Below are 567,690 nucleotides of genomic sequence, written 5' to 3'. Positions count from 1 at the left end.
TTAATATGATGATGGTCATGATTTTTTGTACTATAATGAGGTATAGGTGACTTGTAGGTTAAAGTTGAAGCTACTGCACACTTCAAGCAGGCCCATTTTGGTTAGATCCAGCTTCGGTTATCAAGATAACTTTGGACTTGGGGTGGGTTAGTTTTGGGCTGAAAAGACTTCATTAATGAGAATTAGGGGCTGTCTTTAGTGATCATAAGACTAAAGTAGAAAAACTGGATAAATGGGTACAAGTGAAGGTTAGTCACAAGGTTTTTACAATCACAAGGACACAAGATAAAGGCTATACAATCATTATCAGAGATCAAGGCAGCTGGATTACAATTCAGGTTTCAGGTATTTCCCTCTGTCTGCTTTTTACCAGAAAGTAAAAAGGAATATGTGTATAATGATTCAGTAATCATAATCAGTCCTTAAATCCTAACTTCTCGGTTACAGGAACACGAAGTGCAGAGCCTCTGAAATGAGAGCCTGCTTGGTGGGTTGGTGGAGTAGAGCAGCACAGAGGCTGGAACAGAACAGCGAAGGTGGGGAGAAAGGTGGTGTGGGGCCTGGATGGAGGCCAGGGGAAGGAAAAATCTGTTTTTCTTTGTCCTTAGTAACCCTTTCTACCCCTGAACCACCGCCTTCTTTTCACAGGGAAAACCTGTTAAAATGGGTTTTGGAAATCTGAAGACCGCAGTTGTTCCACAAGCAAATGTTAAATAGTAAATGATTCATCTTAATGAGGTGCAGACAGCCTCCACCCTGATCTTTGTTCAAGTCAAGGACAAACAAAAATGAAATCCCAAGGGTGGAACTCTTCAGGTCTGATGGCAGGTGTCTCCCATCCTCTGACAACTGACCTTAGCGTGGCTCGCTGCCTGGTACCACTGTTATCACACTCTCAGGCCTCATAAACTCGAGGTCTTCAGACATTCATATCCCCTGAGGGCTCTGTTTGCATTATTGTTCCAATTATTCACTGCCTGTTCCTATGGAAGGATTTTACTTCCTGCCTCACTGATGTCGGCCTGGGCCAGATGACCTGACTTGCTTTGGCCGGTGAAATAGGAGTAGAAGAGATGCATGCCACTTGCAAGCAGCTTTAAGAGTCGTCTTGCAGTTTTGCCACCTAACTTTTTCCTCTGCTATGAGCTCAGCATGTCCCAGAAAGGGGCTGCTCCTTCAGCATAGGGCCGGGAGTGAAGAGACATGGAGCAGAGCCAAAACATGGAGCATGTCCTCAAGGGACACGTAGCTTGAGTGAAAAGTAAATCTTGTGTTTGTGGGCTGGGATTTGGAAGTTTGGTTGTGACTGAAGCAAATCTAGCGACAGCTGACCAATGCACCCCCACCTGGGCACTGTGCTGTCTCCATCTTGTAAGAAAGGGATAAGTTTAGCTTTCACATAGGGACAGCATGGAATAGGGAAAATGGAGGCAGAACCAGCTTAAACAAGCCCTGTGGTAAAGGGAAGAAAGAGAGAATCTGCGCCAGCTCCTTATATGGAAAAGTAACCATGGTTACTGGAATGTAAAGAGATATGAGGTAAATTCAGAGGCGGCAACTCCCAGCAGAAAATTTAAACTGAATGAACTCTCTTGGATAGGCTGATCAATTCAAAATCTCAATAATGAGCTAGTTGGCTCTCTCAGGTGGGCTGTACAAATTAAAATCTCAAAGACGGGCTAGTTAGTTCTCTTGGATAGATGGTAACCTCTGTAGTACCCAGCCAATGGGGAAACGGGAGGGACTTGCGCATTAGGAATAGGAGATTAAAAGCTTGCCAATCTCTTCCTCTGGCGCACCAGTCTACCACGTTTTTGGCTGTGTGCCCTTTCTTGCAAGATCGTAAATAAATTCTTTTCTCCCCCAGAACCGGGTGAGCATTTTTTGTATAATGCTTGTTTCTAACACATCTCCACACCTCCTCTTTGCTTTGGACACTTCCCTTCAGGTTCCTGTCCCCTCCTGGTGTCAGCTTAGATGCCACTTTGTGAGTCAGAATCTCCTCCTCTCTCCCCTCCTTCCAAGAAATCAACTAAGCTGTGTCTATGGTCGGCAGAATAATGGTCTTGCAAAGATGTCCACGTCCTAATCCCCAGAACCTATAAATGTTACCTTACGTGGCAAAAAGAGACTTTGCAGATGTGATTAAGGATCTTAAAATAGGGAATTTATCTTGAATTGTCCATCTGTGCCCAGCATAATCATAAGGATTCTTAAGAGGTGGAAGAGGGAGGTGGAATAGGCAGAAAAACTGATGACAGAACAGAGGTGGGAGGGATGCGACTGCTTTGGGACACAGAAGGGGCCGCGAGTGAAGGCGTGTGGGCAGCCTCCAGAAGCTGAGGTTCCCGCCTACGTCCGCAAAGGAGCGCGGCCTGGCCGACACCCGGCTTTTAGCCCATGAGGCGCATTTTGGACTTTTGACCTTCAGAACCATAAGATAAATTTGTTTGAAGCCATTAAGTTATAATTTGTTACAGCAGCCAGAGAATACAGTGTCCTTCACTGGCCATGGCTCCTGTAGCACTTAGTTCCCCAATCACACCAACTAGACTCTAAGCTGGCATGTCCGGCTTGCCACAATTGTATCCTCAGAGCCTAGACCAGCGCAAGGCACTTCTTAACGACTCAAGGCAGATTTGTGCAATGAACAACTTCCAAAACCAGGGCTAGCAAGGAACAGTGATATGTGGCTAAAAAGAAGTTAAATTAACAAAAATTAAGTATGGTGATAGATGCACAGCTGTATGAGGGTACCAGGGGCAACTGATTGTACACTTTGGATCTTTGGATAATTGTATGGTATCTGAACAATCCCAATAAAAAAAAAAAGTTAAATTTAAAGCTGGATGCTACTGCTCTCTGGTTTTGTCACTTAACTAGCTGTGCTGCAAGGCAAGTTGCTTAACATCCCTGGCCCTCAGTTTCCTTGTCACAAAGAACGTCCCCACAGGTAAAAAGAACATTTCCTACTTTCTAAAGTGTATTCAAATGTTAGTTTTATACGATGATATGTTTATTTTAAAGCTGGATGCGGCCAAGAAAGTGAAAAAACGACTCTGCTGACAACTAGTCAACCGTTTTCCCAGCAGAACATAAACAAGATATTGGCAAGGCCACTCTTACAGGCACAAAAATGATCAAACATTCTGACAAGCATTGCCCCTTTCTCAACAATTGCTGCTCCTTTACCAATAACAACTCAAGCCTCTTTTTAACCCTCCCTTCTAGGTGACAATTATTGAGATAATCACAAAGTTGCCCCTGCTTCTTGGCAGCATCCAACCCAGAACCAGCCCGATTCCTTCACGCCCCCACCATCACCCAACCCAAGCCTAGCCCTAGAGGAAACACCTGCCATCTGCCCTCACTGAGGTGATGCTCTGGCTCCCGGGATGCGTTTGCCTTCCTGCAGCAAGCGGCCAGTTTCTGTCCAGTTGGCTCCGGCAGAAGCTCCTCATGTTCAATCCTTTAATTTTACAGAGAAGCAAACCATTTCAGAGACACATCGAGGCCCTCCAATTAGTTTTAAAAATTGGATCAAGCATATCTTTTGTCTGTTTTCGTATATCCGTGGGTTTGGATGGTTTGGTTATTGAACATGTCAGCTTACCAAGTCTGTCTGGGACACAGTCTTCTATTTCCCCACTTGGTTAAGACCTTCCAGTACTTTTTAGTCGCTGGAGAAAATCTGCCTTATTTTTTAAAATATACTTTAGCTCTGGGGCAAAGCCAGATGTGTTCTGATGAGAGTTAATTGTTCTTTATCAGCGTGAGAGGAAGCAGGTGTGTGCTCCCCACAGCCGTCTGATTCATGTCTTTGAGCTCTAGGTGCAGACACTCCATCAGCCTCCCAAGCAGGAAATTGTCTTTCTGCAAAAGGTAAACAAGAGGGTTTGCTTTATTGTCAGCCATAAAATTGGAATTAAAAAACATATTTCAAATTGCTTTTTTTTCTGATTGTTTGAATAATGTTCCTTAATTGTGGAAAATACAGAAAAGTATAAAGAAGAAGATATCATTCATCCATAGACGTACCACCCCAAAGTGGTAACTCTTCACATTTTGGCCTGTTTCCTTCCAGTCTTTCCCCCCATGTATGTGTTCATATGCAGGAAGGTCTGGAGATGGAGAGAGAGCACCTTATAGTTGAAGTCATATTGTACATACAATTTTCATTTTTTAATCATAATTTAAAATTGCATAATACATGAACACATCTCACTGTAAAACTTTCAACCAATATGATACACAGAGCAAAAAAGTTCTAGAGGCCTTTCAGCACCTCCCCATCCACCCCTGCGCAGCAATAACCACTGCTAACTTAGGAAGCAATGGGGTAAATACACATAGTACTTTACTGCTCAATTGTAAATACCCAATTGATAAGTGGGTAGTGGAGGGTGAGACACACATGGCCACTGGGTGGTTCTTCCCATCCCTTTTGTGGCAGCCCCTAAGCAGACCCACCCCTGGTGTCTATGCCCCTGTGAAATGCCCTCCGCAAGGTGTGCAGGTGGGACCTATGATTTGCTTCTAACCAACAGAATGTGGCTAAGGTGATGGGATGTGTTCTAGTTTGCTAATGCTGCAGAATGCAAAACACCAGAGATGGATAGGCTTTTATAAAAAGGGGGTTTATTTGGCTACACAGTTACAGTCTTAAGGCCATAAAGTGTCCAAGGTAACACATCAGTAATCGGGTACCTTCACTGGAGGATGGCCGATGGCGTCCGGAAAACCTCTGTTAGCTGGGAAGGCACGTGGCTGGCGTCTGCTCCAAAGTTCTGGTTTCAAAATGGCTTTCTCCCAGGACGTTCCTCTCTAGCAAGCTTGCTCCTCTTCAAAACGTCACTCACAGCTGCACTCCGTTCCCCCTCTGAGTCAGCACGTTTATATGGCTCCACTAATCAAGGCCCACCCTGAATGGGAGTATCCCACCAGAGTCACCACCCACAGCTGGGTGGGGCACATCTCCATGCAAACAACCTAATTCAAACATTCCAACTTAATCCCCACTATTCTGTCTGCCCCACAAGATTGTATCAAAGAATATGGCTTTTTCTGGGGGACATAATACATTCAAACTGGCACATTCCACCCCCCAGACCCCAGAAAAACATATTCTTTCCAAATACAAAATACATTCATCCCACAATATCACAAAAACTTAAATCATTTCAGTAACAAAAGTTAAGCACAAAATCCCATCAAAACCAACTTAGGCGTGGTCAGTCCTAAGGAATAATTCCCGTCTAGCTGTGGATCTGTGAACTTAGAACAAGTTATATGCTTCCAATATACAAAGGAGGGACATTCATAGGATAAACATTCCTATTGCCATAAGGAGAAACAGTAGGAAAACAGGGTTAACAGGACCAAAACAGTTCCTAAAACCTGCAGGACAAACTCCATTAGATTTCAAAGTCTGAGAGTCATTAACAGAATAACGTTGCATCCTTGGGGCTTGAGAGAGCAGAAGTATAACCCTTCCTAAGGGCCTTTTCGGCAGCTCTTTCCTCTCCAAATGCTTAGGTGAGTGCTCCAACATACCCACACATTGGGGAGACCACCTTCTCGGCCCCACCTTCCTCAAACATCGGGGCAGCTCCCGGATTCCCTTCCATCTCCGGGGCACACGCTCAACCCCTTCAGAACAGTGTGGTGGCAGCCAGGCTCTCCCCAATTCCCTGGGAATGTGCTCCAACCTCTTTGGGACCTGAGGTGGCAAAACTCTTCCAGAGCATCCAGGTGGAAAGCCCGCCCTCGACCTCCAGGGCAAACTCACCCTTTCCATGCGTGTGGGCTGCTCCTCTCTCCCAGCCCCAAACCTCTTGACTCCAGACCTCAACCTCCATGGCTCTGTCTTTGAAGAAATTTTTCCTTTAATTTTTTCCTTGTCTGTCTCCTCCAGTCCAGACCGGCAATGGCTCTGCCTATAAAGATCTCGCAAAAATTCTGTTGGCTTTGCTTGAAGCACACAGGGATCAAAGCCATTAGACAATAGGACTTTCCACAAATCCTTTCTGGATAATTCCATCTCCAATCTTGGCTAGTACTGAAATGGCAGCTGGGTTCCGTGTTTGGTTACATCCTCATGTTGGGCTATAGCTTCAGGGATTCCACCCCCTGGAAGCTCGTAATTTTCCAAGCGATCAGCTTCTGGTCTCTTTGAAGCCAAGAGTTCAGTTCTAAGTTTATCTCTTTCTGCTCGCATTTTACTATAAGCTGCAAGGAGAAGCCAGGTTACATCCTCCACAGGTAGTCTGGAGATCTCCTCAGCTAAGTAATCCAGGTTGTCACTTTCAAATTCTTCCTTCCAACTGACACCAGGACTCAATTTTGCCAAATTCTCTGCCACTTTAAAACAAGGATCGCCTTTCTTCCAGTTTACAATAACATATTCATCATTTCTGCTCAAGTCCTCATCAGAAGTATCTTTAGAGTCCATATTTCCACAAACAGTCTCTTTAAAGCAGTTTTGGCCTTTTCTATCAAGCTCCTCACAACTCTTCCAGAAACTCCCCATTATCCATTTAAAGAGCCGTTCCAACATGTTTGGTGTTTGCAAACTCAGCAGCAAAAGCACCCCACTTCTCTGGTACCAAAATCTGTTCTAGTTTGCTAATGCTGCAGAATGCAAAACACCAGAGATGGATAGGCTTTTATAAAAAGGGGGTTTATTTGGCTACACAGTTACAGTCTTAAGGCCATAAAGGGTCCAAGGTAACACATCAGTAATCGGGTACCTTCACTGGAGGATGGCCAATGGTGTCCGGAAAACCTCTGTTAGCTGGGAAGGCACATGGCTGGCGTCTGCTCCAAAGTTCTGGTTTCAAAATGGCTTTCCCCCAGGACGTTCCTCTCTAGCAAGCTTGCTCCTCTTCAAAACGTCACTCACAGCTGCACTCCATTCCCCCTCTGAGTCAGCACGTTTATATGGCTCCACTAATCAAGGCCCACCCTGAATGGGAGTATCCCACCAGAGTCACCACCCACAGCTGGGTGGGGCACATCTCCATGCAAACAACCTAATTCAAACGTTCCAACTTAATCCCCACTATTCTGTCTGCCCCACAAGATTGCATCAAAGAATATGGCTTTTTCTGGGGGACATAACACATTCAAACCGGCACAGGATGTCACTCCCTTGATTTGGTTATGTTACATGACAAAGGTGACAGGGTGTCATGTCAGCCTCATGATTATGTTATATAAGCTTTCACCTAGCAAACTGGAATCTATTTGTCATTGATGAAGTGAACAGCCAATGAGGAAGCCCATGTGTCAAGGGACTGTGGGACGCTGCTTGGAGCTGATGACAGCGTCCAGCTGACAGCCAGCAAATAGCCAGGGCCCTCATCACACAACTGCAAGGAAGTGAATTCTGCAAACAACCCGGATGAGCTTGGAAGTGGATTGTTCCCCCAGCTGAGCCTCCCATGGGAACACAGCCCCAGGTAACATTTTGCTTAGAGCCCACAGAGACCATGAGATAATAAATGTGTGAGGTTTTAAGCCACTGTGTTTGCATTTCTTTGTTACACTGTAATAGAAAAACTAAAACACCTTTTGTATGTTTTTCCATACTGGAATGGTTTGGACTTTTGGGCATAAGCAACAGACACCCAACTTGAACTGGTATAAGTGAAAAGGAAATCTATAGGTTTACTTAACTTCCGGCATGTTTAACCCAGTCGCTCAAATGAAGTAAACTGATAAATTTCTCCTTCCTTCTCTTAGCCCTTCTTTCTTCTGTGTTAGCTTGGGTCACAGACAGCTACTCCCCAAACAGAGATGACGGCACCGTGTCAGCTCCCATCCTGTCCGCTTGGCAGCCTCAGTGGAGGAGGACACTGCTTGTTCCCCCTAGGCCCAACAAGAGTCCTGGGTGATGTCCACTGGCTCTGGTTGGACTAACTTAAGATATGTTTCCACCCATCTCTGGGGACAGATGGATGGGTTCATCTGCCTACATCCAAACCTCATGAGCCGGAGGGGAGGGGTAAGTGCCAAAAGAAAACAGGGGTGCTGCTAGCTGAAGAGAAAAAGGGAAGCGAAATGACAAAACAGCCACCCCCTATCGATGCGTGCAGTGCATGCCTGTATATGCAAATATATGTGCAGGTTTATATCCTACCTTGTTGACATAACAGTAGGTAACAATAACGTAATAAACACAAACACCGCCCATACTATTTCTCCCAATGTTTATGAAAATTAACATGAAAAAAATTTTAATTTCAAGATGAAAACTTGAAAACTTACAGAAAAGTTGAGAAGATAGTGCTTGAACATCCATATACCCTTCACCTGGATGCCCTACTTGTTAACATTTTACCCCATCTGTTCTCTCTCTCTCTCTCTCTTTCTCAGCTTGAACAATTTAAAATCAATTGCAGCCCTCATGGCATTTAACCCCAAAACATTTCAGCTTGGATCTGAGAATAAAGGCAGCTCCTAGTATATAATAACAATACCATTAACATATCCAAGATATTTAACATTGTGCAATGATATTGCCTGATATACATTCCATGTTCAAATTTTTCTGACAGTCTGCAAGATGTTCTTGGTAGCTGTTTAAATTTCTCTGATCCAGGCTCCAATCCAAGGTCACACATTGCATTGGATTATCATATCATATCTTCACTCTCCTTTAATCCAGAACAGCCCACCTCCCTTTTTCCATCTTTCATGCATGGGTATTTTGAAGAGTCCAGGCCAATTATCTTATAGAATGGCCCATATAATGGATTTGCCTGACTGTTTCCTCATGATTAGATTCAGGTTTAACATTTTGGCGAAGAATGCAATACTATTAGGTCATGGTGTGTCGCTGCATTAATTCAGGGGGCACATAAGGGCTGGGATGCTAAATTCGACCACTTGATTAGGCTGGTGTCTGCCATAGGTGTCTCTATGATAAAGGTGCATTTTCCCCTTCATTATCAATACAAGTTTTTTTGGGTGATACCTTGCAACCATCCTATTCCCCAACAAATTTCCAATGGATCTAGAATGCCGTGGTGATCTTTGCCTGAATTATTACATTGGTAGTTTCAAAATGACAAATTGCTGATTCTATCCTCTTTCCTCTTACAGATGGTAGCTGGCCTTTTCCTTTCCCTCCCCTCTGCTTTTTTATACTATCACAATATACCTATCGATTCTTTTTTTTTAATTCAATGTTAAAACCCATTATCATTATTCTTGTTGAATTTAAATTGTCCCAGATTTTGCCCATAGGAACTCCTTCAAGCCAAGCTGCTCTGCCCCTTACCCCGTCTGCATTGGTCTTGGAGCACGTCTCTGCTCTGGCAAACCAAGATGCTCCAGGCTAACCTTGTACTTTCCCTGCGCTGAACCTGGAATTAGCCATTTCTCCAAGAAGCCCCCTGCTTCCTTTTGGTGGAGAATAGTATTTAGAACTCAAAAGCTCAACATTAGGATCATCATACCATTTTTAAAGTTGCTAACCATGATTTTAAATTGCTTCAAAATATTTCCATTAAGTGATTGGACCATAACTTAACTATTTCATTAATACTGGGTATTTTGGAGAGAATCTTTCACTATTCAAAATAACGCTGTGATTTAAAACAAAACAAAACAAAACAAAACAAAACTCTGTGCATTAATCTTTTTTTGACTTGAGAATGAGTTCCTTAGGGATGAATCCTAAACTGGAGATCACTAGGTTAAAGGGTAGAGAGAGATTTTTCGGATTCATATTGCAAATCACCTCATTACCCTTCACAAAAGAGTGTGCCAATTTATCCACTAGAAGTAGATGTGATTCTTAGTGCACTCTCACCAACATTAAATGTTAGAATTTTTTTTTTTTCAGAAAGCATCACATTTCAGTAGAAAGCCTTGGTTTAACTTTCATTTCTTGGATTACAGGCCAGATTGAACATAGACTGAACATTTTTCATGTTTATTATTTGAATATGTTTTATAAAACTGGGTCATTTGAAAGGGCAGATTCAGCAAACCAGGAACAAAGTGAATACTCTTAATATTCTCAGAATGTATTGATAATCTGCACCGCATGATCCGAGCGGTAGGTGCAAACGGAGACGATATGATCTCTTCATGGGTCCCTCCCGAAGTCCAGCAGGAGTCAGGACAGCCAATGAGGTGCAAAGGCCCAAGGCAGCACTTGACCTGAGTTTTGAAAAGAAGAAAGATTTCCGTTGGTTGGTTGAGATGCAAATGAGAGCACTCCATGATGAGAAAGCAACACCCTGGGGTTCTCACCCACCCCACCCCACGTTTTGCACCCACTAATCCTCCTCCTCGCTCTGCTTTGTCCTGTGTCTTGGCTCAATCACCACCATCACCACCCCCAAACCTTCCCTGATGATACAAATGCCCATCCCAGGCACACCCCCACTCTTCACCAAGCTAAGATGCCATCCCTCCCTTTGTTAGTTCATTCATTCATTCATTCATTCATTATCCAAAAGTGTCCTGGGTGCCTACCTCATGCAAGGCATGTGCTAGAACAAGGAATATAATTGCACGCAAAGCAGACACTATCCCTGCTCCCCAGGGAGCTCATATCTAAGGGGAGGAGGTTGGCATTAAATAACAACACAGATAAATGTAAAATTTCCAGTATTACAAACAACAATCCCTGCTGTCAAGGGAAAGTAAAGACTACAACAAGAAACCTTAATGGGGGTCAGGAAACCCAGGCCGATAACCCCATCCCGCCATTTTCCACCCTCATTGGAGGCGTCCCCTTGCCTGCAGCCCCACCACACTGGGTGCTCTTTGAGGGCAGGCCCTGTCCTACAGTGGTCTCTGTGTCCATGGCACCTTGCCTGGGATTGTCTCTCTGTCATGTGACTTGTAACAGAGGTCAGCAGGGGCGCTCATTTCGGGGGATGGAGATGGACAGAGAGCCACACAGTTGACAGAGGCCGCAGATTCTGTCTGCCCTCTACCTGTGCGGGACTGGACAGGCCATCTCAACGCCAGGAGCCTCACACCTGCACTGGTAAGATGGGGAGGACACGGGATTGCCGGGAAGGTCAAATGAGGAAAGGGAGGTCTCATGAGAAGCGGGTGGCCCAGGCTGGGCACAGAGCAGACACCACCACCGGCTTCCCGTATGTTGTAAGGGAAGCGGGGCTTTGGAGAACCTCCTTTCTGAATCCTCGGACATAACAATTCTTTTGTCCCTTTGGTGCAGTTCCCGCAGAGGTCAGGGGTCCCATGGCCTGACAGAGGGTGATGTCGAAAGCTGCAGAATCCTGCTCTGATGAAGACTAGGGAGGTTTCTCCATGGGAAGTTAGAAATCGTAGCCATTTTGGGTAAAGATCACATCTTCCAGAATCTTGCTGCAACTGATTAGCGTTTTGACAAGGGCTTTGCCCCCCAAGATGGGCACCTGATTAGAACCTAAGGGAGGGTAGAATTTGGAGCAGGAAGGGTCCTTAGCAATCACCTTGCCCAAACCCCTCATCTTACAGGCAAGGAAAGGGGGCTTCAAAGATAGGGCCGTCGCTTGGCATCCTGCAGCTGGAGAGCTGGGTGCTGGTGGCACAAGAGTGGGGCCCCTGACCAGGACTCTCAACCCAGAATCCTCTCTGCTTCGGAGACACCAAGCTCACTGTGCACCCTCCCTGCGGCTCAGGACGGACGTCCTTCAGGACCTGGGCTGGGCTGGTTGTTAACTAGGGGTCTCCACATTCATTTCCAGCATTCTGGAAGTGTGCTTTCAGCTGAAACAAATAAAAAACACGGGTTTCTGTAGCTAATTCTGGCTCTCTGTTTGTGGCCTCTCCACTGCACATATGAGAGGGATTTTAATTCCGAAAGGGCGTGGGAGACTCACCACCCCCTTGAAGCCTTCAGGGGTAACAGCCGTCAGGAAACAAAAACAAGTATCTTGATCCTTCTCCCTTTGCTTGGCTTCCAAGCCCAGTTGAGATCTGTCCCTAGGGAAGCTGGGACAACATGTGGGAAGCATTCTGTGGTTGCTTAAAAACACACCAGGGCTGGAGTCCCGCAAAGGCTGGGGTCGTGGGCCCTAAATTAGGGCCTGACAGACCCTGAAGGAAGCTGGAGGCGTCTGCTCTGGTCCAGAAGGGTTGCCGAGTTCTGCAGCTGGGGAGCTGGGCTGAGGTCCAGATGCCTCTTCCTGACTCCTCCACTGCAGCCTGCACCCCTTGCCCAGCTTTCCTTCCCAAAGAATGCCTTTGTCATGCCCCTCTCAGGCCCAGAACCATCAGTGGCTCCCCATTGCTTCACCCTGGCTCTCAAAGCCATCGATGGTCTGGCCCTAGTCTCCAGGTTTGCCTTCCACCACTCCACTCCACAGCCTACCCTCAGCTCTCCCAAAACCACTTTCCATTCCTGGAGAACAGCCTGGCGTCTCTGCCGTTGTGCCTCCCCTGGGTCCCGGGAGCCCGTCTCCTCCCGTTCCTGTCCCCATCCCCTCAGGCAGGCTGCCCAGCCCCCGAGGCCCACTGTGATACTTGCCATCGTGGCTGAGGCAGGAGAGAGCCCCAGCGGGGAGTGACACAGGCCAGGGCTCTAGCTCTGCCGTGGGCCGGCTCTGTGACCTTAGACGTGTCACTCGGCAGCACTGAGCCTCACTTCATCTGTGCAGAATAAAGCTGCCAGGGTCACAGGGTGTTCAAGTCTCAGAGGGAGAACGAATCACAAAATTCTCTGTCAGGGAGGGTGTCCCACAAAGCTAAGGCACTTGTACTCATGCGGTCTCCTGTGAAAAACTACTGTCACCCCCTGACCCCCCCAAAACCCTCACAGAACCTGACTCCCCTCTTAAGTACTTAACACAATAATCCTAATCACTACTGTTTATTGAACAATTGTAATTTATGTAGTCTCTTAGAGCTTCTGTTTCCTCATGTGAAATGTGGCTAATGCCTGTCACTTTGGGTGGTTATAAGTTTCGGTAAGAAAATATGCCTTTAGTGTAGGGCCTGGTGTATAAAAGCAGTAGCTGCAATAGAAATAACTAATATTTACTGATATTCCATATTAGTAATACATAGTATATGAGTACATATACGTAAGCACTTGGAACGTTTTGCCAGGCAATGTTGTAAGTGCTAGATGTGACTCATGTAATTTCTCCTCACTGCTGTCCGGGGAGGAAGCTAAATAGTATCCCTGACTTATGCATGAAGAAGCCACAGATGGTAAGTGAGGGGTTGACACTCGAACCCAGATACTGACCCCCAAATCCGTGCTGTCAACCCCTCACGGCATAACCCCTTGCGGAGGTGTGGCTGTACCTGCCTGAGCCCTGGCAAGATGCAGCCGTGTCGGCTGGCCTAGCATCTTCCCCTTCATTGGTCCCCATGTGACACCATCCCTGCACCCATAGCAGTCAGCACCCATTTATCCAGCACCTACTATTTGTCAGGCATCATTCCTGATGCTAGGGATATGAGCTTAACAATATGCTCATGAAATTTAAAAACCTATAAAGATTCATTAAAAAGAAATTGGAAAAGAATCTAACAGAATTTCCCAAAATGAAAAATACAGTAATTGAAATAAGATACTCAGTGGAAACAGACAACTGATAAAAAAAAAAAAAAGAGAGAGAGAAAAAAAGTATGAGAATCTCTATTAACATACTAAAACTCGGAACATTTTAAATGTACATCAAAGTTATTGTATTTTTTAAAGACGTATTAGAGCGAAGGCTTTTATTACTTAGCTTGTATAAGAACATTAAACTGTGACCTTGACTCACTTCTTTCCACGTGCTGATTAACAGTTCTGGAAAGCTAGGTAGATAGTTAGGTCACCAGTGGGAGAGCAGGCAGTGCTGCCATTTGTGGCCAAATGATGACAAGGAACATAGTTGCCCAGTAATGGGCCAGCCACTTTGGAACATTTGTAGACAGACTTTGATCTTGTGCAAACTAGAAGCAGGTTTAATACTATCATAGTTTCAAAGCAGTGTATGAGTGTAAACAGTCACCCCAGAAAACTGCAACAAATCTAATGTGATATAAAAATACCCATGACTTTCATCAGTAACAAATTCACAGGTATAAAACTGCAGTTTGTTGCCCACATTCATAATTAAAGAAAAATAATCAATTTTAGATAATAAAGAAAATAGAGATGTAATTTTTCTCCATTTAAATTAATAGATCCCCTGAATTCTATCCATAGACCTCTCAGGGATCCAAACATGGACCCCGGGTGAAAAAAAAAATCCCTGCACTGGGACTATAAACTCCTCAAAGAAAATGTAGGGAAGCATCTTCAAGCTGTTGTGGTAGGCAATGGTTGCTTAGACTTTACACCCAAAGCACAAGCAACAAAAGAAAAAATAGATAAACGGGACCTCCTCAAAGTTAAAAACTTTTGCACATTAAAGGACTTTGTCAAAAAAGTGAAAAGACAACCTACTCAATGGGAGAAAATACTTGGAAACCACAAATCCAATAAGGATTTAATATCCAAAATATATAAAGAAATCCTACAACTCAACAATAAAAGACAAACAACCCAATAAAAAAATGTACAAAGGCTTCAATAGACATTTCTCCAAGGAGGAAATACAAATGGTAAAAAACACATGGAAAAATGCTTAACATGACTAGCTATTAGGGAAATAGTTATCAAAATCACAATGAGATATCATTTCACACCTACTAGAAACGCCACTTTTAAAAAAACAGAAAACTACAAGTGTTGGAAAGGATGTGGAGAAATAGGAACACCCATTCATTGCTAGTCAGAATGTAAAATTGTGCAGTCTCTGTGGAAGACATTTCCTCAGGAAGCTAAGTATAGACTTACCATTTGACCCAGCAATCCCACTACTAGATGTATACTCAGAAGAGTTGAAAGCAGGGACTTGAACGGATATCTGCACACCAATGTTTATAACAGCATTAATTTATAATTGCCAAAAGATAGAAGCAACCCAAATTTCCATCATCCAGTGAATGAATAAACAAAACGTTGTATATACATATAGTGGAATACTATTCAACCGTAAAGAAGAATGAAGTCCTGATGCATGTGACAACATGGGTGAACCTTGAGGATGTTATGTTAAGTGAAATAAGCCAGACCCACAAGCACAAAAACTGCACCATCCCACTGTTATGAACTACTTACAATAAGCAACATCATAGAATTAGAGTCTAGAATACAGGTTACCAGGAGATAGATTGGGATTTGAGAATGGGAAGTTGATGCTTATACAGAATCTCTATTTAGGCTGATGGTTAAGATTGGAAATGGATGGTGGTTGTGGTAGCACATTATTGTGAACGTAATCTACAGCACTGAACTATAGAAGTGAAAGTGGTTAAAAGGGACTGTACAAAACAGTGAACCCTATTGTAGACTTTACTTAATAGGACATGTAAAAGAAGGTTCTTTCATGAATTGTAACAAATGTACAATACTAATACAAGGTGGCAATAATAGGGAAAAATAATATGGGAAAAATGTACATAATGTAAATAATGGATGATAGAACTATTTTAATAATTTCTTTCATCAATTGTAACAAAGGTAACTACTGTTAAAAAAATAGTACAATTATTTTTAAAAAGTGCTATCAATTACAACAAATGTTCCACACTAATGCAAAGTTTTGGCGGTGGGGTGATGTACAGGAATACTGTATTTTATGCATGACTGTTTTGTAAATTCACAACTTCTCTAATAAAAGAAAAAAAAATTCCTCTACTAGATTGAAGGACCTCAGGTCCCTGAGGCCCTGTGATGACCACCTAATTTCTATAAGTGAACAATGAATGAACTCTTCTTCCACCTAAATGGCTGAGATTTGGAGGTTGGTTGTTACAGCAGCTAGCATTACTCATTCTAATGAACACAGAAATCAAGCCTTAGAGTCAAAAAGCCCAACAACCCCCAGAAGGATGAATAAAAATAAGTCCACACAGACTTCACATAGGGAAAGTGCATAACAACAGAGACAAAGAGAAGATCTTAAAAGCAGCCAGGGGACTTCTGCTTTTTTTTTTTTTTTTTTTTTTTTAATAAATCTATAGTTATATTAAGAAAGAAACAGTGTGATATGAAGTTTACGTATAAACAAAGTTTTCACAGAAACCTAACACATGCCTAAAAAGAGTTTACAGTACAGCTCTAGATGCAGCTCTAGAACAGATGGATCTCATGATTCAAGACAAACCATTTTGGATATCAGTTAATTCTTGGGATTTTTTTTTTAATGTGGGTTTTTTTGTTTGTTTGAAGTGAACCCCTGCCCCAGTGCGAAAATTTAATTTCTCCTGAGACCAGGGCTGGTGAAGCCATTCAACTCTTGAATTGATTGAATGAAACTTGTGCTGTCAGTGAATGAACCCTGCCTCTGATGGTTTCAGAGTTCAAAGTTCAAAAAGTAGAGCGTTCTCTATGAATTTTCCACCCTTAGAACATGGGCCCTTGTCTTTCCCTCTTTTCCAGTCTCCTATACCACTCTCTTCCCCTCCCCAGACTTCCACTTTTGACATATAAAGAGCTTGGAGGTCATCTCTCCTGCCCTCACAATAAGAAAAAGATGAACAAACTAAAAATCAGTGACTTTTCTTAGGTCCATTAAAGAATTTAGGTACCGAGACACACTGCCACCCCGCATTCTGTACAGACAGGTGAACACAGAAAATACAGAGGAACTTACCTGAAGCCACAGCTGCTGGAGCCTGGTAGGAGACTCAGACAGTAACTCTGATGGATCTTTAGAGACTGAGTGTTGACTAACTTGGGAGTTAGCAACTAACAGGGGCCTAAACTAAGAGGGACCCCCACCCTTTCACTCTTCTGTACTTTTTACCACAGAGAGCCCCCCAGTTTCTCACAGTGAAGATCAGAGAAAAATCTCCTTGTTCTTGGCTAGGGCAAGGGAAAAGTAACTTTTCTGAAATAAGCCCCAAGCATTCCCCATAACAAAAACCTACCCAGCAAGGGAAGGACTCCACCAGAGCCTCAACCAACTAGGGGGAGGGGAAGTTGCCCAGCTCCAGCCCCTCTAGCCTTCCTGTCTCCTCTAAGAAGGTACCACGCTGAGAAGCACTTGTGAAGCTCACAGCCCAGGGGCACAGGCTCACTGAGAGGTGGAACATCTCCCCACCCCCACACCTGACCACCACGTCAGCAGGGCTCCTGTGTGAGAAGAGTGGATTGCTGCTGAAAGAACCGTCAGGCCCAGACTCTAAGAAGGAGTGCCTAAGAAAATGAAAAGACAATGGGGGAGACAAAAATAAGAACACTTGAGGCAATTGACACCTCTGACACCTACAGACCCAGCAACCGCTAAACACAGCCTGACTTCCAGCTGGAGACACACAAACCCTCACAGCTGAGGCCAATCTACCTCAGTTCCCGTTACCCAATACGTCATGTCTGGCTTTCAACAAAAAAATTACAGACACACTAAAAGGCAAGAGAAAACACAATCTGAAGAGACAAAACAAACATTGGAACCACACTCAGATATGGCAGAGATTTTGGAATTATCAGACTGGAAATTTAAAATAACTATGATTAATACACTAAGAGTTCTTATGGAGAAAGCAGACAATATGCAAGAACAGATGGGTAATGTAAGCAGAGAGATGGCAAATATGTAAGGTATCAAAAACTTCAACAACTTCCAACAGCTTCTGGCACCAAGTTCAAATACTGCAGTAACTCCATTCAATTCAATTCTGACTCCAACTACATGGGGTTGGGCCAGAATCTGTAGGTCAAGGGTAGTTCTCTGTGAGATAGCCCTTTTGGCACCAGTCACACTTCTGATCAACTGGCTACAAATTCAGAACTCCCACCACCCACTATGGGAAGTTCTGGGAGGGTCTCAAATGCAAAAAGTTTCCCTGTCCTCTCCATGCGGAGGCAGAACTCATCACCCTCCAGGCTCAGAGATGTCATTATCAGTCATGGAAGCTCTCTCAAGCCTACAGTGTCCCGAGTTCATACAGGGTTTCATTATGTAGGTTGATTGATAGAATCATTGCCCCTGTGGCTGAACTCAATCTGCAGCCCGCTCCCCTTCCAGAGGTTGAAGAGTTCAGGCTGATATTGGCTGATATGATACAGCTGAAAACCTCAACCTGCTTATCACGTGCTTGGCCTTTCCCGGGGCCAGCCCCTACCCTAAGTCTGCAGGTAAGGCTGGCGCCATCGTGTCACCTTGAGGCAGTTAGCTAGGGAAGGAGAGAGGGGGAAGTGTCCCTAAGACCCATGACAGGAAGTTCCTTTAGGTGCAGGCACACCAAGCCTTCGCACACCTAGTCCTCTCTCAGGTCGGTGCCCAAAAAGAACCACTGAATATTACAGCTCATAAATCCTTATTAGCATAACCAGAGGGGGAAGGGCCCCTGCAAGTCCTTATAATGCACAGATCCCCACCTCAGAGGGCTTCTCCTCCTTTGGAGAACACCCATGCTCACCCCTTTGGGTGTGTACTTACACGTTAAACTTTTTGGCTGTACACAGTGACTAGTCCTTGAATTCTTTCCTGCAGCTGAATCAAGAACCTTCACAGTGTCAGCCCTTGGTTGAGGTCTTGACTTCTCTGAGGACTCCCGGGGCTCTCCAGCATCAAGAACTCCCAGGGCTCTCCATCATCAATCTTGTTAGCATATGAACCTTCAGGTGTGGTCCTGGGTCCACCATAAATAACCAAAGATGATCCTCTAATGGGAAATTCCAAAGATTCAGACGTTACCTCCCCAGGAACTGGGGGAAAAGACCAGCCAAGTTTTTCATTATACTATACAACTCTAAAGAAGAATCAAAAGGAAAGGTTAGGAATCAAAAACACTGAACCATAAATGAAGAATGCCTTTGATGGATGTTCCAGTTTGCTGATGCTGCCTTTTCGGGAAACGTCAGAAATGGATCAGCTTTTATAAAGGGGGTTTATTTTGTTACAAAGTTACAGTCTTAAGGCCATAAAGTGTCTAAGATAAGGCATCAACAATCGGGTACCTTCACTGGAGGATGGCCAATGGCGTCCAGAAACCCTGTTAGCTGGAAAGGCACGTGGCTGGCTTCTGCTCCAGAGTTCTCGTTTCAAAATGGCTTTCTCCCCAAAAAGTTCAACTCTAAGCTGCAGCTCCTCAAAAGTGTCACTCTGGTTATGCTAATAAGGGATTTATGAGTTGTAATATTCAGTGGTTCTTTTTGGGCACCGACCTGAGAGAGGACTAGGTGTGCTCCAACATGGATGAAACTTGAAGACATGATGCTAAGTGAGACAAGCCAGACACCAAAAGACAAATATTGTATGATTCCACTTACATGAAACATCTCAAATAAGGAAATTCATAGAGATTTAAAAAGAAAATTAGAAGTTACCATAGGTTCGGGGAAGGCGGAATGCGAGTTATTGCTTAAAGAGTACAGTTTTTGTTTCAGGATCATGAGATGGTTTTGGCAATGGAAGATGGTGATGGTAGGACAACATTTCTATTGTGATTAAGGTCACTAAAATGTACACTCAAAATGATTAAAATTACATGTTTTATGAAATATATATATATATATATGTTACCCCCAATTTTTAAAAAACTAAAAGAGAAATAAAGACTATCTCAAACAAAAATAAAGTGAGGGGGAGGGGAGGAGAATTTGTTGCCAGTAGACCTGCACTGCAAGAAATGTTAAAAGAAGTTCTTCAGAGAGAAAGAAAATTATATAGATCAGAAACTCTTACCTGAAAAAAAGGAGGGCATTGGAGAAGGAATAAGAGGACAAAATAAAATTTTTATTTTTCATATTCCTGCCTGACCTAATACATAAGTGTTCAAAGTCATAATAACAATAATGTATCAGATGATTATAGAAATCAGATAAATGAAGTGGATGGCAGCAATATTTCCAGAGATGGGAGGGAGGACCTGAGAAGACTTTGTTATGAGGTACCTACCTGCACCAGCACTACCTGTGGAACAATATAATGTTATCTGAAAGTGGACAGAGATTAATTGTAAATGTATATTTACAACTAATTTGGAAATTTGGAAATTTTTATAAAGAAATATAATTAACGTACTAACAGATGAGATAAAATGGAATTATATAAAATGCTCAATTAAAACCAGAAAAAGAGGGATAGATTAAAAAAGAAAGAAAATATGCAAAAATACAAAACAAATACAAACATGGCAGATAATCTAATTATGTCATTAATTATTTTAAAGGTGAACGGTCTAGAGATGGATCAGGATGGCAGAGTGAGAAGCTACGGGGCCCTGTCCCCCCACAGAAACTTTGAACAACCAGCAAGAACTAACAGAAACACCCTTCTCAAAACTCTAGAAAACAGTTGAAGGACTGCAGTATCAGAGTGACTGCCAAATCAAGGAAAAGGTCACAAATGAGGAACAAAAGAAAAAATAGATAAATGGAACCTTATTAAAAATAAAAACTTTTATGTATTAAAGGACTTTATTGTGAAAGTGAAAAGACAACCTACAGAATGGGAGAAAAAATTTGAAAAACACATCTTTGATAAGGGTTTAATATCCAGAATATATGAAGAAATTCTATAATGCAACAACAAGAGGACAAACAACCCAATTTAAAAATGGGTAAATGACTTGAATAGACATTCTTCCAAAGAAATGGCCAATAGGCACATGAAAGATGTCCAACATCATTAGCCGTTAGGGAAATGTAAATCAAAACCATAATGTGATACCATTTCACATCTTCTAGAATGGCTACCATTCAAAAAATGGAAAATCAGTGTTGGAGGAGATATGGAGAAATAGAAACACTCATTCATTATTGGTAGGAATGTAAAATAGCACAGCCACTATGATAAACAGTTTGGAGTTTCCTCAAAAATATAAGTATAGAATTACCATATGACCTGGCAACCCCACTTCTAGGTATATACCCAAAAGAAATGAAAGCAGGACTTAAACAGATATTTACATACGAATGTTCCTAGCAGCTTTATTCACAATTGCCAAAAGATGGAAACCCCCAAGTGTCCATCAACATATGAAGGGATAAACTAAAAATATTGTGTGTGTGTGTGTGTGTGTGTGTATATGTATATATATGTAAATACAATGGACCGACCAGGTTATACACAAAGAGCTCAGCATCTCAGAATTTAGAAATAACCATTACATCTCAGGAATAGAGAGAACTGCTGTAAGAGCTTACAATCTAGGAACCATTACAATAAGCCTTCTCCTGATAACCCATGCTCTCTGATTCAATTTTCAGAGTTTGCACATTATAGTTAGTCCATATTAGTGAGGCTTTATAATGTCTGTCTTTTCATTTCTGGATTATTTCACACAACATATTGTCCTCAAGCTCCATTTACCTAGTTGCATACTTGTGGGTGAGACCTTTTGATTAGATTACTTCCATGGAGGTGTGTCCCTCCCCATTCAAGGTAGGTCTTGATTAGTTTACTGGAGTCCTTAAGAGAGCTCAGGAGCTGACACAGACCCAGAAGCCTAGAGATGCAGACAGGAAAGATGTTTGGAGATGCTAAGTCAGGAGGTGAAGCCCAGAGTTTTCCCCACTGAAGCTAAAAGAGGACCCCCAGACACTTAGAAATGCCTTGGGAGAACAACCAAGGATGCACAGGAGCTGAGAAGCTAAGAGAGACAGAAGCCCAGAGACATGTTGGAGAAAGTCATGTTGAAACCAGAACCTGGGAGCAAAGGACCAGCAGACACCAGACATGTGCCTTCCCAGCTGACAGAGGTGTTCTGAATGCCATCAGCCTTTCTTCAGTAGAAGTATCCTCTTGTTGATGCCTTAGTTTGAACACTTTTATGGCCTTAGAACTGTAAATTTGTAACCTAATAAATCCCCTTTATAAAAGCCAATCCATTTCTGGTATTTTGCATAATGGCAGCTTTAGCAAACTGGAGCAGGTTAATAGTATAATAATATTGGTTTATCAATTTTATAACAAAGATACCAAATGAAGGTAAAGTGTTAATAATTGAGAAAACTGAGGGGTTGGGAGGCGTATATGGTCATTCTGTATTTTCTGCATGTTTTTTTCTGTAAACCTACAACTTCTCTAACTAAAAAAAAAAAAAAGAGAGAGAGAGAGAGAGAAAGACCACTTAAAAGCAGTAAGATCTCAGGGTGCCCTGGCTGGCCTCTTCCCCATCCCCTCACCAGATGAACATGGAGCTATCCCATTCTTCTGGGGCAGGTACCTGGTCCTGGTTTAGGAAGGAGCAGAGTAACCCTTGTCTGCATACTGGGGCATGTATGTCTGGCCCAATGTTTCTAGGTGGTGGCCTGAGGAACTGAGCCAGACACTTGTCATGGGCTTGCCATCCCAGAACTTGCCCTTCATGTAGACAGCAGCTCACAGAGCTCTCCTACAGAACACCGTAGGAGAGCAGGCAAGTTCTGACTGCCTGGGGAAAGGGATTTTTGGTTGTAGAGCATACAGTACAGTACTCAGGACCATGAGAAAACTTTCTGAGGGAAGAGGAGACAATTGTAGCCATATAAACAGGGGAATTATCAGGGACACTGCACATGCCCAACACAAGACACATGTGAAAAAAGGACCAGGGAGGCCCCTACATTTTGGCCTCGAGCTATTCTCTAAACTCATTGTATGGATAAGCCCAGAAGGAGAGCACTTGCACAGGACAATCAGCAAAGGCTAAGAAAAGTGTTTGCTTTATTCCCTTCTTCCTCTGCTTCCTCCTCCTCCTTCTCTGGTTAGCTCTTGGCTTTCAAGGAAAGCTCTGTCATAACACTAGCTGGATACAGGCTTAAGGAACAAATGCCTCACAGTCTAAATTCCAATGATAATATGTTAAAATATCAAAATGTCCAGGTTTCAACAAAAGGTTACAAAACAGCCAAAGAAATTGGAAGCAATGGCCTAGGCAAAGGAGAAGATTAAAGCAGTAGAAACCATTAATAAGAAGCCCAGACCTGAGGCATACCAGACAAAAACTTTTTAAAAAATAGTCCTAAATATGCTCAAAGAGCTAAAGGAAAACATGGGCAAAGGACTAAAGGAAATCAGGAAAGTGATAGATAAACACAAGAGAATATCAATAGAGAGATGGAAATTATGAAAAGGAACTGAACGAAGCTGAAGACCACAGTAACACATTAAAATTCCCTGGAGGGCTTCAACAGCAGATTGGAGCTAGAAGAAGAAAAAATCAGAGAGCTTGAAGATAAGACAATTGAAAGCAACCAGTCTGAGGAGCAGAAATAAGAAAGAATAAAGAAAAATGAAAAAAGCCTAAGGATTCTATGGGACACCATCAAGCATGTCTACACAATGTGGGAGTCCCAGAAGACAAAGAAAGATAGAAAGTGGCAGAGAAAATATTCAAATAAATAATGACTGAAAACTTCCCAAATTTAATGAAAGACAGGAATATACACATCCAAGACGTTCAACAAACTCCAAACAGGATAAACCCAAATAAAACCACAATGCAGTATAGTATAATCAAACTGTTGAATGCCACAGATGAAGAGAGAATTCGAAAGGCACAAGATAGAAGCAACATGTCATGTACAAAGAAGTCTCAAGAAGATAAAGTGTCAATTTCTCATTGGAAACCATGGAGACAAGAAAGCAGTGAGATGACGTATTTAAAGTGCTGAAAGCAAAAAACTGCCAACCAAGAATTCTGTATCTGGCAAAACTGCCTTTCAAAAATGAGGGAGAGATTAAGACATTCCCAGGTAAATAATAGATGAGGGGCTTTATAACCACTAGACCAGCCCTACAAGAGGTGCTTAAGAGAGCTCTTCAGACCGAAAGGAAGGACGCTAGATAATTGATGGAAGCCATATGCAAAACTAAAGATCTCCAGTCAAGATGGGCAAATATAAATGCCAGTACTGTTGTATTTTTGGTATGTAACTCTAATTTTTACTTCCTACAGCATTAAAAAGCAAATGCATAAAATGTAATGATAAATCAGTGGTTTGGGACTCACAATGTATAAACACATAATTTGTGATAAAAACTACATTAAGGTGGAGGGGCAGAGGGGTATGGGATCATGGTTTGTGTATACTATTGAAGTTAAGTTGGTATCTTGCCAGTTTGGATGTATTATGTCCCCCAAAATGCCATGTTTTTTAATGCAGTCTTGTGAGGGGGCAACATGGTAGTGTTGATTAGGTTGGAATCTTTGGATTAGGTTGTTTCCATGGAGATGTGACCCACCCAACTGTGGGTAATACCTCTGATTAGATCATTTCCATGGAGGTGTGGCCACACCCATTCAGGGTGGGTCTTGATTTAATCACTGGAGTCCTTTAAAAGAGAGCCACACAGGCCCAGATACTTGCTGATGCTGATGCTTAGATATGCTTGGAGTTGTGGACCCCTGACGTTAGCTGCAGCCAAGAGAGACATTTTGAAGATGGCCATTGAAAGCAGACTTTTGCTACTCTAGAGTTTGCCTGGGAGAAACTAAGAGAATACCCCCAGATGCCTAGAGAGAAACATCCTGGGAGAATGCCACTTTGAAACACAACCTGGGAGCAAGCAGATGTCAGCCACGTGCCTTCCCAGATAACAGAGGTTTTCCGGATGCCAACGGCCTTTCTCCAGTAAAGGTACACTCCTGTTGATGCGTTACCTTGGACACTTTATAGCCTTAAGACTGTAACTTTCTAACCAAATAAACCCCCTTTATAAAAGCCAATCCATTTCTCGTGTTTTGCAAAATGGTAGCATTAGCAAACTGAAACAGTACCAAAGCAAATAAGATTGTTATAGATTTAAGATGTTAAATTTAAGCCCCATGATAATTACAGAGAAAATACTGGAGAATATGTAAGTTCATAAAGAAAGAGATTAGAGTACAGTTTGCCAGGGCAGGGGGACAGGGGAACTGGTGAATTAATACCTAATGGGCGTAGGGTTTCTGTTTGGGGAGATGGGGAAGATTGGGTAATGCAAGATGGTGAGGGTACGGCAATATTGTGAATGTGATTAATCCCACTGAATGGTATGCTTGGGAGTGGTTGAGATGGGAAAATTGATGTATAAAGATTCCTACAATTTTTTTTTAAACAGCAACTACAGAGACAAATGATAATTAAATGCAGTACATGGTCCTGGACAGGATCTAAAAATGGAAGGGATAAAAAAAGCTCAAAAGGACACTATTGGGACATATGAAAAAATTGGAATACAGACTGAAGGCTTTGTATCAATCTTAAATTTCTTGAACTTGGTAACTGCACTTAATGTCCTTGTTCTCAGGAAACATACATGGCAATATTAAGTATGCATATCTGATAAGGGACATGTATCCAAAATACACAAGAAATTCTTAAAACCCAACAATAAGAAAAAACAATCTATTTAAAAGTGGGCAAAAGATCTAAACAAAGAAGAATACAAATGGCAAATAAGCATATGAAAAGATGTTTAACATCATATGTCATTAGGGAGTCGCAAAGTAAATCAACAATGTTATACTAGGAGACATCTATCAGAATCGCTACAATCCAAAAAAAAATTGACAATAACACATGTTAGCAAGGATGTGGAGCAGCAGGAATTCTTGTTCATTGCTGGTGGGGATGCAAAACAATGTAAGCACTTTGGAAGATAGTTGGCAGTTGCTTACACAGCTAAGCGTAGTCTCATTATACAACCAGCAATCATGTTCCCAGTTATTTCCCCAACTGAGTTGGAAACTTAAGTTCACACAAAATATGCACAAGAAATATTTATAGCAACTTAGTCTTAATTGCCCAAAACTGAAAACAACCAAGGTGCCCTTCAATAGGTGAATGGATAAATACTCCGGTAATCCTTATAATGGAATATTACTCAGTGATGAAATGAAATGAGCTATTAACCTACAAAAAGACATCAAGGAATCTTACAGGCATATTGCTATGTGAAAGAAGCCATTCTGAAATGCTACATAGTTTATGAATCCAACTCTCTGACATTTTGGAAAAGACAAATTATAGAATAATAAAAAGATCAGTGGTTGACAGGGATTTGGGGTAAGAGAATCGGTGAGGCATGGGGGTTGTTAGGGAGGTGAGACTATTCTGCCTGAAACCGTAATGATGTAAATATGTCATTCTGCCTTTGTCAAAATCCACAGAACAGCACGACATAAAGAGTGAACTTTAATGTAAACTGTGGACTGTAGTTAATAATAATGTATCATTATTGGTCCACTCATCGTAACAAATGCACCACCCTAATGCAAGATGCTAATGATAGTAATTATTACTAATAATAGAACTGAATAGAACTGTATATACGTCTATAAGTATACATAGAATTATGTACTGAGACTAAGGTGAAATATGCTTAGTAATGCTTTGGAGAAAGAAAACACACTACAGAAGTTCAAGGTTATAGTAAAATCTATATATCATTAAGACCATCCCTCCAGCAACAAGTGGGGGAAACACATGAGCCTACAGCCCAGAAGACCCGGCTCTGCCCACTGCTTGCCAAGTCAGTGGACGTCTCTGAACCTCTGTTTCCTTCACTGAAATAGGAGGACCCAGCTCCACAGTGACCGTGGGATGATGTAAATGATCGATGTGACAGTTCTGCCTGGCATGCAGCCGGCACTGGATAAACGCAGCTCGCTCCCCTTCCTCTCCTCCCCAACCCCCAAGGTTTTGTGGTATCTCCTTCTGTTCACTGAGAAAATCCCAGGGTCCTGGGTGGAGGGCTGGGAGCAGAAAATCCCGGGGTCCTGGATGGGGGGCTGGGAGCAGCTTCACCGGGCCGCCCGATGAGAGCTCCGTTCCCTCGCGCATCCTGTGTGGGTTGCTATTTCCTGCCACAGTTTAATTAAATCCTGGAGCAGGGTGAACGGATAATTAAACGTGAGGCTCATTAGGCAGGACTGTAGTTAATGTCGATGACTGTGGAAGATCCCAGTCACAGGCAATTAGTCTTTATCGTGTAATTAGGAGGTTCGGTTGGCAGGCAAGGGGGTGACAGCTTTCCTGTCTGGGGCAGCAGATGGGCTGGGCCTTGCCGGCCTTAGGAGGCCAGACGGGGACAAGGGTCCTGGGAGGGGACACGACCCTCGAGCAGCTCTGCCTTCAGCTGGCAGCTTTTCAGCTCAGGGCGTCAAGGACAGTTATCTTGTGCTGATCAGAACCTGAATGGGTCTACTTATCTTTTGAATTACAATTAAGTGGAAAAATGAATTACTTAAAAATTTTAAATTGTATTTATTTACTTTCTGAATAGGTAATGCATTCACATGGGTCTAACATTAAATGTATGAAAAGATAAATGGTGAAAACCTTCTTCCCACCCCTGACCCCCATCTCCCCAGTTCTTATCCATCCCCACCCATCATGGGTTCAAACAGGTAACTGCTACCACTGGATTTCTGTGGATGGACCCTGTTCAGACATCTTGTTAGGCATCTATGAGCAAATCTAGATATATATTTTTACTTCTACTTTTTAAAAATACGCAATTGGTAGCAAATATACTGTTCCAGATCTTGCTTTTATTTATGAAAAAGTTACCACCTTTTTTTTTTTTTTTTAACAGCTGCATGGAATTCCACTGGACAAATGTGTCTCAATTTCTTCTAGCCAGTCACCTATTTGTGGACATTTAGGTTGTTTTCCTCATCTGCTAACATAAGCAATGCCCAACAAATGACCTTCTACAGGCCGTTTTGCATGGGTGTGTGTGTTCCCTTAGGGCTGTGATAGTTGTGGAAAGGCCCAGATGCCGTAACAAAGAGACCAGGTAGCAGCTCAGCCAGGCATGGCTGGCAGGACCGCTCGGCTCCAGGAGTTCTAGAAAGTCATGTGGGACCCAGGTTCCTCCCTTCTCGCTGCGTCACCATCCCTGAGGCCAACGTCCTAAGCTCTGGTTGTAAGAAGGAGAATGAGAGAAAGTTCGGGGCAAGCAAACCTTCTAAACAGCAGCAGCAAATCCTCCAAACAGTTTGCATGTAATTCCTGCTGCCCAAATTCCTGAGAACTTGGTGCCACGGCCAGGGCTGCTGCAGGGAGCTGGGAGATGGCATCTGCAGCCGGGAAGCATATCCAGGAAGAGGCAGCAAAGAGAACCAAAAGGACAGCCAGCAGTCTGCCACAGGGAAAGATCCCTAGACCCCAAGGTGTGGGATCAAAGGGCATACATAGGAAAATTAATTCTTGATGAACTATATTTGATAGACAAAAATCTCTTAAAGCATGTGGTCCCGTGAAAGCCACAAAGGCAGAGAACCACTCACCTTCCGCTCTTAAAGACATGTCTGGTTTACCTTTAAAAACGTTCCTGCTGTCTGACTCAGCTACCCCACTTCTGAGCCAGTGGGGAAAAAATCTATACAATTATTTAAGCACCAATTGTTCAAGGCAGGCTTATTTATGTTAGTACAAAATTGAAAACAATCTGATGTCCAGAAACAGAAATGGTTAAGTAACTGTGATATCCCCACTCAAGGGAAAATACTACAGACCTTAAAACAATGCACAAGAAAAAAAGGCTTGTGAAGAATTTACAGCATGAAGACAGCTCAAGTTATAAGTAATGAAAAAATCAGGATCCAAAATTTCATGTACCACATGACCAAAAAACGTCCCCACAAGAGCGCACCCACAAAAAAGGAAATTACCCTGGAATTTTAACAGCATTGTCTTTAGGACATAGGATTTGGGGGATTGTTTTCTTTTTTCATGGATTTCACTAGATTCCTGTAATGAGAATATTTTTATTAGGAAAATTTCCTCATTTTGCTTTTCATTGAAAATAAAGCCTGGGCTTTGTCATGTTGAAATGAGCAAACCACAGGCTGTGCGTCTTCCCGATGGATCCAGGACAGGCTCTTGAGCTGGATGACAGGGGCCAGCCATGACTTACTCCTTGGGTCAGTGAAGTGATGGGTCTTGGCCAACGCTGGAGAGCAGCCGTTTATCATCCTGGTGGGAGACTCCGTGCTCTCCAGGGCCTCCCCCAGGACAGAAGACACTTGTGAGTTTCACCTCCCCTGGGCAGATCGGTTCTCAGGTGGCCGGGATCAGGCTGTGTCAGAGCAGGGATGGAGAGGGGTTCCTGATATCAGGGGGATTGGGGGAGGTCCAGTGAAAGCCATCTGCCACTGGCCCAGTGCCCCTGTAGACTCTGCAGGATATAAGGCAGCTCCCCTGGGGTTCCAGTTCTAGCCTCCAGACCTCAGTCACCTCATCTGTTAAATGGGGACATTATTCTTCATTCCCTCCCTACTCCCTGCCAAAGGTCCATGCAGCAGTGGTGGGCTCAGAGGGGAGGGGCTGACGGCACAGGCTCTGTGTTGTGGTGCCTGCACCCTCTCCTGGTGGTAGGGGAGAAAGCAGAAGCCAAGGAAGAGGTCCAATGACTGGTTAAGGCCCCAGCACCCCCACCTCCTTGTGACTGAGGCACTCAGAACCAGCTGGAGTAATTTTCAGGTGGTTCAATGTCACCTTGAACCATATTCCAAGAGATCCTGGACTAAGGGTCCTGAGAGCAAGCCTACTTTTTCTCTGCTTTGTATGTATTGTTTTAACTAAATGCATTTATTGTTTTAAACAGTTAACTGCAGAATGGATCAATGTTCTGTATGGAACATATAGACCTTACAGATAGACAAAAAGAAATAACAATAAGATCACCTGTAGTCACACCACCCAGAAATACTGCTGGGGACATTCTGAAGTACATCCTTCTGGTCTTTTTTTTTATGGCTCTTTACTCATTCATCAAGCAGACTCATTAGCACTGAGAATACAGTGATAAATAAGATTTGGTTCCTGACCTCAGGGAGCTTAAAATGGAAACACACACACACACACACACACACACACACTCACACACACACACACACAGAGTTTGATTTGATTTGGTTTGGACTGGTACTTAGCATAATAATCACACCAAACATAATGTCTTGGATCCTTTTTGTCTCTTTCACTTAATTTATTATGAACACTTTATTATGAACAATGTATTATGATGCACTTCACAATACCATTTAAATGGCTACATAGTGTTCCAATTTGTGAAGGAACCATCATTTAACCAAGCTATTGCTAAACATTTAGCGCTTCTGTGAAAATCTTTGTAGCTCACTCCATCTTTGGGCATATCTATGGTTATTTCTTTAGACTAAAGACCTGGAAGTGGAATTACTGGGTCAAAGCTTTTGCTATTTATTGCCTAATTCTCTTCCAGTTAGCTCTCCCATTAGCAGGGTAAGAGTTTTCATTTCCCTGCACCCCTGTCAGCACTAAGCATTATAAGCTTTTTTATTTTTAAACTTTTTGATATAATTTCTAATATATAGAAATGCTGCAAGAATGGTACAAAAAACTCCTCCTTTTCCCTGATTCACCAGGGGCTAATGTTTTGTTCCATTTGCTTTCTTTTCTCTTTCTCTGTCTCTCTGCCCTCTCTCTCCCTCTCTTTCTTTCCTCCACCATTTGAGAGTAAGATGCAGCCATCATGGCCACTTGCCCCCAGAGATTGCAGTGTGGTTTTCCTTACAACCTCTTACGTAAGTACTGTACAATTTTAAAAATCAAGAAATTAGATAACAATACTGTTATCTAATCCACAACCCATGTCCAAATGCTAGAGTTTTTTCCCCCTTCCAGGAGCCAACTCAGGTTCATGAACGCATTTGATTGCCTTGTCCCTTTAGTCTCTAATCTGGGGCATTATAAGTTTTTAAAACATTTGCCAACATAACAGGCCCCAAATGGTATCCTGTTTTTGTTTTTTTTTTTTCAGTTCTTTGATTTCTGGCAAAGCTGAGCATTTCTTCTGGGGTGCAAATCGTCAGTTTGTGCATGTCCTTTGGTGCACAGCCTGCTGCTGGCCTTTGCCTCTTCTTCCCATTGGGGTTTTCTTCTCTGACCCACTGATGTATGTGAGCCCTTTAGTCATCGGCCATCCCTGGTCCCCGAGCAGCCCCTGGCGGGAGCAAGGGTGACCAGCTTCCCTGGCTCCTCCCGGGGCCCTGTCCCTGGCAGATCGGCCTCTTGGCCAGGGTTGTGAAACAGCACAGTTGTCTGGTCTGAGCGAGGACACCCTGTCTGTCCTTCCAAACTTCACCCAGACTCTGGGAAGTACAAACAAGTGATTCCTGTTTGGGTTCAACATTTCCTGAGGGATCTGACCCTCCACCAAACCTGGGTCTGTTTCCGAGCCGGCCACCCGTGGAGCGTCAGTGACCATCGGCAGTCCCCAAGGTTGCTATTGATCAATGTCCGCGGGCTCCTGGCATACGAGGGCTGTTTCTGTGTCCTGGCAGAGGGGATTATGGCGCAGTGGAGAGATGGCCAGGGCCCGCTGCAGGGCCTGGTTCCTGGCACAGCCCCCCAGACAGCACTGGACGCCGACTCGGCTTCAAGCCCCCACTTAACCTAGAACCCCTTAAGGGAGCTGAGCTTGTTTCCTCTTCCGGAAAGAGGGAAAATGCTGGACCTCGCAGACACTAAGACACCAGCAGAAGAGAAGTCAGCTGGCATCACTGAGGCATATGTCATCTTACTGCTTGGTATTGTTACTTTATACGTAGATTTTATTAGAACACTTATTTTGTGCCATCATAAAAAGGAGAACACAAGGAAGAACTTTTTATTTTCTTCTCTCATGTCTTAATTTTTTTTTAATTAGGGAGAAAGTCGGGTAGTGTGGTCCCCATTTCCATCACCAACAGTGACCATTTGCCCATCTAGTCTCGTTTGTACCCCCTTCCCACACCCATCCATGATTGTTTTGAAATAAATTTCAATATCATATAATTTAATTTGTAAATATTTCAGTTTCTATGTGCAAAATTTCCTTATTTTTCTACAGCTGATTTGTTCAAATGCATTTGATTGATGTCTCTAGCCTCTTTTAATCTCTATGTTTCCTCTTGCTTGGGTTTTTTCCCTTGCAATTTATTTGTGGAAGAAACTGGTCACTTGTCCTGCAGAGCTGACTTTTTTTTAACTTTTTGTTTTGCAATAATTTCAAACTTACAGGACAGTTGCAAAAATAATATAAAGCCTGTACAGAGAACTCCAACATATCCATATAGTCCCAGATACACAGATCCACCAATTTTAACATCTTTCCACCTTTGCCATATTGTTCTATCTATCTTTCTATCTATCATCTATTTTCTGAACATTTGAGAGTAGTTTGCACACATCATAATCTTTGAACACATAATACTTCCATGTACATTTCCTATGAACAAGGATATTCACTTACATAGTCTCCTTAAGTGCAGCTTTCAAGTTCAAGGAAGTTAACATTGATGTAAAGCTTATGTTCTATATTCCAATTTTTTCTCATGTCCCATTAATGTTCTTTTGAGCCTTTCCTCCTCCATTCTTAAATCCCATCAAGGATCATGTATTGCATTTAATTGTCTTTATTTCTTTAGTTTCTCTCTCTTTTTTTAAACTGTGAAAACATATATACAACATAAATTTTCCCATCCTAATCCCCCCCAAGCAAACCATTCAGTGGGATTAATCACTTTCTCAATGTTGCAGTGCCCTCAGCCCCATCTATTACTAGAACTTTCCCTTCACCCCCAACAGAAACCCTACACTCACTTTACATTAACTAACCGTTGTCTCTGCCCCCACCCCTGGCAACCTGTACTTTACTATCTGACTCTATGAGTTTGCATATTCTCTGATGTTTTCTTTGTGTTTCCCATAGGACTCAAATTAAACATCCTTAATATGTAACAATCTCATTTGCTTTGATACCAACTTAACTCCTTCAGCATACACAATGTTCCTATACCCCTCCATCCCCCCACCGTTAGTTCTTGTCCCAGATTACATATTAATACTTTATGAATCCCAAACCACTGATACATCATTACATTTTATGCATTTACATTTTAGATCCTGTAGGAAGTAAAAAGTAGAGTTACATACCCAAAATGCAATAGACCTGGCATTTATATTCACCCGTGTCATTATTTTGACTGGAGATCTTTATTTCTGCATATGGCTTCAGTCAGTTATCTAGTGTCCTTTCCTTCCAACCAGCAGGGCTCTCCTCGGCATCTCCTGTAGGGCAGGTCTGGTGGTAATAAACTCCCTCAAATTTTATTCACCCAGGAATGTATTAACCTCTCCCTCATTTTTGAAAGACAGTTTTATCTGATACAGAATTCTTGGTTGGCAGTTTTTTGCTCTCAGCACTTTAAATGTGTCCTCTATTTTTTTACTTCCATGGTTTCCAATGACAAATTAGCACTTATTGAAGCTTCCTTGTATGTAACACATTGCTTCTCTCTTGTGCCTTTCAGAATTCTCTCTTCATCTTTGGCATTTGACAGTTTAATTGTAACATGGTGTGATGTGGTTCTATTTGGGTTAATCCTATTCCAAGCTCGGTGAGCATCTTGGATGTGTATATTCATGTCTTTCATTAAATTCAGGGAGTTTTCAGCCATTCTTTCTTTGAATATTGTCTCTGTCCCTTTCTGTCTTTCTTTGCCTTCTGGGACTCCCACAATGCATAGGTTGGTGTGCTTGATTGTGTCCCACAGTTTCCTCAGGCTCTGTTCACTTTTTTTTCATTCTTTCTTCCTTCTGCTCCTCAGACTGGTTGATTTCACTTGTCTTATCTTCAAGTTCACTGATTCTTTCTTCTGCCAGCTCCAGTCTACTGTTGAACCTCTCTAGGGAATTTTTAATATATTACTGTGGTCTTCAGCTTTGTTCATAATTTTCATCTCTTTGTTGATATTCTCTTTGTGTTCATCTATTGTTTTCCTGATTTCCTTTAGTTCTTTGTCCATGATTTCCTTTAGCTCTTTGAGCATATTTAAGATGATTTTTTTAAAAACCTTTGTCTGGTGTGTCCCAGGTCTTGTCCTCCACAATGATAGTTTCTAATGCCTTAATCTTTTCCTTTGCCTCGGTCATCACCTCCTGTTTCTTTGTATGTTTTGTAATATTTTGTTGAAACCTGACATTTTGATATTTTAGCATGTTCGCATTGGAATTTAGACTCTGAAGCATCTGTTCCTTAAGCCTGTATCCAGCTGGTGTTATGACAGATCTTTCCTTGAATGCCTGGTGCTCACCAAAAAATAAAAATAAAAATAAGAAGAAGGAGAAGGAGGAGGAGAAGAGAAGAAGACTTTCCCAGTCTTTGTAGACTGACCTGTGCAAATGCTCTCCTTCAGAGTTTCTCAATAAAATGAGTTTAGAAAATAGCTCCAGACAAAAGCGTAGGTCCTTTCTGTGCATGTGTCTTGTTTTGGGCATGCACATTTGGCCCTAGGAATCCACTGTTTACATGGATACAAATGTTTTCCTTCCCTAGGAAAGTTTTCTTGTCCTGTAGAGTTTTTGCATTTTGCTGACTGCATCTTTAGCATGTCATTTAGTGTTCCTCTGACCCCCAAATTCCCTAGTTAGACCTAGAGGCTTGATCAGATTTAGGTTTTACTCTTATTGGCAAGACTTCATAGGTGGTATTTGATTCTCCCTATCACACGATGTTTCAAGTAATAATCCTTGGTATCTGTGTTTTCCACACAATATTGGTCTGTGCCATCAAGGACATTGGTGATGTGGTGCTTCTGAAAAGATGCTCCACTATTGTCCCTGAGATTTTCTCCCAAGCTGCTAAGAGTCATTCTGCAAGTTTTTTTTTCCTAAGAATTTGCTTTATTTCTCTCCATCCACAGCCTTCAAGCATGCTTTGTTGTATTTCCCTTCTCCGTTCTTTCACAGCAGCTCAGGCAGATCCCTTTAGCTATAGGAATGTTTGTTTTGACAACCAAGACTCACATTCAGGCAGCAAAAATCATTACTCTTGCTCTAAAGTTTCCTCCTCCCCACAGCTCAGGTCTGACTGGTGACTCAGGTCTTCTTCCTTTCTCCTTTCATCTTCAGGCCTTTCAGGGTGAGCAGAAGGAGTGAGAGTTAGAAGAAAAGAGTCAAAGCCTTTTTCTTTAATGTGTCCTGCTGCTGTGGTTCCCTGTTGGGTCATCGGGTCTGGCTGTGACAGCCAGGAGGGTGCTCACTCTCTTGCAGGTATATATGAGGGCTTTTCAGAAGCCTCCATGGAGGGGGTCTTCTCTCCACAGGGGCCCCTGACCTGGTGAGTCACTCTGTGTGCCATTTCTCACCTCTCCCAGCTCCTGCCCGCCACCCAGTCTCTTCCTGCTGCCCCCCCTGAGATGGGGCTGGCCACTCTCTCCCATGGCACTGGCTTGGCCTGTGCAGGGGCAACCTGCCCCCTCCAAACTCTGCAGTCCTCTCACCTCATGGGGCTACACTGGGCCATTCTGCTCAGCGTCCCTCCTTCCGACTTCTCCAGGTGAGACACAGGAGACTGTGGTCTACTTCCCTGAAGCACAGGCAGCATGGCCCAGGCCTCCCAGGAAGGATCTCCCACATTCTGCACTGCGGCCGCCTCAGGGCGGGTCTGGGAATGTCTGCAGCTCTGCCAATATCCACCTGGGGAGGGTCAGCCAGGCTCCCCTTCTGCAGCATCCTCCACATTTCTGAGTGTTGCTCCAAGATCTCTCTTTACCTGGCCTGGGTAGCACAGAGACACTTGCCTTCCCTTTCTCAGAGAGAGGAGAAGGGGAGAATCACAGCCATCTCCCCCAAGGACTCCTTTCTCGTTAACAGCCTCCTTTGAGTTTCTAGTCTGTATATCAAGGTGAATGGAGTGGTGAGAACAAGGCAATCTGCAAGTTTTGATGCACACACCCAGTCGATGACAACTGCATCATGACTGTTGCCTAACAGTGATCGTTAGATACATCCCTTTCTCAGAGATGATAAAAATGAAACATGGCATCTCAGAATCAGTGGAAATCCACGTCCATCTTGCAGAGCTGGTTTGACAACCAAGAGAGACACTGCATGTAAGCTGTCTCTCTCTGTAAATGTGAATTTCTGTTAGAGGGGTTGGAAGAGAATTAGAAAGGATTGAAGAGCTTGGCACAATAGAGGTGGGAGTCAAAAGACCCAACTCTGTACTCACCTGCTGGGTCAGCAGTTTGGGGTGGGATACCACCTCTCTAAGCCTCCGTGGAAAAGGGGGTGGTGGCTTTCTGGAGTCAGTTGGGTAATAAGGACCCCAGAGGGGCATCTCTGATTGACAGTGATGAGCTCAGCCCCAGTTTCTCCAATCCAAGAACTAAAGGCAGCTGGTTTCCTAGTGCAGGAGTCCCCACTTCCCCAGCCCAGCCACAGTTCAATCCTTCAACAGGTGCACAGGAGGGGGCTGGGAAAGCTGGGCCAGTTCACAGGTTCCCCAGTGGGGTTTAGATCCACCTGCCTCCTGGTCACATTTACTGGAATGTTTGTTCCCAAGGTTCCCAATGAATGTTGTTTTTTTTCTTAATTAACTCCAGAGATGATCTCCCTCTGTACAATTCACAGCTCCTAGAAATAGCTATAATGTTTCTTTTGTCCTCCCTTCCCCTCTGCTCCCCTATTCTCACATTTGCTCCCTCCCTCCCTTTCTCCCTTCCTCCCTCCCTTCTTTCTCTGTTTGCTTTCTAATATTCAATTTAGTCATTTTTTTGGTGCATATATTAGTTATGGTTCTCTAGGGAAACAGAATCAATGAGAGATATCTATAACTATACAATTTATAAAAGTGACTCATGCAACTGTGGGTATGCACGAATCCAAATTCCATAGGGCAGTTAGCAAACTGTCAACTCCAAGGAAGATGTCCGATGAACTCCTCAGAAAATGAACCAGCAACTTCAACGAACTCCTCAGGAAATGCTTCACTGGGCAGCCAAAGAAGAAGTGAAGGTCCTCTCTCTGTATTGTTTATAAGTCTTCAACTGATTAATTGGATTAAATCCAACCAATTGCATTCTCTCATTGTGGAAGACACTCCCTTAGGTGAGTCATCAGTCACAGCTGCAGTCAATTGACTGATGATTTAATAAACCAGCCTGTTGGTTTATTAATCAGTCACAAACGTTCTTGCAGCAATTGTTAAGCCAGTGCTTGCTTGACCAGACAGCTGGTTACTATCACCTGGCCAAGTTGACACATGAACCTAACCATCACAGTCCACCCCTTTTCAACTTGGCAGTTATACACATCACCTAAAACCATACTTTATCTCTAAGTAGATAACAATAACAGACATATATTTTGCCTAACAATACTCCGCTGTGCAGCGTACAACTGGAAACACACTAAATCTGTCCAGAATAGGGTGCAAGTCCTTAGGTGACATTAGCTCTTAAAATTAATTTCCTTAGCTTAAATACAGCAAAATGAACAATACAGGTTATGCCATATGATAAGGGGATAAGACAGAAGAAAGCAAAGATATTTGCTTTACAGACAAATACAAACATAATCATAACAAAACAAGGAGGAAATATTCATGTCATCATAGTCCTCATTTCTGTAACTGGTCACGTGGCCGTAGTTCATATTCATCACTACCTTCTTCCACTACCCATTCCATGTTCCCTTTACCCTCAGCAAGCACTTCAGCTGGCTGTAGTTCTTTGCCTCGTGGGGTGACCCAAACCTTCATTCCTCAACTTTCTTGGCCATTGGTAGTCCTGCCTGGATTGGGTTGTTGCAGTTTTCCATTGACTTTAATCACGGGGCATGGTAGTACTAAGAGATGCCCTAGGGGATCTCCTGTATTCCAGGACAACTCTCCTTTACCTCCATTGTGTAGTTGCAGTGCTATTTCCCCTTGATAGTCAGGATCAATCACCCCAGCCAGTACAGCAATCCCCTTCCTTGCCTGTTGATTCAGAGGCATAAGAAGTCCAAAATGGCCAGGTGGCAGTTTTAACTTCCAGTTCAATAGGATTATTGTTGTGTTTCCTGGTGGAAGCACTCCTCCTCTTGGAACCAAGACCTGTAGACCAGCAGAGCTTACACTTGCATAGATAGGAAACAAATATTTACCTAGTGGATCACTAGGAGTGATAGCGAGTGGTGCCACTCCTGTTTACACCCCTTGATTCCTGGACCCATGAATCCTGGCTATGGGAGAAACAGCACCATAGAGTGGACACTGATTCAGAGCATACACAGCCTCCTGGAGGACACTGCTCCAGTCCTGCAAGGTATTGCCACCTAGTTGATGCTGTAATTGAGTCTTCAACAGGCCATTCCACCATTCTATCAACCCAGCTGCCTCTGGATGATGGGGAACATGGTAAGACCACAGAATTCCCTCATTTCATTTGCTGTGAAGTGGGTTCCTTGGTCTGAAGTAATGCTGTGTGGAGTATCATGATGGTGGGTACGGCATTCTGTAAGTCCATGGATGGTAGTTTTGGCAGAAGCATGTCATGTAGGGAAGGAAAACCCATATCTGGAGTATGTGTCTATTCCAGTAAGAACAAATTGCTGCCGCTTCCATGATGGAAGTGGTCCAATGTAATCAACCTGCCACCAGGTAGCAGGCTGATCACCTTGGGGAATGACGCCATAACGGGGACTGAGTGTGGGTCTCTGCTGCTGGCAGATTGGACACTCAGCAGTGGCTGTGGCCAGGTCAGCCTTGGTGAGTGGAAGTCCATGTTACTGAGCCCCTGCATAACCTCTTTCCCTACCACCATGACCACTTTGCTCATGAGCCCATCGGACAATGACAGGAGTTGATGGGGAAAGAGGCTGATTGGTATCCACCAAACAGGTCATTTTATCCACTTGGTTATTAAAATCTTCTTCTGCTGAAGTCACCCTCTGGTGAGCATTCACCTGGGACCCAAATATCTTCATGTTTTTCACCCGCTCAGAAAGGTCTATCCACATACCCCTTCCCAGACTTGTCACCAATCTCCCAATCATGTTCCTTCCAAATCCCTGACCATCCAGCCAAACCATTAGCAACAACCCAGGAATCAGTATACAAACACACCTCTGGCCAGTTCTCCTTCCAAGCAAAGTGAAAAACCAGGTGCACTGCTCAAAGTTCTGCCCACTGGGAGGATTTCTCCTCACCACTGTCCTTCAGTGACATCCCAGAAAGGGGCTGCAGTGCTGCAGCTGTTCACTTTCAGGTGGTGCCTGCATGTCATGCAGAACTAACTGTAAACCAGGCCTGAGTTTTCTCTTCCTCAGTCAACTGATTGTAAGGAACACCCCAAGATGCCATAGCTGTGGGCTGGGAAAGAGAAGGTAAGGTGTAAGGAGTGGGGCCATGGGCATTTGGTCCACTTCCTCATATAACTTACTTTTACCTTCAGGACCTGCTTGAGCTCTATCTCATATATAACATTTCCATTTTATGATGGAGTGCTGCTCTGCATGCCCAACTTTATGGCTTGATGGGTCAGACAATACCCAGCTCATGATAGGTAACAGGTTTCATGGTAACTTGGTGGCCCATGGTTAAGTGTTCTGTCTCTAAAGCTGTTTCTCAAATGGAGAGTAGTTATCTGCAGAGGATGATAAAGCTTTACTCCAAAATCCTAAGGGCCTGAATTGTGATTCTCCTATAGGAGCCTGCCAAAGGCTCCAAACAGCATCTCTATTTGCCACTGACACTTCCAGCACCATTGGGTCAGCTGGATCATATGGTCCAAGTGGCAGAGTAGCTTGCACAGCAGCCTAGACCTGTCACAGAGCCTCATCTTGTTCCATTCCCCACTCAAAACTAGAAGCTTTTCTGGTCACTCGGTAAATGGGCCGGAGTAACACACCTAAGTGAGGAATATGTTGTCTCCAAAATCCAAAGAGGCCAACTAAGCATTGTGCCTCTTTTTTGGTCATAGGAGGGGCCAGATGCAACAGCTTATCCTTCACCTTAGAAGGAATATCTTGACAGGCCCCACACCACTGGACACCTAGAAATTTTACTGAGGTGGAAGGCCCCTGTATTTTTGTTGGATTTATCTCCCATCCTCTGCCACACAAATACCTTACCAACAAATCTAGAGTAGTTGTTATTTCTTGCTCACTAGGTCCAATCAACATGATATCATCAGTATAACGGACCAGTGTGATGTCTTGTGGGAGGGAGAAACGATCAAGATCCCTGTGGACAATATTATGACATAGGGCTGGAGAGTTGCTATAACCCTGAGGTAGCACAGTGAATGTAAACTGCTGGCCTTGCCAGCTGAATGCAAACTGTTTCTGGTGGTCCTTATTGACAGCAATTGAGAAAAAAGCATTTGCCAGATCAATAGCTGCATCCCAGGTACCAGGGGATGTTTTGATTTGCTCAAGCAATGATACCACATCTGGAAAAGCAGCTGCAATTGAAGTCACCACCTGGTTGAGCTTACAATAATCCACTGTCATCCTCCAAGACCTGTCTGTTTTCTGCACAGGCCAGATAGGAGAGTTGAATGGGGATGTGTTGGGAATCACCACCCCTGCATCCGTCAAGTCCTTAAGAGTGGCATTAATCTCTGCAATCCCTCCAGGAATCCAGTATTGCTTCTGGTTTACTATTTTGCTAGGCAGGGACAATTCTAGTGGCTTCCACTTGGCCTTTTCTACCATAATAGCCCTCACTCCATGAGTCACGGAACCAATGTGAGGATTCTGCCAGTTGCTGAGTATGTCTATTCCAATTATGCATTCCGGCACTGGGGAAATAACCACAGAATGGGTGTGGGGACCTACTGGACCCACTGTGAGATGGACCTGAGCTAAAACTCCATCAATCACCTGACCTCTGTAAGCCCCAGCTCTGACTGGTGGACCAGAGTGACGTTTTGGGTCTCCAGGAATTAATGTCACTCCTGAACCAGTGTCTAATAATCCATGAAATATCTGATCATTTCGTTTTCCCCAATGCACAGTCACCCTGGTAAAGGCCGTAGGTCCCCCTGGGGAAGGCTGGGAGGAAGATTAACAGTATAAATTTTTGGCAGTGTGACAGGGTCCTTCCCCAAGGGTACCTGGCCTTCCCTTTATTCAAGGGGCTCTGGGTCTGTAAACTGTCTCAAGTCTGGGAATTGATTAAGGGGCCGTGACTGTCTGTTTTTGTAATTCAAGGGAGACTTTTGTTCATGTGACCTAGAATTCTTCTGCCTATATAGTTCAAACAAGAATTTAGTCAATTGCCCATCTATTTTACTACTTGGTACTCCATGATCCACTAGCCAATGCCATAAGTCTCTGCGAGTCATATTATTTTGATTGCTGCTTTGAGCCTGTTTTCCATTATGGTAGCCATGCCCACCTTGTCTGTGGCAATTAACTGCAGCCACTTGGCTTCTACCAACTCGGGACCCGATTATCCCCATTGTGTTTAAGGATTCCAGCTCAATGACAGCAGTTCCCACAGTAATATCTGACCTACAGAGAAGGGTGACTACAGAGCTCTTCAGGGATGATGGAGCTAGTCTCACAAATTTATTCCTCACAGTCCTGGTAAAAAGGTGTGTCCTCTGGACATTCCAGGGGTGTGTGAGCAGGTTTTCCATGATAAATCCACTCTAACATTCCAATCTCTCTAAGCGTTTGAATCCCCTCCTCCACATTGTACCAGGGCAGTTCTGGCATTTCAATCTCCCGTAATGCCCGCCACCTTTTGATCCATGTTTCAGCCAACCACCCAAACAAACCGTTAACACCCTTTCTAACCCCTCGAGCTACAACATTGAATGCAGAATCTCTGCTTAGTGGGCCCATATCAGTAAATTCAGCCTGATCCAACCTTATATTCCTTCTACCATTATCCCACACCCTTAATATCCATTTCCACACATATTCCCCTGATTTCTGTCTGCATAAGTTGGAAAACTCATGAAGTTCCTTTGGAGTATAGCGTACTTCCTCATGGGTCACACTTTGTACCTCACCCTTTGGGGCCTGTTGGGACTTTAGTCTAGTTGTAGGTCTTGAAGCAAAGACTGGTGGTGGAGGTGGGTCATGAAAAGAGTTAGAATTATCCCTCAACCCATTTACCTCAGGACATTCTGTTGCATTTTTATCTCTTAAAACAGGATTAATCTCTCCAGACAGAGGAGTGAGGGCTGCTTCCTCAAGGGAGGTGATAACAGGATTAGCAGGCACTGAAGGGTTAATCTCCTTAGGTGGGGGTTGGGTGGCAGGCTCCTTAGGGCAGACTGGAGGTGGGATGGGAGCTGTTTCCTCAGGGCAGCCCTCTATAGGTAAGTCTAATAATGACTCAGCAGAATCCAGGGTTCCAATGTCCTCACTGCCATTATTATCAATCCATATGTCCCCATCCCAAGTTTTGGGATCCCATTCTTTTCCAATCAATGCCTTTACTTTAACAGCAGACACCTGAGAGGTTGAGATTTTAGTTTACGTTGTAAATCTGCTACTCGTATAATGAGAGTCTGCGTCTGGTTTTCAGAAACCTCAAGTCTGCAGGCACAGGAAATAAGATTTTCTTTCAGGGCACACATAGAAACTTTTAAATCTGTCATACAGTGTTTAAGTTTTGAATTTGAAGCCTTTAACTCATCCCTTTCCCTTACAACTTTATCCAACGTATCTAAGAGCAGCCAGCCAACATCATTAATTCTGCAAAACTCTGTGAAGGTGTTGAAAACACTGTCACCCAGAGCCTTGCTTCATACAAGAGTATGATTAGGAGAATCAAACGGTGCTATTTTGTGTATTTCCTTTGCCAACTCATGCCATGGACTGTCAGTGCCCTCTTGATTATGGGAAATAGAGTCATTAGTGCCTTTGAATCTAATCAGAGTAGAAAACAAATTGTAAAAGCCCATTTTAAGATTCTGTTTCTCAGGAACCACTCCCGGTACCAAGTTGTAACAGTTAGGGTTCTCCAGGGAAACAGAATCAATTAGAGGTGTCTCTGACTATCAAATTTATAAAAGTGACTTGCACAACTGTGGGTATGCATGAGTCCAAATTCTGTAGGGCAGTCAGCAAACTGCCAAGAAAGATGTCCGATGAACTCCTCAGGAAATGAACTGGGATCTTTGACGAATGTGTTCGATGAACTCCTCAGGAAACAAACCGGCAACTTCGATTAACTCCTCAGGAAATGAACTGGGATCTTCGATGAACATGTTTGATGAACTCCTCAGGAAACAAACCGGCAACTTCGACGAACTCCTCAGTAAATGCTTCACTGGGCAGCCGAAGAAAAAGTGAAGGTCCTCTATCTGTCTTGCTTATAAGTCTTCAACTGATTAATTGGATTAAATCCAGCCAATTGCATTCTCTCATTGTGGAAGGCACGCCCTTTTGTGAGTCATCAGTCACAGCTGCAGTCAATTGACTGATGATTTAATAAACCAGCCTGTTGGTTTATTAATCAGCCACAAACGTCCTTGCAGCAATGGTTTGGGCAGTGCTTGCTTGACCAGACAGCTGGGTACCATCACCTGGCCAAGTTGACACATGAACCCAACCATCACAGTGCACTAGGGGGAGCTGCTATTTCACAGAACCTGCAGGGACCCTTCAGCAAACAAAGAGCTGCCTCTGATTTTTCAGCATGTAGGGACAGGTTGAGTTACAGCTGCGTTGCTTAAAGCAGGGCCGCCTCTATCCAACTGGCCTTATTTCCCACACAACACAAACAAGTTGTAGGGAATTATGGGTTTGAGTCCCGCCTCTGCCATCACCAGCTGTGGAAGGCTCCTTTCTCCTCCCTGACCTCAGCTCCTCAGGAGGCAGTTCAGTCCAGTGGTTAGGCACATGGTTCCACATCCTGACCCCATCTACCCTTAGCTCTCTGCTCTCTCCTCAACATAAGATGGACAATCCCTACATCACAGGGCAAGAGAAAGTAGCACTGTCAGCACAGAGCCCAGTACACACCAAACACTCCATAATATTTATTATATTTACTATGTATGTACCAAACATTCCATAATATTTATTGTATTTACTATATATGTACTAATATAATGTATAAAGAGAGACTTTTTTTAAAATAAAAAGTAAGTAAGTGTGGCCTACATAACCGTGCTTTCACTCTCAGGTCTGAGAGTCTGAGAAATGCATGTCTATTTCACATGTGCAGCCTGTGAAAGTTTCACAGTCAGGGAACATAGCTTCATTGTTTATTGAGGTTATATTTTCCCCAATGAAATAATAACACACACCCCCTTCTCACCCCCAAGTGACAGAGGCCTGAGGGCCCTGGAACATGGCTCTAAGGTTCTGTTGGAAGCGAGATCATCTCAGGGCCTGCCCCAGAGTGCCTGGTGGTGACCTCTCAGGATGGCCTCAGGCCCCAGTCCCCAGCCCAGTCCATCCACAACAAAAGGCGGGAAGTGGGCAGGCAGAAGGGGACCAACGATGGTCACCAAGTCAAAGTCCCAACACCAACTGTCAGAGGGGAACAGCTGATGATTTCCAGGCAGCCTTGCAGGGCCTGGATGTGGGGCCTTTGTTAGCTCCTTCCCAGAGGGGTAGATGCTGGTGGGAAACAGAACAGAAGATGGAAACAACAGCAGAGACAGAAAATAAGCCCAAGAGCCTGGGCCTAACTTTTTAGTAAGCTGTGTAGTCATGGCCTGTGCTTCACTCTGGGTCACATGATGGACTCAGGATGTTTTTATTCATTCTTCTATCTAGAAGAGGGATGGGACGCAGGTGGTTTTTGTCAAGCCTCCAAAGAAACATCCTTTCATCTCCACTATGGCTAGAACCTTGTGAGCTCTCTGCTCCTCCCTATGGGTCTGGATGCAGGCAGCTTGGAAGAAGAAGGTCTCATCTCCTGCTTCTGGTGTCTTCCCATGAACTCCGAGTGGACTGATGGAAGGATCTGAAGCCACTGGCCCCTTCTGGGGATGGGCTTGGGAGACCCTCATTCTGCTTGAGAGGGTGACTCAGGAAGGCAGTTACTGGGGAGAGAGGATGCTTATACAATAGGAACCTAGAGTTGTAACATCAACAAAAGATAAAGTTGTGGAAAAGATAAAGAGATGGAATATGAAGGAAAGATGCACAGGCCTAAGGATTGGAATGAAAAGAAGAGAACACAGGAATGGGAGGAAGACAATATAGAAAAAAATAATGCTGATAATTTTCCATCATGGAAGAAAGATATAAATCTTTACATCAAAGAATCACAATGAGTCTTGAGCGTGATAAAAATAAGGGATTCTACAACTAGACACATCATAGAGAATCCACAGAACCTTAAAGTAGAGGAGAAGAGCCTCAAAACAGAGAGAAAAGACAGATTGATTACAAAGAAACAATAGGCTCTCAATCACAGCAAAAGAATCAAAAGATAATGGAATATCTTAATAATATCTTTGAAATGCTTGTGGATATAACTATTATCCAGCATAAACATTGTTCAAAAAAATGAGGAAGATATAAATTCCTCTTCAGACAAAGACCAAATTAACTGTTAAACCAACCATGTTAAAAGACTGCTAAAGGATACACTATAGGAAGAAGAAAACCCAGTTCAGGAGCAAGGGAGAAGTTAGAAGAAGGAATCTTGATCAAAGAAATCAATAAACATGGATACATTTAAACAAACATTTAATGTAGGAAACACTAATCATAAAAGTGACAACTTTGAGGGAGTTTTAAAATAAGACTAAAATACTGATCAATAATAACATGCAAGATGGGGAAAGATTGGAGGTAAAACAGTTTAGCGTCTTTTTTATTATTTGGAAAGTAAGAGAAATCTTGATGAACTTTATATTAAATCAAGTGTGTTAAAGATTTTAAGAGTAAACACTAAAAGAAGCAAAATAGAATGTATGTCACACCAAGAGAGGGGTAAAGGGAGAATAAAGGAAATCTGATCAATCTAATAAAAGACACTAAAGAAAGAAAAAGTTGAAATATCCAGGTGAATAGAGCACTTAAAATCAGAGGTTAAATATGAAGGCAAACCATCACTAATCACAATAAAGGTAAGTGAACTAAGTTCTCAATAGCTAAGAATTGTCAGACTACATTTCAAAAAACTCCAGCTTTGTGCTGGTAATAAGAACTCAGGTTTTTCTTAACCCATGGATTCAGATTCTGACTTCAAAATACTTGTTTATCATGGGCATTTTCCCCCTTTTTACCATTTGAAGTGCTTTTATCATCATCCAATAGTCAGATATGATTATCCCCATTATGCAGATGAGGAAATCAAGGCTCGGAGAAATTACATGACATCCTAGGTTTCTCAGCTAGTGTGTGGTAGAGCTAGGATTTCAAAGCAGGTCTCAACCTTAAATTTAGAGCCCTTGAAAGCCCTGGACCTGTGCTTTTTTATTATTATTTTTTTAATAGCTCAATTGTGTTTTTATATTCCCCAGTTTATTTTGAAAACAATCTTTTCTGATATATATCCAAATTAATTTGAAATTTCAGTTCTCTCAAAGTACACAGAAATACCTATGTTCTGTAAATGAAACACTGATAAAAGAACCCCTTACATATTATGTAAGGACTTCAACATAATAGAATTTTCTTTTTTCAGCTTTTCAGACTATTTTTCTTATCTAAGCTGCCAATATATATTTGACATTTGGGTTATACATGCATATAAAAACAGACACATTTGTCAAAGTGGGCATAAGGTAAAACAGCATACAGTGTCCTTTCTGGATATAATAAATTTTCAAAAGCAAAGTGCTCCAAATGGGAGCAAAAAGCTAACTTTCTTTTGGAAAAAAAAATAACTAGATAAAAATTAATAATCAAAGGTGCTAAAGTTTAATTCCATAAATCATTCTCTCCTTCCTGTCCTTTTAACATACAAATGTGCGCTATGGATGTGTAGAAATAGAACACTTCCAATCAAGATTGTGAACTCCTGTGAGGAGAGGTATGTAATTACATAAAAGGCCCTAGGGTAAAGAGATGAGAGGCAGTATAAGTGAATAGAGGACATTTGTCCATCAAGTTATCCATATCAACTTACTGAAGACGGGGATTATTTTAAAGTCTCAATGGGATCAGATATTGACTTGGGCCATAAAGTGATGCTTTATTTATTAAAATAATAATTAAGCTAGCTGTCACTGGATTAGTACCTTAGGGTTAAACATTGGAAAGAAATGATTGTGTTACAAAATGCACAAAATATCATTATATTTTGTGGTTCTACTATTTTGTCTTTTCCACTTTTTGTAATTGGGACAAAATAAGAGGTCCAATTTGTTTCAGAACATTTAATGTACCCCATAAACTGTCTGAATAAAAGATTGTTATTAATTCTTCTTCCAAACACAGTGATTTCTACCTATAAATATTTTTTAAGATCAGAAAGAGTAGGTTAGTTGAAGGAACAGTTGTGGCCTTGAGATACGGAAACATTACACTTTAACACACTGTGCTGGTCTGAAGCTGTTATGTACCCCAGAAAAGGCCATGTTCTTCTAATCCATCCCTGTGGGTGCAGAACTATTGTAGGTGGGACTTTGGGGTTAAGTTCTTTCAACTGAGATGTGACCCACCTAATTCAAGGTGGGTCTTAATCCTTTACTGCAGTCCTTTATGAGGATAAAAGACAGAAAGCTCAAGAGAGCTCAGAGAGAGAAGCACTTACAGAAGCCAAAAGAGCCACTGAAGCCAGAACCTGAAAGCAACGAAACTCTGGGAAAGAAGGACCAACAGACACTGGCCATGTGCCTTCCCATGTGACAGAGGTGTCCCAAGCCAGCAGCCTTTCTTCAGAGAAGGTATCCTCTTGCTGATGCCTTAATTTGGACATTTTCATGGCTTTAGAATTGTAAAATTGTAAGCTAATAAGCCCCTTTGTAAAAACCAACCCATTTCTCGTGTATTGCATTTCGGGAGCTTTAGCAAACCAAAACACACACTGATTGATTGAAAAACCTAGAACATCACTGTGAAGATGTTAATCACTGTTGGTCTTCAGCAAGGAGAGGATGCAGCTCTACTGTGACTTCTCCAGAATGCTCTGCAGCCCCTAACACACGGCTGGTCACAGTCTCAGAGGCGGAGTCATTCCCATAACAGGGATCTTCAGTAATAAGTTGTTTTATGCAGCTCACAGATCCCAAGTAGTTCAATTTCTGCTTTGCAGGTTTTTCACTGGATTACCTTTTCTATTCAAATCCCTCAGATTGCTTTCATCCATGTGGTAACCTGCCAGGCCCTGTGATTCATAAGAATACCAGGCTTCTCCATGCAGTTTTGCCCTCGATAATCAGGAGGGTTTCCCATCTCATATGTGGATGTCATGGCTCTCTCTACCCACAAGTTTTCTGAAAACAGCTTCTGCAATGGGTGATTGATAAATGTTACCCAGACATACAAACAGCACTGACTTGGGATACTGTGCTGCCAGCTTCTCAGGCACAAAAAGAGGCCCAGAGCAGCTGAGGGACTTTGATTTGTCCTTTTCAAGTGTCTCCACTGAGTCCCTTGTACCTACAGATCATCCATTAGAGTCAGTGACACCTGTTCTGGCCTGTGTTCGTTTCCTAGGGCTGAGTCACAAAGTACCACAAACTGGGGGGGCTTGGAGCAACAGAAATTTATTCTTCCACAGTTTTAGAGGCTGGAATTCTGAAATCCAGGTGTCAGCAGGGTCATGCTCCTTCTGAAGCCTGTAGGGGGGGTGTTCTAGTTTGCTAATGCTGCGGAATGCAGAACACCAGAGATGGATTGGCTTTTATAAAAAGGGGGGTTATTTGGCTACACAGTTACAGTCTTAAGGCCATAAAGTGTCCAACGTAACACATCAGTAATCGGGTACCTTCACTGGAGGATGGCCAATGGCATCCGGAAAACCTCTGTTAGCTGGGAAGGCACGTGGCTGGCATCTGCTCCAAAGTTCTGGTTTCAAAATGGCTTTCTCCCAGGACGTTCCTCTCTAGCAAGCTTGCTCCTCTTCAAAACGTCACTCACAGCTGCACTGAGTTCCTCCTCTTTGAGTCAGCTCATTTATATGGCTCCACTGATCAAGGCCCACCCTGAATTGGTGGGGCCACGCCTCCGTGGGAATATCTCATCAGAGTCATCACCCATAGCTGGGTGGGGCACATTCCAAGCAAATCTAATCAGTACCAAAACGTCTGCCCCACAAGACTACATCAAAGATAATGGCGTTTGGGGGACACAATACATTCAAACTGGCACAGGGAGATCCTTCCTTGCCTCTCCAGCTTCTGGCGGTTTTTCAGCTCTCCTTGGCTCTCCTTGGCTTGCATGGCTCCAATCTCTGTCTTGTTGTTGCATGGTGCTTTTCTCCATGAGCATCCATCTCTGTTTTCTGTACTCCTGTGAGCTCACGTGGCTTTCATATAAGAGCACCAGCCATTGGATTTAGGGCCCACCCCATCCAGTGTGACCTCATCTTAACCTAACTACTAACAACTGCAAAAACCCTATTTATAAGGTCACATTCTGAGATACTAGGGAAACATGAATTTGGGGGGACATTTGCCAAACCAGCACAAGGCTGTTGACCTGTTTAGTCCCACACAGTGGTACAACATTGTCTTAGTTATTGTCATTTTATTTTGTGTATCAGGTAAGACTTTTTTTTTACTGTAACAGTTATATTTACTCATAACTTTTTTATTGTATTTTTCTCTTCATTTTTTCATATGAACTTTAAAATAATTATGCCAATTTAAAAAAAAACAGAACTTTACTGGCACTTTATTTTATTTGTGTTGACCATTTAAAATAGAAAGCTTTCCTGTCCACGGACATGGAACAACTCTCATTTATCTACATTTCTCTTATTTCCCTTTGTCAGCATTTTCAAACCACCTCTGTTCTCCAGAGATTCTGAAATACCTTTCTAAGGGTGTCCCTCCCCTTTATCTACTTCAGATAAAGCCTAGGATTATGTTAGCTTCATTGAACTTCGAGTTTTCAAGGTAATTAAATCATACCATCTCCAGATAATGTTGCTGTGCCCAGTTCTTTCTGGGAGTTATAATTCACTACTGTTTTGTTGTCTTTTTACCTTGACCAGAATCTCTAAAACACTGTGGGTAACATCACAGAATCCAGAAGAGAAGGGAGAAGCCCAGAGATGCCACCATGTGCCTCGCCATGTGGCAAACTAAGGACCAAGGATTGCCAACAACCAGCTCCAGAGCACCAGTCTTTGGGAAGAAAGCATTGCCTTGGTTATGCCTTGATTTGGACTTTGTTTTAGCTTCAAAACCATAAGCAAATAAATTCCCATTGTTAAATCCGACCTATTGCATGGTATTTGCTTGAGCCCCCAGGAAACTAAAACTGTAAGGAATGGATCCTTCCTAACAGGGACACTTGATTTTAGCCCCATCAGACCCATTTTGGACCTCGGATCTCCAGAACCGTTAAGACAATAAATTAATGTTGCTTTAAGCCACTCCATTTCTGGCAATTTATTGCAGCAATCATAGAAAACCAATACAGACCATGACGTGACCCTAAAGATGGAAGCCAAACACTATTTGGTGGAAAATATGGAAGGGACTTTGGTCCCTAAAAACCATGGAGTTGCCCTGGATTTCGTACCACCAGACTTCTTTTCTAGGAGAAAGAACTTTCCATCTTGTTTAAGACATTATTTTTCAGGCCCTTGTCATTCAAAAGCATAGCATCTGATACAGTGACAGAAGCCACCTCATTTTAATCTTGATTTTACTGGTAATTCCTCTAGTGTTCCACCATTAATGTAATACTGGCATATAGCTTGACACATTTATTCTTTATTGTGTTAAGACAATATCCTTATATTTTTAATTTTTAAAGACATTTTTTAGAGAAAGATTGTTGCATTTTCTTGAGTGGTTTTTGAGTATCTATTGAGATAATTGCATGCTTTTTTTATATGAATTTATATACCATGTGATATGCTTTATTTGTACATTTACATTCTTGGAATAAACCCTACTTGGTTTTGTCATATGATTCTTTTAACATACAATTGAATCCTAATTCCTGAGAAATGCAGGCATTTATTCCAGGAAGCAATGTGCTAAGCTAAAATGTAGGACTCTATTATTAAAGGGAAGGGGAAAACGAATGTATTTTTGTTTATATTCATGACCAGTCTATAGTTTTTGTTCTACTTCAGATAAAGCCTAGGATTATGTTGGCTTTGTAAAATAAATTGGGTCACTCTCTATATTTTTCTGTGTTCCAAAAAAGTACATATATTCCTTTGGATTATTTTGTCCTTTGACATTTTGAAAAAAATCATTTTTAAAAACATCTCAAATTCAAGCCTTTTAATTTTTAATAATTTTGCCAGTTTTTTTTTTCTTGGCCACCGGTCCTCTCCGTTGGGCGTGGAGTCCTGAATTTGAGTAGGGACTTACCACTCACCGGCTGTGTTCATTCCTTCCTATATTCATTTCGTAAGTGCCCATTAACACTAATGCCAAGAACTGTGCTGAACGTGGAGGGTACAAGTGTGGACAAGCCAGAAGCGGTCCCTGCCCTTAAGATGCATTCTCCAGGAGGAGAGAAGCCACTAACAAGCAGAGAAACAAATAAATAAAATACAGACAGTTGTTTGTAAGGAGGAAACAAGGGGCTGAGACTGTGAAGGACTTTCTTTGGATGGGATGGTTGAGGATGGGCTCTTGGCAAGCCCTGAGCCCTGCCCAGGCCCCTCCGACCCCTTTTAACTGCTTCCACACCCCCACGCCCTGCCCTGGTGTGCTTTGCTACAGAGAAGTCACACCCGCTTTCTTCAGCAAACTTCCTTTCAGCTCTTAGCGCTGGCAAGTGCCTGGGGCTTGGGTTCCTCCCCAGGGAGGCTCGCAGCCCCTGACTAGTTCAGGAGTATGAAAGCCCAATTCCCTGGCCAAGGGTCAGGAAAAAAATTCTGAGGTGTTTGTCACTCTCCAGAGCTTCCCAGGGGCCAAGCTGAGGCTGGGTCTGTGCCTGAGACCACACTTCTCTCTTTTCCCTCCTCTGCTTTCTCTGACCCCTTTCCAGTCTTTCTTCCTTAATAAATCCCTCACACACAGAGCCCCCTTTCAGGGTTTGCTTTGGGTGAACCTGACCTAAGACCTCCTTGTGAGGAGACAATTCTGAAGCAGACGCACCGTGTGTGGAGTGGGGAGTAATGGGAAGAGCCGGAGGGGTCAGGGCTTTGGAGGGGTGTGAGCAACGGAGAGCCAGGCTGGGGGACCAGCAGGTGCAAAGGCCCTGGGGCGGGAGGAGGCTGGCTGAACTTGAGGCTGGAAAGTGCGTGGTTTGTCTGGGAAAATGGCGAGTGGGCCTCTCGGGTTGGGGGGAAGGCAGAGTATAGTTGAATAGTGAAGGGCTTGGAATACTACACCAACGAGTCGCAGTGGGGAAGTGGGGAGCCACAGAAGGATTCTGAGCAGAGGAAAGACAGGACATCAGCAGTGGTTCAAACCGTGAACCTGGAAGCAGAATTCTGGAGTAAATCTGACAGGGGTGGATTTTCCCAAAGTCTTTCCCCAAGGAGGTAGCCTCTGGTTCCTGCCTGGTCCCTCTCCCCACCCCGAGTCTCTTGGGCAGGGCCCCAGGAGCACAGTGGGTGACCGCGCAAGCACGGGGTTTCAGCAGGGAGAGATGTGGCCAGATCCGCTCTTTGGAAATCCCCCTCAAGCAGCAACACGGTGGAAAAATAGAGGACATCAAGATTGGGGAGAGGGAGGTCATCAGGATCAGGGCGTGGGGTGGAAGGAAGAAGGTGACAGGGACCTGGCACGGAGATATGTGGGTTTGAACTCAGTGGCCGTGGAGTGGAGAGGGTTATAAACACTGAGAGAGATTGAGAGATAAAGTAGAGAACACTCAGGAGGTGCAACGGAAAGACTTTTAAAAACAAAAGTAATACATGGAAAAAAAGTAATACATGAACATATGCTTATTGTTTAGAAAAAAAAAAAAAAGCGGGGGGGATTCAAACAAGTAGGAGGAAAGCCTTAGGAACCCACGCTTTGCCCCGCACTGGCTGTATGACTTCAGGCGAGGAAGTGAGACTCTCTGAGCAGTGGTTTCAGGGTCTGTGAGATGAATATGCACCTACAACCATAGGCTTGTTGGAGGAATTTATGAGAAACAGAATTCCCACATTCACTCTCGTCCCTAACCTCCCTCCTCTCTGGCTTGGAGCAGTAAATCAGCTTCCTGCTGGGTCTCTCTGCCCAGGGCCAATTTGTTACTTTTTTTTTTTTTAATGATTTCAAAGTTACAGAAAAGTTGCAAGCAGAATACAAAAATCCTTATTTCTTGAACCACTGGAGAGTAAGTTGCACACCTGAAGTTCATCATCCCTGAATACTTGGGTGCATATTTTTTACAGTCAAGGGTATTCTCCTATGTAACCACGAGACAACCACGAAAATCAGGAAGCTGACGCGGGTCCATCATGGCCATCCAACCCACAGGTCCCCTTCAAGTGTTTCAATGTCATCCTCTGTTGACAAAGGCTCTAACCTGGGATCCCATGTTCCAGCTACTGGCTATGTCCCTGTGGTCCCATTCAATCTGGGGCAGCTCCTCGGGCTTTCCTGACCTTGATGCTTTTAGAAATTACATTCCAGCCAATCGGGTGGTCTCTGTTGTGCACTGGGAGAAGGAAAATCAGAGAAACGATGCTTGTGGTACACGATTTTGATTTGTCCCAATTACAGATGGTAACTTTGATCCCTGGATAAAAGTGATATCAGGTTTCTCTGCCATTAAGGTACTCTTTTTCCCTTTGTAATTAACAGATATTTTGTGGGGAGATATCTAGGACTTTGTATATACCCCGTTCCCCACCAAACTTTGACCTACTATTTTGGTGTCCACTGATATTTCTAGCTTGAATTATTTATTATTATAAGGTTGCCAAATGGTGATTTTCCAATTCTATCATCCCTTCTATATTTATTAGTTGGCTGGCATTCTACTGCCAGGAAGAGCTTTCTCTTTTCCCCAGTTTTTGGTTCATTTATTTGTTTGTATCAGTTGGACTCATGGATTCCAATTTTGTTTAATGGTTATAATCTATAACTAGTATGAGTTATGTTGCTGCTCATACACACCAGACTGGCCAGTGGGCACCACTTCAGGCCGGCTGCTGTGTCCTTTTGACAGGACACCATGATTCTGGGAGCATTTTTCTGACTTTCTGGCACAAGAAGATGTTCTGGGCTCATCTTGCACATTCCATGCCCCAGCCCTAGAATCAATCATGATTTGCTTCCTTTTAGTGGAGAACAGTGTTTAGAAACTGTTAAAAGAAATAAAATGAAATAGTTTCCATGGCTAAGAGATTTAAAACGGAGTCGGGAGGTCACTCTGGAGGTGACTCGTATGCGGGTCTCAGCCGGAGATCACAAAGTGCCAGAGTAGGCAAAGTCTCAGCAACAATGTCCCTGAGAACCCCAAGGACATCCTGACATCATCAACAAGCCACAAGATAAAGAACCCAGTTAACTATCTAAACTGAAGGACGATTAGAGAACCCCAAATAGCCTCCAGCCACAAACAACCTGTGTAACCTTCTCCTCCTTTACAAACAAAAAAAATAAAGTCCTTACCTGGAAATGCCAAGACAGGGCACCATTTGGGTTGCTATCTGAATCTGTGCTCCCCGAATTGCAATTCTAAGACCCCAAATAAATGCCTTTGTTGCCTTGCAGCTTAGTTTATTTCTCAGTTAACAAAACCAAGATCTTGAAGCTCCTGGCTATCGAGGTGTCACAGATCCTGGGTGCTCTCAGGGGAGAGAGCTGACAGAGTACACACACACACACACACACACACTCACTACATCTATATTTATTTATGCCTAATATATCTAAATATATTGAAAACCACAAGTGCACACTAATATCTCCAATTCCCATCCTACATCCCAGGGTTTATTCCAGCCGTCCTCCTTTCCATGCTTATAACTCCTTTCTCTGACAGTGAGAAACCTGGCTCCCATTATCCTCAGCCTATTTACTTATTTGTTCAACTCCCCTCACTGCCATCCCCCAAGTAACTAATCTCCTGGCCGCACTACTGCCAGCAAAGCTGCCCTCCTCCCTGGGGCTCCACCCCCACCCTGGGGGCTTTTTGTGTCCTATTTCAGAAATCTTTACCAACTCCAGGTTCACAAAGATGTCAACAATTCACCTTTGATAGTTACAGGAAGCAAAAGCTCTTCCGGGAAAAAGCAAAAGTTCTTCTCTTCCTCCCTGTCCTTCACTGCATATGACTGTGGAAACAGCAGTGGAAACTTCAGCCCGCCCTGATGATCCTGGAAACATTTACTTTTCTGCCACCCCCCACCCCAGTTTCCAAGATGAAAGGGCTGAACAAGAAGCGTCCCCTGAGCTGCCTTTCAGCAATGGCGTTCTGTGATTTTTACTGTCCTACAAACCAGTTGCTGAGTCCATCAAAGCCCTGTGTTTGGAAGAGGTGTGCTTTCCAGGTAAGCAGAGAACTTCAGAGCTGACTGCAAGTCAAAGACATTAAGTGGTTTCTGAATGGCTGCTGTGTGATTAAATTCACCACTTAATGAAATTGCTTTCTATTGCCATGATAGGGAGACAATTGCAAGGAGATAAAGGGGCTTGATGTGAAAATCTTGGCTGGCCTGCTTGCCTGATAAATTAACTGCTCCCTTCCCCTGTGCAGCTTCCTGCCCGCTGGCACCCAGCCCGCAGCCCTGCCCCCTCTGCTGCCCTGCCTGTCCCTGGGCACGGGGCACTGGTGTCATGGAGATCACTAGGAGGGCAACCAGCATGGTCTCCTAACTGCGGGAAGTCCCGGCCCGGCACTTACACTGTTGCCATTTAGTCTCAGAGCTGGTGATGGTCAGGCTAGTCTTTCAGGAAAAAGGGTGAGAAGAATACTCAATCTAAGCTTGGGCTTTGGACCAGCTCCTCCATCTGAGGTGTGGAACCTCAGGTGTGTTATATAATCACAGACAGCTCCAGGTTCCTGTCTACTTATTACACCAAAAGCCAAGCTGGGTGCTTTACGACATTTTCTCTTTACACTCATTTGAGTCCTCCTTCTACAAAACTTCTCCTTCCCTGAGAAGCTCTAGTAGGGTAGATGGCTTTCTTTTTTTTTCAATCTCTCTCCCCAGCTCCAAGCCCAGGGCCTGCCACTCTGCAGGCCTCCAGGCAATGACTTGTGTAAACTGATGGATATATGGAAGGATGGATAATTGGGAAAATAATTAGATGGATAAGCGGATGAATGAAAGGATGAAGGATAAATAGATGAATGGAAGGATGCATGGAGGGATGGATGGATGGAAAGATGGGTGGATGCCTTCAGGCTGTGCTTCTCACAAGGAGATAGCAATCTGAGAAGACAAATCCTTTTTGTACAGAACAATCCAACACATGCCTGGAAGTAACCCAGGTGTCTTGAACTTGAATTTCTCTCTTCTCCACCCAAAGAATAATGAATTATTCTCCAAGGTCTTCATTTCAGTTTCTGCCCAGTGGGATGTTACTTGTTATGAGAGAAGGGAAAATGACAAGAGTCAAGATTTCATACAGTTTTATATTTTGAAAAAATGTTCACAAACATCATTTCTTATGAGCCTCACAACTCTGTGAGAGTTGCAGGACAGCCATAATTATTACCTCATCCATTTTACAGATAGGGAAACTGAGGCTCAGAATATACAGCATGGTATTTAGAATTTGGAGTCCGAGTGTCTAGGTTCAAATCATGGTGGGTCGGGAGTGACCATTGGTGAGCTAGCTGACCTCTCTGCTTCTACTTCCTCATCCAAAAAATGGGTATAGCAATACCAGTCATGCAGGGCTATATAAGGGTTAATAAGAACATCCAATTGCTACACTTACAGGGAGCCTAGAATGTGCTGGGCAGTCTTCTAGGCACTGACGATGCAGCAGAGAGCAAAATCCCCAAATCCCTGCACTCATGGAGCTAATATTCTGATGGAGGAGACAGACAAATTGAATAAATTATAAAGTGTCTACTTTCATTCAATGAAGATGGTGGTGTAACACACTCCAGAGTGCCATTTCCCCTCAGAATCTTCAAACAACTAGTAAAAACTGGCAGAGCCATCTTCTTCAAAACTCCAGAAAACAGTTAAAGGGTTGCAGTAACTGGGCAGGTGCTAAATTTAAAAACAGAACAAAACACAGCTTTAAAAATGATAGGAGGTGGAGCACTAACTTCCAACATTCCCAGCCCACCGTTGTCATGGAACAAGGCATTTCCTGATAGTGATATAACTGGAAACTATAAGACATAACCAAGTAAAAATGCTTGAAATAACAACAACCAAAATGATAATACCAAATAATGCTTCAACAGATAACGTTTAACAGGATGTTAGAGATCATTAAAAAGAAAACAGTGAACTGGAAGATAACTAAGAACTACTATCCAGAATGAAGCATAGGGAGACAAATGGATAGAAACATTAGAGACACAGTGAAAGGTCTAACACACACGTAAGTGGAGTCCCAGAAGGAGAGGAGAGGTGAGGGACTGGGGCAGAAGCAAAATCTGATGAGATACTAGCTGAGAATTTTCCAAAACAGACTAAGGACATGAGACCCTAGATTCAAGAAGCATTACAAGCCTCAAAAAGAAAGCACACATGCTGTCTTCTTGAGGCTTCAAACTGAAGACAAAGATAAAAATCTTAAAAGCAGTCAAATTAAAAGTAGAGACTACTTTCAAAGGAGCAAAAATAAAACTGGCATTTCTTCCTTGAAGAAATAATGGAAGCCAGAAGCAATGGAATGTATCTTCAAAATGGTTAAAGAAAATAGCTGCCAATTCATCAAAAATGCCCCTTGAAAATGGTGAAATGAAGACAGTTCCAGGGCACAAAAACTGACAGAATTTGTCACCAGCAGACATTCACAAACAGGACCTACTAAATTATATCCTTCAGGAAAAAGAAATATAACCCTAGATGGAAGCTTAGAGATTCAGGGAGTCATGAAGGGCATTAGAAAATGTAAATGATTGGGTAAGTGTAAATGCACATTATCTGTGTAAAAATAATGTCTTGATTTTAAAAATATATATTAAGAAAATACAATGTATAAAACTTGGGGTGTGGTGGTAAATGAAGTTGATGTTGTGAGGACCCAGGGCCTGGGGCCCACCTCCTCCTCCATTGTGAGATACATGCAGCTGCCTACATGACCAGGCAACAGGCCCCACCCCCCATGAGGGAGAGCATTAAAACTTTCTTCCCCTAATCACTGTCAGTAACCATATCTGGGGAGACCTCAATGCAACCAAATCTCATGAGAAACTTCATTGTCACAAACCTTAATAAGCCACCCCCTTGGCACTCCTCTCTCTCTCTGCATGGAATGGTGGAATGCTGACTTCACTTTCCCAAACCTCCACCATTGGGAAAAATTGTCTCCTGTTTTGTTTTGTAAGTCCCTGATTAAACTCATAGGTAACTCAAAAAAAAAAAAAAAAAAAAAAAAAAAAAAAAAAAGATAGGAGAAGCTCACAGCACGATGTGCAGTGTAGAGCCAGCCAATGCTCCCAGTATGGGTCCCTGGCCCTGTTCTGGAGGAAGCAGAATACTCCTCATGCACATAGTAGGGTACTTGTATGTTGGAGCCAAACTGTTGGATAGCAGCCTGAAAGACTGAACCAGGAAACTCAAGTTCTCCTACTGGCAGAAGCAGCTTGCAGATAGCTAAAGCAGCATAAGAAACAATTAAGTCAGAGTGGCCTGGGGCAAAGAATTTTGGGCTTTAAGACATAAAATAGAGCACCTGGGAAGGGGAGAAAATCTATTTCATAAGTAGTAGAGCGGACATTGAGATTCTTTTAAAAAGGGGAATTCCTAAAGCCATGAGCTAGAACAAGCCCAGGACAAGGTGCAGACTCAGAACAAATGGAGATGACCTTGCACTTTACTTTCACCTTGGGTCAATCTTCCCAGTAGGAGGACTAAACTGTGAAGGAGAGCACCAGCCAACTCAGAGCCAATTTGCCAAGACTGCTGTGGTGGTTTGGAACTTTATGTACCCCAGAAAACATGTTCTTAAAGCTAATCCCTTCCTGTGGGTGTAAACCTATTGTAAGTAGGACCTTTTGATGAGGTTTCTTCAGTTGAGGTGTGACCCAGGGTGGGTCTTAATCCTCTCACTGGACTTGCTTATAAATAAATGAATGCATAGAGAGGGAGAGAAAGTCAGGGGAGAAAGAAATTGAAATCAACAAAACCTGGAAGAGAAGGGAGAGACCAGCAGGTGCCGCCATGAGGCTTGCCATGTGGCAGAGAAAACAAGGATCACTGGCAGCCAGTCTTCAGGAGGAAGGCATTGCCTTGATGATGCCTTAATTTAAACATTTTCCTGGAATATATCTGTAAGTGAATAAATTCCCATTGTTTAAGCCAATGCATTTCATGGCATCTGCTTTCAGCAGCCTAGGAAACTAAAACAACCGTGAAAGGTGTTTTTTCACATTGCTTTATTTGTTTCTGTTAGCTCCTAGCACTCAAAGAAATCTCTGTCATATCACTAGCTGAATACAAACTTAAGGAACTAAATCCCAAAGTTAACATATTAAAATATTAAAATGTATAGCATGCAACAAAAGAGTACAAGAAAAACAAAGAAATAGGAAATGATGACCTATCCAAAGAAGTAAGATAAAAATTCAGAGACTGTCATTGAAGAACAGACTTCGGACATACCAGCAAAGATTAAAAAAAAAATGATTTTCAATTTTTTCAAGGAGATGAAGGAAAGAACAGAGAAAGAACTAAAGAATATCAGGAAAATGATGAATAAACAGTATGAGAATCTTGATATACATAGAAAATTTTAAGAGGAATCATACAGGAAAACTGGAATTGAAGCCCACAAAACTGAAATGAAAAATTCCTAGAGGGTTTCAACAGCACATTGGAGTTGCCAGAAAAAGGATCGGAGAACATGAAGACAAGACAATTGAAATGATTCAGGTTAAGGAGGAGAAAGAAAAAAGAATGGGAAAAAAATGAACAAAGCCTATGAGATCTATGGGACACTATCAAGATTCGATATATCAACATATCATGAGCATCCCAAAAGAAAAAGAAAGAAAGAAAGGAGAAGAAGAAATATTTGAAGGAATAAAGGTGGAAAACTACCCAAATTTAATAAATACGCACATTCATAAAGTCCAACAAACCCCAAAGAAGATAAATTTGAAGAGAAACACAGCCAGACATATAGTAGTCAAACTGGCAGATGCCAAGGACAAGGAGAGAGTTCTGAAGACAAGGGAGTTCCAACAAGATTAAGTGTCCGCTTCACATCAGAAACCATGGAGGCAAGAAGGCAGTGGGAAATAGTTAAAAGTCTGAAAGAAAACAATTGCCAATCAATAATTTTGTATCTGGAGAGTCCGTCTTTCAAAAATGAGGGAGAGATTAAGACATTCCCAGATAAATAAAAGCTGAGGGAGTTCCTCACCCATAGCCTGCCCTGTAAGCAATGCTAAAGGGAATTCTTCAAACTGAAAGTAAAGGACACCAGACAGTGGACTGAAGTGGCATAAAGAAACGAAGTAAAGGTAATGGTGGTTAGTTATAAATGCCAGTACCATTTTATTGTGTTTTTTTGGTATGTAACTCCATTTTTTACTTCTCATAGGTTTTAAAATGCAAATGCATGAAATTAATGATAACTCTATGGTTTTATATAAACAACATATAAAGATATAATCTGTAAAAAGTACAACAGTAAGAGGGGGTGATGGAGAAGTATAGAGACAGTGATTGCACACACTATTGAAATTAAGCTGATATCAAATCAAACGAGATTGTTACAGATTTAGGGTGTTAAAATTAACCCCATGGTAGCTACAAATAAAAATCTGAAAAATATATACAGAAGGAAATGAGAAGGGATTCAAAATGGTAAACTTCAAAAAAAAAAAAAAAAACCAAACAAACAAAAAAACAAATATGAAAGTAGGCATTAATGGAAGAATTGAGGGACAAAAAAGGTATAAGACTTACAAAAACCAAATAGCAAAATGTCAGAAGAAAGTCCTGCATTATCAGTAGTTAGTTTAAATGTAAATGGATTAAACTCTCCAGTCAAAAGATACAGATTGGCAGACTGCGTTAGAAAAAAAAAAAGCATGCTGTTTACAAGAGACTCACCTTAATTTCAAAGACACAAGTACATTGAAAGTGAAAGGAGGAGGGCAAACCCTATTCAATTTTCTTATAGACTGTGGGAGGCAAGCATAAGTCTGACCTTAACATCATGTAAGAACCACTGATGTTAGGTCTTATGGCATATGGACAGGAAAGTGGAGGTAGTAGAAGATGGGTTAGAAATGGGGAAGATTTTAAAATCTAGGCTGGGGAGTTTGCATTTTATTCTGTGTGTAATGTGAAGGCACAATACTTTTTGAGCAGGGAAAATATTAAAATATTAGAATGATTGTTTTCTAGCAAGCTTGGCCTCTTGGCATTGCATAGGATGCATTTACAGCAGGGAAACCCAAAGACTCTCCCATCCTCACCTGGGATCTTTGGGTTCCGAGTCATGTAGAAGAAGAGAATGAGGATTGTCCCAAAGGAATGCCTGTCAGTCCCAAGGAATGCACTGCTGGTGGCATTTCAGGCAGTGTCAAGTCACTTGAGGATCTTAGTCCGAGGACCATCATATGGAATGCTCTATCAAGTCAAGGATCTGTTTCAATTCCCCTATTGTCTTCCTCAACACCTAGAATTTGCCTGTAATGTAACTAAGCCCCAACACATGTTGATGAAATGAAGCAGAGACAATATATGTTCCTGGGCTACTCTGATCCTATTTTAGTGGTGAAAATTTGGCATGGCCTTCATTCCTTTCAACAGTTCGTTTAGTAGTTACTTGTTGCTCACTCCATCCCAGCTCCTGGTCTCAGAGAGTCTTCATTCTAGTGAGGAGTAAAAACAAGCAACAGGCAATTTCACCACCATGGTGACTGCTGAATTAGGGGCAGTATGGGCCAGGCTAATATCCAGAACATTGGCACCAGCAAAGCTGGACCAGTTGTTTACAGCCAAGTTTCATTCTGCATGATCAGAGAAAGAGGATCTAATCTAACAAGAGGAAGGGGGAGGTGTGCCAGTTTGAATGTATTATGTCCCCCAGAGAAAGCCATATTCTTTGATGCAATCTTGTGGGACAGATGCTTTGGTGCTGATTAGATTGGAATCCTTTGAGTGTTTCCATGGAGATGTGCCCCACCCAACTGTAGGTGATAACTCTGATGAGATAATTTCCATGGACGCATGGCCCCACCCATTCAGCATGGAACTTGATTACTAGAGCACTGTATAAGCTCAGACAGAAGGAGCAAGCTTGCTACAGCCAAGAGGGATACTGAAGAATGCACAGGAGTTGAGAGAGGAGCTGCAGATGAGACACAGTTTGATGACGGCCATTGAAAGCAGACTCTTGCTCTGGAGAAGCAAATGCCCCAAGAGCAACTGAAAGTGACATTTTGAGGAGCTGCAGTCTAGAGAGGAATGTCCTGGGAGAAAGCCATTTTGAAACCAGAACTCCGGAGCAGACGCCAGCCACATGCCTTCCCAGCTAACAGAGGTTTTCCGGACACCATTGGCCATCCTCCAGGGAAGGTACCCGATTGTTGATGTGTTACCTTGGACATTTATGGCCTTAAGACTGTAACTGTGTAACCAAACAAACCCCTTTTTATAAAAGCCAAAAGAAAAAAAAAAAAGTGAAAGGAGGAAAAAATAAATCATGCGAATAGTAACCAAAAGAGAGTTGGGGTAGCTATACTAATTGGGCCAGTTTGAATGGATTATGAGCCCCAAATGCCATTATCTTTGATGTAATCTTGTGTGGGCAGACCTATCAGTGTTAATTAGGTTGTAATTCTTTGAGTGTTTCCATGGAGATGTGCCCCACCCAACTGTGGGTGATAACTCTGATGAGATATTTCCATGGGGGCATGGCCTCACCCATTCATGGTGGGCCTTGATCAGTGGAGCCATATAAATGAGCTGACAGGCAGAGGGAACTCAGAGCAGCTGTGAGTGATGTTTTAAAGAGGAGGTACAGGAGGCAGGGCAAGATGGCGGACTGGTGAGCTGTATGTTTTAGTTACTCCTCCAGTAAAGTAGGTAGAAAGCCAGGAACTGTGTGGACTGGACACCACAGAGCAATCTGACTTTGGGCATACTTCATACAACACTCATGAAAACGTGGAACTGCTGAGATCAGCGAAATCTGTAAGTTTTTGCGGCCAGGGGACCCGCGCCCCTCCCTGCCAGGCTCAGTCCCATGGGAGGAGGGGCTGTCAGCTCTGGGAAGGAGAAGGGAGAACTGCAGTGGCAGCTCTTATCGGAAACTCATTCTACTGATCCAAACTCCAACCACAGATAGACTGAGACCAGACACCAGAGAATCTGAGAGCAGCCAGCCCAGCAGAGAGGAGACAGGCATAGAAAAAAAACAACACGAAAAACTCCAAAATAAAAGCGGAGGATTTTTGGAGTTCTGGTGAACATAGAAAGGGGAAGGGCAGAGCTCAGGCCCTGAGGCTTATATGCAAATCCCGAAGAAAAGCTTATCTCTCTGCCCTGTGGACCTTTCCTTAATGGCCCTAATTGCTTTGTCTCTTAGCATTTCAATAACCCATTAGATCTGTGAGAAGGGCCCTTTTTTTTTTTCTTTAATCCTTTTTTCATTTTCTAAAACAATTACTCTAAGAAGCCCAATGCAGAAAGCTTCAAAGACTTGCAATTTGGGCAGGTCAAGACAAGAGCAGAACTAAGAGAGCTCTGAGACAAAAGGCAATAATCCAATGGCTGAGAAAATTCACTAAACACCACAACTTCCCAAGAAAAGGGGGTGTCCGCTCACAGCCATCATCCTGGTGGACAGGAAACACTCCTGCCCATCACCAGCCCCATAGCCCAGAGCTGCCCCAGACAACCCAGTGTGACGGAAGTGCTTCAAATAACAGGCACACACCACAAAACTGGGCAGGGACATTAGCCTTCCCTGAAACCTCAGCTGATTGTCCCAGAGTTGGGAAGGTGGAGCAGTGTGAATTAACAAAGCCCCATTCAGCCATCAGTTCAGCAGACTGGGAGCCTCCCTACACAGCCCAGTAGCCCAGAACCGCCCTGGGGGGACGGCACTCACCTGTGACATAGCACAGTCATCCCTTAACAGAGGACCCGGGGGTGCACGGCCTGGAAGAGGGACCCACTCACAAGTCTCAGGAGCCATACGCCAATACCACGGACTTGTGGGTCAGTGGCAGAGACAAACTGTGGCAGGACTGAACTGAAGGATTAGACTATTGCAGCAGCTTTAAAACTCCAGGATCACCAGGGAGATTTGATTGTTAGAGCCACCCCCATCCCTGACTGCCCAGAAACACGCCCCATATACAGGGCGGGCAACACCAACTACACACGCAAGCTTGGTACAGCAATTGGACCCCACAAGACTCACTCCCCCACTCACCACAAAGGCAAAGCAGGGGAGAACTGGCTTGTGGAGAACAGGTGGCTCGTGGACGCCACCTGCTGGTTAGTTAGAGAAAGTGTACTCTACAAAGCTGTAGATCTGATAAATTAGAGATAAGGACTTCAATTGGTCTACAAATCCTAAAAGAACCCTATCAAGTTCAGCAAATGCCACGAGGCCAAAAACAACAGAAAATTATAAAGCATATGAAAAAAACAGACGATATGGATAGCCCATGCCCAAGCACCCAAATCAAAAGATCAGAAGAGACACAGCACCTAGAGCAGCTACTCAAAGAACTAAAGATGAACAATGAGACCATAGTGCCGGATACAAAGGATATCAAGAAGACCCTAGAAGAGCATAAAGAAGACATTGCAAGACTAAATAAAAAAATGGATGATCTTATGGAAATTAAAGAAACTGTTGACCAAATTAAAAAGATTCTAGACACTCATAGTACAAGACTAGAGGAAGTTGAACAAACGAATCAGTGACCTGGAAGATGACAGAATGGAAAATGAAAGCATAAAAGAAAGAATGGGGAAAAAAATTGAAAAAATCGAAATGGACCTCAGGGATATGATAGATAATATAAAACGTCCTAATATAAGACTCATTGGTGTTCCAGAAGGAGAAGAAAAGGGTAAAGGTCTAGGAAGAGTATTCAAAGAAATTGTTGGGGAAAACTTCCTAAACCTTCTAAACAACATAAATACACAAATCATAAATGCTCAGCGAACTCCAAATTGAATAAATCCAAATAAAGCCACCCCGAGACATATTCTGATCATACTGTCAAACACGGAAGAGAAGGAGCAAGTTCTGAAAGCAGCAAGAGAAAAGCAATTCACCACATACAAAGGAAACAGCATAAGACTAAGTAGTGACTACTCAGCAGCCACCATGGAGGCAAGAAGGCAGTGGCATGACATATTTAAAATTCTGAGAGAGAAAAATTTCCAACCAAGAATTCTTTATCCAGCATAGCTCTCCTTCAAATTTGAGGGAGAGCTTAAATTTTTCACAGACAAACAAATGCTGAGAGAATTTGCTAACAAGAGACCTGCCCTACTGGAGATACTCAAGGGAGCCCTACAGACAGAGAAACAAAGACAGGACAGAGAGACTTGGAGAAAGGTTCAGTACTAAAGAGATTCGGTATGGGTACAATAAAGGATATTAATAGAGAGAGGGGAAAAATATATATGACAAACATAAACCAAAGGATAAGATGGCTGATTCAAGAAATGCCTTCACGGTTTTAACGTTGAATGTAAATGGATTAAACTCCCCAATTAAAAGATATAGATTCACAGAATGGATCAAAAAAAAATGAACCATCAATATGTTGCATACAAGAGACTCATCTTAGACACAGGGACACAAAGAAATTGAAAGTGAAAGGATGGAAAAAAATATTGCATGCAAGCTACAGCCAAAAGAAAGCAGGTGTAGCAATATTAATCTCAGATAAAATAGACTTTAAATGCAGGGATGTTTTGAGAAACAAAGAAGGCCACTACATACTAATAAAAGGGGCAATTCAACAAGAAGAAATAACAATCATAAATGTCTATGCACCCAATCAAGGTGCCACAAAATACATGAGAGAAACACTGGCAAAACTAAAGGAAGCAATTGATGTTTCCACAATAATTGTGGGAGACTTCAACACATCACTCTCTCCTATAGATAGATCAACCAGACAGAAGACCAATAAGGAAATTGAAAACCTAAACAATCTGATAAATGAATTAGATTTAACAGACATATACAGGACATTACATCCCAAATCACCAGGATACACATACTTTTCTAGTGCTCACGGAACTTTCTCCAGAATAGATCATATTTTGGGACATAAAACAAGCCTCAATAAATTTAAAAAGATTGAAATTATTCAAAGCACATTCTCTGACCACAATGGAATATAATTAGAAGTCAATAACCATCAGAGACTTAGAAAATTCACAAATACCTGGAGGTTAAACAACACACTCCTAAACAATCAGTGGGTTAAAGAAGAAATAGCAAGAGAAATTGCTAAATATATACAGACGAATGAAAATGAGAACACAACATACCAAAACCTATGGGATGCAGCAAAAGCAGTGCTGAGGGGGAAATTTATAGCACTAAACGCATATATTAAAAAGGAAGAAAGAGCCAAAATCAAAGAACTAATGGATCAACTGAAGAAGCTAGAAAATGAACAGCAAACCAATCCTAAACCAAGTAGAAGAAAAGAAATAACAAGGATTAAAACAGAAATAAATGACATAGAGAACAAAAAAAACAATAGAGAGGATAAATATCACCAAAAGTTGGTTCTTTGAGAAGATCAACAAGATTGACAAGCTCCTAGCTAGACTGACAAAATCAAAAAGAGAGAAGACCCATATAAACAAAATAATGAATGAAAAATGTGACATAACTGCAGATCCTGAAGAAATTAAAAAAATTATAAGAGGATACTATGAACAACTGTATGGCAACAAACTGGATAATGTAGAGGAAATGGACAATTTCCTGGAAACATATGAACAACCTAGACTGACCAGAGAAGAAATAGAAGACCTCAACCAACCCATCACAAGCAAAGAGATCCAATCAGTCATCAAAAATCTTCCCACAAATAAATGCCCAGGGCCAGATGGCTTCACAGGGGAATTCTACCAAACTTTCCAGAAAGACCTGACACCAATCTTACTCAAACTCTTTCAAAACATTGAAGAAAATGGAATACTACATAACTCATTTAATGAAGCTAACATCAACCTAATACCAAAACCAGGCAAAGATGCTACAAAAAAGGAAAACTACCGGCCAATCTCCCTAATGAATATAGATGCAAAAATCCTCAACAAAATACTTGCAAATCGAATCCAAAGACACATTAAAAAAATCATACACCATGACCAAGTGGGGTTCATTCCAGGCATGCAAGGGTGGTTCAACATAAGAAAATCAATCTATGTATTACAACACATTAAAAACTCAAAAGGGAAAAATCAAATGATCATCTCAATAGATGCTGAAAAAGCATTTGACAAAATCCAACATCCGTTTTTGATAAAAACACTTCAAAAGGTAGGAATTGAAGGAAACTTCCTCAATATGATAAAGAGCGTGTATGAAAAACCCACAGCCAGCATAGTACTCAATGGTGAGAGACTGAAAGCCTTCCCTCTAAGATCAGGAACAAGACAAGGATGCCCGCTGTCACCACTGTTATTCAACATTGTGCTGGAAGTGCTAGCCAGGGCAATCCGGCAAGACAAAGAAATAAAAGGCATCCAAATTGGAAAAGAAGAAGTAAAACTGTCATTGTTTGCAGATGATATGATCTTATATCTGGAAAACCCTGAGAAATTGACGATACAGCTACTAGAGCTAATCAACAAATTTAGCAAAGTAGTGGGATACAAGATTAATGCACATAAGTTAGTAATGTTTCTATATGCTAGAAATGAACAAACTGAAGAGACACTCAAGAAAAAGATACCATTTTCAATAGCAACTAAAAAAATCAAGTACCTAGGAATAAACTTAACCAAAGATGTAAAAGACCTATACAAAGAAAACTACATAACTCTACTAAAAGAAATAGAAGGGGACCTTAAAAGATGGAAAAATATTCCTTGTTCATGGATAGGAAGGCTAAATGTCATTAAGATGTCAATTCTACCCAAACTCATCTACAGATTCAATGCAATCCCAATCAAAATTCCAACAACCTACTTTGCAGACTTGGAAAAGCTAGTTATCAAATTTATTTGGAAAGGGAAGATGCCTCGAATTGCTAAAGACACTCTAAAAAAGAAAAACGAAGTGGGAGGACTTACACTCCCTGACTTTGAAGCTTATTATAAAGCCACAGTTGTCAAAACAGCATGGTACTGGCACAAAGATAGACATATAGATCAATGGAATTGAATTGAGAATTCAGAGATAGACCCTCAGATCTATGGCCGACTGATCTTTGATAAGGCCCCCAAAGTCACTGAACTGGGTCATAATGGTCTTTTCAACAAATGGGGCTGGGAGAGTTGGATATCCATATCCAAAAGAATGAAAGAGGACCCCTACCTCACACCCTACACAAAAATTAACTCAAAATGGATAAAAGATCTCAATGTAAAAGAAAGTACCATAAAACTCCTAGAAGATAATGTAGGAAAACATCTTCAAGACCTTGTATTAGGCGGCCACTTCCTAGACTTTACACCCAAAGCACAAGCAACAAAAGAAAAAATAGATAAATGGGAATTCCTCAAGCTTAGAAGTTTCTGCACCTCAAAGGAATTTCTCAAAAAGGTAAAGAGGTAGCCAACTCAATGGGAAAAAATTTTTGGAAACCATGTATCTGACAAAAGACTGATATCTTGCATATACAAAGAAATCCTACAACTCAATGTCAATAGTACAGACAGCCCAATTATAAAATGGGCAAAAGATATGAAAAGACAGTTCTCTGAAGAGGAAATACAAATGGCCAAGAAACACATGAAAAAATGTTCACCTTCACTAGCTATTAGAGAGATGCAAATTAAGACCACAATGAGATACCATCTAACACCGATTAGAATGGCTGCCATTAAACAAACAGGAAATTACAAATGCTGGAGAGGATGTGGAGAAATTGGAACTCTTATTCATTGTTGGTGGGACTGTATAATGGTTCAGCCACTCTGGAAGTCAGTCTGGCACTTCCTTAGAAAACTAGATATAGAGTTACCATTCGATCCAGCGATTGCACTTCTCGGTATATACCTGGAAGGTCGGAAAGCAGTGACACGAACAGATATCTGCACGCCAGTGTTCATAGCAGCATTATTCACAATTGCCAAGAGATGGAAACAACCCAAATGTCCTTCAACAGATGAGTGGATAAATAAAATGTGGTATATACACACGATGGAATACTACACGGCAGTAAGAAGGAACGATCTCGTGAAACATATGACAACATGGATGAACCTTGAAGACATAATGCTGAGTGAAATAAGCCAGGCACAAAAAGAGAAATATTATATGCTACCACTAATGTGAACTTTGAAAAATGTAAAACAAATGGTTTATAATGTAGAATGTAGGGGAACTAGCAGTAGAGAGCAATTAAGGAAGGGGGAACAATAATCCAAGAAGAACAGATAAGCTATTTAACATTCTGGGGATGCCCAGGAATGACTACGGTCTATTAATTTCTGATGGATATAGTAGGAACAAGTTCACAGAAATGTTGCTATATTAGGTAACTTTCTTGGGGTAAAGTAGGAACAGGTTGGAAGTAAAGCAGTTATCTTAGGTTAGTTGTCTTTTTCTTACTCCCTTGTTATGGTCTCTTTGAAATGTTCTTTTATTGTTTTTTTTGTTTTGTTTTGTTTTGTTTTGTTTGTTTGTTTGTTTTCTATACAGTTGATTTTAAAAAGAAAAAAAAAAAGTTAAAAAAAAAAAAAGGGGAAAAAAATATGTAGATCCCCCTTGAGGAGCCTGTGGAGAATGCAGGGGTATTGACCTACCCCACCTCGATGGTTGCTAACATAACCACAGACATAGGGGAGTGGTGGTTGATGGGTTGAGCCCTCTACCATAGGTTTTACCCTTGGGAAGACAGTTGCTGTAAAGGAGAGGCTAGGCCTCCCTATAATTGTGCGTAAGAGCCTCCTCCCGAATGCCTCTTTGTTGCTCAGATGTGGCCCTCTCTCTCTAGCCAAGCCAACTCGAAAGGTGAAATCACTGCCCTCCCCCCTACATGGGATCAGACACCCAGGGGAGTGAATCTCCCTGGCAACGTGCAATAAGACTCCCAGGTAGGAATGTAGACCTGGCATCGTGGGACAGAGAACATCTTCTTGACCAAAAGGGGGATGTGAAAGGAAATGAAATAAGCTTGAGTGGCAGAGAGATTCCAAAAGGAGCCGAGAGGTCAACCTGGTGGGCACTCTTATGCACAATTTAGACAACCCTTTTTAGGTTCTAAAGAATTGGGGTAGCTGGTGGTGGATACCTGAAACTATCAAACTACAACCCAGAACCCATGAATCTCAAAGACAATTGTATAAAAATGTAGCTTATGAGGGGTGACAATGGGATTGGGAAAGCCATAAGGACCACACTCCACTTTGTCTAGTTTATGGATGGATGAGTAGAAAAATAGGGGAAGGAAACAAACAGACAAAGGTACCCAGTGTTCTTTTTTACTTTAATTGTTTTCATTTTAATTATTATTCTTGTTAATTTTGTGTGTGTGCTAATGAAGGTGTCAGGGATTGATTTAGGTGATGAATGTACAACTATGTAATGGTACTGTGAACAATCGAATGTACGATTTGTTTTGTATGACTGCGTGGTATGTGAATATATCTCAATAAAATGAAGATTTAAAAAAAAAAAAAAGAGGAGGTACAGCCAGGAGGGACACTTTGAAGAAAGCACAGGAGCTGCAGATGAGACACAGTTTGAAGACGGCCATTAAAAGCAGACTCTTGCTCCAGAGAAGCTGAGAGGACAAATACCCCAAGTGCAACTAAGAGTGACATTTTTGAGGAACTGCAGCCTAGAGAGGAATGTCCTCGGAGAAAGCCATTTTGAAATCAGAACTTTGGAGCAGATGCCAGCCATGTGTCTTCCCAGCTAACAGAGGTTTTCCGGACACCATTGGCCATCCGCCAGTGAAGGTACCCGATTGCTGATGTGTTACCTTGGACACTTTATGGCCGTAAGACTGTAATTGTATAACCAGATAAACCCCCTTTATAAAAGCCAATCCATTTCTGGTGTTTTGCATTCCAGCAGCATTAGCAAACTAGAACACTAATAGAGAAAATTGACTTTGAGTCAAAAACCATTATGAGGGACAAAGGAGGTCACTATATACTGATAAAGGGTCAATTCAACAGGAAGACATAGCAATTATAAATATATAGGTACCTAATAGAGCTCCAAAATATATGAAACAAATATTTACAGATTTGAAGGGAGAAATGGGCAGTTCTACATTGATAGTTGGAAATTTCAACATACTATTTTCAATAATGGATAGAACATCTAGCCAGAAGATCAATAAGGTAATAGACGACTTGAATGATATTCTAAACCAGCTAGATTTAACAAACATATATAGAACACTTCATGCAACATCAGCAGAATACACATTATCTAGAACACATAGATCATTCTCCAGCAAAATATACGTTAGGTTACAAAATAAGTCTCAATAAATTTTAAAAGAACGAAATCATACAATGCATCTTATCTGACACAATGGAATAAAGTTAGAAATCCATAACAAGAGGGAAAACTGGAAAATGCACAAATATGTAGAAAATAAACAATATACTGTTAATCAATGGGGCAAAGAAGACATCACAAAGGAAATTAAGAAACATCTTTAGGCAAATGAAAATGAAAGCACAAGATACCAAAACTTATGGGATGCAGCAAAGGCAATACTGAGAAGGAAATTTATAGATCTGAATGCTTATATTAAACAAGAAGAAAGATCTCAAATCACAGACCTAACCTCACAACTGGAGGCTCTAGAAAAAGAAGAGCAAACTAAGCTCAAGTGAGCAGAAGGAAGGTAATAACAAAAATTAGAGCAGAGGTAAATGTAATAGGGAATTAAAAACAATAAAGAGAATTAACAAAACCAAAAGTTGATTCTCTGAAAACATCAATAAAATCAACAAACCTTTATCTAGACTGACAAAAAAGAAAGAGGACACAAATAACTAAAATCAGAAATGAAAGGGGGGACATTACTACTGACCCCACAGAAATAAAAGATTATAAGAGGATACAATGAACAACTATATGCCAACAAATTAGAAAACCTAGATGAAATGGAAAATTCCTAGAAATGCACTAACTACCTACACTGACTCAAGAAGAAAAAAAGAAGATATCAACAGACCAAAAAGAAGTAAAGAGATTGAATCAGATGAATGGATAAACAAAATATGTTCTATACATACAATGGAATATTTTTCAGCTGTAAAAAGGAATAAAGTTCTGATACCTGTGACAACATGGATGAACCTTGAAGCAATCACGTTGAGTGAAATGTCACACAAAATTAAAAGTATCGTATGACCTTACTGTTATGAAATAATTAGAATAAGTGAATTCATAGACTCAGAAACTAGAATACAGGTTGACAGAGGCTGAGAAATGGGGAGTTAAAGCTTAATTGGTACAGAAATTCTGTTTGGGGTGATGGAAAAGCTTTGGTAATGGATGGTGGTGATCTTAGCACAATATTGTAATGTAAATAACACCACTGAATTATATATTTGGATATGGTCAGAAGGGGACATTTTAGGTTGTATATGTTACTAGAATAAAAGTTTTTTAAAAACCATAGGACTGTACAACACAAACAGTGAACTATAATGTAAGTATGGACAACAGTTAGTAGTGTAATTATAATAATGTTTCATCAATTGTAACAAAGATACCACACTAATGCAGTGTTAATAACAGGGAAAACTGAATGTGTGTATGTGTGTGGGGTATATGGGAACCCTATATTCTCCACATGATTTTTCTGTAAATCCACAACTGATCTATATATATATATATATACACACACATATATATATATGATAAAGTGTGACAGCCGGTGATAGGTACCATGGAGAACAAAGAAGCAGGGAGGCTGTTGGGGAGTGCTGTCAGTGGGACTGGACCTGGTGTTTTAAATAGGGTGGCTGGTGAAGGCCTCTCTTAGAAGGTGACATTAGAGTCTTTACCCGAAAGAGGTGAAGGAGTGAGCCACGTGGGTACCTGGAGTGTTGCATTCCATGCAGAGGGAATGGGAAGTACAAATGCCACTATACAAGAGCAGGCCTGGCTTGTCTGAGGAGCAGGATGGAGGCAGAAAGGGAAGACTAGTTGGAGATGAAATATTTGGGGGATTGAATCACGTTCACCCACAAAGGACATGTTCAGTTCCTGTCTCCTGGTCGTGTGAGTGTGAACCCATTTGTAGATAAGTCCTTTGAAGACGTTATTGGTTAAGGTGTGCCCAAAGTGAACGAGGGTGGGCCTTAATCCAAAATGGCTGAGGTCCTTATAAGCAAAGAAAATTGGACACAGAAAGAAGCCTTGGGAGCAGCCAGAAGCTGGAAGTCAATGGGAGCTAGAAGAGAAAGGAGAAGACACCACCATGTGCATTGCCATGTGATGGAAAGTCAAGGAAACCCAGAGATTACCAGCCGGTCAGAAGATACGGACCCGAGAGGAAGAAAGCCTCCTAGCCTCTGAAACTGTTAGCCAATAAAATCCTTTGTTAAGTTCAACCCATTTTTTTTTGTTTTAGCAAAAAACAAAAAAGGCATTTTTCTTAGAGCAGCTTTGCTATAAAGGGAAGGTGGGGGTGGGGGACAAAGGGAGTGTGGTCTTTTTTTTTAAGATGGGAGATATTACATATCTCTATGTTGAAGGAATAAATGCCTGCCATCCCTCCCTCCCTCCATCCATCCATCCATCCCTCCATCCTTCCCTTCCCTCCCTCTATCCATCTAAATCTATCCATGCATCCGTCCAGCCATCCATCTCTCCCTCCCTCCATCCATCCCTCCCTCCCTCCCTCCATCCATCCCTCCATCCTTCCCTTCCCTCCCTCTATCCCTCCATCTAAATCTATCCATCCATCCGTCCATCCATCATCCCTCCCTCCATTCATCCATCCCTCCCTCCCTCCCTCCATCCATCCATCTATCCTTCTATCCTTCTCCCCATCCCTCCCACCATGACTCCGTGCAGGAGCTGGGTAGACAAGCTGCCTGTCCTCACGGAGTTCACAGGCTGAGAATAGGACACCAACTTGTCAATAGCAGTGACAGTAGAGTGTGAGGAGTGCTGTGACTGAGGGGCATACAAAGGATTGTGGCAGCACAGAGGATGGAGTGCCTGGAGAAATTAGGGAAGGCTTCGTGGCGTTGGTAATCTTCGGGCTGTGTCTTAAAGGAGAAGCAGGAATTTATCTTGTAGACAAGAAAGGGGTGGCAGTGTGGGGAGAGGAACCCTTGGGAACCCTTATGCCAAGGCAATGGGCCTGGATTGGACCCAGGTCTAAAGGGCCATGCATCCTTTCCTTGCAGGCACAAGGAAGCCCATGAAAGGTCTTGGGCAAACAGGGGAGTGACGTGATCAAGTGTGTCTTTTAGGAAGAAGGGACAGCCTGGAGGAGAGTCGGGCATTGTTGGTGTCCAGGTGGGCAGGAAGGTGACCGCCCAGAGCCAGCCAGGGTGTAGAGCACAATGGGAAGGAAGAGCAGCTTGGAGAGAGAGGGTGGGAGGAGGAGCAGGCCAAGGAGGTGGGCCTCTGCCACCTCCACCTGGTCTCACGCTGATGTCTGTTCCCTGCCTCTCCCTCCCTCTCAATCTTCTGTCTTAGAGGCATCAAGCCCCGTCTCTCCCCAGGGCAGGGACCCCTTCCTCAGCATCCAGCTGTAGCCTGAACACTCCCAGAGGCCAGGGCTGGGCACTCTCTACTGGAGTCCAGGAAGGGCTCTTTGGTCTTGGGGATAGGGTCAGCCTCTTTCCTCCTCCACTCTCCTGCTCACCTGCTCACCTGCTCACCTGGCAGCCAGGTAGTCTCAAACCCCACTTACCCCTCAAGGGGCTACTCTCTTGGCCCCCAAAGTTGGAATTCTCCATTTGCAAAAAGAAAAAAGCATTACTCTTTTTACAGATTGAAAAAGTAACACATACTTGTTTAATTTTTTATCAGATAATACAGAATGGAAGAAAGAAAACTTAAATTACTTGCAATCCCATTCCCCAGGGAAAATCATTGTTATTATTCTGCTGTATATCCTTCCAGAATGTTTTCATTAACACACACACACACTTTTTATTAAATAAATCAACATGCTATACATCCTGTTCTGTAAGCTGCTTGTCATTTTCACTACACTGTGAGGCTGCCTCCATCAGTGCACCTAGAGCTCATCGTCATTTTTATCAGCTGCGGAGTGTTCTGTTGTGAGAAAAGGCCTAGGTTTAATCACATCCCTCTGACAGACATTTAGGTTCCGGGCCCCCCAAAACTTTTCCTGTTATGAACAATACTCTATGTACAACCTGGTTCATAAATCTTTGAGCAATAAAATCGGACCGCTTAACCTTGGGGGTTAATATGGCTCTCTGGCTAATGTCATACAGGAAATTGATTTCTATTTTCAAAGTTGATAGGTGATTAAGTGAACAGCGGTTGCCAGGCAACCTGTGAGCAGGACTCAGGGTCAAGGCCGAGCAAACACCAGCCTCCCCCTTCTTCATTGCCTCCCCCCAACTTCTTCCATCAGAGTCACCCCAGCTTCAGCTTCCTCCAGCCCAACATCCTGCCCTGACCCCCCAGAGAAATGGAAATTAGACTCAGCCATTCAAACATCCCTTCACAGAGATGCCAGAGGCTCAGCACAGGTTTATTGAGAACCTACTACATGCTGGGCCGTGTCAGGGGTTGGGACGGTAGCAATGCATATGGTAGTCATGTCCCCGCAGAACCGAATCTCACGTATTCTTAGGCTCAGGAATCTGGGGGTGTCATCCTGCAGTATCTGTAGATCATAGTTTCTTTTCCTGCCTCAGGATAGCTGATAGATAGGATCCACTCCCATCAGTAATACGTTATCAAAAGGGGAGGTGCACTAAGAAATGAAAGTGATCACAACAGACAAGAACCGTCTGGATCAGAGTTTAAATTCCAATGTTTCCCAAGTGCTGTCTTGCAGCATTTCACAGCAGTGCAGACGGAGGCCCGAGAGGGTCCGGACAACCCCTGCATCGACAGGTCCCCAGGGAAGAAGGAGGGCAGAGTGTGAGGGTGCAGAGATCCACCGTGACACACACAGTTGATTCGGGCATACAGCAGCCTCTTCCTGAAGAACTGGACAGGAGGGCATCTGATGCAGTTTTTCTCCCTTTAAAAGTGATTCTGCTTGATATATTCTTAGTTTAACTTCCGTTACTTGATTATATCTCCATTTCCTCTGATTGAAGTTTTATAGAATTATAATTCCTAAGAGAGTGTTTCAGAATATAGATGGTTGAATATAATTCATAAGAATACACTATTTCTATTTTAATGAAACCCCCTAGAATTAGATTGTATAAGTATGTATTTTAAATGAATAAATTGTTCCACTACTACTTTCACCATAATTGAAGTCTGACAAGACCAAGTGGAGATATTTGAGATATTAAAGTCTATTCCTATATGCTATGAGGTGTGATAAGAAATCTGTAAAACTAACCTTGGTAAATGTTGATTGGATTTTAAAAGAAAAGAAAAAACCCCACAAAGACACCGAAACAATAGCAACACCCCAATCTACACTTACTAGTATTTTGTTAATTTAATCCTAGATTTTAGTGATTCATTTTTGGGAGCTGACATTTTGCAATTGTTTATTTCATGTTCTGTTATTTCATTTTAACTTTGTTTTGTTCATGGTATTCTTTGCAGTTTAAACTTCTAAAGTTTGTTTATATAAAATTTTTCTTATATATAAAAGGAGGGGCAGGTGTGGAGATGGGTGGGAGGGTCAAAATCTCTGCAGGGTCAAATGGGGTTTGAATAAGGCCCCTCTCCTCCACCTCACAGCCTGGGAGTCTGGCTCCCTGGGGGCAAGTCACACCTCCAGGACTCACCTTTGAACATCAGGAGCCATCGAAGGATTTTGAGCAGGAGAGGAACAGAAATAAATCTACAATTTAGCAACTCGCCCTCCATAAACTGCAAGGAATGATGGAGGTGGGGGTAGGAGTGAAGGACAGGCAGAGACCCATGAGGAGGCCCTGACTTCCATCAGGAAAAGATGCCTCCAGGCCTGCGAAGGTGCTGGGAGCAGCATGGGAAATAGAGGAGAGAGCCAAGAGTCTCCAGGGGTCAAGTTGCTGCCCAGTGCACAAGGGCCAGCAGAAACAGAAGGAGCCCACCCAGCAGAACGGGCCCAGCCTGCCTCGGTTGTGCCACCCTCCGTTGCTGTGGAGGGGTCAAACTCCCTGACCTTTCCCTCATAGATACAAAACCTAACAGTCAGAGATATAATAAGGTCACCGTCACCAACAGGTGTGTCTGGGACTTCTGCACGTATTTTCTCATTCAGTGCCAGAAGTGGGTACTGATTATCCCCATTTCACAAATGCGGAAACTGAGGATCAGAGGAATTGGTGCCTTGGCCAAGGAAAAATAGCCAGTGTTGGAACTGACATTTGAACTTATCTGGTCCACAGCCCCTGCTCTTTTCTACACCACTTTCTTCAAATGATATTTTAAAAATAGTGCTGGTGAACTTCCTCAACATGGTAAAGGGCATATATGAAGAACTCATAGCCAGCATCATACTCAACAGTGAAAGACTGAAAGATTTTGCCCAAGATCAGAAACATGACAAGGATGACCATTTTCACCACTGCTATTCAACATTGTGCTGGAAGTTCTAGCCAGAGCAATAAGGCAAGAAAAAGAAATAAAATGCATCCAAATTGGAAAGGAAGAATTAAAGCTATTTGCAGATGACATGTTGCTATATATAGAAAACCCAGAAAATCTAGAAGAAAGCTACTAGGGCTAATAAACAAATTCAGCAAAGTTGTGGGTACAAGGTCAACATGCAAAAATCAGTGGTGTTTCTATATACCAGTGATGAACAATCAAAAAGGAAATCAAGAAAACAATTCCATTTACAATGGCAACCAAAAAAATCAAATATCTAGAAATAAATTTAACCAAAAATGTAAAGGACTTGTACACTGCCAACTACAAAACATTGCTGAAAGAAATAAAAGAAAACCTAAATGAATGGAAAGACATCGAGTGTTCATGGATGGGAAAACTTAATATTGATGTCTATACTACCCAAAGTGATTTAGAGATTCAGTGCAATCATGGTCAAAATTCCAACAGCCTTCTTTGCAGAAATGGAAAAGCCAAGCACCAAAATCATATGAAAGGGGAAGGGGTCATGAATAGCCAAAAACATCCTGAAAAAGAATGAATTTCAAGACTTATTGCAAAGGTACAGTAATCAAAACAGTGTGGTACTGGTACAAGGACAGACAAATAGACCAATGGAATAGAACCAGAATGCAGAAATAAAATGATGCATCTGTGGTCAAATGATTTTTGACAAAAATGCCAAGACCACTCAAAAGGGAAAGAACAGTCTCTTCAACAAATGGTGCTGGGAAAATTGGATGTCCATATGCAAAAGAATGAAGCTAGACCCCTACTTCACACTACATACAAAAATTAACTCAAAATGGATCAACAATCTAAATATAAGAATCAAAACTATAAAACATTTAGAAGAAAACAGGAAAAAATTTTCAGGAGTTTGTGTTAGGCAATGGATTCTTAAACTTTACACCAAAAGCACTAGCGACAAAAGGAAAATAGATAAAGTGGTCTTCAACAAAATTAAAAATTTCTATGCATCAGAGGACTTCATCATGAAAGTGAAAAGGCAACCTAAGACAGGAGAAAATAATTGGAAACCATATATCTGATAAGGGTTTTCTATCTAGAATATGTATTTTTAAATCCTACAATTCAACAGAAAAAAGACAAACAACTTAAAAGTAGCAAAGGACTTGAATAGACATTTCTCCAAAGAAGATAAATAAATGGCCAATAAGCCCATGACAAGATGCTCAACATCATTAGCCCTATTGTATTAGGGCAATACAAATCAAAACCACAATGAGATACCATGTCATACCCACTAGAAACTGGAATGGTTATTATTTTAAAAACAGAAAATAACAAGTGTTGGCAAAGAAATAGGAACTTTATTGGTAGTGCAGCCACTTTGAAAAACAGTTTGGCAGTTCCTCAAAAAGTTATACATAGAACTACCATGTGACCCGGCAATCCCACTTCTAGGTATATATACCCCAAAGAATGGAAATCAGGGACTCTAGCAAATATTTCTACCCTGATGTTCGTAGTAGCATTCTTTGCAATAATTAAAAGGTGGAAGGAACCCAAATGTACATCAAAGATTAATGAATAAACAAAATGTGATATATACATAAAATGGAATACTTTTCAGCTGTAAAAAGGAATGAAGTTCTGATATATGCTACAACATGGATGAACCTTGAGGACATCACGGTGAGTGAGATATTTTATTATTCCACTTACATGAAATAACAAGAATATGCAGCCTTACAGGGACAGTAAGTAGATTAGAGGTTAACAGAGGTGGGGGGAAGGGAAGGGAAGTTAATGCTTAATGGGTTCAGAGTGTCTCCTTGGGGTGATGGAAAAGTTTTGGTAGTGGGTGGTGGTGATGGTAGTACAACATTGTGAATGTAATTAATATCAATGAACTGTATACTCAAAAGTGGCTAAGAGGGGAAATTGTATGTTTTATGTATGTTACCACAATTTAATAAAAGTAGCCCTGACTCCTGGACTCTTGTTAGGAATAGCTCTGGCCTATGTCCCATCACATGTGAGTCCAACCCCTCTGGCCCATAGCCTGTCATCACTTATGATACCCCTGCCAAAGAAGGAAACCCAAGAATCCACCATAGTTATAGTAGTAGCCCCAAGATGGCCAATGCTGTGCTTTCTGTACCTAAGAGGGAAGTGAGAGCGGATGAGCCCATGGTATCAAAGTTGGGCTGTTGGGACAGAGGCTGTTCTCCTCAGGGTCCTCCTGGCCCTACAGTTCTGGGGGGGGAGGTTGGAGCAGGTACAAGGATGGGGGTGATAGGGCTACTTCCCTTCTGGGTGGGACTGACTCATGCAGAGGAGTTGGGGTGAGCCTTTCTCTCCAGGACGGTGGGGATGCCAGGAAGTTGCTGTAAGTAGAGTCACCAGATGGCTTAGAGTTTGCACCCCCCACAATGGCCCCTGGTATTACCTCCTGGTATTCTTGGCCTGTGTTGTTGTCCTATAGTGAATAGGGATGACCCGTGTAACCCATAGGACATTGCAGAAATGATGGTGCCTTCTGAGACTAGGTCATACAAGACATTGTGGATTCATCCTTGCCCTCTTGGATCATTCTCTCTGGCAGAAGCCAGCTGCCTTGTCATGAGGACACTTGAGCCTTGAGGAAAAGCCATGTGGTGAGGAATTGAGGCCCTTGGCCAACAGCCAGCACCAATTTCCAGTCACCTTGGAAGTGATCCTTCAGTCAACATCCTGAATGAATCTCAGGAGAGACCCTGAGCCAGACTACCCAGCTCAGCCACTCCTGGATCCTAACCCTCAGAAACTGTGAGATAATAAATGTTTATTGTCCTGTTAAGCAACTAAGTTTTGAGGTAGTTAGTTACACAGCAATAGGGAACTGATATACCCAGAGCAACTGCTGTAGCCTGGGGACAGGAACTGTCTGGATGATTTTGGAAAAATTTACAAATCAAACAAAGGTTTCATATTGGGACTCAAGAATCACACCCAAGCGACATTAGTCTTGGGGCATCTGTTTTAGTTTCATGGCTGATTAAAAACAAATACCATGAAATGGGTTGGCTTGTGCATTGGGAATTTACTGGCTCATGGTTTTGAAGCTAAGAGAAGTCCAAAATCAAGGCATCCTTGAGCTGATGCTTTCTCCCAGAAGACTGTGGTGTTCTGGGGCTGGCTGCTGGTGCTGCTTGGTCCTTGGCATTTTTGTCACATGGCAAGGCACATGGCATCTTCTCCTGGCTTCTTGGTTCCATTGACTTCCAGCTTCTGGCTGCTCCTTATATGACTTTCTTTCTCTGTATCTGAATTTCATTCTGCTTATAAAGGACAACAGTAACAGGATTAAGACCCATCCTGATTCAGTTGGGCCACACCATAACTCAAGTAACCTTGTCAAAAGGTCCTATTTACCACCCACAGGAATGGATTAACTTCAAGGACATGTTTTTCTGGACTACATAGCTCCAGCCACCACAGCATGTATCGGTAAGAACTCTTTCAGTTACAAAGAACAGAAACCTAACTGAAATTAGTATAAGCAAATTAAAAAGAAACAGAGAATTTATCCCATTATTACAACACATAACTTGGCAGGATGGGTTGGAGTTGGCTTTAGGCATGATGGGATTCGGGTTTACACAATTCAGGACAGCTGGGGAATGCAAGAGTGTGAGTGAAGATCCATCAGTGGGACTCTGTAGAGAACATGGCTATCAGAGACGTAGCTTCAGGGCCAGGGGCTATGAGTCCCAATATTCCTCTGGGCTTGTCCCCCACGCACCCCTAAAATCTTGGTGTTCCTCAAGCTTCTGTTCTCCACCCCCTACTCTCCTCACTCCCCCACCTCTCCTTTTCCATCTGGGTCTTGAGTGCTCATCCTGCTCCCTTGGACACCTCCACCCAGCCCAAGGCCACTAGTCCCTGACCCTCGCCCTCATCTCCCCCACGCCTGCTGCTCCCCTCTGGATTGCAGCAATGGGAGCCTCTCCCACTTGACCACCTGAACTTGCACCTGCACTTCATCTCCACTCCTCCCTCCCTCCATCCTCACATCCAACTACACTACCCCCAACCCACCCTCCGTACCGTGCCTTGAAATTAACTGCAATTTCAGTGGGTCCCAATTCACCAGCCCCCAGTCTCCCACCGTGGATGGACCGACATAAGGATTGCCACAGCCCACAGTTTGGGATGTTGGGTGTGTATTTGAGGTGCGGGAGCTATTCTCTTTCTGGGGATAACTTTCTTTTGTTTCTCTGCTCAGCTCAGCCAATACCCACCTCCAGCCTCCTCAGCTGATTAATCACCCACTAGCTGTCAGCCCTGATTAGAGTCACCTGAGCCACCACCCTGAGCAGCAGGAAGTCTGACTCTAACTCCAATTAAGAGAAGAAGTGGCTGACTCAGGAACATAGAGGGAGGTGCAGGGCAAAGGAAGGAGGGATGGGCAGAGTTGTTGGCGGGGAGGGATAGGCAGGAAAAAATTGGTGACCCTTTCTCATCTCCGTCCCTGGAACTTTCATCCCATGGAAACCATTCAAGACAAGTTCAATCGTTCAATTAACGTTTGGTGAGTACCTACTGTTTACCCGCCCTGTTTTTCACAAGGCAGTGAACAAGACAAGACTCCTATCCTGACCTTATGGGATTGACATACTAAACAAACAAATAGAAAATATTCTGCCAGGTAGTGATAATTGCTATGATGAAAACTGACACCTAACCCATCCTTTCAGTTAGAGCCCCATAGAGTTTTCAAGCTAGTTCTCATGACACTCTTCCAAGTCTTCTCTTGTAGGCAAAAGATCCACATCCTTCCCTCTTCCACATATCATGTGGCACAGCCTTTATAATGAGATATAGAATGTCATCTACTTAGTACAGTCCTGGACCTGGCACTCATCTCTTGGTCTTATTATTTTTCAGAAAAGGAAGTTGAGTCACACAGTGAGAGAGTGATGGAGCTGGGATTAGAGATCAGGTCTCTAGACTCAGTTTCCATGCTCTTCACACTTTTGTTGAGATTTCCTCCCTGTTTGGGGAGGGTGAGAGGCTGACATCCCAAGAGGAAGCTCCATGTTTGGCTGGCCCATCAGGAGTCAGGCGGGGAGCTGGTGACTGGCCCATCCTGGGCACAGAGACCATGTCTATAGAAAGTGTCCTCTTTGTACTGTTCACACTGGGGATCTGAGCATTCATGGGATGGCTGGGATTCAGGATTGAGGGCACCTGGAATTTCTCATTGGGACAGAGTTGGGTGGGAATAGATGAAGTTATGTTTTGAGGAGTCTGTAGGTAAAATGCCCTCATCTCAGAGGCACAGATCATCCAGTTTAGTATTTATCAAACTGCTACCGATGGAATCTTCCCTAATGTAGAATCTTCCCTAATGTCAAACGGATGAAAGAGTAGATGTTCTGTTTGAAGGAAGAGGTCAAGGAGCACAGCCCACCACCCTCCCCTACTAAGCTGTGACCCCTCTGTGGAACCAGGGGCTTTGCAGAGCAGTTTCAGAACCTCTGATCTTTTCCAACCCCTTCCTTTTATAAGTGGGTAAACAGAGGCCAGATGGTGAATTAGGGACAGACCCTTTCAGGAGCTCACTTGGGGTTGGCCAAGTGGAATAGAATGGAAATGTCCACTCCCTTGGCCACACTGCCTTGCTTCCAGACATCTGGAAACAAGCAGAGACTTCTATCAGTGACAGCCACCTGAGCTGAGGGTAGACCCCCGGTTCCAGGCTCAACTCTACTGCCTTCTCCTTTGGGGCTTGGTTTGTGTATCAGTCAGGATGAGCTAAGTTATGCTGCAGTAACAAGTAAGATCACCAATATCTCAGTGTTTCAAAACAACAAGTTTACTTCTCACCCAAAACAAATCCATTGCTGTTCTGGGCAACTCCAGGTTCACTGTCCTCCATGAAATGTCTTCGCAGTCAAGCTGCATCAATCTTCTGGCACCTCCATCTTAACACATTGTTTCAGGGTTTGTAGGGGCAGAGTAAGGGAGCAGAGAGCATTGCGCACTGGCTCCTAAATGCTTTCATCCAGTGGTGAAACACATCACTTGTGATCACATTTCACTGGTCAAAGCAAGTCACATGTTCACACCTAACTTCAAGGGGTGTCATCAGACAATGACAGTGTATGTCCAGAAATTGTTGGTAAGTGCTAGAAATGACAAGCACAGTTTCCTAATCTTCCAGGTAGGCAAAGTAATAACCACCATCATTCCTTCACCCAGTCATTCATTTATGCATTCAATATACTAATTAGCAAAGTTGCTCGTGAAACTCATGCTCTGTTCTGTGATGTAGCCTGGAGCTCGTGTCTCCTGACTCCTAAGCCAGGGCTTCTCCTCCACTCGCTGCTCTCCAATAGCCTGGCTCGCATTTTGGTCTTAGGACACGATCTTAATTTGGGTCCCCCCAAAGCAGAGCTTGAGACATGGACTGGGGTTAAGGGAGTTTACCTAAAAGGTCATCCCAGGAGGCTGGGGTAAGGGAGCAAGAAGAGTGAGAAAAGGATAGAAAGCCAATAAAGGAGTTTGCTAAGCTGACCACTTCTGTGGGCAACTGGGGCTTGTTCCCACCAGAGACCTTCTAAGAGACCCTGTAAAACGCACCTCAGAATTGGCTTGAGCAACGGGAGGCTGGGGCATGAACCCAGTGACTGCTGCCCCTGAGGCAGGCTAGCATAGGGCACTCTGGGCAGGCCAGGGGCATCGGTCAGTTCAAATGGAGAGTCAGCATCAAGCCATAGTTGAGATAGCCAGCTGGAGAGCAGGAAAGAAGGGCCAAGCGAAAGGAAAACCAAACCCTAATTCCCAGAATCAGCTGAGATAGCCAGATGGAGGAAAAGGAGGCGTTAAGCCAGGGTGGGGGAGAATGGGTATTTCCACCCCCAACCCTGCCCTAAAGCTTAGCAACAGGCTAACATATAACATAACCTGGACATAGCTCAACCCGGTGCAGCCCCTCTCTTGGGGCCTGCCCCCACCAACCTCTCAAGCGTGTATTCCTTCTTACCAACCTTTGCTATTTCCCCATGTGTGCTGGCTTTTCAAATAAACTTTACTGCTTGCTACTATTCCTCTTGTCCTTGAATTCTTTCTTGAGACAAGAAAACGAGCTTACACCGGAGCTCACCTCGGGTGCCATCGGGCTCCGGCAACACCCCCACTGATTCGAGGTTGTTCCTGGGGAAGTGAATACCTGTCCCCCACCTCCCCACTTCGCTAGGGAAAGTGCTGAAGCAGAAAATCTGGGAGACACAGTAAGTTTTGAGACAGGAAGCCATTGGCAGGCATGGGGACTGTCTACCAAGTCTGCAGCAATAGCATCTACTGGAGATGCTGAAGGAAACGCAATGCCTCTCAGGAAGCCATATGGAAATCCAACACAGACATCCCCGCACTGGCCAGACAATGAGGGGAAGCAAGTCTGCTGAGCTATTTTCTTGTGGCCTCATTTCCCGATTTGGAAGGAGGTAACTCCTCCTCATGAAAACAATGAGGGAAAATAACAGCGTTTGGGTGCCAATTGACTCAGGAGCTGGAACAAGTGTCGGGGGTGTGGGGTGTGGGGTGTGGCAGCCACAGGTGCCCTAGAGAGTGGGCTTCTTGATGACTCAGGAACAGCCTGTTCAGAAGTCAGGAAAATGCAAATGGTTCAGACAAGGAGGCAGAAATGTGTCTATTACGGGGCACCTCCTGTGCTCACAGGAGCGCAGTGTGTCCAGGACTCCAGTAGAAGGAGACAGCACTGCCTCGGGAGCCTCTAGTGTGTCCAGCTGGGCCGGGCAACAATAGTTGTTTTCTGATCCTCACGTCCTCCAAGTTAGGCTCAATATGCCCACTGTACAGACGAGGCACCCGAAGTCAGGGGCTAAGCCACTTGCCCAAGGTCTTGTCCCTACAAAGCATCAGACCCCACGTCCTTCTAAGTCCAAAGCGCCTGTGATCCCACATTTCAGGAACAAACACGAAGGAAGCTTTCCAGGTGGGCACCTTCACAGGAAGACCTGTGTGCTCCTGACATGACTTCACAAGGAGGTGAAAGGGCAGGAAAAAGGCAGGTTAGTAAGGTGAGCACTGGTGGGCTATATTCCCGGAAAAATGCAGAAGAATCACAGGGCAACAGGGTGAGTCAGGGCGTGATGATCAGGGCCAGAGCCATGAGCTCACCCATGTTCTGAGTCCAAATTCCACATGTTCCAGGCTGGCCTTGGTTTTCCCATCTAGATGATATTTAGGGCCCCTTTGGGGCCAATGATCTCATGATTGACAAGGATTTATAGGTCTGTGAGGGCTGGAAAGTCAAGGAAACCTCCCTAGGGGAGCCGAAACTCTGGGGTTGGCTGGGGCTGGGGGTGGGGAGGGGATGAAGGGAAGGCATCCTTGTCCCCAGGGCTCAAGTGTAATGATAAAAAATGGATACAGCCCATCTAGATTTCAGCAACGAGGCCCCTCTGGCTCCTCCTCCAAAGTTCCATTGCCTCTGGGCAAGAGATGGGCTTTCATTGTACACTGACCTGCTCAAATTCCCACAGCACTGTCATTTGGCTCAGTGCCTGTCTTCCATTTGATCATGCATGAGGGAAGGGATGTATTGGGGTGGTAGGAAGAGGTCAAAATGGGTAAAGAGGTCACATGTTTCTCCCCCAAATTTCTCAGAAACATCATCCTGTCTTGGAGGCACTGATGGGTCAGGCACGTGGGGAACAGCTCCCAAGCAGCTCGATGACTGTGCCTTGGAGCCTATGGGCCCTGGGCCTGTGGGCCTGTGCTTATTTTCATGGACGCTTTATATAAAAGGCACAGGAATGGGAAAGATTGATGCTGGAATCAGGGACCAGTAGGAGAGGAGGTGGCCTTGTTGGGAGGCAGGTATTGACAACCAGATCTTGTTATATTTGAATCACTTGGAAATCAGCTGATGACTGATACTTTTAGTGGGCAAAATCCTTAAACTTTCTCTGTTTCCTCATTTGTATAATAATCATAATAATATAACAATAATGCTAGCGCCTCCCTCAAAGGGGTATTGTGAGGATTAAATGAATTAATACATGTAAATTTGTTTGGAACAATGCCTGGCACATAATAAATTCTCAATAAATGCTAGTTATTTTTTGTTATTGTTGTTATAATGGTGCTCATTAACTCATTCATTCAAGTACAGAGCCTTGTAGATGCTCAGGGATGTTCAATGAATGATTGAAATAAATGCAAGTGGATAAAGGTTGGAAACTGATGCCATCAAAGATGTCATTGAACTAGACATTTCTTTTGCACTTGATTTGGTGTAATTAGTTATTATGATCTGGTATCCATAGAAACTGCTGAATATTGAGACTCAAAATAGACACTTTTCTCTGCACCAAGTACACCAAGGTACATGTGGGGCCTGTGTACTTTGCAACCCACAGAGGGGGCAGGTTCCACGCCCACCATCTCTCTCCCCACCAGACAGTGAACTATTTGCAGGCAGGGCCCATGACGAACAGACATTCAGAACCCAGTGCTCAGAGAGTTTCTGGAATGCAGTGAGGGTTCATGCATATTTGTTGAATGAATGAATGAATGAATGAATGTTGGCAGGAAAGGGCAGGGTGGAGACTTCACATAAAGGACCTCAGTGCCTCCCTCCGAGAGGGGCAGGGAAGATCGGAGGAAACTTATTGCCTCTTCCCTTGGCTAACACACGGTCTTTCCAGATAGGGATAGGTCCTGTTCAGGGTCATTTCCAAAGAAACTGGGGGGCTTTGGGGCCCATCAAATCTGGGAGAAAATCTTGGCTTAGCCACTTCCTACCTTTGTAAACTTAGGCAAGTTATTTAATTTCTCTGGGCCTCTCGTTTCAACATCTATTAACTGGGCCTAATGACATTTACTTCTCAGGATTGTTGTGCAGATAAAATGGTCCACTGTGTGAAAAGTCGTTAGTGAGCCTGATCACCCCCTGGGAGGTGATTCCGTGAAGTGGGTGGAAAAATAGGGCTCCTCCTCTCTCAAAGGATGGGGAACAACTAATGGAATAAGTGGTGGGAGAGTTCTTTGCAAACTGTAGAGTGCTTTGCACATATGAGAGATCCCAAGGAAGGCTAGAGTAGAAGAACGGAGGTAGCCTGAACCTGGATCCCTGCCAGGACATGCTTCCCAGCCCTGGGGAACAGAACTCAGAAAAGGAAAGATCCAGAAACCCAGGGGGAACTTTACCCACAAGGCCATGGACTCAGGAGTTTAGTTACCTGAATTCACCTGAATTGCTTCTGCCTCTCTCTACTTTCTGGGAACTTGGGCAAGCAATTTAATCTCACAAAGCCTCAGTGTCCTTGTTGGTGACGCAGGATGAGAGTAAGAGCTTCTGAGAGTTGTTGTGGGGCTTGAATGGGATAAAGCCTGCAGAGGGCTCAGTCCAGTGCTCAGTCCAGTGCTCCGTCAACGTGGCCCCTGATTCACCACACTCTCATTCTCCCAACCCAGCCTCAAGGATCAGCGTGTCCTCCTTCCTCAGCAAGTCCTGACTTTGGTTTGTACATTAAAAGGAGAACATATGCTAGAGGGGCAAGCAAGGGAGGGGAGCCAGGGTGACTGAGTCTTTATGTGGCCAGGTCTATTTTTGCATGAGGCAGGGTCCACCGTTATTCCCACATCTCAGGCAAGGTTACTGAGGCTTGGTTGGCACCAGAATTCAAACCCAGGTCCATCCATGCACAAAGCCTGGTTCTGCAATTCCAGGTTCCACTCTGGATCCGCTTCTGTCATCACACTCTGTATGGGACCCTGGAGCTGGCGGAGAACAAATGAACAGAAACTGACTGGGTGCTTGGGCCCAGCCCAGCACCCCTTTCTGCTCCCCAAGACCCCTTGCCCTGGGCACTCTCCAGGGGTAGGCAGACCTGCCAGTCTCTCCAGGATGCCTTCCACCCTCCCATCAGCTCTGAGACAGGAAACATGGTGCTGGGGCAGGGAGCAGGAACCAGCATGGCCTGTGTCCTTCTCTGGCACAGATAACAGCAATTAGATAATTGTACTGTCCCTTATCTCGTTCCTGCTCATTCTTTATTACCTCCTGGGGAGAGGCTATAACCACCGTGTCTCTGCAAATTAAGCCAGTCTCCCAGCTGCAAGCACAGGATGAGGGACTGCTGCAAGGGGAGGGTTGTCGTGTGGAGGGGAGATCACACCTTCAGGTGGCAGGGACATCCTGTCCCTCAGCTCAGGGTGTGCTGACAAGCCCTGAATGGCTCCTGGGAACATAGCTAGCATGTTGCAGAAAAAGTGCTGGACCCAGTGTAAGAAGCATGGATCTTGCCATGAGCTCACTCTGGGCTTGCTGTATGGCCTCAGACCTAGCACTTAACCTCTCTGGGTCCCAGGATCTTCATGGGTCCAATGGAAGACAATAACTCTTTTCTGTGACGATCAAACCAGCTCGAGACTGGGAAATATCTACACCTCTATGCCTGCATTCTTGCAGCAGTTTTCTATCTTAAAACAGCTTTATTGACATGCATTTGATGTATAACCAAATGCACATATTTAAACTGTACAATTTGGTAAGTTTTGACACGTTTACACACGTGGAATCATCATCACAATCAAGATAGTGAGTTCATCTATCCATCACCCCCCAAATTTCCTCATGACCCTTTGCGATCCCTCCCTCCCTGTCCATTTCCCCCTACTTCCATTCCCAGGCAAACACTTATCTGCTTTCTGTCACTGTATATTAATTTGCATGTCCCAGAATTTTATACAAATGGAATTATACAGTATACATTCTTTTTGTCTGTCTTCTATTTTGAGATTCATCCATGTCACTGCATATATCACTAGTTCATTTCTTTTCATTGATAGTATTATCCCGTTACATGGATATATCATATTTGTTTATTTGGGTTGTTTCCACTTTGGGACTGTTACAAATAAAGCTGCTGTGAACATTCATGCACAAGTATTTAAATGCTTTAGTTTCTCTTGAGTAAATATCTAGGAGTGGAATGGCTGAGTCACATTGTAGATTAATCTTTAATTTTTAAAGAAATTGCCGAACTCTTCTCCAAATTGTACAATTTTACATCTCACCAGCAGTGTATGACTGTTCCACTTCCTCCACAACTTCACAGATGCTTGGAATGGTCAATCTTTTTAAATTTTAGACCTTCTTACAAGGGCATATGGTTTTATCTCATTGTGGTTTTTATTTGCATTTCCCTAGTGACTTATGATGTTGAACATCTTTTCATGTGCATATTTGTGTGGCAGGTTTTTGAAAAATACTTTAACTCTGTAAGTAATATATACTCTCTTTAGCAAATATCACTAATCAAAAAGAAAAAAGTGTTTATACACCCATAAACCATCTTAAAGGACTAATGTTAATGCATCTGCTTTCAGATACTTTCCATGTATACATGTACGTAGGGAATAGTACCATGTATTTTTTTCCTCCACTTAACTATGTATTATGAACATCTTTCCATGTTGATAAATTCCTAAAGTATCGATCCAAATGCCTGTGTAATATTCCCTTGTGTGTGTTAATTAATTGTATTAATTGATTCCCAATTGTTGGACATCTGGCTATTTTTCATTTGGGGGATTTTATAAACAATGCTGCAAAGAACACCTTCATACACTCATATCAGCAATCTTGTTGAATGGCTGGGTCAGAGGACATGCACATTTTAAGACTTTAATAAATTCATATTGCCACTTCCTTTGGCTACTTTATAAATCTGAGTGTTTTAGCCCTGGATTAGTGGCAGTAGTACATGAATCATCCCTTTCTCACTGCAGATGAATGAGCCAATACTTTTAATTCATTTATTCAATCAATCAATCTTCTTCCACTCCATCATCATCATCATCCTCTTCATCTTCCCCTTCTTCTTCTTCCCAGCCCTGGCCCAGGGAGACCCTGCCTCCCCCGGAAGTGATGTCACAGGGCTGGCTCACAGCCCTCCATGAGAAGAGCAGGCCTGTCTGCATTGTAAATTGCTGTGTCCCCAGCACCAAACACCAGGACTGGAACATAGTATAGGGACTCAAATAAATAGTTGTCAAATAAATGACAGCATGAGTGAAATAGCAAATGGTCATTGAATTGAACTAAATGTTCTCTCACAGAACCAACCCCTCTACAGGGCAAAGAATATTAGCTCCAACTGAGAGACGAGAAAACTGAGGGTGGTTTAAGAACTGTGCTCAAGGTCACATACTGAGACTTGAGAGATTCACCTGGGCCTCCAGACCTCCTGTCCAGGGCTAGGTTGCCTTTCCTATTTAGGAGGTAAGGCTGGATATGGAGACCCTGGAATTCTCTGCCTGAGTTTTTCATTCTTCCTTTCTGCTGTTAGAGAGGTGGTGAGGGACACAAGGTGGTCTCCCAAGGAACATTCCAGCCCTGCAGTTCTGAGACAAATGCATTCAAAACTCAGTTACACCTTTTGTAAAACTTCTCTGGACTCTCAGTACCATAGTCCTGTGTCTGCTTTGGCATTTATTATTTAGCAGCATTCAATGCCTCAGGAATAAGAGCCCTCACTGGGATCCCAAGACAAAGGGGTTCAGTTGTTTGGAGAAGTCTAGCTCTAAGCCAGAGCCTCCTCTAACCACCTGCCCTGAGCCACTGTCCTGCAGCTGGGAGCCAAGAAAGCTGGTGGAGGGGGAAGGAGTTAAATCAGGACTGTGACAACAGCGAAAGGCCTCTGTGGTGGCTTGGAACTGTATGTACCCCAGAATATCATGTTCTTAAAGTTAACCCATTCCTGTGGATGTGGATGTGAATCTATTGTAAGTAGGACCTTTTGATTAGGTTACTTCAGTTAAGGTGGGGCCAAGGGTGGATCTTAATCCTCTTCCTGTATTCCTTTATAAGTAGAAGAGAGAGAGAGAGAGAGAAACAGAGAGATAAGCAAAAAGCTGAAAACAACGAGAAACCTGGAAGTCAAGAGAGAGAGCAGCAGATGCTACCATGTGCCTTGCCATGTGACAGATGAGTTCAGGATCACCAGCAGCTGGTCTTCAGGAAGAAAGCATCATCTTATTGATGCCTAGATTTGGACATATTCATGGCTTCAAAACTGTGAGCTTGTAAGCTAATAAATTTTCATGATTAAAACCAATGAATTTCATGGTATCTGCTTGGAGTGGCTCAACAAACTAAAACAACCTCTGAGCTCCCCCCATCTCCCCAGCTGGGAGGCTCCCTGGTTCTGAAGCCAAGTCAGGTAGGCTTTGCTGTCTCCAAAACCTCCTGTCCAGGCGCAGACCTTTTCTGGAAGAGCTGGTGTCTGGATGAGCTATTTGCTGTTTATTTTTGGGACCAAATACTTCTCACCATGTAAGCTTCCACCAGAGAAAGCTGAGATATTTTTAAGGTTACCTTCACATAAAAGCATAAGAATGATTGTTTTGGATGTTCCTTCTAAGATGGCATTGGGTGTTATAGGCAGAAGTCCTCCTGTTATTCTTGGTAATCAGAAGTGAAGACACCTATGAGAAAATTTTTCAGTTTGATGCAGGAAATGTCCTAGGTTTTCTTGTGTATTTTAAAGTGCTTGAGAAAAATCATTCATGGAGATGTGGGAGACAAGGTCAGTGAATTGTGAGTCACTGTTTCAGCAAAGAAAGAGATCCCTGAGATAATCAAATCCAAATCTCTCTCCCCCCATCACTTCTCCCATTTTAAAAGAAGAACATTGAGGCCCAGGTGGATGAATTGATTTGACCAAGTTCATCCACTTAGTGCAAGATAGAGCTGGGACGATGTCAAAAATGATGCATAAACTTGGGAGTAAAATGGACCCACATCAGGTAAGGAGGGTCTTTAACCATAAACTTTTTACTGTGAGGGACATCATAGGGTAGGCACATGACTCCAATTTCTCAGAGGTGGAAAAATGTGTAACTATTGGAAATATGATGAAACTTCATGACAGAAACGTTTACATAAATTGTGAAACAAAGCCATGATTCTAATTATTCTGCCATGGCTTAAAATTTCAAAAAGTTAAGTAAGCTAAAAAAAGAAATGAGACTCTTAAAACAAGAGTCACCAAGCCGTGCCCCAGGTCCCCTGGCTGGAGGTGATGGTTCAGCACCACGGACAGCAGCCCACGTGGTTGCACTCTATCTTGCGGTCTGTGCTTCTATACCTTCCACCCACATCACCAAAGTAAACCCGAGAGTTTGTGGAGTAGCACATGTAATCACTTCCTTTCCATGAAGTGCCAAGGTGAGTATTATAAACAGGGTGACACAGCTATGGAGTCCAGAAAAGACCCCAGGCTCCCCAAACATCTCCTCCATCCAGTTTCCCATATTGTGGAAAATTCCACCATTATTCTTGTATTTAGGTTAAGCTATCGTATTTGGGTTAAGCTATGAAAAAAACATAGATCATGACTGTAGGGAAGGAGGTGGTTTGAGGCTATCCTTCCCCTCTAAAAGCTTGGATTCTAGTTGAGCAGATAATATATTTGCATACAAAGTCAGCAATGCACAGGGAAACACAGTATTTGGTAAGGGTCAATTAGTGGTCCTGATGGTGAACACCACAAGTTCTCAGCAAATAGCGAGATCTAGGTGGATTGGGCTGGTCAGAGAAGATTTCCTGGGAAGGGAGGCATTGAGTGGAAATGAGCTGAGCCTTAAAGGATGGGGAAGAGAAGAAAGAGAAGACATTCTTGACAGGGGGAAGTGTGAAAAGGATATGGGGGCAGAAGTGTGCATAATACATACATGTATCACAGGAGAGGTGGAGAAGTATTAGGACCCTAATTAGATTAGTTTGGCTGTGGCAGAGAATTATTGATGGGGTAAGAAATGGAGTAGTGAGAGAGAAAGCTAGTAAAATACACTGGGAGTAGACTGAGGGTATGAATTCTTCACTTTTGTTGAAGGTAAAACTGTGGCAGATCCTCTTATTCCTTTCCTAGTTCCTTTTACTCCCTGAGTAATATCTTCTCACCTCCAGGTCCTTGGTGCCCTCTGTCACCCCACTTCCATGGATCCCCATTCTGCAGAGGAAATGACTGATTGGCCTAAAGCATGGCACCTCCTGATGGGAGTGAATGGGGGCAGCAACGAAGCTTTAACTGAAGGGTTGAAGCATTGATAATGGAATTCAGCCAAGAAGAAAGAGAAATCTCCTTGGTTATATGGCTGAAGCTGAGGGCACCAGGTCACAACCGAATTTTCTCAGGTGTAGGTGAAACCCATGATTGAGCCCCACGTGGCCCAGGATTCTCTGACAGACGAATGCAGGGGTGGGGAGGCAGGAGGAGAAACGGGTAATCCAGACTGCCCAGGCTCTGAGCTGTGGGGCTGAGAGGAGGGGTGTAAGAACAGCCTGTCCGTTAGGGGAGAAAGCTGCTGAGCTAATTGGTTCTGAAACATCATTTGGCAGGAGATAAGAGGCCTCAAGCTCTGCCATGCAGGCCCAGGCCATCTGTGAGCTCCCTCTTCACCCACACTCCAGACCAGAGCTCCCCGAATGACCCCTCTGCCTGTGTCCCTGATCCCCAGCCAGGCTGGCTGCTGAGGGGCAACCTGAGGTTTGGGCAGGCCAGCTCACCACCTGCTCCTCTGTGGAGAGCAGAATCAGCATCCCTTGGTCTCCAGGGGTTCCTAGTATCCCATTTCCCATTTCCAGGGTCCTCTTTCCCAGGGCACCAGACCGCTATCCCCTGAACATCAGAGACACACAGTGACTGGAAGAAAATCACATCCCAGAGTTACTGTAACAGGTAAGCGTGACATTGGCTTGGTACTCACTCTAGGCCAGGCCCTGTGAGAAACGCTTTACTCTCAAGAGCCCTAGGAGGTAGTTACTCTCATCTTCATCCTCATTTTGCAGATGAGGAAACTGAGGCTCCCCATGGAGTTGAGTTGCCCACACCTGCTGCTTCTGAGCTTGAAGGACTTGGCTCATTCAGTCAGCCAGCTACAAAATGGAACCACATGAACCAAGTGTTCCCAGAGGCCAGAATCCGCAGAAGGGAGGGAAGGGAGAGCTCTGACAGTCACCTGGGAGACATGGGATGGGGGGATGGGAAATCACACTACCGGGGCATTCCCTCCTGTTATCAGCACCCCTGAGCCAGCCCATAGAGGGGGTGCATAAATGCTGGTGGGATGGAATTCTCTCATTTACACTCATAGAAGCCACCCAAGGAATGATCGGGCCATCTTGTGAAAAACGAAACTGAGGCTTGAAAAGGTTGAATGACCTTTGCAAGGCTATGCAGCCAAGTGCTTGGCAGAGCCAGGAATCAAACTGAGGTCTCCCTGACTCCAAAGTGAGCTCATTTCACCGTCTTAAGCTGCCTCTGTCAGCCAGTGATGGGTTCTAGGGTCCAGATTTGCCCTGAAGTCACTGGAAGTCTCCTCGCTGGGAGACCCAAAAAATCAACCTTCCTGGAACCCTTAGAGTTGAAAGGTTGGGGCCCAGGTAGGGGGTCCTATCACCCTCAGCAACCTGGCTGCCTAGTTCCATCCCAGACATCCGACATGACATCACTTTGACCCTGTCCCTAGGCAGGTGTGACTGCCTCCTCCTCCATCCTGAACCTAACCCTCGCCATCATCTCTTCCCCAAGAGCTGCCATTTCCAATGTTCTGGTCTATGTGGCATGACTTTAGAGTTGAACATCTTAAACAATTCTTCCATAGCACCTTCTTTATGAAGCTCTGCAGATACATCTCCCTGGATTCAGGAGTTTCTGACCTAGAAGTCATCCTGCTCAGGAGGAAAGCACTGCCGTGGACATACATGGGGAGATGGCCCCAGGAACTACGACCAGAGGTGGGGCACACAGGAAGAGCTCCCATCCCAGCTTTGTCCAGGTCTGGTCCTTCCGGCCAACCTGCTCTGCCTCATGCCCCATTGAGCCAACCCTGGGTGTGCGGTGCTTGATGTCCACATGCCCTCCCCATTACACTGGCTTCTCCCATCACCCTTCTGGGCTGGGACCCACCAAAGCCCTCACCCACCCATTGACGAGGCCTGTAAATCACTTTATTAGATTAAAACAAACATATCTGCCAAAGAAGAAAAGCAAAACCTTAATTGGAGCCCCTGGGGATGTTTGCAGAGACAGATGGGAAAGGATCTAATGAAATCACCTTGCACTGGCCTCTGAGCAGACCTCGCTGATAAACCAACATTGCCAGGCAACGGGGCCGTTCCACCTGGTGGCCTGATAAGGGGCTTGGATGTTTGGAAAATATGATTTTGTAAGCAGGGCCAAGGACATGTTGACTCTGCTGCTGAATGCCCCAGGCTCTACCATCAGATAAGCAGCTGCCACTTTCCCTGGGGTAGAGGCAGAAAACTGCTCCCAAACAACCCCTGGAAGGGACTTCCCCGAGTGGAGATGACCTGGGCTCCAGCCAGAGGAGACAGCCACAGTCACTTCCTGGATCCAGTGCTCTGGGAAAACCGGAGGGGGCCATTTCTGGCCACCACGGGCAGGTTGTGGCAATGGGTTTCTCCCCTTCACTTCTTGACTCCTGGTTCGGAAGCATTTTGCAGATTCCCTGGGATGGAGTGGGGCATGCGGGCTGTTGGGAGCTAGCCATGACGATGGGCACGTACACACGATGCCTTGGAGCATCCTGCCGCCTCTGATCTCCTGCTGCCCATCTTCTCCCAGTGAGTCCTGTTTCCCCCAGAGGAAAGCCAAAGTCCTCACTGAGGCCCACGAGTCCCTACATGATCTGGCCCCATATTGTTCTCAACTCCCATGACTCTCTGCCTCTCTCACTGTCTTCCAGCCATCTTGGCCTTTTTGCTTTACCTCAAACCTGCCAGCTATGTTCCTGCGTCAGGGCCTTTGCACTGGGGCTCATTCTGCCTGGAATGTTCTTCCCCTAAATACCTGCCTGCCTCTCTCCCTCGACTCCTTACTCAATCACCATCCTCCAACGAGGCCCACCCTGACCCCTATAAACAAGGCTTGGGCCCTCCACACTAGCATCCCCAAGCCCTTACCCTGCTCTTTTATCTTTTTTTTCTTCCCACAGCAACTGCCACCTTCTAACCTACACTATACTGTACTTATTTTTATGGTTTCTTGATTATGGTCTGTCTTCTAAGCCTAGAATACAAGAAGGCAGGGGTCTTGCCTCTTTTTTTCACTGGCATATCCCAAGTACCTGGAACAGAGCGGGGCACACAGTAGGTGCTCAAAAATATTTGTCAAATGAAGGCAAGTCTCCCTTTCCCAGTCCCCCAATAACTTTAGCAGAACTGGTGAAAGGGGGCTGGGTCTAGAGAGGACAGAGTTTGACAGTGCTCAGAATCCACCTCTGCAAGGCAGCCATGGACTCCTTGGGTGGGTCTGGAGCAGCCCACCACCCAGTACCACCACCAGTGTCTGGAGGATGGCAACATGTCCAGGAAGGAGAATCCAAGGCCAGGCACAGGAGAGTTTGGCTCTAATCACAGACCTGCTGTCGATTTGCTATGTGACTTGGGAGAAGACACTATCCATCTCTGGGCCACAATTTCCTCTTTTGTCAAATATTAGCATTTACCCTCTTTACCTAAAAGCAATAAATGTCCATGTTACAGCTTTGGGGGCATACAGCCTGAGTTCAAATCCTGCCTCTGCCACTTACTAGCTGTGTGATGTTAGGTGTTTGAGGCAACTTCTCTGAGCCATCATCCCATCATCTATAAGCAAGGGTAACGACAGGTGCTACTTCCCAGGTGTGTGAAGAGTAAAATCAACACATGCAAAAGGGTCAACTACTATCATTCCAATTTGATTTGCACACTTTGAGCACAACCGTGTCCCAGGCTCTGTGCTCATGGCCATTTGTCAGGTGGGTACATTGAGGCACAGAATGGGAAATGGCTGGTTGATGGAAGCCCAAGGCAGCCTCCATGTCTGGCTGATCGAGAGCCTGGGACTCACTGTGGCTTGGTGTTCACAAATACAAAAGCCTGAGTGTCTCTAAACATGCTTGAAGATAGCAGCTCTGGGCTAACGCGAGGCCTTGCTCATTTCCCCACCCCAGACGACCCTGGCCTTGGCCTATCCTCCCCATTGGGGCCTCATCTGGGGACAGAGGCACTGCAGTGGCTTAGTGTTGGGCAAAACCCTTCCTAGATAGGGCAAATGTCTAATGACTCCCCCAAGTTGACACTGACCAAGCCTCAGGCACAGGAGAATGAGGGATGGAGTTGAAATCTGTCAAGCCCTGGGCTCCACATGACTGAGGGACCGAGGACCGCAGGAGGAGTCAGGGCACTGCCGGACCACCCCCCACCTCACACACTGACCCCGCAGGGGCCGGCGACCTCGCCTGGGCTCCTTCAGCCAAGGATGTGAGTGCATGTGGTTTATCTGGGAGGTGATTCCAGGATTCCCTGGTAGAGGAGTGAAGAAGTAAGGTGGGGAAGGGGAGGAAGCCAGTGAAGTGTGCGCCATCACACCATGGACCACTGTGAGAGATGGGACTTCAACCCCCAGGGCAATGCCAGGGAATGGTACAGAAAACACAGCTCAGAATTACCCCACCCAGGGGTGAAAAGCTGGGGTATTTGGAAGCGCATGCCTGAGACTCAGTGATGGAAGATTCCTCCTGGGATGCTGAGCTTTCAGCAGAGTGACCTCCAGGTTTCTGCACAAGCCTTCAGGTCCAGAGAGCTAGATCCTGTGGGCACAACACAATGTCCAAGAGACATGGGCAGGGCTCTTCCTGGCTGGCCCAGCCCTGAGCATGCAGCAACCCAGGGGGGCAGATCAGGCTGTCTCTGGGGTGTCTCTTGGTTTCAGCATTCTGGGGGGCTGTGTGTCTGTGAGAACCACCTACGGAGTCCTGAGAGACCTGCTCTGATGACAGGGGGCTCTGGTGCCCAGCAGGATTCCTGTTCTCCCAGCTCAGTGCCTGGGGCTGGAGGTCCCCCATACAGAACAGTCTGGGAAACAGCTGCTCTCCACCCGTCAGCCAGGAGGCCGCCAAATTGCTGTGGCCAATATCTCCACAGGAATAGTGGGCCAAGAGTGATTTTTACAAAACATCTCAGTGTAGTTCCCATGGTCCAAATTTGACTCCTCTCTTCTCCCCCAGATCTACCCCAGACAGGCCCTGGGACTCTAAACTCAGGGGCAGGGGTCAGTATTTTGACTCAGGTCCTATAGCTTTTGCATTCATTTATTCATTCATTCTTTCATTCGTGGAACAGTGGAATATTTGGATTGTGTCAGAAAAACTGGTCCTGGTTTTTACAACCAAACTGCTGTGTGACTTCAGGTAAGTCCCTTCCCATCTCTGGACTTTAGGAGTGGGAACAGAATTTGGCAATACCAATATCATCCACTGAATTCTTACAGACCTGGAAATTGATCACTGTATGGTATTAATTCAGACATTTGTCCATTAACGAGAAAGGTTCTGTTCCCATGAGAAAACCCTGAAGTGTGGGCATCCTTCACGAAGCTTGCATGGTTTGGATGAATTAGGACCTCTTTGGTCTGCGAAATGGAAATAAAGAGGGCCTGGCACTGAACAGACCCTTTCTTTTGAGGTTGCAATAAGGGGTTGATAAACACACCCACAGTTGATTCCCTGTTCACCTGGCCACCCTCCAGCCTGGTTTTGTTCTTAGAGCTGTTCGCTGCCCCGACTGGATCATTGACATGCATCAGTTGCAGAAAGCAGGTTAGTAAATGGTTTACGGACTCCTTGGGAGGGCTGAAGATGTTGACCATAGACTGTGTTTCAAGAAAGAGCTTCCAAAGCCACACCTCAGAACTGAGCTGCCATGATCAGGCAACCACTGGCAAGTCAGGAAGCTGATACCACAGCACAGTCCACACTGGCACCACAGTCACCCTGCTCCTGCCACTCTCCACACATGACTCAGTTCCAAATCCAGTTCTAGTGCAAGTACCTCTGGTTGGTGGAACCTAAGTCACATCCAGGTTCTTAACTGTAAGGGAGTCTGGGAAGTGTAGTCTTTAGCTTTCTACCAGAAGAGGTTGGAATGGACATTGAGCAATCTAATCCGCGATGCCTTCTACATACTCACAAGGCAAAAGCTTCCTGATTTTGCTTTGCCCCTCACCTGCTCCTCTCAGTGAGCAACATTGCACACCGCACAGCTCCCTACAACCCACTCAGCTCAATGTTTCGTCTGATAGACAAAACCAAGGCAGTGTATATATTTAGCTATAATCAAAACACATTTTATGCATGGATCAATATTTGGTAGCAGACCTGGGAAACAGTCATGGACTCCTGTTCCCTCACTGCTTTAACATGATTCTAAGACAGGCTGCTAAGCCACCTTCAGGGCAGAACAACCCCCCTCTCTGATTCTCTCCTACTGCATAATTAATGAAGAGTGAACCACATCTTGGCTTTCTATCTCAGGCCTTTGCATTCCAGTAGGAATGATTCACAGTAACGGCATTTGTCTGGAGGAAGCTGAGGACCTCAGCCTGGGCACAGGATGAGAGGCACTTGCTATAACCAGGGGCAGCTCCAGAATGTCAAGATAAGAGGGACTTGTGGCCTGTGAGCTGATTGGGGGGGTTGGTGGGTGGTGTTGGGCCTTGTCCAGAGCTGCATATGCAAAGCAAGGACATGGCTTTTTTGGAGATTGCATGTATAGACTTAGAGCAATAAAAATAGCCTTTCTCCTGCACCTCACCTAACTTTGTGAAAACAGCAATTGCCTTCTCCAAGAACGAGAATGCCAAAAAGAGTCTGCAGGGAGTAGGTCTGGGTGGGGGCTGCCGATGGAGACAGTTAAAACAGACTGGCAGGGGGCTTGGGGCCTGGGGAGGGGACTGTGGATGGAGTGGCATAAGACAGAATGGCTTATCTCGAGCCCAAGCATCACCACTTCCTAGCTAGGTGATGCTGGGGGAGTTACTTTACCTCTCTGAGCTCCAGCTTCTGCCTTTGAGAAGTAGAGATGCTGACAACTCAGTCACAGTTCTACTGTGCAGATGAAATGAAATAACACGTGTAAAGCACTTTGGCAGATGATGTGAGTGTCCCACCCATGTCTCCTGGGGCTACCCTGGAGGTCACCCGCAGACAGTTCCCACACACACCAACAGCTTCCTGTGCCTCTTTACCTGAGGGTGTTCTCCAGCAGAGGAAGTTTGCTTGGCCCCTTCACCAGTCACACCAGAAGTGCTGGAGGTCAGCGCCTCCAGGAGAAACCCTCATCAGCAAAGGGAATTGATGAATCAATACCCCGACTTTCTCATCCCTCAGTTCGACAATTCTGAGATGTATTCTACAGTTTCTCAACAAGTCCCAGCAAGATTGATCCACAGCGACTTGCATCCTTCATTGGCTCTTCTCCCTTCCTTGTCTCACTTCCTTATTCCCTCACTGTCCTTCCCCTAATCACCTCCAAATGAACTACTTATACCCACAAATCCTTTTCTTAGTGTCTGCTTTTGGGAGAACCCAAACAAGGACAAGCACCATACTCGGTGTCTGGCTCCTTGAAAGGTCCCCATCAAGAGCACCATAGCCGGGGTCCTACTGAACCCCATGACACAGAGAGCATCATTTGAGTGGCTGTTTTCTCAGTTCTCCCAAGGACGATAACTAGCACCATTCTAGATGTGCAGGAGAGCTCTTCATTCATTGTATACCATAGATGCCTCAGGGCACTTGGCATAATTCTCTTGGACAACTCCCTCTGTAAATGAGTATAATAATCGTGCCTACCTCCTAGGACTATAATGAGGACTAAGTCAGTTAACATATTTAAAACTCTTAGAACAATGCTTGACTCTTAGCATGTGTCCCACAAGGGTTAGTTGTTACCACCATTTATGTAGTTTGTGTAGTAGAGAAAGCTCATTGTCTCCCAATATCCCTTCTTTCTTTAGTTATCAGAACCACTCCCAATGGCTGCCCAGGTAGAGACTACGATTCCCAGCCTCTCTCGCAAGTAGGTGTGTCTGTTGCCTAAGTTCTAGCCAATGGGATATGAGAAGATGTGATGCATGTAAATTCTGCATTACATCCTTAGGAAGGAAGCTGCTTGCCCTCCACCTCTTCTTTGCCCCCTTTGTGCTGGTTGGGAAATGGTGACACTTGGAGCAGCTGCCTTGGGATCAGAGAGAGAAATCGCATGTTGAAGGTGGCAGAGCTGCCCCATGAGTCTGGACTGTTCACTTATGGACAGTTACATGAGAGAGAAACAAGGTTCTATCCTATTCCACTGTATTTTGGGGTCTTTTGTTATGGCAGCTTGTGCTGACCCAACCAACCCAGCACAAAGCTCAAGTCTGCGATTGAGAGATGTGAGTTTTCCCTTCTTTCCTTTTTGCTTTGTGCCTACCACATGCCCAGTACTGTGCCAGAAACTGAAGTCCCAAGACGTGTGAGACACAGACCAGACACCAAGGAGCTCAATGGGCAACAAGACAGAAGAATCTAAAGGCAAATAATGTTAACCTTCTGTGATAAATGCTCCAATACATTGTGGAGGCAAAGAGGAGGGAGCAGTTAGGTCCCCATTTTAGGACCTTGGGGCCTAAAAGGTAAGGAACGATTTGCCAGGCTGTAAGGGAGGGGAAAGGGTAGGAATTGGGAGGCATTCTGCAGAAAGGAAACAGCACTAAGACGTCAAGGGAGGGGTGGAAACACAGGGCACTTGGGGAAACAAGCTCTAGGTCCAGCTTACCACTCACTTGCCAATGTGGACACTCTAATATCTAACATCTGGGCCTCAGTTTCCAAACCTGCTGAGTAACATCAAAAACCCCACTCTGACTTAGGCCTAGGGGTACCACAAGTGTTCAACGGTAGAACATTTTGAAAGAGCTAGGAAGCCTGGGGCAAATATTAATTACTGACATTGTCACTTTTCAAGCCTAGTTTGGGGCAGTTGTGCTGGCTGGTTGTGCCTGGTTTCCTGGGGGCAAGCGGGGTCAGGCCCCTGGAGAACCTGTTCTCCTGGGAGGATAGCAATGGCTCTAAAATTTCCCTTTATAAGAGTCTACTCAGCTTGGGAAGTGGTTCAACTTTCTGCATAGCAGTTAGGTAAAGTGTATCAGGTGCCTTAAAGATGTCCATTTCCTTTGACCTAGGAATTCACCTCCTATTTAATAATTGGAAATGCTGCAGAGGTTTGCATACAAGATTGTTCTTTATAAGAGCAAACAACAAAAACAAAAACAAAGTATTAGTCAAATAAAATGTAGTACAGAATGAATTTGGTGGACTATTATGCTTGTGTCATGGGCGAGTGTTTATGACAGGATGCTGGGAAGCAAGCAGGTTACACACCTGTGCACACTCAGGAAGACGCCGTGTGGTAGAGCCCCTCTTTGGGGGCTGCCAGGAGTATTGGGCACTGATGGGGCTAAGCTGAAGTACCTCTTGAGAATTGCCCTTTACTGAAGGGAGCTGCCTCTACAAAGACGATAAGAATAAATATTTAAAAAATTATCAATGCTTATCTCTGGGTGGTGTGAGTACAAGTGATTTTCCCCTGTATTTTTGCAAATTTTCTAAGTTTTTAATAAGGAACCTGTGTTATAGTTCAGCTGTATTCTCCAGGTCCTTTTCACACTGCTTCTTGCTGTTCTGTGAACATGTGGGGCACACTCTTCCCTCTGGGCATTTGCTGTTCCTCTGCCTGGATCTCTCTTTCCCTAGACGCATGCTGGCTCAGTCCCTCCGCAGCTCACCTTCTTGGTGAGGCCTCCTCAGATCCTCTCTATTTAAAATATAATTCCACTCCCAATCCCCTTCCCTGCTTTGTTTTGTCCATAGCACTTGTTGCCACCTGTCATACTACGCATTTACTTCTTCACTGTTCATTATCTGTAGTCACCCTCCAGAATAGACACTCCATATGGACCTGGCCTTTGTCTATTTTGTTTACTGCTGTATTCTTATCACCTAGAACAGTCAAGTGCTATTCTAAGGTGTTCTAAGCACATAGGTGCTCTAAGATGGTCTAAGTACATGGTAGCAGCTTAAGAAATCATCATTGAATGAATGAATGAGGCCACGTTCTCCTGTGAGCTCCCACCAGACTCTCCTTTGGGGGCAGGAATGGGCACAGCACGGGGCAGGAAGTAGGATACAGCAGCAGCAGATTGCCGGGGGCGGGAGGACAGGAAGAAGGAAAAAGGGACTCTGTATGACGCCAGCTGATGCTAAACCGCTAAGATACCAGGTGCACTGTGACATTGGGGTTATCCGAGACCCGCACCACCTCTAGGAAGCCAGACCGGGCCACCTGGCCTGACCCAGGAGCTGTGAGCGATGGGGGCCAGCGTCAGCAAGGGGTTAAGCTGGAGGTGGGGAAACGAGGGGCAGGGGGCGGCTCCGCTGACGTAATTTCCGGTGTCTGGGGGTATATAAGCGGCGCGCGCGCGGGGCTCAGCTGCTGCAGTGCCCAAGTCGGTTCCGACAGAGTGGCTTGCAGGTCGACAGACGGACGCACGCAGAGACACTGCGATCCCCACCCCCGCGCCACCGCCGCCGCAGCCCGCCGCTGGCCAGCCCTTCCATCCGCCCCTCGCCCGGGTGCCCGGCCCTAGACTGCCAGCTGCTCCGCGTCCCGGTTCGCCATGCGCTCAGCTGTCCTGGCACTTCTGCTTTGCACCGGGCAAGGTGAGGGAGCGCGGGGTGGACAGAACTCGGGAGCAGGGGCTCCGGGAGTCCCCGTCGGCCCCTTCGCTCCACGCAGTGCAAGCACCGCGCGGCGCCGCTCTGCTCTCCATGCCTCCCCTCCGGCGCGGTGAGATTTCAGCACCGCGGACAGCGCACCTGCCTCCCGCCCGGCCCCGCAGTGTGGCTTTGGCCCAGGACACGCAGACCCCACTCCTTGGACCCCTGCGGTCAGAGCCCACTCGCGCCCCCACCTCCTCTCTGGGCTCGGCCCGTCGGCTGCCTCAGGGTCAGCGCCGTGGCCGGCCAAGGTCATGGGGTGGGGGTGGGGGTGGGCGCGATGGGAGGGCCGTTCCTCACTCGCCTTCTCCACCTCTTCCACCTTCCGCTCTGCTCTCCACGTCTTTCTGCCCTTGACTTCTACTTTTGCACACCATCTCTCCATCCCTCTTCTTCCACCTCTTATCCCCGCCTCTCTTCTCTCGCCTCTGGGGTCTCTCTCCCTCTCTCTACATCTTCCCCTTAACTCCAATCCCACTCCAACCTTGGCTTTGTTTTCATAGCACTTGCCTTCAGCTCCCACACTGCCTCCAAAGCAGGAGGTCCCCAAAGGAGAAGCTTAGGGCCTCTCCGTGCAGCCTCTGTGGGCTACCGCCCCTGGGGCCTGCAGTGAGGAAAGGGAAACCAAATCAGCCCTAGCCTCTCATTTGGGGTGAAGGAACTTTGAGGGGCAGCGCTGCGGTGCATGGGCCCCTGATGACCCCATTGGAGCAGAGCAGTGACCCCAGCTCTCTCTTTTCCTTCCCAGTCATTGCCCTCCCTGTGAACAGCCCGATGACTAAAGGGGACACTGAGGTAAGATGGAGGACTGGGGATACCCTGGGACGGGGTGTGGGGGGCTCCAGTGGACACCTCACAACCAGTTCTTGGGCAGCTGCAGGACTGAGGCTGGCATAAAGCCAAGAGCCAGCACTGCGGCTGCTGAGTCTGGGGACAGCTTGCAAAAGAAGATACAAAGATTCCTTGATCTCCTTGATTTCCTGCTGTGGGGACTTCCCCAGCTATCTTGAAGCTGGATGTACAGCCCGACAGGATCTGTGTCTTCCCTGCTGGGCTAAGGGACGGCCCTCTTCTTGGACAATGTGAATTCAGTAGGCCTACCATGGGGCTGGGGGGGAGGGCATCCCTGTGATTGCAGACCCCCGTTGCTCTCCCCACCCCCAAGCCTCTGTCAGTGACACCCCCCACCTGCAGCCCCTCAGGTCCTGGCTTCCCCAAAGGGCCACAATTAAAATATTCTTGTCCATGGCTTCTACTCCCTGGTCCCCAGCCTGTTGGGGTGATGTGTTAGTTACCCAGGCAAAGGCCTTGGTGGCTTTGGTAGGGGTTTTCTGGCCAGTAAGAGACACTCTGTGCTGGGCATATGCTTGAAATTCATTCCTGTCTGAGCTGGGGCCTGTTTTTCCAGTCTCCAGGGCTCACAGATACCTCCATTTGAGGTTCAGAGAAATCACCATTCCCCTCCTTTCCAGGAGCTGTTTCATTCCATTCCAGAGAGACCATGTTTAAGACCCAAAGCACCCAAGTTATTTCAACCTCAATTTGACCAATTCTATCCCTACTTTTCTAGTTACAGAAAAAGACCCAAATTTAAACCTCTACACTCATTCTAGCTTACAACCTTTGGAAAACTTCTTAACTTCTCTGAGCTTCCACTTTTTCCATCTGTAACAATATTTCCCTTGAGGGGAGTTGCAAGAAGTAGGGATCAGGGATGTGAACTGCCTGGCACATGGTGGATCCTCAATAAATGGGCACCATTATTCCCAGAGCTTCCCTTCTTGAACTCCCCATTCCGCTGGGGACCCCTACCCAAATTCTCTCTCCTAGTACCTGTCTACGTGTAATGGTGGTTCTCTGGTGTGTCCAGTGCAGGGTCTGGGGTTGCAGGGAGCTACAGGATACAGGCTGCAAGATCCCCCTTGCTAGCTGCTTCCTGAGAGACCCTCTGGTCACCATATTATGCTCGGTAGCCCAGGGCCAGGGGCATCAGAGCAGCTGGTTAATACCTGAATGTTCCATCAGAGGATGTTGTGACTACATACTCCATAGAGTCTGTTTGCCAGTTTGCTGTCATGGATCCTTGGGCTGGTTGCCTTGACACCCCATAGACAGAGTTTCCACCCCCTCAGTCCCTGCCATCATTGCCTGAAGCATGTCTGACACCTCCTGCTCCTCCGCCTGGCTTCAGGCAGCTGAAGCACATTGGGAGTTGTGAATCCTTCCCCCGGTGTCTGTGACATATCATGCTTTACAGACTGTTTACCCATCTGGACCTCATCATCCCAAGAGGGTGGTCAGGCAGGTATTCTCACTTCTACTTTACAAATAAGGGAACTGATGCTCAGGTTAAGTCACTTGCCCAAGATTATACAGCTGGATATCACACTACAGTTTGCTCTATCATCAAATGTTGCCCATTTACCAAGCACCTAATTGACCACGGTGCCTTGCTGGGCAGTGGGTAAGACTTTCAGAGAGACAGCTCCTGTTAGAATGGGACCAGCACCCAGAGGTAGCCAATGTGTGCCCAATATCCAGCCAGGGGACACATCCCATGGATGAATATGGGGCCAGACTGTGAGGTCGTCACTCCCTGCATGTGACAACACAGTGGGGTTGGAGGACCGTGATCCAGGTCCAGTTTGTAGACAGATCAGTGCCAGGGAAGGTTTGTTCTGTGGGCTTCCTGGAGGAGCTGACCTTTTGAACATCTGCAAGATTGAAGTGCTTTTGCAAGACATCCCTCCAATGTCCAGGGACAGCTTCCCCATATTTAGAGAAACACTGCTTGGAGATGGGAAGATACCAGGTGCCCACCACCCCTCCCCACCCCAACCATGATCAACCTTAGTCGCCCCTGATGCCCCTGTGACTGGAGCACCTGGTACATGGTGGGCACTGTAGAAGGATTTGCTATTATTGTTGCTATTATTGTCTGGCTAAGAAAGCAGAGCTGTGCCCCTGAGCCAGTACTTCTTGGGCTCCTGTAGACAAAAGCAAAAATGCCTTTCTGCCCCTCCTTAGAAACCTGCTCTAGAGCATCGGGAGCTGAACCACATGCCCAAACCAGCCGCCAACCTGCCCTCACTCTCTTCCTAGGTGATGAAGTGCATCGTCGAAGTTATCTCTGACACACTTTCCAAGCCCAGCCCCATGCCCGTCAGTCAGGAGTGTTACGAGACACTCCGAGGAGGTGAGGGGTAGAGGCTGGGGGTCAGGGGCTGCTGCCGACTGGGCTGGGAGGCCAGGAGATGGACATGTGGCTTTTGATGGAATTCATTGATTTAATTTAATAGTCACTGGCCAAGTGCCTGCCTTGTGCCAGGCACTGCAGGGTGAAAGGTGATGCAGGGGTCATGACCTCTGTGCTTTTGGAGCTTACAGTCCAGTTGAGGGTGACAGATGTGAAGACAATTAACTAGAATTCTGGACAGAATGAAACCAGGGCTAAAACAGCAAGCCCCACCAGAATGCGAGCTTCTCGTGAACAAGGATTGTGTGTGAAATAAGCCACAGCCTAGGCACATGGTGGAGACTGTAGATATGTGATGAATGAATGAATATGTGTGGGTTGGCAGGAGAAGGACAAATTTTTTCCAACCAGGCAGTCAAGTTTTGACCAGCTGCTTGGATGGAGCCAGTGGCATTTGGGTTGGACTTTAAAAGAAAAGTTGGAAACCAACTGGTAGAAAAATGAAGGAAGATTACTCCAGGTGGAGGGGACAACAAGCAAAGGCATGGAGATGGGCAAAATATGTTGTGTTTAGAGACACCACCACCTTGTCTGAGGGGCTGCCACCCCTTGACTGAGGGGCCTGGGTTCTGGGACAGTGGCTGACCCTTCTCATCTAGTAGAAAACTGATCAGCACCTTGGAACAAAGGTAGTTTCAAAAGTATTATCTCCAGACCCAATCTGGCAGCTGCCACCCAGATTTTGAGTTTCCAGAATAAATTCCTTGTGCTCAGGTGAAAATACTGATTTAATCGCTTTCTGGGCTGTTCTCTGGAAATCACCCGTAATAACCTTCCCTCACTGCAGATGAGCGGATCCTTTCCATCCTGAGACATCAGAATTTACTGAAGGAACTCCAAGACCTCGCCCTCCAAGGTATTTTCCAGCCACTGCACATGATTCTGGGTGAATTCCAATAACTGAGAGTCAGAAAATCAGGGTGGAGGGTTGAGCAAGGTCCTGTGCTTCTGTGGCACTCAGTTACTTCAGTTATGAAGTGGAAAGGTGGGGCCCTCCATGCCACCTGCTCCAATCTGTTATTGATATAGTTAAGGAGAGCAAGGCTCAGAGAGGTTGAGTGACTTGTCTGAGGTCACAAAGTGAGCTAGGGCCATGCCATGATCAGATACCCCATGGTCTCTCTAGTTCCAGCCATTTCAATGGGGGCAATTTCAATGCTTGACTGCAGAGAGAATCCATTTCCCTCTGTTAAATTAAAAGTAAATTGATTGCTAGGAGAAAGGAGGGCCCCTTTTCCTATGTGATCTTCTGCTCAAGGGGACGATGGGGGAGGCAGGGTCTTGCTTGCAGGGTAGATTTTCAGAGACTAGAAAAATCCACTGATGGGAATAGAGTGACTTTGTGAGGTAGTGAGCTTCTTGTCACTGAGGATATTCAAGCAGAGCCTGGACAGGATGCGGGAATGGAGGGGTTAGGCTGATGCTCAGCTTCAGGCACAGAGCCCTGCCCTGGCCTGTTGGAAAACCTGGGTTCTGGTTCTGCCCTGGGCTGACTCTCTGTGGGAAGTGGTCATTTATTTGGGCCCCTGGCACCCTTGTCCCTCCCCCTGATCACAGGCCCTCAAGCACAAATCCTGAAACTTCAGGGCGGGACTCGTGTCTTGGGGGGTGTGGGGGGCACTGTGCCACATGGAAGAACGGAGAGCAATGTGGGGAGGAGGTGAACAACCATCAATCGCAGGGATCCCCAGGCCCTTCCAAGTTACCAGGCCCTTCTTCCTCCCACATGCCCATTAGCCTGGCTGTCAGGAGGAGGAAGTGAGTGCCTAGCGCACAGTAGGTCCTGGCACACAGCAGGTCCCGGGCCAGGCCGTGGCGCCGATCACCACATTGTTTAACGTCATCATCGTTGACCCTGTTGTCTTTTCTTTAAATATTAATTATTTTATACTATTACAATGTAATAATTTTCAAGTTAAATATTGAATGACTACTTAAATAGTTAAATATAATGCCACAGTGACTATTATAGGGCATTGGGTCCTGAAACATCTGTACACAAATCCACTCATGTGTATACCCAATATAAACAACATTCAGTCTACATATATGTAGATAATTGTTTTCTAAAAGGTCCACCTGGGCCAGAGCTGGGGCATATTCTTTGTATCAGGCAGCTCTGGCTGTTCCCATCACAGGCACAAAATCATCCCCAGCTGCAGTTAGGAACCAGGTCCAGGTGAAGACAGAGGCAGGGAGTGTGGGGACGGGGCTGCTCCCCAGTACCAAGCTCAGAGGCAGGTGCCAGGCTGGACCTTCTCCCCAGGGCCTGGACTCTGGGCTCCAGGAGGGGCTGCCTGAGTCAAGGGCCCCCAGGAGAGGACAAGCAGTGACTGGGACCTCCCGCTGCAGGGTCCCTCGAGCTGCCAGCCAGGCCCCAAGGGGTGCCCCACTCCCTGCTCTTGTCCCTGGGCCTCAGAGCCTCTGTTGCCAGGGGAGGCAGCAGGGCAGGGCTCGTTCTTGCTTCCCAGATGAGAAACTGAGATGGAGAGGGGGCCTGGCTGCCTGATGGGGCAGAGGCAGCCGACCCTCCCTGGCTCCCCAGGCTCTTGGTCCCCCAGTCGCTCATCGGGCAGGCCCAGAACCTGATGCCCAGTTCACAGATGAGGGAGCTGAGGCCCCCACTCTCTTAGACAAATACACCAGGCTGGGCTCTGGCCAAGTGTTTTTTTGTTGTTGTGCTTCCTTTTCTCATACCAGGTGCCAAGGAGAGGGCTCATCAGCAGAAGAAACACAGCAGCTTTGAAGATGAACTCTCGGAGGTCCTTGAGAACCAGAGCCACCAGTCTGAGCTGGAGGGTCAGTGTCGGCCAGCCTGGCTGGAGGCAGGGGAGGGGCGAGACTAAGGATAGTGGTTATGATGGATGGCGGGTTCCTGAGAGCCAGGAGCCCCTCCTTTAGGCCCCGTAAGGTAGACATTATTTCCCCCACTTTTACGAAGGGGGAAACTGAGGCCCAGAGAGGTAGAGTACCTTGGCCAAGTTTCGGTGGTGGTGAGCTGCAAAACTGGGGCTTTGAGTCTCGGTCTGTCTTACCCGAACCCCTCGATAGGTCCCTTTTGTCCCACAGGGGGCTGACGTTCTAGGGCAGGATGTCTCTGATACGGCAGGCAGGCAGCCCCAACGCTGGGCCCTAACCCAGGGACCGTTGCAGCAGGGCCCCCATGTCCCCTACCTCCCACCCTGCCCCCTGGGCTTTGGCGGTGCCTTAGAACAGCCAAGTAGGAGGATCCCAGGGGAGTAGGTTTGAAGCCCTCAGTGAGCCTGGATCATGTTCCTTGAAACCAAAGAGCTTTTAGGGGTCAAAGAGATGACAGTGCAGGGCCACATGAGGCCCCACCCACCCACCCTCCCTGCCTGGAAACAGCCACAAACTGCTCCTGCAGGGCCTGCTCTCTGCATGTTGAAGGCCAGTGTCCTAGAGCCAGGACCTTGCGGTCCTCCTGGCATCTGAGTGCCGGAAGCTTTAATTTGCACAATTGTCAGTGCAAAGAGCACCCTGGACTTCGCATTCGGAGGCTTGGGTTCCAGGCTCAGTTCTGCTGAGCAGGGCACCATCCCCTTCTAAGGATCAGTCTGAGTTTCTATAAAATGGGAGTAGAAGTGCCTTTCCCCTGCAGTCCTGGTGAAGTTCAAACGGTGAAATGTACCTGGTAGTACTTTGTTAAATGTAAATCATTCTAGCGCCAGGAGGGAGAATTGCCAGTTAGAATGCTGTCTTCAGGGCAGCCACGAGAGAATACCCTCTAATGAAGCGTACCAAGATTGAGGAGCTGAGCACTTTCACAGGATGTTGAAGGCAGAGCAGCCCCAAATGGAGGGAGAAGGAATTTGCATTAATGGTGCCCTTTGCACAGAGAGGTTAAGCGACTTGCCCAAGATAATGCAGCATTTCAGTAGCTGTCCTAATTTTCAGTTCAAGGCTCTATTTTCTGGGGTCATTTTCAAGCTCTGTTTTTATCACATCCTGTTTTAAGAGGCAGAATTAAAAGAAAGAAACACAGTCCACTTGTGCTCAGGTTGACCCAGACATGGAGAGGGACCCCAATTCTGTCGTGGGCTGGGCCCAGTTGGAAGCCAAGAGACTCAATGAGTAAGATCTGAACTTGGCCTCTGGGGAGACCCGCAGGAAGCCTTGTGCGCAGGGCCCGACTTGGTTCTGCTGTTTCTGCAGCGGTGGCTGGAGAGGCGTCCTCCAAGGACACTGTGGAGAAACGAGGGGATTCTGAAGAGGCAGAGAACGGAGAAGCCACCGAGAAAGATGGGTCCCCAGTGCTGCCGGAGCCTGGGCAGGGGTCTGAGACTGAGCAGGATCCCCAGATCCCTGGGGAGGAGGAGGCTGCCAACACCAACCCCCCAACCAGCCTCCCTGGCCAGAAACCCCGAGGCCCACAGGCCAAGGGGGCCAGTGCGGGTCTCCTCCAGGATCTGCTGGACACAGAGAAGGGCCGGGGTGCGGAGCGAGGCCAGCAGGCCAAGAGAGAGGAGGAGGAGGAGGCTGGAGGGGAGGCCATCACTGAGGAGGAAGGGCCCACTGTGGCGCTGAACCCCCACCCGAGCCCCGGCGACAAGGAGACCCTGAGGGGTGAAAGTATGTATGACGACTGAGACCCCAACAAGTGTTGGGGAGGGGCGGCGGCGGTCGGTGGGGGGACTCATCCGCGATCTCAGTCCATCTTCACAAAAACCCTGAAAGGTGGTTGTTATCTCTGTTTGCCAGACAGAAAACTGAGGCTCAGTGAGGTTAAGGAATTTGCCCAAGGGCACACAGCTAACTTGTAGTAAAAGCTGAGATTCCAACCCAGGTCCGTCTGACTCTGAAACCAGCACCTCCCACTCTTCCGCGAGCCCCTACCCTGGGGGTGGGAGGAGCTGTGCGGAGTGGTGGGTGGGCCTTAGGGACAGAGGGACAGCATGAGTGGGAGGGGGCTGGGCTGGGGCCGGGGCCACTTCAGCCAGGCTTTCGGAGAGACGGGCTCCTCGGGTCAGGGCCTTCCCTTGCCCCCGCGGGGTGACCCGTCCGGGTTCAGGGCCTTCTGGCAGAGGGGGCTGAAGGGAGGAGGCTCCAAACAGCCGAGCACTGGGAGGGTCTGCACAGTGTGGTGTCGAGATGGCTCTTCCAAGTGGGGTCTGCGTGGGGAGTGGGGTCTGCGGCCACCTCTGGGGAGTGGCAGGGACCAGGGAAGGTGGCAGCCCCTCCTCAGCGTCCTGCTGTTGTCCACCCTGTGCCCCAGGTCAGCCCGAGGCTCTGGCCACGGACGCGGCCGGGAAGACCAAGGGCAAGGGCGAGCGGGAGCACTCCCAGCAGGAGGAGGACGCGGCAGGGGCCCCTCAAGGCCCCCTTCGGGGCGGGAAGAGCAGGGAGCTGGAGCAGGAGCAGGACGAGGAGGAGGAGCGGCTCTCCAAGGAGTGGGAGGACGCCAAGCGGTGGAGCAAGATGGAGCAGCTGGCCCAGGAGCTGACGGCCGAGAAGCGGCTGGAGGACGAGGACGAGGAGGACCCCGACCGCTCCCTGAAGCGGCCCTTCCGGACCCAGGCCTTCGGCTTCGGGCGCCCTGGGCCACTGCTCCGCCGGGGCTGGCGGCCGTCCTCCCGGGAGGACAGCGACGAGGCGGGCCGGCCCCTGCCCGGGCGCGGCTTCCTGGAGGAGAAGAAGGAGGAGGAGGGCAGTGCCAACCGCAGGCCCGAGGTTGGTGTGGGGTGGGAGCAGGCCCAGCTTGGGGGACGGGGGGCAGCTGCACCCAGAATGTGTGGCCTCAGCCGCCCACTGTGGGGACAGGGTCCCCTTGGGGTTCTGGGACTGGAGAGACACTCAGCTTGGGGCTCTCAGGGGACTCCAAGGGGCAGGAAAAAGGGAGTGCCAGGAGAAGGCCTGTGGTGGAGGGACCCCGGGCTCCCCACGGGCTCCCAGTAAAGCTGGCTAGATGGACAGAGTGAGTGGCTGGGAGAGGGAGGTGTCAGATCAGCCTGTGAAGAGGAAGCTGGCGAGGTGGTAAGCGGGGCTAGTTCTGGAAGGCAGTCGGGAGACTCAGCAGGGCCGGTGGCCTGGGGGATCCAGGCCCAGGACTCCAGTGCCCCTGAGAGCTGGACAGTGCAGGGTGGGGGTGCGGGGCACTAAGGGACAGGAGTGTCCTGGGGAGACCTCTGTTGGCTGGGCCATGTCCCCTCCTGGGGCATCCCCCGTCTCAGGTTCAGCTCCCATGAAGAAGGGGGGAACATTGGGCCTGGCACTGAGCGGGCAGGGGGTGGCCCAGACAGGTGCCAGAAGACCTGGGCTCTGCCTCCTCCTAGCTGTGTGACCTTGGGCAGGTCACTCTGCTTCCCCGAGCCTCATCGGTTCCCCCATTTGTGAAGTGGGGGTCAGAGTCCTTTCCACTCACCTCATCATCATGGTTGGGACACAAACGAGCTTTGAACACCCAGCACACTCAGGGCTCAGTGGGGAGGCCAGCGGGGTGCAAGGCTGCAGCCCTGCAGTGGGGGGCGAGGGCAGGAGCCGGGTCCCCTGGAAAGTGGGCAACACCACCTTGCACCTGGAGGAGGCCTGGGGGTACCTACAAGGAGCTGGGAGCTGTCTCAAGTCCTGATCCCAGGGCTCTTGTCCACCTGAAGAGGTTGTGGCCCCTCCCTCTGGGCCAGGGCCTGGGCTCCCTGGAGCTGGGGTCTGGCTGGCAGTCTGAGAAGGTGTCTTCACGGGAGCCAGAGCCAGAAGGGAGCATCTATCTATGCCCCTAGAACACAGAGGGGAAGAGGCTACAGGAAACAGCAGCTCTGCCCCTGTCACCCCCACCCCAGCTTTTGAGTCCAAAACAGAGCAGCCCCACAGGGGTAGCATCGGCCCCATGGTTTGGATGAGGCCCGTTGAAGTTCAGAGAGGCAGTGCCACCTGCCCAAGGCCACACAGCTAACCAGTCCTCTCCCTGGAGAGAGTGAGTGCCCCCGAGGTGCTGCCCACTTCCCTTCTCCACAGAGGGGACCCTGGACTGCAGGGTAGCGAGTGGGGACCTCAGAATCAGGGGGACAGGGTGGGTGGCTGCCTTCCCCACTTGGCCCAAGGGCCTTCTTAGAAATGGCCCCAGCATCATGGAATTCACACTGCCAGGCCGTTTCCATGGCAACTATCATCCATAACGGGGACCCAGGTGGGCTGTTGGTGCCGCCCCAGGGCCAGGGCTGCCTTCAACAGCCTGGCATCCAACAGAGACCCCAGGAGGGCGACCCTCCCAGGCCAGGATTGGGGAGGTGGCCTCTCCTCAGCTCCTGCTCTAGGTCTGAGGGCACACTCTTGAGGGAGCCGGTCCTTCAAGAGCTCCGGGGCCTGGAAGCTTCCTGAGGCTGGGGCACCAAGCAAGGCTCACAAAAGTGTCCCCTGAACCATGCTGGGAGTCAAGGATCAAGGCCCAGGGCCAGACAGGAGGTCCCTGTGGGGGCAGCACTCCCTGCAGCCACCTTGGGTAGGCAGGGCCTGAAGTGGGCAGCCCTGAAATGCAGGCCTGGCCTCCTGAAGGGGGTCCTGGGTCGGGGGCTCTGAAAGCATCAGACAGCTCCATTTGCACCTGTGGGGTCAGGGCTGCCTGCTTCTTTCTCCATTTCAGAACAGCCCAACAGGGGTTGCATTAGCCCCATGGTTCAGAGAGGCAAAGCCACCTGCCCCAGGCCACACAGCTAACCAGCGGCAGCCATGCTGGCTGAGTCTGTGCCCCGTTAACGTCCAGGGCTCTGTGGGTGGCCCCCGCCTGACCCCCAATGTTCTCTCCTAGGACCAGGAGCTGGAGAGCCTGTCAGCCATCGAGGCGGAGCTGGAGAAGGTGGCCCGGCAGCTGCAGGCTCTGCAGCAGGGTTGAGGCACTGGCCAGCGGGCCTGGCCAGGGTCCCGAGGCACCTGGTGGTCCTGGCTCTGCGGTCCCCTTGGCAGGTCCTGGCCAGACGGTCTGGGCTCTCCTGCTGATGGGGAGGCAGCCCTGCCACCTGCCCAAGCCCAGGCCGCCTGCTGCCCCCGCACTCCCCTCCGCCCCGCTCTTGATCCCTGCCCTGGTGTGCCCGTCTGCAGGGCGGGCCCCTACGTTAAACATGGTTCATTCTCTCTGATCACAGGCAGCTTTCTCCAAGTTTCCCTTCCACCGTCAGATCCGGTGGGTATGTCTGCAATAACTTCTGACCTTTTGATGAAAGTGGAGAACTCCTGACTATACTATATTCTGTACAAAATTTATCTACAGAAAAATAAACCTGCTCTGGGCTCTTTCTGGGTTTTTTAAATTTTTTTTCCTTGACTTGGAGTGGGGTGGGATGGGCTAGATTTGGGCAAAAGAAATGGATGTTCAGCACCCCAGGGGCAACTCCTTTCTGGGCCACTTCCGAGCTGCAGGGTCTCGGGCAGGCGGCTTTGCACCTCTTAGTCTCAGTTTCCTCATCTGTAAAATGGGGAGAGTGACACCTGCCTCAAAGGGTGGGTGTTGGGGGGATTAAATAACAATGCAAAGCCCTTGACCCAGGATCCCAGTGCTCCTTCTGCCTTCTCCCAGTCACTCTGGGGCTGGGCCATGCAGAGGAGGGGGCAGTTTGGGAAAGTCTCTCCTTTCTGCACCCGCATCTCTCCGTCCTCATGGGCCTTGGCGACCTGTGATGACAGATAGAGGCCCAGACAGCCCCAGGCACCAGACCAGCCTCAGATTCCTGACTTTGGCCTCCGAACTGCAGGCCCCTCTCGGCCTAAGTCTACCCTGACCTCTGACCTGATACTTGACACATGCACTGGATCCGTTCAATGTGGTTCTTGCACATTTAACAGTTCAGTACCTAGGGCCATTTTTGAGGAGGAGGAGACTGAGGCTCAGAAGGTGGAGTGACACATCAAAGCCACAGGCAGGGGTGAAGCTTAAACTATTTAACGATGGGCCCCCGGCAGGATTAGTGACCAGAATGGACCCAATGTGTGACCAGTCACTATCAGGGCCAATCATTCGGTCCTTCATCACACATTGCACACACAGAGGTGGCTGGGCCCGGCCCTGATGTCAAGCAGCCCACTGCTCAGTGTGGGCAGTCAGACTTTTCAGCAGGGAAAGTAACCCACAGAGAAACGTCCGCTTGACAGGAGGGAGTGCAAGCCCACGCTCAGGGCCTGCTCCACTGCGGCCTGCGGCCTCTCCCCTCCTGCCCCCAGCCTCTTTCCTGAGCAGGAGGAGGCTGAATTCAAGCCCATCTCTGCGGGACCGGCTGGCTGGCCCTTGGGTGAGCACTCTTTGGGTGGCAGCTTTGGGGCTACCACTCATGGCCTGCGCAACTCAAATAAGACCAAGCAGAGCAAGATTCTTCCTGGCACTTGCAATAGCCTTGGCAGGTGGCAAGAGCAGCTTGCATCACTAAAGCTTTCCTTCCAGGGACAGGGAGGGAGTGGGCCTCACGTAAGGTGGTGTCACTGCCATCCTCGAGGGACCAGGGCAGAGCCCAGGACAAGCCCAGAGTGCCAGCTGAGGTTTGGGAACCACGTTCCAGAGGGCTCAGGCTCTGTCTGGTGAGGCTGAGGAGCAGCTCAGGGGCAAGAATGTGGGTTTGAACCCCCAGCCCAGACACTAACCAGCCGGAGAGCTTGGGCAAGCAGAGCCTCGGTTTCCTCATCTGTAAAGTGGGGATAACACTATCCTCACCAGAATGTGTGAGGATTCGAGGGGCACAGACAGCAGGGCCCAGGAAACACTTAGATGATGATGCAAATCGCTCCGCTGTGGGCTCCCAGCAGGCCTGGGCCTCTCTGACGAGGCTGGCGAGGGGCTGCCTGCGGCTGGGGCTGCCAGTCCCCAAAGCACAGAGGGACCCCCTCAGAAGGGCTGGGGGTACAAGCAGTTTGCTTCTTCACATGTTTCAAAGAGACACTTTTGTACTCCCACCCCCACCCCCGCCTTTACAAAAATACAAATACAACCCTACCTGTATTCCACTCGATTGTTAAGACATCAAAACATCAACTACCAAGATGAGTCGGCAAATAAAGAGAATCCAGGGACACCTTGTCTCTGAATTAACTCATCCCAAAGATGAGCCACCGTGTTATCATAATCACATGGGACAAACATGCACCCAAATCAATAGAGCTAGTGGGCAGGAGTTCTTGATTTTTGCAGAAGCCAAGTTTTATACACAGTACATATTTATATTTATGTATGCACATAAATAAAGTACAGACCAGCCTGGGATTTTAGTAAAAGTTGATTGTGAAAAGGGTTGAGGCAAATACCACGCATTACAGAGCACAGGGGCTAACTCTGACGGTGGGACAGGGATCGATGAAACCTCCACGCAAGCAGCTTTTGGTGCGCCAGCTTCAAGAGGAAGAGGCCAGGCAGTGGGAAGGGGGCAGTCCCTCCAAGCTGCCAGGTTATGGACAATTCTGTGTAGGAAATGTGCACCAGTTTTGAAAATGTCCCAGGTGTTCTGGAAAAGTCCTGCGGATCAGACCCAGGAGGGAGAGGGCTCTGGATGTGCAGAAGCCCAAGCCTGGCCGGGCTGGAGCCAGCGGTCAGAGGACCCCAGCTCCCTCCGAACCCCGGGCGGGGAGGGACCCAGGGCATGTGGCAGGGGCTGTGCAGAGAGAAGGGGCAGAAGCACAAGAGCAGGAGGCCTGACAGAGACAACCCCTTCAGGACGCGGCCACAGCCTCTCACGCTCGGGCAGGCAGGCAGACGTGTGAGGCATCCGAACCCAGGCCGGGCTGCCCTGAGGAGGTGGACGCCCAGAACCTTTCTCAAGGAACCAGGCATTCTCTGCCTCATTTCTTCTTCCCCCTGGCAGAAGAGGCTGGGCTCCTTCAGAACAAGAAACAGCACCCAGTGGAAGGTCTCCGGAGCCTACGGGGTCCTTGAGAAGCTGGCATGGGGAAAGCAGGGCAGTGTCGGGGATTCTATGGAGTGAATGGTTACAATTTCTGGGGGGATAGAGAGGGAAAATCCAAACCGCAGGGATGTTGGCGAAACTACTCAATAGCTCTCTGTGGCGAGTGGCCAGTTGGTACATCCAAGAGCCAAGGACCAGTCTTCCAGGTTAGAGGACAAAGGGCACGTCATCTCCCTTGATCCCAGAGCGGCTGTCCAGCAAACAGCCACTCAGCCGTGTGGCCCAGTTGGCTTGAAACTGATATGGCTTCCTACCACGGTCTTTCAACCTTCTGTAAAGCCAGTGCCCTGGATGGAGAGGGAAATTCTTTTTCAGACACAGGCTGGGCACTGAGCGTCCACTACAGGTGCCCCTCGGGGCCTTGGGTAGGTCTGATTCCCAGAGGTGAGGCAGGTGGCTGCAGGCCAGACACCTCCTTGAGGCACAGCAAGGGCCCTGCTGCAGCTTGCAGGGAGGACAGACATCCAGGACCTGGCACCCAGCTGGGGCTTCATGCTTGTGGACTCCCATCATCACATGCTCAAAGCATCCTCAAGTAGAACGTGATGGAAGGCCTCCAATCCAGGCTGCCAGTGGCCCTCTGAAACTAACCAAGTCCTCAGCCAAAACCTGGGCCTGCCACTTGCTCCCAGAACCTGAGACCAGGAGCTCCCTTCAGTCGCGCCCACCACCAAGGAAGAGTGCCACGGGGGCCAGAGACGAGCCAGGAGGACAGCCCCAAGTGAGACTGGCTTGGGCACGAGCTCAGGGATAAGGCCCAACTGCTCCCCATTCCCCCGTGCCGGCAGGGCCCTCTGTGGGGCAGTACCTGTGCACCACCATGCAACCTCCCCTGCCCTCACGAAACCACCACAGACCCTTCCCAAGCATCCCAGAAGGTTCCAGGCACTCCGTCTGGTAGATAGCACCTTCATGCTCTGAGAAAAAGGCTGCAAAGGCCAAGCTTGTTTCAGTTAAACTCCAAGCCCAGGGGTGATGAGACCTAAAGGAAAACTGACTCTATGGGATCAGGTTCAGGGACAACCAGGTGACATTCTGAGAACAGGGTTTTCTCAGCCTGGTTACTGAGGCCCGTCTCTCAGACTGTTCGATGGCTCCACGGAAGTCCTTCGGAGATGGCTGTCTAGTTTGCTGGACAGTGTCCGAGCAGGGAAGAAAAGGACTGTGGGGCGCCTGGAGCATGGGCTGGTCCCTCACCCCCCACCTCATAGCTCCAAGGCTCTGAAGAAAGAAACACGTCTTCCCGAGCAAGACTCCCCCCTTGGTTCCTACTGCAGGAAAAAGCAATCCCCAAGCTCTCAGCTTCAAGGCCTGCGAAAACATCAAGTCACCGGCCAGCAGTCACTTAGCAGCTGGGCCCGGAAGGCTACCACGGGTGACCCTGGAGCCAAAATAAATTACCAAGAACACAATCCGGCCAGGGCCCCCGCCTGGTGTCAAGCCTCACACCCCCAACCTGTTTCCCAGGCAGAAAGGGATCGGAATATTATTCCAAAAAGGTCAAGCTACTTCTTAAAACTTCTTTCCTTTAAATATGGAATGGCATAACAAATTCAAGAAACGTTTTGTAAACGAGTGCAAAATGCAGTTTGATTTCAGTAGTTTATTTTGGAGACAAAGCAGTGCAAGAGGCTGGCCACGCTTTCCTACTTCCCTGGGGCTCGGGGTGAGAACTAGGAAAAGGTGACAGACATTTTAATGGGGTCAACACTCAAGTTGTGTAAACACAGTTAGTGGGCGGGTCCTCAGTTTCCAAGACAGTGGGGGGTGAGGTGGGGTCCTGAGGGCCTCCAGCTCCCCCAGCCCAGGCCTCCTCCACGGTGGGTGGGCACCACCCCAGACCCCCATTCTGGAAGGTGAGCGAGTCACCCCTCTCAGGCCATCCTCCCTGGACAACACCCAGGAAAGCACAAAGGCCTTTTTTACATTTCATCCATGACACGATCATACACAAGGGGTCATATGCATGTCACCTAAAGGTCCAAATCTTCCGGGCCTGACAAGCCACTCTCTCGCCCCTCTTGTCCCTGCAGAGGGGGTTGAGAGCCATCTGGCTTGCAGCTCTGACTGACCAGCCTGTGGTCTGCTGCGAACGGGGGTGGGTGAGTCTAACGGGGGCTGGGGACAGGTCCTCTCTCCCCTCTGGGGCTGTAGCACCCCCAACCTGGCCACCTTAGTATCGGGGACTTGCAGGACACCTGGCAATGCACGATGGAGAGGCAGATGGGGTAAGGTGGGGCCGGGAGGTGAGAACGGATACACTGCCAGGCCCTCGGATACACTGCCAGGCCCTCGGCCTCCCCCAGCTGCCCTGGGCAGGCCGTGAGCAGCTCTGGGCCGATGGGCAGCCACCTCCTGCCTGGGAACAGGGCCCCCCACCTCTGGCATGCCAAGGAGAAGCTCCTCACACCTGCCCTCAGCCAGGTCAGCCCCACGGGCAGGCGGCGTCGCAGGCTGTAGAGAATTCAACAGTCCTTTGGGATTCTCTGGTCTTGCCTGTCCATCAGGGGTGACGAAATGGTGGCCCAGAGATGCTCAGAGTGATCTGCCCAGTCACACCACAACCCCATGGTGTGGGATCAGCCTGGGGGCTCCCTCCAAGTGGAGCTGTAAGGGCACATGTCGATGGCCCAGCCTGACCCTCAGGCCCTCAGGGAAGGGCGAGGCTGGAGCCACTGGCCAGCCCAGGGGATATCCAGGGAGCCGGCCTTACGGAGCGCAGCCAACCCAAGGCCTTGGAAAGCTTTCTGTCCCTTCCCTCCCATGAGGGGGTTCCTGGCGGATCAGGCAAGTGGGCATGTCGCAGCCTGGAGCCCCTGCATGGGAGCCCGCGAGGATGACTTGGAGACCCTCACAGCTCCTGGGGACAGCTGCTGCGGCCTCCTGACTCCTCTGGGCCATGCTTTCAGGGAGGGTCGGCTGCAAACCTCTCCCAGGGCTACGGAGCTGCCCACGGGAGGAAACACATGGAGGGTCAGTCGGGAGTGGGAGGTTGGGAGAGAAGAGGAAGGGGAAACTGTTTACTCTCTCGGTGCGGCCATCGACAGCCTGACCCCCAGGCCCCAGCAGTCACCGAGACGGACAGACATGACGAGTACATGTGCACGCACACGGCCACGGCCACACACACACACAGACGCACACGGGCACCACCTCACACTCAGGCCTAGTGTTGAAACCACGAGCAAGTGTAAACTCAGGAAAGAGGTCTGCAGAGAGGAATGAGGCAGGATGGCCCTTTTCCACAAGGCTGGACCACTTGGTGCTCCTTCCCACCCTGCCGCCCCGCATTTACATTATGACACCAGAAAATCAGGTTAAGAACTGGAAAAAGAAAAGGAGGAATCAGATCACCAGGGATTCTTAGTAGTAGCCGTCACTGCCGGGCCCTGCTCTGCGCCGCACTCCGGGTCCAGCTCCGTGCCTACTGGGAGGAGGCCTTGGTGGCCAGGGAGGCCACGCAGTGCTGCTGGAAGCTGGGCGACACGGTGGCCGTGCAGCCGAGTCTCTGGTGCGGCAGCTTGGCGGTGCTGCCGGTGCTGCCCGTGCCCCCCTCCGCCGTCCAGGCTGCGTCCTGGCCCATCATGCTGCTGCAGCAGCCGGGGCTGGCGCTGCACGTCCGCTCGCCCACCAGGCTGCCCGCCTGCTCCGCCAGGAGCCTGCTGTGCCGCAGTGGGGCCACGCCCCCCACCGCTGCCGTGGCCGCTGTGCCTGCGCTCTGGCCCTGCAGGACGGTGGCGATGTGGTTCAGGAGGTCTGTGAAGAACTCACTCACACCCTCATAGCCTGGGGAGAAGACAGACAGACACAGGTCATTAGTCAGGGTAGAGAGGGCCGTGGGCAGGTGGCACGACTGGAGAGGAGGGGAGCAGACTGACCGGGCTGGAGGCCCTTGGACGCAGGCTGGCTTATAGGACCCAAGAGGCGGGTGCTGCTCCCACCCCATTCCAGGGACGACCAAGGCTTGGGAGGTAGGACAGACCGACCGAGATCATTCACCTTGACTCAACACCAGGTGCATCTGGCTTTGAGCTGATGGGAAAGGACCCTGGGACCCTGTCCCCCTCAGGCACAGCCACAATGGCTCATTTAGACCTTCACCCAACCCAACATGGTAAGACCCCCTCTAGTGGGGGATGTGGCACAGCTGGAGGTGGCAGGTTCTGAATCACAAACACCCCCTCGAGTCCTTGGGCCAGCCGAGTCTGGCTTCAGGCCTGCTTCCTGGCTCATCACTTCTGTCCTGAGCCTCAGTTTCTTCTTCTGTGAACCGAGGACACCACCTCTCGAGGCACAGAGCTTTTGAGGGCCCTACCAAGAGACGGGAACACAGCTGGGGCTGTACTGGGATTGGCCTTGTTTCCTTCTCACCCCAGACCCCTGCAGGTGAGGCCCTTTGAGCCCTCTGTGCCTTCCCCTCGATGACCCAAGTCAAGGGACAGGACAGAAACTCAGGCTATCACCAAGAAAGCAACCCCCAGGCCAAGGCTCAGCCCTTTACAGAGCAGGGCCTGTGTTCTAGGGCAGAAACTGCTGGGGTGCACAGGGGTGCCTGTTTCCTAACCCAGAGGTGCATGTCAGCAAATGAGTCTGCAGGAGCTGCCCGGTGGGCTATGGATCCAGGGCAAGGACTCTGCTGGCCCACAGCAGAACTGGGGTGGGTGCCTCCCCCCTGCCTGAATGAGTCTGAAGGGATGAAAACCAGGCGTACAGCTCCAGGAGCAGTGACAACAGACGTGTGCCCTCGAAGAGGAACCACAGTGGGCCCAGCTGGCTGTTGGAGGGGCCCCAGGCACAGCCCATCTACCCCCCAGCGGCTGTCACCACCGTCGACACCCGGCCTGTGCCAAGTGGCTACCGGAGACCCTCACACATCCTCTGCAATTGTCATCTGACTTGTCAGATACAAAGGTTTTAGAAAAGGTGCCTTTAAAGAAAAGCCCCTTTGAGGAATGTGTGGGGCAGCCAGGGGGGACGTGCTCATCTCCTCACATGCTTATGTGTTCCATGAAAAGCTGCTTAGTTCTGACAAAGCCTGAAGCTGAGAAGGGGAAGTGGGTTCCCATAATAAAACCCAAATGGCTCAAACTCCAGGCCAGCACTGTGTATGCAGCACACAACTGTCCCTCGTGACTCCTATGAGCCCGTGTCCCATTTTACAGATGATGAAACAGGTGCCAAGAGTTAAGTAACAGGCCCCAAAGACACACAGAACCGTTAACAGGCAGACATGTGGCGATGAGCCACGATGGCGAAGGTGGTGACGTCATCGACAGCTGGTGCTCCCCACATGCTCCTGGCAAGCCCCCATGGGGCTCCATGCATCCCACTCCTCAGCTCACTGTGTCCCCGCAGCCCCCAGGGGTGGGCCTGGGATTATCCTCATTTTACAGATGAGGACACTGAGGGTTAGATAGGCTCAAAGTCACAAAGTTCACATGTGGCAGAGCCATGATCTGAACCTCCCTTTGGCCCCGTCTGTGCCCCAAAACACCACATGGTGCTAGAGGCGCATCCACCAGGAGACTGGAGCTTCTCCTGGGCCTGGGGCTGTGTGTCAACAGGGCAGCCCTGGGTCTGGCCACAGGACCGCTGGGTCCTGACCCGAGTGCTCAGTGCCTGGAGAATGGGGGGTGCCTGGCAGAGCCCATGCCACTGGAGGCCACCACGGGAGCAGTGCTGCGTCTCCAGGGCAGAGACGTCAGCAAGGGAGGAGAGCTCGGATGTTCTCAGGGAAACAGCACTGTTCCGTCAACACCAGGGAGCGTCACTGTTCCCTCGGCAACTGCACACACCCTGCTGTCCTCGGAAAAGGCAAGAGGCCTGGGCAGGTGTGGCCGTGCATGTGTGAGCTTCCTGGACGGTGTGGAGGCAAGGCCGAACCCTCAGAGGCCTTGGGGGTCAGGGGGCTGGTGACCAGGGGGAGCCCCTTTCAGGCCTGTGAGCCATGGCAGTGCCCGGGCCGGCCCTGTGGTGCTGGCCCCACACTCACTCTCAGGGCCTTCGGCTGGCCTGGGGAGGGGCCGAGGGGCGAACTGGCACCGGACAGACGCCCTCTCCCCAGTCTGTACCGCCTCCCTGGGAGGGGAATCAGTCCCCAGACCGAGTCTCTGCCCAGTGCAGGGGCTCGCCAAGCCATCCTGCCAAACAGAGGCAAGGACTGAGCCCCCGAGCCGACGGGCCACGCTCCAATCCCACCCCCACCTCCTGCCAGCCACGGGACCCTGGACGAGTTTTTCTGCAGAAGTTGTAGGGAGAACGACAGGCGGTGCTGCGAGTGAAGCCCAGAGTGGGTCTGACGCAGGGGTGTCCACGATGGGCAGCTGGGGCTGTGACAGCCGCCCGAGTCCAGTGTGGGGGACCCCTGGCCGGGCGCTCCCATACCCACACCCACAGGAGGCCTCAGGGCTCCTCGGCTGAGGCTGGCAGACAAAGCTGGAGAGAAACCTGGGAGCAGCTGCTGCCTGGATACCTGCTCCTGCTCAGCCCTGGGGCCCCCGGGCCAACGTGCCCTCCCCTCGGGCCTTCCCCAAGCATGGGGCCATCACCCAGCTGTTCTCAGCTCAGCCTCGTCTCTCCTGGCAGCCTCCCCCCCACCTCGGTGCCCAGCCATGCCCTGCCAGCCCTTCTCTTGGTTCCCTGCTCTGGCTCAGTGACCGACCCCCTCCAAACACCCAGGACCCCACACCAGGACACCTGGCTCTGGGACACACAGCTGTTTGTGTTGGGAGGGGGCAGACTCGGGCTCAGCTCCTGCAGGCTGACTCTGCAGGAATCAAAAGCTCAACGGCTGACTTTCCCACCCCCCCACTACCACCTTCCTACCTAGGACTCTACTCCAACAGCCCTTGGATTGCCCCTCCCCTCCAGTTCGCTGACTGCCACCTTCTGCTGCCGGCCAGTGCTCTCCCTGGCTTACAGTCCCTGGAGACTACAGTTGCTGCCCTAACCACACCCTCAGCACCCTCTCCCGCTCTCACCCCAAAATACTTGCTTGTCAAAACCCAAACTCTGCTAAATCCAATACTCCATCTATACCAACCCACACCCAACGAGACTGGAGAGAAGCACATGGCCATTCTGATGGCTCTTGCTTTATCCTGGGCATCCTGCTCCTTGGTTCTTTGTCCCCCTCCAGAGCACTCTGAGGGTCACCCCCATATCCAGAACATCTTGCAGGCAGTGACCTCTATAGAGGTTGAGAGGAGGGAGGGAGGGGCCCCCCCCGTGCCTCAGTTTCCTGGGCTGCAGATCGAGGTCCTGACTGCAGCCGCCGAAGCGTCCTGAGGTGCCTGTCCACATGGCTCCCAAGGAATCCCTGGGGGCCAAGCACGGACCCCTTGGCGAGACGCTAAGCTCCTGGAGGGCAGGAATCACTTCCCGAAGGTTTTCACACCCACTGAGCAGGGAGTGACGCTGCTTCACCTACACAGCAGGTACGCGACAAAGGCAGGACTCAAGGGAAGAAAGAAGGAAATACCACCTTGGAGCGGAGTGGCGGAGTTGGCGAGTGCACAGGCTGTGTTGGGGCTCCTTTGATTTAAAGCTGGGCCCTGCCTCGATCCTGCCAGGAGGGGCAAGTCACTTGGCCTCAGTGTCCTCATATGTCAGCAAGGATAACCCCAGGAGGCAGGGACAGAGGAGTGGGGGGCACGCACCCAGTGGACGCTGGCCAAGGACACGGTCATCCCCTGCACCGTCACAACTAAAGGCCCTGCATGTGCAGGGGGCGGGGAGGGGTCTGCGTTGAGGCCCAGAAGGAAGAGGAAAGACAGGGTGGAGAGGGGGATCGGGAGACAGAGCAGGGGCAGGGCGGGCTCCTCTGCAGCCAGATCAGCCCTTTCTGGGCCTGTTTCCTAGTCTGGGAAATGGGGATATGGTCCCATATTCTAACTCTAGCCTTAACCTCCACCATGCAGAGCTGCTATGGACACCTAGAGGGCCACCCACGTGACAGTGCTGTCCCCAAAATGCCCGGACGCAGGGAGGGGCAGGCTCCGAGGACACAGGCGACAGGCCGACCCCACAGCCCACCGTGGGGACCCACCCAGGCCCTGCCATCCCCAGTCCACACAGAGTCTTGTTTCCAAAGAAACACACTTTTCAAGGAACTGGGGTCAGACTGAGGGACTCTGCACCAGGCAGACAAATGCCCCTTTGAGGAAAAGCAAGAAGAAAAGGTGCAAAATGGAGCTTCTCAGCTGAAACCCCGCAGGCCAAAAAAATGTTATTTTTACATCTCGAGAGAGATCAGAAAAGAAAATAGCATTTATTTTAAGCTATCAGTTACATCACTCAGTATTTCTTCAAACAGAAAACCAAAAACGACAGCCCCCGTTGCTGCAAGGGAGACCAGGCACCCAGCAAACGTGTGGGGGCCGAGAGCCCTGGGCAGCTTGGGGAGTGCCGTCCGGGTCTGGCCGGACCCCGGGACCCCGGCGGGGAGCGGGGGCTGTGCCAAGGGCAGCAGTGCCTTCAGGGCCTGGGCAGTCACTCCTGGGAGGCTGCAGTGGGCTCTGGCCTGGGGCTCTAGACTCAGCCACTCGCCCCCCTGGGGAACACATGTCCCCTGACACACCTCTGAGCCTTAGTTACGAGTCATCTGTGCCTTAGTCAGATTTTCCAGAGACTGGGAGCTTGTTTTCTTGCTTACCAGGTGTAGCCTGCATCTCCTGAGCTAGTAGTGGCAAGGAGGGAAACAAGCAGGAAGAAGAAGAAAACCTAGAATGTGCTGGGTGTGAGTATCTGGTTTAACACTGGCTGCAGATGTGTGTCCACAATCTCTCTGATTTGTGAGTGTGTACACGCGGACACACCCTCCATCTGGCTCTGTGCGTGTGTTGCCTGATATGGCACATGCGTCCTGAGCACCTACTGTGGGCAAGACACTCCCCCAGGCTGGGACGTCCAGCAGTGCCCGAGAGATGGGCCTTCCGCCTGCCTCGGGTGCCCCCAGTCCCATCAGGGGATTTTCAGTAAGATTAATAAATAAACAAATGCACCCATAGAGGTCGTGTCTGTGTGTGTGCATGTGCGTCTGTCTGCCTCACGGGATGTGCAGCCCACCAGCTGGGGGCAACTGGCCTCTGCCCAGGGGTGACGTCTGGGCTCTCAGCCAGCAGTACTGACCCCCAGGGCCTGTTTGTGCTCCCACTGAGTCCCTCACTGAGTGGAGGTCTGTGCTACCCAGAGAGCCTGGCTTTGTGCAGCAGGTTCCAAGGGGCCTGGCGCACGGTCCCTGCCCAGGGTCCCCGGCAGACAGCAGGGAGCAGATGCCTCAGCTCTGGGAACTGGGCCTGGGCCCCGGAAACCCTCCCAAGCCCTGTTCGCCGTGCTGTGACCCAGGGCGGCTGAAGGAGCACGTGACTGGGGGCCTTGGCCCTGCCGCCAACTTGCTGGGAGCGTTTGGACGGTTTTTTCCTCTCTAGGGCCTCAGTTTCCCTACGTAGAAACTAGGGGTGGGGGGTGGGGGTGTGTTCTCTCCAATGCCCTTCCAGCCCTTTGGATCTACAAGGGCTGAGATTTGACCAACAGACGTGAAGGCTGCGGCCCAGATCCTGCAGCCGGCGGGCGCCAGGCACCCTCACCTGGGAAGGCGTTGACGTCGATGACAGCGTGCTGCCCCGTCTGGTTGTTGATGATGATGTCGATGCCGAAGAGCGATGCGCCCAGCGCCTGCCGCAGGGCCCGGGACAGCTCGCGGATGACCTCGTCACTCGGCCGCTCGAACACGCCCTCGATCTTGTCCAGCTGTGACACAAACACGGAGTCAGGCTGCGGCGGGGTGCGGGGGGCAGGACAACGAGACCGGCCGCAGAAAGTGCTAGACGCAGCGAGGGTGAGGGGCTCCACCGTCACCACAAGCTGGGAGGTGGGTGCTCGCTGACCGGGAGACTGACGCGTGGGGTGGGCAGGCTGGGGCGGCACAGCTCGGAGCCTCGTGCTGGATGCGGAACCAGGACCTCCAGCCCCTGAAGCCCATGCTGACGCCTTCCAGGGAGGAGGGCAGTGTCTGTCCTGGACCCGGGAACGCTGGAGCCGGACCTTGAAGACGGGAGGGTCTGAGCAGGGGAGGGCACGACAGAAACAAAGGAACAGAAGCCCAGAACCCGCAGGGAAGCCTCATGTGCCAGAACCCAGGATGGAGCCGGGCAGTGGGGAGAGGCAGAGCCAATTTTTCTCGGCGTCACCTGCCTGCCAGCCCTCCATCGCCCCCGAGGGTTCTGGGGACCGTTGCTGCCCCCAGCCTCAGTGGCTGGGCCCACAAACCTCCCCTTCACAGCAAGTGGCTCCAAACTCACGTCCTTCCCACGTGACCTGGGCTTCCCCAAAGAGGCTGCTCTGCTGCTACCGCCCAACACCCGGGCCTGAGTCCAGCTGTCAACGAAGCTTCCACGGGGCCCGCTGGCCTTCCCAGCCCACAGGCCCACCCCCTGCCCTGACGCCCCCAGCTGTGCTGCTCCTTCTCTGCACATGTCACGGACGACCAGGGACAAACGCACAAGTTCCAGGGCATCTAAGGCAGGGGAGCATGGACTAGGAAGGACCCTGGAGTCCAAGGGATCCGAATTCAAATCCTGGCAGTGACGTCCCAGCCAAGACCCTGGGGAAAGCAGCTAGCCTCTGTGCCTCAGTTCCCTCATTTGACAGGAACCAACAACGTCTCCACCCTCAACTGCAGGGAGGAGCAACGAGGCCATTGGTGGGCAGGGAAAGGAGCTGCAGGATCTGTATCCCGAGGCAGGACGGCATCGTGCCACCTCTAAGTCAGTGGGGTAGAGTTTGCACTCGGTGCTCAGTAAATACCGGAGTCCAGGGTGGCGGGAACTGGGCTCAGGGGCCAGAGGGGAAGGGGTGGCTGATCCACCAGAAGTCAACGAGAAGCTGGGTCAAAAATATACAATTACCACACGGCTCAGCGATTCCACTCCTAGGTGTCTACACCAGAGAACTGAAAGCAGGGACTCAAACAGGAGGCTGTACACAAATGCCCACGGCAGCATCATTCACAGCTGCCAAAAGGTGCAAGAAACTCAAGGGTCCATCAACAGATAAAAGCACGGTCTAGCCACAGAATGAAACATTACTCAGCCATAAAAAGGAATGAGGTTCTGGTACGTGTGACAATGAGGATGAACTCCGAAAACATTACAGTAAGTGGAAGAAGCCAGACACAAAAGGTCCCACGCTGTAGGCTTTCATTTACATGAAATGTCCAGAAGACGTAAATTCATAGGGACTGAAAGCAAAGTGGTGGCTGCCAGGCGCTGGGGCAGGGGGTGGGGAGGATGACTGGTTAAAAGCCTCAGGGTTTTATCTCAGGGTGATGAAAATGTTTTAGAACTAGATAAAGGTGGTGATTACACACCATTGTGAATAAACAAAAGCCATGGAATTTTCACTTTAAAACGTTTACTTTTACCTAATGTGCGTTTCATCTCAACTTAAAAAAGTGAAGCTGGGTCAGAGGGCTGGGGACAGAGCCCTGGGCCCCAAGGACAAACAGCCCTTACCCCAGCACAGGAAGTGGAAATGGCCAACAGGCAACTTCCTGAGGTGTGCTGAAGAGGGAGCCCACACTCGGGCACATCCTGCCGCCACAGCCACCCCGGCCAGCTCTGCAGAGCAGGTGGCCTGTGCCCTCGGTCCCGGTGCCTGGGCCTCTCGCCCCGGGCGGGTGCCAGCCTGGCTGTCCGAGGCCCTCGTCACTCAGCGCTGGCTGGGCTCCTCGGCGCTGGAGACTCTCCCAGGCCCTCTCGCCCAATGCAGCAGCTTAGCCGCTGCGAGAGGCTCCCCAGGTCTGGACTTGCAGTCCGGGGGCCCTCGCCGCGTCAGAGACTCAGGCCAGACGTGCCGGTGCTGCCCATTCCCCGCTGCGTGTCCTGAGCTGACACTTCATCCTTCTGGGCCCTGTTTTCTCACTTGAATAAATGGGGTAATAAAAACACTTGCACACGGGATTGCAGTGAAGATCAAAGCAGATCGGGGCTGAGGCTGGCGGCCCAGGCTGGCAGCAAGGTGGCCAGGGCTGCTGCAGGTGAGAGGACCCCTCACCGCACGTGTTTGTAAAGCTCTTCCTCCGCTCAGCTATGGAATCCCAGAATTCCTAAAGCAGTCATTTCGTGATCTGAAACCAAACACCCTTCCTAGGATGAGGTCCAGGCAAGGAAATCCTGCCCGTGGGTCCCAGGCAGGAACGACCCAATGACGTCTGGGAAGACGGGGAGGGGATGGAGGACCTGAGGAGGTGCCCGTGGGGGTCACCGTGGTCAGCTAGTCACCCTGCATCCTGGGAGCCAAGCTCGAGCACTTCCTGCGTTCCAGGTGCTACCGTGGGTGCTTTCCATAGGGTGACGGACTCTTCCGGCAGCTCTATGGGGCAGGATAAGGACCCTTGAGGAGGGGACGGAATGTGCCCAGGCTCTCATCCGCCACCTGGTATCGGCTCTTGCAAAGTAAAAATGTGTTTGGGAGCTGAGAGTTGGGTAGGGGGCCTGGGCCCACCTTCGGGGGCACCCAGGACTGCAAGGCCAGGGCAGGGCTCCCTGCAGGGCCTCCCAGGAGATCGAGGCAGCAACCCGAGGAAACCCAGGAGGGCATGGGGCGGCAAGCACAGAGCACATCCAGGATGCATGAACCCAGGAACGGGGCTGTGTGTGTCAGGCTGGCCCTTCCACTGGGGGCTGTGGATGTCACACGGAAAGGGTGACGGTTGACCCATCTCCCTATTTTTAAATGTCAGTCTCAGGGGATTTCTGAACGGCCATCACACTCCAAGGGGAGGGAGGAGACGCTGTGAGCACTGGGGTTGGAAAGGAAGGACCTGCTTATTCTAGGCTGACCCCACCCCGTGTCACAGATGGGGAAACTGAGGCTGAGTAGTTGAGGAGTAACTACCCAAGAAGGTGGCTCTGGGTGGGTCAGTCATGTGCACTGCCCCTCAGGGGCTTTCCTGGCCACAGCTCACAGCCTGAGATGACCACCAGCCCTGCACCGGGTGAGAGGTTGGCGGATGTGGCCCTGGGGGCCAGCTAGTTGGCCTGAGCAATGTCGAGTCCGCCACCCACTCGGGTGTCACCGGACACACGGCCAAGCCAGGCTCTGAGATGCTCTGCAAGGGAAAACCTCTTCACCTGGGTTGGCCTAAAGTCTCTGAAGCTTACAAGACCAGAAAACCTCCCTCCTCTTACACTGCACACCTGTTTACATATACTGAGCAAAGCCAGGCACCGAGAGGTCTGTGGCCAAAAAGTCTGATTAGAAATTGACTGTTCCCAAAGTTCTCTTGACTGTGTAGCTTGTTCCTGGGAACATCTGACATCTTGAGGACGGGGGTGCTCCCTGCAGGTTCCTGCCTGGGCTCTGTTGAATGCTCGGCACACAACTGGCCTCTCTCAAGGAACAGAACTAAACAGAAGCCAGGAAGGGACAGGCTTCTGGGCTCCAGGGACAGCAGCACAAGCTGAGGGCAGGCCCTTGATGGGGACGGAGGATGGTGAGGCCAGGGGTGGGGGTGGACAAGAATGGAGAGGGCAAGGCTGGGGCTCTGGAGTTGACGGGGATGGAGAGGGCAAGGCTGGGGCTGTGGAACCGATGGGGATGGAGAGGGCAAGGCCGGGGCTGTGGAACCGATGGGGATGGAGAGGGTGAGGCTGGGGCTCTGGAGTTGACGGGGATGGAGAGGGTGAGGCCGGACTGTGGAACCGATGGGGATGGAGAGGGTGAGGCCAGGGCTGTGGGCTTGACAGTGACGGAGGGGGCAAGGCCGGGGGCATGGGGGTCAGCTGTGGCTCGTTAGTGAAACCAGCCCGAGGAGAGTGAGGACCCACCACACTCCCCAGGTCACCAGGACACAGGAGGCCCCAGAGAGGACTCCGAGTTCAGGGCAAGCGCTCGCTGGACTTGGGAAAAGGCTAAAGCAGTCTCACGGAGGTTTGTCTGCTCTGGGTGACGGCTGCCCTGGGAGTCACCAGCAAGGTGAGGGGGTCCTACAATTCCCGGAAGACCCAGGCCTGGGGTCAAATCCCTGCTCTGTCACTGTGTGAACCTTGTGTGGCCTTGGGCCTTGACCTCTCTGAGCTCCGCACCCCTCCTCCGGAAGATGGAGTTGCTTGTCCCTCCGCTGTGAGGCTGTGGCCAGAACAGGCTGAGACGCTGCAGGGCCGCTGGCATGAGCCAGGCACAGCACCTGTGCCGAATGCCAGCCACCATCCTGGCACCCACTGGGGGGGGGGGGACAACAGATTTTTTACAACCAATGGGGACGTGGAAGGAAAAGGAGAAGATGGTGTTGGTCCCCCTGCCCTTAATCAGGAAAAAGGCCAACTAGATAGCAGCCCTTCCATTTCCTCGTGTGAGGAGAGGTCAGAAAATCTTCCCACCGGAATGACCCAGGGCCGGTGTTCCTTCCCCTGAGCCCCGGAGAGCCCGCTCCCCAGATGGGCACCCAGGCTCAGCTGTGCCGGTCGCCAGGAGCAAAAGAGGTGGGTCCTGGCACAGGGCAAAGACCCCGGACGGGCGGGAGGTACGTACCGCGGTCAGGACGGAGGACGACTCTGGCTTGGACACGTTGTGGCTGTTGAAAAAGATGGACTCGCGATCTGAGGAGACAGAGACAAGAAGGTGCGGTGAGCTTGGGGCAGGGGGCGGCTCCGCCATGCGCTGCCAGGGGGCAGTGCCACCCAGCCACGGGCCGAGGGGGCAAGAGGGCCAGCAGCGGCCAGCTGGGCTCCGGCTCGCTGAGGGCCAGTCCGGTCTACACCACGACGGACACGATGAACTGTGCCTCATCAGGGCTTCTGTTCTGTTCGTTCTTCCCACATAAAGATGATGGGCTCTACAAGCCTCCCTCCACCACCATTTTACAGAATTGGACCTTTTTCCCCCAATACCCAAGGCCCCCTTCCCAGAGCATGTCCTATGGATGTCACCAAGAAGCAGACTAGTGGAGGAAGGGGTTAAGTGGGAAATGCTGTGTTCCCAAAAATCAGAGGCCCAGAGCTCCCAGGGTGGCGAGGTCTGCACCCTCCCCACACCCCCAGCACTGGCCCAGGGAACTCTCCCTGGGGAGCGCTCGAGCACATGCTACGGAGAAACAGCCCAGCTGCCATTTGTCAGGTGAGCACTTCAAGTTCAAATGATTCTGTTGTTCCCCAGACACTCGGGGAAAAATAGGGAATCAGAATGTGGACTTCCATAGGATCCATCCAAGAAAGCCCACAAAATAACGTGCTTGGCTTTGGAAGCTGGCGCAGGCCAAGGACCCTGCACCCCCACCCCACCCCTCAGCTCCCCTCGGCGGGCTCCCGGAGGCAGACCGACCCCAAGAGAAAGGACAGCGGTAAGCAGACAGTGCACTTGGTCATCTCAGAGCAGAAACGTCCTTGGGAATACAAAGGATGGCCGGTCAGTCCATCAGACAGAATCCTGTTCTTAAGCACCTGGGAGCATGGGTCAAGAATGCGTGAGTTACAAAATCCTGGTGCTTCAGGGTCCCAAGTTGCAGGAAAAGCTGTCCAGTCCACCCCCACCCCGTGGCCTCCCCCAAGAACGGCAGCCCGGCAGGCTCTGTCTGAATCCTTCCGGGGTAGGCCTGGCAGCTCCCGACGCACAGCACTGCTGCTCACCCCTGAGGTCCAGGCCCCCGAGCACGGGAACAGGGAGGGGCAGGTGGAGCACGGTGGTGCCCAGGGCCAAGCTGGGGGTGGCTCCCTCTCCAGTTACCCCCTGCCCCCACCCTGACCCAGCGCAAGGGCTCTGCGGCGCCGCAACAATCATGCATTGGGAGGTGATTTGGGCGGAGGCCGGGCAGGCAGGCGCTGGGATGTACCTGGCGTCTTTCCCGCTAGAGGGGCACGCAGGCCCCCTGCCGCCCCGGTGTGCCTGACAGTCCTCCCGCTCCGACCAGAGCCAATCCAGACAGGGGGCACGAGAGACGGTCCTGGGGAGGAGCCTGGGGAAAATAAACACCCTGCAGGGCTGGTGCAAAGAGGCCGCCGGCCAGGAAGAGGCAGCCATGGGCCAGAGGTTGGAGCCGAGCCTGAGGAGCTGGCAGGGCAGGGTGGTCTCCTGCAGGCGCTGCCCTCCCTCTCGTCCTGCAGCCCAGCCCCACCAAGCTCAGGGCACCTTTCCTCACATACGCCTCCAGGCCCCCCGGGCAGAACAGGCCCAAGGGTAAGGGCAGGGCCACCACGGGCAGGACCTCAGGAGGCAGGTGGACAAAGCCAAGTACAGGGAGGCTGGGAAACCTACAGGTGCCACAGGGAAAACATCACAGGTGCCAGACTACAGGCAGAACAGGAATGAGCTGGGACCCAGAGGGGACTAACAAAGACCCGTAGAATTGGACAGACCACGTCACGCAATAGCTTGTTACAGCAAGAGAGACAAACGCCTGGACCATTCCAAAAGGGCTGCTTTCTCCCTCCCAGGAGCCCTGGCCAGATGACAAGTCGGCAGGGCTGTGAAGACACCTGTGCTCAGCCCTTTACATGTGTGTCTGTGCACACAGTGGGGACAGCACTCAGCCCTCCCTGTGACCCAAGAGACTGTGGGATGATGAGGCAGTCAGAAAGGCCAGAGCCCCAAGAAAGAGGCCTGGTCACAGGTCCCCTGGCACCCAACTCCTCAGGCAGCCGGAAGACATCTGGCCCCTTTGAAGCACAGCAAGGGGCCTGGCCAGTCCCTGCTCCCTGAGAGCTCATGGCCAGGCCTGGAGCACAGCAGTGCCCTGGCTGTCAGGGGTCCATCTGCCTCTGCTCCCCAGACTCGGCCCAGGACACATAAAAGCACAGAAGAACCACCACTATCTTCCTGCAGGGGAGGGCAGGTGAGGGAGGACAAGGAAGGGAGCAAGTGGGTGCTCTGGGTCCCACTTCGCAGATGTGAAAAACAAGTTCAAAAGAAGAAGAGTAAATTCCAAGACGAGCCCCCAAATAACCCAGCCACACAGCAGTGCAGACAAGAGCTGAAAGCCAGTGGCTGCACTGCCTTCAGCAGCGTGTGCTTCCTCTCCATCTCTCTGGGGTTTCCCTCCTGAGGGGACCACGTCATACTGCCACAGAGGGTGGCCCCAGCTTCTGCAAGATCTGGACAAATCTCACCTCCCAGGGGGTCAGCGTGGCCACCTTTTCTCAGTGGCTCCCCAAGACCCGCTCTATTTCCTCTGGAGCCCCCTAGCTCAGCCACAACTAACCCCTCCATTACCCATTTCCTTGTTTGCTGTTTCTCCCACTAGAACACAGGCTCATGAGGGCAGAACGCTCGGTGCATTATCTTGTTCCTGTGGGGCTCCCAGGACCTCACACAGGGCTGGGCACACAGCAGGCCCAATAAATGCCATATTTCACTGGGTCAAGGTTAGGGGTTGGCGAAACTACCATCAGGGGCTTATAAACTATTGCCTGCAGATTGTAAAAAAAGAGTTTTTGTAAATAAAGTTTTATTGGAACATAGCCAAGCCCACTTGTTGACAATGCTTTGTTGGATCGAATGGTCAGGATGCAACTAAAAATATTTACTATCTGACCCTTTGCAGAAAAAGTTTTCTGACCCCTGCTCTGCACTGTGAGAAGTCCCATTCTTTTATGTACCCCTAAGGGGAAAAAAGGCCCAAGATGGAGAGTATCAGAGGACCCCTGCTTAAAGCTGGGAGCCCAAGGGGCTGCATCCTCAGAACGAAGGTCAATGAGAAATAAACCCACCGTACAAACAGAGAGAGCAAAGAAACCAGCCCAGCTCAACCCTCACACTGGGGGACAGAGGGAAGACACCTCCCCCAAGGATCTGAAGCACAGGCAGAGAATCCCAAATGTTCTTGGTGACTGGCACAAGTGAACGTTATTTCTGTGTAAGAACATGACTTTGGTTCTAGGGCTCCCAGCCAACAGCAAATGCAAGATGCCAGTGGTTGCTGGACACACAGATGTAACAAAAGAGAACAAAAGCCATGCACTTAGAATCAAAAGAAAATGGTTGTTATGGAAAACCTGTGTCCTTGTGTCCACCCAGGTCCAGAAAACTCGCAGGAAGGATGCGCACTGGATGTGGGAAGCTGTGGGACCGGCCCCACTGGGTAATGGGAAGCAGAAAGCCTGAGTGGGGCTGGGAAAGAGGCCCCTCCTCAGCGGGCCCAGCTTAAAGGGCCGCTGCCACATTATGCCTCTAGCCAGGGCAGAGGGTGTGTAGGTGAAGGGACAAAACCTGAGGACACGGACCCAGGATCAGCTTAGGGGATGGATGGAGACAAGTGCACCGAGACTTACTCAGCTGACACAAATAAACATTTTCTCCTTTATCTCGGTGCATTTGTCTATAGTTATTGGACCCTGGTCTGCATTTTAGGGTAAACATCCCTGTAGATGCGGGATGCAAAGTTCACACTTCTCTCCGACAGGTGCGATGCAGGCAGGCCCCACATTCTGCAACCAGGAGAAAAAGGATGGAAAAGAGGCCACATTTTTTATGTGGATAGGAAAGGAAATCTGGTGGTTAATTTCTTTGGAGATACAGTGATGCCGGTAAAGAGAAAAAAAAGAAAACAGAAAATAAAAGAAAAAGAAGTGATACTGTATAAGGAAAACTACTCTTAATTTGTTTTCCACAGATTTAAAGAAGATATAAAAAAAATCAATAAAATAATAAAGAGAATTAAAAAAAGGTCAGCTTCTTTCTGCCCACAATTGGTAAGAATGCATCCTGCTTGCACAGTTATGCAAAAAGATTCATACAAGAAGATCTGCCTGCCCTCTTCCCCACAGTGGGCAATGGGACCAGTGTAAGAGGGGCTGAACCTCGAGTCCGAGAGCCCCGGGCCTGGCTGGGAGCGCTGCCTGCACTCAGGAGGAAAGTGAAAACAGATGCACATTTCCAAACTGTCTGCTCTCTGTATTGGGTTAAAGGAAGGAAAAACGTCACCCAGGGGAAGAACAGCTGAGAGGGGAAGACGAGAACAGCTGAACTTAATTCAAGAGTTGTTTTTAAAAGCCACAAGGTGTGGATGGTGACGGGAAGTCCCGGGAGGAGGGACTTGAAGAAGATATATGTTTACTCCGATGGAGATAAACAGCCTGGGCATTTCAAGGCGTCTAGCGATGGCGAGATTCCCTTGCCAAGATAAATGTACGTGTGTGAATAAACCACATCAGGGCAGTCAAATGTTCTTCCAGGGAGACTTCTTGGAAAGCTACCCTTATTCCAAAAGCTGCTGCTGCTGTTCCAGAGGTTTCCGGAATTTGCCTTAGAGCTAGATGCCTTCAGAACCACTAGAACATTCTTTTAAGAGCAGTCCCACTGTTGGTCGGCAAATTCTTTATCTTTGAGTCAGTTTTTGAAACGGTAAAGGGGTGCCAGGGCTGGAGAGCCAGGCGAGCAGCTGGGTGGAGGAAAGCCTTGGGCACAAAGCCCCTCGGCTGACTATACAGGCTGCCCCCTCAGGGACCACTTAAATTACCCCAGATGATGGCAGCGCCATGCAAATAATACCTCCTGTTACATCTGAGGGACGCTCAGTGGCCGTCATCCTGACATGCCCCTCAGCCGGGAGGGAGGCATGGCAGGGAGACTGCACCCACTCTGGGCTTGCCAGAGGCTCCCCGCGTTAGGAGACCCCACAGCCCAGGGCTGCAGACCCCTGCCAGAGTGCTGAGTCACCTCAGCTGCTGCACAAGCAGCAAGTAACCTAGCCTCAGTTTCCTCATTTGGAAAACGGGAATAATGACCATAGGAAGGCACGGGAAAAGTGGTTAGGATTCTGCCCAGCTCCGAAGACCTGTCACTTCCCTCACTCCCCAGGAGGGCCAGCCAACGGACAGCTGACTCTGCCCATTCCCACGGAGCTCCCCTAGCCTCATCTCTGCCTGGGTCCCGCGGGAAGCTGCACAGGTACAGGAAACTTTCAGAGGTTTCCTGGAGTTCAATGGCAGCTCAGATGGATGGCGCCTTCTACAGCATCAGGTGGAGCTGGATTTTTTAACTCATTCTCCAAGACTTTTCCAACTTTCTATCCACTCCCTCCAGAAATAACACAGGGTGGCAGGGGTCACTGCTGAGGGACAGACAGCTGATGACATGTCCTAGCCATGTCCCTGGGCCCAGGAGGGTCCCAAGTGTGAAGGCTGGTTACCTGATGTGCCCGCCGAGAAGTTCTTGAGCGAGGGTCTCTGCACCACAGTGTAGGACTCGCCGACCACAAACACCTTGTACAGGACGGCATTGTGGTTGATGAAATTCTGGACCACGCAGGGTGGCTGGATGGCATTCAGGCCCTCCTGATTGAACACGATGGCCATCTGGGGAGACAGGGGGCCGAGAGCTCCGTCAGAGTCCAATCATGGCCCTGTGACACGAACCTCTCCCCAAGAAGAGTCTTGAGTCAGGGTGAATGGAGGGGGACTCAAGAACACCTGGGGATCACTTCTGTGGGGGCGTCTGGAAATCCTGCACCGATCAGGTCTGCCATGTTAGGTTGAGCAGGCTGCGCAATGCACAACTCCAGGAGCACTACTCACACTACACAGTCTCTGAACCGTGGGCTGTGCCCTTACTTAACCCTCATGATGTCTCTAGAGGCTCCTCCACAAGGACCCAGAGGGGAAAGGTAGGAAGCAGAAGATTCTGGATCAGGAGTTGAGAGGCCCTGGGTCAAAGCCTGTATAAGCACAAGAGCTGCCCCCCACTGAGCTCTGGCAATGTGCTGGGATTCATCCTAAATATGTGACTTAGAGACCTGGTGCCATCCTCGAAATGCACCTTTGAAGTAGGTGTTACTATCACCCCCCTTTTATAGGTGGGGAAATTGAGGCCCTAAGAAGTGACTGCTGGGAAGTGATAGATCCCAGAATGGAATCCAGGTCTGCCTGGCCCCGAGCTTTGCCCTCTGGAACCACCAGGGGAGAGGAGCCCCTCCACGAGAGAGCACACCTTGCCAACTGCGGGGGCACCCTGGTGGGGGTGAGGGGGCGCACGTTTGTCCGTCCCGGAGCCATACATGGACAGCTGGACTGAGGGGTGAGTATCACCTCCCTGAAGGCACCAATCACCCAGCTGAGGATTAAGACGCCCCCGGGTCATCAGGGGCCTCCTGAGGAGGGAGCTGGCCGAGATCCAGACTCGCCCCGCACTTCTGCAACGACCCAGAAGGCTCCGGGCAGCTGCTCTGAAGCAGCTCAGTGATGTCCTTTGCTAATAAGCACGCCCTCCGAGCCAGGTCCCGGCCACAGCTCCACTCATCCTTCACAGTAACTGTGATATCCCCAGTAACAAAGGCAAGAAACTGAGGCTCAGAGAGGCTCAGTGACTTGCCCCAAGCCACACAGCTGGGGATGTGCAGAGCCAGAACAGGTCCCAAGTCTGCGCGAGTCCAAAGCCCAATTCTTAAGCCCCCTGTGAAGAGCAGAAGGGGTTTCCTCCTCCCAAGCTGCAATATTTTGATTGAATCACACTGATGGTCATACTTGCCCTTCAGTCCTGAAACACCCAAGGAACTGACCAGCAGGGGAACCCTGGTGGTGAAAAGGGGCAGGGACAAGGTTGGCAGGCGGGGACTGGTGCCGGCGAGGGAGCTAGGCTCTGCAGCAGGGCTCTGTGAACACGGTTTTGGCTGCTCTGGGGCCTGACTGCTCCATCCCTGGACGCTGACCACAAAGTAGTTCCCTTAGGGAGCCGCTGCCTGGCACGGAGCCAGGCAGGCCACAGACAGGAAAAGTAAACAGCTGCAGAAAGGTTCTAGAAGGGTGCTGATCTTAGGAGAGCACTGCAGCAGGCGGGGATTTAGACTGGCTGCCCCCACATTCCTTGCCACCAGCATGAGCAGCCCCCCTCAGTTGGGCAGCCCCTCACAGCCAGTGCCACGCCGTGCTGACGTTGTTTATAGACATCTCCCCATAAATACGTGCTGGGGATAAACAGCACTATGTCTGTCTATAAAAGGTCACTGCTGTGGGGTCTTCCGTTTTTAGCCCTGTGCTCTTGGAGTGTTTCTGACGGGGGGCAGTCCTGGGGCAGATCTCCCCAAGAGCCCACTTGGTGGGCTGTGAGTGGTCAAATGTTTGCTGCCTGAATCATGCTGTCCCCCAGGATGCCCAGCCTCCCTCCGCTGCACCCCAGCTTGTGTCTAATGTGGAGGCTCCAGGCTGGGCTGAGCCCCTGGGACGGGAAGTGCAGGATGGGAAGGAGGCCTGGAAAAAACGTCCCAGTGTGAGTTCCTGGGACTGCGAGGGGCATGGCCACCTGTCCCCGCACCCCCAATGCCTGCCTTGCCTCCCCCTTACTCCCACACCTATCAGAACTATCTCCCTCTACAGGCTCTGCCTCCCCACTGGGCAGGGATCCCACCTTGAGCATCCTTGCCCTGGCATCCGAGGCCGGGCTGGACCGTCGGCTAGAGGAGTGAAAGGGCGAGCGGGTGGGAGCGTGAATCCACACACGCCGGTGGCAGGCTGCCCCTCAGCGCCCAACCCCCTTCAAAGTGCAGCAGGACTGACAGATGCTCGGGGGCAGTGACAGGACCACAGCCTTGCTTGGTTCTGGTCCAGCGCCTGTGAGAACGGGGGCTCAGTAAATGACTGCCCCAAGGGACCCAAGGGCAGAGCCAAGGCCAGGCCAGGCCGTGACCTTCATGGGCTCGAAAGGGGCAGATGGGCCCCGCAAATCCATCCTGCTGGGGGCAGGAGAGGCACCGAGGCGAGCCTGCAGACAACGTGAAGAGCGCCAGCGCTGGGGCTCAGTGGGTTCCTGTGGGACCTGGGTGGTGGGGGGGACACCAGAGCAGGGTGCAGGAGGAAGGGGCCCACCAGGGAGCCAAGTACCACTAGGAGGAGCAGCAATAGCAGGTCTGTGGCATGGACAGGACTTAGCAGGTCCTGGCAAGGTGCGTGAGTGGAAAGGACGGGGAGGGGCGAGATGGCAGGTTGAGGGGAGACTGGGCCAGGACGGGCAAATCATCCTCCACTCACCTCGTGAGAATTGGTGCCGTGAGCCACTCTGGTTTTGCAAACTACATGGATGGGGAGAGAAAAGCAGAGAGGAGTTAGTGAGATGGTTCATCCACAAAGGCTGACCTGAGATGTGGTGTCTCGGGCAGCCATGCAGGGGAAGGGGAGGGAGAGCTGCTGAGACATGCTGGCTCGACGACGATGGGTCGCTGTGCTCCGGATGATGCAGACAGACACCGCCAGGCTGGGTGGGGAGCGTGCCCTCTGCCCACACCTCCCCAGGACCCATGTCAAGGATGTGCCTGGGCCAGGCCCTCCTCCATTCTCAGGCAAGTTTCAAACCAGGTGGGGCCGTGGACAGCTCCAGCCTCCTCCCACCGGGCCCAGCCTGCAGGGCCTTTGAGGTGGCTGAGTTTGGGGCCCTCCTGTTCCCAGGCACTGCCGGGCAGAGCCCTGGGGGTACGTACTAAAAGGGAAGGCCAGGCCGTTCTTCTCCAGGAGCTGCATGGTGTCCTCCCCGCTCAGGCTCGGGAGCTCCATGAAGGGCGGAGAGCAGATCCTGTCATCTGGGGCAGAGAGAAAACCACATCAGCAGGCAGCACCCTCAGCCTCAGAGCCTGAACGAGCCCCCGGGCCCTCTCTGCCTGGTGGGTACCCTGTGCTTCCCTCGCCCGCCCACCCCGCTGCCAGGGGGAGCAGGCTAGGGCCCTGGGCATGGTGCACGCAGCATAGAGCATGGCCACCCCACAAGGAGCTGGGACCCTGGGGCCAGAGCATCTGTGATCTCATGGTACTGGCAGACCCCCAGCCCCCAGGGCTTCTCAGGCTCCCCATGACCCAGGGGGTCTCCAGGTCACATGGGCAGCTGGGGAAGTGTTTGGTTACTTCTGAGCCAGTGGAAGGATAAAGCGAGACAGAAACCAGCACTGCACCCCACCAGTCCCCACCTGGTTTAGCTAGTCAGAGTCTGTAACTTGGGCTCTTAATTTTGGGGTCTTCCCTACATCAAGATTTTCTTGGGAAGACTGGGCAGCACTCGCTGAATAGCGCTCCACCCAGGCCTGTGCCTTCCCCACCCCGCCCTGTCTGTTCTTCTCGAGGCCACCCAGGCTCAGAGGAAGGGTGATGGGCCCTGGGCCGCCCAGCCAGGGGCAGTTGTTCACATGGGGCCTCTCCTGCCCGAGGCCTGGAGCTGAGCTCACTGCACCTGGCTCGGGGCACCCCCAACCACATCCTGTGCCTCCTGACCCCCACGTTTATGAATCGTCAGCACTGCCCGCCCCGTGAGGACCCTGCACCCCTGCAGCAGCAGCAGCTCCTCGCCCAGCTCAAGGCCCTGCTGTGGCTCCCACCTGCCCATCACCCTTGGGGGCAAAGCACCTCAGCCCACAGGGCAGGCCCTGACAGGACCCAGCTTCACCCTCTGCTGGGCCCAAAGCCCCTGCTCGCTGACCCCACAGGACATGACAGTCCCAGGCCGTGCCTGCAGCTGGAAATCCCAAGCCCCCTCTCTCTCTCCACCAGTTCCCTCCTTTTGCTGCCTTTGGGTGGCTGCCACCCGCCTCCTCCAGGGACCACCCTCGAGGCCCCTTGTGCTCCCTGATCGGACCTTCCCCGAACCCAGCAGGTACACACACAGATGGTGATGAAAGCACATTCTTTTTTTAACTGGCTTAATCTTAGAAACAACGCCACACATTTCGCCCTCACCATGCGCCCAGCGTTGTGCTAAGGGCTTTGCACACGTCCCCTCTGAACTCCTCAACATAACCACTAAGGAGGCCACAGGGACGGGGCAGGACCCCCCACCTCCTCACGCCCCAAGGTAACATGTAAAATAACATGGCACCCCCGATACATCCACGATACATCCACTCACCTGCCTGCCTGCTGGGTCCTGCCTCCTAAACCTCTTACCCGCCCACTTGCTAAATACCCCCACAGCCCACCCAGCCCAGGCCCCGGCACTGCCACCACTGGACCCCCCGACACCTGGTCCTCCGTGCCTTGGCTCCCTCCCAGGAGCCTCCCCGGGGTGCACGTCCCAGAAGGGGCATCCCTCAGGGGCCACTAACTGTGTCCTGGGTTTTCTGAAATGCTCTGGAAGCCATGTTGGCCGTCGGTCATTACCCTTAGGGTCCCAGGCTCCCCACCAAGGCTGAACGGATTATTTGTGGGTAACAAAATGCACTTTGTACCTCACTACGAATATAAAATTACTGGTTTGTTGATATTCCTTCTTGTCACAGTCCGACCGCGGGCTCCTCGGGCACAGGTGCCAGGAAAGGCTGATCATGAGTGGGGGTGGGGGCAGCTCCCGCCCACAAACAGGGACACCAAACCCAGAGTCAACAAGCCAAGTGGCCTGTCCCCAGAGCTTTTAACTCCCTGGCTGGGAAGGAAGTCAATGCATTATCCCAGGGTAAGAGCCTGCCTCGTTTATTTCATAAAAATGGATGCCAAGAACTATACAGGGCCTATTTAAAGTGCTTTTATTCCCTCCCAATGCCTAAACGCTAAACAGGTGCAGAGTGTTGACAGATTTCGGGGTGCAGAGCCTCGTGGGGGCCCCAGCAGGGCGGTCTAGGTCCAGCACTTGCTGAGCCTGTGCTGGGTGGTGTGGCAGGCACTGCACACAGCCAGCGCTCATTTAATCCTCCACGGTGCTGGGGTGCCGTCCTGACTCCCAGATCCAGAAACTGAGGCCGATACCACGGCGCAGGTCATGTGGCAGCTCCCGCCACTGACCAGGAGGGAGAGCAGGAAAATCAGGGTGGGGATGGGGGGGTCCTGCCCTGGTTCTCCGCTATGAACTGTTGCCTAAAGGGGATGTAAACCCAGGGCCCCGTTCCTCCACCTGGGCAGGAGGGCAGGCCGGGGCCGCAGGGAGGAAGCCAGCGTGGACCTCAGCCCCAGGACAGTGAGCGCTCACGCTAGAGACGCGGCCATGCCCAGGGCCCCCTCGCGCAGGAAGATCCTGAGTCCCTGGGGCCAAATAGTGCCCCGTCCCGTGACAGCTCCCAAACGCCCCTCCACTGGAGTCTTCTGAGCAGGTCAATCACTTGGCTTTCAGCCTTGCCTCACAGAGTGTCCCTAAATCATCCCGCCCCCCTCTGGACTTTCATGTAACGTCAATGAAACTCTAGTGTGCTGTACCTACTGCGTGCCAGACTCCGCTCCACAGGGTCCAGGTGGGAGCACGTTCAATCTCACCAGAACCCCGTGAGGAAGCACTACTGTCACCCCCACTTTACAGCTGAGGACACGGGTACAGAGAGGAGAAGTTCCCTGTCCAGAGTTACACAGTGAGAACATGGAGCTGTCGGGGGGGGTTTGTTGCTAGGCAGTCTTGAGTCCGTGCTATCAACCACTGCCTCCCAGGTAGAAAAAGTGCCCATGAGACCCTTGGCTCAGGGGGTCCCTGATGATGGCACACACATCTGCCAGGCAGCAAACCCCAAAACAAAAGCAGCTTCAACATACAGAAATCAATCCATGTGATACACCCTGTTTAGACAATATAGGACAAAATGACATGATCATCATGATAAAAACACTCAACCAACTAGGAATAAAAAGAAACTTCCTCAACCTGACAAAGGGCATCTATGAAAACCTCACAGCCGACACCATACCTAAAGGCAGAAGATCGGATGCTTTCCCTCTAAGATTAGGAACAAGACAAGGATGTTGTCTATTCAACACTGTACTGGAGGGTCTAGCCAGGGCAAGTAGGCAAGACAATGAAATTAAAAGCATCCAGATGGGAAAGAAGAGGTCAAGCTGTTTCTGTTTGTTGGTGGCATGATCCCATAAATAGAAAATCCCAAGGAATCCACAAAAAAACGATTAGAGCGAATAAATGAGTTCGGCAAGGTTGCAGGATACAAAATCAATTAATACAAAGATCAGTTGTATTTTTGTATACTAGCAATAAGCTACCCAAAACTAAATGAGATTCAATTTGCAATATTATCAAAAAGAATAAAAGGTTCAGAAATAAATTTAGAAAACAACTGCAAAGCTTACACACTGAAAACTATAAAAACATCAGTTAAAGAAACTAAAGAAGACCTAAATGAATGGAAAGACACCCCACATTCATGTACTGGAAGACTTAATATTGTTAAGATTGCAATACTCCCCAAATTGATCTACATGTTCAATGTAATCTCAATCAAAATCCCAGCTGCCTTTTTTGCAAAAACTGGAAGCTGACCCTAAAATTCATATGGAAATGGGAAGGACCCAGAATAGCCAAAACAATCTAGAAAGAGAAGAATCAAGCTGGAAGACTCATCACTTCTGATTTCTAAACTTACTACAAAGTTACAGCAATCAACACTGTGTGGAACTGGCATTAAGGATAGAGATTACATCAATGGAAAAGAATTGAGAATCCAGAAATAAATCCATACATCTATGGTCAACTGATTTTCCAGAGGATGTCAAGACAATTCAACAGTCTTTTCAACAAATGGTGTTGGGACAACTGGATAACAACATGCAAAAATGAATGTGGGGAGGCGGGGCAAGATGGTGGAGTGGTGAGGAGCAGAATTTCGTCTCTCCCCTAGAGCAGCTGGCAATTACCCAAGAACTATATGAAACAGTGTTTTCGGGGTCTCCAGTAACCAGTCACACATTGGACGCAAGTTTGGAATTGGAGGAAAAGCTGAGATCACAGCGAACATTGTAAGTTCCCCGGACCAGGGGTCTGGCGCCCTCCCCACCCAGACCTCACAGACTGTCTTGCTGCTGGCTCCCTGGAAGGAGGTGGGGGGGGCCAAAAAACAGCAATCTGCTGAGGGCAAGAAGGGAGGCTCAACCCAGCCTCAACTGCAGAATTAACAAATTAATTAACTAACTTTGGGAGCTGGGGTGCTAAAGAAGGGCTGGGCTCCGAGACGTGGGGGCACGTAAAAGCGGGCACCCATTCCCAGACTCCAAAAAAGCCATTTTTCTTTCCCCTACATTTTGTCCCTTCTGACTTCTCACTGATCCCTTATCTTTTTGCATTTCAATAGCCCCCGGCAGGGGTGGAACTGAAGCGGTTGGAGAGTAATTATCAGACAATAGCCCAAAGCATATCTTTAAATGCTCTATTCTGACACTGACAAAACTTCCAGGCTGGGGAAAGACTTTTAAAAGAGACTCTTTTTTTTTTTTTTTTTTTTTTCATTGTTTATTTTTCTTGTTTTCTTTTATAATTTTTTTTTTTTTTTTTTTTAAATCTAAAAGTAATATATGTGGTTATTTTCTATTGGAAAGCCCAGGTTGAGGGACCAGGCTGGGCTTGGGGGAGACAGAATACCCACAGTGTCTTTGAATTCCGTATTCACTACTGAAGGCCTCCATCCCCACCTTTAATTGGCAACTCAGGCTGACCAAGGAATCTACCTGGAGAGGCCCCAAAGAGGAGAGAGGAGAAGGGAATAGTGCCCCTGAGAGACAACTGGAGTTCTGAGGATTGGGAGAGTGGAGGGAGGTCCAGCTCAACTGGCAGTCCTCCTTCTGGGAACTCAGACCCCAGGGGCTGGAATTCAGATTCCAGCTTCAGTCAGCCACGCCCCTGACAGGATCAGAGTCACCAGGAGAACTAAAGGCTCCATACCTCCTTACACTGGTGGGGGATCTGCGGGCTTGCCAGCGCCACCTGCTGGACAGGAGAGGAAAAGCACCAATTCTAAAGGCCTCATAGGAGGGTCTCACTCTCAGGAAAACTCCATACCCTCCCAATGAGACCTGGGCCTCACTAGACTGGGAAAATCTGACTAGGGTCGACCATACATGAGGAGACCCACTCAGAAAAAGGTTACATAGAGGCAGAGCAAGAAACAGAAAAAACAAGAGGGGAAAAATTCTGATCAACTAAATAGAACCTAAGTTAGAGGTCTAGAATAAGTTGAACTGAATAACAGAGGCCAGAGAACAAAGCCAACCAACAAGAAAACCACTAGGTAAAAGACAGAAAACAAGCTCCAAAATAAACTAATCAAGAAAATCAGATGCCTAGACAACTTAAGATAACAAGCCATACCAGGAAACATGAAAACATGGACCAGCCAAAGGAACAAACTAATAGCTCAGCTGAGACACAGGAGTGGAGGCAACTAATGCTAAATAAATTTGATGAAATGAAGGAAGATATAGCAAAAGAGCTGAAGGACATAAAGAAGACACTGGCTGACCATAAAGAAGAATTCATAACTTTAAAAAAACAAATGGCAGAACTCATGGGAATGAAGGCCACAATGGAGGAGATGAAAAACACAATGGAGGGACACAACAGTAGATTTGAACAGGCAGAAGAAAGGATCAGTGAACTGGAAGACAGGTCATTTGAATTCATACACACAAAAGAACAGATGGTGAAAAAAATGGAAAAATATGAGCAGGGTCTTAGGGAGATGAGTGACAACATGAAACGCACAAATATACATGTTATGGGTATCCCAGAAGGAGAAGAGAGGGGAAAGGGGGCAGAAAGAGTAATAGAAGATATATTCACTGAAAATTTCCCAACTCTTATAAAAGACAGAAAATTAGAGATTCAAGAAGTACAACGTACCCCAAATAGAACAGATCCCAATAGACCTACTCCAAGACACTTACTGGTCAGATTGTCCAATGTCAAAGACAAAGAGAGGATTCTGAAAGTAGCAAGAGAAAAGCAATCCATCACATACAAGGGAAGGTCAATAAGACTATGTACAGATTTCTCTGCAGAAACCATGGAGGCAAGAAGACAGTGGCATGATATATTTAAGATACTGAAAGAGAAAAAATGCCAACCAAGAATTCTATATCCAGCAAAACTTTCCTTCAAAAATGAGGGAGAGATTAAAACATTTTCAGACAGACACTGAGAGAGTTTGTGAATAAGAGACCGGCACTACAAGAAATACTAAAGGGAGTGCTACAGGCTGATAGGAAAAGACAGGAGAGAGAGAGTTGGAGAAGAGTGCAGAAATGAAGATTATCAGGAAAGGTAAAAGGAGAGGAAAAAATAAGATATGACATACAAATGGTAGTAGAAAGTACTGCCCTTACAGTAATAACACTAAATGTAAATGGATTAAACTCCCCAATAAAAAGACACAGACTGGCAGAATGGATTAAAAAACAGGACCCATCTATATGCTGTCTACAAGAAACTCACTTTAGACACAAGGACAAACATAGACTGAAAGTGAAAGGTTGGAAAAAGATATTTCATGCAAACAACAACCAGAAAAAAAGCGGGAGTAGCTATATTAATATCAGACAAGTTAGACTTCAAAAGCGAAACAATTAAAAGAGACAAAGAAGGACACTATATATTAATAAAAGGGTCAATTCATCAAGAAAACATAACAGTCACAAATATTTATGCACCAAACCAGAATGCCCCAAAATTCATGAGGCAAACACTGCGATCACTGAAAGGAGAAATAGATACCTCTACAATAATAGTTAGAGACTTCAATACACCACTCTCATCAATGGATAGAACATCTAGACAGAGGATCACTAAAGAAACAGAGATGTTGAATTGTATGATAAATGAACTAGACTTGACAGACATTTATAGAACACTACATCCAACAACAGCAGGATACACTTTTTTCTCAAGTGCTCATGGAACATTCTCTAGGATAGACCACATGTTGGGTCACAAAGCAAGTCTCAACAAATATAAAAATATTGATATTATACAAAACACTTTCTCAGACCACAATGGAATGAAGTTGGAAATAAATAAAAGGCAGAAGGTCATAAAGTTCACAAACATATGGAGGCTAAACAACACCCTGTTAGAAAACCAATGGGTAAAGGAAAAAATTACAAGAGAAATTAGTAAATACCTCGAGGCAAATGACAATGAAAACACAACTTATCAAAACTTATGGGATGCAGCAAAGGCGGTGCTGAGAGGGAAATTTATTGCCCTAAATGCCTATATTAAAAGAGAAGAGAGAGCAAAAATTGAAGAGTTAACTGCTCACCTGGAGGAATTAGAGAAAGAACAGCAAACTAACCCCAAAGCAAGCAGAAGGGAAGAAATAACAAAGATTAGAGCAGAAATAAATGCAATTGAGAACAGGAAAACAATAGAGAGAATCAACAAAACCAGAAGTTGGTTCTTTGAGAAAATCAATAAAATCGATGGACCACTGGCTAGGCTAACAAAAAGAAAGAGAGAGCAGATGCAAATAAATGCAATCAGAAATGGGAAAGGAAATATAACTACCGACCCTGCAGAAATTAAGGAGATAATCAGAAGATACTATGAGCAACTATATGCTAATAAACTAGACAACTTAGATGAAATGGACAACTTCCTAGAAAAGCATAAACAACCAACATTAACTCAAGAAGAAATAGATGACCTCAACAAACCAATCACAAGTGAAGAGACTGAGTCAGTCATCAAAAAGCTCCCAAAAAGGAAAAGCCCAGGACCAGATGGTTTCACATGTGAATTCTACCAAGCATTCAAGAACGAATTAGTACCAATCCTGCTCAATCTCTTCAAAAAAATTGAAGAAGAGGGAAAGCTACCTAACTCTTTCTATGAAGCCATCATCACCCTAATACCAAAACCAGACAAAGATACTACAAAAAAAGAAAATTATAGACCAATTTCTTTAATGAATATAGACGCAAAAATCCTCAACAAAATATTCGCAAATTGAATCCAGCAGCACATTAAAAGAATTATACACCACGACCAGGTGGGATTTATTCCAGGTATGCAAGGCTGGTTCAACACAAGAAAATCAATTAATGTAATACACCACATCAATAAATCAAAGCAGAAGAACCACATGATCATCTCGATTGATGCAGAAAAGGCATTTGACAAAATTCAACATCCTTTCCTGATGAAAACACTTCAAAGGACAGGAATAGCAGGGAACTTTTTCAATATGATAAAGGCAATATATGAAAAACCCACAGCTAACATCACACTCAATGGGGAGAGACTGAAAGCTTTCCCTCTAAGATCAGGAACAAGACAGGGATGCCCACTATCACCATTGTTATTCAACATTGTGCTGGAAGTTCTAGCTAGAGCAATTAGGCAAGAAAAAGAAATAAAAGGCATCCAAATTGGAGAGGAAGAAGTAAAACTTTCACTATTTGCAGATGACATGATTCTATATGTAGGAAATCCAGAAAAATCTACAGCAAAGCTACTAGAACTAGTCAGTGAATACAGCAAAGTAGCAGGCTACAAGATCAACACGCAAAAATCTGTAGTGTTCCTATACACAAGTAATGTGCAACAAGAGGAGGAAATCAAGAAAAAAATCCCATTTACAATAGCAACCAAAAGAATCACGTATTTAGGAATAAACTTAACCAAGGACATAAAAGACCTTTACATAGAAAACTATAAGACACTGCTAAAAGAAATTGAACAAGACCTGAAAAAATGGAAGAACATACCATGTTCATGGATTGGAAGACTAAATATAGTTAAGATGGCAATTTTACCTAAACTGATTTACAGATTCAATGCAATACCAATTCAAATCCCAACAACTTACTTTACAGAAATAGAAAAACCAATAACTAAATTTATTTAGAAGGGTAAGGTGCCCCAAATAGCCAAAAATGTCTTGAGAAAGAGGAATAAAGTGGGAGGTCTCACACTACCTGACTTTGAAGCATATTACAAAGCTACAGTGCTCAAAACAGCATGGTACTGGCATAAGGACAGATATACTGATCAATGGAATTGAATTGAGTGTTCAGAAGTAGACCCTTACATCTATGGACAACTGATCTTTGATAAGGCAGTGAAGCCGAAGCAACTGGGAAAGAGCAGCCTGTTCAATAAACGGTGTTTGGAGAACTGGATATCCATTTCCAAAAGAATGAAAGAGGATGTCCATCTCACACCTTTTACCAAAATTAACTCAAAGTGGATCAAAGACCTAAACATTAGCACCAAGACCATAAAACTCTTAGAAGAAAATGTAGGGCAATATCTTAAAGATCTTGTGAAAGGAGGTGGTTTCTTAGACCTCACACCCAAGGCACGAGCAACCAATGAATAAATAGACAAATGGGATCTCCTCAAAATTAAACACTTTTGTACATCAAAGGACTTTGTCAGAAAAGTAAAAAGGCTACCTACACAATGGGAGATGATATTTGGAAACCACATATCAGGTAAGGGTTTAATATCCCGAATATATAAAGGAATCCTGCATCTCAATAACAGAAAGACAAACAATCCAATTTAAAAATGGGCAAAAGACATGAACAGACATTTTTCTGAAGAGGAAATACAAATGGCTCAAAAGCATATGAAAAAAAGCTCAACTTCACTGGCTATTAAGGAAATGCAAATCAAAACCACAACGAGATATCATCTCACACCTACCAGAATGGCCATTATCCAAAAAACAGAAAATGACAAGTGCTGGAGAGGATGTGGAGAAAGAGGCACACTTATTCATTGTTGGTGGGAATGTAGAATGGTGCAACCACTCTGGAAGACAGTATGGAGGTTCCTCAGGAAGCTAAATATAGATTGCCATATGACCCAGCTATTCCATTGCTGGGTATATACTCAGAGGAACTGAAACTTAAGACACAAACAGACATTTGTAAACCAATGTTTATTGCAGCATTATTCACAATTGCCAAGAGATGGAAACAGCCCAAATGTCCATCAAAGGACGAGTGGATAAACAAACTGTGGTATATACACATGATGGAATATTATGCAGCTGTAAGACAGAACAAAGACATGGATCATGTAATAATGTAGATGAACCTTGAGGACATTATGTTGAGTGAAGTTAGCCAGAAACAAAAGGACAGATTCTGTATGGTCTCACTAATATGAACAGACATTAATGAACAAACTTTGGGAGTTAAAAGCTGACAACACAGGCGACCAGGAGATAGAAAGAGGGCAGAGATCAGCCGTTTGATGCTGAGGGACTACAGAATGTTTAGGATTGATTGCATAGATCCAGAAATAGATAGCATAATACTGTGTGATGGTAGCATAGTATTGTAAGTACACTGAACAAAGATGTCTGTGAGTAAAGCTGAAAGAGGTGGGATAGGAGAATGTATGACACCAGAGGTAAAGATACATGATAAAGACTGGGACTGTAGAATGTGGCAAAAACTGGAGTGGCCAATGACTGTTACTAAATATACAAATATAAAAATGTTTTTGCATGTGGGAAAGCAAATGAATGTCAACCATGTAGAAATTTGAAAAAGGGATGGTATTCAGGAAAAAACATAATCAAAGCAAACTGGAGTCTATGGTCAACAGTAACATTGTAATATACCTCCATTAAATGTAACAAAGGCAATATGCCAATGCTAAATGTATATGAGAGGGGGATATAGGGGAGTAATATGGGATTCTTGGTAGTGGTGTTATTTGCTGTCCTTAGTAGTATATTGTATTGTATGACATGTTATTTTCTTTTTATCATTTTTTATTGCTAAAAAAAAAAAATTTTTTTCTTGTAGTAATCAGTATGTTCAAGTGCTGATTGTGGTGATAACTATACAACTTTATGATGATACCATGAACAACTGATTGTACACTGTGGATAAATGTATGGTATGTGAATATAACTCTATAAAATTGTAGGAAAATATATATATAGGAGTAAAAGTGTTGGAGAAAACATGGCGAGAGGGATGATGCCTCACCAATATGGACTAACTACAATGTGTAAACTCAGAACTGAATCTTAGAACATAGCCTAACGTGGACGCAATAATTGTAATAGTCCCTAGATTGTAAGCTCTTACAGCAGTTAACTCTATCCCTGAATTGTAAGGCCTATCTCTAAACTTTGAGATGCTGATCCCCTAGCATATAACCTGATTGGTCTCTGGAACAATGCATATCTCTGAGACACCTGAAACTCAGAGCTAGAGCTCAGCAGATATGAATGTCAGTATTAGTGCATACAGCCACTGTCAAAAAAAAAAAAAAAAAAAAAAGCTGAAAAAGAGCCCAGACTTCAATTAGTGATATAAATGAAGCAGGTCTGGTTAAGACCAGGGCAAGCCAGGCCAAAGGATAAAGGTTGAAACTGATTGTGTTTTAAAACTTCAACTTTCCTATGAGACCAAGGGAATAGATATCTATTTGGTACAGGATCTAAATTTTCTAAATGGTACAACTCTACAGTCGATTTGTTCAAACACCACAATTGCATGGAACTTTGAATAGGAAGTGAGATACGGTAGGTTAGTATAGGCTGGAGTGAAATAGTGACACATCCTAGAGTAATTCAGGCAGATAATAAAAAATATATTTACAGCCTCCCCCTCCCCAGCCCCGAGGATCTGGGGGAAGGTGCGGATGTGTTGGACATCCTCACCTGGACTGGTGGTGATGTTGTCACAAACATTGGGACTGGCGGTTTGATGTGCTGAGCCCTCGAGCATGGGACTTGCCCTTATGAAGCTCATTACCACAAAGGAGAGTCTAAACTTGTATGTAATGGTGCCTAAGAGTCTCCCCCTGAGTATCTCTTTGATGCTCAGATGTGGCCCTCTCTCTCTCTAACTGAGCCATCTCGACAGGTGAACTCACTGTCCTCCCCCCTACGTGGGACCCAACTCCCAGGGGTGTAAATCTCCCTGGCAACGCAGAGTATGACTCCTGGGGATGAATGTGGACCTGGCATCGTGGGACTGAGAGTATCTTCTTGACAAAAAGGGGGATGCAAAATGAGACAAAATAGTTTCAGTGGCTGAGAGATTCCAAATGGAGTCGAGAGGTCACTCTGGTGGACATTCTTATGCACTATATAGATAACACCTCTTAGGCTTTAATGTACTGGAATAGCTAGAAGTAAATACCTGAAACTACCAAACTCCAACCCAGCAGTCTGGACTCCTGAAGACAATTATATAATAATGAAGATTACAAGGGGTGACAGTGTGATTGTGAAGACCTTGTGGATCACACCCCCTTTATCTAGTGTATGGATGAGTGGAGGAATGGGGATAAAAACTAAAGGACAAATGGGGTGGGATGGGGGGATGATTTGGGTGTTCTTTTTTCACTTTTATTTTTTATTCTTGTTCTGGTTCTTTCTGATGTAAGGAAAATGTTCAGAGATAGATTGTGGTGATGAACGCGTAACTAGTTATCATACTGTGGACAGTGGATTGTATATCATGAATGATTGTATGGTGTGTGAATGTATTTCAATAAAACTGAATTTAATTAAAAAAAATGCTACTGACAACTCTAAAAAAAAAAAAAAAAAAAGAATATGGACCTCTATCTCATACCATATACGAAAATTAACTCAAAGTGGACCAAAAACATAAATGTAAGAACTAAAGCTATAAGACTAGAAGAGAATATAGGCGTAAGTCTTTGTGTCTTGGATTTGGCAAAGGATTCTCAGACATGACACCAAAAGCAAAGCAACCAAAGAAAAAACAAACTGAGCTTCAAAATTAAAAGCTTTTGTGCTGCAAAGGACACTATTAATAAAGTGAAAAGACAAGCCACAGAATGGGAGAAAATATTTGCAAAATACATCCATTTAGGGTGTAGCATGGAAAAAATAAAAAGAACTATTTACAACTCAGCAATGGAAAGAGGAATAGCCCAATTTAAAAATGGATAAAGGATCTGAAAAGACGTTTCTTCGAGAAAGATAAACAAATGGCCAATAAGCACATGAAAAGATGCTCAACATCATTAGTCATTAGGGAAATGCCAATCAAAACCACAGTGAGATACCACGTCACAACCACTGGAGTATGGGACGGTTATTTAAAAAAAAGGTAATAATAAGTGTTAGCGAAGATGTGGAGAAATTGAAATCCTCATACACTGCTTGTTGGCAGGAATGTAAAACGGTGCAGCGGCTTTAGAAAAGTCTCCAGTTCCTTACAAAGTTAAATGTAGAGTTCTCACGTGACCCCCCAATTGCATTCCTAGGTACATGCCCAAGAAAAATGAAGACATGTCCACTCAAAAACCTGTACACGCATGTTCAGAGAAGCATTATTCATAACAGTCAAAAACTGCAAACAGCCCAATGTGTACCAATGGCTGAATGGATGAATAAACAAAACATGGTACATCCATACAATAGAATATTATCCAGCCACAAAAAGGAATGAAGTACTGATGTGTGCTACAACAAAGACGAACCTTGAAAACATTATGCTAAGTGACATAAGCCAACCACAAAAGACCACATAGTGTATGATTCCATTTACACGAAATGTCCAAAATAGGCAAATCTAGAGACCGGAAGTACCTCACGGTTGCCAGGGGATGGGAAGAGTGGGGAATGGCAAGTGACTGCTAATGGGTGTGGGGTTTCTTTTGAAGGTGATGGAATGTTCCAGAGTTAGACAGTGGTGACGATTGTACAACTTTGTAAATATACTAAAAACCACTGAATTGTATGTACACTTAAGGTGAATGTATGTGAATTTTATCTGAACTTTTTAAAAGAACAAGGGCAATAAGACAGCAGTGGTCACTGGGCTAAAAAAAGTGTTTTACATCCAGGGTCTCCTTCAATCCACCCCACACACCTGCAGAGTCCCTGCCCCTGCCCCCCTGCTGCATCCAGGGTGATGTCAGAGAAGGAGCAAAGGGTGCTGGGAGAGAACATTCCCCAGAGGTGTTTGGGGTCCAGATGAAATGCAAGGACAAGACATTTCCCATGAATGGGCCCCTCCAGCATTAGACCAGATGACCCACCTTTCTGTAATCTTGGTCTCTTGTGTGTAAGATGGTGGCCTTGATGGCGGGAGGGATCCAGGAGAGGAGGCAGAGGACCAAGTGTGCTGAGAAAGAGGGGCACATCCACATCACCACTTTTGTCCACTCATCCCGGTTTGGGCTGATGGCCTCAGTCCAGCTGTGGACACAGCAGCCTCCTGGCTGCCTGGGGGGCTGGGTCCCGCGGCATCAGGGCCAGGGCCCCAGCTCCCTCACTGAATGGTGGCCCCGTGGCCCGGGTGCACTCACCCTGCCTTGTCCCAGAAGACACGCAGCCCTGCCCCACGCCGGGGACGCAGAGGCTCCTGCAGCTCATCCCTGGGGAACCCCTGGGGGTCACCAGCAACCTTCTCCAAATGAAGCCAGGGCCAAGCCTGTTTCCGTTAAGTCGGTACTGGGAGCCTGGGCGGCTATTTCTGGTTCCCTGAAAAAGGCTACTGTTGCTTATTTAACGTCCTTATTTCTGGCTGGGAATTGGAAAGAGGCTTTTTTTGGTTAGATGTGGGTTGTGTGCTTTTAAAAATTGTAACCTAAGCTCCTGGGAACTTGAACAGCACCCATCTTCTGTCTCTGCCCTATCCCCATCAGAGGAGGTGAAACCGAGGGCCTTGGAGAGAGGCAAATCCCAGCCACATGGGTTCACAGTCCAGAGAGGGGAAGAAAACAGTTCAAGGCCACGCAAGTCACCGGCAGGGCCAGGACGAGACCCTGGGAGCCCCGAGAGCACGTCACGGCCCTGTCCACTCTGGCAGGTGTGCTCACTCTCATCCCACTGGCAGAAAACACAAGAACTGATGACAAACAGGTGGACACAAGAGGACACTGGGGTGCAGACGTGAGATGGTGTGCTGCAGGGGCAGCTTTGGAGCCGGCCTCGGAACCAGGGCCAGCGAGTAACCTGGCCCCGCTGAGCCTGCCTTCCTCTCTGTAAATGGCAGGGGTGCCTCCCGAGAGGGCCGCTGGGAGGCCGGGACCCAAGAAGAGCAAGTGACGTGCAACTGTGGCCACCAGTGTGTGCTGTCACCCCAGCTTCCTGGACCTGCCGGACGCAGACCGGGCGAGGTGAGGGCTTCTTCCCACCCCCGGCAGTGCCCAGGGGCGTGTGCCGTGGCCTCCTGGCAGAGCCGGGAAGGGAGCCTCGGGTGGCCACTGGCCGTGGGGGGTGTGGGGCAGCTGGGTGAGGCTCTGCCGCAGCTCCCTCGTTCTGGATGAATTTAAAGTCTCCACCCAGGCCCTGGGGCCTGACGGTCCCTAAGCACACACAGGGTGGGAATGCTCTGCAGCTCAGGCAGTGGGCAGGGCCCTGGAAGGAGAGAGTGGTGCCCAGGCACTCAGGCTGTGCAGATGGGAGAGGAGGCCAGGAGGACAGACGCGGGGAGCGGGCAGAGAGCGCAATGGGTGGGGCCAGCAGGGCCAGGAGCCTGTCCCGGGCAGCACCCTCTCCACTCCCCCACCTGTAACACACAGGCATGGATTGGGTCTCTCCTCCAGAACGTCCCTGGGCTGGGGCAGGGTTCTGGCGGCTCTGCTCAGCTGCAGAACTGCCCAGCCCCCAGCCCGTGCTCAGGACGGATTTGTGGAATGAACGAACCAGCCTGTAAGTGAAAGGTTGAGGCTGTCCACCACACAGGGCTGCCTCGGTGGCATCTGGCCACATCTGGACTGACGCAGGGCCCGCGGTCAAATGCCTAGGTGCCATCTAACCCACTTTGAGGGCCTCACACCACCGCAGGTCCTTGCCCCTGAGCTGCCCCATGCTGCTGACCCAGGTTAGCTCCACTGGGAACGGTGAGGGGACAGCAAGCTCCGGTCACCTTCCTGGCCCTCCTTTTGCTCTGAATGGCTTGGTCTGCCTGCTTCGCCATGGTGGGACTGCACTCTCCTCTAATTCTGCTTCTATTGACCATTGCTGCTGTCCGAATCTTCCTGTGTTTCTGCACATCCTGGTCACCTGAATGGTGGCATTTCCCCCACCCCAAGGTCGGACATTTAAGCTGCTCTCAGTTTTCCCCACCGACGGGGTTCCAAGGAACATCCTCTCACACACAGCTTTGTGCTGGTGCAAAGTCATGTCCACAGGCCACGCTCCCGGAAGTGGGGTTTCTGAGTCCACGGGGACAAGCATTTCTGTGGGTTCTTGCCACACAGGACCAAGGTGCTTCCCAAAGGGGGTGCCAGCAGTGAACGCTCTTGACCGTCACCAGCCCTGGGTAGCCAGGGTGCTGAGCACCGTCACGAGGGAGGAGGTGGCGGGTCCCCAGCAGGGGGAGCACGCACCAGCACGCCGAGGCCTGGCACAGCCCGACGCGGGACATCCTGAGAAAAGCCCTGGAGCTGGGCCCGGAGAACAGGATGCAAGTTCCGGCAGTTCCCTGAGCCAGCCCCTGGGTTTTGGGTTCCAGACTGGTAGAAAGTCTCATGATGCTACAGTTGCGGTGAGACTCAAGGACAATGAAAAATGGGCGGCAGAATCTGTCAACACCAGATAAAAAGGCCAGCCACGGTCTGGTGCTGCCCCCCCATTCCGACACAGCTGCTTGGTGAGTGAGGCTCTGGGCCGCAGGAACCACCGTGAGCAGGAGGTGGGGAGAGACCCTCCCCACCTCAGCCCCCTAATGGGAGGCAGAAGCAGAGAACACAGGCCCCCTGACCCCTGTGAGTGCCGGGAGGGGCGTAGCCAGCACATGACTCTGATTTCTAGCTAGCGGACCACGGGAGCCGGGCTGTGGAGGGACCCCAGCCCCAGGCCTGGTGCTCAGGGGCTCGTGGGCTCAGGGGTATCTACCAAGGGCTCCACAGGAGGTGACATCCCAGCTGGGACTGGTGAATGTGGGAAGTTAAAATCCCTCCAAATCCTCCAGCCTTAGCGGCAGGGCTGCTGCAACCATTGGGTATCTCCAAATTTCAAGTAGAAGGCAGGCTCCACAAGGGAGAGCAGTATCCCCAGCAAACTAGCCAGTCAATGAGCGCAAGGAGAACCAAACGCTGGCCTTGGGCTCCTGCCTCTCCTGGCTGGAGGGACGAAGACCGGCTGCACCGCTGGCCTCAGCCCGAGTGTGGGAAACCCCAGCCCCTGCTGGGCCGTCCCCAGACGTTGCCTCCCAGACGAGGCTGTCCCAGGCCACTCCCTGTCCCCAGGGGCCCAGGGCTGTAATGGCAGGAAATGGCCTTATTCAGAGGGGGTGAGGGCGCCCCATTGTATCACTGACAGGGCAGGCGCAGGGAGGGGGTCAGCAGGATTCAGGTTCTCACTCAACCTTTTGCAAGACAGTCTTGGGGAAAATCCAGCGCCCTCATTCCCCAGGCCTGGAGCCTTTGCCCTTGCTGGTCTCTGCCCCACAAGCCTGGGGAACTCGTGCTTGCCCTCAAACACCCCAATCAGGTCACCGCCACTGGGAAGTCTTCCCTGAATACCCCTTCCCTGCAAAGAGGCCGTTTCTGCTGGGCTCACCAAGGGCCCCAGGCTGCTCGTGTGTCTGCGCCCTCACCCCACTGGACGCCCTGGGGGTCTGCCGGGGTTTGAATCCCAGCTCACTGCACAAGCGTTGTGTGACCTGGCAAAGAAACTTTTCTTCTCAGTGCCTCAGTTTCCTTGCTGTAAAATGAGGATGACAACAGTTACATACTTCACTGCTTTGTTCTCCCCTCTCCAACAATAAGAAAACACATTTTAAAATTGTGAAATAGTTCTTAAATACAGAAAAGAATATGTGTTCATATTTCATCATCATATTTTCTTCAAATCTTGTTTAACAACAAACATGACACTAACGATATGGCTAAACCCCGCCACCCAGCACTGCTGTGCCTGCCCCCCTTCCTGCCCCCAACCCCACTCAGCTGCACAACCCACCCCCTGGGCCTGTTCTCCAGCCTCCTTCCTCCCAGCTGCCTGACAGTGGCAAGGAGCCTGTTACCCAAGGAATCCTCTTAATGACACCCTCAGCCCACAGCCATCCCCTTCCCCTGCAGCTGTTCTACCTGCAGACCACCAGACTCCCGCCTGCCGCTGCCCTGCCCCATCTAACCCACCCTGCACACGGCTGCTGGATCGTGGCTCATCTCTCCCAGGCTCCCCTTGTCCTGAGGCAGCTCTCAGCTCACCAGCTGCCCCTGGCTCCCGAATGAAAGTCTCAGCCATCCCAGGTCTCTGGCACCTACCCTGTCACCCTTCCCGACTCCTCTCTGACTGCAGAGCCCAAGGTCACCCCCAGCCAGACTCTAGCTCCAAGCGAGCATCTCGTCACTCCCCACACTCGCCCCTGGCACAACCCCCCCCTCCAGGAGCCACCCAAGCTCTACTGCTTCCCTGAGAGTGAGCCGTCCCATCATGGAGAGGCCACCCAGCATCTTCCACTGAGAGTCATCTTTGTTCTAGAACCTACTCTTGCTTTGCTACCTTACTTTGTTATTTATGTCTCGTACTCTGTTAAATGTTTCACTTTTGAATTCTGACTCATTGACAAGGTTGAACATTACTAGGCCTTACTCCCAGCCTAGGCTGCTAAGAGAAGGCAGGTGTCCGTAAGAGCCATCTTGCTGACGAGGGGCACGTGTGAAAAGATGGCTTCAGTGATGGGGTAAAAGTCACCGTGAGCACTGGAAACAAAAGAAGGGAAGCAGAGAGCCAGCACAACCAGCCAGAGGCCAACGAGGTGGCCTGCAATTCCCACACTGGCCACCATGTGGCGCTGCTGGCCCGGAACAGCCTGGGTGGCGGCTGCCACAGCCCGGCTGCCAATCTGCAAGCTCCTGTCCACAAGTCCCTGAGCACCTGATTTTCCACTGTCCCTCTGCCATTCCGGGGCAGGAGCCACAACGCACGCGCTTGAATTCTGGACAGGGCAAGATGTTCTGTGCATTCTGGGAGACCCACATTTCTGCCTGATGGCAGCTCTGAACAGCTTCAGGCTGATGTTGAGGGCAGTGCCCACCTGGGCACAGTCAAGTGCAGACATGGGGGCGATGAGAAAGCAACTGCAGGGCCGAGCCGGGCAGGAGAGGGAACGGAAGGCGGAACTGCTCCCCAACCTGGAAGGACCTACAGCAACATGGGAAGGACCGCCAGCCTGGGACGGAGGAGGCCCTCCCCCCTCCTCCCACTCCCCCTGCCCCTGCTGCCTGCTGGGCAACCTCCCACCCCTAGGCTGGCACAGAAGGGTCCAGGCATCCAGGAGGAGCAGCCCGCGTGCCCTTCCTGAAGGCTGCACTCCACCCCACGCCTCCCTCCACGACTTCCCTGAGGCAGCGTCCTCTACCTGGGACCTGGCTGCCCGTTTCTCCACCTGCCACCCCCAGGGTCCTCCTTCAGGTAAATGAGTTTCCCCTCCTCCGCCTCTGCTGATTCCTCCCAGTTCCACCAAGCCCTGCGCCTTCCTCTGTGCTTCCAGGGCGTCCCCCGATAGCCGCCCCAGCCACAGCTCATCTGCATTTGGCTCATGGTGAACTGACGCATCTCCCGCTGAGCCCAAGGACCCCTGGAGGGCAGGGCCAGTGCAGGTACCAGCACACAGCAGGGCTGGATTTGTTGGGAAAAAGGAGGGATTTGTGTTGGGCTGCAGAGGGATGGAAAAAATTGGATGGCAGTGACATCATCAGATCCGCTAATACCCCCAATGAGACAACTGAAGCAATTGTTGTGTTGTGTTGGTTAAGACATTAGAAGTTCCAGGCCTTGGCGCCAGCATGCCCTGGCGGCCTGACTTGTGGAAGCTGGAGCTGCTGCAGAGCAGGGATGGCTGCCGGGTCAGGGCCCAGGAGAAGCAGCTCTCATCCTGGTCCCTTGTTGCCCACTGGGGCCTTGGATGGGCTAGGGGTTCACGCAGTGGCAGTTAAAGGGAGGACTCCAGAGCTGGGTGCCTAACTTACAATCCTACTCCCACTGGTGGACCTGGGGCTGGCCACTGACCACTCTGTGCCTCCACCTCTGCAGGAGACCGACGTTCAAGTGCTGAGACCGTGTGCCACAGTCAGTCCGGTGGCAGCCAGCCTTTGCTGCTGCTAGGGGTTTGGTTTGCCTCCCCTTGCTCATCTGAGCTCCCACCCACGACCTGGGAGGCCACTTCCAGCCTGTGGAGGAGTCTGGAGGGCCCTTTGGCAGCCAGGACCACGGTGTGAGCTTTGGGCACAAGGACACAGGTGCCCACTTGGGCACCTCTTCCGGGGACAAGTGAGGAAAGAAGGCCCTGCAGGAGAGCTGAGGAGCTCCCAGGGAACCTGGTCACTGAAAGATGGCTGGAGACAAGCCCCCATCCCCACCCCCACCCTCAGGCAGGACTGAGCACTGCTGCTCTGTCCAGATCACCCAGAGGTCTGAGGACAAGAGGGCCACATGAGGCCTGAGGGTGTGAGGGAAGCCCAGGGCTCCAGCCCAGAGGACACCAGCACCCAGGGCCCCCAGCCACACGGCCCGGACAGGGACCTCAGGGCTCCTTCCCAGGACCCTCCCCTTTCCTGAGAGCAGGCCCAGCTCACACTGTCCCTCCCTCAGTCCTCCGAAGGGGCTGCAAGGGAGGACTCGGTAGGAGCCCTGTGGGAAGGCCCAGCCCGAGGCTGAGCTGCTGCTTCAGACTCCTCCACAGGCCCCACTGATCTCAGCAGCAAGTCAAGGCTCCCCAGCCCACCTGAGAGGCACCCCAAGAGCGAGCCCACACCTGCACCTCCAGCTCCCTCCCCAACAACCTACTTGTCCCCCGTGCCCTGGACAACAATGGGTACTGCTTCGCTCCTCAAACAAGCTCCTGCCTCTGGGTCCTCGCTCTGTGCCCTGGTGTGCGCCCCCCGCCACTGGCACCTTCACCCCAACCATAACAGTCCACATCCCTGATGAGAACAGCGGGCTCGGCAAAGGCAGGAAGGGCCTGTGTCTGTCCTGCTCCCTGCTGGACCCCTGGGTCCCACCCTGGTGCTCAGAACACAGCGGGCCAGCCACAGCTGCCCTCCACGGAAAGCTGTGGAAGTTTAACATGTGGATCTTCCCAGCGAGAGGTGGACACTGACTGTCTTCCCTCCGACCTTGGGCTGGCCTGGGGGCCTCACTTCCAGCAAATAGAATGCACACTCTCGAGGCAAGGCCACAAAAGGTCTCTTTTCTTGGAGCCCTGGGCCACACGTGAGACGTTGGCTACTCTGCAGCTGCCAAGCTGAGTGGCCAGGAGAGACCCCGCGGGTGAACTGCCGTGCTGGCCTGGCTGAGCCCGATTTGTGAACAGTAACGTATGACTGGCGGGGAGGTGTACGGAAAATGCCACATGGAGGGCAAGAAGCACGTGCCAGGCGCTGGGCTCAGTCCCGACGGCAGGGCCGGGCAAGCCCAGGTGAGGCGAGTGCCGCCAGCACCTGCAAACATCTTGTGCACGGGCACCCACCTGACTCACTGCGATGTCGCAGGGAAGGCACCACTGTCACCTCCATCCTGCACATGAGGGACGCAAGGCCCCGAGAGGCTGAGGAGCCTGCCCAAGGTCAAAGCCAGTATGTGGGGGAGCGGGGATTCCAGGCAGGTGGCTGGCTCCAGGCCACACTCCTAACCGCGAGGCGGGTCCACGTTGTGACCGCCTGTGAGGCAGGCACCACGCCTCTGCCCACTCTGACCTGTCTGACTTGGAACTCTGGGCCCGGAAGGAGCTAAGAAAAGCTCCCACCCCGTTTCAGGGACCAGGAAATGGAGGTGTCTGGCCTGCCGTGTTCCCTACACCACGAGGTCTCCCCTGGGACTGCCTGACTGGATGCTGCAGACCACCTGGGTTTGTGGGACCAGGCGTGAATTACTTCCCCTCTCGGTGCCTCAGTTTGCTGATCTGTAAAATAGAGACAAGAGCAGTCCTGCCATCAGGTGAGTTAAGACACAAAGCACCAGTCACCGAAACTGGCACGTGGAAGGTACTAAGTGGGAGGCCCCCATCCTCCCCGTCACATTACTGCTGGTGTCATCACTGGAAGAACCGCATTTTAAAACATCCGAGATCACCTTAGAGACCCGCTGCAGCTCGGTGAGGGCCCTGGGAGAGGAGCACCTGGATGCACTGGAGGAGCAGCACACCTGCCATCAGGCACCATCACATAAGGGTGATGGAGCCTTCTTGTCCGTCCCTCCATCCGCTGTGACAGCTCGCAGACTCTTAGAGGAGGTCAGCTGCAAACTCCCAAGCCACCCCGCGGAGGGCCACCGAGACGTGGGCCAGGCCCCTCCTGGCAAAGCCCTCAGCGGGGAAGGCGCACCCTCCGGCCTAGAATACAAAGCTCTCTGCCGGGATGGGAGAAAACCGCAGCTGTGGTGGCAACGGGGTGAGAAAACCTGAAGGTGGGCTGTGAAAAGGTGTTCTCAGCCAGAGCCAGCGCCCTCTGAGTAGCAGAGCTCCCCTGGGGCAGTCTCCCCCCAGGGCCTGAGCCGAGGGCAGAAGGGCGAAGGGCTCCGCAGCAGGGCCAGTGATGCCGCCCAGGGCTGGGCTGTGGGGCGGGTACCAGCCCCCCACCTACCCAAACCCCCCAGCAGGGCCCTCACAAAGCCAAAGGCTCCCTGTTCCTGGTGGTGACCAGCCTGGCTTTTGCCTCAGCTGGACCTGCCCCCAGGGAGGCCCCCCTTTGCACCATGACCTGCTGAATAGGGATTCTTGTCGCGAAGGCTGTGGCCCCCGCGCCCACCCTGAGCATCCTGCTAGCTCAGCAGAAGGGCTCCCGCCTTTCTTAAGGCCCACTGTTCCAGACCCGCTTCAAACATCACGTCCAGATCCCATCACCAAAGCCCCCAGATGGCCAGGGGCAGCTCCTCCTCTGGTCCCGCCCATCAGCCCACCCTGCCACAGGCCAGCCCCTCTCAGTCTCCAGGGAACTTCTGCCCCAGAGGCTTCCCCAGTGTACCTGCTTCTTACGTGTATGCCTCTTGACCCAGTCCTGCCTTCATCTGTGCATTTAATATGCGTCTACTATGTTCCAGGCCCTGCCTTGGGGAGTCAAGGCCCCCAAAATCACACTCCCCATCCTCAGGGTCCTCAGGTCGGGTGGAACAAGGAGCAGATGATGACACCACTGTGGGGTCAGTGCTGTGACAAGGGCAGCAGAGGGGTCTGTGCTGAGCCCCACATGAGGGCAGGGTATGCAGCCAGGAAGGCTTCCTGGAGGAGGTGGCCTGAGCCAACTCTCAAAGCTGGAGCTAGCCAAGGGCACTGGGGTTCTAAGCAGAGCAAATGCCATGGACAAAGGCCCAGGGTCAAAAGGGAGCAGCCCAGGAGATTGGGCACAGTTGCAGTGAGGAGTGTGAGGGCCCACAGAGCAAGCAATGACACTTTGGCTAAGGGGTGGGCAGGGGCCATGGGGCATAACAGACACTTAATAAATATCCATTACAGTCAACTTAATTTAGAAGCCTACAAGGAAAACTATTCTGTTTGCTCGGTGTGAGAGACAGAATCCTAGGGCCGAGCGCCCAGCATACTTTCCAGGTCTGTAAACACGATGCATTAGGCTACAAGGCACGAGTGACCTCAGAATAGGGAGATTACTGAGGTGGGCCTGACCTAATACGTGGGCCCTTTAAAAGCCAGAGTTTTCTCCAGTTGTTGATGGAGGAAGAAGTCAGAGACTCGACGCATAAGAAAGCACACCGTGCCACCACTGCTTGCTGCACATGCTGAGAGCAGTTCCTGGTTGTCAGCCAGCAAGGGAACAGGGAGCTCAGTCCCACAACTGCAAGGAACTGCACTCAGCCTACAGGAGCGAGCTTGGAAGCCGATTCCTACCCCGGGCCTCCAGGGAAGAACTCAGCCTGGCTGACACCTTGATTCCAGCCCGCCGTGCGGACTGCTGACACACATGACTGGGAGCTAATCGATCGGGTACTGCTGGCCACTCAGTTTGCAGTGATTTGTTACCTAGCAATAGAAAACTAAAACAACTTGGTTACCACGAGTTTTCAAAAGGGAAACAACTGTTATTTGCAGCCCCCTAACCTGCTCCCAGGGAGGTTTCTGGAGACCTTCGGGCCTCGCTGCAGCTGCTACCTCCCTGGCTCCAGGTGAACTGTCTTGGGGGGATAAACCAGAGGATGGGGAACCCACCTGAAATCAGGGGGAGAAGGGCTGTTTCTGGGAAAGGACACGGAGAAGCAAATGCTACAGGTACCTCGGCAGCAGGGACCGGCCTGGCCCGACTGAGAGTGGAGGGGGCTAGAGGAGGGCTCCTCCCGTCCGACTGGGCAGGTGAGCCGTTTCATCTCGAGGGGGCAGGCGCTTGTTAGCGGCCCAGGGGCAGCGGAGGAGACGCGGCCCTTCCCGGGCCCAGCTGGCTGTCGGAAACGCGGAGTAACCGTGTGGCAGCTGTTTGCATGGATTCACGGCCCCCTCCCGACCCGGGCAGATGCTCGCTGCCCCCACTCGGCTCAAACTCCCAATGCACAGCAGCCTTTTGTTTCCAAGACATCTTAAAGATAACATCTGAAGTGCTCTCTCTGACACTGCATATTCTAACTGCACACAGAAAACGTCTGTTTGGCCCCAGCGCAGAGATGATGCTTACACTGACCCAGTAGTCACATTAAAAAAAAGAGACAATTTCCTCACTACGAAAAGGGCTCCAACAGCAAGAAAAAGACCAATAACCCAACAGAAAAATGTCCAAATTACATGAAAGATTCATCTGCAAAAGAAACGCAAATGGCCAACAGACATATAAAGAGATGCTCAACCTTGCCAATAACGAAAGAAATACTAGTTAAAATAGATACCATCTCCCCAGAGTAGACTGGAGTAATGAGGTGTCAAATATGTTCAAACTTTTGAAAGGGCAACCCAGCAACACCTGTCAACATAAGGAATGTTTATAATAACTTCTGATCTGGAAATTCCACTTTTATGGATTAACTTTATCAAAAGATGCAAAGATATGTGTTTACTGCAGCTGAGCTTGTTACAAAAAAAAAAATTCAAACAGAACTGAAATGACCTTATGAGCCAAACTTAACTAAATAAATTATAAATTCATTCACACGCTAAAATATTATGTTGCCATCAAAAAGGACGGCCTTTATCTCCCTCATCTCTAATGGGCTGACATGGAAAGAAGTCAAGATATATTATGTGTGTATGTGTGTGTGTAGATGGGGGTGCTGAATCAGAACACACACAATATGGCCCTGTTCCTTTTTTTTAAGTGCAAATGTATTGACTTGGATGAGAAGGGTCTAGAAGACCAATTCTACACTGTTAACAGTGGTTGCCTCTGGGCAGTGAAGCTGGAGCTGAACAGATTTGTGAGTTTCTTGCAATTAGGGCCCTGTGCGTTGACAGAACTCAACAACAGCTCTGTGTTACAGTGGATGTGAGGAGCTCTCGGGAGGTACTGAGTCCAGAATTCCTGAAGCGTGTCCGGCGTGGCAGTTCATCTCACCAACAGGGATCCACAGCCAATTAGATGGAAAAGGCTAAAGCACTGCTGTATTTCTTTGATTCTGAGACACAGGTTTTTCATAGTTCCCTTCTCTGAAAGCAGGATGTGTCCTACAGATGGTGTCTCACAATTTAATTAGAATTTTTTCTCCCTTCCTGGAATATAAAATATCAGTGCATCTTACAATTGCTGGTAAAATTCAGTACATCCAGATGATTCTTATTTGTGTTAGCATGTTAAAGGCCCCGACTAACCCGTGTACTCCAGATTTCTCCAATATATGACACAACCCCATTCCCTTCCTTCACTATCCCGTGAGCCTTGCCCTTTTGTACTTTGCCCTTCTTTGCCTTGCTTGTCCCTCTGTTCCACAAATGAGAACCACACCAGGCTCTACCACGCGACACCCTGCAGATGTCTGCAAGAACGCCTCAGCCAATGGGGTCCGTCATTTTCCGAGCAAGTGGGGAAGAGGGGGACACGTTTACATGTTATAATTCTGTACTACGACTGTTTGGGGACACAAAACACAAGTTTGCACCTAAATCCATGTTCCTGTGGGCCTGAACCCCTTTGTCAATAGGACCTGTGAGGATGCTATCAGAGAAGAAGGCGTGCCCTCACCTGGAAGAGGACCTTCCAAGATCCTATCTAAATGAGGCCAAACTGAACCACAGTGGGCCGTGACCCATGTCACTGGAGTCTTCACAAGGCAGAGGAAATTCAGAAGCCAAAAGTCAGAGAAAGCCACAGGGAGACTGAGGAGGCAGATCGCCATGTGATGGAGGCAGAGACGAAAGCCAAGGAGCCCCGAGGACTGCAGCAAGACAGCAGCAGAACGCTAAGACTCCAGGAGGAAGCACGGCCTATTGAGACCTTGATTTTGGACTTCTAGCCTTTGAAACCATGCAACGACAAATTCCTGTTCCTTAAGTTAACCCACTGTATGGTATTTATCAGAGAATCCCTGACAGACTAAGACAATGACCAACTGGCAAATGCCACCACAGCAGTTGTTGCAGGCAGGAACCACCAAGGGAGCTAAAATAGTGGGCAAAAGCACGATGAGAAAATAGGATATTTGCAAAGAATCTCCTTGTAGGAAACTAGTCAACTGCAATGGGAAAAACAGAAACTTGAGAGTGGAAAAACACCGCAGCCACTGCTTAAGCCAAATAACCAACACTTGGCAGTCAGAAGACATGTGGACACCTGGCGGCCCGTGATACGCTGAGGAGGGAACATCAAGGTGTGGCATCCCCACCAAAAATGCATAATCTCAACCCCATCGTGAGAAAACATCAGATAAACTCAAATTGTGGGACATTCTACAAAAATGGCCAATACTCTTCCAAAGTGTCATGTTTATGAAAGACCAACAGCCTGAGTCCCTGTCCCAGGTTGGAGGAGATTGCAGAGAATGACAACTGGATTGGACCCTGGACCAGAAAAAGGGTATTCGTTGGATGACTGCAGAAAGTAGAATAAGGTGTACAGGTTAATCAACAGTTGTTATCAAGGTGAATTTCCTGGTTTAGAGAACCGTGTGATGGTCATATAAGCTGTCAACACTAGAGGAAGATGTATGATGGGTATAGGGGAACTCTGGGTACTGTTTTTGCAATTTGTTCTATGAGTCTAAAATAAAGTTTTTACATTTAAAAACCTGTACAATGTGAAATTTTAATAAATATATAATATTGATAAAATTTTAAAAAACTTATTTAAAATTTTCAGGTCACCCTGAAAATACTCGTTTGGGGAAATAAACCCTGGCTGTGAATTTACAAACATGGGGCCAGGCGACTGGGAGGGATGAACAGAGAGGGGACTCAGGGGGCTCACAGAGGCCCAGCACCAAGGAGCCAAGAGGCAGCACAACTAGAGCTGAAGAGGAGCCTGGGATTCATCCAGTCACGATGCACAGGCTGTGGCCTGAAACCTGCTCTGGGCTGCAAATAATGCGGCATCACCCCAGAGAGTTAACATTTATTGAGCATTTGCCACATTTAGTCCTTACCACAACCCTACGAAGAAAGCGCCATTATCACCCACATTTCTTCTGACGGGAAACTGAGGTTCAATGCAATTAAATAACTTGCCTTTATAAATGCGCACAGCTAAGTGATCGAGACAGGGTCTGAACCCAGACATCTAACTGCAGTCACTGTATCTGCTTAGAGGGAACTACTTCTGAGAAGATGCTGTAGAAGTGTGCACTGGACTGTGAGTCAGAAGGCTGGTTACCAGCTGGGCCAGTCCTGTGCACCCCCCTGAGACTCCATCATCTTTAAAGACCTGGAGATGAGTAGCTTTTCAGGGATGGGAAGAGCTCAAGGTCTCTTTTAGCTGGAAACATTAGCTGGGCCTAAAATTCACACTAAAGTGTAAATGACTGGTGTCAGACGCTTTCTGGTTGGCCTGACTGACAAGTATGTTTTGAGCATCTGCCTACCCTACTTATGTCCCAGGGAAGAGATGCAAGACTTTTAACCTGAGACCTGGGAGACTTTTGCATATGAGGAGCGCGAAGGAAGCTCCTGGGAGTTTCAGTCTAGAGAGGATTAGTAACCAGAAGAGGAAAGGAATTTGGGAAAGGGGGGCTAGACGTCCAAAAGACAAACAGCACCTGATGCACCAACTGGCCTGGGTCAGCCTGCACTCTCCGGGGCCATGGGCACAGGCCTAGAGGAGCGACTGGAGCCTGGTGGGATCCCTTCTTGGGGCGGGACAGGGGCTGAGGGTCAAGAGGAGACAGGGTTCCCAGCAGGCTCTGCAGAAGGCTGGACAAGCCCACTTGGCCCAAGAGCGGGGCTCTCGTCCAGAAGCCACCAAGCGGGACAGGGCAGGAGGGAAGTGGCTGTGGGGAGCTGGGGCCTTCCTGGAAGGGTGGGTCCCTGCCACAGTCCCAGAGGCTCAGAAGGTCCCACGAGCGCACGTGTGGAAGGCATCAACCACAACAGGCCATTCTTCCGAAGGGTGCATCTGCCTCTCTGGAGATTGTCACCACCCTCCACGGGAGCTCATCTCACTCCCGTGAGTCCTCCCCTGGAGACTCCAGATCTGTGGGCTGGGCCAAGGCTGAGGATGTGAGGAGCCAGGAAGAAGGCTCCAGGCATCCGTTATCCTCTGCCAAAGCCGCTGGGCTGCCAACGTTGGGGGGAGGGGGTCAGTGTCAACGTGGAGCCACACCCCATATCGGGAATCTGCATCGGCATGAGAGTATGATGAGTGGGGCTGGCGCTAGCCTGACTTAGACAGAAGCCCTGGCTCTGGGAAGCTGGCTCTAGCAAATTCCAGAGGGGGGGGTACTTGTAGATTCGTCCCAGGTGGGGTCAGGGAGTCTCCTCTGCACACCTGACCCCGCAGCTCCCCCAGGGACCCCGCAATCTCCTCAAGGATGAGTGATCCTGCTTCAGGGATCCTGACCGGGAGCCTGTGCAGAAGGCAGGCGGGAAGGCGCACTTGGGGCAGGTGGGCAGGTGGGCAGCTCACACAGCCACCCAGCTGGGGAGAGGCAGTGCCACGCCTGGCCCAAATCTCAGAGCTCCCTCGGGCCAGCAAGTCTCCCTGGGGGGGAGGGAGGGTTACACTGGCTGGACTCAGTTTCTAATCTGTAAAATGGGGGGGAAACCGCTGGACTAGGAGACCCTGAGGTCTCTCTCCTCTAACATGATTCTAGGAGCTGGTAAATACGTTAGAAGATCGGTGGCGTAAAGACAGGTATCCGGCCGCCAGCACAGAGCTGGGCACACAGGAGGTGCTCAGTGAGGGATGAGACGTCTCCCACCAGAAGAAGGGACTTGGATCCATTCTAAACAGTAGCCCAGAGTCACAGTGACTCAAGATGACAGGGAAAGGGCCCTGGGGCTGGCCTGCAGGCCTGAGGAGAGAGAGCCGGCCTGGGCCTGTGGGGGAGGTGGGGGTGCGGGGAGTGTGGGACCTGCTGGGGAGGCTGGGGTGCAGGGCTTGTGGGGCCTGTACGGGGTGCAAGCCCCGTGGGAGGCCCAGCTGGGCCGGATCCTGCCTTCAGCGAGTTGTGGGTTCTGCAGCCCCAACTCTGAGCTCAGCCAGCAGAGGGAGGCTCTCCAGATTATGGGGCCCCTGGGGGAAATGGGGCCGCCCCTCAGAATGGGATGTGCAGGAGAGGGGCAGGCCCAGGAGGAGATGCAGAGCTCCCGTGGGCAGGGGGCCTGGAGGCTGACAAGGGGGGCCTGGCTCCCAGCTCCCACATAGCTGTGGCCCTGGGTCTGGAGGCAGGGCAGGCACAGATCCCACCCAGGGGTCCGCAGCGGCAGGGGGGCAGGTGGACTTTAAGGTTTCTCAGCCCTAAAGCCTTAAGCAAATTACCTCCCCTCCCTTTGTCTCCGTTTTCTCATTTGAAAAGGGAGAGTATTGCAGGGGTGTCTGGAGGTTTGGCAAAAAGGGGTGGAGGAAGCCGCCAGGGCATCCACCTGGGGCCAGGCCTGGTCCCAAGTGCTCCCTCTGGTCACTGCATTCAGTCCTCAGGACTCCTGGGTGGGGACACCTACCTCCACCTGGCAGGTGAGCAGAGGGAGGCTCCGCCCTTATCCAGGGCCCCAGGGCAGGGCTGGGACTCAGGCAGCTGCCACCTGTGGTGCTCACCACGCCCCAGGATGGGTGGGTCTGGTTTCAAGTGGAACCTGGGGCAGGATCCGGCTCTGCAGACAGCACCTCCCTAAAGGGGATCCTGCGGGGGTGGGTATGGGGGCGCGCGACTTGAGAACTAGGACAGTTCCTGTCTGACACACCTGTAGCCCAGGAACGGGAACCAGGAGCGGAGAGCCTGTGGGCGGGTACCTCTGCCAGGTGGGCTGGTAGGCCGACACCCGAGAGGCCACGGCCCAGGGGCAGGTGGAAGCTGTGGGGGGCACCCGGCCACTCTGCCAGATGGTTCAAGGCATTTCCCTTGGGGGCCAATCCCCAAATCCAGCCTGATAAGGGCTCTCCTCTGTGGAGAGCAAGCTGACTTCTGCCTCACACCTGTCCCCTAGGAACCTGAGTGCCCGGGAGACCAGGCGGAGGGAGCAGGCAGTGTCCAGAGCCTGCCCACTTCTCTGCGGGCAGATGGCAGCACCTGAAAAGGGTGGGGCCCAGCCCACGAGGGGGCTGCGAACCACCTCCTTTCAAGGTGTTGCTTCCCAACCACTCCCCCACCCCCACTTCACGAAAAAGCACGGATAGATTTTTATCCCCCCCCCCCCCCCCCAGTAACTGGAAGAGTCGGGCCCTGGGGATGCTGCGAACACCAGGAGGGTGCGGCTGTCACTTGCCCACAGGCATATGGCTGTGGACTCCTGGCCAAGGGCACATATAGGCTGCTGGGGCTCGTCACCCTGCTCTGCCACCCAGTCGCTGTGGGGCCCTGAAGGACTGAGCTACATGCGCAGCAGTGTCCTCACCTATCACACGGGGCCACCGGAAAACTACACGGGAGTCCATGGGTTGATATACGTAAAGCACCTAAATCTGCACCTGGCAGGCAGTGAGCGCTGACTGCCCGCCTCAGCTGGCAGAGCAAGCCCAGGGGGAAAAGTGACCACCCCGGGCCACTCCCGCAGGGTCCCTGAAGCCAGGCCTTCAACGACGCCACACCCCGCCCTCGCCGAGGGCAGCCTGCCAGCCCCCTCCTCTAGGAGCAGGAGCCCCCTGAACTTGGCCACCTCCCCACCCCACCCTGGGCAGATGCTCCTCGGGGAATCATTTCTCCCAGGCTTTAAGGAGTGTCATTTTCTATCCACGTGGTGTCTCCAATTTCAATCTGGTGTCCACAAGGCCTCCAGGATGAGCCCTGATTAAATTCCAAAGGAACAGCAGGCAGAAGCGCTGGCTTTCTGTTGCGCAGGGAACAGGCCATGTGTCACCTCCAAGCACGTCTGGAGGAGGACAGGAGGACGGGAGAGCCACCCCCTCCCCACAGTCGTCAACTTGCCCCGTGGCCCGAGAGCCTCCACCACAGCTGCCCCCAGAGCCCAGGAGGCAAATCCATGTTACTCCAACCTGGCCCCAGAGCCTTCACATGCAACCTCTCAGCCAGCCCAGGAGCTGGCAAGGCCTTGCCCAAAAACCCGCCTGGGGAGGCCGAGGGGGCTGCCCAGAGAGACACGGGCCACAAATGAACAGAAGACAACTCTTGGTTTGTCGACGCAGCCTCCTGTTTCCCACCCTCCCAGCCTGGGCCTATCAATGTTTAATGTCTGGGGGGCTCAGTGCTGCCGCTGCCTTCCTGAGGGGTGGGTGGGGATGGACATGGGGGTGTGGCTGTAAGTGTGTCCCCCAATGGCTGTGTCCCAAAGGTGGTCATCTATTAGGGAAGCCCAGGGCCACTTTACAAGCTTACCTACCTCACACTGTTTCGAGCTGCTGCTTGGAGAGACTTGCCCTTGACATCAAAGAGAATGGTCCTTTCAAAGTGTCAATCACCCACGAGAAAGGCGGGTCCCCAGACAGGTGCCCAGATCTCAGAAGGTGGTGTGGCAGACTGCTAGTTGTCCCCCAGAACGCATTGTCCCCCTTCTTCCGTGGTGGCAGAACGCCAGAATTTTAGCTGGGCACATGGCTGGCCCAGGGGGACTACAGTTCCCAGACTCCCTTGCAGCTCAGCATGGCCTCATCACTAACTGCTGGCCAATGATATGTGACCAGAGAGTCAAGCTGTAGCTTCCAGGACTCTTTCTTAAAAGACAGCTGGTGCTTGTTGCCCTTTGCTCCACTTTTCTCTACTCTAATGTCTAGATCTTGATGTGATAGCTGAAGTTAAGCCGCCATCTTGGACCACAGAGGGCCACAAGATAGGAGACCAATGAGCTGCGATGCCAGTGCTGGATGGCCTCCCTCCAGACTTCCAGGTGAGAGAAATGAACTTCGACTTTATTTATGTCTTCCCTATATTGGGTCTCTGTTATCACAGCTAATAAATCAATGGGTTTGAGACTGACAGGCCTCAGGCAGAGGAAAAGAACTTTGCCTTCCCTCTAGGCTCTGATTTAGAAAGTGCGTTCTGGGGAACATGCAACTTGAGGTGAGGATGTGCAGATGTGCAGACAGGTGAGGCCAGGGGCTCAGACAAGTGAGGCCAGGGGCTCCAGTGAGCAGGCCCCATCTGCCTCTGGAGCTGGGCAGGAGGAGGGGGTGCTCTGACCCCCACACTGATGCTTGGCAGGGAGCCAGGCAGCCTGCCTGTGTGGGGACTGCAGCCCGCGTGCCCTGCCCATCACTCCTGAGACAACCTCCCTGCATGCCTGCCCACCCACCCCTGCTACAGAGCAGGGAGCCCTGATCATCTCCCTCTCCCGCTCCTGTCACCCAGCACGTCAGCCCTGCAGCGGCCGCCCCAGCACGGGGGTGGTGACAATGCGAGGAAGGCTCTGCCAGGCTCCTTCTCCCAACACGAAGCGGTGTCACTTGGATTGCTATAATTATCTATGGGAACGTAAAGGGTAATTATAGCAGTGTATAGTATGCTTAAACATGCCATGCGCCTCCAGGAATAGCAGGAAGTGGGGTGGGACAGTGCCAGAGGGGCTGGCGGTGCCTGCACAGTGCAGGCGGCCAGACACAGGGAGGGCAGTGTGTGTGGGGGGGAGGGCAGTGTGTGTGGCGGGGGCAGTGTCCAGGAGAGACGGACCCCACCAGTGCTTCCAAATGAGCAGCCCACCGGCAGCTGCAGGAAAGGGCCCCAGGAAACCCCAGGCTCTGCCCGCCCTCCTTGAAGAATACAGACCCAGGCTTGGCCTGCGTGATGAGGAAAACTCTAGGGTGCAGCCCTCACAGCCTCTGCAGGGCATTCCCGGCCGGCCTAGAACCAGGACTGTGGAAGGGAATGGGCCTCCCTCCTGGGTGACCCACCCACCTCCCCCAGCCGGCAGCTCCCGGGCAAACAATACGCGGCCGGGAGGTTTCCCAGGCCCAGCAGGGTGGGCTCAGTCTGACTCGCTTCCCCCTGGAGGCCTGTCAGCGGGCCTTGGGCTGCAGCTGGATGGGTGTCACTGGAGAAGGCCCAGGACATAGGCACCATGTCAAGCCACAGTAGGATGGGAGTACAGCCACGAGAACCTGTCTCCAGGCCATGCCTCTGCTGACCTGTTGGAAAGGTAATCTCCTCTCCTCACCCACCAGCTCCAACCCCTTCAGTGGCTGCCCCACAACAAGGCCCACGATGGCACGAGGAGTTCCAACCCCTCACCCGCTCTCTAGCTCCCACCCCGCTAGACCCAAGGGCCACTCCTCAGTCTTCACCCATCAAAGTCCAGCCACCAGGGACGGCCCCGCCCAAAGGCCACCACCGGAAGGAAGCTCCTCCAGCAGGAATCGAACTCTCCACGCTCTGTGCAGCTCACCGGACCACAGTCCACGTGAGATCAAAGGTGTCACGTCTTTGTCTCCTTCTCCTCCCCCTGGATGAGACCCCAGGACAGGGATCACATCCCCACCTCTGATTCAGTAAAAACAAGAACTCCCCCACCGCCAAGGAGCGCACATCGCCACGTGCCAGGCGCAGAGCGAGGCCCTGTGCCCTCAGGACTGCTGCCCCAGTGACCACCCACGAGGCGAGCCCCAGGCTGGGGCGTTATGCAGTGTGTCCACCCACCCCAGGTCGCAGCCTTGGATTTGAACCCGACTCCACGGCCAAGCCCTCTGTCGGCCCCAGCAGATGCACAGGAGGCCTGAGCTTAATGTTTGCTGAGTTTTTTTTTAATTGGGGTTACATATATATAACATAAGATTTGTCATTTTCACTTTTTTAAGTGTTCAACTCAGTTGCATTAATTACTTTTACAATGTTGTGCTACCATCACCATCATCCATTACCCAATCTTCTCCATCACCCACAACAGAAACTCTGCACCCATTAAACATTAACACCCCATTCCTCCCAACCCCTGGAGACCTCTAAAAACTACCTTGTCTCTAGGAATTTGCTTACTCTAGATATTTCACACGTGGAATCACATATTTGTCTGTCTATGTCTGGCCTATGTCACTTAGCGCAACGTTGCGCTGATTCTGATCCATGCAGACATGCCGGCCGATGACCTGGCTGTTCACCTGCCATCTGAGCCCAAGGGGCAAGCACAGTCAGGGCGGGGAGCGAGGTGCGGCCTCCCCAAGAAAGGAGCCCCGGGACAAGGGGCTCTCAAGGCCCCTCGGCACCCTCTGCTGGCCTAGGGTGGGGCCCAAGACTCCCAGGGAGCCAGCCCTCCCATGGGCCCAGGGAAGCCCCTCGGGAGCTGCCTCTGAGCTGGGAGGGTGCAGCCCACCCTGGAGCTAGGAACACCTAGGCCAACCCTTGTTATTTCTTCCAACCCCTGCTCTGTCACCCAGGCCAAGTTAGGACGCATCCTCCTAAATACCGCCTCGGTCTGGGTCTAATGCCCCTCAGTTCCCCACCACCTACTGCAAGACAGTCCCCCCCACCCCTACCACCTGCCACATACCCCACCACCACCTCTTGCCACCTGCAACCCTACCTCCACCTTGTGGCCAGCGGGAGTTTGCTAACACCCAAACAGAACTCGGATGCTCATTTACGCAAAAGCTCTGACTCCTCACTGGCCCAGGACAGAGGCCACGTTCTGGAGCTGGGCAGGCAGTGGGGGTGGGGGGAGCTCCCTGTCCCCCCGCCTCCCTTCCCGTGCACCGTGCAGTCCAACCCCCGGCTGGGCCCTGCTCCCTGACCACGCGGCACTCCCTCCTCAGGCTGGGCTCCCACATGACCCCCAGCCCTGAGTCTCCACAATGGACCCCAAGACCCAATTCAGATGCCTGCTCCCCTTCAACCGTGACAGGGGCGGCGGGAGTAGCTGGGCACTGTGCTGAGTGCTCTACAACGTCTTCTCGAGACCCCAACCCCCGGGAGAAACCGGTCTCTATTCACATCTTACAGAAGACAGGTAGAATGAGACCTTCTTGTCTAAGACCGCAGCTAGCAAGAAACGGATTCAGACTCTGCTCCAGTGTCAGGCTCTGAGAAAGCCCTCTCCACAGCCCCTTCCCTAATCACAGCAGAATTCACTGCTTCTCCTGACAACTCCTGAGGGCACGAGGCACAGGTGGGGCATCTCACCTTTACAACAGCCTCAAAACCCCACCCCCATGAGGGACCTGACTCCCAAAGGAATGAATCTCCCTGGTGACGTGGGACATGATTCCCAGGAGCGAGCCCGGCCCTGGCAGTGAGGGATTGAAAATGCCTATGTGACCAAAAGGGGGAAAGAAAGGTAACAGGCTGAGGTCACAGTGGCTGAGAGATCCCAAATAGAGTCGAGAGGCTATCCTAGAGGTTTCTCTTATGCAGGCTCCAGCCAGACATCCCAAATGGCCACCGTATGCCATGCCCTTACCAAAAGTAGCCCCCAAATATCAAGGTCCCTACCTGAGATTCTATAAAAGATACCATCACTAAGTTTTATCTTTCAGAAACTTAAATCTACTAGAGTGTTCCTACACTGGACAAGTCCTAAAACCCAGAGGCAACAGCCTCTGTAAGATCAACAATCAGAAGCAGCCCCCTTCCCCATACCATCAACACCCCCTTTCAATATGAACAAGTTAGGGTGCTCACTGCCTAGAGACCCTGAAGATGGAGAAGGGGATTAAGTGAGATGAAGGGGCAGCAACAAACAAGATTTAACAAAGGTCTATGAATACTGAAACTTCATGTAAATACATATTTTTTTGTGGCTGCTGGGGTGTTGGAATGGCTGGAAGGAGGTAAATGACGTGGTGGACCTGTAGCCTGTGGTACCCCTAGGGATTTGCTCTGTAGCTGCTCGCTGAATTCTGTATATACCTTGTATTGCATAATAGGGAAGGGTCTGAGCCTGTGGAACTGTAACCCATAACAATTTCTGAAATTACCTGTATGACTGCTTGTTGAGCTGTGCATCGAGAGATGACACCTTTCTGTATATATATTTTACAATAATGGAAATGGCTGAAGTTGTGGAACTGTGACCCATGACATTCTTTGCCATTTGCTCTCTAACTACTTGTGAAACTGTACTTTGAAAGTTATCACTGTTATGTATACGTGTTAAAGTTCACAATAAAAGAACAAAAACAAAAAAACTGCCTTGTGTCCCTTCACACAGTCGGGTCAGACACCTCCTGGAAGAGGCCGGTTACCCTTCCAGAGTCAAATATTGGCCAGAACTTCAGCAGCCCAGGCTGGGGTGAGGGTGGCCCCAGAGGGAATTTTCTAGAAGGAACATCACTATAGACCTTCCTTCTTGTTTAGGGGTTCTAGCTGGACACAGCAAAGGAATGCAAAGGGAGGGGGAGTTGAGAGTGGGATCGATCACTCCAGGCCAAAGGAAGAAAGGACACTGGCTGCTGAAAAAGCCTGCCTGCTTGGGGAAACCCCCGGAAGGCACCCAAAACTGTGCATCAGGCTGCTGAGTGCCAGGCAGCCAGAAAGAGGCCTGAGACCCCTGTCCAGGACTGCCAGGTCCGGAGCCCAGTTCTTCCACAGGGCATGTTCCTTACAGAAAGAACCAAGGCCTCCCAGCTCTCCTGGGGACCTCAGCTACTCCCTCCCAGACACTTGCTCCATCCAGGGCCCTCCAAGACCACCTTCAAGGGTGATCTAGTTTTTAGCTGCTTAACTCTACTTAACGGATGGGCATGAAAAGTCAAGCTCAGGAGTGTGGAGCCGGGGGTCCTGAGCCAGAGAGACCTGACGCATGCCGGCTCTGCCACCCACAGGCTGTGGTCCCTGCACATCTGCCAACCTCTCAGAACCTCGGGTTCTCATCCATGAAACTGGGAGGCTCACCAGGCCCACCTTTATGAGCCCCAAAAGACACAACATAAGGAGCAGGCTTGGCCGCTGTGAGGCACATGGCACATACCCAACAACTGCTGCTCTTACTGTTTCCACAGGGTCCCCTTTCAGACAGGCTGTCTCTGACCCGGGTCCCACGTCACACGGAACAACCCGGGGGCCTAGTCACCATCCAGGTCAGGGGTCAGGGAGGCCCCTGAGGCCACAATCGAGGTCTGCCAGCAGGCACAGCTTCTCCTGCCCCTAAGAGGAATCCACACACTTCCCAGGGCCTGAGCAAAGAACTTCCCCGTAAGACCGAACAAAGGCTCTGAGCAGGGAACACTTGGACAGGGCCGGGATGAGAAGGTCACTGTTAACACAAATCTCTCCCCAAGCCCTTCGCGCAGGGACAAGCACCTTGGGGAGGCAGCCTCGGCTGGTGGGGAGGTGGGACAGGAGCTGACAGCTGGCAGGAGACGCTCCCACAGCCAAGAGGGGTGCTCCTGCCCAAGAACTGCATGGCCCTGGGAGGTTGAGCTGCCAGTTCACATATCTGCCTGATTAAAGGCCCTTTAATTTCTTTGTTTGTCTCCTTCGCCCAGTTACATAACTCTGCTCACTGCTGAGCTGTTCTATGCGTGCCACCGTACTCTACTGTGTTACGGGGCGCTTCGTTGCCAGGACGTGGGTTCAACACAAAGAAACAAAACCGTCTTAAAGTTGTCAGAAGGAGCCGGCTCTCCCAACTCTGCCAGTCACAGAGGCAGAAGCAAAGCCCCCCCCCCACACCGAGTGTCTCCCCCATAGCATTCAACCACTCCCTGACCCAAAGTGCTTAGAAACAGCGGACCCTCCATGCCAAGGAGTGGGCTGCCTGGCCACGGGCACCGGGCCTAGCTTTTCCGTACCTTTCATGTAGGCCTCAATCTTCCGGATGAGCTCGTAAGACTTGGAGCGGTCAAGCAGCGTCCTGATGGCAGGAAGGGGGTCCAGGACGATGGTCTCGGGGTGGGCGTCGATGTATTCCTGAAACAAAAGCATGCTCCTTCCGGTGAGAGAGGGGAGGCTGGTACTGAAACAAGGACGGTGAGCAAGGCCTTATCGTAGGGCAGCCCTCCCGGGTCCACACTCCTCTCCTCCCTCCCACCAGCCCTGATTTCTGTCGGGGGCGCCCATCACACAGTCTGAAGCAGCCTCCACCCAGTGGGGTAAATCCGTCCCAGGGCCGTGGGCTCAGGAGCAGATGTGCAACCCCGAGTTGGCCCATCAGGGCACGGCTCGGCACCCTGGCTGGACATGCTCTACCTCGTTTGAGGAGAAAGAGGAAGCTCAGGGACGGGGCAGCTGTCAGCTTGGGACCTTAAGGAGACCTGACTGAGCCAAAGCTCAGCAATGGAGCCAAGAGAGGAATCGGAGCCGGAAAAAGGAGAGAAACCAGGCTCTGGTCACACCGAGCCCTGGATAGAGCCTCACCGGAAACCAGATCTATCTATGCCACATGCCGATTACACGCAACTGAGAATGGCTGTGCAGGAGCAGGAAACACTGCTGGATTCACCAAAAGGGTATCTGGGTGGGCGTGGGGGTTCGCTCCTGGCACTCAAGCATTTCAATTCTATGAGCACTTATCCCATACCTACCACTTTATGGTAACTAGGGAATGCAGAAGTGCAACAAAATCACAGTCTTTAAGGAATTTACAATCTTCTTGGGAGAAATAACACAAGTGCCTATGGGAAAAAGGAGACTATTAACTATAACATTGTGCAACAAAAAGAGGAGGAAAAAGTTTCCAGGGAAAGAACACGGGCTGAGAGACGGGCCAGTCGCTGGGACCCTGGCCCTGCACCAGTCACCCTTGGGACCACTGGAACCCATCCAGCCCTGCAGGCCAGGCCATCAGACACAGTCAGTACAACCCGTTTTAGGCCCCGGCTCTAAAAATCTACGATCCTAAGAACAAAAATGCAGAGGGCTGGAGGGACAGGGTCTCAGGAAGAGGCGGCTTGAGGAAGGCCATTAGCCAGCTCCATTCATGCCACCCCCACCCCCCCTCTGCCCACCACTGCCCTCTCCACCAGGTCCCAAGACCAGGATGTGAGGTCAGCAAAGGCGGAAAAAAGAACTCACGGGCTTCTTTTCTGGTAAAGGGGACGGACCGAAAGAAAGATCCATTTTGAATTACTCTTTTTTTTTTCAGTGAACCTATTCTGGGCTCTCGTTATCATTTTAAAGAGCTCTCATGACAAGAGCCAGAGATACACCTCCACTTCTTATGGGAGTCCCCCTTCCCTGCCTACCCTTGAGTTTCACACACCGGAGTGGGCAGCTGCGGGCCCGTCTGTGTCCACTTCTCTGTTTCAAACCACTGTCGGTCCCTGAAGGGTGCCGAGCGCACCTCCCTGGGGAGGCCCCGCATTCCTTCCCTCATCCCGTGAGTCCGTGGGGCCGATACTCTCCCTCCTCAGAGGCTCCGCTCGCCCCACACATTCTGCAGAATTAAAAGCAACAGAAGCTGCCTGCACGGTGCCTCCTCCCAAGAAGCGCAACGGTGGAGCAAGTCAGGTTGGCAGCTCACCAGCTGCTCACCTGCTTGCACAGAACAAGCCAGGCCACTGGCGTCGTGAGTCTGCATCTGCTGCGGGGATGAGCCAGGAGGTCAAATTCTGGACATTTCATCCCGAGCGGCCCTCTGGCCAACTAGCCATGCTTAGCTCCTCTCTCCTAACAGTCTCAGCCTCACCCCGGGGCCTGTGCCTCAGCCCCCCTCTCAAGTGGGGCTCCCCATCAGCAATCAACCCTCAGGACCCCTTCTTCTCTCAGGACTTCCCAACAGCATGTATGCAGGAGGGGCCCCTGCTCGCCAAGACTCACACACTACGAAATGATAACTGAAGTCCTACTGCTGTGCCTTCATGCACTCAACAAGAACACATCACCCAGCACAGCGGTGACAGTGTCTGGGCACCAGGCAGGTGCAGTGGACACAGCTGAATGAGGCCTTCCACAGTCTTCCAGGCATAATCACAGCCAAAGACGACGAGGTCTGGGGCATGCACCCAAGGCACCGACTCCCTCCAACACGCCTGGAGGCAGCCTGGGGTAGTGGATAAACTCCAGATGCCCAGATTCCCACACTACTGTCACTGTCACCTGCCCCCCACACTGGGCAAGCCACTGGCTTCTCAGGGTCTTGATTTCCTTGTCTGTGAATGAGGAGAAGCCACTGCAAAGGGCCTTTAGGGTCCTCTTAAAACCACTTTCTGGTTCTGAGGGTCTAAACTGGCTGGAAAGACGAAGACCAGTCGATGGAGGCAGACTTCAAGGCCACGTACAGGGGCTATTCTAGAACCCAACACACAGCCACCTGCTAGAAGCAACAGGCAACAGGCAGAGACACACAAAAGCACCCCACCTTCCCTTCTACAAGGAGGGAAAAATCGGAGACGCTCACATCAGTGGGCTGGCCCAACTCTCCCCGCACAACCTGGGGTCATGTTGACGCTGTCAGCAACTTCCACCCCCTCAGCTCCCCAGGCCTCTGTCCCTGGGAAAAGGACCCTCGGGGTTACTGAATATCGCAAAGCTGACTGTGGTTCCACTTTCATGCATCAGGACAGTGACCTTTAAAGAGAGAACTCAGAATTATTAAGACATGAATTCAAGCCAAATTCGTGAGGGAAAGAAGCTAAAAGAAACCAAGGGGTGGGGGTGGGGAGGTATCGGACAAGCAGGCGCCAAAGCGCTTTTGACCTGGTATGAAAGCCTCAGTGTTAACGAGGAATTATTCCTAAACACATTCTCTTTTGGATCAGGACTGAGAGGGCAAAGAGTTTTTCCAATCGCCTGGCCATCCACAAGTGGGTTTTCTTCCAAGCTTTTCAGCTTATCTGTTGTATCGCAGGCCTCAAGCATTTTTCACAAGTCTCCAAACAAACTGCAGGAAGGCTGAGCGCCCTGTACCATTTTATTATCACTCAGAAGAAGAAAGGCCCAAACGGTCTCCATGGCAAAAGGTAAACTGTGTTCCGTTGGAGGGCCTGCGGAACTCCTAGCAAGGGAAACCTGGTTTTAAGCTGACTGAAAAGACGGAAAAGCAGAAATACAAAGTCAGGAGGGCAGGAGGGGGATTGGAGAACACTGACTGCTTGCTACAGGGGCAAGGCTACAGAGCCAGCCAGACGCCTGCCCAGGAACACAAGCTCCCCTGGGCTTCTTTAGACACCCCAGGCCTGCGGCATGATTCCCAAAGGGATACCAAGGCCTTCACCTGGGCTGGGGTGAGTCAAGATCTCCCCGCTGAGCTGAGTGGAAATGAATGTCAGAGGAACCGTATCCTCCATGGTTCCATTTACAGACACGAAACGAGCAGGGAATGAGGCGTGGGAATTTCTGTTGGACTCATGGAGTATGTAGTCAGAAGCCCAGTTCAGATCCTGACTGAGCCACTTACTCTATGCCTGTGACCAAGAAGGTGGAGTTAACTCTCTGAGATTCCATTTTCTCATTTGTAAAATGTGCACCAAAACTTAGGGAGCTTCTGGGGGATCAAGAAGATCACAGATCTGAAAGGATTTCGTTAATGTGAAAGTTAAAAGTATTCCCTTTTTTATTCTAACCCATGGCTTCTTGGGGTCCACTCTGACCCATGATCTCTGAACTCACCCTGCCCTGCTCCATGCAGCAGCCCAAGGAGGAGAGTGCCATCTATGCACCTGGGATGGATAGCTGAGCTGTTCTGGCCTGTGCCAACCCTCCTGCTGAGGCCTGGGTTCACGACACAATGCACCACACCAAGCAGCCTGGCTCTAGGGACAGGCCCCCGGGAACGGTCAGGTCCCAACAGAGGAGTCCGCCACACTGACTGCACAACCTCCTCCGCCTGGGAAGCAGCAGAGAGGTGCTCGCTCCCAGAACCCGCCCTGGATTCTGGGGAGGTAATGAGGGCTCTGTCCCACACCCCCAGACCACAGCGAGCCCCTTCTGAGAAAGTGGTGTCTCATCCCTCAGAGATGCATACTGAAATTGACAGAGATCTGCACTCTGTGCAACGTGCTGCAATGTGTGTGACGCATCTGAGATTTGCTTCAAAATATTCCAGGCATGGGGTGGGGAGAGAAGTCGGGGAGGGACAGATGAAACAAGAGTGGCCCCAGAGGTGATAACTGGTGAAGCCTGGCGACGGGTACGTGGAAGGACATGTCCTCATTCCCTCAAGCATTTTTAAACTTTCCATAATAAAAAGTTTGGGGGGAAAAAAGGGGGTAGGGAGTTGCTGGTGATGAGGTTCTCCCCTTCTTCCACCCTGTCCTCCCAGCTATGCCAGAAAGGGGTTCAAACGTCAGCTCGTTCTTCCAGGGGGGCACAAGAGGCAGCTACCCAGGTGGGAAACCCTGAGAGGTTAACTGCGATGATGATGATGAGAAATAATAATCATAATTGGTAATAATTTAAAAATAATAGCAGCCGCCAGTTACCTGGCATTTGCCATATGCACACTGCTGGATAAAATGCTTTTTGACTATCATTTCATTTAATATAAAACTCAAAGAGGTAAAAGCTAAAACTATAAAACTCTTAGAAGAAAACACGGGCATAAATCTTCGTGACCTCAGATTAGGCAATGGTTTCTTAGATTTGACACCAAAAGCACAATAAACAAAAGAAAAAATAGATAAATTGGATATCACCAAAATTAAAAACCTTCACGCTTCAAAGGAAACTATCAAGAAAGTGAAAAAGGAAATATTTGCAAATCAGTTATCTGATAGGGGTCTAGTACCCAAAATATTAAAAGAACTATTACCAACTCAACAATAAAAAGACAACCTAATTTAAAAGTGGGCAAAGGATTTAAATAGACATTTCTCCAAAGAAGATATGCAAATGGCCAATAAGCAAGTGAAAAGATGCTCAACATTTTGAGCCATCAGAGAAATGCAAATAAAAACCACAATGAGTATGGTATGTGAGAAAAATTGCTTTAAGGAAAAAAAAACAAACCACAATGAGATACTACTTCATGCCCACTGGGATGGCTATTACCAAAAAGACAAGAGGATGTGGAGAAATTAAAATCCTCATACACAGCTGGTGGGAATGTAAAATGATGTAGCTACTTTGGAAAATAATCGAACAGTTCCTCAAAAAGCTAAACATCAAGTTACCATTTGACCCAGCAGTTCCACTCTGAAGTACATACCCAAGAGAACTGAAAACATATGTCCACACGGAAGCCAGTACCCCAATGTTCACACAGCATTATTCACAATATCCCAAGGTGGGAAAAAAACAGGTATCCATCATCAAGTGAATGGACACACAAAATGTGGTCTATCCACACGATGGAATAACCCGGCCATAGGGAGGGATGGAGCACTGATAAATGCAATGGCACGGATGGACCTTAAAAACACTGTGCTGAGTGAAAGCAGCAAGACGGAAAGGCCACATATTGATTCCACTTAAACAAAATGTCCAGAATAGCCAAATCCAGAGACAGGAAGTGGATTCGTGGTTGCCTAGGGCTGGGGGGGAATGGGGTGTTGGCTAAGGGGTGTGTGGTTTCTCTGGGGAGTGATGAAATGTTCTACAATTGACTGTGTTGGTCTTACATAACTTTGTGAATAGACTAAAAGCCACTGACTCGTACACTTTAAACAGGTAAATTGCACAGGACGGGAATTATATCTCAACAGAGCTGACAAAAATGAGGCAGAAACTATTAGGAGCCCCATTTTATAGACGAGGTCTGACTTAGGAATGCCCAAAGTTGCAAGTGGGCAAGGTGGGACTGAACCCAGGTCTGATGAAGTCACCTCTTCACTGGCCTCCACTTCACAGGAAGGGAGCCGCCGGCCCAGAGAGGAGAGGGAACTCCCAGCGCTCCTTCCCTATCCCAGCTCCCCCACCCGTCAGAGGGCGGATCTCCCAAGCGAGCCCCTGAGCCTGGGCTCCCTAGGAACCAGGGGACCTGCTTCTGCCCAAAACCTCTCAGTCTCAGGCTCCGGAGAAAACCTGCCCCCCTCACCGCGCTGCTGGGGGACCCACAAGCTCTGGGGTGTGCAAGTGCTGCAAGACAGGCTGGGGCTGGGACCCGGAGGCTCCGGGCACAGGAGCGGGTCTCCAGGGACCATGGGTGTCCCGGCACTTCTGCCGGGTGAGGGTGTCCGCAGGCCCTGCATCCAGAGCCCCAGATGCTGCCAGACCCGGGGGGCGGTGGGGACGGGGCTGACCGCTGCCCACTCGGCCACCGCGCAGGCCCAGACCCCAAGCCCCCACCCCCAGAGGGCACAGGGGCCACCGTCACCAGGCCACCCGCCCTCCTCCTTGCGCTCCCCCCACCCCCACCCCGAGCATCAGCTTCCTCTTCTCTAACATGGGAAATGTGCAGGGAGAGGGGAGGGGAGGTGGGCCACAGAAGCTGACTTCTGTGAAAGAAAAACTTAAGTTACAGGTGGGAGGACCATGGCCTAGGTTTACTTTCTTATCTATGCTTTTCCATATCTCGAATTCTCTAATGAACGTGTCACTGTAGTAACCTTGAAAAAAAAGGCAAATTACATTTTTAAAAAGAAAAAAATACAAAAAGTTGCAAGAATTCTTTTTTAATTAAGGGGATCCCATATTCCCACTTTGCTAACAACAAAAAACAGAAAAGAGCACAAAATGTCTCAGCGCCTCCCAGTGTGGACATTAAACTGTAAGCACATTTACCTACCACAGTTCACAAGCATTGCACTTTTTCTGGTTTTCAAAGGTGCAGTCTAACAAAACATTGGATTTGACCCTCAGAATAACTTGTGAGGTCTACAGAGCATATACCTATATTTTTATTCCCATTTTATAGATGAAGAAACCGAGTTTCTCAGAGGCAAAGTGGCTGGCTCGAGGTCAGACACAGCCAGCTGGGGCTCTAACAAATTCACAACTGGCTGTTATGACGCCAAACCCAAGACACTTCCAGTGCCACACACCCCCCGCCCTGGGTCAACTGTCCAAAAACAAGTCATGTGGCTGAAGAGCTTTTAATTCCCATAAAAGCTAAGGCCATGTTTCCAATCTAGGTGCTGGAGAGCCCTGGGGAGGTCCTCCGTGGGTCTGGAGAGCTGGGACCAGGACACAGAGGACAAGACCAGGGCCAGTGATGGGAGAACGGTGTCCAGCAGGAGGGCAGCCCTGCCCTGTGGGGAAGCAGGCAGTGCCCACCCCCCTTGCGGCTCCAGCAGAGGGATCTCCGACACGCTAGCTGGAAGGCGGCTTCCTGGTTTACAGGGTGACTCTTACGGAGCCCTCGATCCCAGCGAGGTGGGGCAGGGAACAACGTGGTGAGCACCTGCAGGACAGGTGGGCTCAGTGCCAGGCTGCGAGGGGCCCTCGGCCAAGCCCTCCACCAAGCATGTGATCTGAGGGCCAAGGGAGAGGCAGAGAGGCTTTTCAGGACGGGAGTCACAGGACTGAAGGGAAGGTTTAGGAAAATCCTGGTGGCAGCGTAGGGGGACCAAGATTTGAGAGCATCCAGTATCGAGAGAGTCAACCTCCTGGTTGGTAACAAGCCTCCCCCTCCTCCCAGCAGCCAGTACCCCGGCCCCCAGCCCCAGGCAAGAGGACGCCGTGGTGGGAGGGCAGGAGCTGTGCCCTGGGAGTGGGAAGGGGCTTCCTCTGACCTGTCTGCTTGACTCAGTCCTGCCACAGGGCACTGGTGTCCACGAGCCAGAAGGACATGACTTGTGAGTCCCCGGTGCCCTGGGCGGGACAGACTTTAAGGCGGCCCCTGGTACTCCCGCTCCTGGAGATTCCCCAACGCTTGAGTGTGGGCGTGACCTCTGACTTGCTTCTAACCCAGGGAAGATGACAAAGGTGACAGCATGTCACTGCCGGGGTTGCATTACATTAAGACTCCATCCTCCCAGAAGCCGTGCTCTCTCTCCATTGCTGGCCTTGAAGACATGAGCTGTCACGAAGGAAGCAAGTGGCCATGATGGAGAAGCCCACATGGCAAGGAACTGCATGTGGCCTCTAGGATCCAAAACTGAGACCCTCAGGCCTGCAGCCCCAAGGAAACGGATCCTGCCCACAACCTGAGCCATGTGGAAGCAGACCTGCCCCCAGTTGAGCCTCTGATGAGATCACGGCCACAGCCATGGCCGACCCCTGGATCACAGCCCAGCTGTGCCCCGACTTCTAGTCCTACAGAAACTGAAAGATGACAAAGGTATGCTGTTTTAAACTGCTATGATTGTGGTTGTTTGTTACACAGTATGGAAAATTAATACAGGACCTGACTGATATCTCTGTGCAAGTGCTAAACATGTAAGGAAGGAGATGCAGCACTTCCGACAGAGGGTGGGAAGGTGCTGCTAAGTTCTGAGTAAAGGAGGGAGGGAGGGAGGGAAGAAAGAAGGGAGAAAGGAAGTAACAATCAAGCAAGCAAGCACTGGAGAGTGTCAGGGAGCCTATGAGCAGCGGCTCTGGGTAGTGGCAATGATCTACCGCCCAATTTAATCCTGGTTACATGGATGTATTTGGTTTGTGAAAATTCACAATGATATGTGCACTTTCCTATATGTATATTATACTTTAATAAAAAGTTAAAAGATAAAGAAAGAAGGCACCAGATTGGAGAGCAAGACCTGGGGTTCCAGTCCCTGCTCTGAGATGTGACCCACTTTATGCTTGTCCTCTCCGGGGCTCCAGTCTATGGAAAAGGGGCACAGTTCCCTCGTGCTGCCCCACGGCCATGACAGCCATCACCACCGATCGGGGCACCAACCACCACGGGTTACAACCACCTTGCACTAAACCCTGACGGACTTCAGAATCCTGACCGACACCTGGCTCTCCAAACAGGCAAGGTCAGCCCTCAAAACGAACCCAACATGCCATGTCCAGAAGAAAACTCTCCAAGGAGACTCCAGGATCCCACAAATCTGGGTTTGTGTGTTTCACGTAACAACCAGTCAGCAAAGATTTGCCAGCCAGGGACATGCCCCTCAATGAAAGAATGGAAATGACTTCCTTATAACTGTTAAAAATGACTCCTGGGGGCTCTTCTGAGAACGGAGCTGACCTTGGGTTTACTCTGCCTCTTCCCACTCCTTCTGGCTCCTCCTGAGAGCACCGCCAAGGCCAGACCCACTAGCTCATGGACGCAAAGGCTGGCCCTTTAACTGGCTCCCTCCACTCCAGGAGGAGGGCAGAAAATCCAGGAAGCTTCTAGTTCCAAAAACCTTAACTCCATGATGGCAGTCCTGGCCAGATTCCAGGATGGGCTGTTATTACTACTAATTACAACAATTATGATGGTGGCAGCAGCTCACCTTTCCTTAGTGCTCACCCTGGTGGAGTCGTGCTCTGCACACTTCACAGGGAACAGATCGTTTAATCCTGATGGCGACCCCGTGAAGCAGGTCCTGCTGTCAGGCCCACTTCACAGGTGAAGACACTGAGGCTCAGGCCACGTCAGTACTTGCCCAGGCTCACCCAGCCAGGAAGTGGCTGCGTCTTGATTTGAACTCAGGCAGTTTGCCTCCAGAGCCCTCTAATCAAAGGGATGGAAGGGGCCAGAGCAAGGCACAGGAAAGCCTGGCCTAACGAAAAGCATCTACCATCCTATCTAGCCTGGGTTAGGCGTGCTCAGTTACATTATTCCAAAGTCTGTTCAAAGGGTAAAAGTAAGCCCGTCTCAGGTTCTGACAAAGCAAGCCCAGCCTTTGGCCTGGTGAATCAGCCCTGGTGCCATTTGGTGGCAGGACAGAGCAGTGAAAGCACCCAAGAAAAACAGCACATGGAGTTGGCAATTTCTTTTTCCATAGATTGAGTCACAGATGTCAGAACTGGCAAAGCCCTCAAGGTTCACACAGTCCAGCTCAACTTTTCAGAGAGGAGAAATACCTTCTAGAAGGAAGCAAATACTAGCCCAAGATCACATGGTGAAGTGGTGGAGTAGGAAAGTCTGCGCTTTCCTCCGCTCCCTGGTCCACCCTGGTCCATTGTTCTCTGAAAACCTTCCAAGGGTTCACCCACGGCTGGAGCAGTCTCTGCACCTGCTCCCAGTCCTGCATCAAGATAAACTAACAGAAATGGAAAGCAGAAGACCCTTAGGGAGTAAGAAGTGACTTAACAGATCTCAGAGTCCACGGGCCTCTGGGGGCAGACCCGTGTGGCAGACGGGAGGGCATCTGCCATTTCCTGGACAGTGTCAGGGCTAGACGGTGCCGGACACACAGGGGAGCCACGGCTCCCGCCTGCAGAACAGAGGGGCTCCACGCAGGGGGGACACCCCCACTCCACTGTTTCGAGAGCAAACACACCCATCAGGCTGAGTAAAACAAGCCAGACAAAAAGTCAAATATTGTATGATCTCATGCATAAGAAATACCTACAGTGTGCAAATTCATAGAGACAGAAAGTAGTAACAGTACCGGGGGAAGGGAACAGGGAGCTTTTGCCTAACGGTGCAGTTTCTGCCTGGGTGATGGAAGAATTTTGGTAATAGCTGGTGGTGGTGGCAGCACAGCATTGTGAAGGTCATTAACAGCACTGGATTGTATGCTTGAAAGTGGTTAGGGAAATGTTGTCGCATGTATGTTACCACGGGAAAAATTAAAAATTCAAAAAAAAGTGCAATCCGACCTTCAGTAGTTCTGCAGAAAGAGAAACCTCCACCTGCCCCTGGAAGGATGAGGCTGTGAGCCATGCTGAGTGGTGCTTTCTGGGAGGACACCTACCGAATCCTCTTGACAGACCACTGAAGCCGTGGCATCAGCCAGTGCTGATGGACATGAAACGAACCGTGGCCCGGGCCCCCCCCAGGTAAAGCCTTCCCAGTGCCTTCCGGAACGCCTGCCTGCTCACTGCAGCTTAGAGGAGACCATGACGCTCCTGAGGAATCCCTGCTGGGCCGGGTGCCTTGGTGTAACAGGATGTGCTGGGCAGCCAGCCATGATGCTCGGCTCAGCCCCAGGGGCCATAGCTGTTCAAACACAGGCAGGGAGAGGGTTTGAAGAGGCAGCCAAGTCTCTGACACAGGGCTGGGGCTGAAGATTCAGGGCAGTGAAACTTTGGGAGTGGGCTCCCCAGAGCCAAGAGAAGGTTGTGGCAGGACCACCAAGTCTGGCCACGTGGCAGGGGTACCATTCACAGAGCCTGTGACAGAGCTGTGCAGTGCACAACCTGTGTAACAGTCCATGGCTGTCTGCCAAGGCTTCTGCCCGCAATCATTGGCAGACCACCCCTTTCAGCCCAGCCACACCTGGCCAGTCCCCATGGCAGCACAGGGACCCTGAGGCAGAGACAAGAAACTTGGGTTCTAGCCCTAAGTCTGCCATTCAATTGATATGTGATTTTGAAAACTGCCGAAGTTACTTGTGCTACAGTTTTCCCACCTGCAAAATGAGGGTCAGAATAACTCATACATAACGTCCTTTGCGACATTTAATTCTACGGTTCCTTCTATGGTGCTAAAAATAAAGAATGAGGTCTTAGGCCCCTGAGCGGAGACAGACTGCCACCCCAGGCCTGGCAGAGCCAAATGCGTAAGCCCGGGGCCTGCTGCCTTCAGTGCACACACGTGGCCGAGTGACTGCCCAGGTATGAGGTCCCTGCAGGCCAAGACCCCCGCCTACCACGAAGAGGGAGGAAGACACGCAGGACCGGCACGCCGCCTACAGCAGTGGGCCCCAGGTCGGGGACGACCCAAGCAAGACCATGTGGTGAGGCTGTCGTCTGTGCAGTCTGAAAAAAGGGCCCTCCTTTCTTCTAGATGTAGCCCTCAGACGTGGAGGGTCTTCCTCACCTACCACGTCTTTTCTAAAATGGCTCCTTGGGAGAGCTGAGCTTCCCCATCAGAGCCACCTTGGTCTTACCCAACCCTGGTTTGTATTCTGCAGAAATCCTGAGTCAGAGCCTTTGCCTGAGGCCTCCCTCAGCAGACCAGGGAGGGTGGCATCCCATAAAAAGAGGGCATCACCTCTTCAGCTACAAGGCAGCCACTTTCTGCCCCTCCAACTCTGGAGGGGCAAAGGTGAGTGACTGATGATACCAGAGTGGGGGAGTGTGGACATGGACGGGGGCCTTCCGGACCTGGGGAGGGGGGAAAAGGTGAGGTTTCCAAGCCAGTGGCCACAAGTAGCAAGCGCATTCCAAGCAGAGGGGGAAGCAAACAGAAAGGCGTGGAGGGGCAGGGAGCCCAGCACACTTGGGGACCTGGCAGGAGCCAAGGGCTGCCCCCCAACAGGGGAACCAGATAGCAGGACAACAGGGCAGGGGTGGGGGAGCCTGGGGTCGAATCTGTTCCATATGCATGTGCGAGCTATTACAGAAATGCATGAATTAGGGCTGAGGCGACAAAGGGAAGGCCCCATCTCCAGAATCAAACAGAATCCCAGTCAACGTGCAGACTAAACAAGAGATGGGAGAAACCCTGGAACATTCCGGAAAGAACAAGGAGGCTTCCTTGGAGAAGAACCTCCACCCTACCCTTCCCTGAACAGCCACGGAGTCAGCAGCTCAGAAAGGCTGAGGCAGGGGCCGAGCAGCTGGGTCACGGCCTCCAGGGAGCACTGGATTTGACCAGTGCCCCTCGGGGACAGAGACAGGGCGGCCTGCCTGGGGCGCTGAGCGCTCTGACATCGGGCTCTCCTGGACGTGTGGCTCTGCGCCCCCTCCCCAGGTCCCTGCTTCCTGCTTTGAGACCACCACCCCACCACCCCCCGAACAGCACACACCGCGATGGGAGAAGCCGTGGGCTCTATGCGGAGACCCTGCCGTTCACGGAGCTGGTGGCAAAGTCTGAAAAACTGTCGTTCAGGACAAAACGCCACCCTGAACACTGCGGGAGAAAGGCTGGGAGGAAACTGAACACTGTGTTATCTTGAGAGAGCGAACAGCTTCTCCCTCCCTCTTCCCGGGCCCCCCACGGAAAACAATGCCTCCCTTCTCTCCCCCGGTCTCAGCACCCAACTCAGGAGCAGGAGGCCAGCCAGGCATGTCCCCTGACAAGCACCAGCTGCCCGGCGGCTGCCCCGGGTCACACGCCACAGCTCCGGTCATGCAGAGGAGCAGACCGGGAGAGACCCAGACCACACACAGCCCCCGGAGCTGGGCAAAGGGCCAGGCCCGGGTCCTGGTCAGGAGACGTCTGCTCAGCAGGCCAGGATCCCACTCGGGGGAGCACAAGCTGTTTGAGGGTTGGGATGGAGGTCTTGCAGTCACGTAGCCCAACCCAGCCTGCAGACGAGAAAAGCGAGGCCAAAAAGGGGCTGTGTGGCCCGAGGTCACCCCGAATGGGTCCCACCCCACTCAGCAGCGGCCTGCTCACTCTGTCCCAGCACATTCTTCTCCTCCAGCCGCTCAGGGGACCTGCAGAGCTGCCTCTCCCCTGTGGACAGCCCCTGGGCAGCCTCCCCTGGCCTGGTGCCTGCCTGCTGCAGCCCTGCTGCTGTCCTGCCCCACCCTGCACAAGCCCTCCAGCCAGACCAAGCAGAGAGCCAGCCCCCTGGGGCCCATCGGCTTCCTTGCTTTCTTTGACATCTACCTACCCAATGCTTCCTTGAGTTTGCACGCCTAACTCAAAGCCAGAACTGAGGGTACCCAAACTCGTGTCTGTGGGGAAACAGGGTCAGCTGGAAGCCATGCCCTGTTTGCAGTGGCCAGTGAACACTGGAGAACCGGGCGTTACTCAAACCAGAGGGACCCTGGGTTCCTCGCTCTGCTCTCAGCACCCACCTCCCGGCTAAGCATTAACACACTGACCTGCCCGGTTTCCAGCTCAGGGTCTGGTTGCATGAGGACAGAGCTGGGTGCTGCTGCCAAAGACGACCGTGCAGTGACCCTCAGTGCAACTCAGCCCCACCTCTACCAAGCATGCCCGCGGTCACCAAGCTTCCTGCTGCCGATCCCAGCCAAGGTGGGGAGGGGAGCTCTTTCTTCCTGGAGGGCTTTGGAACCAGAAAAGGGCACTTGGGTCTGTTGGTCCTCAGGGTCGGCAGAGAGAGGGCCCCACACGTCACTTGCCCTGATCCTGCCCTGTCCAGAAAGAACTACATAAAACTCTGCAGCAGCTTCTGCAGCACATCACAGAGACCACAGGGTACCTGCATGGCCTGACTTCGGCCTCCCACTCATTTTGGGAACTGCTCTGGCCACCGCGCCCTGCTGCACCCTCAGCCTGCTCCCCGAGCTCCCCAGGATGGTTTTGTCCTGTCCTTTTAGGCCCCAGCTCAAGGTCAAGGCCTCCGGCAGCTGCACAATGAGGGGATAAGAACCTTCCCCTGGTCTCTGTCACAGGCCTTGATTTGTTTCTTCCTAGAACTTACCATAATTGGGGATTGTATCACTTTTTCATCTGTTTACTTGTGTTTTTGTTAGCCTCGATGCTGCCCCACCCCCCACCTCCCCAAATATGACTCTGGGAGAGCAGGGGCTGTGGCCACCTGATCTGTCTCCCTTCGTGTAGCATCTGCAACGTCTTCTATGACTCCTGGCACACAGGAAGTGCTCAATCAGGATCTGCTGAATGGATGATGAGTGAGCTCGCAGATCAATGGAGAGGCTGAAAGTTATAGGCAGGTGGGGGGGGTGCCCAGGGGTGTGGGAGGGGCCAGTCCCACCTCCCCCCAGCCAGTGTGGGGCATGCAGTGGGGGCTTGAGACCGTCCCGGGCCTCAGTCTGTCCGGGCATGCAGTGGACCTGGCTGCCTTTGCACCTGGGCTGGTGAGGCGGCTCTGCGATTTACCATGTGAGGCCGAAGGAAGCCACACGACCTCCCTAGGCCCATGAAACCCTGCCCCCCAAACCCAGCGGGAGCGGAGTGCAAAGAAGGTGTCCTCAGTGCTCCTGGCGTTACTGAAGCAAAGATGCCCACAAGATCTGCACACCAGGCAGGGAGGAGACCTCAAAAACCCAAAGATGCCGTACCTGGCCGCAGCGTCCATGCTGATAAAACAGTTTTCCTGACCTGGCTAAGCTCTTGTTGCTGCTAGGAAGAGCTCTTAAGAAATATGGTGGTTCTCAGCCAGGGAGATCTTGTCCCCCAGGTGACATTCAGCAATGTCTGGAGACATTTTTGGTGGTCGCAAATGGGGGGTGGGGGGTGCATGAGGTGGGACTGCTGCTGGCATCTAGTGGGTGGAGGCCTCCAGGATGCTGCTAAACACCCCACAACGCACAGGACAGCTGCCCAAGACAAAGGACCATCCAACTCAACACATTAACAGTACAGAGCCTCAGAAATCCAGAAATCGTGTGAATAAAAGCTCATTCTAAAATTTTGTAAAAGGGAATGACGACAATCCATTAATATTTCTGAAGCTCAACCTGCCCCAAACTCTGCGCTGCAAAAGCTGACCGCGTACATGCACACAGAGGGGCCACAGCCAGGGTGCTGGGTCGTGGGCTCGCGCTCCAGGCCGGCCCTCTGCTCCCACTGACCCACCCAGGGCTGCACAAAGCCCAGCTCTGTTCTGGGGTGGTAGCAGGAGCCTCAGATCATGGGCTCCGTGACTTCCTCTCCCCATGGGAAAGCCCTGCAGACAACTCATGGCCCTAAATAGCACCAACCTCCCGGAGAAGAAGGACAATTCACGGCTCTGCCTGCCTGGCTCAGCCTCAGCCCACAATGGCCAGATTGTGCAGGCGTCTCCACCAAGGGGGGGGTGGCCTTGTGATCCGGGCGGAGGCCACGCAGAGGCTGACCTCCCTCCACCCAGGCAAGGTCTGCTGCTCGGGGCCGGGGCTGCCCTCCGGGTGCCCAGCTTGGCCTCCTAGCGTGCCAGCGGCCAAAGTTTCACCATCGGACAGCACAATCTGTGTGACAGGCAATCCCGGGACAACGGCCTCGTGGTTGGGTGACCTTGAACCTCTGGCCCTTGTGCCTCCCGGGAAGCTGTCGGCCGCCCCACTGAAGCCTATTTGAACAGAGCACACACATATTCCTGGCAACGCCACTTTGAAACTGCATGACCCTGGGCAAATGATTTCCTTTCCTTGGGCCTCAGTTTTCTCATCTGAAAAAGGGGAAGTAATTCCATTTTCCCAAGGGCTATGGGGAGTCAGTGAGGTAGGAGATGTGACATGTCCAATGCAGACTGGGGAGTGGGGGCAGAGCTTGGCCGCCCCCGTGGCAGCCCGAACCCCTCACTGGCGTCCACGGTTCTTACTCCGACTCTGCCAGCCAGAAGGCCCACACGCCTCTCATGCACTGCCCCCAAGACACATGGAACTCATTTAGGATTTATGCTGCTGCTTAACTTTTAATTGGTTTAGATGTTATCTTCCTAATCAGATTGGAAAGCCCAGAACAACAAAAAATTTGTCCCCCTACGTCCTCACCATGGCTAGAGCACACAGCAGAGCCCGGCATCCGCGGCATTCAAACACCTGAGCGGGATGCGGTCACTTTAGAGGCCCCTAAGGGTGGGGGGCAAAACCAAGCAGTGGTCTTGGGGAGGTGACAACCCGCTGCCCGTACTTCCTGGCCTTCTGAGCTCGACACGGCGCTCTCCAGGCCACCGCCTTACCTCCCCATCCCAGGTGCTCCCTGGGCGGCAGGCAGGGCAACTGAAGCCCGGGCCGGTCAGCAGGGGAGGGTGGAGCTGACGTGGTCCCCAAGGCCCTCTGACCCCCACCGGGCCCTGCCTCCTCAGCTCACAACAGCCGACGTTTCTCTTCCTTAACACAGAGCACTCGTCCCATCTGAGGACATGTTCACGACCACTGCCTTGTTGGCTCCAATTATGACAGAATTCTTGTGGTGCTGGGGCCAACCTCCCAGGTAGGGCCGAGGGAGCGTCCACTTAGTGCCAGGCCTGTGCCGATGCCTCACCCGCGTTACTGCATCAACCACCACAAGTGCTAACGGTAACAGTGGCGAACACAAATGTGCATGTGTGCGTGTCTGTGTGTGCGCATGTGCGTGCATAAACATACATATACAAGCAGCACTTAGCGCCAGGCACTGTTCTAAGGGCCTCGCGTACAGGACTCTCTTCATCCTCGCAGTGACCCGAGGAGGTGGTGCAATTATTTTAAAGAGAAAAGGGAGCTGTGGGGTGGCTGGGAAATCACCGTCCCATCTCCGGCTCCCTGGCCTGAAGGGAGAGCCTGCTCCCCCGAACCCATCACCCATACTGTCCACAAGGCTCAGTGTGGCCGAGGAAACTTCCGAGTCCGTGGCAGGTGAAACCGTGGAGCAGAAACTAAGAGCCAGCATGTCCAGCTCTACCATGCTCTGTTCCCTCTGCCATGACGACTGTCAGCAGCTGCCCATCCTCCTGGGCCCCAGACAGGACAGGGCAGCAGCCAGCCCTCCCTGGACACGTGGCAGAGGCCAGGAATGAGCCACTGAGTTACAGGAGCTGCTTGTTACTGTGGCACAGCCTGGCCCATCCTGACAATTAAAGCCAGAAAGGCCTTGGAAGCTACTGGGTCCCACACCTGCAAGACGAGAGGCTGGTGCCTGTAGGTCCCCAGCCAGCAAGAGGTGGGCTACAGCCTCACTGTCCCCACGTGTGCCTGTTGTCCCCTGGTCAGGCCCCAGCAGAGGCCCACCACTCTCCCCCTCCAGGATAAGCAGGCCTTGGCACCAGTGTCAGATGCTGCTGTGACACAGTCCTCCCACAGCCCTAAGACAAGGGACGACTGTTGTCCCCACTTTATATACAGGGCACCTGAGGCACAGCGAGGTTAAGAGACTTGCCCAAGGGCCACCAGCAGGAAATATGGGGAGAACTTTGGACCCAGGCGGCAGGAGACAAGAGGGGATAAAGGCTAATCTGGGTGTTCTAGATATTTCCCCATAAATCACCAGGGGGTGTGGGGGCTGCTGAAGGCTGACTGACCGTCGTGTTTTCAGGCACAGTGAGGAACCAACGTGGCAAAGCGCGTGTTCCTTCCTGCATCCAGAAGGGCAAGATGAGAACCTGCCCACCCCCCAGGCCCATTTTACACTCTTACCCAGCTGGCGAGACCCAAGTGGTGAGTGGGATTGGCCCCATGTGGGTCTGTGCACACCAGACAAGTCCCGAGATGAGGAGGGGGACACTCAGGACCCCAGAGGTGCTGGGGTGAGGGTGGGGGTCCTCCTGAGCCTCCAACATCAGGAGCTCCCCCTTTGGCTCAAACACCCAGGCCTCTCTGCTCCAGTCCATCTTGCACTGGCAATTTCCCCCCTTTCCAGCAGGGCCTCCCTCATTCCACTTAAGTCTGATCTTATCACTCCCTCTGCCTATAGGATAAAGTCCAAGCTCCCAAGCCTGGCATGAAAAAGCCCTCGGAGATCTGGCCCAGCCTCTCTCTCTCTCTCCACCCTTATGGTCACCTTGAGACATCCCCATGTACCCCCCGGGCAGCTGCCTTAGGACCCTCCTGACCCCTTCTGTCCTTGCTCCCCAATCCCAGCTCCCAAAGCCGCCGGTTCCCACCCCTGCCCCACCCAGCACCCTGCCCCAGACTCAGCCAGCAGCCCCATGTTCTTTCACTGACAACATGTAAGGCACACTTCCTATGAGGCAGGCGTCGTGGACGGCAACGGGGACACCAGGTGAGCTGGGGGCAGACACACCCAGGCCCCTGTGCAGCCAACCCCCAAGTGAAGAGACAGACAACAGCAGGGGAAAGGAAATACTAACTTCCAAATGGTGTGCAGGAAAAGCACGAGGGCCTAGAACAGGAGATGAGACATTGGCGGGATAATCGGGGAAGACATCCCTCGGGGAGGGACGCTGTGCAGAGGGCTGGAGGCTGCCTGGGAGGTGGGATGGAATTCAGGCAAGGGAAGAGCTGTGCAAAGGCCCCAAGGCTGGGCAGCGGCTCAGAGCGTGAGCAGCTGGAGGCGGGGGTCAGTGTGGCAAGAAGGGGTGGTGGGACAGGACGCGGCTGAGGGAGAGCACGGGGTCATGCGGGCCCCCAGGCCCCGTCAAGACCTCTGGTCTCTGCTCTAACCAGAAGGCACAGAAGGAAGTGCTGGGAGCAGATCTGTGTTTGTCCCAACTCGTCCCTCCGGGGGCAATGAGGGTAGGTGCCGGTCTGCCTGTCCGCCCTCGGCCTGGGCAGGGAGCCCCGGGACGGCTCAGCTAAGGGAGCGCCACTGTGCAGGAAGCTGCCCTTGTAGAATGTGTTCAGCCAACTAGGGGTCCACAGACCATATAGGGAACAAGGGACACGCTTCCAGCTAATCAAGCTGGGGGGAAACGGCATCAGTTTAGACTCAAGGCTCCTTCTAAGGCCCCTTTTGACCCAGGACAGCTCCGACTGCCACAAGGAAGGCAACCAGGCTCACCCTTTAGGGCTACCCCAGGGCTGGAGAGGGCGCCAGTGGAGGAGGGCTGAACCCCAGCCACAGCTGCCACAGCGAGAAGGGGCTCCCCCTGCTCCCCTGGGGAGGCCATCTGAGAGGCCCACAGGGGGCTGGGCAGGGACCCCCCTCCCCCCCATCGTCCCATCACCGGGCCCTGCAGGCCCTTTGCCCAGGTCTGTTTGCTGATAAGCAACTTGGCACCAGGCCGTCGACTCCACATGGACCTTGGAGCAGAGAAACAACTGAATCATCTGGATGATTCTCCAAGCCAGGCCGATTCGAGGCCAATTAAAAAAAAAAGGAGGTGCAGTGGATTTCCTACAACAACAAGCTTTAACAATCTGCAGTGAGCCCCCACTTACTCCCTCCAGCCTCTTGCCTCCACACTGTCCTGTCCGCAGAGGCAAAAGGCCCAGCCTCTCAGCCCTGAGGGTTCCTCTCCATCCCTGGGGCTGGAGGCTTATTGGGAGAAAGCTGGAGAGACTGCCACGAGGGGCAGAATGTTCTCGAGTTGTCAGAACATCTCAGAAACTCATCTCTCTCCATGCCACACCCCCCTCCATGCGGAGCCCCTTCTGGAGCAGATCATCCTCACTCTGTCTCGGGGGACACAACAAACCGGGCCCTGGGCTCTGCTCCCCACCCCCACCCCCTCCTTGGAAGCTGACTCGCCTCAGGCCCATCCCCCAGCTCCCCGGCGGAGCCAAGGCATCCTTGGCGTGTCGGCTGCCCCCACCTAGGGGTGTGGCTCTCAACTCCAGCCTCTTCTGGGTGGCAGCAGTGCCAGAGGACCAGGGCCTGGTGGCGGGAGGAAGGCCGGTGCCCCCCTCTTCCTGGGGCCTTTGGAAAGCACAGCCCATCACCCTCTTCCCCAAAGGACTGTTCTCCTCACGAGGAAGGAAACCTCCTGCCTTATCAGATGTCCGCTGCAGGCTGAAGCTCTGGCTGCCACGAGGTCTCCCAGAAACACTGAGGCTGGTGGGGCACCCTGAGACCCCGGGCTGAGGGCCGGGTGTGTCTGCATGTCTGTCTATGTGTACACGTGTGTGTCCTGGGGGGATAGTCTCCAGGGACTCAGCCTAGACTCACCCTGGGAAGTGCACCCCGGGGAGGAAATCCTTCTGCCACAAGTCCCCAAGCCTCTCCTCTCTCGCAGATTCCTTTCAGCCAAGAGCAGGAACACACAGACCCTTTCCTCCTCTACTGTTCCACGACGAGCTGCCCTGGCTACGTGTGTTTGCAGGGAGTGGGGTGGGAGTCCCCGCCCGTGGGGCCAGTTGTTCCATAACTCCGGGGACACCAGGGTCCAGAAACTTCTCTAAGTGGAGATGGCGTAGGAGCTGTGGTGGCGGCAGCAGCAGCTCTCAGCACCCAGCCGACACTGGGCACTTTTCCATGCAGGGACAGCCACTCCTCGCAGCAACCTGTCCATGCTGAGCAGCAGAACTATGGGCGAGCCTGTTTCACAGACAAAGAAACTGAGGCTCACGTGGCTCCTGAGCTGTGGAAATGGGATTCACCTCCCAGGCGGCCTCTGACCTCTCCCCTATCCCGCTCTTGAGAGGCCGCCCCGTAAGCAGGCAAGAGCCAGGCCAGGTTCAAATCCCACCTCTGCCCCTCTCCAGCTGTGCAACCTTGAGGAAGCCACCTAGCCTTCCTGTACCTCAGTTTCCTCGTCTGTAAAATGGGAATAATTGTGCCTGCCTCATGGGAATCAATGAGTTAATATTTATAAAATGCTTTAGGAGTAGGTCTGACGTATGGTAACTGCTCTGAGTTTTCTGCTATAATAATAATATTAATACTAAACATTAATCTGCCTTCCCAAAAAATGTCTGACTGTCTCCACCAGGCCCATCACTCGGATGGGTTCTGCAGGAGATCGTCATCCCTGCCCCAAGCTCACTGTGCTCCCCCAGAGGATGTCACCTATGAGTACCTGGGCTGGCAGGGAAATGGGGCAGGAAGGAGAGAGACAGGAGATTCGTATCCATCAGCTCAGGAAGACAGCTCAAGCCATGTTCAAAGCCAAGCACCTGACAGCCTCCTTGAGGCGACGAGATGTGGAGTGAGGCAGGACTGGGTACACTTGGGACAAGGAAGGGTACAGCGTTGCTGCTAACAGGCAGGAACAGGCCTGGGCTGGGCTGCAGAGGCCGCAATGCCGGCACTTGGAGCTGCCCCAGGACTGGGATCACAGGGTCCCCAGGGAAGGTCTAAGGGCCGGCTCCCTGCAGCACGTCACCCAAGAGTCAAAACTGATCTGGCTCTGCCCCTTGCAAGCTGAGTCCCAGCACATCCTTCTGAGCCTCAGCTTCCCCAGATATAAAACCAGGCTGTTGAGTCCTGCCCTGAAGGGTTGTAGGGATTCCAGGAGGCATGGTGAGTGAGCACCAATCAGCTCGGCTCAGCACTGGCACAGCAGGGGCTTGACAGTCCGTTGGATGGGGCCGGGGCCTTGTCTGCCTTGTCAGTGCTCTGACCCCAGGGCCTGGGAGAGCGCTGGGCACACAGCAGGACCCAGTAAACAGGACACTGATCTCCTACTGAGCACTGACTGGGGCCAGGCATGGGTTTAGGCACACCATACACACCGACGTCTTCTTCCCACAACAGCACGAGGTTTTCCTATTATTACCACCATTTTACAAGAAAGAGGCTCGACAAGATTGCGGATTTCCCACGGCCTTTCCCATGCCCTCCAGCCCTGTGCAAACTGCCCAGCAAGTGGCAGGACTTCACACTGCTGGCCGGGCCGAGGCCCTGGAGGACCCCCAGAGGGAGGCGACCCACGAGCAGATCATGACAGGACACGGGAACCTGGGGCAGAGCATTCGCCAAGGAACTGGGAGGGAGTCACAGGGAAGTGAGGGAGGCCAAGGTTGGCAACCCCAAATGTATTTGGTAAAGAAAAGTGCAGTCAGCCTGGCGGCTAGTCTGTGAACAACAAGGCGAGCGAGAGTCCCCTTTGTCCTCACAAAGAAAAACAGGATGTCCAGCCTCTGATTATCATACACCAAAAAGCGCTAGCTCAAGCATCCCCTTCCCCTTGGTAGACCCACTAGAATAGCCACTCTCAGCTGCATTTCTACTGATAATATGACTTTGTTTTCCGTGACCTCTGTGTTGCTTTCCAGAGGAATGAACCACGTCCTTGTCCACAACTGAGAAAGCACGAAACCAGCCAGTGGCAGCAGAGGCAGTCCTGCGAGAACACCTGTGGGGTCAGGACCTGGGAGGCCAGCAGGGAAATGGGGCTGGAAGAGGGGAGAGCCAGGGGATTTGTACCCATCAGCTCAGGAAGACATCTCAAGCTGTGCTCAAAGCTGAGCAAGTAGAGGCCAGTGTGACGCACACAGTGGGGGGCCCTCCGCCACAGCGAGTGTGGTTGGGCCAGCTCGAAGGCCCTTCGGGGTCTCCGTTCTCCAAATGCAGCCAAAAAATCCTGTGTGCCAACTCAGAGCCACCAGTAATGGCAGGAGCATCTGGGTTGAGGATTTGGAGGCTTCACCAGGACTTGGTAGCAAATGTCTTCGTGGACAGGGGATGGGAGGGCAGGTGTGCCAAGCTCAACCTGGTTTACTCTCCTTTTTACACCTCAGAGACTGATGCCCTGGCTGGGAAGGACATGCCCACTAGCTTGGCTCCCATCACAGGCAGGCCCATCCCTATGGGTGACACATCCAGACAGCTGCTACAGCTTTACAGACTGGACAGAGCCTTCTAGGGCCTTCCGCCGCCTCCCACGGCTTCCCCGCTCACCTGGAACCTGTGCACCAGCTCCAGGGACTGGCTGTCATTCTGGTCAGCTTCAAGGATGACATCGGTCAGCTTGTGAATGATGACGTCCAGGGGGCCCTGCTCCTCAATCGGCCGGCTCAGGTTGAGCTGTGAGGGGGAAAGTGAGCAAGAACAACTTCAGCACCTGAGCCCACTAACCCCATCCAGTCCCAAACTCTGCATGTCATCAGAAGACCCTCGGCCCTCCCTGCAGCACTCAAGAGAGGGGGCAAGAAGAGGGCTGGCACTCATGGGAAACCCTGATGCAAATCTAAGATCCTGTAACTCGCCTCTCCCACCACCACCTCCAGGGCAGGTGCCAGGTCTGTACTTCTGCTCCCTGAAAACCATGCTACTCAGGATGGAATTTAGGTGGCAAAGTGTCCACAGGTCAGGCAAGCTTCACCCCTGAAGGTGCTTTAGAGAGAGCGTGTAAACAGGTCCCACCTGCCCCAAAACCGGGGAACTGGGGCTTGGAGAGGTCAAGTAATGTAACTACGGTCAGACAGCGTGATTTGAACTTGGATCTGGCAGATTCCAAAGTCAATCCTCTTTCCATTAACCTCTGTGAAGTCTCTGAAAAGCTGAGCTCTTCATGAATCTAGGAGATGAGCAGCTTGCATGTTATGCTGAAATCGGGCTCATCACAACAAAGCAAACAGTGCAGGCTGCCTGGAATCTGTCAAGCCCTGCAGGCCAAGCTCCATGGGGGATGTGCTTATTCTATCAAGAGCAGGCGGTCAGGAAGATGGCGCCCCAAGGGAGCCAGGGCTGCCGGCTGACAATCAGCACCAGCTGACCTCCGAGAGTGGCACCTGCCGACAGGTGGAGCAGCCTGACCCCATCCTCACCCACCAGATTCCTGCCGCTGAACGCACACCTACCCGCACACTGACCCTCGGGGGCAGCAGCACCAGCCAGCACCTGGCTGACCCTTGGATGGCCTCGGCGGAGACTAGAGAGGACCGCAAGCCCCCCCCACACACACACATTCACTCCCAAGTGGGGCTCCCTGCAGGAAGCAAGGCTGACTTCTTCAAGAAATCACAGTGACAGCTCCAAACATCCACTCTCAGTAGGCATCGTGCTACAAGCTTATATCCATTTATTCTATTTTATCCTCCAACCACACGTGAAGGAAATATTTCACAAATGCTTTAAGTAGGGAACAGGGACTTGGCTCACTAGCCTAGGATCTCCTCGCCGGGGAGTGGTGGAGCCCGAGTGAGGACCTGGGTCTGAAGTTGTGCTTGTTCAGTTTACAGACCCCACCCCCCAGACCCCTCTGTGCCCTGGGACGCTGACTGTGGAGCCACATCCACCGGCCTCCCTTGTGTTCCGGCCGAGACTGGCCGACTGGAGGCACCAGCGGAAGACCAGAGAGAGAAGGAGAGGGCGGCCAGGGCGTGTGTTCCCACAGGGCTCCGGAACCCCCCACCCCTCAGGCCCCGGGGTGGTGACAGCCCGCCACTCTTGCTAGCGCTGAGGGTGCGTCACAATCTCTCTCGTTGGTTCCCGTGACCAGCTCGCACCTTCTGACAGCCCCTAATTTAAACCTATTTTCAGTCAAACCTTTGGAATGTGCCAGCTCCTTCCTGCTGGGATGCCCACGCAACCCTCTGCACTACAACCTGCCCCAAAGGATGTCAAAGGATTTCCCTATTTAAACAAAATTTGAAAAATCCGTGGACTGACCAATGAGGAGCTACTGAAGAGGCCTCCTAACTCCCCGTGGTGATGAGCCCAGGTACAGAACAGAAGAGAACAGAGCCGACCAGCAGGCCAGCGGGAGCTGACCACCTCTCCCGGGGGCTCAGGAGGAGGAGGAGGAGCACGGACGAGGAGAGCGAGAGTCACGTACTTGTTCACCCTCCCACCAGCCCGGGAGCTGGGTGACCGTCACAGACCAGGCCACCAACACGCCGGGAAGCAAATGGGGCCCTGCAGTTAGAGAAGCCGCGCTGGGGCCTGGCCAGAGGCCGTCCAAAAGTGCCCAGGGCCCAGCCCCTCTGCCAAGCTGCTGGTGTCTGGGGCCTGTGCACACGCCCAGTCCACCATCCCCTGGGCCTCAGTTTCCCCTTCCATAAAAAGAAGAAACTGCAAGGGCCTCTCTGCTTCTATCTGCAGATTCTGTATTCCATCCGATCTCCCTTCCCAGAAAATGCAGAATATGAACGAAGGTGAAGAAGCCAGCAGGAAGGGTTTCCAGCAAGGAAGCGCAGGCTCTCAGAAGGTGCCGTGGACACAGACCCATTTTTCCTGTGTCCCGTGGCTCCACTGCGACAGGGACCATAATGAGAGGCCAGTATCTTCGGAACAAAATAGCTACTGGTCACTCAGGCGATGCTGGGTGATGTGCCCCCCGGCCTGGCAGAGCCGCCATTCTGGCTGCCACGTGCACCTCCGGAGAACCTTCTGGTTCTCCTGTGCAGCACAGGTGGGTCAGAAATCAGCCTGAGAGGGGCCCTGGATTGGGGAGGTCCCCAGAGGTTTGGGGAGGGGGTAGGCAGAGGCGCTGCCCCTGGCTCTACCCTCACCTGGCACCGCCTGGGCCTGCAGGCCTGCAGACCTGCAGATCAGGGGCTGTTTGGAAAATAAACTCTCCGCGTTCCCAGCCGCTCCACTGGAAGTCAACAACTGCGTGCTGGAAGCCAGCCACCTCCCGTTGTGTATTTTTCAAGCATTTTTTTGCCAGTAAAACCCTTTCATGAAAACAGCAACTGGGAACGTGGATCAGGCCTGGCTGGTCTCCCAGCAGCCGACCCTCCCATGGCATCCTGGCTGTGGCACGAGCAGAGCCCTCGGGGCTCTAGAAGGCTCTCCCGGCACCCACTTTCCCATGGGTAGTCGGACCCCCAAGATCACCCGGAAGGGACGTCAGCCTCTCCCCACAGCTGAAAGGGAGCGCAGAGGCCCCCGGGCACTGCCCTCAGGGCAGGGGTGACTCCCAGCCCAGATGCATCTCCGAGAAAGGGCTCCTGAGAAGTAGGGGTGCCGCAGGGTGTGGGGTGCTGCAGAGGGGGAGAGTGTGGGACGAGGACATGACAGAGATGGAGCAGAGAGGGGATACCGTAGAGGGGACACTGCAGGGGGTCACTGTGGGGGGGAGAGTGCCGATGAGAGGGGACACTGCAGAAAAGAGGACAGCACGGGTGGGAGACCATGCAGAGGTGCTACCCTCAGATGGGGTGAGGATGGGGCCCATTTCAGTTTGTTATTTTGTGTTTCTGATCACAGTAAGGGTCTGACTTGCCCCTCTCAGCAAGTAACATGGCATCCCCCGCTGAGGGCACCACGTTTGCAAGTCACGCCACCCTGCAGGGCCAGCTCTGGATTCTGCTCTGTGTGGCACTCAGAGTTCAGAATTCAGAGAAAACAAGGGGCCACTGTTTCCCTCAGTGACTGGGGCAGCCAGGGGTGTGGGCTGGGAGAAAGGCCTGAAAACCCTAGAGGCCTGAAAGTCACCTCCGACTTCCCGAACCATTAACCCAACAATGCCCAGCCCCATACTCCCCCTCCCCATCCCCAGGCAGACAGGCCTGGAGAGCATCCCAGCTCTGCTGCTCCCGGCTGTCCATGCCCAGCTCCCCGGCCATAACTGGAGGCTGCTGCTAACTGTGCCCGCGCCTCCCGGGGCTGCAGTGTGGCTCAGGGGATTCTGGTCATCGCAGACGCCAGGCGCTGACCACACTCCAAGCCCTCAAGACCACTTCCCATGTCTACCTGCTCAGTCCTTAGTTTGACAAGGGTCTCCTGGGCACCTTCTGGGCTGCAGGCACAGCTGCAGACAGGAGGGGACCACTTGCCCCTGCCCTCTTGCAGAACTCAGTGTGTTCTATGGTCTTTTCGGTTCACCATGGAGCAGCCCGGGTGACTGACTCACCCACACGCAGGCCCACCTCCCAGCCAGGAGACGGTGTGTCTCTGCCTGAGCATCCTCTGCTGGAAACGTCCCCTCTCCCTGCATCTCCTGTCCACAGCGTGGCCTCTTACTCCCTTTCCAAGTCCCAGCTCAAAGGTGCAATCCTTTTTCGGACTTCTCAGCCCATGTGGCCCCAATCGGAAAGCACTAATGCCTTCTTACCCTCCTCTACATCCCCAGAACCCTTTGCACATCCCTTCAGGAGCCCTTTGCATGCCACCCCAGGATTGTGCCACAACTTTCAGTTATAAAGTCATTTTTCTAACTGTCTCCTCCACAGGACTGTGAGATGCCCAAAGCAAGGACGGAGGGCTGGTGTCCCCTGGACCTAGGACAGTGGCTCCAGGTACAAGCTTGGTTAGTACCTGCCAAATGCATCTGACACCTTCAAGAATAGTGCAGGCCAGGCTGTAGGGAGGGTCCACAGACTAGGGTGACTCTTTCAGGCTAAGGGTTTAGCAGGTGCGTCCTGGGGGTGGAGGTGCCTAGGCCAGGCCATGAAGGGAGGGGGAGGATGTGGCCCTCCAGAGATGAAGGAAGGTGCAATGCAGGCAGAGGGCAGCCACAGGGGTGTGGCACACACCTGTATTAGATACTCACCTTGTATTTGTAAACTGTCAACACCACAGGTGCCCCAGACAACATCCTCTGCAGAAAGTGTTTTTCCTACAGCACTAACCCGACTGGCACCTTGGGAGGGGTCCGTGACACAGTCCTTCAACAACAGATGCCCTCGACCTCCAGGGTGGGCACGAGCTAGGCTGCACATCCCAGCCTCCTCTGCAGATGGGCAGCCATGTGACAGTTCTGGCAAATGCCAACGTTTTGCATTGCACTTTTATGGGCCCAGCCTGTAAAAACCTCCCATGAGAGCTCATTTGTGCCTCATCTGCAGGCTAGAAGTAGAGGATCCTGGAGACTCTGAGGTCCTGGGGGGTGTGAGGCATTGCACGGACCAGAATTGTACTGTGACATGAACAATAAACCTTTACTGTGTTAAACCAAGAAGATTTGGGGGTTTTACGGTATAGCGATTAGCCTACCCTGTCTAATACAAACCAGAAAGGGGGAGCAGGTATGAGAAGGGGGGAAGAGGAGGAGAGAAGCCACTGAGGCAACGTGGGCCAAGAGGAAATGAAAAGCAGAGGCTTGCAGCTCCGATGCCCCAGGGCCCACTGGGCAGAACTTCTGCCTTCCGTTCTCTCCCAAACCGCCTCACATACTACCCTGCCATGATTGGTAACAGGTTAGGCTTGAGAGAAACATAAAAACCAACCCTGGGGCTCATCAGGGAGGCCAGGAACCCAGAGAAACTGGCTTCCCAGCCCCATGCTGGGGGCTGCCTGTCCTTTCTGATCCTTGGAGCCCTTAGCTGTAAATTGCAGAGCATTACACGATGGTGGAGGCCCAGAGCCACACAAAACATCCATGATTCTCCAAACGGCCCAAACAGGCTGCAACTGACTAGTTCAAAAGGCCACAAGTGCAGCCAGCACGGGAGCCAGACCAATGTAAGGACAGGTTTGTGTGGGCATCACCTCTCAGAACTGCAGTCTCTTCATCTTTAAAGCAAGAAACCTCATTACCCTTGCACTACAGCAGGCAGCTCTTGCACACTCAGTGCCACTCAATTCTCCCAAGCTGTGAGGCAGGTACCTAGCAGTGAGGCACAGGGAGGTCTGGTAACTGGCTGGAGGTCTCACAGCTTCATGCCCTTCCTAACAGTGCCAGCCAGTAACTACAGAGCACTTGATAAAAAAAAAGCAGCTATGATTTTTTCCCTATTCTTACTACTCATTTTATTTGTGACCAGTGGAAACGTCCTTGACATTCTGGCAATAAGAGCTTGCTGACTAGTCAGGGATGGGCCAGAATTTGAATTCTACAAAGCTTCAGTCATTCATACTGGTCCATATCAGACATTTCAGTGTTTGTTGCCAGGCTAAAATGTATTGTCATTGATGATGATAACTAACATTTACAAAGTTCTTACACTGGGCCCCATACTATGCTCACAAGCAAATGACACATGAGGTACAGCGGAGGACACCTACACAGAGTTCAGAGACATAAATAACTTGCCAGAAGTTACCAGCTGCACTGGAATCCAGACTCATGCAAAGCCAGACAATTAACCGGTAAACCAAAAGGCTTCCTGGGTGCCTGGGGTCGGCCTTGCATCCCCTTCTTCTCAATTCACCCCAGGAGCAGTATTCTCAGCTGTGACTTCAGAAGGGAGTCATTAGATAAAACGTTTTGTCTCAACCAAGGGCAAGACAAAATGGCCTGGATGAAAGGCATGTGGGCTTAAGTCTGATTTATCCCTCTGCAATCTCCAAGGATCTGAGGCTCGGGGGAAGAAATGCCATCTCCAGGGTTTAAATGCCTCGCCAAGCAGTGCTCTCTTGAGGTCTGGGTGCCTCGCGGACAGACTCAAAAGGGGGCCTGGACAGCACAAACAGCAAAGCCTATTTAAATGATGGACTGTATAGTTTACAGTCCATTCATTAAAATGTTCTTTCATGAATTGTAACAAATGTTCCACACTAAGGCAAGTTGTTAATAACTGGGTGAAATATGGGAACTCTGGATTTTATGCATGATTCTTCTGTAAACATACAATTCTCCTAATTAAAAAAAAAAAAGGAGGGGCGGAGTCTGGTCACCAAGGATCTGGCACCAGTGACATTTTTCAGTGGGTTGGGTTCCAAAAGATGGCTCAGGGAGGACAGACAGAGCGTTTTTCTTTGGCAAAACCAACTCCCACTCCCAGAGGAGCTCAAAGTGTCCCTCAGAGAAGTCAGGAGCTGGGGGTCACTTGGGGCTGGCCAAGGTCAGCAGCCAAGGCCGGTAGGCTGGGCAGAGGACAGTGCTGGTCAGGCCAGCAGCCTCTGCTCCAGGGAAATGTTCCCTAACCCAATTCCCCAACTGCTCAATAACTGGTTTCCAATTACTGGGGTAATGGGAAGAAACAGCGAGCTGGCTAAAGCAGCTTAGCAGACAGATAACCTTTCTTCCCTAAAATATGAGGGGCCAAGATTAAATGGCCTGATGATAAAGGAATCTCATAGCTTCAAAGTTCTGGGACTCTGTGCGCAGACTTTATTTCAAAGAGCCAGAAAAGTTACGCCCACTCAGCACACTCAGTTCCTTGAAGAACATGATTGACCCTGAGTTCTCAGAAGCCAGGAAAACCCTGGTCTGCGCCCAACGCTTAAGAGCCAGGTTCAAGAGCAGATTAAAGGGATAAACATGTCCATGGCCTTTGACCCAGCAAACCCTCTCCTGGGATGCTGGCCTAGGGAAATAATCAAAGGGCAAAAAACACTGGCCTGGCCCAGGGAGGTTCCCTGGGGCTGTATCCACAAGAAGAAAGACAAGGAAATAACGTCAACATCCAGATGTGGGGGGCTGGCTAAGTAAATAACTAGCACATCCGAAAAGGGGGTATTAGCACGAGAGATGACACTTACGAGGTCTCGGTGGAAACAAAGGAGTGTGCTTCTATTAAAACCACGTGAAACAACATTAGCTGTGGACAAAGCTGAAAAGGGAAATAAATACAAACCACAAAAATGGGGGATGATGGGAATCATAGTCAGTACGAACATAGTAGCCCCTTGGGTGGACATACAGTGGGACAGCACTTCCTGATTCCCTGGAGCTGGGTGAGATCACGTGACTGGCTCTGGCCAATGGGCTGTGAGAGAAAGTGAGGCCTATCACTTCTGTCCAGGCCATTCAATTGCAGTGCGACAGCCTCCAGAGGGCCTGACCTTCCTTGTGGCAATGTTGGAGATGGTGGCTCGGTCAGCTCCAGCTCACCCACCATGCACATGCAGCAGGAGCTGCAAAGAACTCGCTGCCTGAAGCTGCTGAGACCTGGGGGGTGTTTGTTAACACAGCACAGCCCAGTCTCTCCTCACTGATACAATCCGTGCTTTATCCCCAAGTCTTCTTTTGACATTTTTTGAGACAAAGGAAGTATGGATGGAAGGGGTGTGGGAAAGAAAACTAAAAGAAATCCAAAAGACCTCAATGGTAACAGTGAGGTTGAGATGGGGCTTTGTTGGGATTTTATTTTTTTTTTTTAAGTTATAGTTTAGCATTTGGACGAACTAGATGAACAGAGATTTATCTTGTAAGGGGGAGATTACTTGTCCTACCCCTGAGGACCCAGAAGGTAGAAACCTTGAGAAGAGGCCCAGCATGAACGGGGCTGGTCTCCAGCATCCCAGAAAAGCCCGCCCGACAGCCCCCTAAATCTGCCGGATGAGTCCCTCGCTGTGTGACCACGTCCTTGTCACCGCAGTGCCGGTGAGACAGAGCCAGAGCCGGTGGGAAGTGAGCCCTCCCTTTGCGGGTGGCACCAGGCTGGTCCTGACCCGAGGGAGAAACACAAATCATAGGCTGGCTGAAGAAAGAAAGGAAGGAGCATAAAAAGGGCTGGCAGAGTGGGACTCCATGCAGGGGAGTCAAAGGCAACATCACAAAGTCCCACTGCATTCTGTATGTGGGAGGGAGGGTGGAGGGATGGGGGGGGTCCCACTTATTAATCTCCTGTCCCCAAGCCTGGAGGAAAAAGCACGCCGTGTCCCCTCGTCCTCAGCACTCCCTCTGGCGTAGCCAGCTGATTCTCTTCTCAAGCCCTCCCTCCACAGGCGGAAGGTTCGAGGTGGGAGATGCAGAGGGCAGGGGGCTGAGTCTCCAGCTGTGGGACCCTGGGGAGGGCACATCTCTCACCTGCCAAGTGAGAGGAGATGGACACCCTCCCCACAGCCATCGCGAGGACGTCAGGAAGGGACATGCCGCAACTCCCTTTGTGAACAGACTGCCAAATGTGAGCACACGGGGCTTCGCTTCTTCAGCCTCTCTGCCTTGTTTGGCCCTGTTGGCGCAATCCTGACCATCGCCACCAGCGGGCCTCACAGAGCCCTGACAACATGCCAGGTATGGCACTGAGCACGCGGCCATCCAATATTCCATCTCACCTTCGCAATATCCCCAGGAGGCAGGGAGAACTGTTGCCTTACAGATGAGGCAAGGAAAGTTCTGGGAAGCAAAATAACCTGCCTGAGGGTGAATAGCCAGTAAGCAAGGATGCAGGATTCACACCCAGGTTCCGGAGGTTCTGGGACGGAGGTTCTCAAGCCCTCTGCTTTCTTTAGGAAAGAGAGTGGCCCGGGAACACGGCCTGCCAGACAGCTTTCGCAGTGGCAGTATGGAGGGGCTCCTCTCACGGAGTCTAAGGTGTGGCTGGGGAGAGCATTCCTGGACTCCAGGGCCTGAGACAGAAGTGTCTGTCTGGAGGCACCGTGGGCAGAGGGTCCCCAAGCCAGTACTGCCCTCAGCTCCAGGGGAAGGGGGATGATTTAGAAGTCCCAGCTGGTCCAAGGGTTCATCAGCTGATAGACAGATAAACACAATGTGGTCTGCCCACACAGTGGAATATTATGCAGCCATAAAAAGGAATGAAGTCCTGATACATGCAACGACACAGAAGAACCATGATGTGAAGTGAAATAAGCCAGAGACAAAGGGACAGATATTATACGATTTCACTTATATGAAATATCTAGAATAAGCAAATGTATAGAGACAGGTTATCAGGGGCTGGTTGGCAGGGGTAAGGGAGTGGTGGTGGTGGTAGTTACTGCTTAATAGGTACAGAGTTTCTGTCTGGGGTAATGGAAAAGTCTTGGTAATGGATGGTGCTAATTACACTGTAAGTGTAGTTAATGTCATTGAGGTGTACAATTAAAAATGGTTAAAATGGGAAATTTTGCATTTTATATATAGATGTTACCACAATTTTTAAAAATACATATACAAACATACACACAAGAAATGCTAGCAGGTGAGCCTGAAGCTTTTAACCAAAACCCATCTCCTGGGAATGACGTGTGTCGGGAAGCACAGGTATTGTGGAAGGGCCCTGAGCATGTCGAGGGCTGGGATTCCGGGTCTTTCCACCCTGCTGGTTGCCAGCAGAGCATGCCGCTGTCAGCTCAGCGGGAGCTCTCCGAGCTGAGGGGCCCAGCACCCGCACACCTGCCCAGCAAAACAGTGGCGGGGGCAACAGCTTTGGGATCCAAGGGCACGTGGTGACAAAGCCTATTTAACATCCCCAGGTTTGTGGTCTGTCTTTTCACTCTGCATTGCAGAAAATGTATACGTCTCTGTAATTCAAACTTCTCAGTCTTTTCACTTTTGGATTCTGATTCCCAAGATTGTTTTTTAAATAATCCCACATTTTCATCAAGTATCTTTATGTTTTCATTTTTTATAATTAAATCTTTGATCCATCTTGAATCTATTTTGGACGTACAGATCTATGTATATATTTTTTCCAGATGGATACTAAATTGTCCCACTACAACTTACTGATAGCCCATCTTTTTTATTATTACTTTTATGTTAAAATTTCCAATATTTTCAAGCATTCTACATCTACCAAGCAACATCCTCTTTTCCCCCTTCTTGCATACCATGGTAACCTCCAATCTATTTTCTGTCTCTAAGAATTCGAATACCCACCTTTTACCCACTGTTTTCAGATGCCACTATGCTATTTTCATACACTAATTCCCATATTTATTTTGGTCTCTTTTTGGACCCTCCAATAATTTGTATAATCATTGTTTCCATTAGTGTAGCTTTATGGTATGTTTTAATATCTAGAAAAGCTAGTTCCTCTCATTATTCTTTTTTCAGAATTTTCCTGACTATCCTTGCTCACTCATTTTTTTTTCTGCACAACCTTTAGAACAGGACTGGGACTGAGTTGTATTTATAGACTAATTTAGGGAAAACTGATGATTTTATGATGCTGAATCTTCCTAACCAAGAATATGGCATGCTATATTTGCAACTCATATCATAAGTGGCTAATTTCTTTCATTTATAATAAGATTCTATAAATTGGTAAGAAAAAGATAATTAACCCAATATGGAAAAAATGTATAGACATAAGAACAGAAAAGTAAACAACAGCTCCAAACATATAAATATTAGAAATGCTCAATCTCACTCATAAGACAAATACAAATTATTTTAAGATGCCATTTTTTTGTGCACCGAATTGGTAAAGTCCGAGAAATTGTGAACACATGGTACCTGACGAGGGGTGGAGAGATGTCTGTGGCTGGTGGGAATGTAAATTTAAATCATCACACCTAGAGCGAGTTGACAATATCCATCATGATTTTAGACGCACATTTCCTCTAGTCCATCAGTTCCATTTCGAGGGATTTATCCCACAGGTGAACTGACACACCTGTAAAATTATGTAAACATTTGGCTAGTCATTAAAGCAAAATAGAAGAAAAATGAAACATAAAAGTCCATCAAGAGGGAACTGATTAAATCGCTTATCATAACCCAGATGGTGACTACCTCCCAGCCATAAAAAAGGATGGAAAAGTGCTTGTTGTGCTGACACGGAAAGATGTCGGAGGTGCAGGTCAGTGAGTACAGCATGCTACAGTACGTGTGGGGAGAAGGTTTACATATACATGTGCTTGTGTATGCAGAGCATCTTAGGATGTTCAAAGAAACTGGTCACAGTGGTGGCCTCTGGGAGAACTGGGGGATGGGGTGAAAGGGAGACTTCTCACCGTGCATTTCTGAATTTCAACCAGTAACATGCACTATTCATTTTTAATTTAAATTTGAGTTACTAGGGACATTTTCCAACAGGTTCAAACTTACCTCCTTGTTAAGAGTAGGGAAAGGAAACATGCACGGACAGGTCTATGCATTTGGCTCTTTAAATAAATTATCTGAATAACCACTGTGACAACCAGGGCCTGGGTGCGAATCCAGCCAATGTGTAACATTCCCTGAGCACCAACTGCGTGCCGGGCACTGTTCCAGGCACTGTCCATGAATTATCCTCACAACAACCCTGTGAGACAGGGGTTCCCCACTAAGGCCTAGGGAGGATGACGACTGGCCACAATTCACACAGCTAGTAAGGGGGAAGCCGGGGTATGAGGCCAGGTAGTTAAGACATGGGCTGGACACCTGGAGAAGTGCACATGGGTCTCCTCTCCGACATGCACACATACACACTCTTCCTTACTAGCTGCCAGGGTCTCTGCACATACGTGCTACCACTCAATTAGCAACAGAACTGCCAGCTTAAAGGGAAATGATTTCCAGCACTGTCCACCTACCCACCTCCACCCAAACACGTTGGAACCCCCGTTGTTCTCAGCCAAGTCCATCTAACCTGCCTGGTTTAGCCTAGAGCAGCAAGAGGCTCATTGAGAAATTCCCCCAGTTCGCAATGCAGGCGTCAGAGCCGGAGGGTATCCTGGCTTTCCTCTCCTCAATCCAGCCAGAGATTCAGAGCTTTGCAAGTCACCTTGAGATCAGCCCTTGGCTCTCTGAAAAAAGAGGACACCAGCAGGAAATGTACCTGCTGGCTCCAGCCACAGATCCAGACACTGTGTGTGCATGCCCGTGGCCACATGCTCCTCTGCATTTCCCAGGGTCCCTTGCAGCCGGGCTTGAGCCATGTGACCAGATCTAGCCAATGGAATGTGAGTGGAAGTAGCGGTTACTTCCAGGCCAAGATAATTTACGCATTGGTGTCTGGTGTGTTTTCCCCAAGCCCACTCCCCAGACCTCATCCACGTGGCCAGAGAGAAGGACTCTGGGATGCCACAGTCACACAATGGAAGGCACCCAGCTTTTCAAGTCACTGCTTGGACAGGCCACCAGACTGCACTGAACTGTGACAGGAGCAGGAAATAAAACCTTCACTGTGTTAAGCCACCGAGATACTGAGGCTGTTTGTCACAGCAGCTTAGCTCTGCCTATGCTGACAAACACACCCAGCCAGGAAAACCTCTCCCCGGGACATTTCTCACTGTGTATCCTCCCCCAGGGTGGCCTTGGGGTTCACGTCTCCCACACTGGGAACAAACAAAGGAGGGCGGGCAGCTGTGGACAGAGCCGGGGCCTCAGCTACCCACCTTCAACACCTGTGAGTGTCCGTCTCCTCATCTGCAAGATGCAGCCAGTGCCACCTACCTCCACACTCAGCACCACAGTGTTGGCGAGCCCCCCAGGCAGGCTGCCCACTCTCCCCCACTGGAGCATTCTCGGCTCTCCGGGCCTTCCAGGCTCCCATCTGTCACACTCCTTTTTGGGTCCTCTCCCTCTGAAGCCAAACAGGGACTTCCTTTCTGGTTCAGGGACAACTTGCTGGAACATTCAGGGCACCGGACACCGTGCCTGGGGCTGCCGCTCCCACTCAGGGGCCTCGCTGGCTCCTTGCCACTCCTCTGGTGGTGAGCACTCCCACCCTCCTCCAGAGGTGAGAACAGAGAGGCTCACGCGGCCAGCTGCCCCGGCCCACACCACCGGCGAGCAGCAGAAAGCCTTTTCCCTGGCCTGTTCCCGTACACCCTTGCTGAGGTCAGGTCCTCCCTGTCACCCCTGCACGGTGTGGCAGAGAGCCCCACCGTGCCAGGGAGCAATATAAATACACTAAATCGATTCCCCCAAGCTGGAGCCAGACTTACACTATTCATTCATTCGTTCATTCATCCAATTCTTAGTGAGTTCTTATACAACCACCCTACCGGGTAGATGCTATCTCCATTTTGCATTAGAAAATGAAGACAGGGACAGATAAGGTAACTAGCCCAAGGCAACTGGGATAAGGGGCAGCCCAGGGATCCCTGATCAGAAGACACAAGCTCTTACCCACTCTTTCCCTGCAGCCACCCTCCTATTCCATCTCTAGCATGCCTGCACAAGCACACACGCGCACACACACACACACACAGCTGGAACCTTCGAGGCCCCCTCCCCACAGGCTTGGTTACATAGGTTCACACACACAGGTTACATAGCCAGGAGGGTTGCTCCAGTCTCCCAGAGCCCACCCAAGAAAATCCCAGACAGATTTCTCCAAAGCCCCAAGTGGCCCCAGGAATAAGCTGCAGACATGGTAAGAAAACACAAGTGTGCCTGTGAGGCACAGGCACATATGGGCACTCCAGCCCAGGAGAAGAGGACTTGTTGCCTGCAGAGAGGTGACATGGCCTCCACGGAGACATCACAGCAGCTGTGTCCTGAGCCAAACTAGCAGGCTGCAATCTCCAGGGCTCCAGCCACGGGCACAGGAGAGGAAGAGGGAGTTGCCACAGCCCCTTGGCCCCCAGGACAGCTTCCTGGGCCTGAGTCTTGTCCTCCCAAGTTGAATGTGAGGTCTTGAGGGTCCCCTTGCCTCAGGTGTCCATCCAGAGCCCAGCACAATGCAGGATGGGGGAGTCACTGGACAATGACCCTCTGAGACCCAAGAGGGAGAACAAAGAAAGGAGGCACAGGCCAATACAGGGAGCAAGTCGTTAAACCAGGGAATGTTCCCTGCAGGAGGGGACACCTGAGCTCTTGATGATTAATGGTCCCCTACAGATAGGTGTTGTAGTTCCCCAGCTGATAAAACAAACACCATGCAATGGGGTGGCTCAACAACAGGATTTGCCAGCTCATGGTTTCAGGGGGCTCGGTATCTTCTGACAGGCTGGTCATCTTGGGGTTCCCTGGCTTTTCCATTGTCACATGGCAATGCACATGACAGCCTCTTCTTTCCCTTCTGACTTCCAGCTTCTGGCTGCTCCCTGTGGCTTCCTCTCTGTGTCCAATTTCCTTGGCTTAGACGGACTTCAGCTATGCTGGATTAAGGCCCGCTCTCATTCAGTTTGGGCACCTCGACTAACAACATATTCGAAGGTCCTATTTACACATAGGGTCACACCCACAGGACCAGGGGTTAGGACCTGAGCTTGCCTTTTGAGGGGTCAGGATTCCACTGCCAACAACAGGCTACCACTTACCACACCTGACCGTACCAAAGCAGAAAATGTGAGCTGTGGCAAGGGGTGCATTTCTGTCTGAGCTCCCTGCCAGATGAATTCAAGCACCACCCCAGTCACCCTTCCAGATACCCCTCTACCCTGCCTTCTCTCCCTGTGCCCTCCACACAGGATTTCAGGTCAAGGACCAACAGACCCAGACTTCACCTTCCTCCTGGAGCTGAACTCAGACGCTGTGCCCGGTGCAGGCTGTACCCCAACCGACCTGCCGCAGCCCCCCACGGGCCACGTTCTCAGCAGATGTGCTGACGGAAGGTGTGAGAGGACCGCATCCTGCAGGCTCTGCAGTGAACTGTCAAATTTAGCAGAAACCGACGGGAAGACACGCAAAAGTAAAATGAGGTGAGATGTGTCCCACTCAACACGCTCTCAAAACACTCAGAATGCAAAAATACCATGTTCCTGCCCTTTAGCTAAGACCGAAATAAAAGAGAAACTGCTACCGCTCTATGAATCACACACAAAGCCTGTTCTTCACTCTGCTCTTGTTTTCTCTAAACCTCGGTTCGCGCGAGTGAAAAACAGAGGTAACAGCAATACCTGCTTCCAAGGGCTGTGCTGTCAGCCATTCATTCATTCTGTGGTTATCATAAGTGACTATTTTGTGCCTGGCATCGTTTGAGCACTGATGATAGAGCAGTGAAAGCGACAGCTGAGGGAGGGCCCTGTTCTCAGGACCTTGTGTTCCAGTGCGGGGAGATGGACAGAGAAGTAAATGAAATCATTTCAGGTGGTCATCAAGGGTTACATCAGTCAAATAAGTGTGGAGGAGGGTGCGGTGGGCAGGGTGGGGCACTGGTCAGGGAAGGGCCCTAATGAGGCCACTCTTGGGCTGAGACCTAAACAAGGAGAAGGACCCAGAGAAAGATCTGGGGCAAGGGATTTCCAAGGAAAGGGGAAAGCAAGTGCAGGGCCCCGAGGAAAGAATGAATTTGGGGGTGGGGGTGGGGGTCTCGGGAACAGCAAGGAGGCCAGCATGGGTGCCCGGGGTGGAGAAGGGGCATGGAGGACGGGTTGTACAGAGCCTTCCCGTGAAGACCTGGGAATGGGTTCCAAGTGTGATGGAAGCCACCAGAAGGTTTTAAGCTGTGGAGTTAGTTGCTCGTGGGTCCCTCTGAAGAGATCACTCTGCAAATCTAAGTAAACATGTGAGCACCTTGCCCAGGACATGCTGGATATCCTCAATAAATGGAGTGTTGCTATGGCCCCTTGGGACACGAGACTTAGGTAAGGACTTCCATGCTTGGAGATGCTTGGATGATGCTTGGAGAGCAGGGGCCATGGATGAGGGTCTAACATGGGCTGACTGTGTGACCTGGGCCGGTACTTTCCTTGTTTATAACTTGGGGCTCTAGTCTTTAAAATGAGGGCCAGGGCTGCTGAGGGCCACTGGGTCTGGTTCTGAGAACTGGCGTATGAGAACAGCTGCCCCCCAACCCAACACTGTATCCCCACTGCACCCCCCAAATTGTGCTCCTTCTGCTCTGTCCCGGCTCCCGGCCCAAGATGTTTTTTTCTGCTGACAAAAAACATCTCAGTGTGTCCTTTATCTCCATTTTCCTCTGAGAATGGCAACTGGCAGCCCAAGCCACGAGCAGCTAAGAATTCTCCAAGCCAAAAATACATCCTCTCTGTACTTCCTTTCTAACAATAAGGAAAACGTCTGAGCCAAACTTCTACAAAGCCTGCATAGATTATTCTTTTTAAGCCCCAAAGCAGTACTGTTTCTACATTCTTTTCTTTCCAGTTCACGAAGAGCCTTCCTTGAGGCAGTTTCCAAAGCGGTATTTGATATGATGTTAATTTAGGAACATTTCTTTAAAAAACATCTCATGGAAAAGAGGTTCAATACTCAAGGTTGTCTGGAAAGACACTGGGTTGTGTCAAGTTCAATGAGAGCCGTCCCCACAGACTTCTCAGGAACTTTGATGGACTTGTGTGCACTGGGCATTGATTAAGGGAAGAAGCTTACCTCAAAACCCTTCCCAAACTCTTGTGGAGGGTTCCAGAGAGCAATGCCAGGTTATAGCATTTCAGAAACTGGACCGAACCACCCCGGGAAAGACCCTGGAAAATGCAAGTGACACCCCCCTCCCCAGCCTGCACAATTGGAGGATGCCCACGGACCGTGCACCTGCCACACGAGGGGCAGCTGGACCACCTCATTAGGAAGGGCCTGGAGTCGTGCATGGCGACCGGCTCTGGCTGGGACTGTGGTGAGTCACTAAGACCCTCTCTACTGTACCAAGCGCATCCTGCAGACTATGACACACTCTACGCAGGTTAGCGGGGCCCGGCGGCCTGCAGAGGTCAGCACCCTGCGGAGCTGGCCCTTCTCTCTGGGGCTGGGCCTGGGGTCTCCTGCAAGCGGCCTGCTCTGCTTAATCTCCCTGTGGTGGCAGCTGTCAAGGCCATGACACAGACGTCCAGGAGAGATGAAGAGGGAAAGCAGATACGTGAAAACACCCTGCAAGAGACAGGAGCTGAGTTCTCCAGCAGTGAGGAATGGGATCCAGCTCGGGTGCTGCCAGAGTCTACAAATGAAATCAGCAAATTCAAATGTGTGTGTGGTGTCACGGTTTCTCCGCAGAGGCCCGTGACTGGTGTAATTTGTTACTGCAGGCGTTCAGGTGAGCGTAGGGCCCAAGGCTTGGGGGACTGGATCAACGAGGGCTTCCCGGAACAGGTGACGTCGAGTTTAAAGCACTTATGCCTTAGCACATTGGAGAACTCATGAGCAAACAGCCATTTAACCCAAGAGCCTTGGTCTCCTCAGCTGTGAAACTGAATTACTGTATCAGCTCGGAAGGCCGCCATGCCCAGGACACAGCTACTTTCCCCTCGGCAGTGACAGCCTCTGTCAGTGTCCCACGGCAGCTGGCCCCGGATCCCACTCCCCCAAGCTCTCCTGGGCAGCTCCTCCAGGCCGGGGCCGGGTGATAAGAACCAAAGCCCAGTGCAGGGAGAAAACTGGTGAGTGATCAGTATGCGGACCCCCAGGGCGGGGGCGGAGGGCTGTGTGAGGAGCTGGGGGGCCATGGACAGGGGCGTCCTGCTAGGGCGCTGAGGTGGCAGAGGGAGAGCAAGCTTCCTCAGAGAGGAGGGGTGCCCAAGCTGGCTGGTGAGCGGGGACAGAGGGGGCAGCTCACGTGAAGAGGCAGCTCAGACGGGGAGCGCGTCTGAGGAAGGGGGATGGCCTGCCAGGAGAGAGGGGCGCAGCAGAGCAGACGCCAGAGCACAGAAGGGTCCCACGGACACCGAGGGACTCAGCAGCCAGGGAGGTCTTGTGGCAGGAGAGGACGGCTTGACCACACACGTGAGTGTTGTGTGTGAGTGTACAAGAGAGTGTGGGAGAGGTGTGTGTGAAAGTGTGTGTGTACGCACGTGTGCACACAGTCCAAAGACGGAGGGCAGGTAAGACAGGACTCTGGCCCCAGAGTCGGGAGTGGGTGGAGGGGGTGAGACGGGGCTGGAGGAGGGCAGCTGGGCAGAAAGGGGGATTCACGGGGTTGGGAACAAGGGCAGCTTTCGAGGGAGCGGAGGGGCACAAAGAGATGGTGGAGGCAAAAACGCATGGCAACGGAGGGGCTGGGGGCCGAGGGTGGGGTAGGGTACAGGAACCCCATCTCACAGGCCTGATTCCAGCCGAGGGGAGCCGCTGGGGTCTCTAGTTAGCGGCCTTTCTCCACAGCCAGGAAAGAGGGGAAAGAGTGTGTTCCGAGGCGAGGTCCCAGCCCCCCGACCGAGTCGAACACTTTCCCGTGAGACCCTCCTACCTCCTGACCCGACACCTTCCTCCCAGCCGCCTCCCTCGGCGTCCTGCCCCGGCACAGGCCCAGATGGACAGACTGATCGGGGGTGGCATGAGCCCCACAGCTCCAGCTCCAGCAGCAGCCAGCAGTTCCTACGGCAATCACTCCCTCCCTCCTCGGGGAAAAGCCGCACCTTTGCTGGAGCGCAGACGGGCTCTTGAATGTCTTGATTCCGACCCCGAAACTCTCCTCCCTATGGGGCACCCACAGGCCTCCTCAGAGGGTGACTCCGGCCCTCGGCCCAGCCCATGCCTTCTCCTCCCTCAGTGATGTGTGCGCTTCTGCAGCACCTTCCACGAAGAACGGGACAGGCAGACGCTGCACACACATGGGCCTTCCTTGCTTCTCACCTGGTTGCTGCTGCTAACGAGCTGGGGGACCTCGGTCGTGCCCCTCCACCGTCATTCACTCAACACCCAGACACTGAGGGCCGGCCACGTGCTGGCCACCGCACCAGGGCGAGGGGGAGGCCCTCGAGGGGCAGCTGCGGCTCGCCAGTGGAGCAGTGAGGCAAAAGGGGACAGGGGCTCTTCCTCAATGACCTGAGAGAGCAGGGTGGGAACAGCGGCGAGTGCAGTTGTTCAAGCCAGGGGGAGAGGACGTGGCCAGTGTGCTGCGCCGTGAAGGACAGCACACTTCCCCCCTCCGTGTGGCGTGGCGGTGCACACCCACAAACCAGGGATTCCCAAATCAACAGCGTGGACTAACACACGAGGGGAATTCTGCTGGTGGCTCCAGAAGGAACGGGGCGGTCAGCAGATGGAAGAGGGGACGCTGCCTCAGGGCTGTGTTCGGACAGGGGACGGGGCGGGAGGGAGGCACCTCAAGGCAGCAGAAGTCCACACGACGGCCGGCCGGCAACACCGCCTGGTGACCGGTGCTGGTGCCCTGGCTGCGCCACGCTGACACACGTCATCTGACCTTCCTCGGCACTAGGAGAGCAGAGCCGACAGCCAATCAGGCCGGCATGGCTTGGGACCACAGGCTGCCCCCTTCAGTAACTGCTCCTGACACTTCCCATCCAAAGCCGACTGGGGGCCCCGAAGGTCACTACCCTGCGTGTGGCCCAGCCAGGGGTCCACAAAGGCCTGTGGCACAGAGCTGCAGACTGGACCCCGTGGTCCCAGACAAGCCTGGCAGGGAGGGTTACGAGACACCGAGTGGCAGCCTGGTCTCTGCCTTGCCACGAGCACCTTGATTCCTCTCCTTAGAGAGGATGGGAACAGGTGGGAGGGGACGTCTGCCAAGCCCAAGACCACCCCTTTCCCCGGAAACAAGCATGGGAAGCAGTGGCAATTGTGGATTCAGTGCACTATGCCCCTTCCCAAAGGGCCTGAGGCCGACTACCACCGTGGCAGATACACACGCTGCAGGGAGCAGACGGTGCACGAGGCCATCCGTGTGCTGCTGGCCGTGTGTGCTCCCTGGGACGGCCAGCCCTGCCCTGGGTGCCCGCTCGAGGGCAGAGGACAGAGTGTCCCTAAAGCACAAGGTCATGTCAAGGTCATAATGAGTGACAGTACAAGAAAAATCCCAAATGTTTCATCGAGGTTTAAGATAGAACCAAAGACACTGAGAACAAACAGGCTTCCCAATGTGCTCAGCTGGCTGCATGGACTTCTGATGCTTCCAACAATGAATAAAATGTGACTTCCTCCAACAAGCTGGCAGCTGACCCTCAAGACTCTTCTCCTGCTGCTGGTGGCACCCATCCCCACCCCCCACCCTTACACAAGCCTCCCCAGCTTTCGCACCCCCCAATCTGAGAGAGGGCAAACTGACTCATCTGGTTTGACACCCCAGGGGGCCGGGTGGAGGGCTCTCCCAGGGGGGCTCTAATTCCTTCCCTGCGCTCACGCCAGGCCTGGGAACACTGCCCCTATTCTCTCGGCGTTGGCTCCGGGAGCGTGACCAGAAGCACCCACCGCCCTCTCCCCCACTCATCTCAACACCATGGGGGCTGGGGAGAACAGGGCTCTGAGAAGAACTCAGTAGTTTTAAGAAAAACCTGCCAGAACCAGAGCAAGGAGGGGCTGGAAGGGGCTGGAAGTGGCCAAAGGCAAAGTAGATGTGAGGGAAGAAAAGAACTTACCTGTCAGGTGGCAAAGGGGGAACGAGGAGGGGGCTCCACACCACAGTGCCCCGAGATGGCTGGGGAGCTGGGAAAGCCTGGACACACCCAGAGCGTCCCTGCTAGTGATGGCCAGACCCCCAGCTGTTCTCGCCCTGTCCCCACCCCTGCCCCCCAACAATGCTCTCTTCTCCTGGGCAGTGACTCCACTATTCAGGGCTGTTCCCAGCGGGGCCTGTAGGGCCAGGCAGCTGGACAAGGCCCCCTTGAAGGCTATTCCCTGCTCCGGCTGCAGCCGTCCAGTCATTCCCCAACACCCGAACCCCACAGACCAAGGCATCTGTCAACCTCTGACCCCTAGGGCAGAGCCCCACCACTTTCTTGCAAGGCCGGCTGGGTGGCTGTCAGCAGGAAAAAGGAAGGGGAGGGTGAGAGGGCATCTTGGTCCAGGATGTCAGATCCACCTGCTGGCTCTGCAAGGGGGTAGGAGGGAAGGGGTGTCAGTCTTTCTTTCAAAGAGAAGGCCAAGGGTCCAACTTGTGCATTGACTTCTAACAAAACTTCATTTATATAGTAAGAATTCATAAAGGTATTTCCAGAAACTTGAAGGTTTGGTCTCATTATCTGAAAGGAGTGGCAAACAATCCAAGGGCTGAAGGCCCAGCCAGGCTTCCGGAAGCAGCACAGGACGGTGCGGCCTGCGGACCCCTAGTGCCTCCCGCCCCAGCCGCACAACCACTGCTCCGAAAGAGAGCGACAACTAATAGCACATTAGGGCCGACTTCAGCTACTACCCAGGGTAGGACCCCACTTCACCAGGGAGGAACTCGGGGCTCCCAGGGCCAAGCCAAGGACCCAAGGAGGCCCAGGTAGCAAGTGCAGGCCAGGACTCAAACCGGGGTGCGGTCAGAAAGCCCAGGACACAGTAAGGCCACTGGATGCCCCAGAAACGCCAAAGGGGACGCAGCTGCCCTCTACTTGCCCCGAGGTCAGACTAGAGCCTCCTGCAGTGGAAACAGGGGCGAGTAGTAGACTGGAAAGACACCAAATGTGGCTATTTAAAAAAATGTGTTTTTTCCTAATCAAATGAATATGTGCTCCTTGTAAGAAATCTTTAAATTCCAAGTTCCTTATTTACCTAAGACAACTACTTCAATTTCAGAGAGAACTGCTAACATTTCATTATACATCCCTCCAATGTTTATATGTTCTTTACTCAAAACTGAAACTACACTAGCTACATAGATTTGTAGCCTACTTTGTAATTAACATGCTATAATGAACATTTTCCTTTGACATCACATGTTTTTTTAAATCGTCATTAAAAACTCAATCATCATTTGCTTAACCAATTCCCCATATGACACTGGTTGTTCCCAATTGTACAGTTACAAATAACACAGGAAAAAAGATTAAATTACATTCTGTATAGCCTCTTTTGGAAGGTAAGGAAGAGTGTGATGTGTGTTTAAAACTGGGAACCTGTTAATCGGAAGACAGACAAGCCCTCAGCAACGACTACATAAGAAAAACTATAGTGGGAAACCTCACTCCCGGGTCACGCCAAAAAATAAGATGTCCGGATGACTATTCCTAACACCTGGGCCCTGAACTGAGCCCCAAAAGATGACGCCTCTCAAGTTGTGGATTAAACGCCCTGTGCCCCTGCTGTCAACCTGTAAACCCCTCCAGCTGCTACAAGAGCTCACCCCCAGCTCTCCTTGGGGCCCTGCCGTACTTGAAAGCCCACATCCGGCTCCCCGTTTCCTACTATATAAAGCACACAGTCCCCGAGTCCCACCACTCAGCCCTGATCCAACCCCAGCCTGCTTTTGCCTCGTCCCCATCCCCTTCCCTTTCACACCAGGCCCCACCGGCCAGGTCAAGCCAGACGCCTGCTCCCGGTTCCCCAGAAACGCCCTCCCGCCACCTGCCACCGCTGCGCTTTTTGCAAAGGCTGTTCTCCCTGCCTTCTAGGCCTCCCATCCAGGAAGCCTTTCCCGACCCTCTTCTACAAGAACCCTCTTCCTTCCCCCCGTGCCTGCTGAAGCCGCTGTCTTCCCACACCGAAGGCACTTGGGGCCAGGCCCACTCACCCTGGAATCTCAGGCCTGCTGCTGGCACACCCTTCTGTGCAGGAAGCACCCCACCTCAGAGGGTCACCTGAGAGCAAACGAGGCCAGGCCCCCGGTAGCTCCTGATGGACGGTGGGTGGCTGCCCTCGCAGCATCTCATGCCCCAGGGGGCGGTTCTGGGCCTCACCCACACTTGATGCATTCCAAGTTCTCCTTTGCTTTCTCCGCTTCAGTGCCCAAATTCCAAGTTCCTTGTTTACACAAGACAATTACTTTACCCTCAAGAGGTAATAACGTTTTGTCACATATCCCCCCTCCCCAAGTTCTCTCTCTCCCATGCCTCCCTTCCTCCCTCCAAGCGGGGTGGGAAGAGGTGGTGGGAAACACCCAAGCTTGGGAGGCAGGAGGATAGGATGTGAAGCCCCAGCTCCATGGCTTGCTAGCCCTGGGAACAGGGGTGGGGAACTTACCCCATCTCCTCGTCTAAAACTGGGAAGGACCACACAGACTTCACAAGGTGTCGTGTGGATTAAACAAGATGGGAAGGTAACTTGCAGAGCTCAGAGCAGTTACTCCCCACTCCAACCAATACAGAGCTTGGGATTGGGGGGTTGAGGACACAGTCGGGGGTACTTGATCTCCAACTGCTCTGAACCTAATTCCCCAGTGGGGTTCGGTGGGGCCAAGAATGCTGTGCTGCCTGGAATGTCTCACCGCTGCCACTCAGGAGGCTTGAGGATGGGGCCATGTCTTGCTCACCCACTTCCCAGCACCCGGCACCAGGTGAGCAGAATCCACCCACCTTTACCTTACCGTGGACAGGCACTGTCCTTAACTCTTTACTCCTCACAACAACCCTCTAATGCAGGGACTAGTGTCACTGCCATTTTACCGATAAGGAAACAGATTTTAAAAGGCCACAAGGCCACAGTGGGCAAGTGGCAAAGCTGGGATTTGGACGAGGCAAGCTAATCCCGCTCAATCATCTCTGTGAGTGAATGAATGAATGAGTGAATGAATGAATGAGGCGAGCAATACCCAGAATAGCTGGAGTCCACGAGCTGTCATCACACAGTCACGCTTTCTTCAAATCCCATCCACACCACCTCCTCCAGGCCGTCTGTCCACCAAGGACCCACTGCCCAGACAAGATCTGGGAAGCCGGTGGGGAGTGTCACCTCTGGCTCCCAAGAGGATTGCAGCTCCACCCCTGGGCCACCAAACCAAATGCTCCCTGTCCCCAATTCCCAAATACCAGTGCCACGCTGTGGTCACCCAGCATGTGTCCACACCGGGCTCTGCAGGACAAGGAGAGAACAGGGCCTGGCATCCAAGACCATGTGAAGACAACCAGGAAGGGGTTCAGATGCTGGGAACCCCCAAACACAGCAAACACCCACTGCAGCAGCTGCCGTGCGCCTCTCAGTGGAGACACCGTCTCGCCCAGCCCGGGCTCCCCGTGCTGTCTAACCCCTCACGCCACCAGCTCAACAACAGCAGTGACTGCTTATCACACACTGACCACAAGCAGGCACGGCACTGGGCCCCACAGAGGCTTCATAAATCATCAACCCCCACAACCCCGCTGCTGGGCCACGTGTAATTAAATTTAGTTTTTTAAGTTAAAGAAATTAAGCTTCAAGAGTACAAAAAACTTCTATGTCCCAGATCTCATAGTCACAAATCTGGATTCAAACACAGGTGTAGCAACCTGGAAGCAAGTGTTTTTCTTTTGTACTTTGCGGCCCCGCAGTTTTAATAAATGTTCACTAAGTAACAACCATATTTGAACAGAAAGTGCTCACACAGGAACAAACACGGTCCTGCTATCTTCAGCCAGGTGGCTCTGACCCCAGTCCTGGGTGGTCCTTGATGGCTGATGGTTGTTGGGGTTTTGGAAAACGCCTGGCACTTTCTCAGGTCACCGAAACCTGCCGACAAGCAGTCATCTGACGAACCATTTTGAGCTAAGATCTTGCCCGTTTGAAGACCGCTGATCAAACGCCCTTACCACGGTGGGGCCGGGAATCAGCCGGGGCACAGCTGGAGCTAGCAGGGCTTTGCAGAACAGGGCTCCATCTGCACTTCCTGCTGGGCCTGCCTGGGAACTGGGGCGTGTGGGGAGACCTGGGTACCGGCTTTAGGACAGCTGGGAGCCCCAGGAGCAGGCTGTGGCAGAAGGAAAGAGTGTGGCCTTGGGCAGGGAGAGGAAAATGAACATTTCAACCTTATCCCTGACAAGGGATAAGTCCAAACCCCTTCTCACCCAGCTACTGCCAGGATAAGACAGCAGGGCCACCGGCTCCTGCCCATGGGCCACACCGTGAGACCTACCTTAGAACCTGCTTGGCATTTGGCACAAAACCTCGATCCAGGACTGGCACAGAGAGGTGTAGAGCCAGGGCTCAGGAAAGTAACATAACCCGCCCCAGATGACACACCTAGGGAGGGACAAGGCCAGGACTCGAAGTGTGCAGGGGGTGACAGAGAGAGGGGAGGGGGAGAGGCACGCCTTCCCAGGGTAGGGAGAGGGCAGGGACAGGTCAAAAGACAGGGGCAGGACTCCTTTATCATAGTGCTTGCCCTTATGAAGCTCGTTACTGCAAAGGAGAGGCTAAACCTGCTTACAACTGTGCCTAAGTGTCTCCCCCTGAGTGCTTCTTTGTTGCTCAGACATGGCCCTTTCTCTCTAACTAAGCCAACTCGGCAGGTGATCTCACTGCCCTCCCCTCTACGTAGGATTTGACTCCCAGGGGTGTAAATCTCCCTGGCCACACAGGATATGACTCCCAGGGATGAATCTGGATCTGGCATCGTGGGATTGAGAACATCTTCTTGACCAAAAGGGGGATGCAAATTGAAACGAAATAAAGCTTCAGTGGCTGAGAGATTTCAAATGGAGTTGAGACATTCTTATGCACTATACAGATAATCCTTTTTAGGTTTTAATGCATTGGAATAGCTAGAAGTAAATACCTGAAACTATCAAACCCCAACCCAGTGGACTTGACTCTTGAAGACGACTGTATAACAATGTAGCTTACAAGGGGTGACAGTGTGATTCTGAAAACCTTGTGGATCACACTCCCTTTTACCCAGTGTATGGATGGATAAGTAGAAAAATGGGGACAAAAACTAAATGAAAAATAGGGTGGGATGTGGGGGGTGATTTGGGTGTTGTTTTTTACTTTCATGCTTTATTCTTATTCTTATCCTTTCTGATGTAAGGAAAATGTACAAAAATAGATTGGGGTGATGAATGCACAGCTATATGATAGTACTGTGAACAGTTGATTGTACACCATGGATGACTGTATGGTAGGTGAATATATCTCAATAAAACTTAATTTAATTAAAAAAAAAAAAGACAGGGGCAGGTCCATTTCTGAAGGCAGGAAATGCCAGTGGGAAAGCAGAAGACAAGGAGGAATGGAGACGGCAGAAACCCACATGCATTTAATACACGCACAAGTCAACCCACTGACTGTGCTCTTTTTTGGGGTTATTTCCAACAGGAAATTCCATGTGCTTGTCAGGCGGGGGAGATTCCACCCTGGGTCCAAACCAGCAGGGCAGCCCCACTCCTCCCGCCCCGGAGGACAAAGTGCACCCAGGCCTCCGCCAGCCCCAGCCCGGCAGGGAAGAGGCTCATTCTTATCTGTCACCTGATTAAAGCATGACCCTGAGCTGGGGGTGCTAGAGCCAGGTGCCTGGGAGGGGACCACGTGAAGGTTCCAGGGGCCACGCCCAAATCACCATCTTTTCCAGACCCGGGCAGAGGCAGGGTGGGCTTCCTGCAGGGGCGCTACAGGGAGCTCAGCTGCGACCACTCCCACACCACAGACCCTCCCTTCCTGGCACATCTTTCCGCAGTTCTCCTTTCAATTTGCCCCTGAAATATTCATGGCTTCAAAGTCCACTATTCACACACCATCCTCAGCCTGAGTTCTGAGCAAATGGAGAACCTTCTGCCCTTCCCCAGATCCCCGAACTCCCATCGTTCTGGAATCTGGCTTGCGAATGGCCAGCCCCTCACCCCAGTCCTCTTCTGTCCCAGCACCCACGGAGGACAGGCCAGAGGCTGCAGGGGGATTCCAACACGGAGGAGGGGCCTGAAGGCACCCAGGGGACCCCCAAGTGAAATGCCACGGGACATTTAAATAATGTGGGACAACAGGGAATGGGAAGGACCGGGGGCAACTGGTTTAAATATGGCAACTAATTCAAAGAAAAAAATGTAATCCTATGTGGGCCAGACGCATCTCCTGCAGGCCAGGACGGTCCAGGCCGCCCACATGTGCTCTGGTCCAGCCACAAGGAAGAGGACCGTTGGCAAGGCCACACCAGTAATTTCTAAGCAAGTCCAGCATAAAATTTAACCCAAAGCCTAGGCCAGTGTTGATTAAGTAACTCTCCCACCTATTAGCTGCCTTAGGCTTGGTAGAAGATGGAGAAGTCTGGAACTAGACTGCCCGGCCATACAAGGACCCAGGATTAATTCAGACAGAATAACTGACCAGTGTGGCAGCTGAGCTCATTCCCAGCCCCAGGGGATCTCAGATCCGTGGGGAGGTGAGGGGAAGGCCTGTGGCAGAGGGGACAAAGCACTGCGGGGGGGGGGGGGGATGTGGGTGGGTCTCCGGCCACATATCTGGCTGAAGGGCCACCTCAAGGACCAAGGCTGGTTGAGGAGGAGGAAGAAGCAGCAAAAAACATCAATTCACACTGTGACCCAGGCCAGGCTCCAGGGCTCCAAGACAGGTCTGGCTAGGGAGCCCTGGCAGGTGGGAGGGCAGGGGCATTTACAAGAACCCTGTACGCTGAAAACAGGAACCCTGACTTTGCAGCCGTGTCGTGTGCCCCTCAGCCTGAAATCAAGGCCTGCGTTTGAAGGTCCGCACCTGCAGGCTCCCCGGGCACTGCTGTCCTGGCCCTCTCAGGGTCGTTCACACGCAGAAGTGGGGCATTAAATCAAATGGAACCTTTAGGCCTCACCTCTCGGGAGTAAACAGAGGCCAGTTTCCCCTCTGTGCAAGCCCTCAGGCCCCTCTACCCTTTGCCCTCGGGCTATCCAACGCCCACCTGCAAGCCCTCCAGCCAGTACCCAGGGGGCCAGGTCAGCGCAGTTTCTAACTCAACTTCTCTACGGACCCCGAAGTGCCTGCTGCAGACAAGGAGGCCTGAAGGGAGGACTGTGGCTTCCACACACTAGTGGAGAGGGGGCGGGGGGCAGGCAAAGGTGCTGGTGTGCCCTCGGACAACATATCACAGCACCTACAAGCCCATCGGAGACCCTGGTCTGTAGGCAAATCACAGAACTGATTAATGAGGATTCTTACCAGTAATTAAAATTAAACTATATTTCATTACTTGAAACTCTCTAATTCAGACTTCTTACTGCCTCAGAACTAATATCAGAGTCCAGTTGGGGCCTGAACCAAACCCCACCTACCCTGGGCCAGAACTGCCCAAGTTCCCTTCCTGAAAGTGCTCTCTCTCCACCCACCCCTAAAGCTGCACTCCCCAGTGCCCCTAAACCAGGCCCCACAATGCCAGAGGTGAAGCCCCCTGGGCGCTGGCTCTAGCTTCCTCCCCATCCTCACAGGCACTACTCTCTGGCCCATGAACCGGCTCCAAGCCCTGGGCCTACACACACGCCCTCCGACCCCTGCCCCGCACTGTGCTCTTTTCCCCAGCAAATGCCCCCATGGGTCTGAAACAAAGACATCCACTGCTCTCTTAACTCTCTGAGCGTCCTGATTCCATCTTCCAGGAAGATCATAAATTCAAATTAAGACTCCTCTGTGACTTGCCCAGGACTCAGGGTCTCGGAAGCATGCAAAGCTGCTGCCAGGAAATCACTTACAGGAAAGTCTCAACCACCAGGCATGCCAAGTCTGGGCCAGTTTTCTACTTTGCAGAAGAAGAAACTGAGGCTCAGAAATAAAACTAACCCAGGGCCACAGGATTGGCGCTGGGTCGAGCTTCCTCCCAGGCATCTCCTCCCCACAGGCCCTAGATAAAAGGAAATTAGGAACCAGGCCTCTGTCATAAAAGAGATAAGATACAGGAAGCAGTGAAAGGCAGGTCAGTAGTGGTCACAGAAATGCTCCTAAGCACGCTGGGGTGCAGGACCACTCGGAAGGGTCCCAGGGACAGCCCTATGCCTGGGAAAATGTCTGCAAAGGAGTGGTCAACCAGAAAGCCAGGGCAGAGTTCAGGGCCTCGGTGCTTTTTGATTCCTCCGTGGGCCAAACACTCCAACAACCTTCTCCCGTCCCAATGACAATATTTTTATCATTCCTTGCCCAGCTGCTGAAACACTTGCCATAAATTTTTTAAAAAAAGCACAAGGATCGTTTGCCAAGTCAAAACCCAATTACTAAATCAATGGCCTGCCCAGGCTGGGTCCCTCCATCAGCAGCTCTGCTCAGAGGAAGCAGTGGAAGGACAGACGGGCAGAAGCCGACACGTGGCCCAGTGCCAGGCTCCTCTTAAGTTGGGGCCTCAGCCCCCCTCCCAGGGCCTGGCCCAGAGCAAGTGGCCAGTGGGTAAATCACAAAGGCCTCTTCACTGTTCCCCTGCATTCCCTCCCCGTCCACCTCCCGGTCGAACCAACTGTCCATACCCCAAATACCAAAGGATGGACATGGGGAGGTGGGGACCAGGAAAGAAGACTCGGACCTGTGGGCCACTCACAATCTACACAGTTTGGACCCTTGTGGTGAGTTTAGTGGTCTGGTCTGGTGACACTCTCCCCCAATCCCTCCGCCACCACCGACTCTGCTCGCCTCGCATCCTGGGCCTGCCCTCGACACAGTCCTCCAGAGAACCATCCTCCCCCACTTTTAAGCCAGTGAGCTGACCCACCCTCACTTTTGGGCCTGGACAGTCAGATCATCACATCACGCTCGTTCAAGGACAGGTGTGTGGCCCAAGCCGGACCAATCAGAACCAAGGAGCATCAGCCGGCCCTGGGGCTTCTGCTGAAACTCCAGGCGGGGGGCTGCAAAGCTGACAGGATGGAGCTCTGACAACTATTTTGACATGACTAGGGAAAGGCCTGCCCCCAAAATTAACCTATACAAGGAGACTGAGAAAGAAAGAAATACTTCTGATGACATAAATTTGAGTCCTTTTTGGCCTGAAACCTATCAGACCTACCTCTGGACTTTCTGAGACAAGTGTGCTAACAATAAATTCTATTTATGGGCATTTCCTTAACTGTTTTCTCTCCTGTTGGAAATGCTACTTACAACCTCAAGAGCCCTTAAGTGTTATCACATCTGGTAAATTATAAACAGGCGATACCAGATATTTAGTTTCCACATAATGTATGTGCAATAGTCATAATCTTGGGGAACGAAACTTAAACATTAACAGCAACAAACACTCAAAGAATTGGTGTCCATCCCTCTGGCAGGCACTGTCAGCCTTCAAAATTCTGTCAGTGATGGCCAGTCTTTACCCCAAAGGTGCATCTGAGTTTTGATAAAAACAGTTCAGCCAAGCTCAGAGTAATCAGTTGGGATGTGTCTGATTGTAAGCAATGTTAGCTAAAATGGCTTGAACTGTAAGAACAGGAAAGTTTGAAGGTAAGGTGGGTCTCTAGGGTATTTCAACACTTTGACATCAGCAAGAATCCAGGCTCTCTCAAGTTACACGTGAGGCTTTTATCCTCGTGTCTGTCACCTAATGGTCACAAGTCGCTGCCACAGCACTAGATACCACGTCCCCACAAGGAATCTGGAAGGCAGGAAGAAGGGGACATGGGCCAAAGAGCTTTCCTCTTGTAAGAGAGGAAACACTCTTTCCCCTTATATCTCACTTGTCAGAAATGCAAGACAGACGCCGCTAGCTGCAAGAGAGGCTGGGAAAGCAAGAATCAGGGCAAAGGAATCTGTGTTCCCACGGTAGGCCCAGGCCAATCACCAATCAGGACGGACTCGGTGCACTGCCAGCCACAACAAAATAAGGACTGCGTGGGAGACGGAGAGTGAAAACATGCTGGGAAAGCAACTTTGCAGATAGCAAAGATAAAAACAAACAATAGAGTCAGATTGTCCCAAAAAGCCCTAAAAAGCTTGTAAGTGGCTTATAAGTTGATCCCAGGGTAAAGCCCACGAACACACCAGAATTAGTCGTGGAGGACGCCTGCGTGCCAGGCACCTTAGGACGTCAAGGTGAGGGGGAAGGAGACAGTCACCATGTGACTCAGGACACACAGTGCCCAGAAGAGGCAGCCCAGGGGAGAGAGCGGCCTTCTAGAAGGGGAGGGGGAGAGGTGGAGTTGGGGAGGCTTCCACCAGGGGTCTGAAGGATGGAAGAGGGTTTGCCAAGGTGGGTGGAGAATGGCTGCGCAAAGCCACGGGGATATGGCGCAGCAGGGCGTTGGCTGGAGTTTGAGTCAGGGAGTGGCAAGAGCCAAGGTTGCCGGGACGGGCAGGACCAACTGGGACAGGCCTTGTCAACTGCTTCAAAGGGCTGAGCCTCTAACCTAAAGACAGTGGAAAGCCAGTACAGGTTAAAGGGGGACGGAGACAGGGACACAGATATTCCTGCTGAAAGATTACTCCGCAGCATGGGGGTGGGGTGGGCTCAAGGAGGGAGAGACACAAGGCAGGGACACCAGCCAGAGGCTTGATGATATTGGGGGAGGGGGAGGGGGAGGGTGACGGGGCGCGGGGGGGGGGGGGGGCGGACCCAAGACAGGACGCAGGTGGGAAACATCCAGAGGGTGAATCAGTGGCATTCGCCAGTGCCCCCACAAGGCCTGTTTTAAAGAAAGCCCACGGCTGTGCTGTCCCACCACTGCTGCCAGCCTGTCAAGTAAGAACTGGGCTTGCACTTGTAAACATCCCCCAAGAGGCTCGAGAGGGCAGGATACGGCCGCGTCTTATCTTCGCCACATTCCGTGCAGTAGGGGCTGGGAGGCACTTCCACTCCTGCCTCCTCCGCAAGCCGCCACTCGTCATTCACCGGCTGGCCCGGCCCTGCAATGAAGGCCCGGCCACCCAGCGCCAAAACCTGGGTGATTCACTGCTGAGCACCGTGGCCTCCAAATGCTTTTCCAGGGGTTGCAGAGTAGCAACTTCTGCCCTGCCCAAGGCAAGAGAGAGGAACAAAGACCCTGCCGGGGTGGGGTGGGGGTCCACCGCTGGGGGGGCCTTTCAAAGCACCTCCTCCAGGCTGCGGGTCCCACCTTGGCTCCTGGGCCCCTCCAACTCCGATGACGCCTCCCGCTGTCTTTCATTCCCTTCGCCCACCTGGAAAGGTGGTGAAAGGCCAGGAGGTGTGGCTAGCACGGTGCTTGAGAGATGAGGTTGGGCGGGAGATGGGTAGAGACCAAGATGCTGGCTCTTGGTCTCCCCTGGGCGGGGGTCCCGGGACCTTGGGAGACCCCGCCGCAGAGCCCCCGTGACCCGCAGTCACCAGCGCTTGGGAAGAAGTGCACAAAGCTGACCAACTGGCAGAAATGAGGAACGGCCAAAGCACCCGTCGGATTAAAATGCACTGTTAACAGTGTCCAGAAGGTGCCAGAAGGGGACGAAGTCACCACCGACAGAGTCTGTCCTCCCCCTCAAGTGGAAGCTCAAGGACCGGGACACGGTGGCTTTGCTCAACTGTATCCCCAGCACTGGTCGCAGGACCTGGCCTGCCGGGGGCACCCAGGGGCAATGCCTGATAATCAATCAACGAATCCATCAATGCAGTGACGCTGCGGCCTGGAATCCCTAACGATCGTGGTACCCTCAATGGGGAGTCGAGCTGCCCTGGCCCCTGCCTCGACCCCACCCCACCAGGGGTTTCCAAATCCTCTTAGACCCAAGATGGTTCCTTGGAATGAAAATCTAACATGAAGACCCCAAATCAAAAACAGATAGAAGAGGAGGTGCCGAGGAGGAGGGGAGCCTGCTGCGCATGTGCGTTAGCACCCAGGCAGCAGGAACCCCCTTCACGGGCCCAGCCCATGAGCTCGGGGAACTATCCTGTGCCTCAAAATTCATTAGCACAGGAAATGGAAAATGGGAGAGGTAGCAGAAGGTTTTCAATTCGCAAGCTGAATAACTCATCCATCCCTCCCTTCATGGCTCACACGGGGTGCTCACTTCTAATGCTTTGGGCTGAGAAAAATATCAAGAACAATCATCTATTTCAAAACAGCTGTTCCGAGGAATTCTAGCACATTCCACTCCTGAGAGCACCACCATTTTCACCTGTCTGCAGCCAGCGCGAGCCTGGGAGGGTATTCTCCGCCTGGGGGTTCAGGAAGAGGGGCAGCTCCGGAGAGCAGAAAGCACAGGGATTTTGGTGGCAACACTGCGGGGTTCAAATCCCACTTTATGGCTCTTTACTGAAGAGTTCTTTTTAATGTTTCTGAACATGAGTTCATTAGGGCTGTCTTGAAGTTTATATAGGGGATTTTTTTTCAAGGGCTTTGTAAACCACTCCCAAATGTTAGCTATGTTGATGCTTGTTTTATTGCCTGACAGAGCAGCCTATCTGGTAGGTAATCTCCACCAAAGGTCTTTAATGACAGATCCCGGGTGCGCAGAGCAGCTTCCTTCTCCCCAAGGACCCTGGTATTCTGGGCACTGTACAGGGTCCAAGTTTTGACGTCAGCCTCCCTGCCACCCAACATACCCACCCAGGGAGGCCCTGCGTTGTCCGTACCCTGGGGGTCCCGTCTGTCCTGGCCTGAGACAAACTGCCTGAGGACCAGAGGCTGAGTTCAAGCCCCCTGGCCTCCCCTAGCCTCCTGGCTCCCGACCCACCCTTCATTCACCGTAACTATATCACCACCATCCTTCCGACCCCAGGATCCCCCGGCCCTCCACCTCCCATTCCCAGGCTCGGCCCCTCACTCAGAGCAGGCAGTGCCAGCTGGAAAAGGGGCCGAGCACGGCCACCTGGAATATCCCAGAGGACCTGGGAAGAGCCTGAGTGGCTCTCCAAGTTGGGTGCATCTGGCTTCACAACTTCATTCACCAACATTCTTCAAAATGAGCGGTTCTCAAACTGTGGTCCTTGGACCAGCAGCAGCAAGACGACCCTGGACACTCATCAGAGATGAAAGTTCTCAGCCCTCCAGGCACTCAGAGAACCGTCCACACTGCCGGGGAACAGGGCATCTCCTCCAGAGCCTCAAACCCAGCTGGGGGTGTCACCATAACAACAACCCACAAACACGGGCAGCCCAGGCCTCAGTGCCATAAACAACCCTGACAGATTCAATAAACAGAGACGTACTAAGGCAATTTGCAGGGAATTTATGAGAAATTAAAAATTCAACCGGGACAATAAACAACCCATTTCAGAATCTGTCCCACTTAAAGTTAAATAAACCGCATGCGAGCATTTTTCAAGCATGATGCTGTGAGGCTAAAAATGGGCCCTGCGAGAAATCCTTCCCGAGCCTCCTGGTTTGGCGCTGCCGGGAAGAGCACCTCAGTGTGTCTGCTCACCTCCGGGGCACTTTACAGTTTATGAAGCGCCTCCACCTGCGCGTGCCTGCCTGGTCCTGGGTGAGGGGCAGAGCAAGTATTATCCACAGTTATGATGCTGGGCCTGGCTGCTGATGAAAAGCCTGAAGCACAGTGACTTGCCCAAGGTCACGTGGCCAGCCAAGGTCAGAGACAGGATTCAAACACAGGTCCATCCACCCATCTCCAAGTCCACGTGCACACACAGGCAGCCACGTGTGCATTTGCGATACATGAAACACTGCACCCAAGTGATGTCTGATGTGGGGAGCTGGCTGAATTCTCTGAAACCTGTCCTATTTAGAGCATCAAAGGGGGCGGCTCTGACCAACACATTCACATTCACACACTCACTCGTCACCCAAGGCGGCGGGAGGGCTCGGATCCCTCAGCAGTGCAGAAGGCATGTGGCAAGTTCACCAGGCCCTCTTCAAGGTGAAAGGCTATGAACTGAGGATATCCACTCCTGCCTTCCAGAGAGTCAGGGTCACAGAGGTAAGAGTAAGATGGACCCTGAGACCTGTCAGTCCCAACCCAAACCGCAAGGAAAGCAGGGAATGACAGGGCTGCTGTGAGCCCAGGGCTCCCGCTGCTCAGGCCAGACTTCTCAGGACTCGCCCACCAGGCACCCCGTGTCCTCGTCACCAGGCTTGTCACTCCAGGCACCCTGATGGAGACAAAAGGAATCACGACAGAGATTCCAGGGAAGCAAGGTGCAGAGCTGATGGCAGGCAAGGAGATCCACGTCTGCCCGAGCTGTGCCGGCAGGAGACCTCCTGGGTCCCAGGCAGGGGCCTGCTGTGCCCCCCATCTCCCAGGAGAGCCACGGGGGTCAAGATCAGAGGCCAGGTCACGTCAGCATCTCCAGGGAACAGCAGAGGGCCTGCGGCTGGGGCCTGTGTGCACGCCTGGCAAGGGAAGGAAAATCACTCCCCACCCAACACAGATGATAGAAAATGGGCCTGTGGGCTAGTGGCCATGGGGGAACCCGGGAGGGCAGGTACGAAAGTCAGAGCTGGGGTGGTCACCTGGAGTCTGAGGAGGGGCAGAGGGCCTTGGATGCCCTGCCGACAGCCCAGGGCTGGCACCTAGGAGGCCGCAGGACACACGCTGCTCTGCCCTGTGACCTACAGGGTCACGGGGCGGGGGTGCTATGCTGCACCTGCTCCATGCCCGGGAGGCCCACCTCCGGGAGGACCATGCAGGACCCTGGCTCCAGCTAGACTGAGCCCAGGGGCGCACCCACAGGAGCTCGGGGCAGGAGGAGAGGGGGGCTGGGGCAGGGTCATGACCTGGGCAGTGGCTGTGTCTCCCCGTCACTCCAGCCACCTCCAGGCAGGCCCTGCCCACTGGCACTGAGCTCTGGGGACACTTCCCTTCCTTGGCCTGTGGGCCCCAGGAGCAGTAACAGCTCCTGCCCCTGCTAGGCCCCCTCCATCCTCCCCACAGCCCTGCAAGTGGCCCCATGTGAAGTCCTTGCAGCAGAACCACCAGGGTGGGCTCTCCTTCCTGCCAGACTCCTGGATGGCACGAGGAGGGACAAGGTCTGGGTCACCAAACATCACGGAAGCAGAAAAAGGGGCACGACCACAGTGAGCAGGAGAGACAAGGGAGAGAACCACTGTGCAGAGCGGGCAGGGGCCTTCTCATCAGGAGGGGGAGCAGCCTGGGGGTCAGGAGAGAGGGAGGGCTGGAAGGGAGACTGGGGGGAGAAAGGGGACTGGGGAAAGGGGGGCAGACTGGGGGGCTGGGGGGAGGGAGGGCGGGCTGGGGACCAGGAGGGAGGGAGGACTTGGGGGGAGGGTAGGCAGGCTGGGGGGCAAAAGGGTGGGATGGGGGGAAGGGGAAGACACACAGGGGAGAGGGAGGGAGGGAGGGCTGTGGGGAGGGTGGGCAGGCTGGTGGGGTGACCGGGTTGAAAAGGTGAGTGTGTAGAGATGGGCATAGCTGGGGAATAGGCGGCCGACAGGCCTGAGGATGCCCCTGCTTTGCTGCAGGGGGTGGGTTTGTGACAGCCTTGGACAGAAGCAGGAAAGGCAGAGTCATCTACATTGCTACAGGACACCAAGGTTAGCACAGGGGACAGCACAGGGTGAGAAGCCAAGGGGGCCAAGCAGGTCTGGGTTCAAAGACCACAGCAGCTGGTAATTACCTGCTCTGTGACCTTGGAGGTCACATAAGTGACATTTCTGAGCCTCAGTTTCCTCATCTGCCACACAAGGAGAATAATACAGAGATCCCACCTGCCAGAGCCAGTCTGAGAACAAAGTAAGAGAGAAATAAAGTGTCCCAGACAGATGGAAACACAGGCTCAGCCACAAGAAGGAATTGGTTCAAGGCCCACGAGGCCAGGATTCTCTGGGACATTAACCCACTTCCAATCTGGAAATTCTCCTCAAAGTCTGGGCCGGACCTGTTCCACAAGGGAACCACTGCAGGGGTCGACAGAGAGCCACACTCCAAAAAGGAGCCTGACGTGCAAACTGGGGGTTATCTTTTCAGCAACGAGCCTTTCAGGCCTCCCTGCCCCGAATACAAATCAGCAGCCAAAGGGCAGGGGTGAATCAATACACCAGCACCAGCTATGAGTTTCTGAGCACATGCTTTGCGCCAGGCTTTGTACAACCCGCTGTCTCATTTCATCTCCTCGACCCGAGGGGCGGGTGCCCTGAGCATGACCATCCCCTTTTCCAGCAAGGAAGCTGAGACCTGTGCAACAACCACTTCCCTGGCTGGCAAGTGGAGCCCCCAGCGGCTGTGTGAAGTCTTGACCATTACATGGTACTTGGCACCTCTCCAGAATAAGGTTCTGGGAGACGGTAGCTTTTCAACCACCTGGCATAGTCTTAATTCCCCCGTAGATGGCAAACCACAGGTTTGTGCAAACAGGAGCAAAGCAGGGGTCTGGGGGCAGAGCACACAGAGGGTACGGGCCGTGTGTTAGAACCCCAAGGGGCTGGGAGCAAAACAGAAGAAGAGGGGCCCTCAGAGGGGGATGCCAGGACCACGGTGCAGACAGACAGAACCCGTCAGGGAAGCCACCCGCCAGCCCTGGCAGTGCTGGGAAGAAGCAAGAGTGGAGAGCACCCTGGGGACAGACCCCCTACCTGTGAGTCCACAACTCCTCGTCCTTCCCCTGGGTCAGACCAAACGCAGGGCAAAAGTGCCGATGGGCAGAGCTGCTGCCGGGCCCCAAGCCCCTGCCCCAAGGGGAGAGAAAGCTTAAAGGGTCTAGGGCTGGGGTGAGAAAGGAAGGAGGGAGGGCAGACACGGGAGAGAGAGAGACGGCCTCCAGGTACTCACCTGGGTGCAGGTGGGGAACAGGGCTTGTATGGAAGGACAGACTCCAAAATGACACGCCCTTTCTAGGATTCCTTACCATGCTTGGTGTGGTCTTTTCATTTTTCAAGAAGCACGTGTTACTTTTAGAAATAACAATAAATATGATTTATTACTTATGGGGTCCAAAGAAACATCCATGAGGCCTAAAGATATAAGGCCCCCGTGAAAGGAAAACCAGGTGCTCCACGCAGTATTATCTATAGGAGCAACAGACAGAAGCATCACTGACGGCCACCGAAAGAATTAAGTTTTGGTTGCCACCAGAGAGAAAATAATGCAGCCATTAAGAAAACAAGCTTGAGTAGAACACCGAACAAGAGGGGAAACGCTGAGGATATGCTCCGTGTGTTGGGAGGAGGGGGACTGATTACAGCAGGAATGAGAACTTTAAAATATAAAAGGCATGTTATATTTCTGCACACAGAAAAAAAGAGCTCAAGGGACATCTGTGAAGTGTTAGTGGTGACACTCTCTGGGCTGTGTGGCAAATGTGTTTTGCTTCTACAAGATATGTAAGAAGCGCTTCTGGGCCTTCTCAAAAGACATTTGCAAACCCCTCTCTGGAGAGAGAGAGAATTATGTGGACAGACGCCAGCGTGGCTCAGACAGGCAGCCCTCGCCCTGAAGCAGCGAGCAGGGCTCAGAACGGACAGGCTGACGGCCGTCACACACCAGGACCCACTGCTGGGCAGGAGGCCTGGACCCGAAGGGATGGCTGGGGGTACTGAGGCCTCAGACAGCGAAGTAATGCTGCCAGGGGTCCTGAGGTGAGGCCCCGGACCGCTCCATCAGCAGGTATCTTAACAAGGCTCGCTCTCACCAGAGCCCGGCAGCCCTGGGCATAGGAGAGGGCCAGCCTCACTCGATCAAGTTTAATAAATGTGTGCTATGCCCTCACCACCTACCGACCCCCACTCTCCCTCTCACTTGGCAGGCCCCCTCCCCCCAGTCCACACTCTTAGGCCATTAACTCAGACCCAAAGGCATCCTTGCCCATCCAGGCTTTTGATGATCCTGTCAAAACACTGTTAATAACTTATTTCTACTTTGCAGGGCCGATGGCAGAAATACTGCCCAGGAGGAGAGAAGGAAGCGAGCCAAGAATATCCTCTCTGCCAGGAAACCCACACCCCTCGGGCCTGGGACACACCACATCCACCACCACCACCACCACCAGAGATGGGAGCGACAGAGTCAAGGACAAATTTCTTCCTAGATGAGGGGGTGGAGCTTCACAAGAGCCCCTGGGTCATCCCAGGCCCGGAGAGGCCTCCAAGGAGCAAGACAACGAGTGAGCTGCTGAGAGCTCCACATGACCCCAAACCTAAACCTCACCTCCTGGCCCCAGGCTGCGCACATCTGCCCTTCAGGAGGGTCCAACAGTTTCACCAGGCCGCCTCACCTGCCCGTGGCCTCGCCTCTTCTCACTCATCAATCTTGTCACCAACAGGGAGATGAACCTCAGAGAGGTTCTGCCACTCACCCAGGGTTGCAGAGCCAAAGAGAGGCCAAGCTGGGACAGGGCGGGGTCCTGGACCTAGTCCAAGGAGGCAGCCTCCTGGGCAGAAAAGGAACCCATCTCTGGAATCCAACCCCAGCTCTGCGGCTCGCTAGCTGGGGGTGCAGGGCAGAGGCACGGCAGCCGTCTGAACCTCAGTCCTCTTGACTGCCAACTGGGGGCACCCACATGGCACCTGTAGGCTGGCAGCACTGGGAGTTCTCACTGTTGCCGCAGGTGCTGGTTTGTGGATGTACAGCACGAGAACACCAAAAGCATTTTAGAAGTTTTATGCGGTCATCTCAGAGCTCTGAAGCGATCCTACTAAGCATCTGCTGCCCAGAGGCCAGGGCTGGTGGGCTCCCTGCAGACAGACCAGAAGCCCTAAATGGTCCCCCCGAACTTCTGGGAAAAGCCTCCCCCTTCTCTATCCCCCCCCCAACCCCATTCCCATCAGAGCCTCCCCAGGGGGCTCTCGTGGAAGTGACGATCGATCCCCTGCTACTGCCAAGTTCCTGGGCAGTGGCTGCAGAGCCGGAGCACCCGTGAGCCAGGATCTCCTTATAGGGTATGCTCTAGGCCATTAGAGACGTCCAAAAAGAAAAGGACTCAGAGCGGTGGCCATGCTGGAAACTACACCCGAGTGGGAAGGGACCAAGACACCCAGAGTAACCAGGTCCCCAAAAGGGCCATCTCTGCCTGGACAGACACTGGAGATCTCAGGAGAAAGACGGGGGCTGTGGGTCCCCAGGGAAGCTCATGGTTGGGGGGCAGTTCAGCGGGAGAGAGAGAGAACCAAGTTACAGAACAGCCCTGGATTCTCACACATTTTGGGAAAGCCATGAAATCTCAGCTGCACATGGGACTCCCTGGGCAGCCCCAGGCAATGGTTAGGCGAGCTTGCCAGGTTTAGGGACAGCGTGGGGTCGGAGGCTCATGGGGCCAGGGTCAGAGGTCAGCACCCTTCAGAGGTGATGCCTTCACCCTATCATGGCTGGATACAGGGATACCCAGAAAGAGGAACGGAAGAAATCAGGGTGAGGCAGGGCCTGTGCCCCCAGGTACACCTCTGGCCAGGGCAAAACCTAACTGATCCCAGGGGGCTCTGCAAACCAGGCTGCACCCACACCTGGGCACAGCAGAGGGCTCGGGCCACCACGTCAAGGAGGGGGATCCCCTAGCTGGGACCTCCCTGGGTCTGGGCAGAAGAATCAGCCCTGTTCAGCCCTTCTTGAAGCAGAGTCAATACGCATCACTGGTGTTACAGAGGTTTCTGGCTTCTTTACTTTTCTCTACTGGTGATTAAAAAAAATCAAACAAAAGACCCTCTTTTATTTTGGCTCATTTCCTACCCAATCACTTAACTACACAATCCCTCATCTAACTCATCTAAAGTATTAATTTCCATGGACCCTGATGCCAACAATGATAATAGGGATCTGGTAACTAACAAGGAAAAGGAGGTTCCTGAGGATGACCCAGGTGCCCGGCTCGGGGCTGTTCCGACCTGCATTATCTCAATTAATCCTCACAACAGTTCCAAGAAGTAAGTCCTGTTCTTCTTCCCACTTGGCAGATGAGGAAACAGGCTCAGAGGAGCTAGGTAACTTGTCCAGTTCTAATTCAAGAGTCCGAGCATGCTAGGCACTGCTAGCTCTGCAGCCCAGCGCCCGTTCCCAGGCCCCCCGTCTTCTTTAGTAACAGAACTCTGAGTTCACTGGAGGTGACTACGTGCCCAGCAAAAAGACAGCACTTCCCAGCTGATCTGATAGCCAGGCGCGGCTCGATTCTGGACAAGGAGAGGCAAGCAGCAGCGAGTTCACCTGAAGAGAATAGCCTGAGATGCAGGGGCTTCTATTTTACTAAACTTTCCTTTGGGGGAAAGAAGTAGAAAGTAAAATATACAGAACACTTAAAAGCTAGGAACGTGCCTAGAGCATAACATTAATAAAAGCAACTCATGTTTCCCTTTCTGGGAAAAGCTAAATGGCAAATTATCTGCCACTTCAAGTGAATAACGAAAATTATCTCCAGTTCATGAAGACTTTCTGCCCTTTAAAAATGGTGCCAGATGACATGTCAGCCTGTTGCTGAGAAATGCCAACATCTCTCACCCAGCTTTGGCCGACACGTACCCACCAGCAAATGCAGACTAAGGCCCTTCCACAATTAGACAAGAACGTAGCTACTCTATTTCCTCCATTCAGAGACACCATCGGTTATAACCATCATATTAAATGTTCACATCCCAATTTCAAAAGTATTAAAAAGATTTTTAAAGAGAAGTTACAGAACCAAAAAAATATGTTCGTATAGGCATAGGAAAAAAAAAATAGACAATTTAATGGTTACTTCTGGGGGAAAAGATGATGGAGAACCTTTCTAATTCGTATATTTCTGTAATATTTAGTAATTTCTGAAGATTTCTTGGGACGATGCATCTACATACCAGGACCTGTGCTCAGCCGGCACAGCCCCCAGAAGACTAAGACGTGGTTTGGGGCCTGAGGAGCTCACGGAGAAGAGTGCAGCATACCAAGTTTGTCATCACACCACAGAATGGAAGCTCCTGTGCTCACAAAGTTGGGTGTGTAGGGCCTGTGGGGCTTGGACTGGGCCTGGGAGGGTCAGGAAGGGTCTGGGGGGCTGGCGACCGTGAGCTTGGTCCTGCCAGGGCATGAGTGTCCACCAGGCGAACAGGGCGCAGCAGGCTGCAGCGACATGGCGTGGGAGGTCTGGGCCTTGCCATCCGGACATCAGGCACTCTGCACAGGCTGCTGTGGATCCCTCGAGGAGTGCACCCTGCAGTCCCCTCATGGAGACCCCCGCTAAGGAGGCGTGAGCAGGAACAACTACTAGGGATCCAATCAACGGACCCGGAGGCCCAGCGGCCAGCCTCGGGGTCTTGGCACACTGTCCTCTACTCAGCTCCCCCAGGCAGGAAACCGCCCCGGGGGCGGCCAAGAAGGGTTAGTCCTTCTCTTCCAGAGACACGCACTGCAACATGTACCGATGAATGCGACCACAGGGAGCTCTGCCTCAAAACGGCCCAGTGGGGAACAGGGTCTCCTCGAAACGATCCTGGCCATGCTTCGATAAACATCAAGATGAGGAAACGCATGCAGGGACTCGCTATATGCTCTCTCTCACTTAAGATACATGTTATTTTTCCATAAAAGAAAATTTAAAAATAATCATGAAGAAACCATCTGGAACCAAACTGCCTGGGTTCAAATCCTGGCTCCTCCACTTGTCAGCTGTGTAACGGAGAGCCAGTTAGCCTTCCTCTGTTTCGGTTTCCTCACTTGTGCAGGGAGGAAGGCGCATCCACCCATCAGAGCTGTTATGAAGAACAGATGAACTGATCTGTGCAAATGAGGGTGGCTGGCCCAGAGCATGCGCTCGATCACACCCACGTGGCCACGTGAGGCAGCTGGTGGGGTAGGGGCCACACCGCCGCACTCCCCCCGCTACCCCCGAGCACAGTGGCAGGCCAGGGGTGCAGAGTCGACACAGAGCTCACCGGTCAGAGGCGCTGCCGGCCCGCACTGCAGTGGGGTGCAGCGGGCTGTGAGCGTTCGAGGACTACGAGCCATCTGGCAGCACCACAGTCTAAAACCCGGAAACCTTCAACTCCATCGCTGCACTTCCAGATGTCGAGACAAAGCAACCATCCGAGATTCAAGCAGAGATTCAGGTCCAAGGACACCCAAGGCAACGAAACAGCGAAAACCAGAAACAATCCAGGGCCTGAGGCTCTAGAGCAAAGAGACAGCTACAGGCACTGGGCACACAGATGACAGAAAACAGAGGTGGCCTCTGCAATGATGATTTCAAAGATGTTTGGGTCCATGAGCCAACGCTCCTCACATTCCCCCCAAAGGCAGGTCACAAAACTCTGGGCACAGAAAACCCAACCTGGATACGCCCAGTATGTAGCAAATAACGTTTTATGTAAGGATACGAGAAAAGAATAGAAGATGTCACACCACAAACTTGTTTTCATGACTACTTCGGGGTTTTCATTTTTATGCTTGTCTTTATTTCCCAACTTTCAACAAGTATGCATTCCTTACTCAGAGAAAGAATAATCAAGAGTTATTTTTAACAAACACAGACCCTCAGAGTCTGCCATATTCTGTGTGGAACAAACAGCTCCGTCCTTAATTCACTCACCCGACAAACACACAGCCCACACCAACGCCAAACCCTGAGCTCCTCAGAGACAAGAAACGTCTGTCCCGGAGGAGGACACACCAGGAGGACACGTCAACAGGCAGCTCCAGCTTACGGAGGAGCAGGGAAGGTGCCAAAGGCAAGGTGAGAACTGAGCAGGTCTAACAGCATAAATAAAAGTCTGAGGGGAAAGCCATAAGGGCCACATTCCCCGTTGTCTAGTTTATGGATGGACGAGTAGAAAAATGGGGAAGGAAACAAACAAACAAACAAAGGCACCCAGTGTTCTTTTTTACTTTAATTGCTCTTTTTCACTTTAATTATTATTCTTGTTATTTTTGTATGTGTGGTAATGAAGGTGTCAGGGACTGATTTTGGTGATGAATGCACAACTACGTAATGGTACTGTGAACAACTGAATGTACGATTTGTTTTGTATGACTGCGTGGTACGTGTATATATCTCAATAAAATGAATATTAAAAAAAAAAAAAAGTCTGAGGGAGGGAAGGGGTTGGAGAGGGAGCTGCCAGCTTCTTGCACATTCCAGAGGTTCAAGGATGCTTCGTGGTCTTTGAAACCGAGCTGAAGGCCACGCTTGACTCCATTCCTGCTTCTGACTGTGACAGCTGCACACCCAGCTGGGCAAGGAACACGCTCCGAGGCCTTCATGTCAGTTCACCTCCCTGCTCAGGGTCTCGAGTCCTGGACCTGCGCTGCCCAGGGTGCCCTCCCCTGACCCGATGGGCACCAACTGCTGGGGAGTCCAGTGTTTGTACCAGAGTCCCCACATCACGTGAGAGTCCAGATCCAGCAGCTCAGGTGGGGGCATCCTACGAAGCGATGCGGACGGTCTGACGACTGCACTTTGAAGAGCAAAGCTCCAGACAACTTCACTCCAGAGCACCTTCAGCGCGGGCGGTTCCTTTCCCAGCTGAACCTTTGCCTCCTGCCTTTTCAGCTGCCCCTTCCTTTCCTTCCAACTCTCCATGTTCCTTCTTCCATCTCTTTTCAGTCAAGTGCTTCCTCGGCACACCCCAATGAGGCCGCTGAACTTTCTGGAAGGCCAACCAAGGGTCAGAGTACCAGGGAGGTCTGTTCCCCACTCGGGGAAGGGTGAGGAGAGGCCTGGGGGGACCAGGACCGGCTGGGCCCAGGGCACCTGCCCACAAGAGCATGCCCGGCCACCCTGGGGCACCCGGCTTCCTTGGCAGGAATTTTGTTTTCCTGACAGGGGAAGTAGGAACCTTTTTTTTTCCTTTTTTTTTTTTTAAGGACTTGCTCAAGTTGACTCAGCGAGTCCAAGGCTAAGGAAAGAGAAACGCCAGACCTGAGGTGCTCAGCCTATCATGCCACCGAGGACTTCCCCAAGGACGCCAGAAAGAGTTTCAGTTTGCAACAACAGGCCTAAAAAGCCCACAGGACGAAAATAAAACGGACAGAACTGAAACCATTCGGTGTACGTCCACAGCACTTACCACAGCACTTACCACCACCTCAGGAGCCTTTTCTCACACTGTCTTCTAAAATGGAATCTTTTCTACAGCTACATGAATTAGACGTGAGCAAACCCTGATTATTTAACTATTTGCCCCAAGTGTCATCATTTTTAAAAAAATACTATGCTGATCGCTCTTTCACATGAATTTGCCTAATTCTATTCATTATACATACATCCAACAGTGGCATGATATTTAGCATAGTGATCATCATATAGTGGACACTCAATATATAATATGACTTTCTATGTTGCGTCTCAGTAGGAACTAATAGCATTCTTAACTTTACATGGTCTTTCTTATCAAAGTCTACTGTGCCATGACATATACTAAAGGGAAAAGGCTGGCTTCAAAATTACAGCATGTTCACAACTATATTAGAGAATAACATAAAAACAGCAGAAAGGTACACCTAAAGAAAAGGCTGAAAATAAAATACCCCAAAATTCAAAACATATATATATATCCAAAATAAATGATTGAGAATGAAAACAATTTTCCATGTTTTAGATAAAAAGAAATAAAAATACCTGTTTTTCAAATTTTTAAAAAAACATAAAATAAACCTATCTTTTAAAAAGAATTAATAAGCTAAAATCCACAATAGTTAGAAACCCAAAAGTAGCATTTTTTTTCTTTGGCAGCCGAGAGGCCACATTCTTTACATGGAGGTGACACAGTTTTCTAAGCAGCACAGTTCTTTCCCCTCTTAAGCCACAACTGTTGGTAACACAGGATGAGGAAAAATAAACTGATACTTCATCAGTACCAATGACACTCCTTACGTTCTGTGAGGCGTCAGCACCATTATAAAGATGAGGAAAACACCCAGCCGGAAAACAGACCAACAGAAGCTCACAGCCGGGCCCCTGGACTCCATGGGGTGGCCCCACACACCCCAGAGCCATCTCAAATGACCCCGCGGAAGCCTTCCGTGCAAAGCCCACTTCCATGCAGACCCCGAGGCCGTTTTCCCCGGCGGTGCTGCGGTCTGCTGGGATGTCAGGGCCTGGGTCAGCTTGGGCAGCCTTCAGAAGGCCACCACCCTCCGGGGAAGCTCCGTTTCCTCACTTACCCCTGGATGCGGGGGACCAGGACATCCACCTTGGGCCCTTGCAGCTCCAAGGATGGATATCAGCCCCCCCAACAAAGACCAGGGCCACCGACATTCCCAAAGCCCCCTGCACCCAGCTCCAGAGCACCAGACAGAGGGAACAGAAGGAAAGAAGGCTGACGCGTCTCCAACCACACCTCTGTCCCAATTACCTGGAAATAAAACCCAAGGCAGGCCCCGGGGCGGCCGGTCCTCTGGGGAGAGTGTGGTGGCAGAGGGAGCCCAGCGGGGCTTAACCAGTGGACACTTTCCACTGCACACCTGTGTAAACAATTTTGAACTATGTGAATATATCAGCTAAGTAACAAATAGGTTTTTTAATGTTGACAAGGAGACTCTGGCATCTGCAATCCTTGGGGAGAAGTCTAATACTCAACGACACCGCTCTGTGGCTGTAAGTTAGGAAACCAGCTGTGGGACACACTTCTTGTGGCCTGCATTCAACACACCTTCCCCACTCGCCCTCTCCCCTGCTCTCCACTATTGTCCTGATTGCAGCTAGAACGCATTACCCTTGACGAGGTCATGGTCCCAGCCTCCCAGCAGAAGACCTGGCTCTTCACCCTCCAGCCCAGCCTTCTCTCACCCTGCATGTGCCCTCCTAGAGGGACCTCACCCAACGCCTCCAATTGGACCCCACACTCCACCTCCAAGAAGCCTTCAAAGCCCCGTTATCCCAGAACCAGTGCCCTCACTGGGCCCTCCTGTGGTCTGGTCCTGCCACGTTCTCCAGCCTCATCTCCTGCCAACCCACCCAGGACCCAGGATCCAGCCCTACCAAACACTCGTGCCAGCAGAAACCCCTGCCAGGCCTCTGCATCTCTGTACACACCGTGGGCTCTGCCTGTAGCCCCCTCCTAATACCTCCCCTCCCCGCCAACACCTACACCTGCTGACTCTATGTCAACAGGTATCACCTTCCCTATAAGGCCTTCCTATCTCCTGTGTGCACCCCCTTGCCCTGTCCCGCCCCGCGTCCACGAAGTCCCCTGCCCTGGCACAGACAAGCCCACCTCGCCCGCTGGGCTGGCCTCAGAGGTCACTCTCAGCAGCCCCTCCAACTCGATGCCCAGCACCCAGCTCCCCATCAGTCTCTGGGCACATGGGCCTTCTCCTGCATCTTGCTGTCTGTCTGTCTGCCTCTCCTTTCCTACCGGATGGTCTGCCACTTGACTTCCTTCCCTGCATGGTTTGTGCAGAAAGGAGAAAAACACAGATACAAAGAACTCCAGTGACTCAAGCAAGCAACAGTGGAGGAAGCACCAACAGAAAGGCATCTTGCCCACCCTTCACTCTTTTGCAAGCTGAAGAAACTTACTTACTTCCTTGCCCACTTGAGAAACAGCGGCTGCTTCAGGGACCGGGTTTCGTAATGTCTGAGTTCTCAAGGAATTTGGAAAGAGAACAGTGAACCTACAACCAGCTACCAGACTTCTCACACAGCTTGCTCATTTGTGTTTTAAATAAAACCCCAACCCCTCTCATGGTAGGAGTCATCTCCTCTCCCCCCTGCTCTTTTAAATAACTGCTGAAAGGCAGCCCAAAAAATAGGGGGGTGGGGAGTAGGGGCAGCTAGATGTGAAACACGTTTTCCTAAGGATGCCCAGACCGGAGCCTGGCTGGGCAGTAACCGTGGTGTTCTCTCGTCTCCCGGGTTGTCTTCCACCAAATTCAGGGCTGTCCTACAAAGTGGCAACCAACTCCATGCAAAGGGAAACCTCAGAGCCCTCACCCCCAGCCCCAACCCAAGCTTTCTCAACAGATCAGATCAGAGTGGAAAACACTGTCCTGCAAGGCCGGCGGAGGCCACGTGTCTGGCCCTCAGGAGAGCCCCAGGACCCCTCACCCCCCAGGCCCCTGATGACCTAGCCGGCCAAGGCATGTTCTGCCCTAACAGAGGCTCACTGGGCCAAGGGGCAGTGATCATGTGCTGTGCTGACATGTGGCTGTTTAGCATCTGGTTACTTTAGGAGCAGGAGCAGAAGGGCCCTGGTGAGGCTGCAAGCTTGGCCCTCGCCCCTCGGCAAAGCTCTGTTGGGTGGACGAGACTCATTGCCAATAGCCGGGCTCACCCTTCCTCCAGGAAGCCCTCCTGACTTATCAGCTGGGTCAGAGCCCCCTCCATGCCTATCCCAGTGTTTCCCACCCACCGAGGCCACTGGCTGCTAACTGCAGACTTCAGAGAGCCGAAAGGACTTGGCCTTGGCCTCTGGTGAGTCCCCAGCACCTGCAGCCAGGTACACAGCGGGCACCCAGGAAAGGTTTGCCGAACACTGCTGCAAGGAATGCCCAGGTTTCCAACCCACTGCTGCACAAACCGGTTATCAACAATGGAAACTGTGGAGCCAGGTGGGCCTGTGCACCCAGCACCCACATCACAACACAACAGAGTAAACTGAGGCAGGCAGGTATCTGTGCCCTTCACCCATGACGGGGAGCTCCCCGCCCCCAGGGCCCCAGGGAGCACAGGCATCTTGTCCCATCACCTTTGCCACACTGTCCCCCTCGCGCTCAAGGCCACCCCGGCATTAAGCAGAGGCCGAGACTTGCACGCCTCCTGGGCTTCCTTAGACTCTAGCTCGCTCGTGGCTTTTTCACACTAGGTGAGCCTCACTGGGCAGGGGGCTGCGTTTTTTTTAATTATTCTCACTTGGCCTAACAGCCCCAGGCTGGAGGGAGACAGACAGTCCAGGACAAGGCCATTGCCAGGGAAAGGCCTCCCTGGGTTCAGCGGACGCCCTGCGAGCCGGGCCACTGCCGTCCCCCCCCAGGGTGGCGCCTCCCCCAGAGGGGCTTCGGAGCACTGACTGAGGTGGGGTTCTAAGCCGCGCCCTTCAAACCTCGTCATTCTCATGCCCTCCAAAACAAATATTTAAAGCTGCGTATTCATTTGCACATTTTTAAGCTAACATCTAGAAATTTCTCCTCGTAAATTTAAATACTTGCAGAGGATGTAATTTCCAACATATCGTAAATATTAGCATTTTGAAATAAAACTGTTACTCTTTCTCTTTTACATAGATCCAATGGAATCCAAAGATGATGGTGATTTGAGAAATCACCATCATCCATTTTAAAGTTACAGAATCAAGCCCTTCTTTAACAGTAGGAAATATAACAACATTCTTTTTTCCTCCCCAAACTCTTAATTTCCAATCCACTTCCCTGAGAGACGTTTATGTATCACAATGTATTTTATGTTTGAAAGCATTTTATTGTCCATTCTATCATACTACTGGGGGGAAAAAAGCATATAAATGCTTCCTTTTTTTTTTTAAAGTTCACGCAACCATGAAGCTCTAAGTGTTATTTTCCTTCTGGGCTGAATTATCATTACAATTATTATGAGAACACACTGAGCCAAACAGAAGAAATATATTTATAAGTGTGTAAAGTAGTAAACATAAAAAGTAAAGCTTTATTAGATATGCATCTTGGAAGAGATGAATGGGAGTTCTTTTTTTTTTAATTATTTTATGTAGCCACAGATAAATACCAGTTACTATTAGAATATGGATCAGTTCTATTTCCATTTTATGATTTTTTTTGTAGATAGAAGTACTGAAACAACGTACTCAAATAAATAAAAAGATGGAAAAGAAAAATTTACAACAGCACACTCTGTGAATTCCTTTAGACTTATATGCTGCGAATCCCAGCAACTTATTCTGAAAGCTCATTTCCAACACTCCTTCAGCTGACACCTCGATCGGGTCCTCCGTCAGTGCTGCTGCGGGGTAAGAACTGGAAAGACCTGCCTCGCCACCCACGGAGCACGATGAAGGGCCACCTCCCTGGCGCCTGGGAGGGCCCGGTGCCCGGGACCACGCGTGCAGGGCAGATGCAGCTGTGATACGGAGGGCACGGCGGCCCTGCCAGTAACCCACCGCGGGTGCCAGCACCGTGCCACACGCTCTGCCCAGTTAACTCCTTGGTCTTCACAACAAGCCTGGGGCACAGCCACTCCTGGGATCCCCACTTTACAGACGGGGATACTGGGGCACAACGTCGTTAAGCAATTGGCCCAAGGTCACACAACCAGTCACTGGACCCTGTGGTCCTACTCCTGATCACCCAGTGTCATGCCCCGGCGGGGACGGGAGAGGGACACCGGGAATGGGGTGGCCAGAAGAAGAGCTGACGAGCTGGTTCTGAAGTCCACCAGCTGTGTGACAAGCACATGAGGATGTTGAGGATCTGCAAAATTTACTTTCTTAAAATATGCTCCCCCATCCACTTGGAAAGGTTGGCACAAATACTTCTTTAACATAAATGGCGTCACTGCCTGGTACACTGTAGCACCCAATACATGTTGTACGCTGGCATTGTTGCCTTTACCGTTAAAACTGCAAGAAGAGAAATCACCAGCATGGCCAGGACAAACATTTCAGGGCCTTGCCAGCATTTTACAGTCTTGGTTCCTGACCCAAGGCCCCAACATCCTTTTCTTAGATAGTAGCCAAATACCAGGTAATAACAGGCAGGGAAGCACTGAGTAACCAGGGCAGCCTATTAACCTGCAGCAGAGACCCACTTAGCAGGAAAAAACATGGGCTTCGGAGGCAAACAGACCTGCACACTCAATGCTCAACCACACCACCTACAGCTGAGCCTCCAAGAGAAGCCACAGCACTCTCGGAGTTTTGTCATCTATCAAATGACCGTGACAACACCATCCACATCACTGGGTGGGGCTAGTAGCCTGGCTGTTGTCATCAGCTCCCATCACCAGCACTTGACACAGTGACTGGAGAAAGGCCCGACTCCAGCACCTGGGTGCCACCGGTCTGGGGATCCAGCGCAAGGAAGCCCAGCTGTTCCGCAAACCCAGCCAAGCAGCTTGGCTTCCAGTTTCTGAAAAGAGCCTTTCCCCACCTCTTGAACTGTAAAGTTCTCCAAACACGCAGAGATGCCAAGAGGCGGTAAACAGAGAGAAGGCTCGGTGGGGTTTATTTTTGGATGCCTGGGTGGAAAACATCCAGTTTGGCTTCACTTTGGGTCCCAAGCCACCACATCCTCCCCCAAACTCATCATAAAAATGAACAGCAGACACATCAAGAAGTAGTCACAGCTCTTCTCCTGCCTCCTGCTCCACCCCCAGACAAAGCGGATTAAAGGTTTTAGTCGGAATCTTCCCAGAAGCCATGCACACCAGATCAGCTCTCACATCTGGAAGCAGGTGCCCAGCGCCCCGCTGCCTCCAAGGTCAGTGCTCCGTGGTGAGGGCCGACATTCCAGGACACCGTGGCTCAGGGTCCTGTGTGAACTGGAATGAGGGACTGGGGAAAGGAGCACAACTTTTCCCTAAAGCAGAGTGTTTGTCGGTGAGTACTTGAATTCATTTCCACTAAAAGTGGTTCCCAGCAGCAATTTCCTTGTAAACGCCGACAAGCACCTGAGCTAACCACAGGGAAGCACAGTGACCTTTGCATGGTGAGGTCCAAGATGGTTTCAACTCTGAATCCAGGCCTTGGTGATGTGGTAAAACAGCATCTGCTAAAGATCCAGGGGCTTCTAAGATAACCATCAGAAAGGGCTAACCGAAAAAATAAGCCCCAGCATCTTGGAGCTGGACCACTGAGAGACAGAACTAACCACAGAACGATAAACATACAACTGTACCTCCCATGCCCCCTTCCTGGACCCCTGGCAGACATGATGAATTGATCCCAGTCCTGGCCCATTCGCAGATTTAAAATCCTCCAGGCAGCCACTACCAATCAATCACAGTGTGAAAGCACACCTCCTGGCCATTCCTGAACTCCAACTTCCCCTGGGTGGTGGACAGAGAAATTAAGGTCCACAGAATAGCTCAGGGCAGACCACACAACTATGCCTATGGAAGAAAAAACCTACAGCTGATGAGATGCATCTAGAAACCACCTTCTCCACCCATAACAAACCTCAGCCTCCTGAAAACAAATTCAACCCACAGGCCATGCGGAGGGCAGCCAGGAGGCCTTCTGCCCAGGAGGAAAAATCCAGCAACTCTACGCGGATGCCACTGGACAGAGACGCCCCGCCTGGCCCACCACCCCACTCTCGTCCCTCTGCCAGCCCTTTAGTTCCGACCTCAGTACACAAACACTGAAGATGCAGGTGTCGGGAAACAAGCCCCTCTCCTGGGCTGCTGAGGAGGGGCCTCCTGGCTAAGAGGGGGAGGGGGCTGGTGCTGAGGTTAACACAGGTGGGCTCTGAGACCTTCCCAGCAGGCTTTCTGGATGCCTCCTCCGGCTACCTGAGCAGGGCCCAGCTCCTCATGGACCCCTGATCCCGTGCCACCAGGGAGCCTCTGCAGGACAGATGAGGCCCGGGAGGCAGGGAGAGAGGAAGGCCGCCAGCCTGGCTCCAAGGACAGGCAGGTTCGTCCTGGAAAGGGACAGCGAGGGCCACAGAGGGCATGCCCAGGCCACCCCCAGTCTTCCCAAGCACCTATCAGGTGCCAGACCCAGCCTGCAGCACAGATGTCACAGCTGCCCCTTACCCTCCTCAACAAAGGACATTCGGAAATGAGGAAGGGTCTGAACACCTGTGTGTGCTTCCGTGGAAAGAAACGCCCCCTTCCCATCAGGCTCCCCAGTGTGGCCCACACAGAGCCTCGGCTCGGACAGCTCGAACCTCTGGTTTCACCAAATGGAGCCTGTGCTTCCGTATTTCAGGGCCACACGGCTCCACAGCCTGGAAGAGCCTCTCTCGCCATCTGTCCTTCCTCCCTTCTCCAGCTAATGCACACCCAACCCAAGTCCAGCCCTGGGTGAGGCAAGGCAGGGCCGCACGTCCTCGATGACTCAGTCCACCCTCCCGGGGCCAGGAGAACAGATCAGGTGTGGCCATCGAACAGCAGAAGGGGGTGACGTGACCCAGGGCACACCTAAAGGGCAGGGGGGATGGGAGCAGTCTGCGGAGGCGGCCAAGTGAGCGGAGGGGGGCAGAGGGCAGCCAGGGGGTGCTGACCATCTGCCTGGACAGGGCGGTGGCACCTCCCCTCAACTGAGAGCCTGAAGAGGCAGGGACACCACGGGCCCCAGGACCCCCTCACCCTTCCCACCCCCACCACCCAGAGCTGACCCAGCCCAAGCATGCAGCCTCCCCCCACCCACTCCCCCACCTCCCAAACCCTCTCCCTTTCTACTGACAAAATCAGCAAACCCACACATTAACCCCTACCAGTGCTCAGCCCAGAGTGGAAATCATGTCATATCCACAGAGGGAGAAAGTCAAAATCAAGATGTAAGTAAAGACAGGACCAAGCACTCAGCTTCCGAAAAGGGGACAGGTAAACACCAAAAATGCTTCAAAAATGGTCAGGATGTGGTCTGTACTCACCTGCACGACTTCTATCCCTCGCTTCCTGTGGGAAAAAAAAACAAAGAAAAGAAATGTTACTCCTGCAGGCAAACTTTCCAGAAGGCTCACTACAGCCAGCTGAAGGCAGGACCGCACGGACAGCTTCAGGAGGACAGCCAGCAGCTGCCCCCTCAGGCCGCGGTCCCCATTTCTGAGGGGAAGGTTTATGAACCCCTGGCCGCACCTCAAAGCCATCTTCTCTCTACGAGACAGTGTTGGTTTCCCCAGAAGGACAGGGCTGGAGCTCTCTGGAGACCCCAAGTTCGCTCATTTCCCTCACAGCCAGCCCTTTCCTAATCCTGAGGCCAGGCCTCCGTCAGTGGGGCCCCAGTCTGGATTTCCCCAAGACCCTGGCCAGCCCTCCCAACTCAACCACCTCCCGGGGCCCCCCATCTCCTCCCACATCAAGCCCACACCTTGGCCTGGTCTCTCAGGTCTGCTGCATCCCACCACACCCCCCCCCATCCACTCTCAGGGGCAGGAACCATGGTCTTCCCCGGCCCCAGACCGTTCGCAGTCCCGCTCCGGCTGCTTTTCCAATCCTGCGGCCAGCCCCGGCCCCCAATGATACCCTGCGCATCCCCTGGTTCTACCTACCCGGCCTCGCCAACACTCTCCGAGCCGGGACCCGGCACGCACCACCTTTCCCTTCCTCTCGCACGCATTCCCGCAGCCACTGTCTTTCACACACTTGCCCTGGCTCACCCCACCCAACCGTAAGAGACTAGGGGTCTGTGCCGGGGCCCACACAGAGCACAAAGCTCCCACTGCCCCTCACCCTCAGCCCCCATACTCACTTCCTGCTGTAAGCGTCAGCAAACAGCCCGCTGTGCACCCAGAGCTGGGTCTCAGCTCCATGCCTTGCACCACACCTTCCACCCCAGCCTTTAGGAGTCTACTCAGGCAGAGGCTCATTCAGGAAGCTTCCCTGATCCACAACCCCCACCACCACACATAGGACCGGAGCACCCCACTCTCTACTGCCACAGGACTGAGGCCCTTCACTCTGGGTACTGACTGGCTATCAACCAGGGAAGACTGCTGGTGGGAGGGCCACCAGGGATCCATACGGGTCACAGGGATCCATACGGGCCACTGGGGATCCATACAGGCCACGGGGGACCCATATGAGCCACAAGGATCCATACAGGTCACAGGGGATCCATACAGGTCACTGGGGATCCACACAGGCCATGGGGGATCCATATGGGCCATGGGGGATCCATACAGGCCACAGGGATCCATTTGGGCCATGGGGGATCCATATGGTCCACAGGGGATCCATACAGGCCACAGGGGATCCATACGGGCTACCTGGGATCCGTACAGGCCACTGGGATCCATATGGGCCACTGGGGATCCATATGGGTCACGGGACCTGTGGGAATCCATACGGGCCACAGGGATCCATACGGGTCACAGGGATCCATACGGGCCACTGGGGATCCATACAGGCCACGGGGGACCCATATGAGCCACAAGGATCCATACAGGTCACAGGGGATCCATACAGGTCACTGGGGATCCACACGGGCCATGGGGGATCCATATGGGCCATGGGGGATCCATACAGGCCACAGGGATCCATTTGGGCCATGGGGGATCCATATGGTCCAAAGGGGATCCATACAGGCCACAGGGGATCCATACGGGCTACCCGGGATCCGTACAGGCCACTGGGATCCATATGGGCCACTGGGGATCCATATGGGTCACGGGACCTGTGGGGATCCATACGGGCTATAGATGGCATGCCACCTGCTCTCCCTGTTTGCATTTTGATGGAAGAAAGGCAGGGCCTCCAGCAGATTCCCAGAGGAAGCTGTGACCCCTAGCAAAGGTCAGGAATCTTTCATTTATTTGCCCAAGTTCCCTGAGCAGGGACTGGGCCAAATTTAAAAGCTGCATGCGCCCCATGCCTAGCTAGAGTGCGTCCAGCCTGCAGACACCCAATAAACAACTGCTGGAAAACAGAGGCATAAATGAGTAGAAACTTGGTGTGGCTCCCGTTCCCCGCCCGGACCCGACACCCGGGGGCACAAAAAGCAGAACCGCCATGACTGGGGCCTCGAGGGGCTCCCAGTCTAAGGGAAGAGACAGACCAAAGTCCCGCAGAAACCCTCAGTCGACAGTGAGCAGGTACCGTTCCGACATGCGCAGCTGAAGCAACACATGACCACATGTCAGCCAGGAACGAGGAGCTGAGGGCCCCAGGTCCGCACCAGGGAGAAGCTCGCAGACAGCTCACCCCCTCCCTGTCACAGCAGCCAGCAGGCCCACAGGCCCTGAGCACAGCCTGCTCGGCCCTGGGGACCAGTCGGGACCCTGCAAACGCAGCCTGCCCACCCACCACGGGTGAAAGCCGGCTCTCTCCGGGTCTAAACAAACAGCATGAGATCATCAAAGAACTGGTGCTCTCAAGGTCTGGCCCAAAACCATGAGGAAAAAGTCAATGGGGCCCAACCAGGCCTTCAGAATCTGAGGAAGGAGGCCCGTGGAGGCTTGGAGGAGAGTGGGATTACGGGGTAAGTGGCACTGGGATCAGTGGCCGGGCATCGGGGGACAAAAGTAAAGCTGTCTCCACTCCTCAAGTCACCCACCAAGGCAAAGTCCCCTGGAATAACAATTTAAATGGTGAGCAAGAATCCATCAAGGTGTGAGAAGAGCATCCCTTTATAGTCTTAACATGGGGAGGCTTTCCATGACTCAAATTTCAAAAGCCACAATAGAAAAATATTACAACTTAAAATTGACCAAATGGCTAAAACCTCTATAAACAAAAGCAAATGACAAGCTATAACTTAGGGGAAAATATTTGCAGCTCTTATTACAAAGGTCTAATTTCCCTATAATACAAAGAGTTCCTAAAAAAACTGTTAAGAAAAATACCAACAACTCAAAAAATCACAAAAAAAGGCCAAAGGATGTGAACAGACAGTTCAGCGAAAAGGGAGTACAAAGGGTCCCTGAGCACATGAAGACGGGGGCAGGCGAAATAGTGGCCCCCCAAAAGCTGCCACACCCGAATCCCTGCAACCCGTGAAGACGTTATGTCCAAGGCAAAGGGGAATTAAGGTTGCTAATCGGATAACTCTGCAGCAAGGACATTTTCCTAGACTGTCCAGTGTGACAGTCTAGGGCCCAGTAGGAACAAGGGTCCAATAAGCAGAAGGAGGCAGAGAGCGAGCGGCAGACTGAGAACGGAAAACATCAAGTGGTAGGCTTTAAAAAGGGAGGAAGGGGCCCTGAGCTGAGGGATGTGGGCAGCCTCTAAAAGCTGGAAATGGCAAGGATGGAGATTCTCTCCTAGGTCCTCCAGAGGGAATACAGCCTTGTCCACACCTTGCCTTTAGCCCAGTGAGACCCAATTCAGACTTCCGACCTCTAGAACTTTATGCATTTGTCTTGTTTTGAGCCACTTCAGCTAACACAAAGAGAGACTCAACATCACGCACAGGAAGAGAAATGCAAATTAAAGCACACAGGCGAGCACCACCTCTCACTTGTCAAGACTAGCAAAAATCCACACATCTGAAAACCCGTAGGGAAGGTGAAGGAGACAGACCCTGTGGGACACTGGGGGTGGGCTCATCAAGGGTCCAGCCCCTGTGGAGGGCAAAGGGATGGGTCACTCCAGCACACAGCCCCAGCAGCTGCACTGGGGAGCCCCAGGGCTCCTCTTCTGGCCCTGCTGGCCTCCAGGATGGAAATCCTAAGCAGCTGGGAGAGAAATCCCACCGTGAAGCTCCAAACAACCAGGAGTCTGCAGTGCACAGTGGGAAAGGCAGAGGGCACTGGAGGAGAGAGAGAGCCTCCCAGGAGGAGTGGGCTTCCACCAGCTATAGGCCCAGACCTCAGTTTCCCCGCCCAGCTAATCCTCGTGGATCCAATTATCCTGGCGTGGGGCTGTCATCTCCTAACGAAGCCAACCATGGTCACATTCAACCAGGCCACACTTTAGGTCATCCTGGACAGGGACACCCCCCAACCCTAGCACTAAAAAGCACGCCTCTAACTTTGAGAACAGTAAAATAAAAGAAAGCAACAGAGAGAGTAGGCTTGACAGTAGGTAAGCTGAAAATCCTACGCCGGGCTGAGTGCCCAGGAACCAGCACAATTTCTCTGCAGCTCCAGTCTCCAGAACAGCATAAATCAAGGCCTGGCAGAAAAGAGGGGGTTTACCACCCCTTTCGATCCACATCAGGCCACAGACATCTCCTGAGTATCTCCTTGGTGATGAGCGCTGGTGAGAACCAATGTGTACCGAGTGCGTTCTGCTCAGTGGCACCTCCCCACGGCCCCACGAGGGAGGCCGGCCGGGCTCGCCTGCTCATTCCGAAGGGCACGCAGTGGCCCAGAGAGGCTCGCAGGCCAACTCAGCAAGTGTGGGCGCTGGCTCCGGAACCCGGCTCTCCACTGCATGGCCAGCCGAAGAGGGGGGCACTGAAGAGGGTTTGGCCTGATCCCCCACCTCCAGGGCTGCAGTGCAACGGGGAGACCCTCATGGACAGGCAGGCGGAAAATAACATTCCCGCCGGCGGTGAAATGCTAAACATAGCACCACAGCCTGCTCAAGAAAACAGCGTGGAAACCTGTCGGGGCTCGTTCCTCCACCTGGAACTCAGGCAGAGCAAAGACACCAACAACCTGGAATTCCCAAGGAAATCCCATCCTAACCAGAAAGTTTAGAAAATGAATCATGAAACAGAAGGGGCAGGTGGGGGCAGGAGGCAGGGAGAAGGAGCAGAGAAGGGGGCGCTGAGAACCGGCTGTGAGTGACTGACACTCCGGCTGGAAATCCCACCTCCTCATCCCTCAATCACACTCACACTTGAGCAAAATGCTTCAGGCTCTGAGCTATTACCTGCCCCACTGTCTGTGACAGAAAACAACCAGGAATCAACCTATATCCCCCAAGAGGGGCCGTTAACAAACATGGCATCCACGTCAGGGGACCACCACGCGGTCATAAAAAAGAACGAGAAAGCTCCTACATGCCATAAGGAATTATCTCCAAGACACTATTGTGGAAAATGCAAGGTACAAAGCTGTGTGTGCTATACACAGTGATCTGTGTTAAGAACAATACCAGAATGTGTGTTTGTATACACCCTAGGAAACCCAGTCCAGCGGGACCTCGGGTCAAGGGCTCACGGCCGCCAAGGCGATGGGCGAGAGGGAGAATTTCTTTTCACTGTGCATCTTCATTTGTCTTTTGAATTTTGTGCAATGTGCCTATAACATACTCTCAAAAACCAGAAAAAATATTTTTTAAATTCTGTTTTAAAGAACAAGTAGAACTCCAGTTGCCAGCATTCCCAGAACCTGGCATAAAGCAGATGCCCAACAAAGCATGAATCAGTTACTTGATCAAGGAAGGGGAGCAGAGGAGCTCAGGAGCTAGCAAAATAAGTGTCAAGTTCTGCTCAAAGAGGAGTTGGAACAGCACCCATTTCCAAGGCCATCAGAGGGTCATCCACTGGAGCATTCAGAATGAATTCTGGCCAATTTAAACACTCAGAGACCTGGGAAACACGCTGAAAGCAAATGTACTGCAGTGTCACCTCTGGCTGCAGCTCTGGCAGACAGCAGTAAATGGATGTGTGTTTTTTTCCTTTAAATGGGCTTGTATTTTCAGTGTTCTACAATGACCATAAATATTACTGCCAGAATTAGAAAAAGTAAACCATACACGTTAAAGATAAATAGTTACCAAATTTTATTAAAAACTTGCACCTGTGGCAACGTGGAACATGACTCCCAGGGAGGAATGTAGACCTGGCATCGTGGGATGGAGAACATCTTCTTGACCAAAAGGGGGATGTGAAAGGAAATGAAATAAGCTTCAGTGGCAGAGAGATTCCAAAAGGAGCCGAGAGGTCACTCTGGTGGGCACTCTTATGCACAATTTAGACAACCCTTTTTAGGTTCTAATGAATTGGGGTAGCTGGTGGTGGATACCTGAAACTATCAAACTACAACCCAGAACCCATGAATCTCGAAGACAACTGTATAAAAATGGAGCTTATGAGGGGTGATAATGGGATTGGGGAAGCCATAAGGACCACACTCCCCTTTGTCTAGTTTATGGATGGATGAGTAGAAAAATAGGGGAAGGAAACAAACAAACAGACAAAGGTACCCAGTGTTCTTTTTTACTTTAATTGCTCTTTTTCAGTTTAATTATTATTATTGTTATTTTTGGGTGTGTGCTAATGAAAGTGTCAGGGATTGATTTAGGTGATGAATGTACAACTATGTAATGGTACTGTGAACAATCGAATGTACAATTTGTTTTGTATGACTGCATGGTATGTGAATATATCTCAATAAAATGAAGATTAAAAAAAAAAACTTGCACTTGGAGGAAAATGTTATAGGCTCTAAAACTGTCATTTTGCACAGGGATCTATCCCATAACCCATAAATATAAACTTGCTTTTCCAAAGCTGAATAACCGATGAAGGAAGAATCCACTTTGCAAAAGGATTCCCACCCCAGATGTCCAATGTGAGTACACCGTTGGGGAATTTAAAATGCTCACTTACAAAATGAACTAACCTTGGAGGGGAGGAGAGGTGCAATCAGAGAGGGCTTCAGGGAGGAGGTGGCATTTACCACCTGAGAGATGTTGAAGGGTAACGCCAGGCAGAGATGGGGAGGAGTCGATAAAGAGGAAGGGCAACCCAGGCTGAGAAAATAACATGAGGACCGCTCCCCTCCCCAAGGAGCAGCTGGGGATGCCGATCAGAAATCACACGGCAGAGGCAGATGGAAGTGATGGGAAGCAGTATGGAAGATGTTGCCCCAGAGGCTCCAAATACCAAGGTGAAGCCTGGCCTTTACCCCGTGGGCCAGTGGGTCCTAAGCGCTAGGGCAGATGCCCCAAGATTTGCCAAGAGAGCTTGTCAAAAGTACTAACTCAGGGCCTACTCCTGAAGGCTCTGGCTTGGTAGGTCTAGGGGTAGGGCCTGGGTGTTGCTCAGGAGCAGCCAGGTGTGGGACAGCTGCACATCTGGAGAGCAGCTCTGCATGCCTGGACCAGACATGCTAAGGGGAGGCCCTGAGCAGAGGGGGTAGGTTCCAGGTGGCCCCTCCAGCTCTTGGGGGACAGGGGTACAGGAGATGAAACAACTAGAAATATCCATGATGCACAGGGTCTGAGCAGCTTGGAACAGGCCAAGGCCATGTATGAGGCCAGGGGAGAGGGCGCCCGGCAGGAACACACCAGCAGTCGGCTGTCTCAGGCAGGCTGGGTCTGGGGTGGCCCGAGGAGGTTAAGAGGTCCAAGACCGAGCTCAGCAGACCGTTCAGGGGGGGCAGAACACACTGAGAGGCAGCTGGGAGTGAGCCCCGAAGAGGAAGAGGCGGGGTGTGTCCCTAAGAGGAGAACATGCACGCAGACCCAGGTGTACCTCGTGCCTCGGTTTTCTTACCTGTGATATGGGAAGAACACTAAAACCCGCCCCATCAGACTGTTTGGAGAAGGAATGCTCAGCCCCATGCAGCGCCGGGGCCCTCCAGGGATGCAGGCTCTGTCCTGCACACCCGTCTTTTGGGAACCACCCCTCCTCTCTCCCATGATTCAGACGGGTGATCGAACAATCGAGGGGCCGCACCCCCAGGTGGGCACACGACCTGGTAGCACACTGTTCCAGGAGGGGGGTGGGACCTACGCCAGGCCAGGTCCTGGGGTACTGTCGGCAGGAAGAATGATGCAGCTGGGGGGTGTTGGAGGACACCTCTGCCTCTATGCGGCTAGAATGAAGATGAGGAGGAAAGCAAAACAGGAGAAAAGGCTGAGCCAGGGGCAAAAGAAGGACAGCATTTTCTTGCCAGAGTATAAGGCCCTGACCCAGCCGTCCACTCCGGATTTCCAGCTGTGTGTTTTCCTTAAGCCAGTGTATGCTGAGTATACAGCAGGTGCTCAGCAAGTGACAGTGGTTACCACTTTCTTACCATTAGAAAAATGACCCTGGCTGTTAGGGAAGAGGGGATGAGAAAAGAGTCCAACAAAGAGGGATTCAAAGCAGAAGTAGAAAGGAGCCGGATGACAGAAGCCAGGGGCAAGGCTGGCAGGAGGAGGGGTGTCTGCAGTGCCCACGCCAGGCCGAGGCCACGTGAGGACAGTCTGGAGCGTGGCCACCGGCTGTGGCGTCAGGAAGGTTACCGTGGGACACTGGGGGATGGTGGTTTGCAGCAAGCAAAGCCGGAGTCCTGCCTCACAGCAGGAGCAGGGCACAGAGGGCTCAGGACCCATGAAGAACCGGCAGCAAGCATGGGACAAGTCACAGAGCCACCCTGGGCCTCGGTTTTCAAGTCTGATAAATGGGTATGACCTTCCTGGCCCCAAAGGACTTCCCAGGGCAGGTGTGCGGACCCAATGGCCATGGACAAGTGAAGCACATGCTGATTATCAGGGCAGAGATGGCAACTAGGCAGGGGAGTCAGCGTTATGCCAAAGCACAGAGGCACCTCTGGCCAGCAAGGAGAGTCAAGCGGCAGCTGCGAGAATCCCAGGGGCTCAGAAACAGCAGAGTAGCAACCAAATAGTGAAGCTCATCAAAAAAGGGGGCCCTCAGTTATTATTAAAAAAAAAAAAAAAAAAAAAAATTAAGTGCTGGTGGTGACATGGAGAAACTGGAATCCTTAAGCTTCACTGGTGGGAATATAAAATGGTACAGACACTGTAAAACAGTTTGGCGGTCCCTCAGAAAGTTAAACCACAATTATGATATGACCTGGTAACCCCATTTTTAGATATATGCACACTGATGCTCATAGCAACATTATTCACAATAACTGGAAGGTGGAAACAACCCAAGTGTCCATCAACCGATGAATGGATAAACAAAATGTGGTCTATCCACACAAGAGAATATTATTCAGCCGTAAAAAGGAATGAGGTTCTGATACAAGAGACAACTTGGAAGAAACGTGAAAAAAAAAATTATGCTAAGTGAAATAAGTCAGGAGACAAAAGGACAAATATCATATAATTCCACTTATTTGAAATACCTAGATAAGCAAATTCACAGAACCGAAAGCAGACCAGAGATTAACAGCAGTGAGGGGGGTGGGGGATGGGGAGTTATTGCTTAATAGGTGCAGAGCTTCTGTTTGGGATGATGAAAAAGCTTTGGTAATCAATGGTGGTGTTGGTAGCACAACATTGCAAATGTAATTAATGCCACTGAATTACAGACTTAAAAATGATGAAAAAGGCAAATTCTATGTGTGTCTGTGCTATCACAATAAAAAAGGCGCTTATCAACAACCACTTTCCCACAACACGTGGGACTCCCAGCCCAGGCGCAGCTAGAGCCGGCCATGGCGGAGACCAAGCCGCTGGGGGGGCCAGGCCAGGCACCCAAAAGTCTCACACAGAGGGAATCGACCCAGAAATGCAGGCTCCCTCCCACCAACGAGCGAGGAAAAAGATGCTGCACCTGCACCCAGCACTAAAAACACTTAGGGATGGAAGTGTGTAATTTACACAAGAGGGAGCCAGGCACTTAGTCAGCTGAGCAACTGGCAGCACGTTTTGATAATTGCCAGAGTCCAAGCACCCAGAATAACAAGGCCCATGAGCTCCCACGAGGTCTGCAAGTGCAACTTCTGGGAACCCGGGGTGTGGGGAAAAGACCCTGAGCTACTCCCCACGCTGCCCTTCCCGGCACAACCCCGAGAGGCTGCAGGATGTCCCTGACAGGCAGCCGGGTTTCCTCTCTCACCCCCGTGCGTATGGAGGGACACACGGTTCCTACTGCCTCAAAGGCCACTCCCAGCATCACCACCTGGCCCCTGCCAGAGGTCAGCTCCCCCGGAGGGGCCTTCCTTGGCTCCTACCCCACCCTTCCCTGGAAATCAGCAAGAAACTGTTTGGGGGGGGGGGGGTAGGGGAGCCCTTTTGCTTCCCCAGAGACTTTTTTGGCCATCACAAATAGAGAAAGTACTGCTGGCATCTGGTGGGTAGCGGCCAGGGATGCTGCCTAACATCTCACAGTGCACAGGACAGCCCCCTAAAACACAGAATTATCCAGCCCAAAATGTGAACGTGCCGAGGTGGAAAACTGCTGGGAAGGAGGCATGGCGCTGAGCCACTAGGGAGCACAACAGCCCTGGAGGGTCCTCAGCTCCCAAGTGGACACTGAATGAGCCACGGAGAAATCTTTATTGTTTCAATCATCTCAGGGTTCTTTGTTGTCACAGCACGAACGGGCCTATCCTAACTGATAAATGATCCTGGAAGAATCAGGACTCATGCCCTCATGTCTACATTCCCACATTCTAAGCACAATATCTGACACATGGGCATTTGGGGGTTCAGCATACAAGGTGGTGGGGTGTGGGTGGGGGTAGCACCAGTCCTTCCTCTCCTGAAACCTTTCCAGAAGAGGCCCCTGCAAACACCAAGGCCTGACACGCCGTTGCACCAGCTGTCCCCTCCACCTGCGATGCAATTCCTCTCTGTACAAGCTCCTGCTCATCCGCAAGGACCGTTCAAACGCCATACTCAGCGAGAGGCATCCCCTGCCCTTTGCCCAGGAGGAATCATGGCTCTTTACCCACTTCACAACCTGACACTTAAGACTGCGCCCTGCTCAGCTTTGGTGTATCTGTCATGTTGCCCAGATCAGACCATGAGCCCCCGAGACAACGTGCTTTATTTCAGCACCCCCGGTGCCCACCGCAGACCCTGGCACCTGGCAGGTGCTCTGCAAACATTCCCTGAATGAGGACTCCAAGCCTCCCGTGCCCCAGCCCTGAGCCGCCCCACCCCAGTCCGCCTGCCTGAGGCTTCCATGCCACCCTGGTTCACTTGCTGGTTGATTTGTAATTTGGAGTTTCCTCCAGTTATCAGTGCCAGAAACTGAAATGGCCCAATATTAAGGCAACATACGAACAGAATTTTGAAACTAGTACAAACATCTGAATTGTTTGGACAGCTCCAGGGAAGAACCAGATAAGTTGGATGCTGCCTATGTTTTTTTCAAAGGTGGTGGGGGATGAGGGGTCTACATCCTTCCCCAGCCTTCCTCTGGCTGGACAGTCTCCCACCACCTTAACTGAAGCCCTCCCCGTACTGGGTGCCCCACCTGGGGGAGGCAGGTGAGCCCAGGGTCCAAGGTTTCCCTCAGGGCAAACACAAGCAGTGTGAGTCAGCTCGTTTCTCCAGACCTGGAACAAGCCCAGAGGGGTCCCTGGCAGTGGCTTTCCCTCATAAACTCAGGACGTGGAGGAGGGTGGGTGACTCATTTCCCTGGCACCTCCAGGAGAGGCGAGCAGGAGCCACGGGAGCTGAGAGGCCTTTGCTATGAGGCTCACCCCCTAAGGCTGCACACCTCTCAAACTCCACCCTTCCATTTCAGGATGGGGAAACAGGCAGGCTGGGCTGCCGATTACCAAGAATGTGCTGTGCTGCGTGCAAAGTGTCGCAATTTCAGATCAGAGATCTCCCTCACTTTTAGTCCAAACGCAAATGGTGAAAGTTATTCCCTTAATGGCCCTTGACACACCTGTCTTTTGAAATAAAAATTCTTTACCTGAAATTGTTCTTGAGTCTTGCACTACCCCCTGCAGGTGCTGCCATTAGGGGCAGGGCGCTGGAAGGGTGGACTCACCCGCTCACAGCAATTTCTTAACCCCAAGAATGCAAAGTCATTTTGATATCAGCCTAATGAGCAAAGTAAGCCACTGCAGGGTGGGAGACAAATTCTTGGGCTGACTCCCTCAGACTCACTGCGGGGGGGGGGGGGGGGGGGACAAGCCAGCCCAAGAACATGTGATTTTTTCTGCACCTATCCTCATGGTGCTACACGTGCTTAAAATACCTGCAGAAGTGTGCCCGGGCCTGCCTTCTGGGGTGAGTTGCCTTTCTAAAGGCTGTCTCCCTGCCTCCACCCCGATTCTGCTGTTCAAACTCCCTACTACGGAAAGCCTCCCTCCTGGCGCCTCCCCAGGCCCTGCAGGGCAAGACCAGGAGCAGGTGTTTTGAGGCCCTGGAGATTTCGGGGTCTCTGCCCTGCTACTGCACCTCCAACTGCAGGAGCAGAAAGCCCCCATCTGGTTTTCATCAAACATTTGCTTGGCTTCTCTGTTGAGCCCTGGGCTGGTCCAGAAACTGAAGGGCTCCCAGCAGCAAGCCTTACCTGGAGGCGCTGGCAGCCACAGGGAAGAGCGGCAAAGCACATGCCATTCCCTCCAGTGTGTGCCATGGGCCTCCCTGAACAGAGCAAATGGGGGAGGGGGCAGCAGGGGAGCAAGGAAGGTTTCAGAAGAGCTGCCATTTGAGCCAAGCCCTAGAGATCGACCGGAGGGAGGTGGCCAGGGACTCTGCGAGCAGCAAATGGGGAGGTGAGGCCTCTGGGTGCTGGGGCTCCCCGGGCCCTTCCGCCACAAGCACCAGGAAAAGGTACAAGTCAGCCCCACCCCCAATCTCAGGAAACTTAAACCATGAGGCAACTTATTCTGATCCCTCCCCTACCCCTCAGATGTACCAGCCCCAAGAAGCTGGGGAGCACCTTGCACTCGTTGGCCTGTGGTTAAGGGTGGGGGTTGGGAAGCCTGTTTCTGACCCCACTTGGCAGCACACTCGCGCTGACCTTGACCCAATCTCTGTGCCCGGAGACGGTCAGTGAGACGAACACTATCAGCTTCCTGTGGCTGCTGCAACAAATCACCACAAACACAGCTGCTTAAAACCACACAAATGTATCAGCTCACAGCTCTGGAGGGCAGACATCTAAAATGGGTCAGCAGAGTTGCATTCCTTCTTGCTGGAGGCTCTAGGCAGAATCCCTTTCTTTGCGCCTTCCAGTTCTAGAAGCTGCCCGCATCCTTTGGCTCCTGGCCCCACGCTGACACCTGCTCCCATCATCACCTCTCCTCTCTCTGCCCCACCCCCCACCTCCTTCTTATAAGGATCCTTGTGATCACACTGGGCCCACCCAGGTAGTCCAGGACCATCCCCCACTTCCAGAGCCTTAACTTCATCACATCTGCAAGGTCCCTGTTGCCATGTAAGGTCACAGGTTCCAGGAATTAGGACCTGGACACCTTTGGGAGCCATTATTCCAACTACCACAAACACCAAGGCCCCAGCAGCTCAGCCACCCCGAATCTCAGATGCTCCCTCAGTGTCCACACGGCTCCAGAGTTCAAGCTGCCTCGGAAGTTAACAAGGAGGAGGCTGGAGCTCAGCTTCCGCAGGATTCCCAAGGCACACTGGAAACAACCAAATGAGGCTACAGGGGTCCCTGTGGGGAACAGCAGGAAAGAGGCCCCAAGAGCCGGGCGGAGGAGGTGGGGCAGGTGGTGGAGACCCAAGGCCCAGGTCGGGAAGCCTCGGTGTGAGCTGGGTCCATCTCGAGGCCCGTGAGAGATGCCCAGCCAGCCAGGCCTTCCCATCCCCAATCCCAAGGCCACTGGCTGCACTGCACCACGTTCCTCAGACACTGCCGGGGCTCCGAGCGGCCACCGACTCACCAAGCACAGTGGCCTTCAGAGCCTGAGCCCACGTAGGGCACCAGGCCCAGCCCCAGGCTCCCCAAGGCCTAGCAGGGGCCTGCCTAGCTCCCTGTTTACAGGCCTGGGGGCACTGGGGCCTGGCCACAGCCCTCGGGTCCCAGGGCACTGAGCACCCTGGCTCTAGAAATGGGCAAGGGACTTCATCCGCCCATGAGATCCTTAGAGGATTCCAGTGGCCTAGGACGACCAAAGTCATTGAGAGGCTGACACTAGTTAGTCCTCAGCTCCCTCACCCCCTACCCAGACCATTCTCCCCAAGTAGGGCAAGAGAAGTGATGGAGGAGGTGGGGGCTAGAAGGGGCCTACCCGTGCCAAGCACAGCGATGGCATGCAGCCACGCATTTCATTTCATTTCCATAGCTGCATGGGGGGGTGGGGGGTGATAAGAATGTTGCTGTTTTTCAAACAAGGAAATTCAGAAAGGTTAAGGAACTTGCCCAAAGACTCAGTAAGTAAGAAGCAGAAACCATCTCAATTCAGCAAAGGCTGCCCCCACCCGTGACACTATCCGACCTCCCTGGGAGGAGGGGGGCCAGCCAGGTCCACTGGGGCTAAGGCTTCTGAGATTTCTGGAGGAGAACATGTCCTAGACAGAGCTGCCTCCCTCACCCATCCTTTTCCCCACCCCAAGTCTGGACTGAAATCCTTCCTTCCCACCTTGCCACCAGGCTGGGGAGCGGCCCTGGTGCCAGGAGCCCAGAAGACACCGCTGGCCTTCAGGTTGGTGACAGCTAATTTCGTGCATCAATGTAGCTGGGTCATGGTGTTTCTCAAGGACGCGCTGGCCTGTGGGGTATTTCACAGATGGGATTTGCATCTAGAATCAGTTGGCTGCATGTGGTTGGCTGCAGCTCTAATAACAAAGGGGATTCTCCTTGTCCAATCAGTTGGAGGTCTTAAAAGCTGGAACTGAAGGTTTCAGAGGTCAGAAGAACTTCTGTGTGGACTTCAGCATTGGATCGTGCTGGAATTTTGAACGAGCCAGCTTCCCCTGGGAATCCACACTGAGGACTTCAACATCACTTTTATCGGAGTCCCCAGCTTGTGGCCTGCCCTACAGAGTTTGGAAATGCCAGCCCCCACAGAGGCATGAGTCAATTCCTTACAATAAATCTCTTTACATGTGTATCCCGGGTCCACTGTGAAGCAGGGACTGGACACAAGGCCCAGAGCAACGGGAGCCGGGACTCAGTCCTCCCATCTCTACAGCACTCACAGCTCTTTCTGACTACAATGTCACCTAGAATCCAAGTTTTCCAAGCAGAAGAAACCTTTCCTCAGGATCAGAAGGGACAAGGAAGCAGATTCCAGCTCAGTGTGGGAAGAGGTTTCCAACATCCAAAGGAAAGCCGTGGGGATGGATGGTGAGCGCCCCGTAGTGGGAAGGACTCAAGCAGAGGCCGAATGGCCACCTGTGAGGGAGGCAAGATTGGGACACAGGAAGGCAGCAGGGCTCATGTCTCAGGAACCCTGACCCATCTGAAGGTTTCTGAATCTACCAGTTAGGGAAATCAGCCAGGGTCAGAGAACCTGAGGAAGGAAAGGGCTCTGCGATGATGTGAGACTGCAGAGGCCAGCTCAGGCATCTGGAGGAGGTGAGAATGAGCCCAGGGCCTCAGTGGTCCCCACCACCGAGAGTCAAGGCTAAGGGCCACCTCCAGGCAGGCGGACATGCTGCTGGGTAGGCTCACTGGCCCCACGTCCTCCCTGTCCAGCTCTGGACCCTGCCAGGCTCTGCAGCTGGGAGCCATGGCAACAGACCCCAAAGAGCTCGAGAAATCCCTCCAAGAGCCCCATGCAGGGTGTCACGGCAGCAGCCAAACCAAAGCCAAGAGCTGGGGCCTGGGTAGAAGTGAGAAATGCCAAAAAAGAGGAAAACAGCACCCCAGCCAGAAGAGAAGAATGCTTGAGTGCAGGCAAAGGGGGGCCTCCGACTCCATGGCCACGAGGTCCTCATCCCGACTGCCCCCAGGCCGGTCCCTTTTGTACTTGAACGCCCCCTCCAGCCAGGTCAGTGACCTTTCCATCTAAACGTGACTCATCACCTCACTGCCCCCTTCAAGCCCTTGGCCCAGCCTTTGGGGCCTCTGCTGCGGGTGCCCGCTGACCTCGCCCAGCCGTCTTCACCCCCGCTGCTGCAGCCCGCTCTGCTACTGCGTACTCGCCCCCCACGAGCTGGGTCTTTCACATCTCCCTGCCCGCCCCATCTGGAAGGCCCCCACTCCTCACCCACCATGCACAATGCTGGAAGCCCCTTCCTCACACTGCCCTCTCAGAGGGCAACCCAGGAGGAAGGCAGTCACCCTCTGAGAGGCCAGTTTTCCCTGCTGTTTTAAAAGAAAAGCTCCATCTGACACCAAAAGCACAGGCGACAGAAGAAAAAACTGATAAACTGGACTGCATTAAAATGTAAAGCCTTTGTACACCAAAGGACACTATCAAGAAAGTGAAAAGAAAACACAAAGAATGGGAGAAAATATTTGCAAATTATGTATCTGATAAGGGATTAATATCCAGAACATATATGGAACTCCTACAATTCAACAACAACAAAAGAACAATCAAAAAATGGGAAAATAGACAGTTCTCCAAAGAAGACATACACATGGCCAATAAGCACATGAAAAGATTCTCAACATCATCAGCATTAAGGAAAGGCAAATCAAATCCACATGAGATACCACTTCATACTCACTAGGAGGGCTACTTGGCTATTAACAAGAAAAACAGAAAATAACAAGGGTTGGCGAGGATGTGGAGAAATTGAAACCTTCATGGATTGCTGGCAGGAATATAAAATGGTACAGCTGCTGTGGAAAAGTTTGGCGGTTTCTCAAAATGTTAAACATAAAATTACCATTTGACCCGGCAAATCCCCTTGCAGATAAATATTCAAAAGAAATAAAAGCAGGGATTCAAACAGACACTTGTATGCCACTGTTCACAGCAGCATATTTACAGTGGCCAAAAGGTGAAAACAACCCGTGCCTATCAATGGATGAATGGAGAAACAAAAGGTGGTCTATGCATACAGTGGACTTCAGCCATAAAAAAGAAGGTGTTCTGATACATGCTATGACACGGATAAACCCTGAAAACACAATGCTGAGCGGAATAAGCCAGACCCGAAGGGACAGATATCCTATGATTCTACTTAGATGAAATACCTGGAATCAGCAAATTCAGAGACAGAAAAGCAGCTTAGAGGTTACCAGGCGCCGGGCGTAGTGGGGAAGGGGGAATTATCGCTTCAGTGGGTAGAGTTTCTGTTTGGGGTGATGAAAATGTTCTGGAAAAAGTGGTGATGGTTACATAACATCGTCAATGTGCTTAATGCTACTGTATCCAATTAGAAATAGTTAAAATGGTAAATTTTACATTTTGTATATTCTACCACAATAAAAAAAGAAAGAAAGAAAGAAAAACTCCATGACCTGGAAGTCTCCGCAAATGGTGTCCACTTCTGAATTGAATTTCTCCTTAACAAAGGACAACACAAAAAGCCTATTTTGTTCCCTCCCCTGTTGGGAGGAAAAAAACCTCTCAAACATCCACCCCCACACCTGATTTGGAATGCCGATCTGCTGGACAACTGTCTAGGAATAATCTTCAAAGCCAGGACAGTAACTCAAGATACAGAGGAATGAGCCCAATTTGCAAGGGGCGGGGGTGGGAGGGAGCAGGCGTCTTCTTAAATCGAATTCTCCCTGATGACTTGCTTTCTTGCACCCTGCCTCTCTGCCCAAGGCATTCTTGCCATTCATTCATTTCCTGCAGACTTACTGAGCACCTACTATGAGCATCGTTTCGAGTGCTGGGGACACTGGAGTCAAAATGACAGCAGGGTTCCCGTCCACAGGAGCTTACATGCTAGAGGGGAAGGCAAACAAGCAGACAGACGACTGAAATGCGTACAGTGCTGTGTGCCACGGGGCTGGGGACGGGGGCTGCTTGGATGGGGTGGTCACGGAAAGCCGCTCTGAGGAGGTGGTGTTTAAAGCGAAGAACTAAAGACTGAGGAGGGGTCAGTCATGCGAGGAGTGGCGAAGAGGCTGCCAAGCGGCAGGATCATCACATGCAAAGGTCCCGTGGTAGTGAAGAGTCCAGAGTGGCCAAAGAACCAGAAAAAAGATTCCATCAGCTGACGAGGGGGTAGAGAGGCAGGAGGCAAGTCTCAGGGCCCTGGGGTGCTGCTGTTCATGTGCCAGTTCGGCTACTCTCTCCTTTTTGTTTAAGTTCATCTGAATTGGGTTTTATATCCCTTGCATCCAAAAGAGTCCCGGCTGGCTACTATAACGTCCAAACCAAAGCATCATACTCCATCACCTTCTCCATCAGCCTGTGCCTCAATCTTGAAAACCGACACCACCTTCCACCCAGTAGCTTGGCATCAATCTCACGTCTCCTCTCCCTTGCCCTCTGACAATAACCATGAAAAAGTTTCATCTGGGACTCGAAGCAGCCAAGAGCTGGTGGTTCCTCTCCCGGGGAGGTGGCTGCCTGCAAGCTGGAAGAGAAGGCAGGAAGAGAAAAGCAGATGGTCTCTCAGCTGAGGAGGGAAAACGAGAATCCCCCATAACGCTGGCTGGCTGATTGCGTATAATTACAGAGGGAAAACGTTCTTTAAAATTAGCTTCCCAAACGCCGATATAATTTCGAGTGTCCCTTGCAGTGTAATTATAACGTCAGCCCGATGAATGTTTCCTATCGGCACAGATCGCTCGGGCCCCTGAAGGCAAAAAATAACAAAGCCAACCAAGGCGCCAGGGCCAGACGGCTCCCAGAGAAGTGCTTCCAAATGCCCAGGGAGAGCACCGGCCAGGAAACCCAACACAGAGCCAACGACACACACGGCGCCTCGCTCTCCTCCACATCTGCCAGGGGCCTGCCCAGGAAGGCACGAGGCACATCCTCTTTCTTTCTCTCACTTGCTCTCTTTTTTAATCTTTAGGATCTTTGATGTCCACATTGAAATCCCAAGAGCACTTGCAGAATAATAACGAGGACAGCCTCATTCACTGCACGCCCACTGGAGACAGGTGCGTTACTCTGGGCCTCAGTTTTCCCATTGGTAAAATGGGCGTGGTGGTGGTAGGAAGCTCGTGGCGCTGTTGGGAGGACCGAACCGTGTCTGGCACAGGTGTACGACCTTTCAATGTGACCACGACCCTCTCTGGATGCGGAAGCTGAAGCTCAGAGGCCACGTGATGATTCGGCTAGTGGGCAGAAGAGCAGGGATGCAAACCCAGCTCTGTGCAAGTCCAAATCTCACTGGGTCCCTGCTGGGCTTGGGGGGCAGTGGAAAGTGCCACTCTGGGCTCCCCAGGATGCCACCTGCTGGGCAGGGCAGACGGACGAGTGTGCACTCAGACGTCGGACTGCAACCCAGCCCTCCCCGCCCTGGGCACACACCCTTCTTCAGACTCTGGGTTTGAGATTTTAGAACATCCGGGCCCTGGCTGGGTGGCCTTTGTGCTCGAGGCTCCATCTCACAGGGTTCTCCCCTTTTACAAACGAGAGAACCAAGGCCCAGAACTGAATGGGACTTGTCTGAGGTCTTGGGGAGGGTCAAGGAGAAATTAGCAAACTGTCCCCAGGCACCCATGATGAGACCCGTGCTGGAGAGACACACGCTGGCACCAGCACACGAAGAGGGGCCATCACAGCCCATTGCAAAGATGAGGAAACCGTAGTTCAGAGAGGTAAAAGGAGAGGCTCAGGACCCCGACAAGGGGACAGGAGAGCCAGGCCCCTCAACTCCCAGACCCAAGCACCACAAACACACCGCCAAGCAGGGAGGGGATGGCGAGCTGCCTTCCACACAGGTCAGCAACGAAGGCAGGCTGGGAACAAGAAAGAAATCACTTGTCAAGTGGACCTCTGGAAGCAGTGGTTCTCAACCCAGGCACTCCTGCCCCCAGGAGACATTTGGCAAAACCTAGAGACATTTTTGGCTGCGGCAGAAGCCAGGGATGCACCTAAGCACCCTACGATGCACAAGACAGAGCCCCTACAACACAGAATGATCCGGCCCAAGATGTCAAGAGTACAACAGCTGAGAAACCCTGAGCCACAGTCAACTATGAAAAGTATTTGGATTTACCTGGACATGGGTCAATTTAAAAAAGCAACTTTCAAATAAATACATATGTATGTATGTATGCACACACATATTTATGGATCTTTGTAACACACATGTACATGCTGGCAAGGAAGGATAAGAAACTAGGAACAGTTCCAGAGCAGAAACCAGGGGTGAAGGGACACAGCTAAGGAAAGACCCTGTTCACTATAAATCCTTTTCTGTCTTTTGATTTGAATTGTATGACTGTGTTCTCTATTTAAATAACTTTATATTAGCTCAAAAATTTAAAAAATAATTAATTAAATAAAAAAGTAACACTTACATGCATTTACACATCTCCCACAACCACCCAACCTCACAAGTTTTAGCTTCTGGAGCAAAATAACCAGTCAGCCTTCCTAATGCCTGCTGACAATCCTCTTACTAGATCATTAATTCAGATGCCCACAGAGGCACAAGCCCAACTCCAGAGGGTGCCATGCCCTATGATCAAGCCAGCAAAGTCCCCCTCTCTGTCCCCCATCCCCAGCCCCTCAGCAATGGGCAGAGCCTGTGGGGCAATCCAGCGGGGCAAGGTGTGGTCTTGGCCGGTGCCACCCAGGCCAGCCAAACTCCCATCCCGTGAAAACCAGAGCTGCCCTGGGGTGCCAAGCCGCACACCACCCTACAGCAGGTCAACAAGAGCCTGTCGGCTGGATGCAGCCCGCAGGAGCCAGGTGACGAGACATGGTCTTATCAACGTGACAGCCAAGGGAACACCCAGCGCCTGGCACATCTCACCAGCCCTAGAAGGTGGGCACTGTTATCATCCCCGACCACGAAGGGATGTGGTGCTCCTGACCGCCCGGCGAGCATGCGTCACACCTCCACACCTGCAGGTCCCTGCCTGCCAAGCGAGCTCCTCTGACCCTCAGATACGCAGCTCAAAGGTCACCTCCCAGATGAAGCCTTCCTGAATCTTCCCAGAGAAACTCCTACCAGCACCACAGTCACCTGAACAAAACTAGTCTAGTCTAGCCTTCGATGCTTCTCCCAACCAAGCCTGGGGTGTGGGGATATCTGCGTCCCTAGCACCTAGCACCACGTCTAACCCAGTCACCCAGCACCACCTAAAGAATGCCACGGCCACCATCCCGACAAAACCACCATCTACAGTGTAGTAAGGACCCCGCAGGAGACATCTATAACATTTGTAAATAAATTCACAAATAAATGTGGCAGGCACGGAACTTTGGAACTTGATACTTATCTCACGGACACATCGACCCTGAGAGTTGAGTGGTGCTTTGTTTATTCTACAAATGGTGACACTGAGGCTCAGGGCTCAATGACTTGCCCCAAACCATGGAGCTGGAAAATGGCAGAAGCAAGGATCGAAGCCCAGGTGTCTCCTATTCCAAGCCACCTTCCTGGTGGTCTGGCAGGGAGCTGAAGGGAAGGGAAATGGCTTAAACCCACCCCAGCCTGGGCTGCCTGGCTGTACAGAGGTGTCCCCGGGCCCCCTTGGGTATGTCCACCCAGCAGGACCACACACGCAGGCCATCACCCGCCAACGACGTGCAGAGCAAGGCTTTTCCTTTAACTTTGGTCATCAGAGGATAATCCATACCGACAGGGCCCGGGCGGCTGGCCCACAGCCCCAGCATTAGAGAATGCTGCCCAAAGCTTCTTAAAGAGTCGTCAGTGTTCAAGGACTATTTTGCGGGATAATTGGATGGGGACTTTGCCCTCCTCTCTCACATAGGATTAAACTCAAACTGCACACCAGGGCCTGGAAGCCCTGAAGAACCTGACCCTGCTGCCTGTCTACCACACTCCCTCCCTGCTGCACCCCACACCCCAGTCGCTGGCAGGCGCCCCAGGGCCTCTGCACTTGCCGCCCCTCTGCCTGGGGTGCTCCACCCCAGCGCTTTCCACAGCCCTTCTGACCCGCCAGGTCTCCGCCCGAGTCCCTCCCTTGGAAAGGTTGTCCCTGACCATCCTCGGCCAGTCCCCTGGACTCCTTCCATCACCGCTGTCACCTCAGCACATTTCATTTCCTGATCCCACCGAAATTACCCCTTTTACTCACCAGTTTGCATTTTTATTGCCCACCCCAATCCCCAAACCGCGCAAAGGCTCCAAGAGGACAGGGCCTTGTCCATCCTGGTCCCCGGTGCTCTCCCACCCTCACCGGGAGGCCAGGCATGGAGAACTGCCAACAGATGGCCATAGACAGATGGCTCTGCTGGGGGTGCAGGGGCTGTCCCCGTGGAACTCCGCAAAAGCAGGCCGACGACAGGAGACTGTGGGTGAAGCAGTGACCCAGAAGCGACACAGGCACCCGGCAGCATGGGAGAGGGTGCGAGGGAGTCCTGGCCAGATAGTCACCCCAGTTCCTGCTGGTAATCCCAGGGGCTTTCCCTGTTCCAGAATTTAGGGGCTCCTCTATTCCAACCTCCTCCTCTTCCTGTTCAGGAAACCACAGCTCATCACAGAGTGTGAGGTGGGGTGGTGGTGCCAGGCCCCAAACCCAGGGGCAAGGACCCCCACCACACCACCACGCTGGCTGTCGCTCCCGGCAGGCTCCCGCCCTCAGTCACCCACAGGTGCCGCCTCTCCTTAAGCCAACGCCAAGCTCTGGACGGCCAGCCTAGCCTCATCCCTCCCTTCATCTCCTCCACGCCTGGCTTGAGCTGCGCCCAGAGTGGGTACTCAGGAAAGCTCTTGGAACAATGGCTGGGCACTCAGTCCTTACGGGGTCTACTCGAGAATGGGCACCTCCTTTTGCCCAGGAGGTGCCAGAGGTGGTGGAGGGGCAGGTCCCGAGGGAGACCAGCCAAGACCAGGAGCACACAGGCAAGCCAGCCTAAATCGGCCAACCCAAAGGATTAAGACCCAAAAAATGGCTCCGGCTTAAAACCACTAAGTTTTGGGGTGGCTGTTATTCAGCAACAGCTGATAAAACTCCACCTTACCCAGAATGGAATCAGAAAAAGAAGGATAACTTTATATTCACAAAGATGTCTGATGCAGCATTATCTGTGCCAATAATAAAACTAGAAACAATCTAAATATTCAACAATAGGATTACAGCTTAATAATTACAGCACAGACATTCAATGAAACTATTCTGTACTAACTTAAAATGACCATTCTCCGTTGTATTTTATCTTCAGATGTGATATTAGTATTAGGACATTTCTTATCATGCTAAAGTATTTACATATGAAATCATATATCTGGGATTTGCTTCAAAACGATATGAGGGAAATAAACAAAACAAGTTTAGCCATATGTTGATAATGGTTAACACTTGGTACTGCAAGGATGGATTGTTCATTTCACTGTTCATTTGCGTATGTTGGAAATTTTAAAAAAGGTAACAAAAATCGAATTTATAAAAGATCAAGACTGTGGAAACATGGAATGTGTTTATACTGCAATGCTACGTGCCTACGTGCAGGAAGCAGAAATCAAACGGCTCCACCTACAATGATTTCAGCTCTATGAATGTTAGATGCAAAAAGGGAAGAGAATGTACAAAAAGGAAACAGACGTGGCGGGGGGGGCATGAGGATGGTTTGTCTCTTCAAAGTTTGCTTTCACGATATTAAATTGTCTTTGCAGAGGACCAAAAAAAAGCAGGAAAAAGACAACAGCCTCTCATTCCCCTCAGCTGGAGCTCAGTGTGCGAGCAGGGCTGGGGCTGGTGGAGGGCCCTTCCCAGAAGCATGTGGGCTGGGAGGGGAGTCAGGGGGACCTTGCTGGAGGCCACAAGAGGAGCCGGACTGTAGAGAGCCCCTCGCCCACCTCTCCAAGCTCCTGGATCCCCTGCAGCTGGCAGGAAGGCAGGGAGGAACACTGGGTGAGGGGAGCCCCCAAGACCAGGCCTTCCCCGTTTAAGGGATTGCACCAGCAGCCCCTTCCTTCAGATGACACCCAGTGTTTGGTCAGGAAAAGAAAATTGTTTTAGGGGGAGAACAAATTATAATCAGAGCATCCATTAACATCCCAGAAACCACCTCCACCAATTCAGACCTCATCTCCTGATCCCCCAGAACCACCTGACAACTGGGTACTGGTGCTCCATTTTACAGATGAAGAAAGTGAGGCTGCTCGGAACCAAGAAGCTGCTTGCCTGCCCGAGGTCAGCAGACCAGCGGGCACAGGCCAGCACATGGGGCAGCCTCCTTGCCCAGCAGAGCCTGCACTGGGGGCCAGGGCTGAGGACGACGGGGTGGGGGTGGGGGTGGGGGTTTGCCACTTGCATAGAGCTCCCTTCAGCTCTCCGTAGGTCCCAGCTTGTTCCCACACATCCCCATTGCAGGGGGGCAGGGAAGACCCTAGCCCTCAGCAGGCCCAGACCCCCAGAAGAGACTGACAAGGAGTCTTTCCCAAGCCTGAGCTTGTAATAGAACTGAAGGGTGAAGCCACATTCACTATGTCTGGGACACTGATGGTCCAAAGTCAGCATAGCCACAGAATCATTGAATAATAAGCTTTATTAAATTAATAAGTGTCATTACATAAAAAAAATAAAATGTAGAAGAGCATGAGTAATGGGCCAGCGTTTGTGCAGACACAAAGAAGGGAGGGCTGTGTGTGCACATGTGTGTGGAGTGAGTGTGCAGGTGTGCACACGTGTGCTTACATGCCTGCCCATATGAGTGCAGCACGTGTCCAAAAGAACATGCAAGAAGGTGGCAGCATGGCTGCCTTGGGGCTTGGGGGCCAGCGTGAGGGAGACTGGCTTTTCACTGTGCTTCCCTTGGTGAGATTTTCGTTTTTGATTGTGTAGGTTATCACTTTCAACAACGGTTTTTTTAGTACTGTCCACAAGTCCGTCATGAACCTGCCCAAAAGAGATGGTGTGGAATTTTCCATGGCCAAGTCACCGAAGGAAAAAGAGTCACCTTCTTAAGCCTGGTCTCTTGTCTTCCAGTGCTCTCCTTTTATGAGCTGATGAACAGAAATGCCCACTTGGGTACCCACCCTGGGTTCTTCAGTGTCCCACTGCACGGCTAGGGTCCAAACTGCAGTTCCACCAGGACAACTGGAAACAGGGGTCACAAACTAGTTCCACAGGGCCCCTGAGCTGGGGGCCCTCAGCTTCACGCCCTCACACAGGGGCTCCCATGCAAAGCCACACAGCTAAGCAGTGCAGAGTGTGGTCTGAGAAGCTACGCTGGGGCTGGCCCATGTCAGCCAGCCTTCCTGTCCCTGCAGCCCAAAGCAAAGGGGAAGCTGCCTGAAGCAGCCTCCCCTTCCCCCGCTTTCCACCAGCACAGCCTCTACCTAGCTGTACTCAAGCGCCATGCCATCGGGGAACCCATCAGCCGCTGAGAATCCAGGGACACCCAAGTGGCGACACCTGCAGGGGACTACGCAATCTAGGATAGGGGGTTCTGAGCAGGTCCTCCCAGAGGCCAGCCGCTGGCTCCTCCAGGTGTGGCAAGGCCTGGGTTTGTGCCCCGCCCCCCCCCCCCACTCGCGGTTCACCTCCTCCCCTTTCCACGTGGAAATCCCTGCAGCTCCCACCAGGCTTGCTAGGATAGGGGAAGGGATCAGGACCTGGCTTTGCATATCTGAGCTGTGTCCTGGTTCTGGCCCCCCCTGGACCAGTGCTCCCCAGGGCAAGACCGAGGCTCTCAGTGCTCCCCTCCAGCTCCAACAAACCCCCAATCCAACAGCTCACAGCTGCCAAGTCCTCCAGTCTCCTGGTGGAAAGATCCCTAAACTCTCCCCGAGCAGGACAGGGCCAAACAGCAACAGGCTGTGTGTTTACATAACACATGACTGTTTCACTCTGAAATACTTTGGTGTCAAAACACCAAGGTTCCAACAGCTACGGAAGGGCAGGGAAACATCAGCCTTCACCCTGAACCCAGGGCAGCCTTTCCCCACCCCACAGGGCAGGGTGGCCTGAGACCCTTCTGCAGGGTGCCCGGCCTGCCTGACCTCAGGACCCAGAGTGTACCAGATCTGCCCGCCTCTGGGTGGCCGAGCAACCAGACCAGGGACCCAGCCTTCAGTGGGGGAGCAGTTGGTCCTGGCTCAGCCATCTCCGGAGACAGTGCAAACCCCTTTCCCGGGTCTCTGCCACACTGGACCTCAGCTGAAGGCTCGCAGAGAGCAGCCTCCACCCTCACACCCACTGCTCACTGGAGACTCAGAACCAGGGAGTGTCTCCATCTCCCCACCCCTGCTGCCCAACTCCATCCCACCATCTTCAGGGAACAGTCTCCCAGCTTCCATCTGGGGACCCGCCCTGCCCACCTCAGACTGTGTGGCAGGGGCACAGGGCACCCCAATCACTGTGTGCATGGGTCTGCGAGGCGGGGCCGCTCTGGGTGCCAAGTCCTAATCCGCCAAGACCCCTCCAGCTCAAAGGTTTTGGAAAATGACTCCCCTAGGATGATGACTCTCAGCACTTCGCCCTGAGGCACGCTGACGTCACCTGTCTGACACAGGGGCTGTGACTACAAGTTAACAGAGATGGCCACTGGCTGCACGAGACAGAAGAGAGGTTCGTGTGGGCTGGGACCCTCCTGCACCCAGGAACAAGGCCAACTCCTCCCAACAAGGAAATGAAGGCCCAGAGAGGTGCAGAAACACACTGGGTCACCCACCCAGGGTCACGTGCCCGTGAAGAGGCTGAGAGGGGGTTCCAGTCCCATCTCTGACTCCATGACCTCACCAGGGACCCAGCCACACGTCCCTCCCTACCAGGAAGCCTTGGCAACTCTAATCCTCAGCTTGCCCAGCTTCTTCCCCAGGGATGGGTGCTCACGCATAAGCTCCCTGCAACTGGGCCCAACACCCAGTGGTCAGCTCCACCTTACTGGCCGACCTTAACGTTAGTAACAGCTACTGAGAGCTTCCCAAGGGGTCAGGCACCATGAAAGGACTTGACCTGCATTAGCTCACCCAATCTGCAAAACTATCCTGCACACTGGTACCTGTGCATTGGTTTGGATGCATTATGTCCCCCAAAATGCCATGTTCTTTGATGCAATCTTGTGGGGACAGACGGATTAGGGTTGACTGGGTTGGAATCCTTTGATTGAGTGATTCCATGGAGATGTGACCCAATCAACTGTGGGTGAAATGTTTGACTGAATTATTTCCATGGAGATATGGACCCCGCCCATTCAGGGTGGGTCTTGATTTAATCACTGGAGTCCTATAAAAGAGCTCACAAACAGAAGGACCTCAGAGCAGCTGAAAGGGACGTTTTGGAGAGAATTTTGGAGACGGGCACTGAAAGCAGACTTTTGCTGACACTCTGGAGATGCTAGAGCCCAGGGTTTACTCCAGAGAAGCGAAGAGAGGACAAAACACCCCAAGAGCAACATTTTGAAGAATGCAGAGGAGCTTAGAGAGGAGCTAGAACACAACCCAAGATCAGCCGACACCAGCCACGTGCCTTCCCAGCTAAAAGAAGTCTTCCAGATGCCACTGGCCTTCCTTTGGTGAAGGGATACTTGTGCTGATGCCTTAATTAGGACATTTTCATGGCCTTCAAACTCTAAATTTGTAACCAAATAAACTCCCTTTAAAAAAGCCATCCATTTCTGGTATTTTGCATAATGGCAGCATTAGCAAACCGTAACAGTACTAAAATTTCCATTTTAGATGCAGAAATTGAGAGGTTAGGTCACTGTCCAGTCACACAGCCAGAAATGCAGCATGAGGCCTCCAAATTTCTACTCCTGACCTCTAAGACCTTTCATGGCATCCCTCCCTTTGAGACTGAGGGTTTGCCCAATGATAATATTCCACAAATCCTCCCAGACTATGGGGATCTTTCCAAGGAGCTTCTAAACCCTCTAGGCCGTGTCAGCAGCTTCAGTGGAGGAAGCTCCAAGGTCCCCAAGGTGATCCCCAGGACAGGGCGTGAGTGGCAGTTTTAACAGAGGAGGGGGCCACGCGGCCTCATCCACACTGGCTCAGAGCGGAAAGGAGCATGCCAAGGAGGGAGTGGCAGTGAGGATGCTGGGTTCACCCTAAGCCTGGGTATCTGCCTGAGCCCACGGCCGTGTGAACAGAGCATGTCACAAACTGGGCAGCCCAAATTCGGCATCCACAAGACCAGTGGCAACTGCTGGCCCGTGGCAGGGTCCCGGGCAGGCCCAGCGTTAGCCTCCCTGGGCTCTTTGGGGGTCAACACCTCTAGACCCTGAGTCAGCAACTGAACTTCCGGGCACCCTCCAGGTGAGCAATGCATCCCATTGAAATTGAAGAGGAAAAAAAGAAAAGTGAGTGAACTATGGGGCACTGAGGGTGGCTGGTTGGAGAAGACCTCAGACAAGAGGGAAGCCATCCTCTGCCTTCATTCAAAAAGAGAAAAACCTCTGTAACAGTCAAGAGCATGGGCTTCAGTGTCACACAAAGGAAAGTTCACTTCTGCCCGGGAGTGACCAGCTATGAAACTCCAAGAAGGTCACTTTCCCTCACGGAGCCTCAGTTTCTACATGTAAAATGGGATCCTAGGACTGAGCTTTGTAAGTGCCAGCCACATAGCAGAGCTCAATAAACCAGAGCTACTATTACTTCTCGGGCTAAACTGTTTTCAGGCTACTTAAATAACGCAGTGCAGGAATGACTTTGCCATCTCATGCAAAGGCTAATGTATGCTCTTGGAGGGGGATCTCACTGTCCCCTGAGCACCAGGGGCAGCCACCATCAGTCTCCCCAAGAGAACTGGCACGTTCCTCGCCAGCAAGAGCACTTCTCTATTTAGAGACAAAGGCCTTGGAAGGGGCCTTTTAGAGGCTTGGGCCTGGACCTCCTTGAGGTTCAGCTTCAGCAGCGAGCAACCAGGTGACAGGGCACCTGAACCTCTTTGTGCCCAGGCCACAGGCTGGCTTGTACTCAGGGCTATCAGAGTGAGGATAAGGGTGCCAGGGGCTGACTGTGCCAGAAGCAGAATGCCTTCCTTTCTACAGGACCCCAATGCCCCTGCCCAGGCCTTGCCCACAGGGAGGCAGCAACAGGTCTCTGATGGAACGGCCAGGAGTGCTTTTCTCTTCAAGGATCTCAAAATGGCTTTATGACTTTAAGAATTCATAAAATCTTAAAGAAAGTAAGCTTTAGCATTAGCAAAGCGGAGGTTCAAATGCAAGTTGCTCCATCTGCGAGCAACTCTGGGCCAACTGCATCTTCTCTGAGCCTTTGTGTCCTCACCTGTAAGAAGGACAGGGATGCAGGGTGAAGAAGAGATTTCACCCAGAGAGAAACCAAACAGTCCGCATCATTGAACACTCCTCATAAAGAAGACCACAAACCCAGAACTGTGATGAGCAAGAGCCAAGCCTTCTGGAACCAGCACCCTAGGGACTCACAAGCACCCACGCACATGCCAGGATGCCTCCCTCCCTTCCCAGGGCTCCCCCACTGTCCTTCAGAGAACGGGCAAAAATCCTACACAACCTGCACCCCCTCCCACCAACCTCCCCTCCACAGGACCCAGCCCGGACTGGGGGAAGAGCCCTTCGGTGGCTCAAGGACCACCTAAAAGGGCTGTCTCTGGGGCCAGAGGGGGCTCTGTGGTGTTCACTGCCGTATCTATCCCCAGGACCCAAGAGTGCCCAGTAGGCAGCAGGCACTGCACGAATGTTTGACAGAATGATGCTTGTGCCCCACCCCTGGGTCATTCCAGAGGGGGGCCCAGGAGCCTGCCCTAGGACAAGTGCCCAGGTTGTGGGCAGGGCCCCAATGTTGCCACATCTCCACACCCACCCACGATGGTCAGATGGAAGGAGGGTGTGAGGCAGAAATGAAAGTGAAACTCCCTGCACCCTCACCTACCACCCCAGACCCTCCCAGGAAACAGTGAGCTCACCAGGAGACCACAGACATGTCCTAGTTCCTGACAAGAGACCCCTTCCCCCACCAGTAAATGCCAGGGCAGGAGTGGACAGCTGCCTGTGTCAGAGTCCCCGGGCCTGGGGGGGGGCAAAAAGTCATGGCAGGAGGCCTCTTACGGGGGAAGGAGCAATTCCATCATTTACTGAGCACCCACTGTGTTCAACAGACCTCAGAAGTGGGGGAACTACACCCACCTGACAGATGGAGGAGGGAGGAGAATGACTGCCCGGTCACATGTAGCAAGTTGGGCAAGTTTCATGTCTGAGTTCACTGTGATCTTCACCACCTACGACACCTCTGGGCCCAATAACTGCACACAGAGCATACCCAGGAAAAAACGCCTTGATTTTCTTTTGAAACTGGGTATCAACACAATGGTGCTTGAATCACTGTGCCATTAAATGCAGGGCAAAGGTGACCTGGCAGGCTGGAAACCACCAGCCCTGAGGGTGAATCCCAGCTCAGCGGAAAGTCACTTCCCCTCTCCCTGGGCCTGAATGTTCTCACCTAGCAAATGGAGACGCCACATCCATCCTGAAGGTAGATTTCATATCTGCAATAGGGACCTGGCCAGCGCCTGGCCAGCAGTAGTTTCTCACTATCCTCTGAAATCTTGTGCCATCTGCTAACTTAAGGGGGAGGCCCTTTTGCATGGGGAACATCAACATGTGCCTTGAAAAACATGAAGGACTTCCCTCAGGCACTTGGCGGGCCTCCTCCAGGCATGTGGCGGGTTTCCTGCAGGTACATAGCTGACCTCCAGAATAAGCCACAAGCCCTGGCCTCCCAGTTGGAGGTGGTACTCCCGCACCCAGAGTGCCTGCAAAGGCCTGCTTTTTCTGAAGTGGCCTCAGGCTGGCCTGCCCACTGGCCTGCAGGGACTGTTGACGAGAAGTCACTGAGTCTGCAGGGTAAGCTGCCTGCCTTCGGCTGCCTGACTGGGCCTGGCCCTGATAATCAGTGCCACATCAGGTTGGTCCAGTCCCCAGCAATGCTCTCCTGTGCAAAAACTAGCTCCTCTCAGGCCTCGGGATCCACCTTTAAATACATTCCATTGCAAATCAGCAGCCGGAGGCAAGACATTTATAAACAGGAGGGAGGGGATTTTCCCAAAAGGCAGCAACCAGCAGACCACAACCAGCAGACCACGTGCTGCCCGTCCAGTGAGTCTCTGACGAGGTATCAGATGGCTGTGCCAGATGAGAGTTCCCCAGAGTGTGTTCCAAGGAACACAAGCCCCACGAGTCAATCCTCCCACAAAGGGGCTCTCTAGACAGATCAGCCTGGGACCCTAACCTTGCAGACACCCTCCTGGAGAGCAACTAAGTCCCTGAGAAGCCCTGAGGTAAAGAGTCCGAGTCAGCTGGTTTCAACTCCGTGTTTCCCCAAACAGGATCATGTTGGGGAAAGGACAATTCCAATTTCCCAGAAGTGCCTGATAGTAAGACTCATCGAGGCACTTGTTAAAAGGAGATTCCCTGAGATCCACAGGTCAATTCTGAATTTAATATCAGTATGTTACCTGATAATATGGGTGTTATGACAGATGTTTGGTCATTTTCTTTTCACATTGAAAAAAAGCGATGCATGTAAAAAAAAAAGGTTTAGGGGGCTCTCTTTAGTTACATTTCTTTTTGTGATTTGAAAGATTGACTATATGTATATTTCCAATGTAATCCTTGGTGACATATACTGGCAAACAGTTCTTTTATTGTGTTGCACCAAGGTCCGACTTCTGAGGTTAGGGAAGTGTCAGCCAAAAACATATTGTATTTTCTGTAAAATATATACGGTCTTGTTAAAAAAAAAAAAAAAAAAAAAAAAAAGGAGATTCCCAGGCTCCTCCTTCCCTGTCCCTTCTCTAGGAATTATTTTACTGGGAGGAAGGGGTGCTCAGAAGGTGTATTTTTGACTAGTACCCAGGCGCTTCTTTTGTTGGGCAAGTTCAGCAAACAATGGTCAAGACTGCTGGAGAGGACAAGCTTCAGGTGCGGCTTCCATCCCCACCCCACTTGGTACCCCAGGCCTAACCAGAGCTTCTGGAAACGTCAGCGGACCCAAGGCCTACAAGGAGGATAAGATCTCCCCTCCCCACCCCTACAGACACAAACCCTCCAATGCCCAGAATTGCTAATTTCCTAAATACAAAAGACTAGACTGGGCTGGACCAGTCAGGAGCGTTTGTCCTCCTGTCGCTGGGACCCCAGACCGCACCTGTGGCCTGGGCTGGGAGGAGGGTCCCAGAGCCACCCACCTGGCCCCCTTCATCATTCCACTAGGGGAAGAGGGCTCTGAAAGGACCCCGTCTGCAGTGAAAACTGGCCGCAAGTTATGCCCTGAGCTGCCTGCCCTTCCCCAGACAGTTCCCCTCGGTGCACACGAAGCCAGGGGCAGGCCAGGAGGAGCAGCCTCCAGGAGTGCACACTGTCCATCTTTCCGCTCCCAGAGAAGAGAGGTCTGGGCCCTGTCAGTTAAACGTCACCTCCTGCAGAGGCCTTCTCTGACCACAGAGAGCTGAAGTGATCCAGCCACCCCCGCTGAGCCCCGGTTTGCATGATCTGGGCAGGGCTCTAATTCTACCTTGCAGTATTTTAAAGGCATCTGTGTGTTAGTTTGCTGTCCCTCTCCCCCGGGTGCACAAGGACCTGGCCAGGACAGATGCTCAGGATTTGCGGAGTGAATAAAACAATGAATGGGTAAAGCCGACGACAAGCTCCTCCTGGACCAGGGACTCACCCCCTTGCTCCACACTCCACCCCAATCTCCCCCACCCTGGGGTTTCCCTCCTGGCCCAGAGCATTCTGGAGGAGCCACGGTTGGCTTTGCTTGAGCCCCAGGGGCATGGAAAAAGCTTCAAAAATGGGCCAGTTTGCATATCCATTTGCCCACCCCCTAACAGACACTTCTGAGCTCCTACTATGGGCACTGTTACAGGCACTGGGTTTCAGCAGGGAACAAAACTTTACAGAACCAGCTTTTTAATGGGGAAAGGGACAATAAACAGACAACAAGCAAGTTCAGAGAAAAAGAAACAAGCTCAGCAGCCAGGGATCACTATGTGTTGAATATTCTAAGTGAAAGGGTAAAAAAAAAAACACATCTCCCAGAAGCTGCCCTTGGAAGGGACTTTGGCCTGTTTCCCCCTCCAGGGGCAGCTGGCACTTGGCAGAGTCCACTGTGGAGGGCTCTGCCAGCCCACGCTCCCGGGAACACCAAGAGTAATTAAGAAGGCAGGGCAGTTCCTGCCCACCTAGGGCAGGCACCCAGCACCCACAGGGATGGGCCCCAGCACCCACAGGGTGGCCCTGTTGCCAAAGGACATGGGGGTGGAGTGGGCAGGGTCTGGAACTCCCTCATGGGGGTGAGTCTCTAATCTTCACAGCCGGTGACAGATCTTGCCCCTGAGCCCCAAAAGCAGGCTGGGTGGGTAGGGGGGACGTACTCTTGAAGCTGCCAACCCTCCGCCTGGCACAGGGCCAATGATGGGCCTACAGAAACAAGCCTGGAGGCCCCACTGGGGAGGCACAGGCCACAAAGGGCAGCTGCTTTCTGCAGGAGGCAGTGAGCAGGCAAGACAAAGCCAAGGGCAATTTAAACAGCCCAATGGCAAGGACCAGGCCTGTTCCAATAGCCACCCTCATTCACAAGTGCCCATTTGAAAGTAGACTTCAGCCTGCAGGGAGGAGACACTGGGTAGAGAGAGGGGCAAGGTCCCCAGCCACATCCCCAAGGTGTGACCTTGGACAAGCCACCAACGTCGAGGCTCTCCCTAAAGCAAGGCCACACACCCAGGCAGGCTTTCCAGGGGCCAGGAGGGGTGAAAAGGCCAGTTAGGCCCAATTCATGCAGGAAGGCGGAAATGTTTAAGACCTTGCCTCTGCCAGGGAAGGAAATAGGTGAAGAGCTCCTGAATGATTATGTGCTTTCTAAAATGAATATTACTTTTTTAAGAAGCAGTTGCCATAGCATTGCTTCAAAAAGCTAGCTTACCAGCTGAATTCAAAATATGAAGGGAAACAGAAACCCTATTTACATCCAACTATTCAGGAATTGCATTCACGAGGCACTTCACTGAGTATTTGCTGAATGTCCAAAATCTGTTAGACCATGTGGGAGAAATAATCAGTGGAGGCAGGAGGGCTGGATGGGCAGAAACAGAGAGGCACTGAGCCCGTCGTGCGGGAGCTGCAGCTCTGCCCAGTGCCAGCCGGGTATGTGGCTGGCTCTTGACAACATGAGCTCTGCAATCTCCAGCACAGTAAAAAACACCCAAATCCAAAGGGCCACTTATGTGTTGAGTCACAGGAGAGTGTGGGTAAAGAGCCTTCCTATTCGTTGTCACTGGATGGGAAGCCTGGGGTCTCCTCTGTAAAAGAAGCTTCAGAACTTCCACGAAAAAGTAAAAGGCACATGCCCTTTGCCCCAGCACTCTGATTCAGCTAGCCACATGCACCCAGACAATGGGCGGGCCACTCATGGTGGCATTGCCCCCACCAGCCAAAGACAGGAAGCAGCCTACGGTCCACGAGGAAAAAGACATGGTCCATCGCTGTAATGGCCTGGACCACACAGCCATTACCAAAAAATGAGGCAAGTGATAAAGAGCTGTCTCCAAATGAAGCAACTATGTGGAATTTCTCCAAGGCACAGTGTTAGGTGAAACGAGCCACGACAGAACCAGTGTGTATGGAGAGAGGTGCATGCACATGTGTCTGCATTTATCCAAAAGAGCCAGACTGCCAACAGTAGCTGCAGTACCTGGGACTCAGGAAGACAGAGGCAACTGACTGACTTTTCATGAATACTTTGAGTCCTCCCAATTTTTTTTTTTTTTTTACCATATGTACGTATTAAATATTTAGAAAGACAAAAAAACATAAACATTAAATAAATAAATGTTTGCTAATAATTGTAATACACTCACTAACGGAAACTCGGCATTTTTAGAAAAGCCAGCCCAAACTCTTCCTGAATCTCCAAAACTGAAAAAAAAAAGAATCACCTTGCATCCCATTCACATAATTTCCTCAGTTTCCCCATCCATGACATGGGTGGGGCAGCACACCCGCCTCCCGGGGGTGATGCAAGATTCAAATGGGGCCAGGTGTTAAAGGAGAACAGAGCCCAGCTGTGATCAAAAGGCCACCAGACAGGACAGCGCCCCCTCCTTAGTCATGTCCAGGCCCACCAGCTGCAAATCCACAAACCCACGCCCCAGCAAAATAACCATTGGCATCCCACAGAGCTGCTCACAAACTGTCAGAACCAAGAACGCTTAATCTACAAATGCCAAAGGTCCCTAAATAGAGTCATTCGGGGGCAGAAACCCACTCCCCCATTCCCCAAGAACAAAAAAAATAACAGCGGCAAGAAAAATCAACAGTGACAGTAAACACAGACACAGCTCCAGGCACTATTCTAAGTGCTTCACATCTCCAGCACAGAAACCCATCAGATCCTCACCACAACCTAAGTACTGCTATTATCCTCATTGACAGATGAGGAAACTGAGGCACAGAGGGGTTAAGTAACATGCCCAGAGTCCCATGGGTAGTCAGAGCAGCAGCTAAGCCTGGAACCCAGGCTTTCTTCTCAAGAGACTGCCAGCGTCCAGATGGAGAGTTTCTCTCACTTTACTTCTGGTTTATTCCCTTGGAGGCTGGTAGAAAGACTTGTCTGCAAGGCTGGGTTATGGATATTCCTGGTGCACAGCTGCAAAGGAAACCTAAGTCCGCACCCCCTCCCGCCCCCACACCCCAATATGGTGCCAAATCCAGACATTAAAAGAAACAAACAAATGAAAATACCCACCCACACACCAGTATCACTTAATCTTGGAACAAGATCCCCTTTCCTCCCTGCCCTAGAATCTTCAGAATTCCAGTCCAGAATGCTAAGCCATCCCAGCAGAAAGGGACTTCCGAGATGACCCCCTTTTAAAGGAAGAAATGTCTCCCCACCAACACCCTACACGCTCACTGCATGCCCCCCAGGCCAGTTGACTGTTAACACCAAACTCCCAGCTCCAGGACGGCAGAGAGTCTACCCCGTAGCACACCCAACACGCCCCTCACCAGGCCTGGGCTCCAGAAGGGGCTCAAGAAAAGTGAGCATCAGTGACCACCACGCCTCGGCTGCTTCTGGGGGAGCTGCGCTGACACGAGAGGGCAAGTTGATCAAACTGTCTGAGATTGCTCCACACACACATCTCCTGTGAGCCAAGACTGCCCAATCTGGCCTCCAAGATTCTCAAGGATGAGGTCCTCACACCCAATCTTCAGCTTCTGGAACCTCCAGGAAGCCCCCCACCCTGGGTAAAACAGAGACACTCAGGAAACAAGGAAGCCGCATCCTCAGGTGGAAAGGCCTTGGGATAGAGCTCACGGCAGCCCTGGTCTGGCCGTGCCAAGTGGCAAGTAAGTCCCCAATACTCCCGAGCCTCAGTTTCCCCATCCCTCCAACCCTGGGCTACTGGGACGATTAAATGAGGTCCCCAGAAGCATCTCATAAAAAAGTCAGTCGGTATAGTAGAGATGGACAGAGGCGCATCCAAATTTTATACCAAAATGCTTCACAAAATCAAGCACTTCTTTACCACCTCCTGCATCACCAGTTCAGCCACAGAAAAAGAAGAATGGGAGGGCAAGAAGGAGTCGGAGGAGAGACACAGAAAACACTGAACAAAGGAAACCTGGCTCAGCCGGCATTCCCAAACGGGGCACTGTGAAGAGCTGGGGAAAAAAAAAAAAAAAAAAAGGTGAAAGAAATTGCCCAGTGTTTCCAACTAACAGCTTTATTTCTTTCCTCCCCCTCTTCAGTTCCTTCTTCTTGGCATCTTGGAAGAGCCACAAAGAGGGTGTGAGGGAGCTGACCCACTGCTCCAGGGTTATGGGCAGGGGAAGAAAAGTGGGAGGGGCAAAGAAGACAGCCAGGCTGGTGTCCAGTGGGGAGGGAGAGGACCCGAGGGGAATGAGAGGAGCACAAAATACCACTAACATCCAAGCTGAGGCAAAGGCCCATCTTTGACTAGCCAGAGGTCCTGTCCCATCACGGCACACAATTTGAAGGGTTGGCCATGATGCCCACGCAAAGTGTCCAGGTAGGTGGGGCACTTCCCAGGACCTGGCTCCAGCCACCTAAGATGCCCCAATCTGCCACACCCCCTCAGAGGAGAAGGCACAGTCATTACACTCAGGGCAGCCTCAGCCTTGCAAGGGAAGTGTCCACAAAATGGCAGCAGCTGGGCCACTGGGAAGGTAAACAAGTGAGTGAGTGACTGCCGATGGTACCCCAGGAGAAAGGGCTGGCTTTCTACACAGGTCTCAAGGTCTCCAGGTTGGATCCTGTCCAGCAGTTAAACGAAAGGAGCAAAAGTATCCAGGTTGCCCCTCTCGTGCCTGTTTTTCCATCTGTAAAAACAAAGGGGCTGGACGAGATGGTCTCCAACATCCCTTCCTGCTCTGAGATTTTTACAAGGCTTGATATTCAACTGAGCAACTCATCACCGTCCGTTCAGGTCATCCTCTCTGGCACTGACGCTGTCCCCAAACATTCAGAGGAGAGCAGCCTGTCATTTTCATACATCTCTGTACTTTTTCATTAGGGAATTCACAGGCAATTCATCACCCCTAGATTCTCAATGTCGAAAACATGCCAAAGCCCCATCCAGCATGCCTTGATGGCCACTAAAATCCTACCCGCTTTCCTACCAAACAAACAGCAGCAAAGGCACCAGCTCAACTGTCGGAGCATTTTGCACCCAGTGTGAAAATGCGGCCGCCAGGGGGCACTGCCCTGAAAGCAATAAAAGAGAAACAGCAAAACTCTTGGTGTGTTCTTTCCATTCTTAAGTCCGAGTGACAAAAGAGCTAAAGCTTCCCTAATGAAAAAAACCGAATGGGCTTCCTAGACTTCTAGAATGACCCAGATGCTCTCTGCCATCTCTTGGTAGCCAATATTTTGGCCAGAAGAAGGGAACAACACTGTGCAAGACAACCCTTTTGGAGAAACTAAGGCTCAGCCCCCAACAAGCTAACACCTCGCTTGCCCTGAAATAGCCCCTCTTGCCCCTCTTTAAGGGCAGGGGGCTCCATAAGGAGGTAAAAGCACATCTGCAAGTCCAGCTTGAGGACTCAGCTAGGATTGTTATATCTCCTAAATACTGAGCAAAACATACCAACCTGATGACAAGCCTCAGGCTTTAGCTGCAGACACAAGATGACACAAATAAGACAGAAATCTGTAAAAAGGGAGCAAGGCATTACTGGGGTTTCCCAGGACTTATATGACTGCAGGGGGAGCTCCAGTGTCTTACACCAGAACTGGACTTCAAGGTCCTGGCATCATGCCAAAGAGGCTTCACCAAATGTCTTCAGGGTCCATGCTTCTTCCACAAGTGTGTGAATCTGAGGTACATTATTCAAGTGTCCTTTTTGAATGTTCCAAAAACCCTCAGACCCGTTTACAAAGCTCTGGCTGCACGTTCCTCCTGATTTCCTTGTGAATCCCAGGACCACTCTGCACTCCCTCCTGACCATGAAAAGCTTTCTCATTGAGAAGCAGGCCTGGGAGAAGGCAGCCAACTCCATCCCCACACCCAGGGATACAGAATCAGAGCCTACTTTATGTTAAGGCACGCCCCTCCAACTGGGCGAGAGAAGCGCCTGTGGGGCATGCATGGAGCAGAGGAGAAGCAGGCCGCCAGCATGGGCGAGGGCCACAGAGGTGGTGCCAGGCCTGCCTGCCCATGCCAGCGCAGACGGGCCACTCACTCCCACACTCCAGGGATAAAGAAACCCAACTGTCCAATTCATCAAGATGTCTGGGACGCAATAGGGACAAAAATGCAAGTGGGGCCCATGTTCAAAAAATCAAATCTACCAATGAGAGGCACTACATAATAACAGGTTTCTGCCTGAACTTTCCAGAAGGATTTCAAGAGCTGGATTCTCTTACAGACTTTCATTTGGAACAGGATTCAACTAACAGCCTCTGGGAGGCAAAGCCACAGTTGTGGCACAAGGCAAGGCAAGGCACACCTAAACCCAGCCTCTCTGCTTCTGCAATTTATGAAGAATGTGCTCCTATTAAACATCCGGAATCTCCACCGTTTGGGGCCAGCACGGGGGGAGGGGGGAGCAGAAGGTCATTCTATCCCACATGCATTTACACCAGCCACTCCCTAGCTGTGAGCAGGTCCCTCACCTCCCCGCGCCTCGGTGCCCCTTCTGGGACGCATGGCCCAGAATTATCATCTCCACCAATTCACGAGCCCGCTATCAGGCTCTAATGAGACAGCAAATCACCACGTTCATGCCAACGGACCGCCACCCGCTTCAATTAGGCTGAACACAGGGGCACGACACGACAGCTTCAAGAACCAAATGTGCGGGGCACAGGGGAGGCAGTCAATAAAGGTCGGTGCCCCTCTCCACTAAAGCGAAAGGACGGAGGAAAGAAATCACTCGCGCCCCAAAGTAACCTCAAGCCACTGACAAACAGCGAGGCTTTCCTAACCTTTAGCAGCGCTCCCACCGCAGCGGGGGGGCCTCCCTACCGGGGGTCGCAGTGCACCTAGGAGCCCTGGTCCACGCCACAACGCCTCTATCGGCTACCGCTTCTCTCGAAACACACCACAGCGCCCCCCTGGCTACTCGGACTCAGGACCCCGCAGCGCCCCATCTTCCCGTTTTGCTCCAACCTCCCCAAACAACCGCCCAGGCGGAACCGAGGTTCAGGCCGGGGCTCCCCGGGTGCCAGCGCCCCCTCCCTCCTTACCTGCACAGCTCGGCGAAGGCCTGGAAATTCAGCTTCTTGATTTTCTTCTCGCTCAGCCAGTAGCCAACTCTCTTCCCTTTCAGAAAGGTCTGCATCTTCCTCCTCGGGCGAGGAGCTCGGGTCCGGAGGAAATCGCCCACAGGCCGAGCTGGCGCCCTGAAGCGCGCCGCGAGCGTGCGGGTACCTCCTCCCGGCGGCGGGGACGCGGAACGGGGCTCCGGGCGCGCAGTCCTGCCGGGAGGGGCGGGGAGGACGGCCCGGAGGAGGGAGCGGCGCTCAGCGAGGAACGCCACTGGCTGCCGCCACGGTGGGGCCGCCCGCGCCGCCGCCCACGCCCCCGCCGCCCGGACGCCCGCGGGGTTCGGCGGCCCGCAACTTCGCCGACCCGGCCAGGGCGGACAGGAGGCCGGCTGTCCCCGCCCAGGCGGCGCCCGGCGAGGCCCCCGCCCCAGCCCGAGCAACACGCCCTCCGGCGGCCGCCGAGGAAAAGGCGGGCGGCAGCGGCAGCTCAGCCCCCGCGCCCGCCCCCAAGCCCTGCTTCCCTCCTCCTCCTCCTCCCTTTCCTCCTCCTCCTTCCTCTCTCCTCCCTCGCCGTCCCCACCCCCCAAGCCCCGCGCTGCGCGTTCGGCGGTTCCGAGCCGGGCGCAAGCCCTCCCCGGCGCGCTCGGACCCCGGCGGGGCGCACGCGGCGGCCTGCACTCCCTGCCCTGCCCGCGCTCGGCGCCGCCCGCCATCCTCACCCGCCGCCGCCACTTCCTCCTCCTCCTCCTCCTCCTCGGCGGCCTCGCGCGCGGCCCGCAGAGAACGGCGGCGGCCAGCGCCCGCGCTCAAGCCCAGCCCGGCCCCGCCGCCGCGCTGACCCGGCCGGCCGGCCCGCTGGACCCCGCGGGGCGGCGGAGGAAGCGCGCCCGCGCCGGCCGCCAGGGGGCAGCGCCGGCCGCCGCCTCTTAAAGGCGCCGCGCCTTCCCGGTTCTGGCTGGTTGTGGGGTGCTTGTTTGTGTCGGGGGCCGGGGCTGTGGAGCTGGAGGGGTGGAGGGCGCAGGACTGGATTTCGGGCGGCCTTGCCAAGTGGTGTTGGTTTTTAAAGGGGTGAGGGAGGTGTGTGGGTATTTTTTGCCTGTACTTTGGCGGAAAGGACAGTGGCTCAGTGCGAGCCACTGAGTTTTTTTCCTCAGAAGCACCGCTGTACCCCCGGCCGTGCTCGGCCCCCCAGGGTAGTTCATTGAAATTTCGACTGGGTACTGGGTACGGAAGTGTCTAGTGAGATCATCACCCTTCCCTCTAGGAAACAGACCCTGGGGAGGCCTTCCCAGGCTTAGGACATGGGCCACCGACTCACACTCTCTGTCCTCTTCAGTGGAGGGGGAAGGGGCAGGGACTAGACGTCTCAGCGATGAGGGTGGGACATTTCCAGGAGAAGCTTTCCTTTGCGAAATGAGATGCGAGTCAGCACCGTGGATTCGTTAAGCCCTGCCCCGCCCTGCCCCAGCCCTGCCCCGCCCTGCCCCAGCCCTGCAGGGGCACTAAGGGAACACTCCCTACTTCCCGAGAGCTCCAGATCTGGGAGGAGAAGTGAACGTCTGTCCCCAGGCGGAGGCAGGGAAGAAATGGATTACCCCTGGGGCCTCCGGGAGAGTTTCACAGGAGACATTTAAACTGGCCTTGAAAAGTAAGGGAGATTTTGGCCTAAGAAGTGGGGGATTGGGGTACAGGGAAATGAAAGGACCAGGTTGTTAGGGGGAGAAAAAATGACCAATGTGGAGGGTGAAAAGGACACACCCAAACACATACACCCCTAGAGCTTTGTATGCCCTGCTCAAGGGTGCACAAGTTTTCTAGGCTACATGGAGCCATAGAAGGTGTTTGAGGAAGGGGTGACAGGATCAAGGGTTGGTTCTGTGCCTTAGAAAGGCTGGCTCTAGGAGGATGGAAGGCTGAAGAATGGGGAGATCATTGCAAAGACATCCCATAGAACCAAGGAAAGGAAGGCTAAGAGGGTGTTAACGAATTGAATCATGTCCTTCACAAAGACACGTTAAGTTCTAACCCCTGGCCCTGTGGACGTGAACCCATTTGTAAAGAGGATCTTTGAAATCATTATTGGTGAAGGTGAGGCCACACAGAATCAGGGTGGGCCTTAATGCATTATGGCTGGGGTCCTATATAAGCAGAAGAACTTTGGACACGGTCAGGAATAGGAGATGGACAGAGAGAGAACGTCTGAGATTGAGTTGTGGACGTCCCACCAGCCACCAGACTTAGGAGAAAATGTGATCCTGCCACCCCTTTGACTGTAGACTTCTAGCCTCCAAAAGTGTGAGACAATGAATTCCTGTTGTTTAAGCCAAACAATCTGTGGTATTAGTGATAGCAGCCCTGGCAGACTAAGACACGGACTGAGAAAGAAGAAGGGGACACCAGTAAAGGTTTTGTTAACAGCTGAGGTCAACTGTAGAAAATCCCTCACTTAAGCACAGGCTGTAAATGTTCTGGTGTTCTCCGGAACAGGGAGCCTCTGAGGCTGGGTGGAGGGGCTTCCTGGAATTCCTTCAGTCCTCCAGCAAACACCTGGAGCCCCGTGTGTGCCAGAGACACCGCTGACCACTGGGATACAGAGATAGGAAACCTCAGGTCCCCGGAAAATGGATATACTGGGGAGACTCTGGAACTGGACCTTGAACGAGCAGTCGGCTGAAAAGGACAAGGAGGAACATTCCAGGCAGAGGAAAGTGCAGGTCCCAAGGTTCGAGGGAGAAAAGATAAGGACACCATAAATACTTGGGTCTGGTGAGAGGGAAAGGGCACCAAGATGAGGCCTGATAAGTGGACCTGGGGGTGGGGTGGGGGGGTTGGGAAGGACCCTGAAGGCATGTGTCTATGTGTGTACGTGTGTATGTGTGTGTGGAGTCACCTCCTAAAGGGAAACTGGGTCAAGTTCTTTTGTTATCATCTGTAAAGTGGGGGTGAAATGCCCCACCCCCAACAGAGTTGGGAGGATTTAAGGGGTCAGCAGACTTTGCTGCTGGGAACCCTCATTCTTGAAGGCCAGCCCTCGGGGCCCGTTTTCTCCCTGTGGTTACAATCTTCCCCCACCCTTCTTGCTATGGGTCTTTTGCATCCCATTTAGGTGATGCCTGTGCCCACTGGCACTTGAGGGTGATCACGGGCATCCCCTATCCCCATGAGGAAAGGGCAGGAGTGACAGGGCCATTTCTCAGCCTTAAGGCTCCCTTGTGGAGACCCCTTGGGCAGCCCCTTTGCCTCTTGGAATCTCAGATGCTCACCTGTCAATGGAGGTAAGTTCTGTCTCACAAGAGCATTTCAAACTGTGAAAGAGCAGTGGCTATGAGGTTTAAGATATCTGGTCTTATGGGGGCGTAGTGGGGAACCAGGGAAAGAGCTAGAATGATGCTCTCTCTCCTTGTAATGGGAAGAATGGCCTTTGACTTTAGAAAGACCTGTCTTGGAGGTCCCAGTTCAACTTCCCAGCTTGGGAGGTTGAAGTTCTGTCTCTGAGCTCCTGTTTCATCCTCTATCAAATGTGGACAAGAATACTTAACTTAAAGGATTGTGGGGAGGATTAGAATAGTGTACTGGAGTGGCAGGCCGTCGGAAATGGTGGGTGATTGTTTCTCATCCATGAGTTCTTTACTTGAAACCCAGATTGAGCTCTTCTCCAACAGAAGCCCAGCAGTTGCCTGAAATTTCAGAGCCAGATTATGTGCATGATGGTCATAGCTTTCAGCAAACTCCCCAAGGGTTTGTGACCTGCCCCAAAAGTTAAGAGGCACTGGGTCTACTCAGACTTCCTGTCCTATGGATGAGGAAACTGGGGCCCAGAGAGGGGAGGGCATTTGCCCAAGGCCACAGAGGAAGTAAGTGGGAAAGCTCGGACCAGCATCCTAAAGCCAAGAGACCCCACCACCAGCACCACATCTGGGCCCATTGCCCTTCCCAAGATAAGACGTGAGAAGAGAGGGGCAGGCCCTGAGGATTTGAGAACTGGGAACCCCATCTGGGGGTAGAACAGGATCCTCCCAGTGTGGGACCAGAGACACACCCCCTCTTCCCTGGAACCCTGGCTTCAAGCCTCATTTCCGTAGAGAAAGGGAAATTTTACATTTTTCTGTCTTCCGGTCTTGTTCATCCCACAGGGAGCTGGAGCGCTAGGACCATCCTTGAGTGCCATCCCACCTTGACTCAAGGGAGCTCACCCGGGGAGGGTACATGCCTCACTGGGGGGGGGGGGTCCCCTCACTTCACCCTTTCCCCTTGCCTGTCCCCTCCAGTCCCTACTGGTTGCCTATTCTCCGCTCTGCAGAGTAGTTCATCTGATCAGGCTATACCATTATCCTCCCCAGCTGAAATGGCTTCCCACTGTACTTGGGATAAAACCAAAACTCCTTGACAAGGCCAAGGCCTCCCAGTTTCATCTCCCACCATGGTCCCCCCTCACTCTGTCCCTCATGCTAGCCTCTTTTAATCCCTGCCTTCCTTTAGGACCTTTAGATATACAGTCCCTATTTCTGGAATATTCTCTCCCCACCTTGCCTAATAACTCCATTCATCTGCCAGCTCTCAGCTTGGGGGCCCCTTCCTTAGCATCTTAGTGGCTAGTTCTCTGCACCTCCAGTGGTGGTGGTAATCACAGGTGGACTTTTGTGTTGGTTGAGTACTTGATTGTTTGTCCCCAGCACTAGACTATAAGCCTCTTGAGGGCAGGGACTATTGATGTTTTGCTCACTAACACAATAGTAGATGATCCTGGCTAAGACTGTGGGTTCTATCTAGTTTCTAGCTGAAGCCAGATGGCCTCTAACAGTGCCTTTCATGCAGAGTACTCAATAAATATTGACTGAATGGATGTCAGGTAAGTCCCTCCAGGTGGTTCCAGACTTGTCTAAGGTAAGGGGCATTGAGCAGAGAACCTCCATGACAGGAACCTGCAGGCATCTGCTCTTTTGGAGGCACCAAGGGCAATTAATGGATTAAGTGGGCTATTGTGCATCCATGGCCAGAAACTGTCTTGGAGGAGAGGCTTCCAGAGCTAAAAGAAGAAATGTTATGGAAAGAGAGCCTTAGGGACAAAGGGCACAGCCAAGGGGCAGAAGTTAGCCACTGGGGAAGATCTCCTAACCCCAATCCTTCCTCTAGGGGAGGAAGGAGGCTTTTGGAAGCAGGACAGAATGTAGCGGATGAGAATTCAAACCTCTGGTTCAAACTGATGGAGCTGACAGCTGTCCATTAATGGGAAAATGGGTAAGTAAGTCAAGGTACAGCCACTCTGCAACACTATAACACACAGTTGAATGTACTGGTTGCTGACACAGCCAAATTGGCATGACCATTTATTACCTGTGAGATTGTGGGCAAGTTAATAAATCTGTCAGAACCTCAGTTTTACAATCTATTAAATGGGAGTAATCATCAAATCTAGCTTGTAAGGTTGTTGAGAAAATTAAATGAGTCTGAGTTCATAAAACACTTGGGACATGCTTTATGAGTGTTGGTTACCACTGTGCTGTTATTATGGAATCATCCAGACAATGGATCACCTGCAGCCATAAAAATAATTAGAGTAACATCCATCCATCCATGCATGCATTCATTCATTCATTAAATATTTATCAAGCACCCTCTATGTGTTAGATGCTATTCTAGGCACTATGTATACAGCAACCCTGAAAACGGTCAAAAGTCCCTGTTCTCACGGAGCTGATATTCTCATGGGGTGGACAAAGAATATATGCAATAAGTCGATAGATTACTTAGTATGTTGGAAAGTGATATGTGCTGTGAAAAAAAATAAACCTAATGGGGGTGGATAATGGTGGGCTGTGATCTTAATCAGGTGTCGGGGGAGCACTACTGGAAGATGACATTTAAGCAGAAGTGAGAAAAAGGTGAGTGAGCAAGTAATGCAGAAATCTGGGGTGGGTAAGAGCTCTCAAGCTGAGGAACTGCCAGTGCCCTAGGGTGGGCACCCACCTGGTGTTGCCAGTTGATGACGAGGAGGCCAGACTGGCTGGAACCAAGGGAGGGAGGGAGGGAGGAGGAGATGAGGCCAGGGAGAAAGAACAGGCTTTATCAGGTAGGGGTTGTGGGCCATTGCCCGGACGTTGCCCTTTACTCTGAGTAAGACAGGTACTTTTGAAGTAGAGGACCTCGTATAGTTTTGAGACTGTACAGGGAGCAGGAATAGAGGAGAGAGGCCTGATAGGAGGCTAGTGCAGTAATCCAGATATCTTAGCATTTCTTAGTTATCGTGGCTCAGAGCTGGTGGTAGCAGTGAAGATGGTGAGAAGTAGCCAGATGTTGGATGTACTTTGATGGAAGAGCCAAAGGAATCCGCTGATGTGCTGATCTGATGACTGAGAACAAGAGGAAAGTCCTGGATGCCAAGGCTTTGGTCCTGAGCAACTGGAAGGGTGAAACAGTCAGCAATAGAAAAGGGAAAGACTGCAGGAGGTGCCAGTTTGTGGGGCTTAAGCCAGGACTTCTGTTTGGGACATGTTTGGTTTGAAACAGCTGCCAGATAGGAGTGAAGATGTCAAGTAGGCAATTTGATAAAAGAGTCTGAAGTCCAGGGGAGGGATTCAGGATAGAGATATGAAATCTGGGAGTTTGCCAGTGTAGAGATGGTTCTTAAAGCTCCAGACTGGATGAGATCAGCAAGGGTGTGCAGGTAGGCAAAGAAAAGGTCAAAGATGGAGCCCTGGGGCGTGATAGTGTTCAAGATCAGGGAGGAGCTGACAAGCCAGTAAAAGAGAAAAAGAGGTAGGAAGAAACCCAGGGGAGTCCATTGTCCTGGATGCCTGGTGAGCAGAGTTCCCGGGAGGCGGGAGGCGGGAGCAGTCAGCTGGTTGAGTAATGAGAGGGCTGGGAGGTGGCCTTGGATCTGGCACTGCAGAGGTCATTGGTGACCTTGATGAGAGCAGATTTGGAAGAATCTCTAAGATATATTAAGTTATTTAAAAAAAAAAAAGCAAGTGTAATTACAGTGTAAAAGGTAGGCTGTCTCTGAGTATGTACATAAATATGTTTGTGTGAAAAGACACATAAGAAACCATTAACAGTGGTTGCCTATGGGGAAAGGAACTGGGAAACAAGTCTCCTGGAGTGAGAGGCATCTCATTTTTCATTGCACAATTGTTGAGCTATTAAAATAGTTTTCATCAAACCTGTATTACTTTTTCAATTAAAAGTAGGTATAAAAAGGAAAAGAGCATGGCTATCTCACAATGAGAAAATATATGAAGTGCTGACATACAACAGAAATCCAAAAAATATCCATTTCCTGTTGAAAAGCACTGTTTGCAGAAAGGAAAACCTTCTCCAAAGCAACCCTATGGACTGGCTTGCCCTTCAAGCCCTGAAAGGATCAGAATTTTTTTTTTTTCTGGTATGCATCTTTTAAGAATAACATTTGCCACAGAACCAAAAAAGGATCATCACACTTTAAAACAATAAAAACAATTCCTCACCATCATCTAAACTCAATTTGTATTCAAATAGTCCTAACTGGCTCTAAAATGTCCTTTGCATGTGGTTTCTCCAAATCAGTATCCAATGGTAGGCTGGCCTTGCTTTATATTTGGCTGTGATGTCTCTTGAGCTCTTCTGATCTACACCAGATCCTCTTACAAAATAACCTGGGCTGGGCGTCCTGCAGAAGGTACAACCTTCTGAATTTGTCTGGTTGCTTCCTCGTGGTACCGTTTAGCTTGTTCCCCTGCCCCTACATTTCCTGCAAACTGTTGTTAGGGCCAAGGCATTTGATTAGACTCAAGTTAAACATTTTCAGTTGAAATAAATGATATTGTGGTATTGCTAGAAAATACATAAGGTCTAGTTGTGCTACTATTTTATCCATCCGTGTAACCACAGCCCAAATCAAGATCCAAAACATTCCCACCTCCCCAGCTGCCTCCCTTCCATGCCCCTTTTGGGTAAGAGCTCACACACAAAGGAAACTTCATTCTGACTTATATCACACAGATGAGTTTTACCTGTTTCTGTACTTATATAAATGAAATCTTAAAGTATCAACCCTTTGATTTAGTATTATCTGTGAGAGCCAACCATATTGTTCTATGTACCGATAGTTGTTTTTTTTTTTTATTATTGTCTTATTTCATTGTTGAATATACCACAATTTTGTTGTCCATTCCTTTGCTGATGGATCTCCTAATGGACTGAACACCAAATTGATAATCTGGCCTGAATCAGGGATTCTCAAATAGATTACAACACTAATCAGACTCTAGAGTCAGCTGTCATCCCTGAAAAAGTGGGATAGGAAAGATTTAAACTGGCAATGCAGGTCTGATAGGAGGGAGATGATTCAACACAAGGGACATTTGGCTACTGAGACTTTGAACTATTAAATACATTGTTTCATGTAATCCTGCAGCCACCCTGCAAGAAGAGGGTGCTTTCACCATTTTACTGAATGAGGAAACCAATGTGTGAAGAGCCCAGTGCAAAGTCACACCAATGTTAGAGCTGGGCCTGGTTTTCTGATCCCTCTGTGCTAGCCTTTTCACAGCATTTTTCACTATTGTGGGGAGAGGCAGAGGACAGGAACCCTCTTCTCAAGATCTCTGGGGGAAAGAAGGAAGGAAATGCTCAGAGAAGCAAAAGACAGTGCAATCAAGTTTCAAAATGCAGCCACAGTGACCTGGCTGGCCCCTCCCCCGCCCATCTGGCCCAGTCTATCTGGTGGTAGAAGCTCTCCTAGACAACACTGTGGGAGAGCAGTCAGCTGGCTGCCTGGGGGCGAGGGATTGCTGGCTGCAGGACATGCAGTGCAGTGCTCAGGACCATGAAGAAACTTTTTAGGGAAGAGGGGACATTCCTATCCACATAAACAGGAATTCCCAGGGCCATGTGCACAAGCCTAAGACAAGAGACATGGGCAGAAAGGATCAGGGCAGCCCCTGTGCTCTGGCCTCAAGGTAGTCTATAAAATCATTGAATGGATAAGCCCTGAAGGAGAACAGCCACACAGATCAATCTGCTAAGGCTGGAAACGGTGTTTTCATTTTCTCCCTCTCCTCCTCCCCCTCATCTTCCTGCTGCTCCTCCTCCTCCTCCTTTTTTGTTGGCTCCTGCCATTCAAGGAAAGCTTTGTCATAACACTAGCTTAAGAAACAGACACCTCAGAGTCTAAATTCCAGCAATAACACAGTAAGATATCAAAATGTCCAGGTTTCATCAAAGGATTACAAAATGCAAAGAAACAGGAAGCAATGGCAAAGGAAAAAATTAAAGCATTAGAAACCATCAGTGAGTAGGCCCAGACCTGGGACATACCAGGCAAAGACCTTTAAAAATGGCCCTAAGTATGCTCAAAGAGCTAAAGGAAAGTGTGGATAAAGAACTAAAGGAAATCAGGAAAATAATAGATGCGTACAAAGAGACTATCAATAAAGAGATGGAGATCATGAAAAGTAACCGAACGGAGCTAAAGACCACAGTAACAGAAATTTAAAATTCCCTAGAGGGGTCCAGTAGCAGACTGGAGCTGGCAGAAGAAAGAATAAAGTGAACTTGAAGATAAGAAAATTGAAGTCATCCAGTCTGAGAAGCAGAAAGAAGAATGAAAAAAAGTCAACAGAGCCCAGGAAACTTGTGGGACACCATTAAACATACCACTTTGTACACTGAGGGAGTCCCAGGAGGAGAAGAAGTAGAGAATGTGGCAGAGAGCATATTCAAAGAAATAATGGCTGAAAACTTCCCAAATGTAATGCAAGACATAAAATGTACACATCTAGGATGCTCAAGGAACTCCAAACAGGATAAACCCAAATAGATCCACCCCACAGCACATTATGAACAAACTGTTGAATGCCAAAGATGAAGAGAGAATTCTGAAAGCCTCAAGAAAGAAGTAATGTGCCATATACAAGAAATCCTCAATAAGATGAAGGCCAAATTCTCATCAGAAACCACGGAAGCAAGAAGGCAGTGGGAGATGACATATTTAAAGTGCTGACAGCAAAAAAAAATTGCCAACCAAGAAGTCTGTAGGGAAAACTGCCTTTCAAAAGTTTGGGAGAATATGTCAATAAAACTGAATTTAATTTAAAAAATTAGGGAGAGATTACAACATTTTCAGGTAAACAAAAGCTAAGGGAGTTTGTCACAATGAGACCAGTCCTACAAGAGATGCTAAGGAGAGTTCTGCAGGATGAAAGGAAAGGACAGTAGACAGTAAATCAATGCTACATGGTAAGGGTAATGACAGGGGTAAATACAAATACCATTGCTACTGTATTTTTAGTTTGTAACCCCAATTATTACTTCCTACAGTATATGAAAGACAAATGCATAAAATGTAATGAGAAATCAGTGGTTTTGGACTCATAATGTATAAATGTAATTCATGACGAGAACTACATGAAAGTTGGGGGACAGGGGTATAGGAATATACATGTATAGAGTATTGAAATTAAGTTGGTGTCAGAGCAATTGAGGTTGTTACAGATTTGGGATGTTAAATTTAAAGCCCAATGGTAACTACAAAGAAAATATTGCAGAATATACAAGCTCATAGAGACAGTAATTAGAGTACAGGTTGCTAGGGCCTGGGAGGCTGGGAGAGGGAAGGGAGAATGGGGAGTTCATGCAAATGGGCATAGGGTTTCTGTTTGAGGAGATGGGAAAGTTCTAGCAATAGTGAATGTGATTAATCCCTATGAATGTTGTGCTTGGGAGGGGTTGAGACGGGAACGTTCATGTTGTATGTGTGTTCCCACAATAAAAAAAAAAAAAAAGCAGAAACTAAAGAGACAATGACAATTAAATGCAATATACAATCCTGGACAGAATCTAACAAGGGAGGAGAGAAGGCTTGAAAGGAAATTATTGGGATATACAAAAAAAAAATTGGAACACAGAATATAAGCTTTACACCAATGTTAAATTTTTTGAACTTCATAATTGCATTTAAGGTGGTTACATAAATGTATATCCTTGTTCTTAGGAAATATACATGGCAGTATTCAGTGTTGAAGGAGTCTGATGTATACAATCTACACTCAGAAAATGGACTGATAAATAGACAGATAGATGGGTAGAGAGAGAGTTGGATTGACAGCTTGACAGAATGATACGGCAGATGTAGCAAAATGTAAAATTGGTGGATCTGGGTATCTGAGGGATAGAGGTATGCCAGAGTTCTGAGTTTGGGGTTTGTCTTATTTTTGTAAATGCCCTATAAGTTTGAAAGTATTTCAAAGTATAATTTTAAAATTAAAAGAAAAAAACACAGCCACAGCAGGTCACCCTTTTTACAAGACAATAAACCAAGGTAGAGGTAGAAAGCCAGCAGTGTCCAGTCCTGCCTGCGGTCTGAGCAATGCCCCAAGGAATGCAGTGTCCAGAGCCTTCTGGGGCAATGCTAGCTCCCTGCTCACACCATCATATTCCTGCCCAGGCCTGGGAGTGGGAGTTGTGTCTGTGAGGCTCCATTCTATCCCATCTGTCCTCCTTCCAAGGTCTGGAAAATGTCCCTCTCAAAGCCATCATTTCTCTCATGCCAAACACTTGGTGACATTCTTCTAGTCCTCTGTGGCATTTAGAAAACATAGCTATTGACTAACTATATTAAGAAATGCCGCCTGTGTCCCACCCTGGGCCAGCCCCATGAGCCCCAGTGACGTCCATCCTCCAGGGTCATGGGGAAAAAGGCCCCTGGTGGCCTCTGGGTCCTAAACTGCTTTTCCTGGCACAGTCCCACCCTCTGATTCTGCTAGACGGACAACTGCAAAGGGACCTTAGATTGCAAAACAAAATAAAACAAAAGAAGCTCCCAGCACAAATGCCGCAGAGATTGATGCTTTACCAGCTCCTGTTGGGTCCAAAACATGAGGCCATCTTAGCCATGTGTCTCAGAGCCCACTTTCATGGACACACAGATACAGGAAAAGAGGCATCCTCACACACAGGACACAAGAGCTATGCTTCTCCGATTTACCTGAGCACAGGGATCACCCGGGGATCTCGTTAAAATGCATGCTCTGATTCAGTGGGCCTGAGACACGGCATTTCTAACAGGTGATGCTGATGTTCCCGGTCCATGGGCCACTCGGAGTAGCAAGATACTAGAAACTAAATCCGTGGTTCCCTGGCTGCACATTAGAGTCACTGAAGAGCTTTAAAAACAAGTATCTCTGTCCAGACCCCACCTCAGACCAGTTGAATCAGAATCTGCAGGTGGGGGTGGGGGAGGGTTGGACTCAAAAGTAAACAGGTAAGAGCAGCCTGTTGCATGTGCCAGGGATGATAACGTGCAATGCAGTGAAGAGTATAATTAACAAAACCCTATGCATCTAAGGTCTATGTAAATAAACACAAGAAATAACACAAAGTCTTCACCAAGTTATTTGGATGCACATGGCAATTGAGAACTACTACGCCATACCCACATATAAGGAGACATGAATTGTGAAATTACCATCCACATCATTTATAATCAGTCACTCAATATTCTTTACAGTTAAAAATCTAACCGCAGCATTCAGTCCTCCAACAACACTATGCAACGGCCAAGTTTATTCCCTGAAGGCTCCAGCATTCAGTCCTTCCAACAGCACTATGCAATGGCCAAGTTGATTCCCTCCAAGGAAACTGAGAGGCTGAGCAGTTAGGGAACTAGCCCAACGTCACAGTAAGTGAATGGGGAGGTTAGAGCTAACCCCCAGACTGGCTGACCCCAGAACCTGTGCAGTAAACCAGGGATCAGCTAACAACTGCCAGGACGGCTTAAACTGCAGGGCCAAAACTGCATCCCCGTTTGTTTTTGTATGGTGCACGAGCTAAAAATGGTTTTTACATTTTTAAATGGTTAGGGGGTGAGGGGAATCAAAGGAAGAACAATTATTCATGACATGCAAAAATTATATGAAATCCAAATCTCAGCATCCACAAATCCAGTTTTACTGGAACACAGACACATCCATCCCTTATATTTTGTGTGGCTGCTTTTGTGACACAACAGCTGAGTGTGACACAGATTGTATGGCCTGCAAAACCGAAATTATTTACTCCTTGGCTTTTTACAGAAAAGCTTTGCTGATCCTTGCCCTAAACAGTTACACTGTTTATAAATTCTTTCCTTTGTACACATAAATAAATCTTGATCTTAGCCCCAAACCCTGCTAAATTCTAACGTGTATAAATTTGCTTTTATGGGATTGTTCAACAATGAACCAGTTCACTGCTTGTCCAAGACTTCTGGTGGCTCAATTCAAGTCTGTGAATGCAAATATATTGATTGTTCAGATGCATGAGACCATATAAACATTTACAGCAAAAGGAGACCTTAGCGTTTCACCTTTCTCATATATTTATATGTAGACACTGTCAGTCTTCTTGGAATTGGAGCCAGGCCTGAAAAATGCAAGCACCTCATTACGAAAATCAAAAAGACAAATTTAGGAGCATGAGGTACCCTCCAAGCTATCTACATGCATTTATGGGGTCTCTGAAGCATTCATATGGCAATCATCTTGTGAGGCTAGTTCCAAGCACAGGAGAGTCAAAGAGGAAAGAGACAGTCTTTGGCTTCAGGAAGTTCATGGTCTTGTGAGACACTCAGGTAAGTTTCCCACAGAGGAGTGTGGATGTAAGGAGAGAACATCCTAGAAGACATCCTGGAGGTGGTGAGTCTGGAATGACCACTAAGCGTTAGCAGATGCTACATAAAAGTGTTTGTGGCTGCAAGGCCCTCAAGGGTAGGTTTTGCATGTTTCTCAACTCCATATTCCAACTATTCTTGGTGCTGGCCTGTGCTGTTTATTAAATATTCTTGTTAATTCATTGAAAAGTAGGGAGGGATGGGGAGAGAGTAGCAGAATATGCCTCTGTGAGATAACCTTGGATAGATTCTGGATTCTCCTTGGCTGCCTTGGAAGAGAGGAGGAATGTTGGATAGTTTTCAGTGTTGTTGGTTTTTTGTTTGTTTGTTTGTTTCTGTTTTTAAATATAATTAATAGACACTCATTAAAGGAAATCTGGATAAAAGAGACCATGGATGAAAAAATTATCCAGTATAATAATCATTAGCATTTATTACCTTCCAGTGTCTTTTCTGTACATAAGTAACTTTTTAAATTTTATGTCCTGCTTTTTCCCTGCTAATAATCATACCTTAAGCATCATCTATGTGACAGCAGTCTTAATAATAATTACTTTTAACAAGTGCCTAATATTCCACTTAGTGATTAGACCATCAACTCACTTAACTAGTTGCCTAATATTGGACACATCAGTTGTTCTCTGGTTTTCAGTTTTATGAAGCATTAGAATAGTTAGGATTAAACAATTCATCTAAGAAAAGCAACTGCCACATAAGTGCTAGCTATTATTATATATCATGCAGATGGCTATCTTTGCACCTGAAACTTTCTTATGTCCTTGGAAGGGACTCCTCAGAGGGGAATTTGGGGTCCCATTCCTTCAGAAAGCCACAGGCATGTCCCAAAAGGCTGAAACTGCTTTCAAAATGCTATGGTTACTTTTAAAAAGGTGATACCCCAGTTTGCAGCAGCCATTTAAGTTTCAGTTGTTTTTAGTGCAAATGGGGTTGAGTTTTCATATATAAATTACCTCATGTAATGAAGTCCTGAATTGCCTGCACAAAGTCCTCCTTTCACACACACTCACTCCCTTTAAAAACACTGTCAGCCCCCCCCCCCCCGTCGTTTACCCTATTTACATACAGCCCCAAAGCTTGCCAGATTCAGTAAATAAAAATGCAGAAGGTCCATTTATTTTGAATTTCAGATAAACAACAAATAATTTTTTAGTATAAGTATGTCCCAATGGGGCTGTAGATATGCTTATACTAAGCAATTATTCATCCTTTATGGAATATTCTAATTTAACTGGGTCTCCTGGGTTTTATCCGGCAACCCTACCCTAGAGCAGCCGGCCAATCTCTGAGGCCACCTCGGCGTGAATGTGACCTTTCTCTGCCCCCTGGGTCAGCCCCTCCTTCCCTTCTCCTGAGAGCAGGGGCACCCTGTGGACTGGGCGCCATGGGTGCAATCCCGGTGCCTTATTAGGAAACCTGGACATGGCCTGGGCGAGCTGGGTAAAGATTTTGCCTGTTTACATGAGTGGGTAAAGGTTTGTTTTCTTTTGGGAGAGCCAGAAATATCCAGGCAGGCCCGGCCCCAGAGGGTTGGTAAATAGGTCACGGCAGCTTCTTCCACATTGTTCCCGAGGAAAGCTCCTCAAGGGTTTTCACGGCTCAGAGGGAAGGGAAGGACAGGGCATCTTAGCCTTAAAAATCCAACTGATCGGGGATACGAGGGGAGTTCAGGCTGGAAAGAACCTCAGGGGTCGTCTACCCAGCATCTCGGTGTCGGAAAGGACTTTCAAGGCCTTCTTGAAGCTCCCTGGACGACTTTCCCGACTGGGCTCAGCTCACCCAGAGCTTTCCCTCCACCAGGGCAGCCCGTTTTGCATCCACACACACCGATTCCAGAAAGTTCTTCCTTCTTTTGTGGCCCACCTCTGATCCCCTCAGAGTGGAATCGGACCTTCTTGTCCTCTAACCTAAGACTGAGGTCGCTCTGAGGAGCCCCTCCCTCCAGACGGCTGGGGGTGAACTCTGCCCTCCGTCCAGGCGGGCGTCCTTGGGGCACTCATGGAAAACCGGCAGAACTCTTCTGTCCTCAGAAGGCCCTTTCGAGAAGACAGTCACCCTGCCTGTCCCCACCCTCCAGTCTTCTCTCTCCAGCCCCATTTCCTCCATCTGGTGCCCACATTGGAGTCTGCCCCAGGCCATGCGGGGCACAGCCTGGCTGGCTCAGGGCAGAGCTGAAGTCTCTCTTTGCTGGAAGTAGATAGCAATACTTCTACTAAGGCAGCCTCGGATCAAATTAACATTTTTGACAGGTTCTACCACTTTGCAGAGAAGGAGGCTGAGGTCATGCAGCTTGCCCAAAGCCACAGGGCAAGTAGGTGGCAGAACAACACCTGAAACCCACATCTGTGGCTCCTGAAGCCGAGTTCTTCCTACTATAATCTACTGTCCTTCCCGAAGAATAGATCAAGGGGTATGGGACCTGGAGGCTGTGGGCGCAGCGTCTGACTGCCTGCTGTTCAAAACCCAGCTCCCCACACTTGGCGGGTGCATGACTTGGAGAAAGTGCCCAGACTCTCTGCTGAGCCTCAGTTTCCGCATTTGTAAAATGGGGGCGACAGCAGCACCTACCCCCCTCAGCTCAGGGGAGTTCCAGAGGATCAGATGAGATGACCCTCATGGCACAGTCACACAGTGCCCAGAATGCGGTAAGCATTTAAATGACTTTCCAGTGCGAGGAAAGAAAGAGATGCTGGTGTTCACCGCCTTCAAAAAATCTCGCTGTTCTAATAGGGGTTGGATTAAAAAAAGGGGGGATGAGTGTAGGTCAACTTTGACTTCTAAATCTTATCTCCTCTTTGAGATGATTCTGAACACGTTTTAATGCAGGGTTCTAGGAATGCAAATTAGGGATCTAGTCACTCATTTCTTCTCTCCCTTAGTGTGCAGCCACCGGGTGCCGGTTGGGGTCCTGGGAATGAGGGATATGCCAGTGAAAGATGCAAAGCCTGCACCCCCTTGCCCCCGGAGCTCATGTTCTAGTTGCAGAGACAGGCGACAAACAAACAACGCTATGAAGACAGCGTGTCACGTGTGGTGGGTGCTGAGAAGAAAAATAGGAAGAGGGAACTTCTGCGGTTCTTGCCTGGGGACATAGCGCCCTCTAGTGGGTATTTTGGAACCTCCCGGAGGCTTTTTCTGGTTGTCGCGTGGATTAGGGGCACAGCCAGATTGGCCGGCAGGTGCCAGGGACGCCTGACAACATGCGATGCACAAGACAGAGGAAGGGATGAGGGGACGAAGACTGACCCTCTTCACGTGACTCTAGAACTTTCCAGCAGACATCCATTCAGGTGGAAATCTGTTTATTTGAGCCTAGATCCTAACTTACTTGGTTTTATAATTAAGCACAAAGTGTTGTGTGTACAGATTTATCACTCACGGAATTTTCAGGAATTCAAGAACTGTGTGCACAGAGGGAAGGTGATACTTTGTTGTGTTTGGGACTCTACCAAGCGTGGCTCACCATTTTAGGAAATTGCATCAGCCTGCCTTTGTCCCTGCTACGTTTACAACTCTAGGTACATAGAGATGCAGACAGATGCCAGAATAGTTAAATGTTAAAATATATACTAAATTATAGTGCATCCTATTGATTTTTTTTTTTAAAGTATGTGCTTATGTAGGTTTTATTAGCCATGAGTTTATTTCATGCTTGTAATGGGGGCACTGCAAAATGTAATAAAAAGGGGAGTGGCATTTGTTCTGATAGGTTGTAGAGTTGAGGACCAGGGGAATAGAAAGGGGCTGGCAAGTCAGGGCAGATGTCCCAGTGAGCAGAGGCCCCCAGGGAGGGAGGGATGACCGTGTGCACATCTGGGAATGACAAGGAGGCGGCCACGGCTGGGGAGGAGGGAGAGGGAGACTCGTGGAGCTGAGGCCCCATGGAGCCTGGTGGACTGTGGCAAGGCCCATGGACTCTGACCCTTCCACATGGAGGAGTCACGATTGGGCCAGCAGGACATGTCCTCTAGGATGACAGAGGGAGATAGCCAGCTAACCCACATGGCTATTTGGGTTACCAGTTATGAGATTAAATTGAGAAGGGTTGTGCATTTTGAAAAACCAATAGCTCCCTAAAAATACAAAAGATTAAGCCTATTTTTCTAAGGACTGGGGAAGGGATCAGGGGTTGTTTATTATTGTGTCTTGTAACTTACACATGTATGCTACATTGTCTTTGTGTGAAATATCACATACAAATACTTGTTTAAGAGCTTGGTGCCAAAGTCTTGTGTGAGCCACAGACTGTATTTCCTGGACAGAACCAGAAGCAGCCAGAGTATGGGCAGCCTCAGACCTTCAGGTAAAGGTCAAAAGAGCATGGAAGTGGGGAGGTCAAAGGCTTGGAGCTGGGCAGTGGGGCTGGACTGTGAGGGTTCAAATTCCTGCCTGGATACTTGTCCCATGACCGTGGGCAGGTTCACTCCCTTCTCTAAGAGTCAGTATCTTCATCTGTAAAATGGGGATAATAGTGCCACCTCCTAATATTGTTTGTGAGGATTGAAAGAGATCAAATATGCAAAACCTCTATCCTATGCCTGGCATGTGAAGTAATGCTGGTAAACATGGTAGAAGTTGCTATTGTTGTGCAGTGGTGTTTGAGGATGGGATCAGAAGAAGGGGGTGTTCCACTTTGCTAATGCTATCGTTTTGCAAAACCCAGAAATGGATTGGCTTTTATGAAGGGGGTTTATTTGGTTACAAAGTTACAGTCTTAAGGCCATAAAGTGTCCAAGGTAAGGCATCAACAATAGGGTATGTTCACTGAAGGATGGCCATTGGCGCCTGGAAAACCTCTGTTAGCTGGGAAGGCATGTGGCTGGCGTCTGCTTGCTCCCAGGTTGTGTTTCAAAATGGCATTCTCCAAAAAGCATCAGCTTTCAATGGCCATCTTCAAAATGTCTCTCTTAGCTGCAGCACCGGCTCCTTTTGTCTGAGCTCTTATAGGGCTCCAGTGATTTAATTAAGACCCACCCTGAATGGGTGGGGCCACACTTCCATAGAAATAATTCAGTCAGAGTTATCACCTACAGTTGGGTGGGCCACATCTCCATAGAAACACTCAATCAAAAGATTCCAACCTAGTCAACAGTAATACATCTGCAACCACAAGATTGCATCAAAGAACATGTCATTTTGGGGTACATAATAGACCCAAACCAGCACAGGGGGCGAGTTGGATGCTCTTGAGGAATAGCCAGCTGAGCATCAGGCTTCCTAGTAGGGGTGGGACCTCCTGGGCTGGTGCTGGAGAAAGTTCCAGGTTTTGTACCTCCAGGCTCCTCCTTTGAGGGTTCTCTGCAGCTAGCACCTTCTTTCTTCAAGCAGAAGAAATCCAGTTCCAGTTTCTTACTGTCAGAGAAGCAAGCAACATTTCCTATGGAAAAGGAAAGACTAGAGTAAATGCTGTGGTATTGGATTAGAATTAGAGGTGTTGGTGTAAACTCATGGTAAAACAATATACATATATATATATATATATATATACATATATATGTATATATATAGAGAGAGACATTGATATAGATGTATATATATTTATATATATATATGTGGGCATAAATGTGTATACACATTTGGCTTGTCATTGTGTGTGTATATATATAATTATGTACATATATTTCCTAGTTCTGTCTCCTTGAAGGCTGGGAAAGCAATGATATCCTAGTAGCAAAAACACACCTAAAACCCAGATCTTGGTTTCTTAGTACCGTTCTCCACTAAAGGTACTAAAACTTTGTTGAAATGGCTGATTCCAGGGCCTGAAACATCTTGTGCTGAAAGTAGGGAAGTGCATCAGAAAACAAATGAAGTGGGTTTGGCAAAGTGACCCAGGAGCCCACTGAAAGAGCTAGCAATGGTCAAAGCCAGATTCATATGAGCTTGGTCTACGAGCTCCCTACTGAGAGTCCTGGAAATTTCCTCCTAATACCTGCTCTCCCTACTGCTATGGGCTCCTTACTGGCTTACTGAATATTAGAGAGAGTGTAGGCTTGGCTGCTGTAACAAAGCCTAAAGATCAATAATGGCTATGTAAATAGAAGCATAATTATCTTGCACTTAAAAGTATGAGCTAGCACAGTGCCCCTCCTCTGCTAAGTCATTAGGGACCCAGGCTCCTTCTACCTTGTTTCTTTGTTTTGTTGTTGTTGTTGTTGTTGTTGTTTATCTGCCTTGTTTCTTTGCATCATCAACAGTCACTTTCTTCCTCATGATCCCCTATGGCTGCTTCACCTCCTGCCAATACATCCCTGTTCTAGCCAGAAGGATGGGAGAAAAGAGAGACGGGTTGGGTATGTACCATTCCTTTAAGGACAAGACTTAGAAGTCGTACATATCACTTCCGCTCACATGCCAGAACTTAGTCACCAGGTCATGCCAACCTGCAAAGGAGGCTAGGGAAAAAATGTAGCCTTCAGCTGAGTAACTATGTACCTAGCCAAAAACTATTTTTCCAGGTGAGAAAGGGGTGATGTCAATTGGGGACAGTGAGCAGTCTCTGCCACTCTTACAAATAAATTCTTTGTTTTGTTTTAGTTAAACAGAGTTGTTTTCTGTTGCATATGACCAACAGAATCAGGAATACAGGAAAAGAAAGCAACACTAACTTTTATTGAGCATCTCCTATGTACCATGCACTTCATATAGATTGTTTCCTGAATCTTTACAATGATTCAATAAAGTGGGGCTTGACAGGTGAGAACACTGAGGCTCAAAATGGTTAAGTAGCAAATTTTATGTTCTGTATATATGTTACCACAAGAAAAGCAAAACAAAACAAAACAACCCTGAGGCTCAGAGAGGCAAAGTGACTTGCTCAGAGTCCCAGGACAGTAAGTGACAGAGCTAGAATCGGAACCTATATCTCTGGGACCCCAAAGTTCAGATTCTATCCCCGGCACCACACTTGAGGTGCCCCTCTCCTTTGCCCAGTGAACCCCCCCACCCGAGGCTCCCGATCCTCCTTCATCACACTGGTGCTGGGAATACATTGTCCATTGCAATCCCTGCTCCTCACTTTCCTGCCTTTTTTGTTTGGCATCTTCTTCCTTCGGCCATGTTCATGCCATCGTCAATGACACTCCTCTGTGCTTAGACACCCGGGCTGTGGCTGCAGCTGCCCCTGATCCTGGGATGAGAGTTTGGCAGTTAATACACCTGCCATCCTTCTGTCATCCGTGCACTCATAGACAAGACAATACTCAGTACTTCCTCTGAGAAGCTGCCAGTGTAGTCAAGAACTCAAAAATAGGTATAAATACCTGCCGAAGATGCTGATGATGCAGAGGAGTGGTTGGGATGGAGCAGCTGCACATAGGATGTGGGAGTCTGGAAAGACACCGTGGAAAAGAAGACTCTTGGTCTGAGACTCCCCTGAAATTGCGTGTGTGTGTGTGTGTGTGTGTGTGTGTGTGTGTGTTTCCTCCAGGCAGAAGGCCCATGAGTTTCTCCAAATGACTTTATGAGTTTCTCCAAATGACTGATAACTTGTCGAGTAGAAACTGGGCTGGAGTTTGAGAAGGCTAAGGAGGCCGGGATGGGATAGGGTGGGGTGAGGTAGGGATGAGGTGGGCAGAGTGGGGAGCTGGTCTGAAGGAGCCAGGAGATGCTAGGGGGCAGGGGCCACTGCTCAGAGGGCCAACCTGCCATGCTAAGGAGTGTGGACTTCTCTCCAAGGGCAATCGTTATTGCCTAGGTGGGGTGTTTGTCTTACCCATGGCCTATATCCTGTAACCCTCAGCATTTAGGACCATCTTATGGTGTTTTTTAGGTACTTTCTTACAGGATAAAATGTTCTAGTACAGGCATAACTAACATGCTGAGAACACAGAGAAGTAGCTGCCTGCACACCTCAGGGAGAGCTTCTTGAAAGAGATGCCCTGGGTTGTGAAGCATGAGTAGGAGTTTGCCCAGCAGATGCTTTAGTCAGTAAGACTTGTTGGGCTGCAAGTTACAGAACCCCTGCTGGAACTGTCTTAAGCCCATTGGTATTCTTCTAAATGTTTAATAATTGACTCTTGGTGGGGAGGTGGGGCAAGGATCCCTGATTTGTAGACTTTGCAAATTTCTGTGATGTAAAGAGTCCCATCATGGCCCACTTCAAGCTATGAATGTGAAGTGACTGAAGAAATGAGCACAAGTGGCTCTCATGAGCTGGTGTTAGCCAGCTTCAGCACACCCCTGCTTGAACTCCATTTATCATAATATAAGGGAGGCTTATGGAAACGAAGAGAGGAGACACAGCTGGGTCTCAAGATTGGGTTAGAAGCAGGTTCTGGAATGCTTTCGCAACCCAGGCCATCCTTTCTCTCTTTCCCTTCAATATTCATTCCTCTGTATTCATTCTTCTCTCCTATTGTGGCAGATTGGCTTTCTCTGCTCCCCAGTCTGTTGAGCAAAGAATTGCTATTAGCAAGAGAAGCCAGACCAAAGCTTGGCCTCTCTTAGTCCTAATTTCAAATTCCCTGAGGAAGGACCCCGTGGGCCAGCTTGGGTCAGGTGTCCAGCCTTGGTCCAATCAATTGTGATAGGGGCAGGATATCCTTATACCAGTTTAGTGACCAAGCCCTTTGATGCTATAACCATGGGGTGGTCAGAAGGAGAAGTAACTCGAGAAAAAAGAAGCAAGATCCGAGCAACCATCTCATTAGGGATCTTGACCAGCAGAACATGGAGGAAATGAATCAACTATTTCATGCTATCTCATCTAGTCCTTTGAACTATTATTTATCCATCCAGTCACTCATTCATTCATTTATTTATTCATTCCAATCATGCCTTCAGATTTATTTTGACATTTATTGAATACATGGTCTGTCTTAGAGAGTATGTGGGGCTCAAACTGAAGTGAAGGAAAAGGCAAGATGAATAAGATTTAGTTGCTACCCTCAAAGAGTTTGCGGACTGGGAGTGGGGCAAGGCCTCCAAACCCAGCGTGGGAGAGGCTCCCCGAGGGGTGTGCACAAGGTGCCCATCCCCTGGGGACTGCAGCGGGGAGCTGTGGCGGGCAGGCTGCAAGATGTCCCCGTGGTCCCCATCTCACCTCCACACCCTGAGTAGTCCCCCCCACATCACACCAGGGTTGGACTCTTTGACCAACAGAATAAGGTAGAAGTGATGATATGAAATATCTGAACTGAATTAAATTAAATTAGAAAGGACCACAGCTTCTCTCTCTTTTTTTTTCTTTGATTGTTTAATTTATTTATTTATTTTTATTTATTTTTATCTTCATTTTATTGAGATATATTCACATACCACGCAGTCATACAAAACAAATCATACATTCGATTGTTCACAGTACCATTACGTAGTTGTACATTCATCACCTAAATCAATCCCTGATACCTTCATTAGCACACACCCAAAAATAACAAGAATAATAATTAAAGTGAAAAAGAGCAATTGAAGTAAAAAAGAACACTGGGTACCTTTGTCTGTTTGTTTCCTTCCCCTATTTTTCTACTCATCCATCCATAAACTAGACAAAGTGGAGTGTGGTCCTTATGGCTTTCCCAATCCCATTGTCACCCCTCATAAGCTACATTTTTATACAATTGTCTTCAAGATTCATGGGTTCTGGATTGTAGTTTGATAGTTTCAGGTATCCACCACCAGCTACCCCAATTCTTTAGAACCTAAAAAGAGTTGTCTAAAGTGTGCGTAAGAGTGCCCACCAGAGTGACCTCTTGGCTCCTTTTGGAATCTCTCTGTCACTGAAGCTTATTTCATTTCCTTTCACATCCCCCTTTTGGTCAAGAAGATGTTCTCCGTCCCACGATGCCGGGTCTACATTCCTCCCTGGGAGTCATATTCCACGTTGCCAGGGAGATTCACTCCCCTGGGTGTCTGATCCCACGTAGGGGGGAGGGCAGTGATTTCACCTTTCAAGTTGGCTTAGCTAGAGAGAGAGGGCCACATCTGAGCAACAAAGAGGCATTCGGGAGGGGGCTCTTAGGCACAATTATAGGGAGGCCTAGCCTCTCCTTTGCAGCAACCGTCTTCCCAAGGGTAAAACCTATGGTAGAGGGCTCAACCCATCAAACCACCAGTCCCCTATGTCTGTGGTCATGTTAGCAACCATCGAGGTGGGGTAGGCCAATACCCCTGCATTCTCCACAGGCTCCTCAAGGGGGCACTACATATTTTTTTCCTTGTTTTTCTTTTCTTTTCTTTTTTTTTTTTAACTTTCCCTTCTTTGTTAAATCAACTGTATGAAAAAAAACAAACAAACAAACAAAAAACAAACGTACAATAAAAGAACATTTCAAAGAGACCATAACAAGGGAGTAAGAAAAAGACAACCAACCTAAGATAACTGCTTAACTTCCAACCTTTAGGTCCTCTCTCTCTCAATCTCTCTTTGGTCACGCAGTCAGGGGGAAGCCAGCTGCCATGTCATGAGAAGCTCTAGGAAATGTCCCATGTGCTGAGAAACTGAGGCCTGCTGTCAACAGCCACACAGGTGGGCTTGGAAGCAGGTCCTCCAGCCCTGGTCGAGTCTTGGGATGACGACAACCTGGCCGACAGCTTGGTAGCAACCTCATGAGAGACCCTGAGCCAGGACCACCCAGCTCAGCTGATCCCAGATTCTGGACCCTCACGAACTGTGGGAGATCATAAATGTTTGCTGTTTTAAGCTGCGAAGTTTTGGGGTGATTCATTATGCAGCCATAGGTGACTAACACAGAAGGGTGATATTTGAGCTGGATCTTGAAGGATGAATTCACCAAGCTGAAACAAAGAAAGGCATCAGGACATTCCAGAAATGCTGTGCAGAAAGCTGCAGGCAAGAAAGCACAGGACATAAATAGGGAACAGGGAGTAGCTTGGTGTGGCCAGAGCTTGGGCTGGCTTGGAGGAGGATGCAGGTAGAGCTATAAAGGTGGGCCGGTCCAGGAAAAGAGCCATCAATGACTTTATCAGTGGCTTCAACCCTTTCCTAGCCCTAGAAACCCTTTCTTCAAATAGAATCTTGTGCAAAAGGGCAAACTGTAAAAAGGCAAAAGAGAGCTGCTCTGGTTGGAGAAAGGCAGGGTGGGGGTTGGTGCAGAGGGTCTTGCCCCTTCTCCCCTCCCTAATTCTAGACACATGACCATTTCTGGGTACCCAGGACACTAGGTGCCGGTGGCTTCCAGGCAGGGAAACCTGGAGGCTGAGTGGGTTGGTGGGGGGCGGGGTGGAGAGTCACTTCTAATATATTCCTGTTTGCACTTCCTAAGTTTTAAATCATGTGCATTGTTACCCATTCAGGGAACTAAATAAAAGCTTAAAAAAAAAGTCAAAAACCTTGAATGAACAACCCAGAAAGTCACTTTTTTTTCAATTATATTTTTATTGTGGTAATGTATATACACAACACAAAAGTTCCCTTTTTAACCAAAAGTTCCCTTTTTAACGACTTTCTTGTGTACAATTCAGTGACATTAATTGGATTCCCAATATTGTGCTACCATCACCACTGTCCATTACCAAAACACTTTCATCACCCCAAACAGAAGCTCTGTGCCCACTAAGCAAGAATTCCCTATTATTCCATATCACCCTCCACCCAGCTACCAGGAAGGGTTTTGGATAGGGCAGTTTTGGGGTCGGATCATACGGCAGACAGGGCCCCTGGCTGCATGAGGAAAGCTGTTAGGAGACCAGGGGTGGGGCGGGAGAGCAATGCAGAGGCCATTTGGAAGACTCTGGATGCCCAGAGCTTGCTTTCCAGGACGAATCTGAGGTAGCTGGGCTAAGACCCTTTAAACCTTTGTTTGAAGAGGGAGGGGAAAGCACATCCAATGGGGAAGCCGCAGCGTTCAGTTCCAGCTCTGTCACCCTCTGGCTGTGTGACCTTGTGGCGGTGACCTTGTGGCGGCGACCTTGCCTCTCTATGCCTCAGCTCTCTCTTATCTGTAAAATGAGATTACTGATATTACTCACCTCTGATTTATTTATATATTTTTTTCTTTTTATTGTAAAATATTCAAATGTACAGAAAAGTAGAGAAACTAGTAGAATGAACACCCATAAACCACTACACAGACAGCTTACCACTTTGCCATATTTACTTCATTTATTGGTCATTGCCTTTAAGTATTTTAAAGTTAAGCATGGACATCCTAATATTTCACTCCTAAATGATTCAGTATGCGTAAAAAAATAAGAAAGCTTTTCCTAAGGAAACCACAATACTATTACCACATTTAACAAAAGGAAGAATAATTCCTTGATATCTTTCAGATTTACCTAAAAGCCCCCCCAAAGGTCTTTGCCGATGGCGTTTTTCAAATCAGGACCCCTTCTTGGACAATACATTGCTCTCAGAGCATCTTTGCCATGACTATTAAATGAATCCATAACCATAAAGCACTTAGACACTTCCCCGGCGAGGTAAGCGTTCCGTGAGCCTTGAAAACTAGCATCAGGCGTTAGGAATGGAAAGCTAACTCCACCAGCCCCGGGCTCACCATAGCACGGAGACAGTGATGAGGACGGCAAGAGAAGCAGGACTGAGGCCGAGGGACCACGGGGGTGGGGGAGGCTGACCTCAAGACGAGCAGATGGAAGGCCATGGGGGCTCCCCTGCCCCCGCTAGATGTGATTTCCTCAGGACCGCGCCCACCTGCCTTCCCGTGAGTCCGCATGGCTGAAAGCAACGTGGCCAACGGGATCCCCGAGGCTGCTTCCACCTGGAGTACGCGCAGCACCCCGCCACGGAGGGACTGGGCGTCCTGAGGGAGGGGTTGCCTTGGGGGAAGGCTCTGCGGCCTAGAGCTTCAGGGGGCAGGCCCTGGTGGGTGGACGGGGCCAGCGCCAGCTTGGACACTAGGGATGGGGGAGCTTTGCCTGGCCAGCCCCAGCTCTAGCCTCCCGCTCTGACTACTTGGAGGGCTGCCTGACCCGGCCACCCCTTCTCCTCCCCGCCCCGCGGAGCTGTGCTGATGGGGGAGAAGGGATCACAAACTCCCGGCCCCCTGCCTGCTCCATTCCACCCCTGGAAGCATCTTCTCCCTTCCCCTCTCTGTGAAACTTCGGTCCCTACCCTGCACCGTGATTGGTTCAGCAGTGAATACATGACCCTGTATGGGCCAATCAGAGCCCGGAGGGTCACCTCCAGGACTTGGGCTGAAGTCGAGATACAATTCTTTGTGCATGGGGACGAGCTAGAGCTGCTGGTGGCAACCTCGCCTGCATTTAGGAGAGCCTGAATGAGAATAAAACCAATACAAAGGAAAGCAGAGCTTAGGGATGGAGAAAGCGGGATTTCTGACATCCATTAAGCATTGTGCTTCCACAAAAGCCAATGCATTTAAATTTTTGCTTATACCAGAACAAAGCGTGCGGTAAAGGCCTATTTGCCACTACTTTACAAGAGAGTACAATTCCAGAGAGCGGGAATGAGGGCAAGGGGAACAAGGCCGGAAGGAGGCACAATCACTCCAAAGATGCTCCATCTCTCAGGACCGTCTCTCAAAAGCCATATAAATTTCATTTCAGGACAGTGCGTGGGGGGAAAAGGGGGTAAGCTTTGTCCACTTCTCTCATCTCTGACTTGTCAGAGGTTTGCTTCATGGGGCATTAACTTTCCCCACTCACATCTACACACGCACACTTCGAAGTTGCCCGGCTCATTCATTCAACACACATTTACTGAGCGCCTTGCCCGGGGCTAGCGTGCCCATGACCGCCCGGAACCTACAGTCTACTGGGGAAGACAAGCAATAAACAAGAAATTGCAAAGCCCTGGATGTTTTGAAGAAACAGAATAGGATCTTCTGGGCCGGGTCAGGAAAGCCCTTCCTCAGAAGGAGTTAGCCAGGCCAAGGAGATGCCTGTGGGGAAGAGCCACCGGTAAAGAGAACACGTGGGAAGCCCTGCGGCCAGAAAGAGCACTGCGCGTTTAGGGAACTAAAAGAAGCCAGCGTGGCGGCGGCGTTTAGAACTAGGCGGACGCGTAATCATCTGTAGAGCACCAAGGATATACCAGAAGGTTGCCCCCTATTGTTGAGGCTGCCCCGCCACTTCCCCCTTTTTTCAAGGCACTGCTTCTCCTTCCTTCCTACGCTCCCCCAGCACTTGGTTACCATAGGAACAACCACGTTCCTAGATTAGACCACGCCCCTGTGGCCACAGTTGATTGGACTAAAGGTGAACACCTCACCAGGCTGGACCAATCCGAGTCTCGACCCCTGGAGCCTGGGGTGACTGGTACGCAAAGGACGATTGCGGTTCTCCGTGCAGGGCTGCGCGTCAACCCGGGAGATGCCAGCAGACAGATTTTCAGCCGGAGGAACCGGGAAGCAGAGTGGAGGTGTCAATGAGACAGACGCAGAGATGAGGAAAGGAGAGAGTCTAGTTCCTGTTCGTCCCCGACGTGCTACGCCCCTGCCTTGGGGCTCTTTGAAATAAAGCCCCCCTTTCTGCTTAAACTGCATCCAGTGGGTTTCTATTGCTTGCAACGAAACAAATCCAAGTGCTAGGGCTTTAAACATGCATGAATACGGCGGGGCCCCGAAGGTCATAAACCAGTGGGAGAGACAGATCTATACATTAAACATTAATTACAGAGTGATAAGTGCCATAATAAAAGTTTGTTCGAGGCAGGGAGGTTGTGCAGAGATAAATTAATAAGTGTAAAAGCATTTTGAAAAGAAAGATGCGTTTTGCAAAGCCCCTGTAATCACACGTATGAGATTCAATTGCATTTAGACTTTCAATGTAATCAAGAACACAGCCACACGTTCTCAGAATGATGCTATTTTACGAGGCAGGGGCTGGCCTGTTATCTGGTAACGGGTGAGTTATCCAAGACCCCAAGTTTTTATTTCCTCATCTGTCTGGTGAACGGATGGATAAATAATATTCCAATTTCCCAAGGAATTAGGAAGCATTTGAGGGTCTCTGCTCTTGCCATCTGTTGCAATTTCTACCCTTTGTTGGCCTGCTCCAACCTCTCCTTGACCCCACGAAATTAAAAGGCTAGCTGATTTAAAAATTAAGACAAAGGTTTGCAAGTGAATCACTGATAGAGAAGTTTGTTGACAGGCATGTCGTGTCAGCGTTAACCACAGAGGGTGACATTGTATCTGGAGAGAAGGTGGCTGTTCCTTCGTAAATAATCTTCACACCTCATCTGTCGAAGGACGCTTTACAAAGTTCAGAAAATTTATGGGAGCACAATGATATTGTGTGATTCATTCATCACACCTTCCATCCACACGCACCACCAGCAGACATCTGTTTATTCCTGCCAAAATTTTTATGATAGAGATAACAGCCGAGCCTACGGTAGACGCACGCTGGAATCCAGGTGCCAGTTAGGCATAAATTGAAATCCCAGTTCTCCTGATTGCCAGCTGTGGGGGTCGTGGGCATATTAACCTCCCTGAAGGTCAGTTGAAGGAAGGAAAACATGCTGATAAAAGATCAGCTGTGGGTGTGGAGGGGTGGATGACAGAATCAGGTAGGGCTGAGAGGATTAAATGAGAGCAGGTGGATAAGTATGAGGCACTCCAAAGTGAGCTTAAAAACGGTTAGCTTCTTCTCTTTTCTCTTGGAGAGAACTGGGTTTCCTGGGAAAGGCTGGGAGGGTGGGCCTTCCTTTCCAGCAGAGACATCAAAATCTGCAAGTCAATCACATCTGAGAAGGATGGGTTTCTGGAGACTTGCATCATCTAAAACTCAACAACTCAACTCAAGACTAATTTTCCCATAGGAATAACTCTAACGTTGGGGGCACGATCCTCAGAACGCAAATTCTAGATCCGTTTTAGCAGCGCTTTCACTGAGCCTTTGTTCTCAGCGCCCTCTCTTGTATTTGCAGAATGCTCACACCTAATCAATAGCAAGCTCTATCACTGTGACTGGCCTTCTTCGTAGCACTTTATCTCCGCTGCCCTTTCCGCAAAAGTGGTTGCAGCACTGATGCATTTCTCGGCCTTGGCGCTTCCAATACACTTGATTCACTCGGAAGCCCCAGGACACCTAAACAACGCTGTGATCCCCACCACGCGGACCCGGGATACAACATATTCCGGTTTACCTGCTGAAGTGGCGCCACCGTGCGGCACCATCATGAACCGTGTGCAATCCAGAGTCCCACCCGGTTTGAAATACGATTCTTGACTTTTTTTTTTAATTGAGGGGTGGGGAGAGTGCTGTAGTATTTCAATGATCGGGCATAACATGAGACTTTATTCATAATTTTACATTATAGTGTTTCAGATTGCCACAATATAAATTTGCATAAAATGTAATTGCTGTATTCAGTTTACATCAAGCTTTCGATTCCAGATTCGGGAGTTTCTATTCGTTTTCCCGTGTCAGAACATTTTTCGGAGACAAAATTTTTTGAGTAAAATAACAGTCTTTTGGTGTGTGTGTGTTTACCTGTGTTTGGGTGTGGTGGTGTGTATGTATGTATGTGCGTTTGTCTAATGCACTTGTCTTTCTATGGGAATTATGTATATATAAATTTTTAAACTTTATTAAAAAAAAACAAACATTTCAAACAAAACAAAACAAAGGAATAAGAAAAACAAATAACCTAAAATAACTACATTGCTTCCAACATGTTCCTACCATATCCCAAGAAAATTAACAAACCATAACAAAACAAAAGAATAAGAAAAACAAATAACCTAAGATAACTACATTGCTTCCAGCATGTTTCTGCCATACCCAAGAAAATTTACAAACCATAATCATTCCTGAGCATTCCCATAACATTAAGATTATTCTCAATAGCTTATTTGTTCTTATTAGATTATCGTTCCCCCTTCAGTAGTTGCTGTCTATCTCTAGGTCCCCTACATTTTACAATATAAAACATTTATTTTACATTTTTCACTGAGTTCACATTAGTGGTAGCATACAATATCTCTCTTTTTGTGTCTGTCTTATTTCACTCAGCATTATGTCCTCAAGGTTCATCCATGTTCTCATATGTTTCACGACCTCGTTCCTTCTTACTGCCACATAGTAGTCTATCATGTGCATATACCACATTTTGTTTATCCATTCATCTGTTGAAGGACATTTGGATTATTTCCATCTCTTGGCAATTGTGAATAATGCCGCTATAACCATTGGTGTGCAAATATCTGCTTTCAGATCTTCCAGGTATATACTGAGAAATAAAATTGCTGGACCGAAGGGTAGCTCGATATCTAGTTTTCTAAGGAACTTCCAGATTATCCTCCAGAGTGGATGTACCATTATACAGTCCCACCAGCAATGAATAAGAGTTCCAGTTTCTCCTGGGAATTGTTTATGTTACAACAGCCCTAGGTGGAGGGCACTTTGGGGAGCCACTCCACTTTATGACTAGGACACTGAAGTCAATAGAAATAAAAAAGCTTGCTCAATGTCTCATGGTTAGTGGAGAACCAAGCCTGGCTCTCCTGACTACTAAAATCAACCTTCTGACAATATTTACATTTAAATCTTCAATGTTTACATTTAAATTTTCAGTGTTTCAGTTGTTTTTTCATAATTGTTGTCTCCCCGTTTCACTTCTCTTTCTTCCACTCAGGTTGAATGAGAAAAACTCAGGCTTCTTATTACAGCAGGCTTCAAATCAGACTGACTTAACCAGTAGTTACCAATCTGAGCCTTAGGTTTCTCTACCTTTAAAAATGATGCAACACACACACACACACACAAATGAGTGCATTTAAAAACCGATGAAATTACAATAAGTTCTGTAGATAGTTTCAATATCAATTTCCTGGTTTTAATCTTGTACTAGAGTTATATAAGATATTAACATCAAGCAAAACTGGTGAAGGGTAATGGGATCTGTACTGCTCTTGCAACTACCTGTGAGGCTATGATTATTTAAAAATAAAAAGGTTTTAAGAAATTTAGGTAATGAATTGATATGGACAAAATCTCCAAAATATATTTTCAAATGTTAGTGCTCAGCTGGTCTTTACTGAACCACAGGAGAAATGCTTACGTCTTGTTATTGCTTGGGGAAAAAAAAAAAAAAAACCTTCTGAACTGTACTCACAATGTGACTGCAATGTACAAAAGGAAAGGGCATATATACCTCAAAGAAGGTGGGAATGGAAATACATCTAAGCGTTAACAGTGATTGTCTCTAAGTGGTGAAAACTTGTTTGGTTCCTTCCCACTTCACTGAATTTTCTATGATGAGCTTGACTTACTTTTAAGATCAGGGGAAATGACTCTTCACCAAAAGAACAGACTTTGGTGCCAGGCCAGAAAATCCAGGATTTGTGGTTGCTATGAACTTTGCTCCACTATTGATCTTGGAGAGTTGAAGCATTTTTTATTCCTTAAAAAAGTGAATTATAGAAGTAATACATGCTCATGTTAAAAATGCAAAAGGGTATGATATTGTGGAAAGGAAGTCCCCTGACTACCTCTGTCCCACTTTCCAGAGACAAGCACCATTAACTATTGATTTTCAAAATTTTTTGCAGACTGAACTCATTTTAGGTTTTTTGAGACGTTTGCAGCTCACATTGCAAGGCAGTCATTTGGAGGACAATCACACATCTTCTGTTGCTTCCAGAAGAAGCAGCCCCACTCTGGCCAGGATTGCACCAGGCTCCCTGAGGAGGCCTCCTTTTCCTCACATGTATAAGAGGTACCTACACTTGACTTTGGAAACTCACCCACACTTCCTTCCATCTACTAGTGTCTTCCCACGCTGTTTCTGCAGGCCAGCAGTGGACACCTCCAGGCCCATGCATGTAGCCCCTAAGCAATCTCTTTTCATCCTAATCCCCCCCACCCCCCACACAAACAAAGAAGTAACTCAGGGCAGTGCTTCTCAAACTGGGGTCTGCAGGCATATCCCTGGGAATCTATGAGTGCTGCCAGAAGTTTTGAATTTTGCATGTTCATTTTTGAATCATCTGGATGATCACCCCAGAAACAAGTGCGGTTCATGATTTTAAAACCTGCGTTTACACTTGGGTTAAGGTCATGATCATGGAAGATGAACCAGAAGGCAAATATTTCACTGGAGTTCAAATAGAGAAAGATGGCAGGAGAATTGCACGGTCCTGCGAGATGATGGCTGTACCGCATCCCCTTCCCAACCAACTTGCAACAATATGCAGCACTGGTGGCAAGTGTGGTAGTAAAAAAGCAATAAAGTTTTCATTAAATACTCTTTAAATGTTCTCTGTATTATATTTCGGGGGTACATGATTAAATTGATTGGCTCATTAAAATAATGGCTAGGTGGCTGAAAGGGAGTTCATTGTTCAAAACAAACAAAAATATAGCAAATGTGATAATGTCAGTGACTCAAATAACGGTTACATTTCCCTTCTGCCCCCCACACACAAAAAAATCAAGTTGAAAATACGTCTTTCTTCAATTAAACCAAATCCCAGTGATTTATAAGTGATTCAGCTTCAGTAAAACATCATCCATCATGTTGACTTAATGTTTTTAATTTGGAGTTCATTGCCTTTTTTGTGTGTATTTTAAATTTTAATGTAGTTTAAAAGCTGAGACAGATTATGAACTTTTTAAATACAGGAAATGGTTTTGTTTCTCTTCCCTTTCTTCCCTGTCTTGGAAAGACTCAACATAATCTAGGAAGGGAGTCCCCTCCCATCCCTGCACACACACCAGTGCAAACATTTCCCTTCCCTTTCCAGCAGTATTTGAAGAACAAGCACTTCCAGCTCTTGGGGAAAGGGAAACCAGTTTTCCAATGGCTAATGACTTAGTGTCCAGTTTTATTGGGCCATCAGAGCCTATCAGGAAACACAAGAGAGTGGGGCTTTTGTGTGAAGGGATTAAGAAGGAAGGACTGCAGGGAGGTCCCACTGAGCGCCTGGGAGCTGCGGTGTAACCTCACCAGCTTCCACCCAGCCTCTGGTCAGGAGACCCCGGACCACAGGCGCCTCTGTTGTCTGCTAGCAGGAGGGAGTCAGCTTCTTGCCAGGGACTGCCCAGTGGGAACAGCACCCACGAGACTTAGTTCTGTCCCTGTCTGACCAAGCAGACTGGACACCTCCTTGAAATGCTCCAGGACCTGACGACCCAAAAGGTGCATCCAGCCACCCAGTGGCAGGACAGGAGCAGGCCTCAAGCTGTACTTAGAGGATGACAAACACGAGCTGGAGGTCCCCAACGTGGGACAGTGGTTGGCAAGACTCCTGAGGAGGGAGCTCTGCCCGGCTGCTGTTGGTACACCTGAGAGCGGCACAATGAAGCAGGTTCCGGAGGCTGTTATGACAACACAGGCAGGAAGGTAAAACAGCAGGAAGAAGGTTCCTTCTCTCTTCCTAACTTCCAGTCTTTCTCTACAGGGCTGCATCTGGAAAGCCAACTCACCTGGGAGTCTGGAAATGTGGTTTTCAGAGTCCCAGCCCCAGAACAGAACAGACGGGTGAAGGTGGAGCTGAGCGACTCTAGGCCGGGGACAACCAATCCACTTCCAAAGTCACGGAGGAGTTAATACCCTGGGTCTTATCCCGGGATCTTGGCCACAAGCCACAGAAACCGACTCTGGCTGATTTAAGCAGAAAAGAAATCTCCCAAAGGCTACTGGGCATCGCACAGAACCAGCTTGAGACAAGATTAGAAATGAGAACAGAAGGACGGCCAGAATCACAGCCCAGAGCCGGACCAGGGAGGACATCACCTGCCTGGCATCCGGGTGTTGCCACCATGGTGGGACAGATTATACTATTTTTCAGTACAGATTCCTCTTCTCCTCCTTTACCCCCTGCTTCCCTGTAGGTGGAGTACATACCCTGCCCCCCACTTTGGGTTCAGCCCTGTGACCAGCACTGACCAAGGAAATATGGATGAAATGACCATCTGCGAGTTCTGAGCAGAGGACCCACAAAGCATTGCGTGTTTCTGCCCCCCATCTCATGCTCCTGCCATCTTCCATGAAATGCAGGCTGCTGCTGCTTCAGCCTGAGTTCTGGGATAAAACAGATGGCACAAACCTGTGTTCAGCCTGGAGCCAAGCCCCTCAGAACCCAGCAGAAATCAAGCCACTGCCAGCCCACAACTGAGCAGTTCTGTGAGTGAGAAATCCATGTTTGCTGTTCTAAGTTACGAAGATGTGGGGTTGTTTGTTACTGAAGCAAAAGCTGACAAATACACATGACCAGCTAAAAGAAACCCCCCTACCCCTGCTTCTTTGCACTTCTAAATCCAGATACAAAATCCTATGTAGGTGTACCCTACTGAGCAAGCCCAGGCCACACATCTGTGAGTACCTGCAGGGAGGCTGGGAAAGTGCAAAGCAGATGTTTTCATTTTCTATAGTAATAGGCGAGCTCCAGATGCCTACCAGACTTACAGAGTGAGCAAATCCTCAAATATAGAAGGAGGTATGGAAGCCCTCTGCCCTGACAAGAAAATACAAATTTTCTTTTCTCATACATGTTTAATTAATATTCTGAAACAATAATTCAAAGGGAGGGTCCTTGAATGTTTCTTCTTGAAAAACACTTGTACATCAATTTTAGGGAATGTAGCCAGGGCATCCTCTGAGCACCAGAACTCTGCAGAAGGAACTTGAAGTCTGGGTCTCTGCCTTCTTCTTGACCCCATCTGAATCCAAAGATAGCTTTTCTTGGACAGGGCCACTCGAGACCCTTTGGGTGAAAAGCAGATGCCTATTCAAGAAGTCTGAATTTCAGAGCTGCTGTGAGGACAGAATGCCTAGGGCTGGAATTTGAGATCTGAGCAAGACCTAAGTTGATTCCATGACACTCCAAGTCATATTCACAAGTCTTTCTGTAAAAGAATAGCATGCTCTGTAAAGAATAGCATGTCTTTTTGTAAAGACTTGTGAATGTCATGTATGTCCCTTGTTTGGATTCTGATTCTAATAAACCAACTGTAAAATATATATATAATGTATATCTCAATAATATATATTATTGTGGGTATATATATGACATACAATCTGCCATTTTAACCATTTTAAGTGTACAGTTTAGTTGTATTAATTACTTTTACAATATTGTTCTACCATCACCTCCTTCCATTACTAAAACGTTTTCATCATCCCAAACAAAAACTTGGACCCATTAAGCAGTAACTCCTCATTCTCCCTCCCCCATTCCCAGCTCCTGGTAATTTCTATCCTACTTTTTATCTCTATGAATTTGCTTATTCTATGTATTTCATGTAAGTGGAATCATTCAATATCTGTCCTTTTGTGTCAGGCTTCTTTCACTTAGCACAGTATTTCAAGGTTCATCACGTTATAGTGTATATCAACATTTCATTCCTTTTTATGACTGAATAATATTCCATTGTATGGATAGAACAGATTTTGTTTATCCTTTCACTTGTCAATGGACATTTGGGTTGTTTCTTCATTTCGGCTATTGTGCGTAACACTCCTATGCACACTGGTGTACAAGTATCTGTTTGAGTTCCTGCTTTCATTTCTTTTGGATATATACCTAAGAGTGAAATTGCCAGGTCATGTGGTATTCCTATATTTAACTTTTTAAGGAATCGCCAAATTGTTCTTCACAGAGGCTGCATCATTTCATAGTCCCACCAGCAATGCACAAAGATTCCACTTTATCCACATTCTTACCAACAATTATTTTCCACTTTTGAAAAAATAGCCATCCTTGTGGGTGTTCTAGTTTGCTAATGCTGCAAAAAGCACCTCACTTCTCTGGTACCAAAATCTGTTCTAGTTTGCTAATGCTGCTGGAATGCAAAACACCAGAGATGGCTTTTATAAAAGGGGATTTGTTTGGTTACACAGTTACAGTCTTTTTTTTTTTTTTTTTTTTTTTTTTTTTTCTGGTAATGAAAAGATCAATTTAATAGAAATACATATCAATCCTAAATGAATATGCCATAACAGAGCTTCAAAATACATGCTGTAAAATGACAGAAAGATAGCAAGAATTACACAAATCTACAATTATTGTCAGAGACTTTAAGAACATACTCTCAATAATTGATAGATCAAATAGAAAAAAATCAGTAAAGATATAGAAGATCTGTATACTACTGAACAATTGATTTCATTGACAATTAGGAAATCTAAAAGTTGATTCTTTGAAAAGATTGACAAATTGGTAACTAAGAAGTCCAACTGAAAAAATGAGAGATAACAGAAATTTATCAATATCAGAACAGTTACAGTCTTAAGGCCATAAAATATCCAAGGTAACATATCAGCAATTGGGTACCTTCACTGGAGTATGGCCAGTGGTATCCGGAAAACCTGTTAGCTGGGAAGGCACGTGGCTGGCATCTGCTCCAGAGTTCTGGTTTCAAAATGGCTTTCTCCCAGGATGTTCATCTCTAGGCTGCAGTTCCTCAAAAATGTCACTCTTAGTTGCTCTCAGGGTGTTTGTCCTCTTTTAGCTCCTCCAGAGCAAGAGTCTGGCTTCAATGGCCATCTTCAAACTGTCTCTCATCTGCAGCTACTCTCTCAGCTTCTGTGTATTCTTCAAGGTGTCCCTCTTGGCTGTAGCTCCTCTTCAAAATATCACTCTCAGCTGCACTGGGTTCCTTCTGTTTGTCAGCTCATTTATATGGCTCCAGTGATTTAATTTAGACCCATCCTGAATGGGCGGGCCAACACCTCCATGGAAATTATCCAATCAGAGTCATCACCCACAGTTGGGTGGAGCACATCTCCATGGAAACACTCAAAGAATTACAATGTAATTAACACTGATAGGTCTGCCCACACAAGATTACATCAAAGATAATGGTGTTTGGGGGCATATAATACATTCAAACTGGCACATGGTTATGAAGTGGGGTCTCATTATGGATTTGATTTGTCTTTTCCTGATGGCTAATGATGCTGAGCATCTTTTCATGTGTTTATCTGCTATGTGTATAGCTCCTTTGGAGAACTGTCTATTCAAGTCCTTGGGCCAATTTTTAATTGGGTTGTTTGTCTTTTTGTTGTTAAGTTGTATGAGTTCTTTATATATTCTGGATATTAAACTCTTTTCAGACATGCGGTTTCCAAAGATTTTCTTCCATTCTGTAGGATGTCTTTTCACTTTCTTTATAATGTCCTTTGATGCACAAAAGTTCTTAATTTTGATGAAGTCCAATTTATTTACTTTTCTTTTTGTTGATTGTGCTTTTCATGTTATCTCTAAGAGTCCATTGCCGAATACAAGGTCCTGAAGATTTTCCCATTTTCTTCTAAGAGCTTTAGAGTATTACTTTTATGTCTTTGATCCATTTTGAGTTAATTTTTGTACATGCTGTGAGGTAGTGGATATCCAGTTTTAAAAAGATATTTTTAAGACCATTTGAATATGAACTAGTTATTAATGTCATTATTGACAATTTTGTCCAGTATGATATTGGCATTATAAGAAAATGTCTATTTTTAAAGAGGAATATACTGGGGTATGTAGGGGCAAAATGCCATACTGTTTTGGATTTGTATTAAAAAATTATTATAACAGTAGACTCAAATTTTAATGATTGCCTTTGGGTAAGAGATGTGATTTCTAGCCATCTCTCTACTTGTCTATAGTGTAAGAATATTTTGAAAACAAGCATATAATATTGTAACAAATGGATGAAACAATAAGGCTATTTGTAAAAATGTTTAAAACCATTGAAGAGACATTTGGCTAAACACTGTATATTGAACACATATGTCTACCTGTGTTTCTATGTGACATTCATTCAAAATGATAGCCAAGGACTAAAACAAATTATCAGCCTACATTCAAGGAAAAGTAGATGCACCGACCACAGAGGAGAGGCACCAACCTGTTTTTGGTCAACTGTTGAAGAAATGGCACTGAACTAGAAGAGCAGAGATAGCAAAACCTGGAGTTCGTACAGAGGCAGCTGCCAATCAAAAGCAAGCCTTCTCCCCACAAAGAACTTCCAAAAAGCACTAAAGGCCCAAGAGGCAGCAGAAAGCAGGGCACGGGGCTGAAAACACAGGTTGCAGAAGGTTGAATAGTGGCCCCAAAAGGTACCTGGTCCTCATCCCTAAACGTTAGCTTATTTGGACAGAGTCTTTGTAGGTGTGTTAAAGTTAAGGATCTCGAGATGAGATTATTTGGGTGAGCCCTAAATGCAAACACATGTCTTTACAGGAGGGAGACAGAGGGAGATTTAACACAGACATGGAAGAGAAGGCAACGTGAGGACGGGGTGGGACAGATTTGAAGATTGGTGTGATGTGGCCACAAGCCAAGGAATGCTGTCAGCCACCCGAATTTGGAAGAAGCAGGGAACAGATTCCCCTTTAGAGCCACTGCGGGGAGCACGTGCCTGCCAACACCTCGATTTTGGCCCAGTGAGACTTATTTCAGATTTCTGGCCTCCAGAACTATGAGAAAATAAATTTCTGCTGTTTTAAGCTATCAAGTTTGCAGTGATTTGTTACAGCAGCTATGGGAAATGAATACAGAGGGTTTGAAGGTAGATATAATGAGCTGTGACACTCCCTGGAGCCCCACATTACCCTGTGCTGCCCCCCTGGCAAGAGACAGGTTTAGTCTCTGGACAAATTGAACCTGAACCAGAGGATCTCCTGATTCAGGGATGCCAGACATAGTGCAGGTGCGGGCAAGACTCCTGCCTGAAATCCAGGAGAGTAAGGAGGGTGTGCATTCCAAAGAGGGAGACCCAGGGCCTCCATTCCCCATCTTACTCCTGTAAAGTAAGTAATCAGGCTCATAACCCATGGACAAGACATTAAATGATTGTTCCCTGGAGAAACTGAATAGCCCAAGAGAAAAGATCTGCAGCTATTGCCATTTGGAGGCCCCCAATCCCAAAGCTAGCCTGCCCTCCAGTCATCCCATGGTGAAGTTCTCTCCAGACCACCAGCCCCTTCCAGGAAAACAGCACTTACCATCAGCCATTTAGGGCCCCGCTTTATGAAGGCAATCAACAGCTAATGATCATCACACATTTGAGAACCCACCACACATTTTCTCACACACATTTGAGAAAACTTCCAACATAAGAGAACAAAACAAACAGAAAAAAGGAAGCTGGACACAGGTCCAATAAACAGCATAAGCTGCAGCCCGCTGTGGCTTCCACCCAAGTGGTTATCCAGGGATGGACCTGTTTGCAGTGACTATATAGGGAATTGTAGAAAACTAAAACCAGCAAACAAACAAAACTGTAATACATATCCTAAGAGTGATAATGAAGGATATACAGCCGTTGAGGCTGATGCATTTTCTGATGACATATTTATCCCATTTCACATGCCCTTATTGAATGGTGACTGAAGTGGGATCTACTGTCTTTTTTTCTAATTCCTTAGCTCTGGGTGGAGGAGAGGGCCCGTGGCTGCCCAGCCAGCATCCAGCCGTGCACAGCAGAAGGGCTGCGGTAGGACTTCTGAGCCCAGATCATAGCAAGGACCCATCCCACCTGGCTCCGTCTCTCTTGGGACCCAAGCCACATGGAGACAAAATCCTGTGCCTTCTGGCAGACCCCAGCAGCGCTCGCCAGATGAGTGAGTGAAGGAGACTGCAAATGATGTCGGACCCTGCCTGAGAGTCTCCTAGCCAAGGCCCCAGATGTCGTGCAACAGAGACAAACCATCCCCGCTAAGCCCGGTCTGAATCCAAAGAAACCATGAGCGATAATAAATGAGTATTGTGGTTTTAAGCAACTAAGTTTTGGAGTCGTTTATTAGACAATAATAGATGAGTAATACAGCCATGAAATAAGAATCGAAAGCTAATAAAAATGGAATAATCAGACAATATGAATGAGTACTAGGAAAATAAAGATATAACTGAAAATCTAAAAATTCAACAGAAAGACTGGAAGAGAGAGCAACTTGAGCAGGTTGCACATCCTCTCCCGACCACTCCTGAGCAGGTCGCATGTCTGCTAATCACTGTAGCCAGGAAAAATGTGGTTCATTAATTAGGCCCAGGTCATCTTATCCACCTCTGAACTATGGCGAAGCCACTGGGAAGAGGAGCCCCAGACAAAAACTGGGGCTGCTGCTGGAGAAGAGGAGTGTCTAATACAGACATTCTAGAGAATGTGTACATTCATTAGTTGCTCTGGTCTTAAGTCAGCTCAAATGGGGGTCAGAACATAGATAAAAAGCCCCAGTCATTTGAGTGCCCTAGGCCTGGTCATTCCCCTGATTTCGGATGAAACCCTCTGGATAGCTTGGACTGTCACATCTCTCCACGGAGAAGCTGCTTACCACCCCACCCCACCCCCATTTTGCTTAATGTGTTATAAATTATTAATTAAAGAAAAATAAGGGAATAGGGTGGCCCTCTTGGAATTTATCTTTCATAGCTTGTTTTATGTTCTTCATTTACTAATGTGTAAATATTATGCAAGTAGGAAGCATTCACTGGAGAAAAGCAGAAGTTTCATTTTTTAAAAAAGGATATAATGGCCCATAATTCTGCCCTCCAATGATAACCACTGTGAACATTTTGGTGTTTGCTCTTGTAGATTTTTTTCTAACAAATATATCTATGTATATTTGTAAATATAAAGACAATATTGTTCATAAATACTGCTGTACTCGGTTTTATTCACTAAGTAGGTTGTAAACCTTTTTATATGCCAAAAAAATCCTTCTTTTAGGTTGAACCATATGAAATTACAAATATTCAAACAGTTTTGACCCACAAAAGCAGCAATTGCATATGAGCTCAAGTCAATACAATTTCGTTTTAATGCCTGCAGAGTTTATAACCCTTTGGATATCGCATAATTTACTCAACCTGTCACTTATTCCTGGGCATTTCACAATTATTAACTTTTTCACAATTATAAAAAGTACTGTAATGAAAAACTTTCTTAGCCAATTTTTTATTATTATTTAGATTCTTAGGCTATATTTCTAGAAGTGGAATAGATTAGACAAAAGGAATGCACATTTTAAAAGCTTTTGCTGCAAACTGAGGGTGTGGTTTCTTAGAAGCCAGGAGCTGGTGGGTAAAAGGTTAAATCTTCTTCCCACTCCCCACCCCCACCCCAGGAAGTGTGACAGTGTATCAGGGACTCTGTGGGTTACAGCTTCACTTTAAAGAGCACTCAGAGGGAGGTGAGATCAGAAGGAACTCAGGGACACTGAGAAGCCGCTGGGCATTTACTGCTCTAGCAGAAAGAGATTTAGAAGGTAATTAAGCTTGTACGCTAAAAAGCTGAGCATATGCTGGTTGTAAAGCGTAAGAGGGCTTGTGGCGGCCTTTAGAACAGCCAAAGAAGAATCCTGCGTTTACTACTGGGACACATGAAAGAGTTACATTAGTGACAGAGGGTTTTTTCTTTTAACCTGGTTCTAATAGAGCAATTTTGTCATTTATAGGTAAAATGCAAAGTAGAAGTATCAGATGTATGGGTTCATTCTCTGTCTATGTAAAAATAACAGAGCAGCCTCTAAGATGGCACAGATGCTCTCTGCCTCCTGAATTTTCACCCTTGCGGGGTTTCCTTCCCTGGAGTAGGCCCTGAACTTATTGATTTGGCTTCTAATGAACAGAATATGACTGAACCAATGGACTATCACTTGTGAGATAAGGTTATGAAAGGATTGTGACTTTTTTTTTTTTTAAGGAGGAAGTTTATTCAATCATTCAACAAATATTTATCACTTTCTATGTTCAAGGTACTGGGGGTAAAGGTGTGAACAAAACTGACATCATCCCTGTCCTCGTGGAGCTGTTCATCTGTGTAACAGGTGACTCCAACAGCCCTGCACTGTGAAAGTCCCGACTGCCAAACTTCGGGGCTCCCATTTTAAAATGATAGGTGCGGTTGCCAAAGCCACGCTCCCTGCTCCCTCTATGGGTGGGTGGGGGTTCCTAGCCCCCTGTTTCTCCCCTGTTCCCAGCAGCTGGAGGGGTCACAGAAGGACTTGGGAGGCGCTTGCTCCACCCACCCACCTGGGTGTCCCCCTCACCCAGGGCTAGAAGTGAAGCCGCCCCCCTTGCTTACCCCTCCCACCCAGTGGATTGCATCTGGGGAGGGGCCCAGTGCTCCTGTGCCTTTCTTTTTTGGGTGCTCTCTTTGGCTGTCTCTTGGATCAGCTGCTTTGTCCTGAGGGAGCCCCATGGAGTGGACCCTGGGGATGAGCTTGGAAGAGGAGTCTAAGAATCCACCAGCTGCCACCCAGCTAAGCCACTCCCTATTCCTGATCCACAGAGACTGTGAGATAATAACTGGTATTGTTTTTCAGCCACCAAGCTTTGGGGTAATTTGTTATGCAGCAATAGAGGGCAAATACAATAACTATTGACTGACTACTTACTAGGTGGCAGGTACAGTTCTCAGCACTTTACAAGGATTAATTCATTCGGTCCTTAGAATGATCCTATGAGATAAGGACCATTATTAGCCCCATTTTCAGTTGAGGAAACCAGTCTAAAAAGGGTCAATAAACTTACCCAACATCACAGAGTTAGAAAAGGGTGACACTGGAAACTGAGCGGAAGTAGTCTGGCACCAGGGCCCAGACTCACAGAAATAAAGATAAAAGAATAGCAAGTCATGGTTCACTGACAAGACCTGCATTATTTGCCCCTGTCTAAAGTGAGCAGTTTGGCAAAGGGTACCAAATCATCTTATAAAGTAAGCAAGATTCGTGACGACCACTGTCTGCCAGGGCCAGGGAAAGGCTGAGCTGAATTTCATGGTCTGTGAAGTGGGTGAACAAATGTGGGTTTAGTTACAAAAGAGGAAGACGGTTGATGGGTGGGAGGTGGTAGCTAGGTTTTGTGTGTGTGCATGTGTGTGTGTGTGTGTGTAGGGAGACAGTGGGGAGTGGTGATGGATGGGTGTTCAGGTTATATGGTCAGAAACTGGTTCACCAATGAGCATATGCATTTACTCATACCCACTCTTGAAGTGGGTGCTAGTTTGGCTCAGAGACAAGATACTCTTGGAGGCCCTCCGGCACAGCTATTAAAGGTCCTGGTTCTGGAACCAGACAGACCTTTGTAGCTTTCTGGTTGTTGACTCTGGGAAAGCCACTTGACCCATCCAAGTGCCTGTTTCCTTATCTGAAATTAGGGATAGTAATCTACCCACAAGGGGTGTGGTCAGAATTAAATGAGGTAACACGTGAAAAACATTTAGCACCAATGTCAACAGGGAGAGCTTAACAAATGATGGTTTTCATTATTATATAATAAAGTACACTAGAGCCTTACTAACTGGTTAAAAAATGTTTATTCCTTCCATGTGTGAAACACTACTTGGACTTATATGGGTATATAATACACCTTGATATTAAGGGGAAAATACAGTCTAGTTAGGGAGAAAGCACATTCATCAAAAGATATCCTGATAATATTAGGGAAGAAATTAAACTCCAAATATTAGGTAAAGGTCTGAGTGTCAGCTTATGGAAGATTTAAATAAAGATATTTAGAAGGATCCTTTGAGTCAGTTTTAGCACTAAAAGGGACCATAGATTTTGTAGGTAAGTAAACTGAAGTCCAAGAAGGATTAAGTGACTTTACTTTGGGTCATAGAGTAAGCCAGAGGCAGGCTCAGATTTGGTTCAAGTTTGGGCTCTGGACTAACTAGCTGTGCATCCTTGAACAGGCCATTCACCTTCTCTGAGCCTCATTTTCCTCACCTGAAAATTCCATTATTTTAGGCCTTAGCTTTTTGACTCCCAGTTCACCTCTCAGGGTGTTAAACAGCCTTACAATCCTACTCTTCATTGTATTATTTAATATCCTGGCCCAGTTTATATGGTAATCCCTGTCTACATAAGAAAACTTAACACTTCTTAAAGGTGGCTGGCAGCAGAGGCAGGAGAGTGTGTGGGAAACACAAGGTAGCGAAATAGTACTTTGGACCCAAATTTTATCCTCCTGAAAATAAGAGACTTTCAGAAGTTGAGCTCTAAAACCATCCAGTTTCCAAATGCATGAAACGCTCTGGCTGCAAGTGAAGAGTAGAATCACCATGTGTGTTTTCACTTGCATGCACTGCGAGGCCTCCGTGACAAGCTGACTTAGAAGATTCTAGCCGTGTCATGGATGGACAGAGGAAGTCACTGTTCCAGACTGAGTATTCAAGTATTTTTCCACATAGAGGCTTGAGAAATTTTCCAGTCTTTGAGGAGGGGGGCAGGTATGAGTCCACTTACATAAGAAATGATCCCTTTCCCTGCTTGGCCTGCCTGGGCCTACCCTGAGGGCTCATCTCCACCTAGTGGTGTTCCCGTGAAAAACCAATGTCAGGAAGGGCGGGCTCTCCAGTTACTCACTCCCTATTAATTTATTTCACTGGTTGGCATTCCAGATCATTTGTTATTTGCGTATTTATTTATTTCAATTAACTACTTTTTACTTTAGAATAGGTTTAGATTTTCAGAAAAGTTGCAAAGATAGGACAGAGTTTCCATATACCCTTCACCACATCTCCCCTATTACATTACCACAGTACATTTGTCACCTCCAAGAAACCAATATTGATAGGTTACTGTTAACTCCAGACGATATTTGGATTTTCCTTTTCTGCTAATTTCCTTTCTCTGCCCCAAGTTCCCTTCCAAGATACCACAGTACATTTCGTCATCAAGCTGTCTTAGTCTCCTCTGGTCTGTGAGAGCTTCCCTGCTTTTTCTTGTTTTTCATGATCTTGATACCTTTGGGGAGAACTGGCCAGGTATTTGTAGATTGTCCCTTAATTCGAGTTTGTCTGGTATTTTTCTCGTGATTAGACTGGGGTTATGGGTTTTGAGGAAGATCACAGAAGTGAAGTATCATGTCATCATGTCACCTCAGGCTGTGTTATCCACAGGACCTGGCACTGAGGTTAACCCTGATCACCGAGCGAAGGTAGCATCTGCCAGATTTCTCCACTGATAAATTAGTTTTCCCTGCTTTCCATACTCTTCTTTGGAAGTGAGTCACTAATTGCGGCCTACATTTAAGTGGGAAGGGCATTAAAAGCGCCACTTCCTGAAGGGCAGAGTAGCTACATAAATCGTTTTGAATTTTTCTGCAAGGAAAATTAGTCTCTTCTCCCACATTTTCTTTTTTTTCAGTCATTTGTTTACATAAGTATGAACTCATGGATCTTTCTTTTGTACTTTGGGTTACAACCCAATACTGTGTTATTTATTTGTTGCTCACACTGTTGCTGCTTTGGCCATTGGGAGCTCCTTCAAGTGGTTCCTGTGTCCCTTTGTCATGCCAGTTTTTTTTTTTTTTTTTTTTTTGAGCATTTGCGTATTTATTTTTTGTTAAAAAATCACACACTTAGGAAACTACAAAAAATGTCTCTTAAAATCCCATCATCCTTACATAACCACAGTTAGCATTTTAAAGAGTTCTTTGTTGTTCATAGTTTTGAAACATAGCTATTTAAAGAACATATAAACTTTTATTACTTCTTATGATTTCAGAAACATAACTGCCACTTTTTATAATTGTGTCGTGTTTACAGACACATATCTCAGCATATTTTAAGAAAAGCTCTCTGGAGTCAGACTTCGTGCCCTTGCCCCTGGCACTGAATCTTTCTGTGTCTCAAGTTTCTCATCTGTAAAACAGAGGAAATAATAGTATGTTTCTCACAGGTTTCCGTGAGGAGTAAATGAGGCAGCATAAAATAGGGACTAAGAGCAAGGACTCGGTGAATAGACTGCCTCAGTGGAAATCCTGGCCTGGCCCTTATTAGCTGTGACACTGTGGGCAAGATACTTAACTTCTCTGTGCCTCAGTTTCCTTGTCTGTAAAATGGGGAAAATAAAAGGACTTAGCTTTCAGTATCATTGGAGGATCAAATGAGTTAGATGGTGCTCAAGTGTTCAATGTCAGCTATTGATCTAAAACGATCTCCAGACAGGGATTATAATTTAAATTTGATTGATAATACAGGCCAAAGGGCCTAGCTCTGTGCCTTGCATATAGGTGAAGTACAACATTTATTAAAAACCTAAGTGTGCACACACAGAGTGTCTGTTTACCAGCAAAACACAGCTAATATTCTTCCCACTCCTGAGGTGGCAAGTGAAATGACCTGCATGAAAGTGCTTTGTCTGCTCTAAACAATTCTACAAATATAAACAAGATGAGCATTATACCTTTTTATTTCACTCAGAGTGCATATGTCATCTAATATCTAGCTTTCCAGGGTGGGAGAACTTAGGAGAACTTATAAAGAAATTAACTATGATATTTTGTCACAAGAGAAACATTATCCTATGCCTCTGAATCCAAAACCAAAGGTGTACATCCCAAACTTGGTCCTTTTGGATGTTTTTATTAAAGATAAATAAAGAATTTATCCTTTCAGCAGTTTTCAAACTTTCTTTATCCTATGACTTTCATTCTTTTTTAGGGACCAAATCACTAACCCATCCATGTCTCTCATCCTTGAATGCCCACTAGGTCATGCAGGGTCACATCCTCCCCTGCTAAGAGTGCCTCATTTGTGGGAGGGCTGATTCAGAATGACGCACCCCACACTAATTCATATAAGAAGCACATTAATGAAATGTTAACACCTGCCCCACTTCACTTGCGAGGCCATTAGAATATAGGTATCTTTGCTTCTCCATCTTGCCTGGCAGTGGAAAAAATATGGACCTTGCAGCAAGGCAGCCGGTAGAACTCTGGCCCTGCCACTTAACTAGTTGTTTCACCTTGGGCAAATTTTTTACCTTTCTTTGCCCATTTCCACAAGTGTGAAACTGATTTTCTACACTGCAAGATTTTTAAGAGGATTAAATGAAAAAATATGTGGGAAAACACATTCCAGTCCTAACAGAAGTATGCAATCTTCATTTCTTTCCTTTCTTCCTATAAATTCAATACACTGATGCATCTGGACCGTACAACTTGCACGGAATTGCACACTGTTTTTGTTTCATTCCGCTGTTTTACAGCTACAATAGCAGGTTGCTCCAGTAATACCCCATGGGCACCAAGAGGAATGAGCCCAAGGGAAATAAAATTGAGTTCAATGGTTTTTAGACTGACGCTTTTGGAACTGCTTGTTCAAATGAAATCCCTCTTGAAACGCCAATATAAATACAATAGGTAAAAGATCATTTGATTAGCATTCCTTTATTTTATAAGTTCACATTTATAACACCTACTACAATGATATTCTGAACAACCAGATGCTTTGATCTCACACATCAGAAATCTGGGGTTAAAAATGGTAGTTGCAGACCTTCAGTCTCAGGATCCAATTCTGCCTTTTCTTGTGATTGAACAGAAACAATGTAATTCTGTGAAACCCAGAATATACTTAAGGTCTTAACTACTGCTCATGATCTTCCTCATAAATGTAAGACAATACACATGTAAAAACTATCTGATACAATATCACATCTGGACATGCTACACTTGCAACTGTTCCCACACAAGCCAAAAGTGCACCAGTATCTTCTAGACAGCACAAGCATCTGGCCTGACCTTGGCTGTCATCTCAGAGCACTGCACATATGTAGTGTACAATTTTATACCTTTTGTACAATTTTGTATGACAAAAAAAAAAAATCACAGGTGTGAACTGAAATATATAAATAACAGTGAGGAACTACATCTTTCTTAGTAAATGACACATTTAGGAGACGTCAAATAGACACAGAAATGATAAAGGGTTTTATACTGAGAAGTGTACAAAAGTGGCAGCACAAGGTAGGGAGCTGGTTAAGGTGTGTCACTGAAGTATAAGGACTGTTTGACCTTCATGCTCTGCTCACTGCCCAACATCCCCTCCTGGTTTCCTAAAACTCAGGTGAAATGCCCCTCTAAGCCTACCTGGAGAAGAGCCTCCGCCTCCTCCTCCTCCTCAGCTGCCTCTCCATCCTTTATCAGTGTCAGTAACTCTAATAAGCCTGGGGCTGGGCTGTCTTCTGGCAGAGAAAGTTTCCTGTGATGTGTTCTGCTGTGGACTGCCCCAGCAGTGACTTGGTCTAGGCGGGCCTGGTTCACAGGTCCTCTCTCAACTGCTCCTCTCTCTACCAGTTTCTGTAATAAAGGCTCCAGCCTTAGCACATAAGCAGATAATGTTTCTTCAGGCTGCTGATAAGTGGTTAGAAACTTCACCTGCAACTCCCTAGGGTTATCAGTAAGCCAAAATACTTGCTCAAGAGCCTGCAGACATTCAAGGGCCGTAATGAAAGGGTTGTCTATCTTGAGGACACGAATGATATCAAATGCTAGACCTCTAAGGCTTTCTAGCTATTGTCTTCTCTTTTCTGCAGCTGATACCTGCCATGTCTTTATCATTCGAGTAGTATGAAACAGCCAGGGTTCAAATTCTTCTTCTTCTGGTTCTGGAGAATCACTGCCGGAGAATACTGTCAGCTTTTTGTATTTCAGGTATTGCAGGGTAGGCTGAAGAGCTGCATCAAATGCCTCTGCCAACAAAAGGGCCTGCATTTCTGGGATTATGTCCCAGTCAAGGTCAAAAGGGCAGTTCCCATACCCAAGGGCTCTGGTGAACTCACCCACTGTCATGCCCTCCCCCTCCAAGAACTCATTTAATCTGTTTAAAAATTCATTATCTGGGTCAGGGGGCTTAAAGATCACTCTCCAGGGCCCCTCTTTTCCAGCTATCTCTCTAGGGACCAACGCACGACTAGTCTCCCCAGTAAGCCCTATTAAGGCTACAATCCTGTTCTCTTCCCTCCTGAACATCCTCCCAAGCAGTCTGTACTCGCCCAAAGGAGCTAAACCAGCCTGAAGAGCTTCCTCGATGTCCACCTCGTTACAGGTCGTGGGGATGCTGGCAATCAACGGCGCTTTCCGAGGGTTCATATCCATCCCCCTACACCAGTCCTCTAAGAGCCTTAGCGTCATGGTTTCCAAAAGAATAGTTTTAACTCTAATTTGTCCGTGGCATAGATCCCCACTGCAATTCACGGTAATCCTCCGCGGTACCCGAGATAGGTCGAGTCAAAATCCCTTGTTTCAGGAAGCCTGTGAGGACAAAGCAGTCGGGTCAGTTACAGGTGTCACTGCCCCAGGCCGCTCACGCAGGACCCGCGAGACCCGCATCCCCCACCCCGCGGGAGACGTCGACGTCGGGGCCCGGTGCCCCTCACCCTCATCTGGTTGTTGACGGCCATCTGCTCCGGGCCGAGGTGCCCAGGGCAGCCAGGCCTGAGGAGCGGGAGGGCGGCCTCTCCTCGACTCACGTGCAGACTCGACAGGGATAGGGAGGGCTCTGCAGAGAGGCGTGCCGAGCGCCGGCGAACCGGTGCAGGACCGCCCAGTATCTGCGCTGCTTTCGGCGGCGAAGAGGGACGGAGCGATCGGAGCAAGGAGCAAGGCCGAGCGGCGCCCACCTCAGGGAACTGTCAGCTCCGTGCGCCACCACAACCTCTACCCAGGCGGGAATAGGCTCTATCCCCAGCGCGCTCGCTGCGGGTCAAGGCGCCCTGACGTCAGAAGGGGCGGGCCTTTCGGAGCGTGTTTCGCGCGCTTCCGGTCCGAGCCGGAAGCCCTGACTGCGACGGCATCCGGGACGGCAGGCGGGAGGGCCACTCGGGACAGGAAGGTGAGATCCGGAACCTGTCCTGCTGTGCCGGCTGCGCGGTTAGCTACTGCCCGGCGCCGGACTCGCGGCGCTGCAGGGAGGCGAAGCCTGGGCCTGGCGCTGCCTTCGCAGCCTGGTCGGGGCAGGCCGGCCCTGCAGCGCGGCAGGGGGCGGGGCGGGCTGCAGGGGAGGCCCCGGCGTCTCCGGCGCCTCCCGGCCCGGGCGGCCGAAACAGACTGAGGCTCCGGCAACGGCGACAGGGGCCGGACGGTCGCGTGACCGGCTGCAGTCCCGCTGTGCTTAATCACTATTAGCTTGTGCTCTAGGCTGGCCGCGCTCACCCTTCTCCAAGCCAGGGAACCGGGGAATTTCTTTTATGGTTGCTTTCTCTGAAATGCCAAAGCCACCCGATTATTCAGAACTGAGTGACTCTTTAACGCTTGCCGTGGGAACAGGAAGATTTTCGGGACCATTGTAAGTGTTTAAGAGTTACTGTCTTAACTTGGGGGCTCCAACATTGGTTTGACTTGTAGACCCAAGTTTTTGCGTCTGAAGGGATACTTTTAAACCAGGAAGTAATTGATTTATAAAAGTGAAGTGTGTCCGTGGGAAACTAGCTTAATTCCTGTTTCTTAAGGGGATATTCTGCTGGAGCTTTTTAAGCAGAAATGTAGGGATTCATAGAAAAAGCAGATCTCAATGTATACTGAAACCCTTTTATTTGTCCACGACTGTTACACAAAACCTGTAAATTAGTAATTTCTTAATAAATGTAAATTTAATTAAATTTCAATTTTAAATGCGTTAGTAGAGTATTTAAAAACTCATTGGAAATAAATGAGTACATTTAGAACCTAACTATTTTTTTTTTAATTTGAAGGCACAGAGCATGGAGAATGATGAACTTCCGTCAACGGATGGGATGGATTGGAGTGGGACTGTATCTGTTAGGAAGTGCAGCAGCATTTTACTATGTTTTTGAAGTCAATGAGACTTACAACAGGCTGGCCTTGGAACACATCCAACAGCACCCTGAGGAGCCTTTTGAAGGAACCACATGGACACACTCCTTGAAAGCTCGATTGCTCTCCCTGCCTTTTTGGTTGTGGACGGTTATCTTTCTCATACCTTATTTACAGATGTTTTTGTTCCTTTATTCCTGTACAAGAGCTGACCCCAAAACTGTGGGCTACTGTATCATCCCAATATGCTTGGCAGTTATTTGCAATCGCCACCAGGCATTTGTCAAGGCTTCTAATCAGATCAGCAGACTACAATTGATTGACACATAAAGTTAGTCACCGTTTTTTCCTAACTGATTACAAAACTACCATTACTCTATGGAGCCTGATCACAAGACTGCAGTTCCTTCAGTTTTCAGGAAGTTGTGGTGGGGCAGAGGCTTTTTAAAAAGTGATTAGGGGGCTATCTTTATCTGAATAATGAATTTTTAGGTAAATCCTGAGATACAGTACTGAAAAATCATGTTGTTGACTTCACATTTTGGAAGTAAAATTGTGTGTTATTCGCATTCTTTAGAAACTTGAATAAGTTACCTGAACTCATTTTTATTCTACTGTGCGACAGAGATGGTTCAGCAATTTTTCCTTCGGGAAAAAAAAATGTGACTATTTCCATTGTGCTAAATGTAAAAAAACTCCAAACATGATCATAAAATTTAAATTTTATAAAATTACTTGACTTGCTTTAAAATTCTTCATATTAAACCATCAATTCATCCTGTTGTAGCTAAGCCAACTATTTATGCTTGCTTTCTATCAACTTACAGGGAACTGCTCTAAGAATATTGAGGCAGTAGCTGTCTTGATAAGCAGAATTGGTTCTTCCTCCTGGTAATGGTTGGTTAGCTCATTATTATCCTGTTTCTAGAAAATTCCTTGGGAAGAGACCAAATGTTTGAAAGTTGAGAAATAACTTACATAGAGAAGATGGAAACAAGGTGTTTCAATGAAAATAGGGAACTCAGTCCAGTTGCTATCAGATGCATGGTAAAAGATGCCATCAAGTCATTGTCCCTTCTAATTTTTTTTTTTTTTCCTGGCTCAAGGTCAGGATTAACTGCTGAATTGCTAATATACTTTGGAAAAAGAAAAAAGTCTTCAGGAAATGTAGGTCATTTGCGTGAAGATGTGATTCTTGTACCACACCTCCTTTGCATTTGTACTACCTCATGTCTGGTACCAGTTCAAGTAACTAAAAAATGGAAAGATTGGATTTTAGGATTTTGCTTTTTTTTTTTTTTCTGGGTGAGATCATGATATATTTTTTTATAGAGTTGTATTATTAATATCAGGGAAAGTTTATACTAATAAATTTTAATACATTTTTATTACAATATTTTTATTTTTTATTACATTTATTTTGTATTATATTTTTATTACAACATTTTTTGATGCCTGCTCTGTCAGGCCATGTTCTAAGAGCTTTACATAATTAATGCATTTTATCCTCACAATAACCCTGTGAGATAACAATTACTATTATCCAGATTTTACAGATAAGGAAACTGAGGCAAAGAAATTATACCCTATTTTTAAAAGTGATTAGGGGACAGCAGTCTATTAGTATTATATAGACTTTACAGATAAGGAAACTGAGGCACTGAGAAGTAACCTGTCCAAGGTCACACGACAAGTAAGTAGCAGAGCCAGGGGTATAACCAGGCATTCTCACACATTTCTTATCCATAGTGCTCATAAATGACAAATGTTTCAAGAGTGGGTACTTGTCTGCCCAGCCCCAAGAATGGAAGTGGCAGTATTTATTGAGAAAGGCTTTTCTCAGTTTGTACGTGAACTACTGAAAATCTGAAAGTTTTCTAGCAGCCTCAAAACCTTAAAGCTACATATTATTTGACCAGAATGGAAGGCTGAGCATTTCACAGCAGGTTATGAAACTCAAAAGCAGCACAAACAGATCCCTCTCCAATTAATCTCATTTATCTCCCCTACTACTTCCAAAGGCCTTGTTATTGAATTTATAAATCATTTGATATGATAACTGGATTTTCAAAGTAAGCAGCAGTTTGAAATACCTTTCTGTGATGATGGTCAGTTAATCAAATCACTTATATCTTTTGAGTACCATAATATGCATGCTGCAGGTGTTAATTTTGAGTGATCTACATTTATCTGCAATCCCATGATGTAGGTGTTATTCTGTTACTAGTACCAGTTTCCAGAAGAGGGAAATGCAAAAACCTGAAGCACATAGGACTTGGTAACTTGCCTATGGTCACACAGGAAGTAGATGGAAGGGTTAGGATTTCTATGCTATCTGGCCCAGTGCCCCAGCTCTATCATTCCACTACATTGCTTCTCAAAAAGGAAGGAAAACTTGAGGAAAATCCAGCAGTTGCCCATTTTTAATTACATTAGTTGAGACAGTGATGAGATTTGGGAAAGACTTAATAAAATGTTCAACTGTTTTCTGTTTGATAAATGCTTGATGTACTGCAAGGTTTATGAGTTTGCCACTTGTAAAATAGTAATTCCTTTTCATTGGAGTGGACTTCAACTTTTAATATTTTGGGATTTGGTAAGCAAATGTTCAGTCCCTCTCTTTCAAGATCATACTACTTGATAGTAGAAATACTGAAATAATTACAGAAGGATTAATGCAGTATTTCCAAATGTAATTACTAATTTTCATTTTGCAAGGTTAATTTACTCTTAGGTTGCTTAGGAATTAATTATCCAAGTTGTGGATCTTCTGTATGGCTATTTAATACTTCAGAAGCATTCCTTTGATAGGGTAAGAGGGAAAGGTGAAACTAAATACATTTTATCTCCTGGCTCTCTTAAGATTGAGGAAGTGGAAACGGATGCATAGGAGACCTGTGTATTATAGCAGAACACCATTTATTTCATATTCACAGTACACTATATAAAGCACTGAATACATAATTAGGTAGCCAGATAGATGGAAAAGATGAGTGCTTCAGGGATTTTAGGGAAGTTGATAGGCACCATAGGACTCATAACTAGTAAACAGTAACTGCTTCTAGATATGAGCAAAATAGAGCTATATCCAAATTTGAACAACAGTAATTTTATTTGCAATTATACCTGAAATGATGAATGACCTTAAATGTTTTAAACGGAAACTTGTCAGATATTTTTTCAAAAGTGCCAGTATAGAGAACGTATCATTGAATTGCAGAAACAAACATGCACCTCATGGAGCTTTAGTCACCACATAAATTCTCTGGTTTTAAAGAAGACACTACTTTTAAAGTAGAAAACGTGATTCTGTTAAGTTTAGAATTTGAGTCTATTTCAAAACTTGTATGATGAACAAAAAGTTTTTCTTTTGGGAAGTGGAGTCATCAGATAAAGTGCTCCTATGAGAGTAACTATACCCATAAAATCCAGCTGGTGTGTTTATCATGGGTAGTGAGTGTTCAAGACTTTTTCATTAAGATTATCTGGTGTTGATTTCCTTCTTGATGAATTTAGCATACTCAATCTCCAAAACACTGTCAGAAAAGCTTATTACAATACAGTGACTCATTTCTGCATTAAATATTTATAAATTCGTTAACAGAGTATATAAAATTGTATAAAATTCTGGACCCTGACTGGGAGTCGTCATGAATTAGCGCTCATGACTTGGTCTAAGGCAGTGAGTGGGTCTTGAACTGTGGCTTGTACATTAGAATCACCTAAGGAAATAAAAACAAAGGAAAACTCCTTTGTTTGTCAGGGCTCTTTCCAGACCATTAAATCAATCTCTGGGGATGGGGCCCAGGCAATACTATTTTAAAAGCTCTTCATATAATTCTATTAGGGTTGAGTATCCTTTGTCCATGGGGTTTTATGCACTATTTTCTAAAGACGTTAACTGTTAGTCATGAGGGCTGTGCTGCTCTTTGAGACAGCTTGAACAAATATTTTGCACTAAGTTCATTGCAACTGCTTTAACTGCAAATCTTTAAACACTTGTCTAAATTTTCTGATCCCACGTCATCTCTTCCAGTTTGTCCTGAACACACTACCAGGTCTCCCACTCTTATCAAAACTGCTCTTTTGTCAAGAGGCTGTTTACTTATACATAACTAAATCCAATGGTTAAGTCTCAGTCCTTGTAATAGTTAAGTTTGTGTGTCAACTTGGCTAGGTTATGGTGTCTAGTTGCTCGGTCAAGCAAGCACTGGCCTGATTGTTACTGTGAGGATATTTTGTGGGTTTTTTTTTTTTTTTTTTTATTGTGAACTTTAACACATACACCTAACAGTGATAACTTTCAACGTATGGTTTCACAAGTAGTCAGAGAGCAAATTTCAAAGAATATCACAGAAGTTCCACAACTTCAGCCATTTCCATTATTGTAAAATATAACATACACCCAAAAAGGTGTCATCTCTCGATGTACAGCTCAACAAGCAGACATATAGGTAATTTAAAAAATTGTTATGGATTACAGTTCCACACTTTCAGTTCTTTCCTTATTATGCAATACAAGGTATACAAAGAAAGGTGAAGATCTTCAAGGCAAAATTCAACAGGCAGCTATAGAGCAAATCCCAAAGGATGTATAGGCTACAGTTCCACCATGTCATTTACCTCCTTCCAGCCATTCCAACACCCCAGCATCCAAAAATATATATAATTATATTAAGTTTCAGTATTCATAGACCTTTGTTATATCCCATCTTATCTGTTGCTACCCCTTCCTCTCAATCTCTTTCTGCCTCTTTGGGGATGACTAGGCAGTGACCACCGTAACTTGTTCATAATGAAAGGAGGTGTTGACAGTATGGGGAAGGGGGCCGCATCTGATAGTTGATCTTAAAGAGGCTGTTCCCTTTGGGTTTTAGGACTTGTCTGGTATAGGAACACTACGGTGGATTTAAGTTTCTAAAAGATAATACTTAGTGCATCTTTTCTAGAATCTCAGGTAGGGACCTAGGAATTTGGGGACTACTTTTGGTAAGGGCATGGCATACTGTAGCAATCTGCGATGTCTAGCTGGAGCTTGCATAAGAAAAACCTCCAGGGAAGCCTCTTGACTCTATTTGGGATCTCTCAGCCACTATGATCTCAGCTTGTTACTTTTCTTTTTCTCTCCCTTTAGTCAAGTACACATTTTCAATCCCTCACTGCCAGGCCCAGGCCCATTCTCCCCGAGAATGTCCCACATTACCAGGAAGAGTCATTCCCCTGAGAGTCATGTCCCTTGTGGGGGTGGAGGTTAATGAATTTATTTACTGAGTTGGGCTTAGAGAAAGGCCACATCTGAGCAACAAAAGACGTTCTCTGGGGGCATAATTATAGGAAGGCTCAGAATCCTCTTTACAAACCTGAATTTCACAAGAGCAAGCCTCAAGTTGAGGGCTTGATGAAGTAGTGGGTTCCTAATTTCACTTAATATATATTCTATCCCAAGATAAACAGTTTCTTACATTATCTTCACTTAGTTATACAATCGTCATCACTCTCAACTTTAAACAATTATCATAACATAATACATCCAGAGCTCTTATCAGCTGCTAATTATTCATCCCTAGTATTAGTGTAGAGTTGGTAAGATATTCCTATTAAATATACTCATTAATACGTAATGGGTAGTTTTTCCAAACCACTCGGTTGTTAACCCTCTGCACCAGTGTCATAACCTATGAGTATATCATGCTAATGCTTATTTAGGTTTGTGGTGCTACTCTGTGGTACATGCCTTTAAAGAACCACTTAAGAACCTGTTTGCCTTCAATGCATCACTGATAATTATAATCCCATTAATGAGCCATAGTCACACCTGACCATTCCCGTATGATTAAGATCACCCTCATTATCATATCTGTACATATTAGATTATCATTCCCTCTTCTCTAGCTTCTACTGTATCTAGATCCCCTGTATTCTATATTGTATGACACTTAACATTTTTCAGAGTTCACATTAGTGGTAACTTACAGTATCGATTCTTTGGTGTCTGGCTTATTTCACTCAGCATTATGTCTTCAAGGTTCATCCATGTTGTCATGTTTCATGACCTCATTCCTTCTTACTGCCACATAGTATTCCATCAAGTGTTATACCACATCTTGTTTATCCACTCATCTGTTGAAGGACATCTGGATTGTTTCCATCTCTTGGCAATTGTGAACAATGCTGCTGTGAACATCAGTGTGCAAATGTCTGTTTGTGTCACTGCTTTCAGATCTTCTGGGTAAATACCGAGAAGTGAAATTGCTGGATCACAGGGTAAGTAGATATCTAGTTTTCTGAGGAACCACCAAACTGTCCTCCAGAGTGACTGTACCATTATACAGTCCCAACAGCAATGAATAAGAATTCCAATTTCTCCACATCATCTCCAGCATCTGTAGTTTCCTGTTTGTTTAATGGCAGCCATTCTTATTAGTATGAGATGATATCTCATGGTGGTCTTGATTTGCATCTCCCTAATAGCTAGTGAGGATGAACATTTTTTGTGTGTGTTTTTTAGCCATTTTTATTTCCTCTTCTGAGAAATGTCTTTTCATATCTTTTGCCCATTTAATAATTGGGCTGTTTGTATTATTGTCATTGAGTTGTAGGATCTCTTTATACATGCAAGATATCAGTCTCTTATCAGATACATGGTTTCAAATATTTTATCCCATTGAATTGGCTGCCTCTTCACCTTTTTGACAAATTCCTTTGAGGAAAAAAGCTTTTCATTTTGAGAAGTTCCAATTTTGAGGAGTTCCTATTTTGTCTTTCATTGCTTGTGCTTTGGGTGTGAGGTCTAAGAAGTGACCTCCTAATACTAGGTCTTGAAGATGTTTCACTACGTTACCTTCTAGGAGTTTTACAGTACTGTCTCATATTGAGGTCTTTGATCCACTATGAGTTCATTTTTGTATAGGGTGTGAGGTAAGGGTCCTCTTTCATTCTTTTGGATATGGATATCTAGTTTTCCCAGCCCCATTTGCTGAAGAGACAGTTATGTCCCAGTTCAGTGGATTTGGAGTCCTTATCAAAAAATCAGTCGACTGTAGATCTGGAGGACTATTTCTGAATTCTCAATTTGATTCCAATAATCAATATATCCATCTTTGTGCCAGTACCATGCTGGTTTGACTACTGTGGCTTTACAGTAAACTTCAAAGTCAGGAAGTATAAGTCATCCCACTTTGTTTTTCTTTTTTAGAATGTTTTAGCAATTCGAGTCACCTTTCCCTTCCAAATAAATGTGATAACTAGCTTTACCATGTCTGCAAAATAGGCTGTTGGAATTTTGATTGGAACTGCATTGAATCTGTAGATTAGTTTGGGTAGGATTGACATCTTAATGATGTTTAGCATTCCTATCTATGAACACGGAATATCTTTCCATCTCTTTAGGTCTCATTTTATTTCTTTTAGTAAAGTTATGTAATTTTCTGTATAGAGGTCTTTTACATCCTTGGTTAAGTTTATTCCTAAGTACTTGATTATTTTAGTTGCTATTGAGAATTGAAATCTTTTTCTTGGGTGTCTCTTCAGTTAGTTCATTTCTAGCATATAGGAATATTATTGACTTATGTGCATTAATCTTGTATCCTGCCACTTTGCTGAATTTGTTCATTAGCTCAAGTAGCTGTGTTGTCAATTTCTTAGGGTTTTTCAAATATAAGATCATATCATCTGCAAATAAAGACAGTTTTACTTCTTCCTTTCCAATTTGGATTCCTTTTATTTCTTTGTCTTGCCAGATTGCTCTGGCTAGAACTTCTAGCACAATGTTGAACAGCAGTTGTGACAGTGGGCATCCTTGCCTCGTTCTCGATCTTAGAGGGAAGGCTTTCAGTCTCTCACCATTGAGTACTATACTGGCTATGGGTTTTTCATATATGCCCTTTATCATATTGAGGAAGTTTCCTTCAATTTCTACCTTTAGAAGTGTTTTTACCAAAAAAAAGATGCTGACTTTTGCTGAATGCTTTTTCAGCATCTATTAAGATGATCATTTGATTTTTCCCTTTTGATTTGTTAGTGTGTTTTATTACACTGATTTTCTTATGTTGAACCACCCTTGCATGCCTGGAATGAACCCTACTTGGTCATGGCGTATGATTTTTTTTAATGTGTCTTTGGATTCCATCTTCAAGTATTTTGTTGAGAATATGAGGGATATTGGCCTGGAGTTTTCCTTTTTTGTAGCATCTTTATCTGGTTTTGGTGTTAGAGTGATGTTGACTTCATAAAATGAATTAGGTAGTGTTCTGTTTTCTTCAATTTTTGGAGAGTTTAAGTAGGATTGATGTCTGTTCTTTTTAGAAAATTTCATAGAATTCTCCTGTGAAGCCATCTGGCCCTGGGCTTTTATTTGTAGGAAGCTTTCTAATGACTGATTGGATCTCTCTGCTTGTGACTGGTTTGTAGAGGTCTTCTATTTCTTCTCTGGTCAGTCTACATTGTTCATGTATTGAGAGGAAATTGCCCATTTCCTCTAAATATCTAGTTTGTTGGCATACAATTGTTCATGTATCCTCTTATGATTTTAAAATTTCTTTGCAATCTGCAGTAATGCCCCCCACCCCATTTATTACTTTGTTTATTTGGGTCTTCTCTCTTTTTTACTTTGTCAGTCTAGCCAAGGGCTTGTCAATCTTGTGATCTTCTCAAAGAACCAACTTTTGGTGTTATTCACTCTACTATTTTTTTGTTCTTTATATCATTTACTTCTGCTTTAATCCTTGTTATTTCTTTTTTTTCTACCTGGTTTAGGATTAGTTTGCTGTTCATTTTCTACCTTCTTCAGTTGTTCCATTAGTGCTTTAATTTTAGCTCTTTCTTCCTCTTTAATGTATGCATTTAGAGCTATCATTTTCCCCTCAATACTGCCTTTGCTGCATCCCGTAAGTTTTGATATGTTGTGCTCTGGTATTCATTTGTCTCTAGACACTGAGCAATTTCTCTTGCAATTTCTTCAACCTACTGATTGTTTAGGAGTGTGCTGTTTAACCTCCAGATATCTGTGAATGTTCTAGATCTTTGATGATTATTGACTTCTAGTTGTAGTCCATTGTGATCAGAGAATGTGCTTTGAATAATTACAATCTTTTTAAATTTATTGAGGCTTGTTTTATGCCCCAGCCTATGATCTATCCTGGAGAAAGTTGCATGAGCACTAGAGAAAAATATGTATACTGGTGATTTGGGATGTAATGCTCTACATATGTCTGTTAAGTCAAATTCATTTATCACATTTTTAGGTTTTCAATTTCCTCATTGGTCCTCTGTCTGGTTGATCTATCTATAGGAGAGAGTGGTGTATTGAAGTCTCCCACAATTACTATGGAAAAGTCTATTGCTTCCTTCAGTTTTGCCAATGTTTGTCTCACGTACTTTGGGTCACTTTGACTGGGTGCATAGACTTTTATGATTGTTATTTCTTGTTATGAATTGTCCCTTTTATTTATATATAGTGTCCTTCTTTGTCTCTTATGACATTCTTGCATCTAAAGTCTATTTTATCTGAGATTAAAATTGCTGCCACAGCTTTCTTTTGCCTGTAGCTTGTATGGAATATTTTTTTCCATCCGTTCACTTTCAATTTCTTTGTGTCTCTGGGTCCAAGATGAGTCTCTTGTAAGCAACATATAGATGATTCATATATTTTAATCCATCCTGCCAATCTATATCTTTTAATTGGGGAGTTTAATCCATTCACATTCAGTATTATTACTGTGAAGGCAGTTCTTGAATCAGCCATCATATCCTTTGGTATTTATTTGTCAGATGTATTTTTTTCTCTATTTCCTTTATACCCTTACTAAAACTCTCCAGCTCTGTGCCCTTCTCCAGACCTCTCTCTCCTTTCTTTTTTTCTCAGCCAGTAGGGCTCCCTTTAGTATTTCTTGTGGGGGTAGGTCTCTTGTTAGCAAATCCTCTCAGCATTTGTGAAAATTTTAGGCTCTCCCTCAAATTTGAAGGAGAGCGTTGCTGGATAAAGAATTCCTGGTTGGCAATTTTTCTCTTTCAGAACTTTAAGTATGTCATACCACTGCCTTCTCGCCTCCATGGTGGCAGCTAAACAGTCACTATTTAGTCTTATGTTGTTTCTTTGTATGTGGTGAATCGTTTCTCTCTTGCTGTATTCAGAACTTTCTCCTCTTCAGCATTTGACAATCTGATCAGAATATGTCTCGGAGTGGGTTTATTTGGATTTATTCTATTTGGAGTTCATTGGGCATCTATGATTTGCATATTTATGTTGCTTAGAAAGGTTGGGAAGTTTTCCTAGTCCTTTACCCTTTTCTTCCCCTTCTGGTACACCAGTGATCTTATATTTGTGCGCTTCATGTTATCCATCATTTACTTGAGATCTATTTCAAATTTTTCGATATTTTTTCACCATTTGTTCTTTTGCGCTTTTGCTTTCCAACGGACTATCTTTGAGTTCACTTATTCATTCCTCTACTTCTTCAAATCTGGTTTTATATGTCTGAAGAATCTTTTTTATTTGATCATCAGTATCTTTTCTTTTCTTAATATCTGCTATTTTAAAATTTACTTTTGCAAATTCTTTATGCTCTTCTAGGATCTTTTTGATGTCCTTTATATCCTGAGCCGTGATATTGGTGCTTGTTTGATAAATGGCTCCAAGTTCTATGTCTCCTCTGGTTTTTAAATTTGGGCGTTTGGGTTATCCGTATCTTCTGGTTTCTTCATATGTTTTACAATTTTTTGTTGCTTTTGGCCTCTTTGAATTTGCTTATCTTGATAGCGTTCTTTTAGAATATGCAGGCTTATTTAAAAAAATTATAATTTGACAGAGCTACAGCTTGGTGGAGTGCACTTTCCCTGACCTACCAGCAGATGGTGCTCCCAAGATACCTCTCACCCTCAAGCCAGTTCTCCCCAACTTTGTCTATGTTCTGAGTGGGGGTCCAAACCATGTGGAGGTCCAATCAGTGCACCAATTTTCTATGTGCAGTGGGGACTGGCAGCCCTGTGACTGGGTGGCGTGCCCTATGCAGTTTGGCAGGAACATGGCTCTAAGACACAGTACTTCCAGCTGTTCTCGGGGCTGTGGGTGGAATACCCTAGGGCTGTAGAATGCATCAAACCCTTCACAAAAGCCTCTGTTTTTATTTATTCATGTATTTTTTTTTCCTGTCAGCAATGTCTCCTCTCTGCTGGGAAGAACCTCAGTTTCCTTTCCTATTTGCTCCAGATTAATGCATACTTGTAGCTTGCATTCAGTAGTCCAAATTTGTTAATTAAAACCACAACTGGAGCTTGGTTGAGCTATGTTCCGTTGCTCTGGGCAGAGACTGCTTCTTTCTCCCAAAGAGAAGTTTTGCAACTCAGCCTGCCATGCTGTTGGGGGGAGGGGCGCCAGCTCCGCAGTTTTACTTACAGTTCTGTGCTGCATTCTCAGCAATTCCATGCATTACAGGCTGGTGTACAATATGTGACCATCATGGATGTCTCCCACAAGTTGTTCCAGACTATTTACTAGTTGTTCCAGCCTATTTACTAGTTGTTCTAGAGAATTAATTCCACACCTCTCTATGCCGCCATCTTGCCCTGCCCCTCTTTGTCTCATAACTTTTTGCATTTAAAGTCTATTTTGTCTGATATTAGTATAGCTATGCCAGTTTTTTTGCTTGCTTGGTTGTTTTTTTTTTGTTTTCTGCTTGCGTGGAATCTTTTTCCATCCTTTCACTTACAGCCTATTTGTATCTTTGGGTCTTAAATGATCTCTTGTAAACAGCATATAGATGGAACTCTATATATTTTTATTCTTTTTGCCAATTTGTGTTTTTTTTTTTTGATTAAGGAGTTCACTCCATTAACACTCAATGTTATTATTGTAAAAGCAGTCCTTACTTCAAACATTTTATCCTTTCGCTTTTATTTGATCTATTTTTCTCTCTCTTTTTATACTTTTAGTTACCCTTACTGATAATCTTCATTTGTATATTCTCTTCCAAGCCTTTCTCTACTGTCTTTTCTTTTCAGGTGGCAGAACTTCCTTTAGTATTTCTTGTGGGGCAGGTGTCTTATTAATGAACTCCCTCAACTTCTGTTTATCTGTGAATATTTTAAACTCTCCCTCATTTTTAATGCAAATTATTGAGATATAATTATATAACATACAATCATTCAAAGTGTACAATCAGTTGTTCACAGTGTCATCATATAATTGTGCTTTCATCACCACAAACTTTGAACATTTTCATTAATTCAAAAGATAAAATAAAAATTAAAATCAAAAAGAATATCCAAAACATCCCATTTCCCTTCTCCCCCTGTTGTTCATTTACTTTTTTTATACAGTTTAATTGAGATATATTCACACACCCCAGTCATTCACAGTGTACAGTTATTCACAGCACATCATACAGTTGTGCCTTCATCACCAAAATCAAGTTTTGAACCTTTTCCTTACTCCAAAATAAAAATAAAAGCAAAAAAGAACACCTAAATCTTTCCATCTCCTCCATCTCATCCTAGTCTTCATCTAATTTTTGTCCCCATTTTCCCACTCATCTGTCCACACACTGGATAAAGAGAGTGTGAGCCACAAGGTTTTCACAATCACACAGTCACACTTTGCAATCTACATAGTTATACAATCATATTCAAGAATGAAGGGCACTGGGTTGCAGTTTGACAGCTTCAGGGATTTCCCTCTAGCAATTCCAAAACACTAAAAACTAAAAGGTGATATCTATATAGCGCATAAGAATACCCTCCAGAGTGACCTTTCGACTCCATTTGAAATCTTTCAGCCACTGGAACCTTATTTTGTTTCATCTCTCTTCCCCCTTTTGGTCAAGAAGATCCTCTGAATCCCACAGTGCTGGATCCAGGTTCATCTCCAGTAGCCATTACCTACATTGCCAGGGGATTTCATACCCCTTCTCCCTCATTTTTGAAGGACAGTTTTGTGGGATACAGAATTATGGGCTGGCAATTTTTCTCTTTTAGTGTCTTAAATATATTATATTACTGTCTTCTTGCTTTCTTGGTTTCTGATAAGAAATCAACACTTAGTATTACTTGGCTTCCCTTGTATGTGGGGAATCACCCTTCTCTTGCTGTTATCAGAATTCTGTCTTCCTCTTTGGCATCTGGCAGTCTGATTAATATTGTGTCTTGGAGTGTTCCTATTTGGATTTATTCTGTTTGGAGTATGCTGGGCTTCTCAGATTTGCATATTCATATCTTTTATAAGGGCTGGGAAATTTTCAGCCATTATGTCTTCAAATATTGCTGTTCCTTTTCCCTTCTCTTTTCCTTCTGGGACTTCTATGATAAGTATATTTTTTCTCATTTCCCTGAGACCCTTCTCAAGTTTTTTATTTTTCTCTCAATTTTTTCTTTTGTCTTTTCAGATTCGGATGCTGTGTCTTCCAGCTTGATGATCCTTTCTTCTGCCTCTTCAAATCTGTGCGTGTCTTTAGTGCTTTTTTTATTTCAGCTATAGTGTCTTTCATTTCCATAGATCTGTTATTCCTCTATGTTTTCTTTTGAATTCTTTATGCTCGCCCAGTGTCTTCTTAATATCCTGTATCTCTTTAGACATCTCAAATTTTTATATTTATTTAAAAATCTTTGATTAGTTGTTCCAAATTCTGTGTCTTCAACTTTTTGTTCTTTGTCTGGGCCATATCTTACTGTGTTTTAGTATGCCTTGTGATTTTTTGCTGATATCTGGTCATCTGATTATCTTGATGCATTTATTCTGAAGGTCGGTTTCTCTTGTCTAGGCTTTTGTTGTTCATTGGGTTTTTATTAAAGCTCTTCTTTAGCTTCCAAAAGGAGGAATAGTGAGGGAACAACAAAACATTTCCTAAAAGCAGCAAATAGGCAGAAACTGTCTGAATCAATTGTTTAGGGGCCTGGGGGACAGGAAGGGCATCTCAAGACCCAGGTCAGTGAAGGACAGAGAATCTGGGAAAATATGGACAGAGACTATAATCCAGCTGTGGGTGTGGTGCCCCTCCCCAATCCTAGAGGGAAAAAGCAGGGGCAGCCTGATATTTCCCTGGGGGACATATGCTGTGGGGCTCCAGGAGGTACATGGCTTCTAAGAAGATCAAGTAATGGAAGTGCGCCATTTGCTGGTCAGGCTGGAAAGTACAGGGGAACTGCAGAGCTTTTCAGAGCCTCTCCAGACCCCATCCCAGGCACACTGGAGATGGTCTACACCCCATGCATGGGTACCCAGCCTTGTTTTGGCTGAGATATACTGACAATCAAACTGTCAAAGCAGTACTCCAATACAAACCCAGGCAACAACAAAATCATAGACGAGAGAGAAACTGACCTTCAAAATAGACCCATCAGGACAATCAGATGATCCAATATCAGCAAAAAGTCACAAGACACATGAAAACTCAAGAAGAAATGGCCAATCAAAGGAAAACTCAAATTGTCAGATAAGACACAGAATCTGGAACTAATGAAAGATGTTCAAACAAATTTCCTGAATCAATTCAAAGAAATGAAAGAAAAGTTATATAAAGAGATGAAGAAGATGCTAGTAGTACACAAATAAGAATTTGAAAGAATATACAGAAAAGTAACAGAACATTAAGGAAATAAAAGACACTGTGGGTGAAATTAAAAATATACTGGAGACATGCAACAGCAGATTTGAAGAGGCAGAAGAAAGGTCAGTGAGCTAGAAGACAGAACCACCAAATTCAAACAGACAAAGAACAAATGGAGAAAAAAATGGAAAAATTTGAGCAGAGTCTCAGGGAAATGATTGACAACACAAAGCACACAAACATATGTATCATCAGTGTCCCAGTAGGAGAAGGCAAGGGAAAGGACCAGGAATATTTGAAGAAATAATGGCTGAAAATTTCCCTACCTTTATAAAAGACACAAATATGCAAATCTAAGAAGCCCAATACTGCAAACAACATAAATCCAAACAGATCCACCCCAAGACACATACTAATCAGACTGTCAAATGCTGAAGAGAAGGAGAAAATTCTGAAGGCTCTTCTTTGACGGTTGGACCATCAGTACTTTCCAGCCAAAACAGAGTACCCATGTAGGGAGCACAGACCAGACCCAATGGGCCCTTGGAGAGGGTCTGCAAAGACTACCAAAAGCCCCCTTTCCCCTATACTTTACAGCCTGCCCATCAGATGGTGTTCCTTGGCTACCTATTCCCTTTAACCATACAAAGGCAGAGTTTTATGACTTTTTGCCAAATTCACCTCTAAAGCAGTTGAAACAGTGGTGACTGGTGGCCGTAACTGGGAGGGGCTAAAACTGCAGGGATCTTGTGTTTTCAATTTGCCAGCCAACATCTGGCTCAGTGTTGGGCTGTGACCACCTCTGTACATGGGTTGGAGGACTTCCACGGCCATCCCAGTCTGTAGCCATCCCCCAGACAAGGACTGATCACTTGCTACTGCTTCCCTCAAGTGTAGGGGATGGCTTCTAGGAACTGCAGATGGAATTACTCTCTACCATAGTTTCTTAGTCTCTTCATCCCACACTTGCCTGAGTGTTGTTGTGCTTACCTCCCCTGGGCTCCAAATTCCCAAACAGTGGATTCAGGCAGTTTCTGCCTGTCATCTCACTGGTTTTAGGAGAGAAGTGGGTTCTGCTGCTCCTTCCCTAAGCATCCATTTTGGAAATTCCTCCTTGGGGCCATTTTTGTATTCAGCACTCCTCAGCAGCTTGTGTTCTGCCCAGGGTCTCTGTGGACTTGGGTCCCTGTGTCTGGATATGCATGGTATTCTAATTCACTACTGTGTCTTTATAGCCTGTGTTTCCGATGGGAGGTGGGAGGCATCCGGGCCACTGCTTCTGGTCACTTCCCAAGCTGTGTGGGACTGAGTGAGGGGGAAGGAAAAGAACCAGTTTGTCTGGGATGGAAGTTTCTGTAATATTTTTCTTTCTTTGATTCAGTGTTTGTGGAGTCCTTCTCCAGTCTCTACATTCCTCCAGAGTTCTAAGGAGAGTTTCAGGGACGTCTTAAATCACCACTTTGATGATGTCACGACTCACACCATTTTTAAAGCTACATTTTCTTGAATCAGCATTTGCCTAGTAACCATAAGCCTTTAACTGTTTTCTGGAGTTTTGAGGAAGTTTTGCAAGTATTCTAAAGATTCTGCGGGGGAACAACACCCTGGAGCATCTTATGCTGCCAGCTTGGTCAGTCAGAGTGAATTTTGGTTTAAATCTCTTTAGAACTCTACTCCAATGGCCTTGTTGCTGTGCCCCAATGGCCTTTAAGCTGCTACTTTTAAAAAGATTTAAATAGCTTACTTCCAGCATTCACTATTTCATGAGCTTAGTCTTTAAACAGAGCAATTCTGATTCCAAAGGTAACCTGAGAATTGAAATAATTGGAGCAATATTCTGAAATCCCAATTTGAAAATAAAGCACAAACTATAGGGCAATTTTTCTCAAGGCTAGAGCTAGGCACAACAGTTTTAGAAACACTTTGTCTTTTTTTATGGTATGCTACCCCAGATTTAGCCCAGCTAGCCTACCTTCTCTGGAAAGTTGCTTTCTATTCACTCTATTGACAAAGGAGTAATCAGACAGGAAATATGGATTTTTTGTTTGGTTTTGTATTTCAAATCGGGATTGGATATTTTTTCCCTGAATTACTTACACGACAATTTTTAAACTGATAATAAGGCTGATCTGCTCTTATTAGATATTTTTTGCATTTTTAATTTTACTTCATTGTTTCTTTATTTTTTTCTTATTAAATAATGAGAGCATGACTTTTGAAAATTAAAAATTGATCGACACTTTTCTTTTTCTGGCATTCAAGATGTCAAAGTGAGGACATGGTAGGTCATCCAGGGCAAATTTCTGGAATACCCTCGGTCTTCCAGTAGGAGCTGTGATCAACTATGCTGATAATAAAGGAGCCAAAAATATGTGTATTCTCTCTGGGATCATGGGACAGCTGAATAGAATTCCTGCTGCTGGTGTGGGTGACATGGTGATGACCACAGTCAAGAAAGGCAAACAAAAACTCAAAAAGCAGGCCCATCCAGCAGAGGTAATTTGACAACAAAAGTCATTTCAGACAAAAGATGGTTTTTTTTTTTGTTTTTTTTTTTTTAAGAAAATGAAGGGTGTTCTAGTTTGCTAATGCTGCAGAATGCAAAACACCAGAGATGGATTGGCTTTTGCAAAGGGGGTTTATTTGGTTACACAGTTACAGTCTTAAGGCCATAACGTGTCCAAGGTAACACATCAGCAATCGGGTACCTTCACTGGAGGATGGCCAATGGTGTCCGGAAAACCTCTGTTAGCTGGGAAGGCACGTGGCTGGCATCTGCTCCAGACTTCTGGTTGCAAAATGGCCTTCTCCCAGGATGTTCCTCTCTAGGCTGCAGTTCCTCAAAAGTATCACTTTTAGTTGCTCTTGGGGCGTTTGTCCTTTGTCAGCTTCTCCGGATTAAGAGTCTGCTTTCAACGGCCCTCTTCAAACTGTCTCTCATCTGCAGCTACTCTCTCTGCTCCTGTGCATTCTTCAAAGTGTTCCTCTTGGCTGTAGCAAGCTTGCTCCTTCTGTCTGAGCTTATATAGTGCTCCAGTAAGCTAATCAAGGCCCATAATGAATGGGTGAGGCCACACCTCCATGGAAAGTATCCAATGAAAGATCTTGCCCTCAATTGAGTGATCACATCTCCAAGGAAACATCCAATCAAGTCTCCAACCTAATCAACACCAATAGTTTCCTGTCCACACAAGACCGCATCAAAGATAACGGTGTTTTGGGGGACATAATACATCCAAACCAGCACAGTGTTCATATACACAAGTAATATGCAACAAGAGGAAGAAATTAAAAAAAAAATCCCATTTACAATAGCAATCAAAAGAATCAAGTATTTAGTAACTTAACGAAGGCCACAAGACATATACAAAGAAAACTACAAGAAATTGCTAAAAGAAATTGAACATGACCTAAAAAACTGGAAGAACATACCATGTTCATGGGTTGCAAAACTAAATATAATTAAGATGTCAACTCTACCTAAACTGACTTATAGATTCAATACAATCCCAATTGAAATCCCAAGAACATACTTTGCATAAATAGAAAAACCAATAACCAAATTTATTTGGAAGAGCAAGTTGAGCCAAATAGCCAAAAATATCTTGATAAAGAGGAATGAAGTGGGAGGTCTCACACTGCCTGACTTTGAAGCATATTACAAAGCTACAGTGTTCAAAACAGTATGGTACTGGCATAAGCATAGAGATACCGACCAGTGGAATTGAATTGAATGTTCAGAAATAGACCCATGCATCTACGGACAACTGATATTTGATAAGGCAGTCAAACCAAAGCAACTGGGACAGAGCAGCCTCTTCAATAAATGGTGTTTGGAGAACTGGATATCCGTTCCCAAAATAATGAAAGAGGACCCCTATCTCACACCTAATACAAAAATTAACTCGAAGTGGATCAAAGACCTAAACATATGCTCTAAGACCATATAAAACTCTTAGAAGAAAATGTAGGACAATATCTTAAAGATGTTGTGATAGGAGATGGTTTCCTAGACCTTACACCCAAAGCATGAGCCACCAAAGAACAGACAAATGGGATCTCCTCAAAATCAAACACTTTTGTACACCAAAGGATTTGTTAGGAAAGTAAAAAGGCAGCCTACTCTCCCCCCTACATGGAATCAGACACCCAGGGGAGTGAATCTCCCTGGCAACATGGAATATGACTCCCGGGGAGGAATGTAGACCCGGCATCATGGGATGCAGAACATCTTCTTGACCAAAAGGGGGATGTGAAAGGAAATGAAATAAGCTTCAGTGACAGAGAGATTCCAAAAGGAGCTGAGAGGTCACCCTGGTGGGCACTCTTATACACAATTTAGACAACCCTTTTTAGGTTCTAAAGAATTGGGGTAGCTGGTGGTAGATACCTGAAACTATCAAACTACAACCCAGAACCCATGAATCTCGAAGAGAATTGTATAAAAATGTAGCTTATGAGGGGTTACAATGGGATTGGGAAAGCCATAAGAACCACACTCCCCTTTGTCTAGTTTATGGATGGATCAGTAGAAAAATAGGGGAAGAAAACAAACAAACAAACAGACAAAGGCATCCAGTGTTCTTTTTTACTTTAATTGCTTTTTTTCAGTTTAATTATTATTCTTGTTATTTTTGTGTGTGTGCTAATGAATGTGTCAGGGATTGATTTAGATGATGAATGTACAACTATGTAATGGTACTGTGAACAATTGAATGTACGATTTGTTTTGTATGACTGCATGGTATGTGAATGTATCTTAATAATAAAAAAAAAAAGGCAGCCTACACAATGGGAGACAATATTTGGAAATCACATTTCAGATAAGGGTTTAATATCCCAAATGTATAAAGTGATCCTACAACTCAACAGCAGAAAGATAAACAACACAATTAAAAAATGGGGAAAAGACATGGACAGACACTTTTCTGAAGAGGAAATAAAAAAGGCTCAAAAACATGAAAAATTGTCAACTTCACTGGTTATTAGGGAAATGCAACTCAAAACCACAATGAGATATCATCTCACACCTACCAGAATGGCCATTATCCAAAAAACAGAAAATTGCAAGTGCTGGACAGGATGTGGAGAAAGAGGCACACTTATTGTTGGTGGGAATGTAGAATGGTGCAACCATTCTGGAAGACAGTGTGGAGGTTCCTCAGGAAGCTAAGTATAGATTTGCCATATGACCCAGCTATTCCATTGCTAGTTATATACTCAAAGGAACTGAAAGTTAAGACAAACGGATATTCGTAAACTGATGTATATTGCGGCATTATTCATGATTGCCAAGAAATGGAAGCAGCCCAAATGTCCATCAACGGATGAGTGGATAAACAAATTGTGGTATGTACACATGATGGAATATTGTGTAGTTGTAAGAGAGAACAAAGACATGGAACATGTAATAATGTGGGTGAAACTTGTGGACATTATGTTGAGTGAAGTTAGCCAGAAACAAAAGGACAAATAGTATATATGGTCTCACTAATAGGGACTAATATTAATGAGCAAACTTTGAGAGTTAAAAGCTGATAACACAGGCTACCAGGAGATAGAAAGAGAGTAGAGATCAGGCATTTGATGCTGAAGGACTACAGAATGCTCAGCAGGATTGATTGTATAGATCCAGAAATAGATAGCATAATACTGTGTGATGGTAGCACAATATGATAGGTATAGTGAACAAAGATGTCTGTGAGTAAGGCTGAAAGAGGTGGGATAGGGGAATGTATGACATCAGAAGTAAAGATAGATGATGAAGACTGGGACTGTATAACTTGGCAAAAACTGGAGTGGCCAATAACTGCTACTAAACATACAAATATAGAAATCTTCCCACATGTGTGAGAACAAATGAATGTCAACCATGCAGAGGGTTGAAAAAAGGATGGTATTTGGGAAAAAACATAAAGCAAAATGGAGTCTATGGTCAACAGTAACATTGTAATATGCTTCCATTAAATGTAACAAAGGCAATATACCAAAGTTAAATGTGTATGAGAGGGGGATATAACGTAGGGATATGGGATTCTTGGTAGTGGTGTTGTTTTGTGTCCCTACTATTATACTTATTGTATGACATTTTATTTTTCTTTTTATTATCTTTTTTATTATTCGCCAAAAAAAACCCCACACAACTTTTTCATAGTAATCAATATGTTCAGGAACAGACTGTGTTGACAAACGTACAACTATATGATGATACTGTGAACAACTGATTATATACTGTGAATAATTAGATGGTATGTGAATACATCTCTATAAAATTGTAGGAAAAAATATAAATAGGGGTAAAAGTGCTGGAGAAAATATGGAGAGAGGGATGCACCTATTTACTGTTGATGAGGAGGCAGAATGGTACAGCTTTTCTGGAGGTCAGTGTGGTGGTTCCCCAAGAAGCTAAGTACGTGGGGGCCATAAGGTCCTGCAACCTCATTATGGGGTATGTACTTGGAAGACTGAGAGCAGAGACAGGAATGGAGATTTGCACACTGGTGTTTATGGAGGCAGTATTCAAGATTTGCAATGGGTGGAGATGGCCTAAGGGTACATTGAGGAACAGAATGGTGAACTGTGGTGTATGCATACAATGGAATACTGAGCAACCACGAGAAGGAGTGAAGCTGTGAGACACAAAATGAGGTGAATGGATCCTACAGACAGCATTTTGAGTGAAGTATGCCGCCAGAATCAAAGGCAAACACTATAATGCCTCACCAAAACGGACTAACTACAATGTATAAACTCAGAATTGAATCTCAGAGCACAGCCTAACAGGAGAACAATTATTGTAATGGTCCCTAGATTGTAAGCTCTTACAGAAGTCAAATCTATTCCTGAACTGTAATGACTATCTCCAAACTCTGAGATGCTGATCCCTTTGTGTATTACCTGATTGGTCTCTAGAACACTGGGTATCTGTGTGACATCTGAAACTCAGAGCTAGAGCTCGGCAGACATGAATGTCAGTATTAGCACACACAGCAACTGTTAAAAAAAAAAAAAGCTGAAAAAGAACCCAGACTTCAATTAGAGACATGAGTGAAGTAGATCTGGTTAAGACCAGGGCAAATCGGGCCAAAGGGTAAAGTTTGAAACTGTGTGTTAAAACTTCAACTTCCATGTGAGACCAAGGGAAGAGATGTTTATTTCGTGCAGGATCTATATTTTCTAAACAATATAACTTCTACAGTCTGTTTGTTCAGATACCACAATTACATGGAACTCTGAATAGGAAGTGAGATATGGTAGGTTTGTATAGGTTAGAGTGATATAGCGACACATCCCAAAGTAATTTGGGCAGAGAATAAAAATATATATGCAGGGCCCCCCTGAGGAAATGTGGGGGAAAATGTGGAAGTGTCGGACTTCCTCACCTGGATTGTTGCTGATGTTCTCACAAACATTGAGGACTGACAGCTTCGTACACCAACCCCTCTATCTTGGGGCTCGCCCTTATGAAATTCATTACTGCAAAGGAGAGGCTAAACCTGCTTATAATTGTGCCTAAGATTCTCCCCGAGTGCCTCTTTGTTGCTCAGATGTGGCCCTCTCTCTCTCTAGCTGAGCCACCTCTGCAGGTGAACTCACTGCCCTCCCCCTACTTGGGACCTGACTCCCAGGGGTGTAAATCTCCAGATAACCTGGCAATGCAGGTTATGACTCCCGGGGATGAATCTGGACCCGGAATTGCGGGATTGAGAACATCTTGATCAAAAGGGGGATGTGAAATGAAATGAAATAAAGTTTCAGTGGCTGAGAGATTTCAAATGGAATTGAGAGGTCACTCTGGTGGACATTCTTACGCACTATATAGATAACACTTTTTGGGTTTTAATGTATTGGAATAGCTAAAAGTAAATACCTGATACTACCAAACTCCAACCCAGTAGCCTTGACTCTTGAACATGATTGTGTAACAATGTAGCCTACAAGAGGTGAAAGTGTGATTGTGAAACCTTGTGGATCTCACTCCCCTTATCCAGTGTATGGATGGATGAGTAGAAAAATGGGTACAAAAACTAAATAAAAAATAGGGTGGGATGGGGGGGATGATTTGAGTGTTCTTTATTACTTTTATTTTTTATTCTTATTCTGATTCTGATGTAAAGAAAATGTTGAAAAATAGATTGGGGTGATGAATGCACAACTATATGATGGTACTGTGAGCAGCTGATTGTACACAATGGATGACTGCATGGTATGTGAATATATCTCAATAAAACTGAATTTAATTTAAAAAACAAACAAATTAAAAAAACCCCAAAAAGTTGGCATTATAAAAACAGCATTAAAGACTATTAATTCCAATAGAGCATTTAATTAACCACAAAGAAAATACTTTAAGTGGAAAAGCAGCTTTTAAATCAATAAAAAGAGTTTGGGAAAAAAAAAGTCAATGTGTATTTCTTTGCCTGTGATCTTGATGAAACTCTCCTTAGCTCATTTCTGTTGTCTTTTACTGACAGGTACATAAGAGATCTATACAAATGAATTCGTTCTTAGTCATCTGTGCTCAAATACTTTTACCCTTCACCTTTTGATGGTTAGACTGTGCTGAAATTTTCATTATTATGTAATCACACTTCCCAATCTTTTCTATAATGGTTTCTAGTTTTTTAAAAAATCTTGTTTCTTCACTCTTGTGACTATAAAATATATGATTCCATTTTCTTCTAGTACTTATATGGTTTCACTTACACTAAAATTCTTGGATCTATCTGGAATTTATTGTGCTCTAAAGAGTGAGAAAAGAATCAATTTCTTCACAAAAACTAGCCAACTTGTTTATCTTCTCATTTCTTTAAATAAAACTAGAACTGTTATTTTAGAAATATTCCTCAATTTCTCCAAGTAAGAATTTTATACTCTACTCTTATTTAAATATCTAACAAACTCAAAATAATTGTGGTATAACTAAACTTCCCAAAATATACTTTATCTGTAAGTATCTGCATTTATGGTATATAGTGTTAAACTTTCAGGTGCTCAACTACCAACTGCAGTAAGTTCAAATAGGAATTGCTTAACATCTGATCACACATAGTAGGTGACAAATGAGTTAAAGACTAGATTTTCAGGATAACTTATTGCATTCTTATTGTAATAGATTACATAAGAAATAATATTCTACACTTGTACAGACTGAGCAATTTCACTGAGAAAGAGATGTATTCTTGATACTAAATAGGAACTAGATATATAGCACTAAATAACAAACTGAGGGCCACAGACATCTCAAATTGATTTCTCATTTGGGAGAAAACATAAACATTATTTCCTTTAAAAGTACAGTTCCCTAAAAAAGAACAAAGTGGGAGGACTTACACTTCCTATGATAAAGCCACAGTGGTCAAAACAGCATGGTACTGGCACAAAGACTGATCAATGGAATCAAACCAAGAATTCGGAAATAGACCGCCAGATCTACAGTCAACGGATTTTTTGATAAGGCCCCCAATCCACTGAACTAGGACAGAAGAGTGTCTTGACTGACAGAACTGGATAGCCATATCAAAAAGAATGAAAGAGGACCCCTACCTCACACCCTATACAAAAAATGAACTCAAAGTGGATCAAAGACCTCAATATAAGAGACAGTACCATAAAACTCCTAGAGAATAATATAGAGAAACATCTTTAAGACTAGTAATAGGAGGTAGCTTCTTAGACCTTATAACCAAAGCACAAGTAACAAAAGAAAAAGAGATAAATGGGAACTCCTCAAAATCAAAAGCTTCTGCGCCTGAAAGGACTTTGTCAAAAAGGCAGCCAACTCAATGGGACAAAATATTTGGAAACCATATATCTGATAAAAGACTGGTATCCAGCATGTTATAAAGAAATCCTACAACTCAATGACAACAGTACAAACAGCCTGATTATAAAATAGGAAAAAGATATGAAAAGACTCTTTCTGCAGAGGAAATAAAAGTGACTAAAAAACACATAAAAACATGTTCATCTTCACTAGGTATTAGGGAAATGCAAATCAAGACCACCGTGAGATATCATCTCACACCAATATGAATGGCTACCATGAAACAGGAAGCTACAAATACTGGAGAGGATGTGGAGAAATTGAAACTGATTCACTGCTGGTAGAAATGTACAATGGTACAGCCGCTGTTGAAGACAGTTTGGCAGTTCCTCAGAAAACTAGCTATCAAGTGTCATGGTTGGTTTATGTGTCAACTTGGTCATGTGATGGTGTCCAGGTATCTGGTCAAGCAAGCACTGTCCTGGTACTGCAAGGACATCTGTGGCTGATTAATGAACCAGAAGGCTGGTTTATTAAATCATCAGTTAATTGACTGCACCTGTGACTGATTACATCAATGAAAGGCATGTCTTCTGCAATGAGAAAATTCAATCAGTTGGATTTAATCCAATCAGTTGACAACTTTTAAGGAAGACAGAAGACCTTCACTACTTCTGCTAGCCAGCGAAGTGTTTCCTGAGGAGTTCATCAAACACCTTCATTGGAGTTGCCAGTTTGCTGCCTGAAGAGTTCATCAAACACCTTCATCGGAGTTGCCAGTTTGCTGCCTGCCCTATGGAATTTGGACTCGTGCACTGCCCCAGTTGCGTGAAACACTTTTATAAAATCTTATATTTACAGATATTTCTTGTTGATTCTGTTTCCCTAGAGAACCCTAATACAGCTTGGTACCAGGAATGGTTCTTGAAAAACAAAATCTTAAAGTGGGCTTTTACAATTGGTTTTCTACTCTGATTACATTCAAAGGCACTAACGACTACATTTCCAATAATCAAGATGGCACTGACAGTACATGGCATGAGTTGGCAATGGAAATACACAAAATAGCACCATTTGATTCTCCTAATCATACTCTTGCATGAAGCAAGGCACTCGGTGACAGTGTTTTTCACACCTTGACAGAGTTTTGCAGAGTTAAGAGGTATAATGATGTTGGCTGGTTGCTCTTAGATACGCTAGATAAAGTTATAAGAGAAAGTGACGAGCTAAAGGCTTCAAATTTGAAACTTAAGCGCTGTATGACAGATGTAAAGGTTTCTATGTGTGCCCTGAAAGAAAATCTTATTTCCTGTGGTGGCAGACTTGAGATTTCTGAAAACCAGAATGAAAGTCTCATTGTGCAAGTGGCAGATTTACAACGTAAACTAAAATTTCAACCTCGCAGGGTGTCTGCTATTAAAGTAAAGGCATGGATTGGAAAAGAATGGGATACTGAAACTTGGGATGGGGACATACGGATTGACAATAATGGCAGTGAGGACACTGGAACCCTGAGTCTTTGTTAGATATACCTGTAGTGGTCTGTCCTGAGGAAAAAGCCCCCACACCTCCAGTCTGCCCTGAGGAGACAGCTATCCAACGTCCAGCCTGCTTTGAGGAAACAGCTTCCCGACCTCCAATCTGCCCTGAGGAGCCTGCGATCCATCCTCTATCTAAAGAGATTAACCCTTCAGTGCCTGCTAAACCTATAATCACCTCCCCTGAGAAAGCAGCCCTCAGTCCTCTGTCTGGAAAGATCAATCCTGTTTCACGAGATGAGACTGCAAGGAATGTCTGGAGGTAAATGGCTTGAGGGATACCTCTAATTCTTTTCATGATCTATCCCCACCACCAGTCTTTGCTTCAAGACCTGTAACTAGACTAAAGCCCCAACAGGCCCCGAAGGGTGAGGTACAAATGTTACCTGTAAGGAAGTATGCTATACTCTAGAAGAACTGCATGAGTTTTCCAATTTATATAGATAGAAATCAGGGAAATATGTGTGGGAATGGATAAAGGATGTGGGATAATGGTGGAAGGAATATAAAGTTGGATCAGGCTGATTTTATTGATATAGGCCCACTAAGCAGAGATTCTGCATTCAGTGTTGTACCTTGAGGGGTTAGAAAGGGTATTAACAGTTTGTTTGGGTGGTTGGCTGAAACAGGGATCAAAAGGTGGCCAACATTACCTGAGGTTGAAATGCCAGAACTGCACTGCTATAATGTAGAGGAGGGGATTCAAAGGCTTAGAGAGAATGGAATGTTAGAGTGGATTTATCATGGAAGATCTGCTCACACACCCTTGGAATGTCCAGAGGACACACCTTTTACATGGACTGTGAGGAATAAATTTGTGAGACTAGCTCCATCATCCCTGAAGAGCTCTGTAGTCACCCTCCTCTACAGGTCAGATATTACTGTGGGAACTGCTGTCACTGAGCTGGAATCCTTAAACACAATGAGGACAATCAGATCCCGAGTTGGCAGAAGCCATGTGGCAGCAGTTAATTGTGAAAGACAAACTGGGCATGGTTACCATAATGGAAAACAGGCTCAAAGTAGCAGTCAAAATAATCTGACTTGCAAGACTTATGGCATTGGCTAGTAGATCATGGGGTGCCTAGAAATAAAATAGATGGGCAGTCTACTGAATTCTTGTTTGGTTGTATAAGCAGAAGAACTCTAGGTCAAGTGAACAAAAGTCTACCTTGAATTACAAAAACAGTGTCACGGCCCCTTAATCAATTCCCAGACTCGAGACACTTTACAGACCCCAAGCCCCTTGAATGAGGAGAAGGCCAGGTACCCTTGGGGAAGGACCCTGTTACACTGCCAAAAATTTATAGTCAATCTTCCTCCTAGCCTTCTCTAGGGGGACCTACAGCCTTTTATCAGTGTAACTGTGCACTGGGGAAAAGGAAATGATGAGATAATTCGGGGATAATGAGACACCAGTTCAGAAGTGGCATTAATTCCAGAAGACCCAAAATGTCACTATGGTCCACCAGTCAAAGCTGGGGCTTACGGAGGTCAGGTGATTGATGGAGTTTTAGCTCAGGTCCATCTCACAGTGGATCCAGTGGGTCCCCGGACCCATTCTGTGGTTATTTCCCCAGTTCCAGGATGCATAATTTGGGACAGACATATTCAGCAACTGGCAGAATCCTCACATTGGTTCCCTGACTCACGGAGTGAGGGCTATTATGGTGGGAAAGGCCAAGTGGAAGCCGCTAGAACTGCCCCTGCCTAGCTAAATAGTAAACCAGAAGCAATACCAGATTCCTGGAGGGATTGCAGAGATTAATGCCACTCTTAAGGACTTGAAGGATGAAGGTGTGGTGATTCCCACCACATCCCCATTCAGCTGTTGTATTTGGCCTGTGCAGAAAACAGACAGATCTTGGACAGTGACAGTGGATTACTGTAAGCTTAACCAGGTGGTGACTCCAACTGCAGCTGCTGTTCCAGATGTGATATCACTGCTTGAACAAATCAACATATCCCCTGGTACCTGGTATGCAGCTAGTGATCCAGCAAATGCTTTTTACTCAATAGCTGTTGGTAAGGACCACCAGAAACAGTCTGCATTCAGCTGGCAAAGCCAGCAGTATACATTCACTGTGCTACCTCAGGGGTATATCAGCTCTCCAGGTCTATGTCATAATACTGTCCGCAGGGATCTTGACTGTTTCTCCTTCCCACAAGACATCATACTGGTCCGTTATATTGATGATATCATACTGATTGGACCTAATGAGCAAGAAGTAGCAACTACTCTAGATTTGTTGGTAAGGTACTTGCATGTCAGAGGATGGGAGAGAAATCCAACAAAAATACAGGGGCCTTCCATCTCAGTAAACTTTCTAGGTGTCCAAGGGGTGTGGGGCATGTCAAGATATCCCTTGTAAGGTGAAAGATAAGCTGTTGCATCTGGCCCCTCCTACAACCAAAAAAAGAGGCACAATGCCTAGTTGGACTTTTTGGATTCTGGAGACAACATATTCCTCATTTGTGGGTGCTACTCTGGCCCATTTACTGAGTGACCAGAAATGCTTCTCGTTTTGAGTGGGGACCAGAACAAGATGAGGCTCTGCGACAGGTCCAGGCCACTGTGCAAGCTGCTCTGCCACTTGGACCTTATGATTCAGCTTATCCAATGGTGCTGGAACTGTCAGTGGCAAATAGAGATGCTGTTCAGAGCATTTGACAGGCTCCTATAGGAGAATCACAATGCAGGCCCTTAGAATTTTGGAGTAAAGCCTTACCATCCTCTGCAGATAACTACTCTCCATTTGAGAAACAGCTTTTGATCTGTTATTGGGTCCTAGTAGAGACAGAACACTTAACCATGGGCCACCAAGTTACCATGAGACCTGAATTACCTATCATGGGCTGGGTGTTATCCAACCCACCAAGTCATAAAGTTGGGCATGCACAGCAGCACTCCATCATAAAATGGAGATGGTATATACGAAATAGGGCTCAAGCGGGTCCTGAAGGCACAAGTAAGTTACATGAGGAAGTGACCCAAATGTCCATGGCCCCCACTCCTTACACCTTACCTTCTCTTTCCCAGCCCACAGCTATGGTGTCTTGGGGAGTTCTTGACAATCAGTTGACTGAGGAGAGAGAACTCGGGCCTGGTTTACAGATGGTTCTGCAAGATATGCAGGTATCACTTGAAAGTAAACAGCTGTAGCACTGCAGCCCTTTTCTGGGATGTCCCAGGATAGTGGTGCGGGGAAATCATCTCAGTGGGCGGAACCTCAAGCAGCGCACCTGGTCGTTCATTTTGGTTGGAAGAAGCAGCCCGAGGTGCATTTGTATACTGATTCACGGGCTGTGCTAATTATTTAGCTGGATGGTTAGGGACTTGGAAGGAACATGATTGGAAAATTGGTGACAAAGACATCTGGGGGAGAGGTATGTGGGTGGACCTTTCTGAGTGGGCAAAAAACATTAAGATATTTATGTCCCATGTGAATTCTCACCAGAGGGTGACTTCAGCAGAGGAAGATTTTAATAATTAAGTAGACAAGATGACCCACTCAGTGGATATCAGTCAGCCTTTTTCCCCAGCCACTCCTCTCATTGCCCAGTGGACCCATGAACAAAGCAGTCATGACGGTAGGGATGGAGGTTATGTGTAGGCTCAGCAACATGGACTTCCATGGACTAAGGCTGACCTGGCCACCACCACTGCTGAGTGCCCAATCTGCCAGCAGCAGAGATCCACACTCAGTCCCCAGTATGGCACCATTCCCCGAGGTGATTAGCCTGCTACCTGGTAATAGGTTGATTACATTCGACCACCTTTATCGTGGAAGGGGCAGCAATTTGCTCTCACTGGAATAAACATATACTCTGGATACGGATTTGCCTGCATGCAATGCTTCTGCCAAAACTACCATCTATGGACTTACGGAATGCCTTACCCACTGTTTGAATGTATTACGTCCCTCCAAACGCCATTATCTTTGATGTAATCTTGTGTGGGCAGACCTATCAGTGTTAATTAGATTGTAACTCTTTGAGTGATTCCATGGAAATGCACCCCACCCAACTGTAGGTGATAACTCTGATGAGATAATTTCCATGGAGGCGTGGCCCTACCCATTCAGGGTGGCCCTTTATCAGTGAAGCTATATAAATGAGCCGACAAACAGAAGAAACTCAGTGCAGCTATGAGTGGCATTTTGAAGAGGCACTACAGCCAAGAGGGACACTTTGAAGAATGCACAGGAACTGCAGGTGAGAGACAATTTGAAGACGGCTGTTGAAAGCAGACTCTTGCTCTGGAGAAGCTGAGAGAGGACAAATATCCCAAGTGCAACTAAGAGTGACATTTTTGAGGAACTACAACCTAGGGAGGAACATCCTGGGAGAAAGCCATTTTGAAATCAGAACTTTGGAGCAGGCACCAGCCACGTGCCTTCCCAGCTAACAGAGGTTTTCCGGACACCACTGGCCATCCTCCAGTGAAGGTACCCGACTGCTGATGTGTTACCTCGGACACTTTATGGCCTTAAGACTGTAACTGTATAACCAAATAAACCCCCTTTTATAAAAGCCAATCCATCTCTGGTGTTTTGAATCCTGGCAGCATTAGCAAACTAGAACATGGGGTAACTTGATATATTAGAGTTCTCTAGGGAAACAGAATCAATAAAAGGTATCTGTAAATATAAGATTTTATAAACGTGTTTCACACAACTGTGGTGATGCATGAGTCCAGGGCAGGCAGCAAACTGGCAGCTCCATTGAAGGTGTTTGATGAGCTCCTCAGGCAGTGAACAGGCAACTCCAATGAAGGTGTTCGATGACTCAGGAAATGCTTCTCTAGCTAGCAGCAGAAGTGAAGGTCCTCTCTCTCTCTTCCTTAAAAGTCTTCAACTGATTGGATTAAATCCGGCTGATTGAATTTGCTCACTGCAGAAGACATTCCTTTGTTGATGTAATCAGTCTTAAGGCCATAAAGCATCCAAGGTAATGCATCAACAATCAGGTACCTTCACTAGAGGATGGCCAATGGTGTCTGGAGAACCTCTGTTAGCTGGGAAGGCACATGGCTGATGTCTGCTCTGTAGTTCTGGATTCAAATTTGCTTTCTCCCAGGATGTTCCTCTCTAGGCTGTAGTTCCTCGAATATATTGCTCTTAGTTGCTCTTGGGGCATTTGTCCTCTCTTAGCTTCTCTGGAGCAAAAGTCTGCTTTCAAAGGCTGTCTCCAAAATGTCTCTATAAGCTGCAGCTTCTCTCTCAGCTCCTGCTTGTTCTTCAAAGTGTCTCTCTTGACTGTATCAAGCTCCCTCCTTCTGTCTGAGCTTATATAGTGCTCTAGTAAACTTATCAAGGCCCAAGCTGAATGGGTGGGGCCACACCTCCATGGAAATTATCCAATCAGAGTTATCACCTACAGTTGGGTGGGCCACATCTCCATGGAAACACTTGAAGAATTACAATCTAATCAACACTAATATGTCTGCCAACACAAGATTACATCAAAGATAATGGTGTTTTGGGGGACATAATACATTCAAACCAGCAAACCCCATGATCCGGCAATTCCACTTCTCGGTATATGCCCAGAAGATCTGAAAGCACTGACACATTTTTTTGTGTTCACAGTTGCCAAGAGATGGAAACAATCCAAGTGTCCTTCAACAGACAAATGGATAAACAAAATGTATATATATATGATGGACTATTATGCAGCAAGAAAGAATGAGGTCATGAAACATATGACAACATATGTTGAAGACATAATGCTGAGTGAAATAAGTCAGACACAAAAGGAGAGATACTGTATGTTATCACTAATATGAACACCCTGTACAAGGTAAAATCAGTGTAATGCAGAATATAGGGGACCTAGAGATAGACAGAAGCTAGTGAAGGGGGAATGTTTACCTACTATGTACAGACATGTTAGTAAGGGTGAACTTAAAGGAATGGAAATGGACGGGGCGATGACAGTTTGTTAATGGGATTATTAATATCACTGCTGCATTGAAGATGAGCATGATTGAAAGAGGTTGTTTAAAAGCATGTATCCCACAGATTAGCACTACGAATATGAATAAGTGCTTGCATGATAAATTTCTAAGGTATGACACTGGTACAAAGTGTTCACAACAGAGTGCTATATAGTAAAAACTATCTATTGCATATTATAGACTATATTTAATAGGAATACCTTACCAGTACCAGATTAATACTAGGGACAAATAATTAGGGGCTGATAAGAGCTTTGGGGTGTTTTGGGTTATGATAATTGTTTAAAATTGAGAGTGATGATGATTGTACACCTAAGTAAAGATAATGTGAGACACTGATTATCTTGGACAGAATATATGCTATGTGAAATCAGGAACCCCCTACAATAAGTCAAGCCATTGATTTTGAGACTTGCTCTTGTGAAACAGATGGCTGTAAAGGGGAGGCTAAGCCTACCTATAATTATGCCTAAGAGTCACCTCCAGAGAACCTCTTTTGTTGTCAGATGTGGCCTTTCTCTCTCTAAGTCCAACTCTGCAAATAAATTCATTACCCGCCCCACTACATGGGAAATACATGACTCCCAGGGAAGGCAGTCTCCCTAGCGATGAGGAATGAGCCTGGCCTGGCATCAAGGGATTGAGAATAACATCTTGACTAAAAGAGGGAAAAGAAAAGGTAACAAAATAGGGTTTCAGTGGCTAAGAGATTTCAAATAGTCAAGACGTTACTCCTATGCAAGCTTCACCTAGATATTCCAAATGGTCACAGTAAGCCAACCCCTAATCAACAGTAGCCCCGAAAATACTAAAGAATACCTAGGTCTCTATGTGCAACTCTATGTAAGTTTCACTCAGTAAGTTTATTTTTTAGAAACTTAAATCCTCCAGTGTTCCTATTCCAGATAAGTCCCAAAACCCAGGAGCAACAGTGTCTTCAAGAACATCAACCAGATGTCTCCCCCTTCACCATAATGTCAGCATCCCCTTTCAGTATGAACAAGTTAGAGTGGTCACTGCCCAGATATCCCTGAAGATTGAGAAAGTGATCAAACGAGAGGAAGGGGTAGCAAAAAACAAGATAGGATTTAACAAAGGATAACAAACACTGAATCTTTATGTATTATACACATTTTTCGTTTGTTTTTTGTTTCAGGAGATTAAAATAGCTAGAAGGAAATAACTGATATGGAGGAACTGTAACCCATAACATTTTTTGAAATTTGCTCTACAGCTACTTTTTATATTGTATTTGGAAGTTATCTTTTTGTATATATGTCATATTTCACAATAAGCAAATAACTGAAATTGTGGAACTAAAACCCATAACATTCTTTGAAAGTTATCACTTTTCTGTATATGTTATATTTCACAATAAAAACATGCAAAAAAAAAAAAAAGTACAGGCCTTCTCAAAGAAGAAACATTCTGATTGCCTCAAAAAGAATTCTAATAAATTACATTTCATGTTATGAGAGGGTGAGTACAGGGCTCTAGGTGCCAGAGAAAGCATAGCAGTAGGACCTAACTTATCTAGGAAGTCAGGAAAAGTCTCCTGGAGGGAGTGTTTCAAATAAAACTGTTTTGGTTTGCTAAAGCTGACGAAATGCAGTATATCAGAAATGTGTTGGCTTTTACAATGGGGATTTATTAACTTACAAGCTTACAGTTCTTAGGCTGTGAAAATGTCCAAATCAAGGCATTAACAGGAGATGCTTTCTCCCCCCAAACCGGCTACTGGTGATACTCAGCTCCTCTGTCACATGGCCAGGCACATGGTGACATCTGCTGCTCTCTCCTTTCACTCCCAGGTTTCACTGCTTCCAGCTTCTGGCTTCAGTGGCTTCCTCTCTGTTTCTGTGTGTCCTTCTTTCTCAGCTGCTATCTTTTATCCTCTTATAAAGGACTCTAGTAAGATTACAACCTATCCTGAATGAAGTTGATCACATCTCAAATTAAGTCCCTACTCACAATGGGTCCACACCCACGGGAATGGATTAGCTTTAAGAACATGATCTTTTCTGGGGTCCACAAGACTTCAAACCATCACAGAAACCTGAAGGATGAGAAGAGCTAGATAGACAAAGGAGAGTACTTGGATCAGGATATGAAAGACAGTTGCAAAAGCATAAATCCTGAGTGTGGATACCCATTTCTAAATTGAAAACAAAACAACAAACAAAAAAACCAAACATCCTGATTTCCTACTACACTTTTTCTTCTCTTAAAGTAAATTTTCTTCCCAGGTGTTATAAAAGGTTTAACATTCTAATGTTACAGACCAGCAACCATAACCTCTTCGTATCCTTGACCACAAAAATCTACTATTAAAATAAGTATTTCTTAATGTGACATAAAACTTGCTGAACCTTTAGAAACATTATCTTGCATAAACTGTTTCACATTGTTTTTTCCATGTAAGAACATTCTTCGTACAATTAACCGCAGTCATTGTCCAACACATTTTAAAGATTATTTATCTAAGTCTAGTGTCAAAACTCAGCTTATTTGTTTGACAGAACTGTGGGCTTGACTTTCCTGTACAAACGCTGGAGCTCTTTCAGAAATTAACTTTGTTCTGCTTGACTGTGGCTAACATTTGCACCATTAGAAGACAGCAGATTAGAAAACTAGAAAGTTGTTTCCGATCTGAGTCGTTCAAACTGATCATTTTTGCCACCCATGTGGCCCATTTATAAAGAAGACAGTATTAGAATCCGTATTAAAATTCAGAAAAAGATGAAGCAACCTGTAACCCAGAACCTTAAAACACAGGACCACAAGCACAAACGTTATCTTGAAATTTCTCCTTTATAAACACATTTACTAAACAATGAAGGAAACAAAACGTTCAGGAGCAAAATTCAGCTAGTAATTTTAAAATATGATCTATTTTAATTCTATAAAGATCAGTTTTTAAAAGGATTGCATAAGGATAAAAAAGATTATTATAAATCAATAACTGAGCTGAAGTTCCAGTATTAGACACATTATCACAAATTAAACATTTATATTATCTAAATTATGTTTAATTTATTAATAAAACTAATGTTTTATTACTAATGTTTTATTACTAAAATAATTACTGACCATTTATAAAATATTTTTTCTAGTTGGTATTGTTTTGATTAACTAAGAGTACTTAGAGGAAGGCTGCTGTTCCAAGTTAAACAATACTTTAAGGATATGAAAAGATGTGTACATTCAGTTTCTTTACTTTGCAAGCTATGTATTTCAGAATGTGTAACTGGGAAAGTATTACAGTTCTATCTTTGAAATTATTTCATAATAAAAGTGATTCACAAAAGCGGATGAATGATTTCTCTAACCTTTAATCAGCCTAAGGGAAAACAAAAGCAAAAGGCTATGTATGTAACCCAGTTCCGCCAATGGTAGCTGTGTAGCTCTGGGCAAACACCTGTTCTAAGATTCAGTTTCTTTCTGATATAAATCATATAATTTGTAAGGTTACTTTCAATTCTAAAATTCCGTGACTATTTGTATTTCATTAGGTAGGTGCTACTTGATTTCTTTGCATTCATTTGCATATTAACTGTCTAAATGGATTGGATAAGGTGCACAGTAGAGTAAAACAAAATGCCTTAGTTAGACTGACAAGAAGAAAAGGAATACACATGCATACACACATATATTTTAGGACTATATATTTTAAAAGGATTCAATGGTCCTCTATTAATCAAAATCAAAGTATGGCTACAGGAGGAGAGAAAATATCTAAGTTAAAGCCAACACAGATATTTACTTAAGGCCTTATATTTCTATTTATACATATACCGGATCACAGCTTAGAAATATACTCCATCTAGCTCTCTTAAGGTAAAATTAAATCAATTAGTGCATATTTGTTGAGATCTCTGAAAGTCTATATATGGGATCTGAGTATAGACTCAAGGTTTCCTTGGGTCACTTCTCAAGGACTCTCCTTTCTTTTCAGTATTTCTATTTGAAGAACTACCATTCTTAATATTTAATACCCGGTTTTCACTGCTCGCTCATGTTAGTTCTTTGAAATTTTACTGCCTATGAATCATGACATGTTCCTAACAGAAGCAGAAGCTAAAAAGATGTACACATCACACATTTTAATTCAATAGCTATTTTAAACGTAGAAAACAATGATAAAAGTCCAGTTGCCAAATTAGAGGACTTTATACATTATACTGAAATGTCCCATTTTATACCCATGGTCTGAAATTTATTTCTCACTCAAGAAAATAGATTTATTCCTAAACATTTATTATATCTTTTGCTGGAAACAGAAGAAGTAGTTTTTTCTTTGACAAAATTGTCCCAGGGGAACAAAACCAATGCTTTTCCAAATTACAGCACAAGTCTTCCTGAAATATCGCTATGTGATAATTAGGATATAGTGGCAGTCTTTTAGTTTAAATTTCATAAAAGCTATTGTTAAGAAGGTGGTTTTGGCCGTTTTGCAGATGGTCCATCTGAGTTAGTTCTGTTATCAATGATATTTTCATTGTCTTCATCATCTTCATCACCACCTTTTAAAATAAATATTTGTTGTATGACAATTTGTTCAATAGTTGAAAAGAAGTATAGATAGCTAAACTGTTGATAATGAGACTAATTCTCTTTAGGGATTAAGAAAACTGCACAGTTCAGATTCAAAATGTATAATGTATGGTTAAAAAAAATTCAGGAATTTTGGTGTTTAATCTAAGATTTTTCTTTTCTATTACTTTTTTTAGAACTACAATTCACATATCATAAAATTCATCCTTTTAAAGTATACAATTCAGTGGTTTTTAATATATTTACAAGGTTGTGCAACCATCACCACTCTCTAGTTCTAGAACATTTTCATCACTCCCAAAAGAAATGCCATTCTCATGAGGAGTTCTCCCCATTTCTCCCAGCCAATGGCAACCACTCTGTCTTCTCTACAAATTTGCCCATTCTGGTCATTTCATATAATGGAATCATACAATATGTGACCTTTTGTGTCCGGTTTCTTTAACTTAGAATGTTTAAGGTTCATCCATATTGTAGCAAGGTTTAGTACTTCATTCCTTTTTATTGCTGACGATATTCCGCTGGATGGTCATACATTTGTTTACCCATTCATTGCAGATGGACATTTGGGTTATTTCATCTTTTGACTACTAACGAATAATGCTGCCATGAACATTTGTGTAAACGTTTTTGTGCAAATGTGTTTTCAGTTCTCTAGGGTATATACCTGGGAGTGGAATTGCTGGGTCATATGTTAACTCTATGTTTACGTTTTTGAGGAACTGCAAAACTGTTTTCCAAAGCACGTATACCATTTTACATTACCACCAGCAATGTATAAAGGTTCCAATTTCTCCACATCTTTACTAATACTTGTTACTGTCATCCTTTTGGTTATAGCCATCCTAGTTGGTGTGAAGTGGTTTCTCATAGTATTTTTTATTTTCATTTCTGATGCCTAATGATGTTGAGCATTTTTCACGTGCTTATTGGCCATCTGTGTATCTTGTTTGAAGAACTGTGAATTTAAATCCTTTACACATTTTTAAGTTGGGTTATTTGTCTTTTTAGTGTTGAGCTCTATTACTTTTTTTTAGTAGCCGCTAATACTTTAAAAAATTGTATATCATTTTTTATTGAGATGTAATTTACAACATAAAATTCACTACTTTAATCTCTATCATTTTTTACAAAGGCAATTCAAATCTAGGCTTTATGAGGACTTCATCATTAAACATATAAAAACAGTTGGTAGTTATTTTTCCAATAAGTAATGATAGGTTTTTAAAAAATGGCTCTAGCTATACTCTTGTCCTTATATCAGTAACATTTTCAACAGATCAAAGGTACTTTTGGTTGCTCTTTACTTATTAAATTGTACTTGGAAAGTTACCACTTTCATGCATATATGTTATATTCTACAATAAAAAATATGATAAACAATTTAAAAGTTAAAAAAAGGTACTTTTGGAACTAAGAAACAGGACTTCACAATATTTGTGGCAACAGCTAATTAACTTATTCATGGAAATAATCTATTATCTGGAACTCAGTGTAACGTTCTGAATTGACTCCTCCAGATTATGTGGAACTATCAACATATAAACAAGAAGAAAAGAAAGGAAAAGAAAGGAAAGGAAACGACGGTTTAAGCTCATCTACAGAGGAGGAATTTGACTCCAATATTTAGTTCTTAAGTTTTTCAGCTCAAAGAAGTTAAAATGCTCCTACCTATTTTTGTATTGAAGGCAAGATTTTTAAAAATGCACTGAAATATCACGTTTCTACTTTCAAATAGCATCTACAAAGCTGGCACATGGAAAAGAAATCCTGGGAATTCAGTTAAGTCTTGTTAAATGGAAGTCAGTCCCCGTCTTCGGAACCTGTTTCTATTATGCTACAGACTGCAGTATTCCAGACATGTTTGTAATGTCACAGCTGGTAAAACTCCTTTACATCTTTCAATATTTGACCATGCCCTCTCTGAAGCCTCCCTCGGGTTCTCTCAGTTTGCAACAGCTACAGATGGCCACAGGGTTATAATTTCACTCTTTAATAATAAGCGTTTGTTTGCCTGTCTAAACCTGTGGGTTCCACCAGAGCAGAAACTGAGTGGCATTCACCTCATTCTTTCTCCAGAGCTCAGCCCAATGGCTGGCACGCAGTAGTAAGCCTTCAGCGTGTGTGTGTGTAAATAAAAATAAAGAATTGTGAACAGGCTTCGGTAGAAGTAGTCCAGATAAACAAACATGGCAGTGCACACAGAAATTCTTAGTAGGAATCCTTTTTCCACAAAGGGCTGGCTCTCTTTCCCAAGTCCGCCACTCTACACGGTTCCCCAAGCAGATGTGCCCTGGGAGCCCCCACTCCGCCCTGTTGTCGCTCCAACACAATTTCAGAACTCACCATCCAAGGCCCCGTATCTAACTGCCGCCACGCGGTCCTGCGCTTCCTTCTGTACCAGGGGGCCAAGGAGCTCGGCCACCCGCTCCCTCATCTGGGCCACGCCCGACAACAGGCCATGGAAAGGGTCAGGGTCGCCAGGCACCTCGCAGGACACCCTCAGCCGCTGCCGCTTCCCGTCGCGCCCGACATACTCAGCCGACAGCTCCATGGTGACCGCTTGAGTTTCCAGCGCGCGCCACCGGAAGCGGAAGCCAGCCCGTGACAGGCGCGGGCTGGAGAAGGGAGAGGCGTGACTTCCGTTTGTCTGAAGTCGCTCCACCCCCTTCCTTCGCTTCTCTTCTTTGGGATTGGTTCCGAGGGTACAGGCCCCGCCTTCTCCGGCCACGCCCCTCGCTGCCGCCTTTCCCGCCTCCGCCCGGGCAGAGGTACTGCACGGGTGACAGTTGAGGATGGCCGGAGCTGAGGGGCCTGCTGGGCGGCAGTCGGAGCTGGAGCCTGTGGTATCGTTGGTCGACGTACTTGAGGAGGACGAGGAGCTGGAGAATGAGGCGTGCGCAGTACTGGGCGGCAGCGACTCCGAGAAGTGCTCCTATTCGCAGGTGGGCGCGCGGCCGGGCCCCGGTCTCCCGCTCAGTCTCCCGCTGAGCTGCCCCTTTCCGGCTACACGTTCCCTATTCCCACCTGACTGCTTTTCGTGTGATGGTCCGGGGCCGCCGTTCGCCTTAGGCTTCCCCATTGCTCTGCTGCCCTTTATATCCTCCGCCTCCTCGACCCCCTTCCTAGTCCAGGTCCAGCAGGGGCGGCCCCCTGTCCCGCGGTCTTCCTCCGTGCGACCCCTTAGGATTCCCAGGTTTTGCTTTTTCCTTCCTTTCAAGTCTCTTCTTGGTGCCCTGTCCACTTCTCAGGAAATCATCCCCGTGACCTCCCAAATCCAGACATCTTTGTCGTTACTTTTCCCATCCTGAGGCTGTCAGGAAGAGAATGGGAGAGTCACAGCAGAGTAAAGGAGGGTGCTTATGGCTTTGAAAGTCTCCTGTCTCCCAGACAACAGATTCCTCTTCGCAATTTAGTTTGCAAGGGCTAGTACTTTTTTGGTGGAACGAAGCTAGTACTGTGTCTGCCTGCCTGGAAATAGACCGGAACCAGAACAGCAGGTGGCACTGGCCAGGGAGGGAAGAAGGATACAAGAAAAACATTTGTTTGAAGAGAAAATTTGGCATTGGGAAGACGTTGCCGCCAAAGGTTTAAGGGGGTGTTTGGTGACTCAGCCTGTATTTTTAGGTACAAAATGGAGAAGGGTGGGCAGAAAAAAACTACAAGGAATGAGAATTGGTAGGAAGAGGAAGGTTACCTAGGCAGGGGGGTTGAATAGAACATTGGAGGACGAGGAGAGATTCTTGTCATTATGTGACCTAGTCTGAGATCATAATACAGGTTGTCATCGTTGACTGACTTGAGTTTATGCTTTAAAGTGGTTACAATGTTGAGTAAACCTGGTATTCAGAGATATTCCCAGGTGTTGGCTGGTATTATAAAACCTTTGGTTACTACTAAAACAACTTCTTCTGTGCTATCCTTTTTTCAAAAAATAGGTGTTAAGTCTGTATGTAAGCTATCTTTGAAATGTAGCTAGATTTATAAAAGGGACTTCCTTAAAATTTTCTTTTTATTGTAGTAAAATATGTGGGAAATTGCACAAATCATAAACATCTATGGCTTGAGAAAAAGTGAACACGCAGTACCCACCACCCAGATCAAGAAATAGAAGCATTACCAGCATCCCAGAAGCTTCCTCTGTCTCTCCCTCCTCCCTATTGGAGGGTAACCATTAACAAAATTTCTAAAAGCATATATGTTTTGTCAATTTTTTCTTTCACTTTTTATTTTGAAAAAATTTTAAATCTACAGGTAAGTTGAAAGAATAGCATTAACACCTGTGTACCTCTATTACATGTATTCACCTCTTTTTAACATTTTGCCACATTTTCTCTATCTTTCTCTCTCTCTGTAATATCCTTTTTTTTTTTTTTTTTGGCTGAACAATTTGAAAATAGGTTGCAAATTCTGAGACACTGCACCTCTAAATACTTCAGCTTGCATCTCCTGAGACTCAAAGGAACTCAATATGTTGGTTTGCTCTTTGATGGAATAACAAGCATTTACTTTATAAAAACCTTATGCATTCTCCTGCATTTTTATGTGTTATCCTGATTAGCTAGACCAGTTTATTCACAATTATCTGAAATTTTTAAACTTCCCAGCACTTTAAGAAAAAATGGTATGAGAACAAGCACTAGTATAGCACATGTATAGTATATTGCTTTGGTATTTTATTGTGTGAGGTTTTTAAATAGTCTTTGTAGTTTTTACAGGAAGACCTTGACCACAAATAATCTGATTTCAATTTCTTAGATCACAGCATGGGTTGTAGGTAACTCTTCCATATTTCTTTAATTTATTCTCTCTCTTGCTCCGCCTCTTTTTTTTCCCCATTTTGGGGCTGTTTTTTTAGGGCTTAGTAAAGAGACAAGCACTATATGCCTGTAGTACCTGCACCCCAGAGGGAGAAGAACCAGCTGGAATTTGCCTAGCTTGCAGTTATGAATGTCATGGAAGTCATAAACTATTTGAGCTATACACAAAAAGGTAAAGCCACTCAGAGATTATTGCTGAATGCTTTTTAAATAGTAATCTTCTTTCCCCACTGCACTTTTTTCTTGATCTCGTTTTTCCCATTCAAAGTAGTTGTACAGTAGTGAAATTTATTTTTTTTTAATTGGGGAGAATAGTTATTCCAGAGGGCCTTTTAAAATATAATTATGGTACAAACTCAAACTACTGATCCTTCTCTGCCATTGTTCTACATATCTGTCTCTCTGCATGTTAAGAGTCAGAATTGTAAAATCCTTTACTGTTGTATGTTGGGGAAATTTTGAATTGGATACGTGAAAAGCAATCAAGGCCACTTTTTAGATCATAGAAAATAGTGGAAAAGAGAAGAGACTGTGATTTGAATTTAAATTACTCTTTAAACTCGTTAGATGTAAAAGAAAAATAAAATTGGCTCCTCCTTTGTTTCAGAAATTTTCGTTGTGATTGTGGAAACAGCAAGTTTAAAACTTTGGAATGCAAATTATTTCCTGTAAGTAAGCACTGTAACTGTATAAAATATAGAAAGGAACTGAGGTTGATGTTTGCCAGAGTGGGTGAAAATCAAATGTTTTCTGAAAAGGAAGTTCTTGTTCTTATTCTTTGCAAATGATCAAATAAATATTTGACCATACTCTTGTTTTTTATTTTGTTGGAAAAACTAACCTGTTCAGACCCTACAGTGTGGATTAAGTAATACGAAAACTTTTGGAGGAAATAAAACATGATAATAATGTATATGGACTAAATGCACATAGAAGTTTTTTACTTTCTGGTTAATAAAAACTATATGTCTACAGTAACTTCTAATAAAATAACAAATGAAAGAAAAGCAAGGGATGTTACATTGCTCTCTCATAATTGCTAAAGCTGTCATGCTTCGAAGCTGTTCTTCGAAGGTTATTTTTGGACAATTTCCTTGCCTGCTTTTGACCTCCTATTAACCTGGGAGTCCTTGGCTATCACAGTTGGGCATAAAGAAGTACCTGAAACTCCAGGCCAATGTTGGTTTACATAGGTTGATAATTAATACCTATGATTAATGTTTATCTCCATTTTATTGAATGGGTCTATTCATTTTCCCCCAATTTCTACAAAGAAGATACAAAAAATAAATTTTGTTTTTTTTCTGTATCCTGGAAAAAGTATCCCTTCAGTAGGAGTGAATTTTTTTTTCTTTGTGCTTTGGAAGTTAAAGACCGACTTCCAGGTGGGGGGAAGATATTTAATCCATAAGTTTATTTAATGCATAAATTTCATGATGCATGAAATTGTAGTTAACATTAGACCATATTATGATAATTATTAAGATAATTATTATTATCTTTCAGGATAAAGCAAAAGTAAATTCAGGCAATAAGTACAATGACAACTTTTTTGGATTGTACTGTATTTGCAAGAGACCTTATCCTGATCCTGAAGATGAGGTAAGAGAATTGGAGATTAAAACCTGGAATGGAGTCATCTCTGGTCTTGACTCCTCAGCCTCTGGTCATATTTGAGCTTCTGTACTTGTTCAGGGAATTTAGCAATTGTGAAAGTATTCTAGATTTGTCTAGATTTATCCCTTCTTATGAATGTGGGCTGTATCTATAACTGGTACAGATCTGAACTACTCTCACTCTTCAATCATGAGAATGAGGTATTGGACAGAACTTTTCCAAGGCCTGGACTTCTTTCCTTCTTTTTTACTTTTTTGCTTTCCTCCCTTTCCCTCCCCCCCCACCCTTAAATTTTTCAAGAAATGACCTTCAAATTCTCACTTCCTTGGAAGGAAAGAAATAGTGTTTGAGTGTACAAACTGCATCCTCTTAAAATATTCAATTGGAAGAATACACGGTTTTTCTTTTTCCTCATTCCTGTACCTTCCTACCTCCCAGGCATAGCCACTGTTAATACTTTTTGGTGTATATATTTTTAGATCTTTCTCTATGCACATGCAAGTGATTCAGTGAATGTGTGTTTCTGTGTGTAGTTTCCTTTTTTAAAAAGGGGGAAAATTCTGTACATTTGGTTCTGCTTTTCTCATTAATATATTGTAGACATCCTTTCATGTCAAACATGCAAATCTATTTCATTCTAACCGTTGCATAGTGTACTATAATCTGATATGCTGTGTCGGTTAACCTAAATTTTCTTCTATAACAGAATGGTGATGTCTCATTTTTCACTATTAAAAAGAAGACTTCAGTGAACATCCTTATACAGTAATAAAACTGAGTATACTCCTGCAAGTATTTACGTAGAATGTATACTTAGAGATGGAATTGATGGGTCAAAGTGTATATGCATTTAAAATCATAATCATGTCTGCCAAAGTGTTGAACCACCGACATTGTCAACCCTACATACTATCAGTCTTTCAAAATTTTGCTGATTGGAAATGTGAAGAACAGTATCTTTAAATTTTTTTTTTTTTCATTTCCTGATCATGAGGGTGGTTGTGAATCTTTTCATGAGTTTATTGGACATTTGTAGTAACCTCTCTCTGAATTGTCCTTTCATATCCTTGGCCCATGTTTTGATTGTGTTGGGTTTTGTTTGTTTGTTTGTTTTACTGATTCAGGAATATTCTTTGTATATTTAGAGTAATTGGCCTTCTTCTTTGCTTTCTAATTATCTTGAATTATTGCCTGATAGTCTTGAATTGTCTATAACTATTGAACCAAATTATATAGAAGAACAAATTGAAGATATCTTTGAATTAATAAAAATGAAACCTTAAAACTGGAAATTTTAACATATGGGATAAAGTGTTACTTATAACACAGTTGACTCAACAGACAAAAAAATAAGATGACAAAGTCATCAAGGCAGAAGAAAAAATAAAACTGCTTTTTATATATGCCTTTTTTTTTTCTTTAAGAAACCACCATAGGAAAAGGACAGAATGACATTACAATATTAATCAATAGATATGAAAGCTTGTGCATAAAAGGAAATTGATTCCAAGAAAAATCTATGTTCTTCAGTATATAAATTTTCTAGGGCCAGCATTTAATTATTTAATTTATTCAAATTAAAGTTGTTGCTGTCCATATTTACAAGAGAGTGTAACATTCACATTTCAATTTACTTTGCAGCATGATGTGATGAAAAGTCACAGTTGCCATGTACATTGGTCAATTCACATTACCTCCCTGGGCCTCTGGGAATACCCTCCTTTTAAAGTTTAATGATAATCAGATAGTAGGTAACTGATGTGAAAGAACTTTGATATTGCAGAGTGCTCATCTCAGCATAATCTTTCCATAACATCAGTTCATGTAGAACAGATTTCCTTTGTTCCCTAATCTGCTTTTTCCCCTTCCCCCATTACTGGCCAACAGAGTTGATAGAGAGTTATTTAATATCTAATTCTGCTGCCTGCCAAGAGCTACTTCTGTATTCCAGAATTCAGTATAATCATTAGCAAACTGCTTTTCTGTGTTAGATTCCAGATGAGATGATCCAGTGTGTAGTCTGTGAAGATTGGTTCCATGGAAGGGTAAGGAAAGCTTGTTTTACATTTTGAAGCTATTATATTGTCTTCACAAAAAAATAAAAGGATCTTTTCCTTTTGAATTGTTATATTTTATATTATAATTACTCTTCTAAAAATAAATTATAAAATATTGTCATTGTATTATTGCAATATTGTAAAATAGTGGGCATTTTGGACATCTTGGGAATCACAAGAAAAATACTGTTTTCTATATGACAGCATCTTGGTGCCATTCCCCCCGAGAGTGGGGATTTCCAGGAGATGGTGTGCCAGGCTTGTATGGAACACTGCTCTTTCTTGTGGACTTATGCTGCACAATTGGCAGGTATGTGTTTGTGAAATGAAACCTGTGTGTTCAATCAAAAACGTTTAGCACCTATTTTTAATTGGCATCTGAGGTAAGAATTATATGTTCCTTCTCCTCAAGCATTATAGATTAGTTGGGAGACTACTGAAAACAAATTTGTACTGAAATGGCTTGGTGCAGAGGATAGATGAGATCAGAATTAGAGAAAATGGAAGAAGCAGTTTTTGAATGGGACTTTGAAAAATAAAGAGAAATAAAATAAGGGTTCTTAAATGTAAGACATAGTGTTGTTTGGGGAAGAGGTGGCATTATGTTTATCAGCTAGTACTTTTATTATACACTAAGAAATTGACACAAAGCAAAAGAATCAGCAATGCGTGGTCTTACTGCATTAAATATTTTATTTTATTGATAATGCTATTTGTATTATTTAATTTACTTGTAAGATGGCAGTTAACTCCTACCATCTGTTGCTCTGACCTCCTAATTTCTTACTTTCTTCAACTTTAGGGAACACTTTACCATATAAGCCACAAGCAGCATAGCTTCACCTAAAATCATTGTATACTTTGGGTTTGCTTCAAAGTTCTTAAACTTGGTGCTTTCTCTTTCTGTTCATCCTTTCCAATCATACTTCTTATTTTCCACAGACACTGCTCCTTTATGTATTTCTCATTCGTTGATTTTTCTGAGTCGGTCCTTCCCCACTTCCTCACCCTTTCATCCCACTTCATTTCCTTCTTCATCAGCTGATGACTTCATCTCCCAGTAAACTGAAATGTCATCATCCATTATGAGCTCTCATCGTTTTTCTTTTCTCCATCACCAGTATTTCTGCTGCTCTACCCATTCTTTATTTCTTCCTTCAATAAAGAAAAGCTGGTTGGTTTTGCAAAACTACCCTTCTACTTGTGTTTGCAGTTAAAGCTCTTCTTATTGCCTCTTGTTTCTTGAGTTATCCCATTTCTCTTTAATACCTGCAGTATTTTTCTTTTTTGCATATACTGCTTAAGTAGTAATTGATATTTTTAAATGAATTGTTCAATTACTTGAATCCTGTGGATTAGGTCTTTACTTTTCCTTCCTTTCAGAGATAAAGTTTGGCTTTTCTCCTTTTCCAGGTTCTGAAATGTTTTAAAATCGGGCTGTGTAACTTCATTGTCTGAGAGGTGTGGATATGTGTGTTTTTTTCTGTTGTACCCACAGTGACCAAAATATCTGCCGACGATGATGGGTTGGTACTGAATGGGGATGGAATGGGTGATAAGGAAGTTATCAAAACTGAAAATGGAGGTCATCAAAATAGTATCCTCAAAGAGGATGTCCCAGAAGATGGAAAAGATGCCATCAAGGAAGTTAAATCAGAGCAGAATAATGAACCATGTACCAGCTCTAGTTCTGAATCTGATCTCCAGGTAATATATGAAATATGAGCCATAAAAGAAACAAAACTTAAGCAAAATGAATGCAGTATGTTCTATAGCTTTGGATTTCAGTTGTACCTTTTGCTTAAAGAAATGCCTTTACAAAATTTAAACTATGAAAACTGTGAGTGTTAAAAACATACTTCCAAACTTAATTTTATTTCAGACAGCATTTAAGAATCAAAGTCTCAACACAGAATCAGAATCCGGCTGCAAACTTCAGGCACTTAAAGCTAAGCAATTTGTAAAGAAAGACACTGCCACCTATTGGCCCCTGAACTGGCGTAGCAAGTTATGTACCTGCAAAGACTGTATGGTGAGTAACTGATCACTTTAATGTTAGTGTATTTTTTTTGACTGATGTCTAAAATAGGAACATCTGAAAAGTATATTTATGGAATTGCTATAAGGAGTATAGGGAATTAAAGAAATTTCCTCTTAAGAACATTTCTCAAATAGTACTTGCAGTCTGAATGCTTATCAAACTTAATGGAAGAAATTAAGAATTATGTAATTCTTTTTATTTATCTTATCTTTATTTTAGTGGAAAATAGCAATTCTATTTTTATGTCATAGAGTTGCTTGGAAATAAACTGAAAGTTACAGTAAGTTAATGCTTTTTAAATAAAGATCTCATAGACACAAACAACATCTACTGTGTAGTTGGGGGATTTCTGAAAGAGATTTGAATAAAAAGAATAAATCATTAAAGCAACTCTTTGCTAAAAGACTCATGTTTTTCTAGCTGTTCATCTAAAAAAATCATATAAATTTTTAGTGATTCTCATGAAATTGACTTTTTGAGAATGACATACAGTTCTAATGGGGAAATTGTTTTTGTTGTTTTTTTTTTTTTAAGAAAATGTATGGAGATCTAGATGTCCTGTTCCTGACAGATGAATATGACACAGTCCTGGCTTATGAAAACAAAGGCAAGATTGACCAGGCAACTGACAGGAGAGACCCTTTAATGGATACCCTTAACAGCATGAATAGAGTGCAACAAGTGGAACTTATTTGTGGTAAATACTCTGTGTGTGTGAGAATTCATGAGATTCATAAAGTTTCCTTCACTACTTAAAAAACATATGTACAAGGAGGGCAATAAACACCTATTGTTTTAACTTAAAGTTAAAATTTTGTATTGTATAGTAGGCCACAACGACAGTTGCTTGATTTTAATATTGCTGAATATTCATATATAATTACAATAGAATTAGAGTTACATGCTAGGATAATGATAGGTTTGAGAAATGACAACGTGCTATTTTGATTAAGGGTAGATGTGTAAAGGAAGACTAATAGAAAACCAATTTTTTTCCACCCATTGTAATAATTTTCATTGAGCATTGTACTTATCAAGTCATCTTTTTGACAGCTCTTGAGAGTACTTCAGTGGTTCACAGGAAACCAGTAGAGGGGAAAATATCCCCAAATCCTTAATTGTAGGCTTTTACATTTTTTTTCCTCTGGTATGCCCAACTTGTATCTCAGATTTCCATCCCAGTCAATTTCCACTCAGATGCTAGTACCTTTGTTCACCTTTTACGGCATTTGTCAGTTCTGTCTTCTATTTATAACTACTTGATTAATTGCTTTTCATTTTTATTAGACTGAAAGCTTTTTAAAGATAGAGACTGCATCTGAAAGGTCTTTGTAGCCCTCAAGGTGCCTTGTACATAATACAAGCTGTTAAGAGAATGAATGAGTTTAAAATTTGTTTGACTAGTACAAGTTTATTTCAGGTACTAGAATCCCAGAGAAATCGTAAAAAAAATTCTTAGCTAATCTTATTGGGAGTGCGGCTGTCTCTGTTATGTTTTGGTGGTTTTTTTTTGTTTTTAAGAAAAAGGGTCCTAGAGATCAGAATGAAGGAAGTCCAGAGAATTTGGGAGAAATTGGAAACAAATTTCTGCACAAATTTCATTTAAGACATTTTTGGTTTAAACTATTAACTTACTCAAATGTCAATGATAAAGAAATATTTTGTTTTTAAAAGAAAAAGCCTTACCATAAGTACTTTTTTTGTTCTTTTGATTTAGAATACAATGACTTGAAGACTGAGCTTAAAGACTATCTCAAGAGATTTGCTGATGAAGGAACGGTATGTTGAGTTAAAGAATTTTAATCATGGCCCTGTATTTTTTTTTTTAATTCAGTTTTATTGAGATACATTCACATACCACACAGTCATCCATGGTGTACAATCAACTGTTCACAGTACCATCACATAGTTATGCATTCATCACCCCAATCTATTTTTGAGCAATTTCCTTATGAGTAAAAAAGAACACCCAAATTATCCCCCCCATCCCACCCTATTTTTCATTTAGTCCTTGTCCCCATTTTTCTACAAATCCATCCATACACTGAATAAAGGGAGTACGATTCATAGGGTTTTCACAATCACACTGTCACCCTTTGTAAGCTACATTGCTATACACTCGTCGTCAAGACTCAAAGCCACTGGGTTGGAGTTTGATAGTTTCAGGTATTTACTTCTACCTATTCTAATACATCAAAAACCTAAAGAAGGTTATCTGTATAGTGCATAAGAATATCCACCAGAGTGACCTCTTGACTCCATTTGAAATCTCTCAGCCATCGAAGCTTCACTTTGTTTCATCTTGTATCCCCCTTTTGGTCAAGAAGGTATTCTCAATCCCACAATGCTGGGTTCAGACTCATCCCTGGGAGTCACATCCTGCATTGCCAGGTCCCACGTAGAGGGAAGATAGCCCTGTATTTTAAAAGACTGTTTATGTCCTTCAGTGAAGTAAATAGCTGCAATAAAATGGGATACTTGAGGAGAGTTTAAGGCAGAGACTATCTGTAGAGATATTTTCAGGGTTAAGGGTACCTTAACCAAAGGATGAGCCACCTTGGGAGTCATTACCATCTCTATCCCAGAAGGAATGAAGGGAGAGAGCAGTCACAGAATCTAGAAAGAGTGGTTGTAGCTTAGGAGAGGACCACTGGAAAGAATCACCAGCAATGTCCTGACTTTGAACCAAGGATCCCTGGATGGGAAGAGGGAAATGACCAGGCAGGAGAAAATGAAAACCAGACCCCTTTTCTGAGATACTGAGTTCCATAGTTTAGAATAGGAGAACTTTATAATGGGGACTAAAGAATTATCTTCCTAGTAAGGAAGTCTATATGCTTTTTTTTTAATTTCATCGCAGTAACTTATGTACAACATAACATTTCACCTTTTAACCACTTTCATTTATAGAATTCAGTGGTGTTAACTACATTCACAATGTTGTGCTACCACCACCATCCATTACCAACATCACTCCACAGTCATATACTTTTAAGAGTAACACTGATCCTGAAATGTGTAATGTTTTAAAATAGGCTCCTGAATTAATTTAGAAAATACTTCCTAGCCCTTTATTATTAGTACATCTGTGGCAGAACTTTTTCTTAAATAGTTTTGTCTTCCAAAGGCAGATACAAAGCAAAATTTAACATTTCTTTTCGTGGCCTAAGGTCCTCAGGAACAGTAAATATTTTGTTCTGCTTTTGCCAGAGATACAGAGCGAGTCAGACATGAATCTGATGGATACCCAAGAAGTGCCTTGAGACTCATTTTCTTGGAAAAAGTCTCTGACAGCCTACTTTGGGTCATTTTCTTCTTTCTCATAAATGTGTGAAAAATTTGTAGCTGCCTGAATTTCTGGCCAAGTTCAGTCCTGCCTTTCTGCAAGATATATTGTAAAGTCTGAGGTTAAAAGAGCCTTTGCCTAAATGTTTTTCTCATTTTCTAGAAAATGTGCTCCACCATCACTATGACTGTCTCCCTACTTCCTAACAGTTTTTAAACAAGAGTTATTCTTGTTTCTGTTGCAAAGGCTATCCTCTGATTAATGTAGACTCATGCTCCTCCATCACTAGAACTAAGAATAAGAATGTTCATGAATATAATGGAGGACTTTGCCTTGTTATTTTAAGAATTTTATGGGATGGCTTACCTGTGTTACCACTGAGCCTACATATTCTTCTTCATTAGAAGGTGATTTTTTTTTTTCCTGTAGGCTTTACAATCTCACCTTATTTTTTTCAGTCTCTTCTTAGTATTTGATTTCTAAATGTAATTTTAGGATTAATCAGTATTTAAAATAGAAAATCCTTTAGAAAGCCTGCATGATAAATTCAGTATCATGAAATATTTTCTTCATTAACATTTCATGGTTTGAATACTGCCCTGGTCCATAGATTGAGTCAGAAGGTAACAATAAGGGCAGGAAAAGTGGTCTGACAATAAATCAGCTTTGTGGGTTAAAAAAAAAAAGCACTGATTTATGGCATACGCTAATCTCTGTAGTGTGAATACTCCCATCAGGGCCGATTTCAAGCTACAAACAATTTGAATAATCAAGCTGATTTGAACCTGCACACTGCTGGGCAGAAAGTTAGTCAGATTTTTTCTGAACTTTAATCAGCTTCCTCTGGGCAAGTGCTTCAGCATTCTCGTAATAGCTTTGATGGTTATAGGAAGTCAATGGTTTTCAAATCGTCTTTGACTGAAAGTATAAAAAGATAATAGAATCAGTTATCTCTATGGTTCTTTTTTTTTATGTACATGTAATTTTTTTACATTTTTTATTGTGAAATATAACATGTTTAAAGAAAAGTGATAACTTTCAAAGTATGATTTAACAAGTAGTTATATAGCAAATTTCAAAGAATGTTGTGGATTACAGTTCCACAGTTTCAGTTCTTTCCTTATTGTGAAATATAAATTGTATACAGAGAAGTGATAACTTTCAAAGTACAATTTAAGGAGTACCTATAGAGCAAATTTCAAAGAATGTTAGGATTACAGTTCCATATGGTTCATTTTTAAACTTTTTATTGCAGTAACATATATACAACTAAAAATTTCCCATTTTAACGACTTTGAAGTGTACAATTCAATGATGTTAAGTACATTCAAAATACTGTGCTGCTATCACTAACATCCAAAACCCCAATTTTTTCATCACCCCAGACAGAAACTCTGCACCCATTAAGCAATAACGACCCATTCTCCTAACCCTCAACCCCTGGTAACCTGTAATCTATGTGTGTCTATGAAATTTCCTTATTCAAGGTGTTGCATATAAGTGAGACTATATAATATATATATAATATATAATATTGGGCCCTTTCTCCTCCATTATTAGATCCTGTCCAGGAGCATCACTAGTTTATTAAATTGTCATTCATTGTCTCTTTATCATTCTTTTTTTTTTTTTTTAAATCATGCACACATGTGTACAACATAAGCGTCCCCATCTTAGCCTCTCCCAAGCACACCATTCAATGGGTTTTATGTATTAACTCCCCATTTCCCCTGTCCTCCCACCTCTGGCAACTCATACTGTTAATTTCTGTCTCTATCAGCTTGCATATTCTCCAATATTTTCTTTGTAATTACCACGGGGCTTTAAATTTAACATCCTAAATCTATAATACTCTCATTTGCTTTGATATCAATTTAATTTCAATACTACAAACAACTATGTTCTTATACTCCTCTGTTCCCTCCTTTTTTTGTAGTTCTTGTCACAAATTACATGTTTATACATTATGAGTCCTGTTTTAGTTTGCTAATGCTGCCGGAATGCAAAACACCAGAGATGGGTTGGCTTTTATAAAAGAGGGTTTATCGGGTTACGCAGTTAACAGTCTTAAGGCCATAAAGTATCCAAGGTAACACATCAGCAATAGGGTACTTTCACTGGAGGATGGCCAATGGTGTCAGGAAAACCTCTGTTAGCTGGGAAGGCACGTGGCTGGCGTCTGCTCCAAAGTTCTGGTTTCAAAAGGGCTTTCTCCCAGGACGTTCCTCTCTAGACTGCAGTTCCTTAAAGATGCCTTTGCTGTACCTCCTCTTCAGAATGTCACTCCCAGCTGCACTCAGTTCCTTCTGTTTGTCAGCTCATTTATATGGCTCCACTGATCAAGGCCCACCCTGAATGTGTGAGGCCACGCCTCCATGGAAATATCTCATCAGTTATCACCTACAGTTGGGTGGGGTGCATTTCCATGCAAACAACCTAATCCAAATGTTCCAACTTAATCCCCACTAATATGTCTGCCCCACAAGACTGCATCAAAGAAGATGGCTTTTTCTGGGGGACATAATACATTCAAACCCGCACAAGTCCAAAACCACTGATTTCTCATTATATTTTATGTATTTTTTTAATATCCTGTAGGAAGTAAAAAGTGGAATTACAAACCAAAAATACAATAGTTCTGACATTTATATTTACCCATGTCAGTACCCTTACCAGAGATCCTTATTTCTTAATTTGGCTTTGATCTATTGTTAGTGTCCTTTCTTTTCAATCTGTAGAACTCTCTTCTTTGATCTATTGTTAGTGTCCTTTCTTTTCAATCTGTAGAACTCTCTTTAGCATCTCTTGTAGGACTGGTCTCATTGTGACAAACTCCCTCAACTTTTGTTTATTTGGGAATGTCTTAATCTCTCCCTCATTTTTGAGAGACAATTTGCCAGATACAGAATTTTTGGCTTGCAGTTTTTTTGCTGTTAACACTTTAAATATGTCATCCCACTGCTGACTTGCCTCCATGGTTTCCCATGAGAAATCAGCATTTAATATTATTGTGGCTCCCTTGTAACTGACAGGTTGCTCTTCTTTTGCAGCTTTCAGAATTCTCTCTTATCTTTGGATTCAGCAGTTTATGATATGTCACAGTGTGGGTCTATTTCGGTTTATTCTGTTTGGAGTTGTTGAGCATCTTGGATGTGTATATTCATGTCTTTTGCTTTAAGCCATTATTTCTTTGACTATTCTCTCTGCCCCTGTCTTCTCCTTCTGGGATTCCAACAATGCATATATTTGTGCCCTTGATGGTGTCCCACAGGTTCCTCAGGCTGTGTTCCCTTTTGTTTTTCTTTCTGCTCCTCAAACTGGATGATTTCATTTAGCTTGTTTTCAAGTTCACTGATTATTCCACTAGCTCCAATCTGCTGATGAACTCCAATCTGCTGTTGAACATGGCTTTTCTGGGGGTCACAATATATCCAAACTGGCATATTCCACCCCCTGGACCCCAGAAAGACATGTTCTTTCCAAATGCAAAAATACATTCATTCCACCACAGTACAGGTAAGTACAAAGTCTTACCAAAAATCACTACAGGCGTGATTTGTCCTAAGGCAAAATTCTACTCTAGCTGTGGACTTGTGGAACTCAGAACAAGTTATCTCTTTCCATTATACAAAGGAGGGGCAGTCATAAGATAAACATTCCCATTGCCATAGGAAGAAATTGGAAGGAAAACAGGGGTCACAGGACCAAAACAGTTTGTAAAACCTGCAGGGCAAACTTCATTAGATTTCAAAGTCTCAGAGTCATTTTTTGAATGATGTTTTACCTGTGGGGCTTGAGAGAGCGGCCATTCCACACATTCCAAGGGCCTTTGTGGCCTTCCTGTTCTCTCCAAATGCCAGGGTGATTGTTCCAACATATCCACGCATTGGGAAGACCACCTTCTTCTCGGTCCCACCTTCCTCAAACATTGGCATAGTACCTGGACTCTGTGCCTTTTCTGGGGCACACGCCCAACCCCTTCAGAACAGTGCGGTGGTGGCCAGGCTTTCCCCAATCTCTGGGAAATGTGCTCCACCCTCCATGAGGCCTGGGGTGGCGGCACTCTTCCTGAGCATCAAGGTGGAAGGCCTGCCCTCTGCCTCCAGAGCAAACTCACCTTTCCCACCTGCAAGGGCAGCTTCACTCTCCTGGCCTGAGGTTTCTTGGCTCCAGACCTTAGCTTCCATGGTTCTGCCTTTGAAGTCAGCCTTCTCTCAATTAGTGCCTTCTCTGTCCCCTCCAGTGCAGATTAGCAGTAGTTCCATTTATACAGATCTTGCAAAACATTTGTTGTCTTGGCATGCAGCATACAGGGGTCAAAACTGCCAGACAAGAGGACTTTCCACAAATCCTTTCCGGATAACTCCATCTCCAATCCTGGCTTGTACTGAAATGGCTGGTTGTACTGAAATAGTTGGCACACTAACCTCTGGGGTCTTACTTTCTGGAAACTGAGAATTTTTCCAGGCCATCAATTTCTGGTTTCTTTGTACCCAAGAGTTCCGTTCTTTGTTTCTTCTCGCATTTTACTATAAGCTGCAAGGAGAAGCCAGTCTGCATTTTCCACACTTAGTTTCGAGATCTCGTCAGCTAAGTATCCCAGCTCATCTCGTTCAAATTCTGCCATCCATCTGACACCAGGACTCAATTTTGCCAAATTCTCTGCCACTTTAAAACAAGGATCGCCTTTCTTCCAGTTTGCAATGACACATTCATCATTCCTGTCTAAGGCCTTGTCTGAGCTATCTTTAGAGTCCATGTTTCTACCAGCAGTCTCTTCAAAGCAATCTAGGCATTTTCTGTCAAGCTCCTCACAATTCTTCCAGATTCTTCCCCTTATTCTTTTAAAAAGCCATTCCAACATGTTTGGTATTTGGAAACTCAGCAGTACCCCACTTCTCTGGTACCAAAATCTGTTCCAGTTTGCTAATGCTCCGTTACACAAACTACCACAAATGGATTGGGTTTTTTTTTTTAATCTTTTTTTAATATAGTTTTTAATCTTTAATTTTTTATTGAGATTGTTCACATACCATACAGTTATCCAAAGATCCAAAGTGTACAATCAGTTGCCCATGGTACCGTCATACAACTGTGCATCCATCACCACAATTTTTTTTTTCAATTTTTACATTTTTATTACTCCAGAAAAGAAATAAAGACAAAAAAAGGAAACTCAAATCCTCCCATACCCCAACCACCCCCCTCCATAATTGATTCATAGTTTTGATATAGTACATTTGTTACTGTTGATGAAAGAATGTTAAAATACTACTATCTGTAATGTATAGTTTGCAATAGGTATTTTTTCTTATATGCCCCTCTATTATTAACTTCTAGTTATAGTGTCATACATTTGTTCTAGTTCATGAGAGAGATTTCTAATATTTGTATAGTTAATTATGGACATTGTCTACCACAAGATTCACTGTTTTATACATTCCCATCTTTTAACCTCCAACTTTCCTTCTGGTGACATACATGACTCTGAGCTTAACCTTTCCACCATCTTTACACACCATTCAGCACTGTTAGTTATTCTCACAATGTGCTACCTTTACCTCTGTCCATTTCCAAACGTTTAAGTTCACCCTAGTTGCCTAGTTGAACATTCTGCTCATAATAAGCAACCACTCCCCATTCTTTAGCCTCATTCTATATCCTGGTAACTTACATTTCATGTCTATGAGTTTACGTATTATAATTAGTTCATATCAGTGAGACTCTGCAATATTTGCCCTTATGTATCTGTCTTATTTCACTCAATATAATGCCATCAAGGTTTCTTCATCAACCCATTTTTTTTAAGATGATTTTGTTCACATACCATACATTCCTTCCTAAGTAAACAATCGTTGGTTCCCTGTGTAGTCACATATTGATGTATTCAGCACCGTTGCTACTATCTGTATAAGGACATCTCCATTTCTTCCACAAAGAAGGAGGAAGAGTCAAAGAAGGTAGAGAGACAAAGGAAAAAGAAAAAAGAGAGAGAGGAAAAAAAAAAAAAACATGACAGCTAGAAAGCAACAAAAGGAAAGATAGCATTAAACTAAAGTAGAATAAAGAATCAGACAACATCACCAATGCCAGGAGTCCCATACCCTTCCTCTGTATCCCCCATATAGCTTTGGTATATTGCCTTTGTTATATTAAAGAAAGTATAATACAATGTTTCTATTAATTATAGTCTCTAGTTTGCATTGGTTGTATTTCCCCCCCAATCCCACCCTATTTTTAACACCTTGCAATGTTGATACTCATTTGTTCTCCCTCATGTAAAAGCATATTTGTACCTTTTATTACAATTGTTGCACACCCTAGGTTTCACTCACTTATACAGGCCCAGTCTTTATCTTTCATCTTTCATTCTGGTGTCCCACATGGTCCCAACCTTCCTCTTTCAACCATACTCACAGTCATCTTTGTTCAGTGTACTTACATTGCTGTGCTACTCTCTCCCAAAATTGTGTTCCAAACCTCTCACTCCTGTCTTTTCCTTTCTATCTGCAGTGCTTCCTTTAGTGTTTGCTGTAGAGCAGGTATCTTGTTCACAAACTCTGTCATTGTCTGAGAATATTTTAAGCTCTTCCTCATATTTGAAGGACAGTTTTGCCAGATATAGGATTCTTGGTTTTTCTCTTTCAGTATCTTAAATATATTACTCCACTTCCTTCTTGCCTCCATGGTTTCTATTGAGAAATCCGCACATAGTCTTATCAAGCTTTCTTTGTATGTGATGTATCGCTTTTCTCTTGCTGCTTTCAGGATTCTCTCTTTATCTTTGATGTTTGATAATCTGATTATTAAGTATCTTTGTGTAAGCCTATTCAGATCTATTCTGTTTGGGATACGCTACACTTCTTGGATCCATAATTTTATGTCTTTCATAAGAGATGGGAAATTTTCATTATTTCCTCTATTATTGCTTCTGCCCCTTTTCCCTCCTCTTCTCCTTCTGGGACACCCATGACCCGTACATTCATGCACTTCATGTTGTCATTCAATTCCCTGAGACATTGCTCATATTTTTTCTATTCTTTTCCCTATCTGTTCTTCTGTGTGTAGGCTTCTCCAGTTCCTGAGTGTTTTCTTCTGCCTCTTGAGATCTGCTGTTGTATGTTACCATTGTGCTTTCATCTCTTGTGTTGTGCCTTTCATTTCCATAGATTCTGCCAGTTGTTTCTTCGAACTTTCAATTTCTTCCTTATGTACGCCCAGTGTTTTCATTATACGCTTCATCTCTTTTGCCATATCTTCCCTCAACTATTTAAATTGATTTAGCATTAATTGTTTAAATTCCTGTATCTCCTTTGAAGTGTCAGTGTGTTCCTTTGACTGGGCCATAACTTCGTTTTTCTTTAGTGTAGGTTGTAGTTTTCTGTTGTATATGCATCTGGTTTCCTTGGTTACCCCAATCAGGTTTTCCCAGACCAGAACGGGCTCAGGTCTTGGAAGGAGGGAATAGTATCCGGTTTCCCTGAGGGTGTCTTAGAAGATTGATACACCCTGTGAGGCCTCAAGTCACTGTGCTTTTCCGCCCAGCAGTTGGTGCCTATTGGCCTGTAGCTCCAGACTGGTGTAAGGAGGTGTGGCCTGTGACTCTTTTCCCTCAGGCTCTGGAGTCTGGTTCTGAATGGAAGGAGGCTAGTAGAGCTTGGCACCACCTTCTTCCTCTTAGGGAAGCTACACCCCCTAGGGAGAGGTCATTTACATTTGAATAGTCTCTCTGTGCTATTTCTACTCTTGTCTGGGTCAGAGTGCTGTGAATTGAAAGGCTGAGGCTTTCTCCACTGAGCCGAAAGAGGGACAGAAAGCCCCCTTCAGGGCCAGTCCACAGCCACCCTCCAGCTCTCCAAGGTCAGTTGTCACCAAAAGCCTGTCTGCTTGTTGGGAATTCGTAGCTTATATTGAGCAGTCCATTTTTGTTAATTAAAACCCCAGTTGGAGCTCAGCTAGCTATATTTGCTTGCTGGAAGAGTGCTGTTCTCTAGCACTGCAAGGCTTTGCAGTTTGGGCCATGGGAGGAGGTGGCTCCTGGCTTGCGTCTGCAGTTTTTACTTACAGATTTTATGCTGCAATCTCAGGCATTCCTCCCAATTCAGGTTGGTGTATGATGAGTGGACAGTCACATTTGTCCCCCCACAGTTATTCCAGATTATTTACTAGTCGTTCCTGGTTGTTTATTAGTTGTTCCAGGGGGACAAACTAGCTTCCACTCCTCTCTATGCTACCATCTTCTTCCGGCTCTTTCTGGATTAGCTTTTATCAAGGGGGTTTATTAGGTTACAAATAACCATAAAAGGGTCCAAACTAAGGCATCAGCAAGAGGATACCTTCACTGGAGAAAGGCCAGTGGCATCTGGAACACCTGTCAGCTGAGAGGACATGGGACTAGTGATTGCTGGTCCTTTGCTCCCAGGTTGTTTCAAAAGGCTTTCTCCAAAATGTCTCTGGGCTTTTTTCTTAGCTCTTCTCTTGCAGCTCCTGGGCATTCTTGCTTCTTTCTCCCAGGGCATTTCTCTGTAAGCATCTGGCGGTCCTCTCTTAGTTCTCCAGGGCAAACTCTGGGCTTCGTCTCTTAGCTTAGCATCTCCAGATACCCTTCTGTCTGCATCTCCAAGAATCTCCAAGCATTGGCTCCTGAGCTCTCTTAGTACTCCACTGAATCAGTCAAGAACCATGCTGAATGGGTAGGGTCCACACCTTCATGGAAATAGCCTAACCAAAGGTCCCACCCTAATCAACAGACTAATAGGTCTGCTCCCGCAAGAGTGCATCAAAGAACATGGCTTTTCTGGGGGATACAATATATCCAAACTGGCATACCCTCTAAGGAATTTTTAATTTCTGTAACTTTGGTCTTCAGCTTTTTGGTTCCTTTCATAATTTCTGTCTCTCTATTGATATTGTCTTCGTGTTTATCTGTCATTTTCCTCATTTCCTTTTGTTCTGTTTTCCTATAGCACTTTGAGCATATTTAGGATCATTTTTTAAAAGTCTTTTCTGGTATGTCCCAGGTCTGTTCCTCCTCCTTGATGGTCTAATGTTTTAATTTTGTTCTTTGCCTGGGCTATCACTTCCTATTTTTTTTGTATGTCTTTTTTTTTTTTTTTTTTTTTTTTTTTTTAATAATCATTTTATTGAGATATATTCACATACCACGCAGTCATACAAAACAAATTGTACTTTCGATTGTTTACAGTACCATTACATAGTTGTACATTCATCACCTAAATCAATCCCTGACACCTTCATTAGCACACACACAAAAATAACAAGAATAATAATTAGAGTGAAAAAGAGCAATTGAAGTAAAAAAGAACACTAGGTACCTTTGTCTGTTTGTTTGCTTCCCCTACTTTTCTACACATCGATCCATAAACTAGACAAAGTGGAGTTTGGTCCTTATGGCATTCCCAATCCCACTGTCACCCCTCATAAGCTACATTTTTATACAACTGTCTTCGAGATTCATGGGTTCTGGGTTGTAGTTTAATAGTTTCAGGTATCCACCACCAGCTACCCCAATTCTTTAGAACCTAAAAAATGTTGTCTAAAGTGTGCGTAAGAGTGCCCACCAGAGTGATCTCTCGGCTCGTTTTGGAATCTCTCTGCCACTGAAGCTTATTTCATTTCCTTTCACATCCCCCTTTTGGTCAAGAAGATGTTCTCCATCCCACGATGCCGGGTCTACATTCCTCCCCGGGAGTCATATTCCACGTTGCCAGGGAGATTCACTTCCCTGGGTGTCTGATCCCACGTAGGGGGGAGGGCAGTGATTTCACCTTTCAAGTTGGCTTAGCCAGAGAGAGAGGGCCACATCTGAGCAACAAAGAGGCATTCAGGAGGAGACTCTTAGGCACAAATACAGGGAGGCCTAGCCTCTCCTTTGCCGCAACCGTCTTCCCAAGGGTAAAACTTATGGTAGAGGGCTCAACCCATCAAACCACCAGTCCCCTATGTCTGTGGTCATGTTAGCAACCATGGAGGTGGGGTAGGCGAATACCCCTGCATTCTCCACAGGCTCCTCAAGGGGGCACTACATCGCTTTTTTTTTTTTTTTTTTTTTTCCCTTGTTTGTCTTTTTTTTTTTTTTTTTTTTAACTTTCCCTTCTTTTTTCAAATAACTGTATGAAAAAAAAAGTTAAAAAGAAAACAAACATACAATAAAAGAACATTTCAAAGAGACCATAGCAAGGGAGTAAGAAAAAGACAACTAACCTAAGATAACTGCTTAACTTCCAACATGTTCCTACTTTACCCCAAGAAAGTTACATACTATAGCAACATTTCAGTGAACTTGTTCCTACTACATCCATCAGAAATTAACAGACCATAGTCATTTCTGGGCATCCCCAGAACGTTAAATAGCTTATCTGTTCTTCTTGGATTATTGTTCCCCCTTCCTTAATTGCTCTCTACTGCTAGTTCCCCTACATTCTACATTATAAACCATTTGTTTTACATTTTTCAAAGTTCACATTAGTGGTAGCATATAATATTTCTCTTTTTGTGCCTGGCTTATTTCGCTCAGCATTATGTCTTCAAGGTTCATCCATGTTGTCATATGTTTCACCAGATCGTTCCTTCTTACTGCCGCGTAGTATTCCATCGTGTGTATATACCACATTTTATTTATCCACTCATCTGTTGATGGACATTTGGGTTGTTTCCATCTCTTGGCAATTGTGAATAATGCTGCTATGAACATTGGCGTGCAGATATCTGTTCGTGTCACTGCTTTCCGATCTTTCGGGTATATACCGAGAAGTGCAATCGCTGGATCGAATGGTAGCTCTATCTCTAGTTTTCTAAGGAACTGCCAGACTGACTTCCAGAGTGGCTGAACCATTATACAGTCCCACCAACAATGAATAAGAGTTCCAATTTCTCCACATCCCCTCCAGCATTTGTAGTTTCCTGTTTGTTTAATGGCAGCCATTCTAACCGGTGTTAGATGGTATCTCATTGTGGTCTTAATTTGCATCTCTCTAATAGCTAGTGAAGCTGAACATTTTTCCATGTGTTTCTTGGCCATTTGTATTTCCTCTTCAGAGAACTGTCTTTTCATATCTTTTGCCCATTTTATAATTGGGCTGTCTGTACTATTGTCATTGAGTTGTAGGATTTCTTTGTATATGCAAGATATCAGTCTTTTGTCAGATACATGGTTTCCAAAAATTTTTTCCCATTGAGTTGGCTGCCTCTTTACCTTTTTGAGAAATTCCTTTGAGGTGCAGAAACTTCTAAGCTTGAGGAGTTCCCATTTATCTATTTTCTCTTTTGTTGCTTGTGCTTTGGGTGTAAAGTCTAGGAAGCGGCCTCCTAATACAAGGTCTTGAAGATGTTTTCCTACATTATCTTCTAGGAGTTTAATGGTACTTTCTTTTATATTGAGATCTTTGGTCCATTTTGAGTTAATTTTTGTGTAGGGGGTGAGGTAGGGGTCCTCTTTCATTCTTTTGGATATGGATATCCAACTCTCCCAGCCCCATTTGTTGAAAAGACCATTATGGCTCAGTTCGGTGACTTTGGGGGCCTTATCAAAGATCAGTCGGCCATAGATCTGAGGGTCTATCTCTGAATTCTCAATTCGATTCCATTGATCTATATGTCTATCTTTGTGCCAGTACCATGCTGTTTTGGCAACTGTGGCTTTATAATAAGCTTCAAAGTCAGGGAGTGTAAGTCCTCCCACTTCGTTTTTCTTTTTTAAAGTGTCTTTAGCAATTCGAGGCATCTTCCCTTTCCAAATAAATTTGATAACTAGCTTTTCCAAGTCTGCAAAGTAGGTTGTTGGAATTTTGATTGGGATTGCATTGAATCTGTAGATGAGTTTGGGTAGAATTGACATCTTAATGACATTTAGCCTTCCTATCCATGAACATGGAATATTTTTCCATCTTTTAAGGTCCCCTTCTATTTCTTTTAGTAGAGTTATGTAGTTTTCTTTGTATAGGTCTTTTACATCTTTGGTTAAGTTTATTCCTAGGTACTTGATTTTTTAGTTGCTATTGAAAATGGTATCTTTTTCTTGAGTGTCTCTTCAGTTTGTTCATTTCTAGCATATAGAAACATTACTGACTTATGTGCATTAATCTTGTATCCCGCTACTTTGCTAAATTTGTTTATTAGCTCTAGTAGGTGTATCGTTGATTTCTCAGGGTTTTCTAGATATAAGATCATATCATCTGCAAACAATGACAGTTTTACTTCTTCTTTTCCAATTTGGATGCCTTTATTTCTTTGTCTTGCCGGATTGCCCTGGCTAGCACTTCCAGCACAATGTTGAATAACAGTGGTGACAGCGGGCATCCTTGTCTTGTTCCTGATCTTAGAGGGAAGGCTTTCAGTCTCTCACCATTGAGTACTATGCTGGCTGTGGGTTTTTCATATATGCTCTTTATCATGTTGAGGAAGTTTCCTTCAATTCCTACCTTTTGAAGTGTTTTTATCAAAAACGGATGTTGGATTTTGTCAAATGCTTTTTCAGCATCTATTGAGATGATCAATTGATTTTTCCCTTTCGAGTTTTTAATGTGTTGTAATACATTGATTGTTTTTCTTATGTTGAACCATCCTTGCATGCCTGGAATGAACCCCACTTGGTCATGGTGTATGATTTTTTTAATATGTCTTTGGATTCGATTTGCAAGTATTTTGTTGAGGATTTTTGCATCTATATTCATTAGGGAGATTGGCCGGTAGTTTTCCTTTTTTGTAGCATCTTTGCCTGGTTTTGGTATTAGATTGATGTTAGCTTCATAAAATGAATTAGGTAGTGTTCCATTTTTTTCAATGTTTTGAAAGAGTTTGAGTAAGATTGGTGTCAGTTCTTTCTGGAAAGTTTGGTAGAATTCCCCTGTGAAGCCATCTGGCCCTGGGCATTTATTTGTGGGAAGATTTTTGATGACTGATTGGATCTCTTTGCTTGTGATGGGTTGGTTGAGGTCTTCTATTTCTTCTCTGGTCAGTCTAGGTTGTTCATATGTTTCCAGGAAATTGTCCATTTCTTCTACATTATCCAGTTTGTTGCCATACAGTTGTTCATAATATCCTCTTATAATTTTTTTAATTTCTTCAGGATCTGCAGTTATGTCACCTTTTTCATTCATTATTTTGTTTATATGGGTCTTCTCTCTTTTTGATTTTGTCAGTCTAGCTAGGGGCTTGTCAATCTTGTTGATCTTCTCAAAGAACCAACTTTTGGTGATATTTATCCTTTCTATTGTTTTTTTGTTCTCTATGTCATTTATTTCTGCTTTAATCCTTGTTATTTCTTTTCTTGTACTTGGTTTAGGATTGGTTTGCTGTTCATTTTCTAGCTTCTTCAGTTGATCCATTAGTTCTTTGATTTTGGCTCTTTCTTCCTTTTTAATATATGCGTTTAGTGCTATAAATTTTCCCCTTAGCACTGCTTTTGCTGCATCCCATAGGTTTTGGTATGTTGTGTTCTCATTTTCATTCGTCTCTATATATTTAGCAATTTCTTTTGCTATTTCTTCTTTAACCCACTGATTGTTTAGGAGTGTGTTGTTTAACCTCCAGGTATTTGTGAATTTTCTAAGTCTCTGATGGTTATTGACTTCTAATTGTATTCCATTGTGGTCAGAGAATGTGCTTTGAATAATTTCAATCTTTTTAAATTTATTGAGGCTTGTTTTATGTCCCAGCATATGATCTATTCTGGAGAAAGTTCCGTGAGCACTAGAAAAGTATGTGTATCCTGTTGATTTGGGATGTAATGTCCTGTAGATGTCTGTTAAATCTAATTCATTTATCAGATTGTTTAGGTTTTCAATTTCCTTATTGGTCTTCTGTCTGGTTGATCTATCTATAGGAGAGAGTGATGTGTTGAAGTCTCCCACAATTATTGTGGAAACATCAATTGCTTCCTTTAGTTTTGCCAATGTTTCTCTCATGTATTTTGTGGCACCTTGATTGGGTGCATAGACATTTACGATTGTTATTTCTTCTTGCTGAATTGCCCCTTTTATTAGTATGTAGTGGCCTTCTTTGTCTCTCAAAACATCCCTGCATTTGAAGTCTATTTTATCTGAGATTAATATTGCTACACCTGCTTTCTTTTGGCTGTAGCTTGCATGAAATATTTTTTTCCATCCTTTCACTTTCAGTTTCTTTGTGTCCCTGTGTCTAAGATGAGTCTCTTGTATGCAACATATTGATGGTTCATTTTTTTTGATCCATTCTGCGAATCTATATCTTTTAATTGGGGAGTTTAATCCATTTACATTCAACGTTAAAACCGTGAAGGCATTTCTTGAATCGGCCATCTTATCCTTTGGATTATGTTTGCCATATTTTTCCCTCTCTCTATTAATATCCTTTATTGTACCCATACCGAATCTCTTTAGTACTGAACCTTTCTCCAAGTCTCTCTGTCCTGTCTTTGTTTCTCTGTCTGTAGGGCTCCCTTTAGTATCTCCAGTAGGGCAGGTCTCTTGTTAGCAAATTCTCTCAGCATTTCTTTGTCTGTGAAAAATTTAAGCTCTCCCTCAAATTTGAAGGAGAGCTTTGCTGGATAAAGTATTCTTGGCTGGAAATTCCTCTCACTCAGAATTTTAAATATATCGTGCCACTGCCTTCTCGCCTCCATGGTGGCTGCTGAGTAGTCACTACTTAGTCTTATGCTGTTTCCTTTGTATGTGGTGAATTGCTTTTCTCTTGCTGCTTTCAGAACTTGCTCCTTCTCTTCTATGTTTGACAGTGTGATCAGTATATGTCTCGGAGTGGGTTTTTCTGGATTTATTCTATTTGGAGTTCGCTGAGCATTTATGATTTGTGTATTTATGTTGTTTAGAAGATTTGGGAAGTTTTCCCCAACAATTTCTTTGAATACTCTTCCTAGACCTTTACCCTTTTCTTCCCCTTCTGGGACACCAATGAGTCTTATATTCGGACGTTTCATATTATCTATCATATCCCTGAGGTCCATTTCGAGTTTTTCAATTTTTTTCCCCATTCTTTCTTTTATGTTTCATTTTCCATTCTGTCATCTTCCAGGTCACTGATTCGTTGTTCAACTTCCTCTAGTCTTGTACTATGAGTGTCCAGAATCTTTTTAATTTGGTCAACAGTTTCTTTAATTTCCATAAGATCATCCATTTTTTTATTTAGTCTTGCAATGTCTTCTTTATGCTCTTCTAGGGTCTTCTTGATTTCCTTCATATCCCGTACTAGGGTCTCATTGTTCATCTTTAGTTCTTTGAGTAGCTGCTCTAGGTGTGTCTCTTCTGGTCTTTTGATTTGGGTGCTTGGGCTTGGGTTATCCATATCGTCTGGTTTTTTCATATGCTTTATAATTTTCTGTTGTTTTTGGCCTCGTGGCATTTGCTGACCTTGATAGGGTTCTTTTAGGGTTTGTAGACCAGTTGAAGTCCTTATCTCTAATTTATCAGATCTACAGCTTCGTGGAGTACACTTTCTCTAACTAACCAGCAGGTGGCGTCCACGAGCCACCTGTTCTCCACAAGCCAGATCTCCCCTGCTTAGCCTTTTTGGTGAGTGGGGGAGTGAGTCTTGTGGGGCCCAATTGGTGTCCCAAGCTTGCGTGTGTAGTTGGTGTTGCCTGCCCTGTATGTGGGGCGTGTTTCTGGGCAGTCGGGGAGGGGGGGTGGCCCTAACAATCAAATCTCCCTGATGATCCTAGAGTTTTAAAGCTACTGCAATAGTCTAATCCTTCAGTTCAGTCCTGCCACAGTTTGTCTCTGCCACTGACCCACAAGTCTTTGGTATTGGCGTATGGCTCCTGAGACTTGCAAGTGGGCCCCTCTTCCAGGCTGTGCACCCCGGGTCCTCTGTTGAGGGATGACTGTGCTATGTCGCAGGTGAGTGCCGTCCCCCCAGGGCAGTTCTGGGCTGCTGGGCTGTGTTGGGAGGCTCCCAGTCTGCTCAAATGATGGCTGAATGGGGCTCTGTTAATTCACACTGCTCCCCCTTCCCAGCTCTGGGACATTCAGCTGAGGTTGCAGGGAAGGCTAATGTCCACGCCCAGTTTTGTGGTGTGTGCCTGTTATTTGAAGCACTTCCGTCACACTGGGTTGTCTGGGGCAGCTCTGGGCTATGGGGCTGGCGATGGGCAGGAGTGTTTCCTGTCCACCAGGATGGTGGCTGTGAGCGGACACCCCCCTTTTCTTGGGAAGTTGTGTTGTTTAGTGAATTTTCTCAGCCACTGGATTATTGCCTTTTGTCTCAGAGCTCTCTTAGTTCTGCTCTTGACTTGACGTGCCCAAATTTCAATTCTTTGAAGCTTTCTGTATTGAGCTTCTTAGAGTAATTGTTTTAGAAAAAGTAAAAAGGATTTAAAAAAAAAAAAAAAAAAAACGGCCCTCCTCAGAGATCTAATGGGTTATTGAAATGCTAATAGACAAAGCAACCAGGGCCATTAAGGAAAAGTGCCCAGGGCAGAGAGATCAGCCTTGCTTCGGGATTTGCATATGCGCCTCAAGGCCTGATCTCCGCCCTTCCCCTTTCTGTGTTCACCAGAACTCCAAAAATCCTCTGCTTTTATTTTGGAGTTTTTCGTGTTGTTTTTTTTTCTATGCCTGTCTCCTCTCTGCTGGGCTGGCTGCTCTCAGAGTCTCTGGTGTCTGGCCTCAGTCTATCTATGGTTGGAGTTTGAATCAGTAGAATGAGTTTCCGGTAAGAGCAGCCACTGCAATTCTCCCTTCTCCTTCCTGGAGCTGACAGCCCCTCCTCCCCCGGGACTGAGCATGGCAGGGAGGGGCGCGGGTCCCCTGGCTGCAAAAACTTACAGATTTCGCTGATCTCAGCAGTTCCACGTTTTCATGAGTGTTGTATGAAGTATGCCCAAAGACAGATTGCTCTGTGGTGTCCAGTCCACGCAGTTCCTGGCTTTTTACCTACTTTCCTGGAGGAGTAACTAAAACATACAGCTCACCAGTCTGCCATCTTGCCCCGCCTCTCTCTCTTGTATGTCTTTTAATCTTTCACTGAAACCTGTCCATTTTGCTATTTGAATTTATTGCTGAAACTTAGACGCTGAGTTGTTTGTTCCTTAAGCTTGTATCCATCCAGCTAGTGTTATGACAGAGCATTCCTTGAATGCCAGGAGCTAACTAAAAAAGGTGGGGTGGGGGGGACTCCTTTTCCAGTATTTGCAGATTAATCTCTGCCAGTACTTGCCTTCAGAACTTATCTGTTCAATGAGTTTAGAGGATAGCGCCAGACCAAAAAGCGTAGGGGCCTCCCTGATCCTTTCCGTGCATTTGGCTTGTGTGAGGTATGTGCAGGTAGGTCTAGGAATTCCCGTTTACATGGATTTGAACTTCTTCCTTAGGAAGCAGTTTCCTCATGGTCCCAGGCTCTGAACTCTCTATCCTATACCCAGGCAACTAGTTAACTGCTCTCCCACAGCATTCTGTAGGAGAGCTCTGCAAACTGCTTCTATACACGGGGCAAGTTCTGTGACAGCAAGTCCCTCAAGCCACCCCCAGACGGGTTGGGTCAATGTACATGCTTCCAGTACATACATGAGGGTTACTGTTTCCTCCAGAACTGGGATCAGGGATCTGAACTAGAAGTGCAGGCTGGCCTCATGCCAAACCAGCAAGGGGTGGGAGGAAGGCCAGCCAGTACCTGAGATTCTACTGCTTTTAAGTTGCCTTTTTCTTAATTTGGTGCTTGCCCTGTTACTGCAGTCCTTTAACTGTTTTCTGGAGCTTTGAGAAAGACGTTATTGCTGGTTGTTCAAAGATTTTGTGGGTGGACAGAGCCCCAAATCATCTCACTCCCTCCCTTTATGTTTTAATTTGTCTTTTATAAACAACTGTTAAAGATCTAGTTGTGAACTGTTGTTGTGATCTATCCAGTTATCAAAAAAGGACATTAAGCAGATGGCAACAATAAGTCTGTCTTGACTGTGTTTGAACTTGGGCCACATATGCCAAATAATAATATGCTTTTTTCTCACATATCATCCAATTATTCCTTTATTACTTATATCTCATACAATCTGCTATCCTTGCATATATACCCTCTATTATGTGAACCAGTTTGTATCATAATTGAATTGAATTTAAAAATAGAGGTAGTAATTACTGATCACAGTGGCTGATCTTTAGTCTTTGTCATCTTTTTCCTTTTCACTTAATAACAATAAGTGTCAATATTGATAGGTACCATTTACTAATTACTTACCTTATGCTAGACATTTTACTGAGTACTTCATAAACATTATCCCATTTAGTCCCTGCTGTAACCTGGTGAGATCAATATTTCAATGTGCATTTTAGAGTTTTAGAAAGGTAAATAGCTTGTCCACGGTCATACAGAGCCACTATTTGAATCCAAGCCTGTCTGACTTGAAAGCTGTGTTCTTTGTTGGTTTCTTTTTTAACCATGGAACATTTCAGACAAACACAAAAGTAGAAAACAATTAAATCCCATATGCCCATTATCCAGCAACAACTCCTGGCCACTTTTGTTTCATCTGTACCTCTCCTTGCACCCACCCACCCTCAATTATTTTGAAACAAATCTCAGACATCATTTCATCTGTAAATATTTCAGTTTGTATCTCTAAAAGGGAAGGTATCTTTAAAAAAAAAAATAACTGTAATGCCATTGTCACACCTAAAAAAATTAATTGTCCTTCCATAATATCAAACCTTGTCAATGTTCAAATTTCTTGATTTTTTTTTTTATACTTGGTTTGTTGAAATTAGTTTTCAAACAAGGTTCATGCCTTGTCTCTTAAGGCTCTTTATTCTGTAGGTTTCTTTTCTCCCCTTTCCCCCCATGAAAATTGATTGTTAAAGAAAACAGGTTGTTGGTCCTAAAAGTTTCCTACATTGTGGATTTTGCTCTTTGCATTTTAATGGTGTCATTTAACATCTTTCTCTGTCCTTTAGGGGCTTGATCTGATTCAGATTTGGTTGAGTGGGGAGGGGAGGAATATTTTATAGTTGGTGTTGTATATATCCATCAGGGGTGCATAATATTTCTTGTCTCTTTTTGTGATGTTAGTGGCCATTGAATTATTGCTTAGATACCTTATTTCATTAGGGATATGTAAAATGGCGATATTCTAATTTTATCATCCTTCCTTCCTTTTATTGGGTTACCCTGAGGTACAAGTCAGACAGGAAAGGTAGGCCCATTGCTTGATTATCTCCCTTTATTTACTAGTTTTCAAATAATGAGTTGGTTCAATAGCATCCTCCAAGGGTATCCAGTGTTTTTGTTTTTTTTTTCTTTCATATCATTATGAATTTATGGATTTTTGATTATCTCCCTTTATTTACTAGTTTTCAAATAATGAGTTGGTTCAATAGCATCCTCCAAGGGTATCCAGTGTTTTTGTTTTTTTTTTCTTTCATATCATTATGAATTTATGGATTTAACACATTTACTGTTTCAGTCCATTGTACTTATTCTTATTGATATTGAAATTGTCCCTCATTTTGCCATTGGGAGCCTCTTCAGTTTAGCTCTTGAGTCCTTGAGATACAACCTCAGTAGTCTTTGATAGCTTCCTTGCTTTCTACGAAAAGATGTTTAGGCTCTTGTACATTTTGTCTCAGAGCTGGAAATAACCCTTTCTCCAGCGTCCTTGGTTTCTTTAGTGGGAAAATGTATTTAGAGGCCTCAGTATAAACCCCAGAAAAGCTCAGTGGTACTGGCTTGGCCACTGTTCCTAGGCTTTTTCAGTGAATATAGCTCATAAAAACTTTAACAAAAATACATCATGAGTTCACATTGACATTGTCAATTTAGATTTAAATTTTACTGAACTGCTTTGATTTTATACCCTGAAAATCCTGTTTCCTAATGACAGTAATATAATTACTTATTTGCTTTTTCCAACTATATATGTATGTTTTGGAATAACAATATCAATATTATTACTAACAATATGATTATTGAAATAATTACAATTTTTATGTAGGTTTTCATTTGTATTTATCCTTTAGTATATATCCCGCTAGGGATGTTCAGTCAGATTGTGATGTTTCAAAGTTAACAGTGAAATAAGCCCTCCCTAAAGGGTTAAATCAACAATTCAGTACACAATCAGCTTCATTTATTGCATTTTGCTTTTGATTTTAAGGGGTCTTTTTACTCATTTTGATTTAATTTTGTTTTTTAATTATGTAGAATATTTACATGGTTCCACAGTCAAGGCTACAAAGTGAGTAATGTTTAGAGAAGTGTAGCTTCTATTCCTGTCCTCTCCAACTGGTTCCCTTTCTCATCTTACAAGTAAAAATTTAAACATGTATTTCTTTTGTATATTTTATATACTTTTAAAAATATAAACAAATATATGGATATTTGTATCTCCCCCCTTTTTTGGATGTACACACTTCTCTCTACCTGTTTTTTTCATTTCACATGGTATCCTGGAGATCAGCCCATACCATCTCTGTAGATATTCCTCATTCCCTTTTACTGCTGTGTGGACGGCCTGCGGTCTGTTCAACCTTGGTTCTACTAATAGATGCTTTAGGTGTTTCAAACGGTGTCCAAGTGTGTGTTCCTGACTGCAGTGCTGTTGTGTCTTCCCTCTTGTGCAGTTTGTAGTCACAGTGCTCTTTACATATTTTATTATACACTCAGTTAAAATCCTGTAAAAGAAAAAAATTAGATATGTTGCCTTTTTCTATTCACATTTGAAACAATTTTCTTCCAAGTTTTCATGTGTATCTTCAACATTCAGTTCTCCATTATCTCTAGAGCCACTCTTTATGAGTCTTCAAGAGATGGTTTTTTATCTGACATAATGATTTGAAAGGACAGAAAGATATGATTTTTTTTATTGTTTGTTCCATGACAGTTACTAACTAGGTCCTTACAAAAAAAACTGAACATAACAGTTTGATTGTGTTTGTCCACAGGGAGTAATGTTAGTAAATTCTGGATGTTCTTAGATGAAGAACTGACTTTTAAGTTTTGTGTTGGACTATAAAAAAAATAACACTTAGAAAATACAAATTTTCTGAGACAAACCATTTCTATTCTGCAGTTGGCTGTGACGATTTGAGGACGTCTAGACACTAAAAATTTCACACTCTAATTTATGTATTTTTAGGTCTCTTCCTACAATATCTTTGCCAGAGAAATTATTTCTTTTTCCTGTGACTTTTCAGTGGTTAATATTTGTGATCCAAGGTAGGGACAGATCACTCATTTTGGAACGCCTAAAGTATTGTATTTATTAGCATTTTATAAATGTCAGTTTCCCAGCCATTTAGTCACATGTATTAGGGCTTTAAGCTGCAGTTATTTGGGGTTGTTAGCCATCTAGATCCTGACTCTGTTAGGGGTTCTAATTCCTCATCAGTTGTCAAGTAGTTTCAAGATTTTACTCTTTGTGCTAGTGAAACTTGAATATCAGCTATTGGTTTCTAGTAGAGTACTAACAAAACTTAAGTTCCTTCATTTAGAGGATTAAGTATCTTAACCCAAGAAAGTGATTTCAAGTTAGCATTGCCATTTGAATATGTTGACATCACTTTTGCCCCTGAGGTGAGAGCATGGGAGGGTTTTGTGACCTCTTTCTTACTCCATCTCTTTGTCCCTTTTGCTCACTTGCGTTCATATGCTCTCTCTCTCCTTCCCTTTCCCCGCCCCACCTTCCTTCCTTATTACAGTAAGAATCTGTTACTCTTTAAATTAAAACACAAATTAACAAACCTCTCTTTGTGATGCCCTAGAAAGCTTTAGTTCTAGGGTCAAACGCATAGACTCATTCCTGGGGTGAACAGGGACTCATTCTGGGTTGTCCCAGTTCAGTATTTTATCCATTTTTCCCTTTGTCTTACACTTTTGTGTGAAGCTCTAAATCCTTTGTTAGTAAAATGGAGCATAAATGTCTCCTATTTATTGTGTAAAATGGACATTCCATTTTACTAAAAGCAGCTTCTATGCTTTTGTTTTTTGTTTGGGCCAATTTTCTGTTAATGTAGCAAACCTCTTTGATTTTTGGCTCTTGGAAAGGGAAATGTTTTTTGGTTCTTTTTTTTTTTTCTTTTTAAAAAAATTCTCTACTATTGGTAAAGAAGAAAGCACAAATCTTAAAGCAAACAGATTTGTATTTTTTGGGTGCTTATACAGAGCTGAGAGACATTCCAAAAACACAGCTTTTTGAAGAGAGAGAGAGTGAGCGAGCGAGTGAGCGTGAAGAGATCTGCAGACTCAGAGACCTTTAGAATTCTCATTTTGTATGCTGGCTCTGTCACTTTTCTTCTCAGCTAATACTTATTGAGAACTTACTATGTACCAGGCACTGTATCTCATCTGATCTTCAAATGACCCTCTTAGATATGTAGTGCTTTTATCTCCGTTTCACATGAGGAAACTGAGGTTGGTGGGAGAACCTAAGTGTCTTTTAACCACCATGCTATTTAGTCTGCCTCGCTGTATGACTCTGAATAGTCCAGTCTCTGTGAGCTTCGGTGATCTCTTCTATAAAATTGAGATAGTATAATTAGTTACACATTAAAGTAATTCTTGGCAGCAATATTGTTTGCCGTATTTGTGAATCTATGGCCCATCACTGCTGTTCTACAATTTGGTTCCTTTTCCTTGTCTTGCTTTTCATCAACAGGTTGTTAAGAGAGAAGACATCCAGCAGTTCTTTGAAGAATTTCAGTCAAAAAAGAGAAGAAGAGTGGATGGGGTGCAGTATTATTGCAGCTAGAATGGAGCATGAGCCTGCTCTTTCAGGCCAATGAAAATGCCACTTACTATTCCGGGAATAAAAGAGGCATGTTTCACATTTGGTCCACTTTCCATCCTCCCCTCTTCCAAGAGGCCTCCTCCTCCAGCCTTGTGCTTCCCTCCTTCCCCGTAACTTGCGTAGCCACAGTGTTGATGCTGATTTCACAGCCAGCATTCTCATTAATGACTCAGCTAAATGCAACATACTCCACAAACTCTAGACGCCCCCCCTTACTCCGATACACCCGTTGGTTATTTGCTTTTAAGTTTTAAGAAGTTTGCTTTGATTTTAAGAAATTAAATTGGTTTCTTTAACTCCTTACTATGTCTACTTTGCCACAGAGCTATTGTATTCCAAGACCCGCTTTGTGGGGCATTGCGGACGGCTCTCTTCTGTAAGCTAGGACCCGACCCCTCTGGGTTCCCCACCCTATGAGAGTGGTGCTTTGGGTCAGAGCTTCCTGAAGCCTGGTCTGCTCCTTCCCCCACATCCCTGCTTTTTGAGGGTTGGTGATGGCTGAGAAAGGGACCTTTGAAGTATTTTCTTCTGGGCCTCCCCTCCCAAATGGCCACGCCAATGGATTTCTGACCTGGATGTCTGGCACAGGCAGGGAGATGGGATGATGGCAGAATTGAGGAAACAACCTTTGTTATGATTTTTACTAGTGAATTTAAAGTGACATGTTCATTCACAATTCTGCTGGCACTAGAATATTAGAATTTCTGTACTATAGCGCTCACAGGGCTTCCTGGAGAAAATTGGCCAGTATACTAGTCCCTTTTCTGCTGCCTAGTGAAATAGACCAGGTACTACCCCTGTAAAAATCTTGGTGGTTTACAAAGTCTTTTGGATTTCTTTATACTATCAGGGATATTCATATGCATATATTAAAAACAAACCTATTTTGATATTGTTCTGTTATGAAAATGTTATTAGAACCTCAATAAATTATTTTTTCCCCTTAAATCTGTACTTAAGAAAAAAAACATACTGACTTGGCTCAAGCAAGCAGGGAAGCACTTGCCGTTTTGGAAGAGGCTGGCTCTGGAAGAGATTCCGAACAAGGTCCTAGGCTGCATGAATGATGAGTTTTATGTATATAAACTTTATGTCCACAGCTGGTTCCTTAATGACTATGAAATCTTCTTTTGAAGATACCCAAGGAATATTGTATAAAGCCCCATATTTGAGGAGAAGTCCTTTTAGTTGGTGTGAAATCTCCTTAAAGGCCCCCAGTCTATGTGGAAAATACCCTTTGATAAATGCAGAGCATTCAGTTGTTCTTTCCCTCTGGAGCAATGAGGTCTTTCCTGACAATAGATGGCACATTTTGAGGTATGTGACCATAAGCATTTTAAGCTTTGGGGCCAGTATTCGTTTGTGTGCCTGGCAGTCACCATGTATATGATGGCCTACCAATACCTGGACAAGATGAACCTGACTTAAAAAAAAGCCAAGGTCTCAAAGAAATGGTATACCCACTAAACTGCCTAATTACAGATATGGATCCTCATGAAGATGTGTGGAGCCAGAAGGTCTGTGGCAGCTGGAGGTGCTTGTGTGCCCCAAGCTGGCCTTGTAGAGAAGCTGGGTTAAAAAGCTCAGGGTGTTTTTGAGATTGTTTACAATCAACAGCTTGGGAACTTTTTTCTAAGTCTGAGGATTTTTTGAACTCCTGCACAGTTGCACTATTTGTGTACCATTGTGGCCTAAAAGTTTATACAGTCTGAAATTTCTGATTTAGCTACCAGAAAGTTCTTTATTTCCTCTCATAGGTCAGGACCAAGTTTCACAGGTGATGTATTACAGTGCAGCACATAACTGCAGATCACCCCAGTGCTGAAGGGCTTGTTTTATGAAAGGTACTGTTCCTTCTTTACATTACATTAACCAGGAAACCTTTCTTACCTGTTGTTCATAACTAGTTTTCTTATTGACTGTGTTGGACCATCTCTTCTTGTAGAGACTGATTTTGGCCATTATGAGGCAGTTGATACTAATGCATGTTTTATGCAAAACAAGAATATGATATTAGTTGCTTTTAAGGAATTCTGGCATCGTATGAGCATTTTTGTAGAAACTGTTATTGAACTTATAACTACATACTTAACTCCAATCAGGTTTCTGTAAAAATTGAAATAAAACCAATTCAAAATAGTGACTTTTCAGATTGTTTTTGGTCATGTTGAAATCTATACAGCCTCTCTCTGCAGGGTATAAGAAAATGAGAATAATACAAGTCTACTCTAATGCTGATTCTTGGAGAGTCTGCTCTCCAAGCAGAGCGCCTGGTTGAAGACATTAAGTAGTTCATTACCATCCTGCTGTTTCTCAGAATGCAGCCTGATCTGCAGTCCCCCAAGTAGAGATGCTTTACCATCTCCACACCCTGCTTTACAACACCTCCTGGGAGGGAGGTTCCGTGATTCCTGTTGGGTTCTAAATGAACAGGGGAACAAAGAAATGGGCTTGGGTTGTGGCTAATCACAATTTGCCCAGAAACTGCTGTATACAGGATGACTCCTACTTTCGAGCTCAATCTAAGGAAAAGATGAGGTCCACCTACACGGTAGCCATTATTTCAAAAGTAAATATGAAAACAAACCTAAAAGCCAATGTAGAGGCCTGTCTTTGGCCTCCTTCCAGCTCTTGCTTCCTTGGAGATGATTGAAACTTGTGGTCTTTGCCCCTGGTGATATAAGCTTAGGTGAATGAAGTGCTTGTAACAGCCTTGGAGCTGCTCAGGTATCTAGAAACCCAGGATTATGTAATTGTCAATGCCAGGAAAAACTGCAGTTCTCCCTAAAGGAGCCTAGTGGTGAGGGAGAAAATTGAAAGAGCAATTCAAGTGCTTATAGGACCTTAGAAGTGACTGAGTCCAGCCCCCTGTGGAAGATCCGTGTGGTCCCGGGAACATGGCAAGTACAGGAAACCAAGCTGGCAATGCTCCCCGGAGCCAGAGGCTGCTTCTCAGGTCACCCCAAAGCTGCCATGGGAGGGTGCAGCCAGCAGGTGGCACTGGGACAAAGCCATATGGCACCTCACTTCTCCTTAACGAACGGGCATTTAACACCTAAAGGTAGGTGTTGGCTCCATACTTACAATGGAAGGGACACAAGAAGTCACCCAGCCCCAGCTCTTCTGAGGGCAGGAGCTGTTCCCTCTACAGGTGACCATCACAGGGGACCGTAGGTTCCATGCTTCCATGCTCTTGGTGGTGGCAGGGCCCCATTTTCAGCCAGCCCTCTGTCCTTCCACTTCCCTGCCATGTGACAGGAGGGACACTGACTCCACCCCCTTTCCCAGCTGCTGGCAAAAATCTTGTGAACAGCAAGGGAGCCACCTTAGGAGGAAGCTAACATCTTGAAAGGCAAAAAGGAGAAAAAGACACTGGGTCTTTAGTGATCCAGACATTGAGCCACTGGATCAAGCCTCGCCTGAAGTTTATGCTACTGGTAGACTTGTCCCTGGCAGACAGTGTATCTACAGTTCTCTGGTATGTACTTTTGAACACTTCTAGTAACAGAATGCTCCATATCTCATAAGGCACTCATTCCCAATTCTCAGTCCTTGATGTCTTTTTCTATGGAAAGAGGCTAGAAGCCTCTGGCCTTTCCCTTGGCTTCCCAAGGGAGAAATGAAAAGGCCTTGTTCTGGTTTGCTAATGTTGCGGAATGCAAAACACCAGAGATGGATTGGCTTTTATAAAAAGGGGGTTTATTTGGCTACACAGTTACAGTCTTAAGGCCATAAGGTGTCCAAGGTAACACATCAGTAATCTGGTACCTTCACTGGAAGATGGCCAATGGTGTCCAGAAAACCTCTGTTAGCTGGGAAGGCACGTGGCTGGCATCTGCTCCAAAGTTCTGGTTTCAAAATGGCTTTCTCCCAGGACATTCCTCTCTAGCAAGCTTGCTCCTTTTCAAAACGTCACTCACAGCTGCACTGAGTTCTGTCTCCCTGTGTCAGCACGTTTATATGGCTCCACTGATCAAGGCCCACCCTGAATGAGTGGGGCCACACCTCCATGGAAATATCCCATCAGTTATCATCTACAGTTGGGTGGGGCGCATCTCCATGCAAACAACCTAATCCAAACTTTCCAACTTAATCCCCACTATTATGTCTGCCCCACAAGATTGCATCAAAGAATATGGCTTTTTTGGGGGGACATAATACATTCAAACTGGCACATTCCACCCCCCGGACCCCAGAAAAACATATTCTTTCCAAATACAAAATACATTCATCCCACAATACCACAGAAATTTAAATCATTTCAGTAACAATAGTTAAGTACAAGATCTCATCAAAATCAAATATAGGCATGGTCAGTCCTAAGGCATACTTTTCCTTTAGCTTTGGATCTGTGGACTTAGAACAAGTTATATGCTTCCAATATAAAGGAGGGACATTCATAGGATAAACATTTCCATTGCCATAAGGAGAAAGAGTAAGGAAAACAGGGTTAACAGGAGCAAAACAGTTCCTAAAACCCGCAGGACAAACTCCATTAGATTTCAAAGTCTGAGAGTCATTTACAGAACAATGTTGCATCCTTGGGGCTTGAGAGAGTGGGAGTCTAATGCTTCCCAAGTGCCTTTGTGGCAGCCCTTTCCTCTCCAAATGCTTGGGTGAGTGCTCCAACATATCCACACATTGGGGAGACCACCTTCTCGGCCCCACCCTCCTCAAACATCGGGGCAGCTCCCAGATTCCCTTCCATCTCCGGGGCACACGCTCAACCCCTTCAGAACAGTGTGGTGGCAGCCAGGCTCTCCCCAATTCCCTGGGAATGTGTTCCACCCTCTTTGGGACCTGAGGTGGCAAAACTCTTCCAGAGCATTGAGGCGGAAAGCCCTCCCTTGACCTCCAGGGCAAAGTCACCCTTTCCATGCATGTGGGCTGCTCTGCTCTCCCAGCCCGAGACCTCTTGACTCCAGACCTCAACCTCCATGGCTCTGTCTTTGAAGAGATTTTTCCTTTAATTTTTTCCTTGTCTGTCTCCTCCAGTCCAGACTGGCAATGGCTCTGTCTATAAAGATCTCACAAAAATTCTGTTGGCTTTGCATGAAGCACACGGGTCAAAGCCATCAGACAATAGGACTTTCCACAAATCCCTTCTGGATAATTCCATCTCCAATCTTGGCATGCACTGAATGGCGGCTGGGCTTCACATTTGGTCACATCCTCACATTGGGCTGTAGCTTCTGGGATTCCACCCCCTGGAAGCCTGTAATTTTCCAAGCCATCAGCTTCTGGTTTCTTTGAACCCAAGAGTTCAGTTCTAAGTTTATCTCTCTCCGCTCGCATTTTACTATAAGCCTCAAAGAGAAGCCAGGGTACGTCCTCCACCTGTAGTCTGGAAATCTCCTCAGCTAAGTATTTCAGGTTGTCGCTTTCAAATTCTTCCTTCCATCTGACACCAGGACTCAATCTTGCCAAATTCTCTGCCACTTTAAAGCAAGGATCACCTTTCTTCCAGTTTGCAACAACACATTCATCATTTCTGTTCAAGGCCTCATCAGAAGTATCTTTAGAGTCCATATTTCCACAAACAGTCTCTTTAAAGCAATTTTGGCCTTTTCTATCAAGCTCCTCACAACTCTTCCAGAAACTCCCCATTATCCATTTAAAAAGCCGTTCCAACATTTTGGTATTTGCAAACTCAGCAGCAAAAGCACCCCACTTCTCTGGTACCAAAATCTGTTCTAGTTTGCTAGTGCTGCAGAATGCAAAACACCAGAGATGGATTGGCTTTTATAAAAAGGGGGTTTATTTGGCTACACAGTTACAGTCTTAAGGCCATAAAGCGTCCAAGGTAACACATCAGTAATCGGGTACCTTCACTGGAGGATGGCCAATGGTGTCCGGAAAACCTCTGTTAGCTGGGAAGGCACATGGCTGGCATCTGCTCCAGAGTTCTGGTTTCAAAATGGCTTTCTCCCAGGACATTCCTCTCTAGCAAGCTTGCTCCTCTTCAAAACGTCACTCACAGCTGCACTGAGTTCTGTCTCCCTGAGTCAGCTCATTTATATGGCTCCACTGATCAAGGCCCACCCTGAATGGGTGGGGCCACGCCTCCATGGAAATATCCCATCAGTTATCATCTACAGTTGGGTGGGGTGCATCTCCATGCAAACAACCTAATCCAAACTTTCCAACTTAATCCCCACTATTACATCTGCCCCACAAGATTGCACCAAAGAATATGGCTTTTTGGGGGGGACATAATACATTCAAACTGGCACAGGCCTACAACCAACCCATTTATTTTATCTCCTTCCACCTCTAGCACTGTTGGTGGAACACAATAGGTCCCCTGGGGTTTGGAGGGCCCTGGAGCCCGGAGCCAGGGGGAGCAGTGGCCTGTGTTCTGCCTTCTACGTCCTCTCTGGCCCCAGATACAACCCAGCCTGTTCCCATCCTACAGAGGCCAGCCGAGAGGCACAGAGCAGTGGAGTAACCATCCCAGGGTCACAGCAGGGCCCACCTGGGGGGAAAGCTCACCCCGCAGGCTGAGTGCTGTAAATGGCACGGGGCAGCAACTGGGAAGAAAGGGAGCTGCTTTCGAATGGTAAATGCACCTTTTCTACACGGTTTATTTACAAAAGCTGCAGAGTCAAAAGCCACTCGTTTGCCAGGTTCCCTTGGTCCATTTGCAGTGAAGTGCTGCAGCCTGAGCCTTTCCTGCTCCCTCCTGCCCCTGCAAAGCATCTCTTCCCCATCAGTGACCTACTGTGCATGGAGAAGACAAGACCCGGGACGTCGTGAATGTGGTGAAATACTCAGGCCACTGATATTTCACTTTGGAATAGCACTTAGCCTGGAGGGCAAGAATGTTTTTTTTGTGAGTTGATTTGATTAATGCCTGTCTCCCCACTGTAAGAAAGGGTTAAGTTTAGCTTTCACATAAAGGCAACGTGGAGTAGGGGAAAATGGAAAGTAGAAGACTGGCTCAAATGGGCTCCGAGGTTAAAGGGAAAGAGAGAGCCCCTGACGTAAGCCCCGAGTTGGAGCTAGCTCCTTCCCAAGGGCGGACTGGTTAGCTCTCTCGGAGAGGAGTATCCAGCCAATGGAGAAACAGGGGAGGGACTTGCGTGTTTGTCCTAGGATATAAATTTTGCTGTGTTCTATTATTCGGCGTGCCTGTCACGTTTCTTTGGTAGTGCGCCCGCTCTTGCAAGATCATGAAAAAATTCTTTTCTCCTCCACAGTCGTGTGAGCATTTACTACACCGTTCTTTCTAACACTCACTAAACCTTAAGTTTTTTGAGGTTGGAGACTATGTCTTCCCTGCTCATCGTGGTCCTAGAGTCCAGCCTGGTGCCTGCCATGCAATATTCCTTAACCACACAAACGGACATGCTCATTCATGTGGTCAGCAGTGTGCTGAGCACCAGGCCTGGGCTGGGAGAGGCTGTGTACATTATTTCACTTAATCCTCACAAAGACCCTAAGAAGATGATTGTCCATTTCCATTTTACAGATGTAGAAATAGGCTCAGAGAGGCTGGGGACCCACAGCTAGTAAATGGTGATGTCCAGAGTCAAGTCCAGCCACATGTGACCCCACGCCTTGCTCGTTTTCCTCCTCCAGCCTGGCCTGACTGAAGGGGGAGCACCTGGAGGCAGAAATCAAGGACGATGCCGACAGCTTTTGCCTAAATCACAGCGTGTCATATATTGCCCTGGGGTAAGAAGGACACTGCACTCTCTTCCTGTTTTGTTTTGGTATATTAACTTGGACTTTCATGACCGAATTCGCCTCTTCCAGCATCTACACTACTCCAGGGAGATTTTCTAAACCTTCCAAGAAACATGACTCCAGCTCAGCCGCCTGAGCAAGAAGCTGGGAATAGAGGGTGACACCCAAGTGGTGCCTGTCTCCACCCATCAGAAGTACCACACAGAACATGAGGAAGAAAGTGGTAGCCGCAAGGGCTGATGGCTTGTGTAGACTCAGATCAGGGCACCAGGAGCTGTGGGAAATACAAGGGAAATGGCATCCTGCCCTCGACTGTCTTGGCCTAATGGCAAAAGGAAACCCACAGCCTTTTGGGCAGAGCCCACTCCTAGCTCAGGCCCTGAGCTATGTTGGAGTCAGAAGCTGCGACTGGAGTTGGAGTCGGAGTCAGAGTCAAAAGCTGTTATTTCCATCTCTGTGACCTGGCAACTTTGATGGAAGGAGTAAATGAATAGTTACAAAAGTCCACTGAGGCTTTCTATGACTCTTGGTGGCTCTCGCTGGAACCCTGGGACAAGAGCAGTAGGACAGTGTAGCAGGGCAACCACCTACGAGGTTGGACAGGCCTGCCCTCAGATCTCCCTGGCCAGGTTAGTCTCCGTGCCTCGGTTTCTTTGTCTGCCAAATTGGGATAATACTCATGTCCCTCACCAGGTGGTTGTGACGATTAGGTGCCCGGCACAGAGAAAGCGCTCACTAGATGTTAACCATTTATTACCACCTGGCCGATGACAAAACTGAGGTTCAGGGGAGCAGAGGCTAGCTCACAGTAACTCAGCAAGGCAGAGGTGGACCCCAAGTCTCTTGATATGTATTCAATTCCATGAGTTTTTTTGGGTTAAGGATGCTGACACAAGTGAAATAATTGGGGTGGAAATATTTTGCAAATGAAACTAGATGACACCCCGTGATGTGAATGCAGAGGTTGTTCCTGTCCTTGCCATTCGCTCTCCAGGGCAGGGCCTGGCACACGGGAGGCACACAATGAGCGTCTCCCCGTGAGTGAATGGGTGCTTGGCAGGGCGTCGTGGGACCCAGACCATCCTCCCCTCTCCTTGGGGGTGCTGGGTATCATATTTAGCATTTGGACCTTTGCAACTCGGAGCTGGACGCCTAGGGGGTCCTGTTTCCATAGCCTTTCACTCAGTAGCCGGTGTGTGCTCCCCTCCAGTATTGCGTGTTCTACCAACACAGGGTGGCTTCCCGGGTGGAGGTGGGGAGGGCCTCTTGGAATGTGAGGAGTCGTTAGAAAGGGTGAAGTGTTTGCCCACCTGAAGGAAGACCTAGTCCAAGAAGGGAGCCTGCTGGGGGCTGGGGGCTGCTGCAGGAGCTTGTGGCGGGTAAGACAAAGGGACAAAGAACCTGTCAGAGGCCCCAGTGGCCAACGAAGACCAAGTCCCGGGCAGGAAGCTGCAGGTCTTGGAGACTCCACCTTTCAGCTGAAGACTGAAGAGCTTGGGGAGGAACAAATGGTTTTGTCGTGGCACAGGACAGGGTTAGGGAGGAAATGGGAGGTGATGAGTGGGTGCAAAAGGCAGAGGTGGTGTGTATACGGGTCTGAAGTCCAGGGCTCAAGGCTTGAGAGAAACATCTGGAACTCAGCACCAGTAGGAACTGAAGCCCTGGGAATGAATGAGCTCTTCTCCCAGGGAGGGATATGGAAAGTGAGGAGAAAAGAGGGCTGAGGACAGATCCCAGGGGACACCAGCACCGAAGGGTGGCAGAGATAGAGGAAGCCAAGGAGCAGATTGAGTAGGGCAGCCAGAGAGGCAGAGGGAAATCCAGGAGCCCCAGGATCCAGAAGCTTGGTTGGTGTGTGTGTGTGTGTGTGTGTGTGTGTCAGGGTGTGTGACAATGTCAAGTGGGATAAAGAGTCTGTTAGGGTTTACAAGTGCCCAATAGCCCCCTCTTCCTGAGCCAAGTTCTAAACCAACTGAGAAATGAGGCAAAGGAGTAAGATTGATGGATCAAGACCCCCTCCCCTTTTATTTCTGATAAAGCTGATGTGGATAAATGTGGCTTAATCTGTGGCTAAATGGGCTCTTAGTACCAAACCCCAGGATTGGGCAGATTTACCTGCTAGCAGGCCCCCACCATTGCAGGGGTAAAAATGCAGGGTCCATGCCGCTAAGCTTCCCCGGTTGGTTGGGGGCATTCAAGAGCTGATGTCATCTTGGGCAGCAGCCAAGAGAAGGGAAAGAGGGAGAGAAGGCTAAAGGCAGGGCAGAGCCTCTCGAGCCTGGTCCTTAACTCAAAGGCACCCCAGCAAGTCGGAGGGGAGTGAGGCGCGGAGAAGCCAGCAGCGCTCCCCTGCAGGACCCTCACCCGGAAGGAAGGCGAGGGGCGGGCACAGGTGCTCCCCGTCAACTGTGCCCACCAAACTCAGCAGTAGGAAGGCCACTGCTGCGCTCAGCGAGAGCCGTTTCGGCATGTGGTGTGGGCAGAAGCCAGATTGCAAAGACTAGGGAGTGGGAGGTGAGGATGTGCGGACTACAAGAAGAGACAACTGTTGAAAGCAGTTTGTGAGAAGACGACGACAGGATGGGAGCGGGAGGAGGATGTAGGTCTGGAGAGATGCTCTTTATAAAGAATAGAGAGACACGGGGGCAGTCGGAAATTCTTATGGAAGGACACAGTATTGTTAAGAAGGTGGAGCTCCAGTGACAGCGGATTCCTGAAAAAGGAAGAGCTGTTAGGAGATGGGAAAGGATGGACCTCAGAGCCCAAGGGGGTGGGAGGACAGGAGGAGGGCACAGCTTAGGGTGTTGGCTTGAGGGCCAAAAGGCTGGGGCAGTTCCCACCTGCAGGCATCTGCTTTCCAAGCGTGAGGAGCGAGGAGAGGAGAGAGGTTGGAAAGCAGCCCCAGGGAGAGGAGGTGAAGGATGACCCCAAGGGCCAGGGCCTTGAAGGGCTGGTGACTATGGGGGGGCAGTGGCTGCGACTGTCTCAGCTGTTCCCCAAAGCTGGGTCCAGGCTCAGGAGATGGAGGTGCCCATTGTTTACAGATTGAGTTTGGCCAGGATGGGTCAAAGGTGAGCGGGCTGGCCTAGGACGAGGGGAAGGCAGGGCTGGTGAGCAGGGGTGGGTGTAAGGAGGTCAGGCCCTCTGCCAGAGGAGGACCTGAGGAGATGGGGGTCTGAGAGCAGGAAGGGAGGCAAGGCTTTCCAAGGTAGAGGCATCCCGGGGACAAGGGGAGGGGCGTGGCGTGGAGTGGAGATGGTCCAGGCTGCTTGCCTGGGGTGACGGCCGGGCTCCGGGTAGTGAGGCCGGGGGCCCGGCCTCCAGGGTATGCCAGGGGACGGGAGCTGCCAGGGTGAGCATGGGACAGCCAGGTGGGGGGGAGCTGTGAGGTGCTAGGGGCTTACAAGAATGAGGGGGCCACCCACTGCCCTTCCTGACCATGAGGTCCAAGGAGAGTGGGAGAGTGAGCCCACCGCTTGGAGAGGGTTACAGGGGACACGGAGAGCTGGGACTTGGGAAAGGCAAGAGGTGGAAGAGGAAGAAGAGAATGGGGGATGGCAGTGGTGTGGCGGAATAAGGTCACCTCAGGTGGGTGGAGCGACTGGGGAGGGTGGGAAGTGGCTCAAGGGGGAGGTGGGTAATGGGAGGGGCTCACCCAGAGGGCTGAGTGGTGACCCGGGGGAGCCAGAGTGGCAAGTACAGGGGTCAAGGGGGGGGGAGTCAACAGACTGCAGTGTGCAAAGAGCAGAGTCCCCACAGCCCCGAGCTTCTCAGGGGTCAGCACCCCTAGACTAACTGGGGAATCCTGGGAGGTCTGGGATGATCTGTGGGAACGTGGGGAAACAGGAAGAACAAATGCTTGTAGTTCCCGGAGGTCAGGGAGGCATTTATGGTTCATCTAATGGAAGACTGTGGAAACGGAGGGTACTTACGTAGCTACATAAGGGTCATGGGTTTCGGGAGGTGAGAGTAAAGGTCAACAGGGCCCACAGAAAGCAGTCCTGCGAGGCAGGGATTGAGGAGATGTTTCCCCAGCTGAGAATGGGAATTGGACAACCCGTTGCTCAGGAGGTTTGAGGATTAGGAGCTCAGTGGGGAACGCTTGTCGTCTCCAGACCTGCCTGGTGGTTCGAGCAGGCCTCCGGGCCAGGCCTCCTCCCGCAGGACTTCCCGTCTCTGCTTCCTCGGCCCCTGAAGTTCTGCTGCCATCAGTGGTCACGTGTGCATGAGGACACCAGCCTCTACGGACACAGATTCCCTGGGATTTAGAGACAAGCAACGCTGACCCCCAAATCAGAGGCTCTGCAAGGCAATGCGGTTCACACCACTGGGGAGACCTCAGAGGAGGACATTTTAATGCTGGTGATGACATTTAATGGTGGTGACATTTAATGCTGATGAAAAGGCCCAGGACCAGGGTGCTGTTGGGACTGAAGGGAAAGGGCTCTGTGACGAGACTCATGCAGATGTGAGGGGCCCACTGGGTGGGTGAAGAGGTGACGGCAGGATCAACGTCATGTGGAGAGCAATGGCAGTTAGTGCAAGGTCTGCAGATGCCATGCCACTCACTTTCTGTTAAAGAGCACACCCCATCCAACCCCTCCAACCCAGACGAGCTGAGTGAGTGTGAGGAGTGAGACCCGAGGCAGGCCAGGCGGCAGGAGGCCCCGGGGACCCCGAGGGTGCAGCGGGAGTGACCAGGGACCCGGCATCCCGCTGACCATCTGTACAGGGTGACCGAGAAAGGGACCGGAACCCAAACACCGGAAAGGGCCAAACCTCCCGATTCATTTGCTTTTGTGTTTTTAAGCTGGGGTGGTAGGATCCGGTAACTCTGGGTTGTCAAGGGAACCACCAGCGGTGGCTCCATGGTTTCTGAACGCTCCCAGTCACCTCGGCTCGGAACTAAGTGAGCCCTTAAGGACGTTTCCACATGGCCTGTGGGGGGATGAGCCCCGGTGAGGCTGCGCTGGGCCTCCTGGGGGGCTCCTGGAGGAGATGGGGCAATGGAGGGCACGGGGAGGGGGCTGGGTAGTGATGACCCCGCCAGCTTCTGGGTCCTCTGGTCACCCCCCCACACCTCACAACTCCTTCAGTTCCAGCCTCTCTTCTCAAAAACGTGATCTCCACATCTCGTCTCCACTTTCCCACTTCCCACTCACTTCACCAGCCCCCACGGCTTCTCCCCACCCCACCTCCCCTCACTCAGCTTCTCCACGTTGCCAACCCCTAAGCATCTTTTGGGGCCTGATCTTCCAAAACCTCCGAGCAGCATAGAATCAACATTTGAGGAGGGGGGTGGAACCGATCCTTAATTTCTTAACTTTACCTTGAAAAAATACATGCACATAATTTAAAAATTCAACCAGTACGAAATGTATACAGTTAAAAGCTCTCCCCGCCCCAGACTGCCAATGTTTCTTGCTGGAGGAGGACCTTTTATCACTTGGGGATTCTTGCAGAAATTTTTACGCTCACACGAGATTATTCTGTATCTCCTTTTCCTTGTCTTCCCCACCAGTGGGGGCATACATATGCAGTCTTGTATTTTGCTTTTTTCACTTTATACATTCTGAGGATCTTATTCCTTATTTAAAACAGTCTCCCCTAGCCTTCTAAGGAGCCCCACTGGGCTGGTTTTTTAAAACAGTCTCCCCTAGCCTTCTAAGGAGCCCCACTGGGCTGGTTTTTCCTGCCTGGTGGGCTGCCCTTGCCCAGTGGCTCCCTCTAGCTGACTGGTAAGTGTTGATTCCTGGGTCCTCTCTTTTGTCTTACTTTAAAACTTTCTCCCTAAATTGCCCCATCGACTCCCAAGACTTTAAATGCCACCACATATACGGACCTTTGGCTTGGACCCTTTCCTCTGAGCTCCCAGCTTACACCATTTACCTTTTGGCAGTTGGCTCCTTCTCAATTACTTTCAAGTTAACCAACACTCAACTCATGATCTCCCTGCATCCACCTCCGCCTCCTCCTCTCTCTCCACATCCACTCACTCAGTCATGGAGACATTAGACACTAATCATATTCTGAATCTGTCCTCCTTCTCTCACTGTTCCCTGCAACCCCGACTGCAGGGCAGCCTCCTGCCAGGTTTCCTGAATGCTCTTCCATCCATGTCTCACACATTGGCCAATGACCAGGAATACGCAGACCCGAGCCCCTGCTTAGAGCCGCTTCCTGTGGCTGTTAGGACCAACTTCAAAATCCTTATCCTGCCCCTCGAGGTCTGGCTAGATCGGCCCCCACCCATTTGTCACCCCAACCATGAAGCCACAGTTTGCCGAGGGCTCAGCCCTCCCTGCCTCGGCCTCTGTCCTTCCCCCTAACCCTAACCATTCTCCCGACCTCCCTGCCCTGTGGTCCTGACTCTGTCTTCACGGGCACCTCGAAGGTCACTCCCACAACCCCCAGGACAGTCAGATCCCCAGGACCACCTCTGTAATTACTCAATGTCTTTTCTTCCTCAAGACCCTGTCAGTGTCCAGGGCTAACCGTGACTGTCTTTTCATTACTCTTGCCTCAGTGCCTGGCACAGTGTCCAGCAGACAGAAATTGCTCAGTGAACCCTGGGTGAAGGAATGTTGGCAGAACAAACGGCTGCCACGCCTGTACCTACCTCTGCCTCTCGGCACGCTGCAGTCCCCTGGCGTGGCCCACCCTACTTGCTGGTCCGCAGAGCAACGCTGATGGATGATGGAGAGGGGACACAGCAAGAACTTGGGCTCCGGAGCCAGACGCCCGGGTCTAAGCCCAGGATGCGCCGAATTACGAGGTGGATGATTTGCTACTCAGCATCTCCGTGCTTCAGTGTTCTCATGTGTAAAATGGCACTAATAGTACCTAATTCACAAAGCATTAAAGGAAGTAGCACCTAATTCACTAAAGGATTCAGGGGAAGAATATATAAACTGCTGAGCAACAAATCCAGCATTTTTCTCACTAGACTCCTCCCATTCATTCCTGGGCCACTTCAACCCGGCCTTCCCCTCAGCCCTGATGCTCTCCTACTGCTCTGTACTGTTTTGATTGTTTTTAGGGAAAAAGTTATCTCCAGTTAAGAGTTTACAGTTCCTGAGAACAGATATCTTGTTTTATCAAGCTAGCTTGAATTCATTTTTCCAGGGATAACATACAAATTCAGAAATGAAAGTTGATTTATTAAATTTTATTTTTCAGATTTTTAAGAAGCTCACCCACAAAACCCTCAGATTTTATCTTACCTTGATTCTCCAGTTAACATTAAGATGGTTACAAAATATAATTAAGTTGTGCCTAGCCTGGCAGGAAGAGTGAAGTGCTGGGACAGAACTTACTAGAGAAATAATTAAAACCAAATTTAAAACAAGAGGTATTTTATAGCAATTTTTAAAAACGGAAATTATAAAACTTTTCATTTGGGGAATTTTTTTTCCAGAAACCTAGAATGTAGATCATGACTCCGTTTTCTCTTTCATATTAAAAAATATTATTAAGCCTGAGCCTGAAAGAGAAAAAAGCTCAGCCTCAACCCAGGCTCCTGAACGTGCAGAGTCCTGGCATCTGGGCTGCTGTGAACTGCCCCTGCCCTGGGCACAGAGCTTTGCACGTTCTGGGTGCCTGGTCCGTGTGGGGGGGACACTTAACTTCTTTTGAAGACTCCAGGCAAATCACATTTTCCTCAAATTTGTAAAATGAAATCGCTCAGAAATAACAGAAAATAATGAACTTGATTCAGATTAAAATGTCTGAAATCCTAGAAAGGGGGGAAATTCACCTAGAACACCCCTCCAATTCCACCCTAGGGGGAATAATCATTTCTATAATCAAGGACTTTCTGCTCTGCTGCTAAAACAGACTGTATCCAACTCAGCAGGTTCTATACAAGCCATTTATTTGAAATGCCAACTATGTGCAGGATAAAGTCAGTGTTACATGCTCCTCAGTAACAGTAGAAAAATAGAACCCAGTGAAAACCTTTGTACAACTGTAATGGTACTCAAAAGAGAAATGTATCGTTTTACAATGCTTCACACAGACGAATTCAAGTTTGGAGGTACCTAAATAAAAATACTATATATTTCTTTAAAAAACACTATGTACAATTGAAGCGTAAACAAGTTTTACAAAGTACTGTTTATGCAGGTTGTAGAAAACACTTGCATAGGACATGAAATCAGTTTAAGAAAAATTTCTGAGCCTTTAGCATTGAAGGCACTTGACTTTATACCAGTAACAGCACAACCACAAGAAATGTAGTGTTGTAGAAGATACCACCTCTCTTTAGGACAGACGTGGTACATAAACAGCAAGTTGAGTTCAGGAATCTTTATCTTTCAGACACCCCACCCCCACGAGCAGGATGCCCAGTGTGTAGGTGCACACGACGAGCTTCCAGAGCCTTCCTGCTTCTTAGAGTCCACATAAGCAAACTAACACAAAAGGTGAATTTCAAGACACACGCTTGCAAGTGTTCTTTCTATAGAAACAGCCACAGCTTTGTAATACTCAAGAAATGGAAAGCTGACACACAGTCTTAGGGTTTTCTAGAGGGGAAAAAAAAAACAAGACTTGCCAATACAGTAATTATATAACTATTGCAATCTGTAGGACAAAAATACATTTGATAAAACATTGTTCATACAACAGTATTGATGGAAAATAGTAAAATACCTTTTAGCTGTGTGCACAGTAACTCTTTTAGAAAGATTAGCTGTAGTGAGGTTTGAAAGTAAATTATTTATTAGACAAAGTAAACCATCGCAGAACTGGGAATAGCACCCATCACTGCTATTTTAATAACTAAAGAAAGTTGAAAGTCAACCAAATAATTTTAAAAAGTCAAATAAGCATTTCCCTTTGAATTCGGTCCTAAGATAAAAACATTAATGCCTTAGAATGGCAAAACAAGTATCTCACAACTGTTTCATGAAACTCAAAGCAAACAAAACGTCAGGAAATTACATCTTTTGCTAGCATAGTTACTGAGAAATGTTCCTCCTTCCCCTCTAGAGAACGACAGTGGACGTCAGCTCTGAGCCCCCTTCTGCTGACGCATTGTGGTTTTCCCTTTAAATTCTGCATCACCATTGTAATTCATTTGCACACGTAGTGTGTCCACTGCTAGAACTTGAACATCAAATCAAAAGAAAAGTCAATAAAGGATGACAATTGTAATAAAAACAAGATTTTTTTTGAGGAAGCTCAAACAAAAATTACGTAAAATTTCACAGAGAGTTCTACAGAAAGACTTAAATATACAGACCTCTCACTAAAAATCCTTAAAATCTAACTGTTTATCAAAATGTCAGGATAGCTTAAAAGTCTAGGAACTTGTGCCTAGGAAAAGCTAAAGGGGGAATGTGAGAAAGGATATGTTACGTGAAAAATTTAAACAACTGCATTTCAGGAATAATTTTTTACTTTTCATGCTGCTATTTTTTTCTTTAGGAGTCACAGGGAACTTTGAACTTAAGAAATTACTCATCAAAACCACAAAACTAAAACAAAAACATAAGAAAAAGACCAACAGCATCTTTAAGAAACTTGAATTTTCTCTTTCTACTCTATGATCTAAATGGTTATTCTCTAATCTCAACACACAATGGGTACGAAAGTGGTGATTGTCTGAACGGCCCGATTGTCCATGGCCTCCAAAGGAGAGCTGGTATTTTTTGATTTGGTTCTCATCAAATTGCTATACCAAGTAAAATGCCAGTTCCTGTGGCCTAAGTTTTATTTTATATGTCTATTTTTTTTTTTTTCTGAGAGCAATCTTATGCAGACTTCACATTTATCTTAATACAGCATTCAAAAAGATTTACTAGATGGGTTCAAAAGCCAGAGGCACGTAGCTATTCAACTTAACTGATATTAACCATACTCCACAAGATACATTAGTAAGTCCACTAACACCCTAACACACAAAAAACCACATCGTTTTACTTTCTGCTAGTCATATCAGTCCACAATCCCATAAATTAAAGCAAAGTTTCCCTTTATACACACAGTTTGCCCAGGTAAGCTACTAAATTATTAAAAGCAAATGTCACAAATTAAATAAAATATGAACAGTGGCCATTTATCTTTATAATTATGTTTTTGGGATATGAAAGAATATTCAATGAATTTTTCGGCAAATGAATATGTGGGATCAATAGCTGTATTCTAACATTTTAAAAAACAAGGTCAGAGATGAGAACTTTTTTCCCCCCTCATCCAAATTAGGTCTATTCATTCTTCTTTGCAGGATCAGGTTAGTACAGTCTGATTCAGAAGAGAAATTTAAAACTATATCAAAATAATTCATGTTAACCCACAAAAATTCACATTAAGGAGTATCATGGAATTAACAACTTTTGTTTCTTAAGACAGACAGAGATTGGGCTTCAAAAGACACCATCATCTATTATAAGAGTCAAACCTCCTAAAAATGAGAACAGAGTCCTATGTTTTTTTATCTTTAAAAAAGGGGCCTTGAAGGCGATGCGCAGCCACCCTTACAGTAGACTAGTGTTAACTTGGGGAGACTGGAGAGCGGGATGCAACATGACCCACATCGACAGATGCACTAGCAGCAGCTAACTAGCCAGGCAAGCAGTTTGCCGGTGTAAATAGATATACTGACATGGGTCTCATCTTTGAGACTATCTACTGTTAGGATTTTTTTAAATGTCAGATTATTCCTGAGTGTATATCCACAGGGTAAAGTAGGAAAAGATTGTAAGAGAAGATACAGTTTTGGGAAAAATCAGAGTTGTTGACACCTAATAGAAACCTATTTACTTGAAAGTGCATGTAACTCATTTATACGGTAGCTTGTAAAGGCTCCCTGGCCCTGCATAGTTTCAGAGTGACTGTGAGTGAGTTATAGTTATATATATAGACATACATGGAAAAGAGGTTTCCAAACATCCTTCCTATGAGGGAATGTTCAGAAAGTCTCTTTTCTTCTAAGTGCTACGGCTGTGTGTGTGTGTGTGTGTGTTTGTAAAAAATACAAAGTGAATGCTCAAATAATGTTGATGTAATTTAAAAACTCAAATACTAATATATTTACATTGGAGAGTAAGAAAAAAACAGTCCTTAGCTCACCCATTGCCCTTCCAAGGGAGAGGATCTTAAAATATCCCGTGTGCTGCAGTGGTTCAGTGAAATGCCCAAACCAGCATCCCCGGTGGAGTTCAAGTAGGACATGTAGTGTTTAACTGAAAAATTTTTTTTCTTTTTCCTTTTTTTTGGTGGCAAAGCATTATGCATTATACAACAACTTTTTATAGCACGGCAAAGTTCAGACATACTTTGAAAAACATTGTTAAAAAAATATGCTTTCAAACACCAAATGACATCCATAGACTGAAGCCCTTTTGTTTTTTGTTTTTTTTTCCTTTTGAGAGCAAGACAACTGAAGGCAGCAGCAGGCATGTCACCCGTTGCAGCTGGGGAGTCGACTCTCAGAATCGGAAATCCAGGCAGTAAAATCTTTCAGTTAATTTGCTATTTCTACTGCTTTGTAATTCCAAGTAATCCGATCTCTTAGAACCCGATTTAGTGAAGTTCTAAATCCATACCACCAGAATCCACACTTTGAAAAAAGCAACAGCTTTAGCTGGTACCACAAGGAAGGTTTTTCTCCTTCCACGCTCTCTTCTGAACCTTGGAAAACTTCAGCATCCTGAGTGGACTCCTGCTGAAGGAATGAGGACCAGCTCCCAAGACTTATTACAAAAGAATGACGTGGGATTAATAGAGATTGAATAGGAAGATTTCCGAACTAAAACAATTACTGAAAAGAGAGGAGCATTTTGATGTGCTGTTCTTTGGAATTTCTATAATTAAAAAATAAACACAGAACTATTTCATAAGAAAATACATCTTAGTGTGCAATCCAATGCACGTGGAAATTGGGTGATGAAAAGTAAAATGCAAAAAAGTATGAAAATACAGTTCTTTAAATGTGGCAATAAAGTTAACATACTGATATAAAATCAATACAGGTAAAATAAATGTACAAGTGCAAAAAAAATTCCATCATTTTGTAAAGAGAAAAAAAAGTGCCAGCTTGCTCGCTCTTAAAAATGCTTCCTCACACAATTGTTCAAACACAAAATAGATGCAGCATTCAAAATAACCTTCTTAGCATGCTACGCCTAATAAACATATATATACAAAAAATTAGTATAAAATAATGTGAAACTGAATTATCAGCTGGCATCAATAAACTGGTCCATAAGTTGTTGGGTTACATCATAAATGGGATGTTTCACATCTCAGGCACAGAGGACTTGGAGGTTGCTCTCAGAGGGCAGACTTTTTGTAGAGGAAGTCTGGCTTGCTTGGTGACCTCCTTCCTCTGCTTACTGAATCCTCCCTTTCCAAATCTGAACTTCTCTGAGCTCCATGGCCCAGAGACTCACTGTCTGCCACCCTCCTGCTGGATCTCTCTTCTGGAGCTTCAGGGCCACATGCAGAATGTGAAGGTCTGTTAGGAGTCAGCCCAAAAGTCAAGTCAGTTTCTACTGCTGTTCGTCCCCTGAAGTGGACTGGACCATTACTGGAATTTTCTGGGGCTGCCAAAGGAAAGTCTGATCGCTGGGAAGGTTGCTCGACTACATCAAGATGTATTGACTCATTCCTTTGTTTGTGTAGATGCCCATCAGGGGAAAGCGGATATTCTCTCCTAGCTTCTTCCTGTTTTTTAGGAGAGGATTGGCTAGGTAGGTAGGCTGACTTTAAGCCACTTGTTGAGGCCTTATTGTGGCTATACAAATCAGGACCAAAATATCCCCCTTGGGAAGGGGAAGGAGTACGTCTGCAAGGAGCAGGAGCAGAAGGTCTGCAAGCAGCACTTGAGAAGTCATAGAAATCTGGATATTCATGCTGATTTTCTCTAGCATCTGTTTTTTGCTCCAGTGTGTGTTTCTTTCGAGAAGTGTGTGTATGTCTCTGTGGAACACATGATAGATGCTGAGGAGGCCCTGGTCCTACTTCAGAAACTGACTGGCTTAATTCTGTGTCCACGGCAAGTTCTGGAAGCCTTCTGTCCTTGAGTGACAATGTGGATACACCCATGGCGATATCTGGCATTAGATCATTTAGCACAGGTTGTGTACACTGCAAACAGAGTAAAGGGGAGAGGGGCATTTTTTAAAAAAAGGCCAATGAAGCTTCTTCATAAAAATGATGTTCACTGATTATAAGACTAGTACATGCTTATTTTTAAGAAATATAAAAATACAGAAAGCTATAAAGCCAAAAAAAAAAAAAAAGAATCACACCAACCTTCCCCACAGAGATAATCACTGTTAACATTTTGAGATATTTTTCTCACCCCTTCTCCCTTTGTATCCTTGCATATATACCACTTTTCAGAAAACTTAGTATATATATGTAGTTGTCATTAAGTTGTCTTTGCAATCACCAATGTCAATCACTGTAATATTCCGCTGTACTGATGACCCATGACTTATTTAACCATTTTCCCACTGCTGGACACTTGGGGTGTTTCCAATTTTTCACTATAATCAAGACTGCAATGAACATACAAATAGATTACCTTTAAAGGGAGTTTGATTTAAAATGCAAAGCAGTAGAAACTTTGTAATTGTAGAACCAAGGCCAAGCCAACAGGATGGGAATTTGGTTTATCACACACTATCAACTCTTGATGCTTCTTTTTCGGGGGTGTGGGAAGGGGGGGTGTGTCGCAGGGAGAGGAGCAAGCTGAGTGTGAGAAGGTAAGGAAGGATCACACTTTGAACCAAGGTGTACATCAGTCTGTAGCTCAATGAACCTTCCCTGAACTAAATGTATCTTTTGTTTTTCTCTATATTAAATGCTGAGTAGGAAGTCTTAAAAATAACTTTTTCCCCCTAAATGTATTACCTAAGATAGAAATTCAGCCTCTAATGTGGTATAATATCAAGCAAGAAATTCTCTTAATATCTACTAGCACTAACTCCTGTGATTCAAAGTCAAACAAGGGCTCTGATGGATGAGCCTGTCGGAGACAGAGACATGTGGACTAATTTTCTGCCCATTTTCTGAGTAGGGAGACTTCTGCTACCTTGTCCCTGATGGTATAGTTAGCCATAAAGAACTTCCCCTTCTCGTTCCATCAAAGCATTCTGTAGGACAGTAGATTCTTGCACTTAGATTTGGGTACTTAGTCACATATTCTAGACAAGTGCTTGAATAGAACATTATGAAACTGGTATATCCACTTGTATTGTCCAGTAACCCTACTCGTTTCTAATATTTGCAATTAAAATAAGGATTAGGAAGGAACCGTGCTACTCCCACCAAATACACCTCTAGTCTCTCTTCTCCCGTCCTTTCTTATTCACCGACACTATCTTTTCCACACCCCTCAAGTCTATGCTTTTTGTCAGTAACACTTCTGGGCACTGCTGAGTACTAGTGGGGAGCTTGGGGCCAAAGGAACTGTTTCTAATATTCCTTAAACTCTTTACTTCCAGTTAGTTATCTAAGTTGACTTACCACTTGTTTTTCAGACGTTATTGCTGCTGATGCGGCAGCGGCTGCGGCGGCAGCTACCGTCTGTCTCCCCAGTCCTGCAGTGTTGGCACAGTCGGGCAGTGCCGCTTTAACACTGGGCAAATAGACTGGAGGAGGGACAGCTTTAGGAGCTGTTCTGGAGTGAAACAGTGAATGATTACAGGGATAAGAAAATGAACGTGAAGGATGCTGGCTGGAAGGTCTTTGTTTCCAACCTGCTTTGAGCTGGTTATGAATTGGAGTAGCTGGGGGGTGGTATGGAGGTGGAGGAGGGGGCAAGGGTGGATGGAAGGCCACAAGAGAGTCCAGGTCTGTAAACATGGTTTCTGTGGTAGGGGTACTGTTAACTCGACATCTGCCAGACTGCCTCATTGTCAAGAGCGGGCTTTCATCCCCAAAACGTTCATCAGGAAAGAACTTGTGAGGATTCTAAGGGAGATTAAAAAAAAAAAAAAGAAAGGATATTTATTAGAAGATTTCCTAGATGGGGATTTACAGAGTGAAAGAGTTAAGTAACCTTCCTGTAAAAAACACCACATTCAGTGAGAATAAAAGGTACAGCATATTTTTCTAGTCCAGAAGCCCAACAAAAAAATTACTTTAATAATAGTATAAAAGGACTGAGTATAACCAAATATACTGCTATAAAAGAGAGCTTCTTGATTGACTATTCCATCAATCAGGTCAGTAATTTCTTGCAAGATTTTGTAATAATGTAAAAACAGGTAATAAAATCTAATACAAGTAATATTTGCTAAGAAAGGTAAAATTAACATTAAACACCAAAGTAAGAAAAAGTATATAACTAAGGATCCTCCTAAAACTTTCTGACAAAACATCTGCATGCTCTCAGTCTGAAATGCAAACCATAAGATAATTTCTTATAAATTACACACGACTAAGTTTGACTGGTGTTTTGATAAACATTACACGAGAATACATAATTACAAACTTTTTAGATAACATAATTAAATTAAGATGCAATTTAGAATGGCAAAGGGAATAGAAATGAATAGAAAACCAAACTACATGTATTTTAGAGATGAAACCCATGGCAAAAAATGAAGCTCAAGAACTTAAAATGGCCTGCTGCTCTATCACAAGAATACCATAGCACGTTTACCTTTTACAGACTCAGGCTAAAGGAGTTCGGAGTCAGTGGCAAGCAAACCACTCAATCACTTGACCAGATGAAATGAAATTGTGTTAGGCTGGGATTTAGTGGCTATGATCATACTACTTTACAACTTCTATCTTAACTGTAAAGCCAATGCTATTGCTTCGTTTCCCTGCCCAGTGCTATTGCTCTTGTACCTCATAATTACTAGAAATGACTGGATTTTTTTCCTTCTGGGTTAAACGAAAAGCATTCACTCCTCAATTCTCATGCTTACAGGGTCTGAATGCTCAGGCAAGAAATTTCTTGCATAAGGGGCAGGATGGAGAAAAAAGAGCGACATCCTGAAAATCTAGAAGTATGGTAGTAGGCCAAACCTGAAATCCAGTAATCCAGTGATGAAACCAGGGGGAGAGAGCAGTGGAGTCGGAATTTTCAACTTCCTCTGCCATCTCTGTTGGGCATACACACCATGGAACTTTTAGCAGTCACCCTTTATATGCTTATTATGTGCAAGATACATAATTGCTGTATACAGAGCACCACTTATCTTCACAACAATCCATTTTATAAGTAAGGAAACTGATGCTCAGAGAGTTAAGTAACTTGCCCCAAGTTAACCAACTAGTAAGCAGCAGAGCCAGGATATAAATGCAGAACCTGTGCTCAGTCTCCCTCACCACACCACCTCTCACCAGGAGGTGCTTTCAGGTTATCCAAGATTCTTGAGGCAGCAAAAGAGCATGTCCTAGGAAAAAGAGGCATGCTGTGAGTGCTCCCTGGAATGTCTAAAATACTCCCTGAATAATGAGCGAGGTGTCCTATTTTAAATACAGTTAAATGCTGTTTCCTACCTGTAGGAGCTCTGCAGCAGCATCTGCAAGACCAAACTCTCTCAATACTCGAATCTGAATTTCATAGCTGACGGTGGCGCCTTCCCCACAGTTAAGTGCATAGGCTCTCTGCACCTGCTCAGTGTGTCGTAGTTCCTGCAGACGCCTGACCATGTTTTTCATAATGAGGAGACGAGGAACTAGAAGAAGAAAAACAGTGCGTAGGCAAAATACATGAGCTACGTAAAAGACCCCTCAGTGAACACAAGGGGATAGCATGCATTCTGCCTCAGTATTTTTGTACACAAAATTTTGATAGTATTTTAATTTCCTGGCAACATATGAATTTATATATCTCTAATTACATTTCAAGGTTTTAAAATTTCACTGTGCCAAAAAAGGCTCTTGATCATAACCAAACAGCTCCTCATTTGTATTATTTTAGTTCACAGCCCAAATAAAATTTTATTTGTTCATGTTCTCTTCTAAATCTCAGGATATTTCATAAGTCTTTAAATATATTCATTCTTTTATTCAAGTAAGTTTTAAATACTGACTTTAAATACAGTTAAATTCAGTTTAAATACAGTTTATTATGTGCAAGATACATAATTGCTGTATACAGAGAACCTCTTATCTTCACAAGATTGGATTGGATCAGGTGTTAGTGTTCACAGAATGAAAGACATGGCTCCTGCCCTCAAAGAGCTCAGGCTTTACTGAAGTAAACTAAGCTCAAAAGTCCACTACAGGGTCATAAATGCCCATGAACAGAAATACACACAGGATGCTGAAGGGATTCAAAGGGGCATCCAACCCAGACTGAAGGCAAGCAGGAAAGGCTTCCTAGATGAGGTGAATTTTGAGTGGAATCTGAAAGAAAGAGAGGGAACTAGCCAGACAAAGAAAGCAGGGTAAAGATCTTCCAAGCTGCAGGACCAGGCATGTGTAAAACATGCAAGCGAGAGACAGCATGGTATAAGTCATTGGCATGGCCAGAGTTTAGAATTCAAAGGCTGGTAAGGAAGAAAGAAGCTATGATGACACACGAATAGGGACTCACTGGCTAAACCACAGAAAGACAAGTCTTATTTTTCTGAGCATGCTTAATTGTGAATATCTTTGGGCTTCTGAAGTTCAGTTCCAATATTAATTTGTGCTAATATTCAATTGTATTAACTCAAGCCTATAAAAACTGTCAATTACCAAAGCTTCAAAATCTGTACAAACCAGCTAAAGAAATACTCTTCTTCACACTGTATGCTTTAAGTAAGTGTGTAGTGGCCCAAACTGAAAAGGCAACAGCTAATTAAAGATATTGGTCCTGGAAGAAAATGCATATGTTCAACTAAAAGTTCTGCCCAATGTCTTTTATTTATCTTTAATTGAAACTGAGACAGAGGAAATGAATTGCACCATTCCCATTAAGGCTGTAGTTTGCTGATTTTTATTTTGAATCTTGTGATGGCAACTGGCAAAAGCTATAAATTTCTGACCACTGGATCACTACTGTTTTAGAAAGAAAATGACACTAATGCCCTTTGGCTAAAGTCAACATTAACTGATGCTCACCTCCATCTATGGCCAATTCCCCCAAAATCTTAAGACTTGCACTTCAAGTTTCATGTAGCTGATCTTGGGAAACTGGATCTCCAGGAAACCAATGGGGATCACATTCTTTTTGAGCATATGTAGATTCAAAGAAGTTTACCAGGTGTTAAGTTCATACTACTCTCCCAAAGAGTCTTAAAATGTGAGAACCACTCCATGGTGATGAAAAACCTGAATTCCTCTAAACCAGGGGTTCTCAACAGGGAGTGATTTTGCCCCCCAGGGGACATTTCACAATGTGTGGAAACATTTTTGGTTGCCACAGCTTGGGCTGGGGGCTGGGGAAGGGTGGTGCTCCTGGCATCTAGTGAATACAGGCCATGGATGCTGCTGAACATCCTACAACGCACAATATTGCTCTCCACAATGTAAAATTACCCAGCCCTAAATGTCAATAGGGCCAAAGTTGAGAAACTGCTCTAAATTGGAAAACTGTATAAACTTGATAATGTAAAATGAAACACAAAACAGAACGCTGATAAAGTATTATTCTTTATAGAGAAAAATGCATAATGGGTACTGAGGCATGGAGAGAATTACAACATATAGAAGGGTTCAAACATTAGCAATTACAAAAAGAATAAAATTATTCATTTAAATATAAATGCCTTACCTGGAATTTCATTGGCTACAACTGAAGGAGGGCTTGACTGGTTACTGCTGATCTGCTGGTGGCTGATCATGTGACAGCACTGTGGCACGGCATTACTGACCATATAAAGTGTGTCTGGCACATTGGACATTCTAACCATTCGCAAACGCACAAGATCTGTTTGTTCCACCATCATCTCGTCTAGCACTGACTGAAATAATAATTCAGTATTATTAGAATTAGTCGACCCTTCACCTCTGGGAAATCACACTGGGAGGAAGAGTACTGCCTTCATCATACAAAAAGGAAATTAATATACTGTTCCTAGTTTATAAAGTTTAAACCTCTTTTAACTTTTAAAGAATCTTTTTGGAGCATCTTTGAAAAGAAATAATCATCTTCTGAAAAGTTCGCTTTTAATTGAAGTATTTGAAATTTGATGGAAGGATATAAAATTAATCAGAAAAAAATACATAAAATTATTATAAAGGAAACAATGTGTGCATGGACTAAATATCAGATCCAATGAAAGATGTTCAAAATACAAAATATCAACGATACTAAATTTTACAGACCTATAAATAAATCCAACTTTATCATATTAGTTTCAAATGAATCAATCTTACCAAACTTCAGAATGGCCAAAAGAGATAATGTATAAACATTTTGCAAATTTACTGGGGGCAATTATACTTAAACTTATGTATGCGCGTGGCCATCTGAGAAACAGAAGTTCCAGGAGGGTTGCCTGATTAGCTTTCCGCTGTCCCATTCTGAGTTGAGTCAGAAAAGAATAGAGGTGGGGTCCAGTTTATCACAGATCTTTTACCACCAGACTCAACCTTCTGTGAAGGCTTTAGCAACCTGAGTGACTTTTAGAATGAAACCTATTTTAAAAAGACCAGACCTAACTCTTCCATTTTGTTCCTGTATTTTACAACTACTTAAAATGCCAACTACTCAATAGGAATGAGATTATCAATTTATTCAATAAAATAAGGTAAAATTCCCACAAATCCTCTCATATATATTAAATTAGGAACTCTGAAAATAAAAATGTTTAAAGGAAACTTAATTTTATACCCAAATGGTTTTGACTTTTAAATTTATTTCAGAAAGCTTGATGTGATTTCTGATTTTCAAAGGCTGTTAATTCCTTAAAAGCCTACCCCCCCCCCCCCAAAGTTACTATGGCTGAATGCATCTAATACAAATTACAGTATTTCATTTCTAATACATTACCATAGTTTCTAGGAGAGCTTTTTATTATAATATAAATAGGGCCAACTATTTACCTAATAGGTCTGAAATTTTGTCTTAGTATGAGCATGTATTCAAAAACTAAACACAGTTCCCAACAGTCAATTATTAAAGCAGTGTTACAAGAAATCACAGCATTCTTTTAGTTTACTAAGGAAGACAAAATGAGTGTGATCTTCTTTCAAAACATTTTTTCCCATCCTCAAAACCACAAAATACTTACAACTATTCTGGTAAAATGAATTTTTTTCCCCAAATTAACAATTTGCAAGGTAACTAAATTGAGAAAAATGTAAAATGCATTGTAACATGACCTAAGCTTTTAAAACATGTTTGATAACTGAACATTTCAGACATGTATTCTGTTGAGTAGACAAACTAGAATTTTTTAAATTCAATTTTATTGAGATACATTCACATACCCTACAATCATCCAAAGTGTACAAGCAACTGTTCACAGTACCATCATACAGATGTGCGTTCATCACCCCAATCTATTTTTTGAACATTTTCCTTGTACCAGAAAAAGTGAACATAAGAATAAGAAAATAAAAGTAAAAAAGAACACCTAAATCACCCCCCTGCTATTTTTCGTTTAGTTTTTTGTCCCCATTTTTCTACTCATCCATTCATACACTGGATAAAGGGAGTGCACTCCACAAGGACAAACTAGAATTTACTTTTACTACTTTTACTTTCCCTACTGTTGAACATTTAGGTTATTTCCAAATATTTAAATAATGCCACAATAAGCATCTTTGTGAAGATAGTTTGCAATAAAGTAGTCTAATATCTTAAAATGGATTTTGTTACCTTTGCTTCATCCACATAGGGAGAGAACAGTCGAGGACGAACGTATATACCAGCATTTTTTTGCCTTAACCAGGCGTTCGACTTTCCACCTTCTGTTGTAGGAAGCATATCTGATGGAGGAGTGCTAATCAAGCCTCTTTTCATCTTAGAAAAAAATATACATATTTAGATAAACTACAGATTTATGTAGCACTCCAATACCAACTACTAAGACAAAATATTTACACCTATATATCAGAATGTTCAAACTTACATTTAAATAAAAATTTAGAAATATATGCAAAATTTAAAAATACCAGAAATATTTAGTAATATTTAAAGGCTTCAGCAATATAAAGGTACTATAATTTCCAATTTTTCCTCTAACACAGGAATATTTTTAAAAACGAAAGACACAATAATTAAAAACTGTAATGAGTTGGAGTAACTTTCAGAATCCTCAATGAAAACCAGTTTTTATTTTTTTCCTTACTCAACTAGGAACTGATTCCATCTCTGCTCCCCACCCCATCCTAAACAAAACAATGCAGTAACATCTACTTGGGCCTCTATCTACAGAACAAGGATGCAAGGCAGGAGAGCATGGTAATTAGGAGCAGGGCTCTAGGAGAAGGCCAACTTGGCTCAAACCCTAACTCTCCAATTTAACATCCATGTGACTTTGGCCATCTCATTTACCTGGGCTTCCCCTCAAGGGCTCCTGTATGGCCCTGGAGATGGGGCACTGCACAGCTAACTGAATGTTGTGGTCCTGCTGTTTCCTCATCTATACCGAACGAATATAAATCAAGTACCTACAGCTCATCAGGGATTGTGAGGATTAAATGAAGGTAATGCAGATAAGAGCCCTTGGCACAGTGCCTAGTAGATTCTAAGAGAGCGCTAAGGTTAACAGCCATTATTAGCAAACCTCTACTGGGGACTTAAGGGTTAGGAATGGAAGTAAGAACAGAGATATATATATATATACATTTCTTCTAAGACTACTAAACTAAAGTTCTAAATTATTTTTCTAAACCAAATATAGTATTCACTTCGGTTTGAATCCCAAATTTTGAACAAAACCAGAATTTGTTTCTCCAATGTTACTCTTGCTAAATATTATAAACACCTAATTGAGGCATCAGTTAAAATTATTCGTAACTGATAAAATACAGCATTACATAGTATTTAGAAAACAGAGAAAAGAAAAAAGCCCTCATAACTCTAAACTATTACAACTGTAATAATATTGATGTATTTTCTTCCAGCCTTTTTCAAATGAATTTTTACCTACTTGGATTCTAACATACATAAAAATACATATTTTGTATCCTTTTTTAGTCATCATCATTAGCATTTTCCATGTTGCTATATTAGTCTTTTTAGTTCAGGGCTATGTTAGTTCAGGGCAGCAAAATACTTTGTTGGGGAGTTATACTATAGTTTACTTCCATTTTCCCCATTATTAGACATTTAGGTTATTTCTAAATGTTTATATAATACTTAAGTAACAATAAACATCTTTGTGTACATATATATGTCTATATGTATGTATATTTTTAAACCATATTTGGAATTATTTCTTGAGGGCAGCATTTAAAAGTGGAATGAGCAGATCAAAGAATATGAACATATCACTGGCTCTTGATAATATTTTGCCTAATTGCTATTCATTTGGATTGTTGCAATTGGCAATGTTACCAATGTACCAGGCGCATCTGTCCTATGATATAGTAATATTATTTCAAAAATCACTGGCTTAACAGGTAAAAAAAAATGATTACTAACTCTTTTATTTTGCTTTTTAAGATGTGTGTGTGAGTACTACTGAGACTAAACACATTTTCAAATCAGAGATTCCATAAATACTTAATTGTTTTCTTCTGATTTTTCCATGTTTCAATTTAATATTTAATTCTTTGATCTAACAGGCATTATTACTTTTCTGTGCTAGTGAAATGAGGATTTAACTTTAAACAAATTTCCTCCCTCATCTGCTAATCAGTTATTTCAGCACCATACTGATTTGTGAAAGCTTTACTATGCATTTAATTCTTATTTTAGGATCTTTTTTTGGGCTATTTTGTCTTGTCTGTTATATTAGCATCACAGTTTAAAGATTAGTTTTTAATGTATTTTAGAGTCTAGAAGAGTTATTCCTCCTTCATTATTTCCCTTTAAAAGAACTTTAAAAAAAATCTTAATTTATTTTTCTGGATAATTTTTATGATGTTTCTGTGTGATTTCAAAAAAGATTCCGATGTTTATAAGATTTACATTAAATTTATACCAACTTGTGAAAAACTAATATTTATTTTATTTTTCCCATGTATAATAAACAGAATATCCAACAATTTGAGCAATTCTATTAGTTTTAAAATATTCACTAATTTTTAAAATTATCAAAGTAACATGACCAGTTCCATTAATTTTTAAACTAGGTCTGAAACAGAATCATAGATTCATTAATCTTTTTTATGTTGATCCAATCTCCCTCTTTCTTGCTCTCTAACCAATTTATTGCAGTCCTTGAAAAGTCTCCAAAGGTAATTTCTACCTTTTCCTCTTTGAATAACGATCTACTTGTTCCACATGGGTAAATTACTGAATTAATTTCCCTAGAAATTATGCTCTTGCAAAAGACCAATTTACCCACTTAACTCTCATCCACCAAACATTTATTTATACATGTGCCAGACACGGGAGGTGGGGGACACAATATTGAACAAAACAGACATCTGTCTCTTTCCTCATGAAACTTATGTTTTACAATACTCTATTAGCAATAAAACTATTTACAATATTAAACAAAAAAGAAGCCTGTACATTTTTGTGCTTTTTATTTTCAGAGAGGGATAAATGAAGAAAGTCACTTACTGCATCACTTAGGACTTCACTATTTATAGGTAAGATGTGTTCAATTCGCACAAAAGGTAAGAGAGGAGAAAGGATCTCTCTAAGCTCTTCGATGTCCAGGTCTCGTCTTTTTACACCTCTTTTGTTCACACTATGAGCAGTGCCACTCAGTAAGTTTGGCTCTAAGAGACAGAAAATGAAGTCTCCAACCAAATCCAAAATTTCAGAGAAAATTTCTTTTTCTGTAGTACACTCTCTATAACACTCTAGTAGACCTCAGTATACTTGCTTTGCAAAGGATTATAAATTATTTTGTGCTATAAGAAGTTTATTTAACAGAGATTTCTTAGACAAAGAAAAAATATGGTTTCAATAGTTTATAAACATTCTTTTATTATTGTTTTGCACTAAAGAATAAAGGTTTTTTTCTGCATACTAACTCAAGCAAGAAAAGATGAGAATCTATTAAAATCTAGTTTAATCAAGAGTTTTCCATTAGCTTTCTCCTTTTGTGGCCAGTTTTCAGTACAAAAAGAGCATCACAACAGTTGATTGCATACCATGGATGATTGTATGGTATGTGAATATATTTTAATAAAACTGAACTTAAAAAAAAAAAAAAAAGAGCATCACAGTACATATGCTATTTTTGGTGGCTGTAGTGATGTTTTCAATATACTCACTAGGCTGCTATATGTTTAACAGCAATTTAACAAGATATTAATTACTTGCTGTCCAAAGCAGCAAAACCTAATACATGCTCTAAGTTGAAGATTTCTATGACAGTTCCTTAAATTTCCATACTATGGGAATGTTGTGGCATAAAAGCGAATCCTGTGAGGCATGCAACTAGGTGAATGAACCTTGAGAACATTATGTTAAGTGAAATAAGCCAGAAATGAAAGGACAAATATTGTAAGGCCTCACTAATATAAACTAACTATAATGAGCAAATGCTGAGACTGAATTCGAGAGCACAGGTTATCAGGGGAAAGAACATGGGCAGAGATTGGGCAATTGATGTTCAATAAGAATGAACAGAATGTTCAATGAGGCTTATTGTAAAGATTCCTAGATTGTAAGCTTTTTTTTTTTTTTTTAAATCTTCATTTTATTGAGATATATTCATACACCACGCAGTCATACAAAACAAATCGTACTTTCGATTGTTCACAGTACCATTACATAGTTGTACATTCATCACCCAAATCAATCCCTGACACCTTCATTAGCACACACACAAGAATAACAAGAATAATAATTAGAGTGAAAAAGAGCAATTGAAGTAAAAAAGAACACTGGGTACCTTTGTCTTGTTTGTTTCCTTCCCCTATTTTTCTACTCATCCATCCATAAACTAGACAAAGTGGAGTGTGGAACTTATGGCTTTCCCAATCCCCTTGTCACCCCTCATAAGCTACATTTTTATACAACTGTCTTCGAGATTCATGGGTTCTGGGTTGTAGTTTGATAGTTTCAGGTATCCACCACCAGCTACCCCAATTCTTTAGAACCTAAAAAGGGTTGTTTAAACTGTGCGTAAGAGTGCCCACCAGAGTGACCTCTCGGCTCCTTTTGGATTCTCTCTGCCACTGAAGCTTATTTCATTTCCTTTCACATCCCCCTTTTGGTCAAGAAGATGTTCTCCGTCCCACGATGCCGGGTCTACATTCCTCCCTGGGAGTCATATTCCACGTTGCCAGGGAGATTCACTCCCCTGGGTGTCTGATCCCACGTAGGGGGGAGGGCAGTGATTTCACCTTTCAAGTTGGCTTAGCTAGAGAGACAGGGCCACATCTGAGCAACAAAGAGGCATTTGGGAGGAGGCTCTTAGGCACAACCATAGGGAGGCCTAGCCTCTCCTTTGCAGCAACCGTCTTCCCAATGGTAAAATCTGTGGTAGAGGGCTGAACCCATCAAACCACCAGTCCCCTATGTCTGTGGTCATGTTAGTAACCATGGAGGTGGGGTAGGCGAATACCCCTGCATTCTCCACAGGCTCCTCAAGGGGGCATTACATCTTTTTTTTTTTCCTTGTTTTTTTTTTTTTTTTAACTTTCCCTTCTTTTTTTTTTTTTTTAATCATCATTTTATTGAGATATATTCACATACCACGCAGTCATACAAAACAAATCGTACTTTCGATTGTTTACAGTACCATTACATAGTTGTACATTCATCACCTAAATCAATCCCTGACACCTTCATTAGCACACACACAAAAATAACAAGAATAATAATTAGAGTGAAAAAGAACAATTGAAGTAAAAAAAACACTGGGTACCTTTCTCTGTTTGTTTCCTTCCCCTACTTTTCTACACATCCATCCATAAACTAGACAAAGTGGAGTGTGGTCCTTATGGCTTTCCCAATCCCACTGACACCCCTCATAAGCTACATTTTTATACAACTGTCTTCGAGATTCATGGGTTCTGGGTTGTAGTTTGATAGTTTCAGGTATCCACCACCAGCTACCCCAATTCTCTAGAACCTAAAAAGGGTTGTCTAAAGTGTGCGTAAGAGTGCCCACCAGAGTGACCTCTCGGCTCGTTTTGGAATCTCTCTGCCACTGAAGCTTATTTCATTTCCTTTCACATCCCCCTTTTGGTCAAGAAGATGTTCTCCGTCCCACGATGCCGGGTCTACATTCCTCCCCGGGAGTCATATTCCACGTTGCCAGGGAGATTCACTCCCCTGGGTGTCTGATCCCACGTAGGGGGGAGGGCAGTGATTTCACCTTTCAAGTTGGCTTAGCCAGAGAGAGAGGGCCACATCTGAGCAACAAAGAGGCATTCAGGAGGAGACTCTTAGGCACAAATATAGGGAGGCCTAGCCTCTCCTTTGCAGCAACCGTCTTCCCAATGGTAAAATCTGTGGTAGAGGGCTGAACCCATCAAACCACCAGTCCCCTATGTCTGTGGTCATGTTAGTAACCATGGAGGTGGGGTAGGCGAATACCCCTGCATTCTCCACAGGCTCCTCAAGGGGGCACTACATCTTTTTTTTTTCCTTGTTTTTTTTTTTTTTAACTTTCCCTTCTTTTTTTTTTTTTTTTACTTTTTTTTTTTAATCATCATTTTATTGAGATATATTCACATACCACGCAGTCATACAAAACAAATTGTACTTTCGATTGTTTACAGTACCGTTACATAGTTGTACATTCATCACCTAAATCAATCCCTGACACCTTCATTAGCACACACACAAAAATAACAAGAATAATAATTAGAGTGAAAAAGAGCAATTGAAGTAAAAAAGAACACTAGGTACCTTTGTCTGTTTGTTTGCTTCCCCTACTTTTCTACACATCCATCCATAAACTAGACAAAGTGGAGTTTGGTCCTTATGGCATTCCCAATCCCACTGTCACCCCTCATAAGCTACATTTTTATACAACTGTCTTCGAGATTCATGGGTTCTGGGTTGTAGTTTAATAGTTTCAGGTATCCACCACCAGCTACCCCAATTCTCTAGAACCTAAAATGGGTTGTCTAAAGTGTGCGTAAGAGTGCCCACCAGAGTGACCTCTCGGCTCGTTTTGGAATCTCTCTGCCACTGAAGCTTATTTCATTTCCTTTCACATCCCCCTTTTGGTCAAGAAGATGTACTCCGTCCCACGATGCTGGGTCTACATTCCTCCCCGGGAGTCATATTCCACGTTGCCAGGGAGATTCACTCCCCTGGGTGTCTGATCCCACGTAGGGGGGAGGGCAGTGATTTCACCTTTCAAGTTGGCTTAGCCAGAGAGAGAGGGCCACATCTGAGCAACAAAGAGGCATTCAGGAGGAGACTCTTAGGCACAAATATAGGGAGGCCTAGCCTCTCCTTTGCAGCAACCGTCTTCCCAATGGTAAAATCTGTGGTAGAGGGCTGAACCCATCAAACCACCAGTCCCCTATGTCTGTGGTCATGTTAGTAACCATGGAGGTGGGGTAGGCGAATACCCCTGCATTCTCCACAGGCTCCTCAAGGGGGCACTACATCTTTTTTTTTTCCTTGTTTTTTTTTTTTTTTAACTTTCCCTTCTTTTTTAAATCAACTGTATGAAAAAAGTTAAAAAGAAAACAAACATACAATAAAAGAACATTTCAAAGAGACCATAACAAGGGACTAAGAAAAAGACAACTAACCTAAGATAACTGCTTAACTTCCAACATGTTCCTACTTTACCCCAAGAAAGTTACCTAATATAGCAACATTTCTGTGAACTTGCTCCTACTATATCCATCAGAAATTCACAGACCATAGTCATTCCTGGGCATCCCCAGAACGTTAAATAGCTTATCTGTTCTTCTTGGATTATTGTTCCCCCTTCCTTAATTGCTCTCTATTGCTAGTTCCCCTACATTCTACATTATAAGCCATTTGTTTTACATTTTTCAAAGTTCACATTAGTGGTAGCATATAATATTTCTCTTTTTGTGTCTGACTTATTTCGCTTAGCATTATGTCTTCAAGGTTCATCCATGTTGTCATATGTTTCACCAGATCGTTCCTTCTTACTGCCGCGTAGTATTCCATCGTGTGTATATACCACATTTTATTTATCCACTCATCTGTTGAAGGACATTTGGGTTGTTTCCATCTTTTGGCAATTGTGAATAATGCTGCTATGAACATTGGCGTGCAGATATCTGTTCGTGTCACTGCTTTCCGATCTTCCGGGTATATACCGAGAAGTGCAATCGCTGGATCGAATGGTAGCTCTATATCTAGTTTTCTAAGGAACTGCCAGACTGACTTCCAGAGTGGCTGAACCATTATACAGTCCCACCAACAGTGAATAAGAGTCCCAATTTCTCCACATCCCCTCCAACATTTGTAGTTTCCTGTTTGTTTAATGGCAGCCATTCTAACCGGTGTTAGATGGTATCTCATTGTGGTCTTAATTTGCATCTCTCTAATAGCTAGTGAAGCTGAACATTTTTTCATGTGTTTCTTGGCCATTTGTATTTCCTCTTCAGAGAACTGTCTTTTCATATCTTTTGCCCATTTTATAATTGGGCCGACTGTACTATTGTCATTGAGTTGTAGGATTTCTTTATATATGCAAGATATCAGTCTTTTGTCAGATACATGGTTTCCAAAAATTTTTTCCCATTGAGTTGGCTGCCTCTTTACCTTTTTGAGAAATTCCTTTGAGGTGCAGAAACTTCTAAGCTTGAGGAGTTCCCATTTATCTATTTTCTCTTTTGTTGCTTGTGCTTTGGGTGTAAAGTCTAGGAAGTGGCCGCCTAATACAAGGTCTTGAAGATGTTTTCCTACATTATCTTCTAGGAGTTTTACGGTACTTTCTTTTATATTGAGATCTTTGGTCCATTTTGAGTTAATTTTTTTGTAGGGGGTGAGGTAGGGGTCCTCTTTCATTCTTTTGGATATGGATATCCAACTCTCCCAGCCCCATTTGTTGAAAAGACCATTATGGCTCAGTTCGGTGACTTTGGGGGCCTTATCAAAGATCAGTCGGCCATAGATCTGAGGGTCTATCTCCGAATTCTCAATTCGATTCCATTGATCTATATGTCTATCTTTGTGCCAGTACCATGCTGTTTTGGCAACTGTGGCTTTATAATAAGCTTCAAAGTCAGGGAGTGTAAGTCCTCCCACTTCGTTTTTCTTTTTTAGAGTGTCTTTAGCAATTCGAGGCATCTTCCCTTTCCAAATAAATTTGATAACTAGCTTTTCCAAGTCTGCAAAGTACGTTGTTGGAATTTTGATTGGGGTGCATTGAATCTGTAGATGAGTTTGGGTAGAATTGACATCTTAATGACATTTACTCTTCCTATTCATGAACATGGAATATTTTTCCATCTTTTAAGGTCCCCTTCTATTTCTTTTAGTAGAGTTATGTAGTTTTCTTTGTATAGGTCTTTTACATCTTTGGTTAAGTTTATTCCTAGGTACTTGATTTTTTTAGTTGCTATTGAAAATGGTATCTTTTTCCTGAGTGTCTCTTCAGTTTGTTCATTTCTAGCATATAGAAACATTACGGACTTATGTGCATTAACCTTGTATCCCGCTACTTTGCTAAATTTGTTTATTAGCTCTAGTAGCTGTATCGTCGATTTCTCAGGGTTTTCCAGATATAAGATCATATCATCTGCAAACAATGACAGTTTTACTTCTTCTTTTCCAATTTGGATGCCTTTTATTTCTTTGTCTTGCCGGATTGCCCTGGCTAGCACTTCCAGCACAATGTTGAATAACAGTGGTGACAGTGGGCATCCTTGTCTTGTTCCAGATCTTAGAGGGAAGGCTTTCAGTCTCTCACCATTGAGTACTATGCTGGCTGTGGGTTTTTCATATATGCTCTTTATCATGTTGAGGAAGTTTCCCTCAATTCCTACCTTTTGAAGTGTTTTTATCAAAAAGGGATGTTGGATTTTGTCAAATGCTTTTTCAGCATCTATTGAGATGATCAATTGATTTTTCCCTTTTGACTTGTTAATGTGTTGTAATACATTGATTGATTTTCTTATGTTGAACCATCCTTGCATGCCTGGAATGAACCCCACTTGGTCATGGTGTATGATTTTTTTAATGTGTCTTTGGATTCGAATTGCAAGTATTTTGTTGAGGATTTTTGCATCTATATTCATTAGGGAGATTGGCCGGTAGTTTTCCTTTTTTGTAACATCTTTGCCTGGTTTTGGTATTAGATTGATGTTAGCTTCATAAAATGAGTTAGGTAGTGTTCCATTTTCTTCAATGTTTTGAAAGAGTTTGAGTAAGATTGGTGTCAGTTCTTTCTGGAAAGTTTGGTAGAATTCCCCTGTGAAGCCATCTGGCCCTGGGCATTTATTTGTGGGAAGATTTTTGATGACTGATTGGATCTCTTTGCTTGTGATGGGTTGGTTGAGGTCTTCTATTTCTTCTCTGGTCAGTCTAGGTTGTTCATATGTTTCCAGGAAATTGTCCATTTCCTCTACATTATCCAGTTTGTTGCCATACAGTTGTTCATAGTATCCTCTTATAATTGTTTTAATTTCTTCAGGATCTGCAGTTATGTCACCTTTTTCATTCATTATTTTGTTTATATGGGTCTTCTCTCTTTTTGATTTTGTCAGTCTAGCTAGGGGCTTGTCAATCTTGTTGATCTTCTCAAAGAACCAACTTTTGGTGATATTTATCCTCTCTATTGTTTTTTTGTTCTCTATGTCATTTATTTCTGCTTTAATCCTTGTTATTTCTTTTCTTGTACTTGGTTTAGGATTGGTTTGCTGTTCATTTTCTAGCTTCTTCAGTTGATCCATTAGTTCTTTGATTTTGGCTCTTTCTTCCTTTTTAATATATGCGTTTAGTGCTATAAATTTCCCCCTTAGCACTGCTTTTGCTGCATCCCATAGGTTTTAGTATGTTGTGTTCTCATTTTCATTCGTCTCTATATATTTAGCAATTTCTCTTGCTATTTCTTCTTTAACCCACTGATTGTTTAGGAGTGTGTTGTTTAACCTCCAGGTATTTGTGAATTTTCTAAGTCTCTGATGGTTATTGACTTCTAATTGTATTCCATTGTGGTCAGAGAATGTGCTTTGAATAATTTCAATCTTTTTAAATTTATTGAGGCTTGTTTTATGTCCCAGCATATGATCTATTCTGGAGAAAGTTCCATGAGCATTAGAAAAGTATGTGTATCCTGGTGATTTGGGATGTAATGTCCTGTATATGTCTGTTAAATCTAATTCATTTATCAGATTGTTTAGGTTTTCAATTTCCTTATTGGTCTTCTGTCTGGTTGATCTATCTATAGGAGAGAGTGATGTGTTGAAGTCTCCCACAATTATTGTGGAAACATCAATTGCTTCCTTTAGTTTTGCCAGTGTTTCTCTCATGTATTTTGTGGCACCTTGATTGGGTGCATAGACATTTACGATTGTTATTTCTTCTTGCTGAATTGCCCCTTTTATTAGTACGTAGTGGCCTTCTTTGTCTCTCAAAACATCCCTGCATTTGAAGTCTATTTTATCTGAGATTAATATTGCTACACCTGCTTTCTTTTGGCTGTAGCTTGCATGAAATATTTTTTTCCATCCTTTCACTTTCAGTTTCTTTGTGTCCTTGTGTCTAAGATGAGTCTCTCGTATACAACATATTGATGGTTCATTTTTTTTGATCCATTCTGCGAATCTATATCTTTTAATTGGGGAGTTTAATCCATTTACATTCAACGTTATAACCGTGAAGGCATTTCTTGAATCAGCCATCTTATCCTTTGGTTTATGTTTGTCATAATTTTTCCCCTCTGTCTATTAATATCCTTTATTGTACCCATACCGAATCTCTTTAGTACTGAACCTTTCTCCAAGTCTCTCTGTCCTTTCTTTGTTTCTCTGTCTGTAGGGCTCCCTTGAGTATCTCCAGTAGGGCAGGTCTCTTGTTAGCAAATTCTCTCAGCATTTGTTTGTCTGTGAAAAATTTAAGCTCTCCCTCAAATTTGAAGGAGAGCTTTTCTGGATAAAGTATTCTGGGATGGAAATTTTTCTCACTCAGAATTTTAAATATATCGTGCCACTGCCTTCTCGCCTCCATGGTGGCTGCTGAGTAGTCACTACTTAGTCTTATGCTGTTTCCTTTGTATGTGGTGAATTGCTTTTCTCTTGCTGCTTTCAGAACTTGCTCCTTCTCTTCTGTGTTTGATAGTGTGATCAGTATATGTCTCGGAGTGGGTTTATTTGGATTTATTCTATTTGGGGTTCGCTGAGCATTTATGATTTGTGTATTTATGTTGTTTAGAAGATTTGGGAAGTTTTCCCCAACAATTTCTTTGAATACTCTTCCTAGACCTTTACCCTTTTCTTCCCCTTCTGGGACACCAATGAGTCTTATATTTGGACATTTCATATTATCTATCATATCCCTGAGGTCCATTTCAATTTTTTCAATTTTTTTCCCCATTCTTTCTTTTATGTTTTCATTTTCCATTCTGTCATCTTCGAGGTCACTGATTCGTTGTTCAACTTCCTCTAGTCTTGTACTATGAGTGTCCAGAATCTTTTTAATTTGGTCAACAGTTTCTTTAATTTCCATAAGATCATCCATTTTTTTATTTAGTCTTGCAATGTCTTCTTTATGCTCTTCTAGGGTCTTCTTGATTTCCTTTATCTCCTGTACTATGGTCTCATTGTTCATCTTTAGTTCTTTGAGTAGCTGCTCTAGGTGCTGTGTCTCTTCTGATCTTTTGGTTTGGGTGCTTGGGCTTGGGTTATCCATATCGTCTGGTTTTTTCATATGCTTTATAATTTTCTGTTGTTTTTGGCCTCATGGCATTTGCTGAACTTGATAGGGTTCTTTTAGGATTTGTAGACCAATTGAAGTCCTTATCTCTAATTTATCAGATCTACAGCTTCGTGGAGTACACTTTCTCTAACTAACCAGCAGGTGTCGTCCACGAGCCACCTGTTCTCCACAAGCCAGTTCTCCCCTGCTTAGCCTTTTTGGTGAGTGGGGGAGTGAGTCTTGTGGGGTCCAATTGGTGTACCAAGCTTGCGTGTGTAGTTGGTGTTGCCTGCCCTGTATATGGGGCGTGTTTCTGGGCAGTCAGGGGGGGGGGTGGCTCTAACAATCAAATCTCCCTGGTGATCCTAGAGTTTTAAGGCTGCTGCAATAGTCTAATCCTTCAGTTCAGTCCTGCCACAGTTTGTCTCTGCCACTGACCCACAAGTCCTTGGTATTGGCGTATGGCTCCTGAGACTTGCAAGTGGGCCCCTCTTCCAGGCCGTGCACCCCGGGTCCTCTGTTGAGGGATGACTGTGCTATGTCACAGGTGAGTGCCGTCCCCCCAGGGCAGTTCTGGGCTGCTGGGCTGTGTAGGGAGGCTCCCAGTCTGCTGAAATGATGGCTGAATGGGGCTTTGTTAATTCACACTGCTCTACCTTCCCAACTCTGGGACTATCAGCTGAGGTTGCAGGGAAGGCTAATGTCCACACCCAGTTTTGTGGTGTGTGCCTGTTATTTGAAGCACTTCCGTCACACTGGGTTGTCTGGGGCAGTTCTGGGCTATGGGGCTGGCAATGGGCAGGAGTGTTTCCTGTCCACCAGGATGATGGCTGTGGGCGGACACCCCCCTTTTCTTGGGAAGTTGTGGTGTTTAGTGAATTTTCTCAGCCACTGGATTATTGCGTTTTGTCTCAGAGCTCTCCTAGTTCAGCTCTTGACTTGACCTGCCCAAATAGTAAGTCTTTGAAGCTTTCTGTATTGGGCTTCTTAGAGTAATTGTTTTAGAAAAAGAAAAAAGGATTAAAAAAAAAAAAAAAAAAAAAAAACGGGCCCTCCTCGGAGATCTAATGGGTTATTGAAATGCTAAGAGACAAAGCAACCAGGGCCATTAAGGAAAGGTCCACAGGGCAGAGAGATCAGCTTTTCTTCGGGATTTGCATATGCGCCTCAGGGCCCTTCCCCTTTCTATGTTCACCAGAACTCCAAAAATCCTCCGCTTGTATTTTGGAGTTTTTCGTGTTGTTTTTTTTCTATGCCTGTCTCCTCTCTGCTGGGCTGGCTGCTCTCAGATTCTCTGGTGTCTGGTCTCAGTCTATCTATGGTTGGAGTCTGTATCAGTAGAATGAGTTTCCGATAAGAGCAGCCACTGCAGTTCTCCCTTCTCCTTCCCGGAGCTGACAGCCCCTCCTCCCCCGGGACTGAGCCTGGCAGGGAGGGGCGCGGGTCCCCTGGCCGCAAAAACTTACAGATTTCGCTGATCTCAGCAGTTCCACGTTTTCATGAGTGTTGTATGAAGTATGCCCAAAGTCAGATTGCTCTGTGGTGTCCAGTCCACGCAGTTCCTGGCTTTCTACCTACTTTCCTGGAGGAGTAACTAAAACATACAGCTCACCAGTCTGACATCTTGCCCAGCCTCTTCTAGATTGTAAGCTCTTACAGCAGTCACATCTATTTCTGAGTTTCAATTGTTGCGTAAGAGATGTTTATTTGGTTCAAAATTTACATTCTCTGTAGTGCCCTGTACTGGTTTGTACATATTATGCCCCCCAGAAAGAGCCATGTTCTTTGATGCAATCTTGTGGGGCAGATGTATTAATGTGATTAGGTTGGAACTCTTTGTTTGAGTGTTTCCATGGAGATTTGACTCAGTCAACTGTGAATGAACTGTCTGATTGGATACTTTCCATGGAGGTATTACCTGCCCATTCAGGGTGGGTGTTAACTGGATTATTGGAGTAGTATAAAGGAATTCACAGACAAAAGGACCTCAGAGCAACTGAGAGTGACATTTTGAAGAGGGGCTGCAGCTAAGAGATGATAAAAAGCCCCAAGAGCAACATTTTGGAGAATGCCATTTTGAAATGCAACCTGGAAGCAGGCTGACGCCAGCCACGTGACTTCCGAGCTAACACAGGTTTTCAGGACACCAATGGCCATCCTTCAGTGAAGTACACTATTGTCGATGCCTTACCTTGGATACTTTATGGCCTTCAGACTGTAACCTTTTAACCAAATAAACCCCCTTTATAAAAGCCAATCCATTTCTGGTATTTTCAATCCTGGCAGCATTAGCAAACCGGAACTCACCCTATTTAATTTAACCTGTATGGTCAGTTTATTTAAACAACATTAATTACATGGAACCTAGAATAAAGCATGAGATCTTGTTAATCTGTACAGGTTAATGTAATACCCTGATATATCCCAGAGTATTTTGGGCAGAAAATAAAAAAGTATTTGCAAAGCCCCCTTTAGGAACTGGGGGAAAATGTGGAACTATTAGAATTCCCTATCTGAGGAATTCCTAATATTCTTGTAAGCACTGGGGACTACCAATTTAATAGGCCAAGCCCTCGATCTTGGGGCTTACACTTAAAAAACTTATTCCTGCAAGGGAGAAGCTAAGCCTACTTACAATTATGCCTAAGGGTCACCCCTGAAAAACTTCTTTTGTTGCTCAGATGTGGCCTCTCTTTCTAAGCCAACTCTGCAGGTAAACTCACTGCCTTCCCCTCTATGTGGGACATCCCTGGCAATGTGGGACATGACTCCCAGGGATGAGCCTGGCTCTGGTACTGTGAGGTTGAGAAAGCCCTCTTGGACCAAAATGAGGAAGAGAAATGAAACAAATCAAAGTTTCAGTTGCTGAGAGATTTCAAACAGAGTCAAGAGGCCATTCTAGAGGTTATTCTTATGTATTATATAAATATTCCTTTTTAGTTCTAGTGTATTAGAATAGCTGGAAGGAAATACCTGAAACTGTTGAACTGTAATCCAGTAGACTTGATTCTTGAAGATGACTGTATAATTATACAGCTTTTATTATGTGACCATGTGACTGTGAAAACCTTGTGACTGACACTCCCTTTATCCAGTGCATGGGCAAACGAGTAATAAAATAAAGACAAAACATCTATAAATAATGGGGGGAGGGGGGGAAATAAGGGGTATGGAATGTTTTGGGTATTCTCTTTTATTTTTCTCTTTATTTTGGAGTAATGAAAATGTTCTAAAATTAATTGTGGCAATGAATGCACAACTATATGATGATACTGTGAGCTACAGATTGTAAACTTTGGCTAGATTATATGGTATGTGAATATATCTCAATATAACTCCATTAAAAAAAAAAAGCTAAAACATACACACAAAGTGAATCCTTTGACATCTGACACATAATATAGTTCCATTTTCCAGAGCCAAGAAAAAAATTTTTCTTCATTGGATATTAATGAAATGGAATATTTGAAGTGCATATATGCTTACAACATTGAGGTGGGAAGAAAAAGTACATAAATTTTGGAAATCTTTAATGTTTTTAATCTACGGGGCTGTATTTTTTAAAAAATACCACTGAAAAAGATCTTTGTCATTCACGAACGTGAATACTGAAATTTTTTTTGTAATAACTCTACTACTGACAAACTGGTATCTTCCTCAAACCATGGGCTACATATGGATATAAATAGGTATTGTTTTAGGGAAGCTAATCTTCTAGAGCCATTAAAAATAAAATTGTAGCAAGTGTTACAGAAAAGGTATTTTTTCCTTGCCTTGCTATGATTTGGTGTCATACTTCTATATTATAAGGCATTGATTTTCAAAAGCTTCTTAAAGTAGTGGAGCCCTGTTTTCAAATGAAATCTGTGTAAAGTTAAATATATTGGCATTTCAAAAACTTTCCAATTGTAGTAGTTTTTATTTAAAAAAAAAATCAAATCTGAGAACTGCTAAAGGCTTTTGCAGGCCACAGAAAAATTAATTAGAAGAAATAAAGTAGGAGAACTGCTTTTGTTCCCTAGTGCTTGAGTAGTAGCTCATTAAAAGGATACTATAAAAAGGTTCAAAGTCAGGTTTAGCATGAAATGTGACAGGACAACTCTGTAAATGTACTAAAAACCATTGACTTGAATGCTTTAAACAGGCGAAGTTTATGGTATGTCTATTATATCTTGATAAAGCAGTTAAAAATGACAGGAGAGGTTGCCAGGGGCAGGGGGCAGGAAGAATGGGGAGTTAATGCATAGTGGGTATAGGGTTTCTATTTGGGGAGATAGGAAAGTTTTAGCAATGGAAGGTGGAGAGGGTACCATAATACGTAAATGTGATTAATCCCACTAAATGGTATGGTTGGGGATGGTTGAGAAGAGAAAGTTTATGTTGTATATATGCTCCCACAATTACAAAAAAAAAAAAAAAGTAACTAGAGACAATGACTACTAGCAAGGGAGGAAAAAAGGCTCAAAAGGATATTGGGACATATGAAAAAACTGGACTATAGACTGGGTATATCAATGTTAAATTTCTTGAACCTGATAACTGCAGTTACAGTGATTACATAAATGAATATACCTGTTCTTAGTAAATGTACATGGCAGTATTAAGTGTTCAAGGAGTATGATGTATACAACCTACCCTCAAGTGTTCAGAAAATGGGTTGATAGATATAAAGAAAGAGTGATATGGCAAATGTGGCAAAATGTCAATATTGGTGGATTGGGGTATGTGAGTGGGGGTAGAGGTATAGTGGAATTCTCCATATGGGATTTGTATTATATTTGCAACTCTCCTGTAATTTTCAAGTAGTTAAAAAAAAAAAAGACAGGAAAGGGAAATCCATATCTAATTTTTCTAATTAAAATTTAATGTTGTGAGAGGAGGATAAGTGAGTCTCTAACCTTGGATATAAATAAAAGTTGGCTATAGAATCACAAGCTTCCAAAGCTGAAAGCCCTCCTACCACATCTGATGCTTCCATCTCTTCTGAAAAATACCTAGTTGGAGATCATTTTGATGTATTATTTCTCCTTCACCTACCACAAAATTTTTAAATAAATAACAATATGACTGTTTTTCATATGCATATTTTTATTGAGGTAAAATTCACTATTTTAAAGTGTACAATTCAGTGGCTTTTAGTACACTCACAATGTTGTGCAACCACAATGCTCTAGTTGCAGAGCATTTTCACCAACAATATGCTTTATAACACTTAAATCATTATATGAAAAGCTTTATTGCAGTATTTCTGTGAATCAGTCAACATTTATTATTAAGCAACAGAAATATGCAAGTTTCCTTTGCAAAATAAAATTTTCTTATATACATGTTTCTAACAAACTATACCCTCTCCTCTAAAGGATTTTACTGATTATTAAATGTTCTTATTTGCACCAAGCAATAGTATCTATTTTCAAGACTGATATGCAGCATACATTTCAGCAAGGCTTTGGGAATATAAGAACTACCAAAAACTTACAGAGCAAGCTAATATTCTGAGCTTACCTCTGTCTGCTATTCTTTTCATCAACTGATGTTCTCCCCACTTAATCAGATATTTAAGGATATCTTGCTCACTTGCCTATAATAAAAAATGGTTTATATTTATTTTCTTGAAATTACATAGATGGTTAATTTGATTAATGACATTTCCTAAGTCATAAATGTAAATGTAGTGTGTAACTTACCATATTTCACTCTTTACGTTGGCTGTTTGAAATTTCAGAATTAAATGTTTAGTCTAATAACAGCAAATATACAGCACCTCGCTAACCTCACTCTGGCTCCAACTAAATTTTTAATTACTTCCGTCTCTATTTTTAATTTGTCCTGTTCAAGTCATCAATTTTAAATTTATTTTATCTTACTATATGGTGTGTATACAGCTGATTTAAATTCTTTTTGAACAAGATGGAGACAAATAAAAGTAAAATTATAGAAACATAGAATGATTATGATTTTCTGCAGGAATAGAAAAAAAAAGCATGGCAACTTGACCATGCCTGGCTACCTAAGTTTTGGCATAAGAGACTGCACTCTCCACAACGTATCCTACTGACTAGTGAAGGACTCGCCAAGGATAGTTTGTGAAATGTTAATATACCCTTCATCTCTTTGTCCTTTATTTTAAAACTGTAAATCCAGGCTACTCTCCAAGTTTTTTACTTTCTAGGAAGAAACGCAATGCTCTTAAAGACGATAATCTAAGAGAACTGACAAATCCTAATTCCCATAAACTTAATATACAAAGTTTAGGTAAGGACAGTGAAACACGGTTAATGAACAAAGAGCCTCAATAAATCAAACCCAACTATGAAAACATTTGTACTGCAATTAAAGCAAGGTAAAGAAAAGCACAGATGCTAAATGGATTAATTAACCCTTCACTGAATTTCTGAGATGGTTAATTCTTACAATTTTTCTAGCATAAATACAAAGAAATAGGAAAAGGCTTGACAGGTTTCTGTTTTAACAGCATTAAAACTGTTGTACAATTTTCAACATAAAATTGACATAGCCAATGCAAAAAAAAAATAGGTTTGAACATACTTTACCTGAAAATATTTTTGTTAACAGTTTAAAGCTATTATTAGTTTAAATTACCAAATTAGATTGAGGTAAGTCAAAGGTATGGGAATTTGCCAAAAACTACTCCTTATTAAAAATATATAGTTGTAAACATTATTATACTTTGGCAGAACACATACACTAAGTTTTTATACTCATTTAAGCAGATCAGAAACTGAATATTATTCTTACTTTGTGCTGCTTAAGCAAATGTCTACAGTCTATATCTGACACTCCACTAAAATTAAGAGAAACTGTTATAGTGAATCTACATTAACTGAAGTCAAGAAAGTCACTGTTTGGGTATGCTTCTGACCTTCCTACTGCCTCATCCCCTTTGTGGTGGTGTTGGTTGGGGCCTGTGCTTGTTTACAGGTTGAGTCATAGCAGCAGTGTACATTAAGGGCCAGTGAGCACAAAGGTCTTTGTTGTACAAATCTGAAAAGGGCATTCCTGGGTGGGTTGATCACAGCCTGTTTCTCTCCCCACTGCCTACCCTAGACGGAAGAATAATAGGGTACAGATGGATTTCATGATGCACATATGAATGACAATGAATTTGACAGGTGTATAAATGATTACCTGTAGGTAGTCAGACTGGATAGCAGTAAGCAGATGGTCTTTGCTGAGTTCATAAAAAACCTCCGAAGTCATGACCTGGGAAAATTCCTCACAGAGGAAATGTAAAGCTTGTCGGTGCACCCATTTAGAGCCATATGGATGAGAGCTCCACTTGAGGATGGCAATTAAGGTATCTAATGAGATGCTCTCAGCAATGATATCCTCACAGCCTAAAAAAGAAGGCAAATACTTCTTAAGATTAATCATAAATATTATTTATTGAACATCAGTGTGCTAAGCACTAAACTCAAAAGTAGCAATAATAAAAAAGAACCAAAGGAGATAAAGTCTCATGAAATCACCAAGACTTGGTGGGATGGGGTACAACAGACTATGACATCTATAGGAAATCTGCTGTTCTACAGAAATAGATCTGGAGGAAAAGGCAGAGAATCCTCATAATTTTTCAAGAAAATAAACTGTGTGTGCAAATCCAACAACTTGAGTAAGACACCATTGTGGGAAGCACTGGAACAAAGGGGGAAAAAGAGTTGGTAGAAAAGATACGGTTGTGGGAACGGCTAGTCAGAGGAAGGATAAGGATGAGACTGACTGGTGAGAGAATCCAAACCTGAGAAGACGATAAGAGGGCTGCCAACTGTGAAGACATCTAAGTATCATCCCAGGAAAAACATAACATCTTGCATTGTTGATAGCTCAGTCACTCACAAAACAGACAAAATGTTCAAGTTTTATGTTCACCTGGGCTTAATTCTGACAAAGAAGATATAAGTTGTTTAAGTGAAAAAGACCAGGATCTTGGAGAAAGTGTGTTAAGAGCTCAAAAAAGAGAAGGAAATCTGAGGATAGTTAGCTATTGTTCTTAGGAAAGACCATTTCAAAATATAAAGATGAAATATAAGTAAAATCTGAGTGAGAAAGACTGTGGAAGGGAAAATAGCTAAATTCAGACAGAAATTTTTCATAACTAAGTTTATTATAAAATAAAAAACAATCTTGAAAATGTGGGGATGGGGGGTGGGGAAGACATTTAAATAACATCAACAAAAATGTACTGCTCTTTAATGAGCTCAGAACTTCAAAAGACACAGCTACAAGAAACGGCATTAATGAACTCCAGAGAATTCCAAAGCTCCAACTGATTGTGAAGCCGTTCAAGGTAAAAAGAATAGTAGGAAAAGTCCCAGGTTTAGGTGATCCAAGATCGTTAGTAGCCAATATGGAATCTACCAAAAGTAATGCCTCATTCTCTTTTCTGATATGGTACTGGATAAGGGGAAATTTCATAGATAACTGTGCCACTTGATTTCTGCAAAACATTCAACAAACTATTTCACGATATCACTCAATTGTTCGCTCCACGAGGACAGGAGCTGCTGTCTTCATTGTATCTCCAGCACGTATCTTATATACACATGGTAGGTGCTAAGTAAATATCTGTTGAATGTACAAATAAGATCTTTGCAGGTAAGAAAAAGAGATGAGAAATGGATGACAGAACAGTGGCTAGCAGAACCAGTCATAAGTAGCACTGATTAACTTGGAGTAGGGAAGCAGGGAGTCTCTGCTTTTGCCATGTTTATGAAGACTTTGGTTGATGATGTGGAAAGTAAGCTTCAAAATCTCCAGATGACCAAAAACTGGGAAAACACTGTTAACACACTGGATAGTAGAAACATGACTGGCAAAAAAGATGGGTCAAAATGAAAATGAAATCCAACTAGGAAAAACAGAAAATTCTACATTCAAAGAAAATCAACTGCATAGTAGATGACAGGGGTGAGGCAGCTTAACTATCACTGACATAAAATAAATGACCAGGTATTTTCATGGAAAGAATACAAAATGTGACACGGCTGCTAGGAAGCTGAGCAGTCTCCAGCTTTTAAACTACAAGGGCAGAGTCCTAAGCAGAGGTAATGGTGGTGCACTGCTATCCTGTGGGGCACCATATCCTGCTCTGGCCCGTGTTTTACAGGGTACACTGACAAAACTGCAGAATTTCAGAGGACAGCACTGAGAACACTAAAGGTTTGTGACTTGTCATAGGAGAAAAGCTCCAAACTAACAAGATTACTTGGTTTATGTAAGAGAAACCCGAAGCGAGACTTAAGAGCAGTCTTTAAATGTCTGATGGGTATTCATTAGGCAGAGGAAAGATAACTAACCTCTGCTGTGCCAAGAGCAGGCCTTGGGAAACAAATGGATGTTAAAAGAAGGGAGATTTTGATGCAACATTCAGAAATTTCTAACAATTAGAATTGCCCTCCTCTCTATCCCTCTAGAAAAGAGTATGAGCAGAGGCTGGCTCACCCCATAAGAACCAGAGTACAAAGAACTCTTACACTGGATAGGGAACTAAGGTCAGTTGACTCCAAGCTGCTCATATAATGAAGATAAAATTATTTTTAGAAAAATGATAACAGAATAAACATAAGATTAATTTTTTAGTTTGAACATTAAAATGAGATCCTAATAAGGAACACCATAATGAAACCTGCATGTGATGACACCTAAAGGCATGAAGATGTGCTGATGAGAAGTGTGAAATATGGGAAGGTTCTGAACAGTTTTCATGATTTCATAGTGAGCCTTGTATAACGAGCTGAGGAGGAGAGACCTCATTCAGTAGCCAGTAGAGGATTTATGTTGGTCTGTTGTTTTCAAGCAGGCATTCGAGTAAAGTTGAGTAGGATGAGCCAATCTTATAGATAGGTTTGGCAAGGGAACAGGGGAAATTAGACAAGGGTGGCTATTTAAAACCATATGTTAGAATCCTACTACATGAGGATTTTTGCAAAGGTGAAGAAAGAATTAAAGACAACATTACCATATATTTAACTTCTGAAGTTTACAAAGAAGCAGGATATAGTAGGAAAAATGGGCTTTGAAATCAGACAGATTGGACTTGAAGCATCAGCTCTGCCATCTTGGGCAAATCACTCTGAGCCTGCAATGCTCTCATCTGTAAAACTGGGATATTTCCTAACTCACAGGGTTATGTGAGATTTAAATGAGACTACCCTTGACATTCTTCTTTCATTCAAACACTTGGAGTAGCTACGTACTAAGCACTATGAAGACCATAGCTTTGTCTTCACCGCATACTTTCCTTGGGTGATGTAATCCATTCCCCAGAACCTTACCTCCCATTGTATTCCTGTGACTTTCAAGTCTATAGTTCCAATTAGGATTTCCCTCCTGACTCTGACTCACTGGTTCAACACACCACTGGACAGTTCTACATAGATATTCCACAGACATCTTACATACAAAAGTCAATTCATTTCCTCTGGGAAATCTAGTCTCCTCCTTTGTACTCCCTGTGTTAGAGAAGGATATCAGATTCACCAGTCACTGAAGGCTGAGATCTGAGTTATTGATTATTACTGTTATTGATTCCTTCTCCTGAAGCTCATATCCAATCTATCACTAAATGCTATTAAGTCTATGCTTTTAAATCCATCCCCCGCCACTTTGAATCTCTACTATACCACCTTCATTTCAGAACCTGATACTTTCTATCTATATTACTGCAATAGCCTAAAAGAATTCCCATCTCCAGTCTTTCTCCCGTTCAATCTGTTCTCCATGCTACTGCTACAATGGTCTTTTAAAACATAAATGAGATTATAGATTTCTCTGTAACAAATTATTTAACAGTTTCCAGATGACTTCAAAATAAAACCCCAACTACAATACCCCCAATGATCTGCCCAAGCTTACTTCTCCAGCCCCATCTCTGCTCATATTCTATTCTTTAACCATATTACATTACCTACAATTTCCTAGTATTCCACCAAACTCTCTCACCTCCAGGCCTTTGCAAATATTGCTCCATTTTTCCTGAAGCGTTCTGCAGTTTTCAAATGCCTCCCAGGCTCCAGCACCCCAAAGCCTGGGTCAGGTGTACCTCTAAAATGTTTCCATGGTATTCCATGTTTCTCTCTACAACAGCACTAAACTCTCATAATATCATATCTTTCTGACATATTTGTGTGACTCTTCCACAAGACTAAGGAACTCCTTTGTGCTAGAAGCCCTTTCTTACCCCTGACAAACACAATAGGCCCTGATCAAGATGGCACAGTGAGACGTTTCAGGGCTCAGCCCCCTCCTTCCCATCGAAGAAACGACAGAAACAATCTTTCTCAAAGCTATGGAGAGTTACTGTTAAAGACCACAGAAACAGTACAAATACTGAATCAAGAAAAGGAAACTTTAATTAAAAGCAGTAGGATCTTGCGGTGTCCTGGCTGGCCCCTCACCCATCCCTTACTGGTTATAGCCCAGAGCTGGCCTGTGCTCCCAGTGCAGGTTCCTGGTCCCAATTCTGGGAGGAGCAGAGTAAACCTCATGTATACACTGGGAGCATGTATGTCTGGTCCAATTTGTCTGCTGATGGCCTAAGGGACTGAACCAGGACCCTTGTAGCAGGCTTGCCATCCCAGAATCTGCCCTCATGTAGAAGGCAACTCACAGAACTTCCCTAGAGAACACTGTAGAACAGCATTCAAGTCATGGCTGCTTGGGGCAAGTCATGGCTTTAGGATATACAGTACAGATGCCCAGGCCCGGGAGGATACTGTTTCCTATGGAAGGGAGGAAATTTGTATCCATATATATGGGGGAATTCCTAGGGCCACAGTGCATGCTCCAGACAAGATGTGTGTAGAGAAAGGATCAGGGAGGCCCCATGTTTTGGCCTGGAGCTATTCTCTAAACTCACCATATGGATAAGCTCTGGAGAGCACTTCCACCGGCCAATCTGCAAAGACTGGGAAAGGTGTTTTCTTTTCTCCCTTTTTTTTTTTTTTTGTTAGCTCCTACCATTCAAGGAATGCTGTGTCAAAATACTAGCCAGCTACAAGCTTAAGGAACAGATGCTTCAGTGTCTAAATTCTGGCGATAACACATTAAAACAGCAAAATGTCCAGGTTTCAACAAAAGATTACAAAACATACAAAGAAACAGGAAGCAATGGTCCATGAAAAAAGAAGATTAAAACACTAGAGATCATCAATGAGGACACCAGACCTGGGTAATACCAGACAAAGACTTTTAAAAAATGGTCCCAAATATGCTCAAAGAGCTAAAGGAAAACATGGACAAAGAACTAAAGGGAATCAGGAAAATGACAGATAAACACAAAGAGAATACCATTGGAGAGGGAAATTATGAAAAGGGACCAAACAGCTGAAGACCATAGTTAACAGAAATTAAAAATTCCCTAGAGGGTTTCATAACAGCAGATTAGAGCTGGTAGAAGAGTCAGTGAACAAGAAGGTAAGACAACTGAAATCATCCAGTCTGAGAAGCAGGAAGAAGAATGAAGAAAAGTATAGAGTCTGAAGAATCTATGGGACACCATTAAACATACCACTCTACACACTGTAGGAGTCTCAGAAGAAGAAGAAAGAGAGATGGGGTAGAGAGAATATTTGAAGAAATAAAGGCTGACAACTTCCCAAACTTAATGAAAGACGTGAATATACACATCCAAGATGCTCAATGAACTCCAAACAAGATACACCCAAACAGACTGCACTGTGACATAATATAATCAAACTGATGGATGCCAAGATAAAGAGAGAATTCTGAAAGCCACAAGAGACAAGCAATGTGTCACAGACAAGGGAGCCTCAATAAGATTAAGTACCAATTTCTCTTGGGAAACCATGGAGGCAAGGAGGCAGTGAAAGGACTTTTTAAAGTCCTGAAAGCAAAAAGCTGCCAACCAAGAATTCTATATTCAACAAAACTATCTTTCAGAAATGAAGGAGAAACTAAGACATTTCCAGATAAATAAAGGATGAGGGAGTCCATCACCACTAGACCAGCCTATAAAAGATGCTAAAGAGAGTTCTGTAGGCTGAAAGGAAAAGACAATAGATAGAAGCCACATGGGAAGGGTAATGACAGGGGTAACTATAAATGCCAGTACTACTATATTTTTGGTCTGTAACTCTACTTTTTACTTCCTACAGGATGTAAAAGGCAGAAACCGGTTGTTTTGGACTCATAATGTATAAACAAGTAATCTGTGAAAAGAATTACCAAAAAATGGGGGACGGAGGTGTATAAGAATGCAGTTTGTGTATACTACTGAAATTAAGTTAGTATCAAAGCAAATGCGATGGTTACAGATTTAGGATGTTAAATTTAAGAACCATGGTAATCACAAAGAAAGTATCAGAGAACATGCAAGGTCAGAGCAACAGATAGTAGAGTACAGGTTTCCAGGGTGGGCAGTGGGAAGGGGAAGTGGGGAGTTAAAGCATAATTGATGTAGGGGCTTATAATAGAAGGTGGTGAGAGTACAAGACAACATAGTGAATATAAGCAGCCCCATTGAATGGCATGCTTGGGAGTGGCTGAGGTGGGAACGTTTATATCGTATATATGGTCACACAATTAAGAAAAGATTCAACTAAAGAGACAAGAATTAAATGGAATATAATTTCATTTATAATCAAATGGATGCTAGACGGGATCTAATAATGGAGGAGAAAAAGTCTAAAAGGACGTTTCTGTGATGTGTGAAAAACTTGGAAAAGAGACTATAAGCTTTATAGCAATTTTAAATTTCTTGAACTTGATAACTGCACTTAAGGTGGTTACATAAGCGAATATTCTTTTTCTTAGGAAATGCACATGGCAGCATTAAGTATTCAAGGAGGATAATGTATAAACCTATACTTAGGTGTTCAGAAAATGGATTGACAGACAGATGGATTTGGATAGCTGTATCAATTGATAGATGGACAGATAAGATAGAATGATATGGCAAATGTAGCAAAATGTCAATTTGGCGGATCAGGGTGTCTGGGGGGATAGAGATATGTTGGAGATCTCTATGTGAGGTTTCATTATTTTTGTAACTGTCCTGTAAGTGTGAAAGTATTTCAAAAGAAAAAGTAAAAAAAACCATAATAATAATAACCAACTAATAATTGAAAGATTATTATGCACCAAGCTCTGTGCTATGAGCTCCTCAAAGAATCCTGGCAGGATTGAATCCCAGATGCCTCCAGTGGTGACCAGCTCTTGTACTGCTTTCCCTCCTTCCCTGTACCCCTCTCCCCAATTCCCACTCCTTTTCATGGGATTACTTAAATAAACTAACTGCATGTAAACCTGTGGTGTGGGCTGTGCTTTCAGCATGGGGAATCGGGTAATGGGAAGGGATATCAGACAAAAGTAACTAGAAACAGAAGCAGTCCTAGAAAACAAGACTCTCAAGTGAGATTCTGGGACTAGATTACTCACTGGTCAGATGGCAAAAAGGACCCCATTCCTAATGGTAAGTGGGGCGGTGATAACCCCTACATGCAGAAGCATGACAGCATTTTTTTTTTTTTTTTTTTTTAATACCAGCAACAGATTAAAATGAGATGCAAGTGGAAGGTGAAGTAAAAGCTTAGCAGTAGTGGGGGCACCCGAGTGGTACGGGAACATGAGTAATTATAAGGACTGATGTTGGCTGACTTTAGTTAATAGCTTAGAACCCATAAAAAAAGAAACAAGAAGCTTGGGTTAGCCGGCTTTCAAATCAAGGTATTCTGTCAAAGCCAGCAGACTTCCAGGTCAGTATTTAAAGAAACTTTAATTTCAAGTGGCTGCAAAAATTCAGGCTCAAGACTTACTTTAAGGATACCAAAGCTCCAAAGAAACTTGACAAGTCTTCGATGATAAAATCTGGGTCCTGATGGGAACAGACGGATAGAGACTTGAATGGAGATATTTGGGAAAATAAGCTGAGGAAGTTAAACCCCAAGATTCACCTGAACTGTCAGGCTGGGAAAAGGCTCTCCCCAACTCCTTAGTAAAAGACAGCAGTTTCCCCTTGTCTGGACACCCTGCAAATGCCTGAGAAGATACTGCCTGTCCTCTCTAGGATCTGCCCCTGCCTCCTCTCATTACCTCCAAACCAATAATCAGGAACAGGTTGACAGCGTAGTCTGAGAGGGAAAATATAGTCCCTGTTCCAGACGAAAGAGTGTACACACCCAAAGACTTGCAAAACCTGGCTACATGTACTGGCAGCAGGTACTGAAAACTACACGTGAAGTGGACCTTGAAAGTGTTGGACCAAGGTTTGTGGCAATGCAATAGGAACAGGAAGGAGTTCATTCGGAACCCAAGGGATTTACTGGAGGCATCTTTTGATGTTTCTTTGCCCAGTGATAATAGAAACTGGACAACTGCAGCAACAGTAAATAAAGTAACTAAGAGATCAGTCACCTCTAGTGTGAAGGTCTGGGTCACCTTAGCTGGCAGGCAACCTGGACATGCTGAAATGGTGGCAAAGGGTCACAGAAATCTAGGTTGGATGATTAAGAGGGAGATTGTGTCAATTTTTTGTACTGTGTCAATTTGCTTAAGCTAGAACTGTGTTTTCCACAATCTCCATCCCTGTATGCCTCCTTAAGAGTTGGCCAGAAGAGAAATGGGTCAGATTTGGAAGGTGGAGGCACAACAGCAGCCACTACTCTCACTCTTCACAGTCCCACTTCAGTGCCTGGCTGTGCTTGGCATGTTGGGATGATTGTGGTAACTCCTTTGGATTCTAGCTTCTTTTCAAATTGTGTAAAGTCTAATTCCTAAATTTCCTTTATAGCTCAGAGCTGCTCAGCTTTCCTGAATGAACTCTGATTTTACGCGAGTATCAATTACAGCTTCCAGCCAGTTGCAACAGCTGGGACTATGGCTACTTCCATCATTTTAACTGAATTGAGTCTTTTGTAGAGGTGTGACCTTTGAAGGCTCTGTGACAAACTGGATTTAACAAGAATAAAAACTGATTGGAGCACTGGATTTAACAACAATACAAACCAACTGGAGAGATGCAAAGGGTAGGCTGAATTAAGTTATCTCCTGTGCTCACCTCATATCCTCTTTGCCTTTTATTGCAGTTTCACAGGTAACCTAGCAGCACCTTGCCTCAGGGGTACTTTTCTTGCTTTTTGCTGTGGAAATTGACACCTTGGAGCAGGACACCTTTGGGCATGTGCAGGCATGTGTATACATGCAAGCTTTGAGGGTAAAGGAGTTAATACCCTAATGGCAACATTTTTTTCCATTGGGGGAATGAGAATCGGTGGATAAACGCTCTCCTTTTCCATCCCTCATGTGGACAATTCCAAAGTGTATTCCATATGGCTTTTCAGAGGGGTCCAGCAGTATTAAGCCCCATAGCAGTTATCAGCTCAATAACACACACTTGTATTGACTCTCATACCATTTCACCATTTCCAGCATCCCCCTCTTGTTCTCTAGAAGCACTTCCCCAAATCAATTATCTGCATGGAGGCAACTGTCCCAGGCTTCACATTCTGGAGGGAACCCAAGCTAAGACAAAGCAGGCACAAAAATCTCCAGTCTTGAGACTGGTCTACAAGAAATAGATGATGCTATTTTTAATTATCACTCCAGATTTTGGTCTAATAGGCCATTCAGACCTGGATTTCAGATTACCTTGTAAGCCCTTCATTAAAACAAAAAAACAAACAAACAAATGTCAAGCTCTTGGCTAGATGCTGGGGATAGTAATGAACAATATAGTTGCTGATCTCAACTCTGTCATATGTGCTATAACAGGAGTATACAGGAAGCTAAGGTACAGAATGGGGGGCAGCTACCTAAATCTCAGATGGGGTGGGAATTTTAAGGGATGGCTTTCCAGTTGAGGTGACATCTAACATAAACCTATAGAGGAATGGGAAAGAAGCAGTGTTCGAGGCAGAGGGAACAGCATGCATTTGTATAGAGGTTGTTGAGGGTCAACATGATCATGAAGTGATCATGTTTAAAAAAATGGTGTATTGTTAAAAAATAATCAATACAATCTAGATTCCATCACAAATTTTAGTTGCCTATAATCCATCAGTACTATAGATTTGTCACTCAGAATGTTACAAGCAATTTGAATCTATTCTCTTAGAAATGAGGTCATCAAATTTGCTCTGCAAAATCAAAGCGCTTGTCTTAAATGTTTTGTCAAATTGTTTTTCTCTAAGTTAAATCATATGAAACTGTTGGTATTAGACATTTTTGACTTATGAAAATAATGTTAGAAGATTAAGTAATGTATTAATTTATTGCTGCATAACAAATTACTACAAATAGTGGCTTAAAACAACAATCATTTATTATATCATCTTTTCTGTGGTCAAGAAGTCTGGGCAGCTGTCAGCTGGATCTCCTGCTCAGGGTTTCACAAGGCTGCAATCAAGGGGTTAACTGGGCTTGCATTCTCATCCAGGGAAGGCACAGGTGAGCAAGAATTTGCTTCCAAGCTCATCTGGATTGTTGGCAGAATTCATTTCCTTGTGACTCTGACTGAGGGACCCAGCTTCTTGCTGGCTGTTGGCTTGGGGTCATGGTCAGCTTCTAGAAGCTGCCTGCAATTCTCTGTCATGTGTATCTCTCTACAGGCCCTCTCACCACATAGCAGCTTACTTTTTCTAAGCCAGCAAGCAAAAAAAGTCTCTAGTATGAGTGTACTATCAAGACGATAGACTCTTGTATAATTTAAGGTAATCACAGGAATAACATTACATTTGTTATACTGTATTGGTTAGAAGCAAGACATAGGTTCCACCACACTTAAGAAGAGAGGGCTACATAAGGATGTGAATACCAGAAGATGCGGATTATTGGGGGGTTATCTTTGGGTCTATTTGTCACGAAACAAAAAGTTCATGACCACTTTAGGAATACCCTTTCTGACCGACTGGACAACACTAATCATTTTAGCTTACCCTTGGTAATGCTCCCATTAGTTTGATCTACTTCAACTGTCTTTTCTCAGAACATGTCTAACTTTACTACTACTCTGAAGATTGGTGAGTCCTACAATCAGTATTTTAGAGAAAGATGAACCGCAGTTTGGCAAAAAAAAAAGTGGGTTTTTATTCTGAGTTTTACTTCTCATACCCTTTTTGCTAATGCTCAGAAATTGGTTATCCCTGCTAGGTAGAGAGGCATAATAAAGAGATAGCATCTTAAATTATAATTTATATTTATCCACTTGGAAGTACCTCTTCCAAGTTTCTGCCCCTTTTACCAATCTCACGAGTTTCTTGCAATAGTTAAATCCCAGAAGGCATTACTAATATTTTAACAAAAACCTATTTTAAGTATCTTTTTGTTCCCTTTCAATATATTTCAAAAGTTATGTTCTGAGATAATCTCTGGAAGGATATACAAGAACCTGGTAACACTGGTTGCCTCTTTGGAGGAGAAAAGAGTGGCTGAGGGACAAAGGGAAGGGTAGGAGACTATTTGCTGAATACCTTTTCTGTACTTTCCGAATTTTGTTCCACATGAATGCATTTTCTATTCAAACGTTAAAAAAAAAAAAAGACACAAAAAAGTAGGTTATGGAAGTTTGCTGGGAGTTCCTTCTCTCAGTGCTCAGCATAAAATCAATCATTGACCACAAAATCCAAGCAAACATTGGAAAGGAAATGAGACGGTTCTCTACTTCAAAAACATAACTCCCTTCTAACAGGAAAGGCAATCACTGAAATTCATGCTGTTAATGGGTAAAAATGTACACTGAGTGCTTGTACTCTTTATTCTTATGTAGCTTTGCCAAGCTGCATGAGAGGGAAAAGCAGGTAAAGAGGGGAAAGAAGCTGAAAACTTCTAGAGAAGAACTTTAGTAACTTAGTAAAGCAGGAGATTAAAGGACTCAGACAAGTGATAAGACAAAGAATTTAAGACTTCTCTTTAAGCCGTGAAAGAAAAAAAAGGATTAAGAGCCCTTAAAATACTTAATTGAATAAAGATTTATATTTCTCTAATGCTTACTTTATAAATTAATCTTCTCTAATAAAACATTTTTAATATTGATTCTTAACTGTTTCTTGGAGTAAGTGAGAAAAGCATAATGAAAGGGAAAAAGCATTCATGGGGACATCAGTTCTCTGGTCACATACACCGTGTAACCTTCTGCTACACTAGAGCTCAGGGGGATCTTAACTCTGGCACCCACAGGATGTCCAAACTCCTTGAAATTGCACACATTCTTATATGCAGGAATCTTCCTGGAAGAGAGATGTAAGACACAGCACTGGAGTGTGACTAACCAGAGACCCCGTTCAAATTCACTTTGTAATGTGTGAGCATTTTGCCTGTTTCCTCAGCTGAAAAATGTGAAAAATACCACCTACCTTATCAGCTTATTTTGAGGAATATATAAGATAATACAAACACACATAGCCCTTAGTACATTGCTTAACTCCTGGTAAACATTAAATGAACAGCAGCTATTACTATAAGTTTCCTCGTGAAGGGTGCCCATTGTCCTGGTGTATTCCAATTGAAAAGCAAGCACTATACCCCCTACACATTCTTTACTATCTTTAAACCATTTTCTCATTAGTGACAAAACAGTAAGTTGGTATCCTTAACTCATTATAATAATAAAGAAAAAGGCCAAAGCTTTTAGGGTAGAGCCATATAATTTTGATTTTCAAGAAAACTTTTCAATATCTACTGGTTACCTCTTAAATACGATCATATGTTCCCTTCAAAATAATGTAACTCATAGATGATTTCTTCTCATAGAAATCATAATCCTCTTCCCTACAAAAGGGAAGGAACAGATTTGGTAACTCCAGACAAATAACAATATTTTCAAACCTCAGTTTATCTGTAAAATGGAGATAATGCCTACCATAAGAGAAAATGTGAGTAAAATGCTTAACACTGTCTAGCAAAGAATAGATACTCAATAAATCCAACTGAATAAACGAATAAATACAGGAAGAAACTCTGGTAGATTGAATTATGCACCCAAATTTAGACATGATCTTCATCTCAATCTCTATTCCTGTGGTTGTGAGCCCCTTGTAAATATGACTTCTTGAAGATGTTTTTTTAAATTATGCTGTGGCCCTGCGGCACTGAGGGTGGGTCTCTATACAGATTACCAAGGAAGTCAGAGAAGAAGAAAGGAAAGAATATTGCCATGTGACCAGAGGCAGAGATAAAAGCCATGGAAACCCAAGGACTGTAGCAAGCCAATACCAGAAAACTACTGACCCCAGGAAGCAGAAAGCCTTCTAGCTTCCAAAATCGTAAGACAATAAATTCCTGTATTTTAAGCCAACCCACTGTGTTTTTGTCATAGTAGCCTGGTATTCATCATAGTAGTCTAGCAAACTAAGAAACTTTCAGTAATTTTTTGATCTACAGTTTATATATTTTATCAACTTCAAGACTGTATGTATTAAAACAAAAAATATTTCAGAAAATATGAATATAATCAGGTCACATGACTTGTTATGCCAAATGTCTCAGTGTGGTATACAAAGTCCTTTATTATAAAGCCCTACTTTCCTCTGTGGCCTCATTTCTTGCCAAACGTCTCTTATCTTTGAAATGCCAGTCCTCCCACACCAATGTGCCTTGTTCTCATTTATCTTTGGGTCTTTGTACCTGCAGTTCTCTCCATCGAATATGTTTCCCTTTACCTCCCAACCTTTATTTACTTAAATCCTATTCAATCTCCAAATATTGGCTTCTATGGGAAGTTCCTGATAATGTCCTCTCTCCCCCACTCCCCCTACCAGGGTTTAGGGGTCCTGTTCCTCCTATGTGTTCCCTTGCTGTTTTATGGCATGTTACACTGTAACTGCCTACTGGTAATTACCAGTAGACTTTCTTATTACTTCAATCTCTGGGCCTTGCATACAATAAGAGCTCAATGAGAGAATTAGTACATTAAATGAATAAAGTACAGGAGTCAAGGTACCAATACTATACCAAGGGACGCATGTGTATTGACAGATTATACACCCCCCCCCCAATAATGTCCAATTTTACCTTTATTTGCTTGAAAATTCAGTTGGTAGTCTCTCAGTTTTACAGACCTATTATGATGATCAGACCTATTATGATGATCAGTCTACTGTATCCCATTGCTTATAATTAATCTAGTACCTCTGAAAAACTGATATAAAATTATATTTCAGGAGTTGTGTACAACAGTGAGGATCTTTATATTTCTTTAGCAAGACCAAGGCAAATGACTTATCCCTGAGCACATTAATCAAGTGGTCATACTCATTCTATATTAAGGGAGGAAAAAAAACAAAACACCTTCCTCAATTCCAGTAAATTAGTGTTGAATCAATATTTGCAGGACATACAAAAACAAACAAAAAAGTCGAATCTTTCACAAACTGAAATAAAATGGTGTAGGAACAAATAAGCAAATCACAGAAAAGAGCTTCTTTCTTACCAAGAGTTTTACACTCTCCTTTTTGAATCTCAGCTTAAAATTCTAAATATAATACCTCAGCTCAATAAACAAATACTCTGAGAGTTTAAAGTGTCATTCATACTGCAATAAGAAATGAAGACTACAGATACTTAGTATTTTTATTGCTTATAAACAGAAAACTATCACTCTAGAGTTTAAGATCAAGTATGATGTATGAAATAACAAAAAAGAAATTAGTTAACCATATAGTTTAACTTAGCACATTTTTGGAACCTCTGATAATTAGACACAAGCAGAGATGTCAGGTTTAGAAAACCAATGTGACGCCCATGTACCTTCTAGAATTATTTTAGTGAATCACGGTTTCAAAACTGAGCATTGTTTTTTAATGTAAACTTCACTCAGGAAGGAACAGTGACAGTGGGAACTTAAACTCAACCACTTCAAAAAAGGCCTAATTATTATGGTTAAGGAAAAATATGGTTAGAAACAAAGGCATTAAGTGTGCAAACGTGTTTTCAGTGTTCTGCACTACTTTCAGATGTATGGATATTTCACCTTCAAATGCCATGAAATGTAAGGCATTTATCAGAGGTTTTTTTAGTCTTGTCAATACTAAGTATGAGGTATATAAAACTGTTTTAGCACAAAGAACCCAAACTGAGCTCAGGTTTTTAGTATCTCAAAGCCATCTTCTTCATGGAGACATATTTAGTTAAGCTTGCGCATGTTAATTTGTAATAGATAAAACTGCTACTCTTTTTCACTAAAACATGAAAAAATGGGTGAAGCCACACAGTTTCTGGTCAACTCATATTCACTAAATGTTGTAGCAGTTCCATAAATACACTCCAAACTAATTTCAGTCCTTTGCAGGCTTTTTTTTTTTTTAATTTTTTATTAATAGTGGTTATCCTTGGGGAATGAGACTGGGAGGGTTCTTAACACCTTGTGTACTATTTGTATCATCTGAATTTCTGACCCTATTAGTTACATTTTCAGAAAGTAACTAAAATAACATGCAACTATTAAAAATAACTATGTATTAACATGAAAGATTTTTCGAAGTTTATTAAGCATGAAAAAAGGAAGACACAGAGTAACGTGTTTAATGCAATGCTACTTACACTACAACAGAACAAGGATATGCACATGAAATGCATACATATTCACATATATATAAAGATTCGTAAAGAAAGCCATCAAAATGTTCACAGTCTGCCATCAATAATGACTTAGGGAAAAGAATATAGTGGGTGAAAGCATATATACTTTATTTTATGTTTCTGTATCATTACCTTTCTTTCCAACAATAAGCATGAACTGCTTTTGAAATAAATTAATTCAAATTTAAAAGGCAGTTTTAGCATAGAGTTGTTACAGGGGATGGTTTATTTATAAATATTACTGGGAAGTCAAAGAAACCATCTAAAGTATTTTAAAGTGCAAAGTATACTGGAAGCTTGATTACTGAGCATTGTCTAGAAGTCCATCTTTTGAACAGAAGAAGTGGCCTGGGGAAATAACAACCTAAATATTTGTTGCCTCATGTGGTAGTCTGAAACTGTATATATCTCAGAAAAACAAGTTCTTAAAGTTAATCCATCCCTGTGGAGGTAAACTCATTGTAAGCAGAACATTTAGATGAAGCTACTTCAGTTAAGGTGTGACCCACCTCATTCAGATGGGTCTTAATCCTATTACAGAGCCTTTATGAACAGAATGGATCAGAGAGAGAGAGAAATCCATGGAAGCAAGAAGCTGAAAGCAACAAAACCTGGAAGAGAAGGGAGAGACTAGCAGATGCCGTCACACGCCTTGCCATGTGGCAGAGGAACCAAGGACTGCCTGCAGCAGGTCTTTAGGAAGAAAGCATCACTCTGATGATGCCTTAATTTGGACATTTTCTTGGCCTCAAAACTGTACGCAAATAAATTCCCATTGTTTAAGCAAACCCTTTCACAGTAATTTGCTTTGGAAACAAAAACACCTCATCTTTAAAATGGGAAGAACTTTTTGGTTACTGCATAACCTATGTAAGGATTAAGTGGGGCAATCCATAAAAAGAGGTTAATCCAGTGTCTTGCACATAGTAATAGCTAAACAATATCATTATTAATCTATCTTATTCTTGTAACAGCTTCCTTCTAGCCACTTTCAAAATGAGAAGCAGCCAGAGTACTTGTGCCTGGTCAGAGTGTTTCTGCTCTGGATATTTTAGGAGATCAGAGCAATATTGATTTTAAAGCAGAAACTTCAACTTGTATCTAATTTGTGAATCTGAAAAGCTAGGAAGTTTGTACAATGCACAGGTTCTTCCTTCTTTCTGTCATTTTCTCTCCTCAATCACTAATGCCATCCCCTAATCCTATTTTCTTCAAACCAAATAACTTGCATCCTTGAATGCATTAGTTTTGAACTTTACGGTAAAGGTGTAAGAGAAGTTGTCAAATTTGTCTGTGGCTGAGTCAGAAAAATAAAATTAAGTTGGGGCTTTAGAAAAAGGCAACAACAATTAGGCCATTTCTTTTAGTGTTCCTAAGAGAAAAAAGGACTATAGCAATTGAATCAAAGTACAGTAGAGTAGGAGTTTACATCAAATAGCCCACCATGGAAAAGCTCAATCTATAAACCATTTTTTTATGACCCTGTTTTGTCATCTAATGTTGAATGCTCTCTGAAATTGTAAACATATAGATGCTGAGGCTGAATGTGAAATATGCGTCACCAATTTAAAAAGTCTGAATCTGATAACTATTTTAGACTTTGGAAACTTGGAACAGTGCTGTAAAATGATGTGTAAGGGAAGTAACTGGAGTCTTACCTTTAGAAACTTTCTACTAAAGAGTTAATACAATTGAGTTTTAAAAATATTTGTCAAGGGCCTCCCAACAGTGAGCCAAGCATAGAGCTTGGTACCTACACACATATGAAGAGGAGAAAACAAGCCCAAGTTGAGGTACCCCACCAGAAATTGTATGGTTACTATGTGGCAGATCCAGAAGTGGAACAGAGATCTAAGTCCAACATATTTTTAAAATACCATTAAATTTGGGCATTGTTATTTATCTCTGCACCTCTTGTGCAAACAGGAAACTCATTCTCCAGGCTTCACAGGGTTGTTGTGAGGATGAAATGAAACAATGTTATGTGAAGTGTCTATCCCAGAGTTAGTACATAGGGTACTATCAAATAATGATAGTTTTAGTTCTCTTCTCCCTGGTGTAGCATCTTGCATAGCAATGGTGTTCAATAAATGCTAACCTGAAATAAAAGAAATTAGTTTTTAAGATCTTAAAAAGATTACATGCATCTTATTTTAGGTCTACTGACACCAAAAGTTTGGATCAATTGATGCAATTAACTATTCTGTTTTACTCTGAAAGTCATATATAAATGATGATACATGCAATAGTGAGGAATAGATATCTCAATAATTTAAAGTTAAATGTGTTACCATAAGTTTACAAGCCTTCCTCTATTTCACTTTTTCACTCTACCCATCCTTGGAATTTCAGTGTCACAGAGAAAAGGCTTCTAATTTAAATTCCACAGAATTTTAAATAAAAGCAAGTAGAAGATATCTAAATAGACAATACTGTAAGTGAACTGTATGTATTTTATTTTATTTTTTTTTTAATCATTTTATTGAGATATATTCACATACCACGCAGTCATACAAAACAAATTGTACTTTCGATTGTTTACAGTACCATTACATAGTTGTACATTCATCACCTAAATCAATCCCTGACACCTTCATTAGCACACACACAAAAATAACAAGAATAATAATTAGAGTGAAAAAGAGCAATTGAAGTAAAAAAGAACACTATGTACCTTTGTCTGTTTGTTTGCTTCCCCTACTTTTCTACACATCCATCCATAAACTAGACAAAGTGGAGTTTGGTCCTTATGGCATTCCCAATCCCACTGTCACCCCTCATAAGCTACATTTTTATACAACTGTCTTTGAGATTCATGGGTTCTGGGTTGTAGTTTGATAGTTTCAGGTATCCACCACCAGCTACCCCAATTCTTTAGAACCTAAAAAAGGTTGTCTAATGTGTGCGTAAGAGTGCCCACCAGAGTGATCTCTCGGCTCGTTTTGGAATCTCTCTGCCACTGAAGCTTATTTCATTTCCTTTCACATCCCCCTTTTGGTCAAGAAGATGTTCTCCATCCCACGATGCCGGGTCTACATTCCTCCCCGGGAGTCATATTCCACGTTGCCAGGGAGATTCACTTCCCTGGGTGTCTGATCCCACGTAGGGGGGAGGGCAGTGATTTCACCTTTCAAGTTTGCTTAGCCAGAGAGAGAGGGCCACATCTGAGCAACAAAGAGGCATTCAGGAGGAGACTCTTAGGCACAAATACAGGGAGGCCTAGCCTCTCCTTTGCAGCAACCGTCTTCCCAAGGGCAAAACCTATGGTAGAGGGCTCAACCCATCAAACCACCAGTCCCCCATGTCCGCGGTCATGTCAGCAACCATGAAGGTGGGGCAGGCAAACACCCCCGCACTCTCCACAGGCCCCTCAAGGGGGCACTACATCTTTTTTTTTTTTTTTTCCTTGTTTGTCTTTTTTCTTTTTCTTTTTTTTTTAACTTTCCCTTCTTTTTTAAATCAACTGTATGAAAAAAAAAGTTAAAAAGAAAACAAACATACAATAAAAGAACATTTCAAAGAGACCATAACAAGGGAGTAAGAAAAAGACAACTAACCTAAGAAAACTGCTTAACTTCCAACATGTTCCTACTTTACCACAAGAAAGTTACATAATATAGCAACATTTCAGTGAACTTGTTCCTACTACATCCATCAGAAATTAACAGACCATAGTCATTTCTGGGCATCCCCAGAACGTTAAATAGCTTATCTGTTCTTCTTGGATTATTGTTCCCCCTTCCTTAATTGCTCTCTACTGCTAGTTCCCCTACATTCTACATTATAAACCATTTGTTTTACATTTTTCAAAGTTCACATTAGTGGTAGCATATAATATTTCTCTTTTTGTGCCTGGCTTATTTCGCTCAGCATTATGTCTTCAAGGTTCATCCATGTTGTCATATGTTTCACCAGATCGTTCCTTCTTACTGCCGCGTAGTATTCCATCGTGTGTATATACCACATTTTATTTATCCACTCATCTGTTGAAGGACATTTGGGTTGTTTCCATCTCTTGGCAATTGTGAATAATGCTGCTATGAACATTGGCGTGCAGATATCTGTTCGTGTCACTGCTTTCCGATCTTCCGGGTATATACCGAGGAGTGCAATCGCTGGATCGAATGGTAGCTCTATATCTAGTTTTCTAAGGAACTGCCAGACTGACTTCCAGAGTGGCTGAACCATTATACAGTCCCACCAACAGTGAATAAGAGTTCCAATTTCTCCACATCCCCTCCAGCATTTGTAGTTTCCTGTTTGTTTAATGGCAGCCATTCTAACCGGTGTTAGATGGTATCTCATTGTGGTCTTAATTTGCATCTCTCTAATAGCTAGTGAAGCTGAACATTTTTTCATGTGTTTCTTGGCCATTTGTATTTCCTCTTCAGAGAACTGTCTTTTCATATCTTTTGCCCATTTTATAATTGGGCTGTCTGTACTACTGTCATTGAGTTGTAGGATTTCTTTGTATATGCAAGATATCAGTCTTTTGTCAGATACATGGTTTCCAAAAATTTTTTCCCATTGAGTTGGCTGCCTCTTTACCTTTTTGAGAAATTCCTTTGAGGTGCAGAAACTTCTAAGCTTGAGGAGTTCCCATTTATCTATTTTCTCTTTTGTTGCTTGTGCTTTGGGTGTAAAGTCTAGGAAGTGGCCGCCTAATACAAGGTCTTGAAGATGTTTTCCTACATTATCTTCTAGGAGTTTTATGGTACTTTCTTTTATATTGAGATCTTTGGTCCATTTTGAGTTAATTTTTGTGTAGGGGGTGAGGTAGGGGTCCTCTTTCATTCTTTTGGATATGGATATCCAACTCTCCCAGCCCCATTTGTTGAAAAGACCATTATGGCTCAGTTCGGTGACTTTGGGGGCCTTATCAAAGATCAGTCGGCCATAGATCTGAGGGTCTATCTCTGAATTCTCAATTCGATTCCATTGATCTATATGTCTATCTTTGTGCCAGTACCATGCTGTTTTGGCAACTGTGGCTTTATAATAAGCTTCAAAGTCAGGGAGTGTAAGTCCTCCCACTTCGTTTTTCTTTTTTAGAGTGTCTTTAGCAATTCGAGGCATCTTCCCTTTCCAAATAAATTTGATAACTAGCTTTTCCAAGTCTGCAAAGTAGGTTGTTGGAATTTTGATTGGGATTGCATTGAATCTGTAGATGAGTTTGGGTAGAATTGACATCTTAATGACATTTAGCCTTCCTATCCATGAACATGGAATATTTTTCCATCTTTTAAGGTCCCCTTCTATTTCTTTTAGTAGAGTTATGTAGTTTTCTTTGTATAGGTCTTTTACATCTTTGGTTAAGTTGATTCCTAGGTACTTGATTTTTTTAGTTGCTATTGAAAATGGTATCTTTTTCTTGAGTGTCTCTTCAGTTTGTTCATTTCTAGCATATAGAAATATTACTGACTTATGTGCATTAATCTTGTATCCCGCTACTTTGCTAAATTTGTTTATTAGCTCTAGTAGGTGTATCGTCGATTTCTCAGGGTTTTCTAGATATAAGATCATATCATCTGCAAACAATGACAGTTTTACTTCTTCTTTTCCAATTTGGATGCCTTTTATTTCTTTGTCTTGCCGGATTGCCCTGGCTAGCACTTCCAGCACAATGTTGAATAACAGTGGTGACAGCGGGCATCCTTGTCTTGTTCCTGATCTTAGAGGGAAGGCTTTCAGTCTCTCACCATTGAGTACTATGCTGGCTGTGGGTTTTTCATATATGCTCTTTATCATGTTGAGGAAGTTTCCTTCAATTCCTACCTTTTGAAGTGTTTTTATCAAAAAGGGATGTTGGATTTTGTCAAATGCTTTTTCAGCATCTATTGAGATGATCAATTGATTTTTCCCTTTCGAGTTTTTAATGTGTTGTAATACATTGATTGTTTTTCTTATGTTGAACCATCCTTGCATGTCTGGAATGAACCCCACTTGGTCATGGTGTATGATTTTTTTAATGTGTCTTTGGATTCGATTTGCAAGTATTTTGTTGAGGATTTTTGCATCTATATTCATTAGGGAGATTGGCCGGTAGTTTTCCTTTTTTGTAGCATCTTTGCCTGGTTTTGGTATTAGATTGATGTTAGCTTCATAAAATGAGTTAGGTAGTGTTCCATTTTCTTCAATGTTTTGAAAGAGTTTGAGTAAGATTGGTGTCAGTTCTTTCTGGAAAGTTTGGTAGAATTCCCCTGTGAAGCCATCTGGCCCTGGGCATTTATTTGTGGGAAGATTTTTGATGACTGATTGGATCTCTTTGCTTGTGATGGGTTGGTTGAGGTCTTCTATTTCTTCTCTGGTCAGTCTAGGTTGTTCATATGTTTCCAGGAAATTGTCCATTTCCTCTACATTATCCAGTTTGTTGCCATACAGTTGTTCATAGTATCCTCTTATAATTGTTTTAATTTCTTCAGGATCTGCAGTTATGTCACCTTTTTCATTCATTATTTTGTTTATATGGGTCTTCTCTCTTTTTGATTTTGTCAGTCTAGCTAGGGGCTTGTCAATCTTGTTGATCTTCTCAAAGAACCAACTTTTGGTGATATTTATCCTCTCTATTGTTTTTTTGTTCTCTATGTCATTTATTTCTGCTTTAATCCTTGTTATTTCTTTTCTTGTACTTGGTTTAGGATTGGTTTGCTGTTCATTTTCTAGCTTCTTCAGTTGATCCATTAGTTCTTTGATTTTGGCTCTTTCTTCCTTTTTAATATATGCGTTTAGTGCTATAAATTTCCCCCTTAGCACTGCTTTTGCTGCATCCCATAGGTTTTGGTATGTTGTGTTCTCATTTTCATTCGTCTCTATATATTTAGCAATTTCTCTTGCTATTTCTTCTTTAACCCACTGATTGTTTAGGAGTGTGTTGTTTAACCTCCAGGTATTTGTGAATTTTCTTAGTCTCTGATGGTTATTGACTTCTAATTGTATTCCATTGTGGTCAGAGAATGTGCTTTGAATAATTTCAATCTTTTTAAATTTATTGAGGCTTGTTTTATGTCCCAGCATATGATCTATTCTGGAGAAAGTTCCGTGAGCACTAGAAAAGTATGTGTATCCTGGTGATTTGGGATGTAATGTCCTGTAGATGTCTGTTAAATCTAATTCATTTATCAGATTGTTTAGGTTTTCAATTTCCTTATTGGTCTTCTGTCTGGTTGATCTATCTATAGGAGAGAGTGATGTGTTGAAGTCTCCCACAATTATTGTGGAAACATCAATTGCTTCCTTTAGTTTTGCCAATGTTTCTCTCATGTATTTTGTGGCACCTTGATTGGGTGCATAGACATTTACGATTGTTATTTCTTCTTGCTGAATTGCCCCTTTTATTAGTATGTAGTGGCCTTCTTTGTCTCTCAAAACATCCCTGCATTTGAAGTCTATTTTATCTGAGATTAATATTGCTACACCTGCTTTCTTTTGGCTGTAGCTTGCATGAAATATTTTTTTCCATCCTTTCACTTTCAGTTTCTTTGTGTCCCTGTGTCTAAGATGAGTCTCTTGTATGCAACATATTGATGGTTCATTTTTTTGATCCATTCTGCGAATCTATATCTTTTAATTGGGGAGTTTAATCCATTTACATTCAACGTTAAAACCGTGAAGGCATTTCTTGAATCGGCCATCTTATCCTTTGGATTATGTTTGCCATATTTTTCCCTCTCTCTATTAATATCCTTTATTGTACCCATACCGAATCTCTTTAGTACTGAACCTTTCTCCAAGTCTCTCTGTCCTGTCTTTGTTTCTCTGTCTGTAGGGCTCCCTTTAGTATCTCCAGTAGGGCAGGTCTCTTGTTAGCAAATTCTCTCAGCATTTCTTTGTCTGTGAAAAATTTAAGCTCTCCCTCAAATTTGAAGGAGAGCTTTGCTGGATAAAGTATTCTTGGCTGGAAATTCCTCTCACTCAGAATTTTAAATATATCGTGCCACTGCCTTCTCGCCTCCATGGTGGCTGCTGAGTAGTCACTACTTAGTCTTATGCTGTTTCCTTTGTATGTGGTGAATTGCTTTTCTCTTGCTGCTTTCAGAACTTGCTCCTTCTCTTCTATGTTTGACAGTGTGATCAGTATATGTCTCGGAGTGGGTTTTTTTGGATTTATTCTATTTGGAGTTCGCTGAGCATTTATGATTTGTGTATTTATGTTGTTTAGAAGATTTGGGAAGTTTTCCCCAACAATTTCTTTGAATACTCTTCCTAGACCTTTACCCTTTTCTTCCCCTTCTGGGACACCAATGAGTCTTATATTCGGACGTTTCATATTATCTATCATATCCCTGAGGTCCATTTCGAGTTTTTCAATTTTTTTTCCCCATTCTTTCTTTTATGCTTTCATTTTCCATTCTGTCATCTTCCAGGTCACTGATTCGTTGTTCAACTTCCTCTAGTCTTGTACTATGAGTGTCCAGAATCTTTTTAATTTGGTCAACAGTTTCTTTAATTTCCATAAGATCATCCATTTTTTATTTAGTCTTGCAATGTCTTCTTTATGCTCTTCTAGGGTCTTCTTGATTTCCTTCATATCCCGTACTAGGGTCTCATTGTTCATCTTTAGTTCTTTGAGTAGCTGCTCTAGGTGGTGTGTCTCTTCTGGTCTTTTGATTTGGGTGCTTGGGCTTGGGTTATCCATATCGTCTGGTTTTTTCATATGCTTTATAATTTTCTGTTGTTTTTGGCCTCGTGGCATTTGCTGAACTTGATAGGGTTCTTTTAGGGTTTGTAGACCAGTTGAAGTCCTTATCTCTAATTTATCAGATCTACAGCTTCGTGGAGTACACTTTCTCTAACTAACCAGCAGGTGGGGTCCACGAGCCACCTGTTCTCCACAAGCCAGATCTCCCCTGCTTAGCCTTTTTGGTGAGTGGGGGAGTGAGTCTTGTGGGGCCCAATTGGTGTACCAAGCTTGCGTGTGTAGTTGGTGTTGCCTGCCCTGTATGTGGGGCGTGTTTCTGGGCAGTCGGGGAGGGGGGGTGGCCCTAACAATCAAATCTCCCTGATGATCCTAGAGTTTTAAAGCTGCTGCAATAGTCTAATCCTTCAGTTCAGTCCTGCCACAGTTTGTCTCTGCCACTGACCCACAAGTCTTTGGTATTGGCGTATGGCTCCTGAGACTTGCAAGTGGGCCCCTCTTCCAGGCTGTGCACCCCGGGTCCTCTGTTGAGGGATGACTGTGCTATGTCACAGGTGAGTGCCGTCCCCCCAGGGCAGTTCTGGGCTGCTGGGCTGTGTTGGGAGGCTCCCAGTCTGCTCAAATGATGGCTGAATGGGGCTCTGTTAATTCACACTGCTCCCCCTTCCCAGCTCTGGGACATTCAGCTGAGGTTGCAGGGAAGGCTAATGTCCACGCCCAGTTTTGTGGTGTGTGCCTGTTATTTGAAGCACTTCCGTCACACTGGGTTGTCTGGGGCAGCTCTGGGCTATGGGGCTGGCGATGGGCAGGAGTGTTTCCTGTCCACCAGGATGGTGGCTGTGAGCGGACACCCCCCTTTTCTTGGGAAGTTGTGTTGTTTAGTGAATTTTCTCAGCCACTGGAATATTGCCTTTTGTCTCAGAGCTCTCTTAGTTCTGCTCTTGACTTGACGTGCCCAAATTTCAATTCTTTGAAGCTTTCTATATTGAGCTTCTTAGAGTAATTGTTTTAGAAAAAGCAAAAAGGATTTAAAAAAAAAAAAACAAAAAAAAAAACAAAAAAAAAACGGCCCTCCTCAGAGATCTAATGGGTTATTGAAATGCTAATAGACAAAGCAACCAGGGCCATTAAGGAAAGGTGCACAGGGCAGAGAGATCAGCTTTGCTTCGGGATTTGCATATGCGCCTCAAGGCCTGATCTCCGCCCTTCCCCTTTCTGTGTTCACCAGAACTCGAAAAATCCTCTGCTTTTATTTTGGAGTTTTTCGTGTTGTTTTTTTTCTATGTCTGTCACCTCTCTGCTGGGCTGGCTGCTCTCAGAGTCTCTGGTGTCTGGTCTCAGTCTATCTATGGTTGGAGTTTGAATCAGTAGAATGAGTTTCCGATAAGAGCAGCCACTGCAATTCTCCCTTCTCCTTCCCGGAGCTGACAGCCCCTCCTCCCCCGGGACTGAGCCTGGCAGGGAGGGGCGTGGGTCCCCTGGCCGCAAAAACTTACAGATTTCGCTGATCTCAGCAGTTCCACGTTTTCATGAGTGTTGTATGAAGTATGCCCAAAGACAGATTGCTCTGTGGTGTCCAGTCCACGCAGTTCCTGGCTTTTTACCTACTTTCCTGGAGGAGTAACTAAAACATACAGCTCACCAGTCTGCCATCTTGCCCCGCCCCCCCTGTATGTATTTTAGAAAGAACACTTCTTGCTATGGCTACAAAGTGTCTGCTATACACTGACATTTTAAAAATCATGTAACAAACCATGATACTCATTTACACTCACTGTCTTATAAGTATACAAATAGGGATGAATAAACAACCCACTTTCAATCACTTTGTTTTCAAGAAATAAATATTTTGGTAACTCCTCATAATTTTATTTTCCTTTAATAAACGAAACAGGACAAGTAAAAAGTAAAAAGATATTTGATTTAGAATAAGAATTTCCAAATTACTTTAACATTCTCAATAATATAATTTATCCCTGAGTGTAAATTATCATTATTACTGTAAATAAAATTTTATTACTAAAATTTTAAATAACTAGTTCTTTGATCTAAATTATGAATTAGTGCGAAAAGATAAGATTGCCCCTCAATTAAACTTTTCTGACTTCAAAAGATGAATAACCTTGATTTGTTTAAGAATATTTTAAATTCAGTTGATATTCTATTTCATATAAATGGACAAACAGGTAGCGAGTTGAGAAAGTTTTATTTGAAATTTAACTTAAAACCGTGAGTTTATTGGTAGAGCAGTATAAACCATTAAGGTCACAACTAAACTAACTTTTATAAATTATTCTTCATATTTATCTACTAGGTTGGGACAAAGTGTTTTCATTTTATTTGTGACTTCTAATATAACATTTATTATATCTCCCACTTCCCTCCCCCTATTTTTTAAAGAAAAAAGTTATTCAGTTTTTAAAGGTATTAAAAATAATTCAAAATGTGCAACTGAGAGTCTACTAAGAGGAAAGCACTGTGCTAGGTTCTTTGGGTGATGCGAAGATGACCAAGATTTTGATCTGGTCTTTAGGGAGCATATAACACACTAGCAGTTGAAAGAGGAAATGAGACAGATACATAGGCAATTCCAAAACAAGCCAGAAGCCATAAAAACCTAAAAGAAAAATAAAGGCTGTTTTAGAAGTCCTCAAAAAGTAGAGAATACTTTTAACTTGGAGTAGACAAGACAAAACAAGGGAAGTGGCATATGAATTTGGTCTTGAAAGACAGGGTAGAATTTGGACATTTAGAGATCAAAGGTAAAGATATTCCAGACAAAACAACAGTGCAAGTAGAGGGACAGAAGTAGAAAGTTTGTAGTCCACATCAGAAATGGTTCAATTCCTAAATAAAATATGTAATGAATTTATGAGTAAAGTTCTAAGGTGTAATATTTAGAAAAGAATTTTTTTTTCTAAAATGCTAGATTTCATTATAATTAGAGATGTATAACCTGAGAATCATTAAAATTGCCATTCATGAAAGTGAGATTAATTCTTCATCTGTATTTTGTGTTTTACTGAAACCTGCATTTACTATTCTGATCTGTTGATAATGGTTTTAAGCTTGGCTCCATTATTCTCCAGAAAGTACATTCAAACTAATTTCCTGAAGAGGAAACAATTACAGACAGAAGAATAAAGAACTGCCAGCTCAGCTGAATTGAGGCAGAAGGAAGAGTGCCAACATGGGGACAATGGAGAGGCTGGGGAGAGGGAGGAATGGATTAGTGGAGACAGTTTAGTCTTTACTATTTTGCATTTGTTTTAAGTCACATATTCTTGAAAGCTGATCAAATTGCTAAGGAAAAAAATTAGGTCATTGCTTTCAGTGAAGTTTCTCTGTTAGATTTTTAATTCAACAAAATATCATTCACATGCATTATGACCAAAAGTACTAACAATGCATTTTAGAGTCCATTTGGAACTAAAGTAATAACATAAATTTCATATTCCAGAGATTGAAAAATACATTTTGATCAAATGGAAAATAAAATAAAATCTGCCGTGTAAAGTTTAAAATGCCCCACAATGAAATTATATATATGTAGATGCTGGTGCTAATTCTGGGCTATTTTGTTCTGAGGTCAATGTAGTTTTGACTTGGAAACATAAATTCCTATGGCAAGCACCCGAGTTGTTAAAGTTCATGAGAAAACTCATGTTTCTTCTAAAGAGTGAATGTTTCCTCAGAATCAAATAATATAGCCTCTTTACTGTTCTCAGATTTTCAAGGCTGCTTTACTTTCAATTAGTGATGGTTCCCTGAAATTCCATGCATGAGAGGTATTAATACTAACATTAGCTTTAGATTTCCCAACTATTTAACCTTATTTAATTCTCTGTAAATGAAGTTCCTCTATGAAAGCATCTAGTTCAAGAAACAGAGTAAAACTTTGTAGTGAAAGAATTATTTTAAGACAAAAGTAGTTACCTTTTAATTTATATTCAACTATTTAACAGCTGTTTACCCAGTGTAGAAAAGTTACAGTGATCAGACATCTGGTCCTTCTTTTGAGGCTCCTCCAATCTAGTCACCTATTTGGGAAGTTTGGATTTTTATGCACTAGTCTTTTTTTGTAGGTACCGCTATCTATAAGGTTTCTAAACTGCAACTGCAAAAAACTACTCTAACTGGCTTAAACAGAAAGAGAATTTATTTGAAAGGATATTGCTGGCCCATATAATTGCTGAGAAAGTTGGAAACTGGGCTCAGAAAACAGGAACAAAGGAAAGCTGCAGAGTGAGGACTACCCTGCAGGAACAGCCTGGAATGTACCCTGTAGTGCTGTGGGACCCTGGCCACTATACGGGTGCTTCTGTCCTCGGACAGTGAATGCCATCATTGGCACCACTCCCACTGAGTTCACTTCTTTTCCACTCGATGTTCCTGCCCCAGCCTGCTTCTCTACATCACCAGCTAGTAGGCTGAGCCCTGGGCTACCTGCTGAAGCCCTAACCACAGAGAAGAACAAGAAAGCAAGTATCTGACCTTTAGGCTTTTATATTTCAATCAAGATCTATACAATGAGGAATTCTCCCCAACTAAGGAAGAAGGTTCTAATACTGGGCTGCCAAAAAACTCAAATGACCTATACAGTAACACTCATCTACTCAGGAAAGAAAGGTTGAAACAATACAAGGCTCGGCATTCCCTAGCTAAGTGCTCTGAAGCAGTCTGAGTGACGACTTACCCATCCTCCTGCCTCCAGATTTTTTAAACTGCCCATCTGGTCCACACTGTCCCCAAGCATGTGCTTAGCCCCAGCCCAAATGGTTCAGCAACAAATCAGGCTCAGGATTCAGACTTCCCCTTGAGTTGAGTTTTCAATCACTAGTTTGCGGTTTTGTTCTCATGACTAGGCCACAGCTTTTCACCCTTATTTCCGGAATAAGGTTCTCATAATTCTTCCTTCTCTTACCATGCCAAAATTCCTAGTAGAAGAACTGATATGAATCACAACTTCCTCACTATAAAGGCTAGCTATTAATCTCTGAGCCCCACCATAGTCACAGGCTGTCAGGATGACCAAATTAAATAAAGTAAAAGCCTTCTGCAAACTAAAATTATAAAAAATGATCTCATTAGTTAATATTCCCTATAGATAATACAATAAATTACACAGTTCTTTAGAATTGGCATCTCATCTAGACCTCTCTGATTCTTCTGGGCATTGAAGTCACATCTATCTATATTTTATTTTAAAAAAAATAAGTTTGTGTCAAAGCAGTATATGTTCACAGTTTAAAAAAAGTCTAGTCGTAATAAAAAGATTCCGACTTTACTTCCTGCTCCTTAGGAAAGCTGATTGTAGAGTGCTGAATAGCTAGACACATAACAGTTTGGTAAGTGTAATGATAAGACGTATATGTAACATCTTACTATGATAAAATTATAAGAAAACCTTAAAAATCGATAAAATTATCTAGCAAAAATCTGTAAAATCTGTTTAATACTAGGTTTAATCAATATAATTATTAAAATTATCTTCTAAAAACATAAAAAAAGTTGGTTTTAGAAAAGACTGATGGTGATGGTGATTATCACTTAGCAGCTAACATCTAACATCTACTGAATATTTACGATGTATCAGGCACTATTCAGTTCACTTAACATACATCATTTCCTTTAATCCTCATAATACGACCTCACAGAGTTACTTTTCTCATATAATAAATTAGAAAGCAGGGGTGTGAAGTTAAGTGACTTGCTTAAGGTCAACAAGTTAAGACACAGCAGAAAAGAATTCAAACCCAGTCTCTCTGGTTCCAAAGCCTGAGCTCTTAAGCTTCATGTTATCAAACCATCCCCAAGTGACCAAATATCTCCCTCCCATGGAAATAAGACAAAAATTATGTTAAGTTATGTCTGTTATAAACCCTAATGAGTAGTATTATCATGCACACAGGGGAAAGAAAACGTCTACATGGGGCACAAGCAAACAAAAAATACCAAACCCTATTATTTTTAACAATAAAAGGAAACAGAAGACCTATACCTCAATTTTTTTCTTTTAAGTAACCAGATTAAAATAACACGAGTGCTGTTTTATATCTTTGACTGTACAAGCAAAATACAATTTCTGGCTAAACGAAAAAAAATTTAACTCACTTAGATAAAATAACTCTAGTTGAGAGTAATCAAGTGTTACTAAAGAACCAAGAGCTGGCCCATAATTTTACCTTTCATTCAAAACTTAAAACACACACAAAAAACCCCCAGTACATTAAAGATTTCTCTCTTATTTTTTTAAACAGCAAAGTAAAGACAACACATTTTGTTTCTCATTATTTAAATATGTCAAAAAATAAAAACAATCCAAGGAAATAAAGTATTATACCTTTTTGGTAATGTATTGCAACCTTCAAATTTTTCTTTAGAGGCATTTTCTGACAAATTTGATTTTACAGAGTTAATTATGGAAGCTCAAGCTCCTACTAGATTATTTTTAATAACATATTTTCCTATGTCTGACATCAAAATATTCTATTATTAATACAGTGATTCTTATTTTAAACTAATAAGAAAACATCCTAATGACATTTTGATTGTGATTAATAAAGCAAACCTAATACTATTACTAGAAAAGATAATGGTAAAATAAGATTTGTATCCAAATGTAAAAGAATCTCCACTTTTCTTCACCCATGTTTATCAATGGTTCTCCTATATAACTCTTTACATTATATTAATGTTAGTAATTTGAGGCTTTTTTCCCTCAAAGCCTTTTAATGTCTTGATTTAGCAATAAAAAACACATTACTCTAAAGTTAGAAAAATGTACTTAGCTTTCCTTATTTAAATTCATGTCTTTTTATACAAACATTAACATTCTAACTGGCAACTTCTAATGTATTTTTAAGTAAATAAACATTAAGTTAAATTTCTCAAACAATCTCATGTGACGTAGCTTGTTTTCTTGTATATAAGGCCATAGAAAACTCAGTACGCATTCTGTCAAAACAGTAAACTCTCTTCGCTCTCCCACAAAAGGTCTCTTTCCAGCTCTGAAATGCTATGATTCTGGCATTTCCCAACAGATAGATACTTCTTTTAATGTAACTTTCATGTATTTATTGGCTATAACACAAAAGATGTGCTGATGTGCTGTCCCAACTTAAAATTTTGTTTAAATTAAATGAAGGCACATGAGTCTAGTATGCACTATGCCTTACACACTGTAGGCTGTTGCATGATATACAGGTTGAGCTTAAAAATAAGACACAGGATATTTAAATCGGAAGCTCTGCCCAATACTCTAATTCAAATAAATTTGTATCCAAATGTGACCATCTTCATTTTTAAATGAGTATTTATTCTTATTCTAAACATTTAAGCATCAACAAGGCACTAAATGTAAATACGAAAATCTAAGTTTTTCAAGGAGTCCTAGGTTAAGAATAACCTTAAAATCTGGTAAACTGGGCTAATCCAAAACTTGGGTGGAGATGGTATAGATGGGTGGTAGGCTGCACACCTACCACACTAAAATAGGGAGGAAAGAGTCTTCAAGTCTCATGTACCGCTATTTAGTCACTAGTTTTGAATGCTTGGTTTTAATACTCCATGAAGAGCTATATAATATTGACCCTCAATTCTAAGATGTCATAATTTTAAGTTAGAAAAAAAAACAAACCAACTTACCCTATCACATCCAAAACACTGAAATCATACAATGTATCAGTTGTGTTTTCAATTTGGAAGACAAATATGTAATTCTAGAAATCAAGATTTAAAAATCAGAATTTCATACCTTGTGCAAGCATGTTAAATTCCAAGAACAGTGCTATATGGTAAAGTTCCATGGCTTCTTCTGCCCTAGTCATGTTTGGCTTCCCTGCGACAAGAGCCTGCACTTCACTGAGACTCCCAACAGAGGGGCTACAGTGCAAAACGGAGAGGTCCACCACGTCGGTATACATACAGTGTAATATAACTTTCGCATATTTTTTTGGTATAATGGACTCATCTAATATAATTCTTGTGGGAGTCCTCAAAGTTCGGTCTGTGATTTCTTCACCAGTCCGTATCCTCCTTTGTAATAAATTTCGAAAAAATGGGGACCGTGCTGAAATAATAGCCTTGTGAGCTTTGAGCTCTTCATCTAAGCAGTTCTGATTTCCACCAAAAGCTTCAACCAGTTCAGAGTCTGAAGAAAAACTAAGGACAACATCATAATAACACATGTAATCAAAGAGTCCACGCATATCTACATCGAGAGAATTTGGTGTTCCAAATTCTTCACTAAGCTGAACGAGGATATCGACATTTTGAAACCTTGAGTCCTCCATTCCAAACTCTCCAGTATAAAGGTAGTGTAACAAAGCAGAAAACATGGGCATATCGATACCAGCTGTATTGATGTCCATTATTATCTCCGCTCCATACTCAGGTGAGGAAGAAAGCAGTGTTTTAAAAAATGGACACCTTGCTGCCAAAATGGCACGATGAACAGGAAAACAAGTTTCTTGAAATATTAAGTCTACATCAGTACAATACTTGTACTCATAAAGATCGGCCATATCTTTCTGCAATGTCCGGGCTTCTGGTCTAGCCAAACTGGCTTGTAGAGAAAGCTCCTTTAAGGCTGAAGTTCCCTCGTATTCCTCCACTAAAGCATTGACATCTCTAACATCCCACCCAGAGAGGAGTTCTCGCATCTGCTTGGCGTGATCAGCAGATCTATTAGATTTTCGACGCTTAATAAACTTCTTTTTGAGGGTGGCAAGGCCAGAGGTTCTCTTTTTTTTGTCTTGTGGTTTCTCATGGCCATGGTCAAGGCTATACAATTTTGATTCACAACCATAGCCTTGCTGAGAATAGGATGATGTTCCTAAGAAGGAAATGAAACAAATGAAAATGTTTCTCTTTTCTTTAACATTCATTTTCAACATTTACTTAAATATATTTCATGCCAAAAGATTTTGCAAACAGACTTTCCTGAATCATACAAATGAGTCAACTTTTGTTTTTATAAAGGAAGATACCAAGTTCAAATAATTCATTTTTCTATTAAATAACAAAGAATGACGAACAGAGCAAATTATTTTGAATTGAAAAAATGCTTTTGGTTCTCCGGCTATCAAGGACTTTGTAGATATTAATCATGGATTTCTAGGAAATAAGAGCTAGACAGACTTACAAATTAAGAATATTACTTTTATATAATTGGAAAATGTTTCGTTTTCTTCTTAACTACATCAAGGCTGCATTTGTATGGGCAAAATAAATGGACCAGGACACAGAAAACAAGCATTTCAGTATTTTCACACCAACGGAGATTGCTAATTGGCTATTATGGGCAAGATGACCACAGAAAAGATCAACTGGGCTATCTACAGCAGTTTGGTTAGGATAAAAATCACCAGTCAGATCTATGTTTCCTGGGGGAAAAAATCTAGATGCTGCAGCAGCATTATCTATAATAACTTTTCACCCACAAAGACCACTGAAAACACAATTCTATTTACACTCACAAAAGAAAATGAAGTTAGAAAAACAGAAAAGTTACCTATAAAAGTTTGTTGGGCTTGTGAATTTCCCCCTATCCTCGGGGAGCATGAATGAGGATAGTTAGATGCATTAGCACCCATTTTCTTCAGTCACTCAGGCATTCCATCTGCTGGTTCTTCAGAGTATAATCCCAGAGGCTTGTATGAACCTTCAACCCTGGATCCAGCAGCCTCTTTTCATCCATTTCTTGATATGAAACAAAAATAATTTCATTCATTTTTTCCAAATGTATCTCAAATCACAGTCAAAAAAAAAAAGAAGCTACTGAAAACTGCTTTTATTTGCAAATAATGACATACTGTTAAAATCACATATAAAAACCAGAAAATGTAAAGAAGTTTTAAAAACTGAATTATGAATCCGTGTTAAGTGCAATTTTCAGCCATGAAATGTACCAATTATATACTTCCAAACACAGCAAGAAATAGCATGTCAGATTAATTTAAATACATACAGTTATAGGAAGTGTGCAGGTTTGGATGTATTATGGCCCCTCAAACGTCATTACCTTTGATGCAACCTTGTGGAGGCAGATTGATTAATCTTTTTGATTAGAGTGTGACCTTTTGATTGGATGTTTCCATGGAGATATGACCCACCTAACTGTGGGTGATGACTCTGATTTTATAATTTCCATGGAGGTGTTACCCCACCCATTCAGGGTTGGCCTGAATTAAATCACTGGAGTTCTAGAAAGCAGTTCACAGACAGGGGAACTCAGAACAACTGAGAGTGCCATTTTGGAGCATCTGAGACATTTTGAAGACGGCCATTGAAAGCTGACATTTTGGAGAACGACATTTTGAAATGCAACCTGGGAGCAAGCAGATGCCAGCCACATGCCTTCCCAGCTAACAGAGGCTTTCTGGATGCCAATGGCTTTTCTTCGGTGAAGGTACCCTATTGTTGATGCCTTACCTTGGACATTTTCATGGCCTTCAGAATGTAACTTTGTAACCAAATAAATCCCCTTTATAAAAGCCAATGCATTTCTGGTATTTTGCATAACAGTAGCATTAGCAAATCAGAACAAAGGGTATTTCAACTCACAAGGAAAAGTCTTTGGATTTAAAACAATGTTACAACCTTTTTTTAAAAAAAAAAAATCCTTAAAATGTAACCAGCAGTCATTATAATCTAACATTCTAAACAATTTACAAACACTTAAGAGGTTGATACCAGTACTACACATACAAAGAGCAGATAATCAAGTGATTGGTTTGTTTTCTGCCTTAGATATAATTTGCTTAAAATGATCTTTAATCTGAAAGGCAGGCAGTTAAAACCAAGTATCTTAAGGCTACTTGTACTTCAGTAACTTTGAGAAAAATTATAAATATAGTTGCACAAGGAAAAGAGAAATTTTTATCTATTCTCCTCATACAGCCCTGAAATAAAAATCCTGCTTTCTACTACCTGATGATATGACATAACATGGACAGGGCAGTATCTATTTAAGAAATAATTTTAACAATTAAAGATTAAATTCTGCACCACAGAACCTTAACTCTCAGGGCTGCTAGCAGTAGGCAAAAAAACTGGGACCTAACAGAAAGAATAGGGCTAACAGGAACACAGTTCTAAACCCTTACATCATCTGGATAGATAAAATGTATCTGTCTAAAAGGAATAATGGCTTAAGAAGAGAAAACACAATTTAAAATTATTGGAATTGTTAGGAAACCAATCGATAGGCACTTTATCTAGCCTGATAATGAAGGATGAAGTGTTTTAACAAATAGAGTTAAAAACACACAAACCCATTATCACACACACACAAAAAAACCCTGCTGAAAAATATATCTGTGTCAAGATTCTTGGAATTTATTTTCATCTCTGTTACTGACACTGCATAACCTTAGGAATTTAAGTTTAAGAAAACCATTGTTAACATTTTATGTTTTCCTCCAATCTTTTTCTACCATGTTACATGAAAATTTATTTATCTATGTACATTAGTATCTTACAGTGTTCAAGAGAACACTGGAAAACTTCTTAACTATTTCTTATCAACATTCTCAGGGAATACATTTATTTATTTCTCAGGTAACCAAAACCTATGCCAAATGGAGCATAGTATTATGTTATTAATTTCTTAATCTAATCCACTGCTAGACTTGATGATGTTTTCTTTCCAGACAAGCCTAGTCTGTCTTCTATATATAACAGATGAAATCTGATTTTTGGATGATGTGACAGGAAAGGAAAGGAAAAGAGAGGTCTACAGGGCTTGGAGAAGTCCCCAGAAAAAAGGGGCTCTAGTAGGTTGACAGATCCTTTTTCTAGAAGCATCATTCTGGGGAGCAACCCTCTGTTTATAGTCCACATGACCAATCACAATCTGATGATGTGACTAGCTTAAAATAAGCTTCAGCGACTGCAGCAGAGCCAAGTAAACAAAAAAAAAAAAAAAAGGAAAAAGTCACACTGAATGCAACAGTGAATAAACAACTCCATGAGAAATTAAAAATCAAAAAAACAAAAACAAAACCCTACCCCTGCCCACATCCCCACCATTAGGCTACCATTTTCCAAGGAGTTTTCCTAAGGTTTGGAAAATGCAGGGTTAAACAAAGCCACAAAGTTTTCTTCACTTCAGGACATTTTACTTTACTTTAGCACTTTTAACATGCATTGTGAACCTCCAAAAGGAAGTATTCAGCCTGATCTAAGGGAGTGTCTGCTCCACAGAGCATTAAAGGGACAGGCTTACATAACACACTTTGGAAAATGCTGACCTTTGCCATAAAAACATTTGACTGCATTACGCAGTCGTGAGAACACTGGGGGCCAAGGATCTGAGATAAAGCTCTTTCTCTGTCACTAATTTACCATGTATGTGGGACAAGTCATACTGAACTCCTATGGACCTTAGTTTCTGCATCTATAAAATAAGGAAGTTGAAACAGGGTCCCTAAAACTCAATGAAGCTGTATATGACCTCGATTTGAGAAGTAAAGATGGGGAAGGGAGTTATTTCTATATTTTTTTTAGCCAGACAAAATCTTTCCATTTCAGGAATTTCATTATATCAATCATTAACATTCAATGTCAAATGAAACAGAAACAGTACTTTATATAGACAACATAATATTTGTACTAATGTAGTACACTTTAACAAAATTTTATATTTAGAGAAAATGTTATTTAACCTTTTATATTTGCACATTTCTGATTTAAAATTGTACCATGGGGGACATCCGAGAAGACGGTGGAATAAGGGGAGGCAGAACTCACTCCTCCACCAAAAACACCTAAAGAACTAACAGAAACTGTCTGAGGCAGCAGTTCTGGGGCTCGGGAGACCAGGGAAAGACCACTGCAACATATAAGGAAGAGCTGGATATAGAATCAGAGAAACTACGACCGAGAAACTGCAGTGAGTGAACTCAACCGCAGCTCCCAGCGCCATCCTCCACCGAAAGACAGCAGCTATGGGTCACAGACTCATGGGTCTCTGTGGGTCAGCTATGGGTCAGAGACTCGGCACTGTCCTGATCCAACTGTGGGCTGGCAAAGTTAACCCTCTGGTTCCCGCAATTCCGTTATTTCCACAAACAGAGAGACTGCGGTGAGTGACTGATCTCCACCATGGCACCCAGCACCCATCCCCCACCCGAAGCTCGCAGCTTTGGGTTGGCCTGGTTCTCGCTTGACTGGTTGCTATGGTCTGGGAGAGACTGGGAGGCCCTACCCCTGGGAAAAGAGGGGGACATGGCACAGTTCCAATCAAACTGTTGCCTGGCAAGGGTGACCCTCTAGGTCCCAGAGCCTTAGCCTTTCCACGCAGGAGCCTGAGGTGCTTATGGCTCCATTATCTCCACACAGACAGAAACTGCTGTGAGTGACTGAGCTCTCCACTGTGGCTCCCAGCACCCACCCTCTAACCCTGAAGCCTTCAGACTTGGGTCAGCCTGGTTTTTGCCCAGCTGGCTGCTGCATACTGGGAAGACTGGGAGGCCCACCCCCAGGGAAAAGAGGGGGAAACAGCACAGTTCAGATCCAACTGTTGGCTGGAGAAATTGGACCATGGGGTACCACAGCCTTGGTCCTTTCCAGACAGGCAACTGCAGCACAGTGTGGCCATCATTTCCATCTGCTTCAGAAACTGAGGGATCAAAAGGCTAAAAAATAACTTACCTTAGTAGGGATGTGGGGAATAGGCTGCCGAAGAGCACCACCTGGTGGAAAGAGTGGGAAAGTGCACTCTTGGGAAGCTGCTTTCCTGACCCTCTCTCCAGGGCCCTTTGGAATTGGTCTGCATTCTCTGCATGGGACCCTGGCCCTGTTGTGGCTAGGAAATACTGACAGACCAAGTGCCAAAAAAGACCTTTAATGTGAACCCAAGCAACAACAAGATCTTAGACAACAAAGGGAAACCAACTATCAAAATAATCTTAACAAAATAATCAGGTGCTCAGACACCAGCAAAAGATTACAAGACACACTGAGAAACAAGAAGATATGGCCAAGCCAAATGATCAAATTAAAAAGTTGGAGGAGATACAGAATTTGGAACAACTAATCAAAGATGTTAAAAAAAATCACCTAAATAATTTCCATGAGATGACTAAAGAGATAAAGGATATCAAAAAGACACAAAAAGAGCATAGAGAAGAATTTGACAGAATACACAGAAAAACAGCAGATCTTACAGAAATTAAAGACACTGTAGATGAAATTTAAAATATAGCAGAGACACAGAACGGCAGATTTGAAGAGGCAGAAGAAAGGATCCTCAAACTACAAAACAGAGCAACCAAACTGGAACACGTGAAAGAACAAATGGAGAAAAAAACTGAAAAATTTAGGCTCGGTCTCAGGGAAATAACTGACAACATGAAGCACATAAATATACAAATAATAGGTGTCCCAGTAGGAGAAGGAAAAAGAGCCAGAAAGAATATTTGAGGAAATAATTGCTGAAAATTTCCCAACCCTCATAAAAGACATCAATATGCAAACTGCAGAAGATCAACCTACCTCAAACAATATAAATTGAAATAGACCCACTCCAAGACATACTAATAAGACTGTCAAGTGCCAAAGAGGGGAGAATCCTGAAAGCAGCAAGAGAACAGTAATTCATTACATACAAGGGAAGCCATGTAAGGCTAAGTGCTGAGTTCTCATCAGACACCATGGAGGCGAGAAGGTGGTGGTACGATTATTTAAGATATGAAAGAGAAAATTTTCCAGCCAAGAATTCTTTTTTTTTATTTTTACTTTTTAAAAATTAACTTTTTATTTTGAAATAATTCTCAGAGTTTGCACATTATTGTTTGTCCATATTAGTGAGGCATTATGTTTGTCTTTTCATTTCTGGCTTATTTCACTCAACCTACTGTTCTAAAGGTCTATTCACCTAGTTGCATACCTTACAACTTCATTCCTTCCTGCCACCGCTCAATATTCCATGTATGTATATGCCACAGTTCACCATTAGGTTTATCAGTCAATGTACCCTTAGGCCACCTCTGTCCACTGAAAATTGTGAATACTGCCACCACAAACACCAGTGTGCAAACGTCCACTCATGTCCCCATTCTCAGTTAATCCAAGTATAAAACCAATAACAAGGTTGTAGGACCATATGGCAACCCCATACTTAAGCTTCCTGTGGAACCAACACACTGCTCTCCAGATGGGCTGCACCATTCTACTTTCCCACCCAGTGAATAGGTGCATCCCTCTCTCCACATTTTCTCCAGCACTTATATACCTCAGTCTATTTTTTACACATTTTATTCACACACCATACAATCCATCCTAAGTAAATAATCAATGATTCCCGGTATAATCACATCGCATTTACCACCACAACCTATATGAAGACATGTCCATTTCTTTCGCAATGAAAAGAGAAAGAGGAGGAAAAAAATGAATAAAAAATGATAAATAAAATAAAATACAATGAAAAGGACACTCAACACCACCACCACCCAGAATCCCACACCACACCCTTATATGCCCCTCTTATATAGACATTAAGCTTTGGTATATTGCCTTTGATAAAATTAATGGAAGCATATTACAATGTTACTGTTAACTATAGACTCTAGTTTGCATTGATTGTATTTTTTCCCCTATATCATCCAGTTTTCAACACCTTGCACGTTGATATTCGTTTGCTCTCCCTCATGTAAAAAATTCTTATATTAGTACACTTAATCACCATCATTGACCACTCTAAGCTTCACTAAGTTAAACAATCCCAGTCTTTACCCTGTATCTATTCTTTCTGGTATCATGCATACCCCTAGCTTTCCTCTTTCACCCGTACTCACATTCACCTTTGTTCAGAGCATTTACAATATTGTGCTACCATCCCACAGTACTGTGCTATCTATTTCTGGATCTATACAATCAATCCTGCTGAACATTCTGTACTCCTTCAGCATCAAATGCCTGATCTCTACCCTCTTTCCATCTCCTGATAACCTGTTTTCTCAACTTGAACTTTCAAAGTTCACTCATTAATGTTAGTTCATATTAGTGAGACCATGCAGTATTTGTCTTTTTGTTTCTGGCTAATTTCACTCAACATAATGTCTACTATCATTTTGTCTTTTGGATTCTATATGTCGCATTTTATTTCATTTCATTTCATTTTATTTTCTCTTTCTCTTTTTACCCTGATAGTCTTCATTTCTACACTCTTCTCCAAACCTCTCTCTCCTGTCTTTTCCTATCTGCTTGTAGTGCTCCCTTTAGTATTTCTTGTAGAGCAGCTATTTTGTTCACAAACTCTCTCCGTGTCTATTTGTCAGAAAATATCGAATTCTTGGCTGGCAGCTTTTTCTTTCAGTATCTTAACTATATCATACTACTGCCTTCTCACCTCCACGATTTCTACAGAGAAATTCACACAGTCTTACTGAGTTTCCCTTTAATGTGATGGATCGCTTTTCTCTTGCTGCTTTCAGAATTCTCTGTCTTTGACATCTGACAATCTGATTATTAAGTGTTTTGGAGTAGGTCTATTCAGAGCTTTTCTGTTTCTTGGATCTGAAATTTTATGTCTTTCACAAGAGATGGAAAATTTTCAGCGATTATTTCTTCCATTATTGTTTCTGTACCTTTCCCTTCTCCTCTCCTTCTGGGATACCCTGAAGGTCCTGTACCTCATTTGAAGTATAAGTTTGTTCTTTTAACTGGGCCATATCTTCATTTTTCCTAATGTGACTCTTAAGTTTTTGTTTTCTAGGCCTCTGGTTTTCCTTGATTATCCCAATCAGATTTTCCCAGACCAGACAGGCCCAGGTCTCAGGAGGAGGGTGTAATCAGTATCAGGTTTCCCTAAGGATGAGACCCAGCAGGTTGTCAGACTTTCCTCTGAGGCCTATAGACTCTGTTTTTCCTATCCTGCCCAGCAGGTGATGCTTGAAAGCCCACAGCTCTCCACTGGTGTAAAGAGGTGCAGCGCCTTTAATTCTTAGCGAACCCTGTCCTGGCCAGGGCCAGGGTGTCAGAAGCCAAGCTTAAGCTGTATGTGTTTTTTTTTCTCCCTAGGCCCCGGGGTCTTTATTCTTCAAGGGAGGGCCTCCACTTGAGCTGGAATCCACCCTCCTTTTATTAGGGAAGATAAGCCTGTTAGGGTATTATCTCCTACACTTGACTTCTTCCTTTGTCTCTCTGAGTCTCTTAACTCCACCCCTGCCTAGATCAGTGCAGACAACTGAAATGCCTGAAGCTTTCTCTAAGGAGTACTTAGAATGAGAGAAAGAAAAAAGAACAAAATCCCCTTTACAGAGCCAGTCCGCAGCCCCCGTTTTGCCAGTCAACCAGAATTGGTACCCAGTTCTATGTGCCCCTTTCCTTGGGACACAGCTGTGCACAAATTCTTTCAGTGTCTATTTGTCAGAAAATATTTTAAATGCTCCCTCATTTTTGAAGGACAGTTTTGCTGGATATAGAATTTTGGGCTGGCAGTTTTTCTCTTTCAGTATCTTAACTATATTGGTATTCTGAGCTCGACTGTCTCCAAAAGCCTGTTATTTATTTATTTATTATTATTATTTTCCATCAGTCCCACTTCCTATCTTCTGGGAGAGACCTCACAGCTCCTCTTCTGCTTGCTCTGGGTTTATCTGTGCTCATAGCTTGTATTCAGTAGTCCAAATTTGTTAATTAATACTGCAATTGGAGCTTAGCTGGGATACTTTTCTTTGCTCCTAGTAGACTGCTTTTTTCCCATAGTGAAGTGTTCCAACTCAGCCTGCTGTGCCTGTGAGGGAGGAAAGCCAGCTCCTCAGTTTGGGGAGTTTTCTATGCTGCGTTCTCAGCCATTTCACCTGTTCAGACTGGTGTGCGATGCGTGTCCAGTCATGGATATCCCACAACAGCTGTTCCAGAGTATTTACTAGTTGTTCCTGGCTACTAACTAGCTGCTCTAGAGGACTAACTAAATTCCACACTTTGGAAAATTCACAAATATATGAAGGTTAAACAACACACTCTTAAACAGCCAGTGGGTCAAAGAAGAAATTACAAGAGAAGTCATAAACATATTGAAACGAATGAAAACAAAAACACAACATATCACAAGTTATGGGATGCAGTGAAGGTGGTACTGTGAGGGAAATTTATAGCCCTAAACACTAAAAAGGAGGCAAGAGCTAAAATCAAAGTCCTAACTGAACACCTGGAGAACTAGAGAAAGAACAGTAAACTAATCTAAAAGCAAGCAGAAGGAAAGAAATAACAAAGATTAGAGTAGAAATAAATGACACAGAGGGGGAAAAAAACCCCACAAAAACAACAGAACCAATAAAACCAAAAGTTGGTTTATTGAGAAGATCTATCAGATTGACAAACCCTTAGCTAGACTGACAGAAGACAAAAAGAGAGATGTAAATAAATAAAATCAGAAATGAGAGGGAAGTCATTACCAAGGATACTATAAAAATAAAAAAAAGATCGTAAGAGGATACTATGAACAATTGTATGCCAACAAACTAAACAACTTAGATGAAATGGACAATTTCCTAGAAACACACGAACAACCTACAATGACTCAAGAAGAAATAGAAGATCTCAACAAACCAACAGCAAGTAAAGAGATCGAATCAGTTATCAAAAATCTTCCAAGAGAATACTGCACACCCAAAAAACAGGAAAAGAAGTGACACCACTCCCACTCAAACTCTTCTAAAAAATTGAAGAGGGAAAATTAACTAACTCATTCTATGAAGCCAACATCATCCTAATACCAAAGCCTGCTAAAGATACTACAAGAAAACTACAGACCAATCTCTCTAATGAATATAGATGCAAAAATCCTCAACAAAATACTGGCAAATCAAACCCAACAGCACATTAAAAGAATTATCTATACCACGACAAAGGTGTTTTATTCCAGGTATGCAAGGATGGTTCAACACAAGAAAATCAATGAAAGTAATACACCACATCAACAAATTGAAAGGGAAAAACAACATTATCATCTTGATTGTCACAAGAAAGGCATTTGACAAAATCCAGCATCCTTGAAAGATAGGGAAATAGAAGGAAACTTCCTCAACATGATAAAGGGCATATACAAAAAACCCTCAGCTAACATTGTACTCAATGGTGAACAACTGAAAGCTTTCCCTCTTAGATTGGGAAAAAGACAAGGATGCCTACTGTCACCATTACTATTCAACACTGTGCTAGAAGTTCAACCCAGAGCAATTAGGTAGGAAAAAGAAATAAGAAGCATCCAAATCGGAAAGGAAGAAGTAAAACTTTTACTATTTGTAGACTACATGATCCTATATTTAGAAAGCCCTGAAAAAACTATGACAAAACTATTGGAGCTAATAAATGAGTTCAGTAAAGTAGCAGAGTACAAGATCAACACCCCCAAATCAGTATTGTTTCTAGTCCTGTCCCAGTAGAGTGTACTCCGAGGAGGAGGAAATCAAGAAAAAAATTTCATTCACAATAGCAACTAAAAGAATCAAACATCTAGGAATAAACTCAACCAAGGAAGTAAACGACCTGTACACAGAAAACTATGAAACACTGCTAAAAGAATTCAAAGAAGACCTAAACAAATGGAAAGACATTCCATGTTCAAGGACTGGAAGGCTAAATGTTGTTAAGATGTCAATTCTGCCCAAACTGATCTACAGATTCAATGCAGCACCAATCAAAATTACAACAGCCTACTTTGCTGAAATGGAAAAGCTAATTATCAAATTTATTTGGAAGGGTAAGGAGCCCCAAATAGGCAAAAACATCTTGGGGGGAAAAAAAAGAATGAGGTAGGAGGACTCTGCTTCCTCAATTAAAAAAATCTTATAGAGCCACAATGGTCAAAACAGAATGCTACTGGCATAAAAGGTAGATATATTATTCAATAGAATCAAACTAAGAGTTCAGAGATAGACCCTCAAGTCTATGGAAGATTGATTTTTGACACGCTCCCAAGTACACTCAACTGGGACAGGACAGTCTCTTCAATAAATGGTACTGGGAGAACTGGATATCCATTTCAAAAAGAATGAAAGAGAACTGCCTATGTCACACCCTATACAAAAATGAACTCAAATGGATCAAAGACCTACATATAAGAGACAGTACCATAAAACTCCTAGAAGAAAATGTAGGGAAATATCTTCAAGCTCTAACAATAGGTGGTAGGGTCCTAGACCTTACACCTAAAGCATGTGCAAAAAAAGAAAATCTAGTTAAATGGGACCTCCTCAAAACTGAATACTTCTGGGCTTCAAAGGACTCTGCAGAAAAGGTAAAAAGGCAGCAGACTCAATGGGAGGAAATAGTTGGAAACCACCTATCCAGTAAATGTTTACTATCTAGAATATACAAAGAAACCCTACAATTCAACAATAAAAAGACAAATAACCTAATTTAAAAATGAGCAAAATCATGAATAAATGTTCTTCCAACATGGAAATACAAACGGCTGAAAAGCACATGAAAAGAATCTCAGCCTCACTACCTGTTAGGGAAATGCAAATCAAGACCACAATGAGATATCATTTCATACCTACTAGAATGGCTATTATTAAACAAACAGGAAACTCCAAATGTTGGAAAGGATGTGGAAAAACAGGAACACCTATTCACTGCTAATAAGAACGTAAAATGCAACAGCTGCTGCAGAAGGCAGTTTGATGGTTCCTCAGAAAGCTAAGTATATAGTTGCCCCACCATCCAGCAACCCCACTACTTGGTATATACCCAGATGAACTGAAATCAGAGATGCGAACAGACACTTGCACATCAATGTTCATGGCAGCATTTTTCACAATTGCTAAAGATGGAAACAACCCAAGTGTCCATTAACTGATGAATGGATAAAGCAACATGTGGTATATACATATGATGGAATATTATTCAGCAGTAAGAAAGAATGAAGTCCCGAAGCATGAGACAATATGGAGGAAACTTGAGGACATTAGGTTGAGTGAAATAAGTCAGACACAAAAGGAGAAATATTGCATGATTTTACTAATATGAACTAATTATACTATGTAAACTCCTGGACATAGAATCTAGAATTTAGGTTACTAGGAGATAGGATGAGGCTAGAGAATGAGAACGGTTGCTTAAGACGTGCGGAATTTTTAACTAGGTTAAATTTAAATGAGTGGAAATGGATAGAGGTGACGGTAGCACATTATTGTGAGTATAATTAACAGTGCTGAATTGTGTGTGAGTGTGGTTGATAGGGGAAGTTTAGAGTCACCTATGTCAATAGAAGGAAACCCAGAGGTAAAAACATGAGAATATATAATTCAGTAAATCTTCTGGTGGACGATGACTGTGAACAGTACAAATATAAAAAATTTCCTCCAAGAACTAGAATAAGTAGTTAATAATAGAGTGTAAAACACACACACACACACACACACACACACACCCCTACTGCAAACTAATGACTATAGCTAACAATAATATCTTAATATTCTTTCATCAACAGTAACAAAGGTACCACACCAATGCTAGGGATCAATGACGGGTGCGGGGGGGTGGTGGTGGTGGAGTGTACAGGATGTTTTGGGTTTTCTCTTTTTTTTTTCTTCCTGGATGAATGAAATTGTTTGAAAATTGGGGTGATGAATGCACAACTATGCAATGATACTGTTACTGATACTTTAAATGGATTGGTTTGTGAATATATGTCAATAAAATTGCATTGAAAAAATTGTATCATGAAAAATTTTAAACATACACAAAACAAAAGAGAATAGTTTACTGAACTTCCAAACAAATCTTCATCATATGGATTCTGGAATTATCAAAATTGCTCTGATTTATATTTAAATGCTTAAATTTAACATGTAAAGTTTAAAGTTAGAATTTAAATGTTTTCAGCTTCTTAAAGAAATAAATGGAGAAGACTGAAGAGGTCCATGTATATTATGATAATAATAAGAATCAGAATAGTGATGATGCCCATCAGTTACTGAGTACTGACTATGAGCCAGGCATTCTTAAGCAGTTTACAGGAATTAACTCCTTCAATTTTCTTAATAATGTGAAGTGTAGGTCTATTATTATTCCTACTTTATACAAGGACAGACTGGGAAGTTAAGAAGGTCACAAAGCTAGTTAGCTGTAGAATCAGGGTTGGCATTCAGGTAAAAAGCTCTTTTATGTATAAGCCATGTTATCCTTGCAATTGTTTTCTGCTAAATGTTTGAAGGAAAACTTTCCAGAGCAGAAAAATACAGTTTCATTTGGGAAATGAAAATTGAGTATATACTTGACAGTGTTACTTCTGGTGCTTAAAAGGATCTCTCACATAAGGCAAAAATGACTTAATTCTGAAAAGATAGCTTGTGAAATTAAAGCAAAAAGCAAATGTCTTTTTCAATAATCACAGCTTCATTACATGTTCCTTGATGGCAGGATGACACTTAAGGCTTGATCATCCATCCATCCACCCATCCATCCAATTCTGATCACGGGCCACATGTCACTTTGAAAGGCCCTGGGAATAGAGCAGTGATCTTATCCTAATAGCATTTCTTATAAAATTAAGAAAAAAGACTATTGTTCTGGCTTCCTAGTTTTGAGTCAGACTTTTAAGAATTAATAGTAGTGTATCAAGTAAGAAAGGAAGTCATTCAAGGTACAAGAAACAGAATGAGTAAAGAGCAATAACTCCCATCCCACTCTGCACCCCATTCCCAGTTCTCATAACCCTATACCTCTACTTTATACTAATGTTGTAGAATAATTACTTACATTTCCACAAAACTCTAACTTTTCCAAGGGTAGGTAGTCTGTTTATTCATCCTAGAATCCTGACCATCACCACGGAAAAGTAAGACACGCAATATCTCAGTGAATAAATATTAGTTATTATCATGAGTGTTGAATACAAATGTGTCTAAATCCTGATGGGTACATGTACATCTGTGTGTCTGAGGAGTAGCTAGATCAAAAAGATCTGAAAGCCACAGTAAGACATATGGTCTTCATTCAAAACACAATGGGGAATGACTGAAGCAAAGCATTGGAGAGAAGCACCAGTACATTTGTGTTTTAGAAAGATCACTGGATGGTTGGAAGGCAGAAGACACTTCAGGAAGGAAGACCTACAGAGGATTATTGTTGAAGTCCAGAAAAGGATTAGAAAGGGCCTGGCTTTCCTTATCTCTAAACTGAGGATAGTACCACCTACTTTACAGAGTTGTTTTAAGAGTTAAGTAACACAAACTAAGTGGAAAGTAAAGGAAGCAATCCATCCCAGGAGTGTTTTGTTTTGAGGGGCCTAGGCTTGTGTCAGGTCCAACCTGGATGAACTACATCTTAGAGAGATACTCTTGAGGTATTCTGAAAAATTCAGTTTCTGGATATTTAAAGCTGATGCCCAATTCCTGGAATATGATGAATAAAGAACCTATCTGGCTGTACTGTGAAGACCTGAATGGACCTCTCACTCTGCCACGTCTACCTCAGAGGGTACACTCAAAATACTTCATCTTGACCTGTAACTTCAGAATAAGATCCACCAGAAGTAATGGGTGAAGGAATGGGAACAGAGACCTGAAAAGGCTGTTCCCAGAAGGAAGCTTCTCCATGGCTGACAGGCTTTGCTTATCACCCTTATCAGGGCCTCTGGCAGGAGTAAAGGAGACCTAGTGGAACAGCCCAGGCTGGAGTAGTAATGCCCAGAGCAATCAAAGCAGGATCACGAGTTTCCCTGGCCCAGTTACCCCCAACACCAATGCCTTTGTTGTCTTCTCCTAGGTCCTTTATGACAGACTGTGGATCTTGTCCAATGAACTGTCTTATAAAATAGCAGAGCCATTTGGATTCTCTGTGCTGATGACAGAAAGACGAGTTTTGAGCCAGGCACACGATATCTGAGTAAATAAATGACGCCACTGTTCTACTTGGGGACAACTATTTTCACTGTTAAGCTTAGTGGTGCATAGAAAGGCGGCTTTGGATGTCTAGAGAAAGTGATGAGATGTCTGAGTCTAGAGTTGTTCTACAGAGAATTTATAGGGAGAAATGAAGGCATTAAAGAAGAGATTCAAAGCAACTGAATTTAAAGGAAAAACACTGAAATTTCTCAATGACAAATACTCAGATTCTCTGGCACCATCTTTGCAAATGTTAAAAATAAAAGGATGTATTGCTTGTTGATAAGGTATTGTCGGTTCCACTGGTAGAACTGGAGAGAGATGAAAACATGCTGGGTGAACTTGATAGCAACCCTAAGACTATGGCTGCATGTGGAGAAGAAAACAGGATGAAACAGAATTATGAATATGGATGCAAAGGTGCCCTCAATGAGGGCACTGTTCACATTTCAAACTGTTGGATCATCAAGGGAATGGTTATGTGAATGACTCCATGAATTATTCAAGTTCTTATAAATGGGAAGATCATAAGAGTTTAAAAGCTGGAGATACTTCTATACTAATTTCTATTTTTTCTCATATCATCCAGACTAAGAGTCCAAATACATATGGTGGAAAATAAATGGCTGTGGGCAGACGTTATCAGTGTTGATTAGATTGTAATTCTTTGAATGTTTCTTTGGAATGTGCCCTACCCAGCTGTGGGTGATGACTCTGATTGGATAATTTCCATGGAGGTGTTGCTCCGCCCATTCAGGGTGGGTCTAAGTTGAGTTACTGGAGCCATATAAATGAGCTGACGGACAGAGGGAACTCAGTGGAGCTGAGTGATGTTCTGAAGAAGAGCTATAGCCAAGAGGGACATGTAGAAGAAAGCAAAGGAGCTGCAGATGAGAGACAGTTTGAAGACGGCTATTGAAAACAGACTCTTGCTCTGGAGAAGCTGAGAGAGGACAAATATCCCAAGTGCAACTAAGAGTGACATTTTTTAGGAACTGCAGCCTAGAGAGGAACGTCCTGGGAGAAAGCCATTTTGAAACCAGAACTTTGGAGCAGACGCCAGCCATGTGCCTTCCCAGCTAACAGAGGTTTCCTGGACACCACTGGCCATCCTCCAGTGAAGATACCCGATTGCTGATGTGTTACCTTGGACACTTTATGGCCTTAAAACTGTAACTGTGTAACCAAAATAAACCCCCTTTTATAAAAGCCAATCCATCTCTGGTGTTTTGCATTCTGGCAGCATTAGCAAACTAGAACAGGCTTCAAATTTTTATTGAAAAGAAAAAGCAAGCTACATATAATAGGGCATTAGCCCTAAGAATGACCATTTGTTCCAGGGCTTCTACCTATTTGTGGTGGTTTGAAACTGTAAGAACCCCCAGAAAAACATGTTTTTAAAGTTAATCCATTTCTGTGGGAGTAAACCCATTTGAGTAGGACCTTTTGATGAGACTATTTCAGTTAAGGTGTGACCCACCTCATGCAGGATGGGTCTTAATCCTATTACCAGAGTCCTTTATAAAAGGAATGGAGAGAGAAAGGGGGAGAGAGGGGGAGAGGGGGGGAGAGGGGGGGGAGAGAGAGAGAGGGGGAGAGAGAGAGGGGGAGAGGGAGAGAGAGGGAGAGAGAGAGAGAGAGAGAGGGAGAGAGAGAGAAAAGCCATGGAAGCAAGAAGTTGAAAGCAATGAAACCCAAAAGAGACCAGAGGACACCATCACGTGCCTTCCCATGTGGTAGAGGAACCAAGGATCAGACACCCCAATAAGGTCTCTTGGGAGAAATAACAAATAGATGTTGTCATATTTTCATATGCTTTTTGACAGCTTGCTAATCTTCTCTGAAGAAATGTCTATTCAAGACATTTGACTATAAATTGGGTTCTTTGTCTTTCTGTGTTGAGTTGCAGGATTTCTTTATATATTCTAGACACTAAGCCCTTATTGGACATATGGTTTCCAAATATTTTCTCCAGTTCTGTAGATTGTCTTTTTTTTTTTTTTTTTAATCATCATTTTATTGAGATATATTCACATACCACACAGTCATACAAAACAAATTGTACTTTCGATTGTTTACAGTACCATTACATAGTTGTACATTCATCACCTAAATCAATCCCTGACACCTTCATTAGCACACACACAAAAATAACAAGAATAATAATTAGAGTGAAAAAGAGCAATTGAAGTAAAAAAGAACACTAGGTACCTTTGTCTGTTTGTTTGCTTCCCCTACTTTTCTACACATCCATCCATAAACTAGACAAAGTGGAGTTTGGTCCTTATGGCATTCCCAATCCCACTGTCACCCCTCATAAGCTACATTTTTATACAACTGTCTTCGAGATTCATGGGTTCTGGGTTGTAGTTTAATAGTTTCAGGTATCCACCACCAGCTACCCCAATTCTTTAGAACCTAAAAAAGGTTGTCTAAAGTGTGCGTAAGAGTGCCCACCAGAGTGATCTCTCGGCTCGTTTTGGAATCTCTCTGCCACTGAAGCTTATTTCATTTCCTTTCACATCCCCCTTTTGGTCAAGAAGATGTTCTCCATCCCACGATGCCGGGTCTACATTCCTCCCCGGGAGTCATATTCCACGTTGCCAGGGAGATTCACTTCCCTGGGTGTCTGATCCCACGTAGGGGGGAGGGCAGTGATTTCACCTTTCAAGTTGGCTTAGCCAGAGAGACAGGGCCACATCTGAGCAACAAAGAGGCATTCAGGAGGAGACTCTTAGGCACAAATACAGGGAGGCCTAGCCTCTCCTTTGCAGCAACCGTCTTCCCAAGGGTAAAACTTAGGGTAGAGGGCTCAACCCATCAAACCACCAGTCCCCTATGTCTGTGGTCATGTTAGCAACCATGGAGGTGGGGTAGGCGAATACCCCTGCATTCTCCACAGGCTCCTCAAGGGGGCACTACATCTTTTTTTCCTTGTTTGTCTTTTTTCTTTCTTTTTTTTTTTTTTTTTAACTTTCCCTTCTTTTTTCAAATCAACTGTATGAAAAAAAAAGTTAAAAAGAAAACAAACATACAATAAAAGAACATTTCAAAGAGACCATAGCAAGGGAGTAAGAAAAAGACAACTAACCTAAGATAACTGCTTAACTTCCAACATGTTCCTACTTTACCCCAAGAAAGTTACATAATATAGCAACATTTCAGTGAACTTGTTCCTACTACATCCATCAGAAATTAACAGACCATAGTCATTTCTGGGCATCCCCAGAACGTTAAATAGCTTATCTGTTCTTCTTGGATTATTGTTCCCACTTCCTTAAATGCTCTCTACTGCTAGTTCCCCTACATTCTACATTATAAACCATTTGTTTTACATTTTTCAAAGTTCACATTAGTGGTAGCATATAATATTTCTCTTTTTGTGCCTGGCTTATTTCGCTCAGCATTATGTCTTCAAGGTTCATCCATGTTGTCATATGTTTCACCAGATCGTTCCTTCTTACTGCCGCGTAGTATTCCATCGTGTGTATATACCACATTTTATTTATCCACTCATCTGTTGAAGGACATTTGGGTTGTTTCCATCTCTTGGCAATTGTGAATAATGCTGCTATGAACATTGGCATGCAGATATCTGTTCGTGTCACTGCTTTCCGATCTTCCGGGTATATACCGAGAAGTGCAATCGCTGGATCGAATGGTAGCTCTATATCTAGTTTTCTAAGGAACTGCCAGACTGACTTCCAGAGTGGCTGAACCATTATACAGTCCCACCAACAATGAATAAGAGTTCCAATTTCTCCACATCCCCTCCAGCATTTGTAGTTTCCTGTTTGTTTAATGGCAGCCATTCTAACCGGTGTTAGATGGTATCTCATTGTGGTCTTAATTTGCATCTCTCTAATAGCTAGTGAAGCTGAACATTTTTTCATGTGTTTCTTGGCCATTTGTATTTCCTCTTCAGAGAACTGTCTTTTCATATCTTTTGCCCATTTTATAATTGGGCTGTCTGTACTATTGTCATTGAGTTGTAGGATTTCTTTGTATATGCAAGATATCAGTCTTTTGTCAGATACATGGTTTCCAAAAATTTTTTCCCATTGAGTTGGCTGCCTCTTTACCTTTTTGAGAAATTCCTTTGAGGTGCAGAAACTTCTAAGCTTGAGGAGTTCCCATTTATCTATTTTCTCTTTTGTTGCTTGTGCTTTGGGTGTAAAGTCTAGGAAGCGGCCTCCTAATACAAGGTCTTGAAGATGTTTTCCTACATTATCTTCTAGGAGTTTTATGGTACTTTCTTTTATATTGAGATCTTTGGTCCATTTTGAGTTAATTTTTGTGTAGGGGGTGAGGTAGGGGTCCTCTTTCATTCTTTTGGATATGGATATCCAACTCTCCCAGCCCCATTTGTTGAAAAGACCATTATGGCTCAGTTCGGTGACTTTGGGGGCCTTATCAAAGATCAGTCGGCCATAGATCTGAGGGTCTATCTCTGAATTCTCAATTCGATTCCATTGATCTATATGTCTATCTTTGTGCCAGTACCATGCTGTTTTGGCAACTGTGGCTTTATAATAAGCTTCAAAGTCAGGGAGTGTAAGTCCTCCCACTTCGTTTTTCTTTTTTAGAGTGTCTTTAGCAATTCGAGGCATCTTCCCTTTCCAAATAAATTTGATAACTAGCTTTTCCAAGACTGCAAAGTAGGTTGTTGGAATTTTGATTGGGATTGCATTGAATCTGTAGATGAGTTTGGGTAGAATTGACATCTTAATGACATTTAGCCTTCCTATCCATGAACATGGAATATTTTTCCATCTTTTAAGGTCCCCTTCTATTTCTTTTAGTAGAGTTATGTAGTTTTCTTTGTATAGGTCTTTTACATCTTTGGTTAAGTTGATTCCTAGGTACTTGATTTTTTTAGTTGCTATTGAAAATGGTATCTTTTTCTTGAGTGTCTCTTCAGTTTGTTCATTTCTAGCATACAGAAACATTACTGACTTATGTGCATTAATCTTGTATCCCGCTACTTTGCTAAATTTGTTTATTAGCTCTAGTAGGTGTATCGTTGATTTCTCAGGGTTTTCTAGATATAAGATCATATCATCTGCAAACAATGACAGTTTTACTTCTTCTTTTCCAATTTGGATGCCTTTTATTTCTTTGTCTTGCCGGATTGCCCTGGCTAGCACTTCCAGCACAATGTTGAATAACAGTGGTGACAGCGGGCATCCTTGTCTTGTTCCTGATCTTAGAGGGAAGGCTTTCAGTCTCTCACCATTGAGTACTATGCTGGCTGTGGGTTTTTCATATATGCTCTTTATCATGTTGAGGAAGTTTCCTTCAATTCCTACCTTTTGAAGTGTTTTTATCAAAAACGGATGTTGGATTTTGTCAAATGCTTTTTCAGCATCTATTGAGATGATCAATTGATTTTTCCCTTTCGAGTTTTTAATGTGTTGTAATACATTGATTGTTTTTCTTATGTTGAACCATCCTTGCATGCCTGGAATGAACCCCACTTGGTCATGGTGTATGATTTTTTTAATGTGTCTTTGGATTCGATTTGCAAGTATTTTGTTGAGGATTTTTGCATCTATATTCATTAGGGAGATTGGCCGGTAGTTTTCCTTTTTTGTAGCATCTTTGCCTGGTTTTGGTATTAGATTGATGTTAGCTTCATAAAATGAGTTAGGTAGTGTTCCATTTTTTTCAATGTTTTGAAAGAGTTTGAGTAAGATTGGTGTCAGTTCTTTCTGGAAAGTTTGGTAGAATTCCCCTGTGAAGCCATCTGGCCCTGGGCATTTATTTGTGGGAAGATTTTTGATGACTGATTGGATCTCTTTGCTTGTGATGGGTTGGTTGAGGTCTTCTATTTCTTCTCTGGTCAGTCTAGGTTGTTCATATGTTTCCAGGAAATTGTCCATTTCTTCTACATTATCCAGTTTGTTGCCATACAGTTGTTCATAATATCCTCGTATAATTTTTTTAATTTCTTCAGGATCTGCAGTTATGTCACCTTTTTCATTCATTATTTTGTTTATATGGGTCTTCTCTCTTTTTGATTTTGTCAGTCTAGCTAGGGGCTTGTCAATCTTGTTGATCTTCTCAAAGAACCAACTTTTGGTGATATTTATCCTTTCTATTGTTTTTTTGTTCTCTATGTCATTTATTTCTGCTTTAATCCTTGTTATTTCTTTTCTTGTACTTGGTTTAGGGTTGGTTTGCTGTTCATTTTCTAGCTTCTTCAGTTGATCCATTAGTTCTTTGATTTTGGCTCTTTCTTCCTTTTTAATATATGCGTTTAGTGCTATAAATTTCCCCCTTAGCACTGCTTTTGCTGCATCCCATAGGTTTTGGTATGTTGTGTTCTCATTTTCATTCGTCTCTATATATTTATCAATTTCTCTTGCTATTTCTTCTTTAACCCACTGATTGTTTAGGAGTGTGTTGTTTAACCTCCAGGTATTTGTGAATTTTCTAAGTCTCTGATGGTTATTGACTTCTAATTGTATTCCATTGTGGTCAGAGAATGTGCTTTGAATAATTTCAATCTTTTTAAATTTATTGAGGCTTGTTTTATGTCCCAGCATATGATCTATTCTGGAGAAAGTTCCGTGAGCACTAGAAAAGTATGTGTATCCTGGTGATTTGGGATGTAATGTCCTGTAGATGTCTGTTAAATCTAATTCATTTATCAGATTGTTTAGGTTTTCAATTTCCTTATTGGTCTTCTGTCTGGTTGATCTATCTATAGGAGAGAGTGATGTGTTGAAGTCTCCCACAATTATTGTGGAAACATCAATTGCTTCCTTTAGTTTTGCCAATGTTTCTCTCATGTATTTTGTGGCACCTTGATTGGGTGCATAGACATTTACGATTGTTATTTCTTCTTGCTGAATTGCCCCTTTTATTAGTATGTAGTGGCCTTCTTTGTCTCTCAAAACATCCCTGCATTTGAAGTCTATTTTATCTGAGATTAATATTGCTACACCTGCTTTCTTTTGGCTGTAGCTTGCATGAAATATTTTTTTCCATCCTTTCACTTTCAGTTTCTTTGTGTCCCTGTGTCTAAGATGAGTCTCTTGTATGCAACATATTGATGGTTCATTTTTTTTGATCCATTCTGCGAATCTATATCTTTTAATTGGGGAGTTTAATCCATTTACATTCAACGTTGAAACCGTGAAGGCATTTCTTGAATCGGCCATCTTATCCTTTGGATTATGTTTGCCATATTTTTCCCTCTCTCTATTAATATCCTTTGTTGTACCCATACCGAATCTCTTTAGTACTGAACCTTTCTCCAAGTCTCTCTGTCCTGTCTTTGTTTCTCTGTCTGTAGGGCTCCCTTTAGTATCTCCAGTAGGGCAGGTCTCTTGTTAGCAAATTCTCTCAGCATTTCTTTGTCTGTGAAAAATTTAAGCTCTCCCTCAAATTTGAAGGAGAGCTTTGCTGGATAAAGTATTCTTGGCTGGAAATTCCTCTCACTCAGAATTTTAAATATATCGTGCCACTGCCTTCTCGCCTCCATGGTGGCTGCTGAGTAGTCACTACTTAGTCTTATGCTGTTTCCTTTGTATGTGGTGAATTGCTTTTCTCTTGCTGCTTTCAGAACTTGCTCCTTCTCTTCTATGTTTGACAGTGTGATCAGTATATGTCTCGGAGTGGGTTTTTTTGGATTTATTCTATTTGGAGTTCGCTGAGCATTTATGATTTGTGTATTTATGTTGTTTAGAAGATTTGGGAAGTTTTCCCCAACAATTTCTTTGAATACCCTTCCTATACCTTTACCCTTTTCTTCCCCTTCTGGGACACCAATGAGTCTTATATTCGGACGTTTCATATTATCTATCGTATCCCTGAGGTCCATTTCGAGTTTTTCAATTTTTTTCCCCATTCTTTCTTTTATGCTTTCATTTTCCATTCTGTCATCTTCCAGGTCACTGATTCGTTGTTCAACTTCCTCTAGTCTTGTACTATGAGTGTCCAGAATCTTTTTAATTTGGTCAACAGTTTCTTTAATTTCCATAAGATCATCCATTTTTTTATTTAGTCTTGCAATGTCTTCTTTATGCTCTTCTAGGGTCTTCTTGATTTCCTTCATATCCCGTACTAGGGTCTCATTGTTCATCTTTAGTTCTTTGAGTAGCTGCTCTAGGTGTGTCTCTTCTGGTCTTTTGATTTGGGTGCTTGGGCTTGGGTTATCCATATCGTCTGGTTTTTTCATATGCTTTATAATTTTCTGTTGTTTTTGGCCTCGTGGCATTTGCTGACCTTGATAGGGTTCTTTTAGGGTTTGTAGACCAGTTGAAGTCCTTATCTCTAATTTATCAGATCTACAGCTTCGTGGAGTACACTTTCTCTAACTAACCAGCAGGTGGCGTCCACGAGCCACCTGTTCTCCACAAGCCAGATCTCCCCTGCTTAGCCTTTTTGGTGAGTGGGGGAGTGAGTCTTGTGGGGCCCAATTGGTGTCCCAAGCTTGCGTGTGTAGTTGGTGTTGCCTGCCCTGTATGTGGGGCGTGTTTCTGGGCAGTCGGGGAGGGGGGGTGGCCCTAACAATCAAATCTCCCTGATGATCCTAGAGTTTTAAAGCTACTGCAATAGTCTAATCCTTCAGTTCAGTCCTGCCACAGTTTGTCTCTGCCACTGACCCACAAGTCTTTGGTATTGGCGTATGGCTCCTGAGACTTGCAAGTGGGCCCCTCTTCCAGGCTGTGCACCCCGGGTCCTCTGTTGAGGGATGACTGTGCTATGTCACAGGTGAGTGCCGTCCCCCCAGGGCAGTTCTGGGTTGCTGGGCTGTGTTGGGAGGCTCCCAGTCTGCTCAAATGATGGCTGAATGGGGCTTTGTTAATTCACACTGCTCCCCCTTCCCAGCTCTGGGACATTCAGCTGAGGTTGCAGGGAAGGCTAATGTCCATGCCCAGTTTTGTGGTGTGTGCCTGTTATTTGAAGCACTTCCGTCACACTGGGTTGTCTGGGGCAGCTCTGGGCTATGGGGCTGGCGATGAGCAGGAGTGTTTCCTGTCCACCAGGATGGTGGCTGTGAGCGGACACCCCCCTTTTCTTGGGAAGTTGTGTTGTTTAGTGAATTTTCTCAGCCACTGGATTATTGCCTTTTGTCTCAGAGCTCTCTTAGTTCTGCTCTTGACTTGACGTGCCCAAATTTCAATTCTTTGAAGCTTTCTGTATTGAGCTTCTTAGAGTAATTGTTTTAGAAAAAGCAAAAAGAATTTAAAAAAAAAAAAAAAACAAACAAAACAAAGAAAAAAAAAAAAAACGGCCCTCCTCAGAGATCTAATGGGTTATTGAAATGCTAATAGACAAAGCAACCAGGGCCATTAAGGAAAGGTGCACAGGGCAGAGAGATCAGCCTTGCTTCGGGATTTGCATATGCGCCTCAAGGCCTGATCTCCGCCCTTCCCCTTTCTGTGTTCACCAGAACTCCAAAAATCCTCTGCTTTTATTTTGGAGTTTTTCGTGTTGTTTTTTTTCTATGCCTGTCTCCTCTCTGCTGGGCTGGCTGCTCTCAGAGTCTCTGGTGTCTGGTCTCAGTCTATCTATGGTTGGAGTTTGAATCAGTAGAATGAGTTTCCGATAAGAGCAGCCACTGCAATTCTCCCTTCTCCTTCCTGGAGCTGGCAGCCCCTCCTCCCCCGGGACTGAGCCTGGCAGGGAGGGGCGCGGGTCCCCTGGCCGCAAAAACTTACAGATTTCGCTGATCTCAGCAGTTCCACGTTTTCATGAGTGTTGTATGAAGTATGCCCAAAGACAGATTGCTCTGTGGTGTCCAGTCCACGCAGTTCCTGGCTTTTTACCTACTTTCCTGGAGGAGTAACTAAAACATACAGCTCACCAGTCTGCCATCTTGCCCCGCCTCCTCCGTAGATTGTCTTTTTACTTTCATGATGAAGTCCTTTGATGCACAAAAGTTTTAATTTTGATGAAGTTCTGTTTATTTTTTCTTCTGTTTCTCATGCTTTTAGTGTAAAGTCTAAGAAACCATTGCCTAACACAAGATCTTGAAGATGATTCCTGTTCTAGTTTGCTAATGCTGCTGGAATGCAAAGCATCAGACATGGATTGGCTTTTATAAAAGGGGGTTTATTTGGTTACACAGTTACAGTCTTAAGACCTTTTGTCCAAGGTAACACATCAGCAATCGGGTACCTTCACTGGAGGATGGCCAATGGTGTCTGGAAAACTTCTGTGAGCTGGGAAGGCACGTGGCTGGCGTCTGTTACAAAGTTCTGGTTTCAAAACGTTTTTCTCCCAGGACATTGCTCTCTAGGCTGCAGTTTCTCAAAAATGTCACTCTTAGTTGCTCTTGGGATGTTGGCCCTGTCTTAGCTTCTCCAGAGCAAGAGTCTGCTTTCAACAGCCTCTTCAAACAGTCTACTCTCTCAGCTCCTGTGCATTCTTCAAAGTGCCCCTCTTGGCTGTAGCTCCTTTTCAAAACGTCACTCTCAGCTGCACTGAGTTCCTTCTGTTTGTCAGCTCATTTATATGCCTCCAGTGATTTAATTTAGACCAATCCTGAATGGGTGGGGGGTGTATTTCCATGGAAACACTCAAAGAATTATTATCTAATCAACACTGATATGTCTGCCCACACAAGATTACATCAAAGATAATGGCATTTTGGGGGACATAATTCATTCAGACAGGCACAATTCCCTATGTTTAGTTCTAAGAGTCTGACAGTTTGGGTTCTTATATTGAGGTCTTTGATCCATTTTGAATTGATTTTTGTACATTGTGTGATGTAGGAGTTCCCCTCTATTCTTCTGCATATGGATATCCAGTTTGCCCAGCAACATTTGTTGAAAAGACTATTCTTCTCCTGTTGAGTGGACATGGCACCCTTGTCAAAAATCAATTTACCATAGAAATGAGGGTTTATTTCTGAACACTTAATTCAATCCCATTGGTATATATGGCTGTTCTTGTCCCAGTACCATGCTGTTTAATTATGCAATTTTACTGAGATATACTGACATACCAGATAATCACCAAAGCATACAAACAACTGTGCATTCATCACCACAATCCATTTTTAAACATTTTCATTACTACAAAAAAAGAGTAAAAACAAAAATGAAAAAGAGCACCCCAAACATCCCATACCCCTTACCCCCCCATTATTTATTTATTTTTTTGTCCTTATTTTCTTATTCATCTGTCAATACACTGGAAAAAGGGAGTGTCAGTCACAAGGATTTCACAAATACACAGTCATACAATAAAAGCTATATAGTTATACAATCATCATCAAGAATCAAGGCTACTGAATTATAATTCAACAGTTTCAGGTATGTCATTCTAGCTATTCTAATACACAACAAACTAAAAAAGAACATCTATATAATACATAAGAATAACTTCCAGAATGATCTCTTAACTTGGCTTTAAATTTCTCAGCAAGTGAAACTCTGTTTCATTTCTCTTCCCCCTGTTGGTCCAAGAAGGCTTTCTCAATCTCACACAGGGCCAGGCTCATCACAAGGAGGCATGTCCCATGTTGCCAGGGATATGTACACCCCGGAAGTCATGTCCCATGTAGGGGGGAGGGCAGTGAGTTTACCTGCAGAGTTGACTTAGAGAGAAAGGCCACATCTGAGCAACAAAAGAGGTTTTCTGGGGGTGATCCTTAGGCATAATTGTAAGTAGGCTTAGTGTTCTAGTTTGATAATGCTGTTGGGATGCAAAACACCAGAGATGGATTGGCTTTTATAAAAGGAGGTTTATTTGGTTAAACAGTTACAGTCTTAAGGCCATAAAGTATCCAAGGTAATACATCAGCAATCAGGTACCTTCACTGGAGGATGGCCAATAGTGTTCAGAAAACCTCTGTTAGCTGGGAAGGCACGTGGCGGCGTCTGCTCCAAAGTTCTGGTTTCAAAATGGCTTTCTCCCAGGACGTTCCTCTCTAGGCTGCAGTTCCTAAAAAATGTCACTCTTAGTTGCACTTGGGATATTTGTCCTCTCTCAGCTTCTCCAGAGCAAGAGTCTGCTTTCAACAGCCATCTTCAAACTGTCTCTCATCTGCAGCTCCTGTGCTTTCTTCAAAGTGTTCCTCTTGGCTGCAGCAAGCTCGCTCTTTCTGTCTGATGTTATATAGTGTTCCAGTAATTTAATTCAGACCCACCCAATGGGTGGGCCAACACCTCCATGGAAATTATCCAATCAGACTCATCACCTGCAGTTGGGTGGGGCGCATCTCCATGAAACACTCAAAGAATTATAATCTAATTAACACGGATAGGTCTGCCCACACAAGATTACATCAAAGATAATGGCATTTGGGGGGACATAATACATTCAAACTGGCATACTTAGCTTCTATTATGCAGGAATAAGTTTCATAAGGCGAACCCTCAAGATCGAGGCTATCTCTGGCCAATAGGGTGAATCCGGGGGCAGTGGACTGACCACAAAAGGGGGCTTTCTGTTGCCTTTTCTCTCTCTCAACCTGGGCAGCACAGTGGAGAAAGCCTCAGCCATTTTAAGCTCGCAGTGCTCTGACTCAGACAAGGGTGGAGATAGCAGAGTCAGAGAAACAAAGAATCTATTTATATGCAAATGAAAACTCCCTAGGGGGCATATCATCCCTAAGAGGAAGAAGGTGGTGCCAACTCTACTACTTGTCTTCCACTCAGAACCAGACCCCAGAGACTGGGGGAAAACAGCCACGGGCCACACCTCCTTATACAAGTTGGGTGTGACAGGCTGACAGGGGCCACCTGTTGGGCAGAAAAGCACAGGGTGTCAATCCTCTAAGACACACCATCAGGGAAACTGGATACTGAACATTTCTTCCTTCTGGGACCTGAGCCTGGTCTGGTCTGGAAAAACCTGATTGGGATAAACAAGAAAACCAGATGCCTAGACAACAGAAAACTACAACCTACGCTAAGAAAAACAAACTTATGGCCCAGTCAAAGGAACAAACTTACACTTCAACTGAGATACAGGAATTGAAACAACTAATGCTAAATCAATTCAAAAAGTTTAGGGAAGATATGGCAAAAGAGATAAAGGCTATAAAGAAAACTGGGCATACATATGGTAGACATCAAAAGTTCAAAAAAACAACTGGCAGAAATTATGGAAATGAAAGGCACTACACAAGAGACGAAAGACACAATGGAAAAATACAATAGAAAATCTGAAGAGGCAGAAGAAAACACTCAGGAACTGGAGAAAAAGATACCTGAAAGCCTACACACAAAACAACAGATAGAAAAAAATGGAAAAATATGAGCAATGTCTCCAGGAAATGAATGACAACTTCAAATGCAGGAATGTACGTGTCATGGGTATCCCAGAAGGAGAAGAGAAGGGAAGGGGGCAGAAGCAAAAATAAAGGAAATAATCAATGAAAATTTCCATCTCTTATGAAAGACATAAAACTGCGGATCCACGAAGCGCAGGGTACCCCAAACAGAACAGATCTGAAAAGGCCTGTGTCAGTTTGAATGTATTATGTCCCCCAAAATGCCACTATCTTTGATGTAATCTTGTGTGGGCAGACTTACCAGTGTTGATTAGATTGTAATTCTTTGAGCGTTTCCGTGGAGATGCACCCCACCCAACTGTGGGTGATGACTCTGATTGGATAATTTCCATGGAGGTGTTACCCAACCCTCTCAGGGTGGGTCTAAATTAAATCACCGGAGCCATATAAATGAGAGGACAAACAGAAGGAACTCAGTGCAGCTGAGAGTGACATTTTGAAGAGGAGCAACAGCCAAAAGGGACACTTTGAAGAATGCACTGGAACTGAGAGAGGAGCTTCAGCTTACAGAGACACTTTGGAGACAGCCTTTGAAAGCAGACTTTTGCTCCAGAGACGCTAAGAGAGGACTAATGCCTTAAGAGCAACTAAGAGTGACATTTTTGAGGAGCTGGAGCCTAGAGGGAAACATCCTGGGAGAAAGCCATTTTGAAACCAGAACTTGGAGCAGATGCCGGCCATGTGCCTTCCCAGCTAACAGACGTTTTCCGGACGCCATTGGCCATCTTCCAGTGAAGGTACCTGTTGTTGTTGTGTTACCTTGGACACTTTATGGCCTTAAGACCGTAACTATAACCAAATAAACCCCTTTTATAAACGCCAATCCATTTCTGGTGTTTTGCATCTGGCAGCATTAGCAAACTAGAACAAGGCCTACGCCAAGAGACTTAATAATCAGATTATGAAACATCAAAGACACAGAGAATCATGAAAGCAGCAAGAGAAAAGCAATCCATCACATACAAAGGAAACTTGATAATACTGTGCAGACTTCTCAGCAGAAACCATGGAGGCAAGAAGGAAGTGGTATGATATATTCAAGATACTGAAAGAGAAAAACTGCCAACCAAGAATCCTATATCTGGTAAAACCGTCCTACAAATATGAGGGAGAAGCCTAAAATATTCTGACAAACAGACAATGACAGAGTTTGTGAACAAGATACCTGCTCCATAGGAAACACTAAAGGAAGCACTGCAAACAGAAAAGACAGGAGTAAGAGGTTTGGAACACAATTTTGGGAGATCGTAGCACAGCACTGTAAGTACACTGAACAAAGGTGACTGTGAGCATGGTTGAAAGAGGAAGGTTAGGACCATGTGGGACATAGAACAAAAGACGAAAAAGACTGGGACTGCATAACTCAGTGAAACCTAGTGTTCAACAATGGTGATAAAATATACAATTATATTTTTTCATGAGGGAGAACAAATGAATGTCAACCTTTCAAGGTGTTAAAAATAGGGAGGTATTGGGGAAAAATACAGTCAATGTAAACTAGAGACTATAATTAACAGAAACATTGTATTATGCTTCCTTTAATGTAACAAAGGCAATATACCAAGTCTAAATGCATATAAGAGGGGGGCATAACAGAGGGGTATGGGACTCTTGGCATTGGTAATGTTGTCTGATTCTTTATTCTACTTTAGTTTAATGTTATCTTTCCTTTTGTTGCTTCCTAGCTGTTATGATTTGTTGTTGCTGTTGTTTTTTTCTTTTTCTTTTGCCTCTCTACTTTCTTTGACTCTTCCTCCTGCTTTGTGGATGAAATGGAGATGTCCTTATATAGGTAGTGGTGAGGGTGGTGAATACATAAATATGTCACTATACAGGGAACCATCGATTGTTTACTTAAGATGGTGTGCCAGTTTGAATGTATTGTGTCCCCCAAATGCCATTATCTTTGATGTAGTCTTGTGGGGCAGACTTTCTGGTGCTGATTAGATTTGCTTGGAATGTGCCCCACCCAGCTGTGGGTGATGACTCTGATGAGATATTCCCATGGAGGTATGGCCCCACCCATTCAGGGTGGTCCTTGATCAGTGGAGCCATATAAATGAGCTGACTCAAAGAGAAGGAACTTAGTGCAGCTGTGAGTGACATTCTGAAGAGGAGCAAGCTTGTTAGAGAGGAAGTCCTGGGGGAAAGCCATTTTGAAATCAGAACTTTGGAGCAGACACCAGCCACATGCCTTCCCAGCTAACAGAGGTTTTCTGGACGCCATTTGGCATCCTCCAGTGAAGGTACCTGATTACTGATTGTGTTACCTTGGACACTTTATGGCCTTAAGACTGTAACTGTATAGCCAAATAAACCCCCTTTTTATAAAAGCCAATCCATCTCTGGTGTTTTGCATTCCGCAGCATTAGCAAACTAGAACAGATTTAATGTATGATGTGTGAACAAAACCATCTTTAAAAAAAAATGGGTTGATAAAGAAATCCTGAGGGCACTATACTCAGTGAAATAAGTCAGACACATAAGGACAAACATTGCAGGGTCTCAGTGATAGGAACTAATATGTAAACTCACAGACATGAAATATAAGTTACCAGGATATAGAATGAGGCTAAAGAATGGGGAGTGGTTGCTTATCATGAGCAGAATGTTCAACTAGGGTGAACTTAAGTGTTCGGAAATGAACAGAAGTGACAGTAGCACATTGTGAGAATAACTAACAATGCTGAATGGTGCATGAATGTGGTGGAAAGGGGAAGCTCAGAGTCACGTATGTCACCAGAGGAAAGATGGAGGTTAAAACATGGGAATGTATAAAACAGTGAAACTTGTGGTGGGCAACGTCCAAGATTAACTGTACAAATATTAGAAATCTTTCATGATCCATAACAAACGTATGACACTATAACTAGAAGTTAATAATAGAGGGGAAAAATATACCTATTGCAAACTATATACTATAGTTAGTAGTACTTTAACGATCTTTTGTAAACAGTAACAAATGTATTATAACAATACGAGTCAGCAATTGAGGGGAGGTGGTTAGGGATATGGGAGGATTGGAGTTTCCTTTTTTGGTCTTTATTTCTTTTCTGGAGTAAAGAAAATGTTCTAAAAATTGAAAAAAAAATTAATTGTGGTGATGGAGGCACAGCTGTATGATGGTACCAGGGGCAACTGATTGAACACTTTGGATCTTTGGATAATTGTACAGTATGTGAACAAGCACAATAACAACAGTAAAATAAAGCCAATCAATTTCTGGTATTTTGCTTAATGGCAGCATTAGCAAACTGGAATACACTTTGGTACCAGAGAAGTGGGGTGCTGCTGAGTTTGCAAATACCAAACTTGTTGGAATGGCTTTTTAAATGGATAAGGGGAAGATTCTGGAAGAATTGTGAGGAGCTTGATAGAAAAGGCATGGACAGCTTTGAAGAGATTGTTGGTAGAAATACGGACTGTAAAGATACTTCTGATGAGGCCTTGAGCAGAAATGATGAATGTGTTGTTGAAAACTGGAAGAAAGGTGATTCTTGTTTTAAAGTGGAGGAGAATTTGACAAAACTGAGTCCTGATACTGGATGGAAGAATTTGAGAGTGAAAAGCTGGGATATTTGGTTGATGAGATTTTCAAACTAAATGTTGAAGATATAGCATGGCTTCTCCTTGCACTTACAATAAAATGTGACAGGACAGAGATAAAGCTGAGAAATGAACTCTTGGGTACAAAGAAACCAGAAACTGATAGTTTGGAAAACCCTTCCAAAAACTGGGACCCCAGAAGCTACAGCCTAATATGAGGATTTAACCAAACATGGAATCCAGGCACCATTTAAGTACAAGCCAGGACTGGAGATGGAATTATCCAGAAAGGATTTGTGGAAAGTCCTATGTCTGATGGCTTTGACCCCTGTGTGCTTCATGTGAAGCCAACAGAATTTTTGTGAGATCTTTACAGACAAAGATGCTGCCAGTCTGGACTGGAGGAGACAGACAAGAAACAAATTGAAGGAAAAATTTCTTCAACGACAGAGCCATGGAGGTTGAGGTCTGGAGTCAATAGGCCTCTGGATGAGCGACCAGAGTGGCCCACACACATGGACAGGATGAGCTTGCCCCCGAAGTTGAGGGTGGGCCTTCCGTCTCGATGTTCAGAAAGAGTGCTGTCTCTCCAGGCCTCAGAGAGGGTGGAACACATTCCCCAGGGATTGGGGAGAGCCTGGCCACCACCCCACTGTTCAGAAGACAGAGCACTACATTTGGGTGTGTTGTTGGTGCTGTCCGCCCTGAATGTGGGGCATGTGTCTGAGCGGTTAGGGAGGCAGGACAGCTTTAATAATCAAACCTCCTAGGTGTTCCCAGAGATTTAAGGCTGTTGCAAGAGTCGAAGCTTTCATTTCAGTCCCGCCACTGATCGTCTCTGCTACTGACCCGCAAGACCCTGGCACTGGCGTAGGGTCCCTGGGATTTCCGAGCAGGCCCCCCCCTCAGCCGTGCTCTTCCAGGACCTCTGCTGAGGGAAGGCTGTGCCACGTCACAAGTGTGTGCCATCCCTCCAGCGAAGCCCTGGGCTGCCGGGCTGTGCAGGGGTGTTCCCAGCCTGCTTTAAAGATGGTTGAATGGGGCGTGTTAATTTCCCCGTTTTTGCACAGCTCCCCTTCCCAGCTCTGGGACAATTAGCTATGGGTGCACTAAAGGACACTGTCCACGGCCAACATTGTGGCATGGGCGCAGTGCTGTGGGAAACACTCCCTGTCACAGTGGGTCCCTTGGCCTGGCTCTGGGTTATAGCTCTGGCCCCGAGCAGGAGTGTCTCCAGCCTGCCAGGGAGATGGCTGCAAGGGGAGTGGTTTCTTTCTCCTTTTGGCTCCCCTCTGCCCCGCTGGCCCCGGGACAATCAGCAGCAGGTGTGGGAAGGGCTATCCTCCACACCAGACACCGAGACATTGGCCCAGCCCACTCCTGCTGTGCTTCACTGCGTGGTTCTCACCGTCATAACTGCAGCTGCTCCAGGTTTTTTTTTCTTTTTTTTTTAAAAAAAGAACTAGGCCATCTCCAAACGCCAACCCACAGTTTCCCCACACCGCAGCGTGGCCGCCAGACTTTCAGCCAGCTCACTCATTCATTTCAGAATGCAGACTCCCAGTTTCACCAAATGCACAGTCCCTGTGGATTTAGCAGACCTTGTCCGGCTGCTGCACAGCTGGAATTGGTGTTCTGGGTCACTTTCTGGCTTTTATCTAGTATTTTTCATGGAGGTGTTTTTTTGCCCTGTCTCACCTAGCCACCATTTTAGGTTCTCCCCCATACTGAATTCTTTTAGTTGCTTTTGTAAATGGAATTTTTTTGTGTGTGATTTCCTCTTCAGATTGTTCATGAATAGTGTATAGAAAAGCACAACTGATTTTTGCTCACTGACCTTGTAAACCACCACTTACCAAACCTGTTTAATAGTTTTAGTAGCTTTTTCGTGGAATCGTCAGGATTTTCTGTACACAGGATCATGTCATCTGCCAAGAGGGAAAGTTTTACTTCTTTTCCAATTTGCATGCCTTTTTTCTTTTGCTTTTTCTTACCTGACTGCTCTGGATAGAACTTCCAGTACCAGTAACAGTGGTGACGGTGGACATACTGGTCATGTTCCTGATCTCAGAAGGCAAGATTTCAGTCTTTCACCATTAAGTATGATGTAGCTGTGAGTTTTTCATATATGCCCTTTATCATGCTGAGAAACTTTCCTTCTAGTCTTAGTTTTCTGAGTTATCTTATTAAGAAAGGATACTGAATTTTGTCAAATGCCTTTTACATGTCAACTGAGATGATAATGTGTTTCTCCCCCTTCATTCTATTTATAGTATTATATTACATTAACTTTATTAAGTTGAAACATTCTTGCATACCTGGAATAAAGCCCATTTATATGGTGCATAATTCTTTGAATGTGGGGTTGGATTTGATTTGCTAGTGTTTTTTTTATTCAGTTTTATTGGGATATACTCACATATGATACAATCATCTATGGTGTACAATCAACTTCTCACAGTACCATCATATAGTTATGTATTCATCACCCCAATCTATTTTTGAACACTTTCCTTATACCAGAAAGCATCAGAATAAGAAATAAAAGTAAAAAAGAACATCCAAATCATCTCCCCCATCCCACTCTATTTTTCATTCAGTCTTTGTCCCCATTCTTCCACTCGTCCATGCATACACTGGATAAAAAGAGTGCGAGCCACAAGGCTTTCACAATCACACTGTCACCCCTTGTAAGGTACACTGTTATACAATCGTCTTCAAGAGTCAAGGCTACTGGGTTGCAGTTTTGAATGTTTCAGGTATTTACTTCTAGCTATTCCAATACATTAAAACTTAAAAAGTGTTATCTATAAAGTGTGTAAGACTGTCCACCAGGGTGACCTCTCGACTCCATTTGAAATCTCTCAGCCACTGAAGCTTTGTTTTGTTTCGTTTAACGTCACCCTTTTGGTTAAGAAGATGTTCGCAATCCCATGATGCCAGGTCCAGATTCATCCCCAGGAGTCATATCTCGTGTTGCCAGGGAGATTTATGCCCCTGGTAGTCAGGTCCCACGTAGGAAGGAGGGCAAAGAGATCACCTGTCGAGGTGGCTTGATTTGCTAGTATTTTTGCTGAAGATTGTTTTGCATGTATATTCATTAGGGACATTGGTCTATAATTTTCTTTTCTTGCAGTACCTTTATCTAGCTTTGGAATTAGGGTAGTGATGGCCTTGTAGAATGAGTTAGGAAGTGTTCCCTATTTGAGTTTTTTGAAGAGTCTGAGCAAGATTGGTGTTAATTCTTCTTGGAATGTTTGGTAATATTCACCATCTGGCTTTTCTTTCTTGAGAGGTTTTTGATGGCTAATTTAGTTTTTTTTATTGGTCTACTGAGATCTTCTATTTCTTCCAGTCAGTGTAGTCTGTGTGTTTACAGGAATTTGTCCATTTTCATCTAGTTATCTAATTTGTTGGAATACAGTTGTTCATTTTATCCTGTTATAATCCATTTTATTTCTGTGGAGCTGGTAGTAATGTCCCCCCTCCGCTTTCATTTTCAACTTTCGTTTTGTCCTTTTTCTTTGTCAGTTTAGCTAATGGTTTTTCAATTTTATCAATCCTTTCAAAGTACCAACTTTTGGTTCAACCTATTTTTTAAATTCTCTATTTCATTTATGTCTGCTCTAATCTTTGTTATTTCCTTCCTTCTGCTTGCTCTGGGTTTAATTTGCTCTTCTTTTTCAGATCCTCCAGTTGTTAGGTTTGGTCTCTGATTTGAGATCTTTCTTCTTTCTTAATGTAAGTATTCTGAGCCATAAATTTTTCTCTAAGCACTACCTTTGCTGCATCCCATAACTTTGGGTATGCTGTGTTTTCATTTTTGTTTGCCTCAAATATTTCCTAATTTCCCTTCTCATTTCTTTTTTGACATCTTGGTTCTTTACGAATGCATTAATTTCCACATATTTATGAATTTTCCATTTCTCCTTGTTATTGATTTCTAATTTCATTCTACTGTGATCAACTAGGATACAATGTATTAGTTAATGTTTTAGAATTTATCAAGACTTGTTTTGTGACCTAACATATGGTCTATTCTGGAGAACCACATATGTGCACTGGAGAAGAATGTGTATTCCACTGCTTTTGGGTGAAATGTTTTATACATGTCTATTAATTCTAGTTGGTTTTTAGTGTTGTTTAAGTCTTCTGTTTCCTTCTTGATCTTCTGGCTAGATGCTGTGTCATTATTCATCATTGCAAATTCATCATTATTCAATATTGAAAGTGGTGTTTTGAAGTCTCCTACTATTAATGTAGAACTATCTCTCCCTTCAGATCTGTGAATATTTATTTGCTTCATATATTTTGGGGTGCTGCCATTATGTGCATCTGTATTTATAACTGTTATGTTGTCTTGATGAACTGACCACTTTATCAGTGAATAGTGACCTCCTTTCTGCCTCATAACAGTTTTTGGCTTAAAGTCTCATTTATTTGATATTAGTATAGCTACAGCTCTCTTTTGGTTACTACTTGCATGATATCATTTTTTCCCAAACTTTCACTTTCAACCTATTTATGTCTTTGAATTTAAGATTAGTCTCTCATAAACAGCATATAGTTGGGTCATGCTTTTTTATCTATTGCGCAAATTTATGTCTTTTGCTGAAGAGTTTAATCCATTTACATTTAAATTAACTACTGATAATGCAGGACTTTCTTCTGCCATTTTGGTATTTGGTCTTTGTAAGTCTTACACTTTTTTTTGTCCCCCAATTCTTCCATTAATGTCTACTTTGATATTTATTTGATTTTATTTTTTTGAAGTGTGCCATTTTAATCCCTTCTCATTTCCTTATGGATATATTTTTCAGATATTTTCTTTGTGGTTACCATGGGGCTAATACTTAACATCCTAAACCTGTAACAATCACATTAGATTTGACATCAACTTAACTTCAATAATATATACAATCACTGTCAGTATACTCCTCCATTTCCCCTCTTTTCATTGTACATTTTATAGATCATATCTTTATATATTTATCTAAAACCGCAGATTTATTGTATGTGTTTGAATTTTGGAATGTGTAAGAAGTAAAAAGAATGGAGTTACACATTAAAATATGCAATATTACTGATTTAAAATTACACATATGTTTACCTTCACTGGATGTCTTTATTTCTTCATGCCACTTTGATTCCTGGCTAGTGTCCTTCCCTTTCTGTCTGAAGAACTCCCTTTACCACTGCTGCTACGGCAGTCTCTCACCTTCTGTTTACTGGGACATGTCTTAACATGCCCCTCATATTCAAAGATGTTGTCACTGGATATAAAATTCTTGTTTGACAATTGTTTTCTTTCAGCAGTTTAAATATATCCTACCACTGCCTTCTTGCCTCCATGGTTTCTGATGACAAATCACACTTAACTTATTGGGACTCCTTTGTACAAACATGTTGCTTTTCTCTTGCAGCTTTCAAAACTCTCTCCTTGTCTATGGCATTCGACAGTTTCACTACTATGTGTCTGCACATGGTTTTCTTCAAGTTTATCTTGTCTGGGGTTCATTGGGCTTTTTGAGTGTGCATATTCATGTCCATCCATTAAATCTGGGTTGTTTCCTGCCATTTTTTTTTTTTAGTATTCCTTCTGTTCCTTTCTCTCTTTCTTCTCCTTCTGAGACTTCCATAATGTGTATATTGGTACAGGTGATGGTGTCCTACAGCTCTCTTTCTTTTTTCTGCTCCTCAGCCTGAATCATTCCAATTGTATTGTCTACAAGTTCACTGATTCTTTCTTCTGTTGCTTCCAATCTGTTGTTGAAACCCTCTAGGGAATTTTTCATTTCATTTATTGTAGACTTCAACTCCAGTATTTCCATTTGGCTCCTTTTTAAAATTTCTATCTCTTTATTAGGATAGAATAAATAATTCATTGTTTTCCTGATACTCTTCCTCTATACTTTGCTTTATCTCCCTGATCATACAGAAGATCATTTTTTCAAAGTCCTTGTTCAGTGTGTCCAAAGTCTGGTGTTCTTTTTTGATGGTTTCTGGATTTTTATTCTGTTCTTTTGGATGGGCCATCATTTCCCGTTTCTTTGTCTTAGAATCTTTTGTTGTACTCTGTATATTTTAATATTTTAAAGTATTAATTCTTGGATTTAGACCCTGACCTGTTACTTAAGTTTGTATCCAGCAAGAGATGGGACAGAGATTTCCTTGAATGTCAGGAGTTAACAAAGACAAGGCAACATAAAAAACATCTTTCACAGTCTTTGCAAATTGGCTCTATGTTGGCTGGTGTTCTCCTTTAGAGTTCAGCCCTCCTGTAAAGAAATCAGCCTGAGGCAAATGTGAAGTATAAAGTCCTCTCAGGTTTTCTAGTAGTACCTCTTGTCCTGGGCTTGTGCTTGTTTCTGGCCTTAGGAATTACCCTGTGTACAGGAATTTGCATGCTTTCCCTACTCCCTATGAAATAGAGTTTCCCCTCCTCTAGAGTTCTCTATTGTGTGATTTAAAGCAGATAATGCTTTGTCCCAGGCTTCTTTGACTTAGTTGTGTCTTACAATGCTTCCGCTATTTACAAGCTGTTTCTGCCTGCAAGGCAAGTTCTTGGAGGGCAAACCAGAGAGGAGTTTCCTGGTTCAGTCTTTCAGGCTTTCACCCAGTAGAGCTGGAACCAACATGCAAGCATCGCAGTATTGGCACAGTGGTTACTCTGCTCTTTCTGGAACAAGGCCACGGATCCACAATTGGGAATGTAGGCTGGCTCCACACCATGCTGCGGAGGGGTCAGCAGGGTGTAACAAGCTTCTCCTACAGTTTTTTAAAACTGTGTTTTCTTGATTTAGCACTTACACACCGTACGGCATCCTTGTTTTCCAGAGTTCTCAGGAAGATGGCTCTGTCAGTTTTTGCTAGTTGTGCAAAGATTTTGTGGGGGAATGGCACCCTTGAATGTCTGATGCTGCCATCTTGGTCAACAATTGACTGCCTTTTTTCAGGAAAGACTTGTTTTCAAATCACTCTTTAAGCTTTTCAGTAAAAAAAAAAATTGTTTCTTAGGATCCATATTCCTCCTTTACAGTCTATGCCTCGCAGAAGAGTGTGATTTTAAAACTGCTCAAATACTTGGGGAAAAAAATTTCCTAGAAAAAGGTTCATGGACCACAATGCACATAAAACCTGATATATGTCTCTGTTGACATGTTTCAAAATTCATAAGCAATGAAGTAAGTATTTTAAAAACCATACTGTAAAAGAGAAATACAATGACCACAACTTTCTGTTCCGGTTTGCTGGAACTCCTGTTATCCAAAATACGAGAAATGGATTGACTTTTATAAAGGGGGTTTATTTGGCTATAAATGTGCAGTTCTACGGCCCTAAAGTGTCCAAACTAAGGCATCAACAAAAGGATACCTTCAGTGAAGAATGGCCAATGGCATCTGGAACACTTCTGTCAGCTGAGAAGGCATGTGGCTGGCGTTTGCTGTTCCTTTGCTCCTGGGATGTGTTTCAAAATGGCATTCTCCAAAATGTCTCTGGGTTTCTCTTAGCTTAGCATCTCCAAATGTCCTTCTGTCTGCATGTCCAAGCATCTCTAAGTGTCAGCAAGCATTTCTATCTGTGTCAGCTGTTAGCTTCTCTCTCAAATACTCCAGTGAACTAATCAAGACCTGCCCCTGAATGGGTGGGGCCACACCTCCATGGAAATAATCTAATCAAAAGTATCACCCACAATTGGGTGAATCACAGCTCCATGGAACACTCAATCAAAAGTTTCCACCCTAATCAAAAAACTGATAAATCTGCTCCCACAAGTTTGCATTAAAGAACATAGCTTTTTGGGGGACATAATATATCCAAACCAGCACACCTTCCTTTTCTGAATCAATTTAAAGTTCCTTTGAATGACTATAATGGGACTAGTATTTTACATGAGAAAGACACTCAGAGTTTACAAAGTTTTTTTTCAGGCATTAAATCTATTTTCACACCGAGTCTTCCATGAAGAAAAGATAGGCATCATTCTCTATTTTCTAAATGAGTAAGTTAAGGTACAAACATTAAAGTTACTTATCCAAAAATAAATCTATAGTAAACTGACAAGGCCAAGACTAGATCTCAGACGTTCTGATACTTAATCTATTGTTTTACCCCCAAACAAGAAAGCATCTCAAAATTCTTCAGTCCTGAGCCCCCACCCCCACACCACACCCCCATACACCCCTGCCCTTCCCTGGACCCAAACTGCCCTTTAGGCCAGCTATATATCCTTTAGGCTACCCTGCCTGCATTCTCCAATCTCAGGGTCTCCTCCTCTGCCATTCCCCCGACTCCCTGCCGACCCCACTTCTGAACCTAGCTCTGCCCACTCCCCAACCTTCAATCACCACCCCACATGTTCCAACTAGTGCTTTCTGCCATACTCTCTGGAGGCTGGGCCAGGAATGGATCAGCAGCCCCCTGCTCTGACCCGGACATAAGCCCCAAAGCCATGAAGGCCTTCCAGGACTTTAACCAGGACAGCGGGGCTCCCCAACAACATGACAGTCACGTTGCCATAGTCAGTGCAAACCTGGAGCTATAGGCTTCTTCATTACCCTGGAGAAGAGGGGATCCCTGAGAACTGGAGATACACAGAGTCTCAAAGCCCCCATGCCTTGGACACCCCTTCCTCCTCCCACCTACCCCATCCACATGGGACTTCTCCTTGGTCTCTCTCTTTCATCTAATAAACAAATTCTGTAGTTAAAAACAAAAAACAAAAAATTTCATTCCTATACTAACCTTTCTGAAGGGAACAACCAAGCTTCTTTAAGCTTCTCTGAGTACTGTAATGCTGTTTTTATTACTCAACTCTTGGGTTGCTAAAGTTTTCATTTTGTCATCTGTATTAGATTCCTAGGGCTGCCCTAACAGAGTACCACAAACTGGGAGGCTTAAAACAAAAGAAATGTATCATCTCAATTCTTGGAGACTAAAAGTCCAAGATCAAGGTGTTGACAGGGACATGCTTCCTCTAAAATTTTTAAGGGAGAAATCTTTCTTGCCACTTCCTAGCTTCTAGTGGTTGCCAGTAATCCTTGGCAATTCCTTGGCCTGTCACTGCATCTGCCTCCATTTTCACAGGGCCTTCCCCCCAGTGTCTGTCTGCTGTTTTCTTTCCTGTCTTATTACTCATATTATATTAGGGATATATTAGGGATTCAGTTAGGAACATTTTAACTAATCACATCTTCCAAGATCCTATTTGCAAATATACTCACATTCACAGGACTTGGGATTAGGACCTGAACATGTCTTTTGGGGGATACAATTCAAAATTCAACCCATAACAAATATGGATATGCAGCATATGATTATGCCCCACAATCAAACAAATCAATATTCTGCAGAAAAATATATTAAATACCTAAACTAAACCATGTTAGTTCAGGTCAGGTTTTGTTGTCAAATGAGTCCAGGTCATGTCAGAGCTTGCTATCAAATGAGTCCCCCTTCCCCAGCAAAAAAAAAAAAAAAAGGTTTTCAGAACTTTTGGGATTTCAAATTGTAAATAACAGTGTGGGCCTCTAATTAACAGCTAAAGACCAAGTAGAAGGATGATCTTTTCCCTTACCCTCTGTGCTGGTTTGGATGTATTATGTACCCCCCCAAACGCCATTATCTTTGATGCAGTCTTGTGTGGGCAGGAAACGTATTGGTGTTGACTGCGCTGGAGACTTTTGATTGGATGTTTCCGTGGAGATGTGCTCACTCAACTGTGGGTGAGATCTTTCACTGGATAATTTCCATGGAGATGTGGCCCCACCCATTCAGCGTGGGCCTTGATTAGTTTACTGGAGCCCTACAAAAGCTCAGGCAGAGGGAGCGAGCTTGCTACAGCCAAGAGGGACACTTTGAAGAATTCATAGGAACTGAGTGTGAAACTGCAGCTTACAGAGACACTTTGGAGACGGCCTTTGAAAGCAGACTTTTGCTCTGGAGAAGCTAAGAGAGGAAAAATGCCCCAAGAGCAACTAAGAGTGACATTTTTGAGGAACTGCAGCCTAGAGAGGAACGTCCTGGGAGAAAGCCGTTTTGAAACCAGAACAGTGAAGACGCCAGCCATGTGCCTTCCCAGCTAACAGAGGTTTTCCAGACACCACTGGCCATCCTCCAGTGAAGGTACCCAACTGTTGATGACTTACCTTGGACACTTTATGGCCTTAAGACTGTAACTTTGTAAACAAATAAACTCCCTTTATAAAAGCTGATCCATTTACGGTGTTTTGCATTCCAGCAGCATTAGCAAACCGGAACACCCTTGCACCAAAAAAGTCAGAAAATATTTTAGTCATATTAATTGGAATATCTTTCAAATTGACACTTTTGCATAAAATTTCTTTGTGTTATGAAAAATGGAAATTACTTTCAGGGTTTTGTTTAGGAAAATCTTAAGCCCATGTGGGCTTTTTCTAATGTAAACTATTAATATAAAACAGCTGCCAGAACCCTGCAGGTACTTTTTTTCATATTAAGAATGCAATATTTTGGAGAATATAACAGCACATCACTGTTATATTCGCATCATTATTAATTCTAATAATCTTTTAAATGAAACCACTGGAATTTTAAAACTGGAAAATGAAGGAAAAAACATATAGAGAAATGAGGAGGTGAGTCTGGTTCTTAGAACTCTGGCCATACTGAAGACATTCACAGTTTAATCTGGGAGATGAAGAAGTATGTGAATTTTTAATTCACTTCTAAAATGAAAACTATATACTCTTAGTACCCTCTTATTTCTAATTATGAAATATCTCTTAATAAAATAAAATATCTGCTATAAATGTATATCTAGCATGGTCTGAAATTTGTTATTGCTTAGCTGTCCAAATGATTTTAAAAAAATAATCTCCAAGGAGTCATGAACAACTCAGTCTCTAGGGAAATCTACAGCATCATTCCTATTAGGCTAAAAAAAAAACTCAAACGAGTGAAAAAATCATTAAATGAGATACTCAGTTATAGAAAATGATTATTAAATGTCACTATTTTCTCACTTATTATGCATTCAGATGTACATTAAAATTTGAAATAAATATAGCAATCTTTAAGTAGGGTTATCCAAGAATAGAAAAGGTGAACATTTAATGTAAACAAAAGCAGACAGCTAAAGTGAATCATTTTACAAATGTTTCACTCCTAGACATCAAGCATGTGAATTGGTTTGAGTTTAAGTACAATATTTCAAGGGCTGTTTCCTCTTTAATAGGCAAAATTTGATGATTAGCTACAGGGCTATCAACTATTAACCTAATTATTTTTTTCTGTACACCCATACATTTCTTTTGCATAAAGAGTACAGAGCATTTTGTTTGCTGATTGTTAAATCCTTAAATAATTAAGATATTCAAATTTTTTTTATTACATTTCTGATGAAAGGTCATTGTGTCCTGAAGAACATTTTCAGATGGGGTACCTAATCTCAACAGAAAACTAACTGTATCTGATGACACCACATATGCACTGCTCTTCTTCCCTATCTCCACCCCTAACAGTTTAGCAATTTGCAAGATTAAAATGTAATTTTATTTTCTTTATTAAAGACCTGAAAAAAAGTCATTTTTAGCATCTTTATGGTCTCTTTCTGTTTCGTCCTTTTACCCAGAAATGTATTTACCTACTATTTCTAGACAGTTTGGAAAGCTGGGATTTACACTGCTGAGTCTTGAAGGCATTTTAAAGGTTACATTACAGATCAAACTATGCAAAAAGCATAGTTGCTAAATCTCTCCTCCACCCACCACAGAAATGAGAATCTTTACTTTCCCCTATTCATTTACGAGAATAATATGTTTGTTGCTTAAAAAGAAAATTTTTTAAACATACAGTAGACTATAAAGAACGGCAATTCCCTGAAATCTTTGTGCCTTTCTCTGCACAAAGATAACCAGTAACAATCTGATTTCTACTTTTCTAGAATGTATTACATAAATTAACTTTAAACAGTTTTAAATAGGTTATTTTACAGACAATTCTGTAAAATACTATTTTCTTTCAATAATATATTTGGAGATATAGAAATATATACAGAATTTTACTTTATCTTTTAAAAGTCCCAACACAGAACTGCATTGTTCATATATGCCATGATTTATTTAGTCAGTATGTTTTAAGGGCAATTTCTAACTTTTTGAAATCATAGTGCTGCCCATCTTTTTCCAAAGATCTGTCCCTACTCTCAATTATGTCTTTAGAATAAATTTCAAGTAGTAGTATTACATATTTCTAATTTGGAGACCTAGTGACAGAAAAGTTGCAATTTACATTCCTCCCAACTCTTCATGAAAATGTCAAAAACACTGACATTGTTAATCTTTGCCAATATGATGGAGGAAAAATTATCATCTTGTTATTTTAATCTGTATTTAAAAAACTATTACTGAAGCTGAATCTCTTCATATGTTTGTTAGTCCATTTCTTGATATTCTTTACCCATTTTTCTATTTGGCTATTATTTTTACTAATTTGTATTTTGCATTTTTATACTTTTTACATTAATGTTAAAATATCAAGGGAGAATATTTATATTAGCCTTTTAAAACTACATTGGCTTTTGTCATAAATCTTTAAAATTTTTACATAGTTAATTCTGTCAGTGTTTTCCTTTGTAAGTTCTGGATGTCATGCTTCTTGCTATAAACAATTTTGGATCAGAAAACAAATTTCTAACTGTGTGTTCGTTCCAGTTTGCTAGAGGTGCTGTTATGCAAAATACCAGAAATGGATTGGCTTTTATAACGGGGATTTATTAGGTTACATATTTACAGTTCTGAGGCCATAAAAGTGTTCAAACTAAGGCATCAACAAAAGGATCCCTTTGCTGAAGAAATGCCGATGACGTCCAGAACACCTCTGTTGGCTGGAAAGGCATGTGGCTGGTGTCTGTTGGTCCTTTGCTCCTAGGTTCTGGTTTCAAAAAATGGCTTTCTCCAAAATGTCTCTGGGCTTCCGTCTTACTTAGCTTCTCTCTCTCTCTTTGCTTGGTTCTCCTGAGGTATTTCTCTCTAAGCATCTGGAAGTCCTCTCATTTTCTCTAGGGCAAACTCTGGGTTTCATCTCTTAGCTTAGCATCTCCAAATGCCCTTCTGTCTGCATCTCCCAGTGTCTCATGTCTGGGTCTGTGTCGGCTCTCTTAGCTTCTTTCCAAAATGTCTCTCTCAGCTTCTCTGAGCTCCTTTTCTCTATGAGCTCTCTTAAAGGACTCCAGTGAACTATCACTGGACGGGCGGGGTCACACCTCCATGGAAATGATCTAATCAAAAGGTATCACCTACAGTTGAGTGGGTCACATCTCCATGGAAGCAACCCAATCAAAAGGTCCACCCTATTCAAAAGACTAATAAGTCTGCCCCCACAAGACTGCATTAAAGAACAGGGCTTTTGTGGGGGGACACAATAGATTCAAACCAGCACATTATGTTACATAGTTAAGCCAATATTTGAGAAAGCCTTTTTAATTTCCATTGTAATTTCCAAATTAGACAATATTTACAAATTAGCCACACCCTCCAATCAGAGCAGAAACGTGACATTAGATAGTTACAGAATTTACAGCATAATCATTGCTGTTTAAGTAATTAAATGTGCTAATTAAAATTTTTTTATTAAATCCTAAACATGAAGATAATTCAATTATCTGGTTTTGCTGGGAAATGAGATGGGTACATATCCCAGATAGTTGGAGGTGTACAGCATTAGGCTTGTCTTTTTACTGTATTTCTCTTTGCTTTTCTAATTTACAGTTCTTTCCCCACTATTTGTAGTTACTTTTCTTCAGCTATCAGTGGGTCTGATTCTAGAATACTATATTAATCCTTTCTAAGCTGTTTTCCATAAGCTTCTATGTATCATCTTTCTGTTCTCTGATGGCAATATAGAAAATAAGTGAATTCTGCCATGGGAAATCAGAAGCCCCAGGTCAAAACAAGTAAAGAAACCTCCATCTTTAAGAAGTGATAAAGTATGTAAGCAACATCATAACTACACCTTTAGAATTAAGGTTTTTACTTTAACTTTTTACAAATTTTACTTACTTGTAGTTTTGCAAGTGTTTATGTAAGTTGTGATTGCCAAAAGTTTGCCAGGTAAGTGGCCTGAAATACTAAAAAGTGGAACAGTGCACGTGAGTGCTAGGTTATGACATAATATCTAAGAAGATATAATAGTGATAAATTTTAAACACAATTAACAAATAAAGAAAAAGTATACTGGACTAATTTCTCACTAGCTTGATTAGTCTTACTCATATTTACATTTTCATAAACATATGCTACACTTTAAGTTTTAACTCAAGTATTAGCCAAAAATGTTTTATTTGACTCCACTCTTAATGCAAACAAAGAGTTTTAATAAAGTTATGCAATTTCCTAAACTCCTTCCTGACAAACGCCTTTCTTATAGCCAACTCTCAACTCTCCTGGGATAAAGGCATGAAGCAATATAAGGATTCTTAGAACTGTAAATATAATAGCTCAAACAAGTTTACCTTGGAATATACTACCTCATTTTTTTCTAGTACACACTCTCAAAATTGTTATGTTCATGTAATATCTCCTGTACTCATTTCCTCTCATCCTCCTCCTTGCTCACTCTGCATCAAACACCCCTAGCCTCCTCACTGCTCTTAAAATATACCAAACATTCTCTCACCCCAGAAGAATCACTTTTGCAACTGCTATCCCTTCTACCTGGAAAACTCTTCACCCAGATACCCAAATAGCTCATTTCCTCACTTCCTTCATTTCCTGTCCCTTATCGGAAGCCTTCCTTGATAGTCCTATATAAAACAGCAGTCCTTATTCCCACTGCAGCACTCTGTGCTCTTTACACAGTTCTGTCTTTCTGTACAGTACTTAGGAGTATCTGACATTTTTTTTTTGAGACACGAATACATTTAAACTTCCAGAATTCCTTCTTGCATGTTTGATTTAATAAATCATTCAACCTTGAGGAATGGCACCTTTGTTGATTTCGAAGGAACGTCTGGCATTCTCTTCTACTCATCTAAGATACTGACTCTGACAGTTAATACAGCAAGCATTCCATACATCCATTTTTTCTTAATTTCTCGAGAAGAAATGAAATCAATTGGTACCAAACCTCTAAAAAAAAAAAAGGCAATTACGTTGCTATTAAACTTTCTCTTTTCTAGCTAACATGATATCAATTCTCTTCAACTTTCCTCATTTTTTTAAAGATCAAAGAAAAAATTTTTTTTACAATTAATAGTTTTTAGTATATTTAGAATTGTACAAGCATCATCACAATCAATTTTAGAATATTTTCATCACCCCAAAAAGAAATCCCCTATCCATTAGCAGTCACTCCCCGTTTCCCCTTAATTTCCCAGCCCCAGGCAACTACTACTCTACTTTGTCTCTATAGAGTTGCCTGTTTTGGAAATTTTACATAAATGGAATCATAGAATATGTGACCTTTTGTGACTGACTTCCTTTACTTAGCATAATGTTTTCAAGGTTCATCCATGTTATAGCAAGTTAGTACTGCGCTGGTTTGAAGCTGTCATGTACCCCAGAAAAAGCCATGTTCTTTTAATCCATCCCCATGGGTACAGACCAATTGTGGGTGGGACCTTTTTGTTTGGTTACTTCAATTGAGATGTGACTCAGCCCCATACAAGGTGGGTCTTAATCCTTTTATTGGAGTCCTTTATGAGGATAAAAGACTTTAGAAAAAGCCCAGAGAGCTCAGACAGAAACACCCAGAGAAGTGTGGAAAAGAGCTTAGAGAAAAAGCCCCTAGAGGAGCTGAGAGAGGACCCACAGAAGCTCAGAGAGGAGGCCAATGGTACCTGAAGCTGAAAGTAACGAGACCTGGGAGTGAAGGACCAGCGGATCTCTGCCATGTGTCTTTCTATGTGACAGAGGTGTCCCAGACGCCAGCAGCCTTTCTTCAGAGTCCAACTATCATCCTGTTGATGCTTTAATTTGGACATTTTCATGGCCTAAGAACTAGAAATTTTAAGTTAGTAAATCCCCATTGTAAAAACCAAACCATTTCTAGTATACTGCATTTCAGCAGCTTTAGCAAACTGAAACAAGTACTTCATTCATTTTATAGCTGAATAATATTCCATTGAATAGAAAAACCACATTTTATTTATCCATTCATCAGCTAACAGACATCTGGTTGTTTCCACTTTTTGGCTATTATGTTTAATGTTGATATGAATATTCGAGTACAAGTTTTTGTGTGAACATATGTTTTCATTCCTCTTGAGTATATATACCTAGAAGTGGAACTAACGTGTATTGTTAATGGTGTTCTGTCCTCTTTGTCCCTGCTTACTATAAAGTAAACTCCATGAGGTCAGGGATTTTGTTTTATTAACTGTTGTATTTCCAGTGACTAAAAGTGTACTCGGCACAGAGTAGGTGCTCAATAAATTTTCTGGAATACATTCATGTATTTTTTGGAATACATGAATGGAATAGCAAAATAAATTTGCTTTTTTCGGAACACACGTATTGAGCAGACATGGAGGGGAGGTTCATATGCAAGACGTAAAGGGATCATAATTTTGCTGTGGCAAACTGAGAAAATGCCTAGGTAATATACACAACCAAGATTTGATAACAGTCATAATTAAGCTTTAATCCTTAAGATTAGAGACACTGATCTTAATTAGATCTCAACCAAGATCTCAGTTAACTCTTAATGACTCTATTGCCTTCCTCCAACAGCTGTCCCAAATCTTTTCAAGTCTTCTGTTTCCCCCCGCTCCCTTCTACACTTCCCTCAGCAGATAACCTTGTTTCCTACTTCACTGGTAAGAATGAAGATAAATAAGTATTTTCTACCTCAATATTTATTAGTATTGCCACAGTCTTCTACTTTCTTTTACCACCCAATTTCTTAAAAGTCATCTATGTTCTGGTCTGCACTTCTCAAAGCTCTGCTTCTTTTAAATCAAGGTGGAGATATTAATTTGCAAACGTATCTATATCTTCTGAAACTTGCCAAATTTAATATTTTCCCCCTCAGTCTTTACCTTCTTTCACGCCCTAATGACAATTTAGAACTGTTACTTTTCTTGAAATATTCTCTTCCCTCAGGATGCCATGTTTTCCATTTGGCTCCATCTTCTTTCACTACCAAAACCTGCGCTGTCCCAAGGCTCTGCCTGATCACACTTCTTCTCTGCAGTCTTTCCTATGACTTAACATTATTGGTTTCATCTATCATTTCTATAAGAATAAATTCCTTGACAATTTACACCTTCAGCCCCATCTTCTCTCTCAAGCTCTAATCTAAAATCTTTAAATTCCAGCCGTGTATTTATTGCTGGATAACTCACGAGAAGCTCAAACTCAATACACCAAACCCAAAAAAGGACTAATTTTTGTAAAGCACTTGACACATACTAGGCTTTCAATAAATATACTTGTAAAGATAAAGAAGGGCAGGGGAGGAAACTAAATTAGTCCTCTGTAGCCAAATGTATTGCTTTAGTTAAAGACACCCTGGGCAACCAGGGTCAAAACCACAGGCATCTCTCCCACTACCTTCCTCCCTATTTCAGACTGGTTCCCTAATCCCATTGCAAGCAACTTGGATCAAGTCATTATTATCTCCTTCTTGAAATTTCACAAAAACTAAACTTGGTGTTCTGGTTTGCTAACGCTGCCATTGCACAAAATACCAGACATGGATTGGTTTTTATAAAGGGGGTTTACTTGGCTACAAATTTACAGTCCTAGGCCATAAAAGTGTCCAAACTAAGGCATCAACAAGAGGATACCTTCACTGAAGAAAGGCCAATGGCGTCTGGGACACCTGTCAGCTGGGAAGGCACATGGCTGGCATTTGCTGGTCCTTTGCTCCTGGGTTGCACTGCCTTCCCTCCAAGCATCCAGGAGTTCACTCTTAGCTCCTCCAGGGCAAATTCTGGGCTTCATCTCTTAGCTTAGCATCTCCAAACATCCTTCTGTTCACATCTAAAAGCATTTCTAAGCATCTCTGTTGGCTCTGGCTCCTGCCTCTCTTTCTCAGCCTCTTAAGGACTTCGGTGATCTAATACAGACCTACTCTGAATGGGTGGTGCCACACCTCTGTGAAACTAATCTAATCAACAGGTCACGCCCGTTGATGAGATTAATCAAAAGCCTAATAAGTCTGCCCCCACAAGATCGCATTAAAGAACACGGCTTTATAAAGAAATTCTACAACTCAACGACAATAGTACAAACATCCCAATTATAAAATGGGCAAAAGATATGAAAAGACATATAAATGGCTAAAAAAACACATGGAAAAAATGTTCATCTTCATTAGCTATTAGGGAAATGCAAATCAAGACCAAAATGAGATATCATCTCACACCAATAAGAACGGCTACCATTAAACAATCAGGAAACTACAAATGCTAAAGAGGATGTGGAGAAATTGGAACTCTTATTCATTGCTGGTGGGACTGTACAGCCACTCTAGAAGACAGTTCTGTGGTTTCTCAGAAAACTAGATGTTGAATTATTCTATGATCTGGCAATTCCACTTCTCGGTATATTCCCTGAAGATCTGAAAGCAGTGACACAAACAGGCATTTGTACACTGATGTTCATGGCAGCATTGTTCACGACTGCCAAGAGAGGGAAACAATCCAAGTGTCCTTCAACAGACGAGTGGATAAACAAAATGTGGTATATAGATACAATGGAATACCATGCAGCAGTAAGAAGCAACAAGGTCCTGAAACATATGGAAACATGGATGAACCATGATGATATAATTCTGAGTGAAGTAAGTCAGACACAAAAGGAGAGATACTGTATGTTACCACTTCTACGAGCTCTCTGAAGAATGTAAAATCAATGTCTTATAATAAAGAATTTTTGTGGATCTAGTGATAGACAGTAGCTAGTGAGGGGGAATGATAATCTGGTATGTTCAGATATGTAAATGATGGTGAATTCAAAGGTATGGTAATAGATAGGGGTGACGATTGCTTGTTAATGGGATTATAAGTATCAGAGCTGTATTGAAGGCGAATAGGATTGAATGGGGTTGTTTAAAGGCATGTTTCCCACAGATCAGCACCAGAAATATAGATAGGCGCTTGCATGATACACTTCTAAGGTATGACACTAGCACAGAGAGTTGACAACAGAAGGGTATATGGGAAAAATCTACATATTGCATACTAGGGACTATAATTAATAAATACATACTAGTACTACACAAATACTAGGGACAAATAATTAAGGGCTAACAAGAGCTAGGAGATGTTTTGGGTCATGAGAATTGTTTAAAATGGAGAGTGATGAGGATTGCACAACAAAGTGATGATAATGTGAGATATGGATGGATAATTGTGGACAGAACCCCCTGCTTTATAAGTCAAGCCTCACTCCTGAGGCTTGCTCAGGTGGAACTTTTGGTTGTGAAGGGGAGGCTAAGCCCACCTATAATTATGCCTAGGAGTCACCTCCAGAGAACCTCTTTTGTTGCTCAAATGTGGACTTTCTCTCTCTAAGCCTAACTCTGCAAATAAATTCATCACCCTCCCCACAACATGGGACAGGACCCCCAAGATGAATAAGCTTTCCTGGTGATGTGTGACATGGATTCTGGGAACGAGCGTGACCCTGGCATCGAGGGATTGAGAACGTCTTTTTGACGAAAAGAGGGGGGGAAAAAGGCAACAAAATAAGGCTTTAGTGGCTAAGAGAATTCAAATAGAATCAAAAGACTGTCCTGGATGTTACTCCCAGGCAATCTTCAGCTGGATATGATAAATTACCAAATATAATAAGTCTAAGTCAACAGTAGTCCTGAAAATCTTAAAGAATACCCGGATCCCTATCTGAGACTCTATAAAAGTTTCACTCACTAAGTTTACTCTTCAGCAACTTAAATCCTTCAGAGTGCTCCTACGCCAGCTAAGTACCAAAACCCAGAGGCAATAGCCTCTTCAAGAACAGCATCTAGATGTGTCCCCTTTGCTCATAAAGTTGACACCGCTTTTCAACATGAACAGGTTAGGGTAGTGAATGCCTAGTGTTCCATGAAGGTTGGAAAAGTGATTAAACTAGAGGAAGGGGTAGCAACAGACAAGATGGAATTTAACAAAGGATTACAAATACTGAATCTTTACATAATTTTCTTTTTCTTAGTTGCTAGTGTATTAGAATAGTTAGAAGGAAAGAATTGAAATCGTGGAACTGTAACACATAGCATCCTTTGAAATTTGTTTTATAGCTACTTGTTAAATTGTAACTTAAAAGCTATCACCTTTTTGTATTTGTTATATTTCACAATAAGAAAATAACTGAAACTATGGTACTATAACTCATAACAACTTTGGAAACTTCCTATATATCTATTTGTTAAATCATACCTTGAAAGATATTACCTTTTTGTATATGTGTTTATTTCATAAGAAAATAACAAACTGTGGAACTGTAACCTATAATATTCTTTGAAATTTACTAACTACTTGTTAATTGCACTTGGAAAGTTATCACTTCTATGTATATATGTTATATTTTACAATAAAAAAATGATTTTTTGGGGAAAAAAAAAAAGAAAGAACATGGCTTTTCTGTGGGACATAACTGATCCAAACCGGCACACTTGGATTCTGCTTCCAGTCTAATTCATCTAGCACACCAACATCAATTAATCTTCCAAAAAATAACAGAGGTTCACTTAAGAAAGTAAAGTACAAACTCCTAGCTACAAATTCTATTTCCTAATTTTTCTCCTGTTCACACTCCAGATATATTTTACTCGTTAAATTACATCAGTATTTCCCAAAGTGTATTGTACAGAACATTAGTCCTGCAAAATATACTGAAACAAACTTAAAAAAAAAAAAAAATAGAATCTTGCTTAGTTTGGGAAACACCTTACTATAGGCCAGTTTTGTAGAATTATTCATTGAACAAATATTTGAGTACCAACTATGTGCCCAGCATTACACTAAGTGCTGTGGATTAGAGTGGTGAACAAAATAGTACTGGCTCTCATGTTACTTACAGTCAATTGAGAGAAATGGCCATTTAAACAAATAATTACATAAATGAAATATACACTTGGATAAATGCCTTGAAAGACAACTCTAGGCTACTATAAGAAAGAAGGAGTAGAGCTGATTTATTGACAGTGGAGGTGATGTTGCTGGGGATTTAAGGCAGCATAAACAGTTTAGCAAATTGTAGGAACAGAAAGAATGTCAAGGTGGCTGATTCAGAGTAAGCAAAGGGGTTGGGGATGGGAAGGTGAGGAGAACCACGTGAGATGAGGCAGGATAGGTAGGTAGAAGCTAGGTCATGCACATTACTGCAAAAGGCTCAGAGTCCAGCAGTTAAAAACCCATTTAACTTTCTTAATCCAGCCTTCCCAAATTTATTTATTCATGGAGACCTTTCTCAGAAAAAGTAAGTAAGAGACTCTGCTGGTTTAGACGTATTATGTTCCCCAAATCGCCATGTTCTTTGAAGCAATCTTGTGGGGGCAGACTTATTAGTGTTGATTGGATTGTAATTCTTTGATTGAGTGCTTCCATGGAGATGTGACTCAATCAACTGTGAGTAAAATGTTTGACTGGATAATTTCCATGGAGGTGTTACCCCACCCACTCACAGTGGGTATTAATTGGATCACTGGAGTCATATAAAGGAGTTCACAGACAGAAGGACCTCAGAGCAGCTGTGAGTGACATTCTGAAGAGGAGCTTAGAGAGACATTTTGAAGACAGCCATTGAAAGTTGATAATTTTGGAGAATGCCATTTTGAAACGCAACCTGGGAGTAAGCAGACACCAGCCACGTGCCTTCCCAGCTAACAGAGGTTTTCTGGATGCCAATGGCCTTTCTCCAGTGAAGGTACTCTATTGCTGATGCCTTACCTTGGACACTTTATGGCCTTAAGACTGTAACTGTGTAACCAAATAAACCCCTTCATAAAAGCCAATCCATTTCTGGTATTTTGCACAACGGCAGCATTAACAAACCGGAAGAGAGACCATATACTGTAATCCATGGAACATACTTTCTTTTTTTTCTTTTTTTTTTATCTTCATTTTATTGAGATATATTCACATACCACGCAGTCATACAAAACAAATCGTACATTCGATTGTTCACAGTACCATTACATAGTTGTACATTCATCACCTAAATCAATCCCTGACACCTTCATTAGCACACACACAAAAATAATAAGAATAATAATTAAACTGAAAAAGAGCAATTGAAGTAAAAAAGAACACTGGGTACCTTTGTTTGTTTGTTTGTTTCCTTCCCCTATTTTTCTACTCATCCATACATAAACTAGACAAAGTGGAGTGTGGTCCTTATGGCTTTCCCAATCCCATTGTAACTCCTCATAAGCTACATTTTTATACAACTGTCTTCGAGATTCATGGGTTCTGGGTTATAGTTTGACAGTTTCAGGTATCCACCACCAGCTACCCCAATTCTTTAGAACCTAAAAAGGGTTGTCTAAATTGTGCATAAGAGTGCCCACCAGAGTGACCTCTCGGCTCCTTTTGGACTCTCTCTGCTACTGAAGCTTATTTCATTTCCTTTCACATCCCCCTTTTGGTCAAGAAGATGTTCTCCATCCCACAATGCCAGCTCTACATTCCTCCCCGGGAGTCATATTCCACGTTGCCAGGGAGATTCACTCCCCTGGGGGAACACACTTTCAATTGTGACAATAATCAAGGTATGAAGTGAGGAGGTTTGCACTAGGCTAGTGATGATATATTTAGAAAGAATATAACACGATGTGAAAACTGATTTTTTAATTTACTTAAATTTTGCGTTAAAAAATCAAGAAGTATTGCACAGAAAAGAATTAACATAGCAAGCCTGGTCTGCTATCCTTAGAAAGACCTGCTTACAAGGTTGGCCCTAGCTGGTGTCTAGGAGCTTGGATTTCAGGAGTGTTACCATCATTCCCTAACTGAAAAACTGGTAAGGGTTGTTTACCGTTCCTAAACTGTCTGCCTAAACAACATGCTGTATGTTGAATATGTGCTTTCCTTCTAGGAGTCTGGAATTTCGGTATATGCCAGTCAGAGGCTGCCTATGTAACCAGCCCCCAATTAAAATTCTGAGTGCTGAGTCCCATGGGCTTCCCTAGAAAACAATTTTTTCACAAGTTGATGCTGGAAAAATTAAGCACACCATGTGTGACTCCACTGAGAGAAGACTCCTGGAAATTTGTGCCTGGTTTCCTGTGGACTTTGCCCATGCACCTTTCCCCTTTGCTGATTTTGCTTTGTATCCTTTGGCGGTAATAAACTTTAACTGCGAGTATAACAGTTTTTCTGAGTCCCGCAAGTCCTGGTGAATCATCGAGCCTTAGGGTGGTCTTAAGGACCCCTGACACAAACTTCAAACTGGAAACAACCCAAATCACCATCAACAGGAGAAGAGATAAACTGCGAAAATAAACAAACTACAGCTACATGTCACAACATGAAATTAATTTAACAGTCAATATTAAGTGAAAATGAAAGTCACAAAGGAATATCTACTATATGATTTAATTTACAAAGTTCGAAAAAGACAAAATAAAACTACAGTGTTTTGGAATGAATATCTAGGTGGTATTCAGGTATAAAGCTATTTTTTAAAAACCAGGAAGAAATTACCACAGAAATTGTTAGGCTTGGGAAGAGGCATGAGGGAGGATTTGGAGTGTTTACAGTATTTTATTTCATGACCATGGTGGTGTTAGCTTTAAAATAATCTGTTAAAAAGTAATTTATTCAACTTATATTTATATAATGTATTTCTCTGTGTGTGTTTTCTTTCACAATAAAAAATGTTTTGTTTGGTGCTTGTACAGATTCGAAAGTTGTCAGTTGAAACCTTGGAATTAAGTCCATTTCCTAAAGAAAAGGATATAGAAGAATGAACGGAAGGCTAACTGCTGAGCCATAGGAAATGCTGATGATCTGGCAGCTGAAAACGAAAGAGAACTAAATAAAGGAAAACATGGAAAACACTAATCAGACTGGTCGGTGACCAGGATAGGCTGCAAGGAAGAAGTGGCATTTGAATAAGGTTTACTCCAAATTGAGAGATCATCCCTTTTGTATTGATACCAGAGAGTTTTGGATATACTTCTACTACAGTACTTATCACTCTATAAGGGAATTAATTGCTAAGCATTGCATGCCTTCAAACAGACAAGTTTCTAAAGTACTGGGTGTGTGTCCTATTTCAGTAACTATGTATTCCAAGTAGCTTGAAGAGTGCCTGGCTCATAGGGGACTCTTAATAAACAAGGTGCTTAGAAAGGGAGAAGAAAAAATAGGAAAGGTCTATATCAGAGAAGTCAAGAAAGAAGACAATGTAAAGAATCCCATGTTTAGTTTTGAATTTTCTTCCTTTTCCCTCTTTTTTCTCCTACCTTTAGCAACCTCTCCAGTAACCACTGTTTCTGCGAAATTCCTTCCACACTATTGTTACCTCCTCATTATTCCTTCCACAAACATCTAAGCACCCGTGATGTGCAAAGCACTTGGCCAGATACTGTTAGGGATACAACAATGAGCTTACAGTCTAGTACAGGACATATTTCACACAGACAAGAAACACCAAAGGTGCAAGAGACGGATAGAGAGAGAGAAAATATGAGTAAGGCACAGGAGTTAAAGGAGGATGATTAGGAAAGGTTTTCATGGAAACATGGCATCTGTTCTAGTCCTTGAAAGACGTTAAAATTTAAACATGGAGAAATAAAGGTAGGGCATTTCAACAGAGAGAACAGCTTAAGTAAAGACAGAGGAGTGCGGAATTAGTACACATATGAGGGACAACCTATAAGTGCTAGGAAATGAGGTCTGGCTGCAAAAAAAGTACAGTAGTACCCAAACACTGCCTATGTATAATCATTCCAATACATACAATTTCTTAAAATATACCCTATTCTTCTTTTTCTTATTTTAAAAATAACCACAAATTACTACATTTGTAATTAATTAGAAATTAATTACAAATGATCTATATTTCAACACTTCACACAGGGACACCATGTGAAAAGGAAGCTTACAAAGCACCAGTTTTTTGAGCTGCAGAGTGATATTGTTATACAGGGCTAAAAGAAGTTAACTGATTATAAAATGGGATTGTAACTACCTCTGGTGGGTGTGCAATATATTTCAAAACCACAATTTACTTGATCATAAAAAGCATGCTCTATATGAAAAAGACTATTTACTCATACATGCACTGTGTGAAAGGTTCTGAAAAGAATTTAATTAAAACATCTTTGAGCTCAAATAAGATAACTTTCATTCATTTAAATATTTTCCGAGCATCTACTATGTGCTATCTACACAGGGATATAACAATGAATAAGACAGACATAATTTTTGCTGTTAAGATTCTTGAGGAAATAAAATTCTACATGTAGAGTTCAGTGGGAAAGGGTGGTGGCTGCAGTTAGATATGAGCTTAGGGAGGAAGCAAAGGCAGGACGATTTGTGACAAGGAACTTGGACTTTAAGCCTTGGTCCATGAAAAGAAGTTTGGACTTTACTCTAGAGGGAGAGCTGTTTGTTATTGGTGTTTTATTAGCATATACTATTGCTTGAATTAAGTGACATACTTTTTCTTATTCAAGAATTAATGCCCATAAGACACAAAAAAACAATCATGCAGAAGGGAGATTTTTGCTTAAATACTCGTCTAAACCCCAACAGCATTAAAGTCATTACTTAATTTTGAAAAGTTTACTGAGAAAAAAGGAGGAATGCCTAAGCACCTATATTCCAAACACCATATTAAGGGTTGTCATATAGATTACTTTAATTCATCATTCTCTTTGAGGAAGATGGTAATACTCACTTTGCAAATGTGGCAAGTAAAGCACAGGGATATTAACTTGTCCAAAGTAAAAAGTTAACAAACAACTAGACATCAAAACAAGAAAAGTTCTTCTTCGCCAAATATGACAAAATTTGCCTGTGCTGGTTTGAAGCTGTTCTGTATCAGAGAAAAGGTCATGTTCTTTTGATCCATTCCTGTGGGTGGGACCAGCCATGTGTTTTGCTCTCTGACAGAGGAACCCTGAATGCCAGTGTCTTTTCTTCAGAGAAAGTATCATCCTGTTGATGCCTTAATTGGGATATTTTCATGGCCTCCGAACTCAAAATTTGTAAACTAATAAACCCCTATTGTAAAAGCCAATTCATTTCTGATACATTGCATTCCAGCAGCTTTAGGAAACCCAAACACTGCCTATCTACAATCATCCCAATACATACAATTTCTTAAAATATATCCTATTCTTCTTTTTCTTATTTTAAAAAATACTTTTTTTATTTAAAAATAACCACAAATTACTACATTAAAATTTCATTTATCTGACTGAAGCCAACACATGGTGAAGTATAGAGTCTAGAAATTTTAACTTTCTTTCTCTGTCCCTCCTCCCTTGTCAGACTTTATTGTTAAAGCATGTGACAGAACTATGACTCCACAATTAAGGTTATAATGAGACTCGTCCATCATAAACTACTACATTTGCTACAAACATCTAGTTCTACCACTAAAATTTTTGCTTACCAGAAAATTCTCATGTCTAGTCTCAAACAAGCAACAAATATTTTGGGAAAGTCAAGACAAAAATAATAGGTCTTAAGAAGCACATTATTGAATTTTCTCCAAAGAATAATGCACAAATGCATCCCAAATTAAACAGACCTAAATATAACTTCAAAACATAGGGAGGGACTGAGGAGCTGGGGGAAAATGTGGAAGTGTTGGACTTCCTCACCTGGATTGCTGCTGTTCTCACAAACACTGAGGACTGACAGTTTGGTATGCTGAGCCCTCTATCTTGGGGCTTGCCCTTATGAAGCACGTCACTGCAAAGGAGAGGGTGCCTAAGAGTCTCACCCTGAGTACCTCTTTGTTGCTCAGACATGGCCCTTTCTTTCTAGCTAAGCCAACTTGGCAGGTGAACTCACAGCCCTCCCCCCCCAATATGGGACCTGACTCCCAGGGGCATAAATCTCCCTGGCAATGCAGGATATGACTCCGGGGATGAATGTGGACCCGGCATTGTAGGATTGAGGACATCTTCTTGACCAAAAGGGGGCTGTGAAATGAAACGAAATCAAGTTTCACTGGCTGAGAGATTTCAAATGGAGTTGAGGTCACTCTGGCGGACATTTTTACGCACCATATAAATAATGCTTTGTAGGTTTTAATGTCTTGGAACTGCTAGAAGTAAATATCTGAAACCATCAAACTCCAACCCAGTAGCCTTGACTCTTGAAGACATTTGTGTAACAATGTAGCTTACATGGGGTGACAGTGTGATTGTGAAAACCTTGTGGATCTCACTCCCTTTATCCAGTGTATGGATAGATGAGTAGAAAAATGGGGACAAAAACTAAATGAAAAATAGGGATGGGGGATGATTTGTGTGTTTTTACTTTTGTTTTTTATTTTTACTCTTATTCTTTCTGGTGTAAGGAAAATGTTCAAAAATAGATCAGGGTGATGAATGCATAACTATTTGATGGTACTCTGAACACTGACTGTACACCATGGATGACTGTATGGTATGTGAATATATCTCAATAAAATTGAATTTAGTTGAAAAAAAAAACAGGGATGAAAATGACACATATTATATTTGAAGTTAGTTCTGGCATTTAAGTGTTCCCTTGAAAGAGAGAGAGACAGAGACAGAGAGAGATAGAGATAGAGAGATAGAGCCATAGCGCGAGAGAGACAGAGAGGAAATAGCACTCTAAGAGCACAATTCACTAATGCCCCCTTCAAGATTCCTGTTTTAAATTTCATGAAATTTAAGGGACTATAACCAGAAGAGACTGTCAAAATTTTTATCTAAGTGAAAATTTCTAGATAATAATGAAGGGCAAGCAAAGAAAAATTTGCATGTCTGGTTTAATTGATTTTTCCATTTCCACTTTAGTTTAAAGACAATAACATACCTTTTATTTACAAAAAATATTATTTACAAATCACTTTTTCATGTTATTGTTTCATCCGAATAATTGACTTACTGAATGTCTGTTATGTACCAGACACTATGCTATGTCCTGTACGCTTTGTTTTAAACAAGTGATCATAATATACTGTGATAAGGGCTGAAAGAGAGGTCCAAAATATTAAGAGAGTGTTTGTTCGTAAAGATAACATTTGAATTGGGTATTTAAGAATAAGAGGACTGTAATGATCAGATTTTTTTTATGGCAAGTAACTCCAAAGAAGCGGCCTAAACAAAAGAAAGATATCTCTCATGAGCATTTCAATGGTAGGGCAGGCTCCAGGCCTAGTACAGTAGGTGGCTAAATGACCTTATCAAGGACCCAGATTCATTCTACCTCCCTGCTCTGCCATCCTCAGGGCAGGCTTCATTCCTCACAGTCACAAGGTGGCTACCAGTGGCTTTTGGGGCCACCCAATCCCTTGTTTGTGCACAATAATGGAAAGAATCCTCCTTCCCACATACAGGTCTCCTTCCCTTCAATCTGACTGGGACAAATAACAGTTTTAAAGGAAATGCCATGAGCTGATTGGTTTGTACTAAGCGAAATCTACTCCAAGAATTGGTTATGTCATCTTCTTTAGTCTCCTGGATACATGAACAAAAACAGATTTCTGTCAGAAAGAAGAGGGAAGTGGATACTAGGTGGGCAGCTGACAGAGTTAAAGACAAAGAATAAGGGGAACTCCAAGCACTGGAATAAACACATGAAAAACACAGAGGCATAGGGAATGAGAAACAGTTTGGTATGTCTAGAGTGACAGGAAATAGAAGGCTGGACTCAATATAAATTCTAGTGAGTACGGACTTTAACTTACAGACAATGGCAAGTTAGCACAGGTTTTTAAGTAGAGAAGTAACACGCTTCAATCGGGTTTTTCGGAAACATAATTGTGGTACGAATACAGAAAATAGCCCAGAAGAGGAGAGAGCAGGAGAACAAATGGCAGACTTAGCTAATAGGCTATTCAACAGTCCACACAACTAAGACAGTGGTATTAGGGAGGAAGAGGTTGAAATAAAAAACTATTCACAAGATAGAAAAGCTACTATGTAAGACATTGCTATCTCACATAGCATAGGAAATTCCTCATAGATGAGGAAATTGAGCCTCAGACAGGTTAAATGACTGAAGATCCCAAAGTTATAAGCAGCAGTCAGAATGTGAATAGAGGTTTGATTCCCAGTCCAATGGGAATCAACTCTACCTAAAAACTCAACAATGGGCAAAAAAGAATGCTCTGAGTCCTGTGATTTAAACTATATTCTGTGTGTTGGATTAAATTGATTCCTATTTATTCAAACATTAACATTACTAATGTCACGTTAATGGATTTAATGTCAATTTATAAAAGTTAGTACATTATATGTTTCCAAAGTTTCTATATTATTTGAGACAGTAAGGACAATGTGAAAGATGTAATCTATAATGTCAAATTTAGAGTGTCAAAATTTTAAAAATAAAAAAAATTAAAAGCCACAACATTTTGCAAGAAATGAAATTTGAACTTGATTTGCAAACATTGCAGTACTGAACGTTTGTTTCATTATAAATCTGGAGTCAGCAGGCACTTGAAACGTTTCTTTCAAATCATGCTTCCCTTTGAAATTTTGGATTCTGATAACTAACTTCCATTAGTATCACCTTAAGAAGAAAATTATGTTACCTCACTTTTAAAAAGATACCTGCTTTAGAAAAAGTCACTTGCCTGTTTCTTTCTAGAGTGGAGAAGTTTGATTTTGTTTTGTTTTGTTTTACCATTGTATCAAGACTGTGAACAGGAAAGATGGTTTAAAAAATAAATAAAAATAAGCATTCTTCCATTAAAAAATTATAAACAGCATACTTTTTAGCTTATTGGGTTAAACCTTAAGAATTTTGCTTCTTGATTCAATTAATAGCTTTAGGGAGCACCTATGTGCCAAGCACTACACTTGGTGCTGGAAATACAGTTATGAGTACAATTGATCGAGTTCCTGCCGTTATAGGGCTTATAGGGTTGTGGGAGAGACTGACAATCAAATAGTCATACAAATAAATGCCTCAATAACTATAGTATGAATTTTCTTCAGCCTGAAAGATATGACTTCCAAATGTACAAAGATAATGCCTAAAATATCAATTTGGCAATACTGTCATTCTGTCAACACCAAACTTTTCTCATTTAGCAGGCTAGAAACTTTCTCCTTCAGCCCCAGTAACTAAATTTTTTTCTTAAAAAAATATATGCTATGCCATCCTTCCTACTGACTCTATCCTGGTCTACGATCTCATCTCTTCATATTCAGACAACCGCACTAGCTACTAACCCCTGGTCAATTTCATTCTCTTCTCATTCTAACAACCTGAACATCCCTGACAGGTTCATCTTCAGCTGGCTTATTACATTAATCTTTGGTCTCCACACTTGCAATGGTTCCCCATACCTTTCACAAGAGGACAAAAATCCAAATCCCCTTATTTCAACACTCAAACTTTTCAACAGATACTCTTCCAACTGTCTAGCATTTTCTTTTTAGTCTCCCCAAGAAATTCAGTTTTCAGTTCATTCCAGTCTCCTATCCTTCCCCAAATCTAACCTCCATTTTATACTTTTGCTCTTCCCCAACAAAATAACTGCTCCAACCTCTCTGTAAATCTCAACTATTACAGGTCAACTATTCTAAGCTCTCACTCTTCTCCTATCTTGAACATCTACAGCATTCTTTGTACTCACTAGATTATCTTCTAAACTCATGGGGGTCCACCTTATGTTTCCAATAAGAATGTGAGGACAATGTCTACATACCACACATCTTTCCTTTCTCCCACAGCACCTAGTATAATGCAAAATACAAACCAGATCTTCAATAATCACTTGTGTAATTGAACCCAAAGTTCAATTTTGGATGTGTGAGTTTCAGTGACTAGAATATGAAATCAGAAATATTAGGCATTATTGTATTTCTGCAGGTTAACCTGTGACACACAACAAACAAAACTGCTGTGACTCAACAAGAAGATACATGAAAGTCTGGCAGTATAACCTGGCAAACACAACACAGGTTCTTTAAATCCTAAAATTAGAGTCTGATACAAAGAGCTGGTTTAAAGTGCCGGTGTTAGGGCACAGATCCACGTAGTAGTTTTGTCACCAATGGGTTTTACTGAATTAATGCAAGAATAAACCATGCTATAAATGGGCTAAAATATAGTCAAGGGCTATGAAAACACTAAATGAAATGTCATTCAATTTTTATTAAATTCAGGTTAAGAAAAAAATTTTCAACAGTCAGAGGTAACTGACTGTAGCTGTCAGAATCGGAGTGAACTCTCTCATCTCTGCTTTCAACTTTATTGCACAAAGACCTAGGGATGGGGATGAGTAGTGGTGGTAGAGAATGCAATCAGGGAAGAACAAAAGGCCCAGAAGTGTGGTGAAAATAGCTCTCTCAATGGAGCACAGAGACTCCTGGGTCTTCCCTTGGCCCAATCCATTCCAGATGTAGGACCCTAGGCAAGTTACTCATCTCTCCCAGCCTAGGTTCCCAGCTCTAAAACAAGTCACACCAGATTTCTAAAGCGTTTTCTAACTCTAAAATACCAGGACAAGTCTAATCACAGCTATCATTAAAATGTACGATTCCTGCAATGCAATCTCAAATCTTCCTTTTCTTCCACATTTCTGAAAGCAAGTAATTTATTTCAGCAATCTAAAAGAAACGGATGCTATTTAGAGACAGAAGATTGTTAATTGAAAAAGCTAAGAAATTCTGTAAAAATGCCTATTTCCTCGTTACAGCAAGATGTTTCAGCACAGGAAACAGTGTTCTAGTAAAGATAATCAAGACTGCTTCTGTAAATTAGGCCTAACCCAGAGGACTTATTATCCGTGATGGTCTGTGAAGAAGTGCTACTGTAATTCAAAGCAGAAACAACACTCCTCAGAGCTGCTCCAAAAACGGTGAGAAAGTTCTCATCCTCGGGGTAAGGCTAGTAAACAGCTGTGCAATTGAAAAGGTACTGAGAAATGCACGCATTTTGCTATTCAAGTACTTCAAGCACACCCGGTAATTGTCTCCCTCCTCACCTGTCAAAGCCCAACTCCAGTTTTATCCCCAAACAGTAACTTACCCGGACAATCTAATTTCTCCCCCTGGAAGCAGCCGTCCACAGGCCTGTTTCCTTCCCAATCCCGGGACGGCCGCTCTCAAGCCCACCTCGGGGAGGTCTCAGCCCCGCACCGGGGTAAACACACGCCCGAGTCTCGGGAGCGGGTTCTCCGCGTCCTGGGAACGCCGGGTCCCGCCCCTCGAAGCCCGGAGCCGGCCTGGCCGCTACCTCGGCCACCTCGGACCGTTCTTGCCAACCCGAACGCCACACCTCACACCTCGGTCCCCGGGACGGCCGCGCACAGCCCAGCCCGCCCCTCGGAGCGCACAGGGACCGGCCAGTCCGGCGCCGCCGCCGCCTCAGCTCCAGACGGACGACTCCCCCTTCTTCGTCCGGCGCCCCAGCGACTCCCGCGACGGGCCCAACCCGGACGCCCCCACCGCCCAGGGACAGTCCCTTCCTCGCCGGGACGCCCCGCGCCGCGCCGAGAAGAGCCTCGGCTCCACAGTCTCCGAGACACCGACGGACACTTACCCCGGAGGCTCCTCCTGCCGCTGTTACTGCTGCTTCCGCCGCTGGGACCGCTGCTGCCGCCCCCGCCGCCGCCGCCACCAGCAGCGCCATCCGCACCGGCGCCAGCACCCCCAGCCATGCTCCTCCTGTCACCGCCGCTCTCTCTGCTCCTGTCAGTGGCTCAGGCTCCGGGACCGCTCCAGGTTCCCCTCGCCGCCATCTTGACTCCTACAGGGAGCAGGAGGGGCTCGGTTCGGCGCGGCCTTCGGGCGCCTGCGCGGCGCTGCGGAGCCAGCCCGGACACCCGCCCATCCCCGCCGTCGCCGCGCCCAGAATCACGTGGTCCGACGGCGGCGCGCGCGCCGAGGCGGGCCTTGGAAGCGCGTTCGCGGGACCCGGGAGCGACCCCGAAGCCGGGCGCATGCGCATCAGTCCCGCGAGTGACGCGTCTGCTTGTTCAGTTTGTAGGTTGTTGAGCATCTCGCATATTCCAGGGAATTGTGATGAATTTTACATATAACAGGATGGAATTATGATAACTACATTACAGTTCGACCACTTCTACCATTTCATGTTTCAATTCGGCGTTGGGCCCAGAGCGGCCCGCATCCTTTGCCTTTGATTGATTGCACACAATGCACCGTGTTTCCAGAGAGGATTACGCTGCGGCTTAAAAGTGTTTTCCTAGAACCTTGGCGTTTCGGTGGCTTCTTTTTGGCAGTTTTATCTTAAGCACCTGCTTGCGTGGCACTTTTACATTTGCCACCTTGCTAATTGTATATATAAAATAGGTTGAAAAAAAATCTTAAAAAGACATTGAAAAGTTTTCCTCCACAAGATACACTCCTAAACAAAGGTCAAAAACTGATGAAAGTACACAGTAGCCACACGGGAAGGCCAAATCGCTGTTCCCTAGATGCCCTTTGCTGGGAATTTCCAATAATTTCAGCGGTGCAATAACAAAAATGCCCAATATTTATGGAGCACCTTACAGTTTTCAAAACACGGTTTAATGCATGGTTTCGTTTGAAGGCCAAAACCACCCTTTGAGGTAGTCAGAACGGGTATTATTATCGCCGTTTTATAGCTAAGGTAACAAGCTCAGAAATACCAAGTTGTTTGCCCAACGGTAGAAACAGCATGAATAAGTGGGCAAGCCAAGACTAGATACAGCCTGAAGATCTGACTCTAGTCACCGGGCACCATTACACAACACTGTCCTCTATTATGCCTTAGCAATTAGTTATGAATTTGTCTCTGAGAATTTATTTAAAACCCTCTTCAGAGTATTTGCATTTTCACTTTCTACTTCCCTTTTAAGAAACACATTTTCTGTCACAATCCTTTTTTGTTGTTCTCAAGCTACCTTTAAGCTCCAAAGAATGAGAGCCATTTGGGATTGTTTGAAGTGTTTTTAACCATCTCTTGATCCTTTGTTATTTTATATGCTTTGTTATTATGTTGGGGGGGATTATATATATCTTTTTACATCCTTCAGTGGAAGAACTTGAGCTCTTTAAATGTCGTGGCTGCTTTTCTCTGGACTTTCTTTAGATTTGTTACACCTTTCTTGTGCTCATTCATCACCTCCTTACTTCCTTGGAAAGATACCTCTTTTCAGTTGGTCTTAATTTCATTTTTTCCTTTCACCCTGTGTATCTATCCTATCCCAATCTTTGAAGGTTTGCAGATTGTAGCAGAGATTGTAGTAGTCCCTTGACCAAAAAAGGATTCCCCTTTAACTGGTAAGATTCTCTTAAACTGAGCACACAGCTGTGGGCAGTGGGCAGGAAGTGCACAGAAAAGTGAAGAATTCAAGGGAAATACCTCTAGCTAGTTGGAGGAAAGAATTGGTTCTGGATGTCTACCTCCTAATCCCTTACAGTATTATACTTTCTCTAACTGTATAATTTAAACTTATCTAAATTGAAACCACCTACAGCTATTTGCCCTTTATTTATCTTAATCGGCTAAATATTGCATTAACTGAAAGCGCTGGTACATGCAAACTGAAAATTCCATTGTCCATGCCTCTTCTTGATAATTTATTAAAATATTAAATAAGATGGGTCTCCACTCTTAAACTTTCTCATTTATTTCTAACCTTCATTACTTGACTTTGATTCTGTTTCCACAATTTAAAAAATAAAATTAAAACAATACCAACATTCTAAAACAATACCAAGCATTCTAGGTAATTCCAGGAATCGCCATTCTTCTAAGAACCTTTGATCTGGAAATCTATCAAAGGCTTTTTGAAAAGCCAAATAGTATCTGCTGGTTCCACCTTTTCCTTTTGCCTATCTGCACATTGGGAGAACTCTGGTAGGTTAGTTGAATATGATTCTCCATCACAGAAATTGTGCATCAGTATTCCGTGATTCTTTCTGCTCTTTAATTCACCCACCCTGATTTTCTTATTATACCACTTAGGAGCTATGTTATCAGGGTACTGAACTTACTCAAGTAACACATTCATCAGTTTAAGTGCTAAGGCTTAGATTTGTCTATTTCATTCGATCTGTCACGTATTTTTTAAAGCACACAATACCATGTGTCAAGCAAGGTGCTAGAAGCCAAGGATTTAAAAAGTAAATTGTAATCCAGTATCCTTGATTCTTGAAGGTGATTGTATAACTATATAGCTTTTAACATGTGACTATGTAATTGTGAAAACCTTGCTACTGACACTCTCGTTATCCAGTGTATTGACAGATGCATAAAAAAATAAAGACAAAAAATGAATAAGTAATGGGGGGGTGATAGGGGTATGGGATGTTTTGGGTGTTCTCTTCTATTTTTATTCTTATTTTTGTGTTCTTGGAGTAATGAAAATATTACAAAATTGATTGAGGTGATGAATGCACACTATGATGATACCATGAAACAC

The 567,690-nt window shown here is 45.6% G+C and overlaps 6 protein-coding genes across 14 annotated transcripts; 3 read left to right on the top strand and 3 right to left on the bottom strand.

Moving 5' to 3' along the window:
- Nucleotides 1–104,098: 104,098 nt before the first annotated feature.
- On the top strand, nucleotides 104,099–115,896 carry CHGA (chromogranin A). The gene is made up of 8 exons (XM_037835251.1): nucleotides 104,099–104,340; nucleotides 105,146–105,192; nucleotides 107,500–107,593; nucleotides 108,441–108,509; nucleotides 110,354–110,452; nucleotides 111,827–112,243; nucleotides 112,887–113,341; nucleotides 115,413–115,896. The coding sequence occupies exons 1-8, from the start codon at nucleotides 104,298–104,300 to the stop codon at nucleotides 115,494–115,496; spliced, it is 1,308 nt and encodes a 435-aa protein (XP_037691179.1). The 5' UTR covers nucleotides 104,099–104,297; the 3' UTR covers nucleotides 115,497–115,896.
- Nucleotides 115,897–120,113: 4,217 nt separating this feature from the next.
- On the bottom strand, nucleotides 120,114–296,807 carry ITPK1 (inositol-tetrakisphosphate 1-kinase). The gene is made up of 11 exons (XM_037832023.1): nucleotides 296,677–296,807; nucleotides 295,937–296,167; nucleotides 256,672–256,696; nucleotides 203,445–203,570; nucleotides 180,295–180,412; nucleotides 141,944–142,042; nucleotides 141,498–141,538; nucleotides 138,668–138,833; nucleotides 133,078–133,145; nucleotides 128,133–128,295; nucleotides 120,114–122,331 (listed from the first exon to the last, which is right to left on the bottom strand). The coding sequence occupies exons 2-11, from the start codon at nucleotides 296,029–296,031 to the stop codon at nucleotides 121,970–121,972; spliced, it is 1,263 nt and encodes a 420-aa protein (XP_037687951.1). The 5' UTR covers nucleotides 296,032–296,167; nucleotides 296,677–296,807; the 3' UTR covers nucleotides 120,114–121,969.
- A 17,839-nt stretch (nucleotides 296,808–314,646) lies between these two features.
- On the bottom strand, nucleotides 314,647–385,924 carry GON7 (GON7 subunit of KEOPS complex). Of its 6 annotated transcripts, none has more exons than XM_037832017.1 (2): nucleotides 385,682–385,924; nucleotides 314,647–314,976 (listed from the first exon to the last, which is right to left on the bottom strand). In XM_037832017.1, exons 1-2 carry the CDS (start codon nucleotides 385,887–385,889, stop codon nucleotides 314,681–314,683), a joined length of 504 nt encoding a protein of 167 aa, XP_037687945.1. In that variant the 5' UTR covers nucleotides 385,890–385,924; the 3' UTR covers nucleotides 314,647–314,680. The 6 variants fall into 6 exon arrangements, 5 of the variants coding, with proteins under 5 accessions (XP_037687945.1, XP_037687946.1, XP_037687948.1 ...); XM_037832018.1 differs by lacking the exon at nucleotides 314,647–314,976 and adding an exon at nucleotides 320,927–321,497; XR_005216226.1 differs by lacking the exons at nucleotides 314,647–314,976; nucleotides 385,682–385,924 and adding exons at nucleotides 343,579–345,460; nucleotides 345,586–345,937.
- On the top strand, nucleotides 345,992–348,184 carry TMEM251 (transmembrane protein 251). 2 transcript variants are annotated; one of them, XM_037832016.1, is made up of 2 exons: nucleotides 345,992–346,040; nucleotides 346,900–348,182. In XM_037832016.1, the coding sequence occupies exon 2, from the start codon at nucleotides 346,916–346,918 to the stop codon at nucleotides 347,309–347,311; it is 396 nt and encodes a 131-aa protein (XP_037687944.1). In that variant the 5' UTR covers nucleotides 345,992–346,040; nucleotides 346,900–346,915; the 3' UTR covers nucleotides 347,312–348,182. The 2 variants fall into 2 exon arrangements, with proteins under 2 accessions (XP_037687944.1, XP_037687943.1); XM_037832015.1 differs by lacking the exon at nucleotides 345,992–346,040 and adding an exon at nucleotides 346,346–346,493 and having other exon boundaries at nucleotides 346,900–348,184.
- A 206-nt stretch (nucleotides 385,925–386,130) lies between the features above and the next one.
- On the top strand, nucleotides 386,131–422,025 carry UBR7 (ubiquitin protein ligase E3 component n-recognin 7). The gene is made up of 11 exons (XM_037832014.1): nucleotides 386,131–386,280; nucleotides 388,194–388,327; nucleotides 388,763–388,823; nucleotides 389,662–389,757; nucleotides 391,764–391,817; nucleotides 392,034–392,139; nucleotides 393,328–393,536; nucleotides 393,712–393,861; nucleotides 394,405–394,567; nucleotides 395,588–395,649; nucleotides 419,751–422,025. Exons 1-11 carry the CDS (start codon nucleotides 386,131–386,133, stop codon nucleotides 419,841–419,843), a joined length of 1,278 nt encoding a protein of 425 aa, XP_037687942.1. The 3' UTR covers nucleotides 419,844–422,025.
- A 13,402-nt stretch (nucleotides 422,026–435,427) lies between these two features.
- Nucleotides 435,428–564,886, bottom strand: BTBD7 (BTB domain containing 7). 3 transcript variants are annotated; one of them, XM_037832011.1, is made up of 11 exons: nucleotides 564,822–564,886; nucleotides 501,051–501,238; nucleotides 499,293–500,372; nucleotides 467,500–467,708; nucleotides 465,856–465,931; nucleotides 451,153–451,313; nucleotides 448,294–448,437; nucleotides 446,242–446,431; nucleotides 444,039–444,217; nucleotides 442,050–442,496; nucleotides 435,428–440,663 (listed from the first exon to the last, which is right to left on the bottom strand). In XM_037832011.1, the coding sequence occupies exons 2-11, from the start codon at nucleotides 501,130–501,132 to the stop codon at nucleotides 439,848–439,850; spliced, it is 3,384 nt and encodes a 1,127-aa protein (XP_037687939.1). In that variant the 5' UTR covers nucleotides 501,133–501,238; nucleotides 564,822–564,886; the 3' UTR covers nucleotides 435,428–439,847. The 3 variants fall into 3 exon arrangements, with proteins under 3 accessions (XP_037687939.1, XP_037687940.1, XP_037687941.1); XM_037832012.1 differs by lacking the exon at nucleotides 564,822–564,886 and having other exon boundaries at nucleotides 501,051–501,318; XM_037832013.1 differs by lacking the exons at nucleotides 435,428–440,663; nucleotides 442,050–442,496; nucleotides 444,039–444,217; ... (1 more) ...; nucleotides 448,294–448,437; nucleotides 451,153–451,313 and adding an exon at nucleotides 452,862–452,908.
- Between the last annotated feature and the right edge of the window lie 2,804 nt (nucleotides 564,887–567,690).

The sequence above is a fragment of the Choloepus didactylus genome, chromosome 4 (assembly GCF_015220235.1).
Source record: "Choloepus didactylus isolate mChoDid1 chromosome 4, mChoDid1.pri, whole genome shotgun sequence".
In the NCBI taxonomy this organism is placed as follows: domain Eukaryota; kingdom Metazoa; phylum Chordata; class Mammalia; order Pilosa; family Megalonychidae; genus Choloepus; species Choloepus didactylus.
This window is presented reverse-complemented; position numbering and strand designations above follow the sequence as displayed.

Bases quoted from the DNA above. Each gene is read 5' to 3' on its own strand.
- CHGA (XM_037835251.1), top strand. From the start codon at position 104,298: ATGCGCTCAGCTGTCCTGGCACTTCTGCTTTGCACCGGGCAAG. The intron at 107,594-108,440 runs GTGAGGGGTAGA...CCCTCACTGCAG, and splicing joins TTACGAGACACTCCGAGGAG to ATGAGCGGATCCTTTCCATC. The intron at 113,342-115,412 runs GTTGGTGTGGGG...GTTCTCTCCTAG, and splicing joins GTGCCAACCGCAGGCCCGAG to GACCAGGAGCTGGAGAGCCT.
- ITPK1 (XM_037832023.1), bottom strand. From the start codon at position 296,031: ATGCAGACCTTTCTGAAAGGGAAGAGAGTTGGCTACTGGCTGAGCGAG. The intron at 142,043-180,294 runs GTACGGAAAAGC...TCTCTGCCCCAG, and splicing joins GATTGAGGCCTACATGAAAG to ATGACAGGATCTGCTCTCCG. The intron at 122,332-128,132 runs GTGAGGGTGCCT...TCTTCTCCCCAG, and splicing joins CGACGTCAACGCCTTCCCAG to GCTATGAGGGTGTGAGTGAG.
- TMEM251 (XM_037832015.1), top strand. From the start codon at position 346,396: ATGGTTGCTTTCTCTGAAATGCCAAAGCCACCCGATTATTCAGAACTG. The intron at 346,494-346,899 runs GTAAGTGTTTAA...TTTAATTTGAAG, and splicing joins GGAAGATTTTCGGGACCATT to GCACAGAGCATGGAGAATGA.
- GON7 (XM_037832017.1), bottom strand. From the start codon at position 385,889: ATGGAGCTGTCGGCTGAGTATGTCGGGCGCGACGGGAAGCGGCAGCGG. The intron at 314,977-385,681 runs GTGAGTTCTGAA...CCTTTTCCATAG, and splicing joins TAGATACGGGGCCTTGGATG to GAAATGTTGCTTGCTTCTCT.
- UBR7 (XM_037832014.1), top strand. From the start codon at position 386,131: ATGGCCGGAGCTGAGGGGCCTGCTGGGCGGCAGTCGGAGCTGGAGCCT. The intron at 391,818-392,033 runs GTAAGGAAAGCT...TCTATATGACAG, and splicing joins AAGATTGGTTCCATGGAAGG to CATCTTGGTGCCATTCCCCC. The intron at 393,537-393,711 runs GTAATATATGAA...ATTTTATTTCAG, and splicing joins GTTCTGAATCTGATCTCCAG to ACAGCATTTAAGAATCAAAG.
- BTBD7 (XM_037832011.1), bottom strand. From the start codon at position 501,132: ATGGGTGCTAATGCATCTAACTATCCTCATTCATGCTCCCCGAGGATA. The intron at 448,438-451,152 runs GTAAGTGACTTT...TTTTTTTCTAAG, and splicing joins GTGAAGTCCTAAGTGATGCA to ATGAAAAGAGGCTTGATTAG. The intron at 440,664-442,049 runs GTAAGTCAACTT...CTCTGTTTGCAG, and splicing joins TAACGTCTGAAAAACAAGTG to TGTACACAACCTGTGCTAAA.